Here is a 576,716-nt window from a genome sequence, read left to right as displayed (position 1 = left end):
AGGAAGCAAAGAAAGATGAACGCTGGTAGCTCTGCTCTCAGCCCTGAGCCCCACCCCACGTGTCCTGTTCACTTTCTAGTGCAGTGACAGACACCGTGACCAAAAGCAGTTTGGGGAGGAAAAGGCTTATTTCACCTTACATCTTATTGTTCATAGTGAAAGAAACTCAGGGAAGGAACTCAAGGAACCTGGAGGCAGGAACGAAAGCAGAGGCCTCGAGGGAGTGATGTTTACTGGATGGCTTTTTATACAAGCCAGGACTACCTGCCCAGTTAACCCCATCTAGAAACTTCCTCATAGATATCTGTCTCCTAGGTGATATTAGGTCCTGTCAAGTTTACAATCAATATAATAAATACAGTGCCTTAGGGCTAGGAGACAGACCGTCACACATGCACACATGCTACCACCTCCATTGCAACCCTTATCAACCGGCTCCCACAGAGATGTACACACACACATGCTACCATCTCCATTACAACCCTTATCAACCGGCTCCCACAGGGATGTAAAATCTGAGTGGTTTCCTGAACAGGTAAATAAAAGACATGGTTCCTCCCTGGGACCATATGTAGATGTATTCATGTATAGTGGAAAAGAGTCATGTTACAAAGGGAAATGGGAAAAGTCTGGGGATAAAAGACCTTTAGCGCGTCCATTTTCTAAATTTTTGGATGGTCCCTAGGGAGGAGAGATTATAAATAGAACTGAAAGTTTGTTGTATTGCGTGGAGGTAGGTGGTGCTGTGGGGGAAGAAATCTCTGTGGTTAAACACCGTTGATTTCTCCACTGGTGCTGGCTGCCCACTTCTAAGATCCTGCCTTCGACAAGATAACTGAAGAATGAGGACCACTCTCATCTTGCTGTGCTTTGGAACAAGGTCATTCATCACCCCATAGGAAGGAAAAGGGGCACAGAGCACTCACAGCCCCTCCCTTTGATCATCATCTGTGGCCCTGTAACAAGAACAAGTCACATGCTCTGGCTCGGGAGAGCTTCCCTGGGCAGCTTTCCTATGTTCTCAGGACCATGGGCCTCAGCAAACAGAGGATGTGCTCTGCCACTGAACTAATTCCACAAGGGTCACAAGCAGTGCTACCTTAGGGTTCAGCAGACAAGAACAGGGGGCTAGGCGAAGGACTTCCTTGTACTTTTGTGAGGACATGACATCTCTGAAAGGCTGAGAGGATGAAGCTTCACTGGGCACCTTGAAGCTTCCAGAACCCAGCAAGACGCCCCCTCCATCTTCCAGAACACATCAACAGCAGTAGCTGTGCCTGAGGACCACCCCAAGTTGCTCGGCATAAAGGAGCAACCTCAAAAAGGAAAGATTCATTCTTCAGTTGTATAGCAAGGAGAGAATTTAATTTTGTTTACAGTCCGTGTTTCTGCCTAACCTACTGACTGCGTGCCTTCACTGATATGAGTGATGTGGGTTTTGTCCCTGTTCCCTTCCACTCAGGCTTTGAGGGGAATCTGACTCAAATACGGTGCTAGTTGGAGGAGGCTAAAGACAGAGGATTGAAGAGTTAATTTCCGGCATTGTCCAGAGCCTAGAGGGGCACACTAAGGAGCTCAGGACCCTCTGCCTCTTTGCTGAGGAAAACAGAAAAGCCCTCTCTTCAGGGTTACAGATAAATAATGCACAGAGTCCTTGCATTCAGCAGGATAGCTCCAGGAGAGTCCCACAGACCTGGATTGTCCCCTGACTTCTGAGATGTCCCTACAGCTAAGGGTTGAAGTTCCAGCCAGGAGAGGGTCGAGAGCAGTGGTTCTCAACCTTCCTAAAACTGCCACCCTTTAATCCAGTTCCACGTGTTGTGGTGACCCTCAACCATAAAATTATTTTCATTGCTACTTCATAACTGTGATTTTGCTGCTGGTATAAGTCGTAATGAAATGTCTGTGTTCTTCAGTGGTCATAGGCGACCCCTGTGAAAGGGTCCTTTGACCTTCCCCCCTCCCCTCCTTTGTCATGACCCACAGGTTGAGAACACTAGTCTAGACCCTAGCTCTCCTTGAACCTCGGCTTAGAGTCAGGAAGACACAGTCTTGATAAGACTGTAGCTATGTGACTCTATCCTACGGTATCATCTCTCAGGATTTTCACAGCCTCTGCTGGAATAGAAATGAAGACTTACTGACTTCCCATAGGTGTGAGAACTAAGTGGCATAAACACACGGGAGCGCTTCCCATGCTAAGTGCCCAGTCATCACCTTCCTCCTGTTTTGGATTTAAGTATACATACATATCTAGGCATAAATCATAAATGTGTAATAACTCAATACACTCTGAGAAACCAGCACTTAGCTTCAGACAGAATTTTTCCAGCATCCAAGAAGGTCCCAGAGGACCCTTCTGGGTGTGACTACCAACCCCTCCCAAAAGAGAAGCATCATCTTCCAACACCACAAATTAGTTAGCACTCCTTAAAGCTTCAAACGAATGCAGTCAGAACTCTGTCTCGCTTCTTATTTTTCCACCCAGCCCTGTGTCTGTAAGGCCTGTAGCATCTTGGGCTGTTCACTCTCTGTCTCGTGTTTTGTGCCCACACTATTTATTTTTTCCAGTAATAAGAGAAAGCCGAGAGTATATGATGATTAAGACAAACTCTGCCATCATCTCTCTCGGCTTTTAACAGATGAAAAGTACAAATCTTCAGAGGACCACAGCTAGAGTGGCAGAGCGACCGAGCGACCACACGCTTGCTAAACTAACAGCCTTGGTGATGAGATCTTTTTGCACAGATGCTGTGGTTTAGACCTGTTCCTAGAGTTTAACAAAGTTGTCCCTAGTACATCCAGGTTGAGAGTAGAACCTTTAAGAGGTGCTTGTGCAAGGAAACCTAAGCCCACAGGAATGGATTACATTATTGTTGCAGGAGATAGTTGCTCATCATGGAAGGGGGTTCCTGGAAAAAGGATAAATTTGGTCACTGTCATCCCCTGCTCCTTTTAGGCGCTAGTCAGCATGCACACTTGCCTCCCTATCTTTCTGAATTCCAACGTGGAATGGCACAGACACTCGTGAGATGATAAGACTTGAACCTACCGGCACCCAGAATATGAGAAACAAATCCTTGTACTTTATGCCTTTCCTAAGCTCAGGCATTCCGTTACAGTAGCACAAAGTGAACTAAATAACAGGGAACCCAGCCCCTGAGGATCCCACCTCCACTCCCTGCTCTTGGGGACTGCTTATTCTGAAAGAAAACTGCCCAAAGGGGCTGCTTCAAAGCTGTGCCTCTCTTCTTAGCAAGACAGAAAGGGTTCTTCTCCAAAAGCCACGGGATAAATAATAGATAAAACCATTGCATTTGAATAGAACAACTCTAGGGATCTCAGAATATTTTACCGCGGCATTAAAGGAAGTTCTCTGCTCCATATCCTACGGAGGGGAGCCGGGTGCAAAACACACCTCAGCTCTTTGCTTCCCTGTCTACAGAAACCCAACAAAAGTGAGACCCGGGGATGCCCCAGGGTGCCTTAATTCATACTTGAAAGTTGAAACAACAGCGAAGGCTGAGTGGGGACCTATTCGATTTTCATAGGCTTTGTAGCATGCATCTGGCTCCAATGCTGCCTCAGAGTCAAAGGGAAGACCGACTGCAGCTTCCATCGTTCCAGGAACCAACGTCTCAGCTAGATTGCCTTTGGAATTTCTCAGGGCTGATTCCTCCATGGCTGCGTGTGGATGCTAATGCAGTTAGGATATTGATTTTTGAGATTATTATCTGATGAAGGCCAAGATTTTCGAGACAAACGTCCTTCAAATAACACCGCTCCTCGTCTGTTCCTCTAGTCTTCTGCGGCATCCTTAAGAAAGGAAAAACTTACTCTATTGTGGTTTGGGTGAGAAATAGCCCTTATAGGATCATATATACAAACACTTAGTACAGTGGTATATTGCTTGTATTTTAATAAATAAATTTTGCCAGAAGACTAGAGGCAAAACTAAAGCCACTAGAGGACAGGAAATGGTGACACACACCTTTAATCCCAGGATTTCGGAGACAGAGTCAGATGGAACTCTGTGAGTTCAAGGCCATCCAGGGTTACACAAGATCAGTGCAGAAACCAATCCAGGTGGTGGTGGCTCACACCTTTAACCCCAGTCCTAGGGAGTCACATGCCTTTAGTCTCAGCACTAGAGGGAATATAAAATGGGAGGAGAGAGAGGCTTAGACTGCTTAGTCTGTGGTTGCCCAGCCTTGGTAAAGGTAAGACTTCTCTAGTAACTTGGCTGCCTTGCTTTTCTGGTTTTGGGGTTGAACCCCAATATCTAGATTTTTATTATTTATTTGCATTACACTTGGCTCTCTGCTGGATGCTCTGTTTTGATGTGGAACCCTCTGGAACTAGAACCCTGCTGGAGGAAGCAGGTCCTTGAGTCTGATTGAGGGCTGGATCCCATTTCCCATCCCGAGTCGGCTTCCTTGCTGTGGAAGCAGTGAGATCAGTTGCCTCCCATTCCTGACACCACGCTTTTCCTGCCATGGTGGCTGTCACCCCTTTTCAAACTGCAAGCCGAAACAAACCCTTTCTTCCTTATATGGCGCCTTGTCAGCCATTTGGTCACTACAGTGAGAAAAGTAACTAAAAGACACACTCCTTCATATCAAGCAGCCTGTTTTCATGCTGAACAATTTTTGGTAAAGATTTCCATCCATTGTTCTCAGCTGTTTCCCCTAGCACCACCCAGGCCTGTTCTCACCCACTGTGCAGAGCCTTACCTTGGAAAATAGCAGTGTAGAAACACATCTTAGCACTTAGATTTCTGCTTTGGACTAGGATTGACCCTTTTCTTCTCAAAGACGCACATTCCTAGTAAATAAAATATTTACTCTAAAAAGTCATTACTTTTAGCTTTACTTTGATTGCTGTGTTAATGTTGTTCTTAATGTTTAATGTCCTGTATTGGAACATGTTATTAAACCATAAAAATCAGAGGATTGGGGTTTTAGCAGTGCTTACAACAAACCAGTGGATTAAAAAAAAATCCATATGATTGTAGTGTGTGATAACATGTCTATCTTGCACAATTTATCATAATTCCATAGAATCAGAGCTCAATGCAAAGCAGATATCTTAAGAGAAAATTTGATATTAATTTAAGATCCCGGAAAATGAAATGTTAACTTTTTAATATGTTTCAGAAAGCAGCAACCATGAAGAAAATGTCTGATAAATTCAATGATATTTATGTATTGTTTATATGAAAATACCATCAACAAATAAAACGGCAAAGGAATTAAAAAGCATTTTTGTGATATTTGTACTGGAGAATAAATATACTAACCGTACAAAGAACTCTGAAAATTAATTTTTAAATAATAGATGAATTATTCTAATATAAGAGGCAAAGAAAATAAACAGGGAGTCTCAGAAAATATTTAATATCAGATGTATATGAAAAACGTTCTGCTCCTTAAGTAATGGAAGATATTCTCATTAAAACAAAATAATGTTATTCATCAATAAAGCTTTTAAAGGTGCAAGAGTCCTCTCTTAACTACAGGCAGAGTTATCAGGCTACGGATATGAGCATGTGCACACAAATTCTGCTGCATCGATGGAGAGGCTGGTGCAGCTTTTTTTGAGGAATACTGGGTAATATTGAAAACAATGACTCAAGAACTTAAAAAGGAGAACACGCCATTTGATCCACCAATTCCATTCTAAGTAATTCTCCTTAAGAAAATAAGGATTATTAATTGTGTGAATACATATTTCATTATTTTGACACTAAAAAATATATTTGTATTTGCAAAAAAAATAACCAAGTAAAACAGGGCATGCACTCCAATCTATCTACATATCATTTATATGTATTTACTTGCAGCATTGTGATAGTATAACATAATAAAATATATGTAATAGATATATTAAAAGATGAATTATATTGAAATAAGAAGATAAACTAGCGCACCCTTCTTACTACTAGTGAAATGAATTGTCCTGTGCAATTCCTGAAGGAGGCGCTCCTGACTCTGGAGACTATAGGTCTGGTGTTTTATCTCCAGTGCTGTGGCTGCACATAAATCTTCTGCTATTTTAACTACCACTCCACTCCCCCCACCCCCTGCAGTCAGCATCCTGCAACTTGGATCATGGCCTGGTAGAACTTCAGGTCCTGTTGGTAACAGCCCTGCTGTGCTGTCAAATGTAGGGTTTTTTGTTTGTTTTTAAAACTAAGTCTTGCCGGGCGGTGGTGGCGCATGCCTTTAATCCCAGCACTCGGGAGGCAGAGGCAGGCGGATCTCTATGAGTTCGAGGCCAGCCTGGTCTACAAAAGGAGTTCCAGGACAGGCTCCAAAGCTACAGAGAAATCCTGTCTCAAAAAAACAAAATAAATAAATAAAACTAAGTCTTTATTGTTCTATGTACCAGTAAAGACATAGGAGACAGATGTTGGGGTGAAACACTGCTAGCTCAGGGGGGCCAAGAAGCGACCAGCTGACCTTCCTTTTTGGCCAGAGACCCAGCAAGAGACCATCTCTTCATTTGTCTGACCCAAATCAAAACAGATCATGAATCTCCAAGTCCCTCCCTACTCCCTCCTGTGTACCTCTCTACTTGTGTTCTTGGCTCCTCCCTACTCTCTATAGCTAATTCCTATCAACTAGTCGCTGGCTCCGCCCCCTGATTCAAGGTTGCTCTTATTAATGCAGTCTTGGGGTTTCACAGTGCAATCAAATATCCCACAACACATCCTGAAAATATCGTTTTGTTGGGGGGTGTATAATCTAGAGCCTTACTTTAATAAAATTGTCAACATGTTAGGATGCTGTATTGTATTTTAAATAATGTTATTAAAAGCATAGATTATAGTAAGTTATAAAATACTCTATGTGGTAGTTCTATTTAAGTAGATCTAGAACAGCCCATTATAAGAAGTCCAGTTCTCTAGACAGCAGTGGTTTTCTTCTGCTGCTCAGGTGTATAGAAATCATCAAAACCCCTGTATGTTGTATTATGGAAATCTGACCCTTGGGGACCAAGTACAAATGCTGACATTGTCTGGTGCTGCGGTGAACAGCAGATTCCTGTGTTAGCATCCAGGAGTCTGTGCCTTCTGTGGCCACCCATGAAATAGTGTCGGTCCTCTTTGTTACCTTGAACTAGGATAGAGCATTATACCAGTCTTGATTATTAGTAACGACCCCCTCATTATTAAAGACAAAGTTAAAATGACTGCTTAGAACAAGAACTAGATTACATGTCCCTTACACCTTGTCAACCCCCCTTCCCACCGCTCCCTACAGGCAAGTTCCATTTATTCCAGCTCAGTCTCAGACCTTCAGCTTCCTCTACAGGTGCTATAGAGCGAATGCTTGTCCTTTTCAAAACTCATGTGAAGATTTAGCAGCCATGCTAAGGAAGTGGTGGTGCATGCCTTTGATGGCAGGACTCAGGAAGCAGAGGCAGGGAGATTTCTGTGAGTTTGAGGCCAGTCTGGCCTACGAAGAGAGTTCCAAGACAACCAAAGTAGTTACAAAAAGAAACGCTGTCTAACAAAAAACAATATTTGGCTGCCACTGTAATGGGGTGGGGGGTAGAATTATAGGAAGTGTTTGAGCCATGTGAGCCTTTTTTTGATGGAGGTGGGTCTTGAATTAATCTGTTGCTTTCATTGGTTAATTAATAAAGAAACTGCCTAGGCCCAATTGATAGGCCAGCCCTTAGGTGGGTGGAGTAAACAGACAGAATGCTGGGAGAAAGAAGCCGAGTCAGTGAGTCGCCATGATTCTCCCACTCCAGACAGACGCAGGTTAAGATCTTTCCTGGTAAGCCAGCTCGTGGTACTACACAGAATATTAGAAATGGGTTAGATCAATATGTAAGAGCTAGCCAAAAAGAGACTGAAACTAATGGGCCAGGCAGTGTTTAAAAGAATACAATTTCCATGTAATTATTTTGGGTAAAGCCATGCGGGCGGCCGGGTGCCGGGGATGCAGCTCCGCCACTCATATTACAACATTTTTTGCTACTGACGAGATTACTGCCATCATAAGAGTGCATTTTCCCCTTAGTCTCTTGCCTTTCCGTCTTCCATCATGGAGTGATGGTACTAGATTCTTCATCTTAGATTTCTTAGAAATTAGAATTCAACATTCTACGAAGAAATCAACATTTACTCTTAATAGCTTACCTGGTCTTTGATATTTTGTGATAACAGCAGAAGCAGACCACAGTCCTGTGTGGTCCCTTTTTTGTAAAAAGTAGTTGTCTCTTTCCCTGTAGTTCATTTAAGAGTCTTTCAATGCCCAGTAACAATGAGTTTAAAATCTAAACAGCTAGGAGAGGTAGATGCTGGAAGAGGATGTATTAGGGGTGAAAGATGGTTATTGAGACCATCTTTGTTCTGAGGCAGTGACCAGGATGGACACAAGATAAGAAGGCCAGGAGCTTGGGAGTATGTTCAACCAGGGAACTGTCCACAAATAGCTGCCCATAGGTAGCGACTTTATCTCCTGATTCTTCAGCTCTGCTCTTCCTTTAGTATCCGGAGTTTTGATCACTGGACTCTGCCAGAGAGCAGTGTTAGGTTCAAGCCCAGGAGGGTGAAAAGTCTCAGCTCATGTTTGAAGCAGAGTGAGATTTAGACAGGGCTACCAATTCTTGCACTTCACGTCCATGGCATTTATCTGTGCTTTCCTGTTGTGAAGAGGCAGACACTGGGTGTTGTGAGGAAGATGAGGAAGAGAAAAAAATGAGGAAGAGGGAGAAGAGAATTTTCAAGATTTGAGCCCAATTCCCTTCAAAAAAAGAAGATTATTCATATGAAAAATAAGACATTCTGACACCTGGAAATTAAGATGTGGTGCCACCCAAAGTGGCAAGTATCAGATGTTTTTTCTGAGATAGAGGACTTGGTTGTTGGAGGGAGAACAAAGGTAGCATGGCTGTGGGTTAGTGGAGGGAGGAGCATAGAAAAGGCTATTGTTCTGTTGATTGCTAGCTAGGCTTTCTCCCTGCTGTGTCTGAGGGGCTCAGAATAGGGAACCACCCATGTAGTCTCTGGAGCAGGGATGGTGGCGGTGGCTGAGCCTTGGGCATGGCTTCTACAGGCCTGCTGCTCTATCCTAAGTATCTCTTGCTTTCAGTCTGCAGAGGTCTCTGAGGAGCAGGTGGCAAGTCACGAGCGGCAGAAGGCCATCGTGTTTTCCAGCCGAGAAAACCAGGATGCAAACTGAATACCTGTAGCTGCAAAAGTTTTTCTTGAGGCTCAGAAAATCCCAATGGGCACAGGACGAGTTTTCCTAGAGATCAGGTGATCAGAAGGGGAAAAGATGGCTTTTGGTTTTGTTTTCAGAGACTCAGCAAACCTAGGTCCTAAATATTTCATATCCACCAAGGGCTCTTTTCATCTTTGTTGCAATATCAAGAGAGCCAACACATGTAGACTTTTCCCCTTCGTTATTATCCCTCATTAGGATCAAGTTACCCTCAACGATGTACAAAGGCCTTTTGTGCCCCTCTCTCATACCCTCCTAACAAGGAACATAAAGAACCAGAGCAGAATGGAGGACAGACGAAAGGATTCCTTTCTCCCACTGACTTTATTTCTCAAAGTTCTTGTCATGGATGCCTGTCCCTGCCTAACCAGCCAGACTCACACCACATCTGCGACAGCCAGTGTTGTAGTTTGAACATGAAATGTCCTACATAAGCTCAAGTCTTTGGACACATGATCCTCGGTTGGTGATGCTGTTTGGGAAGGCTACAGAACACATATGGGCTGGAGCCTTCTTGGGGGAAGTATGTCATGGGGGCAAGCTTTGAGATTTTATAGCCTGACAACATTTGCTTCTCTTTCTGTTTTCTGTGTGTGAAGACAATGTGATTAGCCGGTTTTCTGTACCCACAGCCATGTTGTCTCTACCACAGTGGACTCTAACTCTCTGGAATCATAGCCCAAAGGAGCCTTTCTCCCTCAAGCTGTTTCTGTCTGGGTGCCTTGCCAGCCTGCTCCAAGCCATGATGGCATTGACCAAAGCCCTGAAATCCATGAAGTCTGCTCATAGGCTGCTCTTAGCCCGCTAACTCCCCACCATGGGATCTAAACCAAGAGAGCACATGAATTTCCTAGTTGATGGGTATTTGTGTGAGAAAATCATGAACACAGGCGATGAAAGGAGACAGAGACCCACATTGGAGCACCGAATTGAAATCTCAAGGTCCAAATCAGGAGCAGAAGGAGAGAGAGCATGAGCAAGGAACTCAGGACCGCGAGGGGTGCACCCACACACTGAGACAATGGGGATGTTCTATCGGGAACTCACCAAGGCCAGCTGGCCTGGGTCTGAAAAAGCATGTGATAAAACCGGACTCGCTGAGGACAATGAGGACTACTGAGAACTCAAGAACAATGGCAATGGGTTTTTGATCCTACTGCACGTACTGGCTTTGTGGGAGCCTAGGCAGTTTGGATGCTCACCTTACTAGACCTGGATGGAGGTGGGTGGTCCTTGGACTTCCCACAGGGCAGGGAACCCTGATTGCTCTTAGGGCTGACAAGGGAGGGGGGACTTGATTGGGGGAGGGGGAGGGAAATGGGAGGCAGTGGCGGGGAGGAGGCAGAAATCTTTAATAAATAAATAAATTAATTAATTAAAAAATTATAAAAACACTTAGCAAAAAAAAAAAAGAAAAGAAAAGAAAATCATGAACACCATGCTGAGAGAGGAATCTATCACTGGCGGCAGCTTAAACTTTGAGTCTATTGAAAGCTCTTTGGCCCCTGAGACTTAAGGTTTTTTTTAAGTGTTCTTTCTATATTTATTATTATTATTTCATATAATACATTTGGAATGTATTTACTTCCTCTTCAAACTTCTCCCATTACATCCTTTTTACCCTCTCATCCCTTCCTACCCATCTTTGCGATTTCTTCCTTTTTCCTTCTTTTCCATCAAGTCCAGTTTGTATTGCTTGGCCCACCTTTTGTGTGGTCAACCTACCAAGGGAAGAGAGGAACTGATTCTCCCGCTTCCAGCAACTTTCAAATAGCATTAGCTCCTTGCTAGTGGCAGTGTTTTTGTCTCAACCTTCCCTCTTCTATACTGGGAAGTTCGCAATTGCCATGAGTTCATCTGTGCAACTTTCCTGATATATCTGAAAAACAGTTTCCTTAATGTTGTAGACCACCTCTGGCTCCTTTATAAAAAACCTTGTTGGCCCTTTTTTGTTTGTTTTCTTTTGCTTGTTTGTTTGTTTGTTTGTTTTGGTTTTTCGAGACAGGGTTTCTCTGTAGCTTTGGTGCCTGTCCTGGAACTAGCTCTTGTAGACCAGGCTGGCCTCGAACTCACAGAGATCTGCCTGCCTCTGCCTCCCGAGTGCTGGGATTAAAGGCGTGCGCCACCACCGCCCGGCTGCTTGTTTGTTTTTAAGATGTACTTATTTATTTTTATTTTTTTATATGTGTGGGTGTTTTGCCTCCAAGTATGTGGGTGTGTGCCACATACATGCAGTGTCTCCAGAGTCCAGAAGAAGGCATTGGGTATGCTGGAGCTAGATACTTATTAGCCACCCTATGGGTGCTGGACTTTGCACCCAGATCCTCTGAAAGAATAAGCAGTGCTCTTAAACACTGAGCCACTCCTCAGCCCTACTCCTGGTTCTTACAATCTTTCTGTCTCCTCTTCCATGAAGATCCCTGAGCTTTGCAGGAGAAACATGATAGGAATGTTCATCTTAGGGTTGAGCACTCCACAGTCCTTTATTTTATGGATGTTGACCAGTTGGAGGGTCTTGTGATGATTTCATATACTGCAAAGAGAAGCTTCTCTGATAAGGATTGAGAGATTACATCCTTCTCTTGTTTATTCTTGCCTTGGCTTCTCCCTACATATGTACTACTTGCCACCACTAGAGAACAAATGTATTTAATACAAACACATATACATATATACACATACATCTCTCTCTGTGTCTCTATACACACACACATATATGTATATATATATATAGAGAGAGAGAGAGACAGACAGATAGATAGATAGATAGATAGATAGATAGATAGATAGATAGATAGATAGATAGATAGATAGATATAGATATCACCAATTGGCCCAGCACCCAGTGGGCACTAAAAAATGAATCAATGTTGGTTGATCTGAACACGTGCGAGCTAACCTTGCCTTTTTTCCTTTCTGTTTCTTCTAGTTTGGACTGAGATCCTCCCAGGATATGGTGGCATATGTCAATCCTGGGCATGTCTGTAGGCTGGAAGCAGCATAATCATTTGAAATAACTACAACTTGAAGTCACTTTCTAGCTATTGCTCCCCATGAGAAAAGATAGGGCCTGTCCTACTTTGTCTATCTGAGCACTGTAAAGTAGAGGTCTAGGTAACGCCACAGTAGCTTGTGGGAGCCTAATAGTTCGAGCCCATCTCTGCTCTGGGTGGAAGAGGGTTATGGTTTTGTTCATGCAGATCGGTGCTCCTAACATGAGCAAAGGCCTGGGTGTAGCAGAGCAGCAAAGGGTGCAGAACTGGCATAGTAGCCTCTTGGCCTCTGTTCCTGGCGACTTCTTCCTTCCTTCTGCTGCCAAGAGAAGTTGTGACCAGTTCCCAGGTCCCCAGTGCTTAGTAGCAGCCAAATTGCCTTTTTTGAAAATGAACACTAAGGACACCACCAGGTTACCTGATTGGTGGCTTTCATGACCTCTACCCCTAATCAGAGACTACTGCCTAGATGAACTGGGCTCTCGCTAGAAATGGAGGTCAAAGTCAGACTAACTAGGCACAAACCAGAGTCTGGGAAAAGGAGAGGGATTCAAGCAGTAGGTGAGGGTTGAGGAGGAAGGAGACTCCAAAAGAAGAAATCTTAGAGCCTCAAAGTCACAGTCCAAGGACAAGGAGAGAAGGTAGCATTCTGAGAAAGCGGAAATGAAGTGGTAAAGAAAATAAGGGGAAGTGGTAAAGGAAAGGAAAATGGGTAAGTGAGAGACACATGGAGGAACAAGCTTGAATGTGAAGGAGGAATTCACTTTGCTTCTGGACATCTTATAAAAGTGGTTGTACAAACACATACACATGCACACACACACACATAGTGTTTTCATATATGTTGAAATCCCTAAAGCATGCCTAGAGAGCATGGAGCCCGAGTTAGAACTGCTGGAGTATAGTATGCAGTGGTGTGAACAGTGAGGAGTATAGGGTGGTGTGCTGGTCGGCTTCTACATCGCTATGACAAAGTATGATGTAATCAACTTCACAGGGACTATTTAGTCCATGAATCTTAGCTTTGTTGATTCTTGGCCCATGGGTGAAGTAGACTATCTGCATGGTAGGAGCAGGTGTCAGGAGCTACTCCGCTTGTGGCAGAGGCTACATCACTTGTGGCAGAGGCTATCCCGCTTGTGGCAGAGGCTACACCACTTGTGGAAGGCAGGAGGGGCCTAGAAAGATACAGAAGCCACATGGGACAAGATACAGGTGTCCCAGTGACTATTTTCTCCAGATAGGGCCTGCTTCTAAGGTTCACAGAACCTCTCTAGAACATGCCACCAGCTGGGGACGCTAATTATCTTACCATGTAACTCAGTTTTCACATCTGTGCAAGGGATAGAGCACTTTTTTCAGGATGCTTGTGAAGGTCAAATTAAACAGTGGTCATAAAGATCTTCCCTGGGGATTTTACCAGCCACATGGTAGGTCCTAGAACCACCAGACCCTTCAGTTACCTCTTCTATTAATCTGCACTGATTTTATTAAAAGTCTCTTAGAATGATGAGACCATGCATGCACGTTACACAATCATGCAAAGTACAGAAAAGTATGAAGGACGAGAATAGTCATCCAAAAGCAGCATTGTCATAACCCGGAGGCACCTCTATGCACGCTCTGGTGTGTCTCCTTCGTGCTATTTTTAAAACTTCCAGGGCTCCCAGTCGCCCTGTATACCCCATGTTCAGACACCAAGTCTCCTGTGTTCAGAAGTCATATTAATGTGCACGCATTGAGTTGTGTGGGCGCCCACCGGGGTGGAGGGGGAGAAACCAATCTCCTCCATTGTTTTCACCTATACAAGTGCAGGAGAAGAGCTTCCAATGCATGCCAGCTTTTCGCGTTTAAACAGACATGAACATAGCTACCCTAGCTCAGAGTCGGGCCACCAAGTCCCTCAGCTTCCCCTCCCATGCTCCCCCACTGGCTGCCTTCCCTTATTTCTTATCGCTGGAAAGTTCTCTGGCTGAAATCACCAACCCTGTTGCTTAGCAGTTCATCTGCTCCGGCTGTTCCCCTCCTGTCCCCAGGAACTGGGGGCCATGTGTTCCCTGGGTCCATATGCTGACAAGCTTCTTCCTCCTCAACCTGCCATCAGCCCAGGCCCTAGCCAGGGCCACCTGCTCAGTGTCTGCTTGCCCCCTCCTGACTTCTAGAGGAAGATTGGGAGCAGGGAGAGGAAGGGATGATTCCTTAGACAAAGGGACTCCAGGGCTTTCCACCGACCTCCTCCTACAGGCCCTTCTGGGGTCTCATCCCAGCTTTTAATTGATCTCTGCTTGAGGGATGCTTTAGAGAACAAACACCAGGAGGAGCAGAGCTAGGGAAGGCAGGACACAGCCCCAGGGAGAGTCAGAATGGCCACATTCCACCTAGTTCATTAGCCTTGGCTGAGCAGGCAAGAAATGCTGACGGCTAGACTAGGGATGGGGTCTCAGGGTGGGACCTCAGCACCACCTGGTTTCTCTCTTGAGTTATGGGTCTTAAAGTCCACAGTACCCCTCTTCTGCTGGGCTTTGTTTAAATCTTTACCTAGTTCAATCAATTCGCAATGGTTTATTATTCTAGTGATTGTTTATGTGTGTGTGTGTGTGTGTATGTGTGAAATATTGTCTTTCCTTACATAAGTTTATCTGAGTTACTTTCTTTTTTTTTTTTTTTTTTTTTTTTTTTTTTTTTTTTTTTTTTTTTGGTTTTTCGAGACAGGGTTTCTCTGTGGTTTTGGAGCCTGTCCTGGAACTAGCTCTTGTAGACCAGGCTGGTCTCGAACTCACAGAGATCCGCCTGCCTCTGCCTCCCAAGTGCTGGGATTAAAGGCGTGCGCCACCACCGCCCGGCTTCTGAGTTACTTTCTAAGTTGGGTGATCGTATGGATGTTTCTAAAGAACAAGTCTCAAAATATCTCCTGTGACCCATGCAAGAGTACCTTTGCTGAAACTGGAAAAGTTCATCTCTGAAAACTTGATTTCATTTTCCAAAGAAGTGGAGAGCCTTCGAGGTAGGAAGGAACCAGTATTCCATCCCTGCTTGCTGAATTCAATGCCAGGGAGAGCATTAGAGAGATCCTCTGATTAGTTCTGGAGTCAAGGGAGGACACTGAAGGTCCGGAATAAACTCTTGGAGAGAAAGAACCTATAAAAACTAGCAAGGAAGTGTTTAGAATGTTTGTGGTTTGAATGGTACGTGGTTGATGTCACCAACCTTGCTAGATACCTCAGCCTGGCTCTGCACTTGGTCACTGGGTAGTGTGAGTAGACATGGAGCAGGCATGGGGTAGGCATGGGACAGGTATGGAGCAGACACAGAGCAGGCATGGGGTAGGCATGGGGCAGACATGGGACAGGTATGGAGCAGACACAGAGCAGGCATGGGGTAGGCATGGGGCAGGCATGGAGCAGGCACGGAGCAGGCACGGAGCAGGCATGGGGTAGGCATGAGGCAGGCATGGGGTAAGCATGGGACAGGCATGGAGCAGGCATGGGGCAGGCATGGAGCAGGCATGGGGCAGGCATGGAGCAGGCATGGGGCAGGCATGGAGCAGGCATGGGGCAGGCATGGAACAGGCATGGGGCAGGCATGGAGCAGGCATGGAGCAGTCATAGAGCAGGCATGGATCAGTCATAGAGCAGGCATAAGTAGGCATAGAGCTTGGTTTTAACAGTTATAGGTGGTAACTGAATAGGAACTTCGGGTATGGATTGTCCTTGGACCATCTTCCCTTGGCAGCTACCATGGTAACAAGAACCAAGCAGCAAGCAGGCATTGTGACAAGGACCTAATGGACAGTTGTTAACCCAATGTCAGAAGGCTAATGCTCAAGAGCTTGCCTGAGTGGCAAGGATCAGTGGATAACTGAGGACTTCTCAGCAGAAACTCTCCCCCCCCCCCCCTGTGTGTTTGTGTGTCTGTGTCTGTGTGCGTGTGTGCAAAAGCTGCTCCTTCAGCTGGAGCAAGCCCACAGGGGTCCAGGGAAAGAAGAAACTCACGGGGGCTGCACAGCCTTTTACTGATTTAGCACTTGAGTTTAACAGGTTTTCACTCACTTGATGTGTCAGGAGAGTTGGGAGACCCTGAGACCCGAGACCCGAGATGGGAGACTTGGCTTCTGAATGCTGTGGACATAGTCATATTAGTCTGTTTTCTGTGCAAAAGAATCAGGCACACTGTTTGTCTAACCTGTCGTTACAGCCAGGAATGATATTAGCAGCACGTTCCCACCTCATTTATAAACCTCACAGCCTTTAAACCTTGACGCAGCTGCACATATTATACCACATTGCTGTGTAGCAGTCCAGTCAACAAAATCCCCCACTGTCAGCCCTGAGACCAGGGAGACCATTTTTGTAAAAAATTGAATGTCAGCCACAATGCTGACTACATAACAGCAGTGAAAATGGTAAACCTTTGAAAAGTCTAAACAAACAGCAATTTTAACAGTGCAAGTATACCAGACTGAAGAGGAAACCAAATGTTGGAGCCCAACAAGCATTGTGGAAGATGGGAGTTGGGTGGGGGGAACCCAAGGATGGAAATATTGTTTCACTTCAAATTATGTAAAGTCCAATGTGGTGATTTTAGGGGTAACCACCAAGAAGAGAGAGATTGAATCTATTCCTTTTGAAACAGCAGATATCCCAAATGAAATAAGGTTGACTTCCTCTGATAGGGGCATACTAAGAGGAAATAAGGAGAAGAGAATCGCTGAACTTCCTGTCAGGTCTGTGAAGGATCTGGGACTTTCTCAAAAGCTACTAAGTTTTCTTGTTGTTAGCTTCCCGGTGCTGTCAGAGAGCACGGGGCTCCCGAGCTTTATATGGGTTTGAAACAAAGGATTCGGGTACTCACACTGGGCAAACAGCATGAGCATCATCCTTGAGCTCAGGTTCCCTTTGTGCCCCAAGTCCCAGGAGATGCCTGTATTGGTGTGGTAAGTGTGCTGGGCTTATGTGCAGCTGAGGAAAAGCTGAGACCAGGAAATCTGCTTTTTGTTTTTTAATAGCAAGCAGCTAGAGGGTCCCAGAGGGAGACCTGGCCTAATTCTGTAAGATTTCTTGGTGCAAATGCAACCCTGAGAAATGACGGAGGTCATGAACAATCAGTCTCATCTTTGGGCATGCCCAGAAAAATTTATAGAAGCTCAAAAGGCCTGGTCAGGGCTTTCCATCCAAACCACGGTAAATCACACAAAGCGTTCAAACAAAAAAGTTGAAACACATTAAGATTATTAGTGATGAACATCCACTAAACTTGTTTTTTTTTTTTCTCAAAGATTGGAACTATAAGTTTGAGTCTAAAAGATAAGCAATTCAAACCATCTGAAGTGTCGTTTTCCTTTTGACCTTAAGTGTGTTGGCCATGTTCTGTCTCGGCTGGCTGAAGAATATGCGTGTATGTGTGTGTGTGTGTGTGTGTGTCTGTGTAGGGTATATGTGAGTAGTGGGTGTATGGGGATGTGGGATGTATGCCTGTGTCCACACGAAGGTTGTGATGCAACAGGAAGCAGGCACAACTGGTTTCTTTCTTCTTCCTTCCCTGAGCTTTGTCAAGCCATTCACACCTTTGTAAGATAGATGTAGAGCATTCGAAATAAGAAGGAATTAAGGAAGGCATACAGTGCAGACACCCACCAAAACAAAACCAATGCCTCAAAATAAATACTGGAAAAATGTATTTCAAGAAGAATTTTCCCCAAGTTCAAGCTCTCTGCTAACTCAGAAGGAAGCGCATCATTATTGTAGAAGTGAAGAAAGGAAAAAATGTGCAGAAGCATGTGCAGTCGGTATAGGTATGGAGCAGTCAAGATGAATGCCCAGTGAGAGGGCCAAGAGCATGGGCTGTGAGTTCAGGAGGGGACAGTGGTCAGGCTGAAGCCATCTAGATGTAGATTCTGGCTATGGAGTATTCTGCTTTTGGCAAGCAGTACACTTGTGGCTCATAGCATGTCGTTAGTCTGTTGTAGCTTGCTTGAGAAACAGAAATAAGAATTTGGGGACCTTATTAACAAAATGAGGGAGGAGGCAAATGCTACATAAAGCTCCGTAGCTAGGTGGCTTGTCATCTCTGCTACACAGGTGAAGCCAGAAACACTCCTAGCTCTACAGAGCCTCCTGTAAATACATGGTCTTGCTAGGAGCTGGGCGTTAAGTCATAGGTGTTCTGAGCAGGCATATTGCTTGCTCTTCTGGAACACTGTGGGTGATTGACAGTAAAAACCAAAAGGATGTTTATATTTAGAGAATAAAGATCTTCACATTGGGTGAGCTGATCTGGGACACAGTTGTGACCAAAGTCCAAATAGGACTTTTTGTAGACACCCCTACAGTGGAGAGGTGGCCTGGTGTTAGTGTGTTGGCTATGGTCGATGTTGGCTTTCTGACTGTGTGTGTGTGTGTGTGAGTATGTGTGTGTGCATGGTGTTGTAATAACGGGAGGGGTAACTAGTGATGCTAGTTTCTCTCTTTTTCCTCCTTCTTCATCCTCTGTCAACTCATTTACACCTTTGCCAGACAGATGGGGGAAGACTCCTTCTGTGGGATATGGGATTTGACACCTGGCTCCCAGGACTTGGGGCCTGAGAGGGGTATGGTGCATATGTGTCAGGGACTCTTGGAGAGGCTCCAGAGAATCTGCCTGGGGACTCTGTGGACAAACGTCTGGAGCTTCCCCCTCGGGAGTCCGAGGTGGGGCACCACACCATCTTGAGAGCTGAAAACCACTCACTCACTGAGGCCACGCGCTAACAAGCTGCTGGCAGAGGACTAGTGGAAGATATTTTCAAAACAACAGCAGCAAAAGTTTCAAGCCAGTGCATCGGGACTGCAGGCTTCTCTGTGAATCTCATTAGTGCCCGGAGGTAGGAGGAGAGCTGCTGGCTGGAGCTGCCTATATCTAAGGGGTCTGGAAACAAATTCAAAACCCAGGGTCTGGGGGCAGGGTGGGGGACAGCAAGGGGGCTCCTCAGAGCATGAGAAAGGCCTGTTGGGTGGGGGTGAGGAGGGGTTGCTCTGAGCTTGGGAAAGGTCTCTCAGATGCTGTGTTTGTTGGCCTGTTCCCTGTGTGCAGGTTTCCGTCAGATTCCCTCACACACAGAACTCCAGCACCCTGGAAGCTGAGGCAGGAAGATTGCTGTATGTTTAAGGCCTACTGGGCCACATAGGGAGTTCTGGGCCAGACTAAGCTACAGAGTGAGACCCCATCTCAATTCAGCAAAACCAACAAACAACAATAAAAATGTATTAGATAATTAACTCGTTTCACGTGGGACACAGAGGTGGGGTCTCTTTCCCCAAATGTTCAAAACTTTCTCATACATTTGAAACTCAAGCATTGGGTTGAATTTCCACGAAGGTGAGCCATCCTGTCTTCAGTCAGCTCTTGACCCCACAGCAACACAGTTGGTTTCAGGTGACTCTAAGTTTGCACAGATTCCTCCCCTCCTTGGCCTTGCCATTCACCACCAAAGCACAGACCCTCTTTATCACCAGGAACTCCATTTTTTCCTCATTGGAAACCAGGCAAGAAAATAGGCAACAACTTCTCTGTGTTTATCCCACATAGGCCTTATCCCTCCATGCTTGGAATCTCATGCACTAGCTTTCTAAGGAAGCTTCTGTTGGCTTGGAAGGACAGATATGCCAGACTGCAGCCATCCTCGGTCCTTTGACACAAGAGAAGCCAGGCCAGTAGGAGAAGGAGTCTCATCCAAACCCCAGGATCAGGGACTCTGCTATTTTAAATCCTCCCAGATATTTTCTCCCATCATCCTCCTCTCCACTAGGAGCTTGTGCACAGAGCTATTGGTCTCTTTAAATCAAATGGCTGCATATACAATGCTCTTTCTCTATAAAATGGGAATGGGAAGTGAAGAATGTCTCACAGAGAGGGAGTGACAGTCCACTGGGTGGAGCTGGAAAAGATTTCTCCCTAAGATCCTCATTTCCCAGCAAAGGCAACCAGAGAGTGTCATGGAATATCATTTTAACTAGGTAAAGATGTATTGCATTTGTTTATGCTGCAGAATATTACCTTAACTGTATAAAGGTGTGTTACTTTTGTTTCTGATACATCTGTTTAATTATGTAACGATGTGTTGCATTTGTTTCCCCTGGCCTGTTTAAGGCACCTGATTGGTATAATAAAGAGCTGAATGACCAATAGCTAGGAAGGAGAAGGATAGATGGTACTGGCAGGCAGAGAGAACAAACAGGAGGAGAAATGTAGGTTCAAGAGAAAAAGAGAAGAAGGAGAAGAGAACGAGGAAAAAGAGGGGGGCATACCTGGGACCAGAACCAGGCAGCTACCAGACGTATAGGCATACAGACAGCAGGAGCCCCAAGGCTAAACACACATGAAGAGAAATAGATGAAGTTAAGAAAAACCGCTAGCCAGAAACAAACATAAGCTTAGACCAAGCATTCCTAATTAATAAGTCTTCGTGTAATGATCTGGGAGCTGGTTGGTTACCCAAAAGGAAAAAAAAAAGCCTGGTACAAGAGAGACTGTCATATGTGGTTAGATTCCAAGACACTATGTACCTTCGATGAAGGGCAAGCTGGGGACCAGCAATCTTGGTATAGAAACCAGTTGAGTCTGGTAATAAGCTTTGGACATTAGGTTTTTGGAAATGGCAGTGAACCTTTGTGTAGTTATCAAGCTACAATGAGCTTTGTTGCTATTGGTCACCTCAGGTAAAGGACTGTGGTTGGCCATGCTTGTTAGTGGGGTTGTGAAAGGGCTTGGGCAAATATTTTGCTAAAGCCCAAGGCAGCTGCAGAGAGACACTGTAAACTCCCAGCACCTGTGTAACATGCCCAGTGGTAAGGGCTTTTTGCACCAGGATGCACAGGGCAGAGTACCTAGCACTAGCACTGTAGAACTCCATCTGTCTGGGGCTAGGCGGAGAAGAAGAACTGGCTGCCAGGAGCTGTGGCTTGCCCAGTTAGATGAGGACACAGGTACTGACCCCTCATCCTCATGTCCTGTGCATGTGCTTGCTTCTGTCCAACTGGACAGGTGGGAAGCAATTTGTGTGGACAGATGTTGAGGCAACAGGATGAAAAACAAATCCAAACCACATTCCAGGGGTCCCTAAGGCGAGCATGGTCTGAAGTGAGCGGTTGGGTTGACTTATGGTTGAGCAACCAGAAAGCTCAATTAGAGACTGGTGCAGGCATGGCTGAGTCACTGAGTTTGAGTGGTCTCAGGAGCACCTGAGAAGAGAAACCCACACGTCTTCATTCCCCACCTGACTCCTTTGGCACCTGGCACTTTGTTTCTCATTGCTGGAATCTCTGAAGCAGCCATGGAGACAGAAACAAGATGGACAGATACTGGTGTTCATTCATACGCCCATGACTCATGGCAGGTGCGCAATGAGCCTTCAGGAAGCTTTCAGGCTGAGGGATTTCCTGTTTCCACGGTTAGTTCATCCTCAACTTTCTTGGACTGCTCCAGCCTGGGCTCCTGCATCCAAACAAGTAATTAGACCAATTGAGATAATCTTTCTCTTCGACTTCTGCTGGGTGACAGGCTCCATAAAATCATGAGAATTCATGTCCTGCACTCCTAAGACAAGGATTTGGTTCCTGGCTCTGAATGACCACACAATATTGCTAGGTGTGTTTCCTTGTTAATAAAGTACAAGGAGAGACCTCTCTTAGGGTTACCGTGGGATAACTGCAGTAGCATGAGGCGTGGGTTATACTCTGCGGCACATTAGAGCACACGCCACCAGCAAGCTGGGTCCAACGCTGAGCAGACTTGAATTCCCTCCAGTGTGGCACAGGCGGCCTCAGCAACAAAGAAACGGAGGAGGAATCAATCAGCCTCGGTGCCATGAAAAGAACACCAACCCCATCCCGGTCCCTTCCCTCTGCCCCCCACGACCAAATGGCTAACACCCCTTAGCAGCAGCTTTGGGGCAGATGCCTTCATGTGGAGGAGCCAGCTCTGGTAGCCAGGGACTCGGTCCCACGGGGCGGCACAATTGAATTTTTCCTTTCCATCTGACAGTTCAGGACTGGATGTTTCTTTCCAAATGAAGGCAGTTCTGGAAGGTCGTTGGGAACAGTGAATTGTGATTACGCTGGCACATTTTTAATTCTGTCTCATTACAGTTGCTGTTAAGGCTGCGTTATAATAATTGCTTTAGTTCTGCTTTGGTATTTTCGGGCTCCTTTAATGTAGCTGTAATCTATGTGTATATTAAAGTAAGCCGAGCCAAAGAGCAGGGGCAGCCTTGTTAGACCAGAGAAATGAATGTGAGGAGGTAGGATGGGGAGCAGGCAGGCTGGAGAACCTCAGGACAGCAGGGGAAGCAGAGGCTCTGGCCCCAGGCCTGACGCACATTCATGCTGTGTCATTGAGCCGGTCCAAGCTGCCTGTCTCGGTTCTCCCATCCATTAGATGAGTTGCAAAGCATGTCTTGTAAAGGTCTGAGGGGAAAGGCCAAAGCTGGCGAGGAGCCCAGAGCATGTTGGCGTGCGGCCCTCTGGAGTAGCCAGAGCAGAAACCTAGGTAGAGTCCGCATCTTCCTTTCCAGCGGCCTCCAGAAGGATGGCCACGTGACCTCCAGGGCAAGGACAGAAGTCAAATGAGTAGCATGCCAACACCCCCATTTCGAGAGACAATTTTAGCTCTGATCATCTTCACTCCCTGATACGTTTTGTTTGTTTACGTTTTGTTTTTTAATAGTTGGTGTATTTGAGTGGTTGCCACCCTGAAGGAACGGCCTCAACCCAGGCATTTCAACCACTTAATGGAGACCCATTTGGAGTCCTTGATCATGTGGCCTCTCTTTTTCATCCCTCTATTGTGGTTTGGATGTAAAATGTCTCCCGTGGAATCGTGTGTTTGGAAACTTGGCCCCCAGCTGGTGATGCTACTTTGGGAGATGGTGGGAATTTTAGGAGATAGAGCCTGGCTGGAGGAAATAACTTCACTGTGTGTTAGGTCTTGAAGTTTATGGCTGGGTTTCCTATTTCCTGGAGAGGGGAAGCCCTAGCTCCCCTTTCTAAGCGTGATGGTGCTACCTGTGGCCATACCTTCCCTGCTGTGAAAGACTCAATCCCACCTAAACTGTGAACCAAGATAAACCCTTCCCCCTTTGGGTTGATATTTGTCAGGAGTTGGATCACACTGATAAGAACATAAGGTAGACATCTCCTCAAGAGGGCCATGCGTGTCATCTTAAAGTGCAGTGTTAAGTGTCATTTGGGACCGTGCTCCTTACACAGCGCTATGAGCTAAAGTCCCTTCCAAGCATTTAATTGGTATGTGGGTTTCTTCCTGTGATCTTTGCCACAGTTCTATGATTCAAGCCATCAGTTCAGATGAGCAAATGGGGCTGGGGTCATTGTAGTAAGGAGGCTGCTAGTTAGTTCCCGGCTGCTTAGCCCTGAAATAATCACACAGAAACCATATTATTTAAATCACTGCTTGGCCCGTTAGCTCTAGCTTCTTATTTGCTAACTCTTACTTTATTAACCCATCTTAATTTAACTCATTTCCATTAATCAGTGCATCACCACATGGCAGTGACTTACCAAGTAAAGTTTCAGCACGTCTGTGTCTGGCGGCAGCTCCATGGCTTCTCTCAACTCTGCCTTTCTTTCTCCTGGCATTCAGTTTAGTTTTTCCTGCCTAGCTCTGTTTCCCTATAGCTCTGCTATAGACCTAAAGCAGTTCCTTTATTAACCAATGATATTTATAATATACAGAGGGGAATCCCATGTCACCTCCCATTTTCTGTTTAAATAAAAAAGAAGGTTTTAACTTTAACATAGTAAAATTACATAAAACAATTATCAAGCAAGAATTATAGTTACAATTTTATATCTACTTTATCTTTTATCATAATAAGGAAAACTATAACTTCTTCAACTCCATCAAAGACTCCAGAAGGAGTCTATTACCTAAGTCAACAGTAAGTGCATTGTAAGCAACTTCCAAAACTCTAGAATTGACAGAGACATCTTGCTTCCTGGACAGTCACCCAAAGTTCTTCTGTACCTATAGGCCCATAGGATCTGGAAGACTTTTCTATGAAGCAGTAAATCAGTTTAAATGAACAAATGGGGCTAGGGTCATGCTTAGTGAGGGAGTGCTACCAATTTGCCTACAACATGGAGAATAGCAGATATAGGACTGAAACCCTGGTTTTCACCATGACTTCCTGCTTTCAACACTGTAAGCACCCCCATCTTCCACACCACTCATAGCTCAGGTCTGGGGTTCAAACTTGTCAGCAGCACAATGAGAAGTTGACTTGGGATTTAGTGCACATAGGACTGTGTACCACAGGAAGGGGACCATGAAGAGGTGTAGCTAAACATACTCTTAAAGCAGTTGAATAAGACTGTTTGGCTTTGGGTTCTCACCCAGTACTGCCTTTGTCTTACAAAAGACACTATCAAAGTGAGGATCGTGGAAGTACTTGGTGGTCCTATGCACCTCTTCCTCTCTCGTCTTCTGCCTGAATCAGGCAGCACACAGCTATTCATGAAGGATTCTTATTCACCAGATTCTGTATTTAACTACATTCACATGGAAGGAGAGGTCTACAGGCTTTTCCAGTGCCTTGCTTGCCCAGCTACAGCTCAAGAGAAAGTCTGTACTTTTGTCTTCAGTGCACACAATGAAATCACAACCCATTACTTAGTTCCAAATCTACAGACCTGGGCCATCTAAATGTCCAAGGGGCCTGAAGGGTACTGCCTCTTATCCTCTCTGATGCCCCATAGCTTTGGCTCTGACACTCAGGGAAAACAGTGGCACTCACTGCCTCTCATGGCAACAGATAGCTTGTTGAATCCTTAAATAGTCATCATCATTTAAAATGCCTTCTTTATTATGAATCAAAATCTCTCTAATTATCCTCTTTTGAACTCTGGGAATTAATTCACCGTGTTCTAGCTACTTTTCTATTGCTGTGGCAAGATGCTATGACCAAGGCAACTTATAGAAGGATTTCATTTGGGGCTTACAGTTTCAAATGGTAAGTTCATGATCATCATGATGAGGGGCGTGGCAGCAGGTAGACAAGCAGGTATGGTTCTGGAGCAGCAGTTGAGAGCTAGCATCTTGATCCACAAGTCCAAGGCAGAAAGAGCTACCCAGGAGTTGGGTGGGATTCTGAAACTTCAAAGCTCACCCCCAATGATACACCTTCCACCGACAAGGTCACGCCTCCTAATCCTTCCCAACCTTTTCCAACAACCAGGGCCCAAGCATTCAAACATAAAAGCTTATGGGGAGCCATTCTCATTCAAACCACAGCCACCCCCAACTCCCCTTTTATATGCTTTGAATCTGTGAAGGCAGCTGTAAGTTCTTAGGATGTAAGATCCTTGGGTTCTTTTTCTGTTACTTTTGTTCAGATGTTCCCCAAAGAAGAAAAAAAAATCAAAATGTCTCCAGCCTAAATAGATACCTATAAATAGTGTTTTCTTCTTTCTCTACCATATTGTAGTCAAAATCAGGGGTGACTACTGGTACTACACATAGTGCTGAGAGTTGGGGACATTAAAGAGGTATGACTTGCCCTTTGCCTTGGCGAACTGACAGTAGCATCCATAGTCACTAAGTAGTAAGTGTGGACACACAACCACCTCTTTGCTCTTTTTTCTTAAATGAGAGTGCTAAGAGCATGTACATTTAGGAACAAATGCTGTCCCCCTTTGACCATCAGAGCCATGGAGCTCACTGCCCAGGGGGGCTGGCTCAGCACTAGTCCGTTCCTCCCACGTCATCTAGGGGTGTCCATTCTCACTATGTGTCTTCTCTCTCCTCAGTTTTCCTCCATCGCCCATGGACCCTGCTGTTTCGTCCTCCCATCTCTCTTTCCCCCAGGAACAGGGCGGTCCCTTGAAACACCACCCTTAATTAGTTAATAAAATTCTCTCCATGACACAGGCTGCTCTCCCCCAGAAAAACCAGTGACAGATATGAGCACCATTTGGTCTAATTAGTTCTGATATTTCACACAACATATTTGTGAGGTTTTTTTGGAGGGGGGAGGCAGAGAAAATGCTTCTATTAAAAGAACAGCAGGGAGGCTTGGATGCTGGGAAAGGAAGATCCGGGGGTCTTTTGTCAGTGTGGAAGGCCTTTGTGAAGTCAAAACTGCCTGTCCGGGACCACTTGCCCCTCTGTTTCTCCTTGCACCTCTCTCCACATTAATTGGCCTCCGCAGGGCTGAGATTCACGCCTTTCCTTATTCCAATGACACCAAGTTTCCAATTGAGGGATCTTTTCTCTTCTGGTGGCAGAAATCTATACAGGATGATGAGGTAACATCTGAGAGGGCTTAGCTATAAAGTCCTAGAGAGTTAGGGGCACAGTGCTCTATAGCTGGGTCCTTGCTGTGTCTTACACTTTGACCTTGGAATGATTATTGAACTCTTCAAGGGGACTTGGCAGTCTGAGGGCTGGCTGTGCCAGGGTGGAGAAAGGGAGATGGGATGTGAGCATACCTTGAGCTGTTAGGATAGATGTGTCTCGAGATACAGAATATAGGCCTTATGGAGTATGTAAATCAGGAGTTGCTCTTGACATAGAAAAATCAATCATCTATTCCTCTGTCACAGTTTCTGTCGTCTGTCTATAACCTACAAGTTTTAAGAGCTAGGCTTACCACTCCACCATGCTGAACTGAATGAGCGCCTCTGTCATCTTCCAACATGGCTCCAATTCCATGAGCCACCCTGTGAGTCCACAATCAAGGGTGGATGTTGGCTCGACTTTTCTTTTAAAAATACTCTTGGGTTTTTCATGGTGTTTAATCCAGAGTCGATGGTTCATAAATCTTGGTAGAACCAGAAATAGAGCAGAAAATCAAGCTTCAGAGAGTTCCTGGAAGGTGCCCTGGGATAGGACTTCTGATATCCGTCCCTGTATGTCTTTTGACTGTGAGCAATGGCAGCCCCTCTGCAGACCCACGTCTCTAAGATGGGGGAGTTGAATGATCACTAAGCTTTGCTGTGGTTCTAACGTCCACGACCAAGCATGGGGAAAAGGGTTATTCTAGGAAACACATTACTATGATGTCTGGATGTTGGGGGCTGTGGACCCCCAGACCCTGACTTTCCTGTAATCAACTTGTTATGCTTACAGCTGCTCTGAGCAAAACAATTTGTTTTCCTGTGTTTGCAGCTGCCATGAGCATGAGACTCTCAGGAGTTCATGATGGCAGGGGAGTGGTTTTTGGTGGGATTGGCTAGGGCATGGCTATCAGTTAAGGATCCCTATATAAACTTCGCTGGAACACAATAAAGAGGGCATTCTTGGGGAACTCAAGGATGACCCATGTCTCTGTCTCTGTTTTTGTCTGTATGTTTCAATCTCCAGCCCCTTGCCCAGCTCGCGAATTGTCTGCTAGTGCAGGCTGTACACTACAGGTGTAGTACCATAGCACACACGGTACAGGTGCTACAGGACTGTAGTACACGTGGTAGTGCGGACAGTACAGCTGGACACAAACCCAAGTTCCAAGCCCTTAGGATCCCTCAGGGATTTCTACAAACTTTTATCCCTAAGTCTATCACCATGTGCTGATGGGGGAGAGTCTTCTGTTTTGTGTTGATTTCATTGGCTAAATAAAGAAACTGCCTTGGCCCTTTAATAGGACAGAAAATTAGGTAGGTGGAATAGACAGAACAGAATGCTGGGAGAAAGAAGCCGAGTCAGTCAGTTGCCATGATTCTCCCACTCCAGACAGACACAGGTTAAGATATTTCCTGGTAAGCCAGCTTGTGGTGCTACACAGAATATTAGAAATGGGTTAGATCAATATGTAAGAGCTAGCCAATAAGAGGCTAAAACTAATGGGCCAAGCAGTGTTTAAAAGAATACAGTTTCCATGTAATTATTTCGGGACATAAGCTAGCCATCTGGGCAGCCGGGTGCCAGGAACTTAGCCTGCCGCTCCTTATTAGATAGGCATTCTTCAATGTGCATCCTTTAGAAATCTTTTTCTAGCTCTTCCATGCTTCTCGGGCAGCTACAAACAACCACTGTGGTTCTTTGGGTACATGAATAGCCCATTCTGGTCCATGTTCATCTTGCTCTTGACCTTCTCCAACTGAGCCCTACCTGAAGCAGCTGTCCATTATAGCCACTCCTAGACAGGGTGTGGCTGCCCCTTAGAAGCAGGAGGCCCGTAAATAAAATCTCCTATTTCTATGGCATTTCAGAGTGTGGGCTGGGAAGTTACCCTACGTGTGGATCCTGGCTCTGCGTCAGCACCAGGCACCATTCTGGTATTCCTCAGTGTCAGCATCCTTATCTTGAATGTTATGGTAGGATTAAAAGGGAAAACACCATGTAATCCTTAGCACCATGCCTGATTTCAACAAACACGCCATGGATAGTCGCTATTGTCATGTGGATGACAATAAAGAAATCCTTAGGACCCCTTCCTTCCAATCAGAGGTGTGCTCTGCCAGCCTACCTCAACAGTATTGGTGTTCCCTTTTAAGAGCGACTAGAAAAAAAAAGTATCATTTAATTATATCCATGCCTTTATGAATTCTTAATTCTTTAAAAAATGCAAAAAGTCAAATAGAGATTTTTAAAATTAGCTTCATTGCTGGCAAAGCTCAATTAGGGAGGAAGATTAAACTCAAAGATCTTCTTTTCAAATACTCTCCTCTAGCTCCAGTCCTGGGGTCATTCTAGAGGAGAGCAGGCAAAGGAAAAAAGCCTGTAGAGAGAAGCCAAGAGCATTGACACCTTAGTAGTTCCGGGTCAAGAAAAGCAGCTCCCTGGACCAGAAGCCTCCATGCCTAACCCTTGAACATTCTACTCTCCCAGGGAGAGGGGGTGCTGGACGGTCAGGCAGGAACGTGGCAAAAATGCATGAACTTTTGTCCTTCCCAGTCTGTACCCCCACACACAGAAAAGATGGAGCTAGAGTGCGGGGGGGGGGGGGACAGTGAGACTTCCCACTACAGCTTCCTGCTAAAAGTGCTCGCTTGGAGATGGCAACTATGCCAACGGTGCGAGGCTACCAGAAATCTTCCAGGTGCTTCCACTAGTTACTTTCAAAAAATTCTAGATGCCTTCCCATAAAACAATCTAATATACATTTATTATATGTTATTACTATAAAAAGTTGAAACATAAAAGCAACATGTGATAGTGAAGGCCACCACTGGGAGATGTAGCTCAGTGGTAGGGGGCGTGGCCAGCACGCATGAGGTCCTAGGTTCAATCTCTGATCTTTGAAAAAGAAAAAAATATCCTGTTAACCATGGAGTTGAGGGTGCATCTGGAACAGTGAGGGAGTCTGCACTGGAATTGGTACCCCTACAGTTCCTACCAAGTCCACGAATAGTTTTGTATGCATAAGACATTTGGATACTGTTTCTGTATGTGTGGTTTAGAGATTAAGGCTAAACCTTTATGTCCCATACTCTAAGCTGCATGCTATAGAAGAATTTGTCTCCCGATGTCCTAGTTGTGTGCTCTGGATGTCAGGCCCTCCATGTCCCTAGCAGGTCCTGGAAGTCCTGGTGCCTTCCTGCTTCCTTCTTGCAGTACCCAGAACTCTCACCTCTGCTTGGCTTTCTGCATGTCTGTGTGATCTGCATGTGATCTTCCTGGGGCAGGCGTGTAACCACCACAGGACCATAGCCCACTCAGGTCCCTGGCACAGGGGTGACACCCTCCTGCTGCCTGTTAGAGTAGACATAGTCCCCTGGAGAAGGTCAAGGGGCAGCTTCTTTACTGATGGCCCACTCGAATCCTTCCCTGGTCTCCTTTCACCAGACTCTCTTCCTTGTGCCCCTTTCTCCGTCCTGTCTCTTCACATCAGGAGTTGGGGCTTTCCCTGGGCCCCAGTCCCTTGGTGCCTTGTCTAGTTCCCTTTCTTGGATCAGATTCCGTTTCTAGAATCCCTGCATATCGACTCGCTAAGGAGCTGAATGTCTACCCCATGTAGATGGTGTCAGCCTCAGAAGCCTCACCTTAGTGTCAGTGCCAGCTCAAATTGAGCAGCCTCCGGCTCACTGAAACCAGACCTTGGCCTAGCCCCACTGTCCTACCCCTCACCTTGCCCTTTGACCTCTAGATATGTGACTGCAGGAATCCCTACACTGGACAGATTGCCTGTCCCACCCTGATTCTTTCTGCCTTGCCCTGCTTCCAGCAGGAGCTCCTTGGATCCTGAGCAATCGAGGTCATGTCACTGGTGACATGTCACCTGTCACTGTTCTTTCTCACGAGGCATTTAACTGTCACTCAAATGTCAGGCAGTCCTATTAGTTTGCCATCTTATTTGGCAATTTATTTATTGTTACTAATATTTTGTCAGAAAAACATTGATATCCCTTTAAATAAAGGATTTTTAGCAGGCTTTCTCTAGGGAGTTTCTTGCACAGGGAGAGGAGAGGCCAGCATTTCCCCCTAAGGAACATAACCCTAATTTTATCTTGAAATTGAATAAGAAAATAAGACACACGCATAAGAATTTCTTGCATAGGCAACGTCCCTAGGTGGCAGATGCATGGAGATACTTGCAGATAGATGGAGGAATCACAGGACATGAAGACAGTCTGTCCGTGTGTGTGTGTGTGTGTGTGTGTGTGTGTGTGTGTGTGACCCTCAGTCTCACCTGGGTCCACCGACAGAGAAATGCCGGCTTGGAGAACATTTCTGCTTTTTGTTTGACAGTTTAGATTAGAACTATTTATTCCGTTGTAGCATTGATCAGACCCTGTTGTAGATTTACAGACATGAATCTCTTTACTCCCTGAGCAGCCTTGTACGATGGACTCTTTTACTCTCCGCGCTACAGAAGTTAAAACAAGGAGCTATAGAGCCTGTTGAAGGCCGTCACACATGTAGGAAACAGCAAAACAGACATAAATAACCAGCCCCTGGTGGAGGAAGCTGTGCCCCCTTCCTCAGGTTGTCTCCCAGGCGTGGCCTTCATTTGGACCACCGTTTTGATGGACTGTGGATCATCCACTCTTAGAGTCAGGCCCTTGTTTCACTCTCTTCCTCTGTGGGACACGGCGCAAGGACTCGAAACAGCATCTTTCTTGTCTGACAGGAAGCATGATTCATCTCTGGCATCTGCGTTCTTCACCTGGGAGGCTGGATTCTGCGTGATGCAGTCTAGACTGTCCTCAGATGCACTTACTGCAGAGTCCCCACAGTGCCAGCCAGTCCACTTGGCAGCCACACCGTTCCCAGGCTGGTCAGAGACCTCCATCGGCGGTTCTATTCATCTTGTCCTTGATGGGCCTCATGGCTGCTTGTGGTTACTGGCTCCAGAAACCATCTTGTCAACCTGCCCAGTCCCTTTAACATCTAAGGATGTTCCTGCCTCTCACCTTTAGGTGCTGGGAATTGCTTGCACTATATTAGTCTCCACAGTTTGCATTCATATTCTTCCATTTGGTGATACCAAGGAACCATGTAATATGAAGAAGAAAACAAATGAACCAGTGTGGCAGGTAGATTGGAATGTACTCTCTACGGAATACCCAGGGCCCATTTCTGGCTGCTTTCGACCAGCATGTGAGAGGTTAATATCTAAGTGACTGCTATCAGACCGAAGAGTCTTGTGAGTCCTGTGCCACCTGTCATGTTCACTAGCTTCTTAAATAGGAACATGTGACTGCCAGTGGTTTGGGGGCGCCTTTGTACTTTCAAATGTGACAGAGCAGGTTACAGAGCGGGAGACTGGGAATCAGGTGAGCACAATTCTAGTGCTGGGCTTCGGTTTCCTTGTCCATGTATTGAGGGTCTCTGGCCAGACTTCAGGACTTGGTTCTTGGGTCTCTGAGATTGAAGGCCAGTGAGGGCAGGGAGTCAGTAGTCCAAAATGGAGGCCAGGAAAGTCCCCCAGTCGTGCAATCACACACAGGATGGGGTCGATCAGTGAGAGAGGGCCAGACACCACTGAGGCCTGCCTCTTGCTCAGAGGCAGGGGGAAGAGACAAGCGGACAATTAAAGTTGGAACTAGCAATGGGGGGGGGGGGTCTTGGCGTTCACTAGCTAGGCTCTGATTACCAGCAGCTCAAAGGACATGTACGCACTCCCCTCCCACCTGCCGCTCCTGTCACTACCTGCACCAATGTCACGCCTCCTCCTGCCTTTGTCTCTTGAAACCTTGCTTTATCTCCAGGACGGGCTAGAAGGAGACTCCAAGGGGTGGAAAAGAAAGGACCTGAATAGTAAGGGACAACTGTCACCTATGGGTCCCAGCACATAAGTCTTTCACTGTAAGTCAATGGTTAAGTTGGGGGTACGAGATCGATCAGTTCATCCCCAGAGAAAGAAAAGAACTGAGATGGGGGGACTCCCAGAGTTTCATCTTTTCCCTAAGAAGACAATACAGTTGATAGGTGTTCACACCACCCTTTGATGGGAAACAGAAGCGTGTGTGGAGGTGGGTCTCCCGAGCACCAATATCTGCCCCTTCTGTTTCTCCTCTCTGCCCCCGCTCCCGCTTTCCTTCCCTGACCTAGCCTCTGTCAGGCTCTCTGCCTGTGATGGATTTTCCAGGCTTCATTTAGTGACATAACCATCCCAGCGAAACATACAAATGCTGCAACCATGGATCGTAATATGCAGTAAACGGTTTTTTACCTCCTATCATTTTTTTCATGGGAAGAAATTGGCTTTGTGCTCCCCTATGCCCCTCCTATTTGCAGGTGGGCTATTGCAGGGGGAGGGGGCCCCTCCGCTCCTTCATCTGTGAGGCTGTCAGCTCTGTTCCAAACACCACTCACTCACCGGGAGTGGAGGGGGCAGCTCAGCTTTGATTAACTGTCCTGTGTGATATTAATATCCAACAGGAGGCTGTCGTAGCTGGCTCTGCAGAACGGCAGCCATGGGGGGAAATGCAGGCACCCCAATGGGCTTCAGTTCTTTATATTGTTATATTTTTGGTTTCTAGAAGATTCTGAGTCTCTCTCTGTCTCTGTCTCTGTCTCTCTCTTTGTGCCTCTGTTTGTCTGTCTCTCTCTGTCTCTGTCTCTCTCTGTCTGTCTGTCTGTCTCTCTCTCCATTCTGCATCTCTTGCAAGGTGCCCCTGGCTCTCTATTTGGTTTTTGTTGGCATCTATACACAGGAGACTCAAGGTTCTATGGCTCTGTTATGTTACAAGATTGGAGGAGAATCTCTGACCAAGCCAGTTCAGGAGACAAAACAACATCTACTTATCTCTCAGACAGGAAGACCTGATGACGTCAAAGCTGTAGCTTTCCCTCTAAGTCGGGGTCCCGGCCAGGTTATTCATTCACTCCTGTGGGCTGCCCCTTGTTTCTCTTCTACCCCATAAACTGGCTCCAGTGGCTTCATTTCTCCCTGCTTCATGCAGCTAGAGGACTCAGGCCTCCAGTCCAGGCCATCTGCTCTTTTCTAAAAGTGCAATGTCTAGAAATACATTCAGGGAACAGCCATTGTGGTGAGGAGAATGGTCTGCTGAAACACTTGGGTGACAAGTAAATAGCGCTTGCATAGTTCTGGACCCAGAGCGTCTGCTCAGACAGCAAATCCCTACCCTCTCTGTCCCCTTCTCTGCCCACTTCCTGTCAGCTGCCTCTTGCATGCCAGGGAAGGTGGAGAGCAGCAGAGTGTCAGAGTGAGCAGCTTCCTCTGCTTCCCGGCTGGTACTACAGCTCTGTCTCCATGACTGGAGAGGTGGCTGCGTCTTAGAGGCAGAGAGAGAGAGAGACAGAGATGATAGAGATGGAAAGACAGAGATACAGAGATAGAGACACAGAGCAGAGAGAGTGTCCTAGCTCATTGATCGAGCCCTACCACGGTGGTCTGGACCTCCTTGTTGGGACTGACTGTCCACCTCACTACTTGGCAGAGAAACAGATGACACTGTGTGCCTTATAAAGAGGGGTACACACCTGTGTATGTGGACTCTAGTATGCACCCATGCATGTGCATATTCATTTTGGAGTAGTGCCTGCATGTTCAGCACAGGCACAGAATGATGCCTGGTCGTTAAGAGGAACTCTGATGTCAGGATGCTGTTTGGAGAGAATGGATAGTGCCTGGACACGGGGGAGTTCTCTGGGAACAGTAAGAAGGTCTGTAGCAAGGTCAGTGCTGGAATGACGATGATTCTTCTCCTAGGACTCTGACTACTTGCATGACGTCAGACCACACCTCCATTTATGGTAAGCATCAGAAAAGAATGCAAGACGAAGAAAGATCAGCGGGGGCTCCCAGCCAACTTGGACCTGGGACATGGCCAGCGTGGAGGGGGGCTAGTCATTGCAAGGGCTGTCCAATGACAGTTATGTAGTTTGGCCTGCACAGGATATGGTGGCTGCCTACCAACCCTGAAGGATTTTCATGGGGGAAAGCAATCAATTAGCTCTGCGTTGTGCCAGAGGGCAAAGGTAGGACAGTCATAGCACAGGATTACAAGGTGAGTTTGCTTGTTTGCTTTCATTTTGTAGTGTTGGAGCCCATGTGCTGGGAAAAGTGCTGTAATATTGAACCATATCCACAACCCATGTGCACAGATTTTTTTTTAAATTCATCTTTTAAATAGTGGTGTGTGTGTGTGTGTGTGTGTGTGTGTGTAGATATGTGCATGCGTGCAGGTGCTTGCAAATGCTGGAAGCTTCAGATCTCCCTGGGGTTAGAGTTATAGGCAGTTGTGAGCATCCCAATTTGAGTGCTGGGTACTGAACTCTGGTCCTCTGCAAGAGCAGTATGGTACACTCTTAACCACTGAGACATCTCTCCATGCAGCTCCCCTGCCCCCACTAGGTAGCTTTCTCTCCCACATTTTGTTCCTCCTCATAGTTTTGTTTTGCTTCTTCTTGCCAAAGGATTAGACAGCGATTTGGACCAGATGTCAACAACTGTATCAGTCAGTCCATTTTTTATTATGATAATAAAAAAGTTGAGGCAGCATATTTATGAAGGAAAAAAAAGGTTTAATGAGTTCACAGTTAGAAAGTTGAAAGTCCGTACAGGTGAGTGCTAAGCCCCATGGGGCCCGGCTTTGCTGTTGGCTGCTGGCATAGTGGTGAATGGGAGCACACTGACAAGAGCATGTGTGAGAGACGGCGGTCACTTGGAAGGTACAAAGCCAGAGGGAGAGGAAGTGGTTAGTCTTGTAACCTCCTCCGGCCTCTTGCCTATTAAACATTCTATCAGCACGCAACAGTACCACAGTGGGGACCAAACTCCTAGACATGAACCACATGGAACACCCTCACTGCACATTCAGACCCCATCGTCAGTGTTGAAAGCTTCTTGTTTTGGGGGAAAAGCTGAGCAAGATCACACCTCAGAGTCTGTGCCTTCGGGGGTTTGTGTTCTAACGAACTTTCCTCCAGGAAGGGAATTTGAACTCAGAACCACAGAAATAAGAGATGCTCATCTGGCTTCTAGATCTCGACATCCCTCAGCCTGTGCAGTCTTGAGGTCCTGTGACCACTTGTCACCCCACCTCACCCTATGAAAACAAAGCTAAAGTCATTGCTCCTCCTCCCTGCAGGGCCAGGACAAATCCCTCCCAGCCCTCAGGGGGATGATTTGGGTTCTAAACAGAAACAACACGATGGAGGAGTCGGTGGCCTTGGATGAGCTTCTGGGTCTCAGAAGAGTGAAGACAAGTCCTTCCTATCTCCTTACCCCATGCCACATTCTGGTTTCCCCTGCCATTCCACAGCTTGGCTTCTCAGAGAGGGCAGGATGAAGCAAGCCAGGTACAAAGGAGGTGCGCCAGGGCAACTAAACCCCAGGTTTAGGAGACAAAGTCATGGCAGGGAAAGCAAATCTATAGCGAAGCCTCCAGCAGACTTCAGACACCTTGATTAATCATGACTCGCTGCACATTATTTCCCTATAAACAAACTACAATGTTACTCATATAAACAGCTTTATCTTGACAGCCGCAAAATGTCAGGATTTAATGTAGAATGAGCAGAGACACACCATATGTTCCCACTCCAGGCCTGGAACACACCACCTTAGAGCATACTGCCTCACTCAGAAGATGTGGTTACAAAAGTGGCCTGGGCTTCTGCCTTGCTGTGGCTGGCCCGCAGCTTCCTAGTTCCCAACCCCTGATTTCCTGAACTATAATGGCTCCAAAACAACTCAGAGAAAGGCTCTGCTCCGAGGGTGGGGAACAGCAACCCAAATGGCAGCTTGGCAAGTGAGGTTACAGTTGGGTTGTTATTTTTTTTTTAAATAACCGACTCCAATAAATACAGGTGTACCACATGGGGAAACCCACGGTGATAGCGTAATTAAGAGGGAAAAAAAGGCAATGTATTCCTGGTTTCCTGCTAAGAAGGATGGCTTCTGCCTTTGCCAAGACAAAGCTTATGAAAGATGAGAAACAAATGAAGGCTCCCGTGGAAATGAACAACTAAAGAACAAGTCAGGTGAGGAAGAACTTAGAGCTGAATGTCCTGAAGCAAACTGAAAGAGAGTCTGTACCTCAAGGTGGGATGTCTGTCAGACTTCCTGTTATTGAGACAAAACATCTGAGGACCTCTAAGGAGGAGGAAAGATTTATTTAGACTCATGATTTCAAAGGTTCCAGTTCATGGTCATCTGGTTCCATTGTTTCTTGGCTGTGGTGACCCAGGAGACAGTCCTAAGTAGAATACGGCCATGGTGGCTAGGAAGCAGAGAATGAGACAGAAGGGGGCAGACAAGCTGTCTAGAGACATGCTTCTTCCAATAGGGCATATCTCCGTGTCCCATCATATTTTGAATCCATCAAAAGACAGATATTGATTAGGGCATGTCCCCAGCATCCACTAACACTCCCTGTCCCCAAAGCCTATCATTTGGCAACACAAATCCAACATATGAGCTCCAAAATATATATATAAGACACCTCCACCTCAAAGCAGAACAAATGTTTTTTCTTCCCAGAGAGAAGGAAACAGTCCAGCCCACATACAAAGGTATACTTAGATAAGCTGTAAGATGTGTTTTAGTAGACAGAACTGTTTCTTACTCAGTGTCTTTCAGTATCTACCCTTCTATGTCTAGGCTCAAAGCCCTGTAAGTCAGGAGTCAATCCAATCCCTCGCCTGTTTAATTAATAAAGTTGTATTGGAATCCGGCCACATCCATTCAGTCATGTGTTTTGTTTTTGTTTTTTTTTAAATATTTATTTATTTATTTATTTTGTATGCAATATTTTGTCTGTGTGTATGCCTGCAGGCCAGCAGAGGGCACCAGACCCCCTTACAGATGGTTGTGAGCCATCATGTGGTTGCTGGGAATTGAACTCAGGACCTTTGGAAGAGCAGGCAATGCTCTTAACCTCTGAGCCATTTCTCCAGCCCCTCAGTCATGTGTTGTGTGTGTCTGCTCTTGCGCTATGACCACAGAATTGAAGAGCTATGAGGATTCATTTTGACTGTCAGCTTAGTTACATTGAGAAACACTCAGGACCCTGGCAAAGCTCATCTCTGGATGTGACTAGGAAGGCGTTTTCAGAGATGGCTAGATCATACTTGGTCTGATCTCATGAAGAGATGAATCCACTCCTGGAGTCTTAATAAGAAGCATTTGCTTTGAAGTGGTGAACTAGAACTAGGGTCCAGTTGAAGAGAACTGGTCACTTAAGACATGTCTATAGGACTTTTCTTGCCCTGGCCGTTACTTATAGTCCCTGTCTCTGATTTCTGCCCACTGTGATGTTTTGAATTGGTTTGTTCTGCCATGTTCCTCCCTGCCATATTGGACCAAAACCTCTAAAACTGTGAGCAAAGATCAACTACCCCCACCTTAAGGTGTTTCTCTCAACTAATGTAGAAGATTGGTATTGGGGAGTTCGGAACACTGCTACCTGACCAAGAGATTCTTATGCCTTTTGAGCTGGTACCTAGGAGAAATTTGAAAACATCTGGAGAAACTTGGTCGGGAAATCATGGAATCCTGTAAACAGAGCTCAATAGATAATTGTGGTGGGAGCTTAGAATATGGTTGCTCTTGGAAATGTGGGCAGTGAACACCCAGCCCATGAACTTCAGATGGGAACAAATACTCCCACTGAGAGTTGGGCTAGAAGCCACACAAGTTACATTGTGCAAATAATTTGTCTACATTCTGTCTATGTCCTGATATTGAGGGCAGTATGGATGGATTAATTGATCTGGCGGTGGAAATTTTAAGAAAGTTTTAGATGTTTTTGTCAAGGTTAATAATGAAAATCCAGAACAAAAGGCAAACAGAAACACTTGAAAAGCATGTGATTTGGATGGAAAAACAGTGTATTTAAAGTCGTAGACAAGGAGAAAACATTATTGTCAAAGAAGTTAATGATATTAAAAAGAAGCCAAGCACTTTGCCCTTGGTCAGTAGAAAAGATACCTTGAGGGCACATATCAAGGCCTGATCTGATGCTATAGAATTAACCTTTTGTATATAGCCTTGCTTTTCTCCTGTCTCTCCTTTTTATTTCTGTCTTAGTTCCTCTTCTGTTGTTGCTATGAAACAATCACAACAAAAGCAGAAAAAAAGGTTATTTTAGGCCACAGTTCTAGGCTACAGTCTATACTCATGGGGAAGTCATGGTGACAGGACCCTTGGGCATTGGGCACACTGCATCCATAGCAAAACTCAGAAAGGGATGATCCAATTCATGCATGCTTGTGCTCAGCTGACTTTCCCCACTCTTCTGTACTCCAGGCTTTCCTAACTAGGAAATGGTGCTGCCCACAGTGGGCAAGTCTTCTTACCTCAGTTAAAGTAATCAAGATAGCCAACCTCAAGACAATACCCACAGGCCAACTTGATATGGAAAGCTGCTCCAGGTGATTCAGATTTTGTCAAGTTGATGATTAAAACTAATCATCACAATGATCCTATTCTCTTTTGGAATAATAATTTATGATAATAATGATAATATAATAATTCAAAATAATATTTTTTATTTGAAGTATGTAATTTGCTTTTGATTTTATAGATGCTGTCAGCCAAGAACTTAGAGTCTCAGATGGGCCTTTCAGCTAGGATTATTTGAACAATGCTGGGACTAAGACTATGAGGACTCTAGATGTCAAATGGAATTATTTTTTTATTATAGGGAGTACATAAACCTTTGATGGCTAGGCGGTAGAATTTGTTTAAGGAGATCAAGTTAACACAGATTTGGTCTTCAACTCATTCATATTAAATACCTACAATACTAGTAAAGCACACCTTGGGTGTATCTGTGAAGGCTTGATGGTCAATCTTCATTGTAAATCTGAATATATTTAGAATCACCATGGAAACACATCTTTGGATGTATCTATAAGACTGTTTCTAGAAATTTTTAACGAAAATGGAAGAAATGAATGTGGACATCACTTTCTCAGGCCGGAAAATAATAAAGGAAGAAAGCGAGTTGATCATGAGTGCTCTCTCTGCTTCTTGACTGTGGATGCAGTGTGGCCAATGGTCTCTCACTCTTACCCCACCACGTCTTGTACAATATATTTTCTTAAACCATAAGCCAAAATGAGTACTTCCTCCCTTATGTTGTTTCTTGTCCGTTATTTGGTCACAACAAAAGGAAAGCAATATAGAAGGTCTCTCAGGACATAATTGGATCATGAGGTTTCTAATCTAATAAATTGATTAATCCCTTGATGGGGATGATAATAATACGGTAATGTTATTGTAAGGCAACAAAGGTAGGAGGTGGAGCCTAGTCAGAGAAAGTAGGTCACTGAAAACCTGTCCTTAGGGCTATATTTTACCTTTGCCTCTTCTGGTACTTCACATTTCTGCTTTTTGGCCACCATGATGCAAGCTGTTCTCTGTCATGCCCCTTCATGCCCCAAAGGACTGGCACCTCCAAAACTATGAGCCCTGATAGGTCACACTACTTGAGTTGCTTCTCTCAGGAGTATTTGCTCACAGTGATGATTAACAAATTCATGTACACACAGATCACAGGACCACAGAACTGAAGTGTGTTCTATCTGACCCTTGAGCAAGTGAACTGATCTCTACTTTGTGTCACTCCCGACTTAGACACTTGAGACATGCAGGATTTTTGGCAGCCAGTAGTAAGCTAATCTCTTCTTTGGGCTCCAGACTCCTGATTCACATTTAAGGAAATACTGTCCACACTTATTGAGCTGGTGAGATTACCAACCCATACAGTGCATGCATGCTCAAGTCACTATCAGGCTTAGTCCTATGACTTGCTTCTGGAATAGACAGAATTGATTTGTCCTGGGTAGTTGCTCCCTAAAGAAACCATTGCTGTCTTTAGATAGAACAGATATAATCCTCTGTCCCTTTTCTAGCTATGTGGTGGGTATATGAGCCTTCTGTTGACCTTCTGAGTGTTTCTTTTGACTAATGTGAGTGCTTGTTTGTGTTGCTCATGACTAGAAACCCCTAAACAATGTCAGCAGACTCCCCCTGTCCTTCCTCCCCTGGAGTCAGGTGTAGACTCAGGGCCTCTTTATAGATATCTCTCAGCTTGGCCCTAGCTCATCTGTAGAGCCTCGCTCTTTCCACCTTCCTTTGTGCACAGTGACTCCCATCCCACCCCAACCAAGTTCTTCTCTGGGATCCTGCCAAGAAGTTTAGCTTTAAATACAGGGTAAGGGGTATGCATAACTAAGCAATCCTGAACAAGGTGTAATCCTGCTCACCACGGACCAGTGCCATCTTTACTCCAGTCTTTCCTGAAAGATGGCTTGGATAGTTGCCAGAATTGTCTGAAGTCTCTTTTAGAGAGACAGCCCCCAACCCCTCTTCCCTCTGGGTGGCATCAGGGTCTCATCCTTGTCCTTCTTCTGGCATAAAACTCCTAAACTTGAGATTCATGTTCTCAAAAGTTTGAGAGTGGAAGAGAATAGCACAAGCTTCTTTCCTTAGATTATGTACCTCCTACCAGACTGTTAAATTCTGCAGTACTTGTGAGTCTGTGTATTGCAGGCTATTTTTCTCTAATTTGTTATGAACTTGTTGCTATAAGACTTCTTTTACTTGTGGATATCTCAGGGTACATTAAAGCCACTGTGTGTTTGAATGAACCCCTTATTTTTCCATTAGCATTGTGTCAACTGCTAAGTTAGCATCTTGGTCCTGCGCCTACAGAGCCCTGACCCTCAGAATCAAGCAGTTCTTTCTGCTGATATTCTGAATGTAGGCCCTGGCTGTGTTCCCTGGCTCTGGTCTTAGTTCATTCAAGCTCAGGACTTGGCTCCTGCTCCCTCGGGCCATTCCAGTCCTCTTCCTCCCCTGTCCCTGTCCTTCTGACTTTCATCATAGAGGCCCTGACCTTTTAGTCTCAGTTCCATTGTGGCTAAAAGTTCTGCACTCTTGGCCAGAACCCTGTTGGCTGACAATCTCAAATCCCAATCTTCCAGTTGCTTCGCTGGGTTGCTTAGATATACATTTCCTTCCTTCGTCCTTCCCTCCCTCCCTCCCTCCCTCCCTCCCTCCCTCCCTCCCTCCCTCCCTTCTTCCCTTCTTCCCTTCCTCCCTTCCTTCTTTCCTTCCTTCCTCCCTCCCTTTTTTCCTTCCTCCCTTCCTTCCTCCCTCCCTCCCTTCCTTCCTTTTTCCTTCTCTTTCCCTTCCACCCTCTTTTCCTCCTTCTTCTTTCCTCCCTCCCACCTTTCTTCCTTACTTCTTGATGCAGGAGGTTCTTCTGTTCATGTGTTGCTTTCATTGGTTAATAAATAAAGAAAACTGCCTTGGCCTAGTTCATAGGGCAGAACTTAGGCAGGAAGAGAAAACAGAACTGAATTCTGGGAGGAAGAAAGTTGAGTCAGAGCCACCATGGAGCCACCAGAGTCAGACATGCTGAATCTTTCCTGGTAAGCCACTGGCACGTGGTGATACACAGATTAATAGAAATGGGTTACATTAAGATGTAAGAATTAGCCAATAAGAAACTAGAGCTAATAAGCCAAGCAATGTTTTAATGAATACAGTTTCTGTGTGATTTTTTTCAGGTGTAAGCTAGTCAGGTGGCTGGAACAAACAAAGGGCCCCCAGCTCCTCCCTACAACAATTTGCAGCTCAACATGGCCGACTAACTCCATGTAAAACCTAAGGGGGTTTAAAAAGGAATTCTAAAAAAAAAGTAGAGTTTAACACAACTACTTGCTGTTTGCTGGCTGCTTGCCACAGCTCCTAGAGAGATTTTCCTGATTCAGCCATAGCAATAAAAAAGCTGTGGTGGTTTTGAAATGCTGGATTTCTGGGCTATGCTGCCAGTGCGACCTCTGGCTCTTTCGGGAGACCAAGTACTTAGATGGGGGTTGTGAGCATCATGCTGCATGTGGCTTGCTTGATGGCAACTTGGACTGGCTGTGTGCTTGGAATTGGGACACTGTGCATGGCTCAGAGGCACAACTGGCTCCACCATGCTGGACTGTGCAGAGGTAGGCAGGAACTACCATATTTACCATAATAACAGAACAGCTCAAGTTTCAGACTGAGCAGTCAAACAGGTTACCGTATTAGCCCTACTAATGGTGCAACTTAAGTTGTTATGAAGTGTTTAGGATTTTAAGAAGTGTTCCTGGACAGTAAAGAATTACAGATTCACAATAGGACAGATTCAGACATAAAAGATCTCTAAATGGGTCACAATGTTGGATAAATATATGTAGGTTTGGGAGAGAGAAAAAAAGAGTATAGAGAGTCATAAAATAAAGTTAATGCTTTTTTAAAAAAGGATAGTCTTTAAAGAAACAGAGTAAAGTAATAGAGTAAAAACAAGTCGTGTAAAGATGGAAAATTCACAGAGAGTCTAGATTATGTATATTATTGTGTTTTCTTTGAAATTTTTGACTGTGAAGGATCTAAGTACAGAGAGACATTCATTGTATGGACTGCTAATCTAAACCATCATGTATATTATAAAGGTATCTTGATTTCAAAATTTGAATCTAAGGATATGTTGCTTGGGAAAAGAGGTTCTTCTTTTGTTTTCACAGAAGATGAGAACCTGTGGATTGCCTCCAGGAGAATATGGTTTCATGACCAAGGCCTCCCGAAAGGTTGCTGTGAACACCCTCAAAAACTTATTTCATTCAACTGCTGACTGAGATGAACCTTGCACACAGGATACACCATGAAAGACCCAATTAACAGTGCCTCCATACAGCACAAAGCAGTTTGGAGAGAAAAAAACTATGCCCATATTCCAAAATATTGTTTATAAATGTTCTTTTACATTTAAAGAGGGATATGATATAGATATGAATAATTTGCATTGGTATGGATCTTGGGTTATTGATGCAAATTTAAGATCAATCTTGTTATATGTATATTTCTTCCCTTGATTAAGGTATTGTGTTTGTGTAGTTCATTTAAAAAATGTAATGTGTAATTAAGAAATATAGGTTAATAGATAATCATCTATAATAGTCAAGTTTGTAGTGATGTTAGTTAGATTTTCTAGATGTGCATAGATATACTTCAGATTGGCATTCTTCATATCTTTCAAAGAATATGGCATTTAAAATATTTTAATAACTTAGGGCTTTTCATGACAATGAGACATGTCTGCTCCTGGCAGCACCAGCTACTTCAAGAAGAAGATGGGCATTGAAGAGGCTCTGTATGGAGTTTGATAGCCATTTGGGCAAGAAACTGCTCTTTCCTGGACTGCTTCACTGGACATGCAGTACCCACATAGAGATGACTGCTAAACTTGCCTAAAGGTGAGATGGTCCTTCGGGGTTCCTGCTTCGTGAAAGAGTCTGTGAGACATTCTGCAGGACACAGAAGAAAGTAACTGAAAACTGCCAATATAGGTGGAACTGTCTTTGAAATTTCCTGCTTCATGGAAAAGTCTGCTGGATACTATGGGTCCAAAGGCCAAAGATGGATGCCCCAACAGTATAGAAGAACTTAGGGTAACTGTCCAGGCAGCAAGATGTCTCTGTCATTTCTAGAGTTTTGGAAGTTGCTTACAATGCACTTTCTGTTTACTTAGGTAATATTATGTCCTTCTGGAGTCTTTGATGGAGTTGAAGAATTTATAGTTATAGTTCTCCTTAGTTATGATACAGGATAAAGTAAATATATGTATTAAAACTGTAATTCTTATTTGATACCTGTTTTGTTATATGTAATTTTACTATGCTAAAGTTAAAGCCTTCCTTTTTGTTTAAACAGAAAAGGGGAAAAGGTGTAGGAGGTTCTTCTGTTCATGTGTTGCTTTCATTGATTAATAAATAAAGAAAACTGCCTTGGCCTAGTTCATAGGGCAGAACTTAAGTAGGCAGAGAAAACAGAACTGAATTCTGGGAGAAAGAAAGCAGAGTCAGAGCCACCATGGAGCTACCAGATTCAGACATGCTGAATCTTTCCTAGTAAGCCACTGGCACGTGGTAATACACAGATTAATAGAAATGGGTTAAATTAAGATGTAAGAATTAGCCAATAAAAAAACTAGAGCTAATGGGCCAAGCAGTGTTTTAATGAAAACAGTTTCTGTGTGATTTTTTTTTAGGGTGTAAGCTAGCTGGGCAGCCGGGACAAACAAAAGGGCCCCCCAGCTCCTCCCTACATCAACTTCTTACCTTACCTCCCTCCTTTATCAGAATCTATAGCACAACACAGGTTTGTCTTGAACTCCCAACCCTACTGTTTCTGTCTCCTCAGTTGGAATTACTGGTGTGTACCAGCAAGCCCAGACTGGCTTTATAAACTTTCTGTACACAGATCTGAGATATCCTGGTCTGACTTATCTCACAGTATCTGGTTTGGCAGCAGGGTAGTTTTTCTGTGGATCCTCTGGGGATTGCACAACTGACAAGGTTTATCAGGACAGCTGTCAAAACCCAGGACTCCTGTCCTAGCTCCTTTTCTTGGAATCCAGAACTCTTAGTGCCTCAGGACCCCCAAGGGGGAGGTAAGCATTGTGAAGCTTTGCAGGCTCATCTGGGAAGGAAATAAATCTCTGTGTCCCGTTTCTGCTCACTGTCCACTCTCATGGGGAGCCAGTGCCTTTTGAGTGAGATCCTGTTTGGATGTCAGAGTTGGTCCTACGGGTGTACTCTCTGTCTTTGATTGTCCCATGCCAGGAGGTCTCTGAGAATGCAAAACATCCCACATCCTAATCCCACTGTCTGGGTCAAGAAGGGATCACTTGGTTCCTTTCCAGTTGGTGGAGTCTTCCAAAGAGCAGATTGCTCTAACCCAGCCCTGCAAGCCCAAACCCGAGCCTAATTATGTCCAAATAAGGCTTCCTCCTCAAGATAAAGACATCCTTCTGGGCTTCCGAACTCACGTCTAAAGGTGATTGACAGATGCAGGTCCCTGCCGCCAGCAACTTCTGCAGGAGCCATGAAGTCAAAACAGATCTGGTGGGTGGGAGAATTCTGGAAAGAAGATGAACAAACATGTTGAAGTGGTCAGGACAGGCCTGCCCTGTCAAACAGACTGGATTGTTTCTATAAGCCTTCAGAATGTCCCCAAGGATCCAAAAATTCTGTTCCAAAATCGACTTCTCCAAGCCTGCTTCTCATGCCCAGAATATGCAGAGTATGTGTCTGACCACACGCCTTGTGTCTGATGCTGGGTCTTGTTATTTAAGGCTCCGCGGGAGTGAAAGGAGCCGTGACCTCAGGCCATCACTTTGCCCTCGTACAGCCTGGTCTGCCTGAGGTTGGCAGCTCATCTCACTAACTCTTAAGTTTTCCATGGTGTGGCAGAATTGGCACTAATGCAGCCCCTCTTCCCTGCTCTGTGATCCCAGCCTGGTGGGACACAGAAATTGTCTTTTAAGTCACCAGTCTTTTATGTTGCTTGTTTTGAAGATTTGACTCTAGCACTTAAAATACTGTTGGTACATGAAAGGGATATACATGACTTAGCCAAAATCAGTCTCCAGTCCTTTTTAAGCAGAAACTCCATTTACGCAGAGTTGGTGACCAGGGTTGGTGTGAGATGTGGTTTCTTGTTGAAGATGGCAATGGAATCATACAGCCCATGTCTCAGGAATGTGACTGTGCTATCTCCACACCCACAGCGTGTATGCATACATCTGTGGGCACCTGCTGACTGAGAGAGTACAGTGTGAGTCTAGGATGCTGAAGACCTGCTGAGGGATCTTATCTCTAAGTTCAGAAGCAATTGACAGCAGTGTAATCTAGTCCCATGGGGAAAAGCTTGCTCTTGGATATGGCCTGGGAATTCTCGAGGACTTCATGGCTTTCCTGATGCCCATATGGTTTGCCGTGCCTGAGCAGTGGCATGGCTGAACCAAGCCAGGGTCCTTCCAAAGCCATTACCGTTGTTTGGAAAATGCTCCTGGGTGCTGACTGGCCTTCCTGAGCACGCTCTATGTAGACTGATGTCGAAATCAGCATTTTGTCTCAGTGGCAAATGAAACCAGCTCTTAATTCATTTATAACTGCACTTCATAAGACATGAAAATCCTGAAAAGCGGACGACGTCAAACAGAAGAAGAAAAGAGGAAGAGGAGGGGCCTATTCTCCGCTTCTGGTTTTCTTCCTATTTTTATGATGTATGAAGTGGTTCCAAATGGAGTCAGGTCACATGACCTGAGCCTTCTGCAAGGAAGAGAGACCGTTTCTATTGTGTGTGTGTGAATGTGTGTGTGTTGTGTGTGAACATACATGCACTCACGTGTGAGCATGTGTATATAAAAGGCACCACCTGACCCAGCACAGCATGCAAGAGGCTATGATATTTCCATTCTTTCCTGGGAGCTCTCAGCTTGCCTTTATTTCTGGTTTTTGGCCTTAATCAGTATTACTCACCATCTTCTGCTATTTTTAATGCATTTTTTTTTCAAATGGCTAATAATTGCATTGCATGTCAAATTCAAAACAGATAACTTGTTGAAAACTCAGTAGTTCACTCTTCCCTGCACTCCCTCCCCCTTTTTCTTTCCAGGTGGCCATGGTGACTACTGTAGCCATATCTAGGCTGTTTCAAAGCAGAATTCTCCTAGCAGGCCCTTTAGAGCCAGCTGTTCTGCTTTGTCTGTAAGGACTGATATTGTCACTTGTTCCTTTCATGTCTGAACAACATCTTTTAGCAAATCTATCTTCCTGGACCTGTGTTCTCCAGGAAAAGGCACGTTCGTCATTGCTTCAAGCCTCCCCGCCTACCATTGTCCACCCTCCTCCATCCCCTTCTACACTCCTGTTCTCCAGTTCGTAATAAAGCCCTCCCAAGCCCCTCTCCTTCCTTGTCCCCTCTGGTCTCACAGTGATGCAGAATCTGGCAATTTCGTCTCAATCTTCTCCCTGAAATGCTTAAATCATCCCAGGCTCTGATGCCTCTGCCTGAGGATGCGGCTTTCCTTCCGTGAGCATCTGTCTCCTGCCTCCACGGATTGTCTCCCTGCCGCCGTGCTTGGCTGGTCATGGGGAAAGAGTTCATTTCTCTTCTACCCTCTGCTCTCGGCCATTTACTCTCATCTTTTCTACAGCACAGCTCTGGATCTCTGCCCTGACCCCTTCTCAGAACTCTAGCCTTTACCTCTAATTCTCCTGGACACATATACCATACCACCCTCTGGGGAGTTGAAATTCAAGGGTGCTCTATTCTAGTCCATGTTCTTCTTTTGATACAACCCTTTTCTCTAGCCCTTAGCTCTCTCTCTCTCTCTCTCTCTCTCTCTCTCTCTCTCTCTCTCTCTCTCTGTGTGTGTGTGTGTGTGTGTGTGACATGTGCATGTGTGGCTGCACACGAATATCTGGACATGCTTGTGGCAACCAGAGGTCAACCTCTGCTGTCATTCCTCATGCACTGTCAACCCTGTTTTTGGAGACTGGCCTGGTACTCATCAGGTAAGCTAGGCTGGCTGGCCAGAGAGCGCTAGGTACTCTGCTGTCTCTGCTTTCCTCAGAGCTGGGATGATAAGCACGTATGACTACACCTGGCTTTTTCATGTGGGTTCAAGAGAAGGAACTCAGGACCCCATGCTACCACCGCGAACACTTTGCCATCTGAGCTCTTTCCCTAGCCCTAGTCTTTAGCTTTTTAAGAAATTAGTCCTACCATTCTTGAGCTACCCGTAAGTCCCCTAGACACCATCCTTATCTCCCTCATCTCTGTCACATTTTAGCAGTCGAGGGGCATTCAGTTTCATTTATTGGTTTCCATGGCACGTCCAGACCTTTGCACGCTTGTTCAGAGTGACGTCAGTGGTTTCCATGTCACGTCCAGACCTTTGCATGCTTGTTCAGAGTGACTTCAGTTTCTTCCTATATGGCTTTGCTTTTCTTTCCTGATACAACTTCTTCAGAATAAAATTCTCAAGTAGAATTTCATCACTTTATCCCTAAAAGCAGGGTTTTGTAAGTCTGTGCCTTGGTAAAACTGTTGTGAAACGGACAGTCTATAGATCTGTCCCTAACTTCCTACCTGGACTCAACTACCAGAAGTAAAAACTAGTATAAAAATGTATATATATATATATACATTTGAAAACTGATGAGCAGAAAGAAAGCATTTTTTTACTCTGACATCCAAGTTAATTTCACAGGCTCTCAATCTCCATTTTCCCATATCTGCTATGCATTGTGGTCTTATTGCAGAGACATTGCAGTGTGCCATACCCGTGACCAAGGAGCCTTGGCTAATGCTGCCTGTGATCCAGAGTTGGGCCTGTTTGTGTGTGTGTGTGTGTGTACAAGTGCACAATTGATACAAAGTTCATGTGAAAGTTAGAGGACAGCTTTGTAGCATTTCTTCTCTCCAGAGTTTCAGCTTTGTGTGGGTTCTGGGCATCAAACTCAGATCTTTCAGCTCCCATAACCTTTACCAGCTGAGCCTTCTCACCAGCCATGGGGAGGTTGTTATATCCCCTTCCAAAGTTGAGTCTGTATGTTCATTACTAAGCTGTTTTGTGGATTAAATGAAACAATGCATGTAGAATGCTTAGCAAGTGAACGATGTATAACAGTGCCAAATAAATATTTCCTCGTGTATACGAACGCTATTCTTGAGACAAACTGACACAGCGCTGCTATTTAAAATATGAATAGTCTGTTCCTTCATTTTTGGTTTGGAGTTTGAGTTTAGATCATCGGAAAATCCACCCTGTCTTTGATTCCTTCTCTGAAGCTTCCCATGATAACCGCTCAGGGAGAGCTCCAGCTACTGTAACAGCAATATGGGCCCAACCCCAACTGTGGACTTCAGTTCTTAATACTGAACTGTCCCCTGTCCCTGCTGAAGGCACAGTGAGGAGGACTGGGATTCTTGGCGCACAAGCCACAGGATTGCTGACCTATCCAATTCCTTCTACACTCCTCCGTCATCTCTGTAGGAAAGTCCTGGAACCCTGACAAGAAGAAGGAATAAGAGAACAGAGAGAAGAGAGGCAGCACAGGAGAACGACATGCCAGTCATGTGTGGTGTTTGTGTGTACTCAGACATGGCTTTACGTCCTACAGAAGGGTCACATCCTCCTGAGCTTCAAGGAACACTAACCTGGCGTGTGACCAGCGACTTCCCCTCCCAGGCATTGCTGTCACAATCGGTGTTAACCCTCTACGAGTGTGTGATGGCCTCATAGAAACATGCGCAGTATGACCACTTAACTTCTTTCCCTTCCCAACCTCAAGGTTTGGGCTGATTTGCCAGAACCTGGCCCTCCCAAGTGTTGGATGGAAGGGGATCCTAATCACATCTATTTCTTGCTCCATTCTTGCCAGCAGAATTACAGAGGCATCTTCCTGCCTGAACCCCGGGAGACCCTTTCTTTCCCATCTCTTCAGCACATACCCACTGATGAAAGGGAGAGCTGGTGTGCGTGGGGGGGGGGAGGGCAGGGGTTAGCTTCCCCTTTCCTTGATAGGTGATGGGGCCGGAATTCACAAGGTGGCCAAACCTGACTTAGAAGTGTTGGGTTATGGTTTTCCTCAGAGCCTTTTTCCTTCTCTGTCCCTCAAAGCTGCACCTTTCAGGATCTTCTCAGTCATTTCCTAAGAGCTTGTGACCCAGCCCCCCTGACAGGAACCACTAAACAAGGCTGCTGCAGGGAAAGGAGCATTCAAGGCAGTCACAAAGATAGGGTTCCCTGGCTCCATGGTCAGTTGTCGAGAAAGTTAACTAAACATACACCAGGCTATATACTCATATATGCATATCTGTCTATGCCCACTCACTGTGATCAGTATTATTATAACCATTCTTGTATTTATGAGTGCATTACCTTTGAGAATCTACATGTCTGATGCTTGATTTATTTTATCTCTCCAATGTAATACTATTCATTCTTTGTGAATTTCATACATACATAGAACATATTTGGATGAAACTCACCCCCTACTCTTTCTTTTACCCTCCTCCCAGATCCCATCCCATCTGCCTTACCCCCTTTCCAACTTCATGTTCTCTTCTTTCTTTAAAAACTGATATTTGAAAATGTTTAAAAATATATTTTATTAATTCTTAAATATTTTACACAATGATCATATTCACGCCACTGCCCCCAGCTCCTCCCTGATCCGCACCCCACAACTTCATGTTCTCCTTTAGAGAAGACACTGTTCTATTCTGAAGCAGATGCCTTAGTCGTCTGGCTCCTACAGTCTCTCTGCTTCTTCTGCGATGTTCTCTGAGCCTTGCGTAGAGGGGCTGCGCTATAAAGGCACTAATCGGAAGCAGGCACCTCACAGCCAGTTGGCTTTGCATTTTGACTAGTTGTGGCTTTCTAGAATGAGTGCTGTCTGTTACAAAAAGGAACTTCCTTGATGAGATGGAGGCCTACACAGTCTGTGGGCATAAGGGTAAGCATTTAGAAGTAGCCAGAGAGCTATCAGGCATGGGTTCTCCTCTAGGTGCCTACTCTCACTGGTCACAGGTAGTTGGCTGAATTCCCAGCTCCAGCCTTAAATTCCCTCCGATTGAGTGGCCTTACATTCCGCTGGGCGACTGGCGCTTACCCCTGGGACATAAGTGTTACTGCTGTGTCTTTCTGAATATCTTGCCATGCTGGTCGATGCTGTGGTTTGTTGGTATGATTGCAGGGTGGGAGGGACCACTGCTTTTTTCTCTTGGCAGCTTGAAGGTCCTGCCCCAAACTATGTGATTTCCTTCTGTCTTTCCACCTGTCCTTTACCCATGACATTTTTTTTTCCTCTTTGTAATTATTTAATCATGGCCAGTTTCAGAGAAAAAAATTAGGAAGCTAATTGTCATAAAACAGTTTTAAAATGGGAAAAATATGTAGAAACAAAGACATTTAGAAGCATTGTCTAAAAATAAATTTATATAAAAGGGGAAATCACATTGATCTTTGATCTTTAAAGTAGCATATTAATAAATGTTAGTGATAGGGTGCGCAAGAGGGCATAGATGGAACCTTTTCTATTTTTCAATGAATTTTTGTGTAAAACTACAAGTATTCTAAAAAAATAAAATGTATTAATTTTTAAAGCCCCTAAAAGCAAAAGCCAAGCTCTCCATGCGTGCCTTCAAGGCAGGGGTCCCTTGCTCATTTCTCTATCCTCAGCCTGAGGCTCCAGCCAGAAGAGACAGGGAGGAGGCTCTCCATCACGCTGTGATGGGAATCTGCTGTGTTTTAACATGGCAGCAAGGGACACCGCAGCTCAAGAAAAAAAAAAAAACTGGATTCAGAGAGTTCTGTGTTTAATTCCCGGTTTCGCTTTTTATTCATTTATTTTTATCTCAGACAAGTTACTTAACGCAAGTTGCCATATCCTTGGTCATGGAATATGGAAAATAATATGTCAGTATTGTCATGGGGACTTAGTAAGGTGTGTGATAAATCAACACTAGCTATTTCACCATGAAATGATGGCTTCAGGTCCTTATTGCCAAGTAATCAGCCAAACAAACAAGTTATTATAGATTTTAGGAAACAAACAAGATGACTATGCTCTTTTAAAAAATTGTTACACTTATTTATCTACTGGGGGGGTGCATGTACATGCTACAACAATCATGTATGTAGTTGTTTTTGTTTGTTTGCTTTTTACTCTTTTTGGCTCTTTTTTTCTCTGGGGAGAGCCCACCACCCAGCTCTCAAATAAATATATGGAGGCTTATTCTTTCTTATGAATGCTCGGGCTTAGCTTGGCTTGTTTCTAGCTAGATTTTCTTAAATTATCTTGTCTACATTTTGCCTCTGGGCTTTTACCTTTTTCTGTGTTATTGTACAAACACTTCTTACACTGTGTCTAGTTATGTGGCTGGGCAGCTGGCCCCCATGTCCTCTCTCATCCTCCTTTTCTCGTTCCTCGACCTCTCCTCCCAGATTTCTCTTCCTATTTATTCTCTCTGCCTGCCAGCCCCGCCTGTCTTTTCTCTTGCCTTGCTATTGGTCACTCAGCTTTTTATTTGACCAATTAGGTGTTGTAGACAGGCAAAGTATCACAGCTTCACAAAGTTAAACAAATGCAACATGAAAGAATGCAGTAATCTTTGCATCATTAAACAAATGTTTCACAGCACAAATAAATATAACACATCTTAACTCATGTGGACATTCGATGACAGCTAGGAGGAATCAGTTCTTTTCTTCCACCATGTGGATCCTGGGAATGAAACTTCAGCTATCAAAACCGGGCTCGCTGAACATAGCGGACAATGAGGACTACTGAGAACTGAAGAACAATGGCAATGGGTTTTTGATCATATTGCACGTAATGGCTTTGTGGGAGCCTAGGTAGTTTGGATGCTCACCTTAATAGACCTGGATGGAGGTGGGTGGTCCTTGGACCTCCCACAGGGCAGGGAACCCTGATTGCTCTTTGGGCTGAGGAGGGAGGAAGACTTGATTGGGGGAGGAGGGGAAAATGGGAGATGGTGGCGGGGAAGAGGCAGAAATCTTTAATAATTTAATTAATTAATTAATTAATTATAAAAAAAGAGTGACAACAAGAACTTTTACCCCCTGAACTATCTTGTCAGTTCATGACTGTTTTCTAGACTAAAGAGTATAAAGCAAATGGATAGATTCTTACTTGATTTAATTAATTTTTAAGTTGTCATAAAAGGCAATGCAAAATAATGAGTTTCATTATGATATTTTCATATATATTTAATTGATATCTAGATATAAATACTGTACTTTGCTCATCAATCTGGTTCTTTGCCATTCTTAGTAGTCTTCTTTGTTCAAAATAAGTTCTCTTCAGTTTTCATGCTTCATCATCATCATTATCATATGTATTAACTATATATGATAGGCTGGGCAATGGTGTCACATGCTGTAAACCCCAGCACATGGAAGACAGAGGCAGGCAGAGCTCAGTGAGTTCATGGTTAGTCAGCGAGTTCCAGAATAGCCTGGACTACTACACAGGGAAATTCTATCTTGAAAAACATTATCTATCTATCTATCTATCTATCTATCTATCTATCTATCTATCTATCTATCTAGTTAATATATGTGTATATATATATTATCTCTGCATGTATATGACATACAAATGCTGATTATATATATATATATATGTATTTGGTCTGTCTTATCCCCACTTACTCTTCCTCCACTCTTCCTTTCCTTTTTAGGCTCCTTTCACACTTCACAGAATATCCCTTCTTCATAACAGACAGAAAGCACACAAACACACACACACACACACTCACTCACACACACACATACTTATATATGAATCTAGAGTCCACATATGAAGGAAGACATGATGTTTGTCTTCCTGGGTCTAGCTTATTTTTGCTCGGTTGATGATCTCCAGTTTTATCTATTTTCCTACACAATACACACACACGCACACACGCACACACACTCACAAATCTAGATTCTACAATTTTATCTATTTCCCTACAGATGACGTATTTTCATTCTTTTTTATGGCCAAATAAAACCTCACTGTTTCTGTACCACCTTTTCTTTTGGTATCCATTTATCTGTTGATGCCATCTAGGCTAGTGCCATCATTTTGCTGTTATAACCGTGGACATGCAAATGTCTCTCTGATATGCTGAGAAGGTCAGAGTATTTAGAAATGAGGACACAGAGAATTTCTCCCCAGACACAGTATTGTCTGTCACATGGAGGAAGATCAGCGAATATTAGCTGACTGTGAGGCCCTGGTGCATAACAGTTTGTGAGTTATTCGTGTGTTGTTTCTGTGCAATACAGAACACCTGCCTCCTAAGTCACCGTGTTAGAGGATAGGGTTTCTGAGAGGCCTAATCATCCCCATGCAAATGTCTCTGGTAGAACTTATTCACAGGGCCCCAGCTTTTTTTGCAAGGGAGGCTGGGAGAAATTTTCCCTCTGTGCCTAGAAAGAGGAAAGAAAAGTATACACCAAACCCAGACCCTACACAGCCATCTTAACAAAAGGCTACAGTTTCAAAGGCATTTTTTTTCCCTCTCAATGCCATCCAATTCCATGCTGGTGAAAGTGAAATTGCCTAAGTGCTTTTGTTTGAAAATAAAATATTGATTATTTCAAAGAGTGGCTGGATTGAAAGACTAAAAAGAGTGAGGGTGATCTGCCAGTAATTGAAAGAGAGAAAAGCAGTTTCTTCTGTAATAAATTATTTGAAGTCGAGTTTCAACATTTTAATGATGATAAAGAAAACTATCTCATTCGCTCTGGCCAGTTCCCATAGAAAATGTTCTTGTCTCAAACTATAGATAAAAGTTCCCAAAGTGAAAATCTATTTCTGTCTGGCAAGTGAAAAGTAGAGAATGATGTAATTTTGCCAAAGGATGGAAGCCTGGAGTCCCTTTGAAATACATAGCCATGCAGAAGTCCTCTCGGCCCCATAGCCGCATACCACATTATCCATGGAGGTTCATTTCACTCCTGGAGAGAATGCCATCAGAACAACTGGACTGACAGACAGATGGCCAGATAGGACGTTGTCATCTCCAGCCCACATAGCCTAAATTAACAAGAACACCTTGAAGAACACGTGAGCTGTCGTTGCTGCTACAGCAGAAGTTCAATTACCCTCATTATTTGTTTCATTAAGCAAAGGTGGCCTCATCCAATTTGTAATATTCATCACAGTACTATTTTGAGTTATATAATAAACGTGTCACTCAGTAGGGGATTTCCATAACAAATATGCCATCAAACACCCTAAATCACAGTCCAGTCTCAGCTATACAGAGGTGACCAGAATGTGCTTCATTGTCCCCCACACTCAGCTCACATAGTGTCTGGGTACAGGACGGGGCTTCATGGAACGCTCTCTTTTCTTCAGGTGCAGTTTCTCCCTGTAGCCATTTGTGGTCCCCCCTCCTGTATTAATAATAATTACAGGCAGAATCACAGTGTTCTTCAGTAACAAAGTGTCCAGAGAGCTATAGGTGACCCCTAGAATACTCCCACATGGTGTCTGTCCGGTGACTCTTAGAACATTTCCACGTGGTATCTGTCTGTCTTGTGAGCTCATGGAAAATATTTTTTCTTCCTCTCATCTTTTCTTGTCATGCCATAGGTTGGGCAAGGGGCCCCAATGGCAATGCTAAGCCTTGCAGATCCATCAAAGAAAGACTCAGGAAGTAAAGTCCTCACAGAGCGACTCTCATGAGCCAAGGTCACATCTGTTTCAGTATTTCCCTTTATCCTCCCAAACAACCAGAGCGAGAAGGTATTACTTTTCTTTTCCGGATGAAAATGATGATATTTAAAGAGCTTGGAACATTGCTTGAGGTCAAACAGCTGGCAGGGATGACTATGGGATTAGAACTAACCCAGCTCTTTCTGGGTGCTGCCTCTCTTCTTTGAGGGCAGGAAGGCAAGTGAACAAAAAGATGCAAAAGATATAGACGTGGCCCACCACCATGATAACACAGCTCTGAAGGAGAGAGGCATTCAGACAGCAGCCTGTAGGAACCCACGCTCCCTTGGTTTCAACAGTTTCTGCCTGCTATAGGAACTCCTTCAGTCAGTAGCCTTTAAGATACTAGCACACTTGGGCGTGGCCACGCATGTTCGCTTGCTGTCTCTCCTGGCTTCTGCATTTGGTTCCAGTTCCCAGTTTGTAAAGAGGACTGTGATCTGTGAGTCTACCCCTAATAAATAACCCTTTATTGCACTCAATTCTGAGATAGAATGGGGTTATTTTATAGCGTCCATCTTCATCTGCCCCTGCACCTTGGACTTCCACCTACTCTTTTCTGCCAGGGAGCCCTGGGAGGACCTGTGGCCAACTGTAACGTCCAACCCTGCTGGACAGGATGCCCGTTGCTCACTGCTTGAATCCCTTCCTGGAGGAGGACTTCTCATTGTGTTTAATTCCACCCTCATGCTCGCTCAGCCCCATTGACTTCCCTTCTGTTCTTCCTCTGGGTGGAAGACTGAAGGAGGAGGGGCAGCCAATTAGAGGCGCTTAGAGCAATCCCAAGGGAGAAGGGGTTTGCCTATTTAAACCTTTTTTTGTTAAAAAAACCTTTTTAAATTTTTGTTTTTATTCTGTGTGTGTGTGTGTGTGTGTGTGTGTGTGTGTGAGAGAGAGAGAGAGAGAGAGAGAGAGAGAGAGAGAGAGAGAGAGAGAGAGAGAGAGGAGAGAGGGAGAGAGAGCAGACTAATAGACATGTGTGGAGGTCAGGGGACAGCCTTAAAGGGATGGTTTCTCCTTCCTCTGGGAGACCTGGAGAGTCAACTCAGGTTGGTATTTCACTGGGACTAGACCATGTAACAACAGTGACATCACAGCATATGGCACCATGGAACTCAGACTCCAGCTCTACTGAATCCTAACCTTTCTGGGTTGGTGCCCTTCCCTGTATAACAAGTATCCAGAGGATCTCATTTCTAAGGTTTCCTCGGGGTCATCTGCCGTGGTTCTCCAGCTTTGTTTACCCCACAGTTCAGTACGTCTCAGGTTGGGGAAGTCCTCAGTCTCCCGGACTGCTTATGTGTCCCTGGCTCCCTCTTCTCTGGTTTTATGTCAGAGGAGCAGCACTATGGGCTCTAAGGGGTACCCTGGGAAATGCCCCCCCGCAGTGTGTTCTCACCCCAGTATAGCTTCCTTTTCTCCTCCCTACAGATCTGTTCACAGGTATGTCCCCCCGACAGTTGCATCCCAAGAGCCCCTGTGTTTCAGGGAAGTGAAGCTATTTTCATATTAGAAAAAAAAGCACCTTTCACAAAATCCAATTAGTGGTGTCTGGGGACACCAGGATAATTGCAAGTTGCCTCACACAGGCATCCAAGTCCCCAGTGCAAAACACTGCCAGGTGCTTTAGAGGGTGACACAGACGACCCCGCAGAGCAGAGCCCAAAACACATCAGTTCTTTTGTAGTGTTTTTAACTGGGCAACAACTGTGTTGTGAACGGTCTCAGGTAGACTTAGAACTGTCCGGTAGAGGCCGATGTGTGTATGCATGTGTGTGTGTGTGGTACATGTGCTATGTATGGTATGTGTGAATATATGAATGTGTATATGTGTATGCTGTGTGTGCTTCTGCTCACATGTATGAGACTTTTCCCAATGACTTTAGTCCAGTGTTGTCACATGCAGTGATGATCCAGGCCTCTCCCGGGAGTGGGTAGCTGTCCACGTTGGGACAGGCTGGCAGAAAGCCATGATGTGCCCCACAGGGGATGAGCTGCTCAGCAGCACAAGCATGGAGGCCTCTCCAGCCTTCTCACTGACAAAATGATGATCTCAGTGGGAGAAGGGCTCTGTACATGGCTAGAGAAGAAGGCGCACAAGAGGATCATAGAGCCAGTGTACAAGGAGTGTGAGACTCAAGCTTGGATTTCAGAGCAGATGTAAATAGGAGTGGGAGGGGTCAGTCCTTAAGACTTTAGTCCTGAAACAGCATTCATTGAGGTGTATACCCTGAGTCTCAGTCCTTTTATTCTTTTTTTTTTTCTACCATAACACAATGCCCTAGTTTTGCTAATTTGCAAAGAACAGAGTTTTATTCTGGTGAGGTCTAATAGCCAGGGAGTTCCCGAGCCTGGCACTAGCACCTGCTCTCCTGGCGAGAGCCTTGTGTTGCTTTGGCTCATAACAGAAAGAAGAGAGGCAAATAGGTATGTGTGGGAAAGAGAAAAGAGGGTTCAGCTCTCACAAATAGCTACTTTATCACCTGTTCTTGATGGAACCCATTATCCTAGGACCTAATGGCTCCCAGTATGCCTTATTTGACACCACTGCCACACTGATACATTAAGTCATACCATAGTCAAACATCACATCATAGAATGCTGGAGTCCAGTTTTGGCTGTGACATTCCTTTTCCTTTGGCACTTAGAGTACTCTCTTCCTTCCCACCTCCTGGGCTGCTTCTGAAACTCTCGCCTCATCCAGCTTGTTTCTTTGTCCAAGGATAATAATTTCACTTGTTACTTTGATAGTCACTTGACAACATCCCTAACAAAAGCAACTTGAGAAGGGGGGGGGGGTTTCATGTGGCTCACAGTCGGAGGGAACAGTCTATGGTAGGAGGAGGCTGAGGCGGCTGGTCACATGGCCACAGCCAGGAAGCAGCTAGAGGTGAATGCTTGCTCTCTGCTCCGTTCACTCTCCCCTTTTTACTCAACCCAGGACTCCATCCCATGGCACAGCGAGTCTTCCACCTTGGTTCACTGTCTCATGCAGGTGCCCAGAGGTTTGACTCCTAGCTGATTGTAGATCCTGTCATATGCCAATCGACAATAAGCACGACAGTGTGCCTGGGGGATTTCTCTGAGTTAGCTTGACTTACTGCTCTTCATGGACCGTTCCTTTGTTGGAGTCTAACATGAGACCCCAAAATACCACCCCTTCTCTCGAGAAGACATCTTCTAGTTCCAGTGCCAGGCATAGAAGCCCCACCTGGGAAGGGTTGCCACAACCAACAGAGCCACTGTTACCCTGTCCGCTCTTCTGATTGGATTTATAAATCACCAAGTCTTCGGTGGCAACCGCAGGGCCTGCCTTGTCCCCAGAGACTGGGACATCCTCTCTTATGGCTTCAGCATAGCCCAGCTCATGTGTACCTCTCAAGTCCCATACTTCAGCTTGAGGTCTTACTTGGAGTTGGTGGCCACGATGGGTGTGAGCAAGTTGGATTTTTCTTCACAGTGATTCTGTTTGCTTTTAGTGCCTTTCCCTTTCTCTTTCTGGATCTCAGCTCCTGTCTTCTGCCTTGCCTATGCCTGGCCCTCTGTGGGGCTGCAACTTCCTTCTACTATTGGGACTAGGAGTCCTGGCCTTCAGCTGGATGTTGGGACTAATGAGTTTTGGCCTTCAACTGCTCTTCCCTCCAAGAACTTTCTAACTGAAGTTACTAGAAGCTGTGCCTAGCTTAGAGGATCAGAGGTTGGGATTTTCATTTGTTGGCCATTGACTGCAGTGTATTTAAGCCTCCATGGTGCTATTAAAGGAGGGCTTTTGGTACCAGTGATTGAAGGTCTATGTGTCGGTCTGTCTCTGCGTGAGTATTCTCAACCTTTAGCCCCTTGCCCAAAGGTTGTGAACTGGGTCTAGCACATAGAGCTCAGACCGGGGCGACGATGCGTGGCATTCTACCTCTCCTCTGTGGTACCATGCTCCCACTAAGAGAAGAGTCTGTCCCAGTGTTGAGCAGTCGGGTGGACAGCTCTGACATTGCTCCTGGCCTGTCTGCCTCCTTAGCTATAGAGCAGGGAAGGGGTCCTGGACTGAGTAAAAAGAGAAAGTGAGTTGAGCACCAGCTTTAAGCTATAGCTGCTTCCTGGCTGTGGCCATGTGACCAGCGGCCTCAAGCTCCTTCTACCATAGACTGTTCCCTCCAACTGTGAGCCACAAGAAACCCTCCTTTTCTCAAGTTGCTTTTGTTAGGGATATTGTCAAGCGACTATCAAAGGAACAAATGCAATTATTATCCTTAGATGAAGAAACCAGGTGAATGAGGCAGGGTGTCTTCTCACACACCTTCAGATGAGTTGCCCTGGGAGACACAAAAAAAGGGCCTTGCAGCCACTTCACAGTGGGACTTGGGTGGCTGGCGGCGCTTCATTCTTCAATATTTATAAGTGACAGTTCCAATGGAGAGAGAGCATTAGCAGCAATTTGCTTCTGCGTCTCTCTCATGCTCGCTCTCTTGTTCTTCTGGATGTAAGGAGGCAGAGCAGCAAAAAGGAGCAGTATGACACTGGATAGTTTCTCTTAATATAACACGAGCTAGCATCATCTGAGCAGAGAGAACCTACTGGAAAAGTGTGCCCGCCAGATTGGCCTGTGGGGGCGCTTCCTTGATTATTGATGTGGGAGGGCCCATCAAACTGTGGGTGGAACGACCTTGGGCAGGTAGTCCTGAATGGAATCAGAAAACAGGTTGAGCAAGCCATGGGGAGCAAGCAAGAAAGCACCATTCCTCCATGGCCTCTGCACCCCCAGTTCTTACTTCCAGATTCCTGACCTGATTTCCCTCAGCGACAGACAGTTAACCAGAGTGTAAGATAAATAAAACCTTCCCTCCCGAGGATGCTTTTGTTCATGGCGTCTCTCTCAGGAGGAAAGCCCTAAGAGAGACATCAACAGTTAGGGTAGGGCTGCTGTTCAAACTCTTGGATTTGGAGTCAGCCCCAGTAATTCCCTGTGGCGCCCTTTTCTCTCCCATTAGCCTCACGAGGCTCTGTCACCTGGCCCCTCCCTGACTGTGGTAGGAGGAAGACACAGGAGCAGATCTCAGTGTGAGGGTGTCTGCCTCCTGTGGCCTCCTGCCCTGCCCTACATCTCAGTTGTCTACAGCTAAGTAACCCACTGCAGGAGAATCACTATTTTGGAACAAGCACATGAGAAAAGAATGCATGACAGCAGGGTGAGGCAGGGCTGGCATCTAGAAAGTTCTGCTCTTCCCCTGGAAACAAATAAACGAAACGTTTTTACCTTCGCTACACCTGTGGTCAGTATAACAGGGATCAGAAAGCTAGACACAGGAATATGGACCTGCTGACAGCAGTAAATGCTGGCATCCATGCCAAGCTTACACTGGCATAACCTAGGCCAGCACTGCTGGTTTTCTGGGATATTCCACAACAGAACACTCAAGACCCAGCCATAGTCTGAGTCATTCTGTCCTGTACAGACTTGAGCTCCTGTAGTGGCAACGGTCACCAAACTTTTTTTCTTATTTATTTTGTACTAGGGATTGGTCCTCAGGCCTCATGCATGGCAGCCATTTCTCTACCACTGAGCTGTATCTCCAGCCCTCAAACTTACTCTTAGCTCAGGCAAGCCTTGAACTTGCAATCCTCCTGCCCAAGAGGAGCATTGGACTGTAATCCTCCGTAGCTGGGATTACAGGCTTGCAGCACAGGCCTAGCTCACCAAGCTATATGTTCCTGCAGCAGACAGCTGCAAACTCTCTCTGATGGAAGGAAAGGAAACTGGTCCTGAGCTCAGAAGGCAGGGCCCATTGGTCCTCACTTCCTCTTGCCTTAGTTTCTATGTATGCTGGTTCTTGGCTTTTTGTAAATGTGTCAAAAAAGAAGAAGCGAATAAGAATGTGTCAAAAATTTGTAAATGTGTCAAAAGAAAAACAGGTAAGTCAGAAATAGAAAATAAGCAAACCGTTGTTCTAGAAGTAGGTCAGGACAGGGATTACCTGACTGAGTTCAAGGTCATTGTGCATTTTCTGCATGGAGCATCCAACATCCAAGGAGAACCAGGGTCAAAATTCAGTGTTTATATCTGGAAAACATAGGGAAAATCTTCCTAAGTTTTCTGTGGGCTGGACCTTAGTCTCCAAACAATGTTGCGGGTGCTTTCTCAGCTTCCAGATGCTGTGGACTGCTCTCCTGCTAGCTGCACCTGCAGGGTTCCAAGGCTCACCACTCCATCAAGAGGACCTGGGGATTGCACAATTTGGCTCTTGTCTCCAGGATACATGGTCCTCAGCTCTAATGTGTACTAACCCATGACACCCCTCCGTTCCTCCCTGGTAATCAATCGGTCTTTAATCACCTCCATTAGCATTCTTATGAGCTTCAAAGTAGAGGCTTGGAATGTGTGGACTTTTCCCCTCAGCAATCCCTGCACCTGCGACCCTATCAGGGCCAGATCTGAGCCTTAATATAAATGAACATTCAGCGAGTTTCAATTAGCCATGAAGGAGGGGGTTCCCTAAGCTCCTCTTCCCCCTCCCCCTCTTCCTGTTTCATCCCTCCTTCCTTTATACCATTTCATAAACCATGAGATAGGAACTAGGGGTTTCGGAAGAGCCCCCCACCCCCGCCCTGTACAACTGGGCTGATTGCGTCTTGGCATGGACTGGCAGGGCTCCGCATCAGCAGCCGACCTCCATCCTGTGAACTTTTGAATCTTTAAATCTCAGATTCTACATGCCAATCGCTACTTAAAATGGGGTAAGTGATGCATATGTGCAACCGATCCTGACAGGGTAATCTGATGTAAGACCTTTCAACTTTTCATTAGAAATCATTTCTAGAATTTTAAATTTGCTTTTGAGATGCTGGGTGGAGTTGTAATATCATTAGTCATGTGATCGGCTAGGGAGACAACGATCCTCTGCAGTAAGCTTTGTGGCTTAACACAGATGCTGAGAAGCATGAATATAAATATATATAGTATTCATATTTTCTGCTTAACCAGTATCTTCCCATTATAAGCCAAGGTAAGTATCTATATATGTGGCTGCACTAGTCAAACTTAAGATTGCTATGCTCAGATCGGGGAGTCCTCCAAAAAACAACAAGGAGACCAAATCCCATATGTAAAAGCAAAGAGCCTTTATTCTTATTCAAGTTCAAACTTGGACTCTCCATATGTCTAACACATTGACATGGGCAGAGAGCCCTGAGCTCAGTTAAGGTGGGGTTTTTATAATAGGAGAGGTTGGGATGAGGAATTTCTAAAGATCAGGAGCCCTGATTGGCTGACATTTGTCTAGGGGTGCCCTGGTGGAAAGGGGATGGGTGTATGCTGGGCTAAGGAACATCAGGTGATCTTATCTACAATGGTTGGAACATTAGGTATTTCCTTTGGATGCTGATTGGTCCATTCCTGGATGGTACCTGAGTGGTTCCAGCTTGTGGTCTTTACTGAAAACAGGTGTTGCTTTAGGGTAAACTGAGACTCAGACCTACTTTCTGGTTGGTCTCTATAGAGCCTGTCTTGGCAGGTGTGTACCAAGCTGTCCCAGGCCCTTCAAATATATTCTCACTTGGGTGTGCCCATGGTTCTTCTCTTACCCGGCCATATCAACACCATCCAGCATCACCACTACCTGCTGTCATAGCAACCATAGTCCAACAGCACTGAATGCATGGGAGTAGTGACTGAGGGACGAAATCCACATTTGGGAAACTAATGGGCTGAGCTGAGCTGATAGCCCTCTGTGTCTGAGGCAGGGCAGCCCACCCTGCCATGTGTGTGCGGGCCAGACGCCATCTGGATGTCTCCTTTCCCCTCTTCAGCGCTGTCATGGGCCTGGTTGATTAGTTCCTTCCGCTCAGTTGCATCTTGACACTATCGCTATCTTGCTGCAAAAACATTCAGGGACAGATTGAGCTGATGAGCACATCTCTGAATCCGCTCTGTTTACTTTCTTCTGCTTCCTGTTTTGTGCTGGCGGGTGGTCTTCCACCACAGGCAAAGCAGACAGCTCCTTCTTTTGCCGGATCCCTCCTGCTGAGCTCACACAGAAAACAAGGCATTTCTCCCCAGGCTCAGACTCTTCAGAGCCCTTCCAGTTCAGCACGGAGGGGATGTCACAGCCCTCCCCATCAAACAGATGGGTGGAATGGGGACCTAGGCAGGTATGTCTGTGAGGACAAATATCACCTTGCTTCCTGACCTTGAACACAACTTCAGCCTTTCAGATCCCGTGGGTTCTGGAAGATTAAGGTGCTAATGGAGATACAGGAAACGTTTCCCATAAAAGAAGGAAAGACTTCAGGAGTGCACCGTGGGGACCCATTCCACCTACACAGGCCTAGGGTTTCCACAGGCCGCCTGCCCAGGACAGTTCGACTAAGCAGCTTCAATCTTCAGAATGCACACTCAGCTTGAGGAATAACCCAAACAGCTCAGTCTTGGTGGCCAATGAGCAAACCCCATTTCCCAAAACCATACAAGAGAAGTCATGTATTCCTTACCCCAAGGAAACCAGAGGTTGGGTTTGGTTTACGTTTAAATTAGAACGATGGTTGCCTAATATAAGTGAAGCCCCTACGGAATGGAGTTTCTACATGGTTCCATTCATAGAGGCTTCTAGAACAGACTAATATAATCTACAACAGAAAGCGTCAGGAAGGTGAGTGACCTTGAGGGGTAGACACGAGAGGATCACTGAGAAGAGGAATTTTCTGGAGCAGTGGCAAAGTTCCTTTTTTGATGTGGATTGAATTCCAACAGCACTTGGCAAATGTACCCAGAAGGCGCACTTCATGATATGTGAACAAATGTACACAGAAGGCGCACTTCATGATATGTGAACAAATGTACACAGAAGGCGCACTTCATGGTATGTGAACAAATGTACACAAAAGGCGCACTTCATGATATGAGGACAAATGTACACAGAAGGCGCACTTCATGATATGTGAACAAATGTACACAGAAGGCGCACTTCATGGTATGTGAACAAATGTACACAGAAGGCGCACTTCATGGTATGAGAACAAATGTACACAGAAGGCGCACTTCATGGTATGTGAACAAATATACACAGAAGACGCACTTCATGATATGAGAACAAATGTACACAGAAGGCGCACTTCATGGTATGAGAACAAATGTACACAGAAGGCGCACTTCATGGTATGAGAACAAATGTACACAGAAGGCGCACTTCATGGTATGAGAACAAATGTACACAGAAGGCGCACTTCATGGTATGAGAACACGGCAAAATAAAAGAAATTAGCAATGAATCTCGAAATCAAGGGAATGACTTCCATGAGGAAGAGTTAGGGACAAGTGTGCTGACATCTGCAGTTTGTTTTGAAATGCACGGAGAAGAAGACAGGTGATGGAGAGACAGAGGCTAGAGACCTGACAAGGAAAGTCTGGAAACATGTGAGAGCGCTGCAGGGTGTGTGTGTGTGTGTGTGTGTGCGCATGCGTGCCTGTGCATGCATTGTAAATGCTTACCTATTTTACATGATGTGTGACTTTTTTAAAAAAAAGGATTTATTATGTATACAGTGTTCTGTCTGCATGTCTGCCTGCAGGCCAGAAGAGGATGCCAGATCTCATTACAGATGGTTGTGAGCCACCGTGTGGTTGCTGGGAACTGAACTCAGGACCTCTGGAAGAGCAGGCAGTGCTATTAACCACTGAGCCATCTCTCTAGCCCCACCCCCACCCCCGTTTTTAAGAAACATTTTTTTTTTTAAATAATACAATGTTGGACTAAAATAGATGGGGTAAATTGTAGCAAAAGAAGTCTTTGTTGGGCTGGGGGATGAGGACCTGAGTTTCATTCCTTGAAACTATGATTTTGTTATTGTTTTTTTTTTTTTTTTAAAAAAAAAAAAAAAAACAACAGGGCTGAGGAGTCAGACCAGGGATCCCTGAGCTTATTGATGCAGTTGCCTCGCCTACTTGATGAGTCTCGGGCCAGTGAGAGACTCTGTCCCCAAAAGAAAGAAACACACACACACCCTTATTTTTTTTTTTTAAAAAAAAAAAAAACCTCATAATTTTTCCTAGATTCATTGAGTATAAAAGTTCAGACGCCATAATTTAATTTTTTGTTTTGTTTTGTTTTTCAAGACAGGGTTTCTCTGTAGCTTTGGAGCCTGTCCTGGAACTAGCTCTTGTAGACCAGGCTGGTCTCGAACTCCCAGAGATCCGCCTGCCTCTGCCTCCCAAGTGCTGGGATTAAAGGCGTGTGCCACCAACCGCCCGGCCCATAATTTAAATTTTAAGCATCAAATATTAACAATAGACTCTCAGAACGAAGCTGGGTCTTTATCCCATTACAGAGTAAATGTAACTGTAATCAAGATAAATCCCAAGGCCTTTTGTGGCTTATTTGGTGCAGCCTCAAAGCTGGAAAAGTGGGGAAGATGTCAGGCAGGCCGCACTACAAATTACACGACAGTGTAGGACTAGGCACAGGCTGCTCCAGGTGGCATCAGGAGAGACCTCACTCAAGATACTGGCGCACGCCTTTAATCCCAGCACTCGGGAGGCAGAGGCAGGCGGATCTCTGTGAGTTCGAGGCCAGCCTGGTCTACAAGAGCTAGTTCCAGGACAGGAACCAAAAGCTATGGAAAAATCCTGTCTCAAAAAAAAAAAAAATCAAAAAAAAAAAAAAAACATCCCTCAAGAAGCTAAGACATTCATTTTTCATTCCACCTCAATAAAAATCAACTTTCCTAAGAAACTAGAATCCTTTCTCAGCAGTGAGAAAATGTCAACATCTGACCTGCCTAGATTTGTTCAAGGCACCGGCTCTGTCCTCCAGCTGGCACCTGCTTCACCTTCGTGCTTGACAGACACGATTCTGGTAGCTGTGTAGTCAGGGCAGAACCGTGTGCTTAGTTCATGATGAAGTCTGGGATGGTGTTGGACGTTTCATATGCAATTTGTACCCATGGCTCAAAATCGCTTTTGAGATCTCCTTGCTGAAAAGCTTGCAGCCCCACAGCCCCATCTTGGGAGAGAAGGAGGTACAGACAGGCATTGGCCAAATGGCAAGAACCGTAAAAGAATCCCAACTTCACTTGCATCTCCTGCACGACATTAAAGAAATGAAATCCCAAACCCACAGCAATCATGGTCAGGTCTTTCTGCTGTGCCCAGCTCCCTTCCATGCCCCAAATACTCTCCTTTTCGGTTTTCTTCCCCTTGGCGAACTCTCTTGCACTGTTTCAGTTGTTGCTGTTTTGTCTGCAGGATTTTGGTCTTCCTGGCTACCTTCTCTTGCACACCCACACAGTCCTGCCTTTAACCCCTCTGCTTACTCTTGACTGATCAAAAAGCCCCCTGAGAACCCAGCTGGGGATTTCTCTCTTAGCCCTTGTATGTGTTGTGAGGGGGATAGGAGGAGATACTTAAGGCAAGCCATGGCCAGATGGCTGGTGGACACGAGTGGAAAATTACAGGGCAATCAGTTTTATTCATGCCGTGTATGTAAACTGCGCTTTGCAGCATGACACACACAGTAAAGGCTCATGTGCTACTTTCCCCCAGATCATTCTCTGCCTTTTTTTAATTTAAAGGCAAACCTTTCCTAGAGCATATTAATTCTTCAATTTCCAGAGGTGTTTCCAGCCAACGACTTTCGTGGGACCGGACCCATAGAATTTCGAAAGCAAAAATGACCACTAACAGCTTCTTTTACTTCTTTTTCTAAGAAACTGAATCAAGGGCATGGAGGTGGGCTTGGGAGGACAGGAACCCTCTCCGCCAGCTGGGAGCTGATCAGAGGGAAAGCAGAAGTGGCTGTGTAAATGGAAGAATTGATTTGGCTGTCAAATGGAGAGCGAGATAAAAAGCCACTAACGTGGGAGCCCCACTTTCTCTTAATCAGGCTTGAAATTCGCCCCACAGACCCTCACACCCGGACTCCATGTTCAGCATCTTACGGCGATGGAGGAGGGAAGGAGCAGGTGCCGGGCAGTGGGCATAGCCCTGCTTTGTTTGTTCTGTGAGTCCAGCTGAGGGACTTGATCTGAGTGACAGCCTCTAACCTTTCAGTGTGAAATTGAAGACCCCTGGAAGCCTGGGTTTAAAAAAAAAAAAAAGGAATTGAGTAGGAATTATAGGAGCCCTGAGCTCACAACACCATTCTTCTAGGCCTCTTCTTTGTAGCAGCCCTCACTGCGCATGTGCAGCTCAGAGCCATTTTCTTTTCCTTCCAACAGAGAGAGTTTGCAGCTGTCTGCTGCAGGAACATATAGCTTGGTGAGCTGGGCCTGTGCTGCAAACCTGTAATCCCAGCTACGGAGGATTACAGTACAGTGCTCCTCCTGGGCAGGAGAATTGCAAGTTCAAGGCTTGCCTGAGCTAAGAGTAAGTTCGAGGGCTGGATAGAGCTCAGTGGTAGAGAAATGGCTGCCATGCATGAGGCCTGAGGACCAATCCCTAGTACAAAATAAATAAGAAAAAAAGTTTGGTGACCGTTGCCACTACAGGAGCTCAAGTCTGTACAGGACAGAATGACTCAGACTATGGCTGGGTCTTGAGTGTTCCTTCCGCTGTGGAATATCCCAGAAAACCAGCAGTGCTGGCCTAGGTTATGCCAGTGTAAGCTTGGCATGGATGCCCGCATTTACTGCTGTCAGCAGGTCTGTATTCCTGTGTCTAGCTTTCTGATCCCTGTTATATTGATCCCAGCCATAGCAAAGGTAAAAACGTTTTGCTTGTGTTTTCCGGGGAAAGAGCAGAACTTTCTAGATGCCAGCCCTGCCTCACCCTGCTGTCATGCATTCTTTTCTCATGTGCTTGATCCAAAACAGTGACTCCCCTGAGTTGTGCCTGGGGGATTTCTCTGAGTTAGTTTCACTTACTGCTTTTCATGGACCATTTATTTGTTGGAGTCTAACATGAGCCCCGGAAATACCACCCCTTCTCTCGAGAAGACATCTTCTAGCTCCAGTGCCAGCCATGGATGCCCCACCTGGGAAGGGTTGCTGCCACCAACAGAGCCACTGCTACCCTGTCCTCTCTTCTGATTGGATTTATAAATCACCAAGTCTTCGGTGGCAGCCGCAGGGCCTGCCTTGTCCCCAGAGACTGGGACATCCTCTCTTATGGCTTCAGCATAGCACAGCTTACATGTACCTCTTAATTCCCATATTCAGCTTGAGGTCTTACTTGGAGTCGGTGGCCGCAATGGGTGTGAGAAAGTTGGATTCTTCTTCACAGTGATTCTGTGGCTTTTAGTGCCTTTCCCCCTCTCTTCCTGGATCTCAGCTCCTGCCTTCTACCTTGCCTATGCCTGGCCCTCTGTGGGGTTGCAACTTCCTTCTGTCTCTCCTCTGTGGGTACCATGCTCCAACTAAGAGAAGACTCTGTCCCAGTGGTGAGCAACTGGGTGGACAGCTCTGACATTCCTCCTGGCCTGCCTGCCTCCTTAGCTGTGGAGTCTTCTTACACACCTCCAGAAAGGTTGCCCTGGGAGACACAAGAAAGGGCCTTGCAGACACCAGACAGTGGGACTTGGGTGGTTGGCGGTGCTTGATTCTTCAGTATTTATAAGTGACAGTTCTAACGGAGAGAAGGGAAGCAACATTAGCGGCAATTTGCTGCTGTGTCTCCGGCTCTCTCTCTGCTTCTGGATGTGAGGGGGCAGAGCAGCCAAAAGGAACAGCAGAGAAGATCAGTGTTACTTAGCTGCAGACAATTGAGATGTATGGCAGGGTAGGAGGCCCCAGAAGGAGGCAGACACCCTCTCACTGAGCTCTGCTCCTGAGCCTTCCTCCTACCACAGCCAGGGAGGGGCCAGGTGACAGAGCCTCATGAGGCAAAGTGGAGAGAAAAGGGCTCCACAGGGCACACCTGGGGCTGATCCCAAATCCAAGAGTTCGAATAGCAGCCCTGCCCTAACTGTTGATGTCTCTCTTAGGGTATCCCCTCCTGTGAAAGACGTCATGAACAAGAGCACCCTAGGGAGGGAAGGTTTTATTTATCTTACACTCTGGTTAATAGCCTGTCACTGAGTCAAGGGAGGAACCTGGAGGCAAGAACGGGGCGGGGCAGGGGGGGGTGAGGGTGAAGGATGTAGAAGCCACAGGAGGAATGGTGCTTACTTGCTTCCCCCCTCCCCCCATGGCTTGTTCAACTTGTTCATTCAGGACCACCTGCCCAGAGGGGGCTCCACCTACGGGGAGATGGGCCCTCCATAGCCAATCTAGTAGGCACCCTTTTCAACCAAGGTTTTCTCTTCTCAGATGACTCTAGCTTGTGTTATATGAACACAAAACTATCCAGTATTGTTGATTTTGGATGTCGTCCAGTTCTTTTGGATGTTAGGGTCTGATTGTCTACGGCTGTGCAGGGGCATCCTCAGATCCCCGGAGTGACCGCTGATTGTTTCTGGTGTGGTTCAGTCACCTTCTCTTTTCTATTTGTTACTTATTTGCCCTTGATGTGACTTCTCCAAAGATCCTTGGCTGTGTGCTTTGCAGGGCACTCCTGTGAAGCAATGATATTCTATACCTATTTAACATCTGCCACCAAACTGACACTTTTTCTTTTTTGTCCAGTGACAAGGTTGACTGTGTAACTCTCACCTTGCTGTAGTCTAGTTAGGTCTGCCATAGTTTCTAAAAGCAAAGCTCAGCTCTCCAGTGGGTCAGTGTTCTCCTCTATGCCCAGAACAGTGAAGGTCTAATTTTTAGAGGACACTGTAAATATGACTGTCCTTCTGTCTGTCTGTCTGTCTGTCTGTCTGTCTGTCTGTCTGTCCCACAGGAAAACCCAATCTGATTTGGAGATTAGAACTAGGGAAGCTTCTTACTAAGTTGACTGGGATCAGAATTGGGTATTATGGTCATCTTCCATAGAGATCTCTAGTGTCATAGCCTCAATTAAAAGAATATCTCAGGACTGCCCTGAATGTACCGTGGTACACAATGCTTGCACCCCACCTTTCAGTCCTGTGTTTACAGGAGTTCACCCACTGGCCATGCTCCCAAAGAGCCTTGATTACATAGGTCCAGAATTAGAAAGCTGGCTTCCCTGTGTACCTCTCTCCCACCCTCTACCCACCTATGCACTCTGTTACCTTGGTTCCAGCAGGCTGAGTTAGTTTAGAAGCTGCATGGAGAGGAATTCCAGTTGATAGGATCCTCATATTTAATGAAGAGGAAGTTCCCAGAGCAGAGCATTCCCAGCAGTTCTAAATGTTCACTGTGTGTATGAAGACGCTCCTAATAGAGGCTGGGAAGCCAATGGAGCAGAAGAGCTGCATGGCTGAGCCCGTGGGAAGATGGCTTCTGTGTGCCACCAGCCAAATTCAGCCTGATCATAAAGGCCAGCAGTGTGCCCACAGTCTGGAACCTGGAGGGAACATTGGAAGAAAGACTCCTCGATGGATCAGCCTCCTCCCATCTCTGTCCACTCTTTTGTCTCATCTCCCTTTCTTTCTCTCTCGCATGCCATTCCTTTCTTTCTCCAGGGTCCTCACAGGTCTAGATGTGCTCATGTGTGTGACTTTAAAAAGAAGAAAGAGACTCCCAAATAGACAAATGAACAAGAGTCCTGCTTCAGTCACTGTCTGTAGCCAGGCAGATTTAGATCCTCCAGCTATTGCTCACTGAGTTCAAACTTGTATTGTCTGCAAACATACAACTTTAACATAACAACTGGATTATTAGACACTCATGGGCAGTCTTTGTATAGAGAAAAGCTGCGCTGTCCTAGGTAAGGGAACTGATGGCTGGGATGTGAGTAAAATAGACATCCCAGTTTGAATTGGGTACCTTATACATGTACTACCTATTAAAGATAACAACGTGAGTATTGATCAATTGCAGCACTCATTCTACATATTACATAATGTGGCACAAGTAAGGGGCTAGATGAAGGTATGATCTTGATATGCATGGGTAAACGGTGTCCATTTGGTCATCCCCCAATTCTCTCATTGCTAAAGTCAGCAACCAGCAGTTACTACCATATTGGTAGACACCGAGTATTCAATGGTGAGGCCATTCAGCGTAAGATCCTCCCTGAGGATCCTAGAATATGTTAATAATACTATTGATGATGGCAGATTATAACCAGCTTTTCTTTCTGTCAGTAGCGACTTTTAGGAACTTGAAGGGCCACTCATCTTTCCCCAATCCCGAGTGATCTGAAGTTCTGGAGAGATCGTTCACAGGAGATTTTACTGATGTGATTTTTCTTAACATTCTGTGTGTTGAGTTGTGAACAACTCTAATTCTGAAATGTTTTTTTTTTTTTAAAAAAAACAGATTTGGTTTAATATTGCAACAATAGAAAATAAACCCAACCACTACACACTAACAAGCATACTACAACCCAGGAAAGGGGGCATGCAGAGGCTACAATCATAAGCTAAATCTTTACAGGGGACCACAGAACTGCCCATGACCCCGTTGTGGTGGTGGTGATACAAGCAAGTACTGTATCTGGAGATGCCAATTCCCACCCCAGCAAAACCTTATTTTCACAGAACAGTAAAAGGCATAGTCACTTAAGAGTATGCAGTCCTCACAACGAAGACGTGGACCTGCTGCGTTTTGGTGGCTTCACTGGCTTTTTCCAAGCTGATAGTACTACAGCAACAAATAACAAACAAGGCCTCGTGGCTTCTGGCTGATCCGGGCACCTTCAAGGGCACAGGTGTGAATTCCCATCAGTCTCAGTCTTGGCTGCAGTTCCGTATCTCACCCCAAGGAGTAGGTAATGACAGCAGCTAGCCCACACCTGAGATTCCCTTTATCCTTGGAGGCTCTTATTGAGGATCCTGTTCTTGTGAACACACGTGGGGCACAGCATGTTATCCTCCAGGTGTAGGGGTGGAAATGTGCAGGCTGGCAGCAAGAAGAGGGCAATCACTTTCCCCTTCTTCTCAGGTACCCAGGCTTGTCCAGCGTGGAACTGGAGCCGAACCCAACCTCTTGAGTCTGCTGGAAGGCTTCTCCCATGGACCACACACCACAGATCCCCATATGTCTCGGGTGTTGTAATGGACTGCAGGGCCTCATTCTTGTTAGCATTGGTTACAATCCTGGACCAAGACGCCAACACTGCCTCAGAGGTGGCTGTGGTCACAACGGTCGTGCTGACCTCTCCATGGAGGACAGGAGGTTCAGTAAGGGCGGGCATCTGCTCCTCGGGTACAGGGACCACTTCAAGAGGAACTATCACCTGAGGACAAGACTCTTGTCCCTCCTCCGTCTCCGTCTTCAATTTTTTCCGACGTATCTTCACCCTGGCCTCTCTCGGTGTGTCAGGAATGTTCTCTAATTCAGGCATTTGTTTGGGGTAAGAACTTGCAAAGAGTCATTTGTAAGTCTCTGATTTCTGGCCTTTGCTGCTCAGCTTCTGCTTCTTGCACCATTCCCGCAAAATGTCTGGGTGAATCAGGTTCACTGGGGGCAGATAATCCGGTAGAGGAGGAACTGGTATTTTCCTAGGAGTGGGTTTGGGAGTCTCAGCATCTCCTGCTTTCTTGTTTGATTTACAATCGTCCTCTTTTGCTGTCTTGTTTGCTCTGTTTGTCTTTGCAGGGGGCTTTGCAAAGGATGTGCTCGGTTGACTAGACATCAGGCAGTCCACTTCTCTTGGCTCTCTTGTGCTGCTCAGCTCCTTGTTTCCAGCATCCTCCATCTTCGAATTAGATGAAACCGCTGAAAGAAAATTCTTCCACCTCTCTAATTCTGAAATGTATCGGAAGCCCTAAGGTTTGCTTCAGAAAGTCTGGCAAAGTTTTTCATTTAGCTCCATAATGTAATGTATTTATGATTGTTTCACCATTCCAATGTATTTATTAGTAAATTAATCAATTGTCCTTAAAACATGTTTATGTAAAATCCATGATAAAGGTATTTCATGTTACTCTCGGGCCTTAACTGCCTTTGAGTCACAGCTTTTAATCCTTGTTGGGTGCACAGTGAGTTACAATAAGGTGTCATGGTGCACGTTTGGCCTTGGTTGAGATGGCGATAGGTAGTCAGTAAATGGTGGCTGAATTTGGTGATAGAGTATGATGTTTCAAAATATTTTGGTATGGAAATAAGCTCCCTCAATTAGAGAATGTTTAAATCAAGCTCTTAGCTATGATTGAGCTAATTCACTTCTGTCTTTTTTCAAAAGAACCTTGTCAGCCAGATATTGGTAGTTTGCTGATGACTCATGCCTCTTTTCCCCCGGCAGCACTGGCAGCTTCCCTTCTAGACTATGCTGTCCCTCTCACTGTGAGCAAATTCTGCACCATCCTAGCTTCTCTGTGCCGCTAGATTCTGATTCAAAGTCTAGGAAGTGCGTGTCTGATTGGCTAAGCCTAGGTCACATGATCCTCTCTATGCCAGTCGCTTTCATCCATCTCACCCTCACTATTGCTCCATCCTTTTCTGGTTTGTTTGTTTTAGTGCACGAGGGCCTAATCCCCCAATGACCATTCCCCCAGGCTCTCTTGCCCTCTGGTTTCCATTGGTTAGAACAATGCAAGGTCCTAACAGGAGACAAGAGAGTGAGGAGAGAAAGAAGCCAGGCTGTTTTGCCTTCATCTCCTTCCTTCTCCCTTCAGTTCAGGGATGGTAGAGGAACTCTGTTTCCCCAGGACATCATCTTCCCGTGGGTGGTCCTCTTCCCGGGATCCGGGTTCACCAAGGAAGTGTTCCTTCTCTTACTCTCCCCAGATCTGAACATGGAAAGCATATTGATAATCTCTGACTGCTTCGGCATTGTTTATTGGTTTCTGTAGCTCCACCCACATCATTATACAATAGTCCCTTCATTAAATCTCTTCAGATCCTATCTGGGCATGTCTTCTGCCTCCCATGGGGAGTCTGATTAAAATCAATGCCTCTGCCGCAAAGAAAGCTGAGAAAATAAGCATCAGGAATTTCAGCTTCTAGCTGGAGGCCACATACCCTCCTAGCTGGGCCCAAAAGGTAGAAGGCTTTTCAAAACTGGAAGAAAATAAAGAGAAGTGACATGGCCCTTCTGTTCAATCGCACTGAAGTTCCTTGCAATTTCCATAAGGTGACAAAAGAAATAAAAGATGTAGACATTGAGTATAAACATCAAAGCACTATCATCTTCCCCAGATATCAAAGCTGTATTCGTAAACAACCTGACAGTGTCTGTAATCTATTAAAATAACTAAATTTAGCAAACACCAGTGCAGACAAAGTTGAGGTGAAAAATGCCAGTTGTATTTGTAGATGCAAACGACTGGACAATGAGATGTTTAAAATAGTGATTATATGGATTATATAATATTGCTGCTGAAAGAAAAGCAAAACACGTGGAGTTTCCTCAAAAAAAGTTTGGAGTTTTACAACAGAATTGCTATAAGAACCAGGAGTTCAATTCCTGCATATATGTGCATGCACACCTATGTGCGTGTATGCCCACACATGTGCGCTTGCGCACGCACGTGCACACGCACACATTCAAAAGAATTGATACTCTAGTTCATGTTGTTCACAGCTAGGTAGACCCATCGGTGCTTTTTTCTCCCAGAAGTCTGTGTAACACCTTCTGACACTGTGGGAACTAGGCAGCGGGTGGGCTCCAGTTCGGCTCCAGCTCGATTTCTCGGTCTTGCATGCAAGACTTCCACATCTTCTGAGATGTAGCAGGAAGCAGGATTGTTTTGGAGGCCTCTGGACCTCCTTGATCAACAACTCATATCCAAGTATTTCGCACGTGGCACTGCCATTTCTACTTACTAACTCAGGCCTTCTGGGGTAGGATGTAGCCACACAGAGGAGTCCTTTTCTTTGTAATTCTGTATTTTAATTGGGTTATAAGACGGATTTTTTTCCATATGGCATTTTCATTAGTGTATTTGTACAATAGTTATGGGACTGTTCTGGGGGCAGCCAAACTGAACAGGTCGGAGGCCTTCTCCACAGGAGGGAAGCCATGCCCAGTAGTGTAACCTGGTCAAAACCAGGTGTCTGGGAACTTAAAAGACCTGGAGGGAACTTCCTGCTCTTACTTAGCTAAACTGACACAGTGTCAAGTGTCTTCTGTTTATCTATATTTATACCCATAGACAAATTCTACTCCAAGCCTTAATCAGTGAGGCCTCTGTTTGCATGGACACTGAAAAACTTGTGACTGCTCAAGGTGTCGTGAATCTCTGTATTCTTGTTCTCAAGTAAGTGGTAGTTAAATGCTCAGTCCTAAATGAGATCTTAATAGCTTCCCGCCTAAGGCTCAAGGAACATCAGACGGCAGGGGTGTAAAGAATTCAAGATCTGGAAGAGCGGTAGAGGGGCTGTGAAACATCATCGCCTAAGCATGACCCCCTGAGACAGAGCTACTGTAGGTCTGAACTCAGCAGCAGCTACAGTGAGCAGCACTGGGCCTATACAAGACTGGTCAATAATCTGCCATAGGTGGGGAGGGGCTCAGAGGGCTCGACTCTTCCTGCTGAACTATTGGTTACTGATAGAGTCTAAGAAACAGAGGGTCATTGTCATTAATTTCTTGCCCACTGGTGACCTCCTCAGGCTCCCATGGATAGTTTCAAAGCCATGGTCATGCAGTAGGGCTTGGTAAGGCTCTGTAGTTCATCAAACTAAACAAAGAGACATGGACATAGGAAAAGGAATTGTAGTGAGGAGTGGGCATGACCACAGGTAAGAATCAGAGGGCATTATATTCCTGTACAAAATTGTCAAAGAACAAACTTAATAAAAAAGAGAAAAGAATTGAGCATAGGCTCTCAAACAGATATTTAAACATTAATTTTAGCATTATTTATAATAGTCAAGAAGAAGAATCAAAGTAAAATTTAAAGAACACTGATGCACACACACATGCATATGCACACATGCACATACATGGTGCATGCACACATGTCTGTGTATGCACACAAACACTGGAACATTATTTATCCTTCAAAAGAAGGGAATTCTGTCTTGTGACACAACATTGATGAAGGACAATATGCTTACCAAAAGGCACTTCTTCGCTGGTGGGCATGCATCAGGTAGCTGATGTAGTCAAATCCAAAGACACAGGAATCGGAAACTGGTTACCAGGAGTGAGAACATCCATAAATGGAGAGGTATTGCTCTATATGGATAGGATTTTAGTTTTGCAAAATGAAAAATATTTGCTAGGGCTGGAGAGATGGCTCAGTGGTTAAGAGCATTGCCTGCTCTTCCAGAGGTCCTGAGTTCAATTCCCAGCAACCACATGGTGGCTCACAACCATCTGTAATGAGGTCTGGTGCCCTCTTCCTGACTGTAGGCATCCACAGACTGAAAAATATTTGCTATATAACAGTGTACATGCAGTTAATACTACCATACTGTACATTTAAAAATAGATGCAAGCAAGGCCTAGAGTGGTGGCTAAGGGGTTAAGAGAATGGGCTGCTCTTCCAGGAGACCTAGGTTTGATTTCCAGCACCCATGTGGCAGTTCACAGTCATATGTGCCTCTAATACCAAGGGATCTGACCCATTCTTCCAGTCTCCATTAGCACCTGAAATGCATGTAGTGCATAGATAGACGACATGGAAACAAACACCCATACATACAAAATAAAATTAAGAAAAATAACAGATATAGTAAGTTTTGTATTAATGTGTTTTACCATATTAAAGTCTATTGATAATAACATCAGAAATGTCAAATAGCTAAGAATAAATCCAATAAAATTACAAGACTTCACTGATTACTAAGAAATAACAGTAAAAGAAATTATAGAAAAGATGTTCATTGTTATTATAGGGCTTTCAAATTAAAACTTAGGTGTTGGGAGAAAGGAAATGAACAGGATAATCAATGACAGGCAACAGATGATCTAGAAATGGATTCACACCTCCATGGTCACAAGATTCACACCAGAACCTTTTTTACTGCAGTTCTGTTGGGGAAAGGATGATCTTTTCAGGAAGTGAAACCAGAGAAGCTGACTTCCATATGGGAGAAAAGAAGCTTTGCCCTCTATCACTCACTAAATTTATGTGGATCATAGATACATGAAAAGTATAAGAAAAACCTAAGGAAGCGAGAATATCATTGTGATCTTGACGACAGGCAGCAATTTCCTATACTCAGAACTACTGCTCATAAAGGGACAGTGCAATCCATTGAGCCACATACATTGACATCAGAGCTGTTTGTCTATTAAAAGACAGCATTTAGAGTGTAAGCACCAGGAGCTAGAGGGATGGCTCAGTGGTTAAGAGCACTTGCGGCTCTTCCGGACAACCCAGCTTTCATTCCTGGAACCATTGCTGTGACCCACAACGGTCTGTAACTCCCGTTCCAGGGCATCTGACTCTCTCTTCTGACCTCCATGGCCACCGGACACTCATGCAGTGCACTTACATGTGTGTAGGCAAATCACTCATACATATAAAATAAAAGTAAAATTATTTTAAGGATGTAAACCATCAGGCAAGCCACAGACTAGAGGATGCTAGTAGTATATCTGCTAAAAAACCCAATTATTGTAAGGGCTGAAGAGTTATAGTGCTTTACAGAAGAAATGTCCACATGAAAGATCATCTGACGAAGAGGTCTCCAACATCATTCTTCATCAGACTAATTTAAATTTAAACCATAATGAGGTGTCACCAAGAGTGTTAACTTGAAAGACTATTGCAATAAAGTGTTACAAAACCTGAGAGCAACCTCAGTTCTCATATGGATGCTGTTTGTTCAGTGGTTTTGGGAAAACAGTTACATGTCTTTTTAAATGTCTAAGATTTAACTACTTGGTGATTGAACATCTCCTTATCAGGTATCTACCTAAGGGAAATGAAATGGGGTTGCACCAAAAGAGCTGGACAAGGGCATGGGAGAACTTTCTGAGATGATTGATATATTTTTTTTATCTTGATCTAGGATATATAAAAATATAGACTTACAGTTATCCTCTTAATGCTTATTCACTTTATTGTCTAGAATATATGCCTTGATTTTATAAAGTGTGTCAGGTAGAAAATAAATGATCTGGCTCATGCAGACAGTCTAGAAGGCCTGTAGGCAGGAGAGGGTAAACTGGAGGGAAGCACAAACTCTATGTAATCCCTCTAGGGGACCCATAGTCTGTTCCATTATGTTCTGTGTAGACACCTAAATGTTGGGGAACACTTCCAGGTATGATGAGGACCCCGTAGAGTAGATGCTTCTGCATATATACCCAAAGTCGAGCACAGATCTTTCCATGGGTCGTCAGTTGCTTCAGAAAGCCCCATCCTCCATCTCCATGCATATTTGGGTAGAGGCTTAAGCTAAACAAGGTCAGAAGGATTGGCTAGAAATGCATCTGGGTTTGTATGAAGACTTAGTAGTGCTCTAGACTGTCCCCCATGGGCTACAAGACAAGCCAGAGCTATTTAGAGAGCTGTCCATGGACTGGAGCCTGTCTACAAACCTGTGCTGATCTGTGATGATATACTATTGAAATGGAGAGTCAGCATTTGAGACTCATTGCTGTTGAGGGAGTAATCTTATGCCTATTGAATGTACTGTTATAAAATTGGAGCGTGTACGTTGTGTATTTATTTCTTTCTATTTCATTACTAATTTGTTTTCATTGTATGTTACAAAAATATTGGACTGTGATGAATTGGAAATTTTGAAAAGGAGAAACTGGTCCTTCATTACGGCTGCTTTCAGGAGTGTTGTCTCAGGCTCGCGAAGGGTACACCCTGGAACATATGGACGAACTTGAGCTGGGTCTCTGCTAAGTCAGAGGCTGCCGCCGCCTAATTGTAGTTTCCATAGTTACCAGCCACCACTAATGAGACTATAAACAGATCTTAAAGGAAAAATCCAGGCATGGACAGAAGTCGAGTAGGTGGGGCAGGAGGGAAGGAGGGTACCAGATACCAGGTGAGCTCCAGGCTGGAGAGGGGAGCCGGGACTCTGCATAGCTGGAGACAGTAGTTGTCTCTCTCAAGGGCAGAGGCCCTTGGGATTAATGGCAGGTTATTGCCACCACAACTGCCCATGAAGGATATGGAGTCTAGATTCCATAAGGAAAAGATGGCAAGGAAATTTATGGCCTCAAGACTGGGATTCTCCCAAACAAGCTACATCTCTGTCATTTGGGGGTCTTTGCTGTAGTAGATCTATCAGGTTTTGTTCCATCAAATTGTGTTATGTGATCATTCACTTGCACATTTCTGTGCTCATATTTTACTCAGTAAATAGCACTGCTTGGAGCCATGCAGCAGAGCTCAGCCACACCTGATCCTGCCTTCAGGAAGCTTTCATTCTGACAGGAGAAACAGACTACAGACATAAATACGTAGTGTTCACAGATACTATAGATCCATTCCATTGGCTGAAGAGCGGTGTGTTGGGCACAAGAAGGGCTGTGTCAAGGGTGAAAATGTTCACATGCAGTTTCAGCATTTAAGAAGTGAAGGACAGATCTATGACAGCAGGTAAAACGTAGATCTTGTCATGAAGCTCACACAAGTGGAGGCCCAACTCGTGCTTGTCAACTGAATGACCCAGAACCATGGAGATCAAGGCTAGTCCTTCTCAGTTCACATCTGCATGTCTCTGAGTCCCCAAAGATGCCTTTCATGGCTGCTTGGTTTCAAGAGGAACTGAAGTTTCTACATTCCCTCTCCAGACAAAGGTCACCCTCCTCTTTAAAACAGAAGGGGTCTCCCGTGGGGCTCAGCACTGGAGGACACTGTTGCAGCCTGTTAGTTCTGAGGGAGGAGCTGGAAGCAAGAGAAAGCCTGATGCTGTTCTACTTAAATATTTGGATTATGTGAACTAAGAGGCAATTCTGCCTCAGAATTACAGACTTGTAAATCATTCTAAAGAGAGAAAGGCCGGGTGGGGAGCTGCAGAGGCTTGGGATGCAAGTTTACGATCTCTTCAGAAGCCCTTGATGGAATTACAGCCCCATAATTCACCGGAGCCTGCTCTTTCCTGCAGCTTGGCCTCAGCTCTTGCTCAAGGACCCCCGGGAAGGCCCATCTGGGTGCCAGTAACGAGAGGCCTCCGTGAGGAAATGGTGAGAGGGTTGGCACGGTCCCTGGCAGCTAGGCCTCCGTGTCCGGGGTTCTGTGGGGCTGTGGCGGAACGAGCTGCCAAGAAGTTGAGACCAGGAGGCAAGCAGAGCTGCAGGACCAAGCAGCAGATGGAAGGCATTCTGTGGGTTTCTGTGGGGTTCCGTGCAGGCAACCGCATTTCACAGAGAGCTATGGAATCCTGTAGCAAGACAAGATGGGACTCTCTGTGGATGGGGCAAATATGTGGCAGGATGCCGCTCTTTCTTTCCTTTGTCGGAACCATGCCTCCGGGCTGCTGTGTTAGAAAATGGTGGTCAGCAGCCTTTCACCAGGGAGCAAACGCTGTGTCTCAGAGGAACTCACAGCCAAAGGAGACTGCTTGCTGAGTCTTCTGGGACTAGTCCTCTTCTATCTTAGGATAACGTACATGGTAGGACACTATTTCGTCAGGTGACTATCTGTATGTCCACCTTCCCCTGGCCTCAGCAGTAGCCTCTGCCATGACCAAGATGAACAAGAGGCCTCAACAAGACAGCTTTGAGTGGTACATCAGCGGAAATAACCCCCCTTGTAGGGTCTGGTATGCAGGCCTGGAATCCTGGCTGCTTGGTAGGCAGAAGACTCACATTTAAGGGTTTCCTCTGGTACAGGGTAAGTTTGAGGTCACCCTGGGTAACTTAGTGAGATCCTATCTTTAAGTGTGTGTGTGTGTGTGTGTGTGTGTGTGTGTGTGTTTTCAAAAAGGATTGGAGACACAGCCTAATGGTAAAATGCCTACCCAGAATGCAAAGCACAGGACTCAACCCCCAGTACCGAACTAAAAAGAAAAAGGCCACATTTCTTGAGGTATGCTAATTGTGCATGCGGATATACATATAACACTCTTAAACTCACAAAGTATTGCCACTTCACAGAGGGGACAGTGAGTTGAAGAGACAAAATCCTTTTGTTTCTGGAAGAAAAACAAAACAAAATAAAACAACAACAACAACAACAAAAAACCAGACTAAGAGTCAGTGCAGGCCTGATTTTCCTGTAAGTATGATGCATCCCACAAGAAAACCTTCCCTCTGTCCCATCCCTAAATCTTTTGGATAACTAACCTCAATTTTTAACAGTTAATAAGTGGTGTCTCGTGAAATAAAAACAAAACTAAATGAAACTTCCGTACAGCAGAGAACACCACCATTCAAGCAAAGAGGTGACCTACAGAATGAGAAAAAAATCTGTGCCAATTACACATCTGAGAGGACCAGTATCCAGAGAACACCAGGAGCACAAACCCCGCACATCAAGAAAACAAATAACTCAGTTTGAAAATGGAGCATAGCGCTAAACAGAGTTCTCAAGAGATGGGATACTAATGGCTGAGAAACACTTTTTAAAAATCTATTTTTTGGATGAGCTTTTAGTTTAGTTTTTGTGGTTTTTTTTGCCTTAATTTTTAGTTTTTGGTGAGTTTCTTCAGAGCAAGAGAGGAAAAACACAAAGTTGGATGGGCAGGGAGGTAGGGAGGATAGAGGAGGGAAAACATGATCAAAATATATTGTATGAAAACTTTTTAATAAAAAGCATTATTAACAAAAATTGTTCAGTAGCTTTAGCCATCAGGGAAATGAAAATTAAAACTGCTTTCAGATTTCATCTTACCCCAGTCAGAAGAGCCAAGGTTAATAAAAGAAATAATAACCAATGTTGGCAAGAATGCAGGGCAAGAGGAACACCTATTCATTGCTGGTGGGAGTGCAAACTGGTAAGGCCACTATGGATATTGGTGTGAAAGTTCCTCAAAAAAAAAAAACCCTGAGAATAAATTTACCAGAAGATATAGCTATACCACTCTTGAGTGTATACCCAGAGCACTCTACAGAGATACTTGCTCATGCATGTTTACCGCTGCTATAATTCACAATAGTAAGAAATTGGAAGCAGTCGTTTCATCAACTAATGAATGAATAATGGAAGTGTGATACATTTGTACAATAGAATATTTTTCAGATGCTAAGAAAAAAATGAAACTATAAAATTTTCAGGTAAATGGATGATTCTGGAAATAATCCCAAGTGAAGTAAAAGAAAAACATTGCATGTTTTCTCTTATTTGGAGATGTTGGCTTTTATGATTTTAATATATGTATTTAGTAAAGAATTGTGGGTCCTCCAAGGAAGGAGATAAAGAATATACATAGTGTTTATAAAGGGATAAAGGATGAATTAGGACAGTAAGATTAAAAGGGTTTATGAGGGCAGGGTAGAGGAGAGACTCTGGGATGGGTAAGAAACACTAAAAGTCTTTTGAAAAGCCATATGGAAACATACTACTCTAGACATTCCCTAAAATATATGAAAAGAGCTTAAATGAAGTTACCATATAATGGGGGATTCAGTACCCCAACTAGACATCAGATGTTGCCAAAACCCCAATACTGGAATGGGTTACACCTTTTTGAGTTGTTAGCAAAAGATGTCCCATATATCCCCAAGTACCACACACTGTTTTTCATGCTGTTGGCTGCCTCCACAACCTGATGGTAAGGCCCTGTTGCTGAAGATATCACATTCTTATGGCATATGACATGGAGAAATTGAGCTGGGACTCAGAAGCTTCATCTCTACTAGCTTGCATTCACAGTGCTAGAAGATCTTATACACACCACTGGAGGGGAAAAAGGATCGCCATTTTCACCCAGCCATAAACAAACCCTGAGTGTTATCATAATGAATTGGCTGAAAGATATGCCCACTGGTGTAATAGTGGCATGAGCGTCAGGAGAGTAACCAATCAAACAGTGGTTATATTGTTAATGAGGCCAAGAACCTGAGACTAAATAGGTAATGGGCCCAGGGGAAAACCCATTACTATTATTCTGCTAAAGGAACTTAGCAATGAAATGACTTCTAATGGCCTACTTCTGCACTTAATATCAGTATGTAGCCCAAATCATGGCAGAGAAGTTTCTTCTTGCAGCTTGACAGAGACCTGCAACTAAACAGTGTGCAAACAGTGATAGACTTTGGAGTGCTCAGCCCTGAAATAGACTTCTAACTTTCACCCTCCCCCAAGGCTCAGGGATCTGTGCAGAAAAGGGGGTAGAAAGATTATTAGAGTCAGAGGTGGTAGATGATTTTAAGAAAACAACAGTTTCTAGATACAACAGGGCAGATGCACATACGAATTTACAGAGTTTGTGACAGCATGGATAAGACCTACCTAAGCTCAAGCTAGACAAATATCCCAGCATGAAGGAGGAAACGTAATAGCTGCTGGGGGGAGGTGAGTTTTCATCAACGGAGTGACACTGGACACATTGACTACACTCCAGGGCAGACCTCATGCTAAGCCAACACCAAATCAGACTCTGTGGTTTTAGTGCTTTTTTCTTTTCTTTTGTGTTTGTTTTTGAGATAACTTTCCTCTATGTAACCCTGGCTGTCCTGGAACTCACTATACCAGGCTGGCCTTGGATTTATCTGACTCTGCTTCTGCCTCTCAAGATAAAGAAGATTAATGAGGCTCACGTATCACAATACTAATGAGGCCCTTTCCACAGGTTATATAAATGGTAAAATATTGTTAGGTGAGGGATGATTCTTCAGTAGTGTAGCTGCCCGCAGTCGTTCAGGGAACTCCAATGATACAGCTATTATGTGCCATCCACCCATTCTGGGATGGGGGATTTTAGTGATGTGACGATGCAGTTCATTTCTGCTTTTGTAAATAAGCCCAAATGAATTCATTGAATTTGGATAGAATTATTTGTTTGCTCTGTCATATTCTATCTCTCTAGTCTCTCTCTCTCTCTCTCTCTCTCTCTCTCTCTCTCTCTCTCTCTCTCTCTCATAGGAAGACTTCCTAGGAAAAGTCACAGAATAATTGATGCCTGAACAGAGACTGACAGAACCAAAGATGAATCTTGGAGAAACACTCGTTTATGAAATATGCAACTGAGATTTCACCATTGAGTGTGATGCATCCCTGGAATAATTCTTAGTTTCTGTAATCATTTTACTACATGGGGTCTATCACTGGGGTGCCCCCAAATGACCGATGGAGTAGAAGATATATTATAATCCCTAAAAGTAACATAATGGGACGTTTTGGCAAAGAAGCTATGGTGGCAATGCAAGCCTCCTATTGTGAGTGATTTGATATACAGCGGAAACTGAGCCATCTTCTTAGAAAGAACCTCCTCATCATGGGGGAGTTACAACGGGAAAGGTCATGCAGCTCTCATCCTCTACATTAGCCTTGGATTTGGCCGGGAAAGAGGCAAAGGGGGAAGATGAGATGTGCTGGTTTGTCGTCTCTTTCCTGGTGACATGAAAGGAAAACAGGGTGCTAATTTGGTCCATGCTCCAGCTCCCTTCCTAAGATCCAAAGAGTTGGAACCATGGAAAGAACAGGACAGTGGTGTGTGAGAGAGTGAAGTAGAAGTGATAGGAGATAGCCTTCACCCAGGTCTAACCTGTACTGCAGAGGAGGGGAAAATCCACAATTTGGCATGGAGATGGGAACCTCACTAATGGCTCAGTACAGAAGACTGTGGAAGTAATTTGCCTCTGAAATGCCTGAACTGGGAAAGACATTAAAGAGTGAAAGGGTGCTCACATTCTTGCTTGTGAAGGTTTGAGAAATGAGGGCATATGGGAGCCGTGAAAGTGGAGAAACGTGGTAACAAAAGCACTCATTCTTCCTTGAAAAAAAAAAGCCTTCACGATCTGAGATAATACAAGGAAAACAAGTCTCATGTGGATTGCTTCCCACGAGTCATTAGGGACATTTGGTTGAAGTCCCCATGAATATTAGGGGCTAGAGGACAATAGAGGAAGGAGAGGCATTACTGAGGGAATGGGACATGAGAGATGTGGTATTTGATGCCCAGTCCTTGAGACCAGGTAAGATTGAGTTCATAGGTGACTTAAGAGGAAAGTTAATCCAGCAGAACATCAGGGCTGGTGTGGGATGTTAGCAGTTTTGTGAGCCCCGTGGTGAGATGTGATCTTTATGAGGTGGAAGAGGCTCTGGTAGGTGTGAATAATTTAGACTGGCATGTGAGGCAGGCTCCTGTAGTATAAAAAATAGATAGGAAGGTATGGAATAAATTAAAAGCATAGCATGGGGTCTGTCTGGGCCATTTGAAAGAAAATATAACAAGATTATGTTAAACTAGAATTCCTAGGAAAATTTCACCGTAATATAAATCCAGTGTGTGTGAATCCCTGGAAAGTTTTTGTTGTTGTTTGCTCGTTTGTTTATTTAATCTGAGCAATAGTTCACAGAAGGTATGGATAGTAGAAGGTACAAAGGCACAATAGGAAAAGGTTAATCTTGTCCTAGGGATGGGCAATTATCCTCCAGTAATATGCTGTATGCATTTCTTCCCTGCAAGAAAGTACATCAAGGAGGGAGATTGCTTGTCCAGCTAGGACCCTTACAGCAACCAGTTGTGGCTGATAGAGGCCACTGCTACAGTATCAGTCAGGATCCTGACAGATCAAGGGAGCTTGGTACTGCTACAGGCAATAATGTAACCTTGATTTCCTTTGGCCCTGGATCCGGCTAAGCCAAGCAGATGGGGAGATATGTGGTGGTCCTACAGCAGTAATCCAGGATGAGAAGGTTAAATTACTAATGAATAATGAATGTAGATTGTAGAAAGCTGGAAATACAAGCTGATGTATTCAACATTGTACTTTTGGTGAACAACTGATAAAAGATATGCGATCTTTTCATATATATGGGACCTTACTAAATTTTGCTTGTTTGTTTTGTTTTCACTTTGAGACAAGGTTTCACTGATGTGTGACTCCCCTCTGTATGCTGTGAATATATTTTATTACCATTGGTTAATAAAGAAGTTGCTTCAGTCTATGGTAGGGCAGAATAAAGCCAGGCGGGAAATCCAAACAGAGATATATAGAGAGAGTAGTAGGAGTCAGAAGACACCATGTATCTGCTAAAGAAGAAAGATACCTCCAGAACCTTTCTGGTAAGCCACAGCCTTGTGTTGATACACAATTAATAGAAATGGGTTAATTTAAGATGTAAGAGCTAGCCAGAATTATGCATGAAACATTAGCCAAACAGTGTTGGAGTTAATAGAGATTTTATGTGATTATTTGGGTGTGGGCAGTCAGGAAATGAACGAGCAGTCTCTGCTTACATTTCATTATGTAGCCTAGGTTAGACTTGAACTCTATGTGATCCAAACTACACTGAATTTGTGGTAATCCTTCTGCCTCAGTCTCCCAAGTATTAGAAATGCAAACTTGTACCAGCACAAGCTGAATGACCAAATATTTCGTGATTGGAATAATATGGTTGTAGATCTCCTGGGGTCCTGGCCATCCTCTGGGGAATTGGAGTGTATGGTTGTGTGTCTCCTGGAGTCCTGTCCATCCTCTGGGTGGGGGTTAACATATAGCATATAATGTTAACTCTTGAGTGTAGAACCAGAAGGGCTGCTTGGAGATAATTGTGGTTAGTGGTCTTATGATCAGAATGCTAGTCAAGATGTGCCGCCTACTATGAATTAGTGGCACAAATGGCATCGTTACAACAATTTTGTAATTATACTTAAGGTATGCTCCACAGACAAGAACTCAGACCTGGTACTGTAAACCTAGCCAGAACCCATGTGTAGAAAGGTCATACATCCTAGGGAAGAAGTTACTACTGATACTTTGCTAAGTAGACTCAGCGTCAATACTGCTTTCTAAATACTCATTCTTATAGAGCACTGCAGCACTCAGCACTCATCAGAGAAGCTGTGGTGGCTAGTGGTTAACACAGAGAACTACAACCAGTCAAAGAACAGAGAATAACTGACTATAGTACTCCAAATGATACATCAACATCATTCCCTCCCTCAAATGCTCAGGAAACCTTGTAAGGAAGGGGCAAAAAGATAGATAGTATTAGCCAGAGATGTGAGAACAGCATTGCAAAAGAACATCTTCTTGACATTTCAGGGTCACTGTACTCATGAACTCCTGGCAGCTGTGGCTACCTGTGCAAGTTCAAGACAGCCAGCATTCCAGAATGGATGGGAGGGGCTCGTGAGATGAGATGAGATGATGAGATGAAAGCTATTGGCAGTTAGTGGATGGTTGTTGGAAAGGGAGAGTTGGTTTTATTCAGGTCTGTGGTCCATGCTTCAGTGGATGACTCTATAGTCTGAGTGGGTTGTAAGAAAAAGGAAGAGGATATGAAGTTAGGAAGTCTGTGGAGGATGGTCTGGGAGAGTTGGAGGGAGTGTAGGTATGAAATTCTCAAAGATAGACATTTATTTAAAAACAAATGCCTTAACCCATTATGGAAACGAAGGAAAAAACCCAATGTCTGTAGGTGGAGATAGAAATAATAAAAAAAGACGCAAAGCTTGAAGCCAGACATAATTCCAACATGAAAAGGGAAAGTTAGGCATGGAGTTCCACCTGTACCTAAGGAACTATTGGCAACTGAAAGGTACTGGGAGAATGGAGAATCTCTTTAAAGGTATCCTGCCTGTGGTTCAGCCACATGTTCATGGATGGCCAGACATCTAAGACATGGCAGCGTAAGCTAAACTTGCTGGGGTCAATAAAGGAGGACACAGAGTTGGGAGGGTTGGACAGAGGGGGTGAGTTGCGGAAGGAGGATGAATGAATATGACCAAAATCTATTATACAAAGTTTTTAAAGAACCAATAAAGAATTGAGAACAAAAGGAACAGTGGAAAAATGGAAAGGTAGAAGAAATTTGGGGACTCTTACCAGAAAAATATCGTTTAAGTGACTCTAATATTGCTTCTATAGATTTAGTTAAGGAGTTTAAAGGATTATATCTCGTGTTGCGGACACCCTTTGTTCCACCTCACAGCCCATCAACCTACCTTTCTATCCCAGCTGTCCCCACACCAACCTGCAGACATTCATCTGTATTCTGGCAACATCTGCTTTAAAGAAGCTGTATCTCCCTTCCGTCCTTTAGCTCCAATTGATGGAGTCCCTGGGGAAGCCACTTAGCCATTCCGACATGCTCACTTATAGGTAGGGATGAATAAATAGCCACTGGGCAGTCTTTAGGCAGTTAGGAATGAGAGCCACCCCAAGGGGCATTCTACAGTGTTTACAGATCCAGGGGAGTGGTGTCCCTGCTGCCTTAGTAGGGGGGCACTTTGAATGGGTTTGTCTTTACTTCTTTATTCCCCACTTACCTTCCTTGGGACCACCTGCTCACAAGCCCTTGTATCCAGTGCTGGTTTGGGAACTTAGGTATCTTGTAATCTTAAGTTATCATTTCCAAAGTCCTCTGAGAAGCTGACATATACTTATATTGCAAGATCAAGATTATACTGTTGGAAATTTTTACCGCTGCTTAATTTTATCTGTTCTTTTAAAGCATGTTTTCAGAGCAACTACTATATGCCAAGTGCTACCCTGTGAACTAGGGCTGGAGGGCGAGCATGCAAAGCTCTTCTTCAGGAGTGTGTTCTCCAGAGCAGAAGAAGCTGCCACCTGCCACGAAGTTACAAGGTATCAGGACCTGTCTTATGTACTCTAATCATTAACTCACTTCCAACAGTCCCATGAGAAAGAAGCCATTGTTCTCACCTTGAAAGACAAAAGAAATCAGGGTAACAGGTTGTTAGGAACTTGTTCTGGAAAGATCTGGTCAGTCCAGGGTATATTTGAGCCAGGCCATAGTTGTAGTCTTTATTCAAGACTACATATATATGTATGAACAGGGGACAAAGTCTGGAGGTGGTAATCCATGCATGGATGGGCTGCAAAGGTAGCTTTGTGGTGGCAGGGGTGACAAGTTAAGTTTTTATTGCTCGTGGGAATGCAAAGCGCAGAAGACAAACTGAAGTGGGGAAAGGAACGAAAAGCACAATGCTGCAGTCAGGACCGCCCACTCGGCAATATCTGAGGTTATTCGGCTTGAGGAAACAGGGTGTGCCCTGGGCTGGAAGATGTATTCCTAGTGCAGGGGCCGAGCGCACCTCCCTAGTGACCTAGCCAAGTTTGGGGTTGTGTAATGGGAATGATTAGAGTGCAGCCCAGACCACGGCTCCTACGAGGCCTGGATGGGAAGATCCTTATCAGCATATGCCCCAGAAGAGTCGGGGAATAAGGATACATTTTGCCTCCCTGGTGTCTTAGGAGGATGATCAGCCTCCCTGGTGTCTTAGGAGGATGATCAGCCTCCCTGGTGTCTTAGGAGGATGATCAGCCTCCCTGGTGTCTTAGGAGGATGATCAGCCTCCCTGGTGTCTTAGGAGGATGATCAGCCTCCCTGGTGTCTTAGGAGGATGATCAGCCTCCCTGGTGTCTTAGGAGGACGATCAGCCTCCCTGGTGTCTTAGGAGGACGATCAGCCTCCCTGGTGTCTTAGGAGGACGATCAGCCTCCCTGGTGTCTTAGGAGGACGATCAGCCTCCCTGGTGTCTTAGGAGGACGATCAGCCTCCCTGGTGTCTTAGGAGGACGATCAGCCTCCCTGGTGTCTTAGGAGGACGATCAGCCTCCCTGGTGTCTTAGGAGGACGATCAGCCTCCCTGGTGTCTTAGGAGGACGATCAGCCTCCCTGGTGTCTTAGGAGGACGATCAGCCTCCCTGGTGTCTTAGGAGGACGATCAGCCTCCCTGGTGTCTTAGGAGGACGATCAGCCTCCCTGGTGTCTTAGGAGGACGATCAGCCTCCCTGGTGTCTTAGGAGGACGATCAGCCTCCCTGGTGTCTTAGGAGGACGATCAGCCTCCCTGGTGTCTTAGGAGGATGATCAGCCTCCCTGGTGTCTTAGGAGGATGATCAGCCTCCCTGGTGTCTTAGGAGGATGATCAGCCTCCCTGGTGTCTTAGGAGGACCATCAGGCCTTTCCTAGAAGCAGGCAGCATCTCTTTAGGTGTCACTCTTTCAGCAAGAGCCAGGAGAGGCAACTACCGTGTTGAGATGCATTCAGTTCCGGGATGCTAATCACCTTCAGAAGGCTGCTAGGGGCAGGGGAGTCACATCGTCACACTCATCCACGTGTCCAGCCTTTTCTGGGACCTTTCCGGAGGTCTGGACACCTTTGGGGAGCCTCTGATGGCATCTTGGTCTGACCCAGAGAAGTCTGCCTGGGCCTTTGTCGTTGGACAGCACACTGATCTGTGGTCATGTGAGCATGAACTTAGTTCATAGGCTTGGAGTGGGTGAGGTGGTGGAGCATGTGGTCGCCACCCTTTTGGACCTTGGGCTCTACTTCCTTGAGTTTGATGAGGTGTGGGCTTAATGTCTTTGGTACTCTTGACCTTGGCATTGTTTGCCTGTATCTTCTTAAGCTCGCTCTTGTGCCTTTTGGCAAACCGCATGTTCCCTCAAAACTTGAGGTCTTTATTCTTAAGAGACGTGTATCTCATGACTGGGGTTTCTTAATATCATTTCTGTGCCATTTGAGTGACCATTTGTGCTTGGTGTGATTCTTGGACGTGACAATTACACCATGGCTCCTGAAGTGCTTGAATAAGAAGGCACAGTAAGGTCTCTGTCCCTGAGTGAGACAAGCCATCTGCTTCCCCACTTCCAATTGAGGATCACGATCAAAATGCCTGGAAACCTAGGTTATTTTTGGAACCCTGGATGCACTCATCCTTGCCTGATAAACCCACGTCTCCCTGGCCAGTTGTCTCCCACCATTCCTTCATTCTCTCAGTGTTCTCCTTTTAGTCTGACTCTGTTCCGGGCCCAGTTCAGGAAAATTAGGAACATTAAAAAATGGACTCAGCTCACAAGCAAATGGTCAATGTTAGATTTTTAATAGACGTAGGCCAAGTACTGGAAATCTCAGCACTCAGGAGGCACAGGCAGGAAGGTAATGAGCTTGAGGCTAGCCTGAACATAGTAGTGTCAAAGAAAGAAGCGGGTAGGGAGGAGAGGAGAGAGGAAAGAGGGGAAGGAAGAGGGAAGGAAGGAGAGGGGGAAAGGAGAGAGAGAAACCCAAAAGAGATGCAAGAGAATGCTAAAATCTAGTTTGCACATCCTAAAATCTAAAATCTTGACCAAAAGAATCGTTCTCTGTTCTCTGTAGGCCAAAGTGCTAATTTCATCAGTTGCTCTGCTCAGAGTAAATCTTATTCCCAGCAGCGGTTGGGTGGACTTTGTTTTGCTTCAGGAGCAAAACACATCCTAGTGACACAAAGAAGTGAAGATTTAGTTTGAACTCGATCTGGATCTCTACCAGGATCACCTGGTGGCTCTTTGTCCAGGTGGGTGGGGCAGGCCGCTCCCTGGAGTGCTGCAGATGCTTCTCCCATTCAGCTCTCTGGAAGCAAGTTGTGGGCCAGATGCTCTTTATCTGAGTGGGACATTGTATTTCTCGCCCAGAGAGGGAAGGTGGAAACTATAGTAGATTCCAGAATCACACATGTGTCCCTAGTTCTAGTGGGTTCTCTCAGCAACCCTACATACAGTTTCTGCCTCTATATTCAAGGAAGGTATTTCGCTCAAACAGAAGTCAGGTGGGTTTAGAGGAGGTGCAAGGTGCTAAAAGGACCCTCCCAGGCCTCCATTCCCCCTGCTAGGCCAGGAGCAACTCTGCTAATTTGATTATAATACCTGTTCTCGACCTGTAAAAGACAATGCCCAGCTATAGTTCTCATCCTAAAGGTAAAGTATTTATGAGCTGTGTGGTCCATTGTGGAAAATGATGACCCCAATGCTAACGGTGGGAAGACAGCTCAGTGGCCAGTTCCGTTGCTGATTGCTTTTGTGTACTTCGACAACTTTTTCCCTCCTTCAATTCATCCACAGTTGACTGAGCATCTCCTTGAGTGAGTCACCAAGCTAAGCCGGGGTAAATTCATCTGAGGGATGGCTGTTGCCTTTAAGAGTCCCAGCTTAATGATAGTATTTGCTCACAAGGTGTGAGGCATTTACTGTTTTGTTGTTTTATCTTGTTTTCCAGTGGGGAACTAAGGCAGCCACTCTAAATGTCACCGGGGCTCTAGGACTGACCCACTTGTGTTTGTACAGGGCTGTTTTCATGACTAATAAAACCACGTGTGTTTACGTGACCTTTTGCATTACATCCAATCTCTTTTCAAACAGTTATCTAAACCCTACTAAAAAGCCTTTCTGGGCTTCATGGCAGTTAGAACAATCCTCACTTTGTGAATAAGGAAGCAAAGGTACCAAGAAGTGTCTGTCTGCTCAAGGTCCCTGGAGGTGAAAGGCGAAGATATCAAGCCATAGGCACGCCCATGGCTGCTTCCTCCCAGCCCCTTCCTGAGACCAGATGGCCTCACCACTTACTATAGCTGAGACCATCTTCCCAGTGAGTAAGTCTACACTGGCCAGCAGGGGCCCTGCCTTACATCTGGAGAGGCTGGAGAGCAGCTTGCCAGGAAGAGTAAGAGCAGAATAGCAAAACTCGTTTCCTTTTGCAAAGTGACTCTGGTGATCAGAGTGAGGGTTGGAAGCCATGAGAAGATGGATTCAGGGATTGAGATCCCTGGCAAAGCATTGTCAACATCATGGGTGTGAACTTACTCTCCCAAATATGCAGAGTAAACCCCCGATGGCTGCCTTAAGTGAGAACTAAGTCTTAGGTAGAAGGACTACTCTCAGATGAGTGGATTTCATGTGTCTGGAAAGAGGAGATGCCGTGTGCCATCATGTAGGAGGGCACTGCTTACCTGTGGTCCAGCTTACCCACATAGTCACATAAAGACTCCAAATCTCAAACTGCATTTTTATTATTTTTTAATAAACTTTATTCTATATTACAAATAGTTTTTTTTGTTCTGAACTGCAAAATAGGAATGCCTTATATTTACATACACAGGTATACAATTAATTATAACAAAGGTACAGAAGCTTGCCTTTACCAAGTTACAACTGGGCTCCAATTTAAATAGCATAGGTTTTCTTTTAAAAACTTTTTTTAAATCTTTTTTTAAATCTTACTAGGATACTCTTCTTTAAAAATCGAAACCAGAAGACCCCCCTTTTTTTTCAGAGACCCCATCCACTTGTCCTTGAGGCTCAGGGTAACACTGTTGTCTAAAGATACATTTTGCTTTCTTCTTTTGAAGGATCAGAATTCAAGGTGAGCATTTTGGAACAGAAGTGGGGCACGCCGGAAAGGGGCAAGTGGTGAGGAGAACAGAAGTGATCTGTCCCGCTGCTTTCAGTGGCCTCTCGCTCAGACTTGCTTGGCCCCTGAGCTGCTTAACCCAATAGTGAGTCTATTTCTATTTCTCCTCCTTCTTTGCCCTCCTAGCATCTGGGGCTTAATTCTGGGTACCCTGACCAGGCCAGAAACCCTGCTCTCTCCCACATCTCAGTTCTTGGAGTCATTGTCTTTTGTGGTCCCTGGAGTTGCCGGTTGCTATGGTAACTCCACAGGACCCTGCTGGAAGAGGCTGTTTCCTACGGGCTAAGTGGGGAGGAAGGCTGCATCCAGTCCTTCCTTCCCAGTTTAGGCCTGGGAACCTGGTTCCTTCTCAGGGCAGCCAGCCCAGTACTAAGCTAGGATCACATGCCTCATGGACACCAGGTCCAGGCCAGGAGGGACGTGGGGAGGATCATCTATTCTCAAGCCATGTCATTGGTTTCCAAATGGAAACAAGATTCTTTGAGGTAAACTAGCTTTTCATTTTAAAGAACAGAAGGTTTCCTAAGTCCTCAAGCTGACAAGATGCCAGGGAAGGAACGGGAAGACAGATGAGGACCCATAGCCCATCTTTGCCTCTTGCTCCAATGGAACTGATCTCTGCACAGGAACCCTCCTCGGTCCTGCTTGCTGAAGTGTTCTCTGCTTCAGAGTGTCTTTGGGGGTGCTGTTGAACTGTACCCTCTGCTGTTTTGAACTCTACTCTCATAAGGGAGCCCTTCTAACATGTGCTTGAGTCTTAAGTTTAAAGATACCAACAAAAGAAATGGGCAGAGAGGCAGAAACTGGCTGAATGACTGTCCACTTGCTTTTGTGTTATTGGGGAGGGGGAACATGAGTCCCCCCCAAAACTGAGCTTCAGTGCAGTTTAAAGGAAGCCAAGAAACAATATAAAGGATTCATCAATTCCAGAGACAGCCCAGAGAGCCAGGACTAGATAGGAGCCCAGGAGGAGGGAGGAGGAAAGAGAGAGGAGGGATATGAGACTCCCTAACCAAAGACCCCACCACTTATAGCCCTCGCCATCTCTTCTAGGAGCTAGGACTTCTCTTCACTCCTCGGGAACTGCTTGTTCTGCTCAGCTCTGATAGCCGTCAGTCTACTCAAGGGATTCCAACAGGACGCCAATGAAGACGTTCTGCCTTTACAACCAAAAGACTTAAATATTTTTTTTAAACTTGGATGCTCCATCTAATAAAAAGCAATATTACTGAAGAGCAATGATTTGTAGTAAAACAGAAAGTCTCTCCTAATATTGAAAACATTCCCCGCAGTGATTGCTTTCTAAATGGGAGGAATGGTATGGCCCACCTCAAAGCACCAGGAGAAGCTTACAAGGTCCCAGCCTCTTTGGGGAGTTGGCCATTTACCATCGTCTGGAATGGTACCCCAACCACCCACTTATAAGAATGAAGCTTGAGCTGGTTCCATGCAGAATGCCCTGGGGTGAATCCGCTGGGGGGGGGGCTCTGTCTACCAAAAGGGCAGGGGAAGCGCGAGGGTATTAGCAGTCACAAGGATGCTTCCCCAGGCATGTTCACAGCTCACATGGAGGAATTTCTGAACATTTTTCTTTACTAATGGAGGGGCGGTTCTCACGCTCACCTTTAAGAGCACCTCATCTGCTTAGAAGTCACTGGAAGAATTTAATATTCTGCTTAACTCTTCCTCTTAGTCATTTAACATCCACAGCCAGGCTCCCTCATTACTTTCAAGTTCTTAAGATAAGCAGAAAAAAAAAAAAAAACCTAATGAACTACAAAGCCCCAATCAAATATCTCACGTCTTCTATTTTCCAAAGGGAAGGGCTATGAAGTCAGGGTCCCCCTGTCCTGAAAGGATGTGTGGAGGCCCTGGATGTGGGTGAGGAACATGGAGAAAAGGCCAGAGAAGAGCCAGGATAGCTAGCTACCTGGACAGGGTCACCTCGGTTCATTCACAGAAATGCCCCTGAATACCAAGCTCCCTTTAGGAGCTTGTTGGAACTGTCACTCAGTGCTGCCCTTGGAAGGGACATAAGCTGAGTACCTCTGAGACTCCTCACCTGCTGGCACCTCTCCATGTCAGTCATCTCCTGGCTTCTGGTGCTCTCTGTGAGAAGAAGGGGGCATTTATTCCTGATTACAGGAGCACTGGCCTTTCTCAAGATGAAGCATTTGCTTGCTGTCTGGTGACGCCAAAGGCAGAGAGTGCTACGGTTGAAGACAGAAAGGAGGTTCTCTTATTTATGTCAAAATGAGAGGTGCTTAGGCCAGGATGGACCACAGTAGCAACATCCAGGGTCCCCGAAAGTGTGGCCGAGCCTTGCATCTTAGAGATCATTTGGGATGCCATTGCTTGTGGCTCCTCTAGTGGAGGACCCGCAGGGCATTGGCTAGAGGAGAGGAGACCCTATCAGTCAGGGGAAGCAGCCAAAGTGAGGGTGGGGCAACACTCACTCCTAAGGAACTGAATAACTCCTGTATGGAAGTAGTGCTTGGCCTCAGGGAGGGAACAGGGAAGAACAGGGAGGAAGCTAGTTGCTATAGTAGGGCACTCTCAGGAGTCAGACATGCACACTGGGGTGTGTGAATGGTGTGGGGTGGTACATGAACACCATGGACTCCAGGATGGAACGTTAGGGTGCTAGATATGCTCGGCATTATTATATCAACATGAAGCCAGTGGAAGCAGGACCTGAACCTGCAAGCACAGAAAGACTCTGTTAGCAACTCCTGCTTCTTTCAAATCATCCTGGATACTGCCTTGAGCTGTGGGATTCATTAAAAGCATTTCTCTTTCCAGATGTATCCCCACTCAGGCACCCATCCTTAGCTCACTCCAGGACTGTGGACTCCCAACATGGAGGCTCCAGGGGCTGGCTCTGGCCATGCCATGTTGCACAGGGTTGCAAAGTATCTTTGTCTAGAGGGAGGGGGTGTTCTGTGTTTATTCTCTGTCCCCAAGTTTAAAACTGTATTGAAAGAAGAAGGCAAGAAAGAATTTTCCTGAGGAAGTTACTGACACAAAAGCTAACAACTTCATGGCACTAAGAAACATTACAGTGTCTCCTTACAGGGAAGGATGAAGACATGACCAGACCACGCCCACACCTAGAGAGACATATGCCACAGAGAAGTAATCAGCCTGCAGATACCCTTCCCAGGTTTCTCCTACTCCCTGCTAGTCTTCTCCCTTCAAGATTCAAATCCTCACGTGGTCAGTCATTAGGGATGTGTGATCAGTACCATTTTGACCAGTGGGGTCAGGAGCAGAAGGATGCAGGGGTGAGGTGAACCGGAGGTGAGAGAGAATACCTGTTCCCTCACACCTACCCTCTGAACAAACTCCAAGAGATAAATACAGGTTCCACCTTCAACAGATCCGCAACACCCCACAAGTGAACTCTGGGCAGAAGGCTAGGCACCACTCTCTCACGTGTCGTTGTTTCTCCTCTGCCTTCGTTCTTTGGGAGCTCTCTAGCTGCTAAAGGCAACTAGAGAATCGCAAGGGGGTGTTGGGAAGGAATATTTGGGAGGATTTGACGGATTTCTGACAATGTTGCCTAGCCTTGCTTTTAAATGTATCACACTTGCAATAAAAACAAATGTAAAACAAACAAAGAAACAGCAAAAGGAAAGATTTTTACAGGTAAGATTGGCTTGACTTCTGAGTCCTCAAGCAGGCCACAGGGAATGCCTATGAAGTGCCTGGAAGAGCCCACATTGCCAATTAAAATAAAATAATCTGCCGAAAAATGCCCCCCTCAAGAGAAACGAGGAGACCCAGGAAATGCAGGCGAGGCTGTCCGTGCCTCTTTCTTCCTAATAAGTGTATGTCTCTGAGGCGTTTGAAGTTTTGCTTGTTAACAAAAGCAAGGAAAAAAATTCTGTACCGACAAAATAATAATAACAACGGTAAAATCATCCAGAAAAAAAAGCATCAGCAAAGTCATGGTAACAGTCTCTTTTTGCTGCTTGCTCATTTTTCTCGAACTGTGCAAAACTTAAAAATCAACGCACACTCACCCATGCACCTTCTCACACACACACACCGTCCATCCGGCAAACCTGTGTTAAATATATTCATGTCTCTGTCCTCCCCAACCTTTCATATGTGCAAAAAAATCCCTCAGCCTGCTCCCACATGCACCCCAAAGCCTGCCAGGTCCCCTGGCTTCATGAAGGAAGAACAATAATCAGCGATAGAATTTCACATGTTTCCACCTGGCATTTGATTTGCCAAAACCTCTGGTGGGTTTGTTTGTTTTTGTTTTTTCTTTTCTTCACCCTTCCCCACTTCCAATGCACATTTCCCTGGACCTCTCTTCCTGTTTGCTACATTGGTGTGTCTTTGCCATTTTGTCCACAGCAAAACCACACGGTGCCTCCTGCTCTGGGTTGCCAAAGTTCACCCTTTGACAGGCAGGCAACATCCTGATTTCCTATGGACAGAAGAATACTCTTGCCACAGACAGTAACATTCAGTGTTATACTGACTCTGAGTGGTGGACGGATGAGCCAGGGGACAGAGAAGGAGACCATCTCAGCATCCTCCAACATGGAACAAAGAAGCCTTCCCACGCTTCCTGCAGATTTTTAAGCGCCTCCCTCAACCTTGCTTTCTCATACACAAAGGGGCTCATATCCTTAAAGGTTGGAGGATATCACATGGACTTGGCTTGGCATGATATAGCTCCTTCCCCATGTGAGACTCCTTTTGTGTGATGGGAAGAAATGACATTATGCATGGAGCGTGAAAGAAGGCAAGAATGTAGAACGCTATTAACACCCCCTTCTCCAATGCCTCTCTTGTCTCCATGAGTGGTGGACAACAAGCCCGAGCTGCCAAAAGAGATTCGTGCTTATGACAGAGACTGGATCATTCACTATCTAAGATCCCTTCAAGATTGTAAGTCCCCAAGACACACTAGGGGACCCACTAGGAGACCACCTCTTGTCATAGCCACGTGTTACATTTCTGAGCATACATTTGCCTGATTGGCTAACACAAAATGGCATATCCATAGATGGAAAAATACAATGGAAAGATAAATGCCAAGGCCTTGGTTCGTGGAATGCACTTTTCTCTGTATCCAACCAGGTCCCTCACTTGGCTCTCCAGTCGCTTCCAAGCACAAGCTGGTGTCTGAGGCTGGCTGGCTGGCATCTTGCTTTGTCTTGGAGAGGCTGTGCTTAAGTATGTTTCCTCCAGTGATGACGTCAGAAGAGATGAGGAAGATGAGCCACTGAAGAGACAGCTGATATGTTGATGAGACAATTCCCACAGAGGCCTGGACCATCCAGTGACAAAGTCATCTGCATAGCAATGGCACCAGATTCTGCAGGGGGGACAGGGGCTGGGCTGTCTGCCCTGGCCTTCTCTGGCATTCTCAATGACAGTGGGGATGGAGCCTTGGAGACGGCTGGAGGTAGAATCTCCTAGATGCACTCTGCATTTCACTGTGAGCTGTCACGATGGTGACAAAGGAGCATGGAGATGCCTTCTCTAGACAACACATGAGGCTCTGGCAATGGACCCCTGACGACTGTCAGGATGCATTTGAACTTGGAGGTGAATGGAGAACAATAAATGTTGCTTCTGGCATAGATGATACTCTCTTTCCTCTTCTCTCTCTCTCCATGTTACATTTCTGCTATTAGGAACCAGATTAGATGACGTAGGAGCATCTCCGTGGTGGAATGTAACTGTTAGCTTTCCCCTGTCTGACTTTTCACAGGAAGGGGAGAAAGGTCTGGATGGATGCTTGGAAGGCCTCCAAGGATATTGGAAGGGGATGGAAGGCTGCTGGACACCAAACAAGTAGGCAGTGGCCCCTGAGAGAGCATCCTTAAACTTCCACTGGTCCCCACTCCAACATGTGCAGGAGGCAAGGCCTTTTTCCCACATTACAAAGCACCCAGGCCACTGCCTGGCCTCTTGTTGAGTGTGTGGACAGGGAGATCCCAGTGATGCCTCCTACTTCAGATAATACTGAGCTCACAGTTGCTTACCGAAGCCAGGTTTTGGACCACAGTAGGGATTCTCAGCACAGAAGGTGAAGTAGCAGCATAGGAAAATTCTCCACTCTCAGCTCCTCATTCATATTTGAGCCCTGCTGCTGATGCATGGGGCCAGGAGCAGCCGGGAGGGAGAGCTTCTTTGACATCTTCTGGTCTGGTCTCTCACCATGGGCCTGGCCATCCCTGGACTGACTGAGGGATCAGTGACGTGATCCAATCACACTGGCAGAGCAACTAAAAGAGGTGGGACTCCAGAAAGAGGGAGAGACAGAAGAGGGAGAGAAAGGAAAGGAGAGACAGCGCTGCTCGGCGGGGGGGGGGGGGGTTGCTGCTGTTGATGCCTGTCGGAACTTGCACTTGGTAAAGATGATATCTAGACTGAGGCACGGCTTGGTGTGTCCCTCCCTCCAGGATGGCCCTGGAAGGACAGTTCTCAGCTGTCTAAGCTCATGAGGGTTATGACTTGTTCTAGTTTGTAAGCCAGTTTCTGCTTCCCACACTGATCATCATGGTCCAGGGGTCCAAGGATCTGTAGAAAGATCAAAATGGAAGATTACTAGTCTGGGTGTGTGTATCCGTGTTTCTAGGGTACACAACGACAGCATGGATGTTGCCAGGGCATCAGTGTACCTGCTGCCACTGCCAGTGCTGTGTAAGCTAGCAGCCTGAGTGACACAGGTAGAGGAGGTGGGAGGCATATGGGCACCCGTGTCACCAGCAGCACAGGACACCAACACATCCTCCCTCACGTCTGATAATGTGTGCGTTCCATTGTCTGTGAGAGACAGCCGGCAGGAGGAGAAGCTTTGCTGAGGACGCCTATACAGAGAAGCCACTGTCATCTACAGTCTCAATGGCATCTTGGGGGGAGGGTTCCATAGACAGTGCAAAAGTAGGGTGCTGGGGGCCAGAATGTGCTTTTCTGATATTAGCAAGTCCTACCTTTCCTTCCAATATGAGGAAAAGCTTCCTCAGCAGCTCCTTGAAGCCCACATATCCACATTTAGAAAGCCAGTTGGCTTAACTTTGTCTGTTAAAAGCCAAATGTCCCTAAAGGAATGAGGTTGTAAGTTGAACACGCTCTCCATCCCCAGTCTATAATTGGTGCATAGTGACTAAGGTCAACCAAGCCCATTTCTGCGGCCAGGTGATTGATAGAGGACAATGATGGGTGACGGTGGTGTTTGTGGAAAGGTTTCTGGGATTTCCCAGAAACTCGGGACAAGCCAGATTGAGTCATGGCTCTGCCCATTGCCAGCATGGTGACCTGAGGTGAAACATGATCTTTCTGACGGATCATGCTTGCTTCTCTGGAGTCCACCTCTCCTTTGCTTGGGTTTAGTAGATAAGGTCAGGTCACACACATGAGAACCCTAGGCACAATGCCTGCTCGATAGGGGGCACCAGACAAGGAGGGTGGCATGTTCTCTGGTCTGAAGGGCAGGGATGTGGACAAAGAATGGTGGCCAAGGCAACCTGGAAGCTCTGTGGGCTTCGGATTTTATGACTAATTGATGCATATTTAATTGGGGACATCATGCTAGAGTTGCCTACTGAGATGGCCAGGACTTGTCCTGTACTGCTATAATACTAAAAGTAGACAAGTGTTCTGGTAGGGGAAGGGATGGTTCTTTCCAAGACAAAGCAGGAGACACAACCTTATTAGCTTGACTGCCACAAACAGGAACACTTTGCCCTGGACCATAACTGGTCTGGAGATGGGTGGTAGCGGTCCCTCCCCTAAGAGACACACCACTACTTTCTGTTAACATTAGGGCCATTCAGTATGTTGCTCATGGCCTATAGGACACTGGGCTCTGGACCTGCTGGGGTCTGGTAACAGGGTTCTTGAACTTCTCTGGGTGACAAGGCTGTAAGGAATAAGAGAGCCTGGGCATTGGCTTCAGCTCTTGGTATTACCTTCTACTCCAAGAAGGCTGCTATTGTGTGTTTGGAAGCAGGGACTCTAGATCCCAAACCACGTAAGTCTGTGTCTGCATAGCTAAACAACTCCCATAGTGCTTTTATGTTAACCAGAATGAAGGCAGAATCTGTAGTGGCCGATACCCAGGTACAACAATGAAAAATACATGTTTTCCACCCCTATCCTATTCTGGCTTTGTTCATTCCCATTCCTTTCCATTCTTTTCTATTCTGCCTATCTAGTCCACCCTATTCTTCTGTTCCAGCCTCTTCCATTGGACTCCATCCTATTCCATCCTGTTTCTATTCTGCTCTGGTCTGTTCAACTCCACGGGATGCCATAATACACTATGTCATCAATAAGGGCGATGAAATCCTTGCTCAAAGAGAATTAGATCAGAGAGGAAAATGAAAAGAATTTAAAGGCAATAATGGAGAAAGAATAAGCTAGGGCTGGTGGGGCATGCTGTATTCCTAGAAACTCTGGAAGGCTGAGGCAGGAGGCAAGTTCAAGGTCAGGCTGAGGCCTTGGGGTGCCAAATGAACTCAAGATTAGCCTGGCCAATTTATAGAGACTATCTCAAAAAGTCGTAGAACTCTTGCCTAGCATGTGGGAGGCCTTGGATTCAGTCCCAGGGCAAGGGGTAGAGAGGAATAAAAGAAACGGATTTCTATATCCGAGAATAGGAGTTGATGCAGATAAAAGGATTGAATCATCCTCAGTGCCCATTTCTGTCCCACAATGCTGTCCTAGGTCTGGCTGGTAGAATTTCCCTAATAGAGGTATCAGGGGGCATCTGTGGAGCTGTTTTTGTACATGAAGCATTCAGACACGCCCCACATTTCTGCCTCTACAGGCCCTGGCAGGGCAGGGCAAAGCTTACCTCTTCACTGTATTTGCCCACGTAAGAGAAAATCTCGGAGAGTGCGCTCATCGTGTTGAATTCGTTCATGTGCATCCGCGACTGCTCAGCCAGGTATGCGTTCATGTCCTGGTCACTGATCGCTGGCATCTTCCCAATGTCTGAGTAATATCTGTGAGGGGTGGGAAACAGAGAGGAACTGGAATCTATAGAGCATCTGAGAAGACACGGGAGCTCCAAGCAGTGAGAGCCGATCCTGTGACCGCCCGGGGAGCGTAGTAGCATCCCATCTCGGCTTCAGTATCACGTCCAGGGAGAGCCCTTGGCAGCTCTGACATAGGGGGCACAGAGGGAAGGACGTGGAGGACTAGAGAAGAACCAAGAGTCAGAGGGCTTCTGCCCAGAGCATCTACTCTGTTCCCTGCTCCTGGCACACCAGAGCTCCAGCTTGCCTTGTGCCTCGCCATCAGGGATGGAGAGTTACTCTGAACAGTTGCTCTTCCCTGATGGCCTGTGCTCTCTGGGGGTTAGGGGAGAGAGGAGAGGGTGGAGGTTGCTGGGAGAGAGAGGCTGGCAGAAGGCAATCAGTCACTGTCACTTGCAGCTGTGCACTGCTGTCAACTGGTTAATTAGAAGCCAGCATTTACATTTTTAATTTCTGCAATTTGACATTTTATGCACCAGACCTCCGAGTCCCCTGCCGGAGGAGAGCTGTGTAGTTTCCTAATGAGGAAGGGAGAGGTCTCTGCGCCCCTAACATGGCCACTTTTTCACCCTCTACAATGTGCTTTGGGGTTGTCGGTAGCAGGAAAAAGAGAGGAGGCAACAGTGAAGACAGGGTGTCACTTGCAAGTCAAGAGGCATTGCAGTTGCTGGCCCAGGTCACACCAGGTCCCTGGGCTGCAGGGCTGAAGCCAGCAGCAGGAGAAACTAGAAGAGGAGGAGGGAGAAGAGAGTCCAGGGAAGGGACAAGGTTAGACAGGTGGGGTGCCAATGTGGTATTTAAGGAGGAAAACTCTTTCAAGGTGTTATGAGCACTTGTGACCATGATGAGCCCTTGAAGGCTTCCTTCACAAGGTGATCCCCATACCGGCCCTGCTCCGTGTCTTTCTCAGCTTATATCTCTTTCTGTTCTGACAGGGTGCTCCTGCCCTATTCCATGTCATTTCCCTGACTTCTGTCTGTCTCCAGCAGTGACCAGTACTTAGACAACAGGCTGCCAGAAATGGTCTTGGCTCCTCCAGCCATCAGCTCCAGGCTACAATAAATGACAGCTCAATTTGAAACTAACATCTTCCCGGGAAGGCAAGGGCTGAGATGACTGTTTGCCTTGGGCTACAGTCTTCTGGGATTGCCATTGTGTCTTCAGGGAAGAATAGGCAAGAAGAAGACATCTGGTCTCTGGCCAGGATGGATGGATCAGAGGGGAACACCTGTGGCCTCAGAAATCCGTTCCCTGAAACAGACACAGTGCCCACTGCCTGTTGAGTGGATCCTGCTGTGACTGGCAAGGAGGTATTGGTCCTTTACCTTCAGCCTAGGTAAGAGTAAGACGCAGGCTGAATGATGAGGTTTTTCAGGAAGCAGCTTGGGGACATTAGGAAAGTGTGCAGTCCTTGGTTCATCTGGACTCCTTCCTGCCCTTCACAATGCTCTCTCCCATTCCCTTCTGGTCCCCAGAAGCCCACAGTCCTCTCATCCTTGACCTACTTCATTTTGGTTCCTTTTACCCCAGAAGATAATCATCTTTCCAAGGCAGTCTTCACGCTAAAGCTCCTGTATCAGTGCTCCAATACACAGGGTTCAGGTAAGTTAGTGACATTCCAGGCAGTAAAGGTCCAGGAGGTGTCGCCACTCATGGCCATGAATAAAACTATATCTGGATCTAATAAATGCCAACATTTCATTTTATAGCAGAAGAACAGAGGTTTCAATGATGGGCCCCGACCTTGTCATTGCCAAGGAGATTTGCGCCACTGTGCCCTCATGGATCCCATAACTACCAAGCCAGATAGGTTTGCCCATGAAAGGTTATCTTTGCGATCCTTTTCCTGAGAAGCATGAACAGTATTTTCTCTCACTTTCAGGACTATGGCCAGCAGCTCATGGACCGTGGCTGTGCCCAAACCTTTTGTTCAGACAATTCTACTCTGTCATCCTTAAAAAAACCAGAGCCTCTGAGTAGGATGGAAAACTCAGGTTCCCACAGAGAGGACATAACTGTCAACACAAGTGAAGGCCCCTGCTGCTCCTTGTTACCTGCGTGTGAAGCTGTCAGGCTACTTACAAACGGTACAGGCTCCTACTGTTGCCTTCGTGGTCCCTGATGAGCTTAGCAGCCTAGGCTAGAGATCATTGTCTACATAGTGAGAGGACCTTTTCCAGGCCAGAAACAGAAGATGCTCAACATCTCTCCCTTGCAACAGTTTGCCTCCTGCATGGTGCTTGAGTAATATATTTCTCCAAGAAGAATATTTAGGAAGAATTCATGTGGGAGGGGGCAGGGGATGAGATGAGAGAGGTTGGAGAAAGTTGAAAAAATAAGAGTGAACTGGAACCTTCTCATCTGAAGGTGATGGGTGGCAGCTGGCTGGCTGGGATGTACCTTGCAGTCCCTCTCCCTGCTCTCCCCGATGTGACATCAGCAGTGTCGTGTCGTCTCCCCCCAGCCCCCCAAGTGGTCTCATATCACACTCCTCTTTCCTTGAGGAAACTGAACTGAACCAGGGCATGTCTGTGGTCCTCCGCTAGCCCCCAGGTGGATCAACTACATGGCCTTATCTTTAGAAAGTTCTGGATGGGTGGAGGCAAGTGGCTACAGGCTACTCAAGTCACTGGCTTTCCACCTTGTTCTCAGTCCCAGGCTGCCTGCTGCTAAGTGGTCCCACCCTCTCTGCAGGGCTTAACAAATATTTCCACTTGCTCCAGGTCACTGTCCAGCCCACAGCTAGCCAGCCTGCCCCCACCTCAAGCCTGACCATGACCCTGCATGGAGTCTTCTCTGCCGTGTATACAATTGCTTCCTTCCCACTCCTGCCAAGCTGGCCTTCATGCTGGGACCTCAGCTTAGATGCCTTATTGATTGTTAAGAATGCAATAAAACCCTGACAATGAACTTCAAACAAGGGCTCTCATCTGCTGACTGCATGTGAAGAACAGAAAGGTCAGCCTTGACCCCCCCTTGAACTTACAGGATTTCTACCTACAAACGAGCCCCCTCTTCAGAGAGGTACCCAACATCCGCTAGCCCCACTCTCCTATACCAGAGCTGGCCAGCCCTGGCAACCTGGAAGGCTGACTGCCATTTGCTCTGACAAGGAGAGGCCGGGTCCCACCCTGGTCTCAGTTCTCTCTCTTTGCTGGGCTTTGCCCAACTTAGGCGGGCCCCACATCATAGCTCAGGGAGCTGGATTCTTCCATGTGCACGAATCTGGATGGGATGGGTTGAAAGAATCTGGAAGGAATCTTCATCTGAGAGTTATGGTAAGAGGGTAGGAGCGCAGACATGAAAGCCATCTTGAGCCTCGGGCTGTGATGACCTCAAACTGTGGCTTTCAGAGGCCTCTGTGAATGACCGATGTGGATGACTGATGTCTCCAGACGCGGCAGAATAAAGGCCTTGCTCCTTTACCCCCTCAACTCCAGCTTGTGGACTCTGCCAGACTCTCTGATGTGGGAATTACAAGTGGAAAGGGTCAGGTGCAACCTTTCCCATGTTACCAGTACCCTCAGAGTGGAGCCCATGGAGGTACCACTGTCAGCTTGGTGGATGTAAGCATGAAAAACCAGCTGCCCAGCCTGCCCTCAGTGCTGCTACCAGGGCCAATGTTACTTTCATCTATAACAAAAGCCAGGGATCTTGATGAGCCCGGACTGATAGCTGAATGGCACAGAATCCATTTGGTGTATTTAAATGTTTAAAATTTGTCGCCTCTTGATGCTATGGTGCATGTCATAGACGGCATTTAATGCATGGCACACCATGGTGCAGTCCCTACTGGGCCAACAGCAGCTCTTCTCTACTTTGCTTCTACAAACAAAATCTACAGATGATAAATTAGCGGGGCTCATGATGATAGGGACAGCCTTGACATTCTCCCAGTTAAAATCAGAGGAAATCAAGAGATCAGATGGGTAATGGAGTGCATGCAGGCAGAGGGCAGGATATTCATGTAGAAGATGTCATGATAAAGCCCACTCCCTTGTATAATAAATAAAAAATAATCTTCAAACAAACAACAGCAAAACAAAAGCCAAGTCAAATAAAAGTAGAGTTCATGGTTGCTGGGAATACAATAGAAATGATAGCCAATCACATGCCAGCTTCAGGAGTCTGCACGGTTGGGTTCGCTCAGTGAGGTCAGTGCAGCAGTCAACAGTTCTGAAGAAAGCAAGAGGCTTTCCTCTCTGCCCAAATTTAACCACAAGCAGAACCCCAATGGGGAGAGTAAAGGTGCACAGCCTGCGGGAAGTCACCACCACTACCATTACGAGGTGTGCAGAGGCAGAAGTGGGGTGGAAGCTGGAGAAAGGATGGTGGAAGAATGACTGGGAAGAGGTATGGCACGAATGCATGCGTGTGTACTATGTACATGGATGGCATGGAGGTATGTATATGTATCTACTTGTATATCATGTATATACAGTGTATACACAGATGTGTTCATGGTGCCTGTGCATTCCTGCAATACTGTGAATGTATGTGTATATGGTCTGTGCACATGCAGGGTATATATGCTAAGCATGTGTGTGTAATATATATGTGTATGGTATGTGTGGATGCATGTATGAGTGTGTGTGTGTGTGTGTGTGTATGTCTGTGTGTGTCTGTGTGTGTTGGTTAGGAAGAGAAGATAAGGGATCACATCTCCTTCTGGGTCAAAGAGACACTTCAGTCACTAAGATTCATTCTGTTCCATATAGAGATGTGGGTCACATAGCAAGCTCTGACATGGTTTCTAGTGCTTGCTTCAATGTGGAGGCTATGAGTTGTGGGTGTTTCAGCTGCAGGACCAGCTGTGGCAGTGACTAGTCTGGAAGTTTTGTCCTGCTTGCAGGAGGACTCTCTGGTCCGGGCATGTGGCCTGCTCCAGCCAGGCACCCTCAGGTTTCCATGGACTTATACTCACCTCTCCACCCAGTTCTTGTAGCTGGGAATATCCTTGGCATAGAGCAGTTTGTTGGATGGGGAGTCCTTGCCCAGCCGGTGCTCCGAAGTGGAGCAGGAGTCCATGAAGGTCTGGGCCACCACAGACAGACAGGCATCCGTGATGCTGTTCTTATGGATGTCAAACACGAACTGAGGGTTCTTGATCATGTTCACCCAAAACCGCAGGGGCAGGCTGTGTGGAGGGAAGAAGCAGCTGGTCAGGGCTGATGGGGTAGTGGGGTGTATCCTAGCGGAGCATTCCAAGAAGGAACAATGGCTAGATTTCACAGAGCGCAGGACCCATCTGTGGCTGCCATGGGAAGTAAGGGGACAGGAAGGATGTGGGTCTATTCAGCACACAGGAAATCAGTAAGGTCAGGGTGTCATCTAGAGATGGACCAGTGGAGGAACTTGAGGGGCTGTGATACCCAGTTGTGATGTAGGAGTCTGCACCTTCCTTTTGGTGTAGGAGTCACCCAAGTGCATGCATTAAAGCAGAATTTGGGTCTTTATTCCTGTCTTCCTGGTGCTGGGACCATTCCATTAGTAAACTTAAGGAATGTAAGTTTTGCAACTGATCATTTGGCAGAAGTCACCCCCTTGCTTCCTGTCTAGTGCCACAGGCTACTTCCTGCCTGGTAAAGGAACTGGCTCTAAGGGTGGATGTGATCAAATGATTTTTTTTAAACCACCAGGCTGCCACATAGTACCAACCCCTTATCTAATCCATAGTGTCCCATCCTTCCCCTCCTGTCTTCCAGTCAGTACCTATTCCTTCCAAGAGCTAGGCTAGCAACAGGAAATACAATGACTGAGACACATCCCATCTTTAAGGAATCCTGAATTCCAGGTTTGTAGGGAAGACACATGCAGTCAAATGCACACAAATAACACTTCCTGTCAAGAGCAGAGGATGTTGGACTGAGCTAGGTTCCAAATCTACCCAGAGCAGCCCATGCAGAGAGCCTTTTCAGAGGGGACACTTGATAATTTTGTTCTTCATTTTTGCTGCTGCTGCTGTGTGTGTTTGTGTTGAAAGAAGGGGGATCTATCTGTGTGTACATGTGGAGGCTAGAGGTCACCCTATAGCCTTGTATTTTTTAGTTTGCTCTTTTGAGACAGGGTCTCTTATTGACCTGGGGCTCAATGACTAGGCTAGGTTGGCTGAACCCTGTTGCTTCAGTCTCTGCAGTGCTAACTTACAAGTGGACACCGCCACAATCTTCTATGGGTGCTGAGGATTGAACTCGGGTCCTCATGCATGCATGCCAAGCACTTTACCAACCAAGCTATCTTCCCAGTTCCCCATCTCCCCATTCTTTTGAGATAGACTCTCATGTAGCCCAAGCTGTCCTTAAATTTATCATGTATCCGAGGATCCTTTTGCCTCTTCTATGTGTGCACCACAACACACAGCTTTAGGTAGTGTTGAAGAGCAAGCTCAGGGCTCAAACATCCCCAGGCCCACGTTTGAGTTATTTTAAAACACCGGATAGGTATATTCCTTGGATGGGCTGCAAGTAGGGAATCCACGTACAGAGACAAAGAGGAGAAAATTACGCAATGTGTCCTGATTCTGCAGTCCCTGCATTTGCTAGACAGAGGGCCTGGAGGAGGAGGGACTTTCCAGTGCCTCTTTGGGCTGTGCTCTCCTTGTCTGTTCTAGCTCTGCAGCTCCCACCAGGCAGCTGAGCTGACAGTAAGGAGAGGACAGTGCCGGCATGGCTTTCTTCTTTCTCTTTACTCCCGCCTCTTTGCCTCCCACCTCCTTTCCTGATGTTTTATTGTTGTTTTGGTGGCTGTGCTCACGGTTGGTGATAGTTACAATGCCCGCGCGTGTTTGGCTTGCCTCTTAGAACTTAACATCCTTGAATTATATTATTTCCAGGCATCGGATACAATGGTTTTCTTTTGCTCTTATTCTATCTGCCAGCAGCCAGTCTGTATAATACAAACAGCAAACGCTGTATATACAGGACGACCTGACATTCACAGATGCCAATCAATCAATAAGAATTTATTAAGTCTTTACAACGAGTGCCACGTAGGGCTGGGGCAGGCACACTGAGGTTTGCTAATATTTGGTGTCTGTCATTTGCTTCATCGCTGGGAATCCAAGGAAGAAAATAAATGGAATGAGAGCACATGCGTACAGAGGCTCGCATTAGCTTCTCAACCTCACTAAAATGCGGCTATGAGCTCTGGGCTTAGAACTCTGAATATTCAGAGATCCAGTTTCCCTACCAGTCAATTCTGCTACTCCCATCTCCCTTGGTTTCCCTAAGGCCTGCTCAGATCAGAGGTCCTGGGAACCCACATGGCTGCAGTCACCATTTTTCACTGTTCCTCAAGCCAGCAAGGAGGCAGGTGTACCACACAGGAAGCAGAGGCACCACTGAGGCCCCTGCCTAATGAAATATTAGCATGCTATTAACATCAGTGGTGATGCTCATCTCTGGCTGATTGCAGCCACTCTGGTTAAATGAGAGGGAGTGTTATTTAACAGAGAACCTGTAGGGAACTGCGGAAGAAGGGGCGGGGGGGCAGGCAAGTTACACCTTGAGTCAGGAATAAGGAGACAGTGCCCTCAGCAGGGATAATAAACTCCAGTCCGCAAGCAGAACTGATTCCTAACTATGTCTTGACCAAAGAACGAGGGGATCAGGCTGGGGCAGGAGATGCCCTTCTAGGGAGAACTTGAAGCTGGTGCAGTTCTTTCTACAGCAAGTGGAGTGTGCCTAATTCCCTAGCTTTCCATTGCCCAGTCCATGTCTCTATGTCGCACCTGGGACCCTGGGATGATACAGAAAGGAGGCTGGCGCCTAGCGGTGGCTTGCAAAATCATGTCTCCCTGGCCAACACTGATAGGGCTTGGTGGAGCATCTGCTCCATGTGAAGGTGGCCGACACTGGGTAAAGACTCGTCATCAGAGAGATGTTGACTCACAGGAGCTGCCTCTCAGAGTCTCCCGAAAGACACACTGACAGGACTTGAGAGGAGGAAGCCACCTCACCAGAGTGGCTGTACAGAATGGAACCCGGATTCTAAGCGCCCTGCTTTAGAAGGACTACGGTAAAGACTCTGCTGCTTGGGCTGAGCCTCTTTTTTGGGCTCCTGCTCCTCTACAAGTGGAAGAGGGAAAGGCCACAGCATGCTCGGGAGAATAGCACTGTTTCTCCAAGCTGACTTCTTCCTCTGTTTCCATGTCTGGGCCCCTGGCTGGGCATCAGGGTACCCGCTTCTACCCTGGAACATGAGCAATCCCAGTAGTTATCAGTAGGTGCTACATCCATGCTGCTTTGGAAGGAAAAGCCAGGGAATAATGGCCTGTAAAGGCGACAGGGATGCAGTTCTAGGATGAGCTAAGCATCAGCTAGCTCTGCCACAGGTAAACCTCTCAAGCAGGCCATCCCTGCCTGCGTCTCATCAATATTTACCGAGCCCTATTTCCTCAAGGTTCTGCATCCTCTGTTGAATACTGATGCTTGGCCTTGTGACTTCAACCTCAAACGAAACCCTCACTATATACAGATGGCGGGGAAGATACTGTGCACTCAGAAGAGAAAGGGGACTGCAGTGGAGATGCTTAGAGGGTTGTCAGTAGTTAGACAGTCCTGTGGCCTCCAGGGAACACAAAATGATGCTCGGCAGCTTTTGGAGAGGAGTGTGGGGAAAAAAGAGATAAGCTTATTGAGTGGAATTGGAATCCAGGGGCCATCTGCATGCACTCCAAAACCCTACTGACAAGACTTTATGAAATGCTGCTCCTCAGTGGCCCTGTCCAGCTCAGGCATTTCTCTGTGCTAGTATTTGTCCACATATCTGGACAACCGTCTCTCTCGTCCCATATCCACACCTGCCAGCTTGCCGAGGACAGGAACCCTGACATCCTTGTTGGACATATCCAACTTCCACATCCAGAAAATATCTAGATGTGGCAGTGGCCTGGCTATGGTGGCATATGGTAGCTTTTGCTCCTTGGATTAGTATAGTTTGTTGACTGAATAACTGTCTGGAGAGGAAGATACAAAGAGGGATGAGAGGAGGTGGGGGTGAGAAGATGAGGAAGAGAAGAGACCCTGGTAGGAGGTAGACAGTGGCCAGGACCTCTCCAGAAACCCCGCCTCCCTGATGGAGGCCTGGGTGGGCAAGTCACTGCCTCTCCAGACTGCCCCTTTCTCCCTTTACTCACCAGTTGCTCTTCCAGGTGTGGCGGACGTGCGGGTCATGGATGCCATGCTTGTCCGCCTGCTCATCGAGAAAGTCGAACATGTACTTGATGGCCAGGGGCAGAGCAGAGCCACGGTGGGCTGTGCTGAAGATGGTCTCGAACAGGTCATCCACAAACTTCTGCAGTGTGCCCTGGGGAAGGGGGACACATTTAGATCTAGCCCAGCAAGCTTCCTTGGGGACAGGGCAGGCAAGGTCATGACATCGGGGGACACCATGCACCAGACCTCCCCACCCTCCCTTTGCAGGTCTCTGGCAGTTGGACCTTTCCTCTGTGCTCGGACAACAGGCAGAAGACAGATGACAGAGCCCAAACCACCTTCCCCTGCCAGCTACAGGGTTTGGCGGCACATCTCGGCCGGTGACCTTGTATCACTTTTTGAAAATGCTAACGAGCATGCTGGGTCAGGGCTGACAAATACAATCTGCTGGCTCTGTCTGGCCACTGCCCACCCTGGCTAGTGACTATCTGGGTCCACAGAGAGACCCGAGAACCCAGACTCTGAAGAGAAAGGCTAGAACCGTAGGCGTGGACTAACCCCCAGCCTCAGGATTAGAAAGGGCATCAGCAAAGCTATGGTTACAGCCTCAGTCTCCATCCTTAGTAATGGTCCGTGACCCCGCTGGAACAGCGAGAAAATGGGAATAGGTGTCACAAGTGTCTGTAGCTGAGGAAGGGTGCCGAGGAGGGTGGGGATATAAAACTTCAGATTGAGTGATCATGTCTGCTGGGATCTGCCCGGAGTGACAGGTTGAGCAGGGTCCCATGACAGCGCCTGAGGCCAGAGGGCAACAGAAGGGGCTGGCACACACTTAGCAACTGTGTGAGCAATTATGTATGTGTGATGTGTGGGCATGTGTGTGCACGGGTGTGTGTACACATGTGTGTACGTATCTGGAAACCAGAGGGCAACCTCAAAGTGTCTTCCTCGATCCCTCTCCACAGATTTTTGTTTGTTTTGCTTTTTGTTTGGTTTTTTGAGGCAGGCTTTCTCTGTGGCTTTGGAGCCTATCCTGGAACTAGCTCTTGTAGACCAGGCTGGCCTCGAACTCACAGAGATCCACCTGCCTCTGCCTCCCGAGTGCTGGGATTAAAGGTATGTGCCATCACTGCCTAGCTTCTCTCCACAGATTTTGAGACAGGATTTTTGCTGAACCTGGAGCTTGCGATTTGGCTAAACTGGCTGGCCAGCAAATCCCATGTAGTCTCCTTTCTCAGCACCCCCCCCACACACACACATAAGCAAGGCGCTGTGCACAGCTTGTCTTTTTAATGAGGCTATCACACTTGGGCTCTCAGGCTTGCCTAGCAAGTTCTTTACCAACTAAGCCATATCCTCAGCCCTTGGCCCGGGTTTTTTCATGGCAGGCAAAGGCCCTTCCTGTGACCCCTGGAACCCCCTGCACACTGCTCTCATGTTCCATACCTTGGTGGCCAATAGTCGTGTCAGATAGATTTCAGACACCATCTTGCTCCCCCGGTCCCCCTCCTTTTGATCTCCATGCTCATGGTTCTTCACCAAATGCCACAACTTGACTCCACTTTCCAGGTCAGGGGTGATCATGGGTGTTCGGGATCGGAGGCTGTCAGGGCTCCCTGTGTACCGGATCATGTTTTCTGCCGAAGCAAAGAATGCAGCCCGGTACAAGTAAGTCTGTAGAGTCCTGTACCCAGCAACTCCTGGCATGCTCCTCTCCCCAACCAGGGCCACTCTTGTCTGATCCTTCCTGCCGCTGGCTGGCGCTGTTACCTTGCCTCCGTGTGGCACATTCCCCGAAATGTGGTATGTCTTTCCTGCCACCTCCAGGAATATCTGTCGCGAATTCCACCCACTTAGGCCGCCCTCCTCCTGTACTTGGCATTGAGTCAACCCTTAATTATTCAATTTGTAAAAATGTAAGCATCTACTTCTTTTACACTTTTCCTTGTGCAGGTTTGCAAGTCCTGTGGCATGTGTGACCAATTAAATGCCTAGGTAAGAGCAGGTAGCCTGTCTCCCTTAAAGACTCAGGTGAGGTGGTCAGGTGAGGGCTCGCCAGGGCATCTGTTTGTCTTTGCCCCCCTCTGGCCCGGGACACTTCTTCTAACTTCTTGCTGAACGTCCTTCCTATATTTTAATTGTGGTAAAATGGGAACAGAACAGGGAGAGGATAATGTCCTACTCTGCCCACGTGTGGCCTATATGTTCACCCGCTTAGCATCCGCAATACCCTGTGAGGTTTGCCCTTCTTCCCGAATCCGTGCTCGACAACAAGAGTGTCTCTGCTCAGGGTGGTCAGGTGTCCCCCAGCACCCACGTGACAGAGCAAGCCATCTCTGGACTTCCGCCTTCCACCCAGAGCTTTTTCCCTCCTTCCCTTTCACAACACGGCATAATGACAGTGTGACCTTTACCGGTCTTTTGACCTCTGTGCTATTGAGTTATAGCTTACCGATGAAATAATAATTATTTAATTCACTAGATTATTGTGTACTTGATGTGAGATGATGGGGAAGGTAAGACTTATAGACTGTATGACCTCATGAAGGGCAGGTTCTCTCTCTCTCTCTCTCTCCCTCTCTCTCTCTTTCTCTCTGTGTGTGTGTGTGTGTGTGTATTTGTGTGTCTTTCTCTCTCTCTATGGTGAGCATGCATATGTGTATGTACATATATGGAAGTCAGAGGTCAACCCTGGGTGTCATTCATAGATGCCACCCCTCTTGATTTTGGGGATGGGTACTCTCACTGGACAGTTCACCATTATGCTAACCTCGAGGTCCCCTCCCATCTCCACTTCCCAGAGCTGAGATTATAAGTTCATATCGCCATGCCTGTCATTTTCACATTGGTTCTTGGGATCGAACTTAGATCCCCGTGCCTGCAGGACCCTTTACCAGTTCAGCTATTCCTGGCCCTAAGTTTCTTTTTGTCTGCAGATAAAGTACATGTTTATGACTCAAAGCTAGTGATGGAAACTGGTTACCTCTGTTCCATCCTGGCTCTCTTCCCCAGTGGTCAGCTGACCTGATCCTCTACCCAAGCCAATGAGGTCTGTTGACAACACCTGCTCGGGATGCGCCTACCTCCCACCCCTGACGCCTGGTGAGATCTTACCATATTTACTTGCTGAAGTCCTGGAGACTGTGGAGTTGTTCCCTGCATTGTAGGCTGTCACTTGCTTGGACACTAAAGCCACCACAGAGCCATCTGGCACCTACAGGGTAAAGGCTTCTAAGGGCCTGGGCATGGAATCTCTTCCCACCCATTCCAGGATAAAAGGGGCAAATTAGGCATATATGGGGGAATGAGGGGCAATTAGCACTTTGTTGGGAACTTGGGCGTTGGAGACCATTCCTTTCCCTTTTAATAAGACAAGACAAAAACCTTAGTACTAGCTGCTTTAGGGCTTCCTTGTGGAGCAAGTTTTGGCAGGACCACCCCCCCCTCACTTTTTCCCTCCCTAGGCTTTCTGGAGATCACTCAGATTTTAATGCTAGGAGGCCTTCTAAGCAAGGGTCCACGCCCTACAAGAAGCATGCATGTCACCATCCTATCTCCAAAGAGGCTAGGGATCTCTGACTGGGTGACATCAGCTCCCATGGGGTCACCAAGGGTCATGGATTGCTGGTGAAGAATGCATTGGGGACTTGGGGGTCTAACCTTGAATGGCTGTAATTTACAACCTACTTGACCAGCTCCTGGCTTCTGTTGTCAGCTCACCTGGTAGTGGGCTACCGTGTTGAGTCTCTTCCAGTCATTCTCGATCTTGGTGGTGATATCTTCATCCTGTAGGATCATCCTTGCCCCACTTCCTTGCCGCCACTCTGCAGGAAGAGTGGTAGTAATTTAGAAAGGTCCTCTGGTCCCTCCTGGGAGCATCCTGTGTCCACTCCATATGAGTATCACATAGTGCCATCTCCAGAACACATTCAGACAGACTAGTTGCAAATACAAGTCCCCTAGAGGATCGGTTTAGATGCTCTCAAGGCAGAGAGGGCCTGAGCACTAGTTCTGGTCCTAATTCAATGAATTAGATCAAAGGAAGGCGGGTGTATAACACCACCTGTCCTCCACTGCACCTGTCTGCTAGGGGTGCTCACCACATTGAGAAACATTATGCAGTGTTCATGGGATGAATGAACTGGGAACTCAACAGGACACAAAGCGCTCAGCAAAGCATTGGCAAATGAAGGTGGCCCCATCACGACAGCGCCACTCGCTGTCCATAGTGGGAAGTCCCTGTGCTGACCAAAGCTGTGCTGTAGGTCCCTCACTACAGCCCTTTACCTTTTCCCTGCCTTGTAGGAAGAGGTGGGGGCACCCTTGGGAGAGGTGAGGCACCCTCAGAGGAGGACTGTATGAAAAGGCACGTGGACCATTCTTATATCTCCAGACTCCCGTCTCCACCAAACTGATGTTAATAACATCCATCATGGAATCCAGACAGCACTTAATTATTTTAATTTATCTTAATATACATGCATGCATACTTACGTACATACAGACATACATACAAATTAAATCCCTGCCTCCCTATCCCCCACTCCAGTATCTACACCCCAGGATCTTGCTGACGGATCAGACAAAGGGAAGGAACTAAGAGCTTGCTTCTCATCAGCTGAAAACCTCTGTCCTATTGAGCATAGATCACACATGGGAGGAGGACACATTGCAACCTTGAAATATGCAAGTGTACACACATGAGCACAGCAGCTCTTCTACATGTGCTTACACACGCGTGCACACAGATACCATTCCACTGGACATACACCCAACAGGAATTACTGTCTCTTAAACTCAATCATAACATGTGTCCTGGCCAAGAAGCTGCTGGTTTGGCTTCCAGGCAGCCGAGGCAGTGCTTCCTGGCTCTCAGCTGCTGGTGCTCCTGAACTGTGCAGAGCACACTGGGCATGCTCGGAGTACATGTAGCTAGATGCAGGCATCTTTTGCATCACACTGCCTGCCTGGTCTGCCACAGTTTTTTCCTATGGACTCCAGAGACACATGTGCAGATTCACTGCTTTGTTTCCCCCCTGCCATGGTCAGGCTTTGCCTACCCTGCTAGTCCCGTGTGAGGCACAGAAAGTTCTATTTCTTCCTATATTGTGCGTGCTATGGTTAGAACTGTTGACTCCATCAAGCATGCAATCCAGACCCAGAAGGGAAAGCATCATAACCTGAGGAGGAGCAGAGGGGATCCTGTTGTCTGAGCCCAACCTTCTTTTACCAGGGCATCCATCATGCCCAGCTTAGGACCATACTAAAACTCAAGCAGTGATGCTTGCTCACTGGAGTGAAGAAGTCGCTGGGGATGCCTGCCTCTGAGACCTGGAGATGACCTTGATAGAATCGCTCTTGGTGATTTGGGTCTGGGGCTGGAAGGATGCTGTGCAGGAGGGAAGGGCTCTGTGAAGCACTCAGATGACCCAAGTTCCCACCTGTCACTGGGCTGCCCTATTTCTTTTAAATACCACATAGGTCTACAAGCTCTCATGCCAGAGGAGGAGGAATCTCTATTCTGGTCAAGCATCTGATTCTCAGTGCAGTGGACTTCAGTGAAGATCAGCTAGGCTGAGGAACACAGCAGTGGGCATCTTCTGCTTGCATGGTGAATGATGCCAGGTGAAGTCAGAAGCTATTTGGATGGTATGGGGGCAGCACAGGGAAAGCTTAAAGCCACACCACAGAGGGTGGTCAGCATTCTGCACTTTAGCCTATCAGCTGGGCTGGAGAAGATACTCCCTAAGGTCCCGCTCCCAGCCCTCTAATATACTGGTACCCTTTCTAACAGAGCTAAAGAAGTCTCAGCGGCATCTGAGCTGGGCCCCAATGCAGAATTTCCATTGCAAAACTCCTCCTGAAGTTGTGCAATGCATAGCCTGTCCAGACACAGACACACTTAGCAGTCATGGTTGTGAGTCTTGTCCAGTAATTATGTAAGCAAATGGGAGACAGTCTGTTTCTATGCCCCCATTCAAAAAAGTAGGGCAGAAAAAGGCCGTGTATCCCCAGGGGCACAGACTGTCCTTGGAGTCAGAAACTGATGATGCCTACCAGCAGGGCTCACACGATGCACAGCATACAGGAAGCCCTTGACAAATTCATTCAATGAATGAATAAGCGAACAAACAAGTATAGGGGGAAAGGTACCTATGACTTGGCAATGGTTGCTTGTTTTATCATCAGTCAAAAGAGGACCTCACGTTTGCATGTGTCCATCCCTAGCAGATAGACCGTGAGTGACAGCTGGAGGTGAACCACCATGAGATGCTACTAGCAACCTGGGATAAAGGATTATGGGAACTGAGAAATGTGACCTGGTCTTTGGTTACTGTCCCACATTCCACAAATGTTAGAACTAGGAAAATGAAAAACAGGTCAGTTCAGGAAGCCAGACGTGGAGGCCATCATGCAGTCCACTTTTCAATGTACTAGCCATCTGGGTTCACACCCAGGGATCTTCACAGGCTCCCCCTTGGGGTCACTCAGTGTCCACAAAAGGAGTCCCTGTGCTCTGGGTCTTCTCGGTGCAGAGGGTGGGTGTGGACAGAGCACAGGCACTGTGCCCTAGGACCAGCTGTGTGCCCGGAGGAGGAAGGGAAAGGAAGGAATGGGCTTGTAGATTATTGAATCTATTTTTAAACTAAAAAGCAACTGCTACTCTGTAGGTTTTACTTTTTTAAACTCTTTGGGGACCTGCCACTCAGCTCTCAAATAAATACACAGAGACTTATTCTTACTTATGAATGCCCAGCCTTAGTATGGCTTATTTCTAGCCAGCTTTTCTTAAATTATCCCATCTACCTTTTGCCTCTGGGCTTTTATCTTTCTCAATTCTATACACATTTCTTTCCTTCATACTCCATGGCTGGTTGTGGGTCTGTGTGACTGATCCTGGTATCCTTCTCTCCTCCTTTTCTTGCACCTGCCTTTTCTTTCTTCTCCTGTTTATTCTCTCTGCCTGACAGCCCCACCTATCCTTTCTCGCCTCTCTTGCCTAGCAATTGGTCATTCAGTTCTTTAATAGACCAATCATGTGTTTTAGAAAGGCAAAGTAACACAGCTTTAAGAGTTAAACAAATGCAACACAAAAAATGCAACACCTCTTCACATAAGTATATAAACATTCCACAGCATATACAAATTTAACCCATTTAAAACTAATATTTCACAACACTAATCTTAAATATTTTACATTGGCATGGATTTTTGTATATTGACGCACATTTATGATTCTTTTTGTTATACTGTATATATGTTTCTACTCTTGTTTAAGGTACTGTGCCTATACAGCACATTTAACAATATAATATAAATTCTGAGTCCTTGAAAGTTATTTTTACAAACTAGGTTAATTAATAAATATAGGTTAGTAGTTAGTCATCTAACAAACACATTTATGGTCATGTTAGGTATGTTTCCAAGGTCAAACAGAGCTATATTTTAGATAGACAGATGATCTTCAAATACTTCAAAGACCTACAGAATACGAAATTTAAGATGTTTAAGGCTTTTCATGACAGTGGGCAGTACCAATCTACTTCAGAGAAGATGATGGACATCAAAGAACCTCCACGTGGAGTCTTTTTCCACATGGCAAAGTTATCCACTTGGCAAGAAACTGCCCTCTCCATGCTGACAGTATGCTGCCCAAATTGAACAATCAGGACACAAAAGCAAGCAACTGTTGAACTTTGGCAAGACAATGTAGGACAGTCCTTTAAAAAATGCTGCTTCACAGAAAAGTCTATAGGCCAAAGAATGATGCTCCCATATTGCAGAGGAAACTTGGATGACTGTTCAGGCAGTCAGATGTTTCTGTCATTTCTATAGTTTTAGAAGTTGTTTGCTCTGAACTTCCTGTTTGCTAAAGTAATATTTTATCTTTCTTGGGTCTCTGATGGGAATTGAAGACTAGATGATTATACAGTATACTTTGTTATGAAATTCAGAGAAAAAACTTGCATAAAAGATGTAAAATTTATATGTCTGATAAACATAAAAGCTTAAATTGTTTATCTAAGAAGATGTTTTAAGGTCTAAAAAGATATTTTTAGGATGGTAATACAAGTTATGATAAAAATAGTTTAGGTATAAAACTTTGGGCTCACTAAGATGGGATAGATAATACAATACTTTCTCCAAATTTGCCAAATACAAAAGGACTAGATACTGTAAATTCCATTCTTTTCTGATAATTGACCTTATTGCATATAATTTTACTATGTTAGAGTTCAAACCCTCCCTTTTAATTTAGACAATACCTGATCATTGTTCTTTCTGTATTTAGTTTTACTATGCTAGCGTTAAAACTTTTCCTTTATTTAGACAAAAAGGAGGCAATGTTGTAGGATATGCCAGGGTGGGCATAATGGAGATGAGGTAATGAGCCCTGTGGAAAAACATATATTAAAAAAATTGGGTTAATTTAAGTTATAAGAATTGATGAGGATCAAGCCTATGCTAAGACTGAGCTTTCACAGTTAATAATGTCTCCATGTCATTATTCATGGGCTGACGGTCCCAACGAGAAAATAAAACTCCATATGGTATCCTTCATGGAGGCTTGATTAAGAGCAACTATACTAGGGGTCTTCACAGACTGCCCTTTTGGGGTCACTCAGTGTTCACAAAAGGAGTAACTATGTTCTGGCTCTTCTCCATGCATAGGATGGGGGTGGGCAGAGCTCAGGCACTGCCACCTAGGGCCAGCCGTGTGTTGGGAGGAGGAAGGGAAAGGAAGGGATGGGCTTTTACCCTTACCTGTGGTCAGGCCGATACTGGCATGTGGCTGTCCTGACTAAAAATCCCACTTGGGACTTTGGGGGTCTAACAGGTCACTGGCTGTCTTTCTTGGGCCTGGAGCCTTCCTTACCTCGATGTTCTGCCATATAGACGGGATGGTCACATGTTTTCCCCCACATCCAAGATACTAGCAAGGATGCTGGGCACTGATCAGGAGAGACACACATTTACCACAGATGCCAATGCTTAGCCACAGGGTCTAGGGCTACAGGAAGAGCCTCTGGGCTGCCCAGTCTTACAGCCCCCAACCTAGCCCCACACAAGGGCAGATGTATCTGTGGGTATCTGGGAGGTGGCAACTAATGTCTTTTAGTCTCAAACAGTCAGGGATGTCTCCTTAAATACCAATATAAGGACTGTAAGATAGAATTAGGGGGCACTTAGCCTTGCCTTCAGAGTCCTTAAGCCTGTTATTTTTGTTACTTCTTACACCAAAAAATTGCTATGTGCTTTTTAACCTGAACGATCAGAAAGGTTTTTAAAAAATGAAGTTCTGTATCATCCCAATCTACTGTTGATGAAAGAAAATCTGGGGGCTGCGTAGCTGCTGTTGGGAATTCCATTCCTGGGCCTGGGATAAAGAAGCAATGTCCACAGAGCTGATCTCTGGATGGCGGGGCATACGGGAGCACAGCTGGAAGGCTCCCCTGAATTTCCAGGCCGACTTTCAGTAGGTCAACAAGGAAACTACTCCCCAGAACTTGGCCAGGGTCTTCACATTTGCCCTGCTGGAAAGGTCCATTTCCATTCCATGTCTATACTGACCAACCGTCTATGATGCTGGCCTAGATCCTCCCAGAGGCTAGCTCTGGCTTCCAGCTTCCCAGTCATATACTGTTCCTTATGTCCTATGCCCACCATGGTGAAACCCCAGATTCTGAGGACCCAGAGCTCTGCTGTCAGTCATTCATCCAGACTCCCACTGCCCCCTCATCCATTCATTTGTTCACTCACTCAGTCATCTCTTTGCCAAATAAGCATTAAATATGTCCTACATCTTTACAAGGCCTCCAGAAGAATCTAACTGCAGACTTGGGCTCAGCTTTCTGAATGCTCTTGTTCTACTCCATGAGCTTGCCCTGAGAGTGTGAGCCACTGCGCTCTAGGGAAGAAGGCAGGCACCAAGGAGAGGCCAAATCAAGTCAAAGTCATTTGCTCTCTCTGTCTTACAAGCAGCCAGCACCTCTGATCTGCATGCTGGGTCCATCAACCCTCACCCCACTACAAAAGTGACAAAAACCTGAGATGAACTTCGGAGGTAGACTGGGCCTTCCTTTCCACAGTCTTATAAGCGGCAGTGCCCAGGGCCTCATGCTGCATGCACTATTGTCTGTATCAGCTCGGGGAGGGCCCATCACCTCTTATTTGTGTTCCATAGTGTTGCATGTTCAATATTAGGTGTTATAAAGAGCAGAGTAGGGAAAAAGAGCTCTGGTCTCCAAATCCCTAGTTCTGTGTTAGTAGACACCAGATGAGTATCTACTAAATCTTAGGAAAACCAGTGTTAAAAATACTCTCGGGCAGGTGAGATGGCTCAGCAGATAAGGCGCTTACCACCAAGCCTACAAACCTGAGTTCAGTCCCCAGGACACACACTGTGGAGAGAGTCCTATAATTTCTATGTGTGTGATGTAGAACCCGTTTGCTTCCATACCCCATCAGATGTACATAAAATAAATTAAAATGTGATACAAATTAAAAAAAAATAAAAAACCTTCTCTATATGTCCCTTCTTTGCTCTGTATGAAATGTCGGGATAACCAAGGGACAGTGCAATGAATCAGCCAATGGCAATGTTCTGGGTGGATGTAGAGACAGCTGGGGCTGCCCTCAAAGCCAGGAAGCAGGGGAGTACGGAATTCCTTCAGGTATCGGCTGAGATGCCAAGCTCAGTGAGTGACATGAACCTTGGGTCTGTGTAGCTCTTGACAATACTTCTGCAGGTGAGGACACGGACTGGGTATTCTGGTCCAAAGTGGCACTTGTGTGACCTTCACAAATTCATAAGTATGAACGAGTAGATTGGAGCGAAAGGCTTGAGGGAACTTTGGCAATCAGAAGACTCCCACAAGATCCATCGGGCCAGACCATGGTGTGTGAGGTTGAGCTGAAGGCTGTGGGTTGGGGAAAGGGAAAGGCAATTTTAAAGCAATGGGGATAGAGAGACCTATAAAGAAGGCTACTTTTCTTCGAGACAGAAACATGAGGGGTGGGAAAAGACAGGCAGGGGATAGGGCAAAGATCACATGAGTGATTGGGACATGGGCCAGAAGCACTTTGAACTGTGGATGGAAGATGGGAACTGGGCGTCCACCCATCTGTGAGGAGGCGTGTGGTTGGCAGCAGAGATCTGGGCTCAGAGTGGAGAAGGCAGCGCCTGCAGCTGACCCGGAAGGGGATACTGTCTCCAAGGGAGCACCTAGTCAGATGTTATACTGAAGGGTGAACCAGAGCCTGCAGTATGCAGCAGTGTCAGTCCTGGCCCTTGCAGCACGGTCTACAGGTAGGCTCACACATGCATGGGCGCGCGCGCACGCACGCGCACACACACACACACACACAGCGGGGATGGAGGCGGGAGAGAGACAGAGCTAGAGAGGCAGAGATATGGGGGTAGGTAGGCGTAGCAGTATAGCTCATTCCACCATTTTATTCCAGGCAGGGGATCCTTCACACGCTGTGACAGCCCAGGGTCTAGCTCTCCTGTGAGCACTCTCAGGTGGTCTTGTCCCAGGAGGCTTCCAAAGGGCTGATGCCGACAGGCAAAGTGAGGAGACTGCATCGGGAAAGCCAGAGCCTAGAGGCATCACTTTCCACCCCTTGGACTCTGGGGCCGGCTCTCCCCGGAAGCCCACTCTGTCCCATCACACAGAACCCCTGGGAGGCTGGAGGAGGAGCAAGATTCTCTTGTGTACACCTGTGAGCAGGTGAGACCACGGCAGCCTCAGCAAAGGGCCCTGACTTTCCCTCTACTCACTACCCTGAGGGATCTGGGACAGGGACCACAGGCAGTTGGAAAAGCTATGAGATGGTAGTGGGTATGGAGTGAGTGCTTAAGATTTGGCATGGTACTGTAGGCCGGTAACCCTAGCTACTCATGGGGTTGCGGAAGTTCAAAGTCCCTGGGCAACAGAGCAAGTTGCAGGCCAGTCTGGGCAGCCTAGTGGAGACTCTGTCTCAAAACAGAAAGTAAAAAGAGGTTTGGGCATATAGCTCAATGGTAGAGTTTTGTCTAGCATGCATAAGGTTCTAGGTTAATCCCTAGATCTTTGAAAGCACACAAGAAAGAATAAGAAAAGTGACCCATGTGGGGGATGCGGCCATCTAAAACCATATTGTTAAAAAGAAAACATTTATTGTGACAGCAAGTTCTCAAGTAGAAAATGACTGTACTATGAAATTTAGGGCTTAGGAATAATTTCAAAAATGGGGATACAATGTAGGTCCTGTAAACTGGGAAGTGCCCTGCCCTGGCTATTCACAGGAGAGGCAAAAGAGAGCCTACCCACAGCTCAGTGGGCTTTTGAGCTCAGGGTCTTTCTTATGTGTGTTAGTCAAGCACTGCACCACTGACTGAGCAACACCCACAGCTCTCTTTTTTCATTTTATCCTCTGAGTCAAAGTCGTACAAGTTGCCCGGGCTATCCTTGAACTCATTCTGTAACCTGGGCATACCCGCCTTGAACTTGGGATCCTCCTGCTTCAGCCTCCTGCATAGCTGGGATCACTGGGCTGCACCACCAACTCAGGCTCCAGTAGATATTCTGACATAGTCTGGCTCCAGACTGTGTGCTGGGTCAAAAGAGAATTAACAGGCAGGTGGTGGCCCTGGTGAGGTGGGAAGGTGACCCTGGCATTCATATGCATGTATTGAGAGAAAATTGCAGGCTGTGGCCTCTCTCAGCACAGCTCAGCCCACGGGCCCACGCCCTGCTCCAGACACCAGGGACAGACTCACTCACAATCCAATTTGTTATACTCCTACCCTCCAACAAGGGGGGGGGGGCGAAATAAAAAAAGAAGAAATCCCATTATCTTTATCTGTCCTTCCCATCACCCAGCAGAAAATGCAAACGGGGAAGAGACAGCTGCCATGAACTCTTTATATTCTACCCAGAAGAGGATGTATCTTTTATTGCATACAGGGATTTCTTATTTGAAAAAAAATATATATATATATATATCCTTTCTGAATGACCTCAGTAGCAAAACAGAGGTGGGGGTGGGATGGAGATCCAGGAGTCATTGACAGAGCATTGGCTTAAACTAGAGGGATCTCTGGAGGTCGCAGGCAGTAGCAGAGGGAGAAGAAAGGCCTATGGAGGAGACGACGGGAAGGAAATGAGTCTTCTCTCCACTTCCCCGCTGTGAGACATAGACCTAAGCACCGTGCCTCTCTGAACCTCCGAATCAATTTCCCATTTGTGCTAGGAAGCTGAAAGTAAACATTCCCTCTGGTGAGTAGAAGGAGATGTCAAAAAGCATTCCTTATCTCGGAGAGAAAAATGTCCTGTCTGACCCTGCTGTTATGTTTAGCGTGGCGACCTTCTCCTAGTCTCCCGGTCGCCATTCCAGGCAGGTAGCTTACAACAGGTGAGCTCTGAAGATGGACGGGCTATTGAAGAGTTGAGATGCAAACAGGTCCCTGTCCAGGTATTCCAGGGTAGTCATGGCGGTGAACTGATGGAACCAGCTAGTACATTCAGAGTGGAGTGCCACCTGGACACTGTGCTTTGAGAACCCCGCTCTCCTAAAACGTGTCCGTGACTATCTTTCCTTCCATACATTCCGACAGCTTTTTATCCAGGCAGACCCTGGACTTTGGGTCCTGTGATGGTGAGTTTTATGAATCAACTAGGCAGGGCCCTAGTACACTCGACAAAATATTATTTAGCCTATTTGTGTGAGGTATGGGTACAGAAGATTAACTTCTAAATCCAGAGTCTTGGGGAAAAGCAATTATTCTCCAGAATGTGGGTGGGCTTCATCCAACCAGCTGAAGGTCTACAGAGAGCAAAAGGCTGGCCATCCATGAGCCAGAGGGAATTCTGCATGCAGGTAGCCATAAGCTGTTCCCTGGGCCTCCAGCCTTCCAGTACAACCTGCAGAGTTTGGACCTGGCAGCCTCCAAAATCATACCGTCAATTCTGTAGAAGATGCACCCCTCCTACACACACACACACACACACACACACACAGGGAAGAGAGAGATGTTCCTCAACTTAGCCAGAGTCATGCCCAGATAAACCCACCGTAAGTGGACCATATAAGGAAAAATACATCCTAGCTTACCCAAGATTAAACACACTAGAGCACTTAGTAGGCCCCACAGCTGGGCCAAGTTATCCAACCAAAGCCTGCCTTTTCTAATGTGGTGAAGATCTGCTGTACAGGGTAGAACACGTCACTGGCAGTGAGCAATAGAACACTGGGATATTGGCTCTGTTTCCTTCAGATCCCTGCCAATCACAGCTGCCCACACAGTTACTTTTACATCTGGCTCTAGACAAGCTCATGGAGAGGTGAAGGTAATGCTGGGAAAGCGCCAATCCAAGCAGCCATAGTAGATGTGCCAGGGACAGCAGCTGCAGGCTGGACCACTGGGAAGATGAAACTACAGTTCATGCCCAGTAGGGGTGAGTAGGAAATGGGTATCTTTGGGATGATAACAGAAGTGCTAGAGGGGACTTGCTTCAGTTGAGTCTGGGACGGGGCTAGTCATCTGGGGAGAGGAGATACCCTCCACTGCAGAAGCAAGAGCCAAGGAGATGGGGGGGGGCTGTTCTCTTCTCTTGGCTCTGCCCAGGGATGACAGAGCCTCACCCAGTCTGTGTGCCAAGTGGCCAGGTGGCCCTTGACATTGACTGATTTGTGGTAACAAGGACATCCTTTCTTATACCTTGATGTGAGCTCCCAAAGCACCTTCGTCTCCATGGACAACTCCCCTCACCTCCCTCTCCCTACAAGGCCAGATGCAGGAAACAACTTTCGGGTGTCAGAGGAGGCCTTCTTTTCCATGCTTTGCAACCTCGTTTTGGTCTGAAGAAAACTAGAGTTTGGGGGCTGCCCCAAACTCCTGCTTTAATTTTAAAAAAGAAGAATAACCTCAGGAGAACACACAGCTGGGCTAAGCGGGGAGGCCTTTGGGAAAACACAGCAGGACAGCATCTCCCGTGGAACATATCTCGGGTTAACACTGGGAGATTGGGAGCCCTGAATCGACACTAGCTTTGGGTCTCTGCTGTAACAATTCTGCTACAGGGTAGTGTGATTCCTCTGAGGGCAAGCTCAAGAGCACCGACGTGGGAGAGGCAGTCTGCTGGAGTACCTGGGTATAGAGTTACCACAGGGAGTACTGGTACATAGACTCCTCCAGTCCTAAGAACAAGACACTTAGAGACCCCTCCCCAGAAGAGGGGCACAGGGTCTTGCACACATCTAGTCTTAAGCCTAGTGGGAGAAGACAGGGTTGAGAGGGGATATGAGACATTCAAGGAGCTAATCGAACTTCCTGATTTTCAGGCTCTTTAGGCATCAGAATCTGGGGGAGGTAGCAGTTAGGGTGGGGAGGCTGAAACATTACCCTGGATTTGAGCAAAATCATAGATGCCCATCTGTCTTATTCACCTTAGCTTGGAGCCCAGATGTGTGCTCAGGGCTTTTGGGGGTCTTCCCACCCCCCATATTGGTTTCCAGGACTCAACACCATCCTCATAGCCTCCACGATCCACAGTCACAGCCAGTGTCCTTAGCAGCAAGCATCTCCCCCCCCCCCCGTGGTCCAGATATGCCACGTAAAAACTTCAATGTATCACCCCCATTGAACTCTTACTATGAAGTAGTTGCTGTAATTATCTCTACCTCATAGGCGAAGAAAGAAGGCACAGATTAGTCTAAGTACTTTGGACAAGATCATACAGCAAGGTCCTAGGGACATCAGGCTTTGCGTGCAGGCACCACAACAATGCTAGGATTGCTCTTTTCCATCCTAGTCTCTTCAGAGCCTCCTCCAGAGGACACCGCAGTATGACATTCTGCAGAGCACTCCGGCAGAGTACAAATGACCCTGGGTGGAATGCCCTTGTTTGTACAGGCGATGCCATCTCTTCACGGAACATTCAAATACAGTGCCATCCTCCTCCACAGTGGGCCGTCACATCTCATTTCCCTCTATTCTCTTTCTCCATCCTCCATGGCTGACCCAGATCCCTCGAGCTGTGAGTATTCAGCAGAAATTATAGGCCCAGCACAGAGGGGAGGGAGAGCCTGGAGGGAACAAAGGCAGTGTCTAGACCTTGGCCCCAGGGGCTGGGAAGAGCAGACTTTGCCTTCACATGCCTTCATTTGGATATGACACCTGCAATCCCAGACCTCAGCAACTCAAAGGACCACAGAGGCACTCCCTGCCAGGAAGGTTTGCCACCGGTGAGCCTAGTGACCTTGGTCCCCTCTTCTGTTTGAGACTCATGAATCTTCTCCCGCCTATTCCAGGCAGATTATAAAGGCAAACTCAGCCTGCTTCCCTTCCTCTTTCCACCCACTGGTCCGTCTCTGTTCCCTGAAGCCCAGCTCCACTTACTCCTGACCTGAGAAGGCACGAAGTGACCAAGACCAGCCACAGGGATAGCCCTGATTAGCAGCCCTCTTACCCAGGTCCATGTCTGCAGCCTTGGGCCGGTGGGAGCATGGTACATTCTTGAAGATGGCATCCAGGATCTTTTCCTTGACCTGTGTGATGGTGTCACAGTTGAGGATCTTCACCGGGATCTCTGGGCTGTTAGCATTATCTGGACTGACACAGCTCAGAACCTGAGGGTGGCAGGAAGAGGTCACACAGATGAGGACAGTGGGAAAGACTCCCCGATCTCAGCAGCACCCTGGGATCCTTCATGAATGACTCCTCTCCATGATGGACTATGGAGGGGTCCGGGCAACTCCATCCTGTGCAGAGAGGCAGGATGGTACCATGTCTTCAACATCACTTCAGGAGTATAAGCTGTCCCCTGAACTTCCTATCGGGATGGATGCTCTGATTGCCTAAGGGGAACAGTGACAGAAGTGATGGCAGGGAGAGCATCTATAACAGGACAGATATAGAAGTATGCACACATATGCAGTTCCTCACTTGTATACTCTTATGCTAGGCGACACCCCATTAGCACACCGAGACATCACTTCAAAGCCCACTTCATGTTATCACTGTTTGTCTTATTCCTCCAATACACAATCGCAGCTCTCTCTCTCTCTCTCTCTCTCTCTCTCTCTCTCTCTCTGTGTGTGTGTGTGTGTGTCTCTGTGTCTCTCTCTGTCTCTGCTCTGTGTGTGTGTCTCTGTCTCTGTCTCTCTCTCTCACACACATACATACATACATATGCTCACACACATGCTCAGTACTAATGAGAAACCGGGCTCCTGTTTAAAAAGATTTTAATAGCTTTGGTTTTGGGAAGCATTTCAGGTTGATTGGGGGCTGCTGGATCTATTAGAAACTTAATGTATTCTTTAAGTATAAAAAGGTGCCCTTTAAAAACTACAGCTTCAGGCCCCCCAAGAGGCCTCGCTGGCTATGAACCTGAAGCCCTGGTCAAGTGAGGAGGCTGCTGCTAGTCACAGCCTCTAGTTCTCATTTCAGAAAGAGGTGGGAAAATTGAAACGGCTTCACCAGCTGTTGGCTTCCTTTGAGAAGTTCAAAGCGTTCCACTGGCCATCCTTACAGTGTGTTCTTTTTGTATTGCTGATACTTTGGGGTTCCCTGGGTGGACTTCAGTGGAACAGGAAGCCGGGTGTGAGGTATAGGAATGGTGAGGGATATATAAGAGCCAGACAGAGAGCCCTGGGTACTGGGGGACTTGAGGCCAGATGTCTTGCTTCTCTGGGCTCCCAGCTAGCCTTTTGTCCCTGGAGCCTGAGTGTTCCATGTCCCTCTCCTTCTTGGAACTTCAACACCCCATGCCCCTCCCAGCAACTATTTCCCAATAGCCCCATCTGGCTCGCAGAACCAGACTCCAGCCCTCTGCCTGCTCCATGTGGTGGTAACCAGAACCCTGGCCCTGGATTCCTGCCTCTCATTAGCAGCTGGACTGCTAGGGGCACAAATGCAGAACATGCTTATTCCATTAAGAAGGGAAAGGAGGGGGAGCCCCTAAATCTACAAAAATCAAACTCTCACCTTCAGAATGTCCTGAACTGAAAACAAAGTAAGGGAGGCCAGGCCTCTGAGCTGAATGTCTATGAGGCCCTTCTCCCAGCCACTCCCCGCTCCTTCTAAGAACCTCCCATACCCCTCCCTCTTGCTCTGGCCACCGTGCTCTCCTGTCCTGTTGCCAGGCCAGTGATGGGCAGTTCCACCTCCCCTAGGCAGCAACAGAGCCTTGTCCAGACTCTTTCCCCAGAAGGAGCATGAAGCAGAGACTGATGCTGAAGGGTGATCTCCCATAGCATGTCAGGGCAGGCACTGATCTTCCCAAGCGGAAGAGGTGGCTCACAGAAGACAGGGTCCCAGGTTCAGAAAAATGTCTTCTACTCCTGGCTCTTAACTGCTTCAGACCCATGCACCAGGTGCTTTCTCCGCAGGTTCCCAGGGAGGCTCTAGCCATCTGGAGGACTCCCAGGGAACATTTAGCATTCTATCAGGTTCCTGGGAAGGGATGCAATGTTCAAATAGGCTCCTGGGGTGGGGGGAGACCTAGACAGCTTGTGGGCTCCCAGGGGACACACATCTCATATTCTGGCAGGTGGCTCGGTATGCATCTTATATACCCTACCAAGTTCCCGGATATCTAGCGTTCAAGAAGGTAACCTGGCAAGAATCTAGTCTTCTAGGAAGCTCCCTGGCAGGTAACCATGTGAGTGTCTAGCACTCCAGCAGGCTCCTTGGTATTGCAGTGTAAATCCTGGAGATCTCCCATGGCTGTGCTAACTCAGCTTCCATCGGGACCAGGCCACTAACAGCAAAGCCAGAGTTCCCGGGGCTCCTCCAGTCGCTGCATGTCCCCACACTTCCCACCTTTATATTCGAACTGCTCAGCAAGAGTCTCTGCTGCTCTGTCTGTCCTGGTGCGGGACCATCTTCCTGCATCACCACTGGATGGAGTGTCCCCTTCACAGGTAGGAGGTAGGAGCATCCTTCCCCGCAGCCCTGCCACGTCCAGGCAAGATAATCGCCCATTTCTCTCCCTTCCTTTCCTGGCCTATCTTCAGATGTTCCCAACTTAATGATTTCTTCCCATTCTCTGTAAGTCTGTCACCTGCCACCAGCTGGGCACAATCTTTCAGGCAGTGGAAATAAAGGCTGCTGCAATTTAGGGCTGGAGCATGGTTGTGATCATAACTCATTGTGTTGCACGGGAATGGAGGCGGGTGGGACGGGAGACATTTAAAGGTATTCCTCTCTCGCTAAGAAATACATTCAAGCCTCTATTTTTGGAAGGGTGTGTTCCTTCTCCATTTTAATTGCAGTCTGTGACTTTCTTCTGTGAGCTGGGAACTGAGAGGGAGCAGAAGCCTCACTCACAGGCCATGTCTTCAGGTTCTCAGCAAGTGAGTCTATTGGGATTCCCGAGGGTCCTTGGAAAGATAGGGATGGGAGAATCAGGATGGCCTCCCAGTGAGCAGAAATAGCTTTGTTCTGAGGGGGATTATCTTCCTACCTGGCCATAGGATCTGAACGTGTCTGTGTGAGCACCTGTCCCTCCCAGTCTGGCCTCCACCCTCATCCCCACTCGATCCTGACTACTCGGTGCAGCACCTGTCTGGAGCCGCACCCATGTATCGGCTGAGGAGTCACTGAGATGCAGCTGAGCCTCTGGGCACCCTGGTGCATGGGCCACAGGGAGCAGAGGTGGGCACACAGTGGGCACCTGCCCAGGCCCTACAGCAGACAAAGCTGGAAAGGCGATTTGTTCAGCATTTTCACCACTCCTTCTTCAGGAAAGGGCTGCCCAAGTGACAAAGTTGACCTACGGGAGCAGCAAGAGGGCTTACCAGGGTTTTGTATTCGATCTGCTGCCGGATGAGCTTATCCTCACTCAGGGAGTAGCGGGCCTCTCCTGTGATGGCGTCGATAGGGCCCTTCTCCATCTGCTGCTTGATGGCACAGAACAGGGAGAAGAGGGGCTCCCCAGCACACTCCTGCATGAGAGAAGAATCCCAGTATTAGAATTCAGGGATCCAAGATATGCAGGGCTCACCCTACTGTCCTTGTTTTCCTGGTCCTGATTGCTTCTTGGCTCACTTTTCCCATCTCCTCTTCTACACTCTTCAGATTTGCATGGGTTCCTGCCCTGTGGACCCAGGTGATTCTGTAATTTCCTGCTACCTGTTCAGAACCTGCCCTCCCTTCCTTACTTCCTTTCCTCCTTCCTTCCTTCCTTCCTTCCTTCCTTCCTTCCTTCCTTCCTTCCTTCCTTCCTTCCTTCCTTCCTTCCTTCCTTCCTCCCTACTATCCTCTCTGCTCCTTCTCCCACCCCACCCCATCCTGCTTTCTTTGTGAACCAATCAAGAGGCAGAGGTTGGTTCTCTGAGTTGATGACTCCTCAACCTCCCTGGCCCACCCTCAGTTTATCTGCAGCAGCACGCCTACCTGCCTGCCCTGGGACCCTTCATCAGCGTCCATAAGTCTGATACTGGGGGACAAAGAGAAGCTTGGGAGGGGAGAGGAAATGGGGAACTCACAGGTGACTTGTGTTCAGCTGAAAACGGGAATTTAGCTGAGGACCACATGGAACCCTCTCCCTTGGGTCTTTCTTCAGTTCAGTTTCCCGATAATAAAGAACTACATTTCTTGTGGGTTGGGTATGTCGGGCTCCATAAGAATAGACATATAGGGGTTATAGAGTTGAGTGTGGCAGGCTGCGGAGGTAAAAGGCTTACATCCAGGAGAGGAAGAACCTTAGTAGGACTGGAAATGTGTCCACATCCTACCTTGAGGAACTTGTAGAGGAGGAAGGTGAACCAATTGGTCAGCATCTTCTCAGCCACCGACTCCGTCCTGGCATCCGTCACCAAGGGAAGGGGGGAAGAAGACAAGAAGTGGCTGGTCAGAGGCCATGGGCTAGGTAGAGTGGGGGAAGAACCTGCCACCATCTTGCTGATTACAGTGTCTGGTAACCTAACGTACAGGAGAGTCTTATGGCATACCAGGCCCCCAGGGCTGAGAAAGAACATTTTCTGAAAATCTGGAGCCTGGCTGCTGGACCTGCATGTGCTGTGTGCAGGTTTTCCTTGTCTACAGAGGTGCTATCCCATCCCACTTCACAGCGATGGCAATGGCCTTCACATAAGTTGTCCAGTTGCTATGGGTCACATGTGGCTACAGAATAGTTGAAATGTGGCCTGTGTGTCTGAGGAGCTGAAGTCTGCCCACTTATCTAGTGAATTTAGATTTGAGTCATTACATGTAGCTGAAGACTTGCTGGATAGTACAGCCTTAGGGGAACTTGGGGAGAGACCAATGCATTCCTATTGGGAAAGAAACAAAGAAAGAAAATCAAAACAAAAGGCTGGGGGCTATTAATTGGGCAGGGCATGGGAAGGAAAGTGGCACAGAAAGGCCATCACAGTAGAGAGGCAAGGTGTTCCCTATGGAGCCTGTTACCTTATCTAGACTCAGAGCGTTAACAGCCACACAGAGGGTGACCATAGCTTGTCCACAGGTAAGCTAACATTGTCGTATCTCAAAGGCTGCTGAGTACTTCTGAGGAATGCTTCTGCATTGGCAGGGAATACTTTTTTGAGCATAACTGCCATCTTTCATGTCATGACTGAGGCCTGCTTATTCTTTTCTTATGTGAAAGAAGATGCTGCCCAGGGGTAGTGGCACACACCCTTAATAATCCCAGCACTTGGGAGGCAGAGGAAGGCGGGTCTCTAAGTTACAGGCCAGCCTGGTCTACAATGTGAGTTGCAGGTCAGGCAGGGCTACTCAGAAACTCTGCCTCAAAAAAGCAAAAGAAGATGGGAGGGAGGGAAGGAGGGAAGGAGGGAGGGAGAGAGGGAGGGAGGGGAGGGGAGGAGGAGGGAAGGGGGAGGGAAGGGAAGGGGGGAGGGGGAGGGAGGGAGGAAAGAAGAAGAAGATGCCGTCAAAGTGTTACTGGTTTGAACTGCACACATTCAGGATTGAAACTTGTGCTGAGAGTATAGTCAATGCCAGCGACAAACTAGCCCGTCTAGACAGAGCTGGTGAATTTAAAACACAGTTGCTAGAAAATACTGATAACTGAAACCTCCAGGTGTTTGGGAAGCTGCTTGTATGCGGGGAAGAGAAACGGGAAAGAGAAAGAGGAAGACTATTGTGGGGAGCCAGGGGCAAGAAGAACAGAAGGAAGTGGGGGAGGGAAAGTGCAGGAGCATCCGGGGAACACAAGAAGAAAACAAGGAGAGGAGACAGAGACCCAGAGCGAGACCATGAGACCATGCCAGGAAATTGTCAGTGGGAGTTGCTGGCAGGCGGCGGCAACCCTAGAATTATGCCAGTGGGTGGTTATGTGGTGAAAGCAAAACAAAAATCAAAATTATCTACCTTGCCGTTTGCAGAGCTGTGGGATTCTCCTTGGCACCATAGTCTTTTGCAGCTGGGCAGGCAAATGTGCACACACCCCCCCCCAAGTCTAAAACAAACTATTTGGAAAGCTAAGTATATCTATCTGCTAGACAGGGAAAGTACTATTGAGGCCTAGAGTCTGACCCAGAGACCATGGAGGCAAAGGTCAGGAAGACAGGATGGAGCGATCTGGCCAGAGAGCTGGATGTGGTGGCTTCCTTGGTGTTTTCTAACTGTAGCTGTACCAGGGCTGGGCATTGGAATAACAACTGAGAAGAGAAATGGGTACCCTTCAAATGGATGCCCACATAGAATGGGAGTCCTGTGTTTTCTAACCAAGCCAAATCACAGGGTAGGAATGGCTGATGCTTGTCTGGCCTTGTGGGTTTTAGAAACACGTGATAGGAAGTGAATGTTATGGCTCAAATGAGATGCCTTCCACAGGTTCATGTGTGTGAATGCTGGGTCCCCAGCTGGTGGTGACACTGTTTTGGGGGTCATGGAACATTTAAGAGGTGGGGCATTGCTGGGAAATGGCCACAAAGCCATCATTGCCTTCCTCATCATGATGGACTGTACCTCCTCAAACCGTGAGCCAAAACAAACCTTTCCTACTTTAGTTTGCTTGTATTAGGTGTTTGGTCACAGTGAGAAGAAACCTAATCTTACTTTGTCCAGCAGAGAATCCAGAGCCTATGGCAGGGGTCAGGACCTGCTTGCCGGGCTGCACTGAATCAGTTGTCCCCAAAGATTTTCACTTCCTGTTTTTCAAATGGTAACACCCATTCAAGTTGCTTAGTTCCCTGTTAACCTGTAGATCCCCATCAGGTCTGGGAGCGGCCCAAGAGCTTCATTTCTATAGTCTTGTATGCTGCTCTTGCTGCTGGTCCATCAAGAGTCTGAGGTCTGTTTCTACTTCTAGTCCTGGCCTAAATCAGGCCAGGTCATGGCCTAACTGATCTCTGACACAGAACTACGTAATTCAGGGAGCAGAAGGGCAGGGTATAAGGGAAACAGATGTGTGGTGAGCTGGGCTGTAGGCATGCATATAATGGGTGTGACTAGCCACCTGCAGGTCAGTGTTTTACCCTTAGGAAGCATAGTTGATCCCTCTGTAGCCTACCTGGTACACAGAGGGCTCCAGGATTCATACCTAAGGCTTGGGCTGAGGTAGGGGTACTCTGACCTCTGCTGGCCATCTTAGGCCTCTCTTACCTCCTAAGCAGCAACTTGGGGTGGTTCTTGCTCTCCAGGTTCTTATCAATGAGGTCAGCCAGGAGCTGCTTCAGCACATCGGTGGCATACTCTAGTTTGCTCTGAAGGACTGTCATGATGAGAGAGGCCACGTTCCCTCGGTCACGCATGGAGAAGCTGCGCTGAGACTCAAGAGTGCGGATGAAAGATAAGAGGAAAACCTTGTTGTTGATGAGCTGGGCGAAGAGCTTCAGGCCTTTCTCCACACGCTCCTGCCGGTAGCCTGGGACCTGTAGGGAGATCTGGGGTCTTCACATGAGCTTTAGGGTGCCCCATTTACTGTTTCATAGTATAGGCTCTCATTCCCTTGAATCTAGGCACCATTGGCTAACACTACCAAGTTCTTCTCAGGTGTCAGGCATGGGGCTTAGTATCTTTTTAACCTCCATCACAGCACACAAAGCAGGGTGGGGGGTAGTTACAGTCTTGAGACCCAGTCACTGATACTAGGAGAATTAACCACAGTTCCCAAGAAGTAGCAATGAGATCTGAATCCACCTGAGCTAGGCTCTACAACCTTAGCACTCCCCTGATGGTGATGCAGAGCCAACAAAGGGCCTATGCTCCTGACCACCTCCTAACTCTCTGGAGTCCTGAAAGGCCATAACTGCTGTGGTTTGTGTTCTGTCTGAGGGATTACCAGGCCTGGGGCTCCAGATTAAGCTAACACCCACCCCTTCCTTCTCCATTCCCAAAGATTCTGTAGTCAAACAATCAAGATGACTAAATTTTCCCAGGACTCTGACACCACCACATTCTGTATGTCAGTTAGGGCTTCAGTGGCTGTGAAGAGACACCATGACCATGGCAACCGTTATAAAGGAAAACATTTAATTGGGTGCCTTACAGTTTCACAGGTTTAGCCCATTATCATCATGGCAGGACATGGCAGCATGCAGGCAGACATACTGCTGGAGAAGGAGCTGAGATTGGAGAGGGAGCCATATCTTAATCTCGTAGGTAATAGGAAGTGGTCTGAGTGTCACACTAAGAGAAGCTTGAGCAAAGGAGACCTCAAAGCCCACCCTCACAGTGACACACTTCCTCCAACAAAACCACACCTACAAAATCACACCTCCTAATAGTGCCACTCCCTATAAGCTTATGGGGACCAATTCCATTCAAACTACCACACTCTGTAAGCTTGTGCAAGTTTGTTTATCTCTTAGGGACCTCAACTGACCTACTTTAGGAAAGGGAGAGACAGGTCTCTAAGGAACACCCTCATGTTCTCTACCCAGGAGAAGAGGAGGAAGGTGACTCTATCTTTTTCCCTGCAGGATAGGGGTTTTGGGAAATCCCAAAGAGGGTACAATCATCTTAAGAGAGATTTGTTGGCTGCTTAACTAAGCATGAAGGACAGTCCCTAAGATGCCCAGGAAGAGATACAACAAGCCTGTTCAGAAAAACCTCAGGCTGGTGTCTCCAAGATGCCCAGCAGCAAGGGAATGGATGGACGCTCCATATCCCTGAGAATGAATGGCTCACTCCTCACCATAGCAAAGTGGCCAGCACTGTGAACACACTGAATGAAGATGACGGACACTAGAGTGTGCTAGACGGGCACTAGAGTGGGCTAGACGGGCACTAGAGTGGGCTGGACGGGTACTAGAGTGGGCTAGACGGGCACTAGAGTGGGCTAGATGGGCACTAGAGTGTGCTAGACGGGCACTAGAGTGGGCTGGATGGGCACTAGAGTGGGCTAGACGGACACTAGAGTGTGCTAGACAGGCACTAGAGTGGGCTGGACGGGCACTAGAGTGGGCTGGACGGATACTAGAGTGGGCTAGACGGGCACTAGAGTGGGCTAGATGGGCACTAGAGTGTGCTAGACGGGCACTAGAGTGGGCTGGATGGGCACTAGAGTGGGCTAGACGGACACTAGAGTGTGCTAGACAGGCACTAGAGTGGGCTGGACGGGCACTAGAGTGGGCTGGATGGGCACTAGAGTGGGCTGGACGGGCACTAGAGTGGGCTGGACAGACACTAGAGTGTGCTAGACAGGCACTAGAGTGTGCTAGACAGGCACTAGAGTGGGCTGGATGGGCACTAGAGTGGGCTAGATGGGCACTAGAGTGTGCTAGATGGGCACTAGAGTGTGTTAGATGGGCACTAGAGTGGGCTGGATGGGCACTAGAGTGGGCTGGATGGGCACTAGAGTGGGCTGGACGGGCACTAGAGTGTGCTAGATGGGCACTAGAGTGTGTTAGATGGGCACTAGAGTGGGCTGGGTGGGCACTAGAGTGGGCTGGACGGGCACTAGAGTGGGCTGGACGGGCACTAGAGTGTGCTAGATGGGCACTGGAGTGGGCTATACGGGCACTGGAGTGGGCTGGACGGGCACTAGAGTGGGCTAGACTGGCACTAGAGTGGGCTAGACGGGCACTAGAGTGTGCTAGATGGGCACTAGAGTGTGTTAGATGGGCACTAGAGTGGGCTGGATGGGCACTAGAGTGGGCTGGACGGGCACTAGAGTGGGCTGGACGGGCACTAGAGTGTGCTAGATGGGCACTAGAGTGTGTTAGATGGGCACTAGAGTGGGCTGGATGGGCACTAGAGTGGGCTGGACGGGCACTAGAGTGGGCTGGACGGGCACTAGAGTGTGCTAGATCGGCACTAGAGTGGGCTGAACGGGCACTAGAGTGGGCTAGACGGGCACTAGAGTGGGCTAGACGGGCACTAGAGTGGGCTGGACGGGCACTAGAGTGTGTTAGTTGGGCACTAGAGTGGGCTGGACGGGCACTAGAGTGGGCTCACTCCTCACACAGCACCATCCAAACTTATTTTGGACAGAGAAGATAACGCAATAGTGAGGTTGTTTGCTTGGGCAGCTGGAAGGGCACACAGGATGCCGAGAGACCTGGTGCTGCCTCTTGATCTGAACGGCGACTCAGTGGGTGAGACAGTTGGGCTCTCTTGAGGACCTGTCAGTCACTGTCCTGAGCAGTGATGTATGCATATTGCTTTGCATGTTTGCTTCTGAGAAAGCCAATGAACTCTTGGGAATGCAGCCACAGACCTGGCCCTCATAGGTTCCTTCTTGGAACACTGAGCAGGGCTTGCCTCCTTGAGTGCATCACCTGAAGGTATGGTGAGGCACAGGGACAGAGATGCCAAGGGAGATTCTTAAGGGCTATGTCCCAACCCCTCGGGTCTTTGAGGACTGCCATGTATGTCAAAGGAAAGAACATTGTTTCAAAGTTGGTCAGGCTTGGGCTAAATTCTGACACCGTCACTCACTAGCTGTTAATTTCTTCACCAGAAAAGTATGTTGTTGAAAGAACTAATACGCATATGGACCTTTCTCTCTGCCAAGTCCCCTTTGGACTGATTCTGATATATTGGCCTATTTGATCCACAGAACCCTCTAGGGTGTGGGCTGTGTTAGAACCTCTGGAACAGCATGAGGACAGGAGCTTCCTCAGGGTCCCAAGACAGAAGCCTCCAAGCTACGCCATGACCTAAGCTGTCAGGACTGTGTTCTACCCTATCCATGAGACAGTGCATGGCACAGACAACTTGTGAGAAGCCTGTTGTGCTGAGTGCCACCCACAGTGGAGACACAAAGGGTGGCTATTTTATCCTGCTGAACTCCCGAGTTACAACTAGAAAGGGCTGACAGGCAGACAGAGATCGCCTGTTGGCTCTAGGTCACAGAAGGTGGCAGAAATAGTCATTCTCCCCTCGACTCAGAAACCCCTGTGTTCTGAATTCAGGCTGATGTCTGCTAGAAGCAGGTTCCAAGTCCCCAGCTCCTCTGCAGAGGGCACACAGGGCTTCCATCTAGTCTGCACAGGAGAGGGTCTTATGCAAGCTTTCCCGGTAGCAGGTCATTCTGGTGGTTCTGGAATCTCAGAGGAAGCCTGTGTGCTCCCAGAACCAGTCCCGTGTCATCCTCTGACCACAGCACTAGTACTTGGAAGGCAGGTTCTCAGACGGAGAAGGGAGAACAACAGAACCAAGAGGGTACAGTAGGTACCAGCTAGGACAACCTGGCAGCTCATATTGTCCCTCATCATAGCCCCACCCTCCCGAGTCCCTCATTGTCACAAGAGGGCCCAGCTTTGGTTTACCTTATACCTGGCTCCTTTGGTTCCCGGACCCATGGTAGCCTCACTCTACCACAGCTTAAGCATTCATCTACCGTCTGTCTGCTTCCTCCTGACCTTTCCCCTAAAACTGTGATTGCCCCCTCACACACGTGGTCATGCTTTGCATTCTCTCCTTTCAGCTCTCCTCAGCGTGACTCCTCTGCTACTTGAACTAACTATGGCAGATACTACTGTTTCCTGGGCACTGTGTGCCCTGCACATGTTGTGTGCATTCGTAACAGTCTTACACAGGACTGTTGTGATCTTCTCAGCGTCTTAGAGAAATTACCACACTTGTCCCAGGCCACCCTACTGCTCAAGGGCAGTGCTGGATTTTCCAACCCAGTCTCCTCACCTGTCACCACATCCATCCCACTCCTGGATTCAAGGGCTATCTCAAAGCTAACACAAGCTTCTCCCTGCAGCTTTCCCAGGCACAGCCATACAGCTGCTCAGGCTGTCTGTCAAAGGGAGAGGTAGTCACGAGCAGGTTTGGCAGTGCAGTGCAGCATATAGAGAGGACGCTGTGCCAGCTCCATGACACCCCACCCTCTGAACCTACAGTGTGGGCTTCTCTTGCACCTTAAAAAATTCATATGCCTGTGGCCAGCAAGCACCTGGGGTTCATGGCAGGACACTTTTGGCTAGCCTCTTGCACGAAAGATACCACTGTCAACAGCCTGGGTTCTGGAATCAGAGAGCATTGGAACTGTGTGTGGAAGAGAACTCCAACCCATTCGAGTCAACTGCCTCATCTATAAAATGGGAATATGAGGGCCTGTGTCATAATGTTTTATGAACACTAAATGAGATAATGTGTGTGAAGTACTTGGCATGCAGCCTGTGTGTAGAATCAGCAGTGGTTTTACTGTCTGTCTCTGCGTGTCCTGGACTGCTGTTTTCTGGTCTCTGTTTGCCAGGAGTTTCTAGATGTCTAACATGCATCCCTCTCTGCCTTGGAGCTGGAGGTGGACATTTTCTCCCCATTTGATAGAGAGTGGAGATGGAAGTGAAGCATCTTGGGAAAGGGTATCCAGAATCACCACTCTCATACTCTGCTGCCCCTCCCCACCCCTGACCAAAGTCACTCTGAAACCAAATGCTCTTTATTACCCAGATGGTTCTGCACTTTAGTTGAATTCTGCGCCTATAAAACTGGATAGTAAATTTTAATTGTAACCCAATAGGTTAGAATTTAGGAGCCAGTGATGGGTCGAAAGTGGGAATGAGTGGCTGGTAGTTCTTTGTGTTTTTAAAGTACTGGTATGTGACTAGGGCCAGGAAAGTCTCTTCCTCAAGTACCCCCATTGCCCCATGTGACCTAGTAACCTAGCAAAGCAAGAACACAGGCTCCCTTTATATCTTCTGCTGTGGCCATGTGTCCATGAGGATGAAACGGCAGGGAAACACGGCTTTCATAAATGGGGAATCTCCACACCCAGAACACCAAGGAAGAACGTTCTATAGCAAGGATAAGTTGGAAACGAACAAATATTAGTCCAATAAGACCACATAAGGTCCACAAACCCCATAGTGTAAGCATGGTATGGCTGATTTCTGGGTCCAATTTTGACATGGGCTTCAAAAACCCCATTCAAAAGTTATATGCTCATGCAGATGGGATTTTGAACTAGTGAAATGAAGAAAATAACTATATACCCAGCCTGGTTGAAGTCTTAGGTTATTTCTTCTGATGTCCACAGACAGACTATTACCACCCTTGCTAGGATTGTTGTGTCCTCTCTAGTACAGACCGACAGACAGACAGACAGACAGACAGACAGACAGACAGACATTCTTTTGCTCAAATGTTTCTGGCACGGAGACTCTATGCCAGGGTCCCCACCTCAGATCATGACAGTGAAGCACGTAGTCCCTATGCCAGCAACACACTCACAGACAGTGACCTATCTGCTTATCCCCCTCCCGCCCCAACTTCTCTGAGCTAGAAACTCATGAGCTCTTTTATGTCCTGAGAAGTCTGGCATCTGGGTGCAAATTAAAGTGAGGCCGAGGAAAGATGAAAGACAAGGAAAATAGTAGAAGGGGGAGGAGCAAAGATGAAGAGTCCAAAGGAGGCAATGGATGGGGTGGTGTCCTGAGATTCCTAGTATCTTTGTGCATAAACATATGGCACATGTATAAACACACACACACACACTCATGCATATATTGACAGAGACTAGAGGCTCACGGCTAGAGAGAAGGTGGGCCCATTGCCTATAGTCTCTGAAAGTGCTTATTATTATCTATAGATCGGAGGGGCAAGGAGATTATCTCTAAGACTCATTTTCTCATTACAAAATTACATATACAAACACGCATGCATGTGTGCGTGTGCATGCATGCACACCTGCATGCATACATGTTCTGCATCATCCAATAAACAAGTACGGAGAAATACGTTGCTGTAAGCATGACTGTGAATGAGCAGCATGTGTTGCCATGGTGCACAGCCTGCTGCAACTAAAGAGACCCCATGTGGACACTTCCTCCAACATCAGCATCTACAACACTGAGCACAGGGGCTGTTTTCACTGTGTGGACAATTGTGTGCACACATGGACTTGCATCTTACTTTCCGTTGTTGCTTCATCTGTAGATTCTGCTTCCTCCTGATAGGCAAGCAGAGCTGAAGGACATCCAGAGTTACGGCACATAGGCTCACAGCCAGAAGACCCATGAAGTCTGGCAGCCTTGACCCTGCTTCTGGCTCAGTCCCCAACAACTGTGTGCACTAGTCACTCACTGGGCTTCTCCGCCCTCTTACTTTGCTCACCTTTAAAATGGGTTTGATCTTCTTGTCCTGGGAATGTAGATGGCTGAATGCATAGAAACTACTTAAAACTGAGTAAGGATGTTAAGGGCTCACAACGTCTGATGATCATCCCTCAGGATTCCAATTTTCCCCTGTTTTTTCCATTCATCATTCTTCACTTTCCCTGCTATTTATCTTGATAATCCATTCTAAAGCCCTTTCAGGATAGAATGTAATATAAATATATGCATAACTGAGATAGCATGCTAGACAGTAGATGGGATAATGTTTTCAAAAGATAGCAGCACAACAGTGGGGTTTTTATCATTCCCACTTCCACCTCCCTTCCTCATGTATCACTGTCTTTCCCAATGGAATCGTCAAACTGTAAAATCCCTTATACACATATTGAGTTCCAATTAATTAGCAAAACCCTTTATACCGTGGTTTACTAAACCTATGTCCATAAACTGTCCATGCTTATCTGACGTAATATTTGGTTGTGTCTACATTGGATTGGTTTGAATGAGAATGGCTCACATAGGCTCATACATGTAAATGCTTGGTCTCCAGTTGGTGGCACTGTTCACAAAATATGGCCCTGTTGGAGGAGGTGTGATGGTGTGGGTGGGTTTAGAGGTTTCAAAAGCCTGTGCCATTTCCAGTTAGATCTCTCTGTTTTATGGTTGTTGCCTAAAGATGTAGGCTCTCAGCTAACGCTTCTCACCGTGCCTGCCTGTTTGCGCCCTTGCTTCTCATCATGATGCTCACGGACTCACTCACCTTCTGAAACTGTGAGCTCCAATAAAGTCTTTCTTCTGTAAGTCACCTTGGTCAGGGTGTCTCACCACTCAATAGAAAAGTATCTAAGACATACATGTATAGTTTCTCTTGGAAGAGGGCTCTCTCTATTCATTCAATTCTGTAAGGGCTCTATGAGCACCTAAGACCCCAAAGCTCCACTAAAACCTGAGCTCTGTTTTGTCCCCATCTTACCAAAGAACTGGCTGGGGGACCATAGGCAAGACGTGCTGTCTTCCTGACCTCAGTTTTCTCACTTCTGAATCAAGATGCTGGGCTTCCTGCCATGACACCAGCGGAGGGGGGGGGGAGGTGGGGAGGCACCGATTCTTACCTCAAGGTCCCGTAGCACAGGATGGTCTTCAATCCCTGGGAACAGCACCCGCATCGTGTAGGTCCTGTAGTCCAGGAAGGGAATCCCAGCTCCATCCAGGTCGCTGGTGAGCTCATGGATATCTGTCTGCAGCTCTGCAAAAGCTGGCACAACGAGAAGCCCATGAGGGGCCTGGGGTGACAGCCCACTAGGTGACACGCTTGCCTTGCAAATATGAAGACCTGACTTTGAGCCTTAACTCAAGAAAAAAAAAAAAAAAAAAACTCCTGGGCATGGTCGTACACACCTATAATTCTAGCATTCAGGCCACGGAGACAGGGGGATCCTGGTACTCACTAGCCAGCTAGGCTACCCCAGGCCAGTGACAAACCCTGGTTTAAAAAACAAGGTGGGCAGAGCCTGAAGAAAAACAGCTGAGAATCTTGCGAGATGCTGGGGCCAGTGGATGGGGGCCAGCCTGAGAGTTACCTCTCTAAGAACGCCCAGAACTCTCAGCCTGGTTCTGGGGGTGTGATCTAGGGACCTGTGCATGCAAGAATGACAGAGCTAGATGGCATCAGCGTGGGAGAAAGCCGGTCTGGAGTCTCAAGTCTTTCAAACAGCAAAGGGATGGAAAGCTACCCTCAGACCTAATGCTATAGGGATCAAAAGAGAAAGGGCTCTGGTTTGCAAAGTCTGTTGGGAAGGGAAATATAAAAGGGCAGGAGGACAGAGGGGACAGGACAGAGAGATGAGCCTATGCCTAGTGCTACACTTAGAACCAAGCTTTCTTAGCAAAGTCAAGAACAATAAAAAAAATAGTTTGCGCATTCAATTCTAGATCATACAAATAAGGCTTGGGCAGAGGGCCTGCCACTCTAACCTCTTTCTTCTGCATGGATCTGAAGGCACACCTTTGACCTTCCTGCCTCAACGCATTGCTATCCAGGGGGTTATAATTGTCTGTGAGGGCAGCTCAGACCTCCAGATGGATACAGTCACAAGGCCCCAGCTGGCCCCTAGGAAAATCTGGCATGCAGCACAGCCCAGAGCCAATGCTGGCATACTCCATCCTGGCACAATGCCCCCTGAGGCCATCCTCTGCTACCTAAGAGCTGCAGCTGTCAGTCCTGCTAAAGTATGGCATTCTCCTTCGTGCATGCCCCCACACACATCTGCATACATGCATATATACACATACATGCACACATATGAACAGATTGCATTGGCACACACTGACAAATAAACAAGTCGTGATTGCTGCCTAACCAATGTTTATTTTCATTTATATAAACTTAAGACTAGGGAAAAGGAGTAGCTGGGTTCAGAAGGGACTCACAAGCTCTAAGGGCTCTAGGGACATCAAAGAGCGAGCCCATTACCTAATGGTGCATGGTGACATATAAACATGACACAAGTACCCTGAACTGCACACGGGGTCCTGCTTTGTCCCTTTTGGTGGCTATGGTAAACTGATGTGAGGTCTGTGGGTTTCCATGAGTCTCGATGCCAGGAGAGCCCTGCTGGTAAGGATGGGTGCTCAGCTGGACACTAGTAGATGGCAGCCTTTTCTGGTGCTCCCTTTCTATGGCCTTGCTCCCCATTCTGTTATGTGGATGCTGGGGTTCTTGTCAAGCAGTGATGCGAGAGGCAGAAGCCCGGATGCTTCTGAACACACTCCACTGCATGCGAGCAACTGCATGTTCCTAAAGGGAGCCAGGAGACCTCTATGGCATGCACTGTCGCCACAGCCTAACAAACATGTATTGACGGCTCATCTTAATTGCTAGCTTGAGTGTACTGAGAAGTACCTAGGAGATTAGGGAGACTTATCTCTGGGTGTGTCTGTAAGGGCATTTTCCGAAACAGTGAGATAGTAATTATTGATGGATTGACTCATCCTTTGATGGATTCATATGATGTTGCTGTTGGGAAGGGATTGATCTATGGAAGGTGAGGCCTGGGATCACTGGAGTGTGGGCTGTCCTCGGGACTATGTATTGCCTGGGTCCCTTTCTGTTTCTGCTCTGCTTTGCTTCCTGACAGCTATCAGTTTAGCACTCTACCATGCTCCGCCTACTCTATGATGGATGAACATTCTGAAACCATGAGAAAAGAAGCTCTCCTTTGAGTTGGTTCTGTTGGGTAACTCGATCACAGTCTTCTAAACTGACCAACACACTTGTGCATATCCGGAGTAAAGAACATATATCTGTGTAGGTGTAAGTGGAGAGGAGTGGGGTGCACATGTTTGACTTATATAAGGGTGTGCAAGCATGTCAGTGAGGATGCAGAATGGAAATGTGGGCTTGCACACATGTATGCCAATATTTCCAAAGCTCAGGTCTGGGCTGGTGTATTCTAGTGTAGGTGTGGGTAGCTTCCTGGCTGACAGTAAAATCTCCACACAAACCCTTGCCCTGAGCCCAAGCCACCTCATAAACACGCAGAAGTCGCCTTGGCATCCTGGAAAGTGCCTCCATGCTCAACTCCTTTGCAGTAAGATGCCTCCTTCCACCCAGTATCATAAGGGTCCCCAGCCAGAAGCCATGGTCCCATTGGGACTCCAGAGGTTTCTGCCCGCTGAGCCTTTCTTCCCCAGGGAGCTTCTAGAGGAGCTTGGCACCCCCGCCCCCACTCCCTTCAGCTGCCTCCTTCTGATTGGGCTGCTTCACTGGCCAGGAGGAAAAGGAGGGAGTCAGGTTTGATGGGTCTGCAGTTTCCTTTAAGTCACCCGGCGCCTCCAACATTCAAAGCCTCACGCCTGCCACACATAAAAGAGATTCTAATCACTACACCTAATTAGAGGGAAGAGTACATTGCAGAGAAAAAAATTAAGCAGTGTAAATATAATAAAAGGCAGTAATTAACAGTCCCACAAAGCAGATGTCGGGATGACAGTTGAGTTGAAGGATGCAGAGATGCATTGGAGCCTTGTCCCCATCAAAAGAGGCGGAGCTTCACCAGTGGAAACCTGTATGATGCTGGAGCCCAGGTACAGGGCTGGATTAACACTGGGTACATACAACCCACTGAGAGATAGTTCAGTTCCTTCTTCCCCGAGTGAGCTTACAGAAGGATGTCCCGGGGTTCTATGAGTCTGCGAGCTAAGCTGCCTTCTTAGGTTTGACACCACTGATCTTTCTTCATGGTGGCTTGGGTACATTTTTCAAACATGAGCTGTGAAACACTCTTCCTTTGACATCACAGTTCAATGCCATAGAATTCCCTTCCAGCTGATAGAAGAAAACTTCTTCTAACTGGATTGCTTGCATGCATCAGGTGGAGTCAACCCCAAGTCCTCCCTGGAGGAGACTGGCCACTCCCATCCCCTGCTACCAGAGTTCTGAATCTGGACAGTGTTCTTAGTGTATAGATGATCTCAGAGCATATCTGGAAGGAGTGGGGAGAAAACCAGAAGTAGATTTCTAGACAAGGTTTTTAGTCTGGGACTCTGGCTAAGCTCAGACTGGTAGAAAGGTTCTACAGGTCGAACACCCAGCCTGTGAGGTCACTCAGTGCAGCCCAGCTTGCTGGCCTGTGAATGGGAAGCACACACATATACAGCCACACACACCCTGACTCACACAAGTACATACATGTATACACACAACCTCCAGCACTGCCTGCTATATCTAGCTATCTGGCCTGTAAATGAAAGACATGAACACACGTGTATATTTACACACATAACTACCACTCACTGCAGTTCCACCAGCTGGCTAAAGTACTTACAAACACGTATATAACCTTCAGCGCTGTCAAATGCTGCCCAGGCTTGTTGGTGTTGTAAAGAGGCACATATGTGTATATACATATATGCATATATTGTCTTACATATGTTAACATGCATACACAACCTCTAACGTTACCCACTGCTGCCCAGCCTGCATACTTGTATGTGACAGGGACACATGTGTGCACACACAGACTCCACACCAGGCACCAGCACCTGGACACTTTGTACCTTCTTTGCACTCCAGGGCCACACGGGACTCAAGGTTGTCCATCTGCATCTGCAGCCGCTTCAGCGTGAGGTCGCTCTCTCGGGACTTGCGTTTGTAGGCGATGAGGACGGCCACAATGAAGATGATGAGGAGACCACCAGCCACTGCGATGCTGATGATGGCGGGCAGGCTGAGCGGGCTGTCTGGAGCAATATACACCATCCCAGGGGAATACTCCATGCCACCCACTCGTGCCTGTGGACACAGAGAAGAGAGGGGTGGTAGCAGGGCAGACTGGGGAAGAGTTCTAAGTCAGAAGGGAAACGTGATTGCCAGTGAGAACCCCCCCCACACACACACACCCCATCAGAAAAATAGAAGAGAGCACATGGACAGCAGGGACCACCCTTCTGCTATGTGCCCATCTCTCACTCAGGAGGACACAGTCATCATAAGGGAACAGTTCACTACTGCAATGCAAACACAGTGACATAACGCCAACAGCTGGCTTCCCTGAGACTCATCCTTCCATCAGGTTGAGAACTAAGACACAGAAATGGCATCATGGACCACTGTACACCAATGACGATCCTTGTCTTAAAGGCCTTCTTGGCCCTAACAGACAGATCATCACTCTGTTTAATGATTTGCCCTTGTTGTATCAACCAGGACAGAGGGAGTGACAATACCTTAGACGCTGGCTAGTGGGACAGGCACATTGGGACAGGTCTGGGTAAGCTGGGGGGGAAGCTCACAGTGGGCAGAAGTCTCCAGTTGCCTAGATACAGCCGAGCCACTCCCACCCAGCATCCCTCAAGCTCCATCCGCACATAATGGGATCCCAGTGGCCTCACCATCACTTTGTGCCTGCCGATGAGGTTGGGAGACTCGCAGAGCAGCTGCACGTCGGACACCGTCACGGTGCATGGTTTCTCCCCGACCAGCACGGTGTAGTTCAGCTTCACATTGCCTCCAGCCACGGGTGGGATCAGATTCTTGCCCTAAGCAAACAGGAAAGCCCCATTTCCAACCTGAGTCAGGACCTCCTAACCATTAACCCAATCTTACGGATGAACTGGGAAAGAGGCCGTCATCAGTAAGAAGTCCAAAGATTTGTGACATGTGTTAGATGTGCTGTGTTAGGAATTTGCTCCCCTATACTCTAAGAGATAATGGGACTTTTAAGATGTGGGACTTAATGGAAGATCATGACTTCCCCACATCTTAAAGGTCCCCTCTGGTTCCCTTGTTACAGCTCCTGCTAGAAGGTCTTCATGAGAACCAAGACTATTACTGGTCTTTCATTTTCTAGATCAATGAGCGAGTTGACTGTTTTATTTTTTTCCCTCTGTAAGTACCCAGCATCAAGTGTTTTGTGACAATAACAGAAAACAGACCAATACATTACATATCCTCTCTTCCTCCCAGTAAGAAATCAATAACTGATAATTAAAGTGCTATGAAAACATATTTGGAATACCTTTAGGATGATGGGGGTGCCAGGCTTGAGCTCCAGGATTCCTGAGGGACTGAAAGCCTCAAACACAGGGTTAGGATAGTAGGTGAAGTTGGTCTTGTTGAGAATTAGCAGAGACTGGACATTGTCTAGGATGAAACCAAATTCTTCAGGCCTCTCAGTGAGATCTGACTGGTGGTCAGGACCCAGGGCAAGGGCTGGAGCCTGGCAGGTCATCTCAGTAGCATTGAGGACCTCACAGATCTGTAGGAGTCAGAGGGGACAATGAGAAATACCTCTTGGGTGCCATTGGTACTACATGGGGTTTTATATGCTACTGGGGAGGAGAGCACCAGGTCATACTCTTGGCTGCTCACAGATCCCACCCTGAAGCTTTCTCCTATCTCTGGATTTGCCCATAGTGAATATGGCAGTGACTAGGTATTTTCTAAACTGGGTAAGAACGGCAGGATAAGAACGAAACCCAGTGAACTTTGGAAGTGATTGTTCTTCCAGACCTACAGCTCCAAAAGCTAAAAATATGGTCATGCCAACTCCCTTATCCCACCAACCCAGGATGTGGAGGTGTCCCATGCCGCTATGAGTCATTGTATGTAGGCAAGGCCCTGCCAAGGGACTCACATTGATGTGTTCTTTCCCTCCATGCTTGGCACGGATCTGGGGATTCTGTATGAGATCCAGGTGAGTTCCCCAGACAGCGATAGGTGTGTTCCCACTGCCCAGAAAGAAAGAAAAGAGAGTGTGAACCACAGCCAAAGGAGATGCAATGGCCATGACAAAATGGTTATCAGAGTGAGCTATGACAATAAGGATGAGGAAGCGAGTTGTGTCCTTGGAGACAAGAATGAAAAAGTCCCTCAGAAGCCCAGAGAGAGGATAGTGGGGACCAGATACCCATATTGTTCCTTGATGAGTTGTTTATAACACGCCCAGGTTACAGCAGGGGCCTTAGTTCGCCTAGGCTCCCAGCCTGGAGCCTGCTGTTTCAGCCCTAGAGCCTCCTCCCCTGGTCCTCACCACTTTCGGTCTTGTTCTACAATAATGGTCCCCAGCAGAAGCTCCAGTGTCTAAGCACATCTGTTTTCCATAGCAACTGTGCTTGACGTTTCCTCCTTGGTGGCTTCAGTCCACCTGAGACCTATGAAAGCCATGACCCAAGCCCAGACACCTCTTCCAGGATTTCTTCCAGGATTACCAGTGTGACACGCTCTGAGACTGGAGTCTCCTGTGCCCTGGAGTGACACAGGGCACAGATAAAGGGGACGCAGGTGATTCACCTCAGTGTGGCCTTTCAGAGGATGCTACACTCTGTGCCCAGCAAAGCTGAGAGGCTGGTGGGGAGGATGGGCTTCCCTGTGCTTGACTATGTCCTACTTGGAGTAGAGTGAGGAATGGCTTGCTTGCTAGCCGACTGAGTGTCATTGGCAAACATCCTGCTGTCTAAAGTAGGGCGTTGTAGGTAAACTACTTCTCGGCTTTAGTGGATAGGATTCTCTGTGCTCACACGGGTTTCGATCCATCTGTCTACATTCCCATCTTTAAATTCCCATTACTTTCCTCTCTCATTGAGTGTGTCTAGCATGCATTCACGAGCTCACATGCACACAAATAATTCCGGGTGTGCCTGTGGGATTCCTTCTACACACAGCACAGTCCAGGTGAGTTTCTGTATCTAGCCTCCCTGCCCCCAGATTTCCCAACTGCTAATTCTGCACACAGTAGAAAATGATCCCATCATTGTCCTCAAGCAACACTTATAGGAAGCTCAAATCCATACACTGTGCAAAACCCACCCCATCCCCAGATTTCTTTAACCTAAGCAAAGATGCTGGCAGTCTAGAAAGTGTGTCCAACCTCCCTCGTGGCAGGAGCATGACTTGGGGTACTGGTGAGTGCCAGGAAGATGACACCTTTATTTCTGAGACAACATGAAGGGAAACCGAATTCAATAAGGCCATGAATGTCCCCAAGTATCACTGCCTAGCTTCTTGAGTGAGTCACAAAGGCCTGTGCCACCTCCCTGAATCACCAGGCTCTGAGACCAAGGCCTGACATGGCTCTGAAAGTCTGTTTCCCCTTCATGCCTTAGCCAAGGACAGCCAATGGCCTTTCTCATCCCAGCAGTCAGGGCTGGTTCTCTCTGGTCTTCAAGCAGAGGGTGGCCGACTATTTCTGTGAAGGGCCAGGCAGTAAATATTTCAGGCTTCACAGGCCATATGGTCTCTGTCACAGTTACTCAACTCTGTGCAGTCATGAGAACACAATACAACCAGTGAGTAGAGCCCTGTGCCAATAAAATTTTATTTATAAAAATTCAGGCAACCAGTCAGATATGGCCTTCAGGTCCCTAGTTTAAGTTTAGCCCCCTAGACTAGGCTTGCCCCTGCCTCAGACAGAGCAGAGCACATCTTTACTATGTTTTCACAAACTTTTCCAGTCCTGGGAGCCTTCCTGGCTGGAGCTGACTGTGGGGAGCACTGAGCAAGGGATAGGTGGGCAATAAGGCGCTGTGCTGTTAAGATCATCTGTCAGGTAAGCCACAGGGACTAAGTCCATTCTTTCCGACCCTAAGTGTTCACTGTATTTTCCATGCAGCCCAGAACAGTGGCTTCCCAGTGATCTCCAGGGGCCCTCACAGAAAGGACAGCCTCTGTGGGGCTTTCCCATCCTGATAAGTCCTCCGGGCTTGGAAGAGAGGACACAGCCAGGTGCCTGCAGCTCCTTCTCCACACTGTTACACCCTAGAGGGCCTGTAGTCTCTCAGTACCTAGGAAAATCCTCCAAAGCTAGATGCCCAGGAGGAGCCAGGGCTTGCCCTGGTAAGTTACTGAACTGCTGGACTCCTTTCCTGCCTTCTCCCTAGAGCAGGGTCACATGTCCTTTTCCACCTCTTGTGTCATTTTGCTTTGTATATTTGTATTGGGTGCTGGGGAAGCAGCAAGGAATAGGAACCAGGCTCTGCCTGGCTGAGTCTGTTATTTGAGAGGAACAAAGGCAAGCAGGTAACAGGGCTGGGAAAAGGCCTGTCTTCCAGGCCACTGGGATCACAGGCTCACTGAAGCCTAGAGGCAGTGGGGGAGGCAGAGGGGATCTCCTACCTGACAATGCTCCACTCTGGTTCAATACGCACGATGGTGGGATCCTCCACATACTGAAAGACAAGGTCCTGTCGGATCCTGGCCCTGTCCACCTGTACAGTCACCTTCATGTCCAGCACCTCATCGGAAGACGTAGTGTTACAGATAATGTAGGATGGCGAGCGCCTGGAGGGGAAGGCAGAGCATGGGCTTCAGGGTTGCGGTGGTCAATCCCTTCCTTGATGCATCAGGTTTCACAGAAGTACGGGGTGGACACTGTCACAGATAGAAAGCTCACAAACCATGAAGGAGGACCAACCTTTTAAAAGGCACCTCTGAGCCAAGCTTCCAAAGATGCCTGGTCTTTGGACTATCCTTAACCATAGCCCTCAGCCCAATTTTAGCAAAGATGTAGCTATGCAAGTCTGCTGAGGTTCCTCCCTTCATGTCTCATTCCGGTTTGCCTGCCATGAGAATCATCTGAAGAGAGTTTGAGGGGAATCAGTTCCTTGCCCACCTCCTCCCGGTAACTCTGAGTCCTGAACCCAGTTTTAACCACGCTTGCTGCACTGGAGTTGAGCTTTGCCTCTGCCCTCTTAGGAGACTCAGTCATACGGCAGCTACTTTGAGCAAAGTTACCCTAACCACCCTCACGGAGTAATGGCTTCTCGGATAGCAGGAAGGCAAAACTCTGAGTCTGTCACAGTTCCTGTCATAATCTACTCTAGGAACACCTACCTGTCCCTGGGGACTTGGGCTCAGATTGGTTACATCTCCCACAGCACTCCTTGGATGGACTCCTGTGGCCCCTACTCCAGGCTCCTGGCTAGTTAAGGTGCACTCCTTTGGGCTGCAGAGCCCAGCTGGGCAGAGGGAGGAAGGCTTCTGGCCTTTGTTGGCTCAGCCTTGGCCTTCGGGCATCACCTGCTTAGAGCACATGAGGTGTTCCTAGGCAGCTCCCAGCAGGAGAGGCACTGCCCCTTGAAGGGGCATCAGTTGCTGGTCCCAAGCTGGATGCTCGGTGGTACCCTCATCCTCTGCAAAGGCTACATCCTATGACACCAGACTGAACTGTGGACAGCAGTGTGGCACCTCCCCCACTTTCCAGGGAAGGCAGGTCCAACCTCCCCTAAAGAGAGGAAGAGTGATATATTTTGGAGGGACTTGTAAAAGTCAGTCTGGAAAAAGGGCAGTTTCTGTTCATCTCCGTGGGATCCTGCATTTCCCTCCCAGGTGGCTCACCTGTCTGGGCCCTCACTGGGCCCAGGAGTTACCTGTGGAAGAGGCATGGCTGGTTCCCGAACATCACCACCACATTGCTGCCTGCATTCAGGTTAGTGCCTGTGATGGTGACCTGTGTGCCCCCAGACATGGGTCCCCGACTGGGCTTCAGGTCTGCAAGAGTCAGGGTCTGCAGAGAAAAGAAGAGGACTGAGGCATGCTGGGATAGGTGGAGGAGGCTGGTTCAGGCCTCGGGCAGTGCCCCATGCCCTACTGAAGAGCCGCCATCTAGCACCTACCCCTGTGGCCTCTGCAGGCCGGTTTATATTCTTGTGTGAATAGAGTTTTCATCTCCGCATGAATTATAGTGGCCACGAGAGCCGCTGTGTATGGATTTTTGTTTTTCGTGACAGCCTTTATCTCTAGTGATACAGACATATGTCTATCTATAATTATCCAGTCTGTGATTTTTTTTTTTTTAATGGCTACTCTTATCTGTTTCACGGATGGGATTCAGAGAGCTTAGCTAGGTTCTCCAAGGTCACATGGACCAAAAGTACTGCAGGTTAGACCTGACACCAGCTCTGGTCTCCAGTCACTTCTTCAATAGACAGAGAAGGAGACCTGCCATTCCCAAAGGTTTCCCTGGGGAACCCCTCCAGTGACCAGAGCCCGGGGCCTGTGAGGACTGTGACCCAGGAAGCTTTCAAGGCTTGTCAATCCCCCTGCCCTGACTGGAGGTGAGGAGCGGGCTGGGGTAGGGGTGGGGGAGCTGAGCCCCAGACAGCAGGGGATTTGAAGTTGCAGTTTGTTCTTTCATTAGCATTTTAATGGAAAAACTTTCCCTGGTCCCAGGTGAGAAGCCTGTATCTGCATTTAAATGAAGATTTCTCTCTCTCTTCCCCCAGCCATAGCCCCTAAAAGAACTCTTGGGCTGAGGTTGAACCCCCTGGGCTCACAGGTCTTGCACACTCTCTCTCAGGAGGCCTCCTTTGGGGGCTAGCAAACCCACCCACCCTCCTTTAGGGGCTAGCAAACCCACCCCAGAGAAGGGCACACTGGGGGCAATCACACGGAGACACTCATTGACCTTGACTCCATGTTCCTCGGCTAGTTTGAAGTCCTGGCTTTGTGATTGAGCAGCCAAGGACCAGGGACTATTGGTATCATGCTGTGTGACTCTGGGCAAGATAGTCAACTCCTCTGGTCACACAATTGGGAACTGAGCCCCAAAGTGGTTGTTATCTTCAGGGCCCATGATGGTTTTCTTGTTCAACAAACTATAGTCATAAGGTATTTCCAAAGTGTGTCTTGGCCCCACTGACGACACCCCCACCCTGAGTCCCTCTGCTGGGGTCCAGTGCCCCTGGGCTATGGGGAAGGTCCAGAGTCAAAACCCGGGAAGGACCAGTGCTTGCCTAGTGGCAGTGGTGTTGATGTGGGGACTGGCTGGAAGAGGTCTGCTCCGGTTGCGAGAGGGTGTTATGGAAACATGTTTTAGACTTGTGAGGAACTATTAATTATTCAAGTCATGCTTCATAAATATTTCACGGTGGGTTTGCACGGGAAATCAAAGTCTGAATTATTTGCCAGCTCTTCACTTGGCTCCACGAACGGACAGACTAGAAGGGAGAGGGAGAAGGAGCATTCCCAGCATGGAGACCTCCTGGGACAGAGCGGTGGCGGGCCAGGCGCCTGATCTGGGCTCTGACATTCATGTGACTAACCCACACATCAGAGCCTGGGTTGATTTGTGGGAAGAAACGGAAGGAAACCCAAGTTTGTCCCTGAAGCAGGAGAGTGGAGCAGAGGGTAAGGCCTGGGACATGAAAGACTGCAAAATTAGTAAGGGAGAAAAACCTGTTAGCAAAGAGGAAGGCTGGGAACACCAGCAACTGGGGGGTGACTCAAACTGTGGAGTCCCCAGGACAGGCACAGGGGCACCAGTGTCTGTAGGTGATCCATGCACTATTATAATACAAACACCCCCTCCTTCCATCTGTGGAGATTTGAGCCCCTGAGGTACATGAAACTGGGAGAATTAAAAGTAACAGAGCAGGTGTGAGAAAGCCCAGATGACCCCCGAGCCTGTGAAATGAGCCATAAAAGTCACACAGTGGGCTCTGGGCTCAGCTTGTAAACTTTCTCCCTGCCCCAGACAGCTTCCGCCCTTGCAAATGTATCGTTTTCTAATCACCTTCTCCTGCAGCTATCCACATCTGTCCCACTCTGGGAATCACTCTGGATGGTCACTGAACTCATGCTGACACCAAAAAAGGCTCCCAGCACACCCCAGAGCTCTAGAAGCCCCCAGAGGAGTCTGGGGAAAGCCATCCCAGAACCCCACGGGAAAGGTGTCTTCTCCCCACAAACCTCCTAGCCGAGAGGAAGGCAATGAGGACTCCAGGCTACTCAGAAGCATGATCAGGTGAGTCTGTCATTTCCCTTGACCCTGTGGGACTCACGGCAACCTCTGCTTTTCATTTCCACTGGGAAATATCTAGCCTCCAAGATTCCACCCCTAAATGAACACGGGGCAGAGGGAGGGGCTGGGGTCCCCAACATTCCTCCTCCCTGAATTTCTACCCTAGAGGATTTGTGGCACCAGGCCATTTCCTTAGAAGAACCCTTCAACTAGGAAAGTGACATAGGTCATCGAGCAAGGGACCAGGGCGCTTGCCTTGTAGCAATTACTTTCATCATTCCTCAAGGCCTCTTTACTCCTACTGCCTCCCCTCCTCTTTCCCCTCTCCACTCCTGTCTTTGGGTGTGAGTCCATGGGTCAGTTTTATGCTAGGGGAAAACACTGGCCAGGCAAGCTCTTCGTGGAAGTCAGAGGCCCATTTGGACACACACTGCCTACCCACTGCCCACTGCCTGAATACCCAAATTCAAGTACACCTTGTTCCACCCTAGACACAATCCTGCAGGCCTACCTGGGTTTTCCTGAGTGGGGGGAGGAAAAAAAAAAACATGCAAAAAAAAAAAAAAACATGCCGACTGATAAACGCTCATCAGAAAGAAGGAAGAAGAAGCAGAAGGGAGGAAGGAGGGATGGAGGGATTAAGGAGGAAGACTTTCTAATGTCAGCCACATGGGCTCTCTGAAGATCTAAAGTGGAAAATGGAAGGATCGAGGCCAGGAGATTTCTCCCCCTTCCCCACAGCTGTGAGCCAGGCAGATTTGCTTTGCAAGCCTGGACGGACAGTTCAGGAGGGACTTGAGTAACTTGAGTGGTTGGGGTGAGACCTGGATGAGGTTATGGGAAAAGGACTGGGGAACGGAGGGACAGGAGGTGGGGCTGGCCAGGGTGTGACAGGGGAGATAGAGGAGGCCTAGAGGAGGAATTAGATTCAGGACAAGCAAAAAGGAGATAAAGAAGATCCTGAGATGTCAGTGGGTGGGCAGGGAAAGAAAACAGGCTGCTCATGACAGGATAAGGTTTAAAGGGGGTAGGGGCAGATAGCGGGGCATAGTGGTGAGGGTGGCTAACGTAGAAAATAGCACCACATGAGATGGAGACTATATGATTGTCACCATACCATGAACAACACACAAATATCATTCCCATTTTACAAATGAAGGAACTGAGGCACAGAAAAGGTAGCCAGCTTGTGTGACTTTTCCCGCGTAGGAAATGCCTGAGTCTGGGCACAATTCCCAGGAGTCACCCTGCTGCTTGAGCACACAGGAGACACTGGGACCCAAGGGCCAAACAACTTCCTGGAGTTATACAAGGAGGCAGGAAATTTGGATCTAGGTCTTTGGGACACCAGGCTATGCTCCTACTCTGTTCACGTGGGGTTCCCATGAACACAGGTGATGGGTAGAGGCCCCGCTCTGCATTGGCAGCCATAAGATTTGCTGCCGTCTGCAGCCAGGTGGGCCAGTAGCATCCAGGACTCACCATGAAATAATAGAGCTGGGAGGAGCGGGCCATAAACTCAGGTCGGCACACAGCCACACAGATCTCCACGAAGCCTGCGTGCTGGCTGGGCTTGGCCTCTCCCATCTCACACACGATCCTATAAGAACAAAGGGGAGACCGCGTGAGCCTCAGGACTCCCAACCATGGCCTAGGCCCACAGCGAGCCCAGAGAGGTTAGCTGATCTGTATGAGTTCATCAAATGATCCAGAGCTTGAACCTGACCTTAGGCTCTCAAGTCTCTTCTTGGGAGTTCCTGCTCCCAGCATCTGGGATGCCTCAGTGATGTATGTCTGCTCCCAGCTGTCCCAAGTTTTATGCCAGGAGAAGAGATGCTTCAATGTGTATATATTGGTATAGTTACTAGTGCAGATGTGTGTGTTCGTGTGTGCGTGTGTGTTCTCTATCCCACAAATGAAGAAACTGAGACACAGAAGAGTTAGGCAGTTTGCCCACATATTTGTATGTTTAACATCATGGTATCAAAACTATGGACTCAACCAACCACAGATCAAAAATACTACAAAACAGATTACTATCTGTATTGTCTAAGTGCAACTCCTTTTTTTCTTTTTAAAATGATGCATTTATTTTTATCATATACGCATGACTTTATGTCTACATGTATGTCTGTGTACCACATGCATGTCGGGCTCCCATGGAGGTAAGAAAAGGGTGTGAGATCTCCTAGAACTGGAGTTAAAGATGATTTTAAGTTTCCAGGTCAGTGCTGGGAACCGACTTGGGTTCTCTGCAAGAGCAGCCAGTGATCCTAAGCACTGAATCATCTCTCCAGTGCCCAGACTTATTTTTTCTTATGAGTCCCTGGACAATACAATAGAATGTCTATTCATCTAACATTTCTGTTGATTTGGGTATAAGTAATGGAGAGAGGTTTAAAGTATGCACTAGGATGCTCGCAGGTTGTCTGCAAGGACTCTACTATTTTACAGAAGTCACCTGAGCATCAAGAACTTGGCTATCTTCAGGTCTTAGAACCAATCCCCTACAGGTACTAAGAAGATACCATTTACATACAGGCACATATACTTAAACATGTACACATATTCTATATGTATGTACAAAACATGAATGTTAAGACACACATTTATGATTATGTAAAAGTTTATATATTTGTATGTGTAAACATATTTTAAAAGATACACATAAAATGTAGCATAAGCACTGCTCTAAATACCAGTTTGTATTTAGCAACATTTCATGTTCTTTTCATCGAGTCTCTATCTGCATCTACTTTATTCTCCTAACAGCTTTGTAATATTATATGCTTGTTTAAACCACCATTTTAGTAATAATCTTCTTATAATCTTGATGGGCATGTAAATATTCTCATCTTTCTCCTGCTTCAAAAAACAAACAAACAAATAAAACAGCCAATTAGGCAACATACAGATACCTAAATATCTTGTGTTTATTAGAACAGACTCCGCAGGAGGGAGTGTACTGACTAAACAGTTTATTTAACATTAATAAGGCCCAATAATGTTTCCTAAAAGCTATACCAATCTGCATTTGTATCAGTGGTCCACTACTCTAGCTAAGACTATATATAGAGTCACAATCCTTTGAAAGATTTTCCAATATACTACAGAAAAGATCATGTTAAGTCCAGTGGTTAATATAGAGGATACATGTGCTCATGTGTCTTTTTTTATATATTGCCTTCCTTTAATGTCTCTATTAGAGACCTCTCTATATCATGCTGACCAGTTGTCCTTCTGTGAAACCTTCTTGACTAGGTATATTTTTATTTGTTGTAAATACTGCAATTATTTTCTTCTTGATTGTCCACTTGCTACCTGCCTTTAAACTTGGTTTTTAGAATATTCTGCTGCACTAGCTTGCAAAAAGCATCTATGTGGCTAAATATGCCGATGTTTTACTTTTCCATTTCTACCTTTTGAGTCCCATGGAGTTTGTTTGTTTAGTTGGTTTTGATGCAGTTTTATCTTTCATGGTGCTGGGGAGCAAACCCAGGGCCTGGCAAATGTCACATGAGCACTCTGTCACCGAGCCACATGCCTAACCCTGTAGTTTCTGTGTCTTGTGTTTCTTAAAAAGAAGTACCTAGAAAAGGTCTCTCTCTCTCTCTCTCTCTCTCTCTCTCTCTCTCCCTCCCTCCCTCCCTCCCTCCCTCCCTCCCTCCCTCCCTCTCTCTGTCTCTCTGTGTGTGTGTGTGTGTGTGTGTGTTTCTGTATAGACAGCATAATAAACACTTGTTTAGTGTGGGGAAAAAGGCAGATGGACTCTGGCTTTTCTTCTACGAACTTAATTTGAAGCTGTGTTCTGTTTGGTCACCTGTGTATGTGCGCATACGATACCTTGACTAGGTGCCCGTCTGTGATTCACTTTAACTTACAAGATCCAGCTTTACAATGGCATGAAAGTGATTTATAAGTCTGTCAACTCTTGTCTACAATTTCATACTTTGAATTTTGATCTTTTCTTGAGCTAGCCACATATTCCATGATACTCTCTGTGATGCTGGCCGGTGGCAGAAAGCTTCAGGTCCCTGTGTGCCAGGGACCACAAAAAGAAACAACACTGGTAGCTGGTTAGGAATATATAACAGTTTCAGCTTATGCTGTCTTCAGCTTATGAAGGCTTGGTTTGTGAAGATACAGTGCCAAAGGCTGGGAATGCATCTCGGGGGCAGAACACTTGCCCGGCAATGCACATGGTTCTGGATTCAGTCCCTACCACGTCCAAAAGAGATGTAAGGTCGAGGGATATCTGTACAATAACTTTTTGAGCTGATAAATCCCCTACTTTTAGATATATCATTGCTTCGGAATTGTTTCCATTATAAATAAAACCGAGAATTTTTGCTAGTCTGGTTGTTTAGGGAATGTTCTAGAAGCATATTAGATAGACTTAAAGACTAAGGGGGGGGTGGTACTGGGGATTGAACCTAGGATCAAGTGTTCTACCACTGAGATACATCTAGTTTCATTTCTCTTTTTCTTTCTCTTTCTTGATTTTTGAGACAGAGTCTCACTTAGCTGCCTAGGCTAGCCCTAAACTCACTCACTCTAGCCCAGGCAGGACTTGAGTATGAACTGCTCCTGCCTCAGCCTCCCATGGAGCTGGAATTGCAGAACTGTATATGAAGTGCCAGCTAAGACTTCTGGCTTTGTTGTTGTTGTTATTGATTCTTCTGGGAGGGGAAGGGAGAGAGCACACGGTATGATTGTATTATATGGTATTCCCATGTGATGCATGCATGTGAGTGGGTGGGTATACACACATAGCCAGAGCAGGGCAGTAGGTGGGGGTTCATGCCACTCCCCTCCCCTTACTGCCTCGACAGCGTCCATCCCTGAACCAGAAGCTTACCCTCTCAGCTAGGTGAGCTCCCAGGAGCTGTCTGTCTGTCCCTCAGTGCTGGTGTTACAGGCACATGCACCCATATGGAGCTTCCAGCTAAGACTTTTTTAATCTAGGCATCCAAATGACTTCCTGAAAGTTGGTTTCAGTTTCCCTCTCACCACAAGTAAATGAGCCAATTGCACCTGGTGCTTATTTTTATTTTTGTTTTTATTGAGATAGCATCTCATGTAGTCCAGGTTAACCTGCAGTTGAGGATGCCTTGTTGTAATATGAGTGGCAGGGCTGCGTCCCCGGCACCCGGCCGCCCGCATGGCTAGTTTATGCGCCGAAATAATTACACGGAAACTGTATTCTTTTAAACATTGCCTGGCCCATTAGTTTTAGCCTCTTGGCTAGCTCTTACATATTGATCTAACCCATTTTTAATATTTTGTGTAGCACCATGAGCTGGCTTACCAGGAAAGATCTTAACCTGTGTCAGTCTGGAGTGGGAGAATCATGGCGACTCCTAATTCGGCTTCTTTCTCCCAGCATTCTCTCTGTTTACTCCGCCTACCTAATTTTCTGTCCTATTAAAGGGGCCAAGGCAGTTTCTTTATTACTTAACCAATGAAACAACAGATAGAAAGATGACCCACCTCCATCATTTCCCCTTTTTCTGTTTAAACAAAAAAAATATGGTTTATAAATGTTCTTTTACATTTAAAGGGGGATATGATATAGATATAAATAATTTGCATTGGTGTGGATTTTAAGATCAATTTTGTTATGTGTATATGTATTTCTGATATTAATTAAGATATTGTGTAGTTCATTTAAAAATGTAACATATATAGGTTGTTAATGGATAATCATCAATAATAGTCAAGCTTGTAGTCATGTTATTTAGATTTTCTAGATGTGCATAGATATATTTTAGATAGGCATTCTTCATATCTTTCAAAGACTACAAAATATGACATTTTAATAACTTAGGGCTTTTCATGACAATGAGACACGTCTGCTCCTGGCAACACCAAGCTACTTCAAGAGGAAGATGGGCATCGAAGAGGATCCTTATGGAGTTTGATAGCCACTTGGACAAAAAACTGTTCTTGCCTGGACTATTGCATAAACTGGACACAGAAAACCCACAGAAAGAGGACTGCTAAACTTGCCTAAAGGTGAGATGGTTTTTCGGGGTTCCTGACTCATAAAAGAGTCTGCGAAACATTCTGCAGGACACAGCAGAAAGTGACTGAACTGTCTTTAGAATTTCTTGCTTCATGAAAATGTCTGCTGGATACTATGGGCCTGTAGGCCAAAGATGGATGCCCCAACGGTACAAAAAAACTTTGGGTGACTGTCGAGGCAGCAAGATGTCTCTGTCATTTCTAAAGTTTAAAGTTTCTTATTTCTTGTTTACATAGGTAATATTGTATCCTTCTGGAGTCTTTGATGGAGTTAAAAAATGGTTAGTTATAGTTATAGTTTTCCTTAGTTATGATAAAGGATAAAATAGATATAAATATTATAACTGTAATTCTTGCTTGATAACTGTTTTGCTATATGTAATCTTACTATGTTAAAATGAAAGCCTTTCTTTTTTGTTTAAACAGAAAAAGGGGAAATGATGGAGGTGGGTCTTGTATCTTATCTGTTGCTTTCATTGGTTAACTAATAAAGAAAACTGCCTTAGCCCATTTATAGGCCAGCCCTTAGGTGGGTGGAGTAAACAGACAGAATTCTGGGAGAAAGAAGCCGAGTTAGGAGTCGCCATGATTCTCCCACTCCAGACAGACGCAGGTTAAGATCTTTCCTGGTAAGCCAGCTCGTGGTACTACACAGAATATTAAAAATGGGTTAGATCAATATGTAAGAGCTAGCCAATAAGAGGCTGGAACTAATGGGCCAGGCAGTGATTAAAAGAATACAGTTTCCGTGTAATTATTTCGGGGCATAAGCTAGCCATGTGGGCTGCTGGGTGCCGGGGACGCAGCCCTGCCGCTCCTATTACAACAATGCCTGACCTTGAACTTCTGATCTTTCTGTCTTTACCCATCTGGTCCTGGGACTACACCTGGTGTCTGCCTCGCTGGGGATTGAACTCAGGGCTTTCTGTGAGCTAGACAAGCACCCTACCCACTGAGCTCCATCTCTGGCCTCTGGAGCTCTAACCTTTGAAAAGTGTTCTCCATTGCCGTCATTTGCAATTTCATTTCTCATATGAGGTTTTGGTTCTTTGTGCATCGAGCGAATTATACATTCATGCTCTTTGCTCATTTTGTGATAACTGCCTTTTATTTATAAAGCCTCTTTATCTGTTAAGAAAAGGTGTCTATTAATGGTGATGGGTATAACCATATTCCCAGATCTTCCTTCACCTTTATTTTTCTCACACTGATTTCTGATGTATACGTTTTTTAGTTTCATATACTCAAAACCCCTAATCTTTTCTTTATGTTTCATTTTCCAGCTCATGCTCGAAACATCTTCCCCTTCATGAAATCAAATGAGTTTGCACCTGCATTTCCTTCTAATCTCTCAGCTTCATTTCTGTGCCCCTAACTCTTTAATCTACCTGGAATTTATTCGGGTGTGTAATGTGAACTGAACGAAGGATCCGATCTTCTTCTCCCGGCTTTACCCAGCACCATTTGCTGAAGGATCTTTCCTTCCCTTGTTGATTTGAACTGTCACCCTCATCACACACTGAATTCTTGCGTGTCAGGATGCTTGCCCCGAGCATTCTCTATCACTCCGTGGATCTAACTGATACTGCGGGGCTTTAATCATCGGGCTTTTCAATAACACTGCTGATGCCTGCTCTGTGGCCGGGGCTGTAAGCTCCCCCACATTGTGCCCTATCAGCATATAAAGCTGGCTCTGCTGTGATTTCAGAAAATTCTCACAAAAGTGTAGGTGCCGTGGATAGATGTTTGGGTCACTATGTGATGGTGGATGAGGGAGCTGATTCCAAGTCACTGTGGACTCTTCTGTTCTACAGATGTTGTGGGATTGCCCTGATGGAAGTCAGAAGGAATTGGCACATGCACCATCTCTGTGGTACTGAATCCTCTGGTCCAGCAAGCAGAAGTGCAGGGCACTTCCAGGTCTAAGGGAGACCCTGCCAGCAGCCCCCGTGGAATGTTCACAGGACAACTGATGATGTTATAGTCTGGGTGGCACAGGATGGAATCCAGATTCCACTACGCTGGCCATCATTCCATAGCTGTGTTTGCTGGGCTGGGAAGGGGTGTTTGCTTATTGACCAGGCAAAGCACGGCTCACTGGATCTCCTCCACAAGGTGGGTTAAGGGTCAAGGTCATCTGTTGAATGACCTTTTTGCGCAGGGTTCACAAAGAGAAAATTTAGCCAAAGAATTCACAGGCCTGAGAATAAGTATGAGATTTCATTTTCAGCCTCCGTGTAGGATAGCCCAGGGCTAGCTTACCTGTGGGGAAGCTCATGGGGAGTTAGAGACCATAGAGGGAATTGAATTCACACTCCCTGGAAGACTTTAATTTTGCTCTTTCTCACCTCTTCCTCTCTGTACCCTCGCCCCAGTAGTCAGCAGTGACTTTACTTGCCCCCCCCCCCCGTTATTTCCCATCCTTGTCTCTAGCTCCCTTGTACAGCACCTCAGAAGTACACAAGGCAAAGAGCTGAGGGTTACCTGTAGTCACCCTAAAATGTTAGTTGTAGCCTACGCCCCCCCCCAACCTGGCTCTGAGTTAGCCATTAATAAACCAGTTCTTACTCTGCAAGTCCCAAATCTGAACCATTTGAGCCTTCATATGGCACCACCAATGGAAAATTTTATACCAAGAAACTTTATTTGGTGATTATTTAAAATACTGTATAAAGTCACCTTTGGGCTATATGTATAAGGTGTATATGAGACACAAAAGAATTTTGTTAGACTTAGGGCCCATCCCCAGGATATCTCATTATGTCTATGCAAACATTCTAAAGTCTGAAGAAAAAAAATTCCCCAATCCAAAACACTTCTGGTCCCAAGTATTGTGATTGTGGCTAAAGGGCACCTCAAGCCTGTGCTGCCACGTCCTCCTTCCCCTTTGGTTGCCTCCACATCCCAGGAGGCTCTCACTTACTGTTCTGCCGGGATGTAGCCATCCACCAAGGGGGTGCACTCCACACCAGCCACCTTGACATGGGAAGCAATGTCCCGGAATTCCAGGCCCAGGTTCTCCCCTCGGATGGTGACCTTGGTGCCCCCTTCTCGAGGGCCTGTCACTGGGATGATCTGCAGAAGAGAGAGGTGATTCTTCAGGCTCCAAGAAGCATCACTGCCTACTTGCTACAGAGGGGACATGGCCCTTTATGCTTCTGTGCATTCTTCTTCAGCAGGTGCAGAAGGCATGTGGCTGTCAATGGGTGGTATCCTTGGGTAAAGAGGCGTGTGTCTCTCTGTGGCCCTGAGGGCCATGTTCAAAGCCTCTGGTCTATCTTCCTATCTCATAGAAGAAGAGAATATGATTGCAGTGTTACTACACACTCTAGAGAAAATCAGGATGGACTTCTTGCATGCAATACAACCCTCTTATCTGCCAAGAACCACTTGTACCTAGGAGCATCCCACCCATTTCCCACACCAAATGTCTAGTCTGCATAATCACAGGTTGCTTCTCTTCGCCGAAAGTCCAAGGCACCTGTCATAGTCCTTCTGTGACAATCGCTACTCAGGTTGAGTTCCCCGTTCTCCCACCCAGCCCCTCTGACCTTAAGTCTCCAAGAGCCAGAGTTGTCTCCAGTAGCCCCTGCCTGCCTCTCTTGTCAGTGGCAGCATGCTGTGCAGGCAAGGCAACCCACTAATCTCTCTTCAGAGCATTTGGCAATACCATTTATTTACCTTCCTTGTTGGCTTGGTTGCCATGGCAGAGGTTTGAATTCAGACTTTACACTGGTCAGAGTGACTGTCCTGTCCTCCAGAGATGGCACAGTGGATGTTAACGCTCGTAATTAGAAGGCAGGGAGCTGTCAACTAGGACCTGCTTACTTTGTGGTACGGACCGTGGACATCTAATTGTTACGTCCCACAGTAAGAGAGGTGGCAAGTCTCTAGTTTTTTCTAAAATGTTCCACTACCCCATTCTGTAAGGGTTACACATGGGGCACTTTCCTGGATGGCTGGTAAAGTTGGAAGAACCAAAGGCACTAGACTGGGCTGCCCTAGTGGCAGCTTTTCTAGGGGGAGACTGTTCATTAACCAAAGACCAGCAACTTCCTTCCTCTTACATACCCCTTTATGGACATATGCCTTTGTGAGCAAACACACTTGTGGTGGGGAGTTTATGTGAACATGTTCCCATCACAGTAGAAAACAACTTCAGCGCAGAAATGGGCCCATTTCTGCTCAGGTGAGGGGGGCAGATGTGTGGAAGGCAGGCTGAGAGTGCTTAGGTTCTCCCCCAGTGCTCGCCCAGATGGCGAGTCCCCAGTGCATCCCTAACACTTGGTGGGGGTGCCAGCACAAAGTTCCGGCCCTGGCTTGCCATCCTGTAAGAGTGGTTATCTTTGGACTGGTCCATGGTCCCTTGGAGGGGTGGTGCCAGGTTGGAGGCAGTGAGTCGCCCCTACCCTAGGGAGATTGTTTAATTTGTCACCTCTTCCTATGATTTTCTTGGAACCAGGCCAAGGAGAAAGCAAATATAGCTGATAGATTTCAGTGCATTGTAAGCCGCCACGTGCCACAGCCCCAGGGATGGGTAGCTGGTAGCAGCTTGAGGGCAGTGGCTCCACAGAGGAGGTGCAGGGTTGGGAAAGGGCTGGGGAAGAGAGGTAGGGATGTGGGAAAGTGGGTTGGAGGGCATTTGTCTGCTCCTGTCCAGTTCTCTAGCCCAGAAGCCACCATAGACAACGGAGTGAACTGGGGGCTCAGGGAAGTCCCAGTTTTGAGATTATCATCACCAGAAATGCTGAAGATGAAGGGTCTCAGGTGAGGGATGCATTTGAAAGACCACCCTGAGGTGGCTGAGGGGGTTCTATCAATGTAGCCAATACCATTTCTGCTCAGACCCACCCCAGTGGCACAGTTTGTAAGGAGTGCATGTCCCGTCACTGTGTGAAGGAGAACGTGAATCTGGGAATCGGGATTTGAGAGGCACACTGCTTTCTTAATACTCTAGCTACTGTGGTTCTGATACTACTCTATCTGGTAAAGGAAGATAATAACTTTGGCCTTCACAGGTGTGAAGGGTTGAACTGTTCTCACCACGCCACCCCTGCCACTTCATAGGTGGAGGTCCTAACTATGCTCCTCCCTCCATTCATAGCAGGAGGTCCTAACTATACTCCTCCCTCCATTCATAGATGGAGGTACTAATTAATTTTATGACTTAGTTACTTTTCTTGTTGCTATGAGCAATACCTCAGAGAAACAATTTCCAGGGGAAAATGATCGATTCTTGCTGATGGTTACAGAGGTTAGATCTATTATGGTGGGGAAGGCATTGCACAGGGCTTGATCTCTGGTAGCAGGAGCATGTGGCAGCTGCTTATGGCATGGTACTGTGCATGAAGCAGAGAATTCAGAAGGAAGCTGGCTCTAAATCTCAATGCTTATCCTCTAGGGACCCATGTCCCCCAGCTTGGTTCCACTTCCTAAAAGGTTTACAGTCTCCTAAAACATAACCACCACCTGGGGACCAAGTGTCCAAACACAGGAGCCTGTGAAAGACATTTCATATTCAAACCACAATATCCCAGTACCTCGGAATGTAACTTTAGACAGCGATAAGTCTTTACAGAGACCATTAAGCATAAAGGAGGTCATTAGTATAGGCTTTAACCCTTGTGATCATTGTGCTATTGAGAGAGAGAGAGAGAGAGAGAGAGAGAGAGAGAGAGAGAGAGAGAGAACCAGAACACATGGCGATGTGCATAGAGGGAGACAGGAGGGGACACAGTTGATAGATATCTAACCTTCTTTGGAAGCAACCAACCCTACCAATATCCTAATCTTGAACTCCTACCTCCAGGATAGTGATACTTTAAGCTACGCGGTTTGTGATGCTTAATTACAAAACCTCAGGAGCCCAATACAACAGGGCTTATGAGCCTACTAACCAGGGCTGTGAAGGGACTGTGCAGACTCCAAAGCACTTCACATATCCACAGTCTAGGACCATGGTCATCATTGCTCAACGTGAAATGGAAACATTTGCAAAACTGAGCAAAGCTGGGTGTGTCCTCCTGATTGACAGATGCATATACAGCTGCTTACTTCCTCCTCTTTCCCCTCTTCCCCAACAACCTCATTTTCATAATGAGCATCCTCCAAAGCCAAGAGACAGTGAGTACCTACTGTGTGCTAAGCCCTGTTCCTGGGGTGATGGGAAGATTGTATTAGATGGGATCCTAATGTTGGGGAATAGACAAAAGGAGACTTGCATTTCTCTTCCATTTTAAGAAGAGAGCAAGGTTCTCAAGTTTGGTGGAAGAATACCTTAGGTAAGCCACCTCACCTCAGTCAGAAGCATAGAATGGGCAGGAGACAGAACTGCCCATATAAACCCCAGGGGCAGTAGTTCCCTGATGCATTTTAATGGTGATGAGGAGGAAGGATGTGGAGGAGGCTGGTGAGCTTCCCAGGGGGTGCTACAGATGCTGAGGAAGTACATGGTTGGCAGGATGCCTCCAAGCCAATCCCTGAAATCCCCTGTGGGACAGCAGGTGCTTGCACTCACTGCATAGGTGAGGCTGACAGAGCCCTGCACAGTCCCGCTGTGTCCCAACCAGCTGAATGTTTTGCTCTGCCCCAGCCCCCACTATTCTCCACTTTAGACTCTGGAACTTCATGCAGATTTCTAATTGTACAGCTTAGGTCTTACTGGGGCAAGTTCTGAGGTCTCTCTGCTGGGCTCTGACCCCTAGATCCAGTGCAGCTTCCAGTGAAGCTTCTAGTGACCAACTTCCAGTGAAGCCATTGTTGATAAAGCTCACAGCCTTGTCACTGAGGTCTCTGTACACAGAAGGAGGGGGCAGTAAGACCCCCAACAGGGCATTGGAATCCCTTTTCTGTCCCCTGGTGATGGAAAGTTCTCTGAAGCAAGCCTAAGTGTCCATAGAATCTATAAAGGAAAATAAGAAATGCCCAGCCAGTCAGAGCACCCAAGTCTACCTGGTGATCACAAGGGTTGATCAATACTATAGACAGGCATTGTCTTTAAAGCCCTGGTCCCTAGCCCGCTATAGAGTGGCTTGGCAGCCTGGAGTGACCTACAGGCCTGGCAGCCACTTACCTCTGTGATCCGAGGGTTGGTGCATTTGCTGTTGGCTCCCGACAGTTCCAGCCACCGGCTCTCGTGGGCAGGGCAGTGCTGGCGCAGGGTGCACTGGCCTGGACTCTGGCACCAGCCACACTCAAAATCTGGGTCAGCTTTGAGGCACAGCCCACAGCTCTCACGCATGGCCCCGCACTTGTAGAGGTAAACTGTGGAAGACAGGGACAAGAGGCACTTTGGGATGACGATGGGCTGAGAATGGCTACAGGGAAACTGTGGATCCCCATTTGGTCTCAGCCATCCTTCCATTAAGCTCCTGTCACTCTGTCCCACCCATGGGAGCCACCACAGTGCAGAACCTGGGACCAGAATGAAAGGGAAACGTGAATGGAGAAGAGCTAGGTCTGTGAAGGAAAGACTCAAAGCCCAAGGGAGATTGACGGGTGCTGGGAGGTGGGGATGAGATGACGACCCAAGAATGCAGTGCTGCTCTGCTTTCTCCTTCTCTCCCCTGCCCCGTTCCCACTCCTCATGCCTTCTCTACCAGCCTTAGCCTCTTCACACCTTTATTCTGAGCCGGGTTGTCAATGTTGAAGTGCCCATTCCATACGACTGTCAGCTCCACAGGCAGGTTGTTGATCTCCATCCCTTCATAGGAATACTGCAACCACATTGGAGGCGGGCGGGGGAGGGGGGTGAGGAAAGAGCAAAAAAAAATGTTACAGAGATCCCTAGGGAGACCTGAGTGCTTAGCCCGGGGCCCCATAGAGCACACAGAGTCCAGGACTAGCCATGGCTGTGCGTGTGTGTATATTCTTGAATACAGACACATGTACATGGTCAGATGGAGGTGATGAAGGCAGGAAAGAGGATGCTGACTCAGAGATGCCAGGTACAGCATGAAGGCTCCACGTGCGGCAGCACCCGCTCTGCTTCCCACTGCAGTTACTGGTCAGTGAAGAGAAGGGCAGTGAGCAGAGGAAACCCAGCTTGCCATGGGCATCATCATCATCATCATTATTATTATCATACCGGCAGACTTCCCTGTCACAGTGGGTAGGACAGAGGAATGGAACTGTGATGCGTTTTTCTGTACAGGAGGGTTTAAGGACTGGCATTTCATTGAAAAGATTCATCCACTGGGCTTGGTTAGAAGTTAGGCTTGCAAATCCAATGGGCTCTCTCAGCCCAGAGTCAAGGGTGGAGGGTCTGAACTTCTGTGGGTGTGGGTGGATCTCAAGGGAGATGGTAGAAAGTGTCCCTTCTCCAAGATGGCTGTAGCACTTCCAGTGATCAGGAGGGGAAATCAGCCACAGACACTGGACGTCCCAGCCTGGCGATAATTTCTGGGACTGGAATCCAAGCCTCTGTCACTGGGCAAGAGTAGATCTGTTGCTTGTTGTAGCAGCCTCTAAAGCCTAGAGAATTATCCCATGCCTTGAGTTACAGAATAAACTACACGGTGAGTGTGCTGGGGGTTCTTTAACGCAGTGTGTGTGGTCAGGCCTCTTCAGGTTTAATCCTAACATTCAAACGTTTTAACTTCCCTCTTCCGAGCAGCAAAAACCCAGCTCAGCCAAAAACACTTGGTTCCCCTGAACAGGGAGACGCTCCCAGCACACTGTTGACCCTCTCACTCACAGTTCTGTGACTGACACCTTCTGGGTACGGAGGAGAAAGCAAAGGCTCCTTGCCCCGAAGAAATGACAGCAGAGGCTTTGGTTCAGTATGGCTGTGGCCCCCAAATCTGAGAAATATATTGAAGAGCCCCCAATAGTTACCTGAAACCTCAGAGAGCATCTAACTCTATGTTCTTTTTATTTTGCATATGCACACCAATGATGTAGGCGTAATTAAGGCACAGTAAAAATAAAAAATAAATAAAATAAAATAAAAAAGTAGAACAATTACAACACACTGTAAAGTCACACGCATATTCCCCCTTTCCTCCTCTCTATCAAACTGGTAACTTTGTATCTGTTAACATGGTAACCAAAAGCTTGCATAGTGGCCTATATGCCTTTAAACCAGGCAGAAGTAGGAGGATCTCTGTGAACTTGAGGTCAGCCTGGTCTACACAGTGGGTTTCAGGCCAGCCAAGGTTACCTTGTCTCAATAAGCTAACAAAACCAACACGATAACCAAGTTGTTTACTAAGTAACCAACAGTCAGATAGCATATATGGGATAGATATAGGAGAGAAAGACTTGGCTCATTTCTGCTATGCAGGAAAAAAGGAGGAGGAGTCAATTCCATTTTAAAACTATTTCTGGGATTTTTCCATTTAATGATTTTTGATTGTGGTTGACAATGGGTTACCATGAAAAGTAAAATTACAGGTGGGGGAAGGCAACTTTATCAACTACCCAGGGACTGAGCTATGTGTTAGTCAGGTTGCGTTTTGTTTAACAGTTTCTCCTGAGATTGGAACATTGCTTTCTGCAGGGAAGCTGTTTAATCAGGAAGGTAATCAACTCAAAACAGCATCAGGAAGTACCTGAAACTAACAAGATTCATTTGGCCCCTCCCTCTCAGAGTAAGCAATGAAGTTGTAAAGAAGATTCTAAGACCAGACAAGCTGCAAAGACTCTGAGACCACAGCAGTTGCCTGGAAGAATCAGAGACTGACAGACCTGCCTGGAAGAGATCTAGATCAACCTCATACACCTGGAAAAGACACTCTTTAACCTGTTGAGCTAACTGCAGGCTGTGCAGTGGGCTCCAGGTTTCCAGCTTTGTGAGATGTCACCCAGGTTGGAGTGAGCTTTGGTAATTCAGCTGCCTTTGAGTCATTTCTGCTCCTGGGAGTAACCCCTCACCCATACTTCTCTAAGTAACACCAATAAAACTCATTGGCTCACCAAATTGGACTTTAGTGGTATCCATATGTTGGTCTGTCATGGGGTCCCTATCTGGGATAAGGAGACATGTTGCTATCTCTCCAGGAAATTTTTTCACACAGCACTGGGTCACCCCAAGTTATGTCACTCCAGCCCCTGGGAGTGGACATTAGAACGAGGACCCTACCCCGGAAATGGCTAATTCCACTATCTGGAGATGGTTCTGGTATTGAACAAAAATTAAGAATCATGTCAGAAGTAGGGAGTCAGGGGCTGCCCAGGAGAGGGAGGATTCACCCTCCTTTATGTGTGTGAGAGAGCACTGGCTCTCTCTGGCTGACATTTTTCTGGTCCCCTTCTCCCTCTTTGCAGGTCTGTGGACCCCAGTGAGTGAGGTGACTCAAGGTGGCCATCTGATCTTGTTTACCAACTGAACACCTGGCAGCACTGACCATCTGGAGAGTTTGGAAGGGTGTTGGTGTGGCTAAGTCAGGCTTGAAGCCCACCTTCTATCCTGGCTAGAATGGAGTTAGTCTGATGCTGATGAAATCTTCAAGCCCCTTTCCGGATGGTTCTGAAATGGCCCAGGAAGGAAGACGAGAAATTCTTACTATGCATGTGTGTGATTGTCTCTGTGTGCAAACATGATTACATGTTCTCTCTCTCTCTCTCTCTCTCTCCCTCTTCCTCTCTCTCTCTCTCTCACACACACACACACACACACAGAGAGAGAGAGAGAGAGAGAGAGAGAGAGAGAGGCACATGAGTATGAGCAAATGACCCAAGTTTTGGGTCTCTCATTTGGAAAGTGAGAATTAAGAAACAGCCCACACCTTTGATGATTACCACGTGGCCCGAAGATAATACACACAGAGCTGTGAGCACAGCATCTGTCACCTGCTCTAAGCCCCAAAAGAGTATTGTGTGTTTTAATCTGCGTGTACACACCTGGGGATGGAACTCTATTTGTGCTGCCAGTGTTTATGTTTATGGAGAATAATAATAGCAGCCATGAACTGAGTGTTTGCATGCCAGACACTTGGTACATATGGAGCTGTATGCATTTGAGGATGCTCATGTGTTCTGGTGCGTGCACACGTCTGTGTGCGTTTTCCTTTTGAAGAAAATTAAAAGACAAGAGGCTATGGGGGATCAAATATGCTGGGCAGTGCTTTTCCTTTCTCTCTCTTATTTTCTGAGGTTGCCACTGGGAAATACGGCAGACATCATTAACCCAGGTGCCCCCACCAGCCCTGAGCCTCTAGGGAAGTCACCGTGTTCTGGATGTCTGCCCTCTCTAGATGACCTACATCTATATGGGGCACATAGGGCACAGTAGGAACTCTCTGTGTGTCCCTAAGCTGGGCAGCTTGGACTTCGGGCTCCCATCCCCCTGACTTCCCACTCTGCCCCACTTAGCATTTATATAGCTCTCTGTAATCAGCAGGCAGTTTGTCTGTGCAAAGTTCAGGGCTGCACAGGACACAGAATGCAGGGACCGGAGGTTACAGGCTCCTGAAGGTCAGGAGGTTAAGTGTCTCAATCAAGGCTGGCATACTGCGATCCCTCTAGTTGATGACTTCTCCATCACCTTGGGGGTGCATGACCCCCAGCTTCCTCTCCTTGTAAGGCAGAGAAGACCTCTGCATGGAGTTATTCCTGCCTCTGAGCACTCCCTTGTCCTAAGTGCTACAAGATGCTTCCAGAGAGTTCTGCTATTTGAATGAACAAGCAGAAAAACACAAGAGCACACCAGGAGTTGGTTGGGGCGCTGTGTCTATTTCCAGGGCTCTGGCCGGCTTCATGGCCTCTTTCCCTCTTCGACCAGCACTGCAGTGGGCCGGTGCCCTTTGCAGCCCACTCATGCTCGTGACCGCCAGCCTGAGAGGAGGTGGCAGGCTCTATTATTAGCAGCACTTGACATTTTCCTGGAGCCTTGGTCTAAAGTAGGCCAAGCATCCCCATGGTGGCTCCCTCAGTGGCTGCCTGTAACCAGCCCCCCTGCTCCTCCTACTGTCCCCGGGAGCTGTAGCCACTGGCACCAGGCCTGTCTCTAAATAGTGGGTCTGGAAGTAATCCCATCTGCATACTGAGGCCAAAGGCATGCCCACTCGGGAGGGCTTGTTTCTCAGGGTCTCCCTCTTTCTCTGCTCTTCTCTGACACCTTTGTCACTGATCTGCCAACTGGACTCACTCCCTTTCCCCATCCCAGGTTACTTAAGAGATCACGACAAACAATCCCTTTTACACACTGCCTGGAAGTTGCCCATCACGGGTGGTTTCGGGGACAGCACAAAGCTTGAAATATAATAGTTCCATGGCTGGGGTTTGCTCAACTTTTCGGTTTCAGAGTCCCCTCTATGAACAGAATCTAGAAGATTGATCGGATTCCCCTCTGTTAATCAGAAGCCAGCTCTGCTTCTGTGACTCTGGGAGTAGGGTTTGCCCAGATTAAGGTTACTTAGCATCCTCGCTGAGATCCACATTACCCTGGGATCTACCTGAGACCGCCTCTCAGTCTTCCCAAAATAGGGGCTCCTGGAGAAAGTCAGGCTAAGCCCTCCTGAAGGGTGCGGCCCCAGGGGGTCTAGTTGGGACAGGGGATTCCTCTTGAATCTATTTTGAAGTTATACCTCCTGCTGTCTCAGTGCCTTGGGAGACTTAAAACTCTCCTATCACTACAGTTAAGTGAAAAAGGTCACATGGGCAGAGCTGGCTAAGGTTCTGTGAGAGCCCCAAGGCCCCAGAGCTGGTTAGAACTGGGCCTGGCTGAGGACAGAGCAGTGGGAACCTCTGAAGCTCCTAAGGGGTCCAGAGCTGTCTGTGGTGGCTGGTCAGAACTTTGGCCTCTGGATCCAGCCAATCACAAGGTTCCACATCTTCCAGAAGCAGACGTAGAAGTGCCTGGGATCTAGCACTCTGGAGTGCAGAGGCCTCGGCCTGCAGCAAAAACATAGGTAACCATGGGGCTTGAAGAACTGGGTTTCCAGATAAGAGGGTTACCGTGGGGAGCTGTGTCACTTTTGAGACCTTAAATCCCAAACTCAGAATCAGATTAGACAGATACCTACCCTGTCCTGTTCCCGCTCATGCTAGCACCAAGTGCCTAAACAAGAAGGGACAATCCTGGCCTGGCCCTTTGTGTCCTTTATCTTGGGTAATTCTAGTGTCACCCTCATATCCAGAGAGTCTCCTGTGACTACCGAGGGCTCTCTGGCAAGCGGCTCTTCCACTATGGTTGCTGAGGACCTGGCAATCCAGGCTGCTTCTGACTCATCACTGAGGAGGATGGGCAGCTGGTCTAAATCAGCTTCTTGGAAGGTCAGTTAGTCTCCATGGCACAAAGAAAGTTTATAGGGGGCTTATGGGATCAGGTTAGGCTAAGTATGGGGGTCCCAGAAGCATCTTATGACATTGTGACCCTCTTTCTATTACCAAGGTCATAGACTGTCTCCTCACTGCAGACATTTTCCCACGCCCTGCAGCAGCTTCTCCCAGGAAGAGAGGAGGTTTTCCCCAAGGTCTGAAATTTCACTGTATCTGCAGAGTCCAGTGGGGGATCCTGGCTACCCCCTCCCCACTAGTGCCTTCTTGTCTTGGGGGAGAATTACTTGAGCCAAACCCTTGAGGTTACTTGCTTGACCTTGGAGGTTGTGAGGAAATAGTTAATATCTCCTGTGCTTGCAAGTCTAGAACACTGCAGAAATCCGAAAACTAGTCTGGCTGCCCATAGGTGAAACAGGAGAGGAAGCTGTGGGAACAGATCAGCCCCTGCATTGCTGAGTGACACAGAGCAAGAATGGGGCTTATCTGGACCCCAGTTCTTCCTGCAGGAAAAGTAGGGGTGTTCCTATGCAGCTCTTTGAGTGGGATGCTCTAGGCCCCGAGTTATACTCTCAAATAAAGCCACCGTGTTTCCCTACTCAATAGCAGCAAGATGAGTGACTGGAAGATAGCGTGACACAGGAGGGGACCCCAAAGCCAGCCAGCCCCCCCCCCATTCACCACTATGTGACCTTGAGTAAGCCAATCCCTTTGAGCAGGGGTAGGGTGCCCAGAGCAAATGGAGCTTCAGCTCCAGCATCTGCACTTGCCCTCAGGTGCCCTGCTAAGACTTGCCCACAAATCTAATTTCATGCTTCTTACGTTTCGACCCTAAAGAAGGTACCCAAATTACATCCATCTCAGCTCTCCAAGCATAAATCTGAGCCTCCCAACCTGGGGCTTTTATGTTCTTTTCCTCTCTCTCCTCCTTTTCTGCCTTACTCTCATTTTTCTCTTCTTTCTTTCTTTCTTTCTTTCTTTCTTTCTTTCTTTCTTTCTTTTTTTCTTTCTTTCCTTCCTTCCTTTCTTCCTTTCCTTTTTTCTTTCTTTCTTTCCTTTTTTTTTTTTTTAGACAAGCTCTTATTCCATTGCCCACATTAGACTCAGACTTGTGGTGATCCTCCTGCACCAACCTCCCAAATGCTGAGACTATATGAATAAGCCACCACCATAGCTGCCTTCTGTCTTCTCTTCTGTACAGTGAAGAACTGCAGAGCTTTTCATTGTTGGAGAGCACTGTAACTCTGTAAGTCCTTAAACCAACATTAGCTGCTCTCAGGGTGAAGAGAAGGGAGCAGAGTCAAGGCTGGAAGGCAACATGAGAAGGAAAGGGGTAGGCTGGGAGGAAAGAGGCACATTGTCAGGAACGCCGGGCTCCGTAGGGATCCAGTGGGCAGTTGTTGGCAGCCTGGGGACTACTGACCCTCATTGGCAGAACTTGATCTTAACTATGGAGCTTGTAAACTCTGGGAGGGGCCAGTTGACCCAAGTCGACTCCCACCCCGTCAGTGACGCTCCATGGTGACACTTCCTGTGTGGGCTGCTAAGATACAGCTTTTCTGTAACTTTAAAGGCAGTGGCAGGCTTCTGTGGGCTCCAATGCAACACTCAGGTCAGGCTGGGTGAGAAGAAAGGGCCTAAGTCTTCTAGAGCAGACTTTGAGAAGGAGGAAGTTCAACTTTCTGTAACTACATCTGCCTTTAAACAGGGCTCTGGACCCCTACACGGGCCCGACACTACATCTTGTGTAGGTGACCCTCATCACACCATGACTGCAATCAGAGTCCACAACTGGTAGACTTTTTGGTGGCTTTAGAATCCATTCTACCACGGGTTTAGGGACTGGATTGGAAAAACAGAGAAGGAATAGGGGAAGGATTCAGGTGAGTAGGGAGCCCAGGGATCTACGGGGTAGCAAGCCTAGCCGGGCTGAGCTGATGGGGCTCACAGAGGCCCATACTAATGGGGCCAGCAGGGTGACTCACAGAGGTGTTCTGGCACTGCACACTGGAGCTGTTAAAGCGCAGGGCGGGAACCCGCTGCTCGGTGTCCTGGATGCTCAAGATGCACTCGTAGCCTCGCTGTCCCGACTGAGGCTGTGGGAGGTTCTTGGCCTTCAGAGTGATGGGCTTGATCACCTCTACTGGAACCAGGATCTTGTCCACTCGCAGCAGCTGGGGGCAGTCCTGGGGAGAGAGAACATGGCTCAGTTTGGGCATGTGGGAAACCAAAAAGACAGTGACGGCTATAGATATTACACAGATGTTGATCTTTGCTATGGCCTGTCCCCAGAGGATTGCATGCCCATCCTCAGACAGCAGGGAAGGAGTAAGGATAAGAAATCTCAAATCTTAGTGTTACCATTTTGAGGCCACTCCTAATGGAGTCTATCCTTGGCCAGTTCATGTTAATTTTAGTACCAGTTTATACCCTAGATCTCTAGCAGGTCTGTGGTCCCCTCCTAATTCCTTTCCTTCCTTGGCAGAGAATGACCCTGCTGCCTGGGCATCCTGCTCCTCTGGAGACTCATGGCATCTTTGCCTGCCAAGTTTCAGGCAGCCAGGAGTTAGGACAGATGGACCATATGGGAAGCTACACACGGAGGCAGCAGCCTGGGCCTCACTCAGCCCATAGAACTCAAATCTGGAACACAACTGGGGAAATCAAGGGGGCCTCTAGTATGTGGGCCGAGCGGCATTAGGCAATGCTCTGGAATAGAATTTGGTGGGCTCTTCAGTCTAGAAGTTTCCGACTAAGCTCTAAGGATGGTTGGCACTGAGGAAATGCCCCTCAGAGCAGATACGCAGTGCTGATCTTTGATGCCTGCAATAGCACTGTTAACCACACAACCACAGAGGGGCTTTGCCAGGAAAGAAATAAATCACCAAGTTTTTTTCTTTGGAAACAATCAGTACTAACTTGAGAGGCCAGAATGAGCTTGGAGGATAATGGAGTCTGAAGATGGGATGGCTACTCGGGGCTTTGTGCCAGGAAGCACCACCACCACCCTCAGGTTCCACCCTCTCTCTGGGCACTGTCACACCAGATGACCTTTGAACAAGCTGACTGTAGAAAGCAGGCACCCATGCCCTTTCTGGGGATGCTCATACAGTCTCACTGCTGAGTCTCAGCTGAAGCTGCTGTTCCTCTCCCCAGTACAGGTCTTCACGAGGTGATATTGATTAAAGAAACCGTGGGGGAGGCGTATTAGAGGTGTCTTATAGGTAACTGGAGGCTGTCTCTCAAAGCAAATGAGTCGCTGGCTCCCTATGTCACTGAGAGCTGCGCTAGCTGAGCTTCTGGTCCACCCTAGCACACCCCTGTGCCGAGCTTCAACATCCCTTTGTCCATTAGACAGGACTCGATTGTCCTATTGGATACTGGATAGGACTTGTGCATCTGAGAACAGATCAAAAGAGAACAGCACACGGGGTAATTCCATCCCTTTGGTGTCCTCCAGAACACTGAAAATAGGGACTTAAAGAGATGCCTGTAGGCCACATTCACGGTAGCATCAGCCACAACAGCTGAGAGGCAGAGACACCATAAGTGTCCACAGATGAGTGAATGAAAGAATTTTTAAAAATATACAAGTCAAACGCACACAATGGAGAAGTATACAGCCTTAAGTAGCGTGAGAATCCTGACCCACATAACCGTACGGCTAAACACTGAGAACACTGGCCTTGTGAAATAAACCGGCCCCACAGTGACAAACTCTACACGATTCCATGTGCACAGGGCAGCTAGAGTAGATACTCCAAGACAGAAAGGCAAATGGTGATGGACAAGTAAGGGGAGATGGGCTGTTGCTCCATGGGGAGCGCTTAGCTGGGGACTGTGGGGCTGGTTATACACAGTGTATATGCACTCAACTGAACTCTCAAAATATGTGACAATAGCGTTGTTTTCATTATATATTTTACAACCATTAAGATCAACCAACCAAAACTCCTAAAACATAAAGGAGTGATGAGATCTCGGGGCAGCAGGGGAGTGGAGTCAAGGACCTAGCACAGCCTTGATCTTCCTCCTACAGGAAGTTTCAAAGTTTTGAAGAGGTCGGTATCTTGGAACTAGGAGATTCCCTCACAGAGAGTCTTAGTGGCTCCATTCCTGCACACCCCCTGCATCTATCTATCTGATCCCCACACTCTTACAAGATGTCAATGTGGTAAGAGGAATGGTTTCATGAAGAGGTTGATGCTTGACCTGAATAGGGAGGTGTGTGGGGGCTGCAGGACTATGGGCAACAGTTCCATGATAATGGGGAGTCACGAGCCAGTCCTTGAGTACTGCAGGAGCCACCTCTGCTTGAGGCTAGGACTGCCTTCTCCCCAGGGAGCTGGACCTGAGACACATGTGGTGAGAGAGCCAGGGAGTACTGGCACCTCTCCCCTCCACATCCCCAGCAAATGTTGCCATCCATGATCAGGTCCAGGGAACCTGGAATTCCAGACTCCTCTGAACAACCTGACTAAGCCCTTCCTAATGGAGAAACTCAGTCAGGGAGAGGAAAAGGAATAAATAACTCAGTGTTAGCAGATGGGTAGACAGCTGAAGAAGCTGACTGCTTGCATCCCCATCCTTCCTCCTGCTTGTGGAAGATCGAGTGCCATGGGCAGGACCCTCTTGGAATGGAACTGCTCAGTCAGTTGGAGCGGTGAGTTCCACGTGAGCTGGGCTGGAGGTCTGCTCTGTCCAGAGATGTCAAGAGCTAAAGCTTTTCTCACTTGTCCCCTGTAAGATTCTCACCAAAGCTTGTTAGGAGTGCTCTAATGAGTCCTGATTAGCAATGGCCCCATAAAGGCCTAGTTTGCATTATAAAAAGGTTGACAGTTCTGAGAGAAAGTTCATTAATAATAATTGGAGAGGACCAGGGATGGGCTGGACACATCTTCCTCGAAGTAGTGCTGATGGTTGACCCCAGTGCCCCTGCTTAATTGAAATGTAAAATGGCAATTTTCCCCTAGGCAACAAGGCATGAAGAGGCCATCTCCAGCACCCTGCCCTTCCTCCCACCCATCATGCCAAACTGATCTGCTGCCTGCTAAGATGCCAGGTGCAAAACCACCTACAGACTCAAAGCTCAATGTGAAATGTCAGAGAAAGTGCCACACTCCCCCACGACTTGAGTCTGAAGCCCCATTTCCCAGCCCAAGGGTTTAGGAACTCTGACACCTTAGTCATCAACATTTGGGGTGCTGGGAATTAAGTTATGGAATCCACGTTTGCTTCAGCTGGTTTTAGAATCAATAAGGGTGCATTTGTCATTGGCTGGCTTAACTCCGGGGATGAGCAATCTTCTTCCAAATGTATGTTCTGAAGATTCTGTGAGTTAACATGTGCACGGTGGCTGACTCAGAGAGAAGCATCCAGCATCCAGCAAGTGTTTCCTCTTCCCTTGCCTTCCTCAGCTCAGGTTGGAGTCGGTCCCCCTTCTGTTTCCAGTTTCTACCTCCTGTCCATAAGACCGGCTAGCCTACTCCCATCTCTCTGCCTTTTCCAGAATTATATCATCAGTTTTCAGCAGCATTTCCAAGCCTTCTAGACTTCATGTCTCTTGCTGAACCTGACTCATCTCAAGACCTTCAACTGCCTCAAGCATGGGAGAAACAGATAGGGAGGCACGTCCTCTATCCATGGCTCTCCTACTGGGAACCCTCTCTCTGAGATTGTTCTATTTTGGTAGGCAGGACCCTGGAACCTTGAAAGGGGTTAGAATGGCATTGCTTTTACTTGTGTATTTTACTACCACTAAAAATAACCAACCAACAAACACAAAAGAGCAGCAGCGTCTCCGGGTGGTAAGAGGAGCAGTGGTGAGGACCATAGCTTTGCTTCTCCTCTTACAGGAGAGCCAGAGGCTCTAAAGAGATGGATCTCTGGGAACCACAATGTCCTCTTACAGGGAGTCCTAGTGCCCCATCCTTGTACCCCACTGCATCTATCTGGTCCTGCATCTATCTATCAGGAGAAGTAGCATTCTGGAGTTACATTGCCACTTGCTCTAAGACAGGAGACCCACTGGTAACCACAGGGCCAAACCCTCTCTTCACCCATAAAATGAAAACCCAGAGTGGACTAGATGATTTTTATGGTCCTGGATATTAAGGCATAATATAAAGTACGTATTTTGGGCTTTGCCCCTGGTTTGTGGCACAGAGCTTCTAAAATCCTTGGAGTTTCCTGAATGATTATGGTGGCAAGAACTTTCTGTTGTTCTCAATAAGCCCATTTCAACCATATCTGAGTTTAAGCCAGTGAAGAGCTCATCTGAGGATGGGGATTATTTGCTAGCCCAGTGTGGGATGAGAGGATGTTCCCAAATGTTGCAGAAGAGAGAGGAACTAAAGCTTGAGTTCAGTACCAGTGGCCAGGGCGGAAGTGGGGAGTGGGAGAACCGTTCGAGTACAACATTGCAGATCAAATAGAACGCACTTCTCCTCTGCTCTTATGACTGTTCTGTGGAGTAAGCATGCTGGCTGCACTTCAAGAGGAGTCAATCAGTCATGTCTGCCTAAAGGGACTACTGTAGGAATCCCACCCAAGGAGCTCAGGAGATGCTCACTCGTGACAAGCACTTGCTACTCTTTCAGAACACTGGAGTCTGGTTCCTAGCACCCACACCAGGTAGCTCTTAAACCTGGGTAAACTCCACCTTCAAAGGATCTAAAGCCCTCTTTCTGCCTCCCCTGCCATGTGCATGCATGTGTGTGTGTGCGCGCGCACATACACACACACATAAATAATAAATAAATAAACAAAGGAACATCACATGAAAGAATTCCTGGAACTTCCTAGTTGATGAGCAGGCGAAGGGCCTGAGAGGGTATCTCCATGAAGCAGGAATGAAGACTGTGGGCCCCCTTCCCACAGACCTTGTACCTCACAGATTTCACTAGCAGTTCCTCTGTGTCCTTCGTAGCATCCTTTCTAATAAATCAGGAAATGTAAATAGATGTTTCTTTGAGAGCTGTGACCCCCTGCAACAAAGTATCACAGCAAGGAAGGGGTTTAGGGAGCCCAAGTTACAGCCGGTTGGTCGGTCGGATGCACAGGTGACCATATCTAGTGACTTGTGACTGGCATCCTAAATGGAGGTGAGCTGTGGAACTGAGCCCTTTGACTTGTGGGATCTGACGCCAACTCCAGGTAGATAGCATCAGAATTGAAGCAAATTGTAGACTTTTTATCAGGTGTCTGGGAAAGATGAGAGAATAGCTCAGCAAGGAGAAATGACCCACGGGGTGTCATGAGTGTGACGTATGAAGAAGAACAGTTTGCTGTCCTTTCAGTCCTAGCTGCATCATTAGTTCAATAGATGATCTGAGATTCATCTATAGAATCTTTTTGCAGCTCAATTTTCCCATCTCTACAATAGGAATAACAATATCTTCTCAAAAACAATGGAGAACAAAGAATAATCACACACATATACACAAACATCATGATCAAATCTATTTCTTTATAGACTAACTTTACAAAATCAATAACAAAAGCCGTATCTGCTCAACTAGTTTAAAATGTGGTATTTAAACTGCTGATCAATGGAATGAATGATAAAACAGCAAGGGTGACAGGAGACTTTACATGGAAATATGGTTATTTATCAGCAGGGAAGTATTTTATTATTTTAGTCATTGGTATTTTCAGCCTGGTCACTCCTAGCCCTGGCTACTGGATCCGGTTGGCATCCTGTGCTACTCTTGCAATTCCAGCTGATGTGGTTAACTCGGTACAGTTGGGATTCATTCCCTACCCCCACACACATCCCTTCCTATGGGCTCTCTTGTTTTGTAACACAACTCATGTCATCATCCTGATATTTCAATGAAGACAACTCAAATAAGCGGTAACCCCAGCACTCACAAATGGTGAGTCAATATTTTCCTCTGCTCATCTTATTTTCAGCCACAGATGATTATCTAACCCCACACCGATTCTCTCCAAAACACACTGCCCTTCTCCTTTCAAAGCAGGCGTTTCTTTGAACCGTCATTTGAAAGGGGCCAACTCCTGCAGAATGGAAAACACCTGAATTTGACAAGATTATGTGGAGACATGAATGCATGCAATAAGAAGTAGTCTCCCTCGGAGGCTGGTTCACCCTGTGGCTGCATTTTGCAGTTGTAAGGATAGACCAAAGATGTGGCGGGACAGTGGCTTGAGGCACAAGCAAATATTTAATAGCTTGAAATTCTGGAGATGGGTCCAGATGACTCTGGGTCCACAGACGGACCCTTTGTATATTGTGGTCTCCACTTCAATGCGCACAAATGAGGGTAGGGGTGCTGAGTGCAGGGAACAAAGCCCATGTAGAAAGCGGTAGAGCTGCCTTTCCATCCCCTTGGTCCAGCTTGCCGGTGACTCCTTTGGGCAGAGGCTTCGTAGCGTGTTTAAATAATTGAACAAGGACATAAAGAATGCTCCTGGGCTGGGAGAGAGAACACTGCCTTCAGGGCTGGGGCTGCCTGGGGCTAGGGGGACAGACTTGTAGATTTACAGCCCCTGGTGTATTTGCAAGATGAAAGCTCGGTTTCGAGCAGTTGTTACAGTGAAATTGGGAGAATGTAAAGCTCTTGGGACAGCAGATCTAGAGTGGCTAAGGGAAACATGATTTGCAGGTCACTTCTTCTCCCCCAATACCACTTCAGTCTCCCCACCCCAATCAATTCTAAACAGGAGCCGGCCCTAGTAGCCCTAACAACTTGCCAAATTTATACCCGCCTTCTCAGACCCCTGATGCTCAATACAAAGATGTAATGCACCATATATTTTCTTGCTGCTCCCCAAGTTTATAATGCCATTAGCATGATCTACGATGGGCTGGTTTATGGGGAGAGCGAAGTAATAATACAGAAAGGAAATACCCATAACCCCAAGGGGGAGGGACAAGTGAGATTGATGGAAAGTGCAGTTGTCTGGAGAAATGGCATCCCAGTAATTGAATACCTGAAGGGGGGACGTGTGCATGGGTGAGGAACAAGTTTTTGAGCTGGGTTTGGCTTTGTTTTCTCAAAGGAGGGTTAAGGGCATGGCAGAAGTGGATCCCAGGAATGGCTCTCAGGTGGAATTAAAGCAGAATCACTGGTAATGGAGGATAGCCTAATTTCTCTCCGAAGTCAAGCCTGGGGTAAATGCTGTTGGCCTTTATCTAAGGGTGGATTTCGTTCAGCACCAGAGACAAGCAGCAGTCTTCCTTCCTGGTTCTGTAGTTCTAGAGCCACGTTGACCTTTAGGATTCCAGAGTTCATCATACCGGTCCTAGCGTAGGATGCCTCGGAGGCATCCGGGTGGCAGTGGATGCTGGGAGATCTTTTAAGGACACCATTGCAGATCAAACTGAATGCATTTCTCCTCTGATCTTAGAACTGGTCTCTGGAGTAAGCACACTGGTTGGACTTCAAGAGGAAGACTAGTACCTGGGACATCCTCTCTGAAACTGTTCACCTGGGAAGCACCAGCACACCCGTGGCTTTCCTAGCCTGGTCCCTGGAGAACATGGCTTCAGAGGTGGTTCACTTTGATTTTTCAGCTGAGATGAGGACAAACAGTGCAGCAGCTCACGGAGGACCAACCACCTCCTGCTGCGGATTTGTTTGCTATAGCAGTTCATCTTAAGCATCGTTACCAAGTGTGTTGGCCAGGTTGATGTGTTCAGGTGAGGCTGTGCAGGAGCCAGCAACTCTGTCCAGTGCACACAAGGACAGAAGCTCCTGCAGCTCTGTTAATGTCTGCCCAGCCAAAGGCCGTTCCAGGAGATGGCAGGAAGCCTTGTGGATACTGGGAGGGGAGGAATGAGAGCAAGCAGGGGCACGCTGTCACCCTAGCATGCTGTCACCTCACCTCATCTCTCCTCTCCTCTCCCTTCTCATTTGCTGCCCAGGCTCTGGCAGCCCGTCTAAAGGTCTACGTTGTCATCACAATGCCATCATTAGCGGAAACAAAACCATCCCTTGTAACTGGGATATAGTTACTATAAACGACATATGTGACTGGGCATTCTATTCCTAATCATTGTAATTACGCCTGAATACTTGCTGTTCATAACACAACTACAATGGTCCACCAGTTCTCCATTCCAGACCAATAACTTCGCCTGAACGTGCTCTTTGTTCAAGGGGAAAGAAGTAATTCAACACCCCTGGTGATAGCCAGTGAAGCCAGCGTTGAAACTGGAAGGGGCAAGATGAAAGCATTCCTGGGATACAAGATGGCGCAGCGCAGAGCAGATGAAAAGGCACCTGGCAGTCTCACTCATAGTTAAACAAAAGGACCTGATCTGCGTAGCTTCACAGGGTAAAGGCGATTCTGAACTTGAGGACTTCTAGAAGAATCGCTGTGGCCGGAGTCTCACCAGCTTTCTGGGGGGTCTTGGTGCAGGTGTCTGGAGGAACTTCAGGCTCTAGGACTATGAATTACCCAGTCAGATACCATTTGGACTTCTAAGCCTTGACTGGAAGTGCACCCGACCAGAACACTCCATAAGAACATTCGTTGCACCCTTGCCCTGTGAGAACACTCCCTCTGAGTCCTCAAATAGACCCCTTACTTGCTCTCTTCCAAATTTATGGCTTTCTCTCCACTAATTGTTGTTAGATGCATCTATATTTTCCTAAATAGAACCTGCTCAATCTGAATATGCTGCTCATATTCATGTTTTCAGGGCTGACATTTGGTATTGGATTACCAATTGTGTTCTTCCCAGGGGAAGACTATTTCTCTCACTCTCGGTCTTTCTTAGTTACCTATAGTTCTTTGTGTGGGGTTAGGAACTTACTAGTAGGTTTATCCCCATCCACTTTTTTCTATGCCTCTTGTCCTTGTTCTGCTCATGTTGGTGAGACGTTATGGGTGTAGCTCCTGATATTCCTGGGAGACAGTCTCACAGCAGACTCCCCAATCCTTTGGCTTTTGAACTTTTCCTATGCTAACCTTTTCCTAACCTTTCCTCTTTTTAAGTTGATTTACATCAGGCATTTGCATTAGTATCAGAAATCTGATCAACAAAGTAGCAAAAGTTTAGATGATTAGTCCTTGAATAACTTCACTGGTATCAGAGAAAAAACACTGCTCAGCAAAACCCTCTTTTTGTATCCTTTATTCCTGCTATAGTTTATGACAGGAAACAAACAAACCAAAAGCTAATGGCATTAAAATACTACATTTACAGTAGGAGGCAGGGATTCTGTTTCAGGTTCGGAAAACAATGGCCTTTTCTCACTGAACCCAAATAGCTAGTCTTAGTCAATGGTTCATAATGTTTATTTACTAAGTTTCCATTTGGTACATCCTCTAGGAAGATGTTACCACAGCAACCAGATAAGATAATTAACTTAGCCTCTTCCTCTAGGCTCCCTACAAAATGGCCCTGGATGCAGTTGGATCAGAAGCAAACTCTTAGAACTTTTTTCTCTTAAATTAAGTAAAAATCTAAGACAAGAGCCAAAGTGCATTCCATACCATACTGTGACAGGGAGGAATGGGAGATTCTGAGTTATGTTGGAGTCTCAGACCAGCTAATGGAAAACGGAAAGAATTGAAGGGTAATGGCAACATCTGGATCTGTCTTCATGCCCTGGTAATTAGCCATATTCTTCAAAGTCTTCTCCTTTATCCGGGGCTCTGGTATCCAGTCCTTGGAGTGGCCATAGATCCCCAGCAGATGCTAACAAAGCCAGGCATAAACAAGGTTCCATCTCTCACAGAAACTCTGCCATTGTTCTGGGAAACTTGGTAGTTCTTTGCTTTCTTTTGGTTCTTTTAACCTTTCTTTCTAAACATCAAAGACAACGTTGCCACAAGAGGAAAAGGAAAGAAAACAAGAAAGAGAGAGAGAAGAAATTGCAAGCCTCCTCCAAGGTAAGGGGGTGGTGGGAGGTGTTTGCAACCCACAAAATCCATTGCTTTTGCTCTCCGATCAGTCTTGGGCCTTTCTGCTCCCAAACCTTGGTCAGGTTCACTTATTTTGAGAGTGGAGAGGCCCTGAGAGCCACTTTGTCTGACTTCTATCATGCTCCTGGCAGATTTTAGATGGGTGTTTCCTGGAGCCTTGACCCCTGACCTCAAGGGAGTCGCTCGACACTTCTGCTCCTGTCCTCAAGGTCAAGACCGACCACGTAGACAAGACTGTCTGTCTCCTCCAGGTTTCATGCCGTGGTGGCCCACTGGCTGCCTGACTCATGTCCCTGCTATTTCCTTCACGTTCGTGTCATTCCATTTATGTTAGAGAAAGGAAAGAACTCACGCCCAGGAGACTCAGACTCACACATTTGTACCTGAACCTCCCACCCGAGCCAGAACCATGGCGTCAGTGCAAGGTCAAGCTCGCCCATTGCTTTCACACAGAACGCCTGGAGAACCGGGGTTAGGGAGGAAGGAAGACCTCTCACGAGAAGGGCTGCACATACGTTCTGTGCTTACCAGCAGTGCCTCTCTCCATCCCGCAGCCGGCACCTACCTCGGGCAGTTTCACTCGGCCTTCCTGGAAGGAGCAGGTGTTGGGGTCATGGGTGCAAACATGCCGGTATTTACACCAGTGACAGCGGTATGGGCTCTCCACACAGGACAGACATCTGGGCACAGAGAAGAAGCACATATCTTAGAACTTCAACCCAAACACCCACATCTCCAGACTCTAGGGGAACATTTTGCTCTTAAGGAAGATGACCCTTGAATGATGACCAAAGGAAGGCCTCATACAAATCCACCACCCTTCTTCTGTTCTCAGTGCCTCAGGGAATGAGTTCCTTACTCAGAGCTGGAACCCTGTTTCTCCTTCTCCCCCCATGGTCCTTTGCTAAATAGGACAGCAATAAGGAGTGGAGTCTATAAGAACTAAGACAAACCCCAAATTGGGTTTTAATTCAAATTGCTTCTGAGTCTCACTGTTCAGAACCTACACTGTTAAGGATGAGGCCCTGGTGACAGTGGAAGCTGCTGAGGCTCCACATTCTGCATCCCAGCACAGCTGCCAACCCCACTCCTTTCCTCCGGGAAACGGGCAACTTTGTAAGAGCCTTTGTCGCCTAAAAACTCAACAGGGCTTTCTATTGTCATAAGTTCAAATGCCTCACCACACAGGCAGAGCAGCCCTGAGCTCCACCCTCCCCACAAGAGTGCGGTGCTACTGTCTGAGCACACCCCATGCTCCCCACAGGCTGTCCCACCATCTGTAGGAGCTTTCTGCTTTCCTCCACTGACCAACCCTTGGTCAGAGGAGAGTTGGCCCCTCTGGGCCCTCATTTGGTAAACTTTGTGCTGAGATACTCTAATCTGTTGGTGTTCTATTTTGTTATTAAACATCAATTTCTTCCACAGAGTGCCTAGGCTGCAAACCTCCACCAAGCAACTGGGCAGGTATTGGTTGCCGTGGAGGGCAGGGCCTGAGTGCTGGGGTCTTATGAATCTGTGAATCCTCTATCTGATGAGCAACACTGTGGAAGGGATGGAACGTCACATCTGATTGGATCTCCGACTCTGCTTTTCTAGGGGCAAGAAGGGAGGGAGGGAGCGTGCCCCCAAGAGGTGAGATCATGGGCAACTCCATGGCAGGAAGAGAGAAGAGAATCCCAATGTTGATACAGCCAGCTCTGGCTGTACAGGATAGATGCTTCCGTCCTTGATGTCTGTCTCCAGAGTAAGATAAGCTCAAGTCTCAGACATCCTATATAAGCCCTAAATTATTTTTTATCAAATTATAGACCAGCAAATGTCATGTTAGATACCTACCCTGTAAAGAGAGGAATGCAATCAGCATGTTAAAATAAGCAGAAATGTTGTGTGTGGGGGGGGGAGGCGGGGCGTGTTGTCAAGCCATGTGTTTTCCAAACTCTCTCTATGGAACTCTAAAGGTTCTGTGGAGCTCCTTTGGAGAATATATAGAGTGCCATGGGGCTCCTAGACAGAGGGGCTCCTGGACTCATAACTCCTCCCAGTAATCAGCCCCTTCTTCCATCTGTTTTTCATGCTGGACTTGCATATCTAATTTCAAGTTTTACATTAAAAAATTTTATACATCTACAATCTGGTTCAATCTCATCAGTTCACAGAGGAAATATCAACATAACCATAGCAAAAATCATGAGGAGTACCTAATCAGCGAGCCACATGGCGTTCTAAAGGATGCCTTGCAGTGGCTCTTTTTACTCCTTATAGCCATCCTGTGGGAGAGCCAGGTCTGCTATACAATGGTGACAGCAGCAGTGTCCTAACCCAGGACTGCTCTGATAGGACAGTGCTCCTGGGATGTTATGTTGCAATTTGAATATGAAATGTTCCCAACAGGCTCCTCTGCTTGAACTCATCGTCCCTGGTTAGTGGTACTGTTTGGGAGAATTTGTAAAATCTTGAAGACTGTGATATAGGTAACAGAAGAGGGTCATTGGAAACATGCCTTGAAGATAATGTTCCCTTCTGGTTCTGGCCTGACCTGCCTCCTGATTTGCCAAAATGTGGGAAACCATTCTACAAGTTCTCTCTGCTGTAGTCAAACCCTTCCAGCCACCGTGATGTCCCCACCATGATGCACTCACTCTATGCTGTGAATCATGAGTCAGAGCAAACTTTTCCTCCCTTAGGTGACTTCCAGCAAGGAGTCTGTCACAGCGACTAGAAAAGTAGCTAACGCATGCCACTCACTAAATATTGTGGTACCAGTACCTCTAGGTCCCCTTTTATAGAGGACATTAGTGCACAGAGTGGCTAAACCCTCTAGCTGATCTTCTGTCCATGGTTGCTATTTAGAGGGGGAGATGCCAAAGCCAAGCAAAGTCGGAGTCAGGTTTCTGTGTCTCCATAGCGGGGCCTCTGCCGCCCTGTGTCTTTGGCTTTCCTTTTGTACTTTGACCCAGTCTGTATGAGTCCTGACCCAGTCTGTATGAGTCCTGACCCAGTCTGTATGAGTCCAGAGCCAGTCTGTATGAGTCCTGAGCCAGTCTGTATGAGTCCTGAGCCAGTCTGTATGAGTCCTGAGCCAGTCTGTATGAGTCCTGAGCCAGTCTGTATGAGTCCTGAGCCAGTCTGTATGAGTCCTGACCCAGTCTGTATGAATCCTGACCCAGTCTGTATGAGTCCTGACCCAGCTTATAGGGCAGGGCATTCAGCTGACTTGCTAGACTGCCTGACCTCTCCTGGACACATGTAAAGGCTGCCCTCCCTTCCCTGGTCCTTCCTCTGTGTAGGTGTGAGCTGCTGTCCTTCAGGTGAGCTATATCATCCCTAGTAGAATGGTGGGAAGGGACTCAGGCTAGAAGATTTATGCCAGGAAAGACGCATGGGCTAGGGATTTGCAGGGCTCACACCATAGGCCCTCACTTTTGTCTCTTCCTACTCCCTTCGGTACAAGAGAGAGGCCCATCTTCTAGCATTAAGGAGGCCTCTTTGGAAGCCTCTATACAATAAGTCCTGGAAATCATAGTGGGGTCTTCTGATCTCTGCACGAACCTTGACGCTAGCCACAGAAAGGCGAGGAAAGCCAGGGCACTTACGAGTTGTGGACACTGCAGTTGTAGAAGACAAAGCTGGTGCTGGCGAAAGTCACGCCGGTCTCCTTCGACTTGAGTTGCAGCTGGACAACATGATGGTCTCCTATAAGGCAGAGCCCACCAGCGGGGGCCAGGGGAAGTTCAAAACCCAAGCCAAACGTCCGTTAGTGGCAATGCACTCTGGGGAAGAGAGACTGCTCCTCTGGGACACTGCCAGGTTTCATAGGTCCCTGAATCGGCAAGGTTCAATTCCAGGATAACCACTCCGTCCCCCACAATCATAAAAGCGAAACAAATTGTGTTTGGTCTCCCTTCTCTGTTATGTCACTAGGCCCCCAGTCACTTGTCGTGCGTCTCTGAGGATGTGCGTGCGTGTACACACATACACACACACACACACACACACACACCCTTACATGCTGTGCTTAAAAGTCTCCTGGAATCACAAACAGTGATGAGTAGCCAAGGGGGAAAACAATGTAGTATCTCAGGAAAACAGTTGCCAATGGCACAGGTGGCATTTCATGAATGTGCAAATGTGTGCACATACGAGTTCACCTCATGATCTCTGTGCAGAGAGACCGAGGTCTGATACTACTGTCTCTGTGGGATGTGGCTCCATAGGGGTACGAGATATTAGACTCCTCAGCTGGCGCCAAAGAGACATTGGAGCCCATGTTTAATTCACAGCCCTGACCCTGGACCCCACTTCCAGCCCTGTTCTCTGCCTTCCCCAAGCGCCTCATTAATCAATCGGTTCTGAATAAATGTGACAAGCCCAAATGGGAGGGACAGCATGGAATCAATCTGCTGAGGCCAGCCTGTCCCTTACCAGTGTCAAGCTTGTGTCCACTCACACCCTTCCCAATAGAGTTGGTTACGAGCAACAGGCAGCTGTGTGTGGGACCGTGGGGAGAAAGCGCTCTAGAATAAGACCCACTCATGTGATGGTATACGAAGTGTTATGGAGCCGTTGGACCTGCCCCGTCATACCCTCGCTCCCAGCTTTCCTCTTCCACAGTTCCCCCAGGCCAGCTAAAACAATGACATCACCTACCCACACTACTGCTGTTCTGGCCTGGCCTCTATCTACCCTCTCAGTGGCTCTTCCTCACCAGGATGAGGTAGAAGTTTGATTGCTAAGCTGGGATGTACCAGTCAATTTCCAGGCGTAAAAGAGGAAACTCTCATCTCTACCCCTTTCAGTCATCAGCCCACTTGCTCTGACTTAACTCTGCCCTTAGGCTCCCTCCATTCCCCACATCTGTCACAAGTTCTGCTACCCAAGCACAATGAAGAGTCTGCCACCCAACTTTGCCTCCTGGGACCACTTGCTCACCATTTTCTGTGATGATGCGGGGCACCTCCTTGGCTGCAGGGGAGTAGCATTGGATCTGATTGCCTATTACCAGCCCATCCATCTCTGACAGATCCTCAAAGGTACAGTTGACACCTGCTGACAGCTCCGGGACATTGTATGTCTCTAGGACCAGCTGTGAACAGTCCAGCCAGGTTGGGGAAAGAGGAGAGGAGGGGGAAAGAAGGGAGAAAGTCAGGAGGAGGAAGAGACAGACAAAGGAGAATTATTAACACGGATCAGTTTGCTACAAGAGAAGGGCAGAGAAGGCAGCGGGAGGCAGAAGCACAGACTAAAGAAAGCCACTAGGATCCGAATGGATTTGACCCTGGGAAGTGGGAATGCTTAGGGGATTTGTGTGCTAGGAGAATTCTGAGCAGGACCAGACTGGCTGATGGGTAATTACCTTCTGTTTGGTAATGACTGTGTGCCCAGTGCTAGAACTCGGGAGTCCATATCTCATTCTCCCAATGTAACTACATTGGTCCCCAGCATAGATAAAGGGATCATTCCCAACACTCATCGCTACATTGCTTTATTCTATCATTCTATATTTATTTGCATGCCAATAATTAATACCAATTAATCTCAAATTGGCTAAGGGATATTTGGGTGTACCCATGGCATGTTTTGGAACATAATAAAATACTACTTTGTTTATTATGCTTGGTCACATAATGCTATTTTCCTACAAATATATAGAGAGAGCAGATCCCCATGCTCTACACTCTACTTGCCCCCCCACCCCCTGTACTCTCCAGCTAGTCCCATTTCCTCTCTTTAAAAAAGAGCTTCCACTTTTATGTCATATGTAGAAAACCTAGCACCCACAAATGAAAGAAAACATGGTATTTGTCTTTCTGAGGCAGATTGAAATTCAGTTAATAATATGATCTTGTTGCACCCATTTTTCTGCAAATGATATGGATTTGTTCTTTTTTATGGAAACATAAGTGTTTGAGCATTGCATAGCAAGGATTGAGTGTTATGTCTGTGTCATATCGGAGGGAGTTACTTTTGGTTTTTTGAGTAGCCTCTGCCTTGATTTCCATAGTGCCTAGACCAGTTTACTTTCTTGCCATCATTTTGTTTTTATTTGTTTTCTTAATGACTGCCAATGGAGTGAGATGGACTCTCAGCGTAGCCTTAATTTGTATTTTCTGATCACCTTCAGTATGGCCATTCCCTTGTCCTTATGAGTGGGACCTTTTCTTCAGTGTTTCTGTCCATCCCACCTCTCTCGGGTTCCCACTTCTTCACGAGCATCCCTGACCCTGACCTAGAGCTGCTCCCAAGAGGCCTTGATGCTTTCTGCTGGGGGAGAGTTCTGCCCTGGCTTCTGACCTCCCCACTCACCAGCACATTGTACTGAGAGACAGAGATGTTGTTGGGATGGACTGTCAGCCGGACACACTGCTTCATCTCCGAGGCAAACCTTCGGGGTTCCCTGGAGCGCTCACACCGCTCCTTCCGGGTGCACCTGGAAAGGACACAATGACAATCAGTTGACCCAGAAAGGGACAGACATATCCAGAAGCTCTTGGGCCCTACTAAACCTAAAGGGCTCGTTGCCCCTCCTTCTCCAAGCTTCTATTATGCACTTCCCTCTTCTACCATGCTCAGCTTTGAAAAGGGTAGCAGTTCCCCCACCCCCTTCACAGGACAGAAGAGTCACACATGAGTCACACCATCTTGGCCAGTCTACTTTCTGTCCATCCACAGCCTCTGACACCCTTCACCACCCACTTTATTTTTTAGCAAACCTCACTTCTCCTCCATATATGTGTATAGCACATGAGACATATTTTATTGCCTTTGTTCATCCAATTCTGTCTGTGTTTCCATGCCTTTGCACCTATCCAATTCTATCTAGATCTACAGACTAGTTATTTTGTACTTGTGATCACAGGGAAATGACTCTTGACAATGTCTTGAGGTTGAGAGAGGCTCAGGCAAAGTGACAGAAGGAAACAGTAGCAAGGGATAGGGAGCAAAAAGGGGGAAGGGACATGGGAAGAGAGCTTTCTTCTGGAAAGCCAGATAGATGTAGGGTGGGGGAAGAAAGGAATGGAAGGGAGATACCAAGGTATTGGGTGGCTTGTGGGCCAACTCTTAGTTGTAGAAGAAAGCTGTGGCGCGTCTTTCTAGTCAGAGCGAAAGAAGACACAGTTAGCCACAGCTGGAGGATGGCCTCAGAGTGCGGAGTTAGAGATAGTGTCTAGTTAACTAAGGGGAAAGTACAGACGGTGACAGCCAAAGTTACCCTGGAAGGAAGAGGTGGGACAAGAAGGAGGGCCTTACAGTCAGTGGGATCGGTGACACCAAAGTCAACCCAACTCTACTTAATGCAATCATAACCACTAGTTACTGTGCGCTAGCAGTACTGTGATAGGGCTTTGCATTTCATGCCATTTAAGGGCCCTTGGCTAAGCCATCTTAGAGGTCAAGAAACCACAGAAGAGGATGAATGGGTCACTTCTTCATCCAGGTACCTCTCAGCTAATATGAGTCCATATCCAGCCCAGGTAAACTCAGAGCCTCTGCTCTTTACTGTACTAAACTTTCAGAAGCTTCTGGATGAAGAAGTAAGGGAGCAGACCCCCTTGCAGACTAAACCCAGGTGCCATGCAGACTTAATGCTCCTCTTACATTCTTGGGCTCTTTAAACATTTCCTCTCCACTATTCCTCCTAGATTCAGCAGCAAGCACCTGACTATCATCCATCCTTGTTGGATAAACTTGAACTCCCTGGGATTACTTCAAGGGCCCCAAGCCATGAGGGAAAGGTCAGGAGTGAGTCTGGGGGTCCCCATGGCATTCTTTGGCGGCTCGAACAAACCACTGGCAGCAAGAGTGTCTACCTCTGAGTCTTGGGAGTTAATTTACCAGGCCAGCTCCTCGGCAAGGACTCCATTACCTTCAGCCATTAGGCTAATGTTATGGATTTTTCCAGAGCATCTGAGCTGACATCGCTATTAATAGTGTTATTACGTCCATTAACAGCAGTCCCAGAGAACTGGTACAACTTCAATTATTCACTGACTCCCCAACTTTGAAGTTTCTGTTTCCAAGAGCAATCAGTAGGTCTAAAAAGAGTACCTTTGATTAAATTATGAAGTGTGTGTGTGTGTGTGTGTGTGTGTTTGTAAAGCTGCCAAGCCAAACATCACCAGAAGTTACTAAGTAGAACAGATGAACGCTATTTCTTTCCTAGGCTGGAGAAGGCACAGGTAACTAGCTGGGTGGGGACAAGTCTGACCTGCATTGTTTGCTGCTACTCAGATTCCTAGGGTGCATCTCGCCACAGTTCTCGAAAGTACGGAGTATTTTGTAATTTACAGTTTTAAGCATCAAGCCCAAATGCCTAACCTCTTGGTGCCTTGGTCTTTTCTTCTCTAAAATGAGAACAAAATGGTATCAGACAACTAGAGTTTCCTGAATATTGCAGGAGAGAGTGTACTGTAAGTAGTTATAACGGTGCATAGCTTTGAGAGGGGTGTCAACAAGTGCCAGCTGGGATTGGTACCCCATCACTTCCTTCACTTCCCAGTTCCTGGGGCTCTAAACTGCAGCTGATACAGACTGGCTCATTGGCATATCAAAGGGAGAAGGGGAGAGTAAAGCTGCTTCCCTAGCTGAAGATGGAGGGAGTCTCAGGACCAGAAAGGACAGGAGAGTGAGAGCATGCTATGGGTGGTAGCTTGTTTCCTTAACGGCTATCAAAGTGTTTGGAGAACTGAGCTCTGTCTCAGCGGAAAGTTAAGTTTAAGGTCAGGACCACGGATGTTGTGAGATGTCTACTGTCCTTCATGGTTCAGGAGTGGACAGGCTGCAAATGTCCAAAACACAGATAATTGACCTTAAGTTTGATGGGATGACGGCAGGGGAAGGATCATAGCTTCTAGTATCCTATGGGGTCCATCAAGATAACAGTCTTTAGCCTTTTGAGGGCTGTAGTTTTCTAGTGGCTCATGCCAGAGTTAGAGACCGTGAAAGGGGCTCATTTCTGGTCCCAGAAGAGCCCCTGAATTGCTTCCTACCAAGGACTCCAGTACCTGGGAAAACAGGGCTCTCCCCTAGGCAGAAGAGGCATCAGGGTCCCACTTCATCCACTTCCCAGGTGGGAGAATTGGGGATTATGTAAACTCACAAAATGCATGAATTTTCAGGCATTTGTCTCTGTTATCTCTATTGTGGCCTCTGCCCCAAGTACAGATGTGCAGGTGGCCAGCAGGCCCCAAGGAGACCCACCTCCCTCAGCCCCTGGGTTAAGGCTTCCTTGGCGAGCTGTCATTCTTCCCTTTCTCATTCCACTTCCTGTGCACTGGGCCCTTACAGCCCTAGATCAGAGGTTCTAACAGCTCTAGGGAGAAAGGCCCCGGGCCCCTGCAAGGGGTTATTATTCAAGCCAGTGGTTCCAATGAGATTATCCCCTCTAATGAAGCAGTTCCCTCCGCCCTCCCCTAAGCCTGAACTTTCACTGCTGGAGAATTCCCAGCCAAGTGGAAAATTAGAAGGGAAAGGAATGGAGAAGGAAGGGGGTGAGTGAGAGGGAAGGGGAGAGGGGGTGATTAAGTTTAGTAGAAATTAATTCCTAAACACACACAGAGAAATATTAACTCCCAGTGCTACTGACCAAGCAAACAGATTTCAGCATGGAAATCAGGCTCTCTGACAGGCTGGCTAGGTAAGCTTCCCAGCTGGAAGGACCACAGCTAGCCTATCTCCCGAGGCCCCCCAGTACGGGCCACTGGGCCTAGAAATCAGAGCCTGTTTCTATCTTCTCCCTCAGATGAGCTCCAGTCCTCAGCGGTTGTGTTGGCGTTGGCCTATGTAGGAACGCAATCTAGGAGCTCTGTGCTTAGATCATAACGAAACATAAGGAGAACGAGAAGAGGAGGAGTATGAGAATGAGGAGGAGGAGAAGGACAAGGGAGAGGAGGAAGAGAGGATGAGGAGGGGGAGGAATAAAGCAGGGGGTCTTCCAGATAGCCCCAGCTATAGTTTGGGTCTTCAGTTTTTTTTTTTTTTTTTGTGTTTTTTTCGAGACAGGGTTTCTCTGTGGCTTTGGAGCCTGTCCTGGAACTAGCTCTTGTAGACCAGACTGGTCTCGAACTCACAGAGATCTGCCTGCCTCTGCCTCCCGAGTGCTGGGATTAAAGGCGTGCGCCACCACCACCCGGCTTCTTCAATGTCTTCTAAAGCCTTGTTTCCTGGCCTAGCGGTAGAACATCTAGGAGTTCGAGGCTACTAGAATGACGCTAGGTCACTGGGTGAACGGCCTTGAGGGGTATATGGGAGCAGGGCCCTTCTTATTTCTCTCTTTGCTTTCCAAGTTGCCATGATTTAATGAGGCTTCTCGTTTACATGTTTTACATGTTCCCACTATGACATACCACGTTGTCACAGGCACAAAGTAACAGGACCAAGCAAACATGAAAGAACGGGTGGGCGGAAGGCAGGAGCGGACGGAAGAGGAGAGGTGGGTAGGAAGGAGAGCAGGAGAAGGTAAAGATGCCGCTGATCTCTTGTTTCTAACACTGTCTGTACTGAGGGAGACACCGCCTTTCACTCGCGCCACTTTGCCGCAGTGACTACAACGGATTCCGATCGGCTCTATTATGCACTTTGGCTGACATCCTGGCGCTTTCATGTCCATTAGTGTCATAAGGTACAGCAGGCTGGAAACGCTTTGCTCCGTGCAATCTTGGCTGCTTTCTCTGTGTGGGTACCAGTGTGGTTCTCTCTGTCTCTCTCTCCGTCTCCACTCCATCCCCCATCCTCTCTCTCTCTCTCTCTGGTGTGGTGGGGTGTGTGTGTGTGTGTGTGTGTGTGTGTGTGTGTGTGTGTGCGTAAATGTAAGCCTTAGAAGAAACCCAGCTCTTTGGAATGTCCCCAGGGAGCCAAGATGTCAGACTGGTAAGCTAACCATAAAGCTGTATGTGTGTGTGTGCTGTATGCTTGTGTACGCATGTTTGTGTATGTATATGAATGGATGTACATATGTGTGTATGCTTGCATATGCATGTTTGTGTATGCGTGTAGATGGGTGTTTGTACAGATGTATGCACATATAAATGTGAAGACAAGGTGGACAAGCAGTGTCTCCCTTGATTACTAACCCCTTATTTTTTGAGACAAAAACTCCCACTGAATGGGGGACTTAGTGACTCAGCTAGGTCAGCAGGCCAGTGAGTCCCAAAAGATCCCTGTGTCTTTGCTTCCCTAATACTGAGATTATAGGAATATTCTGTCACACCTGGATTTTCATGTGAATGCCAGGGAGTTAAGATCGGATCCTCTAGCTTGTATGGCAGGAACTTTATAGACTAAGCCATCTCCCCTGCCCCTCTGTAATTTATGTGAGAAGGTGGCATTTTTACTTGCAATCCTTTCATTACGAAGCATCTATTATACGTGTGAATGGACATGTACACACTCACACACACATAGACACATACACACTCACACACAGACAGACACATACACACACACACAAAGCCCCCCTGGGGGCTAGGAAGGAGTCAGGGTTAAGAAAGGAAAGCAAGTTTCCTTAAGACAGTCTGTAGCTACTTAGCTATGGGGAAGGGGCTGAATCTACTAGAATTGAGTTTGAGACTTTCCTCTGAACCAGAGACTGACAACCTTTGGTAAGGAGTCAGGCAAAACAGGTGTGCTGGCAGAAGCAGATCCTCAAATTCCCTATGACTCTGTAAGTCTTGAGCCAGCAATCCTAGAAGAGACCTAGGTTAGATGGAAGTAGGTTAAAAAATTAAGAAATAAAACAAGGCTCTAGGACAATGATTCTCAACCTGTGGGTCACAATCCCTTTGGAGGTAGAATGACCCTTTCACAGAGGTTGCATACCAGACATCCTGTACCTCAGATATTTATATTATGACTCGTAACAGTTGCAAAATTATAGTTATAAAGTAGCAACAAAACTAATTATGGTTGGGGGAGGTCACCACAACATGAGAAACTGTGTTAAAGGGTCACAGCATTAGGAAGGTGGAGAACCACGGCTCTATGACATGCTGATATGGAGCAAGGAATGACTCACATCTTAGAGTCAAACTGTCTGTTCAGAGGATGACCAAGGATGTTGCTTAGGGAGCAAACTACTCTGTGCCCAGGTGGTCTGTGGGCATGGCAGCTTAAAAGCATGATCAGTGGTGAAGCTGCCCTAAGGGAGATAGGGAGGGAAGAAGGGAGAGAGGCAGGGAGGGAGGGAGGGAGGGAGAGAGGGAGGGAGGGAGGGAGGGAGGGAGGGAAAAGGAAGGAAGGAAGGAAGGAAGGAAGGAAGGAAGGAAGGAAGGAAGGAAGGAAGGAAGGAAGGACTTCCAATAATGGAGAACCCCTGTGCCACCTGCTTGGGGTGGTGGGGCTTCTCCTAACAGAGGCAATCTTCAGGGTGGAGACAGAGATGCTATGGAGACGTCTGTACTTCATCACCCTACAGAGTTCTACTTACACCATCTTCCCAGGAGCGGTGCTCAAGATTCTTCCTAGTGCTAGGGCCAATCAATGAGTTGGCTCTTCCCTTGGCGGGATCCCATTACCACCTAGACTAAGATAGGCTTCTTTGCCTGGGAATGGTGCCAAGGCAGGGGAAGATGGGGTTGGGGCTGGGGCTGGGGACCTGCCAAGCCTGGAGGGTGTGTTCCCGGCTCAGGACAGGAGACAGCTGTGAGGAGGCGAAGGTAGACTGGGCTTGGAAGGTTTTATTCCCCTTTGCCCAAATCAGAACAGGTGGGCTCAGACACAGAGGAAAGCCCTGGGAAGGCAGGCTGAAAACTGCAGGCTGAATAAACAGGCAGCTTTGTGTTGCTGCCCTGGTCATTCGGGAGACGGGCCTGTAGGCAGGGCCAGGGGCTGCAGAAGGGGGCAACGGGAGTGGGGGGGGGGGTGCTTCTCTTTCCCCCTAGGCTGGCAGGTAGGCTCTTTGTCACGTTCACTAGTGCAGAGGGGGGAACAGCAGAAAGGATTTGAATGACTGGGTCGTCTCTTCGGCATATTCAGCTCACAGCCTTCCGGTGACCCTCCTGATACAAAAGCTCTTTCAATGATACGGACACCTGTTTGCTCCGTCCTCCGGCTGCTTGTTCCTCTGGCTTTTCCTATGGCTCTCTCCCACTCTCTTTTGTTCTTTTTGTCAGTCTCTGTCTAACACACACATGCACACATACATACACATACCACACGCACACACATACACACACACCACACACATACCACACACCTACACATACACCACACACATACACCATACACACACATACACACACACCACACGCACTACACACACATATACACACATACACCACACACACATACACACACCACACACCACACACACACCACACACACACCACTCACACACAACCTTATTCCCTATGACCACAGGAAAAGTTATCAGACATGACTGTGGAAAACAGAATCAATCTCACACTCAGAGGGTCCTGTTTTGTTTTTTGTCATGAACTTTGTGAAGACCAAGCTTGCTGGGATACTTGGCAAAGGTCAAGGTCACTTAGCACAGAGTCTTGCCCAACATTGAAGCCTGACGAATGTGCTGATTCTAGGGCCCCATCATTGCAGCAAAGGCCTGTACCCCAAGAAGCTTCAGGACAGAGAGAGGGAGGGAGGAAGAGAAAGAGAGAGAGAAAGAGAGAGAGAGAGAGAGAGAGAGAGAGAGAGAGAGAGAGAGAACACAGTGCTTTAGGTAACATTTTGGTTCTTTGTTCCTTTCCTAGCAGAACCTCTCAGGATCAGCATCTATAATTTAGTTCCCGTACTGACTGTTCACTGTGCACACCCAGACCTCTTCTTTCTTCTGCTTTGCCCACGTCCCTTTTGTTGCCTCTCCCAATCATGCATGGCCGCATTGTGCCCACTGAAAAGAAGGACAGGACAGGAGAAGCCAACTTGTGTATCTGACCTGAACCAAGACCCATAGGTTGCACTGACTAGGATGAGAGAACTTTCTAGGAGGAAGCAGTGCTGTCAAGCTGGGCTACCCAGGTTTGCATGTGTTAAAGCTTTCCCGATGGACCACTTCAGATCTGTGCATTTTAGTCTATACAAGTTTAAAACTGAATCTTAGAGACCCAGGGGCCTTCCCGTGCTTGCCCAGCATGTGCAGGAGCTATTCTTGGTCTTTAACTCAGGGGAAGGACCTGCCAAGTGTTTCTGTGATTAGACAGTCTGGGCCTATGGGAACATGTGAACTGTGTCTTGCCATGGAACTTAGCAGACACCGTGGACACAGCTCCAATGTCAGTGTCCGTCTGCCCTCATCAGGCATTCCTTTGCCGAGAGCTCAACGTTACGGAGAGCAGCACTCTGATGGTGCAGAGCTCCTTGGACTCATAGAGCAGCCTTCATCACCCCATCTCATCCTCTAGTTAGCAGCATGAGAAGCCACGGTTCTCTCTCCTTACAGGTGTAGATGTCAAGTCTCTTCCATCCAGTGTTATGGTCAACCCTCAATATCTGTGGACTCGGTGTTTCAAATGTAGCTAATGGCTAACATTTATTAGTGGCCTCCAAGCTTGTCTTCATGGCACTTTTGAGGTCACTCATGGTCATATGCGGAGTGGGGATCACCCAAGTCACGTGTTTCCAGCTAGGGTAAGAAGAGGTGACATTCTTCCTTCTTGTTTAAATAGTTGCATTATAAATGAGGTTCATTTGATGGCTATTAAATGCCACACTATTCAAGTTCTGTCCTTTTTTGACTTAAGACTTAATAAGGCTGTGCTGTGTGTGTGTGTGTGTGTGTGTGTGTGTGTGAGAGAGAGAGAGAGAGAGAGAGAGAGAGAGAGAGAGAGAGAGAGAGAGAGAGAGAATAGAAGCTTCATTCAGCTAGCTGGAGAGGTACATGCTGGTAGGATAAGCAGAAGAGGTGGAGGCAAGAGGATCATGAGAATCTTCATCCAGGTATACAGTTCTCTGAGCCATGAGTTGAATGTTAATGAATTGGCAATGTTTATTGAGGAAGACGTCTTCATACAAATGTCTGACAAATGAGGTGATACATCAATCCACTGATGAAAAGGTTGAGACCAGAGGTTCTCAGGAACCTGACACTCTGTGTCTTTTAGGGGCAGTGGTTTGGCGTTTTCTAATTCAGTGTTCACAGGTCTTTACAGAGTACCACTCCTGCACATAGCATGAATCGCTATACTCAACAGTCTCCAAGTGTACAAGACAGCAGAGCTAGACTAAACTGCACTGATTTCAGCAACCATTGCAAGCTTCCCTGTTGTATTTACATAGTGGCTCCCACTGTAGCTCCTAAGGTGAAGAGAGACCCCAGAAGTGGCAGCTTAGTGCTGGGCGGCAGACAGGACAGCCCTTGTATGGCCCCTGTTCTCTGAGAGCCCATGTTTAGGAAGGGCTGACATCTGACGTGCAAACTGGTGTGAGATGTGATGCCAGGCGGAAGGAGGGGCTGGAAAGCAGCAGGAACATCTGCTGGTTAAGCAAAGGCGGCCTGAAACTGTGACACCCTTAGGGACTCAGGCACACCATTCAAGGGCCATCTAGAAAACCACGGGAGTCGACCACAGTTTGAGAGGAAGGATACTTACGAGCTCTGAGTCTTTGCTGTAGCCTGAGATTGGTGACTACCCTACCTGATCTGCCAGTGTTCTAACCACCAGGCATCTGACCCAAACGGTTAGCCTTGTCAGTTCTCCTACAACCCAGCGAAGTAGGCACACCATGTCTCCTCTTTCCAGGTCATGGAGGAGGGCCTAGGATGCTAGGGAGATTTGGATTTGATTCTGTGTCAGACACATGTCCATGAATTTTTCCTTTATGGCATGCTTTCCTATGTGATGGTCTGCTTGGTGAATGACCCTGACTCTTTTTTTTGGCTTTAGTTTACTTTTGCTTTGTGCCACGGGAGTCAGGTATGCTGCCATACAAGGGGAGACTGGAGCCGTATAAGAAGTAATGCATGGTATTTTCTCTCCTCAGACCTGCTTAACCTAGCGGTGGAGCTGGGGGGGAGGGGTAGGGCATTCTGGCCCTTCTGCAATCTTCTTTAAGCCCCAGTGTCCTGAATGCTCACCGAGATCAGTGCCATATGGGATTGGGATAGCATCATGACACAGACCAGGGGCACAGAAACCTGTGCTTTGGTCCTGAAGGATTTAGGGAGGGGCCAGCTTTTATGATTGCCCTGGAGTCACACTTGTACCATGCTATGACAACTAAGGCATGCTCAGCAGCCAGTTAGGTGGCTCCAGGATTCCCAAGGAAGGCATTAAGTTGAGAATGCTTCCATTCCTTTTCTGGGAGATCTTACTATGCTGAGCAAAGAAACTCATCTCCTTTTGCCTTACAAGGTAGCATCAGGAGCCTCTTCTGGCTTGGCACATGCTGGTAAGCATTCTAACTGCACCTCTCTGCCTTTCTTTGTGCGGGCCAATGCTGGGGCTGCTGCACTATTGCCAGATGACCTTGCTGTCCGTTTCAGCGCAGCTTCCAATCTGCCTCCGAGTCGTGTGTGTTTCAGCGCAGCTCAGTGATTCTCAATTTCTTTTTGGTATACTACGCCTAACAGATTTCAGGCCTTCCCTTAACGGACTCAAGACCTCATTATGTCCAACACCCAGAAAGAGGGAAGTTGGCTGTTCTATTGGAGAGGCTGTGTGAGAAATTAGAAGGGTGTTTTTAACTGTCAGAATCTGAGAGAGTGTTTCCTGCCTTTGGAAGAGGAGAGAGAGAAGATTCCACCTCCAGTTTCTTATAGTTCAAAATCACTGAAAATTGAAACAAATGTCATTGGTCCCAAGTAATTCAGGCTGTGAATGAGAAGACTAAAATCTTATCTTATGATGCTGTGGCTAGCTCGGAGAATATCAGGTTTCAGGTGGCCACAGGAATCAGTCATAGCTCGAGTAGGCTCAGATTCCACAGGATGGGGTCTAATGATGAAGGCTATTCCAAAAAGGGAGAATAAAGATCGTGGGACTGGAGAGACAGTGCAGTGGGTAACTACACCCCTAGAGCACCCAGGCTTAATTTCCAGCACTCACATAGCAGCTAACAACTATCTGTAACTCTAGTGCTGAGGGATCCGAACCCTTCTCTGGTCTCTGTGTGCACCAAACATGTACATGGTACACAGACATACTTGCAGGCAAAATACTGATACATGTAAGATAAAAATTAATTAGAGTTTAGAAATGACCTTCAGTTCTCTCCTGTTTCCTGGCTAGTTGTCTGCATCTCTCAGTTCATTCATCAAGTTCCTATTTGTCTCCATTATAATCTGGTCGCCTTCTCCCTTCCACCAGAGAATAAACACAGTGGGGGAGGAAACACAAGGGTATGTGCTAGCAGTTGGCTTGGTCTTTCTTCCCTCCTGACTTGAGGCCCAAGTTTATTTGTAACCAGATTATAGGTGTTATGACAGACAAGAAAGGGTCCTCAGGCACGTCCCACATAAAAGTCACAGGAGGTTCTATGGTTACAGCACAGGGCATAATGAACGGATGCTGAGTTACAAGATGGACACCACATACCTAGTACATAATCTAGTGGTCCGGGTGAATTTTGAGGAAAAAAAAAAAACCATGTTATTGGCGGCAAGGGTTTGTGTGTCGGGGGTGGGGGCTCTGCTGAAAAGTCAGCAAATTAAAGTTAGATGACTCCAAGAATCTGTCTTCTGTGACTCTCCAGGGTGTCATTGCCAGGGTGACTGATATATTCTGACCTGTCGTCATTCTGTCCATGTCTTAGGGGAACTGGACAAGTTAAAGTGAACCCAGAAAGCACGGAAGAGCGGTGAAGCTTGCCAAAGGTGCAAGGATGGAAGAAGTGAAGCGAAGAGTGCAAAGGGGTGAGAGGAAGGACAGGAGGGCGAGAGCCACTGGGAGGAAGCGGGAGGGAGCAGCCAATGGTACTCACGTGTTGTGGAGCACACACCAGCCACAGTGGGGGTCACCTGATCCAAGACACTCGCCACAGCTCCGATACTGCCCGCAGGACTCCACAGGAACTCTGGTGAGCTGGAACAGCACAATGAGGGTGTAGCAGTCAAGAATCTTCAGAGAACCTAAAGGTTCACAGCTAAAATTGCCATCCTAGATATGACTGCATCACCCAAGACTCCGGAGAAGCATGGAGGTGCTTAGAGTCCAACGTCGAAGAGACTTTGGGGAGCCATATTGGATTAGATGACCGCAGAGCATCCTGAGGATATACTTACTTTCTAGGCTCTAAAATGTATCTGGGAACACAGACCACATTGAGTCCATATAAAATATACTGAAAGAGGCTTCCACACCACATAGTTAAATTTTCCTATTATCCTCATCCCCCAAATATCTCTGCAAATACCCAATCCATTACATATTTGTTTCCTATCAAAGTAATAAACTCAATGTTCATTCTTTCTCCATCTTGTTTTGCTTTCCCTCACCCCCTTCCCTTAGACCTCAGCACTTTAATTTTTCCAGAGAGCATTCAACTCCCACCCAGCACCCTTCTCTCGTCTTCCTCCTGGCTGTTTAACAAGGTGCCTGATCTACCCTCTGGCTGCCTCCTGCCGTCTCCTGCTTCATACTGTTGACCAAAACTTGCTCCAAAAATTGATTTCACTGCAGTTCTTTCAAAAATCAGCCTTGCTATGCCCCCTGCTCACACCCTTTCCAGGATTCGAGGCTTCCTCTCGAGCCCAGAGACTTCCATTAGCTTCCAGCAGCAGCTTGTTAACATAAAATGTTCCACATGACATTTCCACTTAGCCCAAATGCCTCCATTTCCTGCACGCTCTTAAATGCCGTTTGGATTTCTTTGTTCTCTAAGGCAGCCTTGATGTCGCCTTACATGACGCCCAAGTATCTGCTACGTAGTAGGTATTTAAAGATGACACTCATGATCAAATGGTTATTTTAATTTCTTTATAGCCTTGGTCTTTACTTTCTATTTCACCAGTTTCTTCTTTATAAAAAGTTTTTAAAATATATTTTTCATATGGGATATTTTATATATCTATTTTTTTAAATCTTGGTGGAGGACTTCCTATCTAGTCTTTTCGCTGGAGCCAGGACAACTAGCCATGGTCATCATCAGAACCAGCCTGGTAAACTGTACACATTGACTTGGCTGAACCGTATCTGCTCACGAGTGAGCGCAGGGGCTGTGTTTCCCCTGCTGGTCCATAAAGCATCTGCGCTGTACAATTATGTCCACTTGGCAGGGGCTACTCGTAACTCATGCACAGGCGAGCTGGCACCAGAGCCTGCTCAATTAGTCTTCACACTCGTTGGGAATTAATTAATAATTAATTCCAAATCCCACTATGGTCTCCTTTTCCTCAACTTCCTCATATCTACCCTTTGGTAGCTGCCTCCGCTCTTTCTTACAGATTTGCCCTTGGCCTCCACGGCTTGTTCTCAATGGCTTTTCTTTGCATTTGGAATTTTCTCTGCTTTTCACACTTACTTATTTATGTGTGTGCTTGTCTTGCACACTTGTGGAGGTCAGAGAACAACTTGCAAGGGTTGTGGATTCTGGGATAGAACTCAGGTTATCAGGCTTGGTGACAACACCAGTACCCGCTGAGCCACCTCTCTGTCCCCTAGAATTTTATCATAGGTTCTATCATTGCCCAGGTGATTCCCCACAGGACTTCAATGTCTTTAAGATTAAGTTTGATGATCAGTTTTTTTTTTTTTTAAATTAGTCTGCTGGCTCTAACATGAAGCTAGGAATTTAGCTTATTCCTGGTGCCACTTTAATTTTTCTGCCCCTCCTCAAACAAATACCTTCTAGTCATATAAACACATACATAAAAGTGCTCAACCCAGAGGACCCTGGCTCCTAGGAATTCAGGAGGTAGGAATGAGATTCACAAGCTAGTTTCAATATTTCCAAAAGCCTAATGGAAATTGGATTGTTGCTATTTTATGTGTTTATGCATACTCACGTGTGTCCCATATTAAAGTAGGAAGTATATTATTCCTTAATAAATGTAGTTTGTTTAGTAGACAGAATCTTTCAAAAAATGTGACTCCCCAAGGGGGAAAAATAATAAAAAGGGCTATAGATGGTGAAAGTTGGGAACCGTAAGTACATAATCATGTGTTCATGGGTCCCAGCTGCCTGTCTGGCACTCCATATTTTGCATGGGCTTAAAGGAAAAATATCATAGCTTGTTCAATCAAAAGAATGTTCTTGGTCTAAACTTAACATTTTCCCCAGATTCTCCTATCGACGTGTTTAATAATCAGTCTTTCATGGAATATACCCTGGAATTTCAGGGTGTGCCCTGGGGTTCCCGGGTGAACCCTGAACTCTAGGGTGTATCCTATAATTCTAGAGTATACTCTGAGATGCTGAGGTGTGTCCTGGGGTTCTGGAATGTTATCTCTGTTTCTGGTGTGTACGTGGGGCTCCAGGAGATGCCTCAGGGTTCTGAAGTGTGTGACCTGGGATTACAGGGTGTTCCTGTTCTTTGGAGGTCTGGGGTGTGCCATTTTGAGTAACGAACTAGCTGATGGGTGAGTTGGATACCTCAGAAACCTTTGTATTCTAAAAATAACTCGAAACTCGTGCTTAATAATGTCAATAGGCCATAATTATAAAAAAATTCCTCCTCTCTTGATTTTAAACAGTTGTCATTTTTGTTTGGCTGGAAAGATGTCAGAGCCTGCAGAGAGAGGTTTAAAGCATTCTTGGCCATTACTAGCAACAAGACCCTGTTTCTCTGAAACTTGATTTTTCTGTCCTTAAACAGGAAATAAACCCCATGTTTCTATTCCTGAAGCACTAGACCACAAAATGGGTTCATAAAGGGTCCAGGGTCCAGCAGTCCACAAGTGATGTTTAAGATCATCCCGAGATATTCTGTGATGAGCATTTCATTCCCAGCTGCGTGTTGCACTGACCTGTCTCCTGGGTCACAGTGACGTGCTCTGAGGCTTCCCTAGGTCTGGGAAGCTACACTGGGAGTTACCAGATCCAGAAGACGTTTTCCTCCTTAGTCCTTCATGGTGTTATTTCCTCCTTGAATGTGACATCAGCCCCTAAGCCATCTACCATTTTATTCTTTAGATGAGGCTCAGAAGTTCCTTGAATTTCCTGAACTGATTCAGACCCCTTCCTAGCTTCTAAATTAGCCCATACTGTACTTGGGTTTCAGCTACACATCTACACGGGACAGGGCACAAATTCCCAACTATCTGAGAGCTAGATCTTAGCTACTGCTTTGCTTCCAGCTCTCCAGACGATCATGAACAGTTGTTCCCTTTGAGTCTCTTTTCAATCATCTATAAAATAAGCAACCATTTGGACTCATTCTAGAAATCCTTTTGAATCTGACATTCCAGCAACTTCTAAGTGTCAAGACAAAACCTCACCCAAGCTAGTCCCTTTTTCTTGTTTGACTTTCATGGATATGTATAAACATGATATTGGAGACTTTCAAGAGAACACACCCTGAAGGTTATCGTCCGGGAATCTAGAACTTTCTCTTTGAAAGGCCCACAACAGAGAGCTTTGCTTTCCTTGTAGCTCATTCCCACTAGGCATCGTCTCATCTTTACTACTTGCTTCTGAGGTTGATCTAAATGTTCCCAGTCTCTTAAACCATGAATGCTAAAATTAACAGGCCTCTCCAGCATGGCCTAATATGGCCTCTGTGGCTCCATCTTCTCCTGCCGCAATATTGCTTTCCTGTGGGCAATTATAGAATGTGCCAGAAGTTTTCCTGACACTTTAGACTCACTTTTGCAAACTGAAATTAGTATAGCCATTTATCTCAGTTGCAAAATATATATCCTGAAGTCCTCGGCTTCCTTTCATGCCGTGCTAGTATGTTGCGAAGGTGGCCAGATGGTTTCTCAGTCACCTTGCCCCATGGTTCCTCTCTCCACCCCAGTATCTGGACTCTCTACCTACACTGGACACCAAACAAAGTTGCCTCTCCATCCCCCACCTCAGTTCCTCTCCTGACCCTGGAAACACAAACCACTCCAGATGCAGAGCCACACGATTAATTAAAAGCACCCCACGCTGATTAAAGTCTTAAGCTACAGTGCCAGGCATGCTAATTAACCAAGTGAGGGAATTCAGACCACAGGAAGAGGTGAAAGAAGAAAAGTGTATTGTGTCAGGGGGCTGACTTCTGTTGGGAGAACAAATCAGACAACAATGTGACCTGAGCGATCATAATGATAGATGGTGTCTGAGACCACAGAAGATTGAGGTCCCTCCGCTGGCCACTGGAGTCCAGGAGGGTGGTTGATTGATGTGGCTACAATGTAGCCTGTAGTGCTTCCAGAGAGGGAGCCCCAGCCCTTCTCAAGACCACCCCCACACTAGGGCCGGGGAAGAATGCAGCTCCTGGAACAAGAGATGGGAATCTGCACAGCATTGTCTTGGCATGCTGTTCTACCTTTGTATAACAGAAGCTTTCCAGGCACTGAGAAGTTCCTCAAAAACACAGAGATTTGCCATGTGACATGGCGACTTGATTACTGAGTACAGAATCAAAAGAAGGGAAAGTCGGGCCTTGGAGACATATTGCCACGTCCATATTCATAGCAGAACTATTCATAATAGTTAAAAATGGAAGTTACCAAGGGCCCATCAACAGAAGAACGGATGGACAAAATATGGCATGTACTTACACTGGAATGGTATTCAGCCTTCAAAGGAAGGAAGGCAGAGTGATGGCACATGCCTATGATCCAGAACTCTGGAGAGGCAGGAGAAGTAAAAGTTCAAGGCCAGTGTGGGCTACATACTAATTTTGAAGCCAGCCCTGGCTACATGAAGAGATCTTATCTTAAGAAACTAAAAGGGAAGGGAGGGAAGAAGGGACGAAATTCTAGATAAACTTTAAGGACAATATGTTAAGTAAAATGGGTAAGATCCAAAAGGACAATGAGGGGAGCACATATGAGGCCACTAGAGAGTCACAGTGAGAAATTAGAATGGTGGCTGACAGGGACTGGGAGTAAGGAGGGGGAATGAGTTACTGCTGAATGGATTCGGAGCTTCAGTTTGGAAAGATGAAATGTTCTAGAAATGGCGACACCATTTATGCATGCCCTAATGCCCACGAGCACCCAGAAACAGTTACAATAGCGAGTTTCATGGTATATCTATTTTATGGTCATTATTAAAATGTTGTAGAAATGGTCTTCGGCATGGGCTTTGGCTAAAGGCTCATCTTCAGCAGCCCAGAGCTGACATGAGAACACCTGCTCAGCTCCCAGGGCCAGCGACACGCAGGCTGGTGCACTCATGCTCCTGAGATATCTGAGGTACTTTAGTAAACAGACATGCATTTCTCAGCTCCTTAGTGTAATCTTCCTTGGACAAAGGTTTGGAGATTAGTCTTCTATCATGCACTATTATTTGCTTCCTGATTTGAGAAGATAATGTCACATCTTACCTATCCAGAACTTTCCTTTCCTCTACACCCCCAAGAGGCTCAGAATTCAAATGCTTCACACAAGGGTGAATAGCCCCTGACTATAAGGATTTGTTTCTTCTATGTTTAAATTTATTTTTATGTGTCTGTGTGACTTTATGTGCACTGTGTGCGTGCAGGTGCTCTCTGAGGCCAAAAGAGGGCCCTGAGTTCCCCAGAACTAGAGTCCAGCAGCTGTGGGCTATCTAACGTGGGTTTGATAGCCTGAACTTGTGTTTTCTGAAGGAACAGTATACGTTCTTTACCTCTGTGGCATCTTTGCAGCCCAATCCTGACTTGAGATAGCACACTTCTTCCCATGTACGGCCTATGGGCTCTTTTCTATCCCCCCTTTCCCTTACTCTCCCTCCTTGGATTGCTTTCCTGAGAACCACACTGATTTTCTTTCTTCTTTTCCAACTAAGCTTAACTTCCTTAATATAGTATACCTTGGCTTGATCTTAGACTATATTAAAGAATATCACCATTTACTTTTGCTTGTGTGTGTGCATGTATATGTGTATATGTGTGTGCATGTGTGACAGAGGCAAACTTGACTATCATTTTCAGGTTCTCAACATTTTATTTATTTATTTTTTATTTTTATTTTTTTTGAAACTGAGTCTCTCACTTGCCTGGAGCTCACCGAGTAGGCTGACTTGGCTAGTTAACCAATTGCAGGGATCCACTGTGTCTAGAAGTCTTACATGGGTTCTCATCACTTGGGTCAAATCTCACATTTGTAAGCCAAGCACCTTTGTAGACTGAGCTATACCCCATCTCTACATTTATCAATAGAACCATCATCATTGTCGTCCTCGTCATCATCACTGTTATCTTCCTTACCTCATTGGTCTTATGACCAAAGACCACCAATTTATAAAACAGTAGCCTGGGCTAGGGAGGTAATGAGGGACAGAATAGAGCAAAGGACCCATCCCTGTTTCAACGCCTGGTCCTGTTCTTCCATTCCTAGAGGTTATCCCTAGCGACTGGAAGAATCGATGTGGTCTCGTGAGGTCTGGCTCCCTGTCTGCTTTCCCTGTACTTTGCAAGATGGTTTTCTCCGGCAGTCGGGCGCTGCTCTGCCTGTAGCAGGTCTCATCCCCAAGGGCGCCTGCTACTCTGCAGAGTCCATGCAGAAGCATGCCGTCTGCAGTACGCACAGTCTCTGTGTGCATCTCTCATTTGTTTAAGCATTTGACATCCTGGTCGAAATGTGAGTTATTGCTCCATCTCTACTCTTATAATTGGATGCTAATGCCACAGTGGCTACACTGAGCCTGATGGCTGGAGTTAATTTAAATGTCCAAAAGGCTTCCTAAGTACCCAATTCCCTTCAAAACTTGAGAGAGAGAGAGAGAGAGAGAAAGAGAGACAGAAGAAAGAAAGGGAAAAAAAGAGGCAAGAAGACCCATTAAGAAACTCGAGAAGCTCCTGGGGAGCTGTCAAGCTGCACAGATGTGGCACTCGATGCCATCCTTCATGCTGTCCTCCTGTCTCCTGTTCCCAAGCAAGGGACTTAAGTGTAACCGAAGAAAGTTGGTCCCCTTCTGGGAGCGAATTAACTCAGCAATGCATACGCATCTCAGGGGCATGGTCTCAGGGAGCTTCCACAGTCTCTCCACAGGCGTTTCTTTCCTTTGGTGGACTCTGGCTGCATTTCCAGGTTTGTTTCTTCTGTCTTGGGCCATGCAAAGAATTCATAAAGTTCCTGGAAGCCCTTCATGGTCAGGACTGTCACCTATGGTTGAATTCCTCTAGGTGTGTGGAATCCTTAAATTTACTTCTCTTCTGAGCAGTGGTAGGGTAGGGGGTCTTTCTAACTCAGCTACTTGAGAGAGGCAGCTGCCAGGACACTGGTCCAGACATTGCATCTCAGTTCATTTAAATCAGCCTTTTAGGATCACCCTTGCTATGGCCTCATGGAGAACAAGGAGGCAGAATGTACTTTTTCCACCCTTGACACTGGGAGTGATTCCAGACTCGCCATGGCCAATGAGATAGTAAGGATAACAGGGCCGGTACATGCTTGCGATTTGTTCATGGGTTTGACTTTACCTTCTGTGCCTATGGCATCTCTACAAGAAGAGTTTTCCAGGTCTCTACTTCCTCCTGTGCCTCAAAAAACCTGTGTGAAGCAAGATCTGAGTCCCTCCCGCAGCCGGATGTCAAGCCAGGTTGCAGCAGAGCTACCCAGTGAGAGAGCTGACACTGCATTGTTCTATCAGGCTATGGGTGTGAGAATAAACGTCCTACTGAGTCTGTGTTAGCCTAGCAATAAGATACACTGCTGTGGTAACAGCTGACTGAGACACAGGTGCTGGGGAGAGAGTTACAGAAGGGCACAAAAGCCTCGCGAGAAGTAGTGGGAAAGAGTTAGATGGAGGAGCGATAGGCTTTGATGTGCTAGCTTCTTTCTCCCCCGGGCATCGGTGCCACACCCACAGTGAGGTTGGTGGTAGCAGGTGCATGTTCAGAGACTTTTCACAGCTCCCGTATGGCTCAGTGGACCATCTCATGTGTTCTACGCCCGTCAGGCTCTCTTAAATCTATGTCTATGAATGAGTAGATCTTAAGAGAGTCCAGCCAAGTGAAAAGTACCAAGAAAGACTCTGGGATTAGAACCTAACTCTCCAGATGTTTTTGGCTCATCGGACTGACTTCTTGGTATCCTAATCTTGGAAACTAGTTTGCTTTGAACCTTTTGAGTTCTCCCAATTATGTCTGAACCATGGGGAAATGCATCAGGAAATATTCTTGAGTGTGCCAGTATTGCCAATACTGTGTCCCCTGCCTATAGATAGGAGTTCTGGGGTCAAGGTCATTGATACTTAGACTATAATAACTCCAGAGCATGAAGCTTGGGAGGCTGAAGGCTGAGCTTCAGTCTGTTCTAAATTCATTGGTGACCTTGGACAAAGCTCCTCCCCGCAATCAGGCTTCAGGGGATTCATTTTCAGATAGGTGGATAAGTCGTAATATTTCTGAGTATTGGTCACAAAAATACTAATACCCATGGTTCAGGAAGCATTCTGCAGTGAACAGTAGCAGCTGTTGTGGAGGGCTGAAATTTGCTGCTATTAATAAGTATAAATGCCTAATAGGAAGCCAGTTTGCTCTGGGATCTTGGACAGCTAAGGAGTGAGTGCAGGCGCCGGAATCAGCAACATATGCTGCTCCTCATTAGCTCGTGGTGGTAGCTGGGAAGCAGGGCGAGGAGTGCTAGGCGTTCTGCGTAGCCTCAAGAAATCTCTATATCCCCCCACTTCAGCTGATCCCCGCACCTCACCCATTCTTGAGCCTACCTGCTGGGAACTGTGCCTCCCTCGGTGGCCAGCATGCCATCTTCCTCAGTAAGACCCTTCCCAAGGAGAGCACGGAGCCATTTCCTGCAGCACAGTTGGAAAAGCCAGGGCCCACAAAGACTGACCAGCTTTCCCAAGGTCACTTGGCAGGGTGGTGGTAAAGGCAGAAAGGGAAATGAAGCCAGAGCTACTTACAGGCATTCGGCGGGTCTTCTAGGCACCACTGGCTCTTCCCACATATGACCCAGAGGACTGAGGAACCTAACACTTCACACCTACACATAGGACTTGGCTTGCAAAGTTCATAGACCTACAGGATACTTACTATAAGGCCAGGATGGGTTGGCTAAGTTCGGGGGTGGGGTGATGACCTTTGTAAGCAAAGAAGCCAGCACCATGTGGGATCCCTAAAGAGAGACCAGTGGTTGCTTTCTGTGCACTATGTCCTCCTCGGGGGGTGTATGCTCTGGCTCTTGCCAGCATAATCAGAGAAGGAAATGAAGGTTGAAATAGCTGTGTCTCAGTGACAAGTGAGAAGCTGGAGCTGGGGGGAAAAACGGAATTGGGTCTGAGAACTGTGTCTGCCACTTCTTATGTGCTGTGGGCGACTCCACTCTTCGCTACGCTTCCTCTCCTCTGCTCCTGCTGGAGGGCTGGGGTTACTTGGGATGGCACAGATATGAGTGTGTGAGCGAAATGCCAATATTAAGTGTTCATCCATTGTTCCAGCATCTTACTCAGCTAGAAGTCATCTCTCCCCCACCCCCACACCTTGTATTCCACTCATGCACGGTCGATGAGAACAGGCATGAGAGAGAATGCCTGTCTTCGTGACTGCATGTGTGCATGAGTGCAAGAATGGATGCACACAGAAATGCATGCCTGCATACAAACAGAAAGGCACAGATGCATGCATGAATGAAAGACCGAATGAGGGAAACTGATCCCTGTCAAGCTCTTATACATTAAAAAAAAAATCTCATTTGGCAAAATATTGACTCCACCTCAAACCAACCATTTTTGGATTACTGTCTCAAATTCACATTATTGCCTCAAGTCTCAAGTTCACCTTTTCAGTAGGAGGTCAAAGTCTCTGCCCTTTACAGTGTCATGCTCCCGTCACACAGCTGTCTCCAGAGACCTAGTCTCCAGGGCTGTGGTGGTGCAAGCTGGGCACTTTCCTGGACCAGCATGCTCCAGTGGAGAAGACTGGCAATCACACTCTCATCCCACACAGACAGCAGCCTTGCCTACATTCAGGGAAAATAGAGCCAGTGTAAAGAACGAGCATTCTGGCATCTTCCCAGTTAAGACGCTGAAAGGGATCTTGGGGATAATCTATCTTCTGTCCCCCACCCCTTGGTGGTTTCAGGGATTGTTCAAGGCTATGCAGCTTCCACTGCTTTTCTTTGCCACCCAATACAACCAATATGGCTAAGGAGCTAATTCTTGACCTAGTTTTCAGGTCAAGGCTGAAGGAAGAGACAAACTCAGAGGACCAGAACCTATTTGGGGCAGTGGGGGATAAGGGCTCCCTCCCCAGCCTCCATCTAGCAGGTGAAAAAGTAGCTTTTGTACTGGGGATCAAAGCGTTGTTCCTGCTCCAGCCATCTCTCACCAGTGACACCAACAAAGGCGATGGGCTCATGTGAGCCGAGGCTGGGGACCTGCTGGCTGAGTTTTCTAAGCTCAGCCTGCTCAGCGGGGGCCTTTGTTCCTGCAGCCAAGAAGGAGAGGGAGGAAGAGAGGTTGGCACAGGGACGCCTAACTCCAGGCCCCACAGGCAGCTGAGACAAGCTGGTCTAGAGGCATATGCCTAGCCCTCCTCTGGCTGGCTGGCTCTGCCTCTTCCTGGGAAGCAGCAGGATAAGTGGATGGGTCTCCTCCGCCTAGAGCCCTCCCGTTCCCCCTGACTTTCTTGGTCAAGGGCATCACTGGCCAGTGTCCCCAGCTTTGCTCAGGCTACGGAAACTTTCCACAGTCCATTCATGTGAGCATGCATGCAGCAACCAAGGGAGTATGTCATAGGGTCTGATCACAGCAGCGTTTTTTCCACATCCTTGCTTACTCTGGGCCACGAGAAAACACCTCACTTTTCCTTGCAGACATACCGAACTAGACATGCATATCGTTTGAGCAGAGGCAAATGTCTTCTTTCTAGAAGGAATTTGATTCTGGGAAAGCCACTGTGTCCCAGTGCATGGACAGCGACACCTCTCATGGAGGAACCTTAAGGGTTCCCCTCTCTCAGGGGCTGCTGGCTTTGAGAGATGGCATGCGTGCTGTCACCTGAACTTTTTTCCTCCCTACCCACCTCTTGCCAGCACCCATCCAGGCTCTGCTTGTAGGATGGGTTCAGACTGCTGCTGGTGAAGTTAAGGAAAGAGTCTTTGCTCACTAGGTCATCTGTGCCCACAAAGGCATGACACATTCCCTTCATGCAAAGAAGATGCTGCGAGAGAGGGCATTTTATGCATGGAAGGGCAATAGTTACAGTAGGGCATGCTGAGAGGAAGGGGTTTAGATGCATGGGCACAACCTTTCTGAGGAGTGATTTGGCAGCGGTGGCTAAAACCTAAAATAAGTGATCAGCAAGGATCCCTTTGCAGAAATCCCAGTGTCCTGAGCCTGTGACTGTGGCTATTTGCTGTGCTAGTGATCATTTGGAAAAAAAAAACCTGAATGTCCATCCACAGGGTGGATTAGGGTGAAATGTCCATACTCTGAGATCTATTGACATGGACAGATAACCATGATCCAGCATTGAGTTTAAAAAAAATCATGATTCTGAGAAAAGGCATTTTATGACTCAAATTTTGTTTTTGACAGGGTCTTAGCATGTGTCTCGAATCAGATTCTTTCCTAAATTAAACTTTATTGTAAAGAACTTGCAAAAATATGCAGGGAAATTAGGCAGGTTTTAAAATCTATACATCTTGGTGAACTTCTATACAGTCAGAATAGCCATTGTGAAGCAGTGCAATGCTTTATATTAAATTTTATATCTTCACTATCAAATATATTTTTTTTTCATTTTACCTCCCCCTCCACACACAATAGTGAAATCCTTGGTGGAGTTAGTACTAGAAAAACAATGGCTTCACACCCTCTTTTATGACTTGTGTCCACAGCAGGCATTCGGCCCTTCCTCATCACCGAATGTCCATGCCTTTTCGTTCCCCTTCCTACATGCTATCCTGCATCCACGTGTACATCTGTGTGCCTCTATAACACATATGTTACAGGCTGTGATTTGTGGAAGAGAGAGCGCAAGCAGGTTTTGTGTGGCCTCACCTAACCTGCCTCCTACCCCATCTATTCCTGCAAATCCCGTGATGTCATTCTTCTTTTGAGCAGAATGGTATTCCATTTTACACACGTGCCAGGTTTTCACTGTTCGTTCAGCAGGTCGAATTCTTACAAACCCTCCTTCTGGCTTCTCCCGAGTGCTGGAATTACAGGTGTGTGCCACCGTGTCCAGATCAGTGTTTAGTTTTTAGAGAACTATGCAGCTCACCGTAGTATGGACAGGCAGATTTGGCATAAAGAATAATTTCTGACGAGATAGAAGTTGCTAGCTGGTGTTAACAGTAGGAAATTTGAATTTTCCACAAATTAGCTAGAAGTATGGGTTAACCCAAAGTGTATCTTAGGATCAAAGTGTTACTTGTTTTCTATTTTTAACATTCATATAATTTCAAACATTCTAGAAATATGGGGAGGATTCACGGCTGGTTCATTTTGTAGCTGGCAGGATGGACCACCGTCTGTCTGTCTGAGTATTTTCTCTTAGCAAAGTTAACCAACTCATAGAATGGACAGTCACTGACACCACAGTACTCAGCCAGGAGCTTTGGAGAAGAAACATCAAGCCATCCCCACCCAACATGGAGAAGTCTCCACCCCGTACAGAAGATTCCAGGCAAGGGCTAGAGTTCCTCTGCCTGTGGTCCCCACAGGTGTAGACTCCATCATGGTTGGGGCAGGTTCCCTTCCCCACGAGGCAGTCAGTATGGGGTGCTAGACCAGCGCTGGGGAGACCTCAGACCTGTGTGCTCATCCTAAATTCTTCCCTAACTGGAAGAGCTTGAGCAGATGTCCTCACTTCAGGGTGGATCTCCACTGCCCTTTCTAGGAGAGCAAACCCTCAAAACGCACTAACTTAAGACTGGAAAAGGCCCAGGTCCTTGCTTCAGGATCTCCCCCAAATTTACCCCATCTTGAGAACTGGATCTGTGTTCACAGTGGGATTCTTAGTTCTGTCCTGGTTCTTATGTCTGTGACAGGGTTGGAGGATGTCGATCTGGCACAGGCTTTGAATTCTATTATGGTAAAAAACCACAGCTTATGATGATGAACTCTAAAGTGACCAACCGGTAGTACGGCAATTTCTCTCTCATTAAAATAAACCACAGAGTAAGTAAAGGAATCAATATATCCATGAGGAGCTTTGGCTAGACAAGCCTGATGGGACGGAAACCTCAAATGCTATCGAACCATCCTGCAGTCAAATACTGGCCTCAGTTTCCCCACCTGTCCAATGAGAGTAATGAAAAACTCTCCTCTCCTAAGCACCAGGTAAATCGTGTGCGACCTGTTTCTCTGTCTCTACGTGGGACAAGAAAGACAGTCAGGTCCAGCAGTGTGGTGTGAATGGTCACATTTCCCAAGGAGGCAGAGATAAGCAGAGCCTCACACCTCTGTCTGTCGGGTGCTGGCCCCACCTCACTGAAGTTGGGACAAAAGGGATGTGCGATGGTTTCCATTAGGAGGTTCACGTTCCAAAGGGAGCGGAGAGTGGAGGGGAGGGGAGGCAACACACCCGTTCCACATCTTGCGTGGATGAGGAATCTAATCAGCTTCACTTTAGAGTTCAGAGTGGCTCCGAGCAAACGAGAAATGACTGCCAGTACTATACAGAGACAGGAGCCTCAGCTAGCTCAGAAGTAATTGCTGGTCCAGGGTATGAGTGAAAGAGGGGGCCTCTGTTTCTGCCTAAAGGGGTATTTTCAGCGGACAAATGTGGGTATCCTGGGAAAAGGTTTGGAGTGTCAGCCCTATTCACCGTGGTGAGGTTTAATAGGTAGAAAATCTGGGAGGGAGAGGTATCTAGAAGTGTGGTGTCTGCTGGAGGAGGAGAGCAAGTGGGTCCCAATGACTTGGGATTGGGCAGGAGTCACGAGGTCTGGAAGCCAGGACACGCAGCTGATGGTACGTAGCTTTTGCAACCTAAGCTCTTCACTCGAACATTTCGTAGTTCAGCCGGGCACTTGCTATCCTCAAAATCTCTGAGACGTCATGCAGACTAAATCATATAATGCACACAGGAACTGAAGACCTCTCCTGGAAGCATCCACCCCAAATCACTAGTGGCCGTCATCACATTCAGGACAAACAGGGTGTTGGCTTCTACCAGAACAGTTGGCATCCCTCTAAATGAAAAGGGCAACTTTAAAGTTCAACTTCAAGGGTGACTAGAGATACCCGGTCATGGCTAACCCCTTCTGCCCTCAGTGACCTATGATTACATGCCAAGGAAAGAACAGGACTTAAAAAAAAAAGCTGAGATGGGGCTTTACAATCTCATTCTAGAACCAATCACCAATACCCTATGCAGAAATTCTCCCTATTAATAGGGGCTTAGTGATGCAGCCAGAACCCAAGTTCTCCAGCCAAAATCCTCTGCTCTCTGCCCATTAGCTTTTCATGTGCATGCATGAGCATGTAGGTATATCAACACAGGGTATCATCCTTAATTTCTTCATGTTATATTTTGAGACAGTCTCTCGTTGAACCTGAAGCTCACCAGTTCTACGTTAGCTGGGATGCTTGCCCCAGGGATTCTCTGGTTCTACCTCCCAATGCTGGGAATATAGACGTATGCCAGCGTTCCCAGCTTTGTGTGGGCACAGAGGATCTGAACTCAAATTCTCATGCTTGCTTGGCAAGTACTTTAATGCTTAGCCATCTCTCCAGAGCAAATTTTTCTTCTGATTTGAATGGCACAGAGAAGGAGAGAAATGTCAGAAGGTCCATTCTCTTCCTCATAGTAACTGGGCAGACTGGGTGAAGGCAGCGAGCAGTTTAATCAGATGAAGCAAGGACAGAGGCATCTGCAGACTTCTCCAACTTGACCTTTCCCTGATCTCTGGGAACAGACATAATCCAAAGTTGGCCATGGGTCTGGGACAGAAAATTGAGCTGGTTCCTGGCCAAGCATGAGAGGCTGTGTGGTGCATGCCAGCATGTAGGGACGTGGGTTGGCACCAAATGTCTGGCAGGCCAGGGTCGGGCAGTGAGGCCCAGCATGGTAGCAGTTGGCACAGAGTCCGGCAGTCCCTGCAGTGACTAGGGTATGAGGATGCTGTCTCCCTGTTTGCTGAGTTTGCAAACAAACCTGCAGACCGCAGGTCTGAGGCAGCAGCGAGGCAGCAAATGCGGCTGTGTAAGGCAGGGAGCTTGCTACGAGTGCCAGCCGTTGGTAGCTGCCTTTCCTCCTCCATCAAGTCTGTTTGGTAGACCATTGTGAATGCAGCACCGTTAGCTCCTCGGGGACTAGTTTGGGCTATATGTCCCTCCTGGCAAGCTCACTGAGCTGCTGCTGGTGAGTTGCAGGCCCCCTCAGAAATCCTCTATATTCAAGGGGACAATCAGTACTCTTGTGAAGTGCTGGAAAAGGGGTAAAGGCAGGTTATTGGGGGGTGTTGCAAAGAGCCCCCAAACCTAGCTGAATATCAGAACTGATTTCAGAGTTTTTAAAAATACTGATGCTTGGTTAACCCTAGCAAGGACTCCTAGCAACCCAGGATATGGAGCCTGAACCAGCCATCTTCTGTAACCAGTGGTGGGACCGAGACACCAACCCAGTCACAAAATCTGTGGCCCACAACAGGCCCTGCCTTGCAAGATAATCTGGGGCAATGGTGGCTCAGAGCTTGTGGGAGTGCCCAATTGATGACTGGACTAACCTGAGGCCCAAGCCATGAGAGGGAGTCTATGGCTAAGATAGAGAAGCTGGACAGCTCTAGATCTAGGGGAGAACCTAACATAACTTACAAAATAAATAAAAATAAAAAAGTCAATGAAATGATTCCTAATGACATTCTGTTATCCTCATAGATCGGTGCCTAGCCCAGTTGTCTTCAGAGAGACTTCTTCCAGAAGCTGATGGGAGCAGGAAGAGACCCACAGTCAAACATTAAGTGGAGTTCTGAGAACTCTGCAGAAGGCAGGGAGGAAGGATTGAAGGAGCCAGAGGGATAAAGGGCACCAGGAGAACACAGCCCACAGAATCAACTAAGCAGGGCTCATAGGGGCTCACAGAGACTGAAGCAGCACCTATGGATGCTGCATGGGTCTGCACCAGGTCCTCTGCATACATGCTGTGGTTATTGTTGGACTCCTAACAGTGAGAGGAGGAGCGTCTCTGACTCTTTGACCTGCTCATGAGACCTGTTTCCTCCCACGGGGTTGATATGAGGGTTTGCGCCTAGGCTATTGCATCTTGTTATACTAAGTTCAGTTGATATCACTGGGTAGACTGCTCTTTTCTGAAGGGAAATGGAGGAGAAGGTGGTCTAGGGGGAGGGGAGGTGGGAGCAATTGGGAGGAGGGGAGGCTACAGTTAAGATGCATTGCATGAGAGAAGAATAAATAAATAAAATTTAAAAAATAGAGATGCTCAGGCCAGAGACCTGAATTTGATTCCTGGAGACACACACAATGAAAGAAAGGCCTGACTCCTACAACTCTCTCTCTCTCTCTCTCTCTCTCTCTCTCTCTCTCTCTCTCACACACACACACACACACACACACACACACACAGAGACAGACAGACAGACAAATAGACAGGCAGACAGCTACATGCACACAGAGACACATAGACATACATACATACAGATACACACATACACACAACTTTAAAAATACGTTCAGGTAGAGCTGAGCCTGGTCAAATCAGGCTATACAAGGGCTGGGATGGATTAGCCGAGATGGATTTTCCCATAACATTCTCCCTCTCTTCCCCCTCTCTTTCTCCTTAACCACCACTGATGACCCTGACGATGGGCTGGGTTTCGGACAACTGGTCTTGCCCAGGGAGGGTGGAGTCAGAGATGTAAAGGGAAATGTCCTTGTCTTAGAGTCTGACAGACCCAGAAGGCAGAAGGCTGCAGAGGCAGAGATGGGTGGGGCTAGCACTAACACCAGACAGCAGGGCATAGCTTCAGGATTGATGAAGCAATTTCACAGTCGTGATGGTGTATGACCCCCACCACAATGTGGCAAGGTCACTGTGTCAGGGATGGCAGCCCCTATTTTACAGAGTAGGACACAGGTTAGAGAAGGTTAAGTGACTGACTTAAGGTCGTGCAGTGGGTGCCTGCGCCAGGAATCATTCACACCTTGTCCTTGACCTCTGAGCACTCCCTGGCACGGCACAGCCTCCTTACTCTGACGAGCCCTCTATGGCAGGAGCTAAGTGGTAAGATTCCCCATACCTATAAGGAAAAACTCCATCTGAGTCAGTTGCCGGGCAGTGGCTCCAAGTCATAAAAGCACTAGCATGGAAGCATTGGTGTTGGCCAGGTCCCAGACAAACATATCTTAGAATTGCTTTTAGAGCATGTGTTTCCTGGCAAGCTGTCTGTCTCCATATTCCGGACATTCTCATTCAAAACTCTATCTTATGAGACTAGACAGGGCTCTGGGCCATCTCAGACTATAGGCTATCATTCCTTATGGAATGTTATCTCCCTGGCAGGGACCAGGAAGGGATGCTGTCCTTGTCTTCAGGGAAAATTTATGGTCTGGAGTAGCAGACTTCTGGATTGGTATATATCCCAGGGCAGAGTGTGCATATCCAGATAGAGAATGCATATCCGGCCTTGTTCTTCAGTGGAGAGGATCAAGGAACAGGGGCTAACAGGAGCTTACAGATGGCCAACTCTTCAGGTCTAGCTGCATCCCCCATCCCTGATCCCAACATGCTGGAGCTGAGATTTGAAGGACCTGCTGTGGGTTGGTTTTCCTGGGCCATGCCCTTAAAGTGACCTTCCCAGTAGTGTTGAGGAATACGTATGACCTGAAGACTCTGCAGTTGGGGGAACAGGGAGCTTGAGGCTCAGCTTTGTAGGGCATCCACTCTGATTGTCCCATCTCAACTTCCTGACCTTAGGAAGAGTCCATCAGGACCATAGGCACTCAAACACTCAAAGACAGCATGGGTCTAGTAAAACTGGCTCTTTGACACGGAGGGTTTGGTTAGACATGAGGGCATTTAATGCAGAAAGGTCCATAGTTGGCCCTATTCTCCTACATCTGGTTTGGTTAAATTCATTATAGACTGGAGGATCTCCCTGGTGTGGTTTTCTCTGTCCACTGTTCCTCTGGGAGGGAAGAACACAGGAGTAGCCAAGTACTGATGGAAGGAGGCTAGCACTGAGCAGAAGGCAGGCACATCACCATGGGCGTGGCAGACAGGCTCCTCCGACTTGGTGGTCCCCTTTCGGTTTTCTAAGAAGAATCTTGGCAATCACCCAGATGGAGTCCCACTCACTCTGTATTTGGCATGAACGGGCTCATGTTCTGCTATTTCTGAGAGCACCAGCAGGGGGCAGGAGTGAGAGCCCTGTGTTCTCCATGACCTCAGAAGCATGACACCTTGCTTGATGGGTCTCTGCTTATAGAGGAGCTTTTTCTCCTTTCTTCTTTCTGTCCTCTGTGACTACTGTGGTTTGAGTAAGAGTAGCTCCAATCGGCTCATACATTTGGACACTTAGTCACTGGGGAGTGGTACAGGATTAGAAGGGTTAGGAAGCATGGCCGAAGCATGCCACTGGTTTCAAAAGCTCTTGCCAAACCCAGAGTCTCTGCCTACAGTTCAGGCTGTAGCCCTTAGTTATTGTGCCAGTGTCTACCTGCCTGCTGCCATGATCACTGTCATGATGATAACGGACTAAACTTCTACAACTGTAAAACTAAGTTTTCTCTTATAATAGTTACCTTGGTCATGGTGTCTCTTCACAATAGAAGAGTGATTGAGACAGATGGTGACCAAGCTCCTGGTGACCCTCGTGCGCATTATTCTACACGTCGAAATTTAGACTTCGTGATTCTGAAAAAGTTACCCATGGTCACCCAGATCATGAGCAAGCACACAGGAAGAGCTACCAAAGCATAGGCTGGCTACATGAAGCTAGTTCAATCACCCAGAGGCCCACATAATACATCCTTTCACTAGCCCCCCCCCATGCATTCAGGGTCTGCCAGTTACACAAATTTGAAAGGAAACAATAAGAATGGGCCCACGGGATGGTGAGATGGCTCAGTGAGCGAGAGCGCAAGCCTTTCTGAGTTTGTTCCCTGGAGCCCACACGGTAGAAGGAGAGAACAGACTTGCTCAAGTCATCCTCTGACCTCCATGCACGTGCATATGCCTGTGTGTACACGCATATAAGTAAATAAATACATTTAATTAAAATATTTTTCAAAAGAATTAGGCACACTCTTAACTAACTTATGAATAAAATCTATGAAGCATTCAACTGTATTTCGCTGGAGGGTGTGACATGTGATCCATTCATAACTGTGGAAATGAAAGTTGCTGAGCTTTCTTCATGTTTCATAGCTAGCTAGTCTTGGAGAGACCCCACTTTCATCTCCAGCAAGCAGATGGAGAGTTCCAGCAGGGACCAGAACATGGGTTGGAAGCTGGGAGACAAAGTGTGAAAGACCCTTGCGGGCTCTCAGCCCATCTGCGCTTACCAAAGCCCTGAGTATCCAGGGTCTTCTCCCCAGTATAGGCAGTAGTGAGGCGAGTGGAAAGGCAAACCAGACCTAGAGGCTCATAGATGTTCAAAGCGTCTGCAATCATCGGTGCGCACACTTGGAGGCAATTGCAATGCCCGTTATTGGAAGACTTGCTAAAGATACAGACACAACGTGATCAAGGAGTATTACTAGGCTCTAAAAAGAGATGTGCTGTCAATTCAGAAAAAGACACGGAGGAGCCTCAAGTATGTGCTACTAGAATTGAAAAGGCTACACGTTGTATGATTCAGCAACATGTCCTTCTGTTATGAGGGCAGAAGAATGAGCAAAATGTGCCAGCGGACTGTTGGGGCAATGAAAGCATTCTAGATAACAGCAGCAGTATGAATACAGCCATTACACATTCATCTAGACCCAGAGAGCATCGTGGGCAAGGCCATGGGGGCTGGCAGACAGGTCTGTGGGGATTCTTAATCTTCAAATTTGTGATTAACCTGAAACAGCTTTTTAAAAGAATCTGTTAAAACAGGAAGGGGGAGGAGGCAATGTGCTGTTTCCATGTTTACCAACTTTGGATGACTATGCTCACATACATGCAGCCTTAGCTCCTTCCTTATACAGCCTATCATGCACGACACACCCAGTGGACATGGGGAAGTGAGAACAGCACCGCCAGGATTGCCTGGGACTTTACATTTGCTAAGAACCCTGACACGGAGATCAAGAACAGGGAAGGACTCAGAGTTCTTGATTCAAGTCATGTGATAGGATGGACTGAAGTGGCTAAATGAACTTCACGATGAGCATGAGTACCCCCTCCCCAGCTTCTCTAGAGGGAAGTCAAGTATGATATATGCTCAAGTGTTCATGCCTGCCTTACTCATGTGCTTAGATGTGCGTGTCTAAACATGCGGACATCACCATTTCATCTGCAGATTTGTGTCTGCCACTCTTGGGTCAGAGCTGCATGCCTGGGCTGATGTACCTCCATTGCCTACACCCAACCCTGGAGGAGCTCTGGCATGGCAATTTGAACACTGGGCTATGATGTAAGGGCCAGATGGGCATAGGGGCAGAGGACCACAGCAACTGCTCAGCAAGAGCTTAGCTCTAAAGGAAACAGTCCCAGAAATGCCTGTGGATTCAGCCACCGCTAGCAGGAGCCCTGTGCTCACACCTAAGCCACGGTGCCACGTAAGTCCTAAATCATCATCCCTTAGCAGAGGGAGTGTTTGTGTGGTGGGCAACTATCATATAACTGTTTCCTCCGATTATAACAATCCCTCTTTGGGGAGACTCTCAAATCCGCAAGGTCTCCCCCGAGGTTATAGAAGTCTAAGCAAGGCTTAGGGGGTGGAGGTAGAAATTCCTCAGTGGAACTGCCTTCAGGCTGTGCAGGAAACTCTAGAGATACTGCTCTTCTGAGTCACTAGCTGGGGTGAGTCTTTTGGTGATGCAATCGCTCAAGTCGGCCAGGCTCCTATAATTAATCCTAATAAACTTACTGGTTCACCAAGCCAGGCTTGGGAAGAATCGTTTCTTTGTTTGTCATTGGTGTCATTTCTGGGGTGAAGCAGCCATCAGCCACACAGGGGTATACTGTGGGTCCATGATCGCCTGCATGGGCAGTGCTGAGCAAAGGAGAGTGTCTCAGCCATCCGGCCCTAGCTCTGCCTGGCCTCTCCTGGCCTCTGGAGGCTGGCCAAGTAGGTCAGCCCCTCCAGACTACTGCTTTCTCACTTGTAAAACAAGAGTCCCCATCTCCCTTTAATGAGCTAAGATAGAAGGGAAATTGAGAGTGCACTCCCTTTCCTTCCCCATCTCCCCTCTTGAAGTTGACCAAGCCCTTCTAGACCACACTGAAACAAAACAAAAAAAAGGATCAATTTTAATTATAAAGATCCGTTTACCATATCGATAAATCATTCAGGGCCCAGCCTGGTTGTGGGGAGGTTACACCAGATACTGGCCTAATATGTCACTTTCCTCCTCCGCCTCGCTGCTCTGAGATCGCCACCCTCCCTACTCTCTGCTTCAATATTCATCTTTGTCATTAGGCTGTGGGTTATTAATGATGTCCTGGGCTGATGGATGGGAGCCCAGATGTTCTGAAACACACTGTGACTGCTTGCAACTTGGTTTCCAGTGGACCCTTGACAAGGGATCGTGATGGGCTTCCTCCTCACTTTCTAAGGGTAGGCAGATACGCCTGCTGGGGCTGGGGCTGGGGCTGGGGCTGGGGCTGTTTTTCTATAGAGCTCCTTGGTGGAGAGAATAGAAGACCCAGGGGCACAGACTGCTCAGCGGGTGGCAACACAGTGCTATGTGCCCATCAGGTTCCCCTGGCAACAAGTCTTTAAATTAATTAGCTGATCAGTTAATATTGTTCGGGTTATTCCTTATGTGATCAGTGAGAGAGGTGCCATCTGCTTCAGATGGCCATTTGGGGGGCGGAGAGGGATTTTTTGTGGGCTCCGGTGTAATAATATACCTGATGGGGAGTGTTGTACCTGATAGGGTGTTGGTTTAAGGGGTAAAAGTATCAGGGATGCTTGGCTTTCGGGTTTAACCCCCATCTGCGATCCCCTAAGCCAAGGGTTCAAATTTACACAAGCACACAATGCTGAAACTGAGGCTTGGATGAGAATGCAAGCAGTAAACAGCAAGTGGTCCGGTGGCACCAGCTCCTTTCGCCATGGATTCAGAAACCCACATCTTCATTTTCAGCCTCTGTGGCTTTACCTTGGGCCTGGAATCCTAAGGCTGACATGTGTGCCTACAGCCAACACAGGACCATGGGTAAAAACACGTGCAAGGCAGGAGGAGGCTAAGATTCTCCTTGCAATTATAGAACCTTCTTTACCTTCCGTGCCTGAGTCTAGTTGGCACATAGGTGATATGGAGAGACTTATGCAGGCTGCTAGCACCAGAGGGACAAAGCTCACATGTGGTTTGTGGGAAGGGACTGCAGGGCTCTCCCATGTGCTCTACTCATTTAAATTCACAGCACCTCAACTTTCAATTTCCTAGGGAGTTATCAGTCAACTTTTTCCCTGTGTGTCACCACTGAGCAATCTGGATGGGCTCCCCACAATCCAGCAGCTGTGAGCAAGTTCTCTGGCCTCTCTGAGCCTCAGCGTCTTCACTGTGGACAGAGCTAATGATCTCTGCCTTGGCTGATAGGAGAACCTCCCAACCATTGGCTAGCTGGAATATTTCATCCCCATTAGCTGGTCTTCCAGAAGACAGAAAGGCGATACTATTCAAAACCTACCTACTCGGCCATTTGCTTCATTGATTTTGTGGGAGAGAAAATTAAAAGCAACATCCAGGAAAAGACACGGGGTTGTGTCTGGAGTCATTGCAGAGGCCCTGGGCTCCAAATCTGGGCTGCAGACTTGCCTTCTGTACCTCGGTGGTGAGACCTTAAAAGTCAATTTGACCCCTCTCAGCTGCCTCCCCAAGATCGTTGTTCTAGTAGTGAGAGGAGATGCTGGGCAGGCTCAAGGAGATAGTGTCTGAGAAAAGCGCTTTGGCAATTGCAAGTATGGGAAAGACCCGTAGTACCTTTTCATCTGCCACCGCTGTCCTATCAGCAGAGAGAGTTTAGAATTCACCTACATTGAGCCTTCTGAGGGACACAGACGATAATCATTACAGTCACTAGTAATTCTTTCAGATGTCTCACTACACTGTGATACTGGATGGGAGAAGTGAGACCATTGACAACAAATAAAGCATAAAGAAGAAGAGGAGGGAGAGAAAGCAGCCAGACCCAGAGACAGACCTCAAAGCTTGTGTATCAGTTTAATGATACTGAAAGTTCTGGACCCTAGGGCAGATACGCTTGGGAAACCAAGGCCTAATCAGAGTGCCCTTCCCTCTGCTATCTCTGCAGCAGATACTTCAGTGACTCTTCTTTAAGGACATGCAGCCTACAGAGCTCAGCGATGACAATGGAATGACTATCATGTGTGAGGCTTGGGCACACTTGGCTTTGTCCTGGAATTTCTATGATTCAGAACTCATTCATTGCTTGTGCAAAAGAGGCCTCATATGGTCTCTTGTGATAGTTAGTATTGATTATCAATTTGTCCGGATCTATACTCACTTAGGAGACAAGCCTCTGAGCATGTCTGTGAGGGATTAGCTAGATGAAGTAAGCCGAAGTGGAGGACCCACCCTAAATCTGGGAGGCATTCATGTCTCTCTGCCTGCTGACTGCACCTGCAATGTGACCTGTGGCCACAGGTTCTTGCCTGCTCGACCTTGCTTCTAGGACAGACTCTACCCTGCCACTGTGAGTGAAAGGAAACCCCTCCTTTTCAACGCTGAGTTTGTCAGGCATTTTTTCACGCCCGTAATGACAGTAACGCCCACTCCCGTGCTGGAGCTGGCTCTTAGGGCCTCTTACACTAGGTGGTACTTGCTCTTTAGCCATTCTGCCACTCTGGAGTACCCGAGGGATGTGGATCTCAGCATCGATCAGACCACAGACATGGCAGGGCTCTACAAAGCTCTGAGATACCCCTGCTCTTGGGACATCATCTAACTATGAGTAATACCCATATGTCCCCTTTTTATTCCCAGGAGTACACAAGCTAGCAAGCTTTAAAATAATAATGGAGGTTGCTTATGACTTTAGTGCAGCAGGTCAGAAAGGAGGCAGCCTGGTAGAGTGGAAAGGGGCTAGAGAGACGAGTGTTTCAGTCCCAACCATACCATGTACCAGGTCCAGAGCTCTGTGGGGTCAGCTGAGTCCTGCTTGATGCATCTTCACCTGATGGTCCAAGGCCCAAAACCACCCTAAAACATCTGTATCAGCACAGGCAGGTTCATTTCGACTTTAAAAGCAAAGCTTTGCTCATTAGTGATCAGCATTTGCTGGGCATCTATCCCAAGAAAAGGTCCACGTTATGCTGGTCCAGGTCAGTAAACTTCAAGCCAAAGATGCTTTCTGAACCATTACATATTCTTTAATGGCCAACTGGCATCATGAACTAGGAATCAAATAGCAGTATGATACACGGAGGGAATGGGTGCCAAAGAACAAAAAGCCAGGATGGGTTTCGTTTTCAGTCCTGAGGAAAGGATCAGTTTAGGAATAGGCCAGGCAGGATCCTAGGCCCCACCCCCAACCAGCAATGTGTGTAGCACAGGCAAGTGTGCCCAGGTTCTCCCAGTGGAAATGGAACTCTACACAGTTTCGGAAGATCAGGCCAGGGCACCGGAGTAAGTACTGTGTGATGTGAGCCTACCAGTCACACACATGGACACTTACTGGACCTTGTGTCCACAGGATGTAGGGAGCACATGGCCACTGCCTTCCTGGTGAAGAACAGGGTAAGTAGGGCGTGCATGGAAAACGTTACTGCAGTATGGAAAGAGGTGTGGGGAAAGGAGGGAAAAGGGGGAAGAGGATGCTTGAATGATTCAGAGATGAACATTTGATTTGGTGCCCAGGTGAGGCCCCACAGACCTCAGGCGTTATGATAAAGATGTCCCCTCTATTCCCTGGACTGAGTGTAGCTCTGGGGAAGAGAGACGACTGAGTGTGTTTATCTTTATTTGAAAAGAGGCAAACAGAGGAGCTGAATTTTAAAAGCTATCTCAACTATGGCCATTTTCCTAGCCTGCCAGCTATGGGAAAAAAATAAATCCCATGTATCCGAGATCCCCAGGTTTTGGCGACATTGCAGTGAGGCTGAAAGCTCCTGTCTTCTGATTAAACACTGCTAGGTAATGACCACTTGGCTTCTCATCCCTCTTCAGCCCCTTCAAATTACCAATTGTTGTCTGACATTGCAGCCCTATTTGCCCCTATTAAATTAACAAGCCTGCAAAACTCTTAATGAACTGAAACTCATCAAATGTTGGGAAAATGATAGCAGCCTTCAAGCTCTTCTCTTTCTCACACATCTCTGTGTGAAATAACTTTCTTTCCCATCCACTCCATTACATTTACATGGCTGCATTCCAGGAATACCTGGTCCGCCTGAAACAGCGGGGAGTAGCGGCTCACAGAGGACAAGACCTGGGAGATTCCTGCAGCTTCTTGAACTGACAGAAAGCTATTGCATGGGCATCAGCTTCTGGGTTGCACCAAGTATGTCCCCTGGCCTTCCGAGGATGCCTTGGAGATGTTAAATTTGAAAGGACGGGCCTCGGGTGTCCTCTGCTCGTTCGCTTTACTTCCTTCCACTTCCCAGATACCTAACTGGGCTTCTGGGCAATTGAACTTCTGCATATACCACGCTAGCACTAGGCAGTGGTAAGTTTATGGGATGGGATATGGAAATGCAATCTGGCTTAGGAGGTCTTCTCCCATCCCAATCCCATCTTCAGCTACAGGCAAAGGTCCTGCAATTGTTCTCATTGAGACCCTGGACTTTGTGGTGGGCCTGACGAAAAGTCCTAAAACCCTGACTAGTAGGGCTCAGGGCACAGAGGATAACATCCACCAAAGTTGAGAGCACCTAGGGGCAAATGCCACACTGGATTTTCCCCCTACAAGTTTGAAACACCAAACAAAACAGTGAGCTAGGCTGGGGAGCTAGTTAAGTCCATAAAGTGCTTGCCTCACAAGCCTGAGAATCTGATGTGAAAAACAAAAAGCCATGCACGGTGCCAAATGCTTATAAGCTTGGTACTGAAATGACAGAGACAGGAGGACTTAGCCATTAGTAAGCCAGCTAACTTAGCTCATTTGGTGAGTTCCAGGACAGTGAGAGACCCTGTCTCAAACAAAAAGCCACCTTGAGGAATGACACTTGGGGATGTCCCCTGGAATGAGTGTTTATACACACATCTAGTCAGATAATACAGCAACCCTAAGTAACTTTCCAACACCAGTTCATCTTGGGAAGCAGAGTTGCAACTTGCCCGTTTATGTCCAGGTGTGTTGATGGGTGGAGCCTAGTGAAGGCAAAGAAGTAACAGGCACAGTCTTTGGCCACTGATCACTCCCAGGTTTCAGGCAACTTGTTTGTGTGTGTAAGTGGTGAGGGTGGAGTGTGTACCCATCTCATGGCCCAGGCCCAAACCACAGCATCTGGCTGCTCTCCATGGTAGACATGTGCACAGGTCCCAGTGTTCCTGGGACAGTTTTCCAGGGGAAGAACATGCTGTGAGACAGTCTGGTGAAACAAGAGACCACAGGTCACCCCAGAGAGCATCAGACCTGCAGACGCAGTTAATACACTGAATTTGTCCTGTGGCAGAACACAGGAATCTCAGAGCTCGCGTCTTGGGAATGCGGGAAAATGGCACTTTAGATGCACAGTTGGTTCTTTGTGTCAGTCGGTTCTACATCCAGCCAACGTTGGAGTAAAAATATTAAATAAACTGTATCTTTATTGAACTTGAGTAGAATTTCTCTTGCATGTCTATGGTATTCAATATCATAAGCTCTGTAGAAATGACTTAAACTATTCAGAGATAACTGTACAAATTATATGAAAATAGCACCCTATTTTAGAGAAGAGGCTTGAGCACCTACAGATTTGTTATCCACTGGGGGCTCAGGAACCAATCAGACGGGGATAATGGAGACAGCTATTCAAGGAAAACCAAACCTACACAGTCAAACAAATTGCACCCTAACCCCAAAGGAATCTGTCACAGACACTCCTTATCAGCAGGCAAAGGGAAAATTTTGGAGTCTCTGCCCTGATCTGAAAGCCACAATCTGGCTTCCTTTCTCTCACTTCATAGTAAGACCACTGAAGCCTTCGAGAGTTCACACCACAGGACTCTGAAGCACACACTAGCACCCACAACAAGTTAACCCAGCCCGGCAGTGGAGAATGCTGCCAGGTCCTCTATTGATTGGCTCGCTTGATTAGTTGGTTAATTGAATATCTCTGCTTTCTAATATAATTAAAACAAGATAAATACTGGGACTTCATTCTCTAAGCCAGTGCCATTAGTGCTCATGTGCACACCCGGATTAAAAATGCGATCAACGCGACGGGGAGGAAAATTTATGAACTCACCAGCCTCTAACACCACTTTATGGTCTGCAGACTTGAGCTATGGCCCGACGGGCAGGGGACTCCCTGGCTTGTTGTGAGTGCTCTGTTCTCACGGGAAAGAATTTATTACACAAGGAAGCAGACAGAGTGGTTTCTCTTCGCAAGTGACCCTACCTTGTGCATGGGCCTAGTTCGTTTATGAAGTATCACAGAGGGACGCATTCTGTACTGAAAAACCTCTCATAGTTTCTGTCTTTGCCCCACCTCTCTGGAGCTCAGCTTTTCTCATGAACCTGAAACTATGCTTCTGTCATGGACCTGGTCATGAAATACTTAGGAGAAATTACTTAAAATAAGCCCAATGTGGAGAGTGAAAAAAGCGAGGAACTTATTTATTTAAGGGCTAAGAGGCTCACCCTCTAGCCACGGTTCTCAACCTTCCTGATGCTGTGACCCGTTAATATAGCTCCCCATGTTGTAGTGACCCCACAACCATAAAATTATATATTTGTTGCTACTTAGTAACTGTAATTTTGCTAGTGCTATAAATCATAATGTAAATATCTATGTTTTCTGATGGCCTTAGGCAACCACTGGGAAAGGGTCATTTACACCCCCAAGGGATTGTGATCCGCAGGTTGAGAACCACTGCCCCGTAGGCTGTTGAGACAGACAGCTAACTATCACTTGCTTTTGATCTTATGCACAATGTAGCTGCTGGCTGGTAGGACATCCTCACTAAGCATCTCAGACAGCTGCTTCCTCTTGGAGGAGTAGGACTGCCAGAACCCCTGGCAGATAGGTTTCCAGTCTTTTCTTTTTTATCACTTGCTACACCCCCAGTGAATTAAGGCATGTTCCTGGCATGTCACATGCAGGTGAATGTTTGTGAATGGAATGCACAGGAGACACGGGAATGCACTGCTCCCTTTTGAAGTCTCTTTCATTGGCATTGCAGTTGTCCCCGTCAGTAACAAAGGATCGTAACCCCTCTTTGAGGGCCAGTAGAATGTAACTGAGAAAGTAATTGGAGTCTCTCCAAGGAAAGTGTTATGTAAATCTGAGGTATTATTATTCTGTTAGCCCATGCTCTTTGTTTTTGGAATGGGTCCAGATGTTCTGATTGGTAAGCAAACATTATAGATTAGGAAGGAATTAAACAATTCAGCTCACGAGTCCTAAAGCAGAATGGATCACCACATCTGTTAGGCTTCATGAGTTGGTAGAAATTTTTCTTTATCAGTGTTGGGGATTGAATGTTAGACCTTGTGCATGCTAGGCAAACACCCTACCATTGAAATATACCTCTGGATCTCTCTCTCTCTCTCTCTCTCTCTCTCTCTCTCTGTTCCTACATGTAATGCTACAAGTGTATGTGCATTCATGTGGAGGCCAAGGGTCAGCCCTGGGTTCTATTCCTTAGGTGCTATCCACTTTGTGTTTTGAGGCAGGGTCTCTTATTAGAACCCAGGGCTTACTGACCTGGCAAGGCTGTCTGGCCAGGAAGTGCGAGGCATCTACCTATCTTTACTTCTCCAGCACTAGACTTACAGGCACATGTCACCATTCCAAGCTTTTTTTGTTTTTTTTTTTTAATTTAAAACCCTGTCTCGAAAAACCAAAAAAAAAAAAAAAAAAAAAATCTTTTCACAATATATTCTGATTACATTTCCAATCCCCAACTCCTCCCAGATCTTCCCCCGACTCTCATCAGAACACAAACAGGAATCTAAAAAATAATAAGTAAGATAAAAAATAAATAAATAGGGTCTACCAGGAGAAAAAAAAAAGAGTCCAAAGGAAAGGCTGAAGAAACACATATAGACACAGAGACAAACACATTTGCACGCAGAGAAATCCATAAATTCACAACACTGGAAACCATAATATTTATGCAGAAAGACTATAAAGAAAAGAAAAAGATGGAAAGGAAGAAAATGCCCATGCAAAGCGTTATGACAAGGAACCTCCAAAAATGCCATTGAGTTTATTTTTGTGTGTGAGAGCTGGAAACTAAACTCATATTCTCAAGCCTATGGCAAGCATTTTACTGGCTGAGTGGTTTTGATGATGGGTCGAGTATGTATACAAAGGGCAGTATGATCTGAAAGTACAAATATTGTCTTACTAGAGAAATGACAAAAAGTTGAGCTAATGCTGATACTCTGAAATGCTCTTTTCTTCCTTGTAAGAACGGTCACTTTCTTTCTGCCAGGGATTGCCCTTCCCCAAACATGTCCTTCTGGTGAGTTAGTTTTTCTTCCAAGTGTGGCTTTGTCCTGTTCTCCTTTTCCCTAAGAGGCTGCTAGGTATGGGGGAATAAGAACCCACTGCTGGGATGTCTGACATTTTATCACGAGGGAGAATGAAAGGAGGTAAATAGGGAGCCCTGCGGAGGGTGGCGGGAGCTGCTCTCAGCACGTTATGGGAAGTCAGTGTGCTGAGACCCCACTTATAATGGGAAATTATGAAGAAACGTGCTTGAGGGGCTGACGGGTGTAATCGAGAACACCAGCATGCTCAGAATCCATTCTGTTCACTCATAGGTTTTTAAGAGCCGAACCCATCTTCTTAAATGCTTATTTGGCAAGAAACCTTAAGTATAAAGACATATGCATATATGGAAAAGCAAGGGCCTATCCCTACCTACAGTTTACTTTAATTTTGCCAGAAAACAAATACTTATTAATTTCCATACCACGTACGGAGAGAGCTGTCACACACGAGTTTCTTTCATGAGTAATTGGTGTGCCCAGGACTCCTTACGTTATATGGAGCATGAAGATGGCTTCCAAATAGAACCTGGAGCGAGGGACAGATTCAGAGGTGAGAGCCAAAGATGGCTAGAAATTATAGACTGGCGGAGGTCAGCAAGAGACTAGTTATTCAATCTATCACCTGGGGGTGAGAGCCAGACTTTCTCCAGTGATTCCAAAATTACTTGGCAGTTTCATTAGGGTGAAAGGCAGTGCAGACTCATAAGCACAGAGTACAGGTTGTCGCTTAAAATTGAGATGGACGTGGCAACCCAAGGCAGAGAGATAGAGAATAGCACTTAAAGCCTGCTCATCCAGGACATTGCTCCAATTGGTGGGCCAGTGGATTGAGAATAAGAAGGGGATTTAGTTGCTGTATCTGACATTGCGTATACATTTACACCCCAACGAAAATTCTGCCTGTCAGTACCTCTAGGAAAGCATACACAGTGGACTGGGCAGGGGAGCTGTCCTCAAGCTCCGGTACTGATATGAAGCACCGCCGATTTTTAGCCTTTGAAATACCTCTACAATGTGAACTAGCATGTGCTCTTGGTTCTAATAGGAGTTTCTGCTTGGTGGCACATGAACAATGTAGTAGTAAATGAACATTCATCCAACCACTAGAGAATCAAGGAAAAACTCTGCGAATGTGGTATATAGAGGTGAATAGAAATAGTCACTTAAACTCAGGCCTTCTGTCTTTCTTAGGTATACATCAGACTTTTCCATTACCCTGAATGGGCATGAGGCCTTACTCCTGGCAAGTGGGTAAGTGGGAGATTACACATAATTTCTATATGTAACTGTTGTACCACACTTTTTAAGTAATGTGTGAGTATGTAGCTTTCTCTTTTCCCAGAAGTAGTAACAAGACAGACCATGTGTCAGAGACAGAGGTACACAGGGTATCAGTGTGGACCCCAAAATACCTTATCTTAAGGGTCTGTCCCCACAGGACTCCCAGAGCTATAGGAAAATCAGAATGAAATAGAAATCAAACATTCTGTGTTTTATGTCCATGGAAGTTTCGAGCATCTCTGATGCTGTCTTACCCCATTGTAACTGATACTCTAAATTAATCATTTTGTCTACAGATCAAGTATATCACAATAAAACCTCATCCTGATGCTAAGGAAATTAAATAAATATATAAGGAAGGAGAGTCATTAGTCATATGGAGGGCAAAAAGAAGACATACAACTGGCAGTGTCCTTCCCCCAGTAGTGGTGACTTCTGCATTGACTTATTCACAAATGCTATCAAAGAATTATTTCCAGAGACTTACATGCTTATTTGACATAAAATTCCATTTGTTTTCAGTCTCCATTAAAAGTTTCAAGGGATGAAAAAATCTGATCTTATGATCAGAGTTGTACGTAGGATGAATTCAGGTTAAGGTCAGTATCACAGCCACAAGATGATAAATGTGAGCATCGAGCCAAGGTCAAAGAGTATGAGAGATGAACAGACATCAGAAAATTGGTCAAGCAGAGGTCACAGGTTACCTTTTTTAAAAGAATTGTTTCATTAGAAAGTCTAGATTTCAGAGTTCTAGGTGAGGGAAAGTTAGAAAAGCTGAAAGTAGGCATCTAAACCACAGATTCTAATTTATTTGGTGGTAAAGAAAAGAAAAAAGACTGTAGGTAAAGAGAATAGACCAAAGTTGACTATGATTGAAGATGGAGATAAGACCATCTGATGACAGGAAGTATGAGCTTAGAAGATAACCGGGTGTGGCAGCCACTCCTATAATCCCAACATGTGAATGCTGAAGCAGGAGAATCTTGAGCTCAGAGCCAGCCTGAGCTACATCTGAGACACGGTTTAAAAGATGCAGACAAGAAGGTTCTGTTGCATTTGAAGGGGGTGGGACTTAGAACACAGATAGAAGATACTTACCATAAGATGGGGGTCACATGAAGGTGTTAAAAAGGTAGTCTTTCTACATGTCTTATTAAGCAGTTGGCATCAAATACAACCAGTTTACAATGATCAAGACATCTAGGAATCATCCCAAGCAGTCATTCTACTGCATCTCTCCCGACCTCCTATATTCTACCATCACCAAGGCTATGTAACCTCACAAGTATTCCTTAATCCTACATTGCTGTCTCTATTCCTACAGCCTTTTAAATGAGGTCCTTAATTCTGATGAAACTGTCATAATTACAACTTTATTCCTTACCAGCTGCATGACTGCAGGCATATCATAAATCTCTCAGTTTCTTGTCTACAAAAATGGAAATAAAACTACTTTTAGCACTGTCTGGAAAGTTAAATAAGTACCCAACATAGTGATAATAAAAATTTCTTAAATTCTATAGCCCTGAAATTTTGGGCCACTGTAATGTTATCAGGATGATCTTGATAATCAAATATTTAATGAATGCTTGTCAAGTGTGAGGTATTGCTGTAGGCAAGGAAGGTATAGAAACAGATCAAACTCAGTCCATCCTTCAAAAAGCTCATGATAACTGTCATCATGCAAACACACAAATGCTTGCACAATTAGTTTTGCATGACAGCAGCAGTCAAAGAAGCTTTATGGTCCATGGGATCAAGTCCAGGGTTCTTGTTAGCTTGGAACTTAAGACACAACCTGTTATCAATCTTGTCAGACTTTCCATCCTTCACCATTTCTCATCGTAGTGGATATTCCAGGAAAGAAAACCAACCAACCAAACACACACAACAACAGCAAAAATCTCATAGCTTTCCTTAAGACTCCACAATATTTTAAATTGCTCCTTAACTTTATAATTTTGCTCCTACTACCCAGAATGTTTCTATTTCTCTCTGGTTTCCTGAGTGAACTGCTGCTCATCCCTGTAACTCAGCTCGTATGTGGTCATCATCAGACTCCTTCCTGGCACTTTAAGTGTTCACTACTCCTGTCATGCTTAATTCATAATGATATTGTTTGTGTGTTTGCATGATGACAGCATGAGCTCTTTGAAGGATGAGCTGTTTGATTTGTTTCTGTGCCTTCTTTGCCTACACCAATGTCTCATACCTGACAAGAAGTCATCAAATATTGGTGAATAGTAATTGAATGTCTGCATAGAGCAACCACAAAGCAACCGGTCAGTGTAGAAGGTGTAAAACAAGCCCTACATAGTCCACATCTTCATGGAGCATATGTAATCTGTTCCATGATTACTTGCTTTCATCGAGGCCTACAGTCATAAGAAGATGCAACATACTATGTTATACCAAAAGCTTTCCAATTTGTACTTTGTTGGTCTTTAAAAAATCTTTTACATACACAAACATGTACTCAAGCCTTCCCTTGACTTTGTCTCCAGATTCGTAACATTATAGACTAGTTCAGCCTAGAAAATTCCATCCAGCTTCCCAGACTGAAATCAAATGTGCAATCCTCTTCCTTTGGGTCTGGGGTATAGAAAGCTATACTGCTGGTATGTGTCATCTCTGCTTAGGTATTTGCTAGAGTGTTGCCATGCTGCTTGAGATTTGGGCTCAGAGGAAGAGAAGGAAGGGGTAATGAGTGCAGCTGTTGGAGGTGACAATGGCCAAGATCTTCAGACTTCCCGGTGTCTGTCTCCCTACAGTCACAATTTGGACATTGCCTTCCTTTCCTCAAGACTACAAAATGGGAAGAATTTTATAACTCTAGATCTTTCCTACCCACCAAGATCCAAGAAGCAAAGAGTCCGGCTCCGTATCTTAAATGACTCAAAGGATCTTCAGGTAAAAGCTACTGTCCTCAATCCCACATGCAGAACCTCAACATGGAAAAGAACCATTCACCCTCTGCCCCCTCCTTTAGAAATGCATGACAAGCTGCAAGAGAAATATCTAACCAGGCTGCCAAAAACTAAGCAGAGGGAGCTAAAATAAGCCTAGAGTATCATTAGACAAAGAATATCCCTTTTGTTTTCAGAAGAAGGGGTTGTTATGTATGGTTAAGAAATTATAATTAATGAATGATCATTTTTATGGAAACCAAACGGCTGACAAGGTGTGTCTTCAACTTATAGAGGAATGTTCTATAAATAGAGGTCTATGTAGGAGAGGAGAAGGGCTCTGTGGTTCCCACTGATGATTCCAGTGGCTGCTGCAGAGGTTACTGTGGAGTTTCATAGGGTGGAGAAAGGAAGAGCTTAACTGTTGGACCAGGCTTGACTGTTGGACCAGGCTTGACTGATGGACCAAGCTTAACTGAGGACCAGGATGATGGTGCATCTTTGTGTCCCCCAGTACGGTGACCATCCAGAGTCAGTTATAGCTCAGAGGCTAAGAGGACAAGCTTTTGGAATGGAAAATCTCTTCATCCTTGATGAGCTGAGGTTGCCTTGGTTTCCTATTCTGTAGACCCAACCCTTGCCATAGATTGCGAGAGAATATTTGCAAAGCTCATATCTAACAAAAGGTGGGTTTTCAGAAATATGACTAACTTTACAAGTTAATAAGACACATGGTTTTAAAAATGGCAAAATATCAAACATTTTGCTAAAGAAGATATATTCATGGCCAATAAGCATATGGAAAGACTCTTAGAATCATCAATCATAAGGAAAAGTGTGAATTAAACCCATAATAATTTAGTTCCCATGACCAGATGAGTAACTTTTTGTTGTTGTTGTTGTTGTAGTTTTGATTTTTATTTTTGTTTTTTTATTTTTTTCTGAGGCAGGGTCTTATTATTCCAGCTGGGCCCTGAATTTGTGGTGTACCTCAGGATAACCTTGAACTCCTGATCCTCCCGCCTCTACTTTCCAAGAGCTGAAGCTACAAGTGTGTGCCGCTATATCCAGGGAGGTGAACATATATTTTTTTCCCAATCTAACAATACTAAATGTTGGTAAGCCTGAGAAGTGATTGGAATTCCTACACATTGCTGATAAAGATGCAAACAGTAACCAGCCTGGAAAGTGGTTTGTCGGTTTCATACACTGTGAGTCAGCGGTTCCATTCTTAGGTCTTTAGCCTAAGAGAAACAGAACTGTATGGTCACACAGAGTGTCAACAGGAACTTTGTGAACGAATCATCAATGGCTGGATGGAAAATAGCGTGCATCCACATCAGAGAATGCTCAGAGGTGACAGAAAAGGAACAATACCATGGGACATTCTTAAAAGTGTTGGGCTGAGTGAAAAAAGTCAGAAATAAAGGGCCTCAAAATGTCTGATTTCATATACCTGCAATTCTAGAAAGGACAAAGGCACAGAATAAAAACCAATGACACCCAGAGCTGGAGAAGGGGACAAAGATGGACTGCAAAATGCAAGAGTGGACTTTGTCGGGTGATGCAAGTGTCTGTATTGGAGCTGTTTTAGTGACTACATTGCTATCTCCATTTCTTTCCATCTCCAGCCCTAGGTCTGTTGAACAAATCTATCTTGACACCCAATAAAGTTACAAAGAGTAGCGAGAGCTCGCATCCCCAGCTTTCCCTCATGCTGAGACCCTCCACGACTGCTCTCTGAACACAGCCTGGAAGTGGATAGCACTACAACACTGTGACTATGCGCTCTACTCTAGTGTCCCTGGCCTTTGTATTTTATTTTGTATTCTTTTCCAGTGTCGCACTTTCTCTGTAGCTGTTACCTCCTCGGCACAACCTTATTCCAGCAGGTCCTCCATCTCCCACTGTCTTCTTGAGCTTGGTGCTTTTGGTGACTGCTCAGATATTTTGTAGAATGCCTGACAATCTGCATACTGTTGGGTTTGCCTGACATTTTCTAGAGTTGGGATTTGCACTCTTCAGCCTCTTATCAGGGGGCTCGTGACACCGGCAGGCCCTGCTACAGATGGCAATGCTGATGTCTGGGTTAAAGGGGATCCTGGTATAAGGATGCTTTTCGCTTTGTGTTGATCAAGCTGCTGAGGAAATAAATGAAGTTTTCAAGCATACCACTTCTAAAACTCTTGCCAACTGATTTTTGTATCCCAGGGCAAATCTCCTCTGCAGCAGTTATCAATGTGGTATTACTTTACAATTTTACCTTCTCTCTTATGCTCTTAAATTTTGGTCCTAATAAATCTGATTTTTTTTTATTTTGAAACACAGTTTTGTGGTGACATCTTTTTCTGAAACCACCTCTCACCTTTGAAGACACCGAACTTTTGCCAGACCTTGCAATCAAACTAGTAACACACCTCGAAACCATTTAAGATCATGTCCTTAACTTGTCCATTACACACCCAAACTGTTTTTTAACCTGCCTTTAAGAAAGTGATGAAGCAACCTTACTATACCTTCGGTTTCCCTGTAAGCAGTTTTTAAAACCTAAGGCAAATGCATAATCTTGGTCTTTTGTACTCTTCCATGCCTCTGACCCAGAATAATGTGTATATGCCATGGTAATCGCCTGCTGAAAACAGCCAACAGGTTGAAAACGACCTAAAATAACAACTATCTGATGGGTGCCAGAAGCAAAATGTATGGCTATAGATTCATAACACCTGTTCATAGTGTTGAGTGATGTTCTGGGTAGTAAAGTCACCTCTTCCCCCGAGAATCTCTGTTAAAAGAGTCTGTAGAAAAGCACCCCTCCTCCCAATTACTTGTTCATATCATATTTTCTGTGCTATTCAATAAATATAGACCCAAAACAACAACAAACAGGGACAGACACAGATCACACATGTGTAACAGACAGGCCACAGGTCCCAAACCACAAACTCCGGACAGATGGAAGACACAGTAAGAAAAGTGGAGAATTAAAATATGGGCTCACTCTTGGTCTAAGCTATTCCAAGGAAAAGTCTCTCTCTGTGTCTCTGTCTCTGTGCCTCCGTCTCTGACTCTCTCTCAATCTCTCTCTCTCTGTTTCATTCCTCAGTGCAGCACCCATAAACTCACAGCTAACATATCCTTTATCTAAAATATTTAGGACTAAAAGTGCATCTGAATTTTGAATGTTTTTCAAATGGAGTATTTAAATAGACACAAGGAATCTCCTGGGGATGATATTGTAGCTTAAACATGGAACTCATTTGTGTTTCATATATAACTTATATAACCTAGCCTGAAATCTGGAAGGATTATATTATAAAAAGTCATGAATACCTGGGTCCAACATGTCTCTGGAACTACTAGAGTGATGTCCACAAGTTCTCCCCTCCGTATAAGCATGGGTTCTTGATTCCTCCTGTTTCCTCTCTTTGACTAACTACTTTTCTGTCATTTGCATATACAAAGCATAACACTCATCAGGGCCTTCACACTTGCTTTTCTCTATACATAAATTCTTTTCCTCTCAGGTGTTTAGCAACTAGCTCCCCATGATATCCCACCAGCCTCCTGGGCCAACTGGTTTACCCCCTCCTATCTGTCATGTCAGTGTCTCTCTGTCACACAGTTTTCTTTCTAGCACCTGCCATGAGAAGACAGTATTGTAGTAACTAACTCTACCACGTTCTTTGACTCTCAAAGGTCTCCTCCAGTCCGTGAGATACATGGCTCATAAGCGCTGTATTCTTTGCCTTTGGCTACTACTGTTTATCTTTTAGGTATGTGTGGGAAACCCTAAAATGGACTCTTGCCCCCAGACTCTCCCCTTCCTTCATTCCCCTCCTCTCATGCCTTTTGCCATCTTCAATTTTCCATATGCCCCTGCTTCTTCCCAGCACACTTCCTCAGGGATTAAAAACGAAAACCATAAGAGATGAGAATGTAGCTAGGTGGTATACCAATTGTCTAGTAGGTACAAGACTCAGGGTTCCATTCTCTGTATAACAAAATTATTAAAAAGCAGGAGAAAGTGAAAGAGGAGAAGGGAAAGGAGGAAGAAGAAAATGAGGAGGTGCTGATGGCTGGCTTTAAAGATACTTGGGAATTTCAAAGGCATACGGGGTCCCACCTCTCCCTCCTGGCCTTCCCTGGAGAATTTCCTTGTACCCTGCCTTCTCTTGGTTCTCAACCTGGGCCTGCTGTGTGCTCAGGAGACCTGCCCAGAAATGAGGCCTCTTATTCATACACTACTTATTCATGATGAACCAGACTTCAGCCGATAGGAAAGACTGCTCAGGAAACCCACAGGCACCTTGCCTTCCCCATGGCTGCCCTTTGCCCCACTCCAATCTAGTTAGCTATTCTTATTATTTCTTCAGGGTGGCAGGTATCCCCACTTTCTACATATTTCAAGAAGGGAAAGGAATAGAGAAGAAAGAAAGACTGATAGTCAAGGAAAAGACATTTCTTCCCTCTCTCTGGTCAGCCAAGTTGATTTTCCGAGCTCATTTCTGCCCTGGAAATGGGGCTGCTGCTTCTGAAATGAGCCCCCTGCATTGGTGGTGGGTTTTTCTTTTATGACCAGTGGGTAATAGCATTTTCTGATTTATGAATTGGCATGGGGGGAGGTGCTGAACCCCAGATGGGCTCATCGGGGGGAAAGCTGTCATATAAACACTCCTGTCACAGAAAATTATTGTTTTCATCTTGATTTTTTTTCCAAATAATTCTTTTGTGTGGGATTTAAGAGCATTGAGTAGGAAGGAGATACTTGGCTTCTCTTTCTTACAAAGCAAAAATTTTCAGATATTCTCCAGAAACAACGTCTTGCTTTGAAGACAATTACCAGATGGCTGATTATTTGAAGTGTTTTGGTTCTGCATGAAAGCCAAAGGCATGGTCCTGGCCCACAGAGACATGGAGGGCTTTCATGTGCTGAGTGTAGCTCAGGGTCTATTTGGGATTACCTTTTCCATTGCTTACGAGAAGGCTATTTCATGTAAGTCCCTTCTATCCTGAAATCAGCGCTTAACATTCACTCAGCTGAACCAAATGCTGATTGGGAATCTGCAAGGTGCAATCGCCAGGCATATCCCACTGTGGGGGTTGGGAGATAATGGCTGCAAGACAAATGGGAGGCCCAGGCTGTGCCCTGCAGGAGCATGGAGCTTATGCCACGTGCATAAGGAAGATTCAGTATGATCATGGGCTCAGAAGCCTGCATGGAATTTCCTTGGGGACATGAGTCACAGGGTGTCCTGGACAGATGATCAAAGCAGAGGTTCAGGAGGGAGGCCACATATTATGTGGCTAAGCAGAGGATGGGAAACTGTTAGCAGGATGTGCTTTATGTGTTTAAGGTCTCACTCTGCAGTAAACGCATAACCTCACTCTGGAAAAAGACCTGGTTACAGACTTTGTTCTGTTCTTTATACATACCTCTAAGGCAGGAAAACCCACATCCCTTTCTAACAGAGGTAGTTTATGTTTTAGACTTTGTCTAAATTATGCCACCCTGCTTCTGTGGTAAACAGTGCCACGTACTATATGTAAATGAATGGGGAGACCAAGTTCCAATAACATTTCCCTCACAAAAGCAGGCGTTTGATCAGATTTGGGCTGCACCATGCCAGCTCCTCTAATAGATGAACTATAAGCACATGCTGAATCGAGTTGAAAGGATACCGCTGAATGACAATGAATCTCGCTTCAAAGAAAAATCAGATCTGACCCAACAAAGTAAACACATACAGAACCTGTTACAAGAGTTATTTTCTAGACAGAAAGATTCCCATGGTGCATGTACCATGCAAACTATTGGATAAACACACATTAAACAATGGGTCTCTTACATGCAATCCACAGTTCGGAATCTCCTCTGTTACGCAAGAGATTCAAAGGACACCCACTCCATGGAACAAAGTCCCAGGCACAGTTAAGAGAAAGGATTTCTCTTCTCATGGCCAGTCTTGGGGTGATAACTGAAGGCCTGGGAGGCAAGCTTCGTACAATAGGCATGACTTGATGGGATGAGGGACAGCTCCAGCTCCTGCCAGCCTCTTTGTTTTCACAGCAGAATAAACTCTGAATTCCAGGGGTCAACTGAGTGCCTGCCACCATCCATGCATGGCGAAAACTCCCCTTTGGTGGCATCAGTCAATGCCAAGGAGTTAATAATGACCAGCCTCTTCACTAATGGCCTAAGGCAGGGGTCCTCCTGGAGGTAAAGGCTCTAGGAGAGAGATCTGCAGTCTATGGGGGACAATGGCTTTCAGAATGCACTGCAGCTGGCCACTTTCAAGGGCATATCCCATCCATGCCCAGCTCTTTCGTAAGGTAGTAATTAGGTTTTTCCTGTTCAGCGCACTTGGTGAATGCAGCAGGATTTGGCATTTGGAGACCCATTGGATGCTGTCCCTCTTACCTTGGCTTGCCCCGGGTTTATGTCCATAACGAAGAAGTAACAAGACTAGAAGGCTGCTTGGGGGCAGTGGGGGCTCAGATCCCACAGAGACAAAGGAGACTTTCAAGTATCAAGGCTTCAGGCAAGGAGAGGAGACTATACAGTAAGCGTTCAGCATCACTAGGCTGACTCTGTGTCCCAGACCATAGAGCATCACGTTCAAAGTGTAGGTGGTAATTACAAGCACTAAATAGTAAGATTTCAGAGGGCCCAGGCTTGTCTTGTACATCTGTGGGTATCCCCAGCATGGAAATTTACACAGAATTGTGGAAACAAAGATTCCAAGGCTGTGCAGTATGATGTAGTATTCCACAGAGCTTCCAAACTGGAGAGTGTGACAGATTCTAACTGCACTACCTTATTGTTGCCACCAGCCAATGGGACAGCTGGAAAATGCCTGGAGTAGACTATACCCCCAGATATTGGTCCCCTGTGGATGTGAAGAGACCTTTATCTCCTTACAAATGCCATTGTTTTCCTGTGGTGACAGGTTAGAAAATCTTGACCTGGTTCATGAATGATAGGAGACTCCAGGGTCTTGAAAAAGACATGAAGCCTGCCTACCACCTGACTGGTTGATTGCCCATTTCCTCATGGCCCTGGTCCACAGCTATCTATGGAAATACTCACAGAGGAATAAGAAGATGCACACAGAGAGTTGTTCAAGCCCAATTCCCAAAATTAAGAAATCACTTGAACAAAAAATGAATGGGAATACAGAAAATGACAATAGTGTGGCTTGAAATATGAGATGAATGTTCAAAGCCAAGGGCAATGTGCTGCTAGCACAGGTGAGGCATCCTCTCTAGACAACCTCTTTCATTCTGACAATGGCGCATGGAAGAGACATGTTTCACATTGTAATTTGGGACATATCCCCACGTACCTATATAGTATAACAAATAGTACGTATCTTCACTATGTTTGATAGACACCGTTTGATTTGATTCCATTTAAAACAAAATTCTGGCCATGACCCTTTAAATTGATTTCATGACCCACCAAATTGATTTCTTGACCCGTTAATGTGTCAAGACTGGCAGCCTGAAAAACACTGGCCTGACCCTCTACCAGCTTCGCCTGCCTCCTCAAGGACTGGAAGGACAACGGTGAATGTAGAGATGAGCAGGACAGGGATTGAGAGGTGGAGATGAGAGAAGGTGGGAGGGATAACAAAGAATGAGTTGAGGTGAAAAGTGGGAAGGAAAAAAAAGCAAGAAATGAGAGCGCTAGTGAGGAAGGGAGTCCTGGCTTGATAGCTGTCTTGGGCTGATGGATGTCCTGTACCCATAGACTCATCTTGCAGGCCACTGGCCTCAGGTTTCAGGGGTCATTCTGGACATGAGCTTCCCACCAGTGTTAACAGTGTGTCTTGGCATGGGTCCGTCAGCCCCATCTAGCTCCTTCTCACTGCATCACGGGAGTATCTCCCACACATTGCTCACAGAAACAGATTACACCAAGAGCTAGAAGGCATGGGGCAAATACTCAGCAAGAAGGATGCTAACCACACTTTTCCCTTCACTCTGACTCAGAGTAGGCTCTAGAAACGTCTGAGCAGGGGTGAGACCGTAAACTGTTGGATAAAGGAGACAGTTAAGAAGGCAGTTAATTAAAGAGAGATAAGAATAGTTTATAGAGAAGCTGCAGATGAACTGACGCCCGTGGTTGTAGTGAACAGACGAAGCCCCGAGTGAGAGAAATTCTAAGGGAACTTGCATTGTTGACATGGGCACAGCCATGATTAGGACTATAGCCTTGAATCCATTGAATGCTGACAAAGTTTTTCTTCATGTGAGTCAGGCTTGGAGTTGATAAAGCCTTCTTCCTCTGATCCAAGTGTGAGTGTTTACCAATAATAGATCAGTGTGTGTAACAACTGGCAACTGCAGTGTCCTCCTCCCACCATCTTGATACTGCTGATATCCTGATATCGCCATCCTGATATTGCTCACGCACAGAGACCTCCTTCCCAGAGTAGCTAGCCCCTCCCCCAGTGCTGTACACAACAAACATATTGAGAGTCTAGGTTTCTAGTAGGTGTGACTCCATCAGAGCAGATACAACCCGCCCTGACCCCAGCGTTTCTGTATGTACGTCTGTTTGTTTATATCTGCATGCTTGTCCTTTCTCAATTCCCTGCTGCCCCATCCAGATTCCAGACCCAAGCTGTGTGATGCAGTACATTTAGGTTTCTAAATGGCTTTGCTTGCACACTTCTTAGTCAAAGACTTTTGACTATTTATAAAGAATACATATTCTGCTATTTAGAGTTATTGTATTAATAGATATATCAACAATTAGAAGCTAAAGACATATATAATATAGATATCACATAGATGGATAAGAATGTAGTCTATTCAGGCAAAAAGTACAATGGAAATTATGTAATCTTAAGGAAAATGGGTGATGGGTAGAATTGGATTTATCAAATTCAGAAAACAAAAAGCAAAGCAAAACAAGACCTTCCTGACCCAGAAAGACAAACATCAGTTTCTCTTGCATGTGGAATCTAATAAAAATATATATATGCCAGCTATGTAATATGTAATATGGAAGCAGAAAGAGACTATTTGGGAAGAGGAAGTAGAAGAGCAATGTGAGGTGGCACAGAGTAAGAGAGGAGAGAGAGAGTGAGAGGGAAAACAGAAAGACAAACACTGAAGGATCTCTCTCACGTGAAGAACCGAAGTTTAAATATATATTTAAATATTTAGGATTTAAAAATGCAGCATCTAAATTTTCAAACATGCACACACCAACATGAAAACAGAATGAGGAGTGTTTGGAGAGAAGAAGGGGACCAGCATGACAGGGTGAGGAAAAAGGGAGGATAATAGTGGCCCACATGAGCTAAATACACATGTGAAGATGCCATAAGGAAGCCTATCACTGGGGCTGAGGAGACAGCTCAGTGAATAAAAGCACTTGCTGGAAAGGCACTAGGACCTGAATTCCGACTTTAGAACCTAAGGTAAAAGCCAGGAATTAATATGTGCATACTTGTAGCCCCGGTGCTAGGAGACAGGAGGATGGCTGGGACTCGCTGGAACTCGCTGATCACTGGTCTAGCTCCAAGGACAGTGAGAAATTCTGTCACAGAAATATCTGTGGTAGGGCAAGACACTCAATGTTCTTTTCTGGCCTCCATGCATGTACATGCATGCAGGCACAGCTGCATTCATATGTGTGCACACACCATACACACACATATCACACATGCACACATATGCACTCATCCCACACAAAAGAAAACTACTATTTTATATATTTAATAATTTAAAATTCAATGGAGAAATAAGCATGAGATAAGATAAAATGGCTTAGCTGAGCATAGAGCACAGTGGTAGGGCTCTCGTTTAGCCTTTGCCAGGCCCCGAGTTCTGTCCCCCAAACCACCACCATTGCAACCAATCGTAGAAAGGCAAAATTACACCTCAATTTCTATTTTATTAATGAGTAATAAAAAAACAACTTACTATCACCAAGAAAATTCTTAGTAATATCAACAGAAATGATGTTTTAGGCTTCATAAAAAAAAAAAAAAAAAAAAAAAAAAAAAACTTGGTTTGGCATTTAATGATACAGGAATCCAACACCTGGGGTTCAATATATTCCAATGGTTTTTATCAGTGGCTACCACATGGAGAAACAGGTGCAAAAATGGGTCTTGTTGGCTAAGTTGACTAACTCAAGGTAATCATTATTTACTTTTTTTCAGGCTCCTGAGCCAATTAAGTGAAGACTTGTCTTGGAGGTTGGCTAGTAGAATCTTAATTCCTGGATGTCAGTCAGCTCTATTACAACCCATAGGACAGAGCTGAGTTCTCACACGTGTCTTAGCAAGTGAGCCACAGTGTGTGGAAGGTTTGTGATGAAGTTTTCAAAGTTTTTAGGTATACATTTTTCAGGGGCACACTCACTATCATTGCCAAGCCACGCCATGGTAAAAACATATTCCAGACATTCTCCCCACAGTGCTCTCCCTTGCTATTGTTTCTGCCCAAAGGACCCACTTCCCCACTCACTGTTACTGTATTACCTTTCTGCCGAAGGGTAAGAAGAAATGCTTACTTTTTCAAAGTTATCAGAAAAGTGGCATTTCCTGACAGCTGCTTGTCAGAACCGAAAAGGTCAACGAATGTGGAACATTTTGTTTCCTTTGAAAGAAAACTGTTTAATTAAGTTTCCAAAAACAGCACATCTCTGTGCTATAAAATAAAAAAAAGTCTCTTCCATAGGACTGCAAAACACCATAAAAATGCTGTTTAAAGGGTTGTGTTTATGACGCTGATAATGTCTGTCAGGAATAAACTACAAATCCATTGGAATATATACCAGAATCACTTAGAAGGAATGTTCCTCCATCCAAACTGTGAAGCCCACAGAGCTCCATGCCTTATTGCTGGTCAATGGCTGCTGAAGGATGATGAGCACAGTGATGGAGGCCCAAGGTGGGGGTCCAGGGAACAAGTATCAGCCGATGCAAAACACAAATAAGGCCACATTTCTCACTTTAAATAGAAAACTTTAAAAGTAATAATAATGAAAACAGAGGCCATGAATTTGGAAGAGAGAAAGGAGGGGTGTGTGGGGAGGGTTTAGAGGGACGCAAGGGAAGGGAAAAAGGATGTAATTGTATTATAATCCCCAAAATAAAAATAAAAACGTAAAAGTGGTAAGAATCTCTTCCCTTCAGCGCGTAGAGTGTTTTTTTCAGCACCTTTTAGGATTAAAATGCAGTTTCAGAGTACTATGACAGAGGTGAGGGATGGCTCAGTAGTTAAGAATATTGGCTGCTCTTTCAGAGGACAAGAGTTCAATTCCCAGCCCCCACATGATGGTTCCCAACCATCTGTAACTCAGGGGATCTGATACCCTCTCTAGCTTCTATGGGTACCAGACACATACACAGTACATAGACAATGTACATAGACACACAAAAACACAGATATGCATGCAGTCACAACATCCATACATATAAAATAATCGTTTTTAAAAGATCAGAAAAATGTGAATCTAGATGTTTTAGAGTTTGGTTTCTGATATTCTGCAGCAAAAGAGTACGTTAATAAATGCCTCCAGACCATGGTGAGTTTCAGGATCCTGGATGGTGAGTATTGATTTGAACAATTGGAGGCAAAGGATAAACAACGGTCCCTAACCAGAAACCATCAGAGAGGATGCAACTCCCAGTTAGAACTGTGTCACCAGTAAGTCAGAGGCAGGATTTCAATAGTTTTAATTGAATGAATACACTTTAGAAAGGGATGCTGGGTGATAGAGTAAAGCTGAAGGCTAAGTTCTGAGCCAGAGAGAGCTTAGGTCGCGGAGATCTGTGAGTTTCTGGAAGCTGGATTGGGCCAGATGTTAGTGCCTGGAAGGAGAGTCTCGGCCCAGCTGTATTGGGGGCTTTGAGGATCTGCTGAAAAGAACTTTGAGTCCCCCATATCACCAGGGCTGTGGTCTGAAAGTCCCCCTGTGCCCGGGAGACATTAGATCATAAAGAATGAGCAGGGTCCAGGTCAAAGCCAGGATAACTAGACAGCAAGGAGAGAGAGGAACCAACAGGAGCTGGGAAGAGAGAATTCAGTCTTCCCTAGCAAGGGTCCCTCAGTGCACCCCCAGCTCTCGGGGCTCCTGGTTAATTGAGTGCTGCGGCCAAGTATGTTTGAGTGACATTGCCTCCCACATGGTCAGTGGAGTTTGCAACTTCATAATACTAATTTATTAAATATTCCAGAAACGCTTCTGTGGAGTTATCTACTCAACTCAGATTTCCCCAGATGCAGCTGATCAAAGAAACTTTCTTTAGTTCTATTCCTTAGTTCTAAGAAGCAAAATTTGGGAAATGCTAGATTGACAGCTGATGAACCCTGTGCCCAGGCAGGACCATGGGCAAGGTCTCTTACAATGCAGGGTCCTTTGCTCCCTCAGACCTGGCATTTTAACAAAAACGACTGTGCAGCTCCTGGTCTCACAGACAGGAGAGTAGAACTTCTGAAGGTAACCTTGAGCACAAGTGGTAAACTGAGTCACAGGCCTATGTGTCTCAGGGAAGTAGGGCTGGTAGTATATACCCAAAAGGGTGGCTGAAGAGTCCTTAATACCCACTGACCCAGACTCTGAGGAAGTGTCCAGTCTGCTCTTGGTTACTCTCGGCCCCCAAATCGCAGGGCCTTATATCAATCCAAAGGCTACAGGGACGAGGTTATAAGTGACAGAAGAAAACTATTTTGGGTGGATTCTTCCAATAAAGCTTGGACAACCTTAATCACAAACAGTCTGAAAATAATAGAAGCGAAAACCAAGACTGACTCATACCAGGATTCTAAGAATTATAGGCATAATTTTTATTACGCATTAACTGTAACCACTCAGTCCATGGACATGGAAATAGCCTCATTTTGCTTGAGAGAAATCTTAGATATTCAGAGGTAAAATAACCTACTCAAGGTTAAGTGGAAAAACAGATTCAGGAAGGAGTGCTGGTCTGACCCACCTCTAGCCTCAGCATGAAACTGGCGGCTCCAGTAGAGACAGTGCTAGGAAAGGATAGTCTTTCCCCATTTCTCCACTGCTTCTGTTCAACTGCCTTGAAATAAATACCCAGTTCATCCCACCTTCTACCATTAGACATTCCCTTGAAACCACTGTATCCAGCTACCGCGTCAGCTTCAAGTTCACATTTCCATTGTCTTCTTGTCCTACTCAAATGCACTTTATGAACTCACATGAGGTACAGTTCTGTCGTCTGTAATCTGCACTTTTATTCTTATATTGCATTTGGTAAAGTCACATGACAACATGAATGCCATGCAGTCATCTTGAACAATGGCATACATTAACAGCACCTATTTACTTTGGAAAATATCCCATCAATATTCAAACTGAGTACACGGTGTACTTAAGGATCTAAGATTTCTGGTCTCATAGAGAACTCTGGTGCCAGTCAATCAGAACTCATGGAATTTCATTCCTTCCTTTTAGAGAGGATAGGGAGGGCAAGGCTTGGGTGTGTGTATTAGCTTCCAAAACTTGGAGCTTTGGGTAAAGAAGTGAGTCACCCAGGGTACTGATAGACCCAGTGGTATCTCAAGAGCTTCAGAATCCAGGCCAGTGTCTTTATAACAGGGGAGATAAAGGATCCTGCTGGTGGCTGTCATTTCTCTTCCTGTTATGGGTTTGATTGGAAATGTGCCCCCCACAAAGCTCATGCTTTGATGGCTTGGTCCCCAGTGCAGCAATGTTCACTGTGTGGCCCCTCAGGAGTGATTAGACGGGGAGGACTATGATCTCATCAGTAGGTAAATTCACTGATGGATTCATAGTAATAGGCAAGAGGGACATGGCAGAAATGTGAGCTGGTAGAGCCTAGAGGAAGAAAGCCATAGGAGCAGGCATTTTAAAGGCTATTTCTTGTCCCTGCTCCCATGGCTTCTTCTCAACCACCATGAAGTGAGTGTTTTTGCTGTACTATCTGTTCCCTGTCATCGTGTTCTGCATCACCATTGTCCAAGAGACAATGAAGTCAAGTGACTGTGGACCAAACCTGTAGTACTGAGTCAAAATAAAATTCTCCGCCTTGAGTTGATTCTTACAGGCCACAGCAGCAGAAAGCTGACTAACACAGTCACCAAGCCCAAACCCACAGAAAAATCTGTGTAATCATCACAGAATAGGAGGTGAGGTGGCAGCCACACAGCCCAGGGCCCTGTGTGCCCACATGGCAATCGCCTTTTGCGATGCATTACGTAGCACCCCAGGTGGCTGTCTTTAAAAATGGCACTTCAGGCGAACTGGAGTACCAGGATGCTGACACCAAATTAAGAGAAGGAATGACTGTCAGGGCAATTGCCAGGGACAGATGCTTAATGGAGCTCAGGAGTAGAGAGAAAGCTGTCGACACTTGCTCCAGTCATCAGCCCCGATGGCTAATCCCGATTGTCAACTTGATGACTTCTGGAATCTGCTGAGAGACATGCTTCTGAGTATATCTGGGAGGGCATTTCCAGAAAGGATTAACTGAGGAGAAGGGACCCTTCCCAAGGGTGGATTGCACCTTCTGATGCCTGGCTCAGCTAAAAGGAAGAACAACATGGTTTTGCTTGTCTGCTTGCCTTAACTTCTTGTGGCTGAAGGTATCTATCCCTGTTGCTGCTGCTGCTGTTGCTGTCCTTCACAGACATCAGACTTCAGCTTCAGCTTCTTTGACTTTCAACATTCACTGAAGACCAACAGCTTTCTATGAAATTTCCTGACCTTCAGTACCAGATTGGGACTGCTAAGGTAGAACACAGAACACCGACTTCATTCTTAACCTTGCCAGGATGCAGGTGGCCATTGGATTACTCACCTTTATCATGGAAGCCATTTTAGTAATTTTTATATAAATATTCATATACGTGTTACATTCCTTTACAGAACCTACCTATTTGATAAACATCTAGGATTCTCGTCTTGTCTGTTTTCACATCCCTCCCTCGTCTGCCTGTGCTTTGCCTTTGTATACTATCTTGTTCCAAGACAGAGGGAAGGGGAACAGGCCATTTCCACATCTATCTAGATGTCCTAGAAGATGAGAAGTCAGCCACTCGTTTCAGCTGTGATTATGGTTTGACTTTGAAGTGCTTCCCACAAGCCCATGTTTTAAATGCTTGGTTCTCCATCGAGCTGGTGGTAATATTTTGGAAGGACTTGGAAACCAGGATGTGGGGCTTGGCTGGAAGAAGTCAGTCCTTGGTGGTTAGTCCTTGGGTAGATATATTATCCTTCCTACTTCTCATTACCCTGTGTGTTTCCTGGTCATCCAGAAAATGCATAGCTCTCCTCTACCACACTGTTCTGCTGACATTGATCCCCTGCCCAAGCACATGGAACTGAATGAACACGGACTGAGATCTGTGAAACCATGAGCCAAAACATACCTTTCCTTTCTTATTTTCTGTCAGGTATTTTGGCTATAGAGGTGAACACTAATATAGCTTTCCAGTTTTAGAAAAACTTTAGGAATCTAGTGGGACTGGATCCAAATGTATTAAAATGCCTTCCCTAGAGTGGGCAGAACAACAGAGGAATATTCACCAAGTTCCATTGAGGTGACGTAGCTTTGTCTGATGGAACAGGATCCCAAGGTCTTGATTCCTGTACATCCTAGAAGGCATTGCTCAGTCATATGAAGGAAGACTACACCTTGGGATTTCCCAAGGGACTTTGAAGGAAGCAGGACTTTTGGAGAGCAGTTGGTACCTGGAACTGAACTAGGCTTCAGTCTCAGGCAGAAGTTTGTTCAGGTGTCTTTCCCCCTAACAATACAGCCTTCGATAATAATGATAATAATTGCTAGAATGGACTAGAGTGGTAGCTCAGCCATTGACGGCCAAGGTTCACAACCAAAGCATCAAGAAGCCAGAGCATAAACTGCTTGGACAATTCACTCTGGTCAGTAGAGGTGGTGAGAAGTGAAGGCCTGGATGAGAAGCCAAGTTCAAGGTCTAGTCATGAACCCTCATGGTGTCTAGTTAGTACATACTTCTGTGTTCTGGTTATCTCTTTGAATAGTGTAAGAGCCATGCTTTCTTATGTAAACTTATCATGTTTAGATGTTAAGAGACTTTTCTACTCCATGAGTTGCTGCTACATGAGAAACCCATTTGTTGGGAAGGTATGGGTGGATGGGTGGGGAGGGTGCTTCCCTTCCTATCTCAGTTGGTTCTTCCTGGGGTTCTGTGTATATCAAGGTACCCTAGATGTTGCTAAAAGGATCTAGTCCCAAATTGTTGGCCAGGACCAACAGAGATCAAATTAAGGGGCCATCTTGTCCAGGAAAAAGGGGTGAACCTTAATCTATCCACTCTTGCCTCTTCATCCCTAGGGACTCCTCTTACCTTCTTAGGTGTGTTCTGGAAGTAGTGTGTATAGCTTCCCTGCCAAGAAGCTAAAGACTGACAGCATTGCTTGCTACTACAAAGAACTTAGTTCCCTATGAAATGCGACCTGGGGAAGAGTCTACCATAGGAGCTGAGTCTGTCTTCCAACCTGGCTCTTGCTTCTGTTTATTTGTGTAAGCTGCTAGCTAGTCCTGGGTGGGAAGCAGGTTGGAGGACAGTGTTCCATCAGAGAGTCTTGGGAATGTTCCTATTCCAAGGGCTAGGGCACATTGGGAAATCCAGGATGCCAGCACCGAGGTTTGTAGGAAATTGGGAAAGGTAATTGCCTTTCCTCTGGCTGGCTGAGGCTTTGTAATTGTAAAATGGAGATGTTCTTTGTTGATTGAGAAGGAAGGTGGAAGAGAGAAGATCTCAGCAATGACACACGCGAGCCTTTGGGATCCGTTAGAGACCAATAGGAAGGCTTCCACTTGAGTGAAAGTGGGAAACTTGCTGCAACAGCTTTTCTCTTAGTGACTGCCCGAGGTGGCTCAGCTTCCTGTCACTCACTTTGCAGCCTACATTTCAAGTTCACACTCCCAGAAGCTATCAGACACGGCCCAGTCTGGGTGCCAGGAGCAAACGTCCAAACCAGCTTGTCACGGTGTCAGGCATCCAGACAAACCAGAACTGACAACTTGGTCCCCCACAGGAACGAGAAGGATGCTGGAGAGATAGTGGCAGCATCACTGTCAAACACACCTTAGGTGAGAGGATCCAGGAGACTCAGTGCTAAGAGAGTGGGGACCACTTCATCAGGAGCCTAGTACCTTCAACTGAAAAAACAATCTATCCCCTACACTAGCATTTTCCACTTAATTAGTGTCCAAGATTGCCTAACTTAATGCTAGTTTTAAGATTGTGACAGGTCATATTAGATACACTTAAAATATCTCTAGGGACACTGAGGCACAAAAAATGCGGTCATGTCCTTGTAATATGTGGAGGTTCTTGACAGAAATACCATAGGCTTTTGTATTCTAAGCCCTGAGTGGCATAGACCTTTCTTTACAAACCAACAAACAAAAACTTTTACTTTATTTTATTTTGTTTACATGCATGCCCATGTACTGCTTGTGTGCCTGGTGCCTATGAAGTCCAGATGAGGTTATTGACTCTCCTAGAGCTGGACTTGCAGGTGGCTGCAAGGCTCCAGGTAGATGCTGGGAATGAACCCATGTCCTCTGCAAGAGCAGCAGTTGTTCTTACCCAGAGTCACCTCTCCAGACCCACAGCCCTTTCTTCACCTATAGTCCCGCCTTCTCCTTGAACCCGTTTCCCTCAGAAATTATCAGTGTGGGGTAAAGCCACAATCAAAAGGCACCCCCCCACACACACACACAAGTTCCCTTCTTCAAGAAAGCCTGATCATCTCTGCATCTTAAATTTCAGGCAAGGGACCTAAAAGAAATATCAAACAGAGAAGGGGGGAGGACGTGGAGCTGCCTGTCTTTATGCTTTTGGATGCCTTCTGTTCTCAGACATCCTTTGCTGAACACTGTCAAATCACAATCTTCTCTACTAGTAGGACTATGAGTCCACCTGCCTGCCTTGTTTCCTTCCTCTGCAGCCCTTATCACCTGCTAAGTCACTCTGGTGAGGTGTGAATTATGTTCATCTCTTTTTAGCTGCTGCTTCTTGCTAAAATCAAGGCTATCCATCTATTCCTCCGAAGGGGATAGATACCTTGGCTAGTGTTTATCACTTAGTAGGTGCTTTAGTGAGTCCTGGGTGAATGGTCTTAAATGCTTGTTTATTGGGTTGTGTTGGAGGAAGTCAGGCAGGACTGCCCCTTCAGTGTTTTATTCTCTGGGGTAGCTTCATTTTCCAGCCCCCAAGTACTCAGGAGTTAAGATAGGCTTAGGGGTATCCCAGATACCTGGATGCCATCCACTTTACAGAAGCCAGTAAAATAAAGGATACCATAAAAAATGGTGTTGGTTTGGATATAGAAAGCAGATCTCCAGCTACTGGGGACGTGTGTTGGGGGCCCTTGGATCTCAGACAGGGAAGGGCTGTGATGTGGGATGGCAAAGACAGTAAAAGTGGTAGAGAAATCTCTCTCTTTCTAGAGCCTCTAAAAGTAGAGCCTGCATTGTCTAGCAGAAGATGCTTCTACTCCTGTTGGGGTCATTCTAGGACCCCAGGATTCCTGGCTCCATTACCTCATCTCCTCTTTGATTTGCCTAGCTGACATTTCCTTGCAAGTCCCTCCCGTCATCCTGGCAGATTTTTTAATCACACAGTAATTCCCTAATGGTGTAGTAGGTCCGGTAGACACATACCACACACATGCACATGTATGCACACAGCAAGGAGGAAGCTGACAGAGATAGACAGTAACAAGGTGTTGCCCATGCTCTTACAGGTGTATACACACGCAACAGAGTGATGCTTAGAACTGTGGAGAATAAAAGGGAAATTTGAGAGAGCCAGAAATGACACAGAAAGAGTCAGGAATACAGTGGCAAAACGACATTGACACCTGGCAGTGAGCACTCATTCACTCTAAAGGAAGCAGTGGTGGCTGAGTGAGAGATAGGAGCCCACTGAGTGAGAGAACAGAAACCAGGTCCTGGCTTCTGACAGCACAATTTGCAAACAATCAAACAAGGCGCCCATTTTTGCTCACTGCTGTCTGGCTACCAGATGTCAAGACCAGCATTTTCTCGATGTAGCTCTTTTAATCCTCACTGAATGTACAGATTGGTCCTGTTGATTACAAAGATGATCACCTAGTTCCTCTGTGTCCCAAATGCGCCCCTCTCTCTGCCATGGCCTCCCCACTGCCCGCCACTCTCACTGCAACCTTTCTATGTTCTCAGGACCTCAGAGCTTGCTATGTTCCTCCCTACCTGGATGATTCTTCCCGTGACTGTCCCCTCCTGCTACCTCATTTTATACTGCCTTTGGCTCAGAAGGTCCTTCCCCAGGAACAGTTCCCTGGGGATTGTCTTTCAAAGAGCAGATTTCTGTCGCTCTCCAAGTCACTGCTTCACTCTCAAATCAGTTCAGTTCGCCGCTGTACTCACTGTTATCTGACAGAAGCCATTCACTCACCCCTTCACTTTCCGGAAAGTATTCTACTCAAAGAAGAAGACCTTGGTGCCTCGACGCACAGAGTTCGTAAGATGGAGAGGGAGCTTGGTTCGCAGCGGGTGCTCAGGAAGTCATTGTTGAGTATTGGGTGAATAAGTGACTGAGGAGGCTAGTAACTTAGCTGGAATTACAGAGCCAGGAAAGAGTGCAGGTGCCTATGATACGCAGGTGTCTTCTACAGGTATGATCACCACCCACCTCGTTTTCTGTTGCCATGAGATTTCCTCACCACCAGCATCCTACCATCCTGCCTCACACTGAGAGCTGGCCCATGGTGAGAGGTTGTCTGGAATCAGGGGGGAGCTTCAAACAGCAGCGAGAAGACTCTGGGATTTCTGTATCTATAGGTTCATGGTGCACCACAAGGACAAAATCGGTATAAAATCTTTCCCCAGCTTAGTGGAATACAGTATATCCTTGATGTATCATACATGGGATGGAGGCAGCAGAGGTTAACATCACAAAAGGATCCTGGGGAAAGCAAGGATGGGCACCATTTAGAAAAGAGAGCCTCCGTTGTTGCATTAGTCTCTCACTAAATGACCAAAATAAAAACAAATTCCTCAGGCCCAGCAGGGACATGCTGGAGCTGCTGAACAGCTCACAGAACCAATACTCCCTGGGTCTTACCCCAAAGTCAGGACTTAATATTTCATCTGAATCTTTTTTAGTGTCCTAGGCCTCAAGAGAAGGGCTATGCTTTACCAGTGTCAGGAGCCATGCCCCCCCCCCCCAAATTATTATAGGGATCATTGCCCTGAGAAGTTTGCAGAGGGCTCTACTTCCCAATTGTATTGAGAATTGTTTTATTGACAAAGCCTATCCCACACCCAAATTGTCTGTTAATAGAGAGTTATCTGTTAGTGGAACCCGCCTCACACTCTATCTAGAGAACTAGGTGTGTCAACTCGTGACTTCCTGATCAAGGAATCGTGACCTGACCGATCGTAACCTCCTGGCCAACGACCTCGTGACCGGCTTGGACCGTGCGGCAAGATCCCGTGCCCCAGCCCCCCAAGCTCCTCATCCAGGGGCTATATAAGCAGCAACCAAGACTCTAATAAACGGCGGCTTTGACAAGAACTATGCTTGGCCTTCTTCCTGTCTCCCGCCCATGTCTTTCAGGTGGTACCTCTCCGTGACCCTGGAATAACTGACCAGCCAGGCGGGTTACAGACCATAGACAGAGTAACTCGCCAAGGCGGTCTACATACCAGGAGTCAGTTAGACCCAAGGCTCATCCCTGACATCAACCCCACATGAACTAAGAGGGTTTCTGGGACTCTGAGAAAAGCATTCTCCCATGGTTCCAGACACAAGAGAGACAAGGTCCCTACCCTCTGGAGCTTCTCATGCCAAGGTACCGAGAAAAAAAAAGTAAGTCAATAGGGAATATTCAGGCTGGTAGGCAATGGAAGGAACTAGAATGACAGGAAGGAGCCATGATGCTGGTGTTGGATAGGTACTCAGCTTTAGATGGGTAGTCAGCCGCACAAGAAAGAAAGCCAAGGATGCCTAGTGGGGCATGCAGAGACAACAAAGGTCCTACACCTAAGGAAATGTACAGGTTCAGGGATACAGTATAGGCTGGCACAAGGGAAGCCGAGGAAAGGATCACAAAATGATCTTAGGCAGGGTCACAGCAAGGAGTGAAGGGCCTAAGTCTAGAAGTCAAGTTTTATGCCACGAGGACCAGGACAGCTTTGGTGGTAGGAGAACTCAGCCAGCTTGCTCACAACTTCCAGACTCTCCCCGTCTCTCCACTGCTCACCAGGCTGCCTCCTCTGGCTCTTGCATTAGACACAGCATCTTGCATGAGACACAGCACCAGAACCAGAAGTTCCTTTAGGCTGCTGCCTTGCTGCAATTGCAAAAGCTCCAAATGAGGCTTGGAAGAGTGTCTCTAAACAGATGTGGTGGAGCACGGCTGGCACCTCCACTACCAGCTCCTCTGGCACGGGTTCTCCATTAGCTCCCTTGGACACAGGTCCTTCACTCTGAAGTGGGCTGTGATTCAGACAGCCATTGCACTGGGTTTAGGAGTGAGTCTGCCCAGCTCATGGGGTTGGGAAATGTAGACCCTGAGGTGTTTTATGGCCAGGTTTTAGTGTCCAGAACAACATAATTGAAACAAGAAACTCAAGGCCATGGGCTTCTGAAGCTGTTTGTCCATTCTTTTATCCATTTAACACATATACATTGCATTCTTATATATCAGATACTGTTTGGGGGGCTATGATACATACATGAACTAAAAAGATAAAACATCCCATCTTCTACTCGCATGCTGCATACATTCAAAATGAGTGCTGCGGTCTGAGCCTCTCTATACTTCAAGGAGAAACTTCCTCAGGCTTTCTCATGAGGTTGGCAAATGCATGAGAATGAGCCCTGCAGACATACAAAAACTAAAAAGATGAAACCTAGCAACATCTCAATTCTCGTGGTGCTTACACTCTAAACATGAAAGATACGTAAGTCAATAACAGGCACAACAGGCATGGGAAGCAAACACGAGGGACTAAGTTTCTTGGATAGAATTAGAGGAATGTAGGGGGTTGTTAGTTTCTGGATCTGGTGGACAGTGGGTTGGAGTTTATTTAGGGAGCTCAGGAGAACTTCCTGGACAAAGGTTTGGAAGAACGTCAACTTGTAGCTGTCTGGAGACAACTTCAGGCATGAGAATCATCAGAGCAAAGACCTCAAGGCAGGAGAATTATTGTCACAGCAGCGGCTATCACCTGGGGGTATGTCTTTCTCTGGAACAGTTGCCCTGCCCTGATTTTTGCAGAGCTGGTATGGAGAGTAGAGTGAGATATGGGTTGATGAGGTTAGCTATTTCTAGAACATAGAACATACAAAGTCTCACCAGGAATGGTAGCTGTGAGGGTTGCCTTTAACTGACAACTTAAGAAAATCGAGAATGACCTGGGAAAAGATTCTCAGGGAGGGTCTGTGTACATTGTGTTGGCCCATGGGAATGTCTGGGGAGATTATCTTGACTGCCTTAATTGATGTAGGTAGATGCAGCCCACTGTGGGCAGAACTATTCCTTACTCAGAAGGTCCTAAGTTTTGTAAGCATGGAGAAATTAAGATTCGGGCAAGCAGTCAAGCAAGCATGTATTTATTTATCTATCTCTGGCCTCTACTGCAGGTATAATATGGCACTAGCAACTTGAAGCTCCTGCCTCTCTGACCTCCCCACATAATGGACTAGAACCTGAAATTGTAAATCAAATAAACCCCCTTTTCCCTAAGTGGTTTTTGTCTGAGTATTTTTTCCCAGCAACAGGAATGAAACTAGAACAGTAACATGCTTACAACTTCAGCATTTGGGAAATAGAGGCGGGCGGGGGGGGGGGGGGGAGGGAATCAGATGTCCAAGGTCATCTTTAGCTACATAGCAAGTTCAAGCACCAGGTGGGATACACAATACCCTGCTTCAATAAATAAATAAACAAATAAACAACGACCAGACGAATGAATAAAAGGGATACACAGGACTTCTGGGTTCTCATCGGGGCTGAAAGATTTGCTGGTAGAGAACACGACAGCGTGTTCTGTTAAACCTCAAGACATTGGGTTATATGCCTTGAAGAAAGTCTGGGAAAACACGTGGTTACAGAGAAAGTAGACAGAGGTCTATTGAAAATATAAGACTTGATCCAGGGTTGTAGGTGGCAGTGACATGGAAAATTATATTTTGAAAATATTTTAGAACCAATAAATTTTCTGATATGTCGGAATGTAGAGTCATGGGTTAAAAAAAGAAGTCAAAGGTGGTATAAGGTTTTTAGGTAGATGACTTGGTTGCTATGAGCTAAGATAGGAATTACGACAGGTGAGGAATGCTGTGGAGGAAGATGACGAATCTTGCCTTGGGCATGTTAAGTTGAAAGCATATGGAAGGTATGTATGTGAAGATGCCTAAAAAGGCAAGCAGCTGTGTGAGAAGGGCTGGGTGGAGAGCACCAGATAAGATGTGAAGCCATGGGACTGACTATCATCATTAAGGAATAATATAACATTAAGGAGACAAAGGAAAGAGGAGGAGGGACCAGGTAGAAATCAAGAAGCAGGAACTACAGAGGTAACAGGAATTCTAGGATTCTGAGGGATCTTAGATGCAACAATCCAAAGACAGCCTGATTTTTCTCAGCTTTGAAGCTCACAGGCGAAGACTTTGTTTCCTAAATTTCTCTGAGCTTCTTCACACAATAGCTCTACCAAGGTACCAGTGCTAGGGGAATCCTTCAACATATTTCCACTTAGGAATTTTGTAAGACTATTGTCTGCAACTTGTTTCTATGAACGAGGTGGCACTGTGCACAGCCGCACCTGTTTGGTTCTGTGCTATCAATGGCGGCTTTATGTCAAGATAGCAGAGCTGGATGATGCAACAGAGTCCATATGGTGCATGACCCTCAACTACACATTAGTGGAAGCTTTATAGAAAAAAAAAAAAAGAAACATGGATCCCAGGACTATCTCCTTGGTATTTCATGTCATTAACTCATTCAGGTCTTTACTCATATGAAGAAAAAATAGTAATCTGAAGACTAGCACGTGTCACTCCTGGATTATTCAAGCTCTCAAGTGAAGTAGCCTATCACTGTTACCCTTAGGTTCCAGATGATAAAGCCAAGTCAGGGAATGTGCCATTTACTTGTCAACTTGACACAAACTAGAGTCACCTGGGAAGAGGGAACCCAATTGAGGAACTGTCTGCATTAGATTGGTCCATGGCCATCTTCCTGAGGAAAGTTAGGTTAATGGTTGATGTATGAGGCTCTAGCCCACTGTGGGCAGTGTCACCCCTAGTCAAATGGTCCTCAGATGGCTAAGAAGGCAAGCTGAGCAATCCATAGAAAGCAGACAAGTGAGCAGTGTATCTGCATGGTTTCTGCCTCACTTCATGGCTTGAGTCCCTGCCGTGGCTTCCACCAACGGTGGACTCTACCTTCCCAACAAGGGTGGAGATGAATCCTCTCCTCCCCAAAGTTGTTTTGGCCAGTGTTTCATCACAGTACCAGAGAAAGCAAATCAGAACAGGGAACTCAAATGGTATGTATGAGGTCAGCCTGTCGGTTAAGGATGGGTCTGGCTAGAAATTCAGGGATTGACCTCATAGCTGAGTATATCCTAAGCGTCACCTCACTTATGTTTGGCACACAGCTGTTAGATAACAGTAGAGGATGCTGGTCCTTTCTGAGCTCCAGAACTTACATGACACTCTGTTTAGCAAATGGGAGAGTCAGAGCTGATGCTCAGTGTTGCAGTTTGAGTGTGCAATGTGCCCACAGGCTCATGTGTTTGAACACGTCGTCCTCAAATGGTGGCATTGGTTGGAGAGGTTATGGGCTCTTTAGGACATGGGGCTAAGCTAGGGACAAAGATGACTGAAATTAGGTCTTTGAGGGTTGCAGCCAAATTATCACATCTAGCCTGAGTTCTGGGCCTCCTGTTTGCTACTCCAATATGAGCAAGCCGCTCAAGTTCCACGCACTGACCCTCTCTGGCCTTCTCTGCCATAATGTACTATATCCCTTGTACCACTTTATAAAATCACCTTTACGCTGCTCCTGTCAGGTGTTTGTTCACAGCAATGATAAGCAACTAATGTTTTCAGATGTTGTGGGACCTGCGCCCTTAGCCACTGTCCTACACAACAAATCTGCCAACCCATCGGACACTAGTGCTGACCCAGGCAATGGGACCTCTGGTTTTGATTTTGGGTGTCTGTGAAGAGCAACTCAAAATGGACGAACACCTGGCCTTCTCACTCCTGTCTTACTTTCCCGACCAGTATGCCACAATCAGGTGCCCAGCTTGTCTCATCAGCAAACCTGAGTGGGGAGGAAACACTCTAGAGCAAGCAGTGCTGGATGAGAACAGAGCCAAGTAAGTCTTCAGCTGGGTTCTTCAAAGGCAGAGGCGTACGCACGCTCAGCGCTGTCAGAGAGCTGATCATTTTACACTAGTAGTTTAGCTTTTACGTCTTTCAAGGTGCTTTCATGGTTTAAGTCCCAGGTTTTGAAATTCCGGATTTCAGATCAGGCCAGGCCTGTCGAAATGTTCTCTGTCATAGTCAGGTCTTGGGCCTTCTTTAAAGAATTCAGTTCCATCAAAGAAAGCCCTCTCCATCTCCTACGACTGTAGAATTAGGCAAAGAGTGAGGAGTGGGGCATCACACTAAGAAAAGCAAAAAAAACGCAGATAGGGGATGGATTCATCACCAGCTGCTTATTCCATCCCAATTGTATCCAAAATATTTCACCATCCCCAAGCCATGGCGGCCTCCGAAGGGCACCACAATGAATCCCTGTATTGCTGAAGCTGGCAGATCCAGAGACCCCCCACTGAGAGAAGAAGTCATCAGGCTCCTAAAGAGGATTGGGGATACTGTAGGCTTCCAGGACATAATATACAAGTACTGTGGGCGGCATAATGTAGAATTCATCTCCCTCACTCTGTGGAGCTGGGACAGGCAGAACAATCTAGACTCTGTCAGCAAGGTCCTCCAGAGAGTTCAAGCGCACTGATGAAGAGGAATAAGAGAGAGAGCTGTCCCTCACGGCCACGGCCTCTGTCACTCAGCGCTAAGGCATCCATATTCATGAACTAGATGGACAGCTTCCAATATGACCCCCTAGAAATAATGGGGCAGAGGTCCAGCAGTGCCTACCCACCATTGGGGTTCTGGGATATATTGTGGAAAGTAACACTGTGGGCAGTGAGGAAGAGGACTATAGGAAACACCTCTAATTATATGATATTGTCTCTGGTCTGCACTGAGAACCCCTGATCAACTTACTTAGCACTTGGCTAAACTCCAAAACCAAATCCAATATTGCTAAGTCCTACTTAGTTTCAGCCAAAAATCACCCCTATGCCCTGTCTGTCCATGGATTGGCGTTCATGTGATGTTCTAGAGGTCCCACAAGATTGGAGGTACCCAGGAGTGCTCAGGGCACACAATGTATCATCTCACTTCATGGCACTGTCTGTTCTCCAAACCATCTGGCTCTTCTATGATGCTCACTTACCTCAGTTTCTTACAGTAATATCTTTGCCATCGCACAAACCTCTTGGGACCAGAAAGGTGACTTTGACAGGCAGTTATCTGTTGTGTAGGGAAATCTGATCTAGAACTTGGGATTCTAACTTAAGGGTTTTTCTTCAAGCTAGTAAATGTTGGTTTTTGAGTCTAGCCACCCCATCATTTCGAAGCCAGTGGATTTGTTCTAGACCCGTGGATATTTTCCTATTTCAAATATTCCACTCCTGTTAGAGCAGACCTGGCCCTAGTCTCCAGGCAGCATGACTGAAAGGAAACACACTGAGCCAAATAAATCAAATCACCTCTCTGCAGCTGGCCTCCTGGAGGTTTCTATGGAGCCACAGGCTAGCGTTTCGTTGCAAGACAAATGTCGAGCAGAGCTCAACAGCCTTACCTGCCTTTCTGACATGATGTAGAGCTGCTCGTGGTCCTTGGAAAAGGCCATGTCCCGGAGCACAGGGCCTGGGTCCACCACCTGCACAGTCTCATACTGGAGGGCATTGCCCTTGGGCCCATCCACCCGGATCTGCAGAGAAAAGGAGACAAAAGGTGAGGTGAATGTCTTAGCTACATTTCTATTACTGTGATAAAACACCATGACCAAGGCAACTTGCACAAGGATCCGCTTATCTGGGCTCATGGTTACAGAAAAGGACAAATCTGTGATGGCAGGGAAGTTCAGCATTAGCTGGCAGACATGGCAGAAGGAAGCCGAGGGTTCATATCTTAACCCATAAGCATGAAGCAGACAGGGCAAACCAGCAGTGGGTGAAGTATTTTGCTTTCAAAGGCCATCTCCTATGACACACCTCCTCCGACAGAAGCATACCTCCTAAGCGTCCCCAAATAACATCAACAAATGAAAATCAAGTTTTTAAATGTCCAAGACTACGGGGGACTTCTCATTCAAACCACTACAATGCCTTTAGATTGCCTATTGCTTACAACCCAACTTTAGCCTAGAGACACTCCCAATGGTCAAGGGAGAGGCAGGGAGCTCTGTCTCTGCAGATCTCAGAGTCCAAAATCAAAGACATAAGTGACAGAAGCCCACCGTGACCTACTAATGGAAGCTCATGGCGGAAGGAGGGAAAAAACTAACCTGAGCTTTGAATAGAATCTGGTTTTTGTCTCTGTTTTCTATGCCTTAGGATCAGTTAACCGAGGTAGCACTAGTCTTTAGAGATGAGTACGGGGCTGGTATCCGAATGAAGGATCCGGGCTTGAGTAGTGAGGCAGTTTCAGGTGAGGGAATCATCCCACATAAGAAAAACAAGAAGAAAGGCTAACGGTTGTTAGCAGAAGTATTTTTAATATATGAATGTGGGTTTAGTCACTGAGACTTCTACCCAGATATTACTGTTCTGTTTTGGAAGAGACTCAAGGAGTCGATCCCCAAAGTTCCACATCTCTGATCTCGTTTGATCCGTAGAAACTAGTAGCTTATACTTCAGGTTTTAAAATATATGGTGGGTCCTGAAACAGCTCATTGTGGGGTTCTATTCAAGGTCTCAGGGAAGGAAAACATGCCTTGGGCATGAGCCATCCTCAGTCTTTTAAGAAGGTTTAGATGACTACATGACCCCTGGGTTCCAGCAAGGCCTTCCTAGAAATGTTTAGACAATGTCAAAACCACCAGAAGAGATGTCCCCCTCCACACACACTGCGTTATTGAGAACAAACCTAGAAAAGACTTGGGCTTCCCAACCTGACACAGTGCTCATCTGTGTTTCCTGAAATGCAAGCACATCGATTCAACAGGCTTCCCACCCCATGAGGCTAGCACCATCTATGTAAGCGGGGACAAGTACTGCTGAGGATGTGGCAAACGGAGAGTCTTTGGACTTGAGGACTTGGTGATCTGATGCTGATACAAGGCTCTGCAAGGCGTCTCTGGGGGGAGCGTCAGCGATTCCACTAACAAAACTAAAGAACGCATTGTGGTCCAAGCACCACCATTATGCAAGTCATTTTAATTGTTACCTTATAATTTTCAACTCTTAAGAGATCAAGGAGAATAAAAGAGTTATTCAGAGGAGTTAAATGATGGAAGGGGACACCACAACTGGTGATGACTGATACACCAGAATAATTTATTTCTGCCAAGTTCACTGAACTCGGATACTAGTTAATTTTGTGGTTCTGAGTTTGATCCCTTGACCACTATTTATTTTCAAATGAACAAATAAATGTAATTGAGACTCCTCTTTGCTGATTTCCCATTATGCTCATGAAAACAACAACCGGAAAACCAGCCTGAAGAGAGATGCTCAGCTTTGAGGTAGAAATGCCTCAGTGTCTGAGAGGCACCCCTACCCTCCATTTCTGAACCAACCGCTGAGCCGTCAGGGGGCACATCGGCCAGGCACTTTCTCAACCAAAATGAAATAGAAATCCACACAGAATCAGCCTGGGAGGTGAAGTGATGGTTGTGGCCAGTGGCCTACCCAGGCTTCCTCCCCAGTCAGGAGGAGCCCTGGAGTGGGAACAGGATGATGCTGAACTCCCTGGCTGCTCTCGGCTCTCAGGCTCCTGAGAGACACAGGCTCCCATAGGAACCACCCCATGCTCTTGGTCTGATCCCCATGAGAAGCTAGATTCAGTGCCTTGGGAGTGCTCCTTTTTCCTGCCTCTAATTTCCCTGCTCTTAGGATAGGGTGATATGCCAGTAGACGTCATATGGAATAACCAAGGATCCTACAGACACCAATGGGGCAAACTTTCATAGGCTTGGCTTTTTTTGTTCCCTACCCTCCCTATTCTGCCAGAGTAGGAGAACAGCTGGGAAGGTATCTCCCCCCCCCCCTCTTCTCTCCCCTACTATAGTCCGGATCACAGCTTTATAAACTACAGAAAGAAAAGAACTCATGTATCTATTCCCTTAGAGAACTAAACACAAGACATGAGCAAAAGTTTATTGTAAAATTAGCTGTTTGGTGAAGAGCCCTGAAATTGAGACAGAATGGACTAGCTTTCAACTCTCCAGACTCTACCTAGACAAATAGGAATTACTCTTCATGGAACAGACCATGTCTGGCATTTACATCTCATAAATCTGTTGCCAATATTAATACTGTCCATGCTTGCAGGTGATGCATGGAAGGCTGAATAACTTGTCCAAGGTTGCATATCTAGTGAACAAGGACACGGAGTCACGTCCAGACCTGATTAACTTCATTGTCCATGCTTCCATGAGTTTACACACAGTAAACCCTTACACTGGACCACAAACCCTAACACTTAACTCAATCCTATTGCTAATATAAATTTGCATTCTGCCTAGAAGTCTGTGTTATGCAAACATTACCCTGGGGGTGGTGAAGGAGTCAGTCTTTATCTACCGCTGTTCTTCAGGGGAAGAATATGCATATGAGTGACAATAATGGTGTGAAATTTCAAAATAATGAGCCCTTATATTTTCGTTTTAGGCCTTGCAAAGTATTCTTCAGTAACACTCTCTCATCAGATAGTTGTAAAATTTTTACAATGTTGACTATCAGAGCAATCTTTCTCGTTTTATTGATGAAGCAACAGAAATGGGGACTGATCGGAATCTTGCCCAAAGTTCAGTGGGAAACAATGACTAGACTAGAACCCAGGCCTCTCCCGAGTGCTGGCTCAGCATTTGCCTCTTAGTTACTTAGTTTTTCCAAAAGCCTTTGACAAGGCTCCATATGAAATGGTATTTTAAAATAATGAGTCTCCACGGGATCTCAGGCAGTTTGACCAAAGACATAGAACTGACTTGGAGGCAGGAAAAGACACGTTTCTGCATGAAAAAATAAAATCGAGAGCTCCCTGTACACTAGCATTGCCACTATTAGTATTTCTTTTTTTTAAAAAAGGCATGGTCCAGAGAAGGGAGCTGGAAGCTTCAAAGATGATTCTAAGCTTTGGTGGCTAATAAAAAACTCAACAGTGGAGATAGAAGGACAGGAAGAGGTACTGTCTTTTGTGGGCTGACAGCAAGGGAGGAACTATCATAAGGAGGTGTGAGACTCAAGGTCAGAGGTCACCTCTATTGCATTGCTCATAGACAGTAGGGTATGGTTGGCATTCTGTGATTAATTATTCAGTAAATGAAAACTACTCTCTACTAATCCAACAACAGTCTCTAAGTTGCTACTCATGATTAAGGTAAGAGACATCACAATCAAGAAAGGGGACCCCAGTATGACATTTTCTACTTCTAGTACCCCAGGGCAGTATTTAACGGGATATCACAGAGCCATCTTCCTGACCACTACACATGGGCTTTAGAAGGTAGAAACACAGTTCAGATGTTAGGAGCTCATGAGCAGCTCAGCAACTACAGTTCAAACCACGACAAGGAAGGAGACTGTTGGCCAGTGGCTGTGCTTCAGTCATAGTATAAAGGCCACCCCAAAACTTTTGGAGTGTCAGCATAAATAAACAAGGTTTGTTACTTTATACAATGCAGATGATACTTGTGGGTACTAAGCGGTGGGAAAGAATCCACAAAGAAGGGTGTTATATTTAAAGGCATAAAAAGTAGAGAGACCAATTGTGTGGTGGTCATAGGTGCAAATTTGGATATTGGAGGATGTTAATCTCTGAAGCAAATACTAATGAGGAAATTACATCCCCTCTCTGTGAGTTCTCTCTTGTAGGGATGTGTTCATGCATTCTGTGTCCTATATTGGCAGAATGACTTTCTAGACTGAGCTAGCTTCTGCAGAGGAAAAGTGGTCCCAGCCTGGCCTTTCAGGAGGCTTGACTTCTGAATGCTTGAGTGTTCATACCAATGAGGTCCATGAGCACAGAGGTGTTTAAACACTGCCACTGGTTCTTTCCTGGGAGTCTGAACAACAGTTTGGTGTGTAACCAGGGATGGTAAGCAGAGCCTCAAGTGATAGCAAGTAACAGGTAGCTCACAGATCGCATGGCAAAGGGCTTTCAACACAGCACATCTGACCATGAGGCTTTGGATCAGAACACATAGCAGGTAACCTAAAAGCCTTCATGGGTTACTAAATCTCTTGGGTCATTAAAAAGACTGAACCAAAGGAGCAAAATTGATGGTACTAATGGCGTCATAAAATTACAAGAGCCTGGCAAGGAGTAGGCAAAACCAAATATATGAAAATGATATCAGAGGGGGGTATGTGGGCATTTTTCTTCAACACTGTCATAAGAATGGAATGAATGAAGCAGATCTAAGTGTTTTCTGTCTGAGCCCTGGAATGTTCTAGACCAACATTAAACAAGAAAAATATGTAAACAACTAATATGGGTCATCTATACTACTAAAACTTTCTATCAATGGTCACTTTGAAAAAAAAAGCTAGTAAAGTTAATGATTGTAACATTTATCTAACCCAGTATGTTCCAAATATGATTACATTAACATATGTTTAAGTGCAAAATTATCAATGAGATATTTTTACATACTTCTGATCCTAAATCATTGAAATCTGAGTGATATTTTGCAGATGCTATACACCTTATTTGGGACCTCTACATTTTGGGTGCTCACTGTGTGGGTAATGGCTGCCATATTGGATGGTGCCGTTCGAGACTGCGCTCATCCCTACACTCTTTTCTACAGTTACTAAGAAACTTGGCTAAGAATTTAGCTTGGCATTTATCGTCTTGGGGTTTCCATAGGCATATGTCTTTCCCAACCACAACATACTAGGATCTCCCAGGGAGCTGTAGCATATGACAGTGTGTTTTATAGTCCTCATGTTTTCAATGTTTGGGGCTGTAAGCATCAACCCTTGGTACAGCATCCTTCAAGTCAAGGAAGTCGAGACGCTTAGATGCAAGGACCTGGTTCGAACCCAGTCTGGCACTTGCTAGGCTCTACTGTACAGACTGCTGCCTTTCTCCCCACACCCTGGGCATGCCTCCTGCACAGCAGGACTCCCGATACCCTGGATGGTAGTCAAAATAAATATAACATCTGCTCGTGGCACAGGACCAACCAGTCAAACAGTTGCTGTGGGAGCAGGTTTCTGGAGGCTCCCAGCTATATCAGCTACATCTGCTGGGGAGAAGGTGGCAGCCAGACAATTAGATGGTAATGGGCTAACTACCAAGTACACAGATGCACTTCAGTATTGACAACTGGAGAGGCCACACCAGGACTTAACAATTGAACATCATTCCTTCGTGACCCATACAGGAACCTCCATTACAGCATCGAGCATGCCATGCACAACTCCCTCCATGTGGCTTAGCAAGGACACACATACACACCTGCTACGCCGGGTGTCCCGGCTACTCTATCCACCTTCAGTCTTCTAGCCAATCAGTCTCTAAGCCCAGAATCTTTCTAGGCTGCCAGCCTCTGTCCTTCAGCCTCTGGCCCCCTGCCTATCCACCAGTCAGCGAGGCACCTATCTCCATCCCTGGCAAAGTGAGTCTCTGAGCTGCCAGGCAGACTGCTATTGAAACATCAGCAGGGTGGCCTCCACAAAGGTCACCCATCCAGGGAGCTCCTGGCAGCTGCTTGTTTGTTTATTGGAACATTATCTGGGCCGGGCTGTTTATTTACATCCATTGAAGGATTGAACAATAAATATCGTCTCCCAGTAGCAGGCAGATGCTTGCACTAGAGCATTCTGGCTGCCGTATTGCTTGAAATAATCTCCCTAATGAGCAAACAATGCCATTCATCTCTGAAGACTCGGGCCACCCCTGCACTCCCCCTTTTCCTCCCTCCCTGCATAGTCTATTCTAGCTTCCCCATGAACAGCTGTACCTGCCGGGCTGCTCGGCTGTGTCCAGGTACAAAAAGGTGAGAATCAGTTTGTTTGCCCTTTTTTCCCCTGGAAGGCAGGGAAATGGAGGCAGAACTGGTGATGGAGGGGAGGGGGTGCAGGTTAAACTTAGAGGTGTGCCCTGTCCCACTCTTAAGTTTCTATGTGGAGCGTTGATCTCAAACACAGAGGCATGGAGCAAGCTCCTCGCTGTGAGCCCAGACTGGAGGTTTGGTCAGGCTGTACTTCTCCAGACGGTGTAGTGCAGGTGGTACACCCCATTTTTAAGTCAGGCTAGCACTATGGTCTGGCCTCCCATGTACCCAGAATCTGAAGAAGGCTCTATGCAGTAAAATGTATAGCAGTTACTTTGCAAAGCTAAGTTTTGCTGGGGCAGGCAGGGATAGGCAAAGTACCTAAGGAGGAAGGGGAAGGACCTAGGTCTCAAGTGCAGGACTTTGGCTGTCTCACCTTCCTGGCCGTATCACTGAGGCAGTAGTGATGAGGGCCCCTGGGAAGGGCTGAGTGCTCGGGAGTACTAGAGGACTCCCATTTTCTCAGAAAGACACATCTGGAGCCATCAGATCTGAGGTGGTAACTTATAGTTGATCATCACAGGCTCTAGCTGATGTAACTCTGGCCTTTGCCCCAACATCTTGCCATAAAGGTTACAGACGTAGATGAAGAGGGAAAAACCAACTACACCACAGAATGCCAGAGTCAGCGACATAATAGGTGCTCATTTGTCAAATGCACGATCTAGAGAAGCCAACTCAAGTATGAGGCACTGTGGTCAGAACCATCATGCATATATATACACCACACATACACACCTCCGTATGCACACTTATTTGAACACCCCCACACATCTACACAGGCTTTGTCTTCAAGGAAGAAGCAAGTCTCAGTTCAAACAGAGCCTTTGGAACTTCCCTGGTCTAATTCCATGGGAAGTGATGTAGCACAGGTTTTTCAACTCTGATAAGGAAGAGAAAAAACCAGGAAGGATATAGTAGGTTGGCTCAAAGAAAGAGGCAGATCTGGGATGAGGCCTGAGTACTTAGGCTGGCTGTGGTGTTAAACACTTTAGGAAGACAATCCCTTACTCCTTCTCTGTCCCTAGGGAGGAGATGCCAACTCTGGTGGTAAACTGAGGTCTCAAGTTCAAATCAACTCTGGGAGCTTAAAAGTATACCTGCTGCAAAGCAGACTTCCCTCACCCCCTATACACCCACTTCCTGCCATTATGCATGAAACTACAAACCAAAGACATTGTTGAGAAAGCCTCACTCAGTAGCACCTTGAATTCTCTACAGCTTTTGATTTTGAAATAACCTCTGGTCCCTTGCTGACACTTCCCGTCTGCTTTTTCTGGCCCTCTTTTTTCTTATCCCATAGCATCCGTTATCCTATAACTTACTCTACAATGTGCTCAGTTATTATAGTTACTGTGTGCCCCCTTGCTGGAATGAAGACACCTTTATGGGGTATATCTCTCAAACCCTTGAACCATCCACAGAGTAGCCACTGAGATATTTGGTGTGTGAGTGAACAAATAAATGAACGAACAAAAAATATACCTATCAATATCTCTATTCACCTTCATGACATAGGACTTCTCTATTTCACAGCGATGAAAAGGGATGCTCTAACTAAAAGACAAAGAGGCAGGATGATTCTGGAGCTGCCCTCCACAGGCCTTGGTAGGCAACTGTGCCCTATTTCCCTACCCATGTGAACTCTATCTACTACAAGTTGTGGGGTGCCTCTCCGTTCTGAGACTTAGAAAGTGGGCTTGTACCTCGCATCCATGTATAGACAGTTTAAGTTACCCCAGAACAGCACTATGAAGCCTCTTTGTTTTGATTTCTTGATTCTAGCCAGGAGAAAGAGAATGCAAAAGGAACAGCAAGACTGTAAACAGCAATTAATTAGACAGGCGCTGTGTGTGCATGAATCCCACGCCACGACCGCGTTACTAAACACTGGCGGCAAAACCAATCCCGTTGGGTCCCCTATTATACATTCAAAGGGCTGAGTGATGTCTTCTATGCAGGCATTAGACCTTCTTGCCCTGTGTTGTCCAAAGCAAAAATAAACCCAGGGACCTTGGCCCTCTGAACTGCACACACGCATGGGCAGTGACACAGGAGAAAATCTCCATCTGTAGATGGTGCAGAATCTGAAGAAATGAAAAACAAAGTTGACATGGCTGATTTAAAGCATGGACCCGAGAAGGCTCAGACTGACATATTCCCAATACAGGATATTTTAAAATTGTCCCCTCATTCCACGTGTCCCAAAGATGCATTGGGAGCCTATATGATGAAGCTACAGGTTTGAAAGCTTGGTGTTGCTAGCTACCTTTTGTCCTGAGTAGTCTTCCCTCACAAATTTTGCTGGCCATTCTTCACATTTGTCTGTTTAAATGGGAGGCTGGACAGATTGTTCCCACTCCCAGAACACGACTACAAATTGATAGATACTCAGTTCATCACCTACCATGAGCCAGGTACCAAGCCATGTGCCTAACATGCACCAGCTCCTTCTGGTCCCTGGAAGATGGACCGTGCCCATCCATCCTATGAAGGTTCAGAGTTCAGAGGTGAGGCATACCAGCAGACAGCAGCTAAGCTCACAGGCAAGCACAGAGTCCTGGCTCTGACACTTTAGGCTGTGTGGCCTGAATCAATCCACTAAAGCTTTTCCAAGCCTTGCTTTGTTCAAGTTAGAAGTAGAAATAATAACACCTTCATCATTATTGATATTGTGTCAGAAAGATAATGCCCCCAAGCGTGTAGAATATTTAATAAAGGGGTAACCATCATGTTTCAATAAAAAACCAGCTATCGGGATTAGGGATATAGCTCAGTCAATAAAGTGTTCACCTTGCAAACACTAAAACCTGAGTTCGATCCCCAGAACCCACATAAAACTAGCTGGTCAGGGTGGTACTTGTTTCTAATCTGGTACTGATCATGTGGGGCATGTAGATCCAGTCTCCTTGGCCACTTCCAGACCAGTGAGACCTAATTTTCAAAAGCAAGGCTGGTAGCATCTGAGGACCAAGACTCATGCTTCACCTCTGTCCACATACATGTGCACACAGGAACATGCACACCGTGTGCACACACAGAACATGCCATGTGCACAGTTCCCATAACGAACGGGCTAATGTGGAAAAGCCACGGCATTCTCATTGACTGTGTACATGAGGAGCACCCAGCACTCTCTACATGGATCCAGAAGATGCCTCTCTAGCTGGAAGCTCAGGAAAATAGACGTGGCCTAGAAATGGTACCCTGCCCAGTTGGCGCAGCATTGCTGTTGCTGTTGCTATATCAGAAACGGTCAAATTCTAACTAAAGCTGGAAGGTGACAGCACTTAGCTGGGCACAGAGTAGACATGACAAGTGTGAACTGGATAGGGAAAGAGAGCCTTCAAGGTTTCATCTAGGCTTACACCTTTATACCCCTGACTTTACCAGTCAGTTGGGATCCTCCAGTCTCTGGGTATAAACCCCATTTCCTTGGTGTCTTGGCGGATGCCTCTGTCCTCATCTGTACCCAATCTGTTCTGCCTTTAGCCCCTCTTTTACATATGGACACCATCAACCTAGAGCAGCACCCCACTGAAACCAAGAATCTTCCTGGTCCCTCCCTCCCCATCTTTCCCAATAAGAGTGGAACGTAAACCATCCCAAGCAAGGCAGGCCCAGGCTCTCCAAGACACAGTGGTCTTTTGCAAATAGTCCTTTCATCTGTGCCCCTTCCCCATATGTCCTGGCTGGTTTTATATCAGCTCGACACAGACGAGAGCTCTCTGAAAGGAGAGAACCTCAATTGAGAAAATGCCTCCATAAGATCTGGCTGTGGGGCATTTTCTTAATTAGTGATGGATGGGTGAAGGCCCAGCACCACCATCGCAGGTGATGCCATCTGGTGGTCCTGAGTTCTATAAGAAATCAGGCTAAGCAAGCCATGGTGAGCAAACCAGTCAGCAGCACCCCTCCATAGACTCTGCACAGCTCCTATCCCTGGGTTCCCGTCCTGTTTGTGTTCCTGTGCTGGCTTCCTTCAATGACGCACTGCAATGTGGAAGTGTAAGCCAAATAAACCCTTCCATCCCCAAGTTGCTTTGGTCATGGTGTTTTATCAAAGCAATATAATCCTAACTAAGATATATTTCTTCAATATCCTTTCTACTCCCCTTCAACCTGTCTAGTTCACCAGTCCTTCTGAAACTGGCCCCAGGGCACTATTAGGATTTTTCTTTTGAATCATGCCTGCCTAGTCCCACGGCTTTCTGAATGTGACATCTTTGCCATCAAACAAAACTACCATGTACTCTGGCTGACTCCAAAGGATCTCCTGTCTTCCTCTTACGTTTCCTGAATGTTAATTTCCATGCCAGAGGGTCAAAGTCCCAAGGACAGATTGTGAGGGTCAGGCTTAAGGACAGGTCATGGATCTAGCCATACTCCTACCATCTTGCCTCAGCATGCATTTGGTCTTTTGGGTGGCCTCAGATGAAATATAGGGCTCAGAGTGGTCCATCTTAGAATCACTGTGGGGATTTCACCGTGTAGATTATGTACCACTCTTGGTTGCCAGGCGTAAGAACATGTGCATGTGAGTTGGAGCTGATTGGTATGCAGTATGCTTGATTAGTGTGGAGATGCCAATGAAATCAAAAGATGTGAATAGCAACACAGCAGAAGCATGCTTCCCAGCAAGGCCCCCAATGGCCACCACACACCAGTTCCTTAATAGGTGTTTACTAAATTAACTAATGAACGTGTGCACTCCATTCATAATGAGAAATACCCTAAAGGTTCCCAGCGTTCTTAGACGTCCTGTGACTATCTCCTAAGCTTCCCTCTTCTAATGTTGCATCATCCTAAAAGACCACCAGTCCTCCTAACACCCCAAACCTCAGGAACTCAGCCCTCCATGGTTCTGATCTTATATTGCTCCCAGCTGTTGGTGGGAAACTTCGGGAGACCAACTGTTGCTCATCCCCTAGGCACTGTTCGGCAATTTCCTTGAGAAATAAATAACCCAGGGAGCATCAGAAAGTGTGTATTAGCTCGACATCTGCTCTCACTGATGAGCTCTGCTCTGGTCCTTTCCCCACAGCCTCATCAAGCTGCTGGGGCACCAGTCTTTCTGTGGAGCATGAAGGCTTCCTTGCAGGGACAGATGTGTGTGCTGTTGTGTAGCAAACACACACACACACACACACACACAGTCCATGTTTACTTGGGACTAAGGAGTGGAGAATCAGCTAGCCAGAAAGGGGAGCATGCAAACAAAGATTGGGAGTCTCCCTTTTTGTAACCTCTTGGCCTTAGGACCACATGATAGCTCCACATTGAGAGCCACATTGGTCCACGTGACGCCACCTGGCTGCTGGCTGAAAGACTGAGGGTTGCTTTGAGATATTAAGAGGCTTGAAAACTCCAGAACCAGATGAGACAGATATAGTTACAGATATAGATATATAGTTGTAGATATAGATGTAGATATAGATACATACAGATAGATAGATGATAGATGGATGGATAGATAGATAGATAGATAGATAGATAGATAGATAGATAGATAGATAAAGAGATAGAACAAAGCAAGGTGAGAAGCAGCATCTATGCACACCACATTACTGCAGACCCAGCTCAGGTGTCACTGAGAACGGAAGGTCCCTCCACCATCCCAATGAATGCCAGACAGGGTCCATGCCTTCCGTATACTAGAGCAACTGTCCATGCATGCCTTGCTCATAGAGTTCCCATGGTGCAGGGGTTCCTTATGTGCTCTTTCAGCCTTTCTCCTGTCTGTGTGCTTCTAGACACCAGTGCTCAGAGTACAAAAGACACCACAGGAACCCAGTCTCGAGTTTGACATTTTTGGCTTCAAACCTGTACTTGACAATAATGCATCTAAAGGAAAATGTTGTCACATGCCCTGGTGATAATATTTGTTACTGTCCAGTAACAAGTGGATGCAGTCTCTTAGAGTGGGCCTCACTCAGTGCTGTCTCATGTGATTTCATGTTTCTTCCTTCTACGCTGTTCTTATAGGTCTCCCTAAGTACAGCCTCCATATTTTTTCCATGTTCCATTTTTTTTTTTAACGGCAGCCACTCTGAAAAAGAAATGTTTAAAATTGTCACAAATGAGCTCCGAGAAATTCTTGATGTCTGGGGTGAGGCATGTGAATGGCTCACAGTCAGAAAAATCTGTCCCCAAAGGCACTGTGGGGAAGGACCCTACCCTGACTTCAAGTTGTGAATCTGAGAAGGACATTCCTGTGTCTGGATGACATCACCAGATAGAGCTGGAATGCACAGATGTAGAAAGCTGGGGGCCCAGGATCCAGGGAAAGGGGGTGACTGGGATACTACAAAGGCTCTATTTACCACCTCTTATTCACCCCCACCCTCAGCTGAGGGGCCTAAAGACACATTCAAGTCAGATGGTAACCTTTGACCTCAGTAAGGGAGTGCCTAGAGGAGAAGGAGGTGCCAGAGTTGAAGTGCCTCCATGCCTAGCAAGGAAAAAAAAATGCTATGTGCCTATATGGGATGCTCATTCTGCCAAAAGCCTGTGGATTTAATTGCAGAGAAATGCATTTTAGAATAAGATATTGGAAAACCATCCTATCTGTCACTGGCCACAGTGATTACAATTATTTATGCAGCGGCACCACGGCCTATGTGTTTCACAGCAATTACACTATTGATCTCAGGACTCAGAGGCACTGAGCAAAACCCATAGGCACCGTCCCTGTCCCCATGGGAATTGCTTCTCCCATGCTTCAGATGTGAAAACTGAGGCTATTAAAGTCACCAGGATCATGGGAGTCCAGGACTGGACTAATCAGTCATCAATACACTCATATAATGTACAAATGTTATATTAACATACTAGTAGCATTATATCCAAGTATCCATCTGGCCAGAACTAACTTTGTCCTGGCAGTATAAGGTTCCAGGTACATTAGTCAGGGTTCTTTAATGAAACAGAACTTATAGAATTAAAATATATATAGGGATTTTTTTAGAATGACTTACAGGTTGTGGCCCAGCTAGTCCAACAATGGCTGTCTACCAATGGAAGGTCCAAGAATCCTATAACTGTTCAGTCTACTATCCTGGATGTCTCAACTGCTCTTCAGAATACACCATAATTCAGAAGTAGGCCCTAATGCCAGTAAAGAACTAGAATCACCAGCAAGGGCAAGAGCAAGCAGGCCAGGAGTGTCCTTCTCCCATGTCTTTTATATGGGCTGCCACCAGAAGGTGAGACCCAGATTAAAGGTGGATCTTCCCACGTCAAGAGATCTGGATTAAAGGTTTACCTTCCCACTCAAAAGATTCAGATAAAGAGTGGGCCCTTCCTCTTCAAATTATTTAATTTAAAAAAATCCCTCATAGGTGTACTAAGCCACTTGTGTTTTAGTACATTCTAGATGTTGTCAAGTCTCCAACCAAGAATAGTGATCACAGTAGGCTTGCCAAGATATTAACTAATGTAATGATTTCAATATGCTCTGGAGCTTCCAGTCATAGTCCTGCCTGGAAATGAGTCAACTTCTCTGCCCTTTGCTTTCCTCATTCATGCAGCCCAAGCACCGAGAGCACCTACCGCATTTGGCTGATGTGAAGATGAAATGAGCAAGTGGATTTTAGCTCAGGACTCAGTGCACTATCAGAGCAAATTAAGGCTGTTATCACAGGATATTCCTGGAACACATAGCCATAAATTCCTGGTCACCAGCTATACTATATGTCGCAACACAGAGGTAGGTGGTAGAATCCACGACACTTCATTCTTTCTTAATCTTAATGGTTTGCCGCAGGAGATGGCCTTGGACCTTGGATGAGGGGTGTTGTCTGGAGGAACATGAAGGGACATTGGAAAACAAGACTTTGTTTTCTTTCCTATAGCCAAAATGTTGTCAGTCTGAGTTCTGTGATTTGTGATCTGCATCCAGTGGGACCCTAACAGAGAGGGGAAGATGGTTTTGTAGAGTGTGTGCCCAAATTATAGCTGTGGGACATGTCTTTATGTCTTGTTTCATAGTTTCTTTCTCGAATGACATGAATGAATTTCCAACGGAATCCAGACCCTCAGTTGACCACGACACCAACACCTCATGGTCAACACACCTCCAACTTGCTCTTCCTTCCCACACGTGATTAGTTTTCTCTCCCTGCTTGCTTCTTGCTCTTACCATTACCTTGGTTGTTCATGGTTGTCACTGATTATTAAACTGATATTCCATATCAGCTCTTCCTCTCTCTCCCCACTCCCGCTTACCAAGCTAAGTGTTCTTACTGGACTTTACAGTTATCCTATGACTGGCATTTCCTCTCTACCTCATACAAAGAAAGTAAGAGGCTATGCTTCCGAAACATAGAGAGGGTGAGAAATTCTGAAGTAGGATGTACGGAGGCAGAGGAAAAGTTCAGATGTCAAGGACCATACTTACTGTCATCCAGGGTCCAAGGCCACCTCTTGCTGTAAACCATGAAGATTAAGAAAGAATAAAGTGTCTCTGATTCTGCCACCCACCTCTGTGCTGCACCATACAGTATAGCATGGCTTCCCTCTCTCCCTCACAGTGACGGAGGACGGGGAGCTTGTGGCTGTGTGGTCTGAGTCGGTATCCTGTGATAATGACTTTAGTTTAGCTCTGACAGTGTCCTGGGGCCTGAGTTGAAGTCTGGTTCCTCTTTATACGTTCACAACAGCCAAACAGGGTAGGTTTTCTTAGGGCTTGGGTCTCGTGAGAGAGGAAAACAAAGACAAGAGAAGTTGACTCATTTCCCAAAAGTCATGTAGCTGTGATGGGCTGTGTATTTTAGTCACAGAAACTTCAACAGGCACCCAGGAAGACACACTTGTGCAAGACCTTCCCCACATCATGACCACTACCTCCGGATTCTAGGAAGTGGGGAGTTTTCCTTGGAGTTAAGCATTTCCTAAGGTACCAATGCTTTGCTAAAGGACAGCTGACCTCTGGGAGAGGGGAGGGAGGCAAAGAGAGAACCCCGCCTGAAAACAGATCTAAGTATAACCTGCTCCAGTTGTTGGCAGGCTCCGTGGCCTTGTCTCACACTGCTTGTTGCAAAACGATGGGGTTAGATGCCCCTTGAGGTCCAAATTATAAAATTATACAGAATAAATATCTATAATTATATATAGCTACATGTAATCATATTACTATAAGCATAAATTTATCTTCATTATACATAATGTACATATAAACATGTGTGCGTATAAAGGTCAACAAATGGACAAAAGAAACCACAATAGATCAGGGTGGGGGAGTGGGAAGAGCTTTTGAAGAATTAAAGAAATGTATCTCTTTGTACGAATTTTATAATCTTACTTAAAACTGTTTCAGGGATTTCCTCTTGTCCCCAAAGCAATGTGAGTTTCAAATTTCAAAAACTATTCATCAAATACACACACGCCAAACACACACACACACACACACACAAACACACTCCTCAGAGTTCATTTCCTGTAGTGGTTCAGGCTTGAAACAGAATGATTTGTACTCTGAGGTTGGTTCCTTTCCTCCTCTGTAGACCTTAGGTCAGTGCATCTGGTCAACCTCAAGCCGGGTCCATCACCAGAGACCACTTCTTCCTTTCTGCTTCTTTGGGGTCTCCAAAGTTGATCCTAATGGGCAAGGAGGTGGAAGGGAGGTGATGAGAAGAGTGTGAAGGTAGGGGAGTTGAGATTTTATGGGTTTCCATGTTCTCCAACTGCAAAATGTGGTATCTCTCAAGTCTTATCAAAACACGAGCCCTGTGGTGAAACCCCTCCTCTTGGTCCACAGACTTTGGTCTATTAACTGGATGGCTAATTACTTGATTTCCCATGCCACAAAGTGGACCCTGGAAAGGTATGATGGAATAACTTCAGGGCTCCTCCTCAGCCCATCATGATCCTCATCGTATCAGCCTGTTATGCTCCAGACAAAGAGACAGATGGAGGGAGGGGGGGATCCAGTGACAAAATTGCCTTCTATCACATAACCTCCTCCTGGATTTCTAGGCAAGGGATCATTTTCTTAGTCTCCAATGGGCCATGAGCACTTTTTAATACAGACACTATATAAATAAAAGCATCAGAGACTCCAGGATTATTTTATCCTCCACTCTCCTAAGCATGTAACTGGATTCTGTGTTCTTCCTCTTTCCTGGCTTTTGCGTTGGTACCTAAGATGAGCACTTTGAAAGGCTGGGAATGCAGTAACATTTCTGTGACTAGGGCTTGAGAGATAGGACCAGAAAGACTCTACACTGGTCCACTGAGAGTCTCCTTTTGTCTAGTTCACTCCATAGTGATCATCTACTGTATAAAATCCTATCATGGTCCACTAGGGGTGGGTTAAGAGTCTCCTTTTGTCTAGTTCATTTCATAGTGAGCATCTATTGTGTAAAATCCTATTGTTGCCGACTGGGAGGTGGGCTGAGAGTCTTCTTTTGTCTAGTTCACTCCGTAGTGAACACCTACTGTGTAAAATCCTACTCAGAGGCAAGGAAGACTCAAAGGGAATTTGGCTGGTTCCTACCTTCATAGTCTCCCTGACTAAAGTAGTTAACTATCACAGGGCGATATAGAAAGCATTTTCATATTTATTTTCCAATTTGATTCACACCAAGCATAGTAAGTGAATAATAAACATTTGTACATTAACATGAGCCACAACCTCAAGAAGGTAAGGAGGACAGCTATTTTTATTCATGTTCCATATATAAATAAATGAAGAGTCATGGAAGCCAAATGACACACCCAAATGCCTGATATAGCTAGCAAGTGGTGGGCTCAGGATTCCCCAACAAGCCTTCTCCCAATATGTCCTGCCAATCATACCACCTCCTCTTGAATGACGTATATTCAGATTCCAGGTTGTGTGGGCCCCAAAGAGAGGGGGGAGGAGGGAGCTTCATAGCCTGGTGACAACTTGAACTGATTTTAAAGGAAGAAGAATGTACATTTTGGGACAGGCTAGTAATGGGCCGGGGCAGAGATTGAAGAAAGTACTGTGTGTATACAAAAGAAAGGGGTTGGATGTGGTCAAGGCACGTGATTAGAGGAACACGGTAAGAGGGGTTCTGGGGTGGCGGGTTGGACAGAGGTATAAGAGACTTTTGACTTTTCTTTAAAGCCCTGGGGTTAGTCTAGAGGCAAAGGGGAGAAGGCTGCATATTAATGAGATGGTAATAGATCCGGTCTGCTCTTTATAGAATTAAGATAATGTAATTTTGTCCCACATTCTCAACTTGGAGAATGTGCTATATATAAAGCCATTAAAGGAACACAAAGTCATTCTTTCCACAGAGGTAAACATTTACTTATTGTAGTGAAAATACAAAACTCTATGCCACTACCCTAAGCCCACCTACTTTGTCTTGGGAGGTGGACGACAGAGGTTCTGAAGCTTGCAATGAGGCTACATCCCAGTAAGTCCTTGGGATGCTAAGGATAAAACATCCTAAGCTGCAGAGTCATCTGATCCTCCTGGCCAGCCTACGATGGCTAACCTTCATTGTCAGCCTGACTGGACTTGGAGTCCCCTGAGAGACATGCCTCTGCTGTTTCTAGAAAGGCTTCATGGAGGCAGCAAGACCCACCCTGAATGCAAACATGACTCACGTCTCAGGCTGAATGCAAAGAAGCATCCAGCTGAGCGTTAACATGCATCTGTCTGTGCTTGCTGGCTGAGGATGGATTCACCTCGTGTGCCACTGCCAGGCCTTCCTTGCTGTGGTGAACTAAATCTCCTCAAAGCTGGAGTCAAAACAAACCCTTCCTTACTTCAGAAGCTTTTGCCAGCCATTTTGTTACAGCAACGAAAGTAGCAGATACATGACCCAACACCCTACTTTAGTAACAGAATACACCATTCGCCATGCTTTGTTCCTCTTCTGACCATGTGACCAAATGAGATTGGGCAAGCACCATAAGAGAGAATCAGACTTTGGAGCTCTGGCCCAGGAAATGCCACAATTCAAAAGTCTGAAGTGTGACTTTTCTGGAACATGAACCATGCTCATGCCATTGTCAAGTTGAAAGTCTTTAAGATCATAAACTGGAGATTATCTGTATCATCAACTATATTCCCTGGGTTCTCCCCGAATCAAGTTTCTATGTTTACATTGGCGGTAATAACACATTTCTTTGCAGCAAGGTGTCTACCTGAAGCTTTGAAAACCTTCACATTCTCAACAGAATCTGAATTAATCAATTTAGGCTTCTGGAAAATGGTAGGTTTAATGTTTTAATTTCGCTCTCCCCTGATGGAGTTGTTATTGGGAATAGAGATGCTCAACCCTCACAAGCCTGTAAGATTTTAAAGCACAGATTTAAAACTTCCCCCACGAAGTGTTTGCTCAACAGTAGTCTCACACCTCAGACTCTGAAAAGGGTTTTCACGTAGGTCACATCAGTGGATCCTCAGAACATCGGAGCAAACCAGCTTGACTGAGTCCTTAGGTGCCAGTCCTCTAGCAGAGGAGTTACCAAAAGCTGGATATAAAATGACTCCCCAAATTCTCATTCCTGCTGCAGTTCCATCAGCTCTTTGTGTTCTAAGCCTACTGCCATTATTGCGTAGCCTTGACATCCATTTTTCTCTCAACAATTTTGTAAATAAAGCATCAAAGACTTATCTCAGAAAACCCACTGTTTAATCCCCCAACTCCCACTATAGATCAATGCCTCAATTAGCATAAACAAATAGGGTGCTATAAATCTTACCATTGCTTGGACTTAGGTATATACCATCATGCTGTGTTATTTTTAATTAGGCTGTGTTGGGTTAAATGTACTGGATTGGAAAAGTTACTTCAATGGATTGCATTGGATTAGAGTAGACTGAGATGGGTTGGGTTAGATTAGGTTAAGTTGGGTTGAATGGAATTGAACTGGGTTGGCTTTAGTGGTCTGTGTGTGCTCAAGCAAGTCCGAAGGCCACGTCTCTCCTGATTGCTTAAGTTCTGTGGCATCCAGTGCCTACTTACATACACTTGCTGAGCCACAGTGGCCAAGTTGTGTGTGCAAGAGCAAAGTAGGGCCCCTCAAGCCAAGGATGGTACCACATTGCCTGACCACCAGCATCAGGGACCCTCCTAGTTGGTTCCTTTCCTTAGCTGGTTCAGGTGACAACCATTCAGGCTGCTTCAGAAAGCTAAAGGCAGGGAGGGAGTCAGGGAAGAAAGCCAGGGGCAGGGAGAGAGTGAAAAACAAGGAAGAGGCAGGCAGAGCAGTAAGGAGGGGTGGGGGCCCGGGGGCTGGGTTGCATGCTAGCAAGCAATCTCTCAGAGTACAAGAATCTGACTCCTGGGAAAGGCTGCAATCTGTTTTCCCTCCAGACCCAAGGTAACTCGGTCAATGAAACTCAATCCTAAGTGGCTGTGACATAAGGTCACAGACAGTGGCAAGGCAAAGTCAGAAGTTCATCTGCACACTACAAGTGGGCTTACAGGTGGGTGGAGGGGGGCAGGTAGACAGGAGGGCGACACTTCTCAGAGTATCCCTGGGGGAGGGGACTGGCATCCTTCCTAGTCAAACAGGAGAACACTCCCATACTCCTGAGCACCAGAGGAGGCCACAGTGAGTTTAACCCTTTGGTAACCCCATCTGCTCACTAAAGGGAAGCGGGGTGCAGGGGACAATATTACCCAGAATTCAGAGCATCAGGGAAAAGACATCTTACCAGTCTGTGCTCAGTTGCTTTGGATATTGGGGAGCTTGATGGAAAAAAGTTCAGCTGCTCCCCTCATTCCTGTCCCCCTCCCTGGGACTGGGAGCTAAGGTTCTTCCTCCCACTCACCTATTGCCCCCCCAAGGGAGGGAGTCCCACCACTCTCAGCCACACTTTTGCCTTCTGTGCTCTTTCCCAGGAATAGGAAGGAATCCTTCAAAGCTTCTAGTTATCATTGTGCGCGTGGCTTTCCTTCTCTCTTCTCACTCCAATGTCATCTGTCTCTTAAGACACACATCTAATACATCTGTGCTCACTACAACAGGGAACTCCAGCTGTTGCTGCAGGCTTCACGAGGCTGGAGGGGGCCTGCTCAGTGAGGCGTGTAGACATTTATGTGTTAGTTTAAAAATGGCTATGAATATACCTACGTGTGCACCTACGTGCCTGTTCTTTTGCTGTTTTCTGAAGATGCTCTTTCAGTGTGGAATCCACACTGAATCTTGCATCTCCTCCTGTAGCCAGTAGGTGGCAGAGCTGTGACAGGCCGCTGATTCCAGTCTCATGGCATTAGGGTCAGGACTTGGGAGGGAGAATATGTCCACATGTACCCCAGGTGGCCTATGCAGAGGTCCTTTCTCGCCATGGTTTGAAGGCGAGCTAGCAAAAACTTTTGCAATCTCCTGTCTACCGCTCCTGCTCTCTTCTACCTCTCTTTTCCTCCCTAGTTTTATCTAGAAAGGGGGATTTTTTTTTCACATCTGTTAGTGTCTGTAGTATGGTTTTTAGACTGAGTGAACATTAACCCTACCTGTGGGGTTTGTGAAAATGCAGCTTCCCAGGTCCCATCTATTGGAATTGTCACTCATCCGAGCTGCAGGGACCTGGGAACTATAATTTCAAATAGACACTTCTCCGGGTTGGCATGGTGGATTCAGAATGAAAAAGAAAACTGCGGTGTACAGGGACACCTGGACCTGCCTTCGGGCCTTCTGTCGTTTATGACCCCTGTTAGCTTCTGCTGCGGTAGCAGCCTGCCTCTGCCGCCAAAGCAGATGTGTCACCACCTGTCGCCCTTGCGTGGTGTGCATCCCTTAAAACTGCCACCAGGGAACAGCTCCCTCTGGTGTCTCTTTTCTCTTGCCTCTCTTTTCCTCTTGTGTCTGTCTGTCTGTCTGTCTGTCTGTCTGTCTGTCTGTCTGTCGTCTGCCTGCCTGCCTGCCTCTCTCATGTCTCCATTCCAACATGGCCTTTCACCCTTTCACTCTTCCTCTTCCCCATCCCCTGACAAACCCCTTGCACCAACGCTGTTGCTTGTGTTTGCTTGGTGACACACCTGGGCAGGGTCCACTAAAAGGTACCCACTTCCCCTTTCTTTTTAATTTATCATCCCAATCCCTTCCACCCGCTTCCTGCTCTTCAGCTGCTCCGATGTTGCACTTCTGCACCCCAGGCCTTCAGTTCCCATTCTTGCTCACTTTGTTCTTTCTTCCTGTTCATTCCCTGGGCTCATGAGACTACCAGGCTTCTTATCCCCTAAGATGACTTCCTCACACTGCTGAGAGGAGTCCGATCACCCCAACCTTGCTCCTATGCCCTCCCCATACTCCTGCATCCCTGTCCCCAACTACCTGGTAAAAGTTGCCACCGGTGAGCGACCTGAAGCTATACCCACAGACACAGTTGAGAAACAGGACACAGACAACCAGAAAAGTTTCTCTCCAAGTCCTGAAGTTCCAAAGTCTCGAATCATACTGCTCCCATGGTCACATCTCTTGGAGGGCTGAGAGTCATCCTCTTCCTACTTCCCATGGCTGCTCCTAACCCCTGGTATTCCTTGGCTTGTAGCGCATCCCTTCTTTCTCGGTAATGCAAACTCTTGGACTCAGTCATAAGCACAAGGGATCTGTACTAGTAGCCTGCGCCGAACAACCCTCGATGCTTTCTTATGCTTGAAGAGGAGCAGAGGTCATGAGGGGCCTCCAGCAACTGCCAGCAATAGAGTATATCTCATTGCCAAATATCTCCCCATTCTGTTGTGTTCTGTTGGCAGGCGTGTTCCTCCCTGGGGCCCTTTTCAGGGCCTCCTGGGAACAGCTGGAGAATGTCAGCTGTCCACGCCTCCGGTGATCACAGCCTGTCTTCCGTCTCTCCTTACCTGGCTGCCCCTCAGACATACTTGCATGCCCTTGCTCCCTGCAGCTCTTTGTCTTGACAGAGGTTGGTTAAGTTAACTCTGCTCACACACAAAACAAACTGTTATTTTTTTTTCTATCTGCCAAGCTGCTGAAGGCAAGGATGTCAAGCCCAAGGTGTGTGTGTGAACGGGGGATCCATGGTTATCCTAGCGTGTCTGAGTTCAAAGCAAGCTTTTGTGGTTGTTAGGTTTTGTTTTTAAAGCCATGGTCGAATTCCCAGGGAGCTGCCAGTGCAAACCTCTCGGAGGTGCTTTCTACGAGAAGTGACAGTCTCTGTACACAGTGCCTGATCCAGGGGATGAACAGCTACCATGAGTAAGTGATGGTGGGTCACTCCTGGGCATCTGTTTGTATTTCTGATCCCCTGGAAAGGCTATTCCCTGGCCACCTTAGATGCTGGCATGTGCCTGTTTGTACACAGACCAGTAGGTAGGCAAGGGGTCTGGGGGACAGGTATTAGAGCCTGGTAAATAGTCAAGAAATGAAAGTTATTTCAGTGGTGAGGTGCAGAGGGTCATAAAAGACTTCTGCAGAGAGATAAGATAATGTACTAAAAGTGTATTGTGTCTGTCTGTGTGTGTGTGTGCGCGCGCATGCACACACACATGTGTACACAAGGAGGTGAAACCTCCTAAGACAGTCCCAAGTACCAACTCTGCCGAGCTCCAGCATGGTCAGGAGACTGTGGAAGGGGAAAAGGAAAGAAAGAATGTTAGAAACACAGGATCCCCTGGCATTCCAAACCTTCCAATAGAAGGTAGCAGCAAACAGAGGGTCTTGGCAAATCTGCACCCAGTTTTTCCCATCTTCTATCTCCCACTCACAAACCAGGAATCATCATAGTAGAATCATTGTTCAATCAAAATGAATACAGAGAGGGGAAGGGGCTTGCGAAGAGACTGTGAGAGGAATCTAAACATCTTCGCAGGCAGGCACTTTGGTCTAAGACCCGATTTGCATAGAATCTCTAAGCCAGACAGACAAGGGCTTACTTGAGTTTAGCGTCTCTAAAAGGGCTACCCGCATTATTTCCATTCCATCCACATCAGGATGCAAGAGATGTGTGTGCCACCCAGCAAGAAGGCAGCATGGGGCTGCAGAGATAGCTCAGTGATTAAGAATGGTGCTGCTCCTGCAGAGGATCAAACTTTGGTTCCTAGCACCCCTGTAGGTGCCTGTAACTCCAATTTCAGAGAGATCTGGTGCCTCTAGTCTCAGAAGGCATCTGCACTCACATGTACATACCCACACAGACACACACACACAGTGATACACACAAAGACACACACAGAGATACACACAGACACACACACACACATAAACACACACACACTTAAAAATAATTTTTAAAAACAACAGGGAGAGCAGTTGAGTGACCTGACCACAGCTTCCTCTTAATCAGTGACTCTGATGCCATTTCAACCCCCAGGACACTCTCCAGCCCCAAAGCAGCCTGGTGCTGGACAGACAGAGTCTTTCTCCTACTACTGCTTCAGGGAACTGAAACCACTCACCTCCTTACCTCCACTTCTTTCTTTACTATTATTAAAATTATTCATTTACTTTACATACCAACCAAAGTTTCCCCTCCCTCTTCTCTTCTTATTCCCTCCACCCACCTTGCTTCTACCACCCCCCTACACACTCCTCAGAAAGGGTAAGGCCTCTCATGGGAGTCAACAAAGCAAGGCATACCAAGTTGAAGCAGGAAACACACAAGGCTGAGCAAGCCACGCAGCATGGGGACTAGGTTCCAAAAAGTCAGCTCAAGTACCAGAGATAGATCCTGGTCCTACTGCCAGGGCCCTACAAACAGACCCAGATACACATCTGTCACCCACATGCAGAGGGCTTAGGTTGGGTCCATGCAGGCACCCTAGCTGTTGGTCTAGAGTCTGTGAGCTCCCACGAGCTCAGATCAGCTTTTTCTGTGGGTCTCCCCATCATGATTTTGAAACCCCTTGCTCCTATAATCCCTCCTCCCTCTTTTCAGCTGGACTCCCAGAGCTCGGTCCAGTGCTTGGGGAGCTCAGCCCAGTGCTTGGCTGTGGGTCTCTGCATCTTCTTCCATCAGAGGTTCTATGGTGAGCCATCTAATTACAGAAGAAGGTCAGTTCAGGCGCCCTCTCCACTATTACTGAGGGTCTTAGCTGGGGTCATCCTTATCATCCCTGTTTCTTAAAGGCCTCGCATGACATATGTATTTTTAAACAATTGTGACTTATTTTGTACTGTGGGCTTAAGAAGTCGCTGGGTCACTCTTTGAAATACAAAGAGATGTTTAGGATGAAAGTGATGTCACAAACTTTCAAGAGTCCATTTTCTGTGGCTCACAGAGGCATTCAGATGGAGCAGGACATTCAATACCCCATTGCTCTGAGGTGTCTTCTGAAAATGTAAGCAGAAAGACCTCAGGATGAGAAATATAAGATTGGGGGAGGGGATCTGTTTATATCAGCCTGTGCTCCTCTGGTGCCTATGAAACACTATGGTGACATAATAGAAATCCATGGGGGGAAAGATGTATGGAAGGAGAGACTCATAACTCAGGTGGCCACTGAGCTGTGATCCCCATGACTTCACCTTGTCTAGTTCTATTTTCTCCCTCACCCCCCAACACAGCTGTAAATCACCTGTGCCTGCACACTGCTTAGAACTGGCACTTGATTCATGCAAACAATGACCAGATGCCTGGTGGCAACGCAAAGCCATGGAAAACGGGAGACTTCTGGGTGGACACTGCGCCTGTTACAACATTCCTTAGCCAATCTCCTCAGGACTGATTTGTTCCTGGGACCCTGAGGGATGGTCAAGTCAGTCAAGCACATGGGTTCACTCCACAAAAAAAAAAAACAGCATCAACAGGCTTGCTTTCTTCTGTCTACTTCCTACCGTCTTCATGTCCCTTTTTCTCTTGTTACTGTGCCCCCCTCCAAGATATTTGTCCAAATTTGTCAGTGCTGGAGGGGAAAGAGGAACCGATGGTAGGCAAAATGAGCATCTGCTTAGCTCTTCGCACAGTGTAAAGATGTGGGTGTGTTGATGAGTAGAATAACCATGGTACTGCTTGGTCCATCTGGTCTTAGTATGACACACTAAACAGAGCTTGCATCAGCTCCCCCAATCCTGACAGTGACCTGAGGACAGCCATAATTGCTTCCAGAGTCTCCGAGGGAACAGAAGAGCCTTCAGCACCAACTCCCAACTCCACAATTGACTTATCTCCTCCTCATATGCAAAATACAATTCATATACTAATATCTGAAACCATTTGCTATGCAAAATTATTCTAATTTTTGAACTTATCTGGAGTGGACTTTTGGATTCATAGCATGTTTTCATTCATAGCCACATCTCATTTCCTTCTTGTCTTCGATAGGATTACCATTGCTGCAATGAAACACCATGATCAAAAGCAAATTTTGATTTATTTGCCTTACATTTCTACACCACTGTTATCAGCAAAAAAACCAGGACACCAAGCAGGGCAGGAACCTAGAGGCACGAGATGGAGAGGCCATGAAAAAGTTCTGCTCACTGACTTGTTCATTATGGCATGCCTAGCCTACTTTCTGACAGAACCCAGGATCACCAGTCCTGCAATGGCACCACCCCCAATGGGTTGGGCTCTTCTCCATCATTACTAATTAAGAAACTATCCCACAGGCTTGCCTACCATCCAATCTTATGGAGGCTTTTTTTTTTTAAATTGAGGGTCCTTCCTCTCAGATGACTTTAACTTGTGTCAAATCAACATAAAACTACCCAGTACACTTCTCCAAGGAATGATGTGGGGGATTTATTCTAGCCACTGAGGCATATACTCTCCTCCAGTGCAGATCTATTGTCCTCCTGTCTCTCAAAGGCTCCACTGTGCAGGGTGTTACTTTACCAGGCACTCTTCTGGGAGGACCTCATGGGTCATTGTTGAACAAGACTCTGCTAATGCCTAAAATGGTGACCATGATTAGGTTAAGAACATTATTGCAGGTTCTGAAAAAAGACGCAAGCCAAGACTGGAAACACCATGATGTAGTTTACAAGGTTGTCATGGCAGGAAGGCTCCACCCCCACCACCATTATTGTCGTCATTTTGTCTCTTTGGTATCTTGGAAGTAACAGGAAAAATGCCCTAGCATCTATAGACGTATGAGCCCCTCTCACTGTGACTCCTCCAAGCATGTAGCCTGTGAATCTACACAGAATGCAAATGAATTCAGGTGCATATAATCTCAGCATCCACCAGAGGACCCATGAGGACCCAGATCACACTGAGCAACTCTAAGATAAACTAGAGGCAACAAGACAATAGGTAATGAGAAGCCTGGAGACATTTGTACCTTCTAAAAAGCTACTGGAGAATCACAGACAAAGACTTTCACCAGGAAATGCTCAACCGGGATGCTAAGATCTAAGGAGAGAGGGAGAATAATGGATGGGAAAGGGGGTAAAGGAAGGATGGAGAGAGACAGAAACACCCAGAAAAGAACTGCCCAGTCTGAATCCTGGTGAAATTGCCCTAGCAGATATGCATTTTCTCCTAACAGCCACTTTTGTTTTTATTTATTTTAGCAGGGTGTGCATGTCATGTAATCACTGTTTTAGCTCATTTTCCCCAATGATAGATGGTGATAAGTCACGTTGGTTGTTAATAATCTACAATTACCTAACAACTTTTGAGCTTGTAGTACAGCATCATTAATATGTTTAATTTATCGTTACAATCCCTTCAGGTTAATGGCTTGAAAGTATGTTGGAGCTTAATCTGGGCCGTTATTATAAAGTGCTTGTTTCTCGTTAAAATGTAAAACTGAGATAGTCAAGATTTACTTGGGATAAAATGGCTGGAGTAAATCTCCCCTCATCTTTCCATGGAGAAGGGAATGAGATTTGGCTGTTGAAAATACGCTGTGAATCCGAGAGTCCCCTTCAGATAAGTTCAAAGTAATTTTGCAGATTAAATGGTTTCCCCCCAAGGGCTAATAGGAGTCTTGCCAGAAGCCAGAGTTTGTTCTAGAAGGATTGTATGGGTGCTGCAGGGAGGGAGGGACAAGAGAAAATGGAGGAGAACTGAATTTTGTCAAAAATAGATGCGTCAAAGATTCCTAGGAGGGTGTTTGAATGGCAGGCAGTGAGGGACAGCAGACAGAATACACTTTATGGGCCTTTCTTGTGTCCTCAGGGAAGGATTACAGTCAAGAATTCCCTCCCCAACAAAGCACAGAACACAGGCACCAGCCTCCTTCTCTTCCCAGAATTTTGCTGGGACCCCTGACTGGCAGACTGCCACAGGAACATTGGTGGCCAGGTAGACACCTGCCTACTTGCCTTGGCATCCAGGGCTGTCCTATCTGTTTTTGATTCTGGTGACCTCTGGCTGTATCATGGAGAAGGAATAAAACCTCACTCAGTGGCTCCAGTTTAACAGTACAGATGGCCGCAGTGGCTTTTAGACAGTTTAAAATCTCCTGCTCGGGAGCTGGCAAGATGGTTCTGGTCAAGAGCATTTGCTAAGCAAGCTTGATGACTTGGGCTCAGTCTCTGAAGTCCATGTTATAAGGAAAGAATAGACCCCAATAAATTATTCTCTAATCTTCACAAGTGTTTGTGGAGATCTGTCTGTCTGTCTGTCTCTCTCTGTCTGTCTCTCTCTGTCTGTCTCTCTCTGTCTCTCTCTCTGTCTCTCTCTACAAATAAATGTAAAAAAGAATTTAAGGAAAAAATTTTTCTTGGATTTGAGGTGTGGGCAAGGGTGCTTCAAGACTTAACAGAAGTTTCCAGATCCCTGGTCACTTACAGTTTGTTGATAATTGAAAGAACAATGCCATTCTTGCCATTTTAATAATCAGGCCCCTGTTGTTCTCCCTGTGGCTACTGTGAGAAACCCAGGGATCCAAGAGTCATTGTTTGAATACGTTACCCAAAGACATATGGAATCCCACCCACTACCTGCAAATACAGCTTTATTTGTATGTAATATCTTTGCAGTTATAATCAAGATAAGAGAACTAAGTAGAATCTAATTCAACATCACTGGCATCACTATGAGAAGAAAACACCATGCAGAGATGGAGACAGAACAGAGTAACTCTGTAGAAGTCAAGAATATCCAAGACAGATAGCCAGTGCTTAAAGGTGGTCAAGGAGGGTTCCATCCTGAACCTTGGGGTAGGGTATCCATCCCTGCCAACACCTTACCTTCAAATTTCTGTCCTCCAGAATCTTGAGAGAATAAATTCCCAGTGTCTCGAGCCACCCAGTTTATGATGTCCCATAACTGGAGCCTTCTGAAAAGAATACAATTAAACCCTGCAAGTTGTTCTGGGAAGCTAGAGGTGGCCATGTAGAGGGAAAGAGTGAACAAGGGCCTTGAAGAGCCCCAGGGACGGACAGACAATGGATGCCCAGAAGCTAACATGTAGGACACAGCAACCTTCCAACCTCCTTCTTCGCATTCTCTCTTTTTATCAAAAAAAGATTTTTTTCAATACAGGGTTTCTCTGAGTAGTCCTGACTTTCCTGGAACTCACTTATTAGACCAGGCTTGCCTCAAACTTGGAGATCCACCTGTTTCTGCCTCCCAAGTGCTAGGATTAAAGGCATGCACCACCACCACCTGGCAGTTTTTCAAAAAACTTTTAATTGAGTCATTTTGCATAATACTTAGTTTAGGTTTAACTTGACTGAATTCCATTGTAGCCAGATGTTTAGCTAAACATTATTCTGGGTTCATCTGTGAAGATGTTTTTAGATGAGGCAAACTCTGGAGTCAAGAAGAGAGTACAGCAAATGGCCCTTCTTTTTATAGGTGGGCACCATCTATTCACTACGGGTCTGAATAATGGTAAATGTGCACGCTGGGAGAAAATGTGCTCTGTCTACTTCTTTTCTTTCTTTCTTTTTTTCAAGACGGGGTTTCTCTGTGTGTCCCTGGCTGTTCTCCTCTGTAGACCAGACTGGCCTTGAACTTACAGAGATCCATCTGCCTCTGCCTCCCAACTGCTGGGACTAAAGACGTGCCACCACTGTCTACCTATTTTCAAGCAACTCTGGCTTCCTGGTTTCATACTCAGACTCATACTGAGAGTATAACATCAGCATCTTGATTCCTCAACCGGTCAACTGCAACCTTTAGGACTCGGCAGTCTCCATTGATATGGGTCAGTGAAAAATGAATATATAAGCATTCTGTGTATGTATATACACAGAGAACCAATTGTGAATATACAAATACTGTATTACACATCTCCACTTGAATCTGATTCTATCAGACTATGACCCATCTTAATGATCTCACTTTAATTATATCTACAATTATCCTATTCAAATAAAGTCACACTGTGAGGTAGCAAGAGTTAAGAGTTGAATATATAATCTTAGGGTAGTAAGGATCATAACTTAATCAACATATTTTATGTGTATTATCTTATTCAAGTGTGTGTATGTGTGTGTTTGTGTGTTATGGTGGAAGAGAAGGATTTTGTTGTAGATATGAGGGAGAGAACAGCCAGAGGCATCAGGAAAAGTCCAGACTGAACATGGCCAACAGACTGAACTGTGCTATGAAAGGGGATGGGGGAGTAAGAAAGGAAGAGAAGAGAGAGAGGCAAGAGAGGGGATCATGAACAGTGTGCAGAGGACCAAGAACTCCAGCTTCTATTTCTATGAAATGTTTTAATGCATTCATGTACATAACTTTATACACAGATACAGTTGCCCTGTAAACAACTTCAGCTTCTCTGGAGGATGAAGTTAAACAAGCCTTGGGCTTGACAACCTTCAAGCCCTTAGCTAATGAATGGCTCCAGGGCTTCCCACCCTGCATACCACACCTACCTCTCTTCCACTCGCTCATGATACCTCCTTACTGCCCCTCCAATACCAGTTTTTGTTCAGAGTGATTCTGATCCTTGGTCCCTGTTCCACAGCTGTCTCCTCTCCTAACCTGGTCTCCCAATCACTACTTGTGCTGGTTTGAATGAAAATGGTCCCCATAAGCCCCTAGGGAGGGACACTAATAGGAGGTGTGGCCTTGTTGGAGTAGGTGTGGCCTTGTTGGAAGAAGTATGTCACTGGGAACAGGCTTTGATGTTTCAAATGCTCAAGCCAGGCCCGGTATCTCTCTCTTCCTGTTGCCTGTTGATCCAGATGCAGAACTCTGGGCTCCTTCCCCAGCACCATATCTGCCTGTATGCTGCCATGCTTCTTATGCTGATAATGGACTAAGCCTCTAAACTGTAAACCAACCCCATTTAAATGCTTTCTTTTGTAAGAGTTTCCATGGTCATGTTGTCTCTTCACAGCAATAGAAATCCTAACTAAGACCCCTCTTCTCTCTGGGATGTCTTCCCTGACTCTCTCAGCTCTTAATGTCTCCCAATCCTCTAACACATCTCTCTTGGTTTTATTTATTACTATTATATTTTTGTTATTTTATTTTTCATTATAGTGACACTTGAAGCTACAGCTAGTTTTGTTTTGTCTCCTTGCTTTGAATGTAAACTCCCCAGAGGCAGGAGCCATACCTGCCTCTTTCTTCCCTACAGTGTCTGTGTGACAGACCTGACATTCAGGAAGGGTAGTGGGAGGCAAGGAATAAAGAAAGAGAGAATCAGAAAAGAAAGGAGAAAAGAAAAGAAAGAAGAAAGGGAACTCCCACCTCTACTCCAAAACCTTCTAATTATTTTCCCAGAATCAGACCCGTCTACGTCTTGCTTGCCTGGAAAGTTGAGCCTTCTTTGCTATGTTGCACTGGTCATGCTTACAGCAGCATAGTTACCATGTTGTAGGACACATTCAAGATGTGCTATTGCCCTGGGTCCTTAACATATAAGCAGACACTCTGTGACAAAAGCAAAACCTAAATTTGCATGAGCTATTTATCAAATTGGACAAAATTTTAAATACTTGTATAGAAGTTTTCCTATTTAAGTTCAAAAAAAGAAATAAAAACTATCGTCAGGCACATGGTCAGTTTTGTCCTGCGTATCAAGAAGGGACATATAGCCAGTCCTTCATGGTGAAGTGGTAAATTCTCTACCTACCAGCTGGTTCACCTAAGTATTGGAGACGGAGGTCCCAACCCTGGCTATTACACTCTGAGAACATGGGCACCCTTGCTCCTCCAGAGGGACCAGGTGAGCTCGGGGTGGTAGGGGAGGGCCAGAGAGAACTTTCTAGTACTGATGGAAGTGGTGGAGTGCCAGATGTCACAGAAGGAGTCTTTGAATTCTCCTCCCAGTTCTGGCCCTGGCAGCCCGTTTTCCTCTAGGCGCCTGACCCTGCTAATGGGGACTTGGCTTTACTTCCCCATTTCCACGTTAAGTGAGGGGTCACAGGGGTCAGGCAGGCGCTGGCTTCTCTTCCTCCTGACAGATCCATAATTAGAAGGAGACAGAGCATTCAAAGAGGCGCATTTGGCTCCAGGCACATCCTTGTCAGCCTGTCAAGCAAAAGCCTGTTCTCCATGAGCTATTTTGAGCCACCTTCTCAGCTGCAATTCTGATCCTCTAGGCCCATGTCACCCTCCCCTATACGCATGGTGGCCCTCCTCCTTCAAACTTCTTCATGACATCACTGAAGATCCTAAGTTTGGGGGAGGAATACACAAAGGAGCATTTTGTACAGGATGCTGGAGGAGCAGAATGGGGAAGTCTTCTTGCCCTATCCAAACCTGCTACCTCTTGGTCCAGTGTCTTAGCCACAAAGACCAGTGGGTACCACCATTTGCTATAATAGACACATTCTACTGTGGGCATTATCAGCAGACAGCATGGGGCTCAACATAGTCCTGCCTAGATGCAGGGTGAAACTTCTTTAGAGGAGTTTACAGGACGACAGCCAGAATTGAGAACATGAGAGGCATATTCTCTACCCAGGAGCAATCCAGAAAAATCTCTGCAACTGGGTAATGCTGGGCACTGTCCAGCAAGATGGGTGCACAATCCAGAAGTCCCTTTGTTGTGCCAGCTGGGAAAAGCACATATCTGCTCTCCTAAAGCTCTAGGGAAGGCTTAGAAGATGGCCTTTCTGTCCCTGGGCAGCTGGCATGCCCCCAAAATGCCACCATGACCTATCACCACAGTCCCAATCGGCACAGCTCACCTAGCATGATCAATCCTACAAAAAGCATTTCTCGTGGACACACCTCACATCCTGCTGCTGGTGTAACAGGCCGGAGCAGGGGCAGTGAGCCAGCTGGCCCATGGGGCTGACCGCCAAGTCATGTGGTAATAGAAACAGATGTCGCTGTGTGTTCTGCTAGGTGTCCGCTCCAGTGGGATGTCCCCGCTCCAGTCATGGACTTGTGCCCCAAAGCTTCCCTATCCTGAGTAGACAGAAGGTTCCTGCTGCCTGGGGCCTGCTACTGCATTTGGTAGAAAGGGGCTTTCTCTCTCTCTCTGTGGAGAGGGCTATCTTCTTACCAGCTTGGTTCTCTCTCCATCCCGGGTATAGGCTGTATAGACTCACTCACATTGTCATTAGGGCCACTGACTGTCCAGTCTTACAAGATGATTGTCTCGACGCAGAGCCAGGAGCGTGGATTCTGAACCATGCAGCCACCTGCAAGAGCATCTCAAGCTAGCAGAACAAGCTCACACAAGCGGTAATAACGAAAACTTGTCAAGTCCACTGCCTTCAACTGAGTAAAATATGCTGGGTGCTGCTGGGTACATTGTCAGCACCATACCCTGTCGGGCTCATGGCAACTCTGGGAGGGAGAGACCACCGCAGACAATCAAAGGTGATCTTTTCTCAAGACCCAAGACTTGAGCATGCCTCAGACAGGGCAGACTGCCTTGTTCCCTCAGAAAGCTTGCTTTTATTTCTCTAGGATAGTGGTTCTCCAGACACAGCCCTGAGGTTGCCATCATCAGTGTCCTTTAATGTATTCAAAATGCTCTCTTCTGAACCTCCTGGATCAAAACCTCAGGCTAGAGCCCAGTGGTCTCTGCCTTGCCAGGAATCTGATGCCAATTCAAGCTTAGGACATCTGTTCAAAAGGTTCCTTTGCTGACCCATAACGGGACCTCCTACTAGGAATGTCTGACCTACATAGGCTATGTATGTCCCAAGATGGTTATTGATGAGGCATGACACTTTTATAGGTGACAATAGCACATCACAATATCGAAAGGTTGGACATCCCTGGGCCCCAGGCCAAATGTAAATTCTTAGTGCCTGACTGTAAGCAACTCTGTCTCTTGAGTCAAGCTCCAACCTTACTCTTCCAAGTCCACTCCAGAGCCCTCTGGAGGCCCCAGAGTCCTCAGGAGCCACCCTTTCATCTCCTTCTGGTCAGCCTCTCACACTTGCTGAGAGCTTTTAGATCTGCCCATGTGCATTAACTCCTTATTTGTTCCCCTGGGGGCTCCATCTTAGGGTGCTCAGCCCTACATCCCTATATCCTGCCTATAGCCCTGCCACTGGCCCTACCCCCTAGGGAAGCACTGACTGCCACTCACCGCCTTCACAGACACCAGAGAGAATTGATTAGGCACAAGTTTTAATGGTGGCGACACTGCCCACAGCTAGGAGCCAATTCCAGCTGCTCTACCCTGTTTGTACAACAGGCTTCCTCTGCCACCAGATTGCTTTTAATTACCAAAATAATAAACTGCCAGTTCTTTGCACCAACAACTCTCAAGAGGGACCAAAGATAAAAAACCATAGGTGACTCCTGGCCTCTGTGATCTCTGGTAATTCAACCATTCTGATGGACAAATAGGGTCGAACCCCAGGAATGGCTGAATTCTCTAGTTCTGTTGCCTGAGTCATCTTGAGTCATTCCCCCTCTCTGTGTGTGTTCATGTGCGTGTGCATATCTGTATGTGTGCCTGTTTGTTTGTGAGTATCTGTAGGCACATGTGTGCATGTGGAGGTCAAAGGGCAACCTCACCTCCTACCTTGTTTGAGATAGGGTCTCTTGTTCTGTACTCCCGGCCAGCTACCCTGTGAACTTAGAGATTCTCCTGCCTCAGCCTCCTACCTTGCCAGAGAAGTACTAGGATTATGGACGCACTCCATCAACTTTGGTTTACATGAGCATAGCAAATACTTTTGCCCAGTGAGCCATTGCCTCAGCTTTAGCCTGAAATCTCAACTGATGCCTTTGACTCAGTCACTCTGAGGCCCATGGTGAAGGTTTTGTATTTAGAAGCCATGGGAGACTTTCCAACGTAGGGAGTAGGTGTCTGGGGGCTCATAGAGACCAGGCTTTATGCTAGATACCGGGACCACACTTAATACACTTTGAGGAGCTTTACATTGTGGGCTGGAAGCTGTTGCTAAAATGCTGAGAGCCTGCGGGGAGAGCAGAGTGTATGTCCCTGAGCTGCTTCTTAAGGAACATGAGGGCATTCTTCCAGGGGGAAAGAGAGGCGGTGGTCCAGTTAAAGGGACATCACATAGGAGTGGCTGGAAGTATAACGTGGCTGGAACGCATCTAGCTTGGCTGGAGCTGAAATCACAGAGAGGCACAGAGTGATAAGGCTAAGGAGTACTAGCTATCCAACACTGGAGGACTCTGGGACACCAGCCATGATTTAATTCATCCGCTCACAGTGACAGAGTGCACACGAGAAAGACACTATCTAACTTTTCAAACAATCACAGTCCCAAGTGAACTAGAACCTGTTCACTAGTGAACAATTTAGAGGGGACAGGTACAGAGGACAGGCAGAAGCAGTCCTTAGCCTTTCAAAGTTAAATGGTTTTAAAGTCAAAGTTCTGGCCCAGAGGAGTTCTGTAAGACACCCTTGAAAATGCACAAGCATAAGAGCTGAGCCTTAGGCTCTCCAATGATCCTTCCCAGCTTCAACTGTGCCTGGGCTTGGTCACAGAGAGGTGAACCACTCAGGTACATGACACGGCATGACTGGTTGAAGAACTGCCGCTTGAGTTGAACTGTGGGCTCCATCTAGGCTATGAGTCAATGGCTCATAAGGAAGGAGGTGTCTGAGACCACAGACAGTCCCGGCATGCCCAGAAGACACCACATGAAATGACCTGGTGCATCCCAGTCTCTGTTCACCTCACAGCAGGCCAAGGCATCTGGCATAAAGAGTAGCCGGTAGTGTTTAAGAGCACGATTAAAAAATGCTTTTAGATAAAAAGAAAGGGCAGCCAAGGACAGTCACAGAGCGAAACAATCCCCTTTTGTGTCTCCTACAAGGCACCTGTGACTCCAATAGCTCCCCTGGGTCTTAGGACTCGCCAGTCGCTTTCCAAGGTTCAAGACTCCACTCATGCCAGGACAGAGTGAGTGGAGATAGGAGTGGAGCCTGATGGCAGGGAGGGGCGAAGCAGCCCAAGCAGTGGGAGCAGCTCCTGGGCCACGTTAATGAGCTTTGTTCTGCATCACCTCGCTGTATTATAACAGCAGGAATTAATACAGCTACAAATTAATAGCACAGAAGAGCAATCAGGAAGCAGAGATACATTTCTAATGGGCTTAGCTGAGAGCCAAAAAGCAGATGGATACAGGGGCTTCTCCCGGCTCCAGCCCCTCAACCATGTCAACTGGAGCCAGCCAAGAGGCCATCACACCCGTGCACATGGGCTCCTCATTGCCAATGTCTGTGCTCTGGTCTCTGCCAAGGGCAATCATTTGGACCCCGCAGGCTGGCAACTCTCCGCTGTCATCCTTGTCCGAGCTGCAGGCCCTGTGAGGAGCTACCTGTGTTGTGAGCTGCTAGGGAAGGGACACCCCAACCTAACTCTGGCATATGCCATTCCCCAGCAGAGGTGAGAGCCTTTCTCTCAGTGGCCTCCCCTGAAGTCCTGCGACCATGTGACCATGGGGAGTTGTCAGGAGCAATTTTCTGTTAGGGCCAAGTGAATTGCTTACTCGGCCATTAAATCTAATAATAACCCCACGTGTCCAGTATTTCTCTCAGAATTATCATGTGTGGTTACCACTCTTAGCTGTCTTACCATTTAGAAAAATTTTCCTTTCCTCCCCCATTAGGGGCCCAAAGCACCAGCCCTGGGATCTTCCTTCCTCTGGGCTCCTCTGTGGAAAGGGGAATGCACAGGCATGAAGGTGCCATGTATACTGCAGGGAGACAGCCAGTCCTGTCCTCGCCAACACATAGGAGCAGCAGAGACACCACGTCATGTGAGAGACTTGAGATTCGGTGAGAAAGAGCATGGGGAACCTAGAGGTTGAAATCTGATCGCAGATCCGGCTCAGTCGCAAGACTCTCCATACCCCTGGGCAAACCACTGGACTTTCATGGACAGCATGTCATCTATGCGAAATAAAGAGCAAGGGGGGAACTTCTAAATTCCCTTCAAGTACTCACACTAGTAAGAATAAGTCATTGTGAATTGAAGAAGACATTCCAGAGCGCTCTGAAGTCCCCAGTTCTTCCCTTTTCCTTCATGCACACTTGGAAGGAGAGGCAAGGACTCACTCTGTTCACTTGCCAGGGCAAGAGAAAGGGGCAGTTCTTCCCATGGACCTTGGAGATTTTCAGGCCACAGGAAGAATGTTCCCATCATTCTAGTTCCATCTCAGAAAGAGGCACTGCAGTATGCCAGCCCCACCCCCACCCCTTACCACCCTCAGGAACCTGGTCTGCCCTGTAGTAAGGAGGTTTTGCCCTTCCTGCCACCCTCTTGTGGCTGCTTATCTCCACAGCACGTGGGGGCAGAGCAGTTGCCATCCTGTCTTGTTTAGAGTAAGCCAGGCGTATCCAAGGCTTGTTGATACGCCGCATCCAAGGGGCAGATGATCCTGCAGAGTTGCGTCTTTTCGGATTTGGGAAGGGGAGCCGTCATCTATGGAAACCTTGGCAACCTCTTACCTGAGGACTTGGGGTTCCTAAATTTCTCATGGGAAAATTTAAACCAAGACAATTCTTATAAAAGGAAGGAGGAATCCTAGAACCCAGTAAGAGAAAGAAAGAGATCTGTATTCAGGTTGGCACAGCATGGAAGGACTTCCGGCAGGAAGGGATGATGGGTGGGCATTCCACACTCTTCTTGTTGGTTCTCGTTGGTGTGGAGAGTTATCCAGGTGATCAGAGCTGGCAGCACAGGGTAGACCAGTATAGCATCTCTCCAGCTTTCTGTCTGAGACTTAAAGTAAGACTCTGCTACATGTCTAGGACATGCGTGCTTGTAGCCAACTGAAGCAAGCATTTCTTTTATATTCCTTTTTCTCATTCTCTCTTAAAGAAAAATTCAGCTTATGACCCATTAAGCTGTTTTCACGACACATTAATGTTTCTCACCACAACAATATCTGGGTTAGGTGATTGCAAAAGAACGGTGCCAACTTCTGATTTTGTTAGAGATCAGGAAAGACGGCCCTTTGACTCTTCCCTGTCCAACTTGGGACTCTATGACAGCCTTCCCTGGCACGGCTGCTGGAGGTTCACGGAAAGAGGTTTCCAGAAGGAAGGTTTGTTAAGGGGAACCCAGCCTAACGTCAATTTGACCAGGTGGTCATAGAGGGTAGCTCTGCTACCCCTGCATCAGCTCCCAGCCCTCAACCCTAGTCCCCTGTGAGGAAACAGAAGGAAGCAGTGGGGGAGGGGAGAAGCTAGCATTGAGTACCAAGCAACCACAAGTAACCTACATAAGGGCAAGTAGCAGGGGATGCCACACAGAAAAGCTCTTTGGTTTCCCTCCCCTGCTCCTCCCTGGCACCTACTGCTAAGGGGCTAACAGGGAGAGCAGGTGCTAGCTGCAGCTGGTCCTCAGCAGCTAACATCGATGGTGTCTTTAAGGAGCTATCTATATTTGTAGGGGTGCTGCTCCCTAAGGGTTGGTCCTCCCCTAAAGCGAGGGCTGGGATGGGATTTCACCATGCCCTTGCCTTATAAACCATGCCAGGAGCGTCTCAGGGGAGGCCTCCGGTTGGCAAAGGCACAACTCGGGGATCCTTTCGCCCCTCCCACTTTTCCTCCAAGAAGAGAACTCACCTACTTCCCTTTATAAAGCCCTTTAAGCCGAGCAGAGCTTTGCTCCCGTATTTAGTTCCTGTTTGCATGCTCATTAGATGCATTTAATAATTGGCATGATTTTATAGCATCTCTAACTTTTTGTTTCTGCACTATGAATCATCTCTCTAATAGAATTCGTGTGGCCTGGCATAAGATACAGCAGCAGCAGGGGGTGGATAGAAGTAGACACATTTTTGCACAGAGAGTACTCTCGTGTTTATATTCACGAAGAACTAGACCCTCTGCTAAGAATTACCCCCTGGTGCTTCATGAGCTATGTTGTTCACTGTAGCAAGAGACACTCTGGGTCCTGTGGCCTGATAGGAACCAGTGGGAAGTCCAAGTTCAGGTTCAAAAAGGGCATGAGGCCAGAATCAGGGCTGGACCACATGGGTGGACTAGCAGAGGGCAAGGATCCCACAGACCTTCCTTCTTCACTAGAGGAAAAACAGTCTCCCTGATATCCCTTCAAGCCTGCCCTCAGACAGCCCACTGAACAGCGGCTGGGATGCCAGCACTGGCTCTAACAAGGTGACTGTCCACAGGGGCTAATTTATTTTAGATGTTCCTTCAAACTCTTTAATAAAAAATGCAAGCTTTGTGGTTCTCTTTCCTGGGTCTTTCTGTTAACCAGAATGTCGGCTCTCTACGTCGACAGCTCAGCATCGGAGACAAGCATTCTTAGCCCTGTGAAAATCTTCACTACTTCTGCTAATTAAACAAAATTAGTCAGCATGGTTTTATTTTGAAATACGACTTGCTGCCTTTAAATCTCTTAACAGTTCTTCCCCCTTGGGCTGCATGTGGTACACATCGAAGGTTCTAGGCACAGCCTTTATGGTGGAGCTGGTTATACACAGACCTCCATGAAGTTAGACTTGGCATTGAGACTGGGAAGTAGAAGTGGCTTAGTTGCTAAGTGCGTGTCTTCTAAGTGCTGCAAAGTGGTCACCTGGGTTTGACCCCTAGAATCCAGATAAAGGTATTGTGCATGATTGTACATGTTTATAATTCCTTTGCCTAGGCAGTCTAGCCCAACTGATGAGCTTCAGGCCAACGAGAGACCCCGTCTCAAAGGTTATGGGTAGTCTTCTTGACGAATGACATTTCATGTTGTTCTTTGCCCTCCCCCTGATACAAACTTACCCACCCCCATCCATGTGTGCCATATGTGCGTGCACACACATACACAGACATGCATTTGTCAATGAAAACTAAGAATTTGGGGATAATGAGCAATATGAACCTTTGAGCCATTAAGGACGAGACTAAATAAACAGTGTTCCTTTTTCTACAACAAGGGGGAGGCTCAGCAGTTTGCCAAGATCTAATTATTCTATGACGTGCTGACTCAGAAGCCTGTGTTCTGTCAGAGGTTGCTCATTTCCACTGCCACCTTCCTCTCCCTACTGCCCCCATCACCAGAGTTAATTTTTCTTAAATGACTCAGCCTTGTTTGGAGGTTTTCAAGTACTTTCATTCTGGGACTCCCTGAATCAAAATAGAAGCTTCCTCAACCCTGATTTTAGCTTTAAAGTTCAAGGCCACCCTACATTAAATTGGTGAATTCTGATGTTGTCCGTGAAATGATGAGTTTCAACTCATGAAGCAAAGACAACATTGTTTTCCTACCATTCAGACTATCAGCAAACACGGATGCATAGCACCTCCTCATGATGATCAGGACCTACATCCCCAGGCCTATATTCTATCTGGTTTGTTGCTTTTTTGTGAAGAGAGTCTCCCCATTCTAGGAGGGGATGGGGGCCTGCTGATACCTTTGGCAAGACCAGCAGAGCCACAGGGCTACTGTCTGCTGAGAAGGAAGACACCACGGGCACAGACATAAACAGCTTCCCAGACTGAGAGAGAAGTTGCCAGACCTTGGAGGAATGAGAGTGGGGATGACATATTCTTCATCATCTGCTTGCCTCCCATTCATGGCAGCGACTGAGGACCCAGCTGAGAACAAGAGGGAAAACCATGTTCTCAGGAAAATAGCTTCTGCTCTCTAAGTAATCTAGTCCATGCTAACTGTTTCTGGATTTAAGATTTAATTAGCTCCATTAGTAATATAAATAAGTATGTCAATAGCTTTGCTTCATTCAGAGCGACCAATGGTGTATCCCCAATCAGCTAATGGGCTTTATTCCCAGCCAGATTCAACATGCTGAGCCTAAGATCCAAGTAGCTTACAATTTCTGTAGTCTGCATTTTCCAGAATAGCCCTTCCCAAATTCTTAATTGTATATCCCGATTAGAGGTTTGGAGTGGGGAGTGGGGGCTCAGAAATTGTGACACATGCATTCACTTGGAATCTGTTATCTCTTGGGAAACTGAACTATGCCCCCAGGAAGTTCCTATGTTGAAGTCTCGATCTCCAATGCATTCGTGTACAGAGAGGGGCATATGCAAAGTGATAGGATCATGAGGATTCTGACTTCATGAACAGATCGATCCCTGATGAAATTATAACTTAAAAGGTTACGGGCAAAACTCTCTCTCATGCTCTCTTGGCTTCCTGTTCAACAAAAGGTGAACAGAACTGTCTGCCACACGCTCCTGCTTCTGTGATGTTCTGCTTCGTGACCAGCCAACCATGAAGTCAAGAACCACAGTCAAGCTATCCTTTTCTCAAGTTGTTTTCCTTGGGGGATTTATTAGGCAGAAAGTGCCTGATTTCATAACCAGACTGCTCTGGCTTTCTCTTTTAAGAAGTTTCTAGAAGTATTCTGTAAGTTTCCTAGGCAAGAATACAGATGAGATAGCATATTTCCTTAATATTTACTGCGTGTCAGGTGTTTGCTTCCCAGGTACCTGAAGGTAGCTGTTAGTCTGTTAGTCAGTTCCTTCCTTCCTTCCTTCCTTCCTTCCTTCCTTCCTTCCTTCCTTCCTTCCTTCCTTCCTTCCTTTCTCTCTCCCTCCCTTCTTCCTTTCTTCCTTCCTCCCTCCCTTCCTCCCTCTTCCTTCCTTCCTCCCTTCCTCCCTCTTCCTTCCTTCCTTCCTTCCTTCCTTCCTTCCTTCCTTCCTTCCTTTCTCTCTCCCTCCCTTCTTCCTTTCTTCCTTCCTCCCTCCCTTCCTCCCTCTTCCTTCCTTCCTTTCTTCCTTTCTTTCTTTCTTTCTTTCTTTCTTTCTTTCTTTCTTTCTTTCTTTCTTATTCTTTCTTGAGACAGGGCTTTTCTGTGTAACAGTCCTAGCTGTCCTGGAACTAGCTCTTGTAGACCGGGCTGGTTTCAAACTCACAGAGATCCATCTGCCTCTGCCTCCCAAGCGCTGGGATTAAAGGAGTGCACCACCACCCAGTTTTCAAGTGGGCTTCTTATTAGTATAATATAATACCTGATGCAATCCGCTTATAAAGGGAAAAGGATTGTTTTGGTTCATAGTTTCAGCATTTTCAATCCCTGGTCAGTTGGCCCTGTCACCTTTGGGCCTGTATTAAGTCTGTATATAATAGCTGGAATAATGAGCTTGATTTGCCTCATGACTAGGAATGAAAAAGGAGGCGCTGAGGTCCTTATACCCACTCTCAGAGCATATTCCCAATGCCCTAACTTCCTTCCACCAGACTTCACCTGGAGGACATTCATATTCAAACTGCAGCAGTGGCCATGCCAGCCCTCAACTTGCAAAGAAAGCAAATGAGTAAGTTGAGGTCAGAGAGTTGGAGACAAGGGAGCTCAGAGCTGGTAAAGGTGGGATTTGAACATGGAATGCTCAGACTACGAAGCTCCCTTCACCAAAATGCTTCTCAGCAAAACTGTGTACCTGTTTTCTTCTTCATTGCTCTGCCTGGGTTTCTCCCGTTTTCCTGACCAGGATGTGTGTTCCATGGCGGTAGGCAGCCAAGTCTCTGCTGACTAAGGAAACAATTCCCGTAGGGCTAAAACTTACTAGGCAGTCAGAGCAGTCGCTTTGCTTCTGTACGGACTCTGTCTCCTACCATAGCCAGCTTCCTGCCTCTTACTCACTCCTTTCACACCCAGGAAATGTGGGACTGGGAGCCAACAAAAGCTGCTTCTCTCAATCCACTCTGCTGCTGTAATAACAAACCATAAAATTAACTAAATTTCACCACAGTGTAATGTGTTGCATAAAAGCTGTGGCAATGTGTCTGCAGGGCAAAGGAGGGCTCTATAGAAATCTGGTTCTCTTTATTATATGGCCGGCGTTGCACATGCTTTCTCCCCTAGAAAGATGGGAGGAGGGGGGGGTCACATGAGCAAAATCAGAATAGACGTACTTTAGATACCTGTTATAAACACATGTGCTGTGGGCTAATGGGCAAATAAAATCTCATACACATGCATGTTCAAGCACACATCCCCTGGCTAAGGAAACACATACAACTGCACATGTGAATACTTGCATACACATGCAGAGACATATGACAGTGTGGCTAACCTAGGTTGGACACATTCATTTTTGCTCAGTACTGGTGTTCGGAAGAGCATTAGACAGACAGGGATTTATACTCCTCTCTTTGCATGCCTTTGTCACCTGTAACTACTGCATGGAACTCTGCCATCAACTAAATATACCCCAGTTATTGCAATTTTAAACTCTACCTTCAAAGCAGTGGTTAAAATCAGGAACATTCTCTGCCTGACCTATCTCTAAGAAAGAAGCCCTTTAACATGACACAAGCAGCTGCCAGGCCCAGGTGAGCAGGAAATAATCAGCTCAAGGGGACATGAGGCTGTGCCTGTGGTGGCAGGTTCAACTGGACAGACACTAGCTGGCTTCCTCTTCACATCGGGAGATAATGGTTGCATGTGGTAATGGCAGGGCTAAAAGTCATGGCTGGCCATTGGGTGCATCTGGGTCATTGCACACACCTTTGCGGACCCCATACCTGACCAGTCCATGAAGCAATGCAAACATGTTCTCCCGATTGCTTGTTCTAAGTCCTTCCCGGAGGAGCGATTTAAGCCTGGTAACTCTGGTGCTGAGGGGAAGCAGTTGCTCATCGCGTATGCACTACAGAAACCCCGTATTCACCTCTGAAACTGGACGTCTCTCAAATTTACCCCCACTTTCACACTCGCAGAATCCAGGTCCTCAGCTGCATTTTAACTGCAGTGAGGGCGTGGTCTTCTAATGCCCGTGGTCTTCACATGTGTGTCTTGGAAAGAATATTGTGTTAGGAGCCCAGAGACCCAGGTCTATGCTGCCTCTACCACCAGCTTGGGAACCAGAACAGTGAACACACACACATTCCTCTCATTCTCTAAAGGAGACAGTGACACTTTAGTGGGTCATTGAGACCCTTCCATGAAACTCTTATCACTCCAAGATGGCTTCAAATATCTTTCTTGGGTCAAAAATGAATGTCAGTTTCTTTTCATTTCTTTCTTTCTTTTCTTCTTTCCTTCCTTCCTTTTTAAATGTTATACATTAACAGAAGACTTTAGATGTCACCAGAGCTAGCCAGCTACTAAGGCCGGCTGACATGTGTCGGTAAGAATGAGTTGTTTCATGCTTTCAAGACAAATTGTCTCTCAAATGCCCGCCAGCAGAGTAATTACAGAGATATTTACACAGTGATTATTTGACATCCTAACCCTCACTAAAGGAAGATATTCTATAGATAGACACACAGCGTCCTAGTCTAGCCTGGAACGTCTCTTAAGAGTAACAATGCTTAGCATTCAGTCAATAATTACTTAGTGACCACACTGCAAATACCAGAGGGTGCAAGGGTCTAACTCTAGAGACATACCACTGAACAAGACCCAGGATCCGTCCTAAAATAATTATGGAAAGTGATGGTCTTGCTGCCCACTTTGCTCATTGAGCACGGGGTGGACAAGGAAACAGCTCTTTTCTCCCTACACATCATAAAGTCACGCTGGGTTCTCTACAAGGCCAGTAACCAGGGGAAGATAACTGATATAAATGCCAGTGAGATGGCATCAGCTGCTGTCACTGTTCTCTGTGACAGCTCCTTTCGGGACTCTGGAAGGGCTGCAGAAGATAAACACAACCCTAGGGAAGGGTTTCTGAAGAGAGTCTCTACTCCACCTCTTCTGCATGGGCGCAGATGACCACTCCGTAAGGGAATATAGAGTGCAGGGCCGTCCTCGTTATTTTAAAGACCACATAAAGGGAGGCCCAGTGAGGAAAGAATAACACCTGGAACACAGAACGTCAAGCTTGACACTCTGCCCATCCTCGTTTGGTAAGCAAAAAAAAAAAAAAAAAAAAAAAAAAAAAATGATGAAGGCAGAGGTGGAACACGGTCATTGTCCGGGCTAGTTTTATGTCTACTTGAAACAAGTGAGAGTCACCAGAAAGGAGGGGACCTCAATAGAGAAAATGCCTCTGTAATAGAGGAGGAGTGGGTCTGGGGTAGAGGGGATGTGGGACTGTGGGTAGTGGAAAGAGGGGAAAATGCAGTCAGGGTGTAAAATATGAGAGAAGAATAAAACCAATACGTAAAAATACTAAGTATTACATAAAAACAAAAGAGGCAACTGTAGGGAATTTTCTTAACTAGTGATTAATGAAGGGGGGCCCATCTACTGTGGGTGGTGGCATTCCTGAGCAGGTGGTCCTGGATTCTATAAGAAAGCAGGCTAAGCAAGAGATAATGAGCAAGCCAGTAAGCAGCATCCCTCCATGGCCTGCGCATCTGCTCCTGCCTCCAGGTTTCTGCCCTGTTTGAGTTCTGGTCCTGGGATCCTTTTGATTATGGACCGTTACCTGGATGTTCAAACCCAAATAAACCCTTTCATCCCCAAGTATCCTTGGTCGTGGTATTTCATTACAGCAGTAGCATCGCTAACTAGGAAGGACAGATGCCACATTTGTGAAAAGTGTGTATTTTCTCACTTGTAAGTAAATGAGCAGCAATGATGAAGCCACTCACCTCTACTCCTCAGACATAGTGTTGAGATCTGAGTTTTCCATCTCTTTAGGTTTAGGGGCTAAAGTCCCTGAAAAGCCTGTGTGGGGGACACTGTGATGAGACTATAAAGTCGGGGTTCTCATGGGAAACCTCTTGCAGGCACTGAACAGTATTTCCTAGAGAACCCAACACTGATGCTGATCCTAATAATAACAGAGAGTGTTAATTTTTACCAAAGATACTACAATATACACCCACCCACCACTGCCTAAGGCAAGTAATCAGGATATAGACTGTAAGTATCACTCAGTTTTCCTGACTTTCCCTTGTAGGGAAAATGGCTAGCTCGTGCCCTCATGGGTCCTGTAGATCTCAGGGGTTTTGTTTCACGTTTGGGTCTCATTTACCATCTTTGCTTTGTTTCCATCCAAGAAACTCCATCTAACAAGCCAGAGCTAGCCAAATCTGAGACATCAGAGGGTTCCACTCTGTTCTTAGTGGCCTGGTTGAACTTGAAGGGTTGAGTATCCATAGAAAATCCCACCAAATACTCCTCCCATCCCTGTTCATTTTAACCACTCACATTTAACACAGAGTAGAAAGTGAATTTAGTAGGATGGTCAAAGAGAAATAAGAAAAATGAAGACTGAAGAGAAACTGTGGGAAGAGCAGAGGGCAATGTTGCTAGGCAACCAGCCACGGTACACCACAAAAGTGGGTGGTGCTTCTGTTTGACTTGAAGGTCCACGACTTCATGTTTCTGAATACTAGCTAGTAGAATTTTTTTTTTTTTTTTATTTTTAGGTACATCCTTACCTTGGTCTCCTTACCCCATCCCTACAAGAGATGGAATCATGGATTTAGTGTCCCTTAAAGACAGATTTGTTCAATAGAGAAAAACAGAGACAAATTGGAAGCAACAAAAGGCATGGAGAAGAGAACATTATCCCTCAAGTCCAGTTTTCTGCCTCCAAACCCAGTCTGTAGAGTCCAGGGAGCTGTGTAGACAGGAGAAGCAGGCTATAAGAAGTGATAGATCACATCAAGGGTCTCAACCCTACCCTGGGCCACAACTCTGAGGAGTTAGGAAGACTGAGGCCTCTCATCAGTACTGAGTTGACCCTGACGACAATTGAGCACGTTTTATAAGCTTTGAACAAGTCCCCAGAATAGCAAAGGAAAAAATAGTAGCATGAAGCTTTCTGCAGTCCTTGGGTCTTGCAGCCTTTAATGCACCACATTTCGTCTAAGCTAAAGCACCAATTGTACAGCACACTGTAATTTTATGTACTACTAAGAAAGGACCAAAAAAGACTGGCAATTAAGTATGACAATGCATTGATTGTAAGATGCATTCAGTTTCAGAGATGTTGAAAATGAGAGGGAAAAAATGTGTATTTTAGAATTGCTAAAATATAGTCAAACCTAAATCTTCTACAACAGTATTCAAGGCCTTCACAGAATGGGCCTGATTGATGACTCTGTCTTCCTTTTCTTCCTGCCATGAACCAGAGTTTCAGCCAGCCCTGTTTCTCCGCCACCAGCTCACTCAGACTCTATGCAGACCTGGACTGAGACTGTCTGTTTACCCAGAAGGGAGATAGACACCCCCCTCCATCTGGGACATTTCTATCTTCTGTCTTAATATGGCCCCTTTCCTGTCCTTTAGAGCATAATTCTGAGTATTTGAGTTTTTTTACTTTCAATATATTAGAAGTTCCTTAAGGAAGATAAAGCAATAATTTAATATTTATTGAGCATCTATCGGGTGTCAGATGATAGAAGTATATGCAGACACACATATATATGTATATATGATCAGGTTTGATACCCATACTCAGTTGGAAATGTCATTTGCAAAAAAGAAAAATGCATTTAACATACCTAACCTACTGATCATCTTAGCTTGGCCTCGACTAGTGGTAGTTACTGTTCTCATTAGTCTGATAAAACGCTTGACAAAGCAACTAAAAGGAGGAAGGATTTCTTCTGGCTCCAGTTAAATGGCGACAGTCCATTATAGGGAAAGGCGTGGTATCTGGGCATGGCCTCTGAGGCAGTGGACATACGAGGCAACTGGTTCACATTGTGGTAGATTAGGAGACAGAAAGACTCAGGCTCAATCGAGCCAGGCTACAACCCATAAACTTTGCCCTATAGGCCAACTAGTCCCATGTTAAAAGGTTTCCCAGTCTCTCAGAACTATTTTTTTTTAAAATAAGGGACCAAGTATTCAAAAACAGAAGTCTATGAGGGACATTTCCCAAGCAAGCCATTAACACTACTTAAACATGCTTAGTACTGTCTGCATCTGGGCAGAGCAATCTAACACGGAACTTGTCACGGGTTAGCAGCTGGCTGTCTCATGTCTTCTATTGAAAAGAGCAAGAGTCACAATTTGAAAGGAAGTATCTAATGAACTAGTCTTAAATATTGTCTTCTCGCCAATGGAGAGCTAAGAACCATCTATACCATACAGAGACTCAGGAACTAATATGGTCCATTGACAAAGGTGAGCTACGGGTAGTCACTCTGCTAAATTCATTCAAGCTAGTGACAGCATTACTTAGTCAAAATAGTATTCAGACACATTCTGGGAGACACTATTGTCCATTTTTAGTCTCTCTGGATCCGAGTGGCTTTAAGCACGGGCATCATGCCAGGCATGAAGTGGCATGAACAAATCCATCATCGTGGTTTTCCTTTGGTGTGGAAACAGCTTTGCGGGGACCATCCAGTCCAGCTCTGTTTCTCATTCTTCCTCTTCTCAGTAACATCAACAAAACTGTCTCCGCCGTGAGGAAATGTATGATTATAAATAAAACAAAAGCTTTGCGGCATTATGGAAAACTAAAGAAAAAGGAAATTAGATAAAAATAATAACACTGAATAAAAGTATGAATAACAATGCTGATAATAATGAGAGAATTCATGAGCCATAGTAATACACTTAGTCAAATAAAGGATCTAGGAATATAATGAGCTGCAAGCAGATTCATCTTGGCTGTAAAATAAGTGTCTGTGTTTGTTGTTGTTCTTATAAATTAGACTGGGCCTAAAAACAGGGTGTAGACAACTGTGTCTTTTGATACATTTGAAAGCACAATCCCAACACAGAGTTCTGTCTTTTGTTTCTCTAGCTCTGAGATGAGCAGAGATATCAGTGACCTCTGACTCTTAAGTTACCTAAAGAAGAGTTGGCCAAGCCTGCTTGAACAGGCAAAGACTTCTCTCGGGTGTTTCTAAAGGGATGCAGGCAACTGATGGAAGTTTCTTCAAAGACCAAGCTCTTGGAAAAGGAGAACAGTTTTCAAAGGTATCACATTGATGATCAACCCCCAAAGAAGGACTATATAAGCCAGTCACACTGCTCCTGGGAAATTACCAGAAGGGCAGCAAGCCAACCTATGACACAGATACCTGGACATCACTGTTTGCTGGGACACTGTTCACAATGGCTAAGTTACAGGACCAATCAAGGTGTCTGCCACAGAGGAACAGTAGAGACAGTGCGGTGGGATCTTCTCCGCCATCAAGAGGGATAAAGCTATGATGTTTGAAGGAAAACGGGTATAACTGGAAATAATCATATTTAATGAATTAAGTTGGTCTCAGAAAGATAAATATTGCATGTTTTCTGTATCTGTGGTTCATAGATTTTATATAGGCATATAAGATTACCTTTGTACGTGTGGCGTGAAAGTAGGATCAAAACTGCCCAGGTGAACAACGGGAACAAGGGAGAGGGGAGAAGGGGAAGACAGTGGAATAAGCAGGGAACACACTCAAATTACATCGTATGCTTGATGAAAATGCCCTTATGTAATTCAGCACCATTTCAATGCAAAAGAACAAGAAGGCGTCATGATACATGCTTAGTCCTAGTAGTCCGATATAGAGTTAGGAGAAACAGAAGTTCAAGGTCATCTTCAGCTACATAATGAATTCCTGCCAGCCTGGACTACATGACAAACAAAACAAACAAATAAAAATACATGTTAAAAAATAATACTAGTTGGGCCCTTGCTCAGTGGGTAGGGATACTTGCCACTAAACACACACACACACACACACACACACACGAAATAAACAAAGTACTAGGGTTTAACTCAGGGCCTTGTTTACACAAGCACTCTACCAAAGCATTGTATCTTTTAATATTTTAAAAACAGAACAAATTTCATTTTGTTATATTTTTTTTACTTTTTATCAAGTCATGGAATTATTCAATACTTTTATTTATGATATTGTATTTTATTTTTAAAAATTGAGTTTATAGTGCTATCATTTCTCCCTTCCCTTTTGTCTCCTCTTTCAAGCCTTCCTCCTTGCTCTCTTTCAAATGCATGGACCCTCTTTTTCATGAATTGTTGTTACATACATGTATCTATATACCTACATATTTCTCATATATAAATACAACCTATTTAGCCTGTATAATGTTACTTAGATGTATGTTTCCAGGAGACAGTATCAAGACCTATGTAGCCCAGGCTAGACTTGAGCTTATGATCCTTCTGCTTTACCTCCTTGAAAACCTGGATTTACAAGTCTGTACTAGCAGGTCCATCTGGAAAGTTCTTTTGGACTAGTTCATAATAAGTATGTGTGTTCTCTCAGTGAGATTTCTGAAATTATTGTCACTTGAAAATGGAAGAGCCTTCTCAAGTCCTTGGAGAGCCACTTGTAATGGGGAAAGAGAGGCTCAGAAGGGAGGGAACCATGGGCTACACAGTAAAGTGACATGTGCAAGCAAATGAACACTTCTTTAGATTCACAGATGCCACCCCACACTCATCGTTGTCGTACCCACTGACACTTTGAAGGGCTGTGCCTTCTTAAATGACAGTGTCTCGGGCAGGAGAGCAGGTGGGATGCCATCTTGGAAGCCATGTTCTTGCCATGGCAGAAAAGTTTCTCCCGTGAGTTCACCCTAACAGTGCAAAAAGCACAGAAGATAGGCTATGACTGGGCTAGAGGAATATCAGTCAGGGGCTTTCCCCACCTTGGCTCCTGGGGAGGCAGCTGTCTGCTGCTGTGTGTTCCAGAGATACCATTTCTATGTGTGCCATGATGTAATAAAGGTCCCTCACTATTCACAGAGCAAAGACTTCAGTAAAACCCAGTTCCCTGCAGAAGAGAAACCAGAACGGTGAAGAGCTGTCTCATCATCTCACCTGCTGAGGAGTATGGAGAGTGTCCCATCCCATAGAGCAGGGGTCCTCAACCTTCCAAACACTGGGACGCTTCAATACAGCTCCTCGTGTTATGGAGAACCATAATCATAAGATTATTTTCATTGCTACTTAATAACTGTAATTTTGCTACTGTTATAAATTGTAATGTAAATATTTTTTGGACATAGAGGTTTGTCAAGGAAATCATGACCCACAGGTCATAGAGCATCTGATGTACCTATCTACTCCCTCTACAGGAAACAGCCAACACCAGCCTCTGTCGAGTGAGATCCTGATCTGGACCCTCTCCCTTCCTCTATCTTTAGCTTGTTCCTTTCTTCATCTCTCCTCCCACTGCCTTATTAACTACATGGTGGGCTTCCTGTGGATCCCCAACAGTTGCCCACCAAAACACTTTCTATTTTTACTTCTGCCCTCAAAGTGTGGTCATCTCATTTCTCGGCACCAGAATTTACATATGAGACGAGGAAGAGATGAGTTGAGCTGTTGCTTGCCAGTGAGACGAGGGACAGTACTGCCTCCAAAGCATGCAGTATCCGGGGTTGAAAGTCACACCACAATGAGCAGACCTCCTAGCCTCAAAGGGGAAATGATGTCTGGTGTAAGCTAGCTGGATTAGATGTGCCTGCTGGAACATTCTGCCTCCGTGTTCTCTCCACTAACTTGCAGAGGATAAATACTCCCCCTACAGAATAGACACCAGCGGCTGATAGGTACTGGTCAAGTGGAGTGGCAGCCGAACAAACGCATGCCTTATACATACATTTGAGGGCAGGTCTTTAAAATCACTCCTTATGGGCCTAGGTAGAAAAGTAAAAAGTCATAAGAACAGAGTATTTAATAACCAACCAAATACAAACACTAAGTCCTAACTGTTGGTATACTGAGGGTCACTCAGTACTCCATAGCATCGGTTAAGTGATTCTTATACCAATCCTACACACCAAAGATTGCCATTAATCCCAATACATGCACAGCTACATAAATAGAGAATCCATCTGAGAAACAAAGAACTACAACAATTTATCCACCCACAGTGTTTGTTATACATGCACTAAACATTAACATTTTGCTCCTGCTTATTTCTTAAGGGCAAGAAATCTCAAGTATACCCAGTGCACCAAGCCCTCCTACAGAATGACATGTAAAGTCTCCCCTATGGTAGTCCCAACCACCACCTGCTGTGCTGACCCGGAATGAAGAGAGTGACGGAATGAATCCAGGAAAGTGTCTGTCTGTTCAGCGGGAAAGGAAACGATGCAACCCATGGATCTACCTCCCGGGAGTTCAGGTGAGCTAGCTGCTCTGGGAACCCCATAGATCTGTCCCCTAAATCTTCTGGCTGAACCAGCCAAACCCCAGTGAGAAAATCCTCCTATAACCATGGCTACAGGAAGCGGTTGGCAGGGTCCCAGAGGCTCCAAGTGTCTCACCCCAAGAGGAACTCTTCAGGCAGCGCCAGAATAGCCCCAACCTCACAGGAGAGCCCAGCTGGACCATAAATTGTACTGACAAAGATAAAGACTCACATTTTCTCTTGGCTCAAAGGACTTTAGCATGGCACATTTACCCTCTGCTCTGGCAGGCTAGTGGACTGCGCTCATGGCTTCCTTTTCCCTGTAATTTTTCTCCATCTCTCACTCAGCCCCTTTCCCATCTGCTGTGTGAGCTCTAAGGCCCCTATCACTCCTGGTCAACAGGGCTGCACATCATCCCAAAGCTGGGACAGCGGGCTGTTTGTTGGAATGACCTTGAAATGACCCTCCATCTGAATCTTGCCTCAGTGCTGAGTAAACTTTGTTCCCATGGCTAGCTGCGGGCTTGTGAGAAGCACTCGAGTTTAAGATGGTACAGTCCGGTTCAGGTATAGTTACTGGCTATTATGTGACTTTGGCCAAATTGCTTGACATCTCTGAGCCTCATGCAACATGCTGACCTCGTAGAATGTGTGAAAGGCTAAAGGAGATATCTTGATGTTTTCATTAAATTCAGATTTCCTAACATTTTTTGTGTGCTTTACAAGATCTTCACAACTTCTGCTCACCTCGAGAAAAGTAGGTAGATGCTTCAACTCAATGGGTTTCTTTTTTTTGAATCAGGTGGCCTTTTGTACCCATATTATAAAAGATACTGTCTAAAGTATTTTGAGATGCTTGGAGATCTCTTCTGGGTAAATCAATCTCTCTCTCTCTCACACACACACACACACATGCACACACACGTACACGTGCAGGCACGCACACACACACATGCACACACACGCACACATGCAGGCACACACACATGCAGACATGCAGGCACGCACACACACACATGCACACATATGCACACATGCAGGAACACACACACACGCACACACACGCGCACACATGCACGCAGACACACACACATGCATGCACACACACGTGCACACACACACAGTTTCCTAGGAATTTGGCTGAGTGCAAGCTCCTAGCGGAAGTGGCTCAGCTGAGGTTCTGGCAGACATTATTGATGTGATGTGTATCCAGAGTGTTGAATGAAAAGGTGAGGCAGTCTCGACAGTCGTATCACTAGGCAGGAAGATTTGATCAGTAGTAAGGAGATGACATTAAAGGAAAGGGCAGGGAAAGGAAACTGCCTTCCTTTGTGAGCTTGGAAAACATGATAAAATATAAATAATACGGATGCTACCCTGGCTCCAGTTTTTTCTTTTTATTCTGATTACCACTTGAGATAATTAGTTAGTACAATAAGCCAAATAGAAAACCACCTGGATTTTTTGTTCTCTCACTTCCCTCCCCCATCCCCACTCAATAACCTGGTTTAAATGACACTAAAGCACTCCCTGCTGAAACCCCCCGACTCCACCCCCACGACAAAGGAAACACAGAGCTTAAAGGTAGACTTCTCTCCCTTGCCTAGCCCAGAGAGGTTGCTGGGAAGAGCTTAAAGGCCTGTGGTGTGAGCAGGGAAACTGGGATGCATCTCCATGACAACCACCCAGGCCAAGGCCAGTTTCATCACCTGGAAACTCTAACTAAACAAGATACAAAGGGGTGGGGGCACATATTGGAAAGTTTGGAGTCTCATAAGCATGGGCCTGCTTGAATTCATGTGTAGGTTGTACCTAATGTGGGATGGAGAGAGAGGAAACAAAAGACCTAGACTCTGAGGAACTGATTGAATCAAGGAAGATGGATTTCCAGAGATGAGCTTCTGCTACCCAGACAGCCATCCAAGAGGGCTAGGTAGGAAATATCAGACTTAATGCTGAGCCTGTTACCCATGAGACAGGGACAGTATGCCTTCTAGCAGAGTCTTCAGGTGGTACTGGAGGACTAGGAAAGGAGAGGGGACAGTTGCCCAGAATCCCAGTGACAATGTCAGAGCCTAGACCCCATCCTACACTTTCTTACTCAACCTGGGGTCACATTATTGTTTTCATTGACTTTATCGCCTTTCCCAGGAAGCACCCACTCTTGAGAGAAATGCCCACACACAGTGCTTCCTGCGAGTTCATCTTCACTCAGTTTCCCCTGCTGAGCCATGACTGATACTAGAGTTTGTTAGCCTTGGGGTGGCTCTCTTGGGACAGCTGCAGGATAAAGGACGAATGGGAAGGAGGAGCCAGTCTCACTTGCCTCTTTGCTTTCCCTCAGGTTGGTGCTCAAGGGTCCTTCCATGGATTATGTGTCGGATTAGGTGTTATATATAAGACTCCCCTTTCCTCCCACCTTGTCCATTGCCCCCCTCTCCCTGTACATAGGTTAGCATGAAGGAGCCAGTTCATCACTCACTAACTAGATGCTTGCTCTAGCCCACCGTCTTCTCTGCCTCACTTTCCTAGGCTTCTGTGTAAGAACCTTGGCAAACTGACTGGTATCATTTGAATACAAAACATCTCTCATAGGTTTATTTGCCAAATACTTGGTCCCCAGCTGGTTGTGCTATTATAGGGGTCTAGCCTTTTAGGAGATGGGAGGAAATAGGTTCCTGGGGAGTATCTTCAAAGGGGATCCATAGTCCTTATCCATTCTTCACTCTTCTTTCTGCAGTCTATGAAGTAAATAATATCTTTTGCCTTGACAGTCTGCCAAAGTGCATGGGGCCAAGCAACCCAACACTGAACCCTCTGAAAGCCTGAACAAAAGCAAGTCCTTATCCATTAATCTGTTTATTCAGGTAAGTGAGCCACTGCTATGTACAAGTAGTGGATACTCCGGTCTCCCACGATGGGGCACAGAATTCTGAGGTGTCCCTGGCACTTTTGCTGCTCTGGTTCAAGGACATGGCTCACAGATCCAACTGTACACAACAGTGAATGAAGGCAAGCTAATAGATTCTTCTCATGGCAAACCTGGCTTCTTCTGGTTCAGTGCTGCCTAACCCTTGTCCTATCAGAACACACTAGAAAAATCCTAATGCCTTTACAATGCCAATGTAAACTGAAGAGGTTGTTAACTGCTGCAGGGAAGGGGCTCCAGGGATTCTGGCCGCCCCTAGACCCTCCTGGAGGCTCCCAGGTCTGTGGGGATCAACATCCTTGTACTGTGATCAAGAGACAGAAAAGAAAGGGTAACCAAAACTATGGAGGATGTGGCTACATTCCCTAGAGCTGGGGAAACTTGGGGCACTAATGAGTTTAAAGAGTATGATTCTACCTAACCCTAGAGACAAGATGGCTAAACTACCCTGATTACACTGAGCCAATAGAAGCCCTTCTCTGGCCCTGGGGGTGGAGCTATCCTCTTAAATCTAATTACTATAGGAGAAAGGGAGTATGTTGGTTATAGAGCTATGACCATTCCCGTCCAAACCACAATTCCTAATGGAAAGACAAACATGTCACAATATGAGGCTTTCCTTCTATGACCCTCCTCCCAAGCCTTCCCCCAGTATGTCCTTGGGTTTGCTCATCTTTATACTGCAGTCTTTCAGCTTCTAAGCCTAGATGACCTGCCCAGAGCTACATGGCCCCTTCATGCTGTCACACTGAAGGACCAAAACATTGGTGCTTTCCTTTGAGAGGTTTTTGAAAATAAATAAATAAATAAAGGTGTTATTTAGCTCTTTCCTTCCCTCTCTCTTAACAGCATCTTTCAACCTAGGAGCTGTCAGAGAAATTAGAAGCCGCGGCTATGTATAGAAACCCTATCACTCTCTACTGAAATAGAGAAGAGTGGTAACGCCCCCACAGCACTTAGGGAGAGAGGGGAAAGCAACCCAATCCAGCCAAAACATGGGACGAGGAGGATGCTGCCCTGGCATCATGTGCAGGGGACTGCAAAGGGAAGATGACAGAGGTGGGTAGGGTGCCAAGAATTTCAGTGTATGTGTGTGTGTGTGTGTGTGTGTGTGTGTGTACATGTGGTTTCTGCCTCTGGGCATCTTATTCACACTCCTGGATGTACTTCATCACACTTTATCACATTTGGAAAGGACTTTGGGGACAGGAAATTTGATGAATTCCCATTGCAATGTTTCAGGACCCTGACAGCGAAGGAGCTGTCCCTAATAACCAAGCTCCAGGCGGCTTCCCACAGTTCCAGTGCCCTTGCCTTGTGACGTCCTTCGTAGCACTGAAAACAGCTGGTCACCATGCTCCTGTAACAACCCTCTTACACTGAAGCCGCTTATTATGTCACTCCTCACCCTCCGCTTCTCCTTGTGAAGGGGGAAAAAGAGCTGAACTCTGATTTCTTTATCTTGGCATGAAAAGCCCTTTTCCTTTGTCCCAGGGTAATCCATCATCATCCTCCTTTCTTTTCAAAATTATGATCTTTCTTCTGACCTTGTGGCGAAATTAGCAGAGTGCACATACATAGCATTCCTGCCCACCGTACCTTTATGATGGGGGCATACTAATCAGGGAAGGGCGAGACGAGAGCACAGCCGAATGCTTGCCCCAAGTTTTCTCATGCATCTTCTCAATCTGAGAATGAAGCTCCAGATCAGCTTCCCAGATCTGTACATGAAGAGTCTGAGAAATCAAATATGTCCCCCAAATCAGGGTAAGCCGAGCTTTGAATTCAATCTCGTCATTTATGCACCCACACACCAGTTTGTAGCAACTGGATTTCAGCTCCGTTCAGGAAAATGCAGATCAAAGCTTCAAGAAAATTCCATTTCACACCCGCTGGGATGGTCACGATGAAAGTCGACCTGTGACAAGTACTGGTGAAGAAGTGGTGAAATCAGGTCCTTTTGTGTATTGTTGGTGTGCATATCAAGGAGAAAACTATTTTGCAACTAGCCAAGGTCTTTCTCAAATGACTAGATAGAGAGTTGCTACAAGACACCACTACATGACAATGCTACTCTTTTGTTGGCAGCAAAGAGGAATGTAAATACAGCTCATGCGCCTAGCTGCTCATGGTAGCTTCATTCATTACAACCTTGAAGTAGAAGTGATCTCACAGTCAAGTCCAATATGATGGTATATCCCTGCAATCCAAACACTTACAAGGTAGAGCCAAGGGGATCATTCAAGGCTAGTTTGGGCTACACGATGAGTTGCAGGCCAGTCTGAGCTATGTGAGACACTGTTAATTTTTTTAAAGGCCCAAACTACCCAAAAGTCCATCCGATGAGGAATGGCTACATAAAATGTAGTTTAGCCGCATAATGGAATATTGCTGGGCAATAAAAAGGAATGAATTGCTGACATACACTATGTGGATGGACCTCATTAACATTATGCCAAGTGAAAGAAGGCAGGCATGAAAGGTATGTGATGCCCAGATTGACAGGTCTACAGCCAAAGAAGATAAGTGGCTGCTTAGGGCTAGAAGGCATGGTATGTTGGAGGGTGATGGCTAAATGGTATGGAGTTTGCTCTTAGATTAATAGAACTGTTTTAAAATTGATTATGGTGATGATTGCACAACTCCATAAATGTAGTAAAAGCTATTGAATTATAAAAGCCATTGAATACTCTCTTCAAATGGGTGAATTATATGGAATGCGAATTATATTTCATTAAAGCTGTAGAAAAATATACCGAATAACCCAACTCTGCTCTTGAAGTGTTTAAGAATCCTTGGGCCAAGGCGGGGCCACCAGGAAAATTTCAGGATCAATCTCTACACAGTTCTTAAGGTTCTTATGTGGCCAGGCAGCCTGTCATCTCCTTGCTGGGCCACTGAGAACATGAATGGCCCCTGTACCCTCCAGTCAGGAAATGAAGATTCAAGGCCTATGAGGAAGGGAGTGGGGAGACCCCTCATCCAGGGAGTAGACCCAAGAAATATGCCCTCTGTCCACTATCCTGTTGCCAATGGGAGGCAGGAAGCATAGAGAAGCCATCTTGCTTGGGCTTGGCATAAGTCAAATGCAGGACCAAGCAAAGGACCTGGAGGGCCTGCCTTGTGTCAGGAGCACATCCCCTCAGGCTGCCTGCCAGAAGTCCGGCAGGGAAAGGAGTGCTCATCTTTCGCTCGTTCCTCCCTTGCTCTGTCACTCCACAAAGCTCCAGAAGAAGAGAAAGAGGGAGCAAAGAAAGAAAAGAAGAAAAGAGCATTGGAAAAATAAAAGGGGGCCAATTCCCTCCTATTAAGCCTGTTATTGGGCTGCGAATCAAATTAAACCACAGGGCTTTCCACTTGCAGAGTGCTATTTTAAGCCTTATTAGACTATATTAGGATTGGCATACATTTCCACTGACATAATATCGGCCTGTAATTGGATTTAAGGGCAAGGAGGCTGCATTCGGCTGGAATGGGCGCCATGCAAGGAGAAACTTGGTATTCTTCTCAGAGCATCTGAACTTCCCCTTCTGGCCACCAATGAGGCGCCCAGTGGGCTTGTAACCCATTCTGACTCCAAAGAGCAGTTTCCCTTTCCCCTCCTCTGATTGACTGTCCCAGAGCAGACCCTTCTCACTCATCTCTGTGCCCCATTGCTGCTTGGCAGACATCTCACTCTAGCTACAGAAGCTGCTGACTATGGCTACCAACTAGAGTAGGAGAGAGACTAAGCTTGCCTCTCTGGATTCTAGGCCACTGGATGGAGCCACTGAGTGACAGCAGACAGTGCTGGTCTTCCTTGTGGGGCCATGATGTAGAGGAGGATTTGAAATTAGAAGCACAGACCTTGGTTTCTGAATCCCAAATGACCCCTGGGGCAGGTGGAATCTGAATAGGGAAGGAATATAGGAGAGAGCTCCCCCACCACGGAAGGCTGTGAGCTCCTCAGGCAGGCGAGCAGGTTCAGTCAGAGGACACAGCTCTTCCTGGCTCACCAAAATAGCCCAGGCTAACCCTGAACTTCTGGTCCTCCCGCCTTTATTTCCTGAGTTCTGGTATTACAGATAAACATGCCTAGCTTTATGCGGTGGTGAAGAGCAAATGCAGGGCTTCTACCAACTGAGATGCATCCCCAACCTTGGCTTAACCTACTCCATCCTTACCTCTGCCAAAGGACAGATGCCCCAAACAGGCATGTAATGGTCTAGACTGGGGTCCTGCCAGGATTCCCATTCCCATCACATCCACAAAAGCTGCCCTTACCTCCTCTGTAAAGTGAGGTTACATTGCCCTCTCATTCTCCATGATGTTCTGGAAACTAACCGGGAGAACACAGGTAAAATAGTTCTTCTAAGGCTTTATAACCTTCAAGCCTTCTCTTTCATTTGTTTTCCAGGCTTTAAGTAGTTCTACTAAATGGCACCACCACGGCAACAGACGTCACCAACCAAGCGTGTTACAAAATAATGTTGGGATGAGAAAAATCTTGGTACCGGGACAAGGATGTATGAAATATCATTTCCCAAAATATTGCTCAAACATGAAAAAAACACACAAAATTCCTCAAGAATTTTCACTAATACATGTGACTATCACTCGTTCCCACTTGCCAAGGCTCTTCTTGGCTATACTTTGATGTCTTCAATTTCCACACTTGTTTTCAACTCTTCTGCCAGAGCCATGTGCTTGTTTATTTTTACTACATTTTTATGACGTTCCTGCTCTAGCAATAAGTTTTGCATTATTAGTTTTATCAAATAACAGAATGTCTGGTAGGCTGGCGGAGGTTTACTGGCCCGATTTTTATGGCTCCGGCCCAGAACACTTTCTGCGATCGCTTTCTGCGTAGTTCTTAGATCCGTTCTTAAGTATGTGCTCCTGCCTGTATTAAATCACATCTGAGGGCTAATTGTTATGGTATAAACTTAGCATCAGTGTGGTGCCAATTGCTGTAATCTTATCATTATTACTTAATCACAGGCTTGCTTGCTCCGTTCTATGCAGCACAGCGTACACATGTTGGGGAAAGTTGCTTGTAAATCTAATATTTATAAACAATGTCTTTTTACATTCCCTGGGACCTTTGTGTTGCCCACACCTTAAAATGCTTATGTGGCAAGTTCAGTTTAGGTGATATACTGAGTTTCCTGACACTGGAGAGAACGAGAACCTATATATATATATATATATATATATATATATATATATATATATATATATATATATATTCAGCCCAGTGTGATTCCCGGTTGGAAGCTGCAGCTTCCCCTACCCTAGTTAGCCTACCCTAGTTATTTGATCAGTCCCTGGGAACCTTTACTTCCATCTTTGAGAGAAAGCTTGCCCTCTCCTATGCAGGAAGCAAGGAAACTAAGGGCCAGGGAGTATCTTGCCCAGTCACGAGAGGGTGTACCAAGTCTGCGGAGCTTCTGGAGAGCTTTGCTGCCCCTCTAAGCCTCTGCTCTTTTCAAGTCAGATCTGGTTCCCTCATGGAGCCTGAGCCCAGGGGATGGTTTTTCTTTTCCTCCCCTTCCTGTACCCCCAACACATGTCCTCAATGCACGCTGACCCCCAGAGAGTTCCACATCAGTAAGAGTGGGACCTCCTGGAATGTTCCCCCAAGGGGACATCAAAGGGACAACTGTCCGGCTGGGTTTGGATTAAAGGCATTTGAATCATTACAGATAGAGTTGAGTTGAGCTTGCCTGGGAGCCGGGAGCAGGGGAAGCGCCGAGCCAGCATATGAAGGAGTAGGAGGAAATCCACAAACATGGATCACACCACCGTGAAACTCAGGCTCTCGTCCTTTATCCAGGATGAAGAATGATCTGAGACCCATTGGGATACAAATAAAAAAATCTTTCTAGGGCTCAGTTGTCTGGAGTCAATGTGTCCTCTGGTCTCATAGCCACAACTTGGCCACTACAACTCTTCTTTTTTCCACCCGGGAAAACAATATTCTCGTGGCAGAGGGTGTCAGGCTGGAGCCTTTGATAAAAATATCTTGTTGTCATAATGCGTTGTCATCATGCTAGTGCCGCTTAGCACTCAGGCACGTAAATTACTGACACAGGGGAGGTTTCACGGTGAATGATCCTTGGATGCCTGAGCACATGGCTGTGTCCTAGGGTACCCCTGCTCTGCAGATGTCGGCGTTACTCTGGGCCAGGAAAGCTCTTGGAGAGGGATGGCTGTCTTCAAAAAGGACGATGGTCTAGCTCCTCCCTCTGCTTAGCAACCGGCATGCACAGATGTGGCAAAGGCAGAGAATCAGGCAAGGGGTCATGACTTCCACAAAGGCCTTCTTACAGGCAACTTACTGACAGTGCCAGGAAACTGTGAAGAAGGTGTCTGGGGCCCTTCGTAGCACCTGCACACTGGCAGGGTACAGGAGTCTTCGAGCAGCTTTGAAATTTGATTGATATGAAGTCCAGGGAGTGTGGATATCCCCTTTGCAGCACTGTGTTTCAAAGGAATCCAGCAGCCGAGAGGCCCCTCCTTTGGAGGGACTTTCTGTTATAGGAGGCTGTGGTGGCAGCTTTGACCAAGTAGCCCTACTGTGATGCCAAAAGTACCGCAGCCCTCCTCTTCTTGGTTACGGCGCTCAAGGCCATGCTGCACAGTACACTTTTACTTCCCCGTCTCCGGATCTCCAGAGGGTAAAGAGAGACGAGAAGAAACCATGCAGGATGGAATAACACAGAGGGGCAAACGTGTCATGTAAGAGACACTGCTGTTTCCAGCTGCCCCAGTGACCTACATCCTGTGCTTGGTCCCAGTCTGTACCCCAACTATCCCTCTGTTCTCGGAACCCTAGTGTCTTTCCCTATAGATTCCCTTTGTGATTATGACATCCTGGTCGGTCCCTGCCCCTTGCAATAGTAACTCTAACTGGCAAATTCCAAAAACAACAATTGTCAGATTTCATTAGCCAGAAGGGAGAGGCCGGTGCCTGGGAGGTAGAGACACGCTCATCCCAGCCCCTGCTTTCCATCAAAGGTCCAGTCAAATGAGGCCATCCCTGCCTAACAGTCTCCCACTGAGTCAGCCAGCCGTTCTCCGCACTAACTCCAACCTGCCTCTATACAAGAGTTCCAGCCTCCCCTGAGAAAACAGGCAAGCCCCACAGACATGGAAACACCTCTGATCTCAGAACAGAGGGATGGTGAGAAGGAGGGAGAAATGGAAGGCCTCCCACGGCAGGCGTGGGATGTGTTTCTGGGAGAAGATTCAGCGTAGGGGAGTCCATACTGCAATGACATAAGACCACAGGCTGGGTAAGTGGCAACAAGAGCTTCAGCTCACGCTTTGGGGCCGGGAAGTTCTAGGCGGACAGGGGCTATCTTGTGTCGGTTGTCTGGCCGAGAGACATGGGAAGAGAGGGGGAGGAACGGTCTCATTATTGTAGCAACGTCATTCCTATGATGATTAGCAATAAGTAGCCCCAAATAGGAATCTATTCATGAAAGTGGAGTCACTTCCCTAAGGTTTCCATCTTTGTGATCTGCTCTAATAACATTTGAGTCACAGGACGTGTTTTGGTGGGGACAGTCCATCCACAGCAAAGAAGCTGTCATTCGATGAGATGAAGACAATAGCATTATGCTAAACGGTGAGGTAGGTGGTAGAGCAAGGGATACAAGGAAGCAGCCAGCCGTGGGTGTTCATTTTGAGGTACCGGAGGGGCTTTGAGACAGGGGGACAAAGAAAGGGACATCTGACCCTCCTAGTGCTAGTAGAACCAGGATGTCATTTTAGAAAGGAAAACGACATCGCTAAAAGCAAGTGAGGGTACTCGAGAGAGAGCTCTAAAACTCGGAAAAGATGGGTAAGAAACTGAAAAGTCCGGCGTCCTCCCAGACTGCACCTCCCATGGCTTGTTCGTCCACCCTGGCGCTCAAACGCGTGTGCCAGGAGCCCTGCCATGGCTGTTTGTGTAAATGGCAGAGTTGGGTTTATAGCAATTTAATCAGCAGCATTAATAATGTCACCTAAGCTTAATGATACCAATTATAACCATGGTAAACATCGCCAAGCAGCTTATAAACAGTGATATTAAAGATGAACTTCCTGCAGTCGGTCAATGCTGTTGTTAAGAAACAAACGCGGAAGGTTCATTCTTTGAATATTCCCTCGTTCTCACTCCCATTCACCCCTGCAGGTAGAGGCGCCACCTCCAGTCTTCGGTGCCTGCTGTGGTCATTTCCCAGGGCAGATCTGAGTCCACTGCTGTTGGCTACCAATCAGAAGACTTGGGTAGGGGTATTACAGAACAAGGTCGCAGTTAGACAATCGGTCTGAGCCAGGCAGTATGGCTTCCATAGGTCAAGCAAGTTTTGAGAGTTTCAGTGAAAGCAAGTTGGAATGGTCAAAGGAGCAGAGCGAGAAAACTTAGAAAAACTTACGCAAAACAAAAAACAATGGCGTTTAGTAATAATTTTTCTCTCTGTAGGGACTCCCATAGAATGGATTGGAAACAACCTTCTTTCTCTGAAGAAGAAACATGTTACAGAACAATAACAACAACAGGCCCCCATGAGGGAGTCACATGACAGAGTGAAGAACACAGGGACACAAGTTCTCAAGAAAGTCTGCCTCTCAGGTCTTTCACATTAGAGAGGGTGTCTCTGCTAAAGGGATGCAGTGTCCAAACGGACTGAGAAGGCTACTGGCTACAGAGTGTGGGTCAGCACGAGGTCCCTTCCAGGAATAAGAGTCTATCAGAATCACCTTCAATTCACCCCACAGGACTTCCTGACCTCCTCCACAGAAGCTACAGGAAAAGCCCATCTCTCTGGAGAAGGTGGGATAAGGGGAGAAGGCTGTGTCTATGTTGACCATTCATCTGAGAACACTAAGCAATGCCCAGGGGACTTCTTGAGGCCAGTTCTGCCCTACATCTCCTTCAGCTTCCCTTTTTCCTTCATACCCCTTCACCTCCATCACAAGGCTCAGCAGAGGCCTTTCTGCTTCTTTCCAGTTCTCATAAGGGTCTAACTCATAGAAGATGCTCTTGTCCTGGATCCCAGCCCCACGGGAGGATTAACTCCCACATTCTTAATACACAGTGTCCCCCAAGCTCACACAAGAGCTTGGCTCCGAGTTCAGGTCCCCTTTGGAATCTTCTAAGACTCGCATAGTGAAATTCCTGCCTTTCAGTGTAGTGTCTGCCCACCGGGCTGTCATAAAGACAGGATCAAGTGGAGCTTCCCTCATTTCATCTGAGCCCGTGTCGGGGCTCAGATGTTTCCCCAAGAAGAATTAAGGGCTGTACCTCTCCATCCTCATTCAATTTACAGAAAGCCAGCCAACCACCTCTTCCTCCATCACAGGTCTTTTCGGTCTAACATCCCCAATGATGGTGCACTCTTCGGGGGGAGGGGGGGGGTTACTGCGGTGTTTGGAAATTGCATTGTGTGTTTTTATAGATTTGTGCGTACACCCGGTGGTCTCAGAACTCTGCAGGCAACTCTAATAAATAAATAACAGTGCCTGGCTGAGCGCAAGTGAAAGTGGAGGATTTTGTTAAGCCAGTGTCTGAGAGAGGAATTACAAGAAAACGTGTACCTGGAGGCAGAAGGCAACTGGACACACAACCCTCCACACAGCGGAAAGGACCACAGCATCTTCTCCTCCCCTGCCCTTGTGTCTCAATGGAGCCGGGGATCTGTGAAGAAGATTCAGATTCCACGGCCCCCCATTAAGTTGGTTTTAAAGTTTAAAACAAAGTCTTTCTGTGGCTGCATCTCTGTGCCACCAACCATCTGGAAGGGTACTGTGAAGTCATTTAATTATCCAGATATTTCAAAACGCACGAACCCTTTTCCCCTACACTTTCAATTCAACCCAGATGTGTGTCCTCTGTAGAAAGTGTCTGTGACTTGGGGTTTTCATCTGAAAACAGGAGGAGGTTGTCAAAGGGATGTCCTTCCTATGAGAAAGTGACCCTGGAGCAATGGCTCGCGTTCTTTGGGAAGAAGAAAGTGGGTATGAATGTGTGTGAGTGAGTGAGTGAGTGTGTGTGTGTGTGTGTGTGTATTCACTTGCATACCAGCAGAAACACTTGTAAGTGTACATATTGATGCATACATATCATATGCAGCAGTTAGAGGACGGCTTGGCTGTTGTTCCCCAGGTGCCATTCACCTGGATGTTTTAAAGGCAAGGTGTCTGAGCAGCCGTAATCTCACCAAACAGGCCATTGGTTCCCAACCTTCCTGATGCTGCGACCCCTTTAATACAGTTCCTCATGTTGTGGTGATGCAAAGCATAAAACTATTTTTACAATTGTATGTGGTCCATAGGTGTCACAACTCCCAGCCTGAAAACCACTGAAATAGGTGATACTTGGTGGCCAGCAAACCCCAGGGAATTGCTAGTCCCTTCCTCTTCAGCACAGGTATTAAAAGCAGATACTGCCACAACAGGTTTTTCTCTGTGGGTTCTGAACATCACTCTCGAGCCTTATGCTCACAAACCAAGCACTTTACCAACTGAGCTATCTTCCCAGGTCCAAAAATCACCTTAAGAACTTTATTACTAATATATCAAGGAACAGTAGCATCTCTAAGTAGGGCAGGAATCGGCAAAATAATTTGGAAGCGTGTGTTGGTGGAAAGAAAGCTGGGCAAGAAGATGATTGCCTGTTATTAAATTCCCTGGGAATAATTAGCTGCGTAGGATCTTCAGATATGGTGATTTCTAGGTTCCAGGCTATTATTTACTCCTAGTTAATTCCTTAGCACATGCCTTCATTTATGGAATATTAATCTGGTGTCCGCTATATGATGGGAAACCTGATAGGCGGGTGGAATAAAGGCATAAAAAAGATCAAGACTGTTTAAAACTTCGGCAAATGGTTTATTACAACAGAGGAAACTCTAAAGAGAAGGTGAATGGCCGTTGGTGACACTGGGAGAGGCGCACTCTAAGCATTCCCAGATGGGCTTTCCCTAGGTAGGAGGAGGGCGGTGTGTGGTAAAGAGCGAGAAGGGGAAATTCCAGCAAGGCTGAGCCTAAAATCAACAGGCTTGCAGGGCCCACAGAGAGTGTCTGCTGCTGACATAAATGCAGGAAGCCTTCGCTGACAGCCGTAGACCCCACGAGCAGAGGACCTGGCGTCTGGGTCCTGGCTTAACCAGCAAGTTCTCCCTAGAAAATACTGAGCTACCCGAGACTCAGTTTCTTATATGTAAAATGGGAAAGCAAACAGGGTTGTGTTTAAACAGGCAAGGCACTTTTGGGTGTTTTGAAGAGTATCTTCCTCTTTTTTCAGAAGGAAAAAAAAAATCAAGGCCTGCAATCTTATGGACTCTGTTTGATTGTAGTCCTTAAAAGAAATAGTGCTTGTAAATTTGGCAAAGGAAAGGAAAACACATGTCTAATCATTGTTGTTATCATTATTGTCCTTGTCATCTGCCGTGATCATGTAGATGTGTCACACTGACACTAAGATTGAGAGGAGTGACAGAAATGTCTGTGACGTGCATACCTCTGAGTTCTACCCATACCCCACCATTTAGGTCTAGAGAAGGAGAGAGAGAGAGAGAGAGAGAGAGAGAGAGAGAGAGAGAGAGAGAGAGAGAGAGAGAGAGAAGACATACGGAACCTGGGCTACAGTTCTATAGCATTATTTACAAGGAGGAGACAATTCTGAAAGATACCTTATCCCCTTGGGGGCAGTGGTCTAATCAAGATGTATAATTGCCTGCCTTCTCTAAATGAATGCATCATTTGAGAAACAGTAATGGGCCTCTGTGTGGTTTCAACTGCTATGCAGTTCCCAATTGCTATTGAGTTTTCATTTGCCATGGAGTTCAGCTGTGGAAGGGTAATTATAACATTTAACAAATATATTCCCTTCAGGGACTTGTGGCAGACTCGGCAGCATCCCCTTTCTCATCCTCCCAAAGCCCACAGCTCTAAGGACCACTGCTGCATACCTGAAAGTGTGGGTACCTCCTTTTCCCAAACTCACCTATCTCCAGTCCAGTCTCAGAGACTACAGGAGATCATAACGCCAGGTCTTCCGGGCCACCATCCTCACATAAGCGAGAGAGTTCTTGTGACCTGTCAGGTTTCCTGACAAACTTCAAGACTGCAGGAATAGCCCCCAGTGCTCTGCCAATTTACACATCTCTCCCAGGTTCTGGGTGTCCCTCTGTTCCCACAACTCCAACACAAAGCACTGTTGGGATCAGAGCAAAGATAATGTCTGAAACATACTCAGTTGTTCTCCGGGGGTCTCAGAGGGATAAACTGACTTTTCTGTGCCCGGCACTGGAAGTGACATGACTAGCAATGACCCCAGAGTAACTTCCCTCAACCCAAATGATATGAAATCAAACAAAGCCAAGACAAAAATTGACAGGCATGAAGGAAAACATCCCAAACATTCCTCAATTTTCGTATTATGGCCAGACTCTCCACCAATCCAGGAGTTCAGAAGACAGCAGAGAGGCCTGTAACGGGCTGGTGGTAGCAGGCATAGGCCTTAAGCTGGCATGTCCGCTTCTATGTGTCCCCCATTCCCAACCTGTTGTGTGGCTCTATCAAATACAACTTGAGTGCAGGGTCATGTCAGCCATGCGTCATTTCATTCCTGGTAACTGGGCTTCTCACAATCCTGTGTAGTATCTCATTAAACATTCATAGGATGAATGTTAGATACAACAAAGGGATGAGTACCATCCATGAGCGCACCACCAGCTGTGGGACCAGCTGTTTCATAATGGTGACCTTAGTCTGGGCGGTCTTCCACGCATCCCATCCCCACAAGGTCTCTGTCATACTGAGGCCCCCCTTGGAGCCCAGTGAATTCCTTCCTGAGAAAATGAAAAGGTACTTGGAGAGAAGACAACATCTCAGATGCGCCTAAGACACGAATGGCAGTCATGGGACCACTTCTGGTGCCAGCCCAGTGACAGAGGCTAGTATTTCTAAAGGCTGCCATGGACTCGTGATGCCTGGGATGAGGATTCACTGACCAGGGCCCACCTGTGTTTTCTGCTGCCGGCATCAAGTGAGCTCACAAAAAGTGATGGATTGATTGTTTTATCGGGCCTTTTATTCATCGCACTCAGAGTGATGGATGAATTCAGCGAAGTGGGAAGGAGGCAGGGACAATGGAGTTTGGAGAGGGGGTCTGTCAGCTGCAGAGTGGCTGCGCCAGCATCCAGTTATTAGTTCAGAAGAAAAAAATTTTTTTCTCTTGTCCTCACTTTCTCCTTTGTTGGAAGAATATTTTCTCCTACCCACATTAATAAAGAAAAAATAATAATACTAAAGATGTGGCGTGTGAAGAGGAAGGAGGAAGCATTTGAAAAGGAAAAGCATTTGTGGGGCCAGGAGTTAGTTAACTGAATCATTTCTGTGCCTCCCTGACTATTTTGATTAAAGCCATAGGACCTCAATCAAAGCCATTGAAAAGAAATAAAGAGATGTCTGAGAACAATTTTGTCTGCTGGAATTTTCCCTCCTGTGTTCTATTATGATGGGGGGGGGGGTAAGAACAAAAAGAGAGTTCTATGTGGTCCTCCTTTGATCTTTCTAAGAAAAGAGGGGGCATTACAAAAGAAGAAGAGAAATCGACACCTATATTTTTCTGGTTCTTTCCTTCACAACTGGATGTGAAGGGAGAAGAAGGGAGAGTCAGCAGCTACCAGTCCAAACTGGCCATAACTAAACGGCGGCAGCATTTAGCAAATATGGTTTGCGAGTCCACTAGACCCCCTGCAGAGTCCTCTCTTGGTCATAGGTCTTGTCACCTTCCTGGATGCCACTTAAGACATGAGACCATTGAGAGATACTGGTACTTGACCAACTCAGTGGGAAAGGACGGACAGCAAGGTCTGAGATGCACATGTCCATTGTAACTAGCTCCAGTGCTCCCTCCCGGGAAGGGACTCCCCAGGGAAGGGGACACCAGTGTCACACTTCTCTAAAACAGTGGCAGAGCAAACATACCTAGACTAAGAAACTGGTGCAAATGTCAAAGTGCAGGCATGGAGGCTGGGATGTGTCTCCATCGATAAAGAATGTGTCTCCATTGACAAAGTACTTGCCAAGCACACAGAAAGCTCTGGGTTCAGTTCTCAGTACTGCATAAAACTGGGCATGGTGATAGATGCTGTAATCCACACACTCAGAAGATGAAGGCAGGGAGATTAGAAATTCAGGGTCATCCTTAGTTACAGAGTGAATTAGAGGCCAGCCTGGGTTACATGAGATCCCGTCTGAAACAAAACAAATCAAAAATTCAGAAATGGGAAGTGAGTTGTAAGACGTGTGCGAACTCTGATTGATAGTGACTGCCTGAAGCATCAGTGAAGAATTATTCAGAGGTTGTATCCTATATAGGCTCACAGAAGTAGTGTATAGTGTGCAGATAGACTTACGCAGGAATCTTGTAAATGACCATGTCATGTGTATGCCCAACCTTGGTTCACTAGAAAGATCTCTGGACATGGAACCCAAAGACACTGGGAAAGAAAAGACTCTGCAATTGTGAAATAGGTTAAGACATGCCTTGCCTTTTTTTCTTTAATAAAATACATAACATTAGATTTTCTATTTTCAATGCAACTTCACTGCAACCTCTCTCCTCATCTCCTGCTCTGTCTCTGTAAAATCTGACTAGTCTCGGTATCATCACCACAGACGAGCTATCCTTTAGTGACTGGCTTATTTCATTAATGTAACATCTTTCAGATCCCTTCCTGCTGCTAAAATGTTCCAGCATTTCTTTCATTTTTAAAGTCAGAATAATATTCCACTGTATGGCTATATCCCCTTTTGTTTATCTATCCATTCATCAATTGACATGGATTGTGTATACCTTTGGCTACTATGAACAGGATCTCATGAGCACGAATGTTTAAAAATCTGCTTGAGATCCTGCTTCCAATACCATTTAGTCATTACCCAGCAATAAATTAGTAGATCATACAGTAATCCTATACTTAGTTTTTAAAGGAACTCCCACACGGCTCCCATCTTAAAGTTAGATTAGTAATCCCTGTTTGACATAGGTGGTAGAGATAGTAAAAGATTCTAAGAAGGCAAAGATTGAAGAAATTCACGTTGACCTTAGCTAGGTATGATGTGTGCCTGGCCAGGAGGACCTAGGATAGCCCCTTCTCCGGATGCCTCCTGACTGCAGTTGCCTGGCTACTTTGCTCTGTCGGAGGTCCAGGACAGAGGAGCAACAGCTTGAGCCTGTCCACTTTATCACTCCTGGTGTGTGAAGAGCATGTGGTCCCTGAGCCTGTGGGGAAGAACATTCTCACTCGTCGAATGCAGTGTTTTCCTTGGCAGGGGTACCACTCAGATGTCACCCCTGAAAAAGCAGCTCCATCTGCGACAAGGGTAGGGGATGGGGGAGGGTACAAGAGGGAAGGGTGGGCAGCCATGGTGGGAGGAAGCCATTAGCATTTCGGTTGTGACATATTTATGTTCAGACCTCGTCATGTGGAGCTAATGATAGGATGTTCTGATAGACACCGCTTTCAAATAATGGGCTACAAAGAAAGAAACACACTGCCTTTCTTTGTTCCACAAAGGCCTGGCAGCTGGCGCGAGCAGGGCCAGTCTGCAAGAGCGCAGAGTTTGTGATCCTGCCCTCTCGGCGACGGAGCAGTGGTGGAATGCCAACATGGAACCATTAAGAGGTAGAGCTGCTTGGGTGCATCCCAGCTGAGGGTGCTAATCCTCTTGACAGCCTATGAAGGTTATTTTAAAAAGACAGGGCCCCCGGCATTCATTTCTGGGTGGGAAATTGGTGTCGCCGTGGTAAACCTGTCTAGAAGATAAGGGAGTTCAAAATGCCCACTGATGGCCAGCCTTCTGCCCACCTTCTTGCTGAGAGCAGATGCAGATGGTAGGGAAACCGTCCATCCCAAGAGCAGAGCCTTTCCGTACTACGAGAATTCCCATGGGATCAGACAGACTTAGTTGGACTACCGGAGGGGACATGCACAGTTTGGGAACAGAAGGAGGTCACTACAGCTCCACGGCTTCATCCACACACATTTCCATCTGCGTCTGGAGATCAGCAGGCTGCCTGCCTTACTCATGCAAGGCTATAAGACCCTGGCGTGTATGGGCACAATGAAAGACTCTAGGGCTGCTATCCATCTCAATGAAGGTGACCTTCTGGAGAAAGATGGAGCCAAATACCCCTTGATAGACATTCATTATGACCAATGTTTCTCCTACTGAGACTCCCAAAAGCTGTATTTGGGCATTTATTAATGGTCATGTCTTCTTATCAAATTAGAAGGGTTAGAAAACAAAGTCTATTTCTGATACTGGGCAGTTGGCGGAGAGAGGGAAAGGCAGGGGCCCTATGACCTACCACTTCATATCCCTAGTCCTGGCAGGCAGGGCTCTTTCCCCCCTCACGGTCTCCTGCTTACCCATTATCCTCTAGAAAGCTCATGGTTTCCTTCAGAAAAGCTTTAAGATGAGTGAGTAGGAGGGAATTTATCTTAAAATCAGGGTCTGGTCATGAGGAGTGCCTCACTGAAAACCTGGCAGTGAATGGCAGTGATGCTGGTTATTCCCACGCTGCTCCTAGCGCTCACAGCTGTGGAGACACTGAAATCAGTGGTTCTCAGCTTGTGGGTCGTGACCCCACAGAGTTCTCACATCAGATATTTGCTTTACAATTCATAGCTAGCAAAATTACAGTCACAAAGTAACAGTGAAATAATTTTATGGTTGGGGGGGTCACCACAACATGAGGAGCTGTATTAAAGGGTCACAGCATTAGGAAGGTTGAGAACCACTGCTTACAGCATCTGGTAAGAGGTCTAAGATCTGTGTCCCACTTCGCACGCCAAAAGGTCCTGCCTAGCAAGATGCAAGGTCCCCTGCTCTACTACCTCCTAAGACAAATGAAAAGAGAAGAAGGAACCTCACTCGATAAAACGCTCCCATCAAACTGGTCTCAGCCAAAGTGGTTGATGACTGATGTGGAAGGTCCAGCCCACTGTGGGCAGTGGCATCCCTTAACAGGTGGTCCTGGGGTATATAAGAAAGCAAACTGAGCAAGCAAGCCAATGAGCAGAGTTCCTTCACAGCCTCTGGTTCAGGTCGTGCCTCCAGGTTCCTATCTGGGGAGCCTGCCCTGGCTTCCTTTCAGGCTGAACTACAGCTATAAGCTGAAACACTCCCTGAAAGTTACTGATGCTGTTTAGTAGAGTCATCGAACATAAGCTACACTACTCAAATGCTGGACATGGGGGAGGTGTGTTCAAGGGGACATACATCTGGGGCCTGCCGAGAACACAGGAAGGAGTGAGCCAAGGAGGGGAGGATGACCGAGAGCCAGTCTCTGTCCCTAGGTGGACCTGGTCCTACCACAGTTGTTAGGGAGTAGGCAGGTGGCTGGCCCACTTCTCCCACTGGGAACAGCAGCCCTGTAAACCAGGCTTACTCTCTGATGTTCTCTTCTGCTGAGACTGCAGGCCTGAGGGACAGCAGAAATCAAGGGCTGGGACAAGTTTTCTATGACAACAGAGGAAACACCTAGGTATAATCAGAGTAGAAAGAGAGGAAATGGGCTTCCTGGCAGGGTGCTGACCTGAGCCACAACAAACACTGACAGCATAACCCACAGGCAGGGGACAGTGTGGTGGCCGCTGTGGGGAAAGGATTGGAGGGGCCCTGTGCGGCAGTACAAGGGAGCATATTTGTGTATTTTGTTCTGGTTGGTTGTTTTTTTTTTCCCTTCTTAAGTTAGCATGTAAAAAGGATTTGATCAACTCTTCAGATCCCACAGAAAAGAAAGGCCGTGATGTCCCAGGGAACAGGAAAGGAGAAGGGAAGCGGCCTCCACACACACACACACACACAGGCTCTCCTCTTTCTGTTCTGCTCTTCCCTGCCACAGTCTGTCGGGAAGATGTCCAGGCACTAGCCCAGATGCTGGGGTCCCCCTGTGGGTATTAGGAGTGGAGGAGGAGCCATGGTCCTCTCTTCTTCTGTCACTATCGCCCCTGTTCTGACAGTGGGAGAGCACACGGGACTGGGCTCTGAGAATTTGACATCCAAGCGCACAGGTGAGGCTCCTCCTGCCCAGTTCAAGGACATCCGACTCTGCCCTGGGTACCGTGCCCATCTCAGTCATCAGCTGCCGACAAGGCCATAGCTGAGGAGAACTGACAAGCACTTGTCTGCAGAACCCTAAAGCAAAGCCCTCCGAGCTGTGTGGTTGCCAGGATGAACTCGGCTGGTGTCAGCCACAAGGCATGTGGGGACATTGGATTTCCATCAGTAACCTTGGGAATCAGATTCAGATCTGTACCTGGACTTGCATTCACCTCACGCACAGTCTGAAGTGTCAGCTGTTCAGGACCTCACGAGGGACTTCCTTCCCCCTGCTGCCCTGCTTTCCACACTCGCTCTAATTTCCAGCCTTGCAATTCTTCATGCTATTGCATTCAGTTCCTTGCCTGGGTCTGTCGACCTGGCCTGTTTGCATAGAACCCTCCCCCACAAGAATCCATAGTACCTCTGCCAGTGGACCAAGAAAGCGCCTTTCAACTCCTGACTTCCCCTCTGGCAAAATCAGCAGCAAAGACAACACTGAGCCTAGTGGCCTAAGCCCCTGCTTTGATTCTCAGGCCCCAAGAGCCACCCAGGCGCCAGAAACCTGCTAAGACACATCAGCAGACCCCTTGCTGATATCATAAGCATATTTTCCCTTCTCAGCAAATTGACAGGACAAGGCTTCCTGGAGACAAAGATGAAGTGAGCAGGAAGCTCCCCAGGCCTGGGGAAAACAGAGAGAGAGAGAGAGAGAGAGAGAGAGAGAGAGAGAGAGAGAGAGAGAGAGAGAGAGAGAGAGGGAGGGAGGGAGGGAGGGAGGGAGGGAGGGAGGGAGGGAGGGAGGGAGGGAGGGAGGGAGGGAGGGAGGGAGGGAGGGAGGGAGGGCGCGAGCAGGGTCGATGGCTCCTGTTATCTGGTCACAAACCTGAGGAGCCTTCCAAGGGGGCAGGATAATGATTGTACTGGCTCTGCTAATGGAAGAAGCGAGGGGGCTGTGTGGAAGGCAGGGAGCATTCCCACGGGTATAATATACACCCCAAAAAGAGGCACCTATAGTCAGCTCTGACAGACAAACATCCCGCTGAAGCCTCAGCCTACAGGCAGGCATTTTGTGACTGCTTGGACACCATCATTGCCAATAACAAGCTCATCAAACAGTGTGCTTTTATAGGTGTTCTGGAAAGAAATGATATTGATGCCTAATAGGTCCAAGACAGTCCCCTGAGCAGTAGGGACCATTTAAACAGGTGGCATGCTGTGTGGCTCCAGACAGCCAGTTGGAGGCTCAGCCACTTTACAGAGAACCCAAGCACCTCAGGCTGAAAAGGTGGGCTAGGGTTTGTTGCTCTTCCTCCCAAGTCAGTCCCTGACCGGGAAGCAGAACGTACATTCTTCCCTAACCAAGCTCTGCTTTGTGGGTTCGCTGGCCTGAGAGACCCTAGCCTGAAGACAGATGACAAGGGGGTTACTGGCCTCCAGAGTCAGGGTCATGTGATTTCTTAGCCAGAATATGACCTCCTTGGTGACTCCTTGGCCTTATGTAGAAATTTTTTAAAACATGATTTTAGTTTTAGCTTTCATTTTTAAGTGTATGTGTGGTATCCACAAAGAACAGAAGGTGTGGGATCCCTTGGAGTTGAGTTCCAGGCAGTTGTGAGCCTGCTAACACTGGTATTGGGATCTGAGATGGAGTTTTCTTCGTGAGTACAATGGGTTTTTAACCACAGAGCTGTGTTCTCAACATGTATAGTTTTTCCGATCATTTCCCCCTAACCAATAGTCTAATAGCTATTTATATAGAGTATTCATTTTGTGTCAAGGAGCGTGCATGCTGTTGACACTCAGGAGGGTGTGCACAGGGCTGGTACAAACACTGTGCTGTGTTATGTAAAGGACTCAGTACCTTCTCAGGGTATCCTGGAGTCAATCTACAGTACTAAGGATGCTCACCCTTAGTGATGTCAGCTCTCTGGGATTCAGGGGACGTGGTTTGCCTACTCCATTCATCTTACCCACTAACACAAGTGAACACAAACAAACGCCCATGTGTAGCAGACCTGGAAGATCTGCGAACAGCTGTTTTTTGAGTTTTGTTGACTCCTCCTTTCCCACCCTCCCTACCCTGCCCCCACATCAGGTATTCACAGGCGGGACCGAGCTAGAACATTCCTTGCTTTCGGCAGGACTTTGTTTCTTGAAAAGGCAAAACTCACTCCAAAAGTTGACAATCTACTTTTATCTCTGAGGCTCCCCAGTGAGGGTTTATGAAGACCACGGCACACATGAGAGCTGGTGGCTATGTGAGTCCTTGCTGCAAATCGTGGCTAAGGCAGGCAGCAAAGAAAAGAGTGGAAAGGAAATCCCAGAAGAGACAAGCGGGGTGGATTGGCAACCCTCTGGGGTCAGCAGTAAAATAAAGGCATATGTGCTACTAGGCAGGGGTAGAGAGATGGGAGGGAAACCCTAGAAGTTAACCTTTGGGTATCCAAGGAGAAATTTACCAAAATGTGTTCCCAGAGCATACCAGGTATTTCCTAGACACCCTCCAAGTAAGTAGCCTCAGCATCTCCGTTTCTTTGCCACCAGGGTCTTACAGCTCTCCCTGTATCTCCGTGACAGTAGATGGATTCTGGAGAATTTCTCACCAGGACTTCTGAATGTCTCCAAAGGGAGAGCACATGGTTGAATAGCGCTCCCAAAGAATCTCGAAGAGGCTTAAAGGTAGTGGGGACACTCAGGAGAGAGTATGGAGGAGGTACAAGAGCAAGAGATTGTCACGTCAGTACCTAGTAGGGAGGAACTAAAGCAGTGATCTCAGGGACAGGAAGACCCTCATCATGGCCTACGGCAATATTTCTGATCTCTTCTCATGTCTCACATAGAGAGCTGGGCCATCCCCTGCTCCTGAAGAGGACCTTGGTCCATGTAAACAGGCTGAGATTTATAACCTTGGGTGAAAAAGGAAGTTTTGATAGATATGAAAAATGTCACTGGCCCTTCCAGTACCAAAGTCATGAACTTTTGATCAGCTCTGGTTACTGATCATTGATCATCATCTCAGGGTGGACTCTTGCTTGATTCCCAACCTGAGTTTTATTATTCAGTTCATCCTCCATGGTCCCTATTTTCATGCTCATAATGTTTTGGGAAAAGTTTATGCCACATAGCCATACATTGTTTCTGCCAGCAGAAAGTTTAAATTTCCCAACCCCAAAAGAGCAAAAAGATTGACTGAATCCAAGACAGAGATGATAACATTGGGTAATCAACTTCTTTGGTATTTTTAAAAATTCCCTGGAACAAAATTCACCGTACCAATCCTGGACATGATGTAGTTGGTGCCCTGTTCAAACAACAGTGGTGGTTTGAATGGGAATGGACCCCGTAGGCTCACGTGTTTAAATGCTTGGTCTCCAGATGGAATTGTTTGAGAAGGATTATTAGGTATAGCCTGTGGGAGGTGGTGTGGCACTGGGAATGGACTTTGAGTTTCAAAAGCCCGTGCCATTCTCAGTCTCTCTCTCCCCACCCTCCGCCGCCACCTTTTACCATTAGATGAGTCTGTAAAGCTCTCAGCTATTGCTCCAGCACCATGCCTGCCTACTGCCATGCTTCCTACTTCAGTAATCATGATAATCAACAATCACAAGCTAGCCTTCAGAACTGCATGCAAACCCCCAATTTAATGCTTTCTTTTTTAAGTTCCTTTGGTTGTGATATCTCTTCATCACACTAGAAGAGTAACAAAGACATAAACCATTCTTCCCTCACCGTAAATATGCCTTTTCCCCCAAGTACTGGTGGATTGGGGTCCTCTGGTATGCTAGGATGGGTCCAGGGAGGATCTCTTCTCTTCGTGGCATGAGCTGAGCAACGGCAGCCAGGCTCCACGCTAGAAGAGAAGTCACTGAGCCAACCGGCATGCCCACTTCCTGACTTGATGCTTTCTAGGGCAGGATGTCTGCTCTCACCCTGTCACTATTTTAACCCTGGGAGCCCTAAAGATGAATTGGAAACATGGCTTTTGGAATAAACCCACAAAGGTCGAGTTCCGCACTACAAGAGTCTGGCCCACAGGAGTCACGGGTTAAGCATCTGGAAAATGAATTCTGGCTCTGCACTCACTGTGATGCTGCATAGTTTATAAAAGCCTCAACTTTCTCACCGATAAGGGAATAGAGCTGGGAAGTTCGAAGAAGGTAAGCTTTATCTGTGGGCTCGGCAGAGGGTCCGGCATAGACATCCACGAGAGCTACAGAAACCAGCATCTCTGAAGCATTGACTAGCAAAATAATGAAATGCGTTCATGATGCCAATGACGTAATACTGAAAACTTTCTAAAGGTCAAGCATCCTTTATCCCTACCAACCTTCAAAACATGGTGTGGTTAGTGAAGGCCACCTTAGCACTCTTCCACTTGACACAGACAAGTGTACTGAGTTTTGCAAGGGGTCAGAATACCGTGTGGCCAGCCATCAGAAGGAAAGGTGAATCTGCAAAGCAGGCAAGCTAGCCTGACTCTCAACAAGTATCTGGTTGAGTTTATCTGCAGTCCCAGTACAGAGATTACAGGAAAACTTGCTGCAGATGCCCGGTGGTTGGCCAGCGTGGTCTTGCAATGCTCTCGGCAAGGCTCAGACAAAGCCAGAGGAAATCAAGGGAAGGTAAAGTGTGTGCCTGGTGCCTCCAATACAGGGTGCTATGGTCAGGCTGACTGCGTCTATCTAGTTGTAGATAGGCTTAAAATGCTGTGAGAACCGCGAGGCAGCCACTGTGAGAGGCTGGATTGGGCATGCCTGGTCACAGGACAAAGATGGACCCATTTGTCTGGCCTACCTCTTTTTTTTTTTTCCTCTAGGAAATCCAGATCACACAAGTACTGGGACGCTCACACACCTTTTGAAGTCACTGTGTTCAGACATTAAAACACATGTACTCTAAGCCATGGGGCCTTCATTAGAGGGAAAAAGCGGTTGGGTAGTTTGGCTACTAACTATTTTTTTGGCATTTTTTAGCCAAATAATGAGGTGCCCGCGGAAATGGGGACATGCAACAGCAGCAACGAAAGGAAGGACTCTGGGAAAATGGAAAGTCTCATTCAAGATAAGAGAGCCACATAGCTCTTATTAGGCCTTCTGTACTGTCAAGGAGGTCCCCCGGCTTTAATAAAACCTCATTTTTTTTCCCTGTAAATTCTCCCATGTGGTGGTGGGGGGCAGGGTTTAATGGGGATATAAGAGATGATTCCAACCTGAGGCTCAGGTGGCGGGGGGCCCAGCCCACAGCTCAGCAGCCGGGATTGATTGCAGAGCCGCCTGCCCGGCAGCACACACTCATTGTACATCAGAGAACAATCATGAGCCATTCCAGGCTGACCTGGGCCGAGTGAAGATGGCAGCTTGGCTCCCGTTCGTTCCCGCGCTGAGGAGCAAGCTCACCATGGTCTTCATTAAAAGTGGACCCAAGGAGTAAGCGATGAGTTCCAACATGTGATTTATTAGGGGACATCTGCACTGGAAAGCCACAGTGCCTTTAATCCAAGCCTAGCTCCTTAAGGTTCCCATTAGCGCCCGGCCACTGTCTTCATTAGGAGCTGTTGATTTCGATGAATTCATCTCTCCTGTCGCATTCGATTCTATCTGGGGGGTCTCCCTCTCGGTTCTGAGGGGTGTGATCCACTGAGCGTTAATATTCTATGACAGGCACCTTCTCAAAACAAGGGGGGGGTGTCAAAAGGAACTGCTGATAGATGCCAAGTCTGAGCCAGTGAGAGCTGGAGGGAAGTTGAGAGATAGCAGCTGATAATTAGAAGTCACTGGTGGGTATCAGAATGCATCCATCAGAAATCTGTAAAGATAAACACACCCATAGCCAGCATGAGATATGGGAGCAGTCTTGTTCTGGGTTCTTCCTTCAGTATTGCCAAGGGATCATTGCTTGCTAAAACCCTTGAATTCTAAACATAGCTTCCAGCGATTCTGCACTCCACACACACTAGCTGTGTTCCCAAGACAAAAGAAATACTATGGCTAATGTAATGAACCCGTGTGAAGTCCTTTCAGTAACGTGGAGCGCGTAGTTTTCAGCTGGCAATTCTATACCAATGCAGAGACGTACTTGCTCCTAAATTCTCCAAGGGAGATCTGTAGAAAAAAACTGTAACATAGGTGGTAGATGGTCACCATGGCCATCTTATCTGCCCTGAAACAAGCTCTCTGTACATTTCAGGGAGCTTGGAAGAGATTTTGATTGCAAGTCTAAGTGTGTGGGAGAAAAGACCAGCAAAGAGAAGGTTGTCTCCCTGTCCATCTGATTGTCACGAGTCCTCTGATGTAGGACATCTCTGTCCTCATTCCACATCCGTGTTTCCCAGTAGAGACCTGGGTAGAACAATGCTGTGGGAGCACCTGGCTGACAAGGGGGCGGGGCTTCTCAGGTCCCCTGTGATAGGTGTGTTCATATCTTTCCTGTCATCTCCTTACCTTTTAACATTCTCCAGAGGTCCCAAGCACCCTTAATTCCATCCTGAACCCAACTCTTGGAAGGATTTCATGCAGCGTGGTTAAACTCACAGAGATCCTCTCCTAGGAATCAAGCAGTCTGGTGTCCCTCATGAAGTAGAAAAGGCTCTGGACACCGAAGGGCAAGGCCAGACAGACTGAGCCCTTTGACACTTCACTTCATTAATCAAAACCAAATTACCCACAGTTCTCACTTCCTTTAGCTTAGTGTTTCTGGACCCTATGAGGGTGTCAACGCTCACCCACGCAAGCATCAGAAGCATCTTGTTCACCATTTTCAGGATGGCAGCCAGTAAATCACACTAGGTACGCAGTGTATTATCAAGTGGGCTGCGTGTTACGGGACTTTGCTCTGCCGTAGGCTATAAGGTAAGTGCTCTGAGTATTTTTAAGTGGTGAGGCTAAGCCAAGGGAGTTGATAGTTAAAATTAGTTAAAATTCATTAGTTAAAATGGACACATTTTGAAACTGGGGATCCGTTCGGCTTACAATGAGTTTGTCAGGTTATAACTCCAGGTCTAGAAGTTAAGAAGTAGCTGTACCATACGCACAGTTAGCACATGGCACTGAGGGCTCCAAGATAATGCGGCTGCCCAACACAGAATAAAATAACAATGGCAGACAGTGGATTATATAACTACAGCACTGTCCAGTGTGGGCATGTTGGAAGGCCCAGCAGGACAAGAAGGAATTGGTCTGCTCAGGAGAGGGAAGAAAGGACTGAGGAGACTAAAGGCAGCTTCCCATGGGAGGTGATATCTGAAAAAAAGCTGCTGGGATGGGCGAGAGGATGAGTAAAAGATGCTGTGGACAGAGGATATGCCATGTTCGGTTAGGGAGGCGGGAATGGCACCTAACTGTGCTTCTGGGTAAATAGTGCAGTTGAGAGTTGGTGAGGTGTAGGGATAGAGCGAAGATGGAACTTTCATGATACTTAGGAAGAAAAACAATTAATGCAATGAAGAAAAGCAGGAGCTGACTGTCCTTCCAGTACATGGAACCCTGGATGAAAACGGGGTGAACAGGGCCAGCAAGATGGTCTGGCAGATATAGAAAAACAGCCTAAAAATGTTCCCCAGGCCCCATATGGTGGAAGGGGAGCCCCCATAGTTGTCCTCTGACCTCTACACTAGCTAGCTATGTGACACACGTGCACACACATACACAATAAATAATAACTAAGTTTAGGTAATAGACTTTTTCTAACGTAGGTAAACAGTGGGGTATGATTCTCAGTTCTCTGGGCGTGATCTCAGACAATGTCTGGACAACACAGAGCCTTAGTGGCCAATCTGCAAGACAAAGATGACCGCCCCACAGTGCCTGACTCCCATTCTGCTCTGAGAACCAAATGTGGACAGGGCTCGACCAACAAAGCTTTGCTGCTTTGAAAACTGAAGAAAGTAGAAAGCTACAGGAAGGTGCTATCCGTCACCAGCGGGGGTGTGAGCACAGGCCCTGGGACTGAGCAATCTGTGCTAAAGAATCTTAGGAGTTTATATGCTAAAAGAAAGCACCCATTCTCTTCAAAATGCAAAGCACGACCAGTCAAGGGCACGGGAAGGAGGATGCTCATCTCTCCATTTGCTGCACTCCATGCAGGGCTTGATGCTAAATAAGGCCCAGTACCCACTGCTTCTGGAGCAAGTAGGTGTTTATCCTCATTTATGCTCTACTCAGCTTTCCCAGGTATTTTCCCTTAAAGGGTGTATTTGACGGTCCTCCAAACTTCAGGAATAAAACCAACACTATTAAGCAAGGCACTTTGCAGCAAGAAATAATCACAAGAAAAATAAATGCAGCTGTTAAATTTCTGCTACCAAGAAGAGATTTACTCCATGAGAACCATTCCTTGTGGGGGGGGGGGAATTGATCAACCACTGGTAAGGCAGAAGAGATGCCCCCAGCCCAACAGCTCCATCATGCAAGGGGGGCAGCACCCATCACCGTTCAGTCCTCCGTCCCCAAGAATATTCTAGAAAGGACACAGACTGAGCATAAGCTGATCTGGCCCACCTGCCTCGAAGCATCCAGATGCTTGCCGGTGTCTGTTCCGCCTGCTCTGCCATGTCCACCTGCGTAGACAGGCTAATTGCCTCCCTGCAAGCAGTGTGGGTGCCTTTGGCAATGCTTGTTTGTGAAAGTTCTCTTGCCTGCATTGCTCTCTCTTCATCAAACATGAATGCTAACAAAAACTTCTCTGCAAGCCTCATGAATTTTGTAAAAAACAAAACACAGGGGAAAAAACCTACACTGTATTCCCCAGATATTCTCTATGAGACAATTGCCTGCTCTCTCTCTCTCTCTCTCTCTCTCTCTCTCTCTCTCTCTCTCTCTCTCTCTCCCTCTCTCTCTCTCTCTCTCTCTCCCTCTTTCTCTCCTTCTCCCGCTATTTAGAAAAAGCTGTGGAATATGAAATATTTATGCTATAAAATAGCTTACTAGCCTTGCTTACTGGGACCCAGCTGAAAAAGAACCAGATCCCCAAATAAATAAATCCTCTCATCTTCCTACCAAAATTGCTTCAAATGATCTCAGTACAGGGGATCATTTTTTTCTGAGCTAAATGCTCTTTGCTTCCTGCCCATAGACTCTCAGAGGCTGGTACAAGTCCAGAGCTTCCCCAGCCGGCTCCTCCAGAAGAAGGGGAAGGACAGGAAAAAGAAGATGAAAGAATGGGAAAACCCATTCCCTCTAACAGGTTGGAAAATGAAGGCACAAGGCTAGCAATGTTGCGTTGTAGACAGAGTGGCACCAAGTCAGAAAACCAGCAGAGTGCCTCCTTCCTCGTTTCATTATCTAAGCACGCCACATAGCAAGTTCAAGGCCAGTCCCATGCCAGGAAAAAAAAAATCTATCAATCAATTAACCAACCAATCAACCAATCAATCAAACAGTGAACAACAAAGTTGAGGTGACAAACTCAATTCCTTCTCTGTATCCTTTCGGGTATCTCTGTATCTTGACGGGTAGCACCCAGAAACGGACACAGCCTCAAGCCTGGTACGCAGCCTCTCATCCTCCCCCTTTCCCAGTGTCTGCAGCATCAGCTTCTCTCCCTCCTGATACCCACTGAGGGCCTGCCCCTCCCCTTAGCCCTTTGCTATCTATCAGTGAAGACCATTTGATTTCCTAGCTGCCCTTGTGGCCCCCAACATGCACAGCATAGCCATTCGATTTTCTACTTGAGAAACATTTTGCTCTCCAGGAGCCTTCCGTGAGCAGGGAGAGGCGCTGGCAGTGACAAGTGGAGTCCGAGAGGCCTGGGCTGAGTGGAGCCAAGAAAGGAGGTAGAGTCTCCATAGAAGTGTTTCCCACAACACAACAATGCGGTCTTGGATGAGACAAAAGAAAAACACACCAACTGCACAGTATAAAGGGCCCCTGAATGTGGAGAAGAGGAGGCTCGGACTGTGGTGTAAGAGGTGCCAGAGGGGCCTTCGGGGGAATCCTCCTGCTTGCGTTAACAGGGTGCTCTTCTCTGACCATCAGGAGACAGGGTAGGTACAGCATCTTGGAGACTCCACCCCCACTGGCACCCCCATCCTGTGCTCCTGCGAAAGCTCTCTTTAGGCTCCCCATTAACTGTGTTTCTCTAAGAAACATCTATGCTAGTCTCAGAAGTCCTGACGATGCCAGGAACTGGTCTCCTGGGCCACCTGGCTGGTGTTCTGAAGCTGCGAAAATGGTTACTGTTACCATTTCAGAACTGGGGATGCGTAGGGCAGAGTGGAGGGTTTCATTCAAGGCTCTACCTCCTTATCACCCCCCACACAAGGCTGGACAGAGTGCTCTGAGAAATTACTTTTTGAGTTACTGGTTATTATTAACCACTCCAAAATAGGGGGGTGTGAGTGGGGGTGGGGGATGCAGCATGCTGTGTTAGGCTCTTTCAGCTCCTCTATGGCCACCTAACTCCTGAGGACCCCGCCCAACTCTGTCACGTGTACAATGTTCTCACATTCTTGCATCGCCCCATTCTCTGAAAAACTACCAGATATTTTCGAGAGTTTCTTGGAGAATAGCCAAGGCAAATAGTAACTTGGGCCAGTGAGCTAACTTCTTTGGGTCTCAGAAATTTTGTGTATAAAACAATGTCTAACAGAACATTGTGGCTCACCCTTGTGATTCCTGCACTTGGAGCATGGAGGCATAAAGATGGTCATGATCTGGAGGCCAGCCTGAGCTACACGGTACTTCCCAGGCCAGTCGGGGCTACAGAATGAGACTTTGTCTCAAAAATGCAAAATAAAATGGTGTTTGAGGAAAGAGAACGGAAGGTGATTTACATTATAGATAACATCCCCGCCACTTCTAATCGTGTTTGAACCACTGAAGTTTGGAATTCTGCTCATAACAGCATTGCTTGTTGAGATTTAGTTTACTTTAAACCAATATGGCAGCCAATACAATCCTGAAATTAGCACCTATCCTCTGGTCTCAAAGGCCTGATGTGAGCACTCTTTATCTTGTTTATAACAGATAATCATACCATTCGTGCCAGCATTCTCTGTTACTAGAACTGCCAGATGTCTGGGTTATAGGTCAGCTACCGCTAGGTTGATATGTCCTGTCATTTGTAAAATTCCAGAAGGGGAAGATGTAATAGAAACAGCATCTCAAAACCTTGTAAAAAAACAAACAAAAAAAAAAACAAAACAAAAACAAAACAAAACAACAACAAAAAAAAAACCGCTACTCTAGCATCTACGACTCTTTCCTTTGGTATGCCCTGGACTTGGTGCAGACCTTCATGCTTCACGGAAGCCATTGCTCTGAGTTTTCTGTGTACTGTATGCTTTTATAGACACCTCCTTCTCTCAACTGTGGGATCTCTTAACATAGAGGCTATGCATCTAGTCTGATAAACACCCAGCAGCAAGCTTAGTCAGCATCTGTCAAATCATGTTCTCTGGAAGGAAAAAACCAACAGGTAATGAAGACACAGTCTTGCCCAAGGCCACAAACCTTCAGTGACAAAAGGACAGAAAAGGTCAGGCTCCAGACCCTGGGATGTAGCTCATCCACTGAGAGCTGATTTCATAAGAATGAGAGACACTATCTAAATGATTAGCTTGCTTCGTCTCTGCACTATCCCAGCTCTAAAGACCTTTGTGGGAGAGACCAGGAATTTAACTCAAGTCAGATGCTTACTGCTGGGTCTTGGACCCGCCACCACCCTCTCGCCTCCCAGCCCTCACACTCCAAGGCAGGGTTCACTGAGTAATGTCATAGTCCTGGCTGACTTACAGTTGAGAATTGGGCAGAAGTCACTGAAACTGGCCCCACATGGGATTCCAGGAGTAAAAGCAGCCCATCCTCTAGGGACTTCTGGGAACTACAGATAACTTTTTTAATGAACCAAAATACCAAAGGAAAAAAAAACCCTCCTGACAGTTGTTATCCATCGCCCAGCTCCCCACGGAGAGGTGCCTGTGGAATTTGCTGTGCTGTGGTCATGTGTGAAGGGCAGCACCAGGCCCCATGGTGATAACGAGGAGGCATATTTATCCAGCACGCCTCCCCCAGAGAGCTTGTTTTTCCCTCCATTGCAATAGCTCAATCCTCTTGGCTCAATCCTGGTGCCTAGCACAGATGGGTGATATCACAGGAACTGCCCAGAGGTGTGCAGATAAGGTGTGGCCCTTCACATCCTGGGCTGAGACTCAAGGATGGATGGCTGTCAGCTTCAAACAGTTTCATAATCCTAATTTTAAACAACCTGGCTACATCCCAAGACCCCAAGAAATAGGCAGTATTCTACCCTGAGGCAAGGAGAAAGGGTAAGTTTAGGCTACCAAGAACAAGATATTGTACACACATGCACACAGACACACACACACACACATACATAACTTTTCACGCCTCTGCCCCATTGTGTGCATGCACACACACACACAAACACACACACACAGAGAGAGAGAGAGAGAGAGAGAGAGAGAGAGCATTTGAGACTGGATACAACTCTGTATTATAAACTGGAACTCACAATGTAGCCCAGGCCAACTTCAAACTCATGATGCCCCTCCTGCCTCGGCCTCCTGACTACTGGAAGAACAGGCGTGAGTCACTGTGCCCAGGTCTTGAATATATATATTTAACTAAGCCCCCAGGTGATGCTAAAGTGACTGGCTCAGGAGCTATGCCTTAGGGGAAATGGCCTTGGTTCAACACCAGTGAATAAGGGGGTATCAGTAGAACTCCCCACTGTCCAGGTTAAGGGCTGGACAGGAGATCATGTTATAAGGAGAGTTGTTGAAGCCTAAGTCTGTGTTGAAGACTCATGTTTCCAAAATGGATCCAAATCAGTCCCTCTTAGTAGCAAGGTAACTTTACCTGCCATAGCTTGTGTTTACAACCTTTTCCACATGGGGGTTGGGGTAACTGCTGTATTCCAAGCATGTACTGGGAATGGCACCTGTAATAGCAGGTTCTGATTAAGAACTGGGTGTTTCGCCTTTTATCCTCGTGGATGAAAAAAAAAAAAACCAACTACCCAAGACTCAGAGTCCTCCAACGTCTCAAACTGGCAGGAGGGAGATAACACAGGAATCAAAGTCACATCTGTAGTTGTGTTGAAGTTGTGTATAAGGTGGGGAGAGGAGCTATACACCCTAACATGTCCCTCAGTTAGGAACTTAAGACAATGTCCTCAAGATGTTAAATAAAAAAAAAAAAAGAATTTAAGGTGAGCCCAAATGCATTCTCATAGTCCAACACATCTATGGGTTAGAGGAGAACAGCGGGTACAAGTGATCTGCCCGTGGAAATGGGAGGAGGACTTTAGTTAGGGGAGGGGGAGTTAAATAGAGAAGAAGGAAGGAGGGTAAATAACAGAATGTCTATAAAAAAGTCATACATAAGTGTCAGTGCATAAACACATACTATAATCATCTATCTATCACTTATAGAGTGTGTATATATATGTATATATACACATATATGTATACACACACATACACACACAGATATATACATATATATATATATATATATATATATATATATATATATATATACTCTAATAGCCCTATTTTCCATCTGGGCTGACAATGCTCCCTCCAGGAACAAGGGACAATCTAACAAAAATACTATTACCGGGCATGAGTAGCCTTCTTTTGAATTGTTGGTCAGGGTTGTCAAAGGCACTCCCAAAGCATCATAGTATATTACTTTCAGCCTTAGTTGACCCACAGATGTGAAAGGCAAGTCCCTATTGTTGACATGGGGCCCAGAGCACTCAAGCTGGATCTGACCCCAAAGCTTTCTTCCTGAACTTTCATGATACCAGAAGGCACCATGAGAGCTTCCAAAGGAGGGACATAACCAATAGTGCATGGCATGGTAACCCTAAGGTTACAATAGTGACACACGTATCCTGGTAGCAACCCACAGCTCTCTAATTGTACACAAGGCCCACTAAACAAGAGAGAAGTCAGGCCTGGTCCTGTAAACCTAGCCAGCCACCTGGGGCAGTGAAGGCATGGATCCTGGAGAAGAACCTACAACGACCACTTTACGAGAACAGCATAAACCCTAACTGCATTCTAAATACTTATCCTTATACCCACAGGTAAGTGTAGTTCTCCCCTTTGTACCAACTTCTCTTTGTGACAGATGGAGACCATTACAGAAAACCACAACCAATCAAAACGCTGAGCCGGTAAGCTCAGTCCCAACTGATACCTCCACACTAAACTCTTTCACCTAAGGCTCAGAGATCACTGTGGAAGAGGGGGGCAGAAAGACTGTAAGAGCCAGAGAAAGGGAAGTATTCTGTGAGATTGTGTCTCCTAGCAAAGTCAGAAACTATTCCCATGAAGGCTCACCAACATGGCTGCCTAAACATGACCTGAGCAAGGACCATACCAATGGACTTGCTAACACAGACAGGCGAAAGCTCAGGAGGCCTCAACCTTAGGCTAAGAACAACAGGCAACTACGGAATGCTGAAATCATCTTTCCCAGGAAGATGACACCAATTGGTTAGGCAATACCAAATGGTCAGCCCTAACATATATATACATACAAGTGACATTATAAAGATTGAGCGGGTAATATTTATATTTTCAGATACACACACACACACACACATACATACACAGAGAAACAAACAATTCAAAGAGAAACAGTCCATCAATTTGAAAGAGAATAAGGGGTACATGAGGCATGGTTTGGGGAAGAAGACAGAAGGGGCAAGTGATATAATTATAATCTCAGAAAATAAAAAAATAAAAACTCTATTAGCTTTATCAGATATTTTATTTAATATAAAAATTAAGTATACAGTGACTTTCAGAGAGGAGGCTTGTAACATTTCTCAAGCTGGATGAGAAGACTGGGAGTGTACCTCTATGGCAGAGCACTTGCTAAGCATGCATGAATGAAGATCAGGATTCAAACTGTAATGGAGGGGGTGGGGCAGACTGAGAGAGACGCGAGAAAGGTATCTAAGCAGAGGATTATTTATAAAGTAGTGACATAGTTATGGAGAAAACAGCCTAGTAACCTTTGGCCTACATATTAATAATGCCAAAAATTTAACCACAAACCCACATTCCACTTCAAGACACATTCAGTAAGCAGAGACACCATGTCTAGTGTGATCCAAATTGGATTAAAAGAGAAAACCACCTCCAGGCCCCTGTGGCACTGACACAGGTCTAAGGCCAGTTCCAAGAGTTCTGAGCAAGGCCCAGAGGCAGGCAGGTGGTCACAGGGCACTGGAGGCCCCTTGCAACCTGCAACCCCTCCAGGGCAGGAGCCGGGGGTTTGGCCATCACAGGAGCCGCCGCCTCTATGTTTTCCAAAGGCCTCATAATTCCCTCCAGAACTGTCAGCCAGTCAGAGCTTTCTCAATCAATCGTTCACATTTTTATTTGCCTTCTTCAAGGGAGATAAAAGAAAAGAAAAAGGCCACACAGGGTGGGAATAGAAGGAATCCAGGGGCTCTCTGGGAGGCGTAAGGGCAGACACTAGATGTGCTTCCTAATGCAATGTGGCATTTGTCCTTCTTTCCCTGAAGGCCCTGGAGAAAGCAGCTGCCAGAGAGCTAAGAACACCACCCGCCTTCAGGGCCTGAACCACTGACCCAGGCTCCAACAGGAGCCTCTTATGCTTATGCTTGTTTGCCTACACGACCTGGGTAATATTTGAGCAGCTGAGAAGCATGGTGCAGATGCAGGAGCGCCACATCATGCCAGCTTTTAGGAACGTCCTGCAGCATGTTCGGGCCCTTCCTGGATCCAAGCCACTGGGCTGTTCCAGCTCACCTGGAGGGACCCAAGTGAGAAACGTGCTAGTCTCTCATGCTAAGCATGTGTAATCAACTTTGGCAAAGGGATGGAGAGCTTAGCATTGCTAGGTTTGGCATGGAAGATCGCTCCAGCATCGGCTCATTAATAAAAGAGGGAGTATTGACATGGTCTGCAGTCATTGTCACTGCTGTCAAAATGATCTGCCACGATATGCCGTCCTTTGTGTTCAAAGACAGTGCAGCTAACACGGTATAATAAGTGCTTATTTTCCATCGCACAAGGATCAGATGTTGTCCGATCTACTAGTACTTTTGAGGGTGCTTGAGGCGTGCACTTGTGAGTACATATATCTGCATGTGTGTACATTATATAAATGCACACATCCAAGTACACATATACACAAATGTAGTTACATGTCATCATGTATTGTTTTGGGTGCATATGTGTAAGTATCTTATCCATATATAACTAGGCAATTTTTTGTTTGTTTGGTTTTGCATGTGTTATGTGTATGCATGTTCTCATGTGTGCATGCGTGTATGTGTACACACATGGAGGCGCAAGGTTGAAGTTGGTTGCTCCTTCATTTTTCTCCACCTTATTCTTTGAGACAGGGTCTCTCAGTTGAATCTGTCGCTAGCCAATAGGCTAGTATGGCTAGTCAGCTTGCCCTCAGGATCCCCTGCCTCTGATTTCCAGGTACTGAAATTACAGAAAGGCCACCATGTCCATCTATCATTTTTGTGGGGCTTAGGATCCAAACTCCAATTCTCACTCTTGCCACTGAGTGATTTCCCCAGCCTCGGGGAATGCACCTTTTTAAGGGCAATTATTTTTCCCATGTAGTTCTTTTCCATCATGCTTAGTTTAAAAGAAATAACTCTAAATAAACACCGTTGGGTATCCAACTCAGACCAGAAGTGGGGGCAGGCTCAGGTTTGAATTCCATTCCTAGCATATGTCATGAGACAGTTGAGCCACCAAGCAAGTCCAGTGACCAATTCGGAAAAAGATGACATCGTTACTGAGCGAATTGGCCAGTTAACTACACCTGGCATGGACAGGACACTGGACTTTTAAATGTCTTTGTTTCAAGACCCAGAATTTTTTCTTTATTTCTTACAAATTCTTTCAATTACAGAAGTAATAAATGCTCATTAAGGAAACTCTAGAAAAATGTGGATAAATAAAAAAAATTAATAAAGGAAACGTTGTCACATTTCTCCAACCCAGCTACAGTTAGCATTTTGGTAGATTCCTTTCAAGTTTTTACTTGTGCATTACAGGCTTTAATTGTATCATGTTCTTTGCTTATTGCTATTTCATGAGACTCAGTTACAAGATTGCCCTTTAGAGACTAAATTTCCAGTGGCTGTGTAATATACAAAATCTATTTAGCCATTCCCTATAAATAGTATTTAAATCAACTTCAATTTTCAAATGTGGTCACACTAGCCTGGAACTAACTAACTAACTAACTAACTAACTAACTAACTAACTAACTCTGTAGACCAAGCTGTCCTCTCAAACTGGCCAATCCTCCTGCCTCGGTTTCCCAAGAGCTGGGCTTACAGGCATCTGCCACCATGACCAGCATAATTTCAGTTTCTGGTATGCTGAGTAATGTTGAAATAGGTACCGGGGTGATTAAAATCCACAGTTGGTTCCTGCAGAAACCACCACTAGTTCAAAGGATTTGACTGTTTGCAAGGCTGTTGCTAAATATTTGTGAATTGTTTTCTAAGAGTGTGTTAGAATCCCCACAGCCACGCTTCAGTGCAAACAGAGACAGTTTGGAAGTGCACCTCTGGGAATCATTTATCAACAATGGCTTATGATGTTGTTCAGCACCTGCCTTCAACATCCCTGCTTTACCTGCCCCTCTGTGCCTGTGGAGAGGTCGCGCCAAACCTCCATCCTGAGATGTAGACTGTCACACAAGGGAGGGTCCACTCCAACAAAGTCCCCATCTTGAAGACTCATGTCCATAGCAACCGTGAGACGAGGTCCTTGGGAAACTGTCTTAGCCATCCATGCCTACAAGGAGGAACACTCTAGCAAGTATGATGTTTCTGTGTGCTCCTCGGGAACAACCCTTGTTTAGTTTGGTGGCTCTTAGCAGAGGACAAATCTGTAGCCCTTTTACTTCTACTTAGGTGCTGTAGTCTCTAACTTTGGTTTAGATTAGATTAGATTCTGTTTTCCAGAATTAAGGGGAAAAAAGCTTATTACAGGTTTCTTTTTTGTTTTGTTTTGTTCTACTTTGCCACATGCATGTATGTCTATGCACAGGTACAGCGTATGGGCACGAGCCCATGTGCCATGGCATGAATGTGTATATCAGATTTGGTTCTTTGTTTTTATTTTGGGTGTCCAGCAGATCCAACGCATGTCATCAAGTTTGGAGGCTGGTGACCCGCTGAGCAATCTTACCAACCGTCTCTCTCTACGTTCTCATTTTCTCTTTTCCCCCAGGCACCTAGTAGAGATCATGAGGGGACACGATGCCAAGTATTCCCACCTCCCGCACCACTCACTTCCCCAGCTTTCCTCATGGAGAATTCCAGAACTGTGCCAGACCCTGGCCATGCAGGAGACATTGCCAGCATGTGGTTACAACCAGACTTAAGGAAAAGAGACTGAACTAACTTTGGGGAGTGTTCTGCTATACTAGGCAAGAACACAGCTTTTACACTTACGCTTGGCCTCAGCATGCACGTCTAGCCACTTGCCCCTAGAAGCTGAGTTAGTTACCTAATGCTACCACAGTAAGTTGGGCTCCTTCATTCCCTGCCACCGTGTCCAGGTGACTGACTACAGAAGTGGTACCATGAGCAGATCCCTCATCTCTGAGGAAAACCATAAGCCAAGTCTGAGAGACACCTATAGTCCAGTGAGGGAGTCACCTAGTCTATCTGATGTTTGTAGCAGTTACACCAGAAAAGTTGATGGGGCCCACATTCCAGTGTCCAAGTAGCCCGGGGCAGGAACAAGAGGCCTTACTTAACCAAATGAAGCAGAGAGACAATGGCAGAATCCTTTCCCCTGCCCAAAAAATGGCAAGAGATGAGCTATGATGCAAACCCAGGATCCTGCTGAGGTAGATACTGGCTTGCCTGTTTCCATTTTTCAGTATCCAAGGTCACTGCCACTAAGTTCATATGGCTTTGAAGTTCCCAGGGTTAACAGTTGGAGAATAGGCCCATGGAGAAACTATTGCTCAGTGGAAGCTGGGGCTATCTGCCCCTGAGGAGAAGGGTAGACAGAGGTTAGTATCAGTAATAAGCAAGGTGATAGCTTCCAGTGTCGTTGCAGACTGGGGTCCTGGCACACAGAAGTGTCTCCAACACCCCACCACTTTGCTTTCCTTTTTCAGGAAATGCAAATCCTAAAGTCAGCACATGTTGTGAGACCCTTGGTATAGGGCAGCATTAATGAGGCCACTGCCCTGAGCCAGATCCTGGGTCAGCCAGAGTGTAGTATATAACCCTGGGGATCTGTGTGTCACACCCAGCCACAGGAACAGGTACAGTAATCTGAGTAAGTGACCTGTGTCACAAATAGCAAGAGGGAACAATACGAGGTTCACAACCACACCAGCCTCTGAGGCCGGGTGAGCAGACGTATACGCTGAGACCAACAAAATGTGCAAAAGTTCACATTTGACTGGGACAGCAGAGCAGCCCTGAGGTCAAGCCACACCTTTCCTTGTGCCTGTCTGTAACCATGTACCCATGTGCCAGAAATGGCTTATCCCTTCCCTAGAAGAAAACATTAGAAGCTTACCGTATCTAGAATCTCTTTTATATAAAGGGGAAGAAACATGGGTGCTCTTGCGCATGTGCATGTGTATTCTCATGCACACACACACACATACACACACACACACATTTCCCAATGACAAGTCCTCCTGTTGACCAACCTGACACCTCACTCACAAATTATACAAACTGAGAGATGAAGCAGCTTGAGGTTGGTCATTCAATAAAACATAAGCACACATCCAAATCTAAGCACTCAACTAAATCCGGGTCTGACCAAAATCATTCTTTTTGAACACTGGAGTGGCTGATTTCCAAACGACACGAGCTCATTCAGATCATAGTCATTCAACCCTGATCTCTTTACTCTCTGAGTCATTTTACTTTAATTGGCATCTAGTAAAGATAGCGAGATGATCTGTGGAGCGGCCCAGTGCAGAGGATTCCCTGAAGCTCAGAAGAGAAGGGCAAAAGAACCCAGACATCAACAGGTGTGGCAGCTGGGCACAATGGTGTACAACCGCAATCCCTGAATTTGGGGGCTGGGGTTGGCGGTCATGAGTTTAAGGCAGCATGAACTATATAGTGAGATTCAGTCTCAAAAACAAAGCAAAACAAGAAACCTAGATGATTGAGTGACAAGTAGATAGATAAATAGATAGATAGATAGATAGATAGATATAGATAATTGATAGAAAGGTAGATAGATAGATAGATAGATAGATAGATAGATAGATAGATAGATAGAAGATAGATAGATAGAAGATAGATAGATAGATAGATAGATAGATAGATAGATAGAGATAGATAGATAGATAGATAGATAGATAGATAGATAGATAGATAGATATAGATAGATAATTGATAGAAAGGTAGATAGATAGATAGATAGATAGATAGATAGATAGATAGATAGATAGATAGAAAGATAGAAAGGTAGATAGATAGATAGATAGATAGATAGATAGATAGATAGATAGATAGATAGATAGATAGAAAGATAGAAAGGTAGATAGATAGATAGATAGATAGATAGATAGATAGAGATAGATAGATAGATAGATAGATAGATAGATAGATAGATAGATAGATAGATAGATAGACAGACCTATAAGCTGCTCTGGACAGGACCAGACACCAAAGCTTGAGAATGGGAGGAAGAACACAAGTTAGAAAGAGACCTGCCAGTGCTGACTCCCCAGGGTCATCCCACCAGGGGCTGGCCAGCATGCATGACAGCCCACAGTAGTCCAAGAGCAACAAAGCCCTCCTCTGAAGGGAGAAAACCAGACTATGTTTTTGTCTCTAGCCACTCCCCCAGCAGCCTGGGTCCTGCCAAAGGACCCGTAGGTCAAGCCTGGGTGAGCTCCAGCTGGCCCTGGTCCCGTCATAACTGCACTTGGCTTCATTAACCCAGCCCTCCCCTTCCAGCCAGTGGGGCAGGAAGCCACCTCACCGGCCTGTTTTTCAGACTGGCTTTTTCTTTCCCAGAAGTGGGGCAGATGGTTGCCACAGTAGAAGGAGAGCCTGCTGGGAAGGGAGAACGAGCCGCCCAGGCTTTGGGGGGCACCTCAGGGCTGTGCACACAAGTTCCCCAGCACCCACTCTCCCGGCATTTCCTGGCATAGCCCCACCCCCATAAGCTTAACCTTTGTCTGAGATCCCTGGAATTCTGCCTCTGAAAAGAAAACACTGAGCTGAGTTTGGAAAACAGGGAGATGGGATGATGCCAAAAACCTGGCTGGAAACCCTTAGCAGGGATTACCGTCTCCAGGATATGCTGCCCAAGACAGGGGAACTTTTGTGCGTGAGCGCAGAGCCACTGAACGTCTCAGAGGCAGCATCTAACCCAAGGCTTCACAAACTATCTGTGGCGAAGAAGAGCCATTCAGTAACATTTCCAGTCTTTTGTAGGGTACTTTTGTCAAACACCAGAAAAATGACTAGGAAAAATAAAATGGAAAATGACACCATGCAAATTCATTGAGCACACTCCACGGTGCTGCACAATAGCAAAATGCTGTGCATATTTCCCAGTGTTCACTCTCTGATGTCTGTCCCTGCACAGACCGTGGACAAATAGTTCACAGACGATAAGTCGGTCTAGTCAAGACTCAGTATGTGGAAGCTCATCAGGGAAGCCCAATCTCATGCCCCACCCCAGACCTACTGAGTGAGAGTCTTGCATTTGAAAAATAAAACAAAAACAAACAAAACAAAACAACAACAACAAAAAAAAACACAAAAACTACCAACAAAAGCCCACATGAGTTTTGACTGAAATTGACCAGGCTCGTTGTTTAAGGTACTACAAAAGGTTTTTCACACTCAACCCTAGAGACGTCTTTGAGCAAACAGTGTACTTCACGTTAAAGCGTCTTAAGTGAGGGGTTGGGAAAATGGCTCAATGGGTAAAGAGCTCCTCTTTCAAACAGGAGCTAAGTATGACCCTAGGAACCATGTAACAAAAACCAGATGAGGTGGCCTATACTTATAATCCCAACTTTGGGGAAGTGGAGACAAGCTGATCCCTGTAGGTTTCTGGCAGGCATCCTGGCCTACTTGGCAAGTACCAGGCCATTGAAAGTCTCTAGAGAGGCAGGAGGCAGTGGAGAGAGAGAGAGAGAGCGAGAGCGAGAGCGAGAGAGAGAGAGAGAGAGAGAGAGAGAGAGAGAGAGAGAGAATGAAGGAGGTAGATAGTTTCAGAGGAATGACATCTGGAGTAGTCTTATAGCCTCCACACAACAAATATACGCATATACATGTATACCTGCACACACAAGCAGTACTTGGACATACATACACACGTGTATCAAAGTTTCTTAGCTATACTGAGTAGTAGGCAGATATAAAGATGGACAGGGCCTCCAAGTTGAAACATTTTATGGATATTCAGTAACTAAGCAGAAACAGAGTAGAGAAAGGCTGAAGATGAACATCCCAGCTGTGGCCAGATGATACTGTGGCTTAGAAGCTTCTAGACAAGAGATGCCGTACAGGCTAGATCAACTGTGCATCTGTCCAGCAGAGTAGGTGTGAGGGATGGGAGATGTTTCTGAACTGCTGTGAGGATGGAGAGCATTTCAGAGGGTGACTTGGGAAGTCCACGGTGAAAAAGGGGACAGTTGATTCCATAACTAAATGAGCTGGCCTGACCGGAGACTGTAGCCTATTTATTTACATTCTGTCTGTTGGCTGGCCAACTCCTATTCACGGAACTGGTTATCAGTTACTAGGCTGTGCACCCTCAGCTGTAACTTCTCCCCTAATCTGTCTGGACCATGTAGTACTCTCCACATCCTAGACTGTCTCCAGGGAGACTGGATACTCCCAGGGGCCTCCCTGTCCCTCCATCCTCTCACAGGCCTCCATCTCTGCCTGGGACTGCAGACTTGTTTCAATCAACGTCACACATTAGCATTTAATGAACACACTCAACCTGCCCAGGAATGACAAGCAATGCATGATGGCTTCAGCCACCCCTGAGTTCTCTGAGCATCCCCTTCGCACCTGTAAGTCTGATGCTCACTTCAGTGTGACCCCCAATGGAGACTCTTCTCTTCCTCTGATATAATCAATTCTTAAATCTTGGGTGACCCTTGAAACTGCAGTCTTCAGGAATTCTCTTCCCCAAGTCACCCAGGTAGTCTGTGTCCCTGCCTGAGACCAAAATAAGAAAAGGGATCCTTTCAAAGTCCAGGGATTAATGAAGCTTGGTCATCAAATGATAGTGTATTTTTGTGTGCTTGACATCATGTCACCATCATCCACCCTGACTCTCGGTTTGTGTTCACAACACTTCCTTGTGATTTAGTCCAGTTTCCTTGGCCTTGGCCTTGTATCGTTACCTCCCAATGGGGCTCTAGCATTCAAGCCTCCGGAGGATAAACCTGTGTGAGTTTGGCCCCACTGTTCTTCCGTGTTTGTCCCTAGAGTCTCTGGCCCTCATGCTCAGGCACAAGCTTCAAGAATAGCTCAGGTCCAGAAGTCAGGATTTGAGGATTTCAAACCAGAGGTTCATGAGATTGCCCTATTCCCTCCTCCCCTCTAACCCCGTGAGACACTGGGAAAACAGTAGGCTTTGTAATTCCACATTTCAAGATGGGGCGCCTTCCCACCAAGCCCTATAACAGATGAGGGGGCCCCGAGTAACAGAGAGTGCCAAGCAAGCAGCTCAGACAGGAGCTGGTAGCCTACCCACAGCTCTGACTGGAAAGCATAAGTATAACCTCAGCTATCGCAAACTTCTGACAAAGTAAGTCCCCAGACCAGCCAGAGTGTGGCCCACTCATGATTGTCCCATGTTGGTAACCACAACACCCCATCTTCAGAGATTCCCTGGCAATGCTTGTCCACACATAGCATCTCACTTGAAAACCAGAACGTTCAGCTCAGGACCTCCACTGGTTGGTCATAACATAGGATGTGACTTTTTTTATTTTTTATTTTTTTTCCATTCCATGCTTTTGTGTTTTCAGTCTTAGAAAATGATGTCAGCAGTAAAAGAGGAAATTCTTGGCTGGTGACTCAAAAGCCAAGGAGCAGAGGAGGCTTGTGGGGACACAGAAGGCTAGCTCTGTCATTTCTCCCAGGCTCCACAGTTGCAGGGAGTTCCCTCTTGCCCTCCCCCTTTCCTTCTGAATGAACAAAGGGCTGATGGATCCCTGTGTGTGGTCTCCCCCAGAAACAAGAAGGCATGATGGGAAAGACCATATACATCCAGCTAAGAGTATGAAGCAGGCCACACGTTGATCAGAGCAGGTGTGGCATGGCGCTTGGTGTGGCCACCTTCCCATGTGACATCAGCAGCATCAGCAGGATGAGACATGGGAACCATCTAGTGCTGAGACAAGGACAAAGCAGGTTGGGACAGCAGCATCCTTGACTATTTCCTTCCAAGCTCTTCTAGTTGTATGCCCTTGCAGGTGAAAAGGGCAAAGGAGCAGCCAGCAGGAGGTGGGGGAGGCCTGTGGAGTCTGCCTGAGCAGGGCTTCTGCTGGAGCATGGTTTCTGTGTTCACAATTACTTATTCTGCTCTTGTGCTCCCCTCCATGGGGATAAATAACACATTACCCTGAGGCTACAGAGGTGGGAAGGACCTGGCCACCCTTTGACCTGGAGAAGTAATGAATGAGCAGGGCCGATGGAGGTCGAGAGGAAGGAATAATGGGTAGAAGATGCTAACCAGAGACCTAATGGATGGATAGAACCAGTTCAGGCTACCAGTCATAATGAGGACCTGGGGGACCAAACCCCAGCTCTTCCCTTCCATCGCCATTCTTCTGCTTAGGCTCCTTATTGTTCCCCATCACTGGGACAGGTGACTCGGCAGTCCACAGAGGGTATGAAGACTGCAGAACTCAATAAAAGACCCAGGACAGCACGTGCCAAAGGCCACACAGGTTTGTGTGTGTTTCTAGCCTCCTCTGGACTTAACCCCCTAGATATTCATCCCCTATTATGAGACTAGTGAATGAGTGTCTGAAGAGAGGAAGGAGGGTGACTTCACCACAGTGGGGACAAATGGGACCCTGATATGTTTCCAAGTCGGGATGACATGATGTATTCCTTTCAGACACCCCTTATTTCCGAGTAGTCTTTCTAAAGTGAGCTATTTTCCCCAGCCTACCCACTGTCTACTTCCAGGGTTCTCATCTCTGAGTACCCAGCTTAGATTCACCATACCCTGACAAGTGGCTCCAGTGACAGGGACATTCTGGATGGGAATCAGGCGCCCCGGAGGTCCCAAGTCACTGTCTGGTCTCAGTGTGCATCTATGTGGGTTAGAGTGCTCCCCTCTGGCTTGCCAAGGGCCTGGGGTGGTGGTTACTGTGGCAACAGCCAGTATCTAGCCTCCCCTGGGCCTTCCCAGTGGAACCCTGTCAGAGGTTGTGGATATCTTATAAATCACAGCTGTCCTGGTCACTGTGCAGGCCAAGGCAGTGGTCACAGAAGCCCAAATTCTGCTGAGGCCCAGGCCAGTCAGTAGACACACACACGGATAGTGTTGATCGTAAAACCTCAGTGGTGCTCAGATGTGCTACCTCTGGACCAGGCAAGCAGCCAGGCCAGGGGGCTAGCAACACAGAAAAGTCTCTTTTGGGGCAAGAAGAGGGACCACCCCAACCTTCTCCACTTAGGCCCTGCCTACCCCTCCTCACTGCATAGAACAGTTACATTACACCTTGCTAGAAGCCTGTGCTGTCAGCCTCTTGCTCTGGCATTTCAGAGACTGTTTCCCATCAGCTATTGGAGTTGTCTACTGAGCCACCACAGCTGCCCTGCACTCTCTGCTCTGCTCCTGCACCTACTTGACATCTCCACACACCCTACCCCGCCCCCACCCCCACCTCCCATCACCACTGCCTACTCCAGTGGTAGCCCTCAGCTCCTCCCATCCAAAGGGAGACTTTCTTTACTAGTGGGGGCTCCTGTAGGTAGTCAGTCTGACTCCCCGTCCAGACATTGCCCCTCTAAGTTAGCAAATCTGGCAAGCACCTAAGTGTCAGGCACACAATGGTGCTGTTGACTGGGGTTGGGTTTTTTGGGTGTGTGTATGTGTGTGTGTGTGAGAGAGAGAGAGAGACAGAGACAGAGAGACAGAGACAGAGAGAGACAGAGACAGAGAGAGATGGACCCAGTGTCAGAACCATGAATGAAAAGAACACAGCCTCACATGCAACTGGACTTTGGGCACCAGTAGCTAGGGCTAAGAGCCCCACCAAGCTTACTGCTCATCTTCCAATGCTATTATCTAAGTATTCACTTATTGAGATCATACTGTAGGCCACTGAGCTGTGCTCTGAGAACACAGAGGGCAGCAAGACACAGCACCAACTCTCCGGAGATGCCAGAACCAGGAAAGACAGAATAGGAAAGATTGTGCTAAGCACCCATGACCGAGGCTCCAGACACCCCATGGATGCAAAGAATGTCCCGCTCAGTGGACTAAATGGAAGCCAAGTGCAGCTGAGATACCAGGACATGGATCTCCCTTCTGAGGAAGGATAAAAGCCAGGGCTTGCCTGAGAAACCTGGCCCTGCAGCCAGAAGCCACCCGCCACCAGACCCATTACAATTCCAGGCAGAGAGCCCATGAGACCCAGGCCACTCATTCACACCCCAATGTCTTTTTTTTCCCATGCTAACTGGCCTCCCTGTCTGACCTTCCCCAATCCTCCAATAACCTGGGTGTCTGCCTGGCTAGCAGCCACCCAGAATTTATTTATTTTATTTTTTTTTTCCAAGCCCTGGCTGAGACCCAGGACACATGGGATAGGGCGGGGAGAGGGGGAGGGGCTCAGCTTATGCTAAACCTGCTCTTCCATTCAGCCCTTGTACAGGGCAGACAAGTTGCCTCTGAAGTGGTGCCCAGCCGGGAAGGGCTGCCTCTGTCCTACCCTCTAGGGACTGCCAGACTGAACTAGTGCAGATGGCACTGGCAGATGCCAGTCAGGGGAGCTCCCTCCTCCTGGCTAATGAGGGAGCAGGTGAAAGAACCAGTGGACCAGACCAAGGGAGAGAAGTGGAACAAACACTAAATTAAAATCCGGAAACCTGGGTTCTAATCCTGGTTCTGTAACGAACGGGCTGTGTGATGACATTGCACAAGTCACACTACACAGGGACACCTCTCTGAGCCTAGGGGTCCCTGGGATCTGAGTCTGCTCTGGTTTGATAGAACACAGTCCAGGTCCTCATTTCTATACAGTTGACTTGCTGTGTAGTCCCGGGCCAATTCTCTCACCTCATTATGCTAAGGTTAGCAAACTGTGAGAAGTCATATCCCATACAGAATGGGGTCAAAACTGAATTAACACAAAGGGCACAGGCCACCCATGAACCCAGGAAGGAGTCAGGGAATCCATGAAACTCTCGTCTCTATTTCTTCCATTGCCTAGGATTCCAGTCTAGAGCCTGCAGTCTATCCTCCCATTGTGCCTATCCAGTCCTGCTCTGAGCTGCATTCCAGGGGTCTCTCTGTCTCTCTCTGTCTCTCTCTCTCTCTCCCTCAAGTTCTGCATGGCCATCAGCAGCTTAGATCTGTCAGCCACTAAGTTCTCAGTCTGGGAATTACCTGGGCCTTTGGGGTCCCAGGTCCTCATCACATCCTTATCAAACAGCCTCCCCTTTGGGAGCAATGGGTTAGCTGCACAGTCCTGTAGATGTGAGTGGCCTCCCTCTGCAGACCCACAGCAAATGGACACCAGCCAGAAAGGAGGACATTTGAGCATTTAACTGTGTCTTCCCCACTTGGAAGGGATGGAGAAAAATCCAACAAGGAGAACTAGGTTTGAGCTGATAGGGAGGTTGGCCTAGCAGGCCCTTCAGATGCCTGGGAAATGCCAAGACTGAAAATCTGTTTCTCATATGTTATTGAGCACAGTGGAGGGAGAGAGTGGTTGCTGGTCATCTGGGCAGAGAGAAATTGGTAGATTTATGGGACAGAATAGGCAGGAAGTTGTTTTCAAAGTCAATACTATGAACAGAGGATATAAATCAAAATCTGGAGAAACTCTGTAGAAGAGGGAAGGTATGGAAAGAAACCATGGGGACAACATCTCAGAGCCAGGTAGCATCCTTTGTAAGTTTTTCAGGCAGCCACATACCTCCGAGCTAAGCAGAACATGTGGTCACCAAGGCCTGTGAATGCAGAAGCAGAGAGCAAGACTCTCCTGCCCAACAGAATGCACCAATGCCTCTGATAGACCATTTGATGATTTTTGTATGTTTGTTTGTTTGTTTTTGTTTTATTGTTTTTCAAGATAGGGTTTCTCTGCAGATTTGAAGCCTGTCCTGGAACTAGCTTTTGTAGATCAGGTTGGCCTCAAACTCAGAGATCTGCCCGCCTCTGCCTCCCGAGTACTGGGATTAAAGGTGTGTGCCACCATGGCCTGGCTGCTGATTAATTTTAATGGTCAATTTGACATAATTTAAAGTCACTTGGGAAGGAAGTCCCAATTAGGAATTGCTTAAATTAGGTTGACCTATGGACATGTCTATGGGAGATTGTTTAGAGTAAGTCAATTGAGGTGAGAAGATCCACCCACTATGGGTGGCACCATCCTCTACGCTAGGAATCCTGTGTTGGTTAAGAGTGGAGAGATCAGGCTAAGTACTAACATGTGTGCGTTAATACATCTCTCTCTGTTGGTGACTGTGGTGAACAGTTGCTTCAAGTTCCTGCCACCTTGATTTATCTGCCATGAAGGATGACAACCCGGAATTATGAACCAAATAAACCCCTTCTCATTTAAGTCCCTCTTGGCGTAGTATTTTTTCACAGCAAGAGGAAATAAAACTAAGATAGACCATCTTGCAACTGTAGCTGGCCAAATCACAGACAAGGTCTAAGAGATGTTGGGCCAGCTCCTTGGAAAGATGGAAAATGTCATCTGGCTCTGCCTCCAAGAAGAAGCAGGAAGCACAGAAACAAATTCCACCAGGAGCCTCTGAAGCTGGAAGAGATGATGGTGGGTACCAGGGCCTTGATGGCCAAGATATGCATGGTGAAACCAGTCCATCACCAGTGCAAGGCTGGCCCCCTCAGACCCACCTGCCTGTACTCAAGTTCACAGAAGTCTTTCTGTTGCAGATTTTTTTGTCTGTTTTCTCCCTAGTTATGAAAGATGGTTCCCCAAGAGTGTCCTAGTGAAACGGGGCATAAACTGATCCTTACCATGAAGAATAATGTGGCCCAGGACCTTTTATGGTCATATGATTAGACCTGACATGGCTTAGGTCAAATGCATCCCAGAAATACAAAGGTGGTAGCTGATATTGTGGCATCAAGCCTACCCTGGGATGTCCCTGCCAGGATGATTGACAGAGCAGTATACAGGGAACTCAGACAGACACCCACCAAGGAGGCCGAGCCAGGCTGATGCTACGAAAAGCAAGGAAGGAATCCCTTAAGGGAACGGGGAAATCCAGTTCCCTAGAGAGCTATAGAAGCCAGCACCTTATGTAGCACTCACATACATTGAGCTCTTGTTTTCACAATAGGAAGGCCATTCTATAGCCACAAAGACTAAGGCCCAGGGTGGTTAAGTGTCAAGCCTGAAGGCAAAAAATAGATTCACAATAGTCAGACCTGGAGCTTAGAGATGTCCCTTCCAAAGACTGCACTCCTTCCCCACTCCCAGAGTCTTATATAGCCTAGACGGACCTGGATTCACTATGTAGCCCAGAATGACCTTGAACTTCTGAACTTTCTGCTTCTGCATCTTAAATGTTAGGATTATAGGGGTGCACCATCAAGCCTGGTTTATGTGGTGCTGGGGATTAACCCCAGGGTTTGCGAGGGAAGTGCTCTACCAATTGAGCTATACTGACAGTTCAAGGCTGCACTCCTAACCACTATGAGCCATAACCTCTCCAGAGTGAACGAGGCCAGGGGCTTCTCCGGGGCCTGTCCCTGCCTTCCTGGAGTAAGAACTCTGAGGCTGGCCAGGCTCCACGCTCACCTGACGCTGGGGGTCTCCACCCAACAGACTCGTCCCCGGGCTCCTGCCACTCTGACAGCTGCCCAGGGGTGGGGGTAAGACCTCACACCACCCACGCTCAGCTGGGAAACCCAGCTATCCGCTGGAGGCTAAGACTCTTCTCTGTAACCAGTCTTCCCGAAAACTGTACAAATGCCGGAAGATAAAAGCATGGGGATCGGCATGAATGGAGTGGTTTTTTTTTTTTTTTTTTTTTTTTTTTTTCAGAAACACCGTTTAACATCAAGAGCCTTCTGATGTGAGCGATTTGGATTCTGGTGCATTTCTGGATTGTTTGTTGAATTATGCATCAGCAGCTTCTGTTGCCCTGAAAAGCGCCACCGCCACTCGGGCTGTTCTGAAACCTGCAGCAGTGAAGACAGTTGGGCGCGCAGTTTGGAGAGCAAGCCTTGTCTTTGATGACAGTGAAGCAGCAGGACGGAGAAAGAGAGGAGAGGGGAGACGGAAAAGAGGGAGCACGAAGGATCAGAGGAGCAGGCGGGGGGGGGGGGAGTCGCACACCTATGCAGCACCCTCTCAAGACAACTTCACACCAAAGAGAAGGAGAGCTGACATAGGCTCGAACTTCCCAGATGCCTGTCCCTCACCGTGAGGCAAAGAAGGAAAAGACAACAGGGAGCCAGAACTCGCCCGTGGTCCAGGATGAAACACACTCAGACTTTCAAATACCTACCACCTTCCACCTGTGATATGATGTCCCATCCAAGTTTGTGTTTTCTTTTTCCTGGGTCAGGGACAGTTTTCCCGTTTTACTGCAGGCTGGTATACTCATCCTAAAACTGCAGTGGTGGGCAGTGCACCCATGTGACCGAGGGCAGAGAGCAAGAAGTTAAAAGATCCTTAAAGCGCATGCGGTCTAGTGGCTGGACTGCAATTATAACCCTAGGTTGACATCCCAACTCCTTTCTCTGCCATCAGATCTCACCTTCTATCCTGGGGACGCTCCCAGCATCTCTGATGACACATTACATGTTGCCCAAGCTGACAGAACCAAGTTTGGCCCTGGGGCAATAGGGAGAAGAGAGATCCAAACTCCAAGCCAACCGCTGCCTCTACAAAGATGTGTTCCTAAGCAGGTTATTTAACTTGAGGTGCCTCAGTTTCCCCACCTTCCAAACAAGTCTACCTCATTGGATAAGGTGTTATATTCCATGCCTCAGTGCAACGCAGTCAGTAAGCATTATCTGCAGGTTCCATTGCTACTCTCAAAAGCAAAGCAAAACCAAACAAAATCATGCTATGATTTTAGAAGACTTCTTAAGGGTCAGCCAAGAAGGCTCTGTGGAGCATTGTGCCCACTGAGGGGACTACGTTCTCACTGGTGCAGTCTCCACTTCATCTCTCAGCAAGGAACCTCCTGTCTGCATTAGCCAGGCCAGGAGGCCCCCAGGGAATAGGCTGGCATCATGTCAGTGGAGCTGCCATCCACGCTGGTCTGGCAAGAACCTCATCCCTACAGTGGACCTTTTCAGGAAGTCAGTGAGCCAAGACTACCCTCTTGGGCTGGCTCTGTTTAGGACCTGGGCTCCAGGGACACGGGGAGGCCCCTTAGCCCAATTATAAATCAATCTAGCAGCTCTCACAGAGCTCACAGCCATAAATGGCTCTAAAAGCTCAGCCCTTTTCAGCCGGCATGCTCGGGGCTCCGGGATTAATGAGCATCAGCTGGCAGCAGTCTGGTGGGGACAGATGCTGACCTAATGAGCAGGGTGGCCCAGCCTGTGCCCACTGGATATGGGCAGGAGAGATGAGCAGGTGTTCTTGTCATGGTGGCCCTTTGCTGAGTGTCACTTTGAAAGGCAGGACTGTTGTCAGCAAGGGCATCCTATTACCCCACCCTGAATGCCCACAGAAAATATAAAGCATAATTCATAAGTGTCCTGAGGCCAATGACCTCTATTTGTCATTGGGTACAGGCGTGTCTCCAGCTCTCTCAGACCACCTGGAAGAAGGGCTTGGTACTCTGGGCATTTCTTCCCTCCCCACAACACCTATCTAAGCACAGAGTGAGTCCCTTCTAGAATCTTCCCCCAGTCATTTCCTTGGCATAGGCAGGTTCTTCCAGACATGCGCTTTGAGTTTGCCGGAAGTTGGCACATATCTAAGCGGGTTTTAAAGGATTCAAATGGTGACATGTGTCCACCATATGTTTACCCACCAAAGGATACAATATGTCCCTGCTGAACTCGTATGTGGTCCTAAAGAGACTGATTGTGTAAGCAAAACCTATGACAGAAATACTAATGATCGTTCATTGAGTACTTGGAGAGTTCCAGCTCTTGTGAGCATGAGCTTCTTTATAAAATACAAGTGAAAGACAGTGAATAAAGAATCACATCATAGGGGGACTGAGAGGTTCAGAAACAGGAAAGAGGCCTTTGACCAGTGGGATCATGAAGGGCTTCATGCAGGAGGCAGGATCTTCGTGACCTCAGGGCATCCCAGGTCAGGGCTGGAGAAAGTTGGCCAGGGACACACATTTACGCATTGGAGGACAGAGATTTGAGGTCACATTTCATTTTGCGGGGAGCTACAACCTGGGAAATGCTACAGGATGAGATTCCAAAATCGGAGTTTTACTCCTGACTAAAAGGGTTTTTCCTTAACTGTGGCTTTTATTTTCTTTTTTATATCGGCCCAGGATGTGAATGTTTTAAGAGATAAAATATACACTTACAGATCTTAAGTGTACAGGGTGATGGGTTTTTGACAAATGTGTTTACCTATGCAGCTGAAACTCCTGTCAAGATCCGGGATATTTCTGTGGGGGATGAAAGAATAAGAATGTAACCTTTAAATCTGATCATTCACTAGCCACATCTGCTGGGCACCTGTGACCTAAGATACATCAAAATGACCTACTCCCCTCTCAGGAGCAAACAGAAAATAAAGCCAAGCCCCATCTAGAGAGGCAACTGCCTAGTCAATCATCAGATCACTCGTCTTCGTAAGCCTGGAAGCAAGCTCGAGTGGGCGATGCCAAGTCTTCTGGTAAATAAAGGCAAGAATGACTGTTCCCAGGGTAAACTCCCCCAAAGAAACAGTGTCCCCCTTTCTCCTGTGTGATGCTAATGTTGAGAGTCCTTATCAGGGTGTGGAAGAGGATTTTTGTGTTTGGCCACCCGCCTTGTTTTCTACATCTCATGTTTGGTTCAGGCAAAGCAAGTTGGTGGCCCGGAGTATTTATTCCTCAACGGTTCTGTTGACCAAGCCTGAGACAAAATCCGCCCCAGTCCCAGGTACCCTCACTTTTGCTGTCTGTGCTCGTGAGCCACACTACCGCCTGATGGCTCTCCAGCTAAAAGCCTTCACAAATCCCCAGAGGACACAGGCCTTCCAAGACCAACATCTACAGACTGAGATCCAAGGACTTCCCAGACTCCTCAGTACCCAGGTACGGCATAGCTGGCCACACACCAACCCTTCTGCCCTCTAAGACCCCAGATGTGTCTCTGGCACTCTCTCTCTCTCTCTTTGCTGGGTTTCTCAGCAGCATCAGCCAGCATTCCAGTCAGATTATTTCTCGTTTGGAGGATTGCACAAAGAGGGAAAAAAAAATAATGCTGAACATTCTGTTCATGGAAGAAAAAATAGCAGCAGAAAACTGTCACATTGTTTGGTCTATTTTCAATTTCATTTGTGAGCCCTGCAAATAGCTATCTGTGCAAGCCGGCCAGCGGAGGTCTCCAGGAACCCGGTCCACACTATCCCAGCACCAAGTGGATTTGTAGAAAGCCCCTCGGCCATGTCATGTCTTTGTACTGTAGTTCTGCACAGTGTTGCCATGGGGGGGGGGAACTGAGTAAAGTGAACAAGGGACCTCTTTGCACAATGTTTTGAAATTTTGAGCAACTCTATAATTGTTTTTAAACTAGTTTTAAAAAGCATAGGCCTGAGTTAATTGTGCTAGAATATAGTCTCAGCATCAGAGTTTGAAAGGGTCCCACAATGCCAGGATGCAGGGGCTATAAACCCCTGTTCACCATGGCTGGGAAGGTCAAAAATCATAAAACTAAGAAGCCATTGGCATGCCTTTAGGACCAAAGGCTTAGCTATGGAAGAAGTCAGAGGTCTGTTGGGCAGAACATGTACGGATGTTAGAGGAAGCCAGGCTGAGGTTTCTCTGAAGGGTATCATCACGAGATAGAATTCATTCAGGATGTAGCGAAGGAGAGGAAAACAGTGTATGGGCAAAGACCATCCTAGACCAGTAAAGGAGGATGTGTTATCCTGTGATGATGAAGGGGGGGATGTGGGGACCTTTATAGAGAGAAGGTTTATAAAAATCACAACCTGTCCCGTTCCTGATGGGCACTGGAACAGGTGAACCTACGTACATCTGGCCCAGCTATAAGCCCTTGCAAACTGTCAGGAGTAATTGCCAGCAAAGAGCCAATTCTCCAACAGACACTTGGCATCTCTTAGCTAACCAAACGTGGAGACCTTAGAGTCACTTCAGGATACAGCACTGATGGGGATTGAGGTAAGCCATGCTCGTCATGGCTCATGTCCCTTTGCCTGTCTGCACATAACCGACTTAGATATTTCCAGCTGAAAAGCCAGCCATGTACCAGAAAATCCTAGACATGACCTGGGAAAGGCTAACAGAAATCTTCAGTGCCCACATAGTGCCACAAGTTAATGCTCTTGACTTACAGGTCTCTTGAGTCACTCGCCGCTCAATGCCTCTATTCTTATTTTATACCCAAGTCTAATAAATGTGAGTGGCTGGTGCCAAGCTCACAGCCAATTAAAAAGAACAAATTAAACAGGAAGGACAGAGCTATGTCAGACGAGATTACTGATGACAACGAACAGTGACAGGTGACAGACGCCCTGATGGTTGAGGAAGGGAGACATCTATGCAAACTTGCCGGGAGTGCTCACCTAACACAAGAGGGACCCTGCAAAGCTGAGGGAGAGCTTTAAGATGCTCCACCCAAGTTCCAAAAGTCCCAGAGAGTCTCTTCTCTCTTTAGCGTCTGAATGGTATCAACTGATCCGACATGTGCAGGGTAGTGAGTGACAGAGCCCTGCTCCAGGTGGCCAGTGGGAGGGACAGTGGGCTAATCACTCGGATCTCGGGATCACCAAAACACTGTCCCATCCCATGCCTGTTTTCTCCTCTTGTAATGCTGCCCATTGTCCCATCAAAGCAAGCAGAGCACTATGGCATCAACCAGGCTTCGCTGAAGGCAACTAAGAAGGGAGAGAAGCCCCTCCTATGTCGTTGTGACAGCCCCAGTGTTTCGAGGGCCATGGGTTTTTCTGTGAGCTCCAGTTCTAGTGTGATCACAAGTGCTGCGTGTCCTTAACCCCGTTACATCTTGTGCTGAGCGAGCGCTCCCTGTCATGGAGGACTTTACTACTCATTAGTAAAGCAAGGGGAATAAAATATAACTGATCGATATAGCTGATCGAATGCTATCATTGGAACTCAGAGTCTCTATCTGCTAACTGGATTGCTCTGGCCAGCTTCAAAGGTCAAAGATCAAAGCCAGAGGATAACTCTGCCCTGGGAATGTCCCAGTGGTGTGGTGACCTTTCTACACTCACACCCCATGAGGCAGAGCTGAGAGAAAGCCAAGGCTGCCCTCTCCTGCTAAACAGAAACCAGGTCCCTATCCCGTACTCAAGGGCCTGACATGAGGGAGACACATAGTGACTGAGGACCAAGGGAAGAGGAATGGAAGCTGCATGTGGAAGCATCCAGATGCCCAGCCTGGCACGGCCTTCCTCTAGGATCTCAGTTCTCAGTAGTATCTTCTCTGGGGCCAGTGTCCTGATTTCACCCAAATATACAAAGAAGAGGAAGCCTAGCAGGGAAGAACAAGGTTTGAAATGCCCTATCTGTGGCACTATATGGAAGCAGAGGTAGAAACCCTGGTAGGCTGGTAAGGGGGAAGAAGAGAGTTTGGTCAGGGCTGGGGTGAGGGCTCTAATTGCTGTTAAAGATCCCTGGGCAGCCCGGGAGACACCTGAAGTCTCCGGTGGCATTTCAGGCGTGAAACATAAATCATCCCCCTCTCACTTCTTCCCAATCTTGTTTTCTTGCTGCATCAGCTGAATTCTCCAATTGGCCCGGTTGTAAATGGGGACTTTTGTTCCCGCTGGCTTTTTTCTCCCTCCTTTACTTTTTCTCAAGAACCTTCTCCCTCGCTACAGAAAGCGATGACAGGGAATCTGCCTGCAGACCCAAGATGTAAGTCTGTGGCTTCACTTGGTGGGAGGCAAATAGAAACACACAGAGAGGAGAGGGTGTTTGGGGGCCCTTGAGGGAGGTTACAGAACTGAGTGACCAGCAGAAAGAAAAGTGCAGACTCCTAGCCAGCCTCCTACAACACAAACCCCTGCTCAAGCTCCTGGTGCCACCAAAGGCATTTGTGCAGGAAGTATAGGAGGGAGGGGCCAATCTCCCAGTTAATCAGGATGAGAGGGCTGCAGGGAGCCCTGTCAATCCTGAGGACCAGAACTCCTCTGGGCTCTGTGGGTGGTTGAGAGAGAAGAGTTTCTTTCATTTCTTTTGTTTCCATGGTTCCCCAGCATCTCCATGATGCAACAAGGGTCTGCTCCCCTTGTGGAATTAACCCCTAGGCCCTGACCCAAGAGCACATGAGAAGCATGCACCTTCTGTGACCCTCTGACTGTTTTGGAAAGTCTCATCCCGTGCCACCCTCATCAAGACCTCAAAAGCTTTCTGAAGCCTGCTGGAGAGCTACCGGAGACTCCCCCAGTGACCGCACTCTCCAGTCTGCACTAGACTAGGGGCTGTCTTGTCCACCCTCACGGGGAAGGAGGCTGAGAGCCAGAGTAGCAGCTGAGTCTGCCCCTTCTATCCCTTGTTGACCAGACAGAGACAGAGGCAGGGGCCACTCTCACCATCTGATGGAATAGACTGGCCACACCACTAGTGCAGCTTGCTTGACATTGCCAGGTTGGATCGAGCAGTGAACTCGGTGACACGAGGTCACTTATTACAGGGTAGTCATTTAGTGGTCAATGCTGGGACTCTCATGTCAGACTGCTTCAGTAACATTCACATGGCGACTTACTACGTAACTTTCCGGTGCCTCCTTTTGACCCCTGATAGGAGGGTGGTAGTGGTATCACCAGCTTGTGAGGCACAGAGGTCAGTTAAACCAGTTCCTAGGAAGTCCTAGGAATGGTGACAGTCTGAGCTAGTGTCTAGTCTCACCATGTAGCCCTGGCCGCCCTAGAACTTACTCTAAAGACCAGGCTGGTCTCGAACTAACAGAGATCTGCCTACCTCTGCCTCCCAAGTGCTGGGATTAAAAGCACGCGCCATCACACCCAGCTACCCACTGATAATATCATACTACTCTAGAGTCAAGGAGACCCACAGGTATAGGAGGATGGAGTCTTGAAGCTGCAGAGTGGGAGACAGGAGCCTTCCTCTTACCGGTTGTTTGGAGATGTGGTTCTGATCTTTTGCTCCTGAGAGAGTATTGGGGCTACTTCAGAAGTAAACAAGAGAGGTGACTAGGGGTGTATTTATTAGTTACCTTATTGTTTTGATTTTAAACGCCTAGTGGAAGCAATTTAAGATAAAAGAACTTTGTTTTAGTTTTGCTCATGGTTTAAGGTTTACAGTCACAGTCTGTTATGGTGGAGAAAGCAAGACACTGGGTGGGAACGGTTCACCATGGCAGTGGCACACGAGGGAGATTCTCACATGGCCATGATACTGACCAAGGGACAGAGAGCTCAGCCCAGAATCAAGGGCTAGGCTATAGTCTTCAAGTCCCTCCTCTATGGTCTTGTGTCCTCCAGCTAGGTACCACATCCAGAAAGTTCTACAACTTCTACAATCCCTCAAATAGCTACACCAGCTGGCAGGCAAGAGTTGAAACACATGAGCTTGTGGGAGATATTTCACATGCAAATATTCATAGCCTGGGGCATGCATACATATATGTGTGTGTGCATGCGTGCATGTGTGTGTATGTATGTGTGTGAGCAAATGTGTATGGATGTGCATGTATGTGTGTGAATGTGTGTGAGTGAATGTGTGTGAGTGAATGTGTGTGAGTGAAGGTGTGTGTGTGCACATGTGTGTGTGTGTGTGCTGCATACTTTCCTGTGAGGGGTGAACTTTCCTTCTAAAGCTCTCGTAGCTGCTTGTTGAAATGTGAACCTCCAAGCCAGGAAGAGGCCAATATACAGTGGAGATGAAGCCTGAGTTTTAAACCAGCTACAGGAAGCTGCACACCCTTAGCTTTTGGGGCTCCTGGGTCCCAGTGTTCTGAGTTACCACAGGCCAGTTCAGTTTCTATAGCTCCTGTGCTTAAACGACTCTGAAAACTGACCCTGATACCATAGTAGATGCTTGGCCATTGACCCCTGTCTTTCCTCCTTTATCCTTCCTTAATTCAACTCCCCTGGCCATCCCAACAACAGGAAACAAAGGGGAATAAATAGCTCCAGTTCCCCACCAGCCTTGGGAAGCTTAGTGACAGCTATGGGTCCCTCCTCCTTATTCCTGTCCATAGAGAAGAAAACACTGGCTTTGTAGGTCTCATGAGTCAGAAGCTCAGACTACACAGTGAAGGACACGAGCTACCTAAAAACTTCTTATCCCCAAACCCATTGGCAACACGGCTCGGGGAGTACTATTCCTGTGCTCCCCTGCACGTCCCGACGTGACACACTGCAGAGGATGCACAGAGAGCCTCTAGACTCTCACCACCCCCTCCATATTCTTGTGTTCCACTGCATGTCCCCACGTGACACGAAGCACACACTGCAGAGGATGCACAGAGAGCCTCTAGACTCTCGCTGCCCCCTCAAGAACAGCTTTAGAAATTGTTGGTTGAGACTTGATTTGTTGAGAGATCTTACCAGCCTTGCAGAGTGGACTAAAGCAAAGATTGCAGGAAAACAAGCATTCCTCTCCATACCTGCAAGGACTTACATTTTCCTTCTTTAGTCTATTAATTTTTAAAAAAAAAAGCAAAACAAAACACTAACTTCCTGACTCACTAAGAGGTTGTGACCCATGGTTTGGGAAGCACTGTTGGAGAGGCAGGGAAGTGACAATGGCTCAATGTGGCCACAAAGCTGGCCAAGATCCCATTTTGCAGAGGGGCAGACTTCAGAGCCCCGCGAGCCCCAGGGCTGAGTCACACACAGGGTTAAAAGGACAGTCTAGATCCTAGCGCCAGCCAATCCGTGGAGAGCTGTTTCTGTCCTTCCAGAGACTAATTCTGAACACAGCCTCGCGTTGGTTCATTTAAAAGGTACTGAATGTCACTCCTGCCACACAATAGTGCGAGTGCTTCCTTTGTGGAACATGAATGAAGCCCACATGTGATAAGTCACTCAAGCGCTTACTCCAAGAACTGCCTCGGAATTGTGTTCTGTTACTAACTAGTCCAACGGAGGCTCTTTCTGTTCTCACTTCTGCAGTCTTGGGGAATGTAGTACCTGGGCCCTTTGTCAGTCACTCATTATTTGCCTTGAACTTTTCTTTTTGGTTGTTTCCAGGGACCAAAAACTCTGGAACCTCCTGACTCCATGGACTAGAATAAACAGTACTCCCCCAGCTCCCCCTAAAGTGTCTCTTCTACAGGAGGGCTTGATTTCTATCACAATGGAACTTCATAAAACTCAAATATATATATATATATATATATATATATATATATATATATATATATATATATATATATATAAAGCCCGTGTCACTTAACCGAGCTTCCTACCTCAACATTAGAAGACAATGACCAACAAAGATGGAGGGTTCCTGACAGTCACACACAGGACTAGAAAGAGTCAGCATTAGGGGATCTATTTCCCAGCCTGGCTTGCTAAATGACTTCTCCGTAAACAAAGGAAGCAGGGCTACATGCCCAGTGCTCCCAAGCTCTATCACTGTGGCAGGCTCTAGAAAACCACAATGAGGTGAAGAGTGACCCTGAAAACAGACTCCACTTTCTAGGCCACATTTCTCCTTTATGGGATACAAAAAGGACCAGTCCAGATAGAATTTCCATTTTCAAAGGATGGATCATCCCAGTGTGCCCACTATGCCATCAAATGTGGCAGCAAGCGGTCTCTAGAGAGACCCCTGGCCATTGCTCTTCAGACTGCATCTGGAAAAAGACTCAGCTTGCCCTACGAGGGTCTGACCTGCCAGATCTCATGAGAAGCTGGCGGCTCCTCTCAGTTCGTCCTCTCCTTAGTTATGGCAGAAATGGCCTCTGAACAGCAATGCTTAGGGACCTGACACAGTCATCAACACAGCCAAAACCACCATAGTGATTTTCACAAGGATATACTGTTCATGATTTCTGGGGGGGGGGGGGGGGCGGGGATGTGTGATTGAGTCCATTGATTACATACTCTAGTTTCTGAGTAAAGGACATGCTTCATATGCATGCACACACACACACTTTCAAACACATAGGCATGCATGTTCTCAAACACATTCTCACACATGCACACACAGGACACATGCATATATATGGGCAAAGGACATCGACTGTTTAGGTTCAGAAAACGCCTAGGGACCAGTCTACATTGTTCTGTTTTCATTCTTGGGAGTTATATCAATGCATCGCTCCTGACCTGGGATGCAGCCAACAGTTTGAGGAGCAGGTCAATGTCGTTGTGTGAAGTGGGCTAATTCTTTGCTCTATGGAGTGAGTTCAGGGTTTACCAAATTTTAAGAGTGTTCAATGAACCTCTTCCAATCATAGTCTTTGTTACATCAGAGCCACCTTGAACTTAGAAGCCTCAAATTTTTTACACATCAGAAATGAGTACTGTCTGCCAAATTAACAAAGATATAATCAAATTTCATAGTTTTCAAGTGGGAACACAAATTGGAACAATTCTTTTGGAAAACAATTTAGTACTAGATAACCGGTCTTTAACATGTTCATACTCTCTGACCTAAAATACCATTTCTGGGACTCTCACCGGAGGAAACAGTCAGCAATGCAGGAATTAAAAAAAAAAAACTCAAATCTTCATGCACAATAATTTCCATATTAGCATTATTTATAACTTGAAAATGGGAAGTAACAAACATCTTGCAAACCAAAGAAGAGTAGGTAAGTAAATCGGGATACATTCACATATAGAGTATTAAGCAGATGTTTACAGTTATGTTTATGGAGGGTTTGTAACAATTGGGAAAATTAATTGAGTTACAAGGTTTGCTAAATAGGTGGGGGGTCACATATAGAGTATATTTTTTTCCTGATTCTTTTTTTATTGATTTTTATTGAGCTCTACATTTTTCTCTGCTCCACTTCCTGCCTCTCCCCTTCCCCCTTCAACCCTCCCTCCTTCAACCCTCCCCCAAGGTCCCCATGCTCCCTATTCACTCAGGAGATCTTGTCTTTTTCTACTTTATACTTCTAATGTACATTAGATCCCTGTAAGTCTCCCTTAGTGTCCTCACTGTTGTCTAAATTCTCTGGGATTGTGGTTTGTAGGCTGGCTTTTTTTGCTTTATGCTTAAAAACCACCTATGAGTGAGTTCATGTGATAATTGTCTTTCTGTGTCTGGGTCACCTAACTCAAAATAATATTTTCTAGCTCCATCCATTTTTTCTGCAAAATTCAAGCTGTTGTTAGTTATTTATTTATTTATTTATTTATTTATTTATTTATTTTTGCTGTGTAGTACTCCACTGTGTAAATGTACCACATTTTCCTTATCCATTCTTCAGTCAAGGGGCATTTAGGTTATTTCCAGGTTCTGGCTATGACAAACAAAGCTGCTATGAACATAGTTGAGCACATGTCCTTGTGGTACGATTGAGGATCCTTTGAACATATGCCCAAAAATGTTATTACTGGGTCTTGAGGAAGGTTGTTTCCTAATTTTCTGAGAAAGTATATTCTTACCTACAGAACATAATCTTGGAGCTGTGAGGATGTCTCGGTGAGCAAAGTACTTGTGCAAGCATGAGGACCTGCGCTTCGATCCTCAACGCCAACACAAAAGCTGAGCACGGGGGTACCTTAGAGAGACCTAGGTGGTCAGACACAGATGGATGGGGCTCACTGACCAGCAAGTCTAGCTAAAATTGCTGGCTCCAGATTTGGTGGTGAGACCCTGCCTCAATAAAATAAAGCAGAGGATGATTGACAATAGCTGAAGTCAGTCTCTCTCTTTCCCACTTGCACACACAGGTGCATGTATATCTGCACACGCTAGAGTGCATGCACACATACAGAACACACACAAAATTGAATCTGAAAAAAAATAATTGCCATAAAAATATGTGAAAGTCCATAAGATAGAGGCACTCGCTGTGTATAATTTCTTGGTTTTTTTTTTCCTATATATTTCTGTTTATTTTCCCCAAGTAAAAAAAGTACACTGGTTTTTTGTTTGTTTGTTTGTTAGCTTTGAACGCAGAAGAACCTTATTCACAGAACAGTCTAGTAAGATGTGTGCTACCAGCTCTGCAGGTGACCTCAGGGAAGTTGGGATTCCGATCTGCTTGCCTCCCTCTCACTCCCCACCACCAGTGTTTCACCTCTCACCACCGTCTCTGTAACGAGTATGTGGGACCACATGATCTCTGAAACCATTCTGTTGAAATGTTCTGAATCTCAAAATATCATCCTTCTGTGTTAGAGAATGAGATCTCAAAAGGGGTCCAAGAGGCGTAACCATCTTACAAGTAAAATACTATAATCATCCTAACGAGTGATGGACTTGGATGGTCTTCTGGAAGATGCAGCTGCTCCTTTACAGTCGGCAGAGAAACATGCTGACATGATGTCCTTGGGTTTGGACAGCTGGAGCCAAACATCCAAATTAAGGGGGGTCTCTGGCATCTGTGCTGTGAAGCCAAGAACTCGTGGCTGGGAGAGGTGGGGGCTCTGTACTAGGCTTCCACCCAAGGAGTCCTTTTCCCAAGATGCTGGCTAAGGGACTTGATGGTCTGTATTGGGACAATGGGATAGTCAACCCATTTGTCCTATAGCCTCCATCCACAAACATCTCCGGGTCAAGCTTTATGGAAAAGTGTGTGTGTGTGTGTGTGTGTGTGTGTGTGTGTGTGTGTGTGTACATATGAGCTGGGTACAGACTCATCTCACAAGTTGCCTGCTTCATGTTTTTAAATCTTATATCTTGAGTGGTATTGGCTGTCACTCCTTAATAATTCCCTATCAATTGATGGGTTGGTCACCTGGGAGTGAAAATAAGGAGCTAAAGTATCTTCCTACCCTGGATGAAGAGCTGAATGGATCTTTTCCCTTCCTTGCTGAAACCCTACCCCAAGACCCTATCCATATTTCTCACAGTGAGGAAAAACTACATCTTGTTTTTGGGTCTGATGTTCAGACAGCATGCACAAGGATGGAGAGATGGCAAAACACAGTGTGTTTCTGCCACAGTTGGTAAATGGCTACGGTCTTTCACCTCAACAGGGCAGGTTATTCCATCAGCATTTCCCCCAGTTACCTCCCTAACCTATGTTAGGACTCCTGTTTTACCCAGAAGGGGGCCTCCTCTGGCCAGCATTACACCCTTCATGGTCAGGTACTTGGCTCACCTGTGTGCTCTCTTCTTGAAGTTAGCCCACTAGGTTGAAAGACCCTGCTGGTATACCCTGGGTTAGAGAGTTGTATAGGATAACCAGGACGGTTCAATGGTAACAATGGTCCCTGAGCTGCCCCTATTGCTTGAGGTTGTCAAGGCTGGGGCACAGCAACAGTGACTGCTGGACACATGGGAAAGGCAGGCTACGTCCCTCTTTCTCGTGTCCTCTGGGCTATTTTCAGTGTTCATGCTTCCTGTCTTCAGACCAAGCTGGAAGTTCTTCTGACCTCTAGAGCAGCATGCTGCCATTTTTCTGAGCACTCCAACTAGCATTAATCACAACTCTCACATGACATCTGCAGGAGGTAGCCAAGATGCTATTCCAGGCTTTGTCCAAGACAAGAAAGAAGCACAGAGAGGCCGAGCTTCTGGCCTCAGGTCACCCTGCCTGTCACATTCACAGCTGGGAAGCCCTTCACCCTCACTGTTAACCCCTCCAGGGGGATAATCATTAGAATTGTCACCTCCACCCCAGTGGGCAGTGAACGGCTTTGACAGCATAGCATTTTCTTCTCTGTGAGAGGGAGAAAAGTGTGTTGCAATGGACACCAGGGAGGTTGAGTCCATGGGAGAAGGGTTATGAATGCTGCCTCTTGACAAGAAAGTCATGGAGGGCTGGCTTTCTCAACTACTTCACCAAGAAATAGGCACATGCCACCACTGTTCTCTAGGCACCGGTAGGGAAGGCCACCATGATTATTCTTTTACTAAACTCTACCAGAAGGTAAACAATACCAGGCACCTTCCCCCTTCCAATGGTCCATTATCCATCCTGCCATGCATCATCCATGTGCACCAGTACCCTTGCTAGGAAGGCACTCTCCAAGGACTCAGAGCCAAGACACCAGCTTCAGGAGTAATAAAAGTCCTTGGCAGCATCCAAGGAAATTTTCAGGACCTTGGCCAGCATCCCAATCATGTATGCCCTTACATGATCTGGTTGTTAAGTGATAGAGATGTGTGGGCTTAATGTAAGGAAATGTTTAGAAGTAGAGAATGAACACTAAGGAATGAGCCTGCGCTCACATGTTTTCACTTTACTATATTCAGAGTTGGCAGAGCAAGGGGGACATTTAAGTTCTAATTAATGAACTGCTACATTTGTCTAAACAATGTTCCCATCTCTCCTCTCATTGTGAAGAAAGGCCCAAGCTCCTGGAATCAAAAGTTCCATCCCCCCCATCATTATGGGAAACTCCAACCAATCGGACTGGGTTCTGGCGCTTCTCCATCCTGTTTGAGTCTCGGCTCCAAAATCCAGCATCAAAGGCTATTTCTGATACGCAATTGACAAGACCGTAACTGATGAAGGATATTTTACAGGCTTGGCTTTCAACTCTAAATCTATGTCCAATTGAAACTACTTTCAATTTGCTGACACTAGAACGCAGAAGTTAAGAACAGGCTATTATTGGGATTTCGATTACCTCAGCTGTGTGTGGGGTGTGTGTGTGTGTGTGTGTGTTTGTGTGTGTATGTGAAACTTGGACCTTTTCAACTTATCATAAGTCTTTGGCCTGATTTCAAGTTCTGTTCACGTGAGCAAGAGGCATTTGAATCCAAAGATGAACTCATGTTTGCATTGTGTCTACTACTATAATCATTGAAACAAAATCATAACTAGGAAATGATGTGCCCATTGCAGCACTGGAAAAGATCCAGAAATCCTGGCATCTTGCTTGGGTGATCTTTGGTGTGGCATCCCTGGTTCACACTGCTCCCTCACCTTCACCTTATGTTTCTCCACCATGTGTTTCAATCCTAGATTGCATAGATTTCGAGGATGAGGCTCTTCAGCTCCACCCACTGATCATATGGTCCCAAGCCTAAATGCCCTGACCAGAGATATTATGGAAAGTGACCTAGTCCTCCACCGCCTCTACAAACTCAGTCCATTCCTTCTGCTTTTCATCTACAAAGGCTTTCCCGCAGGAGCCCCTCCAGGACCCATCTCCATCTCACATCTCCAGATAGAGCTTTTCTAGTGACGTGGAATGCTCTACCCTCCAGGTAGAGCTATCTCCATGACTCGGAATGTTCTACCTGGGCCCCTCATCATCGGTTTGATCTCACAAGAATATTACAGATTTCCACTCTGTGTAGATCCTCTTTCTCCCAATTAACCCAAGTCACTCTCCTCATTGCTTTCAAAGCTTTGGTAATTGCTTGTATTTTTTAAAGTGTTGTGTGTATGTGTGTGTGTTCCTGCTCTCTCCTTCTGATCAATTGCTTCATTTATAAAATGATATAAACGAGGTTAGTGGATCAGCGGACAGACGGATGGATACTGCATGCCTACTGTGTGCCAGGCTCTCTTCCTGTACTGGAGAAACAACCATGAATACAACAACTGCCTGGAGGCAGTCACCTTGCAGACAGAAGTCTTGTGGAAAATGAACTGTAGGCGCTTTGGGCAGAAGAAAGGATGGGCTGGAAGAAGGCAACAGCCTCTCATGTGCTGAAAATGAAATCTTGCATATATATCACACAGAATCTATTAGCACAACTGGCGTGGAGGGCAATTGCTTTTTAATATAATAAGATCTTCCTTGGAGGCAATGATGAGGCAAGGATAAGGATCAGATGACATGTTGAGGTTTCTCACAGATGGATTCATTTCTGTTCCTATCTAGTTGCTGCCAGAGCAAGGGAGTTCTTAGGTTTTGGGGTGGAAGGTAGAAGAACGAGGGCATTAGAAAAAAAACAGCTGAGAGAGATTTCTTCTGGCTATCATTTTATTAAGGGCATTGCCCGCTGTGGGTCCAGGAAAGTGGGAAAGGAAGGGTGAGCCTAGATCACTGGAAGGACCTTCATGGGGGAGGAAAACTGACCTGACATTCTATCTGCATCCCCTTCTCCTCACCACTCCGACCTCAGGGTGTCATTCAGGAAATAGACAGCCACAGTCTGAAGAGAGCTGGAGATGTTGAGGACAACAATCCAGAAGCTCTGGAGGCAAAATGATTTGATGAAAAGATTTGCAGGACTCGGAATATGAAGAGAAAGAGTGGGGGAAACAGCCTAAGCAGGCATGGTTCTCCACACAGTGTGTTTCCAATGCTGTCACCAGTTATTATTAGCTGCTAGCAAGACCCTGCCTTTATAGTCAATATTATTCTCTGATATAGGTCGGTGCAGAAGTTCAAGTGTCACCAATGTAATGGTATTAAGAGATGGGGCCTCTAAGAAGTGATGTCAATAAATTCTAGAATCTTCTGACCTATCATATACCCTGAACCCAAATATCATAGATTTACCCATAGAAAGGATGCCATTGTCAAGTACACATTTGTTACCATGATATACAGCACACTTCCACCCCAATATTCACCACCCAGGAAACAAAACTCACAATTCCATCCATTTATGATACATGGCCATTATCTGTCCACATATGCCCTTACTCCTACACCACTAACTACCACCCAAATCTCCCATTCACAGCAAATATAATTTTCTCCTGCCACTGCTCAGGACTAGACATTGCTAGACGTATCTCATGATTTGGGGAGCATAAGAACATCCAGTTGCACATCTGTCCCAAACAACAAACCCTGCAGGGATTCACAATGGAAAGACCCCAGTTGCTGTAATGTCTACAACCTTGTAAGGACATGAGTCCAAGTTCATTAAGGGGCTTGGAACAGATGAACCCTGTTGCTGTTGTGATTAATAATCATAATAGACAGTGAGCTGGAGGGCTTCCCAGCTGTGCCTCCCAGGGCTCTGTTCTGGGTTCTCCTCGCTAGCCACCAGTGAGTAATGGCTTGGTTTATTGGAAACTCTCTTTTCATTTTTTATGGCTTCAATTAAGTGATGGGGAGAATCCATCATGTAACCTTTTTGCTGTACTGCTAAAGACTTCCAGAGGGGGAAATATTTATCAAACCCCAAACCATCAGGAGAAAGGCTGCGGTGAACCTAACAGGAGGCTGGGGCGGCAGAGAGGTGACCAGAATGGCAGGAAGACAAAAAGGAAATATCCATACAGAGATCTCCCGCCTGGACAACAGCTACCCTTTTATAAAGTATCCGTTCATTTTACAGATATCAGTAGACACCCCTGATTGTGCCTCATACCCTGGAAATAATTCCCCAATTACAATGGAAGAAGTCAAGCAGGTAGCTACTCTCCCTGGGCAAGTGGACTACCATAACCCAGCAGGTTCACAGCAACAAGAAAAATGTACAGTGGGAGGCATCTGTGTCTTAAGGGGCAGGGGAGGCGTCCGTATTTAAGGGACAGGGAGGCGTCTGCATCTTAAGGGACGGGGGAGGCGTCTGCATCTTAATGGGTTAGAGGTTGCACTACAAAGTCTGCAGAAAGATGGCAGCCATGTGGGGAACTGGCATGAGATTGATTGGAATGTCAGTGGGTCCGTGGGGAGACTGCAGCTACAAATTCTTCCCAACACCAATGACCACAAACCCTCCCCCTGATCAGTGCACTGGGATGCCCAAGCTCCTAGCCCTAAGCTGGCCCTAACCCTTTCCCCAACTCTGCCAGGCAGCCATGTTGGTAAGTGGAGCTGGCTTTTCTTCTCTTTAAATTATTCACACCCTAATCTTGGCCACTGGCATTAATCTTTCATTTGCTATTTAGACATCTGATTCCTGGGGCAGGATTGAGATGTCACTGGGGAGATGAAGTTGGCCAAAGGGGAGGACTGAAGGGAGTTTGAGTCCTGCAAAGTAACAAGGGCCTGGCTGGAATTAATGGGGTTGTCACCCTACTCCCCATCCCAAAGGAGTTGTAGCCATAGTCAGAAAACACAGATATGTGTGAAGGAATGAAATCATGGGCCATTGATCTTTGGAAGATGTGTGTGTGTGTGTGTTCAAATGCACGTGCATACAAGTGTGTGCACATATGTCTGTGTAAAGGAAGGGATATGGTCTTTTAGTTCACATTAACATTAGGTATTATTAACAGACTTGTGTGGCCCTGGCCCAGGACACACAGATATAGAGAAAGTTGGGCAAGAGGATGTGTCAAATAAAAAGGATGTCCCTATGAACTCTGAGGGAGCTAGGGTTGTCTTCATATACAAAGTAAAGATACTAATGCTTGGATGATATGGAACTCAAGATGTAACTCTCTTAACAGAAGGAAGATGAAAATCGGTCAACTCCACTGCGCCACTACACAAAGTAACAGGTTCTGTGATCAGTGTTATCCATTCAGTTTCTCGGTCAATGCCCACAGTAATCTTGGAAGGCATGATAATGAACACACCCAGTTACTGGTGCTGACATTGAGACTTGGAAATATTATATCAACTGCCTCCAAAGTCCTTGAACAGTAACTAATCAACAAGGATGGGAACCAGAGAATTCCAGCAGCACTTACCTAACTACTAACCAGTGATTTAGGATGGAGTAGATGCATTCAACAATGACCAGGGGCCAGTAGGAAAAGAGTTTGTGCTACCAAATGAAGTGACTAGCTGCACACAGTTACTCTAAGATAAACTTAAATTCAATGCAATTGAAAGTGCGGTTCTTTAGCCACATTGACCACATGGAAGGCACTCATTGTCACATGTGCCAGACTAGCAGAATGTCCGATGCAGACACATATCAGCATCACCACTGAATGCTCACTGGACAATGGTGGCTATTGAACAGCACAGGCTAGCCAGCCTACACGCTGTCAAGAAAGCCAGGTGGTGGAGCCGCTGCATTAACCTGGGAGCTATTTGCATCTTGAAAGGAGAAGAAAGGAGGTGACTAGGGAAGCAGGGAGCAGAGAGCAGCTGGGTACAGATCAATAGGTTGGTGTCACTGACAAGTATGACTTCACTCGCTGTCATAGAAGGAAGCGACCTTGACAGTTAGCATGTGTGACCCCTACTTACAAATGATAGAATGACAACGAGGGAGGGAACCTGTGTGGATCACATGATCCATTAAGTCCAGGCCTTTCCTATCCCACCACAGCCTGCTACTCTAGGTCCTTCCCAACATCCAGAAAGCACCAGAGGAGCCCGAGGTAATATTTATTATGACATGGTACGATTCTGACTCATAGCAGGTAAGCCTTGCTTTACAGAGATGCCAGGTATTAACCCTCTGGCTGTGTCCTCCTTCCTTATAATGGTACAAGGCTGCCCAAGAATGGAGGCCAGATGTTTGCTCAATGGCAGCAATTGACAAGAGTGAGAAATGGCAAACTTAGACTCTCATTCGGCTCTACTCCCTGTGGACTAGGCATATTGTAGGCAGTCAGTAAACATCTCAAATAAACCAACTAAAGTGTGTTTAGATGGACGGGTAGGTGGCTGGATGGGTGGATAATTGATGGATGTCACCTGTCTAGGAGTCCTTTAGCTGCTTCATAGATTGTTGCCCTGCTCTCCCACCCCGCAACGCTGCTAGTGATGTACTCACAGATGCTTCCTAATCAGCCACTAAAAAGGAAAATGTCTCAGCATGCAGAACATATTCAACTGCATCTCAGGCCTCAGTAGGAACAAAGTGACTGTATCTGCTCATGTAGGGAGACAAAGGAGGGAGTGGGAGAGTTAGTTCAGTGGTTAGAAGCACTGGCTGCTCTTCCAGAGGACCCAGCCAGGTTCAACTCCCAGCCTCTACACAACGCCTCACAACCATCTGAAACTCCAGTACCAGAGGTTCCAACACCCTTTTCTGGGCTCTGTGGGCACCAGGCATGTATGTGGTACATATATACACAAGCAGGCAAGAGGTTCATAAAATAATAACTTTTTTTGGGGGGGGGGTTTCGAGACAGGGTTTCTCTGTGGTTTTGGAGCCTGCCCTAGAACTAGCTCTTGTAGACCAGGCTGATAAAATAATAATTTTATGAATTAAAAAAAATAAAAAATATAAAAGCATTTCAGCTGCTGCAAAGGAATGTTGCTGAGTGTCTTGCCTGCTCTGGAAATCCAAAGACACTTTCAAGGCTGACTTTACTGCCTCCAGCAAAGGTCAGCTCCCTTCTGACCTTGACCAACCATAACCTTCCTTACTGCACAAGGCCAATCCACCCTCCTGGTGTCTCACTAGTTAGAGCATGGAGGGAGGCTCTGAAAGTCACAGAGGGAATTGTGGAGTGTCTCCTGTTGAAAGGCTCTTAAAATACCCCCCCCACCACCATCTGCAAGGATGCTATTTTTTTTTCTACTTCTTCAAGAGTCAGGTTGGGCAGAGTGGGTTTGCCTCCTTGGCCTCTCCCCAGATGCTTGCTCCACAGTGTGCCTTTAAATCCCATGTTCAGCCAGTGAAACGCTGCAGCTATAACAGCAATCTCAGATGCAGGCTTTGTTCGGTGGGTAAGGAATGAGGTGACATTTTAGCTCATGAAGTCCTTGAGAGCAAAGATTTTATTTCTTAACCTTTTACACCTGAGTTCCCAGTATGCAGAAAAGTGTCTCGAAGAATAAACAACCAATCCAATGGATGAATGGGTAGATGTGTGGGTGAATGAAATGTGTGTGTGTGTGTGTGTGTGTGTGTGTGTGTGAGAGAGAGAGAGAGAGAGAGAGAGAGAGAGAGAGAGAGAGAGAGAGAGAAAGAATGGTGCTTCACACCCAGGTTGCCGCTTTCACGACTGACTCTGTCCTAGTCCTGGGTCCCAGTTCTCTTACAGTTTCCCACATGTCCCTCCTTTAGTCTCTCTGTCACTTTCTCTTCAGGTGCCACGTACTCATCTCTCCTCCTTGGTCTTTTCAGTTTATCCTGACAGTTTTCTCAGAGACTTCTCCATGATCACCCACAGCTCGGGACCCAGCCAACTCTACTTTGGCCATGGCTGGGTATACCATACCTCCAAACTGGCTCAATCCTTGAACCAATGCCATCATTTTGATGCTGCTGTATGGTATAGTTTTACTTTTTAAAAAGAAGATTGCATCCCTTTTGTAAGCTGTAGAGTAACCTGAAGGAAGGAAGGAGAGGTCCTCCTTTTACAACAGGGTCCACTTCTCCTGCCCTTGAGCCTCTCCCCCAATGTCTGTACTGGTCCCATGAAATCTAACAGCATCTCCACCTCCATTCTGGAACCCAATGCCTACCAATCACTCCTGCTTCACAGGCTAAAGCACCTTCTTCCCACCACAATCATGTGGGTCAATGTGAAGACCAAAGACCTCTTGTAAATACAGTTATTTGACCCTCTGAAAGTTTCTGAGCCACAATGCATGGGTTCAATTCAGCCTAGCTTTGGAATTCTGGAATAATGCAGCCTGACAAAGCATCAGTCACCACGGCCTTTGTGAACAGAGGAGAGCCACAGTCAGAGAACGTGCAGTGTAGCTGAGTTATTGCTTTAAAACTCAGTTTGAAATTCAGAAGCCACCTGGGCACAGCTGGGAGGATGGAGGAGAAAAGCAGGAAGGGCTGGTCTCACCGTCCCCAAAGACTTAGACCAAGAGGGCTGTATAGATCTGCAAATCTCCCTCCACCGCATCTCAAGTGAAAATACAAGCAGGAGGGTGCGAGGTAATGGAGACAAAAGAGGAAAAGAGGGGAGGTGGGGGAGAAGAGCGTGACAGTATGTCGCAATGTGACTTTCCTCAATAGATTCTTCCCCTTCATTTCCTCCTGGCCTAGATTTAGTTTTTTAATGGCCGGGGACAGTGATTTGTCACCATTGATTGATATTGATGTTTTTCAATTATATCCGTGACACTTTAAGCAATATGTTTGTAAACACAAAGGTTTCTTGGATCTGGCTTCTTGTCACCTTGTCTGGGAGACATCCCTTACTGCTATCAAATGTCAATCAATGGGGTCAAGAAGGAAGCTCTGTGTCCTTGGTCCTGAAATGTGCTTCTCTTTCTGCCTAAACATGAACATTTACTCATGCATTCATTTATTCCCACTAGAAAAAAAAAAGTGGGAACCCTTTCCATGTGGGAAAAAACTGGGTATATCAAGGTCAGGATCTTCCCCAGATCCGGGCTTTGTGTTGTGGGCAGAAGTCCCCAAGTGGCAAGCACCTAGACCTGGTCCCACATACCAGAGGAATAGAGGTCAATATCCCAGTGCACCCAGACTAGCTTTTCAAGTTTTATCACCAAGACCCTGCATAACAGATACCATCCATGTCATGTCCCCAGTATTCACGTTCCTAGTTGACTAACATAGGAATTAAAAGAAAGATGGCGGTCTAAGGAGAAGCCTGACAGACAAGCAACGTGCTCCAGTATTTTCTTGCCATTCCTTTCACACTTTGTTTGGTTTGTTTGTTTAGAATTCTGGTCATGTTTGTATTGATTTATAGCTGGCTGTTATGGCCCATGGTTAGAAAAAATATAATGAACTAGACCAGACGTCAGGAATATTCTCTATAAAGAGCAGATAAGAGTTACTCTCAGCTCTGCAGTCCATACTGTCTCTGTCACGACCCAGTTGGGCTATTGCAGCATAAAATGTAGTCACAGATAGGATGCGGACAAAGGCAGCCCGACAAAACTTTCTTATGAGCCTGGCATTCATTTCCATGTGTGAGTAATTGCTATTCTGCTTTTGATCTTTCTAAGCCCCTAAATACTGTAAGAATCATACCTCATAGGCTGTAGGAAATCAAGGGCAAGTAGGCTATGCCCTGTGGGTCACGGATATTAATCTGTAGAAAATATACCGTTGACCAGGGCTTGTGACATGCTGTCAACCTTCCATTTGTGGGTTCTAGCATTCACAACTAGCTGGTGGTACGGGGAGCCCCAGTAAGCTTAACTATAGCTGCCTATGTGTCAAGATCAAGTCTAGGATGGTCTTGAGCATTTGTGTTAGTCTGTGTGTGAACACTTAACCAGGGGTCATCATTTTCCTGAGCTTTGTTTTCAGAGTGTGTTGCTCTGTCATGACTTTACCAAGTTAGTTTTGTATCTCTAGAATTTTCCTGACACACATAGAGTATAGAAAGGAGAACCTCCATCTTTCCAATTCTTCTTCTTCTGGTTTAGTGAGTACATTAGTGGCATCTCATATGGTGACCAAGTACTCAACAAGAAGCAGTTTAAGGCAGGAAGGATTTATGATGGCTCACAGTTTGAGGGAAAACAGTCCCTCATGAAGGGAAGACATAACCATGAAATAGTCTCCTGTTCATGGCAATAGGAGAAGAAGACTATTGCTCATATCTTGATCAATCAGGGAAAAAGGAACTTAGACCAGACATGAGGATGGGCTACATGTAACCCACAAGGCTTCCTGTCTAACCTACTTCCTTTAGCTAGAATCTACCTTGTAGATATTTCAAACCAAAATAGTGTTAACAATGGAAACCAAATGTCCAAAAACACAAGCTTGTGGAGATATTTATACTCAAACCATAACCCAGAGAACCTGCTCCCAGACTTGGTCTCAGTTACTCCTTGGCTTCCTATCTTGTACTTCAGCACTTTGTGGCCTCAAGGGACCACCTGAAGCATAGGACCCCAGCTGCCCCTGTATGTGCTCTATCCAGTAAGGTCTTCATTCCCAAGTCCTTGTGGTTTGAATGTGAAACATCCCCATAAGCTCATAGGTTTGAACACCCTAGCTGGTGACCCTGTTTGGGAAGATTACGGAATCTTCAGTAGAGCCTTGCTGGAGGAAGTTCATCACTGGAGGTGAGCTATGAGGGTCTACAGCATAGCCTCATGTCTTGTTTATTCTCTGCTTCTGATGTGATGTGACAGGCTAGCCTCAAGCTCCTGATGCCATGCCCTCCCCTCCACGATGGACTATGTGCCCTCTGGAAATAAGCCAAAAATAAACCCTTTCTTCCTTAAGCTGCCTTTATCAGGATATCACAGCCTAATAAAAATAACTAATACACAGACATAACAAGTTTGTCATTTTAACCTTTTTTAAGTCAGTGGAGTTAAGTACAGTTTCAGTTCTATACAACCCAGCATGATTGATCTCCAGAATTTTTGTCTTCCCAAACTGAAAACCTACAGTCATTTCACTGTTATAACTTCCCATTTCTCTCTCCCAAGGTCCTTGTAAATACCCTTTTATGTTCTGTTTCTATGGCTTTAGTTACTCAGATATTTCAAAACATCAGAATCTCCTACACTGCTTATGCCACTCAGCATAACGTCAGAGGTCATCTGTGTCAATTTGTTCTTACTTTAGGCAGAATAGGAGCCCGTTCACTTTTATACTCCAGGGCTCAAATTCTCCAAACCATAAGAAGATAGCTAGCTGTGTTTCCCCAGCTCTGACCCAGCTTTCTGTGTATTCCTCCAGCCAAGGGGTTTCCAATATCTCTTCCCCTCTAGAACCTCTCTGTGCCCACCTTGCCTTTGTTGACGATGATGACTAAGAAGCCTGGGCTTTTTAGGGATCACATCAACTGAATCCCATCCTTAGCTGGCTCTGCGCTTTATTAGACTTTCTGCCTAGAACTTCATCAACAAAGTGAAACAGGCTACCTTACATGTATCTGAACAACTTCAAAGTATGAAATATCTAACAGAGAGCTTAGCTTTTGGTTCTCAAAATAATGACAATTAGTAGTAGTAGTCAGTTAGTAATGCCCCTCAGGGCCACAGACTGTTCCTATTATTGCAAAGGATGCCCCCTCCCACGCTCCACGCACACACACTACCAACACCAGAAACCTCTTTTTTGAGGTGGCAATTGAACTATGATTAAAAGCACTGCAGCTAATCCTGAGCCACAGATACATCATGGCCTCCACATGACCCCAGCAAGGCTTTGTCTAGGAAGCAGATCAAATGATGCCTCTAAAATCCTTCCAGCAATGAGGTCATGCTTTCCAAGTACCATGAGCCTTTTACAGGGAACTCATTGTCAAACACACACCTACAGACAGATGATGCGTGGAGACTAATTCGCTCACTGAACACTCTCAGGCTTTCACATGCCCAGCCCCATCTAAGGGGCGAGGAAGCAAGGGGAACATGGAACCTCCTCCTACCCTCATGAACGGCTCCACATGCTTGAGACTGGGCGAGTCCCATGTACTACAGATAAACCTGTGCCTGATAGAAGAGGGAATACAGACGGCACATACCAGGGTTCTGTGTGTACTCCCAGCATGATGTTCAACCTTCTCCATACATGAGGACATGATAGGAAGCACAGACAGCTGTCCCGCCTATCTAAAGTCACATCACTGGTTGCTGTAAAGTTGGGATCAAAGACAGATTTGTCTGTGAACTTGGGAACTCTTCCAAGCAGCTACTGCAGCAGGAAGCCCCCTACTTGTCCATCAGTATTCCACCTAGAGGCAGATCTCTGTTAGCTACTCCTAGTGGTGTGATTCTCTCCCCAATATGCCTCCTTGATGACCCAGCTAAACATGCCCATGTCAGCTGGCTGGCTACTGCGCTTGCGTGAGACAGGAAGAGGAAAGGAATTCATTAAGTACCTTCTGAGCTGCTCCAAGAGCTTCTGATCACACCTAATCTCCATTATCCTCCTAATAATCTGATTAAATAGCTATATTACTACCCCACAGAAAGGGGGTCGTGAGGGTTAAACAATGCTGGACACCCCAGGAGATGTACAAATGAGGGACCCTCCCTGAAGGGGAAGCCCAAGCAAAACCTCCTGTTCAAGAAGCCAGAATTTCTCCACCCAACCAGATTCAGAAAAGCAGAGGAGAGTAAATTGAATCGCGTGTGGACTCTGATTAGGAACATTTATCATTCTGCACCCCCCCTCCCGGTTCCTTGGAGTAGCTCAGAATTGGTTGCACAGCTCCTGAGCTGTGTACACCATCCCTAGCCTCATTCAGTGTGCACGCTGCAGAATTGGCCAGGAAGGCCCGGTAGGGAAATGAAATCTGCCCCGTCGAGGGACGCCACGATGCCTGCACACCAGATTCACATCACTCATCCCCTTTCGTGTCTACAATAATCACATTGGCTCAATATTTCTATTTTGCAGAACTGACACATTATTTTATTTGAACTTTCCCAACAGACCCAAGCTTATGAGCCAAAACGACACTTCCAAACTCATTTGGGAGTGGGGGATCTCAAAGCCCAAATTCTGAATGCCCACTGCTACTGTGTAGAGAACACGGGGATGGGGGGCTTCTCTTCCTTCCCATTTCTGCTGATGGATAAACTAAGTTCCCAAGCAGAGCAGAGAAGAACTGTAGGGATTCAGAACTAGAATCCTAATATACACTCTTCTGTCCTTCCCTGAGATGGGACTGACGCTGAAGAGAGGGGCTGGAATACTCTGCTGTGGATGGTCTGGGAGAGCATCGAACCCTTCCCCACTCTCCATTTTCCCATAACCATGGACTTTTAAGCTAACCTGGCCTCTGTCCTTGGGATTCTGCTCCATTCTGGAATGATCTGATAGTGAACAGCTCTTGCGACCCGCTCCCACACCTCCTGCTGCAGAAATGTTTGCAAATCCTCCCTGCTCCTTGTCTGTGTCTGCCTAGCTATGTTAATCACACAGCAACACACAGGGATGGCTACACAGCAGTTCTGGAACAGTGTATCACCAAGCCTGCACACCAGACAGAGTGCCAAGGCAATGCCAGCTGGACCATCTCTCAGAGCATGACTTTTTTTCTGAGCACAGGCCAAGAATCACCTGAGACCCTTCAGCTTTCCCATGGAGAACCACCATGAAGATGTTGAAGAGACTGACTCTGGCCACCTCCAGATCTGGGCCCCGGTGAACTCTATAGCCCCATGTGGAAAATAGTGAATCTCACTCTTGTCCTGGAAATGGAAGGGTATGGATTTCCACACTGGTGCTAATGAGCTGGTCCAGATTCTGGGCTTGTATTCTGCCCCATCTTGGGGTAACTTTTGGAAGAGATGTAAATCCAAGAAAGTCACTGCCACCTTCCAATATCCAACTAGACCAGTTTAGAGGAACTAGTGAAGGGCTCACCCCGAGAGTCCCTTAGGAGTAAGTTGAGGGTTCTGGACCCTTCAAAATGTCCATACTTCCACTGGAATCCTTGAAGTAAGGCCCTCCCTGTCTTCCAGGTCACAGTCAGACCGTCTCCCTGCTTCAGTGGTTCTATGTCAGTGCTCCTTTTGACTCGAACATCTCTGAGTAGAGGACATTGCAAGCCTCAGACTCTGCTTCCTTTCCATACATTTTCTAAGCCTCCATGGAAAATGAGCTTCAACCTGGCATATTCTGCTAGCATGTGGATTGGTCACTTCTGAGTTCTGTTCTAAGGTACGCCCTCCATAAATCCTGTTGGCTGATCCATTCTCCTGGCAAGACCATCCTATGGCTGGATGCATGGGTACCAAGGCTTCCCCAAGAGTGAGCCACTTAGAGCCCCTGACTCCCCTCCAGACACTGCAGCAGCCCATTCCCAAGGCCACTGCGACCCTCCCCCGTTGACCCTCCCCTGCCCACTAAGTCTGAAGCCAGGCGGGCACCCCATCTCTCTCTTTAGAGGCTGCACTAACCGCGTGGGCAGCATCAACCCCTTTCTGCCTCTCTCTAGCACTGAGATAATAAGGGAGAAAGTTTTCTCTCCTCCTTCTAAAGTGCAGACCAATTAGCATTTTTTAAATTACCATTGGAGAAATATACCTAATTAGCCACTTTAAAGGAAAGCTTTAAAAATAATTTTAAAAAAATAGGAGTCATAAATTCCTAGCTGGCCACAGCTTGGAGACACTTTTAAAGCTAACTAACTGTGTTTTGGTACAACAGGGGAATTGGTAAAAGCTAGAAACAGATTTTATGACCTGGGTGGGAAGAGAAGGGGGTGATTTGGTGACCTCCACAGGCTAGGTGCTGGATCTGGGCCCCTCCCAACTCCTCCTCCTCCTCACCCTGTCTGTCTAGCTCTTTCACCCCCTGCCTCAATTCTGCCCTGCTCAGGGGACCTGACTTTAGGCTGACTACATGAGTAAGGCAGGTGAGCCAACACATGGCCAGACAATAGCATCAAGAACAGGGCAGAGAGTACGGGGCTGGCATGCGAAGAAGAAAGAAGCATTTGAGGGAACAGAACAAAGCCCCAACTAACTTCCAGGAGCCTGTTTCTCATTTGTGGGCTCCATTAAACTTTACCTCGGTGCAATGGGGTTCTAAGTTTGAACTTGGGAACACGCTCAACCCATTCTGAACTGGAGGCAGATGGGGCTTCCACAGCTCTCAGGCTTCCTGCCCAAGCTCCCAGGACTGATGCTGGAGAAACACTTTACAAAGTACAGGCACGAAGCTCCAGGCTGCCTTCTTGGGAGGACGGTGGCGTCTCACAGTTTCTGCCTCCTCTCCTTCTTGACCTTCCCGCTGCTTGGATCTATTCCCGGATCTTTTTTCCCCTGGGCAAATGGGCCAACAGGGCTCCCCGGGAGGGAGGTCACAGCACATCTGGAAGCATGTCAAGGAGACGTCCCTGTCACCCTGAAGATCTCACCACCACTGTTTACCAACCCTTCCCTAGCCTACAGTGATGGTCCTGGAAGGTTGTCATGGCAAAAGGAGTGGAGGTCTCTGCCAAACATTACTTAGGCTGGATTGCTGGAAGCTTCTTCATTCATGAAGACCCTAGCTTCCACATGTTAAATGAGACTATGAAGAAATTATAATTTTGGGAAAGCCCAGAGCATGTGTTCCCAATGGGGGGAATAGAGCACCCCCAGAAAGGTCAAAAGCCAGAGGGCACAGCAGCATTTTAACCTGTATAATGGGTTACAAAGTCTGCCGAAGCTCATAGTCTCCAGCAAATGTGTGTGTCTTCTCATTAGGAAGAATCTGAATTTAATTTTCCTCTAAGGGGAAGAGGGTAGTAATGAAAAATAAGTTCAGAAGTGCTGGCCCAGAGACAAGGTCCCTCAAGTCACAATGTAGGCCACATGATCAGGGATGGATTGACTTCTATAGATTCGCTTGAGACCAACCACAGCCTATGAAACAAGAAATGGGGCATAGGAAAGGCTCTGCTCCCAGCGCAGCCAGAATGCTCTCTGAGGTGGTGGGAGGTGAAGGGCCCTCCTAGTACAACTGTGGGAGATCCTGAAATGTGCATTCTCCCAGGTCAGAGGAGAGTGTCTGCAAAACCAAAGATCTCGGACATCTCTGCCCACCAAGTCTCATCCTGAAAGCACTGAGAGAAACAAAATAGGAAATTCTCCACTGAGAGAAACAGAATAGTAAATTCTCCACCGAGAGAAACAGAATAGTAAATTCCCCCAGGCAGCAGGATGGAGCAAGAAGTTGAGAGGGTTCAAGGCTTTCAAAGAAGCCAGAGCAGAGTGCATATTCCAGAGAGAGGCCAAGGTGGAGACCGTAGGATCCTCGATGCTGGTTGGTATCCCTCATTTCCCGCTTTTGTCCACATTCCCCCACCTTAACCAGCTCCAGAGGCTGGTGGCCTGTAAGCAGAACTAGCTATGTAGGATGGACAGCTGTCCCCAGCCCTGTTACACAAGCAAATGACAAATCCCTACCCCCTCCCGACACACCACCAAAAAACAAACAAAAAACCCCAATAATTCTGGACCACCTTCCAAATGGGGAAGCTTCTGGCCTGGTAAGTCTCCCCTTTGAGAGCAATTTAAGGCCAGAGGGAAGAACCCTGAAGTCAGGTACACTTGGTTTTGAAGGTTGGACCCAACACAGCGTGAGGATCCTGAAGGAACCTGGAGATTGTTGGTCCAGAGGCAGGCTCTGTCTCACCTTAGAGTATTTTCCTACTGCCTTCTGAAGTGTCCCTACATCATGACGAGGGAGAGGGGGAGGGGAGGGAGAGATATCTTGGTTATATGTCTTTACAAAAGAAGAATGAGGGTAATAACCCTCCCCCAGCTCTGGGGGAGTTTAAAGAGATGTTGCTGGGGGTGGAGTGAAGGTGCCTGCCCCATCCCATCTTGTCTTTCCTGTCTAGGAGCCTCTTGCACTTGCACTGTGGGTGAGAAGAAGCAGGGAGGAGGGAGCTCGTCGCATATAGAGAGAGTAGGTGCACAGCAGGCCAGTCTTGTAGCTACTAGAAGCTCCAGGGCTCCATGTAGAGACAGGACACTGTCCTCACAGTAAGGGGGTGCCAGGGAACACACTTAAATTGCTTTTCTGGGGCTCAGAACCAAAGAAAACAGTACCTTTCCTGTTCTGCCATGGCTGCCCTTCCAGGGACCCTATGCCATCCCACTTGGACCCCAATCAGCAAGTCCCCAAGCTTTTTCCACAAATTCACCCTCCCTGGCTTTCGAGGGGTGATAGATGGCTCAAGAGTTGCATATTTTTATTCTATCAAGAAAGCATAAACAATTCGAAGCCAGGAGGGAGAGGCTTTGCTCTCTCTTGGCCCCTGGCAGCATCCCTTGGGGAGCCCTATCCACGTCACCCAGGCAGCAGGGAAAGGGAAAACAGCCAGGCCTCTGGAGCCTGGGGACAAGAGGGAGCCATGTTCTAAATGAGTAAGTCAGCACCTCCACGCATGCATCCTCCCCCACCACTCAACTGCTCAGGTGGCCTGGGTACCAAGGATCCCCTCACACTCACCCCAGCATCTTTGCTACAAGACCCAGCCTCCTCCCGCAGACAGCCTGACTCTGGCCAGCCGCCAGATCCTTACCCACCTCCCACTCCATTCCCTGTCTGCAATTGTTTCCAATCAGTTTAGGAAACAGCTCTGAGAACAATTAGAAAAGATAACAAGGAAGAATTACATAATTACAGTCCGCCTAGATCTCAGGCACTTCAAAATTAAAAAAAAAAAAAAAAAAAAAAAAAAAAAAAGGCCTGTACTGGGTCCAAACAAGGATGGGTGTGTGGGTGTGGGGGAAAAGGTTGGTCTTCACAGCATTAGGGCTAGGATGACTGGGAGGCTAGAGGGGAGGAAGGGGACAGACACTGCTGTGTCCACCTGTTGGTCAGTGCTATCCAGTCTCAAAGAATGACACAGGTTATCATTACCATACATTCTATAGAGCAGGCCTCCTAGAGCATACAACCACATATACCTTTAAGAAAGACAGGTCCAGAGATCCTACGGTCCAAGCTTTTCATTTCCAAGATGGGGAACAAAGATAAGGAAAAATATCTTGCCCCGATCATAGAGTACAAGGCTCCAAAGTCTAGGCAATGCCTTACCCATTCACGAGTTTCTTAAACACATGCCCCAGCTGGCAGATAGCCACTGTGGGAGCAGGAAAGTCCTTGCCTCTTGACTGGAGCAGATGGATATAGCATGAGAGCAGGCTATCCTGGTGCTCTGATGTAGCTTGGTTGGCAGAATATTTGCCTAACATGCACAAAGCCCCAGGTCTGCGCCCTAGTACCACATGAACTTGGCATGGTGGCAAACACCTGGAATCACAGCACTCACTCGAGAGGTAGAGGCAGCAGGATAAGAGTTTCAGGGTCCCTCTTGGACACAGAAGGAGTTTGAGGCCAGCCTAGGATCCATGAGACCCTGTCTCAAACACCGACAAACAGTTGACAGTCCTTTCATGCAAGGGTCCAGATAGGTAGCTGGAGTGCTGCGGGCTGCAGAGGCTTTGTTGCAAACACTCCACGTTGCTGCATAGTAGGACAGCAGCCTTGGTCTATGAACAAACATGCAGCTGTCTATGTTCCAGGGAAACTTATAAGATACTTTGTGTGCCATGGAATAATCCCTTCCTTCCTTCCTTCTTTCCTTCCTTCCTTCCTTCCTTCCTTCCTTCCTTCCTTCCTTCCTTTCTTCCTTCCTTCCTTTCTTCCTTCTTTCCTTCCTTCCTTCCTTCCTTTCTTTCTCCCTCCCTCCCTCCTTTCCTTCCTTCCTTCCTTTTTCTTTTTCTTGCCCTTCAAATATGTAAAAGCAACTCACTCTTGACTCATGGACTGTGTACAAATAAGTTGTAGACACAGGCTTTTCAGACCCAGAGTAGCCTTTGGAAAGAGTCCCGATGACCAGTCTTTGCTGAGTCCCACTGGCACGTTCAATCAGGCTGTTAGCAATCACTGTACAACATTTGTTAGATATGTCCCTTCCATCTATGAGCACTCAGTCCCCAGGAGTAGACTGGGAAAACGGGAGAAATGTTTCACAGATAGAAAAGTAACTGTTCCCCAGAATAAGATGGAAGAGGGACTCTCCTCCAGCACAGCTTTCTCTAGGCAGCCCTTGCTCCTACTGCCTCTCCTTTTACACACGGGTAGTATTCAGGCACCTTTGTTCATTTCAAACAAAGGACGAGTGGCAGAACCACTACAGATGGCACTGTTCCAAGTTAAAAAGTCAACTCGGGATATTAGCCACCTGCTGAAACCAAGTGTCTGTGGTGTTCGTGCCCTGAGGGGAGGGGCACACGGGAAAGACTAGGTCAAGGTCAGATGAACGAGTGAGCAAAGGAACCTCTGTGCAGGATGGAAATGGTTAGTCTAATGAGGACAAATCTGATGTAGGTTGAAAGAGTAAAGAATCAGTACCTAGCTCCTCAACAGTAGGAGCAGTTAAGCCAAACCTGATGAGATCCAGGGGTGTACAGGTGGATTGCAGGCAGAGAGGAGAGAAGAAAGGAAGTGACGAGAGTCCTAGGCATGATGGAGCCTCTACACCCAGAACTCTGCTTGCTGAGTCACAATGAAGCTTGGCCACCAGAGTCAACTACGAAGAGTCCAGGGTCAAGCTGTCTGCAGTTCACAGGGGACCGAGAAGGTCAAAGAACTTTTAACCGGTTGGCCGTAGGAAGTTGGAGTCTCACCAGAGTCCTGGGGTGGCAATGAGATGAGGAAAATGAACACAATGGCTGGGAACCTCTGGTCTGTAGAGGGCAAAGAGTGCGGTTAAAGGACTAGAGGAGGACAGAAACAAGCAGGTTATGCTACAATGAGAAGGAACAAAGAAGTGGTCTTGGGCACCTGGAATACAGTGGAACTTGCAAAGTGATTAGTATTTATGAGTGGAGCCTGGGATTAGCTAAACTGGGCTCAAGTCCAACACCAGCAACAGCTCTCAATGGCCGATTGTCTCCCATACAGTGTTCCTGTCTGCGAAATGAAGGTAAGAAATGGAGTCACAACTACATGGGTCATCACAGCATGTAGATGAGGTTATACATGGGAAGTGATGGCTGCAGCCTCAAGCACAGAGCAGAGGCTCGGGACACAGAGGCTGTCACTGTTTGCTCTACATCAGAATAGCTTTCCACACCTAGGGAAGAGGCTGTCTGAGTGGATGTGAAACATACGACATTATTACTATATGGCCGAGGATCGATTTTTATCCATTTGTCAGGGGACCGTTGAGGTCAGAGCAGTTTGTTCTTTTGATTTTGTTCTTTTTGTTTGTTTGGTTTGGTTTGGTTTTCACCAGGGAATAGAAGGGTAATGTCCAATCTCTCCTGGGTGGAAGAGCCAACACACACACACACACACACACACACACACAGAGAGAGAGAGAGAGAGAGAGAGAGAGAGAGAGAGAGAGAGAGAGAGAGAGAGAGAGAGAGAGTTCCTCCTCAATAGCTAGTAGTGACCAATGGTCAGAAAAAAATCCATAGCCCTCACTATGCAAAAGTGAGAGAAAAGACTTGAACCAGAAGCCGAATGCCTTCTTACAACACAGGAATATTGCACAGAAACTTGAAGGTTCTGACCACAGGAGAGTCAGACAGTAATCTTTAGACTTCATTTCAGCAAGCCTCACTCTCAAGACGTAGTGACCAAGTAGTTGTTAGGCCTCTGACCTGAAAGGTAAAGAGTTTAAGATCATGCCATAGAGAACACAAGCCTTGAATGCAGCCAGCTGAATGCTGGGCCTGGCCTTGCCACTCACTGGGGACCATGTGACGATATAATCAACAGCCAATGAGGGTATAGCAGATAATGTGTGTTCAACACAAACTGTACTCTAGTTCCCTGAACTCGCTCACATACAGATGGAGGATTCTGGGGTTCAGAGTCACAGCTGAAGCTTTGGTCACCCCATGACAGGAGGATGGGCACAGTGACCACTCTTGCCTCAGGGTGACCAAAACACTTGACAGAAACAACTGAAGATGGGTAAGGTTCATTTTGGCTTAGCAGTTAGAGAGAATGGTGATACATGGCGGAAAAGTCAGGGCAGGGTGGCTCGCTGCACTCGTGGGAGCATGTGCCAGTGCTGACTCACTTCACAGAGGACCAGGCAGCAGAAAACAGAGCTGGAATAAGGGTTGGACTATGATCTCTAGAGGGCCAACCCTCGTGACCTATTTCCATCAATGAGGCCCCATCTGCTGAAAGTTCCACAGCCTCCTAAAACAGCACTAACCGGCTGGAGAACCAGAGCTTCAAACATAAACCATGGGACACATTTCGGATTCAAATTCCACAACGATATGCCTCCTTCTTTCCTACAGAACACTGCCTTAGACTTTCATTTCTGCTTGGGAGGAAAGGGTGAAGTCAAACCCCACTCTCCCCACTGTGCCTGGTGAGTTGTCCCCTGCCACTATTACATGACCCCTGTCCTTGGACGTTTCTGTGTTGCTCACAATGGTAGTTCATCACTGGTCCAGTGACAACCTCCCCCACCACAAGCATACACCTCTGACTCCAGCTGAAGATATCATTTCTGCTTCTGATGACACATGACTGGTGAAGGGGACCCACCCACTGTGCACGGCATTCCCTAGTCAGTCCTGGTGCAACTCCCTCCAAATCCGTTCACAGATGACCATGTCTCCAGGCGCAAGAAGGGCGAGCCCAGGCAGCAGGGATGGCAGTTTTGAAGGAGAAGAAGAAAAGAACCCGTTGCCATTCCCAGGGAACCTTTCTGCACAGCTTCCTACTCCTGCATCTCTATCTGGTTGCTATTGGCAACCAGGCAATCACATTTTTCTAGTCCCAGATATAATCATCATAATCAATATAGGGTATTTATCCCACTCTTTGGTTTCAAAGAGCTTGAAGCTTTATCCTACTTATTGTTCTTTCTTCACTACCATGGGAGCGGGTGGGAGGGGGCTGTCTATTTATAAGGAGTGGAGGATAACTATTTAACAGGTTGGGAAACTGAGGCAATGAGTTAAAAAGGTGATTTAGGAAATGCCCGGAAGAAGACCATCTCTAACAGTGAGTAGCATTTGGATAATGCTTCTAACATTCTCCCATTTAATTTTATGACATCCTTTCTTAGAAGCAAGCTCTCCAAATTTTGATTCTTCTTAAAGATAAAGCCTAGAAGAGTCACACAGCTTGTTATGTCATTGCCTGGGTTAGAACTTGGGTCTTCTGAGTCTCTTTGAGTAGCTGCTTTAAAAAAAAAAATATCTCTATAGCATCTCTTCAAAGAATTAAAACAAGGTATTTTTATTGTGTCTCTTTTGTAAGTTAGCCACACACAGATGAAAATGCTTCCACTATCTTATGGTGAGCAGCATAGTTTCTCTTACACATGTAATTCTTCTTTCTGGTTCTAGTTAATATATATGCCACAAGGGCAATAAGGGCACAGAACAGCTTTTCTTCCTGCTGTGCTAGGAATTGAATTCATGGCCGCACATATGAGGCTAGTGCTCTACCAACTGAGCTACATTCTCAGCCACAAGAGCTACATTTGCTCTCCGAAATTCTGTGAACATCCTCTTACTAGACTAAAAAGCATGGCAGTGTTTATGACTAGAAAACATGTATATCCCTTCTGACAGCTATGTGATATTACCTGTTACTCCAGCAACTGGTTTTGATGGCATTCTTTTGTCCCAGCAACAAAAGCAATACTAAAAGCATGCCTGTGGGGTCCCTGAAGTGGACAAGGCATACACAGCCTTCCATCCTAAACACCCAGCAAAGGCTTAGGGGCCTTCGTTGCTAGTCAGTGCTGCACATGCAGGCAGCTGAAGGTAAAAGGACGGCAAATAAAACAGAAGCAAAGGAGAAAACACACGGCCACAGACAGAACTGCTCGAAAACAAAATACTGTCGATGCTATGCACAGCGTTCATCTCCCTCTGGAGCCAGCACAAACACCACCAAGGGAAGAGAGGGAGGGGCTGGCTGGTGTCTAAGCTACACACCATTGTCTTACTGCTTTCCTAACTTATAGCAGTGTGCATTCTGTTCCTTAGAAGGAGGGGTCCCTAGGCAGGAGACCAGACCTGGGATACCCCAGACCTACTAAGCAACAAGGTGCAAGGACTAGGCCCAGCCTTTGACTTGTGCATACAACATGCAATGCCTCGTAGAATTCTAGAAAGAACTACTCAGTGGGAAAATTCCATCTATAAACATCACTCTACTCAGTGGAGTAAGCAGAGGAGAAAAATTAGAAACAAAAATGGCCAACATGTTGAAACTTAAGCTAAGGATATACAGAGAGAAAAGCTGATGGCTGAGGTCCCCGCAGATTGATGATCGGTGCCAAGAAACCAATGAGAGCCTGCTTAGAACCTACCAGAGGCAATTACCATATAAGAGCTCCAATTTGGGCCCTCATACCACGCAACTCACTCACCACCATACAGCCTTGCCCGGTTCCGAGGACACGTTCCAACCTGTTTTTACTCTCCTTCTGTTCCTATGTTTTCTCAGCTTCTGGTGGGTTAGTTTTGTCTTCTGTTTTCTGATCCTAGCCAGTAGCAGATTTACTATCAAATTTTGCACTCCCAGCATCCACTGGGATGCTGTGCTTCTAACATCACTGGTCTCATTTCGGTCACAGTTTGCACTCACTCCTCAGTCCCATGGCTCACTTTCTGTTCAGTTGAGGTATTAGCACTGCCGTCCCTGGGGTCCAGTCCATATTAACTAGGATATTCCAGCTGCCCATGGTGAAGGGCAAGAGGGTGAGGCATCATACAGTCTATCCCTTATATCATGAGTTCTCAAACTTGACGTTCGGATTCTTTAAGACACCAATCAGTTTAAGGCCCTTTATGAGTTCTGCTGTTTTAACTGCCTCACAGTGGATTCTCAACAATTCCCTTTTTCCTTTATGTAATGCCTGCTTCATTCCTAAGAGCTTGCTATCTGCTGTCTCTTTTCAGCCTCACCCCATCCTTGGGCCAGATGCAATCAGATCAAGACACACGAGCCCCATTTTTCTGTACTCAGGGACACTGAGGCATGTGGTCTCTGCGGATGCTATCCTAAATGTCAGTATCTGCTCTGCTCTGACCACCTTCAGCTATGTGAACGGGCATGACCTTGACTAAGTGTAGGGATAAAGGAGTTGAAACTCAGTCATTTGTACGGATGGAGTACTGAGATGAGGGTGGTCACAAGGTCCCCATGAAGATTTTTCACCGATAATGAGAAATTCAAACACAGCAGTTTAAACTCCCTCCTTCCAGCTGCTCAGTCCTTGTGCTGGAGGAGATAGACCTGAGATCCAGCTCCCCAGTCTGCTCCATCTTCTTCTATTCATCTCATAAAAGGCACTTTGGGGAGCATCATTGTCTTCTGCAATCTGGACACATCTTCCTCTATCTTTGGGATACAGAATATTTGAATACAATCATGCCTTGCCTCAGGGTTCTAGGCCACTTTCTCATTTAGAAGGGCCAGCCTTCTCACTGAAGTCTCCCTAAGACTTGCAGGCCTGACTCTCTGGCTGCTGGTCCACACAACTCCTGCTCAATGTGTACCCATAGCCCCAGGGGGAAAAACACGGAAGAAAGGAAAATAACCAAGGAGGGGTGAGGGGAGAGATTCTGAAATCTGGACAACATCAAGAGCCTGTTTCCATGGCAACTGCTCCTTATTACAGTTGCTCAAACTGCAGCCTGTTCCAATCAGCTCTGTGGATATAGCCTTCAGCCAGCCTGGGCGATGGCCCCTACCTGGCCTTGCTCTATCTCAGGAGGAAGAAATGGAGCTCCAGAGACATCTGCAGGACCACCATCGCCTTCCCTTTACCCCACCCCCTCCGTAGAAAGAGCACACCAGGAAAAGGAAGCTTTGCAGAAGGAAGTCTGTGGAGGATGGGAAAGGCAGAGGAGTATTCAGTGGTGGAGAATAGAAACCAAAGATGAAGCCTGATGTTAGTGTGGATGTCACTGGGAGCGGCTATTGGGGCCATCTATGTCATGGGGATACATGTCTTTATGATGGTCAGCCCTGAGCATCCACATGATGTCAGCCACCTTGTGGGTGTGGCCATGTTGGACACATCTATCAAGACTTCTTCCCTTCTCCTGCAAAACTCTAAGCTAAAACCAAAGGCTAAATTCTGTGAGGTAAAGGCCAGGGCCAACGGCCGGCAGGAAGGAGACAGGAGCCACTTCCCACCATTTCTGAGCCGGTTTTTGGGTGGGCAAGAGCGACTGTAGCATTCTCTACCGTCACTGCTGACCTGAAGGCTTTATGACGCAGGGGCTCCCCCCGCCCCAGACGCCTCAAGTTCCCAGGAAATGACTGGCGACTTACAGGTTTCTCCACTCTATAGATGGATTCCAGAGGCGAGAAGCTTTTCAAAGTCACCTGCTGGGTCAGGTGTCAGTCTAGGAATTTTATCCCCAGAAAAATAAGCTCGCTTCTCTGGGAATGCTCATAGCTAACACCCCCTCTTTTGTCTCATGCCCATCTGGCAATCACCCCCAACACACTGCAAATCAGAAGACATCTGACACATTGCACTCTGGCCTGCTCTGAAGCGAGTCTGTCTACTGGGGACAAGGGGTCTGGTTTATATTTTAAGCAGCTCAGTGAAAAATGGGGGGCTGATGAGGTAAGGCGATGGCATGAACCCCGCACAGCTGTCTGGGATAATGACTTCACCCAGCCGTCCTGGAGCCAGGGGGTGGAGTGCAGAGGAAGGTTTGCCCATGGATTGTAAGTCATGGGGACAGAACCAGTCCACTTAGGAAACTGTCCCCTCTGGAACGTGCATGTGTGCTCAAGAAACACAGTAGGAGCCAAAGGGACAAGGGATCCCATTTCTAACCCTTGAGGAGTTCCAGAGAAGCATCCCCATGCAAATCCCCATGCTTCTCTCCCAAATTGTCCCATGGAGAACTGGGATGCTCACTTTCCATTGCTGACTGATGAGTCAAGAGATTAGAAGGACCTAAAATCAGCATATGGCAGACACGGTGAGATGGTTAGCAGACGAACACAGGATCAGAGAGACTGAAAGACATTTGCCATCAGCTAGGAAGGACCTATAATTCTTACCCATGCCCTCAAGCTGTGACACAGTTATGTGCGGTGACTGCATGGGCTCCATCCTCTACCTTAGGCCAGATATTGGGAACTTGTGGTTGATTTAGACTGTTGATCAACTCAGAAATGCAGGAGACGTGAAGCGTCTCTGACTTGGATTTTACTGGGGTGTCTAGCTCTAAGGTCCTGTGAGTGCTCTATCCAAACACCAGCATGAGTGATTCTAAGGGCATTATTGCCCATCTCTACCTTGGACCCAGTACATAGGTGAGAAACAGCATCCTCCAGAGCATCCTCAAGAGCATCCTTGCAGGCTCTCCTTTCCTTTGTGCTTTGAATTCTCAAATGAGGATGACTGCTGGCCCTGTCACAAAGAAAGTCTAGTTTCTGTGAGGCACCAATTAATACAAGGCATCTACTCTACAATTTGGGGGGACACCCTGGAGGTGCAATGGCCAGGACATGAAACACGGAAAGATTCTGCAGAGTATTTTCAGACTCCTTCCTTTTCATGGTCCTGAGATGAATCCATTAAGGGTACCAATGAAATTTACTCCTATAATATAGAAATCTAGCAGGAGACTATGTGACCTCACTCTCCCCTCCCCACCCTGCACACATGTGTGTGTGTGCAAGAGTGTGTGCATGTATGTGTGTATATGTGCATGTGTGTATGTGTATATATATATACATATACATAAATGCACATTCTCACAAATGAAATAGCAGTAACTGGTGATGTGTGGGTGTATGTGTGAGAATGGGGGAGGCTATGCATGCAATTATGCAAAACTCAGGATCACGAGTGGAGGAAGAGTTGCATCTGAGGCAAAGAAATCTAGGTCTGTAGCTCTAGCCCTAAAACCCTTAGCCCACTGAGTCCTAGTTGTTCTCTTCAACTTCTGTCTGTCACAGAATTCTCCCTTCTCTCTCCCTCCCACATCAATCCCACGCTGCTTACTTAATGCATCTGAGCAGCAGAGAAGCCCAGAGGTGACACCAGAGATGTAGGCACACAAATGCATTCAGCCACTGTCACTGCCCTGTGCGGCTGGCGGAAGGGCACACAAAGCGGAAAGGGCAGCCTGACGAACTGAAGCTGGGGCTCTTCACACTGAACAGACAGCCCCACCTACAGTGCCATCCCCATGGAGAAAGAAGAGGTGGGAGGAAAAACAGAGGGACTGAAAGAGACAAGGGACCCCACGAACAAGGGAGAAGGGAGGCCTGGGGGTAGGCTGAGCTACATCCATCGTGGTTGTGCTCCTGGAGGATCAAGCTGGTGTCCTGGGATGAAGCTGGTCCCGAGCTGTGGACCTGCAGGGAGGTGTCTCTGTGCATCGGATACACATCTCCGCAAAACAGCTTGCGTGGAACTTTGGGCATCCCAGGACGAAAGCGTGTTTGTAAATTTGGGTTAAATGATGATTGCGACCACAAATCCTAGGCATATTACCAGCCTTGGAGTCTGTGACCACCCGGGACCTTATCTATGTCTTGGAAATAATATTAATTAATGCTCATAGGGTGGTCTTCATGACAACCCATAAAAAAGTGCCTGGCATAGTAAGAGCTGATAAATATTCATCTGCTTTATTATAATTTCCCAGTCTCCTCCCATCACCATGATTTAAAATGACTCGGGCAGAAAGGGATGAGGTTATACGTATACAATGTGATTTATTACTTACCACACAGCTATTCTTCCGTTGCCCAGTTTACCAAGGAATGGGCTAGTTCCTCAACCACTCATTGCAATCTTTGTGTTGGGTGACAGACCCACCTAGATCATCTCAACGTTAGTCTAGTGGATATTTAAAAGAATCTTCTAGTGTGCTGGTAAGACAGGGACTCTGATAGTAGACTGTGAAATTATTTTCGGCCACTTGCTAGTAATTGGGCTTGTTTTAGTCCGATGTTTGGCAAAAACTCAAAAAGTTCTGTGGAGATTTAGATGTGCTTTAATCTTCACAGTACTCTTCTTTGTCTAATGGCTCTTTCAAGAGATCTTAGGATGGTAGCTACCAGAAGCAGGGTGGAGCGTATGATTGGGGAAGAGGTTAATATCTTTCCACAGGTACAAAGTCACAGTATCTGCATTAGCAGGAGATATATAGGTGATCAATATGTTTAGTAGCAACATAATATATGCTGTATATCTCTTCCTTTTTTTTTTAGGGGGAGAGAGACAAGGTCTCACTCTGTAGCCCAGACTACCTGCCATATAACTCACAGCAATTCCCCTGCCTCAGCCTCCCGAGTGTTGACATTATAGGTTTAAGTCACTGTGCCTGGTTTGCTATAAATTTGTAAATAGCTGAAAGGAAGGATTTCAAATGTGATAACCTCAAAGCAATGATACATATTAGAAATGATGGATATTCTGCTTTCCTGATTTGATCATTCCACAGTGTCGTATATGTATCAAAACATCATTTTGTGTCCTGTAAGTATATACAATGAGTATTTGTCAATCAAAGATAAAGTAGGGCTTACGAGTCCTTGTCTTTGTCAGAATAGCAAACTAAAAAGATCTGCTCCAGATAAGTGGACCGTAAGTCACTGATGGACTTGTCTTGGTTTCTTTCTGTGCTCACTTGGTGTTTTACTGTTGTTTCGAGCAGAGTCTTTGAGACAGTTTTGAGACAGGCTAGCCTCAATCTTGAATTCACAATCCTCCTTTGTTTCCTGACAGACAGAATTAAGATTCGTGCGACCACTTGACTTTTACAGGTTTGTGTGAAACATGTGGCCACACTAACTCCTCAGTCAATATCGAGATGAACTGGCATGTCCCCTTACACTCCATTCGAAGCAGCAAGTACGAACCTGTGCTTATTCCCAAGTCTAACATGCTTTAATATTGCTAAGAACGCTAGTGCTCTCTGGTTCATTTATGCTCTGGCACCATTCATGAGCTGAAATTCTCATCTTTGTCTCTGACCTGGAGGGAACTGAGATGCAGAAAACAGTCTCAGCCAGATCCAGCCTCCCTGACACTTGCAGCTGGCAGGTACTAGAGCTGCGGGCAAATGGCTCCTAGATGCGTCAGGCCTACCTAGAAACCACAGCAGCCATGCTTGCCAGAGTCATTTCCCAGAAGCTCCGGCAATGGCCCTCACCTCTACACACTGGTCTCTCAGAATGTGTGACCATCACACTTTAGAATATATAAACATGCTATTTGGCTGTTCATATTATAGAACACAGATGTACGTGAAGATAAGTATTCAGTATACATATATGCATATACACATATATTCATACACCTTTGTATCACACACACACATATATTCTTATACAAAAGGATTCACATAGAAACCCATTCCATTCACCTTAGGTGACATGTTTGCTAGGGATGTTGGTGAGAGAATGAGAGGCATTTTCTGCTGCTCAAACGGTATGCAGAATCAAACCTTTGCAAACTGCTAGTGAAGGTGCAATTTCTAAAGTCAGAGGGTCACATGACAGGCAACCAACCAAGTTTGCATTTGTAATTCTTTCTACTCTTTCTCCTTTTTCTTTAACTCCCTAAGTAGCTTCACACACACACACACACACACACACACACACACACACACACCTCTGATGGTCTTCCATGCTCTGCTGACTGGGGGATTACCCAGGTGAGAAACATCTGGTTCCTGACCCTAGAAAAGCTCTGAACACTGAGTGAGCAGTATGGTTCCTTCTGAAGCTTTATGAGTGAGGACGAATGCATTTGGCTGGCTAATTGGAAAACCTTACTCTGTGTGTGCATGCAAATGAATCTGTCTGTGTGGGTTTCGCCATGCTGTCATAGACATATATTTATCTTCATAGTGGGGTCATTTACACACTCCAAATTGCCCACAAGTAAGGCAGCCAAAAAACTGACTGAGCTTCAACCTGAAAGAAAACACCAGACTCTCCAGATTTTAGCCTTAGCTTACCTTTCCTGGGGCTACATGGGGATATTTGGTGTTAAAGCTATACCATCCCCTGAAGTCCCTGAGAGGTGGCTCTCAGTCCTCGGAGGCTGTTGCCTCTCAGAGCAGCTGTCAAATCACTGCAGACCAACACATCACAGCAAGCAACACACAACAGCGACTTCAGGCAGTGCTCTCACCCCACACCTGCTGCCCGCTGAAGTCTGTGCTACTGCCTTTAAACTCCCCATCCTGAAACCGCTTAAAGAAGCCTGACAGGTAATTTATTCCGTGGCAAAGGATAGCAATTTCATTGTCCAGAGGCAAGAGACCCAACTGCATTGGAAAATCTGTACGCTCAGGGAACACAGGTTTAATAAGATAACAATTCCAAGTGTGCAGGCTCATAATTCTTTGGACTCTTCCATCCCTTTCCTAAAGCTACCAGGCAAATGTTTTTACACAGTTTCCTTTTTAAAGGGCCTTCCGAAGGACCTACGCTGAATAAATCAAATGTTTCAACATGAAGGGTGATTACTGGGTACTTCTTTGTGGAAAGAGCTAACTACACAGGGGTCAGGGCATGGTAGCTGCCATGGAATGAATGTCTATCTGTAAGTAGACTGTTGTTAAAAAATTGTATCTGACCTCTTTGCAGCCACCCTCCTGGGACTTCCAGAGTTTCAGGCAGACACCTGGGGCAGACACAAATGATGAGCTAAGGGGGACAATAAAAAGAGACAATACTTGTTTCTAGAAGCAGAGTTCAAGACCACTATGGACTCATTTTTTTTTCAAAATATGCTAATGGCTATTCTCCCATTTAATTCATTAAAATTCATCCCTAGTAAGTAGTTCACTATCAATTTCTATTGTGTCTCTGTGAAAAACTGCCAAGACTGGGAGTGTCAGAGACCCATCTACTCAACCCTAGAATAGCAACGGTGGAGCCTGGGCTCCTTCTGGCAATAATCTATGTGCATGACCTCAGTTTCATAGTGAGCCCTCATCTAGGACAGAGATAGAACCCAAGTCCCCTCCGGGGCTTCTCTATCCCCTCCAGCTAGCATCTGCTCCGTGAGGTCGCGTATCACTCAAACAGTAGTCATGGAACTTTCAGGCTCTCTAAACCTGGCTTTGCCACTGAACTTGGGATATGATCTTGGCCAAGGTGTTTACTCCATTTTCAGTATTTCAGAGCACTGATCTACATGGCGGGCTGGGCGTTGGCAAGGACATGGTTAATTCTTCTGGATCTATATGGTCTGACTACGCCATGTCCTCCACGAATGCTTATTCAATCGAATTGAAGATAACAAGAAGACTCTCCCAGCTCACACTCACCTTCCCTAGATAGGAGCACCCTGTGCTTGGAAACACAGGCACCGCGCACAGAGCACAAGGCTGTAGACTTCAGCATTTCCATGTGCTCGTTCCACGAAGCTCAGCTTTTTGGGGGTAGTAATGAATGAGATCCTTTTTTAAAGCTCCGCTTTCAGAGTTTATTTTATGTCTTTTTACATTTTGTATCATATTTGTATAAAAATATCCTGACTTTACCACAGTATAAAAACCTATTTAGTCAAGTAGCAATCCTCTTGCTTTGGCTCCAGTTGGAGAGATTAGAGAAGAATGGTCTATCCGAGGCCAGCAAATGCTGAGTGTCAAAGAAGGACGGTTCCAAAGGTGACAACTTAACAAGGCCACAGATCTGTCTGCGCTCCGTTTTAGGAAGGCCCCTCCAGGACAAGAAGTGCCAACGTGCCTCATGAAGTGATATGCCCTCAGCCCCTTGAGTGAAAATGCATGCTGAAGCTATGCCCCTGTCCCTGGAGCCATCAGTCACTGAACCAGAGGTAAGAGGAAATGTCACTGCTTGAGGCTGGGCAACCACAGCCTCATTCTCCCTTTGAGGAAGCCCCCACCCCCCCATCATCATCACTCCTGTCCTTCAGGACTCTCTGGGAGACACAGAGACAAAAGAGAGGGCAAATCCAGCTTGGAAAAAACAGAGTTAAAATTCTGTAAGTGCCACTGGCCTGGATTTTAGTGCCCAGCCATGGAGGTGCCACTGGCCTGGAGCTTTTAGTGCCCAGGGCCACGGAGGTCCCAGAGGCCAACAGGAGTTAAGGCTGCAAGTGCAGATGACATTGGATATCAGCAAGCAGAGAACCAGGAATGAAGGGAGAGGGAGCCTGGAAAGAGAAACATCCCCCACCCCCAGCATGTTCTCCCAAGTTCTAACAGATGTCCTCCCACCCCCTATCTTCCTGGGAATGCCTCAAGATTCTGACTTTCTCAAATGGGCATCTTTCCTGCCACCTACGTTCTCTCTCTGGATTCCAACCTGCTGCTTCACCATGGGATCTTTCCTGTTCTTTGTGGGTTTTCGTTTTCTTTTAGACACTGACCTTTGTTGCTAGTCTATCCGCATCACGTCCAGGAGGTACTTATAACTTGTACCCTATGACTCAGGCCTGGCTGGAATGCAGCTTGTAGAATAATAACCAAGCTCACAAACGGGTGTAAAAATTGCGGCTAACCATGGGACCCCATTTCCTGACGAGTGACATTCTGCCCTTTAAATTTTCTCTCTGACCTCTATTACTATAACTTGTCATGGTACAACAGATTTAAAGGTATAGGATGTTGGAACAAGAAAAGCATCATGAGCTGGCCTAGATGTTGGCACTAGAATGGTGGTTCTCAACCTTCCTAATGCTGCGACCAGTTAAAAGAGCTCCTTATGTTGTGGTGGCCCCAACCCTAATGTTATTTTCTTTTTACTTCATAACTGCAAATTTGCCCTATTATGAATCACAATGTAAATAAATGTCTGTGTTTTCCAATGGTCTTAGGTGACCCCGTTAAAGGGTCGTTCAACTCCCAGAGAGGTCATGACCCACGGATTGAGAACCACTATGAATAGAGGATGTGCCAGGTCTGTTTTCTGACCCTGTACTGCACCATTTTCCTCTAAAGGTCCTCCTTACTTTTTGGCAAAGAAGTTTGACCAGCTGTGGCCTGTTGTCCCAGGCCAGTGGTCCTCACACTTCATTTTTTCTTTCTTCCCGGGTCCACATCCCGTAGTCTGTGGAGGAACAAGAAGCCACGCTCAACAGGAAGATGCTATCTTTCAATATTCCATGCCTTTCCTTTCACTGTGGCTGTATTTTGATAGCAAAGGCTAACCCCACTGGCAGCGTGTTAGCTGTATCTTTCCTGACTATGACAAGAAACCCGAGGAAACAGCTGGAGAGGGAAGGTTTATTTTAGCTGTTGTTTTTGGAGGTCAGTGTGTCAGCTGGCCACGTTGTTTCTGGGCCCATGGGACAGCAGAACACCCTGGTAGAAAGGCATGGCAGAAGGGGCTTTTTACCCCCATGGCATCTAGGGAGCAGAGAGAATGACAGGAAGAGGAAAATATGGCCCCCAAGAACATGTTCTCAATGATCTGCTTCCCCCCATCAGGCCCCACTTCCTACATCTCTATCACTTGCAAATAATGTAATTAAGAAATGAACCTGTCCATGGACTAAAGCATGAGTGGAGGCTGAGCCCTGCTGGTCCAGTCACCAATTCGCGTTGCCACCATTTGAATACCAGGCCTTTAACATGTGAACTTTTTGAAAGAACACATCACATGCAAACTACAACAGTAGTCTTTTTTTTCTTATATTTCATTATTTTGGGGGTGGGGGAACCTTACTATTTACTGGGCTGCTTTCAGTTGGTGGTTGCAAAGTCCTAAGCCTATCTAAGGAGTCATCAAGCTACTGAAGGTCTAGATCCATGGACCATCTCCTCAGAGTCCACCACCACTGCCACTCTGTATTCTCTCTTCCCTCAGAACATCAGACACCCTGGCAGCGCCAGGACCATGGTCCCCATGCTCTCTTCTCTTGGATGTTTCTAGATTTCCAGCTGCAGGCAGCCAGCCATCTGTTTTCCTCTGCATGTTCTGCCAACACCTCCGCTACTGCTGCTTCTGGTCACGATGCTGCTACCGATGTCCCTGAACTCAGCCTTCCTCTATATATGTCTTTCTTAATTAACCAGCTGTCTGCATCCATTGTTTCTGATGCGAAATGGAAGACACTGCTGGAATTTTGCAAGATTGACATCCAGCCTCTCTTGGGTTCCCCTTCGTTTCTGAAACTGATATTTCTCTCAAATTAAAATGGCTTTGGCACAGCTTCTTTTTTTAAAATATGTGCCTTCATTCCAAGATACACAATAACAGAAGGATCCCATCATGAGCAGAGGGAGCTGTGGACCTACCAGTACCAATGAAGCTCTGCCTCATGCATTCCCTCCAAACCTCAGTTTCCCCCATCTCCTCAAACACCTCTGATAACAACCTGAGCCGGGTCAAGGTCATTTGTGTGAATTCAAACACACAATCTTACTGGGTTGCAGCCTTCCTTAATATTGTTTCCTGAGGTCTGGAAGTCCTTTGTTTTAAGACTCTCTCTACCCCGTACTCAATCCTCTTCTTCAAATTTCAAAACTGAGCAAACCATCTCACCTTCTCTGCAATGTCCTTCTACTCAGTGGTTAACCAGAAATTGACTCACTGTCTGACAAGGAGGTCCCCATTCTGTATTATGTACATTCTGATCACGGGTAATTTTAGCTAGCATGTAAAAGGATACAGGCCTTGATGTCGCAGATATCTTGATACACATAGGCATCAATCTACGTGAAGGTCTGTGTATGTGAGCTTAGTCATGGGGCACTTGCCTAGAAAGGGCGAGGTCCTGGGTTTAATCCTCAGCACTGCACACATCAATTAGATTTAAAATCTTGAGAAGAAAACGCATGTAGGAATGTCTGTGTTGACTGGGGCGGGCTGGCTAAGATGAGGCTGAGTCTAGCGGTGGGTTTGTAACTGCAATTACATAATCCTCTGTATTCCTCACGTTAGAGCATTCTCCAGACCACCCTCCATGGAGCCTGCATGTTGAATCGATTTTCTGGGAGAGCAGAAGAACCAGGCAATAGCTTTAACATACTCACCTACTGAAAGCTAGCCCACCAGGTCCACTAAAGGCCACCTTTCTAGAACTTCATGCTCGTTACATCATACATCAGTGTGCATCATTACAGCAGCAGATCCAGCCACTCAAACGGCTTCACCATCTGTGCCCTGGCACACACTGTCTAGCACCCAAACCTACCTCCTGCTTCTTCTGCATGCGATTTCCAAAGCAAACGAAACGTTTTGTCTGGAGGAATTCATACCTCACACCAGCTTGATTCTGTCTCTCTTGGGCCCACAGAGCTTTCACCTAGCAGCATCTGGGTAGGTGTCCAAGCCTTGGTATCAACTCGTTCAGCCTCAATTATGTCCCATGGAGCACCCTGGTTGCCCACTGCCATAGCAGAAGGGATAGTATTTCTATTATGTGAGTCAGAAATAAGGACCTTTGAGCAAATCACAGTCAGTCATATACCCTATGGCACTCACTTATGGGTAGAGGCCAGCGTTTTTCACACACAAAATGCTCTGAAATTTTACCACATTTAAAAAAGAAAGAAAGAAAGGAAGGAAGGAAGGAAGGAAGGAAGGAAGGAAGGAAGGAAGGAAGGAAGGAAGGAATTGAGAATACATATATATTTTACCAAGATTTTCTTGATGTCATGGCCAAAGCAGTTCAAACATACTGTACTGGCTATTTTTCCTACTATGACAAAGTATCTGATGGAAATAAGGAAAAAGGGATTTCTTTCTTTCTTTTTAAAGGATTTCTTATGATTGGTAATTTTAGAGAGTCCAGTCCATTACAGAGGGAAAGGCATGAGATGCCCTTACACTTCGGGAAGTACAGGCTGGAGCCGGCCAGATTCCTGTAGATAGCGAAGCGGAGTACAGGGAATCCAGACCTGACACCTGACCTTCAACTCACTTTCTCCTCTCAATCCACTGGATGGTACCATCCATATTCAAGGTGGGTCTTTTGCCTCAGTTAATCCTCTCTAAAACACCTTCCCCTGGACACATTCAGACATGTGCCTCCGTCTCACTATAACCTCGCAAAGCCCCACATTTCCCTGTCTTACTCCTGCTGGTTCCATTTTACAGAGAAAGAAATGGCCAAGGCCATTTGACCTATGTGAGAAAGATTTGTAATTCCAGCCCAGGACTGCCAGGTTTGGGACCCGTGGGCCCTTTGCCACATCCATGGATGCAAGCAAACACCTGTGAATTACTCAGCAAGTGGGAGCCTGGACTTCCATCCTCTCTCCCACACCTCCCCACCCACTCACATCCATAATGCACATTTTCATTAGCTTCTTTGCCCAGTGATCTGTTGCTTTGTTATATTAGAATTGCAAACAAATGTTCTCATTCCAGCCTTCTCTCCCCCCTCCTCCCCTGCTGGCATCTCGAATTCAGCATTGATTTTTCTGGCCCCGCTCCACTGCCTGACTGACATTCCTGGATGATTCCCCCTTGGAGACCTTGAGCTGACTCAACAGGCTCTCTCACTAGAGCCCAGAATGTAACAGCACATCACCCAGAGAAGCTGAATTGGTTTTTGTCCTGTCTTTTTCTGATCTCAAGAGCCAAGACACAATGAGCCTTGGACTCCATCTTTATTACCCCAATGATGGCTATATACTCTGTCTATCCCTCAAAGTCCTCAATAAGGAGAGGAGGAGGCCTGTTCCTGGGAGGTGGGAGTACGTGAGTTTTGATCTAAGCATTAACATTTGCAGTAACTTGGGTTCCTGTAGATGGGGAGGTTACTCTGGAGCAAAAAATGGCTCTCAGGGTCTATGGAAGATGAGTTGGACTTAGTGGAAGAGGGCTGTGACCAGCTGTTGTATACAGAGGGACCATAATCTCCTAATCTCTTAACCCACCAGAAGGCTCGTCTCAAGAAGGAGGGCTTCCCTCCCAAGTATAAGAACCAACACACACACACACACACACACATACACACACACACACACACACCCTTTCTCCCTGATTTCTGATTCTGAGAAATATGTGGAGAACTAGGTACCAAACAGGGCAAGATTTTCCTGCCTGAGCTTCCATTCCCAGTGAATGCTGAATTGGGGGTTACTGAACTGGCATTGTATAGGAACTACCACTCCACCAACACATTCCAGTTTCCGCAGGGATGGCCCCGCAGTGGTGTACAGAGGCTAGTGGCTATGAGCACAGGGCTATTAGGTTTAAGAATACTGTGTCAGGTTGTTAAGCTGATAGCTTGTGTTCACTGTAGTAGGAATTTTTACATCAGAAAACTACATTCTGCTCTATACATAAAGATATGCACCACACCACCACCCCCATTACCCAAGTGTTTAGTAAGGAAGAAACACAGCTATGGTATCATGGCAGAGGCGTGGAAAGAGCAGGTAAGATGGAGGCAAGTCAAGGAATCCTTAATCTTTGATAGTTTAGAAAACATAGCCAGGAGGTGGTGAGCCACAGTGAGAAGTCCAGCTGCCTCTTCACTCCCATGGGGCAGGATTTATCCCCCGTCCCTGGGTTATAGTACCCCTGAAATGAACCATCTGTGGTAGGAAGTTTTGGACTGAGGGCTCCTCCCTGCTTCTGAGTCCCCTTGAATGGTAGCACTTGCTTTGCTGTGCTGATCTGACTCGAATTTAGATTGTGCTATTGGGAGTAGTCAGGCTACAGTCCCACATCATCAGAGACCTTGTTACTCTCGGTTTACTAAGAACCCAAGTCACAAACCTCATGGATCTTAACAAGAGACCAGAAGCCCAGAAAACTACAGAAAGGTGTAAAGTTTTTGTGGCCCAGTCTCTCTGCTGATGCAATGATCCAAATCATATCCAATCAAACCGAATTAGAAAAAGCCCAGGCTTAATGGACGCCAGCGCTCCCAGGTACCCCAGTGAGGAAGACCGGGAAACCATGGAGAAGGGAAAGGAGAACCTGAAAGACCACCTGTTTGTTCTCTGGAGGGACAGTATAAACAGCCTGTGGGAGTGGTCTTGACCCTTTCTGGGGAGGAGTCACCATTTGGTGGGCTTTCTCAGTGGTGGAGTCTGGACTGCGGCCACTCCCAGGGGAGGGGACTTGGGGTGGAAAGTTTTACCCAAAACATTTTAGAATGGATGTCAGGGGCTGGGGTGACACTTCCAAACAAACATCCCAGACTCTTGGATAAAGGGGTACCAGGGGGCTGGGGCAACACTTTCAACCAAACAAAGGGATACCTGGAATGGCATGGCAGGAATGAGGAGAGACAGAGGCATGAACTCTAGACTGAGAGAAGGTCAAGGTTGAAACTCATCCGGTGGCTGTTGGCAGAGTCAGCTGGCTAACTTTAACCTTGCTCGAAAAAAAATGGAATTCAAAGCCTGATCTTTGATGATAAGCCAGGTCTGCTACTATAATGTTGAATTCAGTTTCAATGACTAACCAAAGTCTGATCTTGGATGATATGCCAGGGGTCTGCTACCCATACAGTTGAATTCAATTTCAATGACTAACCAAAGTGCCTAGTAATTTCTTAGGTCCTCAGTACCTTTCCAGAACCCATTCAGGATTTATAAGAAATAAAAGGCATAGGCTCTGCTTTTGATGAATTCATTGGTTAGCTATAGAGAATAAACATTTCTACAAGCTGAAGAGACTCAGGGCTGGCTGTAGACAAAGAGCATGTAGAATCCAATCTGCAGCCGAGAGCTCTTTGCCAGTTCTTCTGCCCACAATTTCTGCTTCTTAAGAGATGACAGGACCCACCCACCACCGCCACTACTGTCAGTCTCTCCAGTTAAGTTTCCAGAACCTGACCAGTAATTATTTTCTTCAGGGAAGAAATCGCACCTGTGTGAAATGAAGCTGCCGCACCTAAGAAGAGAAGTGAGTGTTAGATTAGAAGTTGCTCTCTCTCACTGGGCTCTCCTGACACATGTGGGCTCCTTGACATCTTTACTCAGAGCCACAACTGAGGTTCCTTCGGTGCCTGGACACGGGCAAAGTTGTCTAACAATGCTGTTGCCGCTAAGGCAAGATCGTTCTCTCAATCTAGTGATCAAGAGAAATCCAGGCTACTTCCAGTCAAAGACGCCAGTGGGCACTCCCCTAGCAGGTCTCAGACATCTGAGAAATGCTTAACATGTTCTAGAAGATGCCCACTCACGCACCGTATACAGAGTTCAGCAGTCTCTACAAGCCAGGGCTGTACTGTTTCCTCACAACTGGGTGTGATCATTGCCCTTTTGAATCAGAGCAGTTATGGTCAGCTGCAAGAGAACTTCTGGAGATCACTAACATTTCCTCACAGAAGGAGGAAGGGGCTCAAAGAACTCAAACACCCTCATAAGAGTCTCACAAGGCCCTCCCTCTCCCCGAGGTCACATGCGAAGTAAACAGTTGCCCAGGATTCTCTGGTGTAACTTTTCATGGGTCAGCCGTGCTTCCGGTGGTACTCTTAAGTGATGCAGTTGCCCATAAGTTTCCCAGGGCATTTCCCAGTGGTGTATTCACCTTTCAGTTGCCCACACTTTAGTAAGTAACCCCAATAACCAATTGGTTCAGGAGATCGGAGTGGATGGAATCTCTCCTTTTTGGAGGTAACTGGACATTTCTTTATATTTCCTAAAGAAAATCATATGTCGCCCATTGATTGTGGATGTGTTTGGAGGAGTTCTCCGGTATTGAACATGTGCTGAAATGCCCATCTCAGTTCCATTTCCTTCGTGGATACTAACTCCTGATTGTCATCGCTCAGATCTTTCTCCCACCCACCAAGGAAGATGACTGTCCCTTGGGTTCCTCCACATACAGCTGAGCACAGCAGCTGAGTGAGTTCAGGCTTACACAGGACGTTGTTGAGAGGGCTGGAACTGGAGCGTCTGTCTGGGAGCGTGCGGCTCTTTTGTTACTTGATGTCATTACCCAGTGTTTGTCTTCCTAAAAGTGAGAGGCAGCAATGCAGCCCCAGCCTCCCCCTCCTCTTCTAGGAATCCATAGCACATGGTTTCCAAAGAGGAGGGGATCTCCTCCCGGGATGTAGATAAGTCTTCTCACAGAGGTAGGCACTATCCCAGGCTTCATCAGGAAGGCGAGGACCATAAACAACTCTAACACATGAGTTCTGTTGTTAATGGGGAGCTCAAAGTGTCCATTAGTTCTATTACTGTTTTAGCAGCAGTGAGAAGTCTTGTTTCCTTTGCCACCTCTCCCCCAACTCGTTAGTCATTCAGTTCAAATGAAACTGGGGTGGGGGAGCCACTGAGGCTAGGACCCCAGTCAGGGGAGCAGTCCAGCATCCCTGAAGAGGAAGGAAGGAAGGAAGGAAGGAAGGAAGGAAGGAAGGAAGGAAGGAAACAAAAACCAAAACTCAACCTGCTATAGAAACCACTGCCTAGTATCCCCAGGGACTCAACACCCTTCCCCCATGATGGGTCTCATCAGTCCTTTCTCTAGAATTTCATAATAATCTCTGCATATCCTTGAGTAAGAACTGTGTTCTATTGTGACCTGGGCTCTCTGGGAAAGTTGGAGGGTCAGAAGCCCGACTATGTAAATGTAGTTGCTATGTCTCTTGCATCGTGGTTCAGGACACCAGCAGAGGCTCTTTCTTTTTTTTTTTTTTTTTTTTTTTTGAGACAAGGTTTCTCTGTAGTTTTTGGTGCCTGTCCTGGAACTAGCTCTTGTAGACCAGGCTGGCCTCGAACTCACAGAGATCCACCTGCCTCTGCCTCCCGAGTGCTAGGATTAAAGGCATGCGCCACCGCCCAGCTGACTCTTTCTTTCAAAGGTCACCCAGTCACTCAAGATTTAGATCCTGTTCCCTTTTAGACCTCATCCCCTGAGGTGTGGAATGCATGAGCCCAAAGGTCCTACTTGCTACCATGCTCATTTAAAAACGGAGAGGACTCTTCCACCCTACAAGAGATCAGGTCTAGAAGGAAACCGAGAGACGAGGAGAGGCCAAGCCCTGCTCTCCCCAGATCAGACTCACTCTCCACAGCTGAGGCCTCAGGGGTCCTCGGCAGGTGAGTGACTCTTGGCCAGCTGGATTCTCCCTCCAGCAGCTTTGTTGCTGATGTCCCTGAATTGGGTTCCCTCTCAGCTACACCCCTGTGCTGTTCCTTGGGTTATCGCAGGGAGCTATGGCAGAGGCTACTAACTACTTTGGTTCGCAGCACTTTTACCAACAAAAGCCTATGTGCTGGGCAATGCAGGAAGCATTTGGGGAGCAGAAAATAACAGGGATAATGGGTATGGGTCCCAGAAAATCAAAGAGCTAAACAACACATAGAAACAAATATGAAAATAAATATTATGAAAAGAAAACAGAAAAGTCCGTTCCCAAGTGGAATTTTTAGAGAGGGTTCTTGCATCGTTTTCTTTGGCCGGGGGAGAAGGGGGCTCGCACTGTGTTTCTGACTGTGCTCTGATGTGCCTGGAGGACTGAGCAGGTGACAAAATGTCTCTGCCTGTGGAGGGTCTGCCTAGAAGAGGAGACAAGAGTCTCACGTCCCAGAGAGACTCTAAGTGACTGAATGTAAGCAGGCTTCTACACTGCCTCCCAGTGCAGCCTGGAGCAGCCTGGGTATGTGAGACCTTGCAGAGGTGGAGCTATGTAAACTGTGTGTGTTTACCAGTTGGAAGTACTTTCCTGAAGACATAGCCACTGGTCCCATTCGCCCCTAAATTCAAAAACTGTTGTATCTTCCATCCTGGGGTAGATCGAAGTGTCAGAAAGCAAACCATGACATCACATTCTCTTCCCCACCAATCCCCACCCCTTCCAGCAAGGAACCCTGGAAGGACACTCAGGAGAGCCTTAGCCTTGTCTCTTGGCGTTATTTTTTATCTCAAATCCGGCTTCACCATGAGAGTCAGAAGGAAGTTAAGAAGATGTCCCCCACCCCTTACTCTGACCAGGGGACCATTTCCAAAAGAACTTAAACATGCTTATCTGTCCTCATCTTCCACAGCCAGGCATTCTGGCACTCTGCACTGAGCAAGAAGAAACAGACCAGCATGGAGAGATGGACGAGGGAAGAAGAATGAAATGCCAAACTTCTGCCTCCTACATTTGTATCCCACCCTCTAGGATACTTTTCAAGGTACTTCAAGGCCTCTGCACCCATGGAGCTGGAAGCATGCCCATATCAACCGAGTATGTATTAGCATTAGCCAAGAGGCAAGAAGGAAAAGGTAAGTGTTCACACACACACACACACACACACACAAGCAATGGTAACCATGGTAGGTTGGGGGAAGGGGTGTTTAAATAGATGTGGCAGAGGTGGTTTCGAGTCTCAGATCCTCCCTGAAATGGTCCCTGGAGAAGACTCACATTACACACATGCTCACACTGCTTGCCAGGTGAGGGCCAAGGCTCTCGCTCCATGGATCATGACCCCCTACCAGTCACACCCATAGAAAAAAGAAGCAAAGAGAGGCATGTGTGCTTTTCTTTGAGCAACTCTATTCTAGTCCAGGCTTTCTAGGCTGGGAAGGGGAAGGGTCAGGGAGACATGAGCATCAACGCAAGGGGTCAGAGGAACAAGTATCAGCTGCAAGACAGCTCCCAAGATGGTCGGAAATGAAGGTCCTAATTCCATTCCTCCATTGGCGATGACCTCGGGTCACCACGCACTCGCAATTATTTACTCTGGCAAAGTGATTAGGGAATTTGGGACCAGGGAATGGATACATGTTGGGGTAGAGTCACGTGGGACTTCCGAAGATGAGGGGGGCAGTGGGAATGCCACTCCTTTTGCATCTGCTTCTTCCTAATTAGGGTCACCACAAATACCAGTTAGGGAGCTGGGTATATTGCCTTATCTTTTTCTACTTGTCTGGAAGCTCAAAACTGATGAGAAAGAAGGAAACAGAGAGTGGGGGGTAAGGGCTAAAGAACCAGTTTCTCACCAACAGAATCAAATGCAAATGAGGGATAAGCCGGAGAAGTTCCAGCAAAGGATGGAAGTAAAGCATTTAGATCAGGGCAGCAGAGGGTCAGGGAGGCAAGAGATACAAGGTGCTGTGAACCCTAAGCTAGGACAGAGACTGTGGGCCAGGAGTCCCAGACATCCCCAGAACAGCAGTAGCTCCTTGGAGTTTGCTAAAATATCTATCAATCAGGCCCCACCTCAACTCTGTTTACTTGAGGATATGCTCAGAAACCTAGGAGTGTGCAAGGAAGGCAAGAGGTCCCTGAAAGGGTCACACTTACACTCTGAGAATCAGCTTGCAAGGAAAGAAAACTCTGCCTTCCCATTCCGTCCTTTGCCCACCGCAAGCCTTTGAAGCTCCTCCCTGAGACTAGGCCTCACCTTCACTGGTACTCAGCAATGTTGTCCTGGATCCTCCATCGACAGAAATAGCCTCTGAGCTTGAGGTTTCTTTGGAAGTAGATTTAAGTTTTCGCCACGAGCTGAACAGACTCTTATTACTGCTCCCTGGTGTGGACAGTGTATGCTTGCTTGCTGAGTGGCCAGCTGAGGTCTGGGTATTCATTGTCACCATGGACTGCGGTCTGTAGGTATCACTAATGCTGTAATTGAAAGTCAAGGATGCTTCGAGTACCTACTGTGTACCAGGACATGTCTTCAGTACTCCGCACACACTACCTCACTCAACTTTCCTGATGCAGTAGAAAGCAGGTTCTGAGCGGCAATGTCACTTAGTAAGGGCCACACGACGGGAGTCATCTCAAAGTTCCTGTTCTTGTTCCTCACTGCTTTTGCCTTCTCGATATCATATAAATGTTAAAATGACAAGATCTCCTCATTTTCTTTGAAGTTTACTTGCAAGTCCCAGACCAAAGCAGTCTCATCACACGCCTAGAAGGAGCTAAGGTTCTGGGAGACACGTGCTGGTATTAACAGAAGGAAAGATGACCCAAGTTTATATAGAAACCCTAATGCCCAGAATCTCAGATCATGACTTTATCTGAAAATGGCTTTTAAAGAGGTAATTAAATTAATATGAAACAAGTAGACAGACCCTAATCTAAGAAGATTGGTATTCTTCCAATAAGATTAGGAACTCTCTCTCTCTCTCTCTCTCTCTCTCTCTCTCTCTCTCTCTCTCTCTCTGTGTGTGTGTGTGTGTGTGTGCGTGTGTGTGTGTATGTGTGTGTGTGTGTGTGTGTGTGTGTGTGTGTGTGTGTGTGCCATCCCCAAGCTGAGGAGGGAGACTTTAAGAAAAACCAGAGATGCTTGACCTTGGACTCCCAATGCTGGTGCTTTAGAAGATGTAGTCCATGGTTCTTTGTTAAAGCAGCCAACTGCTCCTGCAGTGTAGGCTCGGGGCATCTTTACCCTGCCAGGACGATGGAGGTAGCCAGGCCTCAAGGAGACAGGTTGCTCTGAGAGACAGCATGGGCTGTCTGCCTGGGACACCTGCTATCTCAAGCCTCATCTGGATTTGTCCATCCTTATGATGCCATCACCTGGGGTGCCATAGCAGCCATTCTACTGTCTGCTGCCCTCCAACAGTTGCCAACCAGTATGGGAAGCCTGCAGTTGGAGACCTACACAGCAGAGATAGAATGTCTCCTTCCAGAGAACAGGTTTACAGGGGCCCAGAGGAACACTGGCTCTAAGGATGGTGTGAAGGAACTGGAGAGAGGCAGCTGGCAGCTTTTGTGCTCAAAGTAGAAAATACAAAGAATGAAAAGATTAACTCGTGTTGAATTGCACCAGACTTAATCATGCTCATACACCTAAAGGCAACCATACATATACCTATACATGTACACACACACATATATATATATACATATACATATATATATATATATATATAAATAGGTACACACACATATACACCCTCACATGCATATGGACATACACATGTACCTGTACATACACATAGACATACCTGTACACATTCACATACACACACCTATATACATATTCTCCTTTTCTCTCTCCCTCTCTCTCTCTCTCTCACACACACACAAACCTACATTCACTTACATACACTGAAGGACTGTCTGCATTCATACTTGGAGACAGGCCAAATCCCAACACATTTACGCCCAGGCATGCACATGTGCACACCCTGGGTGACACACACATGCTCTGCCTGCACATCTGCTGGGAGCCCACTGTATGTGTGCTGAGTGAGCACCCTCCTTGGAGAATCCCCACTTTGCATTCTCCACACACCCCTCTTTCTGGGCGACAAATCTGCATGGAATGTGCAGCTGTGAAGAGAGCTAGGCAAGCAGAGACGGCTGCCAGGACTGTGGATGTGGCCTAGTGGAAGGGAGGGAGGGGAATGGGGTCTAGAGAGCCCACAGCCAGTTTTTGGTGGGAGTGAAGCATGTTTCTCGTGGGCTAAGATCAATCCTCAGATCTTTGGGTCCACTGCTTGCCCGTGTCCACTAACCCCTCTCCCCATCCCCAGAGACTTCAGAGGAAGGTGGGAGCTTGTCAGATTTTGGCAGAATGAGGGTAAGGTCCACCTCTTTCATCTATGACTGACCGAAAAGGGGTTGACAGAGGGCAAGAGGGAGATGGTGTTGTTTGTATTTACACTTGTGACAGCTTGGGGTCTTCTCTGTTTTCTTTTCCTAAAGCCTGAGCAGTCGTTCCGAGCCCCTCTCTCTGCCTTTTTGGAGCAAGAGGCATGTGGAGGTGCAGGACTCAGCCGAAGCAACCAGCAGCTAATCAAGCGGGTATGGACAGCGATGGGATTAAAGTCGGCGACAAATTTTATTACAGAGCGCTAACCGTGCCCAGATAAGTGTGTCACGAGAAGATAACAACTCAGCCATGAGCCAGCAGGCCACTGGGGAGCCCTTAACAGACTGAGCCCATGATGGGCCGTGGCGGGGTAGGGGGGACAGCACACATGTATTGCCTTCTTTCCTAACTGTTGCTGTGACCACATATCTAGCATACTGCAGCTTAAGAAAGGATTTACTTATTTTGTCTCATGAATAAGAGATTGCCTTCAATATCAGAAGAGTCTGGGTACGTGGGGCTTTTGTACAATATCAGAATTGTTAAGACTTATAGAGGACTCCTCAGAATGAACTTTCTAAGTGCATTTTGAATTATGAGATGCCCATGAGGCTTTCGGGACCAGGATGGAATGTTATGGCTAAAAGTGATGTGTTTGGGTGTCAAGTTGACAAGAGTGGGTTTGTGATACTAATCTTCATTGTCAAGCTGATTAAATCTAGAACCATGTAGAAGACACATCTCCGAGTGTGTCTGTAGGAAATTTCCGGGTGGGGGATTAACTGAATGGGGAAAACCCACTCTGAATGTGGGTGGTGTCAGCCCATGAAGTGGAGTCCAGGCTGAATGAAAAAAGCAAAGTCCAGCTGAGCATTCATCTCCCTTTCTGTTTCTTGACTGCGTAACATAACTAACGGCCCTACATTCTTTCCACCATGCCTCTCCGGCCAGGATAGACTGCACTCCATAAAACCATGAGCCAAATAAACCCTTTGCTAGACATCCTGATGCAGCAAGCAATGAGAAGAGCAACTAACACCACCAGGGGGTAGATTATGAATTAACCCAAAGTGGCAGGCAAGCAGGACCTGTTCATTTGTGTCTCGGGACCAACTTTACTCTGTTGCCCTGGAAGACCTTAGGGGAAACTGAGTCATGAGTCATACATTTGTAAGGAGATACCAAAGAAGCAGAAGCAATCTTCTCTTCTCTTTTCTTTTCTTCTCTTCTCTTCTCTTCTCTTCTCTCCTCTCCTCTCCTCTCCTCTCCTCTCCTCTCCTCTGTTCTGCTCCCCTCTCTCTCTCTCTCTCTCTCTCTCTCTCTCTCTCTCTCTCTCTCTCATCTTCTAAACATACTTTGTGAATGCTGGACTTTGTTGTTTATATTACATAAACAGGGGGTTTGGGGATTTCCATCTACTTTTTGTGAATACCAGAAATGACTTTTAAAAAGGTAACCAATGAAGCTGCTGCTTGGGCTGCACATAGACACCATTTATACTAATATTTTACATGGAGGAAAGTAATTTTCTGTCAAATTAACACATCACCGAAAGCTGAACTACTGATACGCTTGCAAATGTCCCACCATCTCAGCCACTTTTATTATTTCTGTGACAAAATACCTGGCAAGAAGCAGCTTTAGGAGAAGAGAGATTTATCGTGGCTCAAGGATTGGGATGGGGTATCACAATCCACCGTGATGGTGGGGGAGGAACAGCAGCAGGCGGGAGCACCGTGCTGGCAGGAGTGTAAGGAAATCCTCACCTCCACACCCCTCCAAGGACAGGACATAAATAGGACAGGAAGTGAACTGGGCTATATCCCCAAGGCCCACTCCATCTCTATAATCCACTTCCTCCAGGTGGATCCTACCTTCAAATTATTCTACCACTTCCAAAAACAAGACCATGGGCTAGAGATCAAGTATTGAGACATGAACCTGTGGGGGACATTTTGCACTAATGTTCACTTGCTGTCTCAGGATCCAATCAGAGGCTCCATACTTCACAGAGGGTGTCATGTGCCTTGATACTTCATACTAAGAAAAGCAAATTAGAATTGGATGAGAGAAGTCTTAAGTCATCTATACTTTAAGTCCACATCCCTGGTCCAGTCTGTCAACCTTCTTCCATGATTGCCAAAAGGGGGAGAACAGAGGGAAAGATCAAAAGGGGGAACAGAGCTGAGCGACTCAGGGTGCGGTTATACGCCTCCTGGAGGCGGGTTCTACGGATGAGAGGCAAAAGTCAAGACCCAGTGTTACCTCCCCACATGGTGAGCTGAATGGTGACCCCCAAGTCATCCAAGTCCTATTTTCTAGTCCCTATGAAGGTTACCCTACGTAACCCCTTGTGCAGATATGATCTGGTAAAGGACCTGGAGAAGGGCAGACTACCTCATTTTAGCTGTACTGATCACCAACATCCTCATGAGAAGTAGAGAACAGTCTTATTACAAAAGGGGCAGGGGTGTTTAAAACAATCAAACTTGTGATAATTTGTTACGGCAGCTAAAGGGTACTAATACGTCTAAATATTCTTAGACATTAAGCACTCAAAAGCTAGATTGCATAAGTCTACTTCTAAAACCCATTATACTGTATGGTCTGGAAATGAAAAGGAAAAGGATTCCCCTTTTTAGATATTCTTGGATAAAATTGTTTGCCAGTTTCTCTAATTACAAGACTCTTTAAAGTGATCTAGACCAAATTTGACAAGTTTGGCAAATATCCATAAAAACTGAATACATGCAACAACCCAGCAATTTCATTTCTGGGTGGTATATTTCCAGAAAAAAAGTCGATAGGTAAAGCTACCAGAAGACCCGCACAAGAGACCATATCAAGAAGGCTCTGCTCCTATAAGGGGGGAAATCACAAACCATTCAGATTCTCATCAATAATAAAATGAGAATTTAAACTGCTTACAAATACATTCATGTCACAGCTCATTCTCACACCCATACAGTAGGACAAGCGACATGGGATAGCAGAGCATGCATGGTCTGGATTACATGGTGCCGTAAGGATCAAGTGCATAGCCACTGAAGCAAATCAGCGGGGGAGGTCAGGAGGTTGGCTGCCCCTGGAGGGTAGGGACTGGGTTTTAGGGTACTAGAAGGTTCCTTGATTTTATACAGGTTAGAAGATGAAGGAGTCTAATGGGTGAGATTCTAGGAAGATCTATCTTTGGGATGTACACATGATCCTGTATGAATATGACAATATTACAGTGTAAGGTGCCCAAGAAATTCAACTTTACAAATTGTCCCTCTGCCAAGCCCATCCGCTCACAAAGCTGTGTGTGCAGAAGAGAGCTGGGCTAAATGCCTCACAGGACAAGCATAGCAAACAAGGCCTGCCTATTATCATAATTACATCTCCATGAACGTGCAAAGCCCTCATTTTCCCTTCATGTCTGTAATGTTGTGGGGACACAGGATGCAATTACAGTCCCGAAATATGCAACTTAGGAGGCATAAACACATATATCTACACAGGTCTAAGCGAAGCATGTATACTTACACGGCATGACCAAACCAGCCAGTCGGTACAACCTTCACCCTGCCTCCTACCACCCTGCCAGGAGACTCCCTGACCCTCTGGGCTCCAGTCTGAACAAGGACATAGACTACTTTGGGGATAATTTCCCCTGAGCAGACCGTTTTTCTGGGGCAGAGCCCCTAATTTAAAAATTGCACAAAGAATCGTGAAGTAAATGCTTAAGTAGTCACCACTGGCAGTGCTTCTGAGCAGCAGGAACATTTAAAAAAAATTGAGGAAAAGATCCCTCGCTTCTCTTTATGTCGGAACCTCAGTCTGTGGTCACACTCTCCTTGAAGAGGTGCTCGAAGCGAATGAATGGCAGCACGCGAGAAATGGAAGGATGCGATTTTCTTGGAAGCACAGAGAGGAATTCTGGGAAACCCATGAGCAATAGGCAGGCCAGAACAGATTTGATTTTGCAGATTCTGTCAGGGTGAAGCACATTAGGGTGTTGGGGATGTCCAGGGGAAGAGACTGATAGGGCCCAGGCCTGAGGCTCTTGAGAGTGGTTCCTTGGCCTCAGGCATTTTAAACTCACGTCCCCACTCCCACAGACATTCAGGCTTCCAGTCAGCAAATCTGACTTACTTCATCTCAGGCCCAAGAAGGCACAAATCAGAAAACAGCTCTGCAGCAGGAAGGCCTCTGGAGTCTGAGGGGAGAGGGCCATGACATAACACATAACACCCAAGACCAAGTGGAAAATATTTTAAAATTATCTGCTGGTTTTGACGACATTGATAGTACATCTCCCTTCTAGAAGGGCAGGTAAGTTACAAAAGTATCTGACCTTCAAGTTCATGTTTTCACCCAGACAGGTTTCCACACACCCCCATACACACCTCCCCCACACCCTGTGCGCGTGCATATACAAACACACACACACACACAACATGAGTCAACAGTCACAAGGGCTCACAAGCCAGTCCCCACACCCTAGCCCATATTAAAGCACAAGGTCCCATCTTTACAGAGCACTGTTAGGTAGAACAGCAAGCACACAAGGTTGTGTGCATTTGGCATCCCCACCTCCTGCTTCTGAAAGTCCCGCTATGTGACTTACACAGCAGCAAACAATAGCAAGGATTCTTACAGCTGTGTCTAATACAGGTCCAACATAAAAAGAACTCAAATCATGAATACTGCAAATAACTTGAAAAATCGCCTCATGGGGGAAAAATTAGCTGTATGCACAGTTTACCTCCTGGGGCTCCTTCCAATCACATCTTTCTAGAATTGTAGGCACCGAAGAACCCTGAATGAGGCTCCACCCAGTGGGAAGCAAGTGAAATCAGGATAGTTGAAGGGCCTTCTGTTGAGGAAGGGGTTGGGGGTCTTCAAAATAAAAGATGGTGCTCAAACCCCAAATGGTGCCACCACAGGCTCTCTGTGCCTCCATTAGCCTTCCCTTCCTTTACTAGCTAACTAGGTAAGGATGAGTCCCTGCTAGTCTCAAATGTTAAAAACTGTGAGGATGAAAACATAAACACATGAAGGGGAGAGGGAGGGAGGGAGGAAGAAGGGCAGGGGAGAGGGGGAGGAAGGAAAAGGGGAAGGAAAAAAGATGGGGAAGGGGAGGGGGAAGGAAGAAATATGGGGAAGGGAGAGGGAGGGAGGAAGGAAGCGGGTGGGGAGAGATATTAGAATTTAAACATTTCAGAAAAGAGAACCCACACCAGACCCACCAGAGAAGGTTGAGCAAACCTAAAAGAGCTACCAAAGGAGCAAAAAGATGCCACGTCTAAAAAAGGCTTATCACAGGGAGCACCCTCAACAAGGTAGTTATTACAAGGGAGAAAGGAGAGAAAGAAAACATTTGGGAGTTCTTATTCGTATTTTGATACAGTTCAAGAGGGTTTTTGTTTGAAAAGTAAAGTCCAAGTAAAGAATGTTTGAAGCAGAGACCAGCAAACTTTTCCTTTAAAAGGCCAGGGAGTCAGCATGAGCAGCTCCGAGGCAGAGGCTGTTTGGAAATTGGCCTCCCCACAACAGCAGCAATATGTAAACAACACGCAGAGCATATTCAAATGTGAACTGTCATCTGGCCTCATCCTTCTAGAGGAAGGACCTGCAGCTGGGAAGGTGTGCAGGTGGTATGAGCGGCTGAAGTCACAGCATCGCCAAAATAGCAAGCAGTGAAGACATATGCAGAAATCAGATGACAGTGAGAGAGAGCGAGGAGAGAGAAGAGAGGGACCTGAAGGACTAAGCCAGGGGTACAAACCCACACCAAGAACCACCCAAGCAGTGTGTGGTGACTCATCTCCATAATCCCAGCTCTTGAAGGCTGAGGCAGCAAGATTTCTGTGAGGTTGAGGCTACACTGTGATTTAAAGGCCTGGCTGATGTAGAGAGCCGCCCTCTCTCCCTCTTCCTCTCTTTCCCTCCCTGTCTCTCATTCACACACACACACACACACACACACCACACCACACACACAATCCTCCAATACAAAAACAGCACAGAAGAGAGACAATGCCAGTTTAAGGATAATGGTGGGCAAACAAAGACCTTTCTGCAGGGAAAATACAAAACACAAGGCGACCGACTAGAAGGACATATTTAAATGTAGTGCAAAAGATATTAAGTCAACCCACATACTTATCCCAAAACATGTTTTTGATATCTGGAGAATGTTCTATAAAGCCTCAGACAGACAAAGAGACAAGATCACCTACAGAGGGATCAAAGTTCACCTCGCCCCAGGCTTCTCCCCTGCCCTCACTCACTGCTCAGGGACAGTTGAGCAATTTCATAACTTCAAGGGAAGGAAAAGACCAAGCTGTGTTTGCATTTACATGTGAGGTCAACAGAATGACATTCTCAGTTGCCGAGAGCTTCAAATTTCTATTACCTGTATCCCTTCATGGGGGGTGTGTGTGGGGGGGGATGTCTTAATAATAAATGCCAATCTACCAGGAGACAGATCAAAATTAAGAAGCCACAGGTGGAGAATTACAATGTACTACGGCTATGAGCCATGATACTCTAGTGGAGATGTCAAAACACTTGGTGTGATTTCAATTACAGACGTAGAAATGTCAAAAAACAATGCTTGCAATGGATGAGTGAATATTGAAATTATCACAATATGAAACTACTACTATGGGCCCTAAAAGCAAGATTATATTGTAATAATTGGAAAGCAGAGAGAGGAGACAGGCATAAAAATCATAATGCATGTGTGTGTGTGTGTGTGTTAATTTGGACGCTGACGGAATATGACCTTAAGCATGCTTTCAAAAAAAAAAGTAAGGGTAATCACTATGAAATCAAAATAGGTGACTATTGTTCAAGTCATCAGAGATGGAGAGCAGAGAAAATTTAGTCAATCCATATAACAAAAATGAATGGGGAATAAAAGGGAAACAGGAAATAAGTCATCCAAAAAAAATCAGAAGACTAGATGATGATGAATGAGAAAGCAAGATGTGTACCTTGAAATATCAGCCACTGTTAAAAATCATAGCTCTGAAGGACACTGATTCACAGGAGGAAATGTTCACAATAAAAAGTGATGGGTGAAACATTAATACAGACCTGATTGTAGAATTCACCTTTGGCCATGGGAGGGGGCGGCCCAGGACACACTCAGAATAAATATTACTTTAATATGGTAGGATTTCAGGATATTTATTTTTAGCTTCTAAAAAATATTTAATTATGTGTGTGTGCTCTTCTGCATGGGGGAGAGCATGCCTGTTCTAGAAGAGGGGGTCGGATTCCTCAGAGCTGGCATGTCAACCTTTGCAGGATCCCTGGCTTCTTTCATGGGTTCTGAGATCTGAAATCCAGGACTCATGACTACATAGAAAGTTCTCTCAACCGCTGAGCCATCTTTTCAGCCTCTCGGGCTATTTTGTTTCGTGGTTTTTGTTTGTTTGTCTGTTTGTTTCAATGTTCTATTTAAACAATATAGAATGTCATTACATTTAAAAAATCAGTTGACATATGAGAAACGTTTTTGAGATTGTAAGAAATCAAATTGGTTTATTTGGGTAGAAAAGGAAGAGATGAAGAGAATGCAGAAGATGCTAGCATCTGCACTCAGCTTGACACAGTTGGTGAACACTACTGCATTAGAATTTAGACCTTTCTCTCTCTTGATGCTTCCAGCAAATCTCCACGCTTGAGATTCTCAGAATTCAGGAAGCATCATCAGAAGACTTTAATTTGTGCTTGGAGGGGCATGCTTTACTGAGCAGCAACCCAGAGGCATAGGTATAACCAGTGTTCAGGTGAGAAAACAGAGGCCAGAGAAGACAAGAGACTCACTTGAGGCCACACAGCCAGAAAGGAAACCTGCTAGGATTTGGTCCCGTGTGTCCTGGGCCCAGTCCATATATGACCTCTGGAAGTTAGGGAAACTGCCTGGATCTTTTCACCATGGGTTTCTGACCTGTCCATTCCTCATTCTGACTTAGGGGAAAGCCACCATGAAGGTTGCTTGCTATCTATTTCAGCTAGATCATAAATACAAATACCCTAAGGGGGGACTACAGCTCAGAGATAGAGCACATGCCTCACATGCATAAGGTTTAAGGTTAAATCCCTAGTACTACCAAACACACACACACACACACACACACACACACACCAGACTCTCTCACAAAGGCACCGTGAGCCACACAGCATGTGTGCTTCCCACACAGCCATGTTGTTCCTTCTGGTCTAGTTTCAGTGGCTAAAACTGAACTTAAAGTCATGGCAAGTCACTTTTTTCCCTGGTGCCTAAGCAGAGTGGAGGCCCAGCAACTTCTGTATATGTCAGAGTTTTTAATACTTCTCCCAACAGGCACAGCATCAGGAAAAAAAAAATCTGTGCTTCTGTGCTGGCTGTCAGCAAAATGAACAAGATTCTTGTAGATGCCTAAAAGACAGGGGAGGGAGTGGGGAGCTTACCTCTGAATTCAATGTTACTAGGACACAGTTTGCTGTAATAATACCAATTAACATTTCTCCCCCACTTAATAGTTTCTAGTACAGGGATAAAAATAGCAATACACGTGGTGCTGAGATGCAAACTATAACAATGGGAATATATTCTGGAAGAGTCTGCTCTGCCTTACCTGCAGAGGGTTGCAAGAGAAGCATGGATATGGGAGATTTAGGAGAGGACAGAGAACCATCTAGAAATTAAAGGCCTTTCATCATCATGATCTTCTGATCTAAGTCACCAAATGCTCCAACAAAATGTACCTGCCACATTGCGAAATGGCACTGAACCTGGGATTAGAGGATTTGACTGTGGACACCCGTCATAGCGCTGGTCGGTCCTGTGGCCATGCTTGAGTAGATAGCATCTCTCAGTCACATTTATTATCTGCAGTGTGAATAAGACCTGTGGCCCCAGTCACCTAGAGAAACATGGCCAGTTACAGCCTGCCATTCAAATGTAATAGGTCCCTGGAGATCTGGTGACAATAGTAATGTACTCATCAACATGACCTTTTTCTCAGTGACCCAAGTGACAATGGCCGTGAGTGAGACCTCATTCTCAGCAAGACACATGGAATTCCAGCAGTACATGTTTTCCAGGGTCAAGGTCAGCAGACATTGTTCGTGGTCCTGACTGGAATTCATGTTTGGCAATCATATCTCCCTGACATGTGGGTCTCTGAGAAACATCTCTGCTTAAGGAGACAAAAAGTCGCCAGGAGATCCTTTTTCTCATAGTTTGGATTCAGTTGGAAGGAATAAGGGCTGACTTGTCTCTCATTGGAATCACCAAGAGCTGAGCCATCCCCCGGAGCCTCAAGGCCACTTCCTGTGAAGAAGTGAAGAACTCCTTCTTTTCATCTGCTTACCTACATGTATTCCCCCATTCCTAGGCCTTACCTAACAACACAGGATACAACAATGGCCCTCATTTACCTCTAACCTTGCTGGGGTCAAGTATCCTGACAGCTGGATTCCTCACCTACAACATGAGACTCATGGCCCCTAACTACTACAGTGTGCCATTGAAATGAACATCATGATTGAATCCAGGTCACCTGCAAGGCAGGTAGCTATGTTAAGGTAGGGCCTGTGCTCCATGGGGTCCTCCGAGTTCTGTGAGGTGTCTAAAGCCTTGGGGTAGAGGAGCTATGGAAGATACAGAGCTCTGAAAGCATCTTCCACCTCCCACCTGCCCCCTCAATGTGAAATTACTTTCATTAGTTCTCTGTCTGCCTTCCAGATAAGATGGTACAGGAAGAAAGGGTTCTCTCTAAAGAGTCATATCATCTTTGGTCCTAAGGCTAGTCAGGATCATGTCCAAAAGAAGTCTAGGGGAAAAGCCCTTTGGTTCCTCGATAGAGAAAAGTCATTCAAGGGCCTTCTCGCCTACTCAAACAACCATGTTTTCTTAAGAGAAAGCTGTAGTCCTCCAGTACCAGCATCCAGAGCATCTCTGGGCATGTGGCCATGAAACTTGAGGACAAGAAATTTTTTAGTTCTCAGACTAAGTCCATCTATCTCTTACATGCACTCTGGTCCAGAGCTCCTGGAGAGCACGATGGTCAACTCAAGTCAGAGGAGGAAAGCACTTTCTCAGGCTTGGAAGGGAACCCAACAGGTGTGGTGGGAAAGCCAAAACGAAACGCAGAAAGACCCAGAAGAGACAACCCTTTACTGGGAAGCTGGAGAAGACAGTTGGCGTAGGCCCAGGAACCTGTCTGCAGCTTTAGAAAAACACAGATCTGGGAAGAGAAGGCTAGAGAAACATGGATGTCATTTTGGAGCCCGAGAGCATGGCTTCAAAGAGGTTACAGTAGCTCTCAACCTGAGGGCTACCATTCCTTTGGAAGGAGTTACATATCAGATATTTACGCTATAATTCATAACAGTAGCAAAATTACAGTTATGAAATAGCAATGAAATGACTCTAGTTGGCGTCACCACAACACGGGGAACTGTATTAAAGGGTTGCTGTATTAGAAAGGTTGAGAACGACACGGTTAGAAAGAGTCGGGGTCACAACAGGTCACCATGTCACCTTTAGCCCTGATCTCAACATGGGAAGCATCTGGAGGCGAGCACACGAAAATATCTGTCAGTTCAGTTTTACCCCACGAGAGATGGAACAACTAGAAGCCATGCCTCAGTTACCTGGTAGTGTTCTATATCATTTGTTGATCATGGAAGACCTTGGGGCAAAGAGGATATGAGAGAATGGACAAGCTTCAGTCGAGGAGGGGGATGTTTGACATTTTTTAGAAGCTGCAGGTTTTAGGCAGGCCTTCTTATCCTCCTCGGCCCAATGGGACATGACAAGGACATGCCCATGGGTTTATATTGGCTCTTTAACCTCTCTGGGTCTCAGGGCCCTCAAAGACCTGTGGTAATAATAAGTGTATCTACTCTTCAGGTTTGTTCTGAGCACAGAACAAGTTAACATATGCAAATTACTCAGAGTAGTCTGTATAATTAGTGAGATCGAAACACATGCTAACTACAGAGGTCAGAGTACTCCTTTTTTGGTGGTGGGCCCTTTTGGGGTCAGTCCTGTAAATTAAGGATGGAAGGGGGCAAGTAAACTTGCTAGAGTAGCACAGAGGGTATGAACAGCACCCCAAAACAAACTTCTCTGTGTGACTCTTCTCCTGAAGGTAATGCATGACCATAGATGCAATTGACCATTAACAGTCTCCTGGGTTTGGGTTTCCTGGACTAGCAGGAGACTTCTGTAGGGGCAAATCACTTGTCTGGGATGCTTTTGAACTTCTTAGGCACTCAGCATCCTTGCCTCGTAGGTAGCCTCGTAATCCTTAGCAGCTCCCTAAGCAGCCCTATCGGGTGAGACACCCACTGCTTCCTTCACGCAAGGAGAAGATGCAAGACAGCCTGAGACATTGTTGGTGGGCAAGAGTTGGCAAGCTCCTGGCTCATCAAGGAACCAGCTGCTGTAAGGGTCACATCCATCCCACAGTTTTGTAGGGAAGTGGTCTTGGGGTAAAGCAAGGTGGAAGGGGATTGACCTACAATAGTGAGGCCATGGGGTTTGCATTTCCTTTAGAATTAGGAAATTAGTCACACTCTTGTAAGCAAAAATTTCCCAAGAGCACAGATTCTTTCCCAGGCCAACCCAGAGTCATTTGCTATCTCCTGCAAGGAACATGTGAACAGTCTTGGTCTTAGGATGTCCCTGCTTCAGATAACTTGGCTCCTGGATCTGTGACTCCCAAATGTGGATCAGCTACCTCACCAAGACTACCAGGGAGGCAAGAGTCCCAAACATGTATTCTGGACCTTAAGACAATGGAAAAATCAACACAGCGGGCAGAAACAGTAACTGCCCATGATCTAAAGAGATTCTGGACTAAGGGACTCTTGGCCTAGTTCTATGAGGACTTAAGAGAATGCCCATGTAGGTAACATGAGAGAAGGTGGCCTGGGGCTTTCTAATACTTCCGATATCCTTATTAGTTAGGACAGTGACATCCAAGTAGTACCATACACTTTTTGGGGGGTTACTACAAGTTTGGCTTCTTGGCCATGGGTCCCCAGATCACTCTGTAATGTCAAGGTGCTCCAATGCTCTCAGGCCTCAAGAAACACCTGTTCCTATTACCATCATTAGACATGACCACCACCCAGCTCTCATTAGCTGCTCCAGCTGGTGCCATAGCTGGTTCCCTGAGTATGCTTAGTCCACTCTCTGATCAATCTTTACGGCACTGACTTAGAAGGGTCTCTTCTGCTCCTTCACTCTGGAAAAAGTGACACAAACCTTGGTCACCTCATTTCAACCGGGCCTAAGATGTCCCTGAAGTAATTATGCCAGAGCTAGAAAAAGCTGCACACTCCATCTGGCGAGGCTCTAAACGACGTGTGCGCACACACGCTATATAGCGCTAGAAACTCAAAATACAGTTCTTGTTTGGAGACATCACTAAGGTTCACACACATATGCCTCATACTCTGGGCAAACCGCTGTTCCAGATAGTGTGAGTGCCATGCACACCCAATCCCTGTGAGCTCTAGAGGAAAATATTATCAGACTCAAAAGAACTCAGGTCAAGTGGGGAAATCCCAGGGTTATGTTAAAAAGAAAGAAAGAAAGAAAGAAAGAAAGAAAGAAAGAAAGAAAGGAAGGAAGGAAGGAAGGAAGGAAGGAAGGAAGGAAGGAAGGAAGGAAGGAAGAAAGAAAGAAAGAAAGAAAGAAAGAAAGAAAGAAAGAAAGAAAGAAAGAAAGAAAGGAAGGAAGAAAGGAAGAAAGAAAGAAAGAGAAACCTGGGAGAGGACTAGGAGCATCAACAACGCTTGTAAGGCCTCTTTTCTGGGTTAGGACACTGGACTTCTGTACCTTCTACTATGGAGTGTTAGAAGCGTAGGGAAATGAGAGCGGAGGCAGAGAAAGGCTGAGAAGAAGTGGCTATAAATGGCAGGCAGGTCCCCTCCAGCTTTTCCAGGAACAACCCCCCTACACACACGTACACTCTATTTATGCACACACTATTACACATTTGAGCAGAAAAGGAATTACATAACATGTCAGCTGCTCATTTCCATAGACCTGACCGAAATGAAGTACACTCAGTCTTGTGAGTCCAGGGCCAAGAGGAAAACGCTCCTCCCTGGAGGTCAGAAAGCCCTGGGAGGCCCAGAGCATCCTCTTGGAGGCCTACCTGAGGTATTGGTACCAATGGTTTACTCATATACTTCAAATTGATCTACAAAACGTGGGTAATTAATGTAAAGTCATATGAGCTCTGAACCCCCTTCTTTCTCTCCCACACCGTCTAAAAAGGACATGGGTCTTAAATATTGTGTACAAACAAGTACATGACCACCCTGGATATAAAGGTTCTTCTTCAGGAGAACTGGAGCAAGCCCGCTTCCCTCTACGGGTAGTATCAAAGTCCTTAGATGTATAAGGTGTTGGGGGCCCAGGACCCAGCAGAGAACAGCTGTTTGTTGCTTCTATTTTCCATCTCCTTCTCTTCCCTTGCCCAGCCCTGAAGGGTTTCTGCCTCTGTAGCAGAACCAGCCCCACTTGTTTACCTGGTGGCAGAGTTGGTCCTCGCTCCTGTGATTGGAGTCTACCTCCACTCAGCTGGAGTACTACCCATCCCCAAACAGGGCTCAGCAACAAGGATTAAAAAGCCAGGCAGAGACACACTGCCAATCAGAAAGTAGTCTGCAGTCTTTGTTCCAATACTCTTATACAGAGTCTTTATACACAAATCCTTCTACCTGCTCTGTTCGCCTCGCATCAGAAGAACCAAAAGGTTCAGGGATCTAGTCAGCCATGTCTTGCCTCGTAGTAAATGTTAATACAAGATGGCAGTGGCACCAGGAAACGAGAGGAAGAAAATGAAAATGAAGTCTGCCAACATGAGCTAGGACATCATGGTTTCCCCCTGATGGAAAATAACCAAGGTCAATGGAGAATTTTTTTGAGGCTGGAGACACCATCTGCAGCTGGGACATTATCCCCAGCCTTGCATGGTAGCGCTATCTACCCCAGATCTTCAAAAGCTGTCCCACAGGCAGACACCCCAAAGACTCGCTGTCTTATGGAATCTAGACTGTAGTAGGATTCCTAGAAGCTTCCATTCTGAAATCTCTACTGACACCAAAGGAAAGCCTTCGGTCCTAAATACAGTGAAAGCGAGAGGCTGGCAGAGGGGGTCCTCTTACTCAGTGCCCAAGAGAGAGAGATTGAGCCAGGGTTTCATCTGGGGTGGCCTGATGGCTGGGAAGCTTGGGAGCCACCTAGCTTGGATTAGAAAACCTCAAGTACTCTACTTGGGAACCACGGAACAACTGGGCAGGATTCTCAGTCTTTGTAAAATCTTGCCCCACTATCTCTAGCTGCTCCCCAAAGGCATGTCCAGCCTCACTCTCTCCCTGGTGATTCTGCAGGGACTTTGCAGGAACCTCTGCTGTGGAGAGAATTGTGACTCCCCCAAGGACATCTACGTTCAATCTGCACAGGCTGTCACCTAACATATCAAAGGGGACCTGGGAGGTGACAAGGTTAAGGACCTTGAAGTGACAAAAGTACCCTAAATGATACAAGTGGGCGTGCTTACATCACACCAGGACTTAGAAAGCACAAATCTTTCCTGGCTGTAGTCACAGGGAACGCAACACTCCTGTCTCTAGGAACAGAGCAAGAGGAGTCTGGCCAAGGAATGTGAGGGCTTCTAACAGCTGGCAAAGGCTAGGAAATAGATTGTCCTCAAGCACTTCCAGGAAGAAATGAAGCTGTGTTAGCACCTTGGTTTTAGCCCAATGACACCCGTGTAGCGTTCTGATCTCTAGCAGTAAGATAGTAACATTTGCTTTAACTCAGTAAGTACCGGCTATATGTTTTAACAGCGTTAGGACAGTAACACACTGCTGGTCCATAGCGAGCCTTTTCTTATGGATCCCCAAAGTTGTATTGAGTTTTCCCTGCACAAAAGCTTTTCTATCTCTCTGGGAACTCCTAGGAATGATCTGGGAGACATTCCCCAGCCCCTACCACGGAACAGAGTCCTATCTTCCCTTCACGCTCACGGGGCTCTGGTTTGTTAGAAGATCCACCAGTTCTTATTACCATTCCTGGGACCCCCTCCTTAGAGATCCAAATGATTTGTCAGAACGATAGTCGGTAAGTGCCTTGGTGGGGGCCGAGGAGGAGCGGAACTCTCACCCTCGGTCCCAACTTCACCCATCTCACCACCCTTTCTATATTAGGCTCCAAGTGACTACATGAAGATAAACAAAGCAAGAAGTGTGTGTGTGTGTGTGTGTTGGCTCACCTTGGCCAGCACTCTCTACCCTGTTGTGTACTTGTTTGATTCAGATTCTTAAATATACTGTGCCATATGGAAGCACCAAGCAGAACCTACATACCTGAAGCCTTTCCAGCACTGTCAGATCAAACAAGCACCAAGGCGCTCTTGTGGGCATGAGCTGCTCAGCACCTGCATGCAGCAGAAAAACCCAGAAAGCTAGCTTTAAATCCCTCCGTTATCTCCCAGAAGCCCAAGAGATCTGGGACCATCCTGGTGGTTCTTTCCCATCACAGTCCCTTCGCTTCCCTCATTCTTGCTTTTAACGATTCCCCCCCCCCCCCATATGTTTATTTGTTTTTCTTGGACTACAGAAAGGTCTTCCTAAGTGCAAATCCAGATTGTGCTTTGCTCAGAAATATTGTCCTCCCTGACTCTTGCCTGTTTGTCTCGATGTTTATCCTGGCCACTTGATGCAAACATGAATTAGCCATCTCTAATGGGCCCCTCACACCTGCCCATTCTTCCTACACCAGGATCTTTCCAATTTCTCTGTGTCGTCGCGCGTGACCTTCAGATGGACCCTTTAAGTTTTCAAGATCTGCTGTGGGCAGAAAAGCACACTTCTGATACAGAGAATCCTGAGGGAAAAACAGGACAGGGTGGGGAATTTTCTAAGGAAGAAAGAAAACTCCAACAACAGTGACCACGGCAAAAGCTGGCGCAGATCATTCTGGAGTGTCACCCATCCCCCTTCTAGATGACTACCTCCCAAGCCAGCCTGGGGCCCTGGAACCCAGTTCCGGGCTGTCAGCAGAGATAAATTTAGTACCAATGATCTCATCCTGCGGAGCAGCCTCGGGGCCTCGGAGTGCTCAGGGAAGCATCACTTGGACAATCTGAGAAGTGACAGACAGTTCTGGCCCCTACAACATAGGTGGCAGGCCCAAGGTTCCCTGTAGAGGAACACTAAGCCCTTGAGGAACATTGGCCAGAGTGTGGCCAGTAGGTGGCACACCTAAGGGACCTGAGACATGGATACCCTGCTCTTTCTGGGGTCTCCTAGATCTGGGCACACAGTGCTGAAGACTCACATCAAGATCACAGGTATCAGCACTGAGATCCAGATGAACAGCAAGCAAGATCAAGCGTTCCCACTGCAGAGTCAGGGCCAATGTCCCAGCACGCCCCTGCTGACCCCATCAGGACACTATGTGGTGGAGTATTTATAGTGGGCACAAGGCAGAAGGGGCTGGAGCTTATTGCTCTGTCTTCTGCCAACAAGACCAAAGCTCAACAAAGGGATTGTCCTTTGTCCTTTGCAGAAAAGAATGGAAAATCATCACAAATGCAGACCCCAGTTCTTCCACCAGCAGGAGCCTCCCTTGTCGTGGCTCTGTGGGTTTCTGGTTTACCCTATTGGTGACTTGCTGATCAATTCGCCCAAGAATTCTTAGCGTGTTTCATGGTTAGACTTTTGCCCTGATGATCCTGGAGGAAACCACAAGGGTTCCAATGTTGCCCAAAAGAGCCATTGAGGCAGTGTCAGGGAGGTTCTTCAGCCAGGATGAGGTTTCTTGCCCCTTACGCCTGTAACCAAGAGACAGCATCCCACAAACCTTTCTGATGGAAGATGGCATGGAAGTAACTCAGGAGAATGGACATGGCCTTACACAAAAGAAGGAAACAGACTTCTAAATGTGAAAATAAACAGCTACTTCCAGGAGGTAGGCTCCACCCACAAGTGCAATCCATATTATGCTATTTAAGGTGATGGTGATGGGGAATAAATATTGTCATATACGAAGGGCCAAGCTTGCATCTAAACACACCAGGACCAACCCGTGTCAGTCTCAGTCACATTAGAGGAAATCAGTTCCCAAGAACAAAGGCCTCCTGTCTGTTCAATTCCATCCTGGGAAATACCCAAGACACATAACTGAGGGGCTATCAGAGACCGAGAACTTGGGGTGACCACCAAGCTATACTCGTTTCTGTCAGGGGTGGTGTAAGCATTGTTGTTACAAAGGGGAGGGAAATTCCTTGATCATGAGAACAGGGTGTACCGCATCTTTTTCAAGTGAAGAGTTCAGACAAAGTCGCAAAGAAGAACAGCAAGATCCAGAGCCAGGACAACATTGGGGCAGACATTTCAGCCAGTGGAAGGGCCCAAAGGGTCAGGCATGGTCGTGAAAAACAAGGGAAGGGGTCAGAACCACAGTACTAGGCCAAGGTCACAGAGCCCGGGATCCTGAGGCTTTGGGGGAAGAAATAAAATTAGTTTGATTGTGGTACATTCATCCTAAAAAGTCAAGATGAGATAATTTTTTTTTCTGTTCTCTTAACTAAATGTTAGCTCTTCAATCTAGGTCCTTGTCTCCAGGCTGCAGGCTATAGAGGGCAGAGCCTGGTGTCTCAGCTGCTCATAACCCGCTGGTCCCCCAGGCCATTGGCTCCAGGTTCAATGCCTCCCTCCCAGGGGCTCATCTAGGGATCCAGGGCTACTCAGTTGAGCCACATCACCTCTTCTTCCTTAGGATACACACAACATAGCATTGCCCTCTCCCCGCAACCCCAATCCCACAAGGCTGGTTAAGGCATCTACTTGGAGGACTTGATAGTACCCTGGAGATGCTGATCTCTAAGGACTTCCTACACTCTGCTGTCCTACCTTGCCTGAGTTCACATGGCTGTTTATATCCATGGAGGTTAAAGTCAGTCCTTAGAAGTATACCAAACAAAGGCATGGGGATCGTCACCATTTTCTTTATTACCTTTTTTCCCCTGCTGTATCAAAAACAAAACCAAAACAAAACAAAAAACCAAAACCACTCTACAGGGCCTGGTGAGTAGGTAAGAGTACACGGTGTACAAGCATGAGGGCCTGAGTTCAGGTTCCTAGCACCCATGTAAAAGCTGAGAATGGTGGCTCTGAACATTGGTAGTCCCAGTACATCCAGTACAATCTTAAGGCTCACGTGCAAGTTAGCTTAGTCAAACAAACAAACAAACCCCAACAGGCTCAATAAAAGATCCTGTCTCAAAGGAATAAAGTGGAGAGCAAGACACCTGACATCCTCCACAGGCCTTGTTACACATGTGTGCACACATACATCTACCTTACACACACACACAAACACACACGTGTACCCACACACGTACACACATCTACTAAATAAGCAACATTCTACAGCTTTATCACACAAGAGGAAAAAAGGTTGGAACATCTGCGTGACCAACTTGTCTCAAACCAGAAGTGTAGCCACAAACCAAGCTGAGATTTCCCAGCTGTCACGCAATTTCCACAATACCCAGGTTTGTCTATAAGCACTTCAGAGGCATGTCTAGCTGCAGATTCAGACCCAAGCAGCCACCTAGGTAAGAACACGGCTGGAGTGTCTTAGAATCAGGAGGCTGTGGGGTGGCACTCACTGACACCCACTCTTCTTTCTCTTCCCTGGGGAACAAATGCCATGATCACCTAAGAAATGCATTGCTTTCCTATTTTGAATTTGTTTTCTTTTTTAAAGAGGGCTCATGTAGCCCAGATGAGACTAGACTCTAGCTGCTCCTGCTTCCATCTCCCAAGTGCTGGAACTCTAGGTGTGTGCCACTGCTCCAAGTTTATGCTATGCTGAGAGGCAAACCCAGGGCTTCTCTCATGCTTCCACCCTAGCCTGTGTTTTCCTGTTCTTAAACTGCTCTTTTGAGCAGCTAACAGCTCCATATGTGGTGTGTGAGTGTACCTACATGCCCTTGAACTTTAAGGGGGGGAAATGAGAACAAAGAAAGGGAAACCCCTAAAGAGAGCGAGCAACAGAAAAAGAGAAATGAACTCCATTCCAGCTTCCTATCCAGAATCTGCCCATGAACCACCAGTGTCTGTCACCGTGTCCCCCATCCCACCCCCACCCGCCCAACTACTTCCTTTCACCTCTGCCTCTAGACAGAGAAAGAGTTCATTCAAAAGCAAAGGTCTCCTTTCCCCCACGCCCAGACCCAAGTCCCTCAAAAACAATCAAATTTAAAGCAGAGAGATTAAATTATCACTAAGCTAATTATGGGAATCACACTCAGAACGGCTGCTGGGAAGCGAGGTCAGCAAGCAAAAGGCACGAAAAATTAAAGGCAGATGCAGGAAACACTTGAAAAAACCAAGTGGGAGACCCATTACCCCCCTCCCCCAACCAGGAGGAAGGAGAAACCACTCCGCTGTCAGAGATGCTGTCCATCTGGGCTATTGTCAGAGCATTCGGCAGCTAAATGGCTGTACTCTGTCATCATCTCTGGGCCAAACTGTGCTCGAGTCAGAGGTAAACGGATTAGAGGGTGGGCTGCTAATTTCCTGGGTTGTGTAGAAAAGAAGTAGTGGCTGTATCCAAGGGGGTAGAGCCCAGGGGCGTTAGCCCCAGGCTTCAGTTGCAGAGAGAAGGCTGTGCTTGGTCCTGAGTGTTTGTGGGCCACGTGGCTATACCAGGTGACTGTGACTGTATCAGTCAAGTCTGTCCATGTGCACACTTCTGAGGATGAGTCCTCCAGGGCGGGGGGAGGAGGGGGAGGAGATGCCGTGATGCAGAAGAAGCCACGTGCAAAGATATGTCGTGATGCATAAGAAAGCATGTACAAGCATGTGTGTGTTGACCCGAAAATGTGAAGAGCTCAGAAAGAACCAGAGGGTACCTCCTAGCGCAAGTGCAGGTGAGCAGCAGCTCCCTGAGAACCTGTGGGCTTCGCCAGGGCACTCGCAGTGCTGTTACTGGCTCAGTGGCGAGCATGTGTATCTTGTGTTCCAGTAAATGTTGTTCTGGTGCTTCCTCGGGCCTCATCAATGCTATGCAAGTTAAATACACTTCGGCCAAAATTTGGCAGCCCAAGAAATAAACTTAAGAGCTAAACGTCCACTTTTCTCAATCTGCAGGCTGGCTCCATCCTCTTAAGGTTCCAACACCGTTAGAACCATGTTCTAGGTTCTGACTGACAGCTAGCTTTAGGTTCCCATCCCCAGAAAGGCAGCAAGCCGGAAATGTCCTAGTGACATCCAGAGTGGATTTCTGGAAAATCATGATCATCTGAGGCAGTTCAGAGGGAAAGTGAGAGGATCTTTGCAAGTTACATTACTTAGGAAAAATTAATTTGGGTGGTTCTATTTAATTGTAGGTAAAAGAAATGATTCAATAAATTTGGATAATTTAGTTATCCAAAAGACATCTGCTAAACGCAATCTAATCATTGCATTTTAGTCAGAACACACCCTCAATCTCAAAGAAAACTAAGTTTGGGGAAATACAAACATCCAGAGCCTGACTAATGGAAGAAAATGAACAATTTCAGTACCGTTTCGGGAGGCAAAAAAAGTAAATTACCAACAAGCTTTGAGAAATCAGTTTAATAAAAATATCTGCAGTGCAGTATCTGGAGTTGATAGCACACCATAGCCATATCCTCCCCTTTAGAAAAATTTTCTCCAGTTGGAACCATGAGTTCTTTAACTCCAGAAACACCTGGCACATCTTAGAGCATTGTGCTATTCCCAGCCCGAAGGCTGATGTTCGTGCCAGGAAGACTTGCAGCAAGTTGTACTGACAAATGCTCTTCTCTGTCCTCATCTCAGCCTGCCCCACATACACGGCAAGTCCCTTCCTCCAGTGGTGTTAGTCTTCCTTCTCATTCTGGCCTTGTCAGCAAACTAGAGGACATATAGCCACAGGCGGTTGTCTTACTTCTCTCTCTGTCACGAGATTGGCATATCCCACACAGGACCTTAGCTTCTGTCCCCCAACAACGTGGAGCAAACCTTCTGCCAGTCTTAGGTGCCTATGAACAGGAGCTGGGAATAATCTTTGTTGTTGCAAGTTGCTTTGTTACCTCATCCTAACTTAGCCTAAGCTAGCTGATACACCCTTACAAACCTGCACAGGCAGATACTGCAAACAGTAACTACTTACAGTCAATCTCCAAATATATTTTTTCAATCTGCATGGACTTATATGTCCTTAAGCAACCTGGTGATCCTGTGTTCTCATAAGAGGAAGTGTTTATATGCATCAAGAAAGAAAGAGTGGCTATATCAATGAGCAGTGTTTTCCATTTGAAGAATGTAAGTACGCCCTTTTTAATTTATTTTATTTTGCTGGATAACACATTCCTTTTAGAAAAGAAAGCTCAGCTATGAATGTTGAAGCTTATTTCCTGTAATTTCTGGGTAATCAAGATGTGACTAAATACAAATTCAAATTGGTAACATGGATTCATCACAAGGCCATTAATTCCAGAAATGGATTATTCATTTTTAAAAAGTGCTCACTGGCTTTCTTCAGTAAAGCTACATTCTCCCATGCAAAAACCCATCAACTTCAGCAGGTGTAGAAGCCCAGAGCCTCGCTGAAGCAGAGAGGCAATGTCAGTCCAACCAGCATCACATACCCTGTAGCCCTGTGCATACCAGGTGGGGTCTAGTGTCCCAGAAGTCACACTCGCTCCAGCCAGCTGGGCGCCGAGGGCCATTTATATGCAAGGTCAGGCCCACACAGGGTTTAGCCCATCCTGCTCAATTAAGCCTCACTGGACCTAAGCAAGACTCATCTGAGTCAGGCTTATAAACATCTTTTCCTCTTCTTAATCGGGCATGACCGGAAAAAGGCCCAGAACAAATTTGATCATAAACACTAAATAAGATATTCCGGGATGGGGAGAGAGCTTAGTGGTAGTGAGTTTGCCTCGCTATGTGCAGGGCTCTTGGTTCAACCTCCAGCATCGGAAAGAATATTATGTAAATAGATGCATCTATATATGCTAACCTAATGCACTGAAATAGGATCATGGTCACATGCAACTTCTTAAAAGCCTCCTTGTCCATCAAGAAGAACACCTGGAGTAAGGGAATCTTTTTTTTTCCTCATAAGAAATCAGGAAAATGCAATGCTCTACGGGGAAGGTAGAATTTAATTATTGCAGGAGAAAATTTTGATAACTTATTAGAAAGACTAAGTAAAGAAGAAATCTCAAAGTTGGGTGGAAGGGATGGGACGGAAGTCCTGGGAGGAGTTACAGGGGGGGGGTGAATATGTTCAAAATACATAGTAAAAAAATTCCCAAAGAATCAATAAGAATGCTGCTTTAGAAAGACCAGTGTAAAGTTAAGTTATTGTCCTTTAGAAATGGACCAAGGGCACCTTAGCATCATCACTTTTGACAATGCACACTCACAGGAGCATAAGTGCTTGCGCACATACACACATACACACACACACGCATGTGTGCACGCACTAACCCACAGTATAGATAAGATGCCCACAATGGTCCCAAGTGCCATGTTGTCAGGAGCTCAGCAGCTTGCATCTGAGTGTCCTATGAGGAAGACCAGAAGTACCAGGATCGGGCTTTCGTTCTACACACAACACTGAGAACAAGTGGCAAGGTGGCTGTGGTACCCTCCTGTCTTCTCATGCCCAGCTATTCCGAGGCACACTCCACTGTGGCCAGTGCCTCGGCCCTAGCCCCTTCCATCGATCTAGGTGGAGAAGCAGAAACCTACCACTTTCCCTTGCAAACACTTTGCCTGCAAAGCTTCAGGAGCCTTCTCTGGGAGGGGAGGAATCTTCTGAAAGAAATTCAAAAGTGACCCAGAAGGAAAACTGGGATTGGGAAAGGCACTAGAGTTGCCATAGTCACGGTGTAGTGCCAGGGAGATGGGTAAACCGTGTGGCCCTCTAATAGACCAGCTCTTTGCCAACTTATCCTAAGGGTACCGAGTGTACTCAGCAATCCAGCCATACAGACCTGAGCCTCCACCCAGCTGCTCCAGGAACAGAGGATATGAGAAGTGTGGTCTCCCTCTCTTTACTTAAGCCTCAGACTTCCTCATGAGCAGTGGACAGTGAGCGTGGGATGTAAGAGATTATGTTGCTCCTTCAGAGCCCCTTCAGACTTAAAACATGTACATTTGGCTTTAAAAACATTTATATAAATAACTGTGGAGGCCTGAGTGTGTGACGTAGTAGGTAGGATACTTGCCTAGCGTACACAAAGCTCTAGGTTCCATTCCCAGCACTGCGTAAAACCAGTCACGATGATGCAGGTCTACAATCCCAGCACTTTGGAGGTAGAGGCAGAAGGACCAGAAGTCCAAGGCCATCCTTACCTACATAGTAAGTCTGAGGCCAGACTGGCCTACACAAGACTCTATCTCAAAATAAAAAACAAACAAATAAATAAAATTTAAAGGGATTTGCAAATGCATTTCTGAAATGTAGTCTCTTTACCATCGACTCTCAAGGCCCCCTCCAGTCACACAGTCTGTGGAGGCCTCGTATAGTCATGGCTGCCTTAGACCTTATTAAACCCACATCAGTCCTGACAGATGGGTGAGGATCAGGCCTGGGAGTAGATCTTCCATACGTTAAAATGACAATGCTGAAGATGTCAGGGATGAGAGGAAGTGAGGAGAGCCTGGAAGGTGTGGAGGAATGTACTCAAGAAGCTGGGGATCAGGCAGGGCATTTAGAAAAGGCAAGGCAGCCACAGGAAACCAGAACCACACAGAAACAGGACCGTGCGTCAGATCTCTGATCCTCAAACAGCTGGCAGGGCTAAGTAGAGATGGCCATCTTCCAAAGGAGGAGAGACAAGGACTCTGGGTGACCTGCCACAAGCAAAAGAAGCAAGAGCCACAGTGTCACCATGGGATGCTAAGTGGGAGTTTTAACACAAAAGCAAAGACCGAGTAAGACTTGAGTGCATCCTAGGCCACAGGTTAACGGTAAGAGAAAAAGCAGAACTTTCTGCTTCCTTAAAACTATAGCTCCCCAGCCTCCCTTCCCCTCCCCCCCCCAGCCTCCTTCCTCCTCTCCTAGACTCGCTCAGCCTCCCCCAGCCTCCTGAGGGTCTGAGCTGGGGTGCAATAGCTCCTGGATAGAAAGCTATGCTGGAGGGAGACAGACAGTAAAATGGGAATGGTCCCCATGTACAGGAAACTGTTATTTCTCAGGATGGCACCCCTCCTTGGTACTGAACTTTAGTCAAGGCCCTTAGGAACTGAAAGCATGTAGGTGCAAATACTAAGCAGGACATGTTTCTTCACCAGGTCTGACCGTTGTACAGGGCTTTAGGCCAGGGACAGTGATGAAGTGGGATGTATTGTTCTTAACATTGAGAATGAGAGGAATGGACTGCTTTTGAGAAATGCATCTGCCACACTGTGTATGTTAGATTAAAGAGGCAAGCATTTAGAGACAAGAAAACCAGTTATAAGTGTCCAAGTCAGAGCAGGGCAGAAAGAAGGTGCAAGGTTCTGGTAAACCTGGCCACATGGACCAGGTACACAAGCCAGGAAGACCACCTCCCTCAGGGTCCTGGAGTAACATTCAGCCCACAGCCAAGAACTCAGCCAGAGGCAAAGCCCAGGGTCTTTCCTCATAAATGAGACAAGGGGCAAACTTTAGACTAAATATTCTAACCACAGGAGGATCAGTTAGTCCTTTCCACATGAGCAAGAGGCTATACTATGTCCCCCAAAAGGAAATGATGAGGATCATATAATAAATACATGGGAAAACAGGTAAACAGATGATGTTTAGTCTAGTGAGTGCCCATCCTACCCTCTTTCCTGTCAGCCAGCCACACACCTGACAAGAAGCCAGAAGCCCTCGTCAGGAGGCTGGGATCTTCACAACCAACGGAGCCCTTGATTGGAAGATTGGCCTTGGTCATATCCCTCACAAAACACCACTATCTCCCTAGGCAACTGTCCCTGAGCTTGCCCCTCCCACCGTGAGGAAAGTGTGGTACCCTTGCTTTGGTCTCCGCCATTCATCCTGACTCTCTATGTTTGTACCATCAAAGGTTCAGGGTCTAGAAGACAGAGCAGAGTCTGGGACACTACTGTTCACTAAAAAATTAACTTGAAGACCGAAAGTATTGGTTCCAGTACTCGCAGTAGCCAGGACTTCAGTGCTAGTGTGGTAAATAGCCCCCACAGTGACTCTTGGGAATCCCCACCATCTCCCGGTAGTCGTGGCCTAAAGTAACCCCTCCTCCTGAATGCGAACCCAGATGATGGGCTTCCGATAGCCAAAATTGGTAAAATGTCATTCCTGAATCAGATTCTAAAGAAAGTTTCTCTCTCTCTCCCTCCCTCCCTCCCTCCCTCCCTCCCTCCCTCCCTCCCTCCCTCCCTCCCTCCCTCCCTCTCCACCTCCCTCCCTTTTTCCCATTGATCTGGAGAATTAAGTTCTATGATTTGATTTGTTAGTGTGTAGACGGCCTTCAAGGATGGGTTGGGTCCACATAGAAGAGCTGACATCTCTAGTGAGGACCTGAGTGGCCCTAAAAGTGTGTCCTCTGTCATTCAGGTCTCGAGTCACCAGATGACTGCGGTCCTACCCAACATGTCAACTCCGCCTGAAAGTGGTCATAAGCCAAGAACTTAGCTAAGCTGCACTGAGTTCCTAAACCCCAAAAACTATATGGCAACAAATATTGTCCTAAACCCTGGGCTTGGGGGTTGGGAAGATTTTGCTACACAGCTATAGGGGAGCTTGTGTCTCCTGGACCAGGACAGAAGGTCTGAAATCAGTGTGGGAGATAGTGCTGTAAAAAGTCACTGTGGTGGCTGGAGAGATGGCTCAGAGGTTAAGAACACTCACTGCTCTTCCAGAGGCCCTGAGTTCAATTTCCAGCAACCACACAATGACTCACAACGATCTATAGTGAGAACTGGTGCCCTCTTCTGGTGTGGAGGTATACCTGCAGGTAGAACAGTATGTACATAATAAGTAAATCTAAAAAAAAAAAAAAACTCACTGTGGATGTTTTTACAATAAATCAAATCTCCTAGGAAAACCACTATGACATCACAGAGAAGCAAGCCTGGCAGTCACATTCAGATGTATCCTAAGAAGAGGAAGACCCTAAGCAGATCCCTAATGAAAACATCAACAGGTCCGCTGTGACTCAATCCAGTTGATACTGCCTTCTCCATCAAAGTGGCCCAGGAAGTCAGAAACCTGTGGTGATGAATCCCTTCCATCTTTGCTGTGGTCCCTCTCTGTACTGAACCCCTAGGTACTATTCTCTTCCAATTGAGAGTCTAGCAGTGAAGAACCCAGCAGGTAAACGGGGCAATGGCAGCTGGGGCCTGCATCTCTTGCCTTCTGCCTCTCCCTTCTTCCTCTGTACATCGCGTCTCTCATCCTCTCCCATCTTTGTTGTCTTGGTTACATGGCCAGACTCCTAGTTTCCCTCCTAATGATATGTACTAGCAAAGCATAATCTTTTACTTCAGTTCATGTGTCACTGGATAAATTCCTCCACTGTGCCTGACATCTGGATATCAGTTGTCTGAATGCATGCTATGATTTGGGGTGGTTCAGTGGCATTTTCTTCAATTTCGATGTCTTTTCATTTTAATATATGATCAGGATCTTACCACATAAATGGGTATACACACATACAATTCAAAGAAGTGACATGTGTATCAATAACTTCTGAATTGGCAAAACTCATTTCTACCACCATCCTTCACGCATGAACTCTAACACTGGTCTCCTGGAGAAGAGAATGACAGGTACCTTAGAGGCACTGTTTGCTGGGGAATCCCAGTGTGTGTCTCTGCAGGAAGCCAGAAGTGCCAAAATCCAGCCATGGCTGTCAAGCTGCCTTGAAGGGAGCTACGGAAGAGACCACAGTAAGGACATGCCCTATGCTTGTTTTAGTCACGTTTAAATGACCACTTGAGATCCCTTCAGAGGAAGTAGAAGGACCCATGGGCAAATTCATGAAAAATGAGAGAAGGTAAGAAAATAAGACTAATGGAGAAATATTGATAAAAGGATGGTTGAGGACTTCATGATATCAAACACAAAATACGTTGTGGGTCATTCTTCTTGCTTACTGGGTACAACATGAGGAGAAAGCTTAAAACATGGCAGAAATGGAGATGAGGTGAGAGGAATGCCCAGAAGCAGACAGGTCAACACATTATTCTGAAGAGCCAGGCTTGGGATGCCTAGGCTCAGGGCCTAGTGACAGAATGGGCTGTCCCTGGTTAGAGGTGGGCCCAGAGGCGGATCCTTGACTGCAGCACCTTTAACCTCAGTTTCCCCATTTTGTGTATAAAGCATAGGTTAAAACTCATTAAGGTTTAACACTAGCAAAATCCAGACTAAGACCTGTAAAATACACAGTGCCAACAATCAGCAGGCTTCTTGGAGGCTCCCCCCTCCCACTGGGGGAAATGGCTCAACACCAATCCTCCCGCGCTCTTTTCCTTTCTGTTCGTTCCTAACTTAGGCAGACTCGCAATAGCAGCTCGAGGTGGAAAATTATATAGCACAACCAGGCTGAACCGCCAGTCCTGAATCAGCAAGGTATGATGTCTGCTTTGCTCCTGGTCAATACACAGCACCTTAATACCAGGCTGCACTAGATATCTGGACACTTTCTACATGGTGTGAGTTCATTTTGTATTTTATTTATTAAAAGTTGGGGGGGGTCGTGTGTGTGTGTGTGTGTGCTCACATGTACATGTCGTGGTGCATGTGTGGAGTCAGTTCTCCCCCACTCCACGTGGGTTCCTGGGGACTGAACTCAGGGAATCAAGTTTGTATGGCAAGCATCATTACCCTCTGAGACACCTTGCCAGTCTCCTGGTTTTATTTTTAATTAAAGTATACTCAAATTTTCAGAGTTTAGAATTTGAGAAGAACTCCCAGATGTATTTGGGGAGTAGTGAAGCAGAACTGGAACCTCAGATATGACACAACTGTGTGGTTGAAGCCCTCCTGGCTCAAGTGCTCGCTCTCTCTCTCTCTCTCTCTCTCTCTCTCTCTCTCTCTCTCTCTCACACACACACACACACACACACACGTATGCATATAGCATTCAATCCCGAGAAGCTGTGCTCTGAATCACACCTAGTGTGAGTCCCCGTGACCCACCTCAACTTGGGACTGGTTTCCCCCTAATAGGCCCAGGAACAAGTCCAGGAAACAAAAGATGATGAAATCAAAGGAAAACCAGAATGCTGAGCTTCGGCATTCCCCTTTCTCTCCATCCTGATCCACAGAGATGTGAGAAAGCAATCATCTGCTGCCACGAAAAGGCCCCACCCCGCTGCCGTGCCTCCCAATCCAGGCTGGGCTGTATTCCCTGAACCAAGAGCCAGATGAAACTTGCCTCCGTCAAGTTGCTTCTTGCAGGTATTTGAACACAGCCAGGAGCGACAGGAATACAGGCACAGAGCAGAAAGAGCCAGCACTCTGTTTAACCAACATTGGTGAGTGCTCCGCCCCTTAGCTAGGAACAGTGTACGGCAGCAGAGAAAGCACTTGGGAAAAAAACACAAGCACAGAACGAAAGGAGCGATCACACCTCCAGCGGAAGTTTGTGATGTTGTGGCTCACGAGGAACGTCAGTCTCTCCCTCTGTTGCCGTTCAGTACTGATCAGCAGCTACGAAATGCGATCACTTAGTGAAGGGAGAGCATCAGAAAGGACTGTGGCGGAGATATTTAAGCAAACAGATTTTTAATCTAGATACCCCAACATTCACACAGACACCCTAAAACAAGTCAAGATGGTGTTTGCTTCATGGATTTTGCCTGCAGATGAAATGTTAACAGGCTGTGGGTTCCTCAGAGTTCCTGGGCACCTCCTGATCATTTCAGCATTGATATGACAGATTTTTTAACAGAACATGCCTTTTATGTTCACCACAGGGAAAGTCTTCCAAATGCACACACACACACACACACCAGAGAACACAAAAGACATCCAAATTGGCACTTTCCTCACCTCCTTTCCCCTTGCCTCATGTGATGCGCACTCAAGGAGTGAAATTACGGTCATCAAAGGCAAGGCTATGAATAATTGGAATCCATACCTTTCAAACAAAATGAAAAGTCAGTCATTTCGAGGGCAGCCTATGGATAGTTGGAGTCTAGCTCTTGGGTCTCTAAAACCCACAGCCAACTTCCCTTACTCTCAGCAACCATCCGAGCCCCTTCCCGCCCACCTTGCCCAATTCAAGTCCCTTGTCAGGCGGCAAAGATCTCTGAAAGGCCCTTGTACACTCAGGAGATTATTACAGGCTGGAAGACGCCAGCTCTGTAATTACGGCTGCTGTATGATTGTCATTATTCTCACACCCTGGGCTCGGTGGCTCACAAAACTTGCTGCAAAGTTCAGCGGCAGCCTCCAGCCAGCTACGGCTGGGCTTCTGCCCAGAAAGGTGGCAGTGGGTCTGATAACCTCTGAGAAAAAGCAAATCTGGAGTTATTGCAGGGAAAGGGGTGTGGCGCCCTGGAGCTACCGGCGGTGGGAAATTCTATTGTCTAGGAAAATAAACAAATGGGCCACTTTCACTTTTTATTATTTCTAACAACAGACATGGCAGTCCTGCTTTCCTTTTCCAGCCCAGACTGTCCCCTGGGCTGGCTGTGCTGAGTCTGCAGAAGCAGACACCGGGGCTTGAGCAAAGCTATTAAAGCGGCTGCCACTCTGAACCCATGGAGTAGAAAGTTTAGCTGCCTGGGTGGTACGCCCCCTACTCCCCGCCCCTGCCCAGGAGAAGGGTCAACTCATTCCCCCTATGCAACACCTCTACCCCTAGCTTTCAAATAGTCATGCCTCGCCAGCCCCACACCACCGCTCTGGAAATTAAATATAGCATCTCAGGTGGCTCAAGTTGGACCGTTCTTATACAAACCCACCCAAGGGGAAGATGGGAAATGCCAGTCTGCATGTGGCTGAGAATGCCCCTAAGTTTCCCATTAGGTGTTGCCTGTCACCCATGCATGACTGTGCCTCTACATTTCCCCCAGAAGGGTGGTGTCCATGCATTTGCTTACACAGGCTCCTGGGGTGTGCTTACACCCTCTCACGGAGCGGTGTGATATTGAGTATCAGTGGCAGGGGACAGGTTTCTGCACTGTTCTAAATCATCTCAGATTTACAGAGCAGTCGAGTCAAAAAAAAAGTATATTTTTACCAATAACTGTCTGTTCTGTTATGTGCAAAGAACTCTCCACATTCCTGTCACTGGCAACATAGTCTAAACAACTCCAGAAATGACACAAAATTACCCCTCATCCAGAGGCTATTCTGTCTGGACAGCTAGTCTGAGCTTCCATGGGTAACAGTCTTTTAGGGTGAAGAAAGTTACTTCTTCATTGTGCTAATATGGGGCTCACCAGAGAGAGGAGTGAAAGCACCCCAAAGTGCTGGTAAACTTATTCTCAATAGTGTTTATTCCTCCTGTGGGAGCCGATGGAGCCAGCCAATAGACCCGTCATGGCATGATTTGTATATGGTGATTGTATTGGACAGTGTCTTAGTCCTATCAGAAAATACACAAGGCGATTGACTTATAAAGATAGAAAGTGTTCACAATTAGAAGGTTCCAGTTTAATTTCACTTGGCCTCGCTGTTTTGGGAGGATGTAAGTTGACACAACATGACAGCAGTGGCATGCGATGGGGAAAGAATTCACAGCACAAGTCGGGAAGCAAACGAGGAAAAGAGAGAGAACGAGGCAGGCAGGCAGGCAGGCAGAGAGAAATGATGGTATGGGATCAGGCCATTCCATTCAAGGGCAAGACCTGATGACCACTGGGCATTGTACTATCCCCCACCCCCGAAAGGTTTCATCTTCTGGTAGGGCCAAGCATTTCACAGATGACCCAAACTGTAGCATGACTCTGGGATTTAGAACTCACCTTTCCAGCAAGTGAATAATAGTGAAAACAGAGCCCTTCTGAAGAGCCAGTGAGAAGGAATTCCATAATGTATGATACAGAACCGCCAGGGACCCAGGAAATATAATTCTTGAGGATGTACAGACAATGGGTAGATTATCCTTCAGTTCTGGCACTGAAGTCAGGACATGGAAACGAGGTGTGAGATTAGGCACACAGTACCACGTGTGCTTCCTTCTGAGTTCCATGGCACTCTATCGGCAGACCCTGTTGTCTTTCCCAGATATTCAATAATTATCTATACACCCATCACTCGCTCCTGATCCTGTCTCATATGCCCTCCATACTGCTACATTCCAGATATACAACCTATGCTTGAATAACAGCTCCACATGAAGGAGTATTTATTGACTGTGGTGTTATGTAGTACGACGGTAGAATAGACACAGCCTTCTAAACTTGCATAGAATACGTACCCATGATCATTCAGAGTTAATGCCAAGAACACATCAAAGGAAAGATCAAGGTTCAGTCATCATTATTTTACTTAGTCTGAATCTCACAATGTTTGGAAAATGCCAGGGAAGCCTACATAAGACAAACTAAAGAGCAACTAATAACCAGCCAACAGAAAGCAGGACCTCTGGTTTCCGGAGTTAGAAGACCTAACCCATCAAAGATAGTTCACAATAGACCACTTCTACCTCCCTTGAGGATCCATGGCTGAGAATATTTCTGAATGGGCAAGTATAGCCAATGCTGCCAGAGGGCCAAGGTTGCCCATTGTGCCAAGACAAGGGTCACAGGTCAAGTTCCCAGACCCTACAATTCCATCCATCCATAAGCCACTTCTGTGTCTCCACTGCAGCCATGGCGTCCTCCTCGCACAAGCTGGATCTTAGCCCCATTAGCCGCTCTCAAGCAGGTCTGTACATTGCTCCATCTGCTCCCTGAATGGATTCCAGATGGAGGCACCAGCCCATAAGGGCTGGAACAAGGGGAACAGGCACAGCCCTCCCCCCAGTCCACCTTCTCCAGCCACCTAGACTTAATAGAGCCCTTGCCTAAGGGCGCAAGGCCAAGCGGAACAGAATAAACCATTTGGAACTACCTAGCAAGGCTGGGCTAAAAAGTCTCATGTGCACGCCAGCTTTTGGGAAGGGTGAATTCACCCACTCATGCAGCTTGATTCCCACGACAACCTACAAATGAAGGCAGAGAAAGGACACGCGACTTCTATAACCTCAACAACGAAGTGTCTCCTCAAATCTGTCTTCCAGGCCCACCAGGCCCACGACAGTGAGACGCTGCAGGGACAGACAGTCTGCGCAACAATCAAAACGACCGCACCTCATTCCTACCTTCTTTAGCTTGCCACTTTTGGTGCCCACGAAGGCCAGAGAGTGATTCTTGTAGACATATGCAATGACGGAAGTCATGCGGTCCCTGTCCTCCGTGAAGACCGGGATGCCACGTATCATTTCAGACACTCCCAGGGGGGCATTCATATCCAGGCCACAGAAGTTGTCATCAATGGTTAGGAGCTGAAAATTAATGGGAGAAAATTAGAAAAGAGCATGGGAGGACATGGCAAAGGGGGGAAGGCAGGAAACCCTGGAACTAGAAGACTCCTTAGCAATAGCAATGGACTATTTGTTCCAAATCCTCCATTTATTTATTTATTTATTTATTTATTTATTTATTTACTTTTTGCATGAGAAGTTCAGCTGTGGAGGAGCTGGATGGTTTGTCCTGATTCCCCAGGTAGATAGCTGCAAGCCCATAGCAGCAGCACAGACCCTGGAAGGTGCTTCTCACCCCCTACCACCGCATCTCCTCTACCCCTACTAAGTGCCAGCCTAGTGGACTTGACTGTCCTCCACCATGCATGGAAAGTTGAGGGCTAGCCCCCTGCATGGGCTACCAACCCCTGGGCTCTGGTGTAAGAGAGAAGCAACCTGCATGACTGTGTCTAAACACCGGCTTTGGAGCAGATGTGCTAGCGAGGGCTTGATAGGAGAGAAGGAAGCCTGGACACTGAAAGTGTGACCAACAGGAGCACAGAGACACACCCAAGTGATCAGCAAAAGGCAAGGGTTCAAAGGAGCAAGGCTTGTATCTGCTGCTGCTCTCAAGGTCCCCGTCTCCTAGAGCATAGTGAAGAGGGGCAGCCACAGCCTTGTCATGCCTATAGCAACCTTCCCCAGAACAGGGTCTGTGAGTCAAGGTCCCCACATCAAAGGACCCCTTGGATAACAGCCTTGGAAACAGCTTGATGTCATGAGAGTTACAGAAAAGCCATTAAGAAGGAAGGTACCTGGTCTTGGGCTTCTTCAAACACCTCTCATTATCAAACCAGTCTACACTGCCGAGCACTTTCTAAACGGGAGGCTCTTCAACAGCCTGCAATACAAATGACCCAACTTTTCTTTAGACTCCAGGAAAATATAATCTCCAGGGGTCAGTAGGAAGGGGTCCCTGGGCCAATTTCTCGGTCTTTCCACTCAGTGTATATACCCTTTACATACCAGACTTACAGTTACTTCCAACATAGGGGACCCCACGCAACAGTGGGGCTCCCCTCTGGGTTCTGTTATGCCCAGGAGGGTAAAGACCACTCCAATGGCTGATGGGAGCTCTCACACTTCTCTCAAGCAGCTCTGGTTGATCCAGGCTTCTTGAAGGTGCTGGGAACTTATTACGGAACGTCACTATATGACCTCAAAAGAGTTACTCTGTTGTCCTGTGCTCTCTTATTTCCCGTACTATAAAGCTGGAGGAACACAGTCCCTGCCTTTTGATGGGCTACCATAAAGCTGATCAGACTCAGGCCTGTAAACGTCTTTGGGCCTTCCCAAGAAGGGAGTGAAATAAAATACAAGGTGTCGCTTTTATAAAGGCTTAAATCCAGCCCGAGCAAGAAGCATCTGGGGAGCAGCAGGCAGGCTCTTGCCAACACAACCCTGTGAAAGTGGCCAACTCAGCTCTACAGGACCTAGGGCTCTTCCACTCCCTGCCTGAAGGGGAGCAGGAATAGGCATCACAGACAGAGGACAGCATACTGAGCCCTACAAGTTCTGGAACCTCTCCCCTTCTTCCACATCTGGAACAAATGTCTGCCCCGTGCCTTTGGATACCTCCAGCCTCTGCTCCAGGTATCTGGCCCAAGAGCTCAGCATGAACAAAACTCTGCCCTTCCCCTCTAAAAACAAAAACAAGAAAGAAAAAAGAAACAGCAGTGAAGTTTATGATGAAGCTTCAAGATCTAGTCTCAGCTGCATTTTTCTGCCTATCATGAGGAGAAAGGGGACGGGTGGTAGATGGCTAGATGAGAGGAGGGAAAGATCCAGGTTAGGAGGACATGATGCCCATTCCTTGATAGATGCAACTATGGCAATCCTGCCAGGTTCCCAGGGCACCCTGGGGTGCTCAGAAACCTCCAGTCCTTGAACATTGCTGATTCCAGTTCACAAAGAAAATGCAGCCCTAATTTTCTCAGCCTACGTTGTACCTCACAGATCCCTGCTACCAGCAAAGTTTGCTTTCTGCCCATTTTGATCCTTCTTCCAAGTAGCTGAATCTGAATGGTGATCTACTGTACACAAGGGGAAACTGAGGCAGGGACCGAGGGAGCCCATGTGTCACAGTCCGCTATTGCCATCATCTACACATCCCCTAGTTAGCCCGAGGCAGCGGGAAATGTAGGCTTCTCCACTTTTATCTAGAAAAGCATTTGAAAGGCCACGGTTATCAAACCGTGTTTCCCCTTAGCTGGGTGGAACACAAACAAGTCGACCGTCACCGAGAAAAACAAACTACACATTCAAGCCACTGTGCCAGGAAGCCCTGCTGCCAGAGGCAGAAAGTGGACCAGCTGTGAGTCTCTTTGGCTGCAGCCTGCCGCAGCAAGGGGCCCCAGGTGAGGACGCTAGGGTAGCCCAGACTGGCTGTCTGAGCTGGGGGCACTGCTCATCCTGGACCACAAGTCTCCGTGCCAGGACCTGCCAGGAGGCAGGGGTTCTGTCTCCACACCTGTCCCGTGACACTCATCACCCACACATCCTGCCCTAGTATTGCCCTTCAGCTCCAAGGAGACTGAAGATGCAACTGAGGGCTCATGGATGACATGATGGGAAAATGACACCCTCCGCCCCTGGCTTCTGCAGGGCTCAGTTTTTCCCTCTGAATGAGACCCCAGGTGGTGAGGGTGTGATCCAGGAATAGCCAAGTGGGGTTGCTGAGGTTCCCCAGCCATCCTGAGAAGTGACCTTTCTTAGCTTCCTCAAAACTGAAGCACCTTGGGGAGGGATTTTTTTTCTTCCCACAGTGAAGTACTGAGAAAAGATCAAAGGACAGGGTTGCATAGCTGCCGAACTGCTTCTCTGAGGTGTAACCTGCTACTGCTGTCCTCTGAGGCTCACCTCCCTGGGGTGTCAATAGCAAGGTGGGGTCAGCATACCCGGATGGGGCAATGAAAAAGGCTACCTGTGACCTGGAAGCACTTCAGTCAGGGAAGTTTTGTGGATTTGTTAGTGGAAATCCAGCCTGCAACAGAGGACTATGTTCTTCACAGACCAATAGCTGTGGGTAGCAGAGGTCCTTGTGGGCTCCTGAGCTGCAGCCTCAGGGCAATTACAGTCTGGGGAAAGGATCTGGAAGACTCTGTCTGCCCAAAGACCTGCAGATGCCCATAGAATGCAGATGCCTGTGCTCCAGGCTAATTGATGAAGGACTTGGGCAGGTGAGGATGTTATGCATTCCTGAGCTCCTGGGTGAGGAGGATGCAGGGTATTTGCTCTGACCCTGGCTGGGTCTTCCCCAGGGCCCCATTAACAGTATTATTAGAGCCCTAGTCACAGGAACCAGGACAAGATTTAGCTGGAATCAGAAGTCTAGCTGTGCCTGCAGGCCCAGGCCTGGCCTCTCCCTCCAGTCCCGCCACAAATGCCCGTGAGGATGGTACAGCTACCAGCATGATCTATCTTCCTCACGCATCCCCATTTTGTGTGTGTATGTGTTCATATGTGAATGTGCACATAGGTCTAAACAGCATGTGGAAGCCATGGGTCAATATCAGGTATTGTCCTCAATTGCTTTTCACCTTATATTTAGGGACAGGGTCTCAGGGTCCCTGCCTGAACCTGAGTTCACCGATTCAGCTAGGCTGGCTTCATCCCAGGGACTCTTAACAGTGAGGCAAGGGAACATGCTTTTAAGCATCTTTGAACCCTTAGCTTAAGGCATGGTTCATAATAGGTTAAGATATACAAGTGGCATACAGACGGGGAGATGGATAGAAGGATGGACAGACAGGGGATAAGGGGATGGATATCCAAATAAACGCTTTGCTTTCCCAGTAGTTAACAGTATAGAATCTAGGCAAATATGTGTGTGTGTGTGTGTGTGTATGTGTGTGTGTGTGTGTATACAAATATACATGAGATATACATGTGGGTACAGTATGGCAGAAGGAACAAGAACAAGAAAAACTGAGTACTAGGAGATAAGAAAGGACTAAATGCTCATGAAGGAGACAAGTTATGAAAAAGAATATAAAGTTGTCTTTCTAGTTTGAACCTTGTCATGGATCTTTCATTTTTTGGTGCTGGATAAGTGCATAAAATCTACTTGATACTGAAAGTGAGAAATTTAATGTTTTATAGCTTCCATTCTGAATGCCAATTCTAAACAGATATAAGTTCATTAAGTTGTATAAAATTTGGGTCTTGTTGATTTTGGTGTGTTACATTTTGTATTTATTTGCAAGGATTTTAATAATAAGTTCTATTTAATTTTTTTTCAATGTTTAGGCTATAACTTAAGATGCGTGACTCACTGTGCTCCAGGGACCCTGAGAAGGAGGACAGGGACTATGCCTGATGCATCTTTGTACTCTTCTCTTAGTGCCTGGTGCATACTAGGCTATGAAACATAAGTGGACGGACAGCAGGATGGTAAACAGATAGACAGATGAGCAAATAAGAGCTTTGCTTTCTCAGTGGCTAATGATTTAGAGCTAGGTTTGCCCAACGGAACTTTGTAACCGCGGGCAAATCATTTAACTAAGGATGGGAATACCAGAACACATTTCCTAGCGCCGTGGTAAAGATTAGATCATCTGGTCCACTCAGACCACCGCCCACCACACAGTATATGCTATTAGATTACTATTATGTGCCAGCTAGAGACAAACCTGCCAACTTTGGGGAGTCTCAGTAGTGCTGTGGAAATACATGGTTTTTACCTCGGGAGTGTTGTGGAGACTGAGGGACTAGAGTTGTCTGTACGGATGGAGTAGAAACTGGACTCAGGACGCTAAATGAAGAAGCAAAGGAATGGTCTTCCTTGATCCAGAAGATGGAACAACTTCATTAAAACAGCAAAACCTGTATCCCAACCAGAACCACCCATCAGTCAATCTGAGTGCGGCCAAGACAACAAATATTCACCACCTTCTTAGTGTTTCTGTGTTTTCAGAGATGCCAGAGTGACCTTTATCCCCACGGAGGAGAAGATGGGCGTCCACACCCTGGATTTTATCCCCTAACAGAGCTCATTAGATAGGAGCACCCCATTCAAGTTGGACCTAAAAGCCAAAGGCCCCACAACAGCTACCCAGTGGCCTGCGAAGCCCCAGCAGCCATGGTAAGGTGGCATGGGGAGCCAAAGCTGACACTCCAAATTACAATCTAATAGCTTACCGCGCTTCCCTCACACACAGCAGCAAAGGTTACCGTGCAATTATGTGTCGCTACACACAAATGACAGAGCAGTTACGGTTACTTTACCAATTACAGGGAAATTGCTCCCACTCTGCAGAGACTGGCACTCTGAAAACTCTATCATCTCCACAGAGGGGATCGAAGAGGCTGCCAGCGTCCTTCCTCCAGCAGTGTCCCCTGGCTCTGGGACAGAACCACTTGAGGAGTCCAGACCAGAAAAGGGCTGGAAGCAGAGTTGGGAAACTGTGAGAGCTCTCCTTCAGTCCCTCAGAATCACCTTTCAACCCCAGGTCCAGGGATCATCTCTTAAGGATTCAACCATCATGCTGACAGCCATGCCAGTCCATCGTGAAGACGGTAATGCAGGAGGTGGGTTGGCACCTGATCCTGATGCTGCCCTGCGCCAGCTGGCAGGCCCGTGGTCCCCTCCTCACAGCCCCTTCCCTGCCACAGAGAGATGCTCTCCCTGGCCCCCAGTTGGCTCACCTTTACCAGAACTCTAGTGAACTCTTATTACAGAAAGGTCAGAACTAGGCCAGAGCTCAGTAGTCCAAAGGCAGTGCTAACGAGCCAGGGGTCATCAGGTCCAGACCCCTGTGGGCCAATTAGCTGAGCTCTGGGATACAGTCCTTTCCATAGCCACAGGCTGCCCCTCTCACCCCAGGCATCCAGTGCTTACAAATAGTCCACACTGGCCCAGAAATGCATGTCAGGTGAGCCACTGGGATGGATGGATGCAGCCGACCACTCTGGCCATAGGCATACCTGCCAGGCTGCTCTGGATCCCAGGAAAAAAAAATGGAAGGCCAGACCTGGTTCTTCTACACCTGCTCTGAGGATAGCAAACAGAAGAGTCCAAATACCTGGCAACAAACCAGTACTTCTTCCTTTCCTGGGTCAGGGGGTATTGCCCAGCCTCACGGGTGGAGTTCCGAGTACCTCTACAGCATGTTTTGACCACCCTGCCCATTAAATGAGGGAGGGAAACAGCCCAAATGACTAGTGTGGGACTGTCTGAGGCTCTGCTGGTGTTCCTTAGTCTAGAGGAGCTCCTCACTTTGCGCAATAATGGGGAAAATGGGGCTTCTGGGAAAAAAATGTTGCCGACAAATCTTCATCTGCCAATTTGCTTCTGGGTATTTATAGAAGACCAAGTAATAAAGGAAGTCCCAGGAACATGAAGGTGCAAAAGTCTCCGTTGCTGTCCCCCAAATTGTTCTTCTCCAGTGGAGACACAGACCTAAGCTATGTTTAGACAAGTTGTTGGGATCCTGTTTCAGGCGTCCCTGGAGAGAATGCAGGCAAGGCCACCAGCTATTATGGAAACAGGTAGTAACTCTGTCCAGAGGTGATTTGGTCTCTGCGTCATGTTCCTTGGCTTAGAACACAGCATACCACCATTATTTTATACTATTCCAGTGAAGAAAGTAAGGTCACTAGGCCAGATCAACCCATTTTACAGGAAATAAAATCAAGATGTAGATAAGGCTGCCCTAGTAGCCTCTGAAGTTACAGGAAAAACAGAAGTCTAAATTCCCAGTCTAGAAGGAGAAAACAAAGAAACAACAACAAAACCCCAGGTATCCAGCATGTTACTAGGCAACAGCCTTAGAGTAGGCATCTTCCAGACTCAGGGACAGCAGAAACCACAGCTTAAGGAGGGGACCTCTGCCCTCTGCCACCTCCAGAGCCTGGACACAACCAAACCTCCCCTCCTCAGTAGGTCCCTGGTCAATCATCAAACTCTGAATATTCCTCTCTTGTGTCCATATGTTCCAAAGGAAGTGGGAGTGGAAGCTTTGCAAAGAAATACAAGACCTGAGGAAAAGGTGAAACTTGTGTGAGCCAAGGCGCCTCAGGACAGAAGACCTTTGGAATTCCTCATCCTCACAAGCTGTAGATCTTCTTGTATTAATTACACCTAAACACACACACACACACACACACACACACCAGGAGCTGCCCATAGCCAGCCTCAGTGAATAGAGCATGCGGGATTTCTTTTTAAGGCAGGTATTGATCAGATAAGCTGTAATAGCTCATGTCTAAATACAGACTCGATTGTGAAGCCCGGCAGTACAGGCTGATAATCATCACCCACTTATTAGGAACCATATCTCAAATATGGCTGCTGACCCCTCAGGTGCTCATAAATGCACCAGGGCCTGCAGCGCAGAGAGCACGGGCCCCTAGAGAGGAGGCTGTGTATGCTCCACTCTGTCTCCACAGGGGTAAACAGAGAGGGCTCTCGGGAGCCTGGAAAGAACTCCAGGAGACTGTCGTAGGCTTTGGTTTCGCCTTGTTAAGAAGTGATCATTTTTATAACACACACACACACACACACCCCTCCAGTCCTTTGATGACTTTACTGATCTGTATATCTTCCCCTTTCTCCCTCATAATTCCTAACCCTCTCTGTAAGCTCTCTTGAGACTCCCACTGCCTTGAACTCTCAGAAGGAAGCCAGAGAAGGACTGGTACAGGTGAAACTTGCCCCTGAACCCAGGTTGTGAACATAGAGAGCAGAAACGGGAGTAGGGGACCGCTGCCATTCACTTAGTTACGAATGCATTATCTCAGAGTGATTCTTTATTGTGTCCTTTTCAAAGGGACTGTAGGGAAAATGAGTGTGTACAGAGGAGGGGTGGGGGAGCCAGCAAGCCACAGCCACAATAACCTAGTTAGACAAATATGTTATTGAAGGGGCTCAGTAGAAAGTGTCTCGGGGCTGGAAAAACAACCCAACAAATTGTAGCCAAGGTTCCCAAGAACCAAGAGTCCTGCTTTCAGGCATCTCATAAAGGAGGGGAGGGGGGCAAAATATCAGGACAGAAGAAGGCCAATTGTGTCCAAGGAGCTCTGTGGGGAGTTGGGGCAGCTTGCAAAGCTCCCATACCTAGAGAGCAATGGGAGTCATAAACAAAGGCAGGGCTTCTTTGTATACTCGTTTTGAAATCTCTGTGTATTTGGGGATCCACTATGGCCCAATGTCACCAGATATCTAAAGAGTCTTTTGCTAGTCATGATAACAAACTGGGCTTCTAACAGGGACCTAAGGCCAGTCATTTCTGCTGTATTTCCAGGAGAGGGCCATTAATCCCAGCCTGCTTTCTGCAAGCCAGGCCACAACCAACAGCAAGTGTTTGCCATGTACCCTCCAAGGGGTTGCTGAGCAGAGCTATCGGGGAGCTCAGTCAGGATCCTGGGGGCTGAACCCATGACCTTCTCCTCATTAGCCCAGCTGCTGAGGGCCCCAGGTTCCTCCCTCTGACAAGCAGCCAGGACCTGGCACAATGGAGGTCTGCACTGGCCATAGCTATGGGCCAGCTTGGAAAGAAAATCAGGACACTGCAGGTGGCAACTAGGCTGGAAGCAAACCCAGTGGCCCCAGCTGGACCCCTGGGGACTCCCAGAGAAGTTTCTCAGCCTTGGGAGCAATACCACTCTGGAAGCTTTCCTCCCCTTCCAGACCTTAGCTTTGCACGCCCCTAGCAGCTGCCTGTCAAGGGTAGATAAATCCCACGCGGCCCGCCCATCCATCCCCAGCTCTTGGTCTCCCTCTCAGAGTTTAAGGCAGGCAGCCACAGCCACCACTCGAACTATAATTGAAGTGAGGAATGCCACGATTATTAAGTTTGTGTGTTTCCTGGCGGGTACAGGGAAGCAGTGGCCCTGCTCGCCAGGCTGAATTATGGGGTAGGTCATTCCCTTGTTAGTGGGAATAAATTTTATTAGCCCCACTCATGTTGCTGCGTATCTTCCTCTCTTGCTCCTCGGGCCCGTGTGTCTGGGTAATGTCGCCTGCATGCAGGATAAATCAGCAGAACAGATCCCATTATATTTTGGAACACTGACAGAGAGACACAGTAATGGTGTGGAGCGCAATACTGGCTTTCTTTGCTCTCGCGCAGACCCGAGTGTGTGTATGGGGAGAGCATATGAGGGCAGACTCACTAGGAAGAGGGATCTAACCGGACAGACAGAATAAGGAGAGTGACCTTGGTTGCTCCTTTCTTCTCTAACTTGGTTAATGAAATAAGAGCAGTTGCCAATGCGTGAATATGTGATCTTTCCCTTTGGCCTTGCAAAAATTAAAGGACATCAGAAACATAAGAGCAGTAAGACTGTGGCTCAAAAGGTGTCTCCTTCTAGTGCGTTCTCTGAGCATTCATTCCGTGTATGGAGAAAGGAAGGCAGGCCAGCTAACAAGTACATCGTGGGACTGAGAAGCTGTACTTAACCTCAGTTAGGCAGAGCCCACAACTCTCCAAGGAAGATACTGATGGCGAAGACTCAGCAACTCATCGTGTGGACCATATAACCAGAGGTGGGAGTGAGTGCGTGCAGGGTGGGGCTGAGCTCATTTGTATTCATCGAGCGGTTCTGCGCCTTTCCTTACTTCCTAATAATGTCTGTGTTCTTTTCTGCTCTTTATTAAATAGATATTGTCTCACCAGCTCCTTCTTTAGCATAAAATTAGAGCAGAAGAGAAACTGTTTGCTGGCCCTATGATAGCTCGTGAGCTGGCTGAGACCCAAAGGTCCAGACTCCCTGGCGGGCATCCCTGCCAAGACACTGCCCTGTGTAGATGAAAAGAATTAAAGGGAACTCCACATCTGGAGTGATCAGTGACAAGATGTCCAGCCTTCCATTCAGGCTGTGCTATGCCATACCGAATGAGGCTGGTGTGTGCTCATATATACATGTACGTGTGTAGACTCATGAGAAAGGACTTTCGCTATGTTCACTGCTGAAAATAGTGCGTAGGCAGGAGGGGGAACAAGCCACAAAGAGAGGCCAGGAGGTGATGAGGCACAGGGAGCCGGGTTTAGAACAAGACATGGAGAAATCAGAGAGCAACAGAGAGACATCAACCAGAGGGGAGACATGTAGGCAGAGGCCGCCTGTTCGTTTCCTGGCCACACAGACTCCTGAAATAATCACACAAAAGGTGTGTGCACATGTGAGCATATGTAGTAGTGTGCGTGACATTGGGCTGAAGTGACATCTCAGCATGGGGAGGTTCCGCGTCCTGAATCCACAACTTGGGAACTTACATGCTGATCTCTTGAATCTGCCTGTGTTAAAACTCAGTATGTGTGATTCTTGGGTTCTGCAGCCACCCCACCCCCACCCCAACTGACTTGTTGGCCTTGGAATGGCATTGTGGGAGAACACATTCAGCCTGGGGCCAGCCTCAGGCTTCCTCCCACCAGGTCTATCTCATCCCCCTAGGTCTCAGCCATCATCACAGGATCCCAAAAGACTATGACATTTGACCCAGATGAGACTTCTACAGCAAACCCTGCTGACCAAGACAGGTAATGCAGGCGAGTGACTTTACGCACGCCTTCATGAGAGCTACATTGAAGAAAGACAGAGGAGACTTCTATCTTGGGGTTGTCTTAAAACAGACATCCAAATCTTAAATAAGGAAACCGTGGTACTCAAAGGGTTTGCAAGGAGTGAGGGTTCAGGTGGGATTGGGGGATACTTGCAATATGTGTACCTATTGGGACTGTGGAACTCCATGAACTTGGGTAGGGAAGAGGAGGAATTCCTGGACCAAAGGAGAGTAAGTGCCAAGCAAAGAGAGAAACCCTTGCCTCTCACCATAACAGGAAACAAGCCCATGTAGTCAGAGCCCAGCTTCCTGCTGACAGGCAAACGAAAACAGCCCAAGCAAACTGGCTGAGACTGGCCTGGGACAGCTGCCTGGCCATTCCGGATGCTCGTTTTATGGAGTTCAGGATCTCAGGCGCCAGGCAAACCTGAGTGACCATCTAGGCCAGGACACAAGGTCAGCTTGAGTCCAAGGGGATGACCCTGTCTTCTCCCTAGGACTACCTGCTGTGTCTGGGAAATTGATAAGTCAGACAGCACATAGGGATGGGGTTGTCCCTCATATCATTGATGTATGTTTTTGGGCAGGAAGTGAAAATGAAGCTGGTCCTTGTACCTCTGGGACCCCCATAGGACTGGCAAGATCAGTGAGTAAACCTTTGAGTCATATGGGAGCTTGGCCTAGACATGGTTCTTCCAGATGGACCTCTGGAGTCGTGGGAGGTTTCTCTAGGCTGCATTAATTGGAGAAATCCACTTGTACCCGACCTCAGGACCCAGGATCGCATGTGCCCTGTTCTGATGGTCCTTGCAGGAACTTGTCTAACCAGACACTGTCTATCTGCACTGGGACATGCCGTGGATCAAACAATGGGCTGGGCATTTAGACACACAGTATGTGCTCCTGTTCTCTTGTCTGACTGACGTAAGCACTTGACTTTCCCCCTGGAGAACGTTCCTCACAGGACTATTCTTTCTCTGAGGCACTATGGTGGATCAGGACGGTTGAGAACTCCAGGGGTGCAGCGGGCTTGAGGTGCTATTTGCTCCGCCCCTGGAACCAGAAAGGATGACCGCCTCTTCTGTGGTCCTATAGGACTCCAGGGATAATAAAAGGGGAGTGAGGCACCTTGCACACTGGCAGGGCAAGGCTATACAGATGTGTGGTGGCCATCGCTCCCTACTCCCAGTTCTGAAGGCCTCACGGGTGATAGGTCTCTCTAAATAAGAGTTCCCACCCCATGGACCCAGTTTTTCTATTGAAAGGTCACTCTGAGATCAAAGCTCACAGGAAAGAGGAAGTGATTTGCAGCCACACCATGTGAGCCTCCCATTATCAGCTCTATGCCGGTGCTGCCTGATGTCTGTCTTCACTCCTTAGCTGGTTTCAAACTCAGACTTCAGGAAAGGGCGTGATAGACACTCGCTTGACCAAAACCTTTGTCCCATCTACAGGCTATAGTGACTGACTTCCCTTCCGCATTCCTGGAGACTGAGCTCTTTCCTTGATTTTGGTCAGTCTGTTGCCTAAGACATTCCCAGGACTTAGGATGTTTCTCTCCTCATCGGCTTACTCAGAGGCAGAGCCTAGGGCTTGTGTGAGGAACCCCAGCAAGCTGAAGAGGGAGAGGAATATAGGTGATCAAATCTAGGACAGCCCCTAGACTCATGGAGAACACAGCTCTTTGGCTCACAACAGTGTCCTCCCGAGAGCAGGCTGCCTACTTCATGTTAGAGCTGTCATGTCTCTGTGGGAAAGGGTGGCCTTCACAGAGTCTTAGCACAAGATAAAAATACTAGGCTATGGGCCCACGATGGAGGCCTAGAGCTATATGTGACTGAGAGTTGCGGGGAACCTTTAAAGTAGGCTACAAGAGGAGCCAGGGCCAGCGATAGAGTTGGATAGTATGAAGCTACAGAAATAGAAATGAAACCAAAGTGGTTAGTCCTCCTAGACACCTTAGTAGCAAACTGGTCTCAGGCTTGTCTTTAGGCCCTTGAATCCCAGCACAACCTGAGATGCCTGACAGGTCTTTCTAGGCCTCCTATGCCCTCATGAGATTCTCCCAGCGATGTGCAGACTCTACAGCTCTTGTTATTGGATGCATTCTCCATTCGGGACCCAGGGAAAGAACGGCGGCTCAAGAGCAAAGCTGAGGGCTGTTCTCATCCCTACAAACACCTAGAGATGCTTTGCTGGCTCCCACAGTATCGCTATCCAACAAGTTCAGGGATTCATGCCTACAAGTGCTCCTGTGTTCTCAGTCACTCAGATGAGACCACTCCTGGTTATTCCCCGGCCACCTCTCTGATAGGAATGTGGCCAGCCTGCTGGCCCATGAGGAGCAGAAGCATCATTGAGTTCTCCGAGAGTTGCAGTCAGAAGGTTCTGGACTCACGATTCAACACCTTTCGCATCGAGCAGCTCCCTGGAAGCCCTATAGCACAGTAACCTGAGTCACACAGACTTCCTCTGCCTCCTCCACACACACCTGCCACCATATACAGCCAGAGGGAATTCTCAGACCTCATGGGGTAGGCAAGGGACTCAGGGTCAGGCTACTTTCCGCTCAGAGTTCAAGGAAGGAATTTGGGTTGTAGGAAATGGAAGGGCCATATAAGCCTAACAATACCATACAGGATTAGAGCAAAGGGTGTAATCAAAATGAATCTGGTCATATCCCTTTGAAAGGTCCTCGAGTTATAACCACAGTAAAAGCCCTAGGACCTCCACTCTTCAAAACAAAGGAAAAGTTAAAGGAACCTCTTAAGCTTTAGCCTCTTTCTGCTATTTCCTACTGGAAAGAGAATCCATGGGGCAAATCCTGCTGTGATGGTTAGCTTTATGTCAATTTGACACAAGCTACAGTGATTTGATGAGAAGAACTCTCAACTGAGAAAGTGCCTGTATAAGATTTGTCTGTGGACAAGTGTATAGTGCCTTATCTTGGTTGCTGATTGATATGGGAGGGCCCCGTCCACTATGGGCAGGACCCCTTCTTGGCTGGTGGTCTTGGGTGCTGTCAAAGAAAGTCATCCGAGCAAGTCAATAATCCATGGCCTCCGGTTTCTACCCTGGCTTCACTCGGGGCTGGGCTGTAGTATGAATTGTAAGTTTAAACAAACCCTTTATGGTTTTGGTTAAGGGGTTTATCATAGTAATAGAAACCCTAACTCAGATACCATCTGAGATTTGGTTCCCACTTTATAGACCCCAAGAGAGCCCTGGATTGAGGGGTAAAGAGAATTCCAGAGTTCATCTTGTTCATTCTCTGCCTTTAAACTGGAAGAAACAACAGCACAGGGGATGGGTCAGGGGAAAACAGGATGCCAGCGGAGCTGACCCTGGGGGCCGTGTCACAGTCTGGCCTGGCTGGGGCTGACATTGTGCTGTATGGGACATGTGTGGTCTGAGCTGAGTCCAGATGAATTGTAACGAGAGAGCCTGAGCGATGTAATGTGGGGACCGAGCAAATCAAAGGAAGCTGGTACTGTGCATTAAAAGCTGCCCTGGCCTTTTTTAGACTGGCTGGGAGACAGCCCTAGCCCCGTGCAGTTTCTGGCCTCCTCCTCTCTACTCTTGGCCCTGAACTTGCCTCTAACTTGAAAGGGCTAATTAAAGCCAAAAGAGAAAAAAAAAAATCAAAAGCTTGTTATCTGGCTCCATTACTCTCCATCCTTCATTGTTCTGTCTCCCAGTGCTGTGCTCCCTCTGTTCTCTCTGAGGATACCACGCGGTGTTAGGCTTGACAGGCCCCATGGTGAGCTTGGCTTTTGTATTACTGCAGGAGCAAGAGCAGCGTAGATACCTGTTCATGCTGCCAGGTGGACCTCTGCAGAGGCTGTTATTCCCAAAAGCCAAGCCCAAAACAATTTTGGGCGTGTTTCCTATAGAAAACTGTCAGACATTGCTAAACCCTCTGATCTCTGGAGAACTACCTGCTGAGGAAGCAGGCATGGCTTCCATGTCATCTACTGGCATGAGCAATTATACACATGGGTGTGTAAGGGCATCGGTGGAGACATTTATTGCATGTATTCAAGTGTGTCGGGGTACTCAAACGTAACACGAAGATTTAACCAAGGTGCCCTGGATTAGAGTTAACCCGCTCCCAAATGTAGATTTAGATTCAATTGCCTGTTAACTGTAGTAAGTGGTTCCAGGATAATGGGGCTGGGAAGGAGGTTGGTGGCTAACGAACTTGTTATACAGGTGTGAGCCCTGAGTTTAGGTCCACAGAAGCCCATGTAAACATTGAATGCCCACCCACCTATAATTCCAGTCTTGGAAAGCTGAAACAGGGGGATTCCCTGAGTGAGCTGGCTCTGTCTCAAAGAATAGGCTGGAAGAGTAAGAGAGACTGATTACCACATCAGCCTCGAGTCTACACATACATTGTATCCGCACACTTATCCCCATTCGCCACAAAATATTAAAAAGAAAATACGGTAGGATATTTGAGAGGTGGTTAATGAGAGGATTCATTTTTGTTTTGTTTTGAGACAGGTTTCTCTGTGTAGCACTGGACGTCCTGGAACTCACTCTGTAGACCATGCTGGCCTTGAACTCAGAGAATCAGAGAGTGTTTCTGCCTCCTGGGTGCTGGGATTAAAGGTGTGCACCACCACTCCCAGCTTGAATCAATTACTTTATTGTGGGTTAAGGATGCGACCGGTCATCTCCTACTCTCTTTCTCTTGCCTTCCCTTCATCCTCTTGTTCTGCTATGATACAGGGTCCTCAATAAATTCGAACATTTGATTGTAGACTATGGCAACCTCCGGAACTATGTGAAATAAATTTCTGCTCATGATTGGTGGCCCAGTCTTGGTGCTCCACTATAGAACTATGAGGGTTCTCTAATAGTCTTCTCTATACCTGTCTTCTACTGCTTTCCCCCACTGGCCTATGTTTAAGTAATACACACACACAAGCGCACACACGCACGCACATGCGCGCACACACACACAGAGCATGGCACACACAGCACAAATCTAGTTCACCACTGACTCCCTACATTTAGGAACAGTTCAAAATCCCCCAAATTATTAGCAGTCCCATAGGCCCTCTTGACGAGATCAGTCACGACCCAAAATGAATGGCGCCAGGATGCTTGCTTTGCATTCCCTTTCTCAAAGACTGTTATCTGCAAGCGGAAATAAACCCTTTCCTCCCCAAGTTGCTTTTAGTTGTGGTCTTGGTCATAGTCATAGAAACCTTGCTATAAGACAGAGGCCTTTTCCACGGTGCTATGAACACAGAGATGTTTAAGAAATATGCGTGATCTCTTCCTAGCCCCTCTACTCTCATTTGTCATTCATAAAGGTATGCATGGAGCTAAAATAAAACCACAATTCTCTTAAATCCCATGTCCACCTCAAATGCAACCTGACTTCTGACGTGAGCACTTACCTTTCCTGAATCTTCCACTCTTTTCTCTAAGCTGCTCCACTTGGCCCAAATGCAAAGAACATCAAGTGTACGCTTCCACCCGTTCCCAGCCCTGGTTCTCAAAGCCAGCAAGGGGAAAGAGAACAGAACCAGGCGCCAATAGGAAACCTACAGTTTAGCTCTTATGGACTCTTTCATACCAAGGATGTTCGGCGAGTGATAGCTCAAATCAATAAGACCCAAGATGGAGACCCATCAAAACTCCATGGAGACTATAAAGCTGGGGTCCTTATTGCCCATACCCCATTGTCCAGGCCCATAGGATAAGATCCCCTTTGACTCACCGCGCTGCTGCAAGGGATGTCCTTCACCTTGAGCCAGGCCAGGTCCAGTGTTCCCTCGCCTCGGTAACAGGACTGCAGGCGCTCCTTGATGCGGTCGTTGATCTGTTTCAAGATGAAGATACACAGGGCCGACTCATCCAGAGATTTCATCTTCCGCTTCTGGCCCTTGGAGAAGACAGTGAAGAGGAGGTCAGCATCCGGACGGACTCCCAGGGTCCGGCCCAGCACAGCACCAGCCTTAGACAGGTAGGCAGCCTGCAGCAAGCGATACTCCACCCCATTGCGCTCACAGCCAATGGGCACCTCCACGTAAGAGTTGAAGGCTGTGTCCTCTTTGCAAAGCCTCACGAGCTTGGACGTGTACACCTGCTCCTTTGTCGTGGAGCCCGGGGGAGACACCATCTCTGGCTGAAGGGTCAAAAAGTAAACAAAGTTTCCACTGCTGAAACCATAGACATAGTAGATGTCAAAGTCGGGGATGACAGTGAAGGTGTCGGAAGGGATCTTGATCATAGAGGCCACAAATTCGTCATGGAAAACAAAAGCAAACATGCCATCTGCCTCGGAGTTCTTAGTCAGCTTGCGGCTAGAGATGGTGGGAAAATATTCAGGCTTGCCATCCACCGCGGTGGCAATAAAGAGTTTATCATCCAAATTGCTGTAGGAGACAATTACCCCAAAGACCGAGCCACTCTCGTTAACCCCCGAGAGGTAGTGTTCCTTCTTGTGGAAGGGCTCTCCCAACTTGAAGAGGTCCTCCAGCCTGAGGAGCTTGCAGATACCCTGGTACAAGCTCCCACACGCAATCAGCCTGTTTTCCTTGTAGTCTATAAGCAGCATTTTGTTGACATTATTGGTGCTGGCCAGGGGTTCATTGCAGGTCTGAACAATACGAGGTGGGTAACACTTGGGGTTGTCTTCGTCTGGCCCTGTCTGATGAGTCACCAAGACCTTGAGGTCACTTGAGAGCTTGTAGATCCTGTTGACAGCCCCCAAGTAAATGTGTCCTGTCCTCTCATCCACCACAAGGTGATTGAAGCCCTCAGTGGGCTCCCCTCGGAATGTGACGAATGACCGCTTCTGAGACAGCTGGGGGGGCTGCCGTGAAAGCAGAGTAGAAGAGCCCATCCCTAGCACCAGGAGGTGGGACAACAGACAAGTCCAGTTCCAGGGCATGGTTTTCATCTCAGAGCGAGGTCCTGTCCACACAGCAGCAGCCAGGGCAGTCTCCCCTAGGAAAGAGAGAAGATTAAAAACATGAGTGGACCGTGACAGGGCTCTGTGGTGCCTACAGATCTTCTGAATTTAGTACAAACATGGAACCAGCGTGTCTCGGGAAGGCCAGAGGCCAGTGGCTCCAGACCCCGGGGTAGGTGCATGAGATGCTTATCTTGGTAGTGGCAGTCCTAGTATGCCTTATCAATACTAATGATGGGTGATAATGGTGATGAGGATGGTAGCAGTGATGCTGATAAGGAACAACACTGCCTACTGAGTGTCTGGTTTTACACTATTTTCTGGCCAGCACATCTGGATACTGTCTCATTTCATCTTAGTAACCCTTCTGTGGTGAGTATCTTCCAACTGCCCTTCTAGAGCTAAGGTCTGCATTTACCTGTGATCACTTGACATGCGTGAACCCTATGTCAGTGGGTTCCCTGGTACCGGTTCCAAGTTAGGGATCCCAGGGAACAGCATCAATAAAGGCTAGAGGAGGAGCCATCTGCATCTCCACTGGGTTCTTCCTCTGCCTCTCTGTCTCTCTGTGCTGTGGACCATCCCCTGCCTACTTCATTGGGCGTAAGAGAGCAACAGTGATCTCATTGTTACTAACTAAAGGCAGCTCTAAGCCAGGCTGTGGTGGCACACACTTTTAATCCCAGAAGACAAAAGCAGGAAGTTCTCTGTGAATTCGAGGCCAGCCTGGTCTACAGAGCTACTTTCAGTTCAGTCAGGACTAGAAAAACCCTGCCTCAAAAGGAAAAAAAAAAGAAGAAGAGGAAGAGGAAGAGGAAGAAAAGAGAAAAGAAAAACCAGCACTATTCCTCGAAGAAATCAGTCTTTCATGAATATTCTTATTCATTTCTGCTCAAAAGACCAAATCTGCATATCTTGTTTCCTGCCAGAACCTTAACTGCTGCCAACAGAAGCCTGTGGTCACTTTACACCACACTTTATGCTAAGGAATGTGATCTTAGGGGACTTTTGTGGCTTGTACCACCAAAAATGGGAAAGGTGGCTGAAGTAGTCCATAGTTAGCCTTAGCCGTCTCATTTCATCCCAGCCTCTCACAGCAAGGGCTGGACTCCACCTCCTGTTGTCCACAACAGAATTGCTAAGCCACCCATTATAACTGCTGTCCTTGGCCTGCTTTGCCCTTTGTACCTCCTCCTTCAGATGGTACAGGGAAGTCACACTAAAAGCCTACATCCTCCATCCCTTCAAGTTGCAGTAGCTACCAGCCTAGCTCGGGTACACGTTCCAGCTCTGGGCTTTCCTGTTATGAGGTCTATCTTAGCTGCCTCTTATGATGGGGACTCCTCTGGCTCCTATGATTTTTCCTTTGAAAGGAGAGAAAAGGTGCTTTCAGAAACCATGGCCCAACAACAAACAAACAAACAAACAAACAAATAATCATCTCTAGGGCACAAAATTGCCATCCATCCTAGCTGTTGACTTCATTTCTATTCAGTGCACTTTCTACACGTGTTTCCAAGAGAAAGCACCACATTTTTCCCAGCTTGGCTGACATAAGGGCCAGAATCACCAATATCTTATTTAGGGGCATCTCAGCTCTGTAGGATTTCTAATTTCCCCTAAGCTCCTGAAAAAAAAAAAAAAAGAGGTTATGTGATGAAGTAAATTGTTAAAGTCATAGAAGTCACCCCAGCAGGAAGAAAGGACAGGTCAGCTGGATACCCAGAGAAGAAGAAGAAAAAATAATAAAGACTTTACATTGTCAGCCAACATCCTAAGAAAAAGCACCTCAAGGAGACATGGGAGAAAGAAGCCTCTAGCTGATGGGAACACTACCCTAATGGCAGTCCTGTAAATAAAGGGCCTCCGTTTATCTACCAACGTGGCTCGAGTGTGCTCAGTGCATGTAAAACACAGGCAAGATATTGTAGGACTCTTGGGCCTGCTGTCAACTTGCTGCCCACCTAGGTGAAAACCACTAGAACCTACTTACTGCATGAGATGAAGTCGTGTGACTTATGACAGCACGCTTTAGGCATTCTTATTTGAGGATAAGGGACAAAGATTTCAGAAACCTTGTTGGGGGCAGAGTTGACCCAGCAATGAACTTGGAGAAGACACGCAAAGCTGGAAGAGCAGTGCCATCTTGGGAGAGTATCCACAATGGAAGCAGCCAACCAGGGTGTGGACGAGGAAGCCTCGGCACAGAGAACACAGCTCAGGAAAGAGCAGGAAGAGGGTATGGCAGAAGAGAGAAAGCTATGAGTCCTGGAAGGATGTCACTGAGAAGCCAAGACTACAGTGCATAGAGCTGGGGAAAGAGGATAGACTTTAGTAAAAGCAAAGAGAAGTCCCCCACCCCCCTTTGCTGGAGGAGTGATTGGAGCTGATTGGTGAGATCCAATAGCCAAATAGGTTCTGACCTAAACAGAAGTGCATCCATACCACCAAAGCCCTTCCCAGCACTTAGTGGAGGCTCAACAACTATTTCTTGACTGGCAGAAAGAGGGGCCAGACGCAGAGAGGAACAGCAATGTTTGTGCAGCCCTGGCTATATCCCAGGTCCCATGCAAGGTAAATGTTTTCTCCTGTATTAGCTCATAGAATCAGCATGGCTGTCCCTGAAGTAAGATGGCTTTCCCTAGTCTGCAGAAAAAGTAGTGAGTCCTTCAAGGATATGTGGTCAGTGAGGGGCAGAGTTAGGGATAGGATCCAGGTCTATACCACTGCAAAGTCCATACACTTTCTAGAAATGCCTCATTCCAAGACCCAGAATACAGAGTCCTAAGTCCTAACACAGTGGTTCCAGGATATCATCTACCAAACCCAGAGAAATGAAAGTTCCTGTGACCAACAGGGCACATCCTTCTGCTCATCACACAGAAGGAATCTCAGGACAAGCGATGAGGCGAAGATAGTTCCTCTTTAACTGTCTTTCCAAATCCAAAGAGCAGAGAAGATTCTAGAAATTTGCATCCCCAAGTAAGCAATCAGGTTTAATGCTACTCACATCCCTAATTTCAGAGGCAATGGCAGTGATATCGGAAGGGGCCAGGTGGGATGAGAGATAAAGACGAAGGTGGGGGGAGCTAGCTCAGTTGGTAAAGTGCTTGCCATGCACACATGAGAACTTGAATTTGATCCCTGGACACCATGTTAGAAAGCCAAGTGTGCCAGCATATGTGTATAATCCCAGTCCTGGGGAAGGGAAGACAAGCAAATACCCAGGACTCCGGCCAGCCTGATACAATTGATGAGTTCTAGGCTAGTGAGAGATTCCATCTCAAAACAATACTACTAAGGAAGGATATCCAAGGTTGCTCTAATCTCTACATGTATGTGCAGAGATACACATGCACTAGAACATATATGTATATCCACACCCACACATGTACACAAACACAATCAATCAATCAATGAATCAATAACAAAATATAACTAAAAGATGGCAATGAGGGACAGCACAGACCACTGATTCCCCTTTGGTACTCTTTCTACCACATTTGGCCTCTTCTACCCCCAGCATCTGCTCCCCAGGCTTGGAAAATGGCAGCTATTCGGGCACCATATGCTCTGCTGGCTAACAGGGCTCTCACTGCAGCTCTGCCAACAGCCAAATTCCAGAGGGACTGGTATACTCACTGGAAGACACAGGCAGGTTGGGGCACAGCCGCCAGCCCTTTGGGAGGGAGCGTTCAGCAGACCCTGTACCAGAGCATGCCACGTGCCTGACATTTGGCTCACCTTACTGTACACACTCACAGGCCCGCAGCCAATCCACAGCTCCCTAGTCTGCTCCAGGCAAGACAAAGAGGGCCATGATCATGATTTTCCTGGGCAGGCAGGGGCCACAGCTCACTCACCGTCTTCTATTAGGCACCGAAATGAGACACAGTTATGCATCTCAAACACTTATCACTCTCATCTGGGGATGGTGAAATCACTGCTCCTGGAGGAGCAGGGGAGCACATGGAAACGGTAACACATGATGGGAATAAATGCCCCCCCCCCAAAAAAAATGATTGATTAGGAAACAAAGAGAAATGGAAAAGGAAGCAATTTGGACAAGCACGTGGGCCTGGCTAATGCCAGTCTCCCCACCCCAGCTCAAAAGGGCAGAGTCACTAGCCCCCTCTTGCCCAGGGTCATCTAAGGTTGTTCTGATCTCACGAAACTGCAAATTTGGAACTTCCAAAGGGTGGAAGTGTCTATGCCTGGGCATCAACCCATATAAGTGCTGTCTTCAGCCCAGGAATGCCCTACCCCAATTTCTGATCCATCTATCACTTCTTACTCAAATATCCATTTAGGTGATTTTAAAATATAAAAAATCACAAGCAAATCACTCCCAAGGTTCCCAAAGGGTTTTCTGAACCAGGCAGGGTGAGCAGGACAGAGGACAGGACACCCACAGACCAAATCAACTCTAAACACCCTGTCACCTCCCCTTCATGAAATCAGACTTTAATTCTGAGTAGTCTCTGGGGAGAGGGAACTCATTTTTAGGCGCTGATCATCATTTTGACTAAAGCAGTTGGGACTGCCTTTGTTTTACATGGCAAGTTTTGAAGAGCTCAAACTAATTTTCATCAAGTGCTACCGTCCTCTCAGATTCCTGAGTGGCAGAAAGAAAGTTATTACAGAGCAGTTTAAAATAGCAATTAGCTCACCAAAATCCTTCAGAGTTTGTGCCTCGTCTTAGTGTACATTACCTCGTTCTGACTTTATTGTTCACTGTGACTCTCGGGCTCCCACTGAATGTGATCTCAGAGTTTTACAGAATAAGAATGGCTGAGGCCATCTCGTAACCCAAGGGGCACATACAAAGAAGATGAAGGCTCTTCTTTGTATGTCATAAGAGAACAGAAATGATCAGAGGTGCCCGAATCCCAGCTCATGTTAAATAGATGTCTATGTGATGTGCATGGCACCATTTGGGTATCTGTCCTGCCCAGATAATACGTGAGCCAAAGCTGTCCCCTTTCCATAAGCTAGCTCTGGTTCAGTTTTCTGGAATCATTAATGAAATCAGCTTGTTTTCTATTGCTGGGATGAAATACCATGACCAAATTCAATCTGGGGAGGAAAGGGTTTATTTCAGTTTTTGACTCCACAACATAGTATGTCATTGAGGGAAGTCAGGGCAAGAACTCTAACAGAACAGGAACCTGGAGGCAAGAGTTGATGGCCTGCTAAGATATGGTTTGCTCAGCCTGCTTTCTTATATAACTTAAGAGCACCTGCCCAGGGGTGGCACTGTCTACACACACTGGGCACTCCCACATCAATCTTTCATCCATAAAATGCCCTACATGCTTCCCCCAGGCTAGTGTAGTGGCAGCATCAGGCCAATGTGATGGAATTTTCTCAAGTGAGAGTCCCTCATCCTAATTGAATGTAGCTTGTGTCAAGTTGACAAAACTCACCAGGGCAAATCCTAAGCCACACAGAGAGAAATCTGAAAGCATCTATCACCACCTCCTCTCTACCAGGCTGTTCTACAGTGAGGTTAAGTAACAAGCCTAATAGATTTGCCCCCTGTCCACAGTGATTGACTATAGTTTTATAAGTGCTGATGCATTGTCCCAAGTAAGATGTGGGGGTGAGTATGGGTGTAATGACTTTCACAACCACACATTGTCTCCTCCATCTTCAGTCTGTACCCACAAACCTCCCAAGGTTTCCACCTGTTTGTGGCTTTCAAGTCTGGAATTTAACTCACTTCTCAAATGATGCTATCTCTGACCCAGGGAGACTTTAAGATGCCCTGATCGCGGGTGAGTACAGGAATCATTGCCCACCAGAGAGCCACAGATAACAAGCTGTTATATTTGTCCAGCTATGCCATACTCTCTAATATCCGTAGTCCCTTAAGAATAAGGATCAGGGATTGGCAAAACGACTTACTGGATAGAGTGTCTGCCACCGAGCTGATGACCCCAGTTTGATCCCTAGGTCCCACATGATGAGAAAGAATAGACATTTGCAAATTGTCCTCTGATCTCCACATGGCACAACACAGAACAAATAAATATGTGTAATAAAAATATGTGTAATACATTTTTATAATAATAAAGATTATAGGGGTTTTTCATCACTGAATATCTCCAGTTCTAAGGCTAGATCCTGAGACACTGGAAATATGTAATAAATGTTTGAGTATGAAGGAAAGAAGGGAAAAAGTAGATGATTCTCATGGTAGAGTATATGAGATGGCCGCGGGAATCACCTATGGCTAAAATTCAATTTAAATCTCGGTGTTGTACCAACAAGGTCAGAAAGGGATTGACAAAGTTGATTTTTCCCTGCCTAATCAAGGGCTTATAAATACTTAAAATACTCAATTTTGTCCTTTTAAAACATGAGTAAAAATGCATCTGAGAAGCGACACCTTTCATACATGATTTGCAAGGAGATCAGCAGTCCACCAGCTGAAATATTGTCACAAGTCACCTTGGACCTACAAACTAAACTTGCCCTTCCTCAATCAAGAAATCCAGTGCAGTCAAGGACAGGAGCAGGGCCTGAGAAAGTTGCACTGGAGGAAACAGCGCAGTAGATAGAAGTTGCTAGAAGCCAGCATGCATAGACTCATTCATTTAATGACTATTTTTTTCCTAGCAAGTGATTGCTAATTGATGATATGGCATAAGAGGAATCCTGGACTGGGACCAAAGGGTAGATCCCCTAGAGCAGACTGTAACGGCCCTGCTCTCCAGTGCCTAGGGGTCTCCTAGAGAGTCTCTAGCTATCCCCTGGAGAAGTGTGCAGAAGACTACTTCCTCAGCCCTCCTCAGAAGCCAGGGACTCCGCCATGTCCTTTAGTCCTGCAGACAGTGCCATGCCCAGGAAACTGCAATACCCCAGCATATAGGAAGGTCATGAACAGAGGGCTAACTTTGGTGAAGCTCTTCATTAGGACCAGGAGGCAGCCTTTGAAAGTTTGGGTATTATGATGCCAAGGGGGGGGGGGGTCAGGAGTCAATATACAATGTCTCTCTCCACTCCAAGCCTAACTGGGAAGTTTAAAAACACAGAATTCTCCAGGGAAGCACAACTGGGCAGCAAGTGATGGGCAACTTCTTCCTAGTTTGAAGAAGTAAGCTGGAATTGGGGTTCAGACCCCACTGCTGAAGACTAGCATCGATCTGGCTGCTGTTTCCCATCCCAGCTACCCAGCACAGCTTATGTGAAAGCCCTTGCCAGCTGTCCTGCTCCCAGGGTTGTTTTCCACCCTCAGAGACTGGCAATGGCCTCTGGATGCACAGAAATGGAGGAACAGCATGGAAAAGCGACCAAGACATCCCGAAACTGTAGGAAGTGTTGTAAGAGATGGTGAGCATTTGACACTCGTAAGAGAACCACTTGTCCTGTGTGTGAGGCTTAGGACTTATATGGCTGAGTACTTTTCATCTAGGAGAAGCCCTCCAGCCTTAGACTCACAGTCCAGCTCCTTTTGCTTGTTTTGAGACACACGGGATAGTCTTATGGCTGCAAACTCACTTTGAAGACCTTGTCTCCTCTCACAGGCAAGGGAAGAAGCAGAGTGTTCATGTTGATGCTAGTAGCATTTCCTGAAGCCTCTTCTCTCTGAGCCACCAAGAATCAGAACACTGCAGACACCAGGGACAACTGCCCTCACAGGCCCATTTGTCTTGATGCCTCAGTTTCCCCATCTGTAAACTGGTAGTCGGGTGGAAAAGAGCATGCCCAAGTTGCTCTTCTGTTAAACCACAGGAGACATGAGAAAGATCAGACTTCCCAGAACACAGGTTGTCACAGATTTTAGGAGGGGTTCCCAGAACACATTTTTAGGGGTGGCCAGGTAGAGCTGTGTGACGGTAGTGCCTGCAACAACCAGCAGTGTTACATACTGACCCTAAAGTTGCTCTCTTGAGATGCTGCACCTTTCTTAAGTTGGCTTCCTAGCTGGCTACCCAACCAAAATGGTGGGCACCTCTGGCATGCCAACCACGTTTTAATCCTGCAGCCTGCCCTCAGAGAAATCGGAGTCCTCTTCTGTCAAGTGGGCCCACTCACTCTCCCTAGAGCTTAAGTTTTTCTCTTTCAAGAGGAGGGATCAGGGTGTAGGACACACATCATCCATTCTGTGTTGCTCTATCTCAATATCCAGGGAGCATGCCTTTGCCTTTTTTGGCCCCTGGAGCTGTGTAGGACAGTTGGTGGTAGAGTGTGGACAGGAAATCTGTAAGCCTGGGCCCTTCCACCACCTCCCCACAGGTCTAATATAAAACTTCACATAAGCTAATTCCGCCCCATCTCATTCCCTTCCCTTGACAAGTAAGAAAGAGACAGACATTCCCATCCTCAGATAGGGGCAAAATTTCTAACTAGACTTTCATTTTCTTTTGTGAGTGTGTGTGTGTGTGTGTGTGTGTGTGTGTGTGTGTGTGGTACTGGGGACTGAGTACAGAGACATGTCAATCAAGTTACATCGCAGGCCCTGAAATAGACTTTCCTAACTCAAGAAGGTTGTCAGGTTTGTAAGCAACAAAAATAAATGCAGGGTTTTAGGAAATCAAAGCTGAGAGTCTATATTCTTAGGTCCTGGAGACTGAGTATCTATCTCTCCAGCTACCACCCCTAAAATGGCCATTGCCCTTCCATCCCCAACAGTCTTCATGCAGAGAACCCAAAGCCCCACCAACAGCAGAGCCATAGAGGAGCAGTTGACTTGAGGCACACTTTGCCAGATGATGGTACCTCCACTGTCCCCCAAAGTCTAGTGGTCTCCCTCACATGCCTTCCTCGTCCCCCTACTCTATCTACCCCTTCCTTCTTCAACCCTAGAGGAAATCAGGAAGTGAACAATTGTCTGCCTTGTTGGTCTATACTCATGTAATTAGTGCTATTTAATTCTACGACGAGGCAAAGCTCATAAAACACAAAACGTATTTCAGCTGTGTGCCGCGAATCCTGGCAGAAATTCCCACTGCAGCCGGAAGCTGAACAAAGTTATATTTGCTCCCTAAAAAGATAAATAAATTCTGAAGGGAGGTGACAAAGTTTTGAAACCAGGGACTGCTACTACCTAGCAGTAGGCAAAGGAGAAAGAACAAGAGATTCTGGTCCCTAAAGTTTGGAAACCATTTCCATTGCCATGACAACACTGACTGTTGAAAACATTTCCTATTGATTAAGTAACGCCAGCATAATTAAGGTCACTCTGGACTCACCCTCTGCTCACTCTCAAGCACTGATATGTGCTTTAAGACACTGTCCCCAGCCACTGGATGAGAAGACATCATTACTCTCCCGTGTACTGGGCACACACGTGAGTCAGATCCTTAAGTAGAAACCTACAGCTTCTAGCAGCAACTCCAGCTGAACTAGCATGTTCCCACCTCCCACTGCTATCCCCTTGTCAACCCCACAGTGCTGACACCTCCCAGCACTTCAGTATTTATCCCAGCCACACATGGGACAAGCAGCAGAAAATGGTGTCTTCTGTCCTGCTACCATGGAACTCAGGCTGGTGCTGTGTGGTGTCTCCTGGGGAGACATAAGAAGCATTTATGTACCTGAAGTAAAGAGGGAGTGGCAGATCACAGAGAGGATTTCATCAAATTCAGTTTAGTGAACGCCCGGGGCTACTTACTGGTGCACAGGTGACTCACTGGTAACTCCACCGCTGCAAAGTCCCACCGCAGACAACTGTTTACCCTTCCCATAGTGGCAAATGGAACCCAGAGGTGAGACTTCATGAGGACCTTGTGGGCCTTCCTGTGCTTGGGAGGGATGTCAATAGACCAGATCTTATGAGGATCTCCTGTGGTTGTCACAGGCTGCTCTGCTTCAAGGCCATGATGCCCATGTCCAACCCAGTGGGAACAGCTATGGCATTCTATCAGGAACTATCATCACTGGAAGGGCAGCATAGTCCAGACCTCTGATGTTTCCAATGTTCCCAGTATACTGGTCCTCTCCTGAAACATCCCTGTGAACAGATTGTACCCTTCCCCTTTTCAAGGTGACAAGAATTCAGAATTAAAAGAGGGCCCAGAGCAAGGTCAGGCGCATCAGAATAATATTGGATGCTGCTGATACCCCCTCTTTCAGGATCTGCTCAGAGCAGTGTCAGTGGAGGGGGCACAGAGGGGTGAGCCTGCTGCAAAGCCCAGGAGGCATTATTTCCAATAGCCCTGAGTCTGCTGTGCATACAAGTCATAGATGGGAACACAGTATCCTTTACAGAGAAGTGCCTGCCAGTTCACTTCCCCCTCACATGGTCCCAGAGTCTACCTGCATCATTACCACCACTTCTCATGAGCATAACACTCAAGTGTACGGAACACTCATGATTCCCAAAGCTGGGGACTGAGCCTCAGAGAAGCTCACCAGCTTCCCATATGTCTTGGTTAGGATTTCTATTGTTATGATAAAACGCCATGACTGAAAGCAGTGTACAACTCTCAGGTCACACTCCATCACTGAGCTGTTGTGGGAGAATTGTTTGTATTCTGTCAATCATGTATTTTAATAAAATGCTGATTGGCCAAGCAGGAAGTATAGGTGGGTCAACCAGACAGGAAGTAGAGGCGGGGCAATGAGAATAGGAGAATGCTGGAAAGGAGGCCAGTCCAGCCTAGATCACCGAAGATGCAGCATGTGAGATGTCCTGCTGAGAAAGGTACTGAGCCACATGGCTAACATAGATAAGAATAATGGGTTAATATAAGCTATAAGAGCTAATAAGAAGACTGAGCTAATGGGCCAATCAGTTTATAACCTAATGTAGACTCTGTGATTTTCTTTGGGGCTTGCCGGCTATTGGGTACTGGGCAGGACAGAAACCCCAACGAGCCAACCTTCATATTACACTGAGAGAAGTATGGGAAGATGTTCAAGGCAGGAACCTGGGGCCAGGAACTGAAGCAGAGACCATGGACAAGTGCCACTTACTGACTTGATCCCCATAGCTTGATAAACCTGCTTTCTTATACAACTGAGGATTATCCGCCTAGGGGTGGCATCACTCACAATGTGCTGGCCTTCCATATCAATCACTAATGAATAAAATGCCTCCCAGGCCTACCCACAGGCCAATCTTATGGAGGTATATTCTCAGTGGAGAGTCCATCTTCCCAAACAACTCTAACTTGTATCCAGGTGACATAAAACTGACCAATACACCATATTAATGCTTCTGTTGATTCTGTTTTTCCCTGTGGTACAAAGCTTCCATTAGAGTCATCTCTGGAGATTGTATACCAAAAGTAGGAGTGGAAATGAGTCTTGAAGTCCTAGACAACTATATAGTTGGCCATGTTAGCATACTGAAAACCTTTTAAGGTATTATTACATTGACAGACATTGGTGTTTGCATGTTGTGGAATCTGTTAGGGAAGTTTAGGGGAAGACAGCAGATTAGGTACATCCAAGTCAACCAGCAAGTAAGACAGATGTCTCATGTCTATTTGAGCATTTGTTCAATAACATATATGTAGCCCTCTACAATGTATACCAGTAGCCTGCCTTTTAAGAGTGAAGCCATGGATGGGACAACAATGCCTTTGATCCTATTAAACATATTAATTAAAAGACGGAACTGGGGACATAGCTTAAAGGCAGCGTGCTTGCCTAGCAAATGCACGGCTCTAGGTCCCATCCCCATTACTATATACATACGTGTGCATTCACACATGCTTAAGGGGAAACAATAAACAAAATAGCTGGGTTTAGACAGTATTAACACCTAAAGGAAAAGGAGCAGGAATATTCCCTAAAGATGAAACAGTACAGGTGGGGGCATGGAGTCTTAATAAGTCAAATGATTTCCACAAGGGAGGGACTGATAACCAGGGGTAACCACCATACAAAGATTTGGGGAGTCTTCTAGGCCAATGAAAAAGTGATCACAAAGACCATGGAAAAGGAAAAACCCACTAAAGAAAAAGCAGAAAGCAGAAGACCGGAAGCCATGGACTAAGCATGGAAGGGTGACTGGGAAGCCCAAGAGGAAGGGAGCGGATACTGAAGGGCACTGAACCATGGAGGGGAGTTTGTGTTTATCGTAAATAGTATGAGAAGGCCAAGAAGGGGCAGAGTGAGGGAGCGGCTTGGTCAGGCATAGGGCTGGCTGTCAGCCTGGCTGTGATGTTCAGATGGGATTGGCTGGAAGAGACCTGCAGGTTTTCAGTGAGGGGTGCTAGCAGACCCAAACCAGAGGGCATGGCAGAAAATGAAACACGGTTGTTCCAATGTGCTTTCTGGTAAGTTTAGAGGGGAGAGGAGGAAGAAAGAGGCATTCATCCTGCTTCCAAGGTTTTGAGTACCTATCTGAGTCGATGGTGACATTATTTTAATGATTAGGGAAAGGCTGAAGAAGAACAAGTCATGGTGTATTAAAAAAGGTCAAGAGCCCTGTTTGGACCTTCAAGAGCTAGATTGTCTGAAGAGGCTGTCCTGCCCACAACGGTTGTCCTGGGGGAGTGACTTACAAAGGACAAAGCCTGTAGTCTCTGGAAGGCATGGAATTTAAAGGTTTCTAAGAGGATGCTAACGTCATCATATCTAGATAAGAAACCAGCTCTCCATAATTGAGATGAAATGAGGCAGGCGTATGAACCTACAGTACCAAAGGACCCTAGGGACCATGCTCTCTCATCTGGACCGATCCCTTGGTAGTGTCGATTTTGCACTAAGCTTTCTAGGCTGGCAGAAGTGATATCAACTAAAATGCCTTACTTAGAATTTTAGAACCTAGAATTTTATGCTTATATCTTATCAACTTTCTTGTTTATCAAAAAGACATTGAAAATGTCCTTGCAATGGAGCCTATTCTGTAAACTTGTTAAGTTTCCATCCAAATTAATAGCAAATGTAAATGGCTAAAACAAAACAAACAAACAAACACAAAGAGGCACCCAGCCTCTGTCACATAGTTCTTAGCAAAAGGCCTTGTCACACCATGAGCAGTAGCTTGGGCTGTGGAAAAACAGTGACAGTCAGGCTGATGAAAATTCAACAGAAATCAAAAGAACTCAGACTGAGGAAGGGGCTCTTCCTATGTCATTGTTTTAAAGAAGTGTGTTAAAGATTGCATGGCATATAATTTACCATTTCAACCATTTTTAGGATGTGGTTCATAGGCCTTGAATCCATTTGCAGTGGCGTGCAGCAATCACTGTCATCATCACCACCACCACCACCACCATCATCACCATCCATCCATCCATCCATCCATCCATCCATCCATCCATCCATCCCCAGAACCCATTCATCCCAGGCTCCAGCTTGCCCTGTTAAACACATCCTCACTTCCTTGGTCCCAGGTCAGGCAATCGTCACTCTGCTCAGTGTCTCTATGAACCCTGGTGGCTCCAGGAACATCATGAACTCAGGATGAGAGCATTTGCCCCTTTTGCAACTGACTTATTTCTCTTAGCATAATGTCTAATGTTTTCAAGATTCATCCAATGTGGGGCAATGCAAATTTTAATTTTAAATAATTGCAGTTCTCCTTCCAATAAAGTTCCTGGATTCAAAATAACTCCTGTAGTTGCTGTGCTGTATTATGGGTATGAGGACAATAAAATTAGAGAAAACATATAGACAGGTGTCTGTCAACACATACTGAGTGAAAAAAAATGGCCTCCCAGCAGTCCATACGATCCTAATGTAATGCTAAGAAGATCCGCAATCCCTTCAAGGACCAACCCAAAGAGAGTCCTGTTCAACGAGTTGAGAAACACTGTCACCTGGGGAAGCATGATGCACTTTGGCTTACTCAAAGTCCTGGGGGACACTAATGATGAAACTTCCTTAAAGTGTGCGAGCCGAGGTTTCTCAAACTTGACTAAAAACTCCTTACAGCCTGATACCTACCACAATCTTTAAGAAGCCCTTTTCCTGATACACACTTCAGGAAATACTTGCATGTTGATTTCAATCCCAAAAGCACATGTATGCCTAATTTCTCCTAACTTTTACTAAAGCCTTGTAGTGCAAGTTGTGAAATTTAAGATAATTTGTTTTATGTATTCAAACAAATTACCAAGCCTGCAATGTTTTAGATCTAGGAAGAAAACCCCGAGATGGAGAGAAGCAACTTGAAAGGGTGGTGTGATCTCTGTCTCTTTCCAGTGAAGGTACAGTGATGCAGTGAGCTCTGTGATGCCCGTTGACATGACTCCAGGGTGCAAGCCTCCTTCTCTTGATCTACCCCTAGAGCCCAACGACTGTTACAACCCCCTTCCCCTGTTTCCTCTTAGCATAGCAGAGAGGGGTCACAGTTTTCTATGCTTATATTAGACTGTGAAGACAAATAGGTGAACAGAAAGAAAAGGGTGAAAAGCAAAATGAGTCTTCAGAATAAAAGATAGGTGTCTCTGTCTCATCTGATCTCCACCCTTCCCAAACTCAAGGGCCCTGCAAGGCTATGCCCCCAAAGAGCTGACTCAGCATCTGAGGGGCTTCACTTGGGGTTTCCTGAGCCTGGGCTGCGGTGACTGTCCTGGGAAGGGCACTCACTCTTCTGTCCTCATTTGTGGGGCAGGCCTGTTTGTGAAGGTTGCCACGGCTTCCTAAGAATGGTATGTTACCTAGGTAAAAAGTGACTCCTGATAGGTCACGGAGACTGATGATGGCACATCCCATTCTCCTCAAGATCTCTTTATGCCTAAACCTCCAGGGGTACTGAGGGTCTATTGAGGGGGTCAAAAACCTGACATCCTAGCACAGCAGATAGTAAAATGTGTCCTCACTATAGGAGACAATAGGTGAAATAAGGTATAACATGGAAACCACACACATAACTCATTACAACAACTCTAGATGTTTCCCTTTCTCTCCATGCTGTGGGAAACACCCAGTGGAGATGCACAGACGGTCTCAGCTGTGCTATTAGATATCAACAGAGAATTAGACATACACTCATTGAGGATTATCAGGAAGTTGTACCCCCTCATTTAAAAGCAACATGGCCAAAACTGTGGGTATCAGTCTTTAGACAACACCCCTCAAGTAGAAGTTCTCTCCCTATTATAGAGTCTGAACTATGAGCCTTATGTTAATATACATGTCCAAGGTGACCATTCTCTGATTAAATCTAACCAACCACCAAACACCAACTCTTCTCCCCAGTACCCGACCAAGCTTCTAAACAGTCTAGATGGAAATCACCACCTCCATTTAGCAGATGAGGGAAACAAGGCCCAGTGAGGTTAAAGGTCTTTTCGAAGGTCATAGAGATTCTCCTAAGAAAAAGCTGATTGGCATTGACACTGATTAAGAACAATCCAATGTAGTAAAGCACCAAACAGGTACAAAAAAAAAGAAAGAAAAAGAAGAAATGAAGCAATCTCCAGAGAGCAGATGAACAAGATTCAGTTTGCAGTTAGAAAAAAAAAATCAATGAGGCAAATGCTCAACCTGTGAAAATCGATGGGGCAACCAACCACCAATGGCCCGTATTTCCGCCTGAATTGATACCCAACCACATGATGTCATATTTGTATTCACCCAAACCAACTTCACACCCCACCTGCCAGCATATTGCCTGGGTACCAGAGTCAACATCTATGGGAGCATCTGCCTGACCCCAACTGAACATCTTCAAACAGCTCTTGAGAGGTGCCTGATGAAGCCTGCATATGGAGGCTAGAGAAAGAAGCCTCTGGAACAGGGAGATAAGGTGACCTTCTGAGAGCTAATTTAGCTACAATCAAGACATCCCTGTGAAAGCCCTGGATATCAGCAGAAGCCACCTTACAAGGCATCCTAAATTGCCGCAGAAAGAGTGGGGAACTGCAATCCAATCAGGGCGACAAGGTTTTATCCTCAGCACAACAATGTAACTCAAGAAGGCTGTAAGGGAAACAGTGGACTATACAGAAGGTGTTAGCTAGCTCGGGGTGGTGCCCTGGAGTGCAGAGCAAGTAGCAAGAAGTGCTTGGGGTTCAAGCTCACAGTATATAGGGGGAAAGAGCGGTGGTGGCTGGCTCACCAGAGAGGTGAACTCCGAGTGATAGCAGCCGTGTGTCAGGCTTCATTTTATGGGTGACACGCCTCTTAAGGATGAGAAAGCTCTGCTTCTGAAGCCATGTTTCCTGCCAGGCAGCCATCTTAGGGTACGCTTTTTTTTTTCTTGCTGGTATCTTCATAGCTTCATTCAAGTGTTTACCCTCTGGAGGACCACATCTGGAGCAGGGCTCAGACACAATTGGAATAACCCTGAAATACACAGTCTATTTCACTAACCATGGCTGGATTAAGTCAGCCATAACGATCTCTTTCTCCTTGACAATTTAGGAACAGTCAACTGACCCAAACCTGGCCAACTGGATGTGATGGGAAGCCTGCTAGCGACTTCAGGGACACTCAGTTATTACCCTTTGGACAAAGAAAGCATGTTTCTAATCTGTCTAGCTGTTGGGGTGCCTGGGAACTGCTGAAGTCTTCCGTGTCCCCAGGAATGACGTCAATGATGTGGCCACACGGCTGATGGAGTAAGGGAAGTCTTGGAGTGCAATGATGCTGGCAGTGGACTAACCCTGCAGCTGCCCGCCCTGTGGTTTCTTCATGCTCTCACTACCGTTGACTCTGGCAACAGCTGAGAGCACCACACTGGGATTCTTGGGAAGTCTTTGTGCAAACCAGATCCCATGATCATATGAAGACCATGGGGGCGTCTAGGACAAACTCTCATGCCTTCATTAACTGGATAAGACCCACCGCAGTGAATAATCCAGCAATCTTCCTTAAATACCATCTATGTCTTAGATTTGAGTGAACTGAGTCTGGAAACATATTTTACTCTGGGATCACTAGTAAAGACAGACCCTGACCCAGGACAGCTCCAGCAGCACCACTGTCTAACTTTCACAGAATCTCGGTGTCATCTTAGTTGATAGTATTTTGATAAAACAGGAAACAATATGTGCTACTTTCCTGTCCCCACTGTATATCTTTCTACTCAAGTTGCCTATGGAATCTGTACACACAGCTATTCCTTGGTACCTGCAGATATTTGGCTGTAGGATCCCCCTGAATACCAAAATCCATAGATGTTCAAGCACCTTATTCAAAATGGTGCCGCATTTTCATGTACACAATTCTAATCTACACAATTCTCCTGTAGGTTTGAACTCATCTCTAGACTTATAGACATATAATACCTACTGCAATGCTAATACTATATCAACCATTTTTACACTATATTGTTTAGGCAATTATGACACAAGTCTATACATCTTCAATACAGATGACTTTTTAAACATTTTAATGTGCAGTTGGTGGAATCTGCGAATGTGGAACCTACAAATTCATTTGCTACTCTGAGTAGGCTACACCTCCCTTGCCTATTTCCTGATGTTTTTCAGAGATTGAAATAAAATCAATATGAAATATAAAGTATGAATCCAGGACTTTAGAATTCAAAGCATGTGCTGGGCATCATCAGAGGCCTGGGGTGTAGGAATTTTAAAGAAATACAGGTAATAGGATCCCACTCCTAGAGACTCTGATTTAAATGGTCTGCAGGAGATAGCAGTGTATTTTTTAAAATGCTCTTCACGTGAAATGTTCAATCATTCAGCCAGAGTGGATGGGAACCTCTGATAGCTGAGTCCTGTCATGTGTAGATGAGGAAGCAGGCCCGGGGAAGTTTAGAGATTTCAAAATCGCATATTTGCTAGCCTTGAGCCAGTGCAATGGGAACCTAGGCTTCTGCGTCCCAGACCAGATATCTCCCATCATGCTTCTGTGCCAACTGCAGGGCTCTCACGGTGTTAGAGGAAGATCAAAATGGAGGAATTACCAAAGACCATGAGGAAACTTTGGGGAGTTGACTGTGATGTTACCCAAACTTTTTAAAATATATTCTTGAAGAATGTAGCTAACTGCAGAGCCATTATATCTCAATAAAACTGCATTCTAAAATACACCTACAGACAAAATGAGAGAAAATATTAGCAAATCAAACAAGTGATAAAGAACTAGAAGCCAAGGAATGTAAGCAATTCTTTACAAACAACAAAAACACGAAGGCATATAAAAGCGGGCAAGTGACTTCAAGAGATACTTGTCCAAACAATACACAACAGTGTCCAGCAGTCACATGAAAACCTGCTTGATGTCATTAGTCATTGGGGAAATGAAACTACAGCCCTTGAATACTGCTGTGTGAATGTAAAACCACATAGCCACGGCAGGAAATGATTTGACATTTCTAGCAAGTTACCAGCTATCACCGGGACTGGGAGCCCGGGCCCCACTTTGGGACCCACTAATAATAACGTAGAATCCTTTTGCAGGGATGGAAACCCAAACTCTTGAGAGCACACAGCCTACAAGCACAAGAGACTAAGAGCCTGATCCCCGGGCTCTTCCCACTATAAACCTTCATCTAGTGAGCTAGATGCTCTATGTGCCCACTTTGACCCTCAGGTCAACGAATGAAGGCATAGAAGATGTTACCCATGCTAGTGAAGTAGCATGAGAACGAGCTACAAAACAACTGGCATTCTTGCCGAAGAAATTGGGTAAAGAGACAGAAAGGCTGAGGTAGAATTGTGGGTCAGGAGTGGGGAGGAACTGGAATGTGGGTTGCCCTTCTTTATTCTTTTGATATCAGTTGCCTCTTAGCAATGAAGGGAAGTTTCGTCCTTGCATCGACAAGATAGCATCACATTATAATACCCCTATACATGCAGCATGCCTGTCACACGTTAGGTAGGAGTCGGCTCTTAATGGTCTTGGCATCTCCAGAGTCCACTCTTTCCAGAATACAGTCTGCTGATAACACCTTTCCATACAAGAGTCTCAGGTGACTCCTATCTCCTATAGAGAGAGGGACAGATGGCCTATTCAAAGATGGCCTCCAATAGAATGACCCTTTGTGCTCGGTGGCATGCTATCCTTTCAACTTATTTTGTCCCCTTTTCCTGGGATCCCTTTCTCCTCATTCCTTCTCTATCTCTATACTCAATAATTTCACTCTGTGGGGCTGGAGAGATGGCTCAGCGGTCAATGAGGACTACTGAGAACTGAAGAACAATGGCAATGGGTTCTTGATCCTATTGCACGTAATGGCTTTGTAGGAGCCCAGGTAGTTTGGATGCTCACCTTAATAGACCTGGATGGAGGTGGGTGGTCCTTGGACCTCCCACAGGGCAGAGAAACCTTCTTGCTCTTTGGGCTGAGGAGGGAGGAAGACTTGATTGGGGGAGGGGGAGGGAATGGGAGGTGGTGGCGGGGAAGAGGCAGAAATCTTTAATAATTAAATTAATTAATTAATAAAAAATAAAAAATAAAAATAAATAAAAAATAATAATTTTACTCTGTGAAAATTACATTCTATGACTCAGAATCCTGACCATAAAATTGAAATGATGGTTGAGACCCACCTTCCTAGTTGTAGCAAAGAATCAAAATGAATAGGGCAATCCACAGAAGAGGTGACCACCACCACAAATCATTCCTGACTTCTGAGCCTGAGGAATCTCGATCCTGCCCTTGGTAAGGCTATGCTAGGCACAGACATTGGTCTTCATCACTTCCTACTCTGCATTTGCAGAAATGTTTATATCTGGTTTGAATCTACTGCTCCCAGCTAAGGAAACCCCATGGAGGAGAAACAGTGCTTCTAATTTTAGCCCAGTGCACAGAGAAGCCTAAGTGCCCAACCACAGTGAGAAGCACAAATGATCAGTGTTGGATGACTTTAAATTGTCCCCTAGAGGACCCTTATAATGCCTAGAACCCCAAAGGAAGGGAGACAAATGCTGGGGCAGGACAGGAATCTAGGAATTAGATGGGTGTAAAGCTTTGGCATGCAAAGGTTTAACTTGCCTCCAGACAATGCTTTCTTTAAAGGGTTCTCCCAAATCCACAGAAGTTGGCCACAGTCCTGCTTTCCAGCCCCAAACAACATCTTCCAGCAATTCGAGGAGCCCTTGTACACCAGAAGTCCCTTGTGCTGACTTAAAACAAAAACAAAACTAAAAAAAAACAAAAAAAAAAAAAATTTCCTCTTCTTTGACACTCAGGTTATCTGTTCCCCTTATGCATTGCTGGTCTAGGGTGCTGCAGTGGCTGTGTCCTCTATAGGGAGTTAGACTTGATAGAGGCTGCCAGCTCCTTAGCACACAGGCCGTAGACCCAGAATGTTCAACAGCCTTTCCCCACCTCCTGCCAGTACCTGGTCCTTCTTTAGCTTGCAGCCTGCCTGGGCACCATCAAGATAGACCAGCTTTTCACCTTGAATGAGGCCCAAACTCCAAAGTCCACTTCCTTTACCCTAGTCTCCTGGTGCTTAATAGAGCAAAATAAAGGTGTTGGTGTTTTGTTTTAAGCAACTATCCAGGCAACAGAGATAAAGAAATTGAGAGATCTTTCTTGAGGTAGGGAGGGGCTGGAGAAAGGCAGGCTGGGAAATAAAATGGCTGTTTTTTTTTTTGTTTGTTTTTGTTTTTTTTTGATGGTTCCTAAGGCTGATCCTACTTAGATTAAAAAAAGAAAAACAAAAGCAAAAAAAAAAAAAATAAGGATTCTGCAGCTCAAGGCATGTTGGGAAGGAGGAGTTCATAATGAAATGCAAAAATCAGCAGAGTGAGGAAAGGATACAGGACTGTTCTCTGCCTTGGTTGGAGCTGGGAAATGAGTATGCATCCATTAAACAGACCCATCCTCTCCCACCCTGATCCAGGGCTCCTAAGCAACCTGCTACAGGACCCAGATCCTACCACCTATTCTCTCCATTAGACCTACCATCCAAGGAAGGCTGTGTTCAAGAAAGAGAAACGTGATCAAGAACTCCTGCCAAGGCCCGTCCCTGGTACCCACTTATCTAGGCCTAACACAGAAGCCAAGTACTTGGCCATAATAGCGGAGGTCATGAATGTCATCCATTGATGGGGACACATCCTTGTGTAGCCATGGCAGAAAGGAACGAGAGGCAGCCAAGGGAGGGACTGTGATTGGAGAGTGAGAAGAGCCACCAAGTAGAATAAATGGGATAGACAGACAGAAGGAAGACTGGAGTTGATGCCTTGACTCAGTGATGCCCATAGTGAGAGTAGAGGAAGGAGTAACGGTCATGTTCTGCATAGAGCCATGCCTATCAGTTACAGGTTGCATGCAACAGTAAGCCATGAAGATGAAAATGGAGCTGAGAAACTCCCGTGCCCCACTGATGCACAAGACAGAAGACTTACTGCTGCTGTCACTATGTTCCTGCTGTATGTGTTTATTATGCTTTTATCGTTAGTGAGTGATCCTTTTAATTGTTAGAAACTGAGTTGGCTGCAAAACAGTATGTTATGTCAGCAGTAGCCTCTGATATCCGATGCCCACCATGTCTCTTGATGACATGAAGATACCACATGGAATCGATGGTTGATGTACATTGGTTAGCCTTGGGATAATGGTATACACAGACAGCAATATGTGCACAGGGATGAAATTGCCTGAGGACACATTACCCAGAACACACACCATCATTAAATAACACACATGACTGTATTACAACTTCTATTTAAATATATTTGCATTTCAAAGGGAAAAAAAGCAAGCAGCTCTAGCCAATAAATCAATACGGTAGCTGGCTTAGTGTCCTCAGGGTCCTATGTACCTTGAAGGTAACCTAAGAGTGGGCAGCACCATGAGGCTCAATGACAGAGCCAGTGTCTTCACTTCTTAGTTGGCCATTGGTATTTCATAAGCTAATACAGTGGGTCTCAGCTAATTAAGACAATTTATTATTTATTGAGTGATTTCACCTCAACAATCCGGTGGTTTTAAAAAACAAGCAAATGGTTTTGAGAGATTCCTACAAGGACAGTATAAGTAGGAAATTAAGGAACATAAACACTATTAATCAATAAGAAAATGAAGAGGTCACCCTTGACTCCCAGCGCAAGCTCTTCATCATCCACACCACAAGCCTCAGGATCAACAAATCAGAATAGAGTCGGCACTTGTTTCTCTCAAAAAGAAATCAAAATCATTCAGGAGACTATTTTGAGAACTAGCTGCGCCCGCTTTCCTGAAGGCTAAGATTCCCCTTAAGTGCCTGACGTACTTGTAGGCGCTGCCTTATTGGTGGAGGCACACCTCAGTTATACCACAGGCCACATCTCCTCTCTCCACTTTGCTGAGGGTTGCCCTGGTTCATCAGGGCACAGGAGGACTGAGCTTTGGTTGGTGGACATCAAGGAGAAGCCAGGAGAGCAAGCATGTAATAGCGACTTCTGCTGGTTGGGACCGTTCAGGAGACCCATCCCTTCTTAGACTGTCCTTTCTTCTCCCCGCAGATGCAGAATTTCACTTGGGAGGACATAGGGGTTGGCTCCTCTGGTATTTAAGCAAATCACAAGCCTCACTTACCTCAGTGGCAACCATCCCCGTATGCCCGGTCCTAAAAATTTATCTAAGAAGCCTAAAGGAAAGTATACCACAGAACTAGAACCTGGGTCTCTTTGTCCCTGGATTCCTGCTTGATCTCCTGGTTCTATCCACGGATGCCACAGGCGAGGCACTGAAAATCAAAGCATCTTCCTCTCTACAACAGGACCTAACCACAAAGACTTTGGTCACACGCTAAACTCTGGGCCACACACTTGACTCCCTCATTTTTATTCATCCGATTTTATTTAAACCCTTTGAAAGAGGAAGGAGCTGGGGGTTACAAAGGGCAGGTCATTTGAAATGGCGAACTAGACTCAAGCTCAACCCGGGATCTCTGATTTCACCTCTCTACTGTTTCTCACAGTAGTCTGGAAAGAAGAAATTGTAGAAAACATTTGACATTTGTCTTTGGAGAAGTTTTGCTCTGAGCCTCAGATCCCTCTGGTGTCAAATGAGGCTATTCTAGGACATACTGCATGGGGCTTTATGTGAGTTACTACACCCAAAGCTTCAAAGTGTACTCAACAGAGTAGCTGTGGTGCTGAGTTAGCAGGGAGTGTCTATTGTTACCATTGCTGTCTTAGACTGTTGCTCTCATAAGCCGAGTCTGTCCTCTTGTTCCTATGAATAATCATCTCTTATCCTTTGACTCAGAGAGAAACTGTGGATTACAGATGGAAAGTCTAAACTACCCTTACCATCACCTCTGCACACACCACAGCTCTATCCTGGCTTCAGTGAATGGACCCAGGATATGAATGGAGCATTAGGGAGAAGTAACCTCAAGACTTTTTTCAATACCCGCAGGGCCCACACCTGGCAAGTCACGCCTTCTTCTCTGCGTCAACCTGCCAGATATAGGCTGTCCTACCGGGACCACAGACACCTGGAGACTAATTAGGCTGCTGGTCCTTGGGCAAATGGGCCCAGAGGCCCCACAGAGAGACAGCTGCTGGGAGAGGCAGGCTGTGAACTCAGAGCAAACGCAAGACAGTAGCTTGTCCCTACAACAGCGGTGACTTGTAAGCCATGGCATCCCCCAAATCATGAGAGGCTCCTAGAAAGTGGCACTAGAGTTTACCAAGTCCAAGGTCCTGGGATCCCAAAAGTCAGGGCAGTGAGAGTCACAGGAGAAGAAGCTTGCTTTGCTTTTATTTGTTCTGTTTTGAGTCAGGGCCTGGTGTAGTCTAGGCTAGCCTCAAATCATTATGTAGCCAAGGATGTTCCTCCTCCATCCTGAGTGCTAGGATTACAGGCATGCACCTGTCATCCCAAAGAGGGGAGAGAGAGAGACGGGCAAATCCCACAACTGGTTCACTAACTGGGCAGTTCAGCCTATTTGGCAAAGCTCCACGCCAATGGGCAAAACCATCTTAATCAAAAAGCACAAAGCACCCGAGGACCAACACGCCCACACTTACATAGGCACACGTGCACACATAAGCAGTAGTAGGCACTGACCCTTTTGGACAGAAATAATGACGCAGCTCTGGGGAGGATGTGGGAGGATGAGCGCACACGCATGCTTTCACATTTGTGACTGAGTGGGCAGACATGTAAACAGGCAAGCATGTGCACACATGCACATGGCATGTAAAGGTCAGAGGGCAACCTTGCTCATTATTTCTCAGGCATCTTTCACCTTTTGTTTGAGCCTGGATCTCTCATTGGTTCGGAACTTCACCAAATAGTCTCAGTTTGCCAACCATTCAGTGAGAGCCAGGGATCTGCTTGTCTTGCACCATCAGTGAGTATGTTCTGGGGATTCAAACTCAGGTCCTTGCACACCTGAGACAGGCACTTTACTGACTGAGCCATCTCACTTGCCCAAGACCCCTTGAAAGGCATTCTTGGAGAATGTCTGCTTTGGTCTAATGGCCAGACGCAGGTTTCAGATGCCTTGGGACTAAAGAGCATTATCTACCTTGCTGGAACTTGGATAGAACCCAGCTGAGGGTAGAGGCATTTCCTCACATCTTTCTCCAATTCATGCTACACAGAAAAGAGGACAGATGAAGGCACAGAGCAAAAAGGAAGCAGAGGCCAAAGGCCCTCTGGGGATAAGGGGTCAAATTCATAATAACAAGCAAAGCACCAGTAAGAATGGAAGCCTAAGCTAAAAATAAATGAAAAAGTTTTTATCTGACTTAAGACCCCTTCCAAGCAGTGAGCTCTATTGTCAATTTCATGGGGAAGTGCACAGGCAGCCGGGGCCACCACACCCCACCTGCTTGGCCTGGACCCCCCTTCCCACAGCTAGGGATCATTTATCAAACTAGTGGAGGAGAAAACCCTTCGTCAAAAAGCATTGCCTCTGCAGGATTTAGCACACTGATGGTCTCAGCCCAGCGCCACCTGCTTGCTTCTAGGTCACCCAGGGAAGGACATCAGACCATAACCGTCCCCTCCTTCCCGCTCCCCTGGTGCTCCTCCTGCTGCCGCTCATGTGGAAAAGGAGGCGGGTATGGCAATGAGCTTGGAAAAGCCCGGCTTACCGAGGAGCTTCTTCCCCAGGTGGGCGGAAGGTGTAACTGCCTCTCCTCTCAGGATCCCAGAGACACATCAGGACCCACACAGCAGCCCAGTGAGAAAGAAAATGGAGTGCCCACCCAGAGGAAGCACTCAGGCCTCGTGGGTTCTACACCCAAGTCAGGTTCAAGGACAGTGGCAAAGCCAATCTACAGCCTGCACATGGCTCAGGACTAGTTGCTTCCGACTGCTGAATGGAACCTCACTGTCCCTACGGTGAGAAAAGGTTCTTCCTTGATTTAGACAAGCGGGAGCCAGGGCTGGAAGTAAACACTGGAACGAATGGATTACAGGCCTGGGCTTTGCTCTGATATTGCTGGCCTGGCTGCCCTTTGCTCATTGTAAGAATCTGAGCGCATCTACTATATTTCTCCCAAACTTCCATCCTTGATCTATGCAATGGATTGTGAAAACAGAAACCGTCCCCACAACTACAACAAAGTTGTACAACATAAGCCCTGAACACGTAGCCACTAACAACCGCAAGTGCTGAGGCTAGGGCTAATACTGAAATCTCTGGATGGGGGGCGGGCAGCTGCCAGAGTACTTTTGGCAGTAGCACTATACCTTGTTTGCCTCTCTTTGTTCTTCTTGAATCTTGGTCACTCTACCAAGTGACGGCCAGGAGAAGTAACTCCCTTCCTCATGTCCTAGTCTAAGCAGAGCTGAACGACATCTTTACCCATGCTCACCTTGAGCACCACTTTGTTCTCCGTTGCTGCGATAAACGTTGACCAAAAGAAAGCAACCTGAGGTGCATACACCTGCGAGCGACACTAAATAGACCCAACAGACTGTATTCGTATTTATGTATGTTTGTATAATGCTAATTAGAGTAGGTCATGAATTTGGGAGGGAGGGAGGAGACACAGGAGGAGTTGGAGGAGCCAAAGGAAGAGAAGGAACGAATTAATTCAAGTAAGGTACTCATGTTTGAAATTCTCAAAAAAGATTAAAATATTTAAATTGTTAAAAAGCAACTTGAGGAGGAAACCGTTTGTTTGACTCCTAGGTTACAGTCCATCATCAAAGGAAGCCAAGGCAGGAACTGGAGCAGAGACCATGGAGGAACGCTGCTTACTGGCTTGCTCTTCCTGCCTTGTTCAAGCTACCTTTCTTACACAGTCTGGACCTACAAAAGGGATGGCACCTCCCACAGAGGGCTGGGCCCTCCTATAACAGAGATAGTTCCTCAATGGGGAATCCCTCTTCCCAGGCGTGTCAAATTGACAACGGAAGCTAGCTAAAGGAAATGCAAACCTGTTAGTCTCAAAAACTTCAAACATCACAGAAATTGTTACGTTTTTCTGAGTGTAGTTCTCTGGTCCTATAATGAGCCACATCTTGTGTGACATCCCAACCTTCCTAGTCCCTGTCTGTTTCCTTGTAGCTGCTACTCCCAAGTAGCCTGCCCATCTCTCTTCTGCTCCAAGGCTCAAGGGCCTCATCAGTGCCCACTGAGGACTTAGCCTCCTCCATTCTGGGCTTGAGGGACCCAGGAGTCTTAGTAGATCGACATTACAACCCAGTTGTTTCCCAGCCATTCTGCTACAGCCCATATAAGGCCACCAAGGTCTCACAAATCCCTGGGATTGTGTGGGCAGGGCAGAGCCAAACTCGTTAGGACTACATACTCCCCAACCCACAAAGCCCTGAAGAGTCGGGAACTGCTGGACACAGGTTCCAGCAATCTGACTGTCTCAAGCCCACCAGGAGACCCTGAAGCATGTTCAAGTCTAAGAACCACTGACTGAAATGAATGGCCAACTTGGATGTATCTCCTTAATTACCACATCAGGGTAGAACAAAGCAAGTCTGCCCACTTAAAATTGGCCTAATGATGGCAGCTGTCTCCTTGTGTGGTTGATTACAAACAATAAAAAAGACCCTGCACATTTATGTAAATATTTTCTAGATTTGTCTTCTTAATAAATCTGAGAGATTAGTCTCTTCCTAGTGAAGGATCCTAGATGTTTTGAAGTGAATCGTTTCAGGCTACTGGGCTGTCAATCAAAATAGTCCATCTCCCCAGGAAGAGGACAGTTATTAACCATTCTCTCTTTTGTTCTTTGTCTTGTTTTTCTGGTATTGTAAACTAGGTCTCACTCTATAGCCCAGGTTGACCTTGAACTCATAGCAATCCTTCTGCCCCAGACTCCCTACTGCTGAGACGACAGTTATGAGCTACCATACCTGACTCAACCATGCTCTTCTCCCTCTTGGATTTCAGAAGTTCTCAGTCAGGGGCAAGTCCCCTCTCCCATGGGCCTCTAGAAATATTTAGTAGCTTCTATGGCTATCTGAGTATACATGGCTTTAGGATACAGTACATCATAGGTTCTCTTCTTGCAGGTGGTGCAAGATGGCTGTCAATCATGAAGAATTATCACACACAAAATTGCTTTTAGCACCTCCATTCAAAAGCCCTGACCATCCAAAGTCTGCAAGAACCCCATGCCACAGGCAAACAAATCACAATAGTGTCAGGGAAGAGTGACAATGTCACGAGGCATGTTCCTGTCATAGTTACCAGAATTCTTACTTTGGGTTTCATTGCTGAGTTCCTCCCAAGACATTCCTTTTACTCCCTTTATAGTTAGTTGACTTCTAGCTCACTATTCCCTATGAACCTAGCTCAGATGTTCACTTCCATGGGAGTCCACAAATGTATCCCAGTACTGTGGGTCTTTGGGAGTCCCCATGTTCTCCAAAAGCTCCTATAGGAGACTGATGTTGGGCCAAGAGAATGGGTGTGGGGTGGGCCTATCTTTAAAACTTCGTAACGGTTATTTATGACTCAAAGACAAGCAAGGGATGCCAGAAGAAGGTTGAATGTGTGTACTGTTTAGAAGGTAAAAATTTCTGTGCAAGGAGGAGATTTAATCAGCAGAATCAATAAAGATTTATGTCAAAGAATGCCCAAAGTAACATTGCTCAGACAGAGAACCAGAGGGGGGCTGTTGCAATAGCACTTAGAGGCACACACAAATCACCGTTCCCCTGAAGCATTGATGACCTCCAGCTCTGATGAAGTTGGTGACCATTTCTCCTGACTTAACACCTCTGTTCCCAGGCACAGCCCCTCCCTCTAGGGAATTCCATCTTGTGCTTTCACCAGCTCCCCCTCCCCACAGAATAGCAACTGACTGTGCTAAAATGTCCCTTGTCCTGCAAGCCATTAAGCTGTCAAACTGAGGTGGTGAACAAACCCAGAGAGAGCCAGTCCTGGAATGCTAATGGCAAAATTGCAATTATTCTTTCTGCTCCGGACAATTCCTGCTTTAACTTTCCTGGCCTCGGGTCATATTTCGTGATCCTTAGATACTGATGGGAGAGACACAGCCTGATGGAGAAAATAACCGGGGAGAATTTTGTCTTGATAGAGACGGAGGCAACTAGTAGTTTGGCAGTTTTGCTTTTTTTTCTTTTTCTTATTTTCTGGTTTTTTTTTTTTTTTTGACATATATATGGGTGTCATATAATAGCTTCTGGTTATAAAGGCCCTATCCAAAGGAAAAACAACCCCTCCATAAATGCCTTGCCCACATCAGGGAAATAGCTTTGTTACACACTTGAGTACCATTTTCGAGGGCACTTTAAGTAGAGCATTGGTTGCTACTTTCAATTGAACATGTGAGAAGGAGCGACTAGGGCAGGTGTGGGGACAGGGTAACCATCTCCAGTGCTTTTACCTGTTCAACTTTTAGAGACACAGGCTTGTGGGGTCAAGACACAGACCTGTGGGTTCAAGCCCCATGCAAGACTTACTTGGTACATGAGTGAGTGCATCCTGTGTATGAGCCACGCCAGACACGGGGCACTTCCCCTAGAGCAAGACATCTTAAACTTTTTCTACTAATGACTCTTTTAAGGTTTACATGACACAGAAATCTAGCTATACAAAGGAGGTACACGAATCAAATATTTACTGATAACAAATTATTAAAATTTATTTTAAAACAATTCTTTGACATACGTGTCATTTTACCCATCATACGATAAAAGAAATTTAGATACTAATGAACTGACATGCCCATTTGTTTAACACAATACTAATTTGATAGTTATATACTAAGAAATGACGGAAGGAAAATATTAAAGTCTTTGTTTTCTGCAATTAAACCGTTATGTTTCTTAAGAGCAGTAAGTTTTATTTGCACTGGAATCTGCACCTTACAATGATTTCAAGGTACTGCAGGCATCATCTGGGCATGGCACTGAGTGGCGTGAAGGTATGTGTGGTGAGGTGTGCACATATGGTGTGTTTAGAACCACAGCTGGAGTGTGTGTGGTGAGGTGTGTACATATGGTGTGTTTAGAACCATAGCTAGAGTGAAGGCTACAGACACGGGTCAGTAGCAGTAGCGACAGAACTACCTGGAATTCTTTGTGCATTTGATTTTTAAATTAACTTTTGGTCAGTGTGTCATCCGAAACCTTTTGCTATTAACAAATGTTGACAATCCCATGCACAGTTACAACTTCCAGTTTAGGGAGGCCTTGTCCTGTGAAACTGCCTCTCTATGCAAATGACAAGTCAAGTACTACATGTATTCACAGAAAAATGGTGAGTTCCATTTTTATGGAATAATCCAGACTGTGTTGTGGGGTTAAATAAAATCATGTGTGGCTGGTGACAAACATGAACTCTGAACTAAATAAGTATATGATAGCAACAGCCAAGAAATAGTGTTCATACTGTTGACTTCAAGTTATCACCGGCCATTTACATAATAAATCGGGTGGACATAAAAATAAGCTTATCAGAATGTGCTTAGTAAACAAGTGACATTTGCACAGATGAAATAAAGGGTGAGGGTAAGAACGGAGGGTCACCTGGAGATTGCACAGTAGAACAGCGTGTCTTCAATGTTCTGCTTATACCATGACATGGCTAGATGTTGGTTTATCTTTTGTATCTTCCTTGGAGTGTGTAGGCCTTTTGCATGTGTACATTGCTATTTTCCTTCCATTCTAGAAAATATACAGCTATTACCTCTTCAAGTAACAATTTCCCAATTCTTTCTCTTTATAAAACTACAATTAAATACACAAGACATTCTCAGTGTTGCCTCTATGACCCTTGACTTTTATTTTGTGTGATTTCTTTTGCCCTGTGTCCCACGTTATTGTATCTTTGGTTGTTTCTGAATTCTTTTTATATCTGTCTATTGAAATCCACTTAAATTGCTGCATTTTTCCATTCCAGAGTTAGTCTTTGTTTCAAACCTACTATATAATTTCTGTAGTTCCCTGTTTGCTGCCAAATTTTTAGTCTTGTTTTATTTTCACTTGGGAATAGTAAGTCTGTTTATTTTAGAAGCCAGTGATTCCTAACTGGAGTATCTGTAAAACCTGTAGATCCATGGCTTTAGCTGGTTCTTGCTTGTGTGGACTTGGTTCCTCCTGGACTAACTTATCTTTGATGATATGTTGGGCATTGTTTTTAAACATGTTTGCATAAAATCATTGGAGATAAGGATAAAGTTTCTTCTTCCTGATAGCTTGGGTTACTTCTGTCTGTTAACTTATCACACAGTAGAGTGTTCCTATCATTTCAAGAAAGAAAAAAAATCTTGAGGTCTTGAATGTTCGGGGAACTGTGTAAGCAATGTTGACCTACTGCTATTTTTGATTGATCTTATTAAAGGACCTAGGTCACTTGCCATGCATTTCAGATCACCACAGTTGTAAAACTGGCCGTACACAATTACCAGCCATAGCGACAGACACTTAGGCATTTTGCTTTATGACCTATTTCTATACGAATGTGGTTTTCCTGCTCACAGCCATTATTCATTTGACTGTCATTTGCATACCTGAGTGCCTATACTTACAATAATACATTATTACTATTGCCTATTTTCTCATGCAAGCTATCTGATAAGTGTTCTGCTGTGACTTTTTTATGTTTCTCAGATAAATCCTCCTTTAAAAATGTAAATACATGTTTGCTCAAAATGAGCTGGGCTAAGAAGATACCAATAGACATGTCAAAGAGCATGGGTAAAACCCTGGAGGAATAGTCTTACCAAGGGAAGAGCACACCAATTGGTTATCCAATACCAAATGTTCAGCCCTGAAAGCGTATACATACCAGAAACATTACACAACTGAGCATGTTTCATTTCAGAATATATATGCATATACATACATATACATATATGTAACAAAAAAGGCCATAAATTTGAAAGAGTAATTAAATTATAATCTCAGATTTTTTTTAAGTTTAAAAAATGTAAATAAATGCCTTTAAAAGGATTTTATCCCTTTCTCTAGGGGATTTCTTGAGGATTTAGGTCTTTACAGTTTTATGCTTTAAGGATGCTGTTCTTTTAGGATTTGAATATTTGAGATTGTGTCATTAAAGACTCTGTCTATCTAGGGTAGAGAGACAGCTCAGTAGTTAAGAGCATTGGCTGCTTTTCTAGAGAACCCAGGTTCAATTCCCAGCTTCTACATGGTGGCTCGTAACTGTATGTATATCCAGTTCTAGGAGACCCATTAACACCTTCTTCTGGCCTCCCTAGGCACTGCATGCCCTGGTTCACAGATACACATGCAGGTCAAACACTCATACATATAAAATAAAATATTTTTAAATTTTTTGAAAGATAATGCCTTTTAGAAACATAAGCACCAATACAGCCACAAACCGCTGGATCAACAATGGTGTCCGGCCTACAAGATACGCTAGTACAGTGGGGAAATCTTGGGCAAATAACCAACCAATGTCTAATTTGACTTAAGCCCACTCCACAAGACAGGAATTAGAGAATAAGAACAAATCCACATGAAGGAAATAAGATAGTAGAATGATATGATTTGTCAATTGACTAAGAGTGGAGTCAACAGAAAAGAGTCAAGTGATACTTAGGTTTGAACATGGATGACTCACAGACAAAGGGGAAAGGTGGTCTAAACCACAGCTAAGTGTCCTTCAGTCATGACATTGCTTCAAGGAAAGAGCCTAGTCTGAAGCGGGTGGTAATGTCCTCTCCCCAACCCAGAAAACTCCCTGAGGGATGATGGCACGTGAGGATGTATCTGTGTCACTATGATCAGGGGGGTAACCTCTTGGGGAGATAGAGGGGGTGTACCCTATTTAGTGATAGCAGACATTCTCTCAGTGAATGTTAGTTGGCAGTTGGTGGTTTTGTCTTTTTGAGAGATACCTCTCTAGAATGCTTGTTAATAAATATACAGAGGTTTTGAGCTATAGAAACACAAACTAGGAGGTACCGTAGAAAACAAAGGGCGCAGAAATAGACTCAAGTGTATAAAGAGTAGGAGGGGCACATTCCATCGCTGTGGGACAGGTGACACTAGGGGACCCCCACAGATTGTCATTATTGGTTCCACTGAGTGATAAAACAGTGCCCACTAGGATCAACCTGCCAGGTTTCTAGGGAGTGGATTCAATAGAAATGTAAACCTTTAAACTAATAACATGGCTTTTGGTCTAAATGTCTACCATACACTATAGCTATTCCCCCCCATCCACTCTTCCATTTATACAAATAAGTGTCAAAAGGCAGCTTCCTATGAGGAAATAACTCCTGCTTCCACTGTTGCGAACTGGAGGATGAAATAAAATAAAGTAAAATGTTACTAGAGGAAGGGCTATATATAATTCCATAAATAAATTACAGAGTCTGGCATCGATTTGAGTTGAAGCTGAGCTATGGAAGAGAGTGGTCCAGCCACATCCGGCAAAGCTCACCACAGGACCTGCTCGCTTTCACCTCCTTTTATTAATTGTCTTCACCAGATCAATACGACTTACAAAAGCCTCTTCCTTATCCAGCCCCAGGACTCCTCTCCCTCTTCACACCTGGACTTAAAGAAAGTGGAGACCCATCTCCCAATATCCTGTGGTCTCAAGTTGTATGGAAGTTCCTTGTAACGCTCCCTTAGGGACTCTGTCTTCTGGTGTCCATTCGTAAGATCTGTTCATTTGTAAGGTGTGGCCTTGCTGTACCTCAGGGACATTGAAACACAGAAGTAGGCAGGTGACTGAAAACCTCACTACAGCAAAGTGACGGCTGAGGAAAACTGTCTCAGAAATATATTATCAAGTCCCTGATGATGAGGTCACATTGGCCAGGTCACTGCTGAATCCTAAAGCTAGCCGCAATAGCTGACTTCTATGCTTGCTACCTCAGAGCACAGCCATGAACTGACCCAAGACCCTCTCAGCACTCGCATACACAGTTCCAAGAAGCATCCTCCATGGGAGTGTGTTCGGACATCTTTCCTATCAAAGTTTTTCTTCCCTAAAAAGGGGAAGCAGTGACTGAATTCCTCTCATTCTGAGGTACGAAGGGCTCTGTGAATGGTTTTTACATTAAAAGAAAGTGAGGAGAAAGATAAGTTAGGACTGAGGTGTTAAGGAGTGAGGTGGGGCAGAGGCTCCTAAGAAAAGTCAGTGTTGCTAGGTAGGGAGAGGTTAGCTGATTGGCTGGCACCATCCACTGTCATCAGGCACCTGCAAAGCCTACACCCAGCAGGGGGTAGATGGTTCTATTTCTGCTGATTGGCCGGGGTAACAGGAGTGACTGCAGCACAGTAGGGCACCATTAGCAACCAGCCAATCCTAGAAACATTAGCTAGTGCCCAATTGCCCTTCACAACTCCAGTCAGTAAGTAGCTTCTCCAAGGCTTTAACAACTGTCCCAGTGGACAGGAACTCCAGAGGTGTGCACCCACTGAGCCAGACCTATAGACTCTCCTTCTACGGAGAACACGGGATGTCTTGCTCTAGCGATAGCCCGAGGAACAGCACCTTGTCTACACACAAAGCTAATATTCAGACTGAAATATAATGATAGCAATGCAGGCAGAGGACTAGATGACAGGTGGGAGGAAATGGATGTTTCTAGGGCCATAAAAAAAATAGAGCACAGAAGACAGTCCAAGTACTAGATATCCAACTGTTATGGGCTATTCTCTCAGCTCCTGCTTACTCTGGCCACTCAGGGTCACACTTCTGCACTCATTGCTGTCTCTAGAATCATTTCTAAGCACCCCAGGCACTGGCTCTAACATGAGGCTTCTGATTTGAAAGAGTATACAAAAGGAATCATTCTGTTTCCCTAGAAGCTTTACTGAGACAATCATTGCCCACCAATCACAACCACAAAGAAGGTGGCCACACTCTGAGGGTGAGAGCAAAACTCATCTGACGGGGTCTTCCATGCCCACACTTAGCACAGGACTCTAGACCCTCTGCCTTTGTCCTCAATATGATGTCTTTTGGTTCTCTTTGTGGTGATCATATTCTCCTTTCTCATTTCTAACCATAACCTTGGGCTCTAGGCCACTATGCCCCCCAGTACAATTTTTTGGAGTGGGAACACATCTAGGGAAGCAAAGTTCCTAAGAGACAGGGCCTGGAAACCTGCACCTTCACTGGATATTCAGGTCATTATTATAGCATGGGCAGGACTCCCAGACTCAGGCGCCAAGCCAGACCTGAAGACAAGTAAGATCACGTGTTAAAGCAAGCTAGGAAAAATGAGTTCCTTCCAAGTTGGAGAGCTTGCTCCACCAAAAAGTGGCTCCAGGTCCCTCCAGATGTTCCACTCAGGATTAAAGGCTCAGGACTCTCAGAAAGGCCTGCGTTTCTACAGAAGTGCAAAACCACATTTGAAGTACGATCTCCTAACCTTTAATGTTGGCCACAGCAAAGCATTCCACGGATATAAACAAAACACAGAATACAATTTGACTTTAGAAGCTCTGGTGAATAGTAACATCTGAACACCATTAGGTTGGGGTCAGTTTGAAAGGCACTAGGCTTTAGGGTATCCCTTAGTCCTTTCTGAGGACATCAACCCATGTTCAAGGGGAGCCAATGCTTTCTAGATTGCTAGTCTATAATTCTTAGTTCCTCCCAAAGAGCAGGAGATGGACGTTGAGTTAAAGACCTTTTAAAATGCTCGGCCAAGAGCCGACTCAACAGTTCCTATCACAAGTGACTAGCCCCTCCTGGTTCAGAGCATTATCTACCAAGAAGGGAGACCCCTGACTCATGACCCCTGAGCCATGTTATCAAAATGCTGCAAGACCTTCAGAAAGGAACAGACATGAGGCTCCTGGCCCTTCCCTTGAATTCCATGATTTCTAGGAAAAACAAAGCTGGCATGAGTCCAGAATATGATCATTTACAATATTTAAATCTTATTCTTGAGATACAGAAAAGTAGGGGCTCGGAACCCACAGTGCTTCCTAGAATATTTTCTCCTACAAAGATGAAGTAGACCCTCCGGCAGTGTCTGTCTGGTGGGGCTGAAAGACAGGAATGGTTCTAAACTTAGCAAGAACAACAAGCACCAAGTAGGAAAGAAAATGAAGAAAAAGCAAGAATTGGTGAGAGAGGAACCCACACAATTATGCTTTTGTCCTCTTTTTCTCGTGTCTCCCTATGTGCACAGCTGGCATGAACCTCATACAGAGGTTTGGAGACTAGAAAGATGAAGGACAGGGACAGGGCAAGCCACTGCCCTGGGTTTATTTAAGGTGGACTTGATCTTCTGCTCTCTTTGCTGGCTCCAGTAAGAGTCAATAAACTATAGAGTTGGGCTGGAATAAATCCAACTTGTATTCAAAGTTTTAGGATCCAAAAAAGGGTAGAATTGTTGAGAAAGCCATTTGCAAGGATATCTCCAGAATGTAGCATCACTGGGCCAATAGGGCCATCATTAACACACAACCAGACACTCATTTAGATTCAGGAACAGAAGGGGGCAGATGCCGAAGGTCCCTTGAGTACTCAGTTTTTTAATGATACTCTGGAGAGCAGAGGGGAGAAGAAACACAATTAATGGAAATGACAGAAACGAACTGCCTGGTAGTGAACTATGACCTTGACTTGGGCTTCCAAATCTGAATACCGTCAAACTCACCTTCCTTCCTCCCTCTAAAAAAATAATCTTTATATTCTCAAATTATAATTATGTCATTTCCCTTCTCTTTCCTCCCTCTAAACCCTCCCATGTACCCTCCCCCAGTATCTGTTACTCTTTTTGTTATACACATATATGTGTATATATATTAAGAAGAATCCTCATGCCCATTCCTTACTACCAATAACCTTGGATATTCTGATTCAACCAGTCAGAGATGAGGTTAGGAAATGAATCATTTTTTCCAAAGTTCATCAGGTAAATTCTAGACTAATCGGGGTTTGGTAGTCATAAGTCTAACCCAACAGTACCCACAAAATGAACATAAGCAAGTCAAATGCCCAAGTGGACCATCTGGCTCCACTATTCAAGGAAGGGAGCTCAAAACAATGGCACTTAGTCATGAGTGTCCTGACAACTGCATTCATTTTTAAGTATTTCCTCTCATGAGAAGGTAAACTGAATTACAGCAAACTAGCTGCATGGTGATTTCCCTGATTCCATGAGCAGGAAGGATTTAAAGTTCAATATCTTTTCCAGTAGGAAAATAAACAAGGCTACCCTTTTTAGCAATGTATGATCTAGGCCAAGCATCGTGTCTGAACATTTTATATACATCTTACTTCACCCATGGAGATGGTAGGACCATCCCCACAGTACTCATCTTGGTGTGTGTAGGGAACGGGGGAGGGGGGGGGCTAGCCATTGCCCAAGCTAAGGAATGGTGGGCTGTGAACAGAATGTTTATTGGATTCCATAGTTTTCACCTTTAGTCTCCAGGATAACACTTGGTTGAAGCTTCCATGCGTACGTCTTTGTTTCAATTGTTGGTTCTTTGAGTGCTACTTAAATGATCTAGTTTGTTTTCAATTGCTTTGGTAAACACCACAACCAAAAGAAACTTGAGGCAGGGACATGATTATTTTGTGTATACATTTCCAGACAACAGTTCACCACTAAGAGAGGTCAGGCAGGAACCTGGAGGCAGAGACTGAAGCAGAGGTCATGGAGGGGCTCTGTTTGCTACCTTGTTCTCAAGCACATGATCAGCTGCCTTTCTTAGATAGCTCAAGTCTACTAGAGAACTCGAGTTCTACTTGGAATGGTACCAACCACAGTGGACTGGGTCCTCCTACACCAATCAGCAATCAAGAAAATTCCCCACAGACACGCCCACAGACCAATCTTATGAAGGCAATTCTTCCACTGAGGTTTCCTCTTTCTAGGAATCAAGTTGATAACTAAGTTTAGCATCACATTTAACCAAGGTCCTCTTTCATTCTAGTGCAATCTCTCCTCTTCTGACTGCAAGAAGAAAAGACTGAGGATCCAGGAGGTGGCAAAAGCTGGGACCTGGGTGTAGGGTTTCTCCTGGAAGTATGAGTAGGAGGTATTCCTACTTAATTGTCTCCAATGCAGAAGAACCAATGAACAGACATTCCAACAGCAAGCATAGAGAAGACAGGAAACATCAAAACCCCACAGACTCAACCACCAGGAGAATCTAATCCCTAGCTTTGGAGGCAGCATGTGATTTGCCTTGATTTGCTTTCCCCTTTGGGTGGCTTTGCCCCCAACCTTATGCAGCAACTTGCAAACCACAACTGGGAATGACACGGAAGTAGAAGCCACCTCTCTTTGCAGCCACAGCTACAGAGCCCAAGATCACCATGACCAAATGAGGACAGAAAGAGTGCATTGACGCACATACGGCCCCGGGGAGTCTGAGCCCAAACAGATCCAATGCTGTCGAACAAAACATGAAACTGAAGAAAACACCCAGCCACACAGAGCCCTTTCAATGGGTGGCTTTGCTCCAGGGCTAGTCGGGAGAGAGACGAGACAGACAAAGCAGTGCTTTGGAAAGCCTCAAAAGAGTTTCGAGGAATGTCACGTACATAATCCAGTGGGGTTTGGGAAGGGGTTAGAGAGTCCTGGTTGTTGAGTTGCACTTGGTTGTCATAGGAAGAAACAGAGCTCAAGACTCACCCAGTCCTTGTGTTTAATCAAGTTAAATCCTAACACAAAATTAATTCAGGCTAGAGTTTAATTCTAATTGGTAGATAACTGAGATTTCTATGATAAGCAGATGAGCCTGGGGCAATTTCAAGTGGAAGTGGATTTTTGTTTGTTTGTTTGTTTGTTTAACTTATTATTATTTTGGGTCTCATCACTTCATATGCATTCTGGGAATTGATCTGGTGGAGAGAACTGAAGAAGGGGCTCAGCCGTGGACATCGATGACAGGGACATCAACCAGAGAGCTGCAGCTGAACGGTAACAGATGTTTGGGGTTTGCTGCCTCCTGCACCATCCCAACAATATGACCCGTAATCCAGACCAAGGATTCCACAGTGACACTTCCCAATAAACACCCAGCTAGAGGAGGAGAACAAAGCATCAACCTGTTCTCTCCTGGCATGGAGAGCATCCTCACCCCACCCAAGAAAACTTCAGTTCAAGGAAACCTCAGCTCGTGTACAGAAAAATCAACAAGTTCTCAGGGTCTTGAGGTCTGAAAGGAACAGCTGAGTCCATGGTTATGAACTTGGGTACGCATGAGACGCACCCGGCAACTGCTGGTAAATCCCCGGGGACCCAACACAGCGACCCAGACACTTATGATGTATTAGGTCCTTCCAAGGATTTTTGAAACTCAGATGCACAGACCCTGAATAGAAAGCATTCAGAATAAATGGAGTGTGAAATACCTCTCGGGGCAGGTTTCCTCTGCCTGGGCTACTACCTGATTTGATGTCTTAGAAAATGGGCTTGCGAAGAGGATCGGTCATGCAAACTAACAGTTGGGTTAAGTTGCGGCTGCATCTTTAATGTTCCCCTTGGGGTTTGCTTGCTTGTAAAGCAGTGTGGGACTTAAGAAAACTCCCTTTTACTCAATACAATGGTTTTAGAACACCCAGCTCATAGACCTGGTGAAACAGCTCAGAGCATACTTGCCACCAAACTTGATGACTCGAGTCTCATCCCCAGAACCCAGAAGGTGACTCCCGTGGGTTGTTCTATACCCTCCACACATTTCCACAGTCACTGTGGCATGAATAAAACCATACAATTAATTAATTAATTAATTAATTCAATGTTTTCAAAAAGGAACTCCCAGCTCATCCTTGTGGAGTTACACTTGAATTATAATTTACACATTAGCTTTTTTTTTTAAAAAAAAAAAAAAAAAAAGGAGAAAACCAAGAAGAAGAAAGGTCACCACCTCACGAGGAAGGGAGTTTGGGTCTAGGATCCAGAAGCAACCTAGAGTTCTCTCCAGACTTGGGGAAACACGCCATTTTGGACAGCCTAACTCTGCCACTGAGGTCCTGGAGGCCCCTGAAGTACATCCACTTACACACCTCAGAATAAAGTTCACTTAGAAGGGAGAGGCTACTTCCTAGGAGAAAAGGTGAGAGGCAGGATGTGGGCATCCTTCCTCTTGGGGACAAGATGTCCCAGAACGGGCCGAGGAGCGCCGGTCCTCAAGACACTCTCTGAGGACAGACCAAGCCTGGAGATGCAGACATAGCTGCGGGAGAACCAAAGTTCCTTTCTCTATTACTCTCCTGATCCTTTTATTATCCCTCGCCCATCAGAGAAGATTTACTCAAAGTTATGGTCCGAGCTCCCTGGTTCTAGGAGGGATTAGGAAAGGACTTGGCAGGGTCAGGTTGAGAGAGCAGCCAATGGTCAGTATGCCTTGAGTGGCAATGGCTCCATGTGATATAAGTGCAGCAAAGTAACTTAGAAAAATCACAATTTGAATTTTAACCAAAATGGGGCTTAATTTTGTGCTCACGAGGCACCAAAAAGTCTATGAACACAGTAACCTTCCCATCGTCACTGGGCAGAAGACAAGGGCATCCCAGGAGCTCTGCCTGCCGAGGCTCCCGAAATTGTTGTGGCTCTGTTGTCATGTCACCCGCTTCACGGAGCGACTACACTGAGCATACCTTATGCTGGTCTAGACCTCAGCTGCTCTCTCTCTCCCTAACTCCCAAACTGCAGACACAACCATACCTTATGTATCTCTAGCCAGGCCTTATCTCAAAGTCAGATTGTCAGGAACCATTCACAGTGCACACCTTTAATCCCAGCACTCGGGTGACAGAGGCAGGTGGATCTCTGTGAGTTCAAGGCCAACCTGGTCTACAGAGCCGAGTTCCAGGACAGCTAGGGCCGTTACACAGAGAAACCCTGTCTGAAATACCAAAAAGGGCGGGGGGGGGGACAGCTCACATTTTTCCACATCTTCTTCTGTTCTCTGCTCCTGAGACTTCCTCTTTGATGGAGTATGGCTACTCACTGGTTCCCCCATTCCCCCTCAGCTGCCTGCCTAAATACCATCTAGACCCACTTCCAAACACCCTCTCTACCTCTCCCGTAGAGATTGACTCCCTCAATCCACCACTGCCGCATTGGCTAGTTTTATGTCAACTTGACACAAACTGGAGTCATCAGAGAGGAGGGAGCCTCAACTGAAAACACCTCTGTAGGATCAGGCTGTAGGCGAGCCGATGGGGCATTTTCTTAATTAGTGATTCATTTAAGAGGACCCAGCCCATTGTGGATGGTACCATCCTTGGAGTAGTGGTTCTGAGTTTTGTAGGAAAGTGAGGTGAATAAGTTGTGAGGAGCAAGCCAGAAAGCAGTATACCTCCACGGGCTCTGCATCAGCTCCTGCCTCCAGGTCCTTGTCCTGGAGTTCCTATCCTGACTTCCTTTGATGGTGAACTGTGTTGTCAAGCATGAACGCAATCAAATCTTTCCTCCCCAAAGTGCTTTGGTCATGGTGTACATCACAGCAATAGTAACCCTAACTAAGACAACCCCCCATTACTTTTTCATCAATCTAAGTGACCAATTCTCTCACTGTGAAGCCATGCTCCTCCACCATCTATCATGCCATCAAGATGGATCTAAGAAGTAAATCAACTTAGCTTATCTCTCTGTCTCAATCCATCCCTAGTTACCAACACCCAATGGCACCAAAGTCTAAACCCATTATTATTATTTTGTCTTCTCCCCCTCTACACTTCATTTCTCTTTCTTTCAGGAAAATGTTGGCATCCAGTATTGATCCATAGGTTTCTCCAGAGTCACATAATCAAACACACAGTCCTATTACATGTTTCTTTTCCTTACTAATCCCTTATGTAACCGCCACTTAATAGCCATCGCAGTTATTGGATTGACTGATACACTCTCATGATGTAGAGTTCAGAACTATCAGCTTCCCTTATGTAACCGCCACTTAATAGCCATTGCAGTTATTGGATTGACTGATACACTCTCATGATGTAGAGTTCAGAACTATTATCTCCAAAGCATAGGAGTAGGGGCTTCTGTACCTTCTCTTTCTTCCTCTCTCGGTGAGATGCAGAAGAACCAGTATTGAATTATGAAGCCCCAGAGATGGTAGAACAACAAGATAAAAGGAACCTGGGATCCTGAATGTCTGTGTAGAGCAATATCCCATACACACTATGCCATATGAGACTGTACAGCATTTACCCCCTGAGAGTGGGTGGTTATTCCCGAGTTTACCTGCCCTGATTAACAACGAGCATCCCGAGAACAACAGAAAGAGCTGATAGCAGGAAGAGCAACGTTCATCCCTTGCCAGGCTTTATCTTGCAGAATGTGACATCCCTACAGCCAGAGCCGAGAGTGTGCACCCTGGGCGCTGCCCCACAGCCAGGCTGTCCCAGCTAGGTCAGAGCCGTTTATATAAGACTGCGTCTGGCCAGCCCTGCACAAAAGGAGAATTTTTGACCTTCTCTGAGTTTCTCTAACCAAACCACGGAGTCAATGATCACAGAAGAAAAGTGAAATATGATTCTAGGTGTCACCTTTCAATGAGTGCTACCGACTGTCAGCTAAAGCGATTTAAGCCCTGGACCACCCCCCCCCCCCGCGTCCTTTTAACACCCAAAACGAACCCTCTTCCCACCAGACATCAACGCTAAATAAACAGAAGTTTCCATTAACCTGCACCTCTGTCCGTTTACTTTTTAAAAGCCGTGTCACTCTCCTTGAAATGAACATACTAATTAGCGTATTAATAAATAGCTGAATGGAATCAATGAGACATGTAATCAAGGTCTGACCAGGAGTCGCGGCCAGACTGAAAGGAAGGAGGGGCGGGAAAGGAATCTTATTAGCAGGTTTGCTGAGAGGGGACATGCAAAATCAATGTCCCGAATGCAACCAAGATGCAGTCGAAGTTGACAGTTGCTGGGAAGCTAAATGCCTGCCCTGCTGCCTCCATTCCACGGGAAAGCTCCTGGTGAGAGTTTATGTATTCAGCAGGAAGGACTGTTAACTAGTGTTGGGAAAGCCATTCAGAGATAGTGTCAGAGACCACAGAAGAATTATCCGTAAGTATGAAGACCTAACTCCTAGACCTGTATTTAAAAAAAAAAAAAAAACTAAGAACAAGCTTAGGAGGGCTGGCAGAATTCTCAATGAACACTCCCTCTCCAAAAGATTCTGTGGTAGCAGTCATTTGTTTTAGGGGGTCTTAGTCTTAGTCACCCCCAAAGTCTGGGTTCCCTTTTAGCCTACGATGCCTGTCCTTGAGAAGTCAGAGGCCTGACCCTCAGGGGCAGCCTTTGTGGTCCCCACTCTAGGGGAACACTGTTCTTCTTCCTCAATTCCATGTTTCATTTTCTGTAACACACCTCTGAGCAGAGGAGGAAAGTTCTAGAAGTGAGAGGAGGAAACACTTTGCGGGTGTGAGGCTTTCAGGTAAGTAGAGACTCATTATCCAGTCCGCCACTATTGGAGCTCAGGTGAGCACGGAAACTTGATTTCCTCCAGCCCGGGCCCACTCCTTTTGGCGGCAAAGCCCTACACAGAAGAAGAACCCCAGGTTTTCATTTTCCTGGAGATGAACATTAGGAGTGACACCCATGTGTACAAGGTCCATGGGTGCCTCAGCCCCTCCCCCAAAGCCAATGGGTAACCATGTAGCAGACCCAAAGGAAATGAGAAGCCAAGAAATCTTTCCTAGTTGCCCAGTATTGCCCAGTAGCAAGCCCTGCCAGGTGACAGAACTGGCTCCTGAGCCCTGGTCCACGACGGAGGTGCAGCGGAGCCCCCATGCCATGGAAATTCTCTTCCTTTTCAATCCGCTTGGTGCAGAAGCCAGGCTCTAAGAGTGGCTCACAGACAACAGACTGTCTGCTGGCAGCTCGCTGGTACCCATCTCTGCATACGTACGACCTAGAGGCCCAAGAGGGCCTGCAGCCTGTACTCTCTTTCTGGCACCAGTGTGGCCTGTGACTGGCTCACCCTGAGGACGCATATTAAAGGAAGTGTGGGGGAGAAGGCAGCTCTCGGTGGCTCTTGAGTGATTTTCAACCTGATAGCCAGTCATTCTTTGTCCCAAGAGACTCACGGCACTGTCAAGACATCTCCAGGTTTAGACCTGGCCTGACCCATTAGAAGCGCAGAGGGGTAACAGCTATTAGCTCAGGGGCAGAACTTCCTGTCAGGCTCCTGAAATGCAAGCAAACGCACGAGGAGCCAGGGAAACAGAGACAGTGGCTCAGCAGAGACACACACGGCTTCCCTGTCAGGTTCCAGAAGCTCTAGCGATGTCCCCGCGTACCCGTCCACACCCCCAGGAGTCCCACATTGGCATGCAGCTTCTCCGGGTCAAGCATTATGCTTTTTCAACAACCTACTCCTGCCGCCCAGCTTTTAAAACCGTGGGCCACCACATAATTGACTGTGGAGGTGGAGACAAACCTTGGCAGCAGTGAAAGGTTTCCGGAAGCATAACAACCAAAAATTAATTCCAAATCAAGCATGTAATGAATCCGAGGTGCGCTGGGCAGCTCTTCCTATGTTACATCACACGGCTTCGTTGCAGAGTTGGGTCTGAACACACAGCGTGGAAACCTCACCCTGGGTGTGCCGTCCTGCCAAGCAACCCCAGTGAGGAACTACTGGAAGCCTCTCGGCTCAGGTTCAAGACTCCCGTGCATGATGAATTGCAGTGTTTCTACCTTGCACACAACAGTTTCTGCTTTCATCCAAACATAACCACTTGATGAGGGAAAATACAGACTTTTATTATTTTCCCGCCATCACCCCTCAACGTGTAAGAATTTTTTTTTTGTTTTGTTTTGTTTTGTTTTGTTTTGTTTGTTTTGTTTTGTTTTTTTCGAGACAGGGTTTCTCTGTGGTTTTGGAGCCTGTCCTGGAACTAGCTCTTGTAGACCAGGCTGGTCTCGAACTCACAGAGATCCGCCTGCCTCTGCCTCCCAAGTGCTGGGATTAAAGGCGTGCGCCACCACTGCCCGGCAAGAATTTTTTTAAGAGCAAGGAGGAATATAAAGGAGGGTTTAGGGTGGTGGTCCTCAACCTTGCTAAAGCTGTGGTGTCTTAATACAGTTTCAACCATAAAATTATTTTGTTACTTCTTAACTATAATTTTGCTACTGTTTTATGAGTCATAACATACTGATATGCAGGTTGATAAGCGACCCTGTGGGGTTCATGACCCACCAGCTAAGAACTGTTAGTTTAGGAGGGAAAAGGAGAAGAGGGAAAGGGATGTAATTATATTCAAATCTCAAAAAAAAGAAAAGAAATAATTTTTAAAATAATATATAGGTTGTTTCAAACCCGTGCTGTTTGTGGCACTGGGAGAGGGGCTCAGTGGTTAAGAGCACTTGCTGTTCTCGCAGAGGCCATGAGTTTATTCCCTAGCACCTGTTTTGTAGCAGCTCACAATTGTCTGTAAATTCCAGTCCCAGAGAATCCAGCATCCATCTCTGGCCTCTGTGGGCATCAGACAAGCAATAATACATACACAAACACTCATACACATAAATAAAAGTAAATATTTTTTAAAGTTGTTGTTTGAGTTGCCAGATTAAGTTTCAATTATTTAAAAAAAAAATAAAAGATGGTTAAATGAATTTTGGCTTCATATTAGGGCAGAATTTCCAACAACTTCTAGAATGGACCTAGCCATACTTCTGACATTCCGCGCTGTGCGCCTGTATGAAGTGGCATTCTTTCTCCTGGTGACTGTAAAATCAAAACACTGATAAACTCCGGAAAATGCTGAGAATGTTCTGTGTCTGGCAGGATCAAATAGTCAGCCAAGATTTACTTCTTTATGTACAAAATAAACAAGCGTGCCCACCTTACTAGTATGTAAATTTACTTTCATCTTTAATAAATGCTAAAACTATATGTAATTGCCAAGTTATTTTAAAATAAACTCTTTATGACTTATAATTAGAAAATTTTTGAGTTATATATACATTTGTCATACACTAGTAACAAGGTTTAAGAAGCCCTGTCTCGGTGGGTGTTCTCTATCACATCTGTATCCCTGAGATCAGGAGATCTGGAGAGGGCACAACAGGGAAAGGAAGAGAAGGAGACTGTGACATCCAGGTCTTCACTGAACTGCCCAGATGTTTAGCTAAACTTGGAAAATTCCGTCCCCTCTGGTCAGTCAGGACATGATAAGTAGAAATCACCATGGTGAAAGAGAAAGGAAGTTTCCTGTGCAAGATGATGCCAGACTGGTCAATGGAGCACGTGAACATGTCTTTCTCACCTCTGGAACATGGGTGTAGGAACTGAGGCAGGAGAAGCTCTCTATGGTTTCAAGTCCAGTCTAGTCTACAGAGTGAGACCCTGTCTAAAAATCAATAGGGAAAATAAATAAGGTACAGTACAGATGTTAGACATCCTGTCTAAAGAAAGGAGCGATGCGAAGAAGACATTGAATGGTGTACATACAGCAAAATGTAGCTTCTCAATTTGTCCAGGGATAACTATTTGGAGGGTGGCAGAAGATTAGAGATATAGACACCGATATGAAGATGATGACGATTTCAAACCAAAACTACCAGGACACATACTCCAGCCATGGCACAGACTGTCCAGATCTCAGGCTCTTCTGTCATCACCGTATATGTGATGGAGAGTAAAGGATGGCTGTGGCAAGAATCCTGGCGGGGTTACAGTGAAACATATGTACCTACAGGTAGTCCTACTTTTCTTTGAAGGGTAGAACAGGAGTGACAGTTCTCATGTATTGTGTGCTTTACAGTAGAAAAACCATCTGATTCGGGTCTAGGTAAACTATGTTGGTTAGAAGCCACATCATCTTCAAGATATACACACTCACACACGTGCACACGTACACCCACATACACACACAGAGAGAGTTAGAGAGAGATAGAGACAGAGAGAGTTATCAGGCTCTCCGAGCTTTTGTTCCTACCCTTCTCCACAGTCAACCCATTGTTCCTTCTTCCCCAGTAAGTGTGTGTCTGGGAATAGTGCAGTGTTCCAAGCTGAAAAATGTGTCAACATGAAGACATGTCACTTATTTTTCAGAGCCCAGGAGAACTGAACATTGTCTGACAACCAGGACGCCTCAGGGCAATGGATTCTGACTGGATAGATGGCCACACGCTGTGAAAACCATGCAAGAAAATCTCCTGGGCCTTTGCTATGCGGTCTAAGGTTGCCTTGGCAGGAAACCAGGGCCTGGGGCTGAACACAGCAGAAATGGGGTGTTTTCATAACTCTCTCTGCTGGATACAAGTGAGCATATTCAAGTGTGTAGATGCCACACACACTGAACACACCTCTCTGGTCTCCAGTGAACCATATCAGCCTTGGGATTCATTGCAGGAGAACATTAGCTGATCATGTCCTATGATACTTGGCACAGTATCCATTCTAAGTACTTAGAGTAGTTAGTCACTGCCAAGAATCTCCTGCGTTCTCTCTCCTAAAGCCACAGTTAAAGCCCTGGGTAGAAAACCAGAATTAAAAAGCCAATCAGCATACCTATGGTCTGGGGGAGCATTATCTGTGTCACCTCTGCATGTTCTGTAGATATAAAGTACACTTGCAAGCCGACACTGGCAAAATAAATGGCCAAACAGCCCAGACTGGTTGTGTAGACATAGTTGCTAAATCTAGACTCTTGGGGAATCCTTGAGGCTTCCAAAATGGAAGAAATTCCTATAAATATTTGAAGTCCCTTTTCAAGAGGTCGGAGAGAGAGAGAGAGAGAGAGAGAGAGAGAGAGAGAGAGAGAGAGAGAGAGAATATGGATGTGGTAGGAACAGCCACCTGCTCTTCCACTTGGTCACAAAACCCCAAGGATTGCCAAAGCCCAGGACAAAACAGATGTGACAATAACCAGGAGGATCAAATGCCTTGGTCCAGTTCAGGGTGGCAAGAAGCAAAACTAACAAGTTTTAGGTCTGGAGAGCAGAGAATAACTTTCCACAACATCATAGATGCTCCTACCAACTGAACAATTAATATATGTCAAACAGTACACAAACTGGTTCCCATGTTGCCATTTTGTTCTCATAGTAGTCCTTAGTGTATTAACCTTTCAGTGATAAAGAGACTGGATAGCAGAGGAGGTAAGTAACATACTTAAGGACACAGCCAAAGAGGCTAACATGCCAATAAATGACAGTAGTCTTCCTCTTACCCATAAATGATAGATACATCTAACTGGGCACCCAAAACTATAGATAGTGCCGAATGCCATATATATTGATTATTCCTATATGTACAGTGCTGAATACCATATATACTGCTTATTCCTATATGTATAGTGTTAGATACCATATTACTGCTTATTCCTAGAGGTACATGCATGCCCATGATAAACTTTAATTTAAAAACCAGGCACAATAAGTGATTTTAATAAAAAACAATAAACATGACAATATACTATAATGAATATAGTACAAATATGGAAATCTCCCTCTCTCCCTCAATATCTAATTGTAGTGACTCACTCTACTTGTGATTGTGTGATCCCTGTGGGACAAGAGGATGTGAAGTTAAAGGTGTAGGCACTGTGTAATAGCCTTAGACTACTACTTAAGCATTGTTTGAACACAAGTCCTACAGTACCATGAAAACCATAACAGACAGCCCTGAGTAATGGGCAGGTAGCATGCACAGTGCAGATACAATGCACAAAGAGATCACTGGTGTCCTGGGAGAGACTAACCTGGAGGCATGGGATGTCATCACGCTGCTCACAATGGTGCATGATTTTAGACTTGTGAGTTTCTGGAAGATTCCATTTAGTATATTTGGCTTGTAGTTGACTGTAAGTAACAGAAACTATGGCTGGTGAAACCCAGAGTTAAGAAGAGCTGATGTGGCTACTTCAGCTTTCCATTTTAACTCACACTCATCCAGAGCAGTGTGATCAGACACACACACACACACACAGAGCCGGTGAACCGGGGGTGGAAAGCCTCCTTCAGAGCCTACACTTAGCGTTCCAGCCACACTGTCTCAGCAGGCATTACTGGATTTGTTAATGAACATGAGGGATGTTAAGAAAAATTTCTCATTGGAAAGTGATGTCAAAGACAGAAGATTGGTAAGAAGTAGCTGCCAGGAATCTTTGCCCTCTGGCAAGCTTGGAGTCCTTTGTGGTTCTGTTCTCATCTAGGGCTCCCATTCTGTCTGAGTTCCAGTCTTTAGATCAGTCTGCCCACAGATCCACTAGAACAGCGGTTCTCAACCTGTGGGTCATGTACGGCACTTTCACAGGGATGCCTAAGACCACTGGAAAACATAGATATTTATACTAACAATTTATCATAGTAGCAAAATTACAGTTATGAAGTAGTAATGAAAATCATTTGTGGCTGGGAGGTCACCACAGCATAAAAAACATTCGCAGCATTAGGAAGGCTGAGAACCACTACCCCAGAAGGTGGATTGTAGTGGTATTTCATTTGTATTTTACTAAATAAAGCTTGGGCCTGGTGGTGGTGGCGCACGCCTTTAATCCCATCACTCAGGAGGCAGAGGCAGGCGGATCTCTGGGAGTTCGAGGCCAGCCTGGTCTACGAGAGCTAGTTCTGGGATAGGCACCAAAGCTACAGAGAAACCCTGTCTCAAAAAACCAAGAAAAAAAAAAAATTAAATTAAATAAATAAATAAATAAATAAATAAATAAATAAATAAAGCTTGCCTGAAGATCAGAAAGTGAAACAGCCACACTGGTCAGTCATACTTACCAGGCAGTGGAGGCACACACTTTAATACTAGGATTTGGGAAACAGAGGCAGATAGATTTCTGAGTTCAAGGCTACCCTGAGCTACACAATATCAGTGCAGAAACAGATCCAGGTGGTGGTGGCTCACACCTTTAATCCCAGTACTAGAGGGGAATATAAACTGGGATGAGACAGGAACTCGCTCTCTCTTTCAGTCTGAGAATTTCTTAGAGGTAAGAACTCTCTAGTGGCTTGGCTGGTTTGATTTCCTGGTCTTCAGATTGAACCCCAATATCTATCACTGGGTTTTTATTAATTGTGCCACCGTGAATGGGAACTGCATCCAAAGTGCTGCTGCCTCCAGCTCAGATGAACTCACCAGAGCCGCCGTGGCAGAGCATTGCAAACGCTCTTCTATGTAGATGACACAGAAAGGGTTTTGCCTCATTCCAGGGCCCGAAGAAGGGACCTCTGTCACCTGCATGTCCTGCATGCCCTCTGTGTGTGTTGTGGGGCAGGGTTGGAGGTACTTGCTACCTTAGCACTCTGTCTCCTACTAGGCCAACTGGGACTGACAGACAGCAGGCCCTCCCTCACCTGGAGAGTGGGGTGGACCCGATGGCTGACAAAGGCTGGTAGGAGAGGAAAAAGTGAGTTTGTAATCTGTAATCTGCTTTCGGTGGCAGGTAGCACAAAAGGAGGCCTGCAGCTGTCACTTATCTGTCATTACCGAAAACAATCTGTCCCTACAGTGCTGTTGGCATAAGTCAAGCTGCACCGGCGGGCCTGTCTGCCTCCAGAGTCTATGCTGGGTCCTTGGCAGCCCACCGTTTCCCAGACCTCGAGAAGGTCACTCGATGGTTATTCATCAAACTCAGAATGGATGCTCTCCAGGAAATGTCCAGGCAAAGGGTTCTGTCCTCGATGCTAGGCTTTTCACACTTTTACAGTAATTTGAATGAAGACTGAGAATCACATTTATCAAACTTGCAGATGACAAATTCCAAGATCTGGGAAGGTCAAATGAGATAATATAAGAGTAGTCACATGGTATTACAGTAAGGTTCAGCCCGCTGATGGAGATGGCCCACAGTTGGGAGCAATTTGTCAAAAAATGGTCCCTCCACCCCAAATTAAATGTGATAAAAAATAAGCTCAGATTTTAAATTTCAAACAAATACACACACACACACACACACACACACTCACGGGTAAAAAACACCAAACTTCAGAAGATCATGTAAAACTGCTCCTAACTCCTAAAGCCTCTGGCCAGCAGCCTGCTGTGCATGTGACTTTGACCCTGGCCTGTACTGTACTCACCTGCTGCAAACTATAACTGGCCAATGAGAGGCAGAGTCAAGGAGAAAGAGCCTGCCTAACCACTAACGGCGTTGGGATGTTCCCATCATCCCCTGCAAAGGCTCACAATTTGCCAGCCCCCCCAGGATGTTTGACTCAGACAAGACAGATAGGAAGTGAGTTGGCAAAAGCCTGCCATTTGATAGTTTCTTCACAGAAGAGAAAACGAGTGGGGCAGGCAAGGGATGAAAATAGGCAAGCAGCTGCCAAGGGCAATTGCATGTGTCCTCAAAGAAAGATCTCTGTTTCCTGGACTTCTACAGCCATGTTAGAGTTCTCGCTTTTCAAAAGTATTTATAAAAGCTCAGAATTTTCCAGCCCAAGACAACAGGAAATCAGCCTGGTTTCACGGTGTTTTCATGATGGAAAGGAAGAATTAGCAGCTCCTCATGCTTCCCATGGGATATGGTAAGTTGGTGTTGAAGCTCCAACTCACTAAATGCCACTAGCCGTCCACTGGGAAGTAAGGATGACTAAATGGAATGAACACACTCACGCTAACACGTAGGCACCTCCATATGCAGACTTCCCCACGAAACTGCTTCCCACTTCCTGAGCACTCATTTGCTTTCCAGTGGTTAGTGTCCTCCACCATCGGGACACTCAAATAGCCCTCTTTAAGCTAGGCAACCTGGGAGGTTGAGGCAGGAGGCTCACCAGGAATTCAAGGCCAGACTGAGCTATATCGCAAAGTCCCATCTTTAAAAAAGACAAAACAAAAAAACACTTCTCTTTTGAAGATCAGAAAACCTAGTGAGTATGTGAAGAGAAAGGAGAAAACTAAACATTATGTTGGGTCCAGCGGGAATTATAAATGTGTGTAAGAAGACGGTTGCTCTCAAGAAATGTGCAATTAAGAAAATGGAAATACCCAAAATAAAGTCAATAAATTGCAATTTACCAGAATACTCTTGGCAGCCTGACATTGCAGAGAGTCTCTAAGTAAGCTACGGCTGCCACACGAAAATGACTGGACCCAGGAAATGGTTGGAATGTAAGCGCATTTAAAACCTTGGTTAGCCAATTAAAGTCTCTCCCATGCCTGGCAATATTTTAAAGTTTGCAAATAGAAGTATTAGGTGAAAATGCCATTCTTTCAAAACAATATGTGCCGGAGAAATTTTATTTGACAGTTGCAGACTCCGTTTTCTATATTTGGTGGTGTGATATGTCTTAGACTTTTACTCTGGCTCTCTTGAACACACCAACCCAGGCCTCATCAAATTAAAACTGAGAGCAATTACATCACTGTAAATCCTAATGCAAATAAAATAGTATTTCACTGGATAATGACAGCCAGTAACATAAACATGGTTTATACAAATTATTTAATGAGTCTGTTTCTAAGTATTTGCCAAGAAAGGCCAGTTTTGTTTAAGCCATGGAAGGAGGACTGGAGGGGAATGGAATGAGTAGAAGCCATTCCTGCAAAGAGGGCTGGGATCTGCAGAGCTTGCTCTCTCTAATTCCACCCAACACACAGTTTGGAGCTCACCCCCAGCCTGGAGACTTCCATCCAGTTTGACGCTGTGTACGCGGCTGGCATGTTGAATCTCAAGCATGTGATGCCTCCTTTCTTGAGTCTTCTCGTTTGACCAGGTGAGAGGTTGCCCCTCTGTGGCTATCTAATGGCCTGTTGGCCGATGAGAAGGCAGTGCAAGAAGAAGGGGAGCAGTGGGGACCCATACCTTTGGCACAGGGTTGGAGAGAGCTGTGGCTAAAATTCAGATCCCTCATTCTAGGTTCTAGATGCACCACAGCAGGGCTGGGGAGACATGTGTGTAGGGAGAGCTGGGTTGGCCACAGCTCTCCTTCCATCCTGACCAGAAATCCTGAGGTTAGATTACTTCCCTTCCCAGGGTCTCCAGCCATGCTCTCTGCCCCCAGAAAGGAAAGAGTGTACTGCCAGATAAACCAGGAAAACCACTGACTGCTCCAAAGACAAACGTGCAGCCACGTTGGGAGTTAACATACTGAGAAGAGCGCAGCATGCACAGAACTGGATACAGAACTGTGAGTAAAGATGAACAGGAATCCTGCTGCTTATGCAGAACTATTGAAAGGGGAGTGCCCCAAAACATGGCCTGTGCCCCCACCCCACTCATATTCTACCTCCATTCTATGAGGAAGCCTGGAAGTCAGTCATGTTTAGCATCAACCATAAACAACCCAGCAGAAAGCATAAGCATCATGTCCCCTGGAACTGCACTGAAATTCTGCAGCTACAGGCGGCCTCTGGGCTGAACTCTTGGAAGACCTAGCTCTAAATTACTGGCAGAACAGTGGTTAAGTTAGTCTGATATCCTGCACTGAGCCCACCACTCCTCACCCAAGACTGATCCCTTTCCACGGAGGCACAGGGTGCCCTAAAGGTCTACATCAACTTCAAGTGGTGTAGGAGGTCCTTCTGTTTCATTGGTTGAATAAGGAGACTGTCTTGGCCTTTTGATAGGGCAGACTTAGGTAGGTGGAGTAGACAGAACTAGATACTGGGAAGAAGGAGAGACAGGAAGATGCCATGATTCTCCCGCCTGAGACAGATGCTAGTTAGACTCATGCTGGTAAGCCACAGTCAAGTGGCGATACACATTAATGGAGATGGGTTAATAAAGATGTGAGAGTTAGCCAATAACAGGATAGAGATAATTGACCAGACAGTAATTTAATTAATACAATTTCTGCGTGTTTTTTTCAGGGGTTAAGCTAGCCAGGCAGTGGGACGCAGCCCGCTCCTCTACTACATTCAAGGAGCTGGGTATTATTTCCTCTCCAAACTCTGCTCAAAGCAAATGGCATGTTCTCTCCAGTTCCTGTGCTGAATCCTCAGAATAGGCAAACAGAATCAGAGATTCACTACCAGACTAGTCTACATGTCTTGCAGTGAATAGGGACCACAGAACGGGACAAGAAAGCCTTCCTATAGACTGCTAAGCACATGACATAGATATGTTCGTCAATTTCCCAACATGCTGCAAAGACAAGCAACAAACACTGATTTAATATCTACTAGGTGTCAAGTTTTGCTTGGCATATTAATTCATATGCCCTCACCATACCTGTGTGAAGGAAAAGTAGGAGCACACAGGGAGCCCCCTGGATGGGCACTGCCTAAAAGGTATTTGAATAATGAAATATTCTTTAGCACTCTGGACCAAGCCAGACCTATTCAGTCACCTTGACTATATAGCCAGGCTCCTACTGTTAGTAGTGGTTCAGATGATATGCAACCCAAATCGGCCACTAGCAGCTAGAGGTGGACCTCTGTTGAGGCATAGCTTTATCCCAGACTCCCTGTAGAGAGAAATTGGGGGGCAAGCCAGAGGGAAACAATGTTAGTGAGTTTATTCAGATAAGTCTGAATGTTAGAGAGTGAGAGAGATACTTAAGAAATGGAGGAAAAGTAAACTAAGTCATGGGTTTACACGTTCTCGAAAGTAGTCAATTAGGCATTGCCTTAGTTAGATAACTGTTGCTGTGATGAGACACCATGACCAAAGCATATAAAAGAAGAAAGGGCTTATTTAGCTTACACTTCCACATCATGGCTCAGCATCAAAGGAAGTCAGGACAAGAATTCAAGCAAGGCAGGAATCTGGAGACAGGAGCTGATGCAGAGGCTGTGGAGGCGTGCTACTTATTGGCTTGCTCCTATGGCTTGATCAGTCTTGTTTCTAATAGATACCAGAACCACCAGCCCAGGAATGGAACCAACTAAATCAATCATTAATTAAGAAAATGATCTACAGTCCTGCTTACAACCCAATCATATGAGGGTATATTCTCAATTGGGGTTCCCCTTCTCTGATGACCCTAGCCTGTGTCAAGTTGATATAAAATTAGCAAGCACAGTTGTCTTCACCATGGTGGTATGTATGTATATGTGTGTGTGTGTATGTATGTATGTATGTATGTATATAATCTTGTAACTTTTTATGTTACATTCTTACATAATTTACAATAAGATTTAAATCCCAGCTTAAAAGTTAAATGAAAATATATGATCTGTTTTAGTTCTTTTTCCAACCTTAAAGAATTTGCTTTTGTAAATGAAATAATATATGGTTTTACAAGTATCATCATTTGAATTTAAGAATGGGAATGGGCACTCAAGGGCACAAACATTCTGACCCTAAATAAATGTAATCTATTGTTTTCAACATTCTTGTTTGAGATATCTTTAGGAAAACACACATTATCTCTGTAGGCAATTCTGGCTTTATCACTTGTGATCAAGTGTCTTGACTCTCAGCAGGAAAGGCAAAGAAGGCCCCAGAATAAAAAGCTTCTTCCTCTCCACATGGTCCCCTAATTTTCCCTGTCTTTTTATCATGCCTCACTATCACTCAGGATGTTGGTCTAGATAAACAAGTCATGATCCATGAGGATAAGGCCCAAATCTCTTTGTCATCTCTTAGGTTGATGAAACTCCTTCACTAGACCATAGTGTTTTGAATGTGGCCTCACTAGCATGGAGAGGGGGACATGCACCAAGAAACAGAACAAGAAAATGAGCAGAACAAAGACCTCTCACTTGCCATTGCCCTCTTTTTGCCCAGGCTTGCTCCTTAATAGTGTGGGTACCACTCAACCTCCCAGGACTGTCATTTCCCCCACTGGAAAACAGTGGAGCTCTCCTAAAACTAGGTGGATGCCTGGAGTGCTGTTAGAAACATCTCAAGTAATCCATTCAAGACAGCATTACGCAGGAGACCACCTCCTAAATATAACCCCAACAGCACAGACACTGAGAGAAACAATTAATAAATGGGACCTCCTGAAACTGAAAAGCTTCTGTAAAGCAAAGGACACGGTCAACAAGACAAAATGACAGCCTACAGAATGGGAAAAGATCTTCACTAACCCCACATCAAACAGAAGTCTGATCTCCAAAATATACTTGGTCATCAAAAGAATAAACAATCCAATAAAAAAAAATGGAGTACAAACTTAAACAGAAAACTCTCAACAGAGGAATCTAAAATGGCTGAAACACACTTAAGGAAATGCTCACATCCTTAGCCATCAGAGAAATGCAAATCAAAACAACTCTAAGATTCCATCTTACACTGTAAGAATTGCCAAGATCAAAAACACTGATGACAACTTATGCTGGAGAGGTTGTGGGGTAAAGGGAACACTTCTGCATTGCTGGTGGGAATACAAGCTGGTATAGCCCCTTTGGATGTCAGTGTGGCAATTTCTCAGAAAATTAGAAAACAACCTTCCTCAAGACCCAGCAATACCACTTTTGGTTATATATCCAAAGGATGCTCAATCGTGTCACAAGGACATGTGCTCAACTATATTTATAGCAGCTTTGTTTGTCATAGCCAGAACCTGGAAACAACCTAAATGCCCCTTGAATGAAGAATGGATAAGGAAAATGTGGTACATTTATACAATAGAGTACTACATAGCAGAAAAAAAATAAAGGCATCTTGAAATTTGCAGGCAAACGAATGTAACTAGAAAGCATCATTTTGAGTGAGGTAATCCACATCCAGAAAGACAATCATATGTATTCAGTCATAAGTGGTTTTTAAACATAAATCAAAGAAAACCAGCCTACAAAACACAATCCCAGAGAACCTAGACAACAATGAGGACCCTAAGAGAAACATACATGGATCTAATCTACATGGGAAGTAGAAAAAGACAAGATCTCCTGAGTAAATTGGGAGCATGAGAACCTTGGGAGAGGACTGAAGGAGAGGGGAGAGGCAAGGAGGGGAGCGGAGAAAAATGTAGAGCTCAATAAAATAGATAGATAGATAGATAGATAGATAGATAGATAGATAGATAGATAGATAGATGGATGGATGGATGTAAAACTCCACATGTGGGTCTTCCCACATTGGGTTTACCAAGCTGCTGCTATATCCCAAAGTGAGTTCTTCATGTCCATGGTCAGAGAGTTAAAACAGCATGGGCATGCAGAGGAGGGTCAAGTCACTGGTCTCTGATCCCCTCCACCCTGACTCCCTACATCCTTCAGTTCACTATATCCAGACAGGAAAACACCACTACTATCCTGATCCATACTCCAGCCCCATCTCCATCTAGAAACCTCTGCTTTATCAAGGATCTCACTTGCCACCAGGTGCTCAAGTTAGACACCTATAAGGGATCCCCAGGTCCCTTTCCCTTGTTTCGTTGCTAACACCTTTACCACCATAGCTACCACCGTTAACTTTAACTCCTACATACCTCCTTTCCCACTTTTCCCACTGACTTTATTCAGCCCCTGTTCAGGCATCCCTAGGTGGTCAGTTACCTTACTTCCAACTGGTCTCTACACGCTCTCTCACCATTGAGACCTTTCTACAGGAGAATCTGATCAGACTGACTCTCTTCTTTGGAATACCCCAAAGCTCGACCTACAGGGCAAATCTCTCCCTGGTACACTTAACACTGTCCTTGGCCTGGCTTCTACCCACCACTTCCCACTTGGCCTTGAACAATTTCATATGACTCCATGGATGCACTCATACCCTCTCTATGCCTACCTATGCTCTCTCCTCTACCTCAAGCCTCTCTTCGTATGCTCACTGTTCAACTGACCCTTCAAACTCAGTTCGCTTCTCCTCCTGCCAAGGGTCATCTCTATGTCCTTCTTTTCATATCTGGAAACATGCCCACTTATGATCTCATCATGCCTCCACCCTTACCATGTTTCATTTAGATTCCGTTCACACCATGCTATATTCATAATCCACTGTTCTCTACAGACAGTAAAGAGGCCCTTTCCTCTGCAAATCAATCCTTCCATGGTTTCTGGCAATGTCGTAGGTACTCAACAGACACTGGCTGAATGGATGATTGATAGAATAGTTGGTAGAATCTTCTATAACATCACAGAGAACTTCTTTCGCTAAAATAAGTATATTTGGATGGGGTACAGTGAAAACTGGGAATATAGGGAAGTCTTGACCCCTTCCTTCTCCAAAGTCCCCAGCTCAACCTACAATAACCAACTCTTCCACTCACCCTGTAGAGGCCCCCTCTTTTCTGGTGTTAAGCATCCCAATGCACTTTCTCCTGCTGTTCCAATTGCATTGTTCTTTCTGGCCCTGAGCAAATAGCTTTAATCCTTTGTAGCTCTTTACCAGAGCAGCAAACATGGGGAGATGCTAAAGGACTCATGGTGAGAAGCCTAGCTCCATCACTCTCTTTCTTGATTTTCTTTGACCTTGTGTGCAAACAGACCCTGGTTTCTGAAGACAGGACTTTAATATGTTTCACCATATTCATCCTCCTGGGCTGCAGGTGGGGTACAGAAGGGCTTATCCCTGGCTTCAAAGAGAGAGAAATAAAGGTATTGGCCAGACAGAAGTGACTGGAGAATACTCTGCAGACTTGGGATTAGAAGCTAGGCCTCTCTATTCCCTGACCAGCACATTCAATTGCTCTGAAAATGAAAACCACAGGATTATTTTGCAGGAGAGGGAAAAAATCAACCTGGAGAGGCTGTAGTCACATTTCCGACAAGCTCCAGTCGGGGGACCCTGTAACTTACGTAAATGACTTCTTATTAGACCACAATTGACAACTACAGCATGACAGTCTGTGCTGCTTCCTCAGTATTCTCTTCGTCGATTTTCTGTGCTCATCTCCCAGAAGGAAGACTCCAATATGGCCCAAGCAGAGAAACAAGCCACAGGACACCACCTACAGCAGCCCCCGTGTCCCCTTCCTTGGGACTTGGCATGGGTAGGGCCAAAGAGAAATTGATGAATAGTCCCCCTGCCCCGTGGGCCTAAGCCCCTCTCCCATCTGCCCTCAGCTGTGTCCCTGCAAATAGGATTCCTACTTTAAGGGTGGAGGGAGGGAGGGAGAGAGAGAGAGAGAGAGAGAGAGAGAGAGAGAGAGAGAGAGAGAGAGAGAGAGAGAGAGAGAGAGCGCCAAGAGTTTATAAGGAAGAAATGAAGTGATACTTTCCCAACACGGCTAGGAATCAATACAAGCTGTTGTCAGGCTTTCCCATCAAAGGACGGCTGCCACATTTACTTCTCCAAAGTCAAGAGCAACAGAGCTCCAGTGCTTGACTCACAACTGCTTCATCAGAGCGAGATTGCTTAAATTTAAAACTCACTGCAGTTGGGTTTGAACTCAGCTGGGACTTGATTTACGGCTAATTCATTTCCCCGATTCCTATAATTCTAAACTCAGTCACCAAACAGTTTAATGCTGATAGAATCACCAGTGCAGTGCTTTATGAATGGGTCTCAGGGGAGTTTTGTTAGTAAGTGTGTGTTAGCAACCGTTATTCACTCTGGAAGGGAACTAGGTGCTCAGGCGGAGGGAACTGGAGGCCCAACAGTTGGGCAAGCAGGCTATCGGTTGCTATCCCTAGGTAATTCAAAGCCAAATACCACTTGGAATGGTACCCTTGCCCATGCAAAACACAACTCTCCTTCCAAAGAATGTAAGAGATAGTTTATATACATTGAGCCAAACATGAGTGGTTGTGATCTAGGAACACAGACTTGAGTTGCCTCAGTTAACATGACCCACCATGGAAAATGGTTTCATGAACTGCTATGAACACAGATCAAAAAGCAGATATAAATTAACATATTTACCAAACACTGAGACCACGGGCAGGTGGGTACAGCAAGTGGGGAAACTCTGCTATAGGTTTCAGATGCTGTCTGATGACATCCTTAGCTTTGGGGCTGACAGAAGCTAATGGCTTCTCAAGAATATGTTCTGAATGTTTTATCTGGTAGTCAAAAGAATGTTAAGTCCAATCCAGGGGTAAGCAATAAATTTCTACTAGAAAGACTAAAGATAACCCAATGTGATTTTGGTTCCCCATCTGCAATGTTCTGACTCTCTGAAATCATGAAGTTCTAACCAACCAAACTACAGAATCTCCAGGACCTTCTGTTCAATCCACCCCTCCTCACACACATGCGCACACTATATATCTATCTAAAATGAATAACCGGTGGTTAAAATGATTCCTATAGGAAATACAATCTCTGGGGCACTATTTCATGATCAAGGCCATGAATTCATAGTCAAATCACGAACCTTCATTCCCCTTTGGGGTGGCAAAGACTCCCCAACACATCTCAGGAGGAAATTGGTTTCAACTATTCAAAATTTAGGGAGATGTGTCTTAATAATGCAAGTCTCATTTGTCAGTTTGATAAGGAACGTTTCTCTTGGTCAGTTTTTCTGAGGTCTGTTATTCCATGAGAGTTGCTAAGGAAAAGGTGAATGTCATTACTTACATGTTCTGCAAACATTCACCTTGATCAATGATGTGCTCCGTGATCTACCAGAGCTGCATTCACACTTCTAAAAGCAAACCCTGCACCCTGCACCCTGCACCTGCCTGCAGACTGTGTGGCCATGCTCAGAGAAGTGCTGTAAGAATTCAGTCACTTCGGGGCCGTTCAAAAGCATTTGACAGGGACAAGAGATGAGCAGAATCTCTGAAAGATGGACCCCACATGTCTTCACTTAGCTAGGACAGTGAATTCCTCTTCCTAGTATGCTCTCCTCCAAGCTGACCTTGAACTTAAAAACATCCTATGGAAGGACACTATCTACTAAAATGTTGCTGCTGCCACTGTCCCCGTCCTCCTCCTTCCCCTTCTCCCTCCCATTCTCCTCCTCTTTCTCCCCCACTCCTCTAGTTATGGAACAAAGCCAGGACCTTGCCCGTGCTAAGCAAATACTCTAACACTGAACTATATCCCCAATCCAAAAATGTTTTCTACCAAACAGAACTTTTATTCCAGTAGATGTCAGGAGGTTTAAATACATCAACACAAAGCAACCCACTGCCAGATAAACTGTAAGACACATGGTTAATAATATACATGTTTCCCTTTAATACATTTGCTATGCATTTTGAGATGGAGAGGACCCAGGAGAAGGTATCTGCAGAACTTTCTTGGTCATGTAATTTTTTTTTAAGTGGGACATGAGGAGGGGAACATTCAGTGGACTCAGCTCTGGATAAATTAGCTTGGCCCATCCCTCTCCGTCCATCAGCATCTAACCTACAGCAAGTTTCACACAGAGAGTGATACTTTGATTCTACGCCCATCAACATGAAAAGCCCACCATACCCTATCCACCCCCATCCTGTACATTCAGCAAAGATTTATCAACACCTCAAAAAGATACCCTCTGGATTTGGCTGAGTATAAAGGAAGTATTAAATAGTTCCTCTCAATCTAGAACATCAGGAAATATAGTCATCCCTTGGCATCTGCAAACAATTTGTTCCAGGACAGCACCACACTCCATGGATGGAAAAAAAAAACCCACAGATACTCAAGACTGTTATATATAATGATATAATACTTGCCTGCATACAGCATAGGCCTATTCTCCTGTATACTTTAAATCATCTGTCAATTACTTATAACAGTAATACAATGGAAATGCTATGTAAATGGCCATTAGACTGCATTGTGCAGGGAAGTAAGAACAAGGAGAAGAGTCTCTTCACATGCAGCAGCAATATGATTGCTTTTAATATTTTCAATGCACAGTTAGTTGAATCCACAGATGTGGACCCTGTGGATACAGAGAGCAGGTTGTACATGATTTCAATTGTCATCCCTGCCCCTGCCGGGCAACAGCTCCTTTGTCATCGTGGAAAAGAACGAATGGAGTTCCTGATTGCACAAGATACGCTTTCAAGCATGGGTGGGGCACAGAACTCTCAGCAAGACTAGGCTGCAAACCTGGGTCTCTCTGCCAGTGAGCTTCTCACAGCATCAGTAGTTAAAAGCAAGTGCATCTAGGGAAGGAAGACGGGTCAGCCTCTAATAGGGAAGTGAGCTGAGAGAGAGAGAGGTCACAAACACAGTGTGATCATTGAGCCTTTGCCCAGATTGACCTGAGAAGGCCTTCAAAGTGCAAGCATTACCAAAAACAAATAAATAAATAATAAAATTTAGAGGGAACAGGGCTGATTAAAAGCAACAACTTAAAGGAAACTTTATGCAGGACTATCCTCTATTGCACCACCCTTCGGTGCTTACAACAGGACTCAGAAGTAACTGGGGGACAGATCACTGACTTCTGCCCCTGCTTTCCCAGCAGCTGTGCCATCCGCTCATGAGCCTGGGATGCCCCCCTACCATGCTGGAAGGCACTTCAGGGGCTAACACAGCTCAACGTCAGGGAAACGTTGTGATACCTGTCCAGTAACTCTTCTTATTGATACTATGACCAACTCAACAATTTTATCAGTATTAGCTCATTATAAATTATAGAATACTTTCACTGTCAAGAATAAAAACAATGTAGTAATAGCCCTAGGAATGCCAGCACTCGTTCCTAATATGGTTTCAATGGGGGCTGTGGGTTGGGTGACCTGGAGTGTTGTTGGGTAAGGCCTGCCACAATTCTATGAATCTAGGGAGTTCTTTACTTAAGAATTCCTTCCTGTCTCGCGATCTAGACCCTGAAGCCACACAGTCCTTACAAGAGGCTCAATTGATGCATTTGTCCTGCTCTGTCCTATCCCACCCTGTTGTGGAGTATTTGTAACTGTGTGCAGATGTAATGCTGTGATTGGTTTAATAAAGGGCTGAACAGCCAATAGCTAGGCAGGAGGTATAAATGGGACTTTCAGGCAGAGAGAGAGGAAGGAGATGAATCGAGGCACACAAGAGATGCCATGGAGGCATAGATGGAGTTAGACATACAGAATGGGACAGAGGCAAGAGTCATATGCTAGATTGTAGATTAATAAAAAGAATAAATTAATTTAAGTTAAAGAGCTGGTGGGACAAGTCTAAACTAAAGCCAAGCTTTCATAATTAACAATAAGTCTCCATGTCTGTATTTGGGAGCTGGCTGGCAGAACAGAGAAAGACTCACTACATATGGTGCCCAATATGAGGTGCCAGACATTATGGCTTCTTTTAATGTTTTATTATTCAATAAAGCTTGGGAATCAAATCCTAGAGAATAAACCTGACTGCTCCACAGAGCAGAAGAGAAAAGGTCACTCCACCTCTTTCCTTCTAGCTTCCCCCTCAAAGCGACCCAGTGACAACTCATACCGGCCCTGTTATCCTGAAGCTCCTACAGCCTTTCCTCCTTCAGAGCCAAGGCCAGGCTCCTGTAAAGGCTCCATTATCAGACACAGTAGGAAGAACCCGGAGGTCCAGCCCCTGAGCCTCACCATCTCTCCATCAAGTGATGTCCCACAAGCATCTGAGGAAGCTAGGCTGAGATAGGGGCAAGGGGCAGACAGGCTAGGGAGCAAATCCAGGTATCCTCATTTTTGGCCAGAATAATACTGTTTACACTTATGGGCACTAGAATTTCATATAAAATTTTAGTTGAACAAGGAATTCCTCCACTTTTTATTAAATATTTTTAAGCCACCCACTCTAGAACAACCTCTTCATTTTGTAACAGAGTATTGAGGCATAAAGTGATCTCTCCAAAAACCCCTTTTCTGGTAATGACCAAGCTGAGATTTACATTTTGCTATATCCAATGCCTACTTTTCCTAAAACGCCAGTGGTTATCAAGCAAAAAGAACGTATAGGAATCATGTATGAACCTAAGAATGTGTCTACATGCCTGAGAAGTTCTACGACCTTGGAAGGACAACGGGAAAGGTAGAACATGGAGATGGCTCAGCAGACACTGAGGCTAGAGACAGAATTCTCTACTGGGAAACCTCGTAGTCACCAGAACCCAAAACTTGGTTATAAAAGTTCAGCTGAAGCCGGGAAGTGGTGGCGCACGCCTTTAATACCAGCACTTGAGAGGCAGAGGCAGGCAGATCTCTGTGAGTTCGAGGCCAGCCTGGTCTACAAGAGCTAGTTCCAGGACAGGAACCAAAAAGCTACGGAGAAACCACGTCTCAAAAATCCAAAAAAAAAAAAAAAAAAAAAAAAAAAAAAGTTCAGCTGAAATCATGCAGTCAATAATAAGGTCACAAGAAAACATGAGCTACAGAATTGGTCAGTCAAGCGTTCAGGATGCAAGCACTTAAGGACCTGGGTTCAATCCCCAGCACTCACATAAAGAAGCCCAGACACAACAATAGGCACTGGGATCCCAGCACTGGGGCTGTAAACAGGAAGGGCCTATGACTCGCTTGCCAGCCAGTCCAGCCAAAGTGGCAAGCTCAAGGTTCGGTGAGAGACCCTGCCTCAAAAACTGTAAGGTGGTGATCAACTGGAAAAGCTCTCAGCATTAACTTCTGGCTTCCACATCTACTCACAGATAACTGGCACATACATGTGAACATGAAAACACACAGAGAGAGAGAAACCATGTAGGCATTCACATGTACACATACGACAGTGTTTATTTCGTGATAGATTCCAGGGCTACACCACCGTGGAGCATGCTGGTGTGTTACAGCCTGTGAGAAATTCCACAGCAAGAAGCTCATTTATCTTAACTCATTTAACTTACCTAGTGTCTCAGACTTACTAGACTTGATAAATTTGGTGTGTATGATATCTATTTACACAACCACAGAACGGACTTTGGGGATTTCTGCTCTCTTGTTGGTATTACCTTCAAGAAGCAAAACTGAGTCGAAGGGTGAGAAAATGTACCTCCTACCCTCTGCAATGCTGCCACGCCACATAGACTGGCTCGATTGAAAACCCAGTGTCAATTGCCAGCACGAGGCTCTACACCCAGTGTGAACAGAAACAGCCCACCACTTCTGCTCCGCTTACTTTCCCGCCTTTTGACCTCTGGGATAAATCCAAGGTCTGATTTGCTTCACCCGCTGGTTCCGGGCTCTTCACTGGCCCAGGAGAAGTGAGCTGTGCTCTCCCTAGAAGAGTTTCATGGGCTGCGTCAAATGGGAAGTGCTGGCCCGCAGCAAAAGACTTGCAGTAGCTGCAGTTTCAGGAGCCCCATCTCCAAGTGTTCCTCTCCTCCCACTTCATAATGAAAGCCTTTCCCTTGTAAGAGCTGGGGAATTGATTGCGTTAGGCTGGGTTCAGCACATTGACTGTGAAGACAAGATCCTCTTAGCTAGTGATGTGTTTTGTGTTGGGGTGACAAAAACATCCTAAAATCCAATTTGCTGTTGCGAATCCTGGTTCATGGGGAAGGCACCGTGGAGGGGAGTGGATATTCCAGCTGACAGCCCCAGGCTCCTAGGATGCTTCAGAACTCACCACAGGCACCTGTTGGTTTAAATCTGAGTCCTTTCCGCCTCCCTAACTCTTGCCCCCTCCAACCCAGGGGGAAATGATAAAATTCTAAGCAAGCCGCTTCTATTCTCCCCGAAGTTTAGCAGAGCTTCCCATCACTGCACAGTGTAGAAGAAAAGCAAATTACATTGTGCATGGGATTAAAGTCTCTCGTTTGAAAGTTATAGGGAAATCCTAACCACTACACCCTCTCTTATTCTGTGCCTGAGAGTACGAAGACCCAAGGGACTGAGTCTGGGGAGCGACGAGACCCAGCGTAATGCCTAGCTTCTTGGGACCCTACTTATGTATCTTTCACTTCACAATGTGATTCCTAGCAGCTCTATTCAGCCTGTGCCCACTCCACCTTCTTTTCTTCTTCTATTCTGAAATCCAAATTCCATTACAGCTGCAGGATTACCCTCCCTGGGCAAGGCTATGGGCAGAAACTTTCACAGAGTATGACATGACCTTGTCCCTGCCTCTGGGTCCTAAAATTTAGACCCCAAGAGCTAGTGAATGAATGAAAGAACAGCAACGGAGCACCACCTGTGAGCGGTGCCATAGCACGAATTTTTGCCCGACAGTGAACTGGCCATCTGTTGCTTAGCAACGTAGGTCTGGGGCATCTTTAACTGTCATCTCAGCCTAAGTTCTCATACCATCAAAACAGTAAGCCGCAATACCCCACCTTACAGGCTTCTCTGAGCATTCCATGGGAGAGTATGCTTCCCACAATACCAACAATTTGAAATACTCACTACAAAGAACCAGACCCCAGAGCTTCCCGAAATCCAGAGACTCCATTCAGTTCCTCAGCCATGTCTTCTGTGTTTTTCCCAGAGAAAAACAGATTTCCAGATCAAGTAACCGTCAACCTCAAAGCTGATTGGTCTACTAGGAAAATCCATGCAACTTTGCAATCTACCATCAGCCAAAGAAAAGCCCCTTAATTAACAGGGAAGTTTGAGGCTCAACAAATAGAACATTTTGCTTGGGGTCAGAGATAATCCAAAGGAGCCATCAGGACCCCCATCACACTCTCCCACTCACTTGGCAAGCAGCTTAGTGACAAGAAGCTAGGTCAGACTTCTCAGCACTGAGACTTGGTTCCACCACTTGGTGGCTATGTGACTTTGGACAAAGTCCTCAACCTCCCTCATCTCAGTTCCTTTGGGAGGATATAGGGACAGTGGTAGCCATTGCCTCTGGATGCTAATGAACACTAAAGGAAGCAACTCCATCTAGAGTATTCAGATGAAGGCAGATCAAAAGGAAGTGCTTCATAAGCACCGGCCACTACTATCATCATTAATTAGTACTTATTTTCCATCCCGGGGTTTTCATATAGGGCTAAAGCCAACACTAATGTCCTCACAGCTGCTTCTCTGGGGAGGCTGATCCCACGGGATCATAGGACAGGGCTCCTCACTCAGGACTTCTAGAAGCTATTCTGCTTCTCAGCAAGTGGAGAAGCAGCCTCCTTCTTCTGGAACAAGGCCTCCAGCCGGGAATCGGGACCCCTGCCTGCCTTCCCTTTTAAGATCCGCCTCCTTCCACTTAGCGGCAGAGCCTGCTCCTGTCTCCTTGCTGGCTCCACCTTCCTGTCATAACTAGAATATCTGCCGCCTGGGAAGCAAGGACAGGAGGGGGACCGAGAGTAAGGCAGGACAGCGAGAGGGGATCAGGTGGGTGTTAGGGGAGGGAACAGTAAGGACTAGCTTTTAAAGAGACAGCGTCTTCAGGGCTCTGTGTGGACCTAGCGTTACTCAATGGAGCCTCCAGGGCAATTACCCTAATCATGTGCATCTCCCAAACAGCCCTTTGATTTATTAGCACGAAGTCTTTTTTAAATGCCGCTTTTAAATATAAATAACACTTAATCATCCAGCTGTCGTTAAATTCATGTTATATTGATTTCGTGAAGTGCAGCAAATTTGAGGGTGAATGGGCTGGTGGATACAAGCACAAAGCTGGGTGGCATCGTCGAAAGCACAGGGGAGGGAGGGAGTGGACTTTGAAGGAGGAGGAAAGGGGGTGTTGCGTGGAAGAAATGAACCCTGCACAACTGCCCAGGGCCTGAGCCAGTTTCCCATCGGGGAGCACGGTAGACAATTAAGAGGCGAGGTGAAAGCCACACATCCTTTGCAGAGTAATCAAAGTCAAAATCACATCATGGTAGGCTCCCAGGATTGCCGCCGCCCATCACAGCCAGTCGGAGAGTCACTCCAACAGGTCTCCAGTGTGCATTGTCTGTGCAGTGCCGTCTCTGGTGAGAGCCACTGAGAAATGCCCCCTAGCTGGCTGGGAGGAGAGACGCTTGCTATAATTTCTTTCCATCAAAGCCTGGCAATACCTAGGAGCTCGGAACAGTTACTAACCCATCCCCCTGAGCTCTCTGCCCTAGGTAGGAATGTTGCCACCCTAGAAAAGCCCCCACTTAATTCTCAGCAGCCCTCCTCATGATTAAAAGGATCTGTAGGCCAAGTGTAGGCAGATTCTGCCATGTGAATTTCCCTGTCTGCAGGCAGGAGAAGAGAGACAGGGAAGGCGACCAGAGCAAATTGGCTGCCTAGGAGAAAAATTCCTCCCTGAAACATTTTCAGGGTGGTGTGTGTGTGTGTGTGTGTGTGTGTGTGTGTGTGTGTGTGTGTGTGTTTGGTTTTAGTGAGCACAGAGCAGATCACGGATGAACCATGCCTGCTGTTCACAGGATGCTTCCAGAACAACTTCCAGCCTCAATAAGGATGACCAAAGAGAGTCATTTGTGTCCGGGCCTGGTGCATGCAACTGAGTGTCTTCCAGTGTGGACCAGAGAACTTAAAGCCCGCGGAAGAATAGTGGAGCAAGGATATTGTGGTATACTCTGGGGCTGGGCAAAAGAGCCAGGAAATGAAACATGCATACACTCACACACACACACAGTGTTAACTACTGTCTATCTTTTCCTAGAAACCAATGGTAAGTGCAAAAAGTGTGGGGATTCTTTTGAGCTCTAGTACTTAGCTTATAGCCAGCATAATGATAGTTGCCTTGGCTTTAAAATAACAGATCCTGAGGCTGCAAATATTTGAGAAAGGGAAGAGGGGGACAGAGACATCTGTTGCAGCAGGGGGGATCTGCACCCCAGCTTCCTGCCCTCACAGGTCCCATGAGGGAATGCCTCTCTGGGGCATACTCATTGTGACTGTAGTTTGCTGCTTGTTCCAAACCATGTGCCTCAGCCATGCGCATGCATAGACGGGCCCTCCCCATCCACGCTCTCCAAGTGTGTGCACGCTATAACGTACCAATGTTTTTCCACAACCCAGAAGTCAGAAGTGGATGCCCCTGTCACCCGTGCTTGGACAAGACTGCATTTGGCAAGGTGCGTGTGTGCAGCTGGATGTGTACACACCCACCATTCTTAAAAAGAAGAGTGTTTCTCCCTGATCCGGGTTCTCATTGTGAGACGCTTTCCTTTATCCCTGCTACCCTTTTCAATCAAAGGACAGCTCACACAACACATAGCAGGCATAAGGCTTCCCTCCTAGGGCATCTGCTCCCCACCCCCTCCCCAAGCCTAGCCAGAGACCTTGGTGGGGTCAGAAAAAAAAGTTTGAAGAATAGGAGAGCTGTGGGTACAAAGAAAGCCCTCTGTGGCTGCACCCCATCATCAGGGTTTATAAGATAGTGGAAACCCTGCACCTGCACTTGTTCAAGAGTCCTTGTCCCTCACCTTCTGGAAGATTCCCAACATATTTTTCCCTTTGGTAGGTTTATGAGACACTCTGAAAACATGATCTTATGAAGAAGGAAGAAGTATATCCCATTTTTACCAGGATGCCCCCAAAACACCACAAAGGGACACCTATAGAAGGATAGAAACTTTCTATATGTGTATTCGAGCCTGAAATAATGATGTATTTGAACCTTCTATTCTTCTCCAGGCAATAATTGAGACCCCAAAGAAGTCTCTCTTAGACTTTAATAGGGGAGTCATAAAAAAGCCCTTTGGAACCCCAACCGCCCCCCCCCCCATCCATTCTAGGAAAAGTTTCAGAATGAGCAGGCTCTGAAACTAGGGTGTGTGGGGGGGGTGGAGATCTGGGGAAGTACAACTTGAACCATTGACTTCTGGAAAGCAGTTCTGCACGCAGAGGATCTGGACTCTGGGAGACACAGTAGACCCAATACCTTAAAGGGCGGGTATGGCAATGTGTTCACGGTCCTTTCTGCCTGAATGTAGAGTCTACATCCATCTCTACTCTCCTCCTAGTTTGCGTTCTCAGATGCATACCCCAAAGACATGTGACAGGTGTTAACTAAAGACACCGGGGGAAACTGCCTCACTTGCACAGAGAAAGATAAGGAAGTGAGAGGTTGGCCACAAAGCTGTGTCCCCAAGCCCTGTCTGCTTGCTGTCTCCCAGCAACTGGCAACGTGAATAAGGGTTGATCCTCCTTAAAGGACCGCAGCACCCTCCCTAGACGAGGATCCCTCCTCTTGCTTTGATGTTAAAGCCCCTCCCTGCCTGAAATCCCGGCACATTCCGGGGAAGCAGTGCCACGCTTCGGAAAGGCGTGTGTGCTGCCTTTACTAGCGAAACGCAGAGTCTGTTCCATATGCGCCGCCCTACAGAACTGCAGCCCCGGTGGCTTATGTGGCCTCCTCCCAGGCACCCGATCACCACAATCTCCTAGTCTCTGCCCTTTATATATCTATCTGTATATATCTCTCTGTCTTTCTCCTATTTAATAAAAGGAAAGAAAAAATAGAGTGTCCAAAAGCCAAGGGCGCAATTGCACTGGGCGGGTCTCTTAAGACCTCCCATGACTTCTCCTGTTTTGTAAAAACCGGTTAGGAAATGAAAGGAGCTAGAAACAGCAAAATCGCTCCCTCATCCTACTAGGCTAGATAGGAGAGTCAGTCATTTATCGAATCCCACCCTGTAAGTCCTGGGCAAGAGAAGTCTAGGTCCGGTGAAGAGAAGAACACGGGAAATCCCTGCTCCGGGCTGCGCTGCACCTAAGCGGGTGTCCAGGTGGGACGTGGGCAGGTGCGTGAGCTCAGTGTATGCGTGTATGCATGTGTGCGCGCGCGTGTGATTGTGTGTGTGTGTGTGTGTGTGTGTGTGTGTGGCAGGCTGTTTCGGAGCAGGCGAGGACTCTGGGACCGGACCCGGCACCTCTGCCCGCTTTGCCCCGCTGGCCCTGCGCCCAGCCGGTGGCTCCTTACCTGGAAGAGCGGCGTTTCCCTCCTTCAGCCCCAGCGCCGCATTGACACTGCAGATGGTGCCTGTACCGCTGCCTCTCGCCCTCCTCTGAACGTGTGCGTGTGCGCGCGTGTGGCTGCCTCCTTCAGCCCCAGCCCCGAACGCAAATACTCCACCGAGGCACGGGGAAGCCACGAGCAGCAGAGAAAAACGGAGGGGGCCAAATCAGAGCTTGCCGGGCTTGACAGCTCCTCTTGCAGCGTCCAAGGTGGGCGTAATGTCCAACAAAAAGGTCAGAAAATGTGGATCGATTCCAAGCACCCCTTTCCCCCACCCAGCCCCAGAGCCCAAGCAGCGACAGTGCTCTCAGGGGCTGCGGCGGCGACGCGGGGCTGCCCCCCTTCGTCCCCACCCTCGCGGGCTGAATGTCCTTGATGCCAAGCGGGCACGGCGGCGTCACTCCGCGCCGCCCATGCTAGCCGGGTCGGGCCGCTGCCCTGGCGCGGCGGTGAGTGCGTTGGGGACCCGCCGGGGAGCGCTCTCTGAGCCTCTGCGCGCCACCCTGGGTAGTGGCGGCCACCCCCTAGCAGCCCAGGGCTGGCTGCGCCGCTGTTACCCCCACCCCTGCCCGGGGACTAGCCGGGCAATGCCCAGGGGCCGGGGTTGGGGGCCGCGGGAGCCGCCTGCTGCTCCCCGGGGAGGCGCGGAGCTGCGGTGATAGCAGCGACGGCGGCGGCTGGCGCTGCGGCGGCCAAGAGTGCGGCCGTGGTCCAAGCCGAGCCTCCCGGGCGCGCCCCCGGCCCCCCGGGCAGGCTGCTCGCAAAGTTTGCAGGGGGCAGGGAGCGGGGCCGCCGCTGGCTCGGCCGCCGCCGGAGCTCCCGGGCTGCCTGCTGCCGCCGCGGCTCGCTGCTGCTGTGCATTGAAGCCCGGCCAAGCGCTGCAAAAACTCCAGCTGCCTGGCGCTCTCTGGGTCCTCCTCTCCTCCCTCCCTGCTTCCCTTCCTCCCTCTCCTCGCCTCCTCCCCCTCCCCGCCGCCCGTGGCCCGCCGCCGCCGCCGCCGCCGCTCCCTCTCTGGCTCGCTCGCTGGCTCGGAGCTCGCAGCTGACATCTAGACCGAGGTAGAACGGCCGGCAGAGGGGGCAGGGGGCGCTTTCCGGCACCTTGACGCCGCAGGCTCGCCCGCTCTCCCCAGAGTGGACGTTTGCAGACACCCCCTGGGCCTTTCGAGCCACCCTGATGGTGGCGACATAGGGCAGAGTGGCGCATATATGGTGACACCAAGTACGCTCGGATTGAGGTACCCTCCCGCGCAGGCATGTGGGTTCAGGCTGTCAGAGGCACTTTCGGGTATTCCTAACAGACACCTGCCAAAACATACACCCATCCCTAAACGAGAATTCAGGTCCAGCCCTATCCCCCCAACCAAGGTAACCCTACAGACCACTAGAGAATGCCCAAGCCCAAGTCTTCTAGTCCTAAAAAAAGAAATGAAGCCCCAAAGCTTCCTGGGTAACCTGATATATCCAGAGGCTGACCTTGCTTCTCTGTTTCTGAAGCCCTAGGTCCTGGACCATAGCCCAAACATATACCAGACAATGCTAACGTCAGAGTAGTTTTGGATGCCCAAAGAAAGAAACCCCAAGGTTGCTTAAGTTGAGACAGCGTCTGGGAGACAAGAAATAGGTGAGGAAAGGAAGCAGATAGCACTATCTAGAGTGTCTCTGCATAGACCACTCCCCAACCAAGATGCCCAACCATTAAAAACAAACAAATCAGAATGCCCACCTATGTGTCTGCCCAACTCTGTAAGCCTACTTCTGCCATAGTTCCGGGAAAGTGGCATTGTCAGCCATGTCCACTGAGAGTAGCCACTGATGAAAGAAGTGTCAAGCCACTCATAGTCTCAAGACTCTGGTTTGGGACTCCCAACCCACTTACCCATGCCTTTTCTTCATCTTAGCTTCCCTCAACCCCAGCAACTCCCAGCAAATATCTGTTCCTCTCATCCAAACCTCTCAGAAGCTACTTATTAGGAGATGACTGACAGCAGTATGAATGCCTCCACCTTCCTATAGGGGTTATATTTTCACAGAAATCAAAGTTATAGCCGGGCGGTGGTGGCGCACACCTTTAATCCCAGCAATTGGGAGGCAGAGGCAGGCAGATCTCTGTGAGTTTGAGACCAGCCTGGTCTACAAGAGCTAGTTCCAGGACAGGCTCCAAAACCACAGAGAAACCTTGTCTCGAAAAACCAAAAAAAAAAAAAAAAAAAAGAAATCAAAGTTATAAACTGGGTGGACTTTGAAATGAGCTGCAAGCTGACACGTTATACAAGGCCTGGGGGCAGGCAGCATATGTGGGTAGGCCTGGGCTTACCCACACAGGACCTGGTTGAAATTGCTCTCCCCAGAAGGAGGCAATGAATTAAATGTGTGCAGGAGAAAGACAGACATTGTTACAGTTAAAGGGTGTTCCGGGAGACAGCATGGAGCCCTGTTAGGCTCTGGTTGTCCGCTGAGCATGGCAAGGCCCAGAAAACAGCAAGGGTTATCTTATTAGCTCCCCTTAATGCATTGATCTGGCTCCTCTCTTCTCAGAAACTCTGGATCCCCAACTCGAGATAAAGCACACAATATCAAGTTAGTGTCCGAAGCCCAGAGAAACACATAACAATAATTCCATGTTGCTGCTGTTGCTTTGACATCCTTCCAGAACCGAGCAAGCCCTGGGGCCAAATGTCTGTCTGACATGAGACGGCAGAGACACCTGGCATGCAAAATCAGAGGAAGCTGTCCCCGCGGGTCTGCATAAGGCTTGTCTCACCTGGACCCAAACCTCTAAAATTGGCACATGACACCACCCTAACTGGCTCACCCTAGAAGTGGCAGCTTGGAAAGTCCTACAGAAAACCTTTCCAGGCTACTTAAATAATATGCTTCACTAAAGGTGTACACAAGATCTTTTCAAACACAGCTGTCACTGGGCTACAGGGGACTTCTGTAAAAACGCTGAAAGGGAGAGGAAGTGAGGACTAGCCCCCTTCTCAGTCAATCATCAATCATCCCAGCAAGTGTTTTTAATACTGCCTGGTTCTCTTTTCTGTTCCTTGTAGTGTGTGTGTGTGTGTGTGTGTGTGTGTGTGTGTGCAAATTCCAGTCCCAATGTCCTGATGGATGGACAGGAAGTCAAAGATATTTTTTTTCCAGAGGCAGCAAACAAAGTGTGTTTATTATCCTTTATCTCCTGCCTGGTGTGGGGTGTCATTTATTTTCATTCAGAGGAATGAATACCGCATAGTGCCTGAAGAGTAATGACGGAGCTCAGCGACAGGGAAAGAGTGTGCAGAAAGCTGGAGCCACAAAGGGCAGGTGCAGCCCCTGCCAGACCTCCCATTCTTAATGGGACCTTCCTGCATGCTGCCTTTTCCTTCCCTGGCTCCCACTGAATACCACAGGAGGAAGGCAGGCTTCATACCATTGTAAGGAATGGCAGAAAGGGTCAAAATAACCACAGCAAGAGTCCTGCGGTCTATTGAATGTCCCCTCAAGTCCAGAGTGGGGTGGGGGTTGAGAAGGCAGACTGTCCTGCTCCTTGACCCTGGTACTCACCATCACCATCATTTTGCACAGGTCATGTGCCCTCAGTGGTGCTCCCTCCCTCCCCGGCCACATTTTTGCGTTCTGGTTGCAGTGGCATTCAAACGAAATACAACCCCTGTGAGCGTGATTTGGAATTCTAACGCAATGTGCGTGGAAGGAGTGTGTCCTCCCTGTCATAGGAAAGTATCCTTTTCTCTGGTGGTACAATGCAGGGGGCAGGCCCTTTGCTGTCCTGACTCTTCCCATGAATCAACAGCCTGGCAAAGGCAGCGTCGTGCAATGGTCCCCGTCATGGCCCTGCACTCGCGACAAGCCCTCTGGCTCTTCCGCTAGCTCTCTCTAGCTCTGCCACCCCCACCAGCTGACGAGGGGTGAAGACAGACATACTCTGGGTAGTCTAGCCGTTCCCTGCTTTCGATGGGTCTGTGACTCGCTCACTGCATCCCTGGCCTGGTGGCAGAGCTGGGTAGGTCAGCGCCTGGCCCCATGGCCACAAGAGGGAGGAGTTAAATGGCGTACTGCTTCATAGAGCCCTGTTTTTCTAAAGAAGCTATTTTTGTGAGATTTTGATGGCTCGTCTCTCATGGCTGAATAAAAGGGACAAGTTTAAGAGGAGAGAGAAGACTCCTAAATTCCTCTCACTTAATTATAACCATTTTATTAGTTTAGGAACAGAGACAAAGCCAGGTTTGTTTATTAAACAATTTCCCAGAGTCTGGTGGTGCTACAGAAACATCTTTCTCCCAAGAGCTGTCCCATAGCTGGGTCCTGCTCTATGCTCAGGATAAAAACCTCCGGCCAAAGGCTGCTTGAAAACCTACATTGTGGCGCCACCTGCAGGAGAGCATAATTATCGACTTCATCCCAAATCTTAGACAAGAATGGGAAATCCTAGCCTGCCCAAACCGCCAGGGCAGCGTTGTAGACATAAAGCAGGGGCCCCTGCCATCATCAGGACGTGTCACCAGATGTCCCCGATAAACTCCAGCAGCCTTTGATGCGTGTGTTCCTTGGCAACTGCTCTTTCAAAGATCGACAGCAGCTTTACAGCTTCTCAATCCATTCAAGCTTATTTTTCCTCATGTCACTAAGGGGCCAAGTAAGCCTAGAACACATGGGTCTATCTTCTAGATGCTGAGCCATAGGACAGAGAAATGGTTTCCTTTGGGGAGGGTGGGGATGGCGCATCCCTGTCACCATAGTTGTGATAGTCTTAGGATCTAAATGGTTCCCTTTTCACTATCCCATGGATATAAATGACAATGCAGACATTAACATCTGTGCCTCATTCCCCTCTACTCATCTAAGGCTTTGTCCGCCCGCCACTGTCAGCTCCCTTTGGGACTCCTCCATGAGGTAAGAGACCCTGCCCCATGACCTGTGGCGACTGTACTTAGGAGCTGATGGTGTTATTTTCCACAGGTCTCCTCATTACATGCACTGTCCATCAGTCACTTGGTAGGAAAACATCTTGGCGTTATCAGCCATGTGGTGGCCTCCTAAAAACAGCTCTGCCTGTCTCTATTGTTGCTAACAGCCAGTGTTGCAGCTTTGCTAAGAATTGTTGGACTGCACAGGGAGGGTACAAAGACAGAGAAGATGCCCTTCATCGAACCCTACATATGCACAGACACTGGGGATCTTAGTCGTCTGGTCCTAGAAGCAGCTCCTATGTGCCGCAACCACTCCTTCCTAACCTTCTTCATCTACTCTGTCGAATTCTTTCTTTCTTGACCAACTGGTGAACTATCTCTTTAATCATGAAAATGAAAATTTAGAAGATGCAGTGGCGTGGAAAGAGATGGGAGAAGGATGAGAATGGCCTAAGTCTATTGGCCAGAAACAGCAGGGTCCCAGATCTGGCAAGCTTCCAGTCTTTCTTCAAAAAGAAAGTATAAACACTTGATTGCAGCTTCGGCATCTTCCAGAGAGGTTCGAGGCTCTCAGGGGCAGGGATGCAGGGATCGGATGGTGTTTCACGGGAGCAAGTTGGAGCAGGGATCGGATGGTGTTTCATGGGAGCAAGTTGTAAGTGACTTGTCGTGCAGTAATACATGCCCGATACAGCGAGGTAATGGAAAACGAATCATTTGCTGGACCTCTTTTACTCTCATTATCTGAGCCCACTTGGCTTTAGGATAAGGAAGAAGTGGGGAACATGTTTCACACATGATATCCTGATACGGGGCAGGACTGAACTCCTATATACACCCTGCCGGGACCTCCCTGCAGGGATCTGGGGTCAAGCTTCTCAACACATCTCATTGTGTTAAATGAAAATGACAAAACCAGACCAAGGGGCTGGGAAGCAAAACACAGGGAACGTTCAAGTTCAGCATTCACTTGAAGTGGGCTGTCATCAGTTCCAGACTGCCAGCAATCAGAGATGTCCAGGAGCGATGCAGAAGGCCTGCTAGATCCTATTCATTTTAATGAGCTGTCTGGCTCCAGCCCCTGACCGAGAGCCTTCTGAAAACCAGCTTGAGTAGGACCCCAGCGTGAGACCTTGCGTCTGCAGAACACTACTCCCGTTGGGGCCTCTCTCCTAAAGCTTTGCCTGTAGATGATCTTGATCCTCATCGCACCACAAGGGAAAAGGGTAGACAGTGGCCAGTACTTATGGATAGAAGGCACAATAAAGACCAGAAAATACCAGACTAGTAGTTTAATATTACTTCTCACATTTTCCTCTAAGAATATCCCTATACCTTCCTGGGAAGTTTGTGGAGATCTCAGGAGGATGCCAGGGTCATCAGTAGGGCCAAGGGCCTGCACAAGGGCCAGAGAAGAGCTACACATGGTGGCACACATCCACAGGTTCAGCACTTAGGAGGCTGAGGCAGGAGAGTGCTGAATTCAAGGTCATTCTGGGCAACAGAGCCAGTTGTACATGAGCTGGGACTAAATAACAAGACCCTTCCTGAGCCCCTCACTCCCAACACATATCAAAGACCAAAGGTTGGGGAGATAAGAAAAAGAGGGGGAAAAGAAGGAGAGAGAGAGAGAGAGAGAGAGAGAGAGAGAGAGAGAGAGAGAGAGAGAGAGAGAGAGAGAGAAGGAGAATGGGGAATAAGTGGCTATTCTGCATCAGGCTGGAGAGAAAGCCCGTGACAACTGTCTGTCTCAGAAAGGATTCTCCTTCAAGTCTTAACCCAGAGTAACCCTTTCCCCTGTACTGTCTCCTTCCAGGACTCTGAGGCAGGTCCCATTCTTTGCCTCTGTTCTCCTGGGGTCCATTTTCTTTTCTTGCTTTTGGAGGAGTCCCTCCTAAGGCTCTCCTGCTGACAGATTTGCAGAGGGCATACATTCCTCGGAATTCAGAGTGACAGGTGTCCAGGCACAGTGGTGTGTGGATCATCTAAGGACAGGGGAAAGCAATCGTGCCCATCTTTCGCCATCTCTGCACCCAGTGAGGCCATGCTGACAGCTGGAAATCAGACACTGTGGAAATATTTACACCATGACTATTGCATACACCACAAATGGGAACTGTTTTAGCAAACATCAGCTGGCATAGCATTAAAGAGGACCAACGACAGGCTTAGATACAGAGGTTTGGTCCAGATTAACCTACCCTGCCAGGCATTCAGGTGCCTGTTAACAGATTCCATCTGTGATTGTTCACCTTCTGTTGCTATACTATAATAGCCACGGTTAAGTAACTTTATAAAGAAAAGAGGTCTATTAAGGCTCTTAGTTCTGTAGGTTCGAGAGCACGGTGCCAGCACTAGCTCAGTTCTGGAGAGGATCCCACAGTGAATACCATCACAATTATCAGAGCACAGAAAAGAGAGAGAAGTCACATCACTGGTGGAAAGTCAAAGAGACAGAGAAATAGCCACATTTGTTCCCTTTTAACAACACTCTTGCGGGAACTAATTCAGTGTCCCAGGAGAACTGCAATGCTTCCTCTGGGCAAAGGCACCAGTGCCCTGAAGACTTCCCACAAGGATCCACTTCTTGTCAGTCTGCCCCAACAATACTTGCCCACTGGTGACCAAACCTCTAAACTCATTCAAATGGGATCCAGTCATAATGCCATTGGAGGTGTCAACAGCACCAACCCAACTCAGTATCATGGTAGCCACAGTGAGTGTTCTATTCTTCCTACATATCACTTTTAAAGAAAACATTAACATATACTCTTTCCATTTGCTGCTTTTCCAAGCCTAGTATTTAAAGGAATGCATTCTTGCTCTATCAAGTGACTGTGATTTATTTTTCTCCAATCAACAAACCAAGGCAAAGAATATTGACATTATCTGTCTTAGGTTACACAGGAAGCTCAATGTGTAAATCTGTTAATGGATGCTGTATTGGTTCCATAACCAAGTATATTTATAGAAGCAAGGGTTTATTTGGGCTTATGGTTCCAAAGGGATAAGAATCCATCACCATTGTGTTGTAGAAGCCAAGCATCAGGCAGGCATGACGCAGTCATCTGAGCACTCCCATCTTAAACCACAGGCAGGAAGCAGAGAGAAAACTTTGAATGGTTTGTAGTCTTGAAACCTTAAAAACTACCCCTAGTGGGCATACTTCTTTCAGGAAGGCCACCTCTCCTAAACCTACCCAAAACAGCTCCACCAACTGGCTGCCAAGTATTCAAACATCTGAGCCTATGGGGGACATTCTCATTCAAAGTACCACAGGCTCCTCTCATTTATTCCCCCCACTCAGACTTATGATTAATAGCCAAGGTTCGGCATCAGTTCTGTTTTTTTCCTGTGAATACTACTATTACAATTATGGTATACCATGAAATAGAATACTGTGTAGATATTTAATGAGATGAAGTTAATATATGTGTTTCTGTTCTGCAGAAAAAATGGCTTGGTAAATGTATTTGCATATTTTCAAGTATACAGGAAGTGTGTTCCTATCTCTATAGATCTGCATATATGTAGAGTACTCCAAAATAATGCACCCAAAAGTTCAACAGGAACTAGAGCGACAGGAATGCATACTTCATTGTTTTATTACATATTTTATTAATATCCTTTGTTCTTTATGGCATTTTACCATGTGCAAAATAAAACTGCATTCTCCATTTTTTTAAGCAGCTTATTTAAAAGTGAACAAAACAAATGCTGCTGCTAAAAACATCTTCATCGCACTACCAGCCCTCTCTGCTCTCACTTCCGAGCCCAGCAGACCACTCCTCCACCCCATCTGCATTGTGTTCAAGCCTGCCTTTGTTCTGCCTTCCTACTCTCTGCTCCAAGCTGCTCCTCTATTGGAGATCACTCAGCAGGTAGTCTGCCTGAGCGAAGAAGTCCTCATCACTCAGCAGGTTGTCTGCCTGAGCGAAGAAGTCCTCATCTTGTCACCTAACGACCAGTCAGCAGTCAACTTGACCTGAGGATTTCTTCTTGATGCTAGATGGATCAGGGGGAATTGCATAAATACATCACAATGGCATTTTCCCAGACCAAAACAAGTCACCTTAGGTTGGGAGAAAGGAAATATCCTTCTGTAGGAGGGTTGGGAACTCAAAGAAAGCAACACCCAGACATGGTATGGATATAAAATATTATAAAGTAAAACAAAAATTGGTTACTAATGGGAGAAAGCATTGTTTCAAATGGGAGAAGAGAAGGAAAGCCAAAGACAGTTAAATATTACTATATTACTACAAAAGGGAAAACAATGTAAATTCTAAAAAGTCCATGAACATACACACAGTCCAGCGATGGACCAATTTTTTAGTCAGAGGGTGTTAACTATGTGGTTCAAGGCAAGACTTGGTTCATCACTAGGGATAAGCCTAGGATTGCTGTCTTCATCATTTGGTGACTGTAATAAAAGAACATATACTAGGTGGCTTAAAAAACAAATGTTTATTTCCTAATATTCTGAGCCTGGAAGTCTAAGATGAGTACCAGCATTGAGTGGATTCTTGGTGAGGACAGTACTCCTGACCATGTCCTCCCATGACTTTTCTTTGGTTCATGGAAAGAGGAGAAAAGGGAACGATGAGAAATAGAATGATCTTAAGTATCTCTTCATTTTTCATAAGGACATGAATCCCACCATAAGTGGATTCTTTACCCCACAAGACCATATTCCAAACCCTATCACCTACAAAGACTCCATCCCCAAGTACTATCAGTGTTTAGGGCTTCAGGCTGCACTATATAAACATAGGAGCATCACGAACAATTAGTCCAAAGCAATCACAAAAATGAACTCTGTTCATTAGTCTCATGTCATGACTCAATAAGCCTGTAACGCTTGAAGATAAAGAAAACATAGGAGGGTTGGAGAGATTGTTCAGTGTTTAACACTGGCTGTTCTTTCAGAGGACCCGGGTTTGATTCCCAGAAGCCACATGGTGGCTAATTTCATCATAACTGTAGTCACAGGAGATCTGATACCCTCTCTAATCTCAGACCTCAGGCAAATGTGTGGTGCACAGACGTGCAAGCAAAACACCCACACGCATGAAGTGAGAAAAATTAAACGTTTAAACTTGAAGTTGGGGTGGTGGTATCTGAGAGGAGGGTAGTGGGGGAAAGAATGCATTGTGTGAAATCCTCCTAAAACAAATAAAAAAACCACACACAACATTTTTAAAAAGAAAATATGAAAGAGAATATCTGAATTGTATCAGGTATTTGATGAATAAAAGTTTGGAAGAAGATGGGTTATGTGGACTAAGAGATGAATGGGTTCAATGGTTAAATTGCAAAGAGGTTCACAGATACATCAGTGACATCAGTGACAGTATAAAGGACAGTTTCCTTGGGATATACGTTCTTGAACTGATCCTACTTAACACAATTACTAGTGACTTTGATGAAGACAGACAAGACATGGTTATCAAATTTGTCTAGACTACACTAAAGCTATTGAACATGAGTGTTGTAATTCTTTGCTCAGAGGAAAAAAAAAACTTTGGATTTGGGATGCGTTCAGTGTTCATTGGGAAGTTTGGTATTGACATGAGGCCTCGTGCCGAGAAAGGGAAAAGGGAGGAAGCTAAGCACATCCGAGTTGGCAACCCAGAGTGCCAGAAAGACAGCATTTAGTAATGGGGAGAAGTTTGCAGTGTGAGGAAGGGAAGCTCGGGCGCGGCGGGTTGGGGGCTGCCAGGCAGGAGGAAGGCTGTGAGGGCAGGGAGACAGCAGTAGCTGTCACTAGATTTCTGGGAAGTCCTTCACAGTGAGTAATGATGAACCAGATGTCCTCATTTTATGCCTCTCAGAGAGGCTATCAGTAAAGAACTCTACGATTTTCAACCCTTTGAGGGGATGATCTTGCTTTCTTTTAGATACATTGTCAAGTTACAGTAAGACATCTCATTATCTTTATCATGCAGGTGTACGACCAGAGCTTCGCAATGAAGAGCACACTCTGCTTTCAAATCAGTCAGGAAGCTCCCGAAAAACGGCCACCTGAGATGGACACACCCATCTATACACAGGTGTAGAGAACAGCTTTGCAAATAAAGTGCCAAGGAGATATTACGACGAGCTGAGACCTATTATACGCTCAATATGAGTCACCCCAGGATGCTGCCAAGGTCAATTGGATGTCAGGTACATTAACGGAGAGTGGAGTCCCAGAGGGAGTGGTAGCCACTGCTCCACTTTGAGATGAATCATCCATGCAGCTCAAGGCCTTCTATTTTGTGATAAATCTGAGCACGTTCAGGGGAGAGGGGGCCAAGTCAAGAGAAAACTAAAAACCTCGATATATTTGAGAATATAAAAGGAACCCATACTGTTCAACTTCAAAAAGTAAGACTCAGGGAAACATGAGGTTTCAGACTTTGAAGGGCTGTCAAGGGGGTGGGTTGCAATATCAATTTCATACAACTATAAGCAAGATCAATGAGTATAATTTGTTTATGTAGAGCCATTTAGGCTTCATAGGAGGAATGTCTTTCTAGGAGTCCGAGCTCTCTGAAGGAATAGATTTCCTGGAGTGGCTCTGAGCTCTCCATCACTTGACATGTTCGGGGAGGAAGTGAGTAATGATGAAGTAGAGATGGGTATTTGGGCTAATGGCCATCTCTAGTCTAGTGACATCATGCATTTTAGCTGTTTTGTGTCTACTGCTGTATCTGCCACGGTGTCATAGGCTCACAGATACTTCTATATCTACTACAGTACCATTGACTCAGTAGGTATCTATGGACTTCCACTGCAATGTGTACGAGGTCACATTCAAGGAAGATAACCACTACCCTGCCCAAGATCTCCACTAAAGATGGAACTCAGGGATGCGACTACTGAACAATCCGGAAGGAGCGAGAGGAATCGCCTCAGGTAAACCTATCTCTTCCCTACCTGGACTGTCCAACTTCAAAAAGTAAGACTCAGGGAAACATGAGGTTTCAGATATTTGAAGGGCTGTCAAGGGGGTGGGTTGCAATATCAATTTCATACAACTATAAGCAAGATCAATGAGTATAATTTGTTTATGTAGAGCCATGTCTTCCTTAGAAATGCCACTTCTGGCCAGTCAATGCTGCCCTGTATAAAGCCACTTCTTACATAACCCGGTTTAGAATTCTCAATTTTTCTCAGTAGTTTCTATTGCTGCTAGTTTTAACTGTCCACCTGACCCACCTAGAGTCACCTGGGAAAGAGTCCCAGTGAGAGGCTTTTAGATTAGACTGACCCGTGAGAACATCTGTAAGAGAGGATCTTAATTACACCATTGAGGAGGAGAAACCTGCCCACCATTGGCAGCGTCCCTCCCTGCATCTCGGACCCTGGACCGTAGAAGAGGGGAGGGTGTGAGCTGAGCACTAGCATGCGTGCATCAATCCACTGCTCTCTGCTTTTGACTGTAGATGTAATCTGACCAGTTTAAGTTCTTGTGACCTTGACTTCCCTAGAATCGTGGATTATAACCTGTAATTGTGAGTAAAATCAGCCCTTCTTCCCTGAAGTGCTTTTGTTGGGTTATTTTATCACAGACACAGGAAACTAAGATAAGGCAATTTCTAAGCCCACCTTGCATTCCATGTAACTCAGGGTCCTGTCTTTCTTCTGTGTGGGCCCAGATGCATTTGCCTTCCCATGGACTTGGCAGCTTCTCCTTGCCCCAAGAGTCCCCATTCTACCCCTCCATCCCTACCCCCTTTATCCTTAAGAATTTTCTAACCAACAAGGGTCTAAGAACCACGCTGAGCACCTAACATCTCAGAGAGGTCTCTGGTAGTGGAAATTAGGTCATTTTATACCAATTTACTCTAGGAACCAGAAGCCTGGGGGCTGAGTGGGTGTTGTCCTAACCTGACCACACTGTGATAACTGTAAATAACAGCTGCTTTTTCCTCCTCTAGTTTATCCTCCATCACCTGAACAATCACATTCTCACCTGTCTCCTGGGGAAAATTGCTTCATTATCAAGTGAACTTCTCTATGAAGGAATTTGCAGTTGCTTCTTCCACGGGAACACCAAATTGTCAGTCCAAATGTCCCTTTGCTGTTCCTGGCAGTAATTCCTCCATGTGACCATGAGTATTGTGAGCCCTTCCTTCATCATCTTCTTCTTCTGAAAGAAAAACTGAAGCATCCCACTCTTTCCTCCCAAGTGACTAACTCCTTTCAGGCCCCATTATCCTTGTCCTCCTGATTCTCCATGCTTACCCAAGCATTCAAGTTACAGTAAAAGATAATGTGTCATGTCATAGAAAGAAGGGAGGTAGGAAGGGATGGAGTGAGAAAGGAAAGCATGGAGGGATAAAAAAAAGGGAAGAAAGAGAAGAAAAGGAAGACATGATAAGATGAAGGCACTGATAAAAGTATCTTCCAAAGACAACAGATTTTTATGGGACTGTAAAGATTTTTCTATTTTATTGTAATTGTAGAAGAGACGATGCCAACAGAATAGTTTGCATAACTCATATCATGTTCAGAGCCACCCATTCAAACAAATTCGCGTGATGCCTACCATATGGCGCTGGGCTGCAGGTCAAAGCTCTCAGCCATAGTCACTGCCCTTGGGCTTCTCAGGTGAGTAGGGGGCAAAGCAGTAAGCAAGAAAGAGCAGGGACCTGACTTGGGGGCTCATATGGGAGGGAGTATTCTTAAGGGGGAGGGTGTCACTCCCCAAACACTTCTCGGTTCTGATAAGATCATCATAGTCAAATTGCAATTATTCTTTCTTAAAATTTATCAACAATGTTTCTGCTATTCTAGTATTTTAAGAAATAAGGCTCACCTCCATGAGGAATCATAACATAACGTGTTCTTCTAAGTGGTGGAAAGTTGATGACAGTGCACTTTTAGTCCTTCGGGAAGCTGATCGCTTGTACTTGAGTATGCTTGTTTCATAAATACCAAAATGCTCCAATGGGGGCAAGGACTCGCATAAGCAGGTCCATTCACCCTTTCTTCTATTTGTTGTGGAAATATGCCTTGTTCTCCTACGATGTGGCAATCATTGGTCTAGGTACCAGGGCTGAAGTCGAGTTCATAGCAATCAAGGTGCTTGCTCCTGTGTCATACATCCTAGGTAGAGACAAGAATAAACAAGGTCAGTGGATGAGAAAGTTCTGCTTGTAGTAAATTCTATGAAAAAAAAAACAGAATAGATGAGAAGGGGAAGAGGTTCTTAGGTTAGAGAAACTTCTCAGAAATGATAACCTCCGAGCTGTGACTTAAAGGATAAGAAAGAGTTAGCCAGGGAAAGACTAAAGCAAACAGAAGAAGGAACTGGCACAAGGCTCTGGGGTAAGATGTACGTGGGCAGCGACACTCTAAAGAAAGCAAGTGGGGGAACTATGAGAGTCAGTATGGGCACAACCACAAAAGGGAAGGAGAAAAACCAGCCATGATAAACACATACATACTCACATAAGTGCCGTAACTGCGGGACATAGAACAGAGTTAGGAGAAATCAACTATCACTCTAAAATAACCTTCGGGTGGGTCCTCACCTTTCTTGTGCCATCTGGTCCCAGCACAGTTTCCTAAAAGCCAACCCATTCTATTAGTAATTTCCTCATTGCTAAAGAAAAAAAAACTTAGCACATGTAACATAAGAAAAGATTCATCTGGACTCAAGTTTGGGGGTACAGTCAGTCCATCATGATGGGGAAGGCGTGGTGTCAAGTGGTGTCTTGCTGGGACAACAGGAACAGGAGGCAAATGGTCACCGTGTTTGCTATCAGAGGCAGGGAGTGATGACTGTTGGAACTCTTCCTTCTCATCCTCTTTTTTCTCAGTCTGGGACACACTCAACCCTCCAGTTTCTGAGATTTCCACATTTTCAGAGGGTCTTCCTGTCTCAGCTAAACATCCTTGGAAATACCCTCACACACATGCCCCACGAAACCTCTCCTGGGTGTTCACAAATAATGTTAAGTGATAATAAAGACCAATCCCACATGTCTACCCCTGTCATCTTGGCACCCAAACATGTCACTTTAAATCATAACACTCTACCCCTGGTCCCTAAAGTCTCATGATAATTTCACAATGAAAAATGTTCATCTCCCAAAGTTCCCAGAGTCTTAAAAGCCAAGTTCAATGTTTCTTCTAAGTAAGAATGTAATATCTTAACTACAAGCCCCTACGAAAGGAGTTAAGCTACATAATTCCTATATGCAATAGCAGTTCCGTGCCAGAATATGGGCTTGTGATGACATCATCAAGTCTTCAAAAGACTTGGGCAGCTCACCCTCTCCAGTTTTGCCACCTGCAACACGCATAGCCTCTCACCTAAGTGAACTCCACTCTGGCAGCTTTCCTCAGAACTGGGTTTCACCTCCACAGCTTCACACAGCAGCCTTTTTAGTGCCTCCTTAGGGACTCCAACCCAGCCCATATTCCCTGGCTTCACTCCTTTCTGGAACCTTGGGGCAAGCCTCCACCGTCTAAAAATCTTATATTTTGCATCTCTTCAAGACCAGCTCTACAGTTCTGGACAATGTCGCCAAGTACTGTGCCCCTGAAGATGTGCCCTGGCCTCTCCCACTACGGTATAGTGGCTTCTGTATTTTTTGGTGAATGGGCTGGGGAAACATTCCTCTAAACAGGTCTTCTCAAGCAGGGAGCCCCTTCTGTGGCACTATCAATTCAGGTCTCTCCTTTGAAACAAATTTGTTTTTTCTCAAATTGGGGCCTTTGACAGGTAGGATCTCACCCTCAGAACAATTTTCTTATTATCAGTGTAAAGAGCATAAGCTTTTTCTTTTATGGCACTAATCTTTGCAACAATTAAAGATACTTTCTCTGAATATACTCTGTCCTTATCTTTCACTGGGCACATACTCCTGTTCTCACTAAACTGCACATTTCTGCATCTTTCCTGCTCACTCTGTGTGATCTTGTCTTGCTGAAAGCTGGGTAAGTGCAATAAGTGATAATTAAGACATTGATCAAATGTTATGCTGTCTTGAAATGTCCTCTATCAAATAATTCTGTCCATTACTTAGAATTCAGTCTCATGTTAATTTTTTATGACAATACAGTACAATACAGCTAGTTTTGTTTTTGCCAAAATATAACACAAATGGCTTCCAGCTCACTCCCCAAGATAGTTCTCATCCTGCTATGAAACTTGATGAGCGGTTTACACTGCTTTCCCTTGGTCAGCATCCTGGTTGCCCACTCTCCAATCAGAATGTCTCATTAAGCCTTGAGCACTCTGAGTCTTGTTTAGCTCACAGCTCCAAAGTTTTCCACATTCCTCCTACAAATTAGTTCCAAAAGCTTACAGACAAGATGGTCACCTGGACCACATCAACAGACTCTTATCTCAGCATCTTTTTTTTTCTGTACTGGTTACTTTGTTCACTGCTCTAACAAAATACCCAAGAAAGACAACTTAAGGAAGACTGGGAGAAACAGGATGTTGGCTTGCACTTTGAAGATACAGTTTATCACAGCCAAGAAGCTGGAAGATGACAGCCAACACTCAATTGTCTTTTTCCTTTCTGTTCAGCCTAGGAGACCCAGCTCATGGGATGGGTCTACCTGAGTTAAAACTCTCTTGAAATGTCCTCACCAACACACCACAGAGCTGAGTTTCTTGCCTGATTCTAGAGCCTGTCAAGCTGACAATGAAGATCAACCATGGCGCCAGGAGACTGAATGCAGAGAAAAATGGAAGAAATAAGCTGACAATGGGAGAGGCAGATCGAAATAGAGGCTGTGTCCTTCAGAAAGACTCTGTAAATAACTAAATACTAATCCAGCAGCTCTACCGATGATCGACTTCACATCTCACATAGCAACAAGGCTGCGGGTAGTCCCTGAGGCTGGTACAGCAACTCTGTGAGCTTACCAGGAGAAATTCCTGCTGATTTCCTATTCCTTAGTCTTACTACTTATTCTTGACAAGGTCTTATTTTTGTGCTCATTTCCTCAGAGTCAGAAAATGTCCAGCCTGCGCTCCAGCCTCTCCTCTATGTATTATTATCCACAGAGGGAGGAGAAGCAGGGTAGTAGGCAGTGAGGTACTGGGGTGTTCTTTTGGACGAGTACTCCAATCCAATAGCAAAAGAAAAAAAATCTCAGAAACCACCTCTCATCTGACTGGCCAGAACTGGGTCATATGGGCATTGTAAGCTGCAAGGGAGGCTGGGACAGTGAATATCTGGAGGGAAAAAAAAAGGAATGGGATTATTTAACATTGATGTGAATGAGTGAAAATGCAGTTGTTTCCTGTTGATCAACATGGGAGCCTTGGAAGGAAGGAAGGAAGGAAGGAAGGAAGGAAGGAAGGAAGGAAGGAAGGAAGGAAGGAAGGAGGTGGGGAGGGGAGCGTGGGCTACAGGGACTCCTGCTTGGGCATCAGAGTCCTTGCGTAGGTAGAAAGAAAGGAAGGAGCAAAGTGATGGAGAGATGCCCAGATCAGGCATCAGAGACGCAGACTATAGCCCCAGACCTGAGCAAATCCCTGAAACAGTTTCAGCCACTGTTCTTCATCTACAAAATGGAAGCCACAACACCTACTGAGAAGCAGGCTGTGAGGAACGGAAACTGCCAGGGTGAGCTATGAGCACCTAGCATCTGCCCACGGCTCCGTGGGGATACAAGGAGAAAGTGTAACTTCTGTCCCTATTTATGTCCCTCGTTCTTTAAAAATATATACAGTTGTGCATATATTATACATAACACATTACAATAGCATATATATAACTCATAAATAAATACATGTGCATATGTTGGAAACGCTCAAAAAATTTACTCATAAAGGCCCAGTTTTTGAAAGTTAGAAGCACTTTTTAAAGAATGCAAGGCATATAAAGCATTTGCCACAAGACTGTGCCCATATTGGGCCCTCAAAAAAAGGCCGTCCCTGTTCTTGCTTTCAGATGTAGAGTTCTTACAATTCATAATGGCAAGGACAGGCATCTGCCATAGTCATTCCCAGCTCCTCTCAAACACACACACACACACACAAATGCATAGCGTGTGATTTTTCAACACCCCCAATCCCTCTCCCAGAAAGTAAGATCACAACTGCCGCTCTACACAGCCGCTCCCAGGAGGCCTCATCTGTCACAACACCCCCAGTATCTTTCCACGCCTGTCTGTCCTTTCTGCGTCCTGATTGGTGGGCATTTCCGGGAAGGGTCCACGAGGGTAAGGACAGGAAATAAAAGACCCCATGGGAGGCGAGGATTGAACACAAGAGCCGGGCTTTATCCATGCAATTCCTTTCTCCCTGGGAACCCTGTGTCCCATTAGCATGAGCAAATGAGACTTGCCGGTATCTACCTCCCGCCTGCCCTGTCTGTTCTCCGCGGTACTTCTGGCACTCGAGGAAGCTCATCCCTTTCTTCCTCCCAGCGTCACCTCTGTGGTGGGCTAAAGACAAAGATGGCCATGGGGTACAGGTAGAGAAACAGAGTCACAAGGTTGCTGAGTGGCACAGCTAGAAGACACCCTGGAGTCCTAACATTCAACCCAAATCACTTTCCTCATTAAAAGCCCAAAGATTTGGGGGAAAAAAAAAAAAGCTGAGGCTCTTTTATATGGCTAAGGGCCCTCCACAGTACTCCGGCCATCAGTCACACGTGATGTGGAGGCATTGTTCATTTATTTAATTTAACCACCTCCCCCTCTCCGAATGCTTTAAAAACCCACATTAAAATCTCACTTAACGATTTGACTGGCTCCCCTTTAGTTCCCGCTAAGCCAGCTGCCAATAAAGGAATAAAGTAGCTGAAGAAATAAGAAAGAAGGGTCCAGAACACTGAAGTCCTTTATTCGGCCTGTCCAGGCTGAGGCCCTTCTCGAGTGAACTGGGAGATAATGGTAACGGAATTACACATTGTTGACTAGATTAGGCGCTGCCGCAGGCAGATAAATACAAAAGCAAGGCTTTTTAATCAAAAATAACCCCCTACATGCCTTTTTTTCCTCCCTCTTATTTTGCCTTTCTCCTTCAGTTTGCCATAGATATTTCTCCACGTGCCTTGATACTATTTTGTCAAATAGTCTGGTTTGGGGGAGGTCCCCACACACATACATCTGAAAGCAACTCAAATCAGTAAGAATTACCTACCCTGCCTATGTTTATGGAGACACAAATGACACCAAAGCCCACATCTCAGAAGATAAACCAAACACACGTGGATTAGCTCCCCCAAGATGACATAGAGCTTATCTCTTTGCTTGAGACTCTGTTTTAACAAGATAAAAATCGCCGGGCCCTGTGATCTGCCACCAGCGAAGCTGTTTACCTGCACAGTTGACATGCAATGTGAGCTGTCATGGAATATAAATTAGTGTGTGGCGGTTGGTTGTCGCCTCCTTCCTGCCCACCCCAGCGCCAACCTGGTTGAGTTAGTCACACCCTCAGAGAACAGGTCTGAGGTTTTACTCATGGAAAGAAAAAACAACCACTCCACGGTCATCTGTCGTCTTTTAGATCTTATGATGCATCCTGACTCTTTCTGAGATTAAAATGGATGGAGCGACGCCTCCCCAGGTAACCAGGAAGACATCCTGGGTACATCTGTCAGAGCTTGTTTTGTAAGTCACAGAAACAGATTCCACCCACCTCTTAGGCAAAGATAGAACCTGTTAGAAGAACATCAGTGGTTCAGAAGTGGGAAACCTCGAAGACCTCTAGGATGACCAAGGAAAAAGCTGAGCAGACAGAACCAGGTTACAGAAGCAGACTGTTTGCTGTGCTGCTCCAGCCCTGGAACACAAAGTTCCTGCATACACTAATGGATGCTATCCCAGGAGGATACGGTCAAGGGGTTAAGTCATAGGTAATGTCCATCCTTGGCTTATTGGTGACAGGAGGTTAGTCTGCTCTTTCTGTTGTTAAGGGAGACAAGCAAGAGACACACAACAGGGGACTACCCATCACCAGATCAGAATACTCACACACACAAAAAAAGTTCAATGAGGTACATGCCAGAACTGATGGAGGATTAATAGGCCCAGGCTCAGAAAAGCATGCCTGGGAACTGCGTGTTTCCTCTGAGCATCAGGCTGGAGGCAGCTTGCAGTGAGAGATGTTCCTATGGTCCTCAGACGAGCTAGACTCAGGCTTTGGGTATCATTACACAAGAACATCACTCTCATGCTAATATTATGGGTTTAACTATGTCCTGCCCCCAGCAAATTCGTATTTTGAAGTTTTCCCTCAGCACTCCAGAGTATGTTCGGAAAGAAGGTTATGGTCCATATACTTGGCTAAGATGATGTCATACTGGAGTGGGCAGGCTCCTATTCCAATCTGACTCCTTTCCTTATGATGGAGCTTCAGATGCAGACACTCCCACTGAGGGAATGACACACTGTCACAAGCCAAGGAACTACCAGAAGCTAAGAGAAAGGGCTTGAAACATTTCTGTCCCCCTGTCAACACTTGGAGCTTGGGCTTCTAGCCTCCATGGTGAGCCAACACATGTCAGTGTAATCCCCAAATCATTCTCTTTCAGGATGCTGACTTCAAGGTTCCTGAGCATTTGACAAGCATTTTTTTTTAACTCTTTAATGATTTTTATTAATTTTTTTTACATCTGCAGTTTCCCCTCCCTCCTCTCCCCCCAGACCCTCCTCCCCACACATCCCCATTGCCTGTCCCCTCCCATCCATGCCTCTTCTTGATTGGACATTTTATAGCCTCGCCTTTTTGAATTATTTCTCCACAGAGCTGTTGGGCTTGTCTCTTGAGCCTTGGTCCCTGCCTTAAGTGACCAGGACCTTTGAACGTAGACTGAGGTTAAGGGGGAAACAGAGCTGAACCCTCATGTTTCTCTCTCCTGAGTGTAAGGCAATACCAAGTCCTCACCCAGCACGGACACCCAGGTCCCAGTCCTGCCGAGCCACTGCTCCCAATCCTGTTTCCTTTGAGTTCAGAGTGAAACCAGCTGGAAACACGCAAGAAACCTAACAAAATAGTATGAAGAATTAAAGGCTTCTCGGTGATTTATGTACCTTTAACGATGGGCTTTTATGCTTTAATTAAAAAGTTACAGGATTTATCTTTACTTCTAAAAAATATGTTTATGGTTGGCTGCTTCTATCAATTAGCTAGCATGGGACCCCCGAGTTGGCTACATGCTAGCATCCTTGAGCTCCTTTTGGGGGTAGAAGAAGGAGGTCAGGGAGAAATATCATTAAGAAGGGAGGCTGTGACAATTTTCATTACTTTTTGATGATCAAGCAATAATTTTCCATGATAAATCATCTCATTACACCTCAAACTTGGAAGCAGGATCTAAATGTCATGGCTCTTTAAGGGGGAGGGGGCTGGTTTTAAAAGGGTTCACTTCCATTGTAAGGATGAAAATTAGAGGTTTACATGTCTAATAGTTTCTATTTTGTTACTAATCTGTTGGTTAGCTCTCTCGTTGAACTAGCCATGTTGGTCTCTGACTGTGCAGAGCTTCAATGTGTTTTTCTACACAGTCAACGGGCATCTACTGCTAAAATCAGACATGGCCTCAGGCTGGCTGATGCTGTTGGCTGCCTAGTGCTACTGGCTTACCCTAGTACCAAGATCTTTTTCCTGATTCGAGACTCCATCATCTCTGCCCTTTGCATTCTTATCAGATGTATCCATAGTTATCCACATTTGATTTTTTCTTATTCTTTTATGAATTTTATTATTTATTTTTATGTATACACTTATGGGTATTTACATATTTATGTCTACACGTGATCATTACGTCTCCCATTCATGTCGTGTCTCCTCCACATGTTCACTCCTCACCTTCCCAGCCCCCGCCTAAGTTGTAGTCACTAACCCATCATTCATGTCACTGTTCTGCCATGAGCAGAACTGTCCCATAGTGACTAAGTCAGCTGTGTCTGTCTCCTTTACAAACTCCTAAGTCCTGGTGATCATATTTAGTCGCCTCTTTTTCCTTTCCTAGTCTACTAGACATGGGGTCAGAGAACTGATTCAACCATACTCCTAGTTCTCGACAGGTTCGTTCACACTTTCTCTCTCTCTCTCTCTCTCTCTCTCTCTCTCTCTCTCTCCCATTCATGTCTCTCTTCTTTCTTTTTCTCAGGGATCACAGATCACTGACTACTATTACAATGAATTTAATGGAGTTCCTTTGTTTACTAGTTTATTGCATGCATTCTTATAAAATGTCAATCTCTTTTATGCATTTAGAATTTTAATTTGTATAAACACACACTTTCACATGCTTCTTAGTCTTTCCCCTTAATATTATGCTTTGAGCATCCATCCAAGCATATTGCTAAACATATATCTAACCTATAACTTTTAGCGACTGTGTAGATTACTGTCACATTTTCTAACTACTCACCTCCCATTGACAGGCACCCAGATTACCTCTAACTCTGTTTAGAAACCTATGGTGTGTCTACTTAGAATGGGATGTTTATGAGGGCTTTCTGCCCCTCGGAATGTCTGTAACAATAGACACTCCTATGAACAGCCCACCTCACCCCAGCTTCTCTGTCTGTGTATCTGTCCTTTCACCATCCCCTTGCCAGGTCAGGCAGGTTTCCAGACCCAAACCAGATGGGTCACAGCACACAGTTCCACATCTTGATTTGTCTCTTTCTCATAGGTCAAAGAGATCTCTTGATTCTCATTTTAAAAATAGATTTGGTTCATCTCTGTATGTGCTGGTTAGCATGTTAGATTTCCAATCCATCCATGTCTATCTATCTTACCCATATTTCATCTGACATTTTCATCCTTTGCTTATTGATTTACAAGAATGTCCTATGCATTCCACTTTAGGCACAGGGAAATGTCTCCTGCCAATTATCAACTGCCACTTAACTTTCTGTTGCATCCCTCATCCAAGAGAAACCCTGAATTCTGATGTGATTATAATTAAATGTCCTCCTACTATTTGAAATTTTGCTATAGATGATTTTTCTTATCCTAGGTCTCAAAGGTCCTCTTCTGGTGGCCTCATAGCATCGTTTTCCCTCTTAGCTATCTCTAGTTCACTTATATGCAATACTAATGGGAATGTTTCTCTACATGGCATGTGAATTTACCCATCTGCTAATTAAATAACTCATCTTGCCCACACTCATTTGTGAGTCACTTTAACTAAATATCCTACTTCCTATTGGGATGCTGGAAGCTGTCTACCCACTTTTTTTTTTTACTATTTTGTTTTTAAATATGCTTTTTAAATGTATTTATTCATTTAATTTTTTTTTTTTGTGAGTGTTCTGTCTTCATGCACACCAGAAGAGGGAATCATATCCCATTACAGATGGTCGTGAGTCACCATGTGGTTGCTGGGAACTGAACTCAGGACCTCTGGAACAGCCAACAAATGCTCTTAACTACTGAGCCATTTCTCGAGCCTCCTAATAAATGTTTTAAATAGAATTGCATCACCTTTCCTTCCCCAAGCCCCTCCCAGGTACCTTGCCTTCTGATGGCTCGCTCTACTTACTCCCTCTTTTCAGTTGATGTGGGCATTTCTCCTTCCATGTAAGTTTTGGAATGCAGACATATTGACATCCTTAAACAAACTAGAGTTTCTATTTAAGCTTTAAATATGCTTATTGGTTAATTAGAGATGAACTGACATCTTTAAAATATCAAAATCCTATCCTTGAACATGACATGTGCCATCTTCACTCAGATCAAGTGCTCTGAATATTGCATCAGCATTAACTTTTTCTCTGCAGAATTCTGTTATTCTTACGCTCATTTTTGCTTTTATTGTCAATGAGAATAATGCTCTATTGTAAAATATAGTGTATTTGATTATACAGTTGCAGAAAATGCTGTTTGGTTCTAGGCAAGGCTGAGACCCATAAATGTTTATGCTAATCGTTTGTCTTGTGTTTTCTAGGCAAACAAACAATAACATTCAGCTCCTCCTTTCCAGTCTTTCAGCCTCTGATTTTTCCCATTTTTTTCGAGTCGCATCTTTCTGTATTGTCTTAGATTGAGGCAATGATAATGGCACTTTATTCCCAATCTTTAAAGAAAGGCCTTTAACATTCCAAAATAACAATGTTCCCTACATATTTTTGGTATAAAATCACCAGTTGAATAAACATCCATTCTCTTCTTAGCTTGTTAAGAATTTTACCATGAATAGTTCAACTTTATCAATTAATTTCTCTACATCAATTGAGATATGATGCAAATTTTCTCCTTAGTCTATTAAAATGGCAAGTTCTGCAGTTAAACTAGCCATGTTTTCTAAGAATAAATCTTATTTGTCCTTGATATGTTTTAATACATTGCTGAATTTTGTCAGCTAAGACTTTAGTTAGCAATTCTGTGTTTATATTCATTAGCAGAACATGCTTATAGCTTCACTTCTTATTGCCCTTTTTACCTTGAAATAAATATCAATCAAAAACTAGGATGTATAGATTTTCTTTTTTTCTAACTATATATATGTTAGACTTCAGTTTCTTACAATAGAAATATAAGACTATCTGGACCTAGGCTGAAATGAATGTAAATAAGAGGGCTTTTGTTTCCATTCTAATTTCTTTGCCATTTATTTGTCTAACTGCAGTCTCTAAATTCTTTATCTTGAGCTAATTTGACACTTTATATTTCCTAATATAGATGTTTACTCATACAATTATTGTTTTAATTCTTACTTTATAGTTAGTTCTTTCTCTAGTTTGTATTTTATTTATTTGTATCTTCTCGTTCCTCTTGATTAATCTTTTCAGGGCTCTGTTTTACTAATACCACCAAAGAATCAACTTTTGGTTTCACTGATTTTCTGTATTATTTTACTTTGTTTTCCATTTTATTGATATCTGTCCTTATATTTATTTCAATTACTCTTATTTGTTTCAATGTCATAGTTTTGTTTTGACTTTATATCTTCAGAAATTAACACATAAATGATATACAGAAGTTTTTAAATATCAAGTGTTTATTGAATAAATAAATGAAGTGTAAACACCCTGAGATCAGACAGCCTGTATTATCCATTTTAATCCAACATGTACATAGCAATGAAAGACCTCAGTAATGCTTAGAATATTTACCAACAATTTCAGTATAAATAAATACTCTCTTTACTGTGTTATGGAACCTCCAGGGATCATCTTGAAATATTTGAGTCCAAAGACAAAATACAAACAAACCCTCAGACACTCCTAATATTTCATTATTGGTAGTATATTTTCAAAAAGAACCTGATTCTCCCATTCTTTTCTGTTCCATTACTGATAACACTCTAATTTTAGCTTAGTATATAACCATTTGGAAGAAAACCATGCAATTAACATTTGGTCAAGGATATACCAATAAAAATGGCAAGTCAACTTGCAAAGCATAGAGCTAGGAAGGATGTCTTCTTCCTCTCTCCTTGTCTAGCTTTCTATCGTGGTATATAATGGATAGTGCTCTAGTGGACCAGCAGGTGACCTTTGGAGTAATGTCCCTCTCCATGATGGCAGAGCAAGATAAATAGCACCCTGATTCCCCGTGTCAGGAAGCATACTTGGTAGTCCCCAGTGACCACTTTTAGCCTTCATTATGAACTCTTATTTCCTGTAAGTTTCTATTTGGGGTCTTTGGTGAATGATGGGACAGGAAAGTATCTTTGACATGTAACTGAACATATTAACTGATCAGAATAGAATTAGGTTCGAGACGGTACATATCCCTTTCTTGGAGGTCTTCTTGGCACAACAGAGACCTGAAAATGGAGGTGAGGTTAAAACTCCATTTCATACATGGAAGAAGCCTTGATGGAGCTGACAGTCCCTCGTTCTTGCATAGAACTCAATTCTTGGGACAAATTTCTGAACTAAATCAATGAGAAAAAGGTCGATTTTAAAGGTTCTTACCCGAGAAGAATTGGAGTTGTTCGAGCAAAGTCTAAGTGGCCCCAACTTTCTAGAATGTGGAATGATTTTTCTTGAGTCTGACCCTCTGGCTCTATAGCTAATCAGAGTTCTAGTTCTCTCAAAAAGACAGTCAATTAGATAAAAATATAAAAACCAAGCTGGGTAGTGTTGGCACATGCCTTTAATTGTAGCACTGGGAAGATAGAGACAGGCAGATCTCTGTGAGTTTGAGGCCAGCCTGGTCTACAAAGTGAGTTCCAGGAGAGCCAGTGCAGTTACACGAGAAATCCTGTCTCAAAAAACCGGGGGAAAAAAAAGAAAGAAAAAATTATAAAAATCTAGTTTATCCATTGTGGTAAATGGGCTTGGCTCTCAAAGGACTACTCTGACTCCTCCTTCAGATGAGCTGGGGTTTGGGTCCACTGAGGGCCTAAGCAGAGAAACCTTCCTTGTAAAGCTCTTTAGTCTCTACAGTCATAGGTCATATGGTCTCTGTTTGTCCACCACCCAATGTCCCTTGTGGTCTCCTCGCTATAACTGAGGTCTGAGTGTTCCTTTCAAAAATCAACTGAGATATGAAAGTTAAACATGTATTGAATAGAAATGAAAATATTAGGAGTTGTTGTTTTGTTGTTGCTGTTTTGCTTTGACTACTAGGCAAGTTCAGACTCAAGGCTCAGTGTCTCTTTCATTCTGAGCTCCACCCCTGATGTTCGCACACCTAGCCATCAGGGTAGTGACAGGATAGACGACAGGCACTTGTCCCTATCTCAGCCAGAGACTGAAGTACAACACAGAATTAGCCTTTGATGCCGATCTTGGACCCTGAGAGGCACCGAGAAACAGATCTCAGACTGTCACCACCTAGCCTGACGGTGGAATTCCCACTTGCTGCCAAATGAGTAGATAGCCCTGATACTCTCAGAAAATATCTGTGAAATCCTCTGAACAAAAGGAGACACTAGGAAAGATCATTTATGCCTACTATGAAGCACAATTAATAAAAACTCAGAGACAGATATTGGAGTTCAACCTGAACACCAGAAAAACAAAGCAGCCAGTCACTGACTCTTACCTCAACTTCAGTCTGAAAACGGTGATTCTGCCTCCAGGAGACCTCAGAATGAGACTGAGAGTGAGAACTATCTCTTCCTGTCTTGTAACCTTCTCTAGTGCTGGGATTAAAGGCGTGCACCACCACTGCCTAGTTGCTATGGCAAGTTAATGTGGCTACTAGGATTAAAGTTGTTTGTCATTGCTGCCTGGTCTGTAAGACTGGTCAGTGTGACTGTTCTACTTTTCTGATCTTCAGGCAAGTTTTATTTATTAAAATACAAATGAAATGTCACTACTCTCCTACATCCCCCAATCCCCAACACATATCCCCATCAACCATTTATAACCAACCACTGACAATAGAGCCAAGATGAGGATGTAGCTCAGTGGAGAATGTTTGCCTACAATGTGCAAGGCCCTGGCTTGATCTGCACCAGCGCCTGGTGAGTTGAGCTCAATCCTTGGAGCCCAGCTGAAGCTGGAAGGAAAGCCCTTTGGTCTCTATGCATGCATCATGGCCCATATACCAAGACATATGTACAGCACACGCACGCACACACATACACGTAACAAAATAAAATTTTTACATTTCAAAATTGTGCAGAAAAAAGCTATGTACCTGGAAATTGAAATTTTTTTTTGTTTGTTTTTGTTTAAAGTAGGCTTCCCAATTTTCCTCTCTTTCCACACCACGTTTCTCTTCCTCTCATAGCCAGTATACTGGGCTCCATTTTCTTTCAAGTAGCCCCAATACTACTAAAACTGGTAGTTTTAGTATCTCAAAGAAATGGCACAGACAGCTAGAATCTGTATTCTCTTTCTTAGAAAAGAATATCAAATGTACTGCAGAGAATTAGGTGGAATTAATTCCACGCTGAAAAGAGAGGAGCTGGGTTGCTTCAATCTCTTGGTTTATAAGGTCACCAGAATCCCTTGTTGGGAATTATTCCTCTGTAAATGACTTCTGCCCAGCTACTCAGCAGCCCTGAGTTGCAGATAATCCAGTGATTGTGTCTGCTCTCTAAGCAGAAGCATCAGTGACCTTCCCTATGAGGATTCTGGTACCATTATCAGCTACTGGATGAAGTAGGAGATCCTGGCCCCTAATAAGTGTCATTTCTTTTGACCATCTGCAGGCTGGGATTCAGCCTCACAGACAGATGTCTGGCAAGCAAAGACTGGTATACATAAGAGCTCACATCCCCAGTACCCAGCTGAGTCCCAGGTTATGAGGTAAGGGTGGGTCTGGGAGATGGGTGGCCAGCTGCAATCAAGTGCACCAACCACCCTCAGTGGGGACGAGGAGGGGTATAGTTGTGTGAATCTGTATGACTTCTTTGTAAGCGTTTCTGTATTTATAAATAAAAATGTCATATTAATCAGTCCATCTTTAGTCACCAATTAACTCTGGCATTGGCAAATCAGCTCATGAAGGGTGCCTTAAACAGATCTTAAATCTTAGATTACTATCTTAAACTAATAATAATAATGATACCTTTAAGTAAATTATGTCTTTCCAAGTATGTGTGTGTGTGGTATATTTATGTATGGTGCATGCATGTGAGCGTGTGCACATGTGTGCAGATGATCATGCCCTTGTATATGCATGTGTGCATAAGGAGAAACTGGCATTGGATATCTTCCACTATCACTTTCTCCCTTAATTTTTTGAAGCAGGAGCTCTCATTGAAGCTGGAACTCACTGGTTGGTTAGACTATCTAACCAGTGAGCTTCAGGGGCTACCTGTCTCCACTCTCTATAGCTAGGACTACCGACACTCGTAGACATTACCAGCTTTCTTGTGGGTGATAGAAATCCAGGCTCAGCCCTTGTGGTTAAACATCAAGCATTTTACCAACTGGGCCACCACCACCACCACCCATTCCCAAAGCTTCAGTTTCTTAACCAGCGCAATGAAAAAGCTGATAACCTCTTCACAGGGTTGTGGTGAAGATTTCATAATATAGCATTTTCAAAGTACAGAGCAGATCACCTTGCTGGAAAAGACTAGTCTGAGTTTAGATTTACAATGGTCTCTACAGACTCGTATTTTGAATGTGTGGTGTTATTTTTGAGGTTCTAGAGGCTTTGAGAGTTGGGGCCCAGCTAGAGAAAGTTGGGAACTGGTGAGTTCGTATAGGTATATTGTCTCTGCTAACTTTCTATAACACTCCTTCCTTCCAATCCTCCAAGGGGAAGAGAAGCCTCTGCCACAAGAGGCTGCTGTCATATGAGCTGCTTAGCTTTGCCTTTCTCTCCTTGCTGGATTAAACACTCTGAATCGAAGCTCAAATAAATCCTTCTCCTATATGTGGTTTCTGCCTGGCATTTTGTCCCAGCAACCCCAGAGTAAGTCACAGCTTGATGTGGGAAGGTCATTGGTTAATTAATAAAGAAACTGCTTGGCTTCATAGGTTAGAACATAGGTGGGTGGAGTAAACAGAACAGAATGCTGGGAGGAAGAGGAAGTGAGCTAAGACGCCATGCTTCTACTCTCCAGGGCAGACGCGATGAAGCAAGCTGCGAGGTCAGACATGCTGAATCTTTCCCGGTAAGACTGGTGCTACACAGATTATTAGAGATGGGTTGATCGGGATATGAGAATTAGCCAGTAAGGGCTAGAGCTAATGGGCCAGGCAGTGTTTAATTGAATACAATTTGTGTGTTGTTATTTCTGGTAAAGCTAGCTGGTGCCTGGGAGCTGGGTGGTAGGAACGCAGCCCGCAGCTCCTTCAACAAGTTGGGCTCTTCGCTGTGATGCATCCATCACCCTCCACCATCCTCTTCTGTGAGATTCCTCTCTCTCTCTCTTTGTAGTCTTTTCATATGCATAGGTGGGGGCTAAAGTACTGGTTCATGGCTTCTCTATGGTCCAGAGTGGACATCCAACCAAGCGGGCTGATGTGAGTGCTTTCCCTGAAGGATTCAGCATGAGATGGGTACTTAGGCATATTGGCCTCCCTCCTCACCAGATCAGGAACTGATAAGAACACATGCTGGGCCGTGAGCAGGGGGATATGTGAGTCTTCAAATGGAGCTTTAGAAGAGGAGCAGAGGAGGCCGGAGACAGAGCAGGGTACATTTGGATGACTGCTTCTGACTCCTCTCTGGCCCTGGGCTCCCTGAAACTCACACCTCTGTTTTCTCTTAATAAAGTTCCCTTCCTGCTAAAGACAGCTTGAGATGGCTCTTGGTTG

The 576,716-nt window shown here is 46.3% G+C and overlaps 2 protein-coding genes and 1 long non-coding RNA gene across 3 annotated transcripts; 1 reads left to right on the top strand and 2 right to left on the bottom strand.

Annotated features, from left to right (window-relative positions):
* Positions 1–72,446: 72,446 nt before the first annotated feature.
* On the bottom strand, positions 72,447–73,340 carry LOC130888229 (developmental pluripotency-associated protein 4-like). The gene is made up of 2 exons (XM_057791166.1): positions 73,138–73,340; positions 72,447–72,981 (listed from the first exon to the last, which is right to left on the bottom strand). The coding sequence occupies exons 1-2, from the start codon at positions 73,338–73,340 to the stop codon at positions 72,447–72,449; spliced, it is 738 nt and encodes a 245-aa protein (XP_057647149.1).
* A 20,051-nt stretch (positions 73,341–93,391) lies between these two features.
* On the bottom strand, positions 93,392–547,534 carry Plxna4 (plexin A4). Its single transcript, XM_057770711.1, has 32 exons — positions 546,673–547,534; positions 475,906–477,137; positions 459,467–459,649; positions 265,665–265,796; positions 204,692–204,792; positions 193,124–193,247; positions 191,750–191,903; positions 190,414–190,513; positions 187,386–187,500; positions 176,908–177,108; positions 169,323–169,419; positions 168,777–168,967; positions 164,628–164,779; positions 157,163–157,280; positions 153,309–153,445; positions 152,056–152,220; positions 149,579–149,672; positions 148,961–149,200; positions 148,335–148,481; positions 147,501–147,735; positions 143,555–143,697; positions 135,532–135,800; positions 132,699–132,765; positions 131,760–131,906; positions 128,426–128,585; positions 115,689–115,792; positions 115,083–115,182; positions 113,415–113,605; positions 111,950–112,119; positions 107,738–107,950; positions 102,630–102,780; positions 93,392–100,351 (listed from the first exon to the last, which is right to left on the bottom strand). Exons 2-32 carry the CDS (start codon positions 477,088–477,090, stop codon positions 100,256–100,258), a joined length of 5,682 nt encoding a protein of 1,893 aa, XP_057626694.1. The 5' UTR covers positions 477,091–477,137; positions 546,673–547,534; the 3' UTR covers positions 93,392–100,255.
* On the top strand, positions 546,827–562,254 carry LOC130875536 (uncharacterized). Its single transcript, XR_009057256.1, has 4 exons — positions 546,827–546,917; positions 557,570–557,789; positions 558,363–558,521; positions 559,547–562,254. It is a non-coding gene; the product is annotated as an uncharacterized LOC130875536 (long non-coding RNA).
* Positions 562,255–576,716: the final 14,462 nt, after the last annotated feature.

This window comes from Chionomys nivalis, chromosome 1, assembly GCF_950005125.1.
Source record: "Chionomys nivalis chromosome 1, mChiNiv1.1, whole genome shotgun sequence".
Classification (NCBI taxonomy): Eukaryota; Metazoa; Chordata; class Mammalia; order Rodentia; family Cricetidae; genus Chionomys; species Chionomys nivalis.
Note: the sequence above shows the minus strand (reverse complement) of the source record. Positions and strands in the feature narration are given on the sequence as shown.

Coding starts and splice junctions, on each gene's coding strand:
- LOC130888229 (XM_057791166.1), bottom strand. CDS start 73,340: ATGGAGGATGCTGGAAACAAGGAGCTGAGCAGCACAAGAGAGCCAAGA. Junction 72,982..73,137: donor AAACCCACTCCTAGGAAAAT/ACCAGTTCCTCC, acceptor CAAACAAATGCC/TGAATTAGAGAACATTCCTG.
- Plxna4 (XM_057770711.1), bottom strand. CDS start 477,090: ATGAAAACCATGCCCTGGAACTGGACTTGTCTGTTGTCCCACCTCCTG. Junction 168,968..169,322: donor CAACCCGGCTCAGAATAAAG/GTGTGAAGAGGC, acceptor TGTCTTCCACAG/TTTACCTCTACAAGTGCGGG. Junction 115,183..115,688: donor ACACGGTAGCCCACTACCAG/GTGAGCTGACAA, acceptor TTTACCCTGTAG/GTGCCAGATGGCTCTGTGGT.